The sequence below is a fragment of the Pseudopipra pipra genome, chromosome 1, assembly GCF_036250125.1.
Source record: "Pseudopipra pipra isolate bDixPip1 chromosome 1, bDixPip1.hap1, whole genome shotgun sequence".
NCBI lineage: Eukaryota > Metazoa > Chordata > Aves > Passeriformes > Pipridae > Pseudopipra > Pseudopipra pipra.
Window position 1 is genome coordinate 32,507,530 of NC_087549.1, and position 514,100 is coordinate 33,021,629.

The window sequence follows — 514,100 nt, forward strand, 5'->3', positions numbered from 1 at the left end:
GCAATGACCAGCCTCACTGCTTGAGAGTCTTTCCAGGACTTCTGCTTGGGGCCTGGAAAAGTCCCCAGTGGGATGAACACAAAGCTGGCTGCACTCCACCTCTAGTGCTCTAGACTTCATTTGTGATTGACTGTAAGTCCCACTGTGTTTTATATATAAATGAACAAATTCCTCAAAAGTTCTGGACCAAAGTTTTCATAACCCCTAACTTCAAGTGGAAATGGTCCTTTCATCACAGTGGATCACCTATGCATGCTGTAGGTTGTTACCAATGGGCTTGGGAAGTGGGATCAGACCTTGCTACTGTAATTTCAAGACATTTTGAGGTGGCATAGAGGTGGGGACAATGCAGGAAGTGAAAACAGATGCTGGGACCATGGAGAGGGCAGAACTGCCTCCCTCAGGGCTGGATTGTGCCATTCTCTGTTTGAGAGAGCAAAGCTATTTCATTTCCCTGAAAAATCACATTTTTATATCTTCAAACCATGGCACAATAAAGCAGGTAGAATCAAGCCCACAACAGGACCCACATTTTCAATTCTTGATTTTTAAAGGCTAAAAATATGAAACAACAGAATCACATTTGTCAGGTTTTAATTTAAACGGACATCTTCAGTTTCATAAACCAATTTGCTTTTGGGCTGATGCTGTGTGTGTCGACTTTCATATTTATGACAAAGTTACAGACCCTGAATTAAATAATACAGAACCATGAATGCGTACTACTTTTGTAGCCATTTTTACTTTGTAGAAATATTAAAAAAATAATTTGCATTTTATTAATAAGTTTTAGCTTTGTTCCATAACTGTGTCACTGACTTTTCTCTGTGTTCATTTACTGTAAATTAAGTGGCAGTGAAAAACTGTGTCTCATGACAGCCATGTAAAATGCTCCAACAAGACTTTCCCCATTTACTGGACAACCAAATTGCTCCTTGGATTTTTGTACTGCATAACTTATGGGGAATGCCTAAAGACAGGAAATAAATGAACTTTTATTCCTTGCCAGGCTGTGAGTCTGTCTATAAACAGATCAGATTGATGAGGGAAATAACAGTGAAGAATGTTCAAAATACCATTTTTTCAATTCTGCCTTATGCTTATGACTGTTTTGTGCACGCTTCAGTTTTTAAAACCTGAATGCTAAAGAGAATGGGAACTGTACATTGTCTCCAATAACATCATAAATGATAAAATAATTTCTGAAGATTTTTTCCAATATTAGTATTTCACAAGTATCCTATTTGCCACAAGTAGGATAGGATTCTCTTTTGTTTATCTACACTGTTACATATAATATTCCCAGATGATTCACAGAATATGGAAAATTGACTATCATATGAAGTATCTTTGACAGAACAAACAGCAACATTTAATTTTTGGAAAGCTGGTACTTTCAAAAAATTCCTTTGTATTATTTACAGATTAGCAACCTTGATGACCTAGGGTTAAAAACAATATTGAACTGAAATAAACTAAAAATATCAACAACTTGGGTATTATTTAAACATCATGTTTCCCTTGACACAAAAGCAATTTCAGTCATCTGCACCATTTCCTTTCATTTTTATTAGCTGTCCAAATCTTGGACTCAGCTCTATAAGTCGCAGTCCTACTTTTTTCAATTTGATAGGTCACACTGAAAACTGGTAAGAGATGCTTATGTTTTTTTCCTGTTACATTTGCAGTGCTGCCAACTGCAAACTGAAAGAAAACAAGAATATAATCCCCATAGCGTTGAAATGGTGTAATAGTCATGAGGAAAAAGACAAAAATGGGTTATTCATAACTGACTTGGGACTCTTCAGCCCTGAAACTATAATTGTCTCACATTCTTCGTACTTTATCTGCAAGTAAAAAAGACAGAAACTTTGCTTTTTATGCAAGGAGATAGTGCTATGAAATAGAAAAATTTTAGCTTTCTTTCAGCCATAATCTTGACGATTTAAGAAAAAACACAAGTTAGACTTGTGATGAAATTGTGAGAGCTGGCAACACCTCAATCAAGCTTACTCTTCATTTCCATTGAAGCTGAAAGAAAAGATGCCAAAACCATACTTCTGGTGCAAAAAGTGATAAACCAGCAGAAAACAATCTTGCCCAGTCAGCTTTTTTTCCTGAAATAAAAGACAAGCATCTTGTAAAAGGTCTCCTCAGAGTTCCAATGAAGTCAAATTGCAAAATCAGCTCTCACTGACTCTGGTGTTAAAATAGTTCACTCGCTTTAGGGATTGTTCAAGGCAAGAAAGGGTATTCTGCTATCGAATTGAAATTTGGATATTCTTGGACTTGATAAACTTGTAGCTCTCTTGAAGCTGGCATACACAGACAAATATTTTTCTTATTTTCTCCTTACCAATATGAGTTTCTACTACTGGCTTTGCTGTGAAATATTGAAAAGTTGTACTGAATACTGTGTTTCTCTTTAAGAGAAGCTGAATTTATCAAGCTAAACTAAGTGTTTAAAGAAGTTGAAGTGAGTTTATTGGGTAAGGGGTATAATAGTTTAAGGATAAATTCATCACCATGATGAATAGCATATAAAGCTGTATAGTCATTATCTTTTAAACTTGATGGCAATGCTAGTGCCAAGTCATAGACAGCATCACAACACGCTTTCTAAACATGGCTAATTAATCCAGTGCAAGGCCATGTTGACACCAAAAATGCCTCTGCAATCATCTGTGCCCCAGTTGTGTGTTCCCACCACTTCTTTCTCATTAGCATTGGCAATTATGCAAGCTGTTGGATCTGCTTGCACAGCTGCCTGAAAACAACCCATGCAAAAAGAAAAAAGGTAACATTTAGCTGAATCAGTAAGCTGACTTGGTTCTCTGTTCATCCCAAATATCAGACATGGGAGGCAGCAGTGGCAGTGGAGAGGCAGGACTAACCTTTCCACAGAAGCATGGTCCTAAAAAAACCTCAAGCTATTCATTGAACTGTACCTCAACATTATGAGTTTAAGGTAACTATGTCTGTCTCATTCTAACTGTGCTGCCTTTCCACCACCCTGTATGGTAGGAAATCCTTCCAACCTGTGCAAAATGGGCTTCAAAAACAGGGCAGATGAACACTGATGTTTGACCATTGGCAATGTGTTCTATCTGATTTCTGCAGGTGTAAATCACCCTATCATGTGCTAAGGAGAAAGCCAAGGGCTGGATTAATTTTCCTTCCTTAAGACTATTTTGTACTTTTGTAGTAGAAATTAATACAATCATAATAAAAAAAATACCCAATGCAAAATCCCCACTACCTTGGTTGATATCAAGCTAAAAAAAAAAAAAATCCAGTGCTTGAAAAATTAAGGATGAAATTAAGGATGAAGAAAATTCTACATTATAGCTTGAAACTTTTGTGGAACAGACAAGGGCATTGATCTATTAGTGCAAACAAATGCCTAATGAGTAGTGTTGTGTCTTTTATTTTGCCACTGTAAAGGAACAAAAGGGGGGCAGTGGAGTCAAAATTAACTGTATACTGTAAGGGACTTGTCAAGTCCAGATATACAACTGTTTGATGTGAGCAATCAAAATAGCATTTCAGAATTACTAGAGGGGAAAACAGCTGCAGTTTTTTTGTCATCAGAAAGCAATTGTACATTTGATAACTAACCGAGCAATTAAAATCCTGTTGAAGACAAATCCTTTGCTAACTTAATACTTACACCATATTTCCTTCCCATGGTCAGTAGGTACCTGTAGTTTCTGACCCTTGTCACTGAATAGCAGGATTCTGCCTCTCTGTTTTAGCTGTTTCTCTTCGTACAGCGTACAATCCAAAGGAGCAATGTGGGTAAAGTCTAAGTATCTCCATTTACTCTCTGTAAATCCTAAGTGTGAACCATGCAAGGCTAAGCAATATATAAACACCATTGCTTTGACTGAGTTCTGGTGGCTCTGACACAGAGATTACAGTCAAGGTCACTTGATGCTTCACAAGCTGTGAAAGGGATACTCCTCAATTCCTATCACTCCAGATACTGATTTGATCAAAAGGAGACCTGTATTTAAAACTATAAAGTAATACTAGTCCAAGAGGACATCTAGAGATCACCTAGCCCAAACCAGGGCCAACTTTAAAAGTTACATCAGGTTGCCTGAGGTCTTGTCCAGTCTAATTTTGTATGTCTCTGAAGATGGTGGTGATACCACAGCTCTTTGGACACTAACTTCCAGTGCTTGACCACTCTAACTGTGAAGAATACGCCTGTTCTTCCCCAGAGATTCAGTCCAGAAAAAGAGGGGATTGCACCAAGCACCAGAGCTGAAGAAGAGGGGCAGCACAAGTGCTGGGCAGGATGCTGGAGGGACAGGTGGCACCCAAGATGAGAAGATGGCTCCAAAGCTGTGAGGTCATTTAGGCCTCTTGCTGGGTAGTAGCAGTGGGAACTAGTGCTGTGCAGGACTGGAGGATGATGGTGCAAGAGTAGTAGAGTAATGCTGATAGTTTTGGCTTCTATTCTTTTGAAGGTGAAGATCTCCTACTTGAGGTCACTTCATCTTGAGGTCAGGATGGTATTTAGCACTTCTGTACCTCACACTGTCATGAAGGTTGTATAAAGAGTTTGCACAGCCAGTTGCAACCTTTATAAAACCTCTCATAAACTTGGGCTGACTGACAGAAAAAGGACATTTAAAGTGTCTTCCCTAGCCTGGAAATCCCATAGAGCCACCCAAAGTGTGAAGTGGCTGCCCAAATTCCTCCAGGGAGCTATATCGCTTGCTTTGTGCTCAGACTTCAGACTCTCCAACACAGCACCAGCTGTTGCAGAGATCCATTCCTGACACTGTGCTGCAGAAGCAGTGTTATGGGCCTGAGGTTCTCTGCTGGTTGGCAACTCTGTTTTTACCACTGATTATATAATACAATCCTGTAAATAAACAGGCTATCTGCTTGCCTTAGGGCACAACCAGAAGGTGGAACTGCCTTGTGCTATATTTTCTCTGTGTCCTCCACAGAGCCATATGTTACTCCTTCAGGGGATCAATTTAATCCCATTGCTTTAACTGAGCTGTGCAGGGCAGTATTGGACTTATATTTTTAAATCTAATGATGCATAAAGAAATAGAACTCAATTTTTGTAATTTTTTGGATCTAAGTCCTCACAGAGTGCCTGTTGATTTCAGTGGAGTAGTACAAGTGATTAATCTGCTCTTTGTACACAGTAAGTCCTATTCTGTAGACAAATGAACACTCATTTAAGGGAAGTGCTCACCACTTGTTTTACCAAGATAGTTCCAAAGAGGATGTGAATAGATTTGTAAGGAGGTCAAGAAACCAAGCAACAAAACAAAGAAACATTCTTTTTTTCCCCTTAAAAGTTTGAAAATCTCCATTTTAAGAGATACTTTATTTTTCTGCAGCAAAACTCTAGTGAAATCTGCTTAAGGCCTTGTGTTTTGCAGCACAATCAGCTGTTGCCTGTGACATAACTTCCAAAGTTCTAAACTGGTTTTCTTTTCCTCATAAACAATCAAGTCCATTTTGTTTGAAGTATTTTATACCCTGTGCTAAAGCACTCATCTCATGCACATATTTAAACATGCACACACAGGAATACGAGGGGAGATTTTTTCTCCGAGGCCATGAAAAGGCAATGGTGGAGACTAAGTCTGAAGTTTCTTGCTGTCAGTGATGGAGATTCAGAGTTTACTGGATAAGCTCTGAGCTTCTGTGTGAACACTTTAGATCAGCTGAGAATGTGTCAAGGCCTATAATGATTCCTAGAAACTTTAAAACCCCTGTGGATTAAGGAAAACGATTCCCATGACTTACTTTGCCCTATGGGCAAACTCTGTCATCTCAAAATCAGATAAAGTATGGGACGTTACAAGTAGTCTAGAAGCTCTAGGCTATTTTCTTCTAACATTTGGTCCTCATGGGGTATTAAATTATTATTTTGATTTCATTCCTAGCTTTGCCTCCATCGTCAACCTTAGCAAAATAAGAAAATGAGACAGATCAGTTTTGTTGTACTTATCTGTTGATGCACCTATAATTTTAGAAGATAGATAATTTTGGCAGAAGACATACTTATTTCCAAAAATTACATCCAGTCATGAAATGGTTTTCTGTTAAACCCAAGCAGAAATAAATAAGAGGGGGAAAAAAGGTGTAATTCTTCTAACAGTTTTGACAATTTTTTACAGTAGTTAACATGGGAAAAATTTAAATGAGAATTGGCAATGTTGACACAATAATGATTGCAAACATATCCCAGAGTTGAACTTCAGGTTTAGTAGGATTACAGAAAATAAGAAAAAAACCAGTAGTCTAAGAAACAGAGAACAAAATAGACCAACTAAAAATATACCCATTGGAAAAAGCCTTTGTGTATGAGCTTGTTTGTAAAACTGATGCACTACCCATCTCAGGCAAATGGCTGATTACATTTTTCAATTCCAAATTCTCTGATCACTTACCCTGGGAGAAAATGTTTGTTGGAACTTGCTCTATTTCTACCAGACTTTTAATTATCCTACTGGGATGCAATTTACAGTTAGCATTTTAGGGTGAGTCTTGGAGGTGCAGTTCCCATTCACATTAATGATGTGTGCATGCTGTGAAGATAACTATAATCCCTTTGTAGATTAAACACTTCATGCTGTCAAACATTTTCCCAGTGTTGTAAATCTGAAGGCATTCAAAATGGGTGTAGGGCTTTCTCTTTTTTTCCCACATGAGTGATTGCAGTGTTTTTGATTGCTTTGGATGAACAAAGAGATCTCTCCGAGACTGAAATTGTCTGCCAGAAGAAATAGTTATGAACAGGTGGCCTGGTTAGTGTAGGTGTTGAGGATCTTCGAACGTGACACCAAAGAGTCTCTACAGTATATTCTTGTTTGAAGCTAATGAAGTTAAAGTGTATAAAAGCTTACAAATTGCTGATGGTCCATTCTGCACTGGTATATATTCAGTGCAGCAGGAGGACAGTTCTATGGGTTTCATGAATGGTGGATAAAACCAAAATGTGATCCCATGAGAAAAGTGTTGCTCTCCTTTCTGAGATATAAGCTTCTCCACACACTAAGTGCAGTATATCCAGTTTTGCTTCCCAGGGATATATCTCTAGCTGAACAAAAAAAAATTATGTAAAAAATTTCAGTATCAAATTTGTAGACATGCTGTGATGGTCTACAATCAAATTAAGGTGCAGATAACTTCACAGAGAATTGATAAACATGTTTCAGACAGAGGCCTAACTGCGGGTATCCTCTACCCTGAAGACTTCTGCTTTGTAACTAAGCCAATATAGGAATCCAGGGAGAGACAGAAACACAGCTGAAGTACTCCCTTATTCAAGCTAGATAGCAAAATAAAGCATTTAAGAGAAAAGTAGAAAAAATCAAGACAAAATTAATTACCTTTTTATATATTATGCAGTTACACATATCATGCATACATTTAAACACAGAAGTACTGGGATAAATTCAGGGCCATCAATAAGTGGGTTTCCTGGATGGGAAAAGCCCTTGCACTTGCAGCCACTGGCTGATGAGATGGCTGTTCTGCTTCATCTGCTACAGGTAAAGCTGAGCTGACTCCTGTTGAGTTCAGTGCTCTATCTGCCCTCACCACACATCCACCCCAACAGAATGTCACATTTATTGGCTCTTCTTCCAACTATGCAGTGGTAGTAACTAACTCCTAGACTCTCCTAGAAAGCAGGGAGAGTCCAGGATTTAGTTACTACCATCTTTGAACCCATCTGAAGTATCCTTGAAGTGTCACCCATTTGCATCCAAATTACAATATGTTGTTGTGTGATATAAAACCCAAAAAGTTTTAAAAATGGCACAACAGTAAATTTGTCCTGGGGAGAATTTGGCTCAGGCTGCATAAATTGTTTGTGCTCTTTAGCACTGTTCAATATTTTATGAGCCTTCTGTAAATTCTGGGTAATCTCCATTTTAGGTGACAAAGTTGTGCCCAAGATGAATGTACACCAGACCAGACTTGGTGCTGTTTCAACTGCAGTAACAGCAAAAAGAGAAGCATCCATCCTGAGTTCAGAGTTTGAACTGGTTGCAAATTGAACATCTCAGTAGAAAAAGATTATTTCTCAGTGTTTGTCCCCAGTTGGTGCTCTCACTCCTTCACCTCTTCTAGCTGCCATTTGGAAAGAAGGCCCCTCCAAATTTCTTTAATATTATTTGAAAAAGCCTTTTGAAAAAGGGAGAGGACGTGCAAGTATTACACATCGGGAAGAAATTCAAACTGATGTAGGGCTATTTTATGAAGTGCAGACCCTTCCCACTGCAGAGAACTCCAAAAATTTCTGAGCACATGAACTAGGTGAAACACAAAAAGGCAGATCTAAAATAGCACACTTCCATGTAAGTCATGTGGAGTGATTCCAGCTGAGAGTGGGAATTGACCTCTTATTTAAATTTTATATTATTTGTCTTTAAAAAAGTGCACAGGTTTTGCAAGTGGAACTGCAAAGCACTCAAGAATATTTACATTGCAGCAGGAGGGACTTTTGATTCTGTGATCACTGCCCCTGCCTGCACTCCTAGTTAGCATTTCTATGAATAAGGACATATCTGTTACTTGTAGCCCAAAAGAAGGAAGCACATAATAGTTCTCTCAGCAGAGTAAGTGCTAAGAAAACATCAACCCACTCCCAGGCCTCCTCTGTGAGTCCAGGAGAGGCCACTTACCTCTGCAGGGACAACCTTCAAAGACAGAGATGGGGGTATACCAGGTGAAGTCATTCAGGGTCTCTGTGGAAAATTTCTCCCAATCCAGCTGGCTGTCTCCAGCCGAATTGGCTGTATGTCAGAAATCCATCAGGGGCTGCAAGGGCAGTGAGTGCCAAGGACCATTCGGGCAGCACCTGGACGTGTCACAGGCCGAAGCAGCCAAGTGGAGAAGGTGGTAGGTGGGAAAAGCAAGTCATGTTTGGTAGGTGATACAGTCCCGAGGACACCTGCAGAGAATGTCCGGAAAGAAGCCTTGAAGTATTGGTGGCAGCAGAGATATCTTCCTAGACTAGATCCTCCACTTGATGCAACTCTGCAAGGTTGATTTGTTTCTTGGCTGATGAGGCTCATTTTGTACCATATGCACATACTGTGGTTCTGTGGCAGCTTAGTCAAAGGCTACTGCTGTCAAGACAGATTTGAACAGAAGAAAAAAGTGGTAACAACTGGACTAGCTTCTGAGAATGCCTCTGAGGTTCCCTCCCCTGCAGAGGTACCTACACGTCCCCTGAGGACCTTCAGGTCCTAACCCTTGTATTTGCAGGCAGAAAAGGATACTCAAATCCTGTGGTGTTGAAAGACCAGAGTGGGCAATAGCAAATCTAAAGCAGATTCTACAGCCAAGCCAAGCTCTGAGGCTCATTCCATAACTTCTCTTCTCTTTGTCATCCAGCCCTGTCCCATTCTGGCTGAAGGTCACTAGTGTATTACAGCAGGTTTGATAGTTATTCTCCTGGGAGGATCCAGTGATGGGAGGCGGAAAACACAGCTGAACACGTATGAAAACAAAACTATTTGGATTACTGTAGGATCTGATGACTTCTCCATTATTTCCATTCTCTAAACCAATGCTCTTTCTGGAGAGGTCAGTGCATTTGGAATATTTTAGAGACCCATAACTTGAAAAAAGTTGAAAATGTCTACGACTCTAAAGTAGATCTACTTTAACTGTAAGTCATCTGCCTCTGCATTAGAATTATCTGGTGAAGTGTTAAAAGCCTACATTGCACAGTTGACAGAGGACTGGAGATCATATTTTTTTCTCTCGTCCTGAAATACTTGGTTTCTTTTACTGAAAATACTATCAAAACTCATTTCATGTATGCAACTAAGACTGATCCTACACTTAACATGTCTTGCTTTTCTGGTCACCACATTATTGCCTAAACTTTCACATGTGTGTTAGCAACATGAGTAATATTTATCTTTTTTAAAAGGGCAAGTGTGTACTTTGGAGTGATTTATTTTGGAGGTCTTTCTTGGTAAACATATATGCTTCTTTTTAATCAGGCAAAATCAAAGAATGCAGTAGTATCCAGAGTACAGAAGGCACTTGTTTGTTTGGGAAAGCTCCTAATTTCTGGTGGATTTCTCCTTGGGTTCCCATTATGAATACTACTTTCACATAGATAAGCTCTCCCCTCAGATTGGAGTCTTCATCACATTAGAGGAATTTAATGGTTAACTAGAGTGGAGGCATAGTGGGGGACTGGGCTTCGGGCAATCATGAAGAAAATGGTCAAGACAGAGCTTGATTTAAAAGTCTGCAGGGAACTGATATGACAAAGCTTCACATCTCGCCTCTCAGCTGAGACTATTAGACATGGAAGAGTTTTTTTCTATTTCCTCAGGCTGAATTAGGGGGTCACAAAATCTTGCTGCACCTTTACCTGCGTGGTTCATGCAGGTGTGTGTACACACATGGGTAGAACTCAGTGTAGTGTCCAGTGTGTTTACAATGCAGGGCCTCTAAGGTCTCTTAGAGCTGATTAGGTGAGTTACAAAGAGGTGCCCTATCAAAAATCACATTTGCATAAAGTCCATCATCTGGCTGAAAAGTTTTGTTCTCTCTTCTGCTCTTAAACAAGAAGATGTGCACGAAATTTGGATGGAAAAAAAATAATTCAGAATATTCTAGATTCTGCAGATGCTAGCTGTGTGTGGTTTAAAATATTCCTCTGCAGCATGAGAGCCAAAATCTGCCCTGTACACTGACACAGCTACATTCACTTACATGAAGTGACATGGCTGTAACTAATTGGACTAAGCAGGCGAACTTTCATTGCACACAGCCAAAGACAAACTCTGGCTCCAAATATTTTCCCTGAAAACATTTTCATGGTACCTAGCCTCATTTTAGACTGAACAATACATTTTTTGTCTACAGACACTAAAAATAGTGCATGTACTAATTAAAAAAAAACAAGCTGTGACAGAAAACAATAAAGGCAAGGAAATGGGAGAGCATTTTTACATAGCCAGCAGCTTCCCTGGCACCATTTCTAGCTATGAAGAGGGTTATTAGCAAGCCTAGAATTATATAAACAGTTCCCTCTGCCAGCCAGTGTACACCAGAATCATCATTTACTTTCAAATGATTCAAGTCAGCAAAATTCACTTTTTCTTCAGACCGGTTGAAAGACTGGCAGATGTTTTTAAAAGTGGGATTACGATCAGAAAAAAAATGATCTTTCTCTCAATGGTTCAGTGCCCTAATTTTAAAAACTCGTAGTTATTCCTGCTTTCTTCATTGACAGAAATGTGTTTATTTCTGCAGCAGAACATGCTCAGCAGCTGCAGGAGGGGGAGCAGCATTCATTTCTGCAAAATGCACCATCATCAACACCACCCAATAACTCCAAGATGTGGAATTTTTGCTACTGTGTGTGATAACTGAGAAAGAAATAGGCTGAGTACTATGCTAATACCGGTTATAGTTTAAAGCAGCAGGGAAAATCTGGTCTGGAGTTAAGGAGAAATAAACAGTCTTAGCCACTTTTTGCACAAATTTAAATAATGAATTTGAGGATAACCTATTCACCTCTTTGGCTTTATATGCTGACGAAAAAGGAGCTGGGTCTAAATCGGGGCTAATGTTTGCTCTAGATCAGGCAGAACAGCATGGCTGCTCGGAGGTTGTGCCTGGAGAGGCTGGTGGCTGCAGTGTGCAGCTGAGAGCAAGGGAGCTGAGTCTCAGGGAGCCCTGGGGCACAGCAGGAGGCCCCAGTTCGGTAAATCCTCCAAGATTGCACAACTTGGAACAAGAGAACAGTCCTATGGTGGGGTTGCTGTGTGCCTTGGGTTATGCAAGTGCTCAAGTGTTTTGTTGGATAGGTGCCCTAATCTCTCAGTATTGTTTTATTCTATCTTTAAAATAATAATAATGATTCCTACATTGGGAAGGGAAGCAATTGATTCAGTCATGATTGCAGAAAAGAGGGCATCTGTAAATACTAAAGAAAATAACCCCAAAGCGGGAGAAACAGGAACGTATGTGGAATAACATCTTGGGATACTTATTTTCACAGAATCACAGAATCACAGAATAAGGTGGCTTTGAAGGGATCCACAATTTTATAAGAGGCAGTTCTGTTTTGGAAAGTGGTTGTGTTAAACTGCCACCTTCTCTTACTCTGACTGATCGTGTGCCTTTAAAATGTAAAACTACCTGGTGAACCCTGCAGGAAGATAACTAACAAACAGGAGTCAAGTGGACTGTATTCCTCACACATAATGAATTTGCCTTCACATCCGAGCAAAGCCTTTGAAAGCACAAGTGTCCTATTTGGCCTGAAGAACCAGGACAGATTGTCTGAATAACAGTCGGACTTTCCAGGACCAGGAGCTAAAAAACTCAGCACTTTGTGCTTCACTGGTTATGCTGCAAACGCTCTTCTTCAAATATAGCCAGGTACTCAGCACATTCGCTTATGAGTGCACTAGCTAAGCCATTAATTGCTGCTGGTGGAGGCAGTCCTGCTGTCCTCTGCCTCTTCTGCCCTGGCTTACCCCCCCTTCCTCACGCTGGCTCAGCTGCTCCATTTCATTTCAGCTCCCTGAACTGAAAAAAAGGAGAAATTCAGGGGAAAAGACAGGAAAAGGATGTTTTCCAGTCCTGATATGCTTAGACTGGACATACAGATTTGCTTGAATTTTTCTGTGTGGAAGCTTGAAAGCAGCTCTGTATTCATCTCGCTACTTGGACATTTCTTCAACAGCTAACAGGGAGGATGAAGGCCTTTAAAAATAAGCTAGAAATATCCTGATAGATAGCTCTGCTATAATTCCATTAACCTCTCAAATTCAAGTGATTTTAGGCATCATTACCAACCCCAACCAAAATCAATGGTTGTAACTGGGATGCAGCGAGCCAGTGCATCTCCCATGACAGGGTTGTGCCTGACAGGACTGCCAAGGCTAAGTGGGTGGAAGGGAAAGCCTCGTTGCACAGCAAATGACCTCTCAAATATAGGCAGGTATTCAGTCTGCTCTGAGTGATTTGATGTAGACAAGCTAGTCGTTGAAACAGCACCATGCTTTCTGTATAACTGCGCAGGCTACAAAACTATAGAAACCTTCTTTTATGTACCATCTACTGTGTTCTTATATGGGCTGATTGTCAGTGAAGACAAATGACTCCTCATTTTTCTTACATACAAAATGTTGCTATTGCTTTAAGCTGTCAGCTACACTAGCAAACACCATGATTTGGTTATTCACCTTAGTAGGGATTATTTCTTATCAGGAGAAAGTCTACTTTTTCAGAACAATGGGAACAAGGGCCTCATAACAAACTCAAGTTGAAACTGACTGCGGTGCTCTCAGGAAGCATGGCCCTGTGTAGCAGGATAGAGACAGCCTGTAGCCTTTGTAGTCACATCAGTCACTTTGTTGTCTCAATATAAAATGTAAGTGGTTTGCTTTTGGAAGGTTATTTCTCTCAAATAAATAGAGCTGTGTGCAAACATGAGTCTGAAAGAAAAAGAAATGCCCTGCAGGATCTTTGAAGTGTTCTCATTTTGATGCCATTAGATTAACCTCCTAGAAGCAAAGAAAAATTTGTGCAAGTTAGGACCTTCCAGAGAGTTTGCTCATGAGGAGGTGTGGGCATGTGGAATGCTGCTGGCTGACAGATAATGTATTTGAAAAAGACTTTGAAGTTGAGTTGAATAGTCCTTACATCAGGTACTCAAAGTCACTGCAGCTGTAAGTAAAATTTGAAAAATAAGAGAGGTATTTTACTATCAAACATATATTTTGTTCCCACTTGCAAGGGCTTTCAGCCTTCTGCCTAATCTTATGGGTAGTTGTGCACCACAAGAATGGACAGAGAGTAAGAGTTTGGCTCTGCTTTACATTCTTTATACAGAGAGAGCATAAACAACCATGGTAAATAATAGCGTTGGTAAGCATGGTAAATAATAAAGATTCTAATTTACTGTTGGGACACATTTGTCTCAGTTTTGTCTTTGTGGTATTTCAAACCAAGGAGAACTACATGTAAAGCAATGGATACACTTTGCTTGGAAATAAAATGATGGAACAAGATTCATTGGAACCATATACATGTTTGAAAAATTAGTTGGAAAAAATTTTTCACAGCCTTGGTTTCTTCTCTCCTCCTACCATATAATATTGCAGTTAGGTTTTAGTTTGGATATTTGAGTTTAGAGTTTCCAAAGCTAAAATAGGGCAGAAATGGAAAAAAGTACAAAAATGGCCAACAACTTGATCTAGATCATGGTTTTCAAAATCTCAGAGCCAACAGCAACACCTGTTTTTGAGATGACTACAATACAGTCCTTAGATTTCTCCTCACCTCTGGGATTAAGAAATATTTTGGCACAAAGTGCACATGTAGAACAGATGCCTGATGACCTCTGCTCCATGCAATGGTCCTCTGAGGCTTACTAGGAAGACAGAGCAAGGGCTCTGCACATTCCCTAAGCTTACCTACACATGCATTTTAAATTATCCTTGCCCTACACTGCTTGTCCTTGTAAAGTTTTCTGCATGACAAAAAGATAACCAACAGCAGGGCATGAGCAACATCTACTTTCTGAGGACCATCTCATATGAGACTAGAAAGAAATCTCTGCCTATTTTGTTGGAATTACCTGTAAGAGTTTCAATGCTGCATCGTTGCCTGAGAACACATCACTGTGTTGCTTTGTCCCTCTTAGTCACCTGGTTACCTCGTGCTACTCCTAATAGAGAGGAACTACACTGAAAGGAAAAAAACAAAGTATTTGCCAGAACAAACTGGGTGAGCTTGTTCTCTCCTCCAGTTAAGATTCTTTTCTTCCATTTGCTCTGAAACATCTGCTTTACTACATCTAGTAGAAATTATAGCATTTTTAGTTTGTATTCTGTTTGGGTTTTTGGTTTGGTTTGTTTGTTTGTTTGTTTGTTTGTTTACTGGACTATTGCAGACATATTTTCTTGTTTTTTTCTGTAAACATATCCACTGAGACAAAGCCCCTCTTTAATCTGTTCTGAATTTGTCCAAGTTTTACTGACTTATCCTTTTAGCATAAGTCGTCTGCGTGCAATTTATCTACTTACAAAGGTAGTTTCTACTACTATTTGCTTATATTTTGCCTTTCAGGTGAAGCACAGGAATACAATAAAGGAAAGGAAAACATGGAGGCATTCCTTCTCTCACACTGCCTTTACCAAGGCAGGCTGCAAGTCTTGTTCTCCTCTCACCCACTGTAGGAACTCCCCCAACATTTGCTGTTCACCAGTTCAAGTTTTAGGCTGGCAATATGCCAGTGAGTTCATTAATGGCACACTGGATAACAGTGCAGACCCAGTCCTCAGGGATTTAGACAACATTTTAACAGCAATGTTTGATGGCTACAAGAAATTAAACTCTGCCTGGCCCAAGCTGTCTCGAGGGGATTCAAGTACCCACATGTAATAGATAATATAATAGACTGTTACCTCCCATCTGTAGGCAGCTTGGGAGACCAGATGTCTCTTTCTTTAGTAGCTATCTGCAAATTGAAGTGTGCAAAGCTAGCATATTTTTGCAGTCACCTCACTACTTTCTTTCGAGATTTGACTTTTGGCTAAAATTGTCAGGTTCCATTAATCCTGAAAACCTCTTAGCACTGAAGTGAACTGAAAACCAGAATCCAAATCTTTGTATTCTAAGAAGTTACTTGGGAATCCACCTTGCTTTCCTTGTGCACCTGCAAGTACAGCTTCTTTTGTTTGTTCTGGAAACAGTTTAAAATAAAAAGAAAAAAAGACAAAAAAGAAAGAAAATGAAAAACATAACACAGCAAATGCTCTTGGCTGTGTGGGATGTGCCCTGAAATGAGAAAGTGCCTGTACCAATAAATCTTGTTTCGTGGTCCCGGGTCGTTCCCAGCCACTGGGCTGTGTGGAGATGGATAGGGACGCTCTGGGACAGTTGTGTGGGTCACTGTGATGTGCATCACCACTGTACAGGGTACGGCTGAGCAGTTCACAGTTGTGTAGGACAGTGCCAGGTGGATCATTGCTCTGCAGATCAGTCCTATGCAGGACATGGCTGTGTGACACCACTGTGGAGGACATTTCTCTGTGGCTTGGCAATACATGGGACCCTGCTGTGCAGGACATCTCTCTGTGGGAGGAACCCCCCCATTGTTGTGGGGGTCATTGCAGTGTGGGACACCGCTGTGCAGGACCTTGGTGAGAGTCACCACCTCCTGGGACATTTCTGTGAGGCATGTTGCTGTGAGGGTTATCACCACGTGGAAGACTGCCATGGGGTGCATTGCAAGTCATCACTGTGTGGGACATGGCAGTATGGGTCCTGCTGTGTGAGACATCGCTGCACAGGACATCGAGGGTCACAGTGTGAGTCTCTGCAAAGCGGGACACTATTGTGTGGGACATGGCTGTGTAAGTCCCAGTACATCCCGGTACAAAAAGAACATCGCTGTGTGGGACATTGCTAGGTGTGTTCTACCATGGGGACCCCGCGGGAAACAACCACCACCTGGCAGGACACCGTCCCTGCCCCGGCTCCCTCTCCCCCCGCACCCCGAAGCTTTGCCGCTGCCCGGTGCCCCTCGGGGCGCTGAGCCGGCCCGGCTGCCCGGCCGGGCAGGACAGGGAGGGCCGGGCAGGACCGCACCGGCCGCCCCCGCCCGGCCCCACCGCCTGCCCGACGAGCCCGCCCCGCTCCGCCGGGGGCCCGTGGCGGCCGCAGCGCAGCGGTGCGGGATCCTCACGTCGGGGCGGCTCAGGGATGGGCAGCACGGTGATGGGCAGCACGGTGATGGGCGGCTCGGCGCTGTCGGGAGCGTTGTGGCTGGGGCTGCTGTGGGCCGGGAGCGGGGCCGGGGGCAGCTGTTCGGGAAAGTGCTGCCAGGGCCGGGATGCCTCCTGCGTCGGCGAGGGATGGAGGGAGGGAGGGGGCTACGGGACCTGCTACTGCGACGGAGGCTGCCGGCGAGCCGGGGACTGCTGCCACGACCACAGCCAGGCGTGTCCAGGTAGGTGCGTCCGCCCACGGCCCTGCGGGTCCGGCGAGGCCGCGGCCCCGGCGAGAGGGGCGCGGGTCGGACGCGGCCCGGGCGGGACTCCGCACCCCCGGCCCTTTCTCCAGGTACAGGGATCTCTCTACCTGCCGGGGCTTCGCGGGATGGAGGTGTCGCTGGGGTTGGGAGCTGGGGCGTGCGGTCATGGGCTTGAGGGCTGCGGGGGGGCCAAATTCCTCCCTCCCTGGCGTCCCCAGCCCCGGGGCCAGGGCATGAAGAGGGACCAGGTTGGGGCAGCGCCAGAATAGCGGCAGGCGCAGGAAGGGGGGCAGAGAATTTTCTCTCACTAGACATCTGCAAGGTTTCCAGATCAGCTGTAGTACAGTGACAGTCTGAAGTTATTTTACCTCTAAAATTTTATGTTACTTACTTTACCCTCGTGCTAGTCCCGAACACACATTGATTGCAGGGGGTGTGTCCCATTACAGAGACAGCAGGGAGATTCATTTAGCACCCGTCTGTATCTTTCAGCTGATTCCTCACATCCTGACAAACAAATGGCAATGAAATGATTGGGGAAATCCCCACTGTGAGGTTTTGGCCCCATTTCTAGGGGTATGAATCAGCAAGGATTTACTGTGAAGGCAAGGGCTTTAAAATAAGCATAGGAGAATGAGTGCAAGCTCATTTGTTTAGAATGTGGCGCTAATAATGGCAGAGTCATGGATTTGATTTCCATAAGGGTCATTCACTTAAGAGTTGGACTCAATGATCCTCGTGGGTCCCTTCCAAATCAGAATATTCTGTCATTCTGTAAAAGAGTCCTCTGCCAGCCCTTGGGGGAAGGCCTGGGCCCCAAGGCAGCAGTGGCAAGCAGGAAAAGTGGTCCAGTTCTACCAAACTGAGTAGCAACCTTGTAGATATTCTCACTGCCTCTTTCTGTGGTATTTCTACTCTTTGGGGTCTTCACAATTTGTCCTCCCTCCCTCTCTCTTTGATGTAGGACACAGCCCTTGCTTTACAGGTGCAGCACTAGTACTCAGACTAATGTCTCCTCCCAGCTGGCTGGACATATGCCAGCCTACAGCCAAAAAATCATGAGCCTTTGCTGCACAGTTCTGCTAATTAGGGTGCATTTAGCAGGCTCAGTGCCATGCTGACACAGCCACATATCTTTGGGACCCAAGTTGGCTTATGTCTGCCTGTACTGGGAAGGGGGAGTAGGACTGTCAGATGCTGTAGGCACGTCCTAAGGGATATAAAGTTTCACAGAAGAACTCAGCAGAGCAGAACTCTGACCTCAGGTCTCCGGAAGAAATACAGTCAGTTCTCTCACCACTAAATAATCTCACCAGAATAACATGGGGAAAAAAAATGCACCATAGAGTATAACAGAAGGTAGCATTTTTAAAATTATCATTTTTAAAATACAGTGTTCTATCATTCAGGAAAATCAATAGGGGGAGAACTGACAAAATGCTTGCTTGTCATACAGTCAGAGCATATCACATATTTTCAGTAAACAATATGATCTTTAATATTCAAGTATTAAAGGAGAGAGTTGATAAACATGCCCAGTATTAGCATTAAAATGAAGCTCTAATCCAAAAAAATTTCTGTGCTCTTCAAAAAGAAGCTCAAACTTGTGCTTGAAAAGTTCTAGTTTAAACACTTTCCTTACCATGACTTCTGGTATCTGATGATGCCCCACTGTTATCGAGACGGTATTTTTTGTCTCATGTTCAGTGGTGGTTTCCTCAAAAGGCATTATGTGTTTGTGCCGCCTCTCTCTTGTACCCTGTGTGGGCAGTGGGTGCCCTAGATCCAGGCAGGAAGATGGAGTCTCCATGAAGTCTCTGTCTCTCTGCCTCTCCTGCACCAGAGCCAGAATTTGACAGTCTCTGGTGGCCCACTTCAGGGAGGTAAACCCACAGGGAATTATTTCTGTTTTCTCTATTACCCATTTCCGATTGGTTCAACTCCCTGCACTGCCTCACTGCCCAGTTGTGTGAGCTCCAATGCTAACACAAGCAGAGCTAACAGCACATTTGGCATGGGTGGGTGTAAGCATGGGAGGGCAGGATTTTAGCAGCCTGGGAAAGTGATCCTCGAACTCATACATTCAAAAACTACAAATCTTCCAAGTTTCACAAAATTCACAAGTCATTCTTTTAAAGGCAAATGATCATATATAATTTCCATGGCAAGTCATTACGTTGTATTTTGTATAAACAGAAATTCCAAATAGTTCCAGTGGGAGTTGGTATCAACTTACACAAGTATGGCTGGAAATTTTAAAGTTGTTTTTGTTCCTGTTGGATATCGAGGTCTCCCTATTGAGTATTTCTAAATTCTGTCTATGTGTTTAATGACATCAAGAGTGTTTATTGGCATAGTTCACTGTTTTGAATGTAAAGTTCAAAACTTGAAAACATAAATGTGAAGAAAGGTGATCAATGGTTCTTGTACTACAGCTTGTCAACCTGTTCTCCACTCTTGATTTCAGCACCTGCTGAAATGACATTTCATCCTTTCGCAAATATTTAACAGGATGAAGTATTTAGGGAAAGTGTAAAGTGCCTCAAGGATAGGTAATCAAAAAATGTGTTAAGAATAATAAAAAAACAATGCTCCAAAATAATAGAAAACACTGAAGGGAGGGGCTTCCTAAAGCTGCCAATGGCACACTTAAATTCTGTTATGCCTAAAAATTGCAGTAGATCTATAAGTACTTTATAAGTAGATAGCTCAGCAGAAGCCCAGGGACTTCTCAACCTAAGTCCAAGAGTTTTTAAATAAATTTCTTTATAGTTCTAACAATGATGAAAGAATGTTTTTGTACATAGAGAGCATTTTAAATAGGAACTACTGAACAAGAAAGCTGAGAAATTAATGAGCTTGTCACTTGAACTGAAGTGGTTACTCTGAGAAAATCCACAGATCCTTACACATTGCAATGTATGTTGTGCAATGAACATATAGTAATCCTCCTTTTTTTTCCAGACATGGGAAAAAATTAAATGGAATTTGACTCAGAAAAAAAGGTCTATGATTCACAGTGCTGTAAATGGAATATGGGTCCTGAAAAAAGAAAAAAGTTCTGACCACTCAATCTGTGATTCATAAGATAGCAATGTAATTTTTCTGTGTATTTTTGAAATTCCACTAGCTTCCACATTTTAGTAGGTATCTGAGCACAAGTCCTATAATTCAGGTTCCTTTGACTTGCATCTCCCTCGTTTTTCAACAAATCATCATCTACCATTGTCATGTTAACTAAGCTGAAACAATAGCAACATAGAGACCATAAAGATGTAGCTATGGGTCCCTGATACTTCTTTTTGTATTTCAAAAGGTGACACCGTTCCTTGTATATCATCTCTGGGACCCATTCTCTGTCATGCTGAGGAATTTGACATCTTTCCAATGAGACACAAAATTGACGTACTGTCCCTTAATAGTTGCTGGGTACTGACTGCAAGAACGACATTATTATCCTGCTGACTAAATTCCATTCTAGTAACCCAATATTCATATTTTTCCACATGACTGAGGCAATTCATCCTTCTTGTTCTAAATCTTGATAACCATAACATTGCCATGCATTGCCACAGATGACCAGTATTTAACTGTCAGCTTGGTTTAATTCCAGTAAGACATGAAGTCATTGCTTTATTTGTTATGCAGCTACTAGTCCCTTTGGGAGTTTCCTGCATGGAAAATGTGATGTTAGACCTGATGCTACCTGCATATCAAGGTGCTAATATGGCATTAAAGTTACGTGGAAATTCTTACGTATGCAGGCCAGCTTGGAAGAGAGTCAACAGATAAGGAAACAGGCTATATAGACACTTACTGTCCTTTGGGTACTCTGGTAATGATTTGTAGTTGTGTGATCAGACACTGAAGTCTATCCACTGAAGTATTATTAAATAAAGTGGGCTCAAGGACTGTTTTCTGATCCCACAGCCAGGTGGCAAAGACTGTCAGGTCCATAGTACATTTAGCACTTGTTTTGGCTATCCCATTGTGGGGTCTAAGACATTTTTACTATCACTAGTTTCCTTTTCTAGTTCCCAATGCTTGTCTGAGGGTTATGCTGCAACATGTCAGTGTGGTATCTTCACAGCCACAGAGGCTGTGTCATGTACCTTGGGGTACCCAGCTGTGACTGAGGGCAGCGCCTGGTGGTGCAGTGTCAGGTATCTGCATGTGGCAAAGGGAGCTGTTTTCTCTTATTTCCCAGTGCTGTTCTACAAATCATACCCAGGGGCTGTCGGGGAAGGGGTTTATTCGTACATAGAAGAAAACACCAGAGAATGCTAGTTGTTGAGCACAATGGACAACTGGTGGCCCAATATCCAGAGCAGCTCAGTGGTTCTGTTTCAGGAGAGTTCCTTAGGGCGTGAGATGCAGCATCCTCAGCCACTCATACACCTAGTGCTGTCAGGGCACTAAAAGTGGACAAGTTTGGTTACAACAGTGCACAGTGAGAACAGAGGAGGGGAATTATGGTAGTGTGGTAAGGACGTTTGCCAAGTAGCCTCTTTGAGAGGTTTTATCTGCTTTACGATATTGGTAGTGCTCCAAGAAATCAGAGATGCAGTGACAGAGCAAACATGGCAATTTCTACGTTTTATGAGAAAAGTCACAAACCCCAAGGAGGTTATCACATTCTACTCTTTCTTCCTGATGTCTTATACTGGCAGAATCCCAAAGGGCATAAAATATTTTCCTGAAAGACTAGTTTGGTCCCATCACTTTTCTGCAACACTGATATAAGTATGTAACTAGTGCTTAAGCTTTTAAGCTTCTTGAGGATTTAAATTGTAATCAGGAAATATAGAAAAAAAATCAAAAGCATGTGATATGTTCCATTACAAGCTAATGAGAAACAGCATATATGAGAAAGGAAAAAGTTTTATTTAACTAGATAATGAGAAGCACAACCCAAACAATTCAGAACCAATTTAAGACAGCCCAGCCATTGATGATAATGTGTATTTTGTACCATTGTCCAACCTGAAGCACTTACCAGGTGGCCTTCAGGAAAAGAGGCTACTAGAAATGGACCACTGGTCAGATTAAATGTCCTCGTAGGGCACAGGTTGAGGACAACTCAGGCAAGGGAATGATTGCTTGTTCTCAGAGAATTCTTTCTCTTGATGGATGCCCATGTGTGTGACATTTTTCTTATCTCCTCTTTCACTGCAGTGCCTGCTAAGGCTGTGTATACTTGAAGTTCCTTGTTGGAAGGGTTATGTTTGTTTCATCAGTGAGCACCCAGAGATCATCCTCATTCAGCCCCTCAGGGCTCAGTGTGCAGTACTGTTTTGAAGAGCTGTAGTATTCATTTTGACTGCTAAAGGGGAAATTATTAGGCCGTACAGTTTTCAAAACCTGGGACTTGGTGTTCCTGAAGATGAGTCTTCATGAATTTTCCATGAAGTTCACCTTCATGGAAACACGTTAAACCTCTGTGTGTTTTGCATACTATGTTAATGGACAAATAAAGTGAAGACCCATGTGTTGTGTAGCTTCTTACTCAGGAATAATGTATCCATCATCTGTTTCTGTATTCTCTGGAATTCAGGCTGCAAAACTTTTTTTCCAGAGTAGATTGTATGTATCCACCTGAAAAAGATATTTGGCATATTATTCATTAGCAAGGCTGACACAGAGCAACTATTTTGCCAGAATATAAAAGAGAAATGCAAGAGAAGGAAGAACTCTAGCTCAGAAACATGTATATCATGCTTAATATGAGAACTACACAGAGCATGCCATCATTATTAGATGCATTGCAGAGAATAAACTAAGGAAGGAAATGGCTACTGGATAACAGATCTGATTTTTGAGTTTAAAGACAATGGTGAAAATGAGAGATGCTAAGTCTACCATGTACAGCTCTCACAGAAAGAAGTGACAAAAATGACATAAGGGTTCATTCTCTACATAATATGATGATTTAGTCTGTTTCTAAAGAACCTGGATGTTATTTAACCAAAAACATATCAAGGGCCATCAACTGGGCTAAAGGTTTCAATAGTTGCCAGAAAAATGCCACAAAATACAAACCAAAGCACTTTTCATTCTTTCTTCGTCTGAGACCTTCAGTGAGCACACTTAATATGTGCAAAGAGAGAAGTTCTTTGAATCTCTATTAGGCTGGGTTAGGAGAGATCAAAGGTGTGAGTATATGGTACCTGTGCTATTGATGCTCTGCTAGAGGGAAATGCATTTTCTTACAATTCAAAGTTTACTTTCAAAATAATGGCACTTTTTCCATAATGTTTTGGTTTGAGGAAGTTTGTTGTCCATGAGAACTAAAATTCAAATGTTCAGTGGACTGTTCTATAGTTGGGAATGAGCAGGGCCCCAAAATATTCACCAACAATTGTCTTTGCAGCAAGAACCATGGAGTACGACACCCTGTGTATAACAGGGCAACAAAGCTGTGGCACCGGTTCTTACTTAAGTGTTGAGGAAAAAGGGCTTACAAATCAATCTGAGGGGAATCAAGAGTGCTGAAAGGCTTCCTGAGTTCTGCTACTTAGTGTTCCAGCCTTTTAACAAAATCTGGTGGTGTAGGAACCGCCAGCATAGGTCAGACCACTCTGGTCTAGATAATCCATAAGCTAGTCTCCTTTGGGGCTAATGCTGTATGCTTCAGAAGAGAGTACAGAAGAACCTCATAGCTGTAGTGAAAGGTTTTGATGAGGAGCTGTTTGTTTATACACAAGGGATCAAATATGGAGCCAAGCACTGCAGGCAAGTTTGAATGTTAAATCTGAGGATGCAAAACTCCTGGAAGAGCATTTAAAACTTTTAAAATAAAAGTAAAAAAGCAATTAGGATAAAACAGAAACCTTGACTACTAGTAATGTTTCAATACTCCTTTGCAGCTCTTCCGTGTGTTGTGGGGGAGTGGAGTCATTGGAGTGGCTGTGCAGAACAGTGTCATCCCGGTCTGCGAATACGAAGGCGCTACGTACAACAGGAACCTAAAAATGGTGGGGAACCTTGTCCGGCTCTGGAGGAGAAGGCTGGCTGCCTGGAATACCTGACTTACCAGGGGGAGGACTGCGGCCATGAACATGGTATTCTGTCTTTATCTGTACATTGTGTCCATCAAGGCTGCCATAAATATTACCGATATCAATGAACAGGAAAAAAAAAAAGCATCTATCTGTAGATAGGTGGTTAAAAATACAATTGAAAATGTTGCTTTCTACTGTCATAGTGCTCTTTATTTTATTATTTTTTCCCCACTCTGGCATTTCTTAATTTCTACTAAGTAAACAACCAAACTAAGCTGTATGCACTCCCTTCAGTTTCTGGACATAAGCCCCTCAGTAAGTATCAAATTATATCTGTGCAAAGTTAGAACACAAATTCAGCATGAAACAGGAAAGAGTACTCTTTGTAGGATTCCAGCACATCCTACTTCCTCAGACTAGATGGCATCCATTTCTAGATATTTTTCTTCTGAATAAGGAGAGCTTAGCTGCAGGGAATGGGGTTGACATCTGATGTTGCCAACATTTTACCACTTTTTCAGTAAAGTCAGCCAACATCACATAACCATCCACAAGCTCCCAATTCATTCATCCGCCGTTACAGTAATTGAAATACGGCTCAGCTATTGTCTTGCTGCCTTACCGTAACTGTTTTCTTCCTCAGTCCCTGCTTTCATAACAACCTCTGAATACGGTAAAGAAAGAAAACGACGAGCAGTGTCTTCTCTCTGGCCTTCAGACAAAGAAGCAGCTGGGTAATCTGTTTATCATATGCATGTGGGTCATCTTGCTTAGTAGAAAGTAGCTGGCTACAGAGAAAAATGTAATGAAATTTGCAACAATTAAACAATAAGCTACAGCTTGTATGGGTTTTCTTTCATGCAGTTTATTTGCATGTTCTAGACGTTGTTTTTTATTACTTGCTAATTGTCCTGAATTAGACATTGGGATCATGGTAAATGTGATGACAGCTGCGTTTGAAAGCCAACAGTACATAATGCTAAACCAAAGCTGAATGTGTCCTAAGCGTAAGTCTAAGAAATTAGACTTAGGCCTCTGAACTCATAAAGTGCGTTGAATGTGATTGGTCTCAAGAGACCTTTTTTTTTAAACTAATTGACACAATTGATAAAAAATTTTGTTTGGTTACCAGTAGAGATAGCTATGAAGTTTAAATTAGGCTGTCACTGGGTCTGTAAGCTCATAATGCTTTGTCCTGTGCTACTTTCCCCAGAACAATAAATCCCATTGGTATTCTTAGTCTCTTTTCCATTTTCTCCTTCAGCAGAATAGAAGCAAAAATATGGGTTACCAAGTTCTGCTTTTCAACATAATTTAAGAATACAGAACACAACCAGAAAGTGGGATTATACATAAAGCACTGGACTGGAGCATAGAATGAGAAACAGTTTGCAGAAAGTTTTTAAGAATCCATTGATTAGGTTAGGTCAGAAAGAGACTTGTTAGCAATGATGATGTCTAACTTGCACTTCACAAATACCACCTGTTAGGTAAGTACATTCAAAGTAAAGATAAAGCTTGTGCTTTATCTATCATAACTAATTTAGTACTTTTTCTGCTGAGCAGATACTGTGTGGAGTTTAGAACAGAGTCACTTTCACAGCACTGTGCTTTGGAGAATCGGCCATATGCTCGCTGGATGCAGTACCTCCGTGAAGGACACACTGTGTGCGTTGCCTGCCAGCCTCCAGCTATGAACACCGACACGCATCGCTGTGCTGGGGATGGCCACAATGCAGATGGGTAAATAAAGCCTTTTTTTCTGCTCTCTCTTCTGGAGCAAAACTCAGTACAGAAGTTAAACCTTCTCAAGGTCTCATTAAAAGCTGCATTTATTATACCTAAAAAATGAAACAGCTCATACCACTTGTAGAGCTCAGAAGGTTTACTCTTTCAGTTCTCACAGAATTGGGAAGTAATTTCAATATAAGAGTTCAATGCTTTGCAAGCTTTATTTACAATTGTGAAGGAATAATGCAACTTCTGTAGTGCAAGAGGACTTTTTACAGTTACAGGCACTTTTACATAAAAATGGTATTTCCTGCCATAATCCAAATCTGATTGCAGGTTTAATAGCAGTGCATCAGTACGCCCCTCAAACCTATATACCTGGTTTATAGAAAACTAAATGTGAAAGTAGACATTTATTATTCATAACAGATTTTTACTTGATCCATACTTTCATTAATATGCATACAACTTGATACTTGTACAACCAGATACTCGATCCACCATCCTGTATATATATACTTTAGAATATAGTGCCTGCTCCATAAACCATTTCAAGAGCTAGATGAGTCCTACATGATTAAGCAAATAAAATCTTCTGACATGTTATACTACATAACCCATTAACATGAAAAACACAATTTTCAGTCTTCTAATTCCTCATTTATTGTCACATTTCAGAGGTAAAATCTTACACTGGGAAGCAGTTGGCAACTCTCAGTGCCAAGGAACCTGGAAGAAGATTCGGCAACTGGAACACTGTTCATGTCCCCTGGTGCATAGCTTTATTTTTACATAAAAGTTTAAAAGACCTTTAAAACAGCAACAACAAAAAGATTGAGAATATTAACATCAATGCCAAGAAATCTACATCTTTATGCTGCATTTTCTGGAGCCTAAACAAATTTTAAAGGAGTCAGAACTTTAGAAGAAGCATTTTGGGAAACTCTCTCTGCCTTAATACAAAATGCTAAGACTGATTTTCTATTAGAACACTAGAAGCATGTTTCCATGTTTCTCTTTGGTAATTAAGAGCTAATATTTCTAATCATAGTGGTTGTTCTTCCTGAAGTTCGCATTCTCTACTGGCCACAGCCCTGTCTACAGGCACTGCTCCTACTCAGTAGCGAGCCAGCCAAACATTCTCAAGTCTGACGATAGTTACTGTCATCACTGAATTGTAAGAGTAAATAAAAATGAAAGTTTGAGTGTTAAAAACAGATTTCAGTTTAGATCCTTGATTCCTTCCCAGCATCATATAGACAATTGTTTATACTACAAGTGCATAAGTATTCTTCCTCTACATTGCAGTTCTCATGTTTACCCACCTTCATAGGTGACTCCACAGTCAGTGTTAAGGAAGTAGACTTCCCAGAACTTCATGTCACTATTACACATGAGCATTTTTAACTAGTAATAAGGAACTTTTTTAATGTTAGCCAAGGTTCATCTGCCATAAAGTTCACACTATGTATTAGACTTCACATTAAAGTCATCACCTGAACAACTTTGCTTACATAAATGTTTCATACCTATTACTATTCTGTTTCACGTTTTAGGACAGCAACACTGCTGGACACTTTGAGACTAAAATAAGTTGTTATTCTGGAAAGCTAGGCTAGGTCAATCCTGCACAATGTTCTCCATCGGTCTTTTAACATGACACTTGTTCGGTTGTCGAAGTTACCATGGGCCAAAATTTTAGCCCAGTTACCCACTCCGAACATCTTTACTCCTGATTTCAGTTCCAAGTCTTCTTTGTAAGTCCATCGCTAGGGGAAGAACAGAGAAAAATAATGGATATGTGAACAGAGAAAGCTATTAATGTAAAAGCTAACCTTACAGCAAATATAAAAGCAAGTTTTCATACTGCTCTCTAGTTATTACACAGTACAGGTGTCAGAGGGGTTTTGTTTTCAAACTTGAATCTAAATCTTGAAACTAAATACAACAACAAAGGTTATCTAGTTTTACATTAGCAGATATCACCTGGAAAGAGAACAGCATGCTTCAATGTTCACAAGTCGCAGGAGGAAAAGAAAAAAGATATTGGGCCAAGGTTTGCTTTCTTCAAAACATGCTTTCCAAAATTGTACTTTATAAGCTAATTGAGCCAAGACAAACCTTGATTGATCCTAGTATGCACCGTAACAGAGAAAGCATTCTGTTACACATTAGGACAGGGACTGAGAATCAAGACACCTTTTACCAACAACAAAAGAATTTCAGTGTGCTCAGGAACAAATCCCAATATTTAAAATGCTTATAGAAGCAAAATTATACATATTGCATTTGAAAGTCACATCAGTCAGATTCTCAGCTAACAGCTATGCATTTGCTTTTGGCCATTTGTTGAGCCTAATACTTAAGTCTGATTGCCATGAGTTACAAGCTTTTTAATCTTCAGGGCATGACTTTTCTCTCATGAAAGTAAAAGAAAATTACTTGCAGTTATACATCTGTAAGCAATCCCTTCCAGTTCTTTCTTAGTTGCTTCTTGGTACAAATACCTCAATACAAAGAGTTTTAGGACTGCACACAGGGTAAAAGAAAACTGAATTTTTAAAAATCAAATTCTTGATTTTAAAAATCTTACCTTTACAGAAAAGTGCGAGGGAGAACCAATTATCAATTTTCCTTTAGCATAACTTCATAAAAATAGACATCTATATAACAAAACTTTACAAATTCTATATATCCCCTGATGTCTTTAACTACTACATTTTTTGATATGTGTATGTATAAGGGGTATTAGATGCAGTCAATTTTTTCACTCTGAAATAGCATTAGCAACTTTATTATGAAATTATTTTAAAACAACTTATTTGGCTAGAATCTGACTCTCCACAAATGTCTTCGAATCCTTGCTTGCTTAATACACAACTAATCACACTGATGTATGATCAGCACACCTCCTCAGGCAAAATGAATTGCATATTATCTATGCAAGCATAGGACAGAATTCTCAGGTGAAATAACTGTGTAGAAAAACTGTTTCTAAAAAGTAAGAATCAATTTCTACTTGAAACTGCAGTTTGATAGCATGTTCTTTCTAAATTTATTCCCCCAAACCTGAAATGCAAAGGCTTAACTTACAGAAAAAATAAAAACTTAAAAACATTAATGAGATTGAGATGCACAGAAAATTGTATTGTGCAGCTGTTCCATTTAATTTATTTATGTTTAGTTCTGCTTCTTGCACAGGAGGGATCCTGCTTCTTCTGACAGTCTCATGGACTGCAGTAAGTTATGAAAGGAGACAAATGGTCAATTTTCACTGGTCTCATGCTGGCATTTCTATAATCACCAACAGATTCCATATTAAAAATCATTAGTTACCAGACTTACAAAATCTGCATGTTTTTATGTGCATGTCATGAGCAAATGACTGCTGAAAATCCAACCAAAAGACTCCCTTATTTCTGCATTTAACCATCACCTGTGTTTTACTGATTTTGGAGTTGCTCTGAAATAGCAAAAAAGTCAGAGTTTTTGCTCATAAAAGTACTGCAAAATTTATACAGGCAAGTGATCAAAAGCACTGCAATTACTTATGTTCAGTGTGTGAAATTAAAATTGGTAATGTTGAATAGGCCTTTGCGGGCCTCAGGAGTTAAGAAGCATTTGCAGCTAATGGTCTTGCCAGTCAGAACAATTTAAATTGCCAAAAGAGTGAACTATTTGTAAAAGAAGGTACTGACTCGAGCCTCTTCATCTGAGGAATTGAATTTGCTGCTGTTATGTACCATAAGCTGCTTATCTGACACAATTTTCGTGAAAAAGCTGTTTGTAAAAGTTATAGAACTCCATAGCTGTCCCAGCTGGGCAGAATTCACATCAGCAAAGGCCATCACAGGGAGAAGCTCCCTGTCCTCTCCTATCATCACAGCCACCAACTGATCTCAACTGCAATTCAGGTTATTTCCACAACAGCATCTGGTGCTGTGAAGGGGATTCACACATCCTGCTTAGCTTAGGCAGACCATGGGCTGATCCCTGCCACTGCTTGGAAGGTAAAGAATCTTTTGAAATCCCTGTTGGGGCTTTAGCCAAGGGTCATCTGTAGGCTCCTGCAATGTGTGGGGGCTGCTGAATCCCAGCTTTAATATAGGTCAGTCAGGCACCCCTCTGCCAGCTAAAAGAGGGAAAGGTAATTGTAATGCGGGTCTGGTCTGCTGGACAGATGTTATGACCAAGGAGCCCTTGTGTGTCTTGTAATTTTCTTTGAGTTACTGGTTATTGTCAGGTTGGAGGGTCATCCCAGAAGCAGTGACTGCGAGCTGCCACCCAGGAGGCACAGGCTCCCTCTGTCTTTTCTTTGTCTCCTTGAATGAGTGAAAATTTCACCCTTTACCTGAAAGGGAGACATCTTGCAAGTGTACAATGCAATACAGCCAGAAGAGTGCTCATATTTGGTGCATCCATCTGCACCAGCCAGGAAGTTAGGGCCCTATGAAAGGAATGAGAGGGCTGTGATGTGGGCAGGGGTACCAGGCAGGCAGAAAGGTTGTTCCCATACTTGGGCATGTGCAAATATTCACATGCCTGTGAACCTAGAGAAGGGGGTGTATTCCTTCACCAGCGAACTTACACCTCTACCAGACAGACAAGGGAAGAGGATTCTGCTGTGTTTATGTCTTACATGGGTACCACACATGGGTGGTGTTGAGGACAGCACCTTTTCTGTGGCAGTGTCCTCTTGGATTTGTGTTCAGCTTTGTCACTAGGCAAACCTGCAGATGGGAAAGCAGGAGCCACTGCCTGAGTAGTGACCCCAGGTCCCTGGAATCCACACTGGGCTCCAGCAGCCAGACAGGAGGGTCCTGGGCTGAGGCTGCTGGAGGAGGTGGCCACTTCTAACGTGCCTTAACAATTTTGTAGCCAGCAGAACCTGGCTGAGTTGTGAGCATTCCTGAGATTAAATGTATACAATCCTTATGTGACAGGGGACTGATTGACTAATCCTTTGCTAATAAAGCCTTGGGTTAATTGGAATAACTCAACTGGAATAAAAAATGTTTACAGAACTTTACAAGAGCCATAAGAATTGTAAATGGCTGAATCTGAAGGCCTAAAATTTGTAACTTTGTGGATTAAAAGAAAGGTTGGTTTTACCAGAGTATGTATAAAACCTTCTCCTATAAGTAACAGAACACTTCCAACTATCAAATGGATAAATGGTGTTGGCTATAAAGCAAAAGGGAAGACTAGAAAATCATGTTATGGCTCACCTTTACAACTGAAACTTTCAAAATTGTAAAGAACTGGGTGGAAAGGGAAATGTGGGTGCAAAGGAATAGCCTCAACTTACAGAAATTTCAACTTGATAAAGCCAACTAGTAGATCTGATAAGTGCGAGGAAATATATGAATTACAGGGGAATGAACATCACTTAAATCTGCAAATAATGTACCCAGTGGAAATGTAAATCTCATGGCTTCTGTCATTAGACAAATACACACCATCCTGCTGGTGCACAAGGGAGGGTGGACAGGAAAACCCAGGCTCAGCTGGTATGATTGTCAGTGGCACAAGAGGTCCTTGTGCTAAATCCCACATCCATGGAGACAGCAAAAAAAAAGAAAAATTATTTCCTCTCCGTATGACCTGGAACCCTTCTGGGATCCTTAAAAGATTCTGCTCTTAAAAGCAAAATCAATTCAGACATTGGGAATAGGCCAGGTGACAACTGAGTGTCATTCTGTATGGTTCTCCACTTCCCTTGAATTTAAGTTGCTAGAAGTGTCAGCAGCAGTCAAACATGAAAGGCAGGGGCGTGAGTATGAGGGAGAAGAAGCTTAGATAACATTCAGCCTGATCACAACTGTATCCTGGTTTTTCTACAACGAGGGAAAATGTGACACCTATGCAAAGTGTAAGCTGAGGTACATGAAGACTAAACTTCACATCTCAGAGTTGGACCTACTCCAGCTTAATGCAACTATCAGTGCCTCTTCAGTAAACTATGATCACTAACAAACCTCACTAAGCAGTGAAAGAATTACAAGTGATAGCAGTTCAGCTGTATTTCTAAAAGGTTTGGAACCTAAAACTTCTCTAAAGTAGTCTAACCTTTATCAAAAATACTTCCTTTTTCCAATACTTCCTGTTCCACAAATATTTTGCAGCATCAGCAGTGAATGGCTCTTGGTTTGTTTTTTTTTTAAACTTTATTAAAAGGCCAGAGATTCCATTGGAATCACGTAGTTCATTCCAGAGCATGCCAGAAAACTTTCCTAAATAAAATCTTTATTCAAGTAACAGAGTTATTCTTGACCTAGAACACCAGATAATTCAAATACTTCAATCAGAGACAATTACAACTATTGTTACTTGCAATGACTAGTTACATTTGCTCTTAAAAGGGTTGGTTTAGCTTATTTTGATTTTAAATTGCTTATATTGAGCTTTCGTTTTTTAAAATAAATTTCTTCAGTTTAACATACAAACGAGGAGCCTGCCTTACAGGTAAATCAGGGACTGTCATCTTTTCTCTTCACTGAGGAGCTGTACAGAGCAGTAACTTGCCTCCCACCTTACTGACCGATGAACTGTCTGTCCCCTCTGGGACAGCACTTTTGTAGATTCCAGCTTTGCACTGTTACAAGCTACCAAGGCTGGTTGAAAGCCTGGACATAATGCAGCATTACATTTGAGCTCACATCATCACGGCACCTAGTCCAGAGCAACGTGACATCTGGCCAGCTTAGAATGCAGGCAGAGCAAGCTTGAGTTTGCCAGGCAGAATGCAGAGGTATACTCTGTCATATCTAAAGATCTTGTTATTCCTTAGAGTCAGTCCTCCTCTAGTAACCTGTCTTCCTTTATGCATTACGGGACTCCGCTCTGATTTTTTTCCTTCTGGTTTAAATATATGGATTTTTTTTCCCATACAAGTCTGACTAAATTCTGAACATCCAGATTTTCAGACACATTCTTTAATTTAAAGAAACTGTCAGTCAGATTTTAAACAACTCAAAGGACAGGATATAAAATTGAGTACAAACAGTTCCCTAAATTCCGTGACACTTGCATCCCCTAATTTAGGGAGGAGAAAATAAAGTATGCTTGCTTTCAATAGCACTGCAGAGTGTTATTTGCAGCTAACTGAAAACACAGCAATGAAAGGCTGAAAATGGGCACTGAACCATTGCAATGAAATGCCATTTACAAAACAAGAGCAAACAATGCCAACATTGAAAGAGGGACTACATGGAAAAGGAAGTTCTAGAAGTCAACAGCTCTGACATTCATTGCATTCTTTCATGCATGTAGACAATTTTATAACCCAGATGATTAAGCAGAGGAGCAGATTTATCGTGTAAAAGGCCAATTATCATTGCTTCCTATACAATATTTCCGAGCAGTCTGACTGGCAGGGAGTATGGTATAAATATCACAGAGGCAGCAAATGCCTACAACTTTTCTAAGTGTTTAAAGAAACACAGTTCTGAATCATAAAATTCATTCAAGTTTTTACAAAATTTTCAGAGTTCTTCGCTACTATCAAATGCATTTTTCTAAAAATTTTGCCTTTACATTTCAATTAAGGTTGTAATACAACAACGTAACTAAGCAAACAACATCTATTTTTTTCTAACAAGATGTGTGCATAAGCCCTAGACTTAGATACACTGCTTGTAGGTGACCCCATAACAGACTACCTCAGCATGAAAATATGTGAACACAAAGTTCTCATTAGCTCTCTGTCAATTGTGATCCAAGTAGTTTAAATCTTGATGTTGAAAACAAGCTTGATGGAAGTGTTCATGCTTACCAGACACTGGCTAACAAGGTACCTATCCAAGTATACTTTGGAGTAAACTAATTATATTTTTAAAGGCAACAAACAAATCCAGTAAGTGCTGCTATTTTTTTTCTTTTTAGGGCACTGGTTGTATCTGTAGCTTTTAAAGAGGCTCTCAGCGATTTAACTATTCCTGAGATTTGTGAGAAAGTGAAAAACTGTTTATAGGGGCTTAACCTGCAAGGATAGATGAGCTCTCATTAGGACCTCAACCAATTTGAGGACACCATGTAACTGAAGATTTAACCTGTACTTCAACTGCAGTAAAAATGGTTAAAGAACTAGAAGTAAGTACAACTTTCCTCAATGGCAATCTGGAAAAAAACATGAGCAGGTTTGGCCCTCCCTGTTATACAAAAAATGAAATGTCAAAATGAACACCAGAAAAATGAAACAGCTCACACCAAAATGGATGTACGATGGTAACTTGTACTGTTATCTAAACAGAAAGACTCCAAATTGCTTCCTAAGAGATATTATGAAAATGAATTCAAAGGCAATGCATTTATTTAATATTAATTTCCTTAGTTATCATGGTAAGAAGTTGAACAATTATGAATGAAAATTGGCTATGTGCAAAAATTAGCTTGAAACAGTTTATCCCAACATCATACCAAATTGCCTTCTATTGAGGTATACACTTCTGTAATTCCCACAACAGGGAATTCTGGCATTAGTGAACATAGCAGCATTATTTTAAGTAATTAAATGAAGTAGGCTCACCCATGAAGAGAATGCAAAGGACGATTTGAAATGTAGCATTATAAGAAGACCCTATCATTTGGTTTATAAAAACTAAAATATTTTCCCAAGCAAATAGATGTTTTCACCTAACATGAGCAAATTATTGAATTATGAAATTGCTAAATATTTAACCTTCTAAGTTGGAAAACAAGTAGTCTTTGATGTTTGCCTAAAATTCTCATGGGCAAATGATATCCTGAATTCTGTAACCCCAACAGTGGAAAGAATTTTTTATTTTTTCACATTTTAAAAAAAGAATCAAACTAAGCTTTAGAAACAGCGTATTTCAACAAATTAAAGGCTCAGAAGCATTAGCAACAATAATATTTGAGAGTGCAAAGAATAAGTTTTATTTCCTCTCTTCAAAAAAAAATTACTTTTAACAGTTTCAGGAGCTGTAGCAGAGCTTGAGTAATCTACAGATTACTCACTTCGAAGAAGGTCAAATAAAACTGGGAAAAAAATTCGGTGCAGTGTAGATTAATTTTATGTCAATTTAGAACAGAGAATGGTACAAACCTGTCTTCTTCGGCCACAAGCTGAAACTTCATGGTTTTCCACATTCTGTAAGTTGTTCAGACCTAGGAGACAGTTAATATACATCCAGTACAATGAGGAGTCACCATTAAGGCAGCAGTTTTGCATTCTACCATTTACATGAGACAAGAACGTACCCTATTTTGATATGTTATGACAGATTGGGAAAATTTCAGTGTCTGATTACATATAAATATACTTTTTTATATGAATACACATGATATCTCACCATAGTCCAAAGATTCAAAAAATAGCCTGTTCAAAAAAATCACCACATTTTCTATACAATAGAGTTCACAGAAGAATTATATTTTAATTAGGTAAATTAATTAGTTAAATTAATTAAGTAAAAATTGGTGCATAATAATGAAACATTTCATTTTGGTAAAAGCATTTTTACTATACATACTGCTCTCATTTTACATAGAGAGAATGAGAAGTAACAAACAATCAGAGCTATGATTCTTTGTATACAGATTACATTATTTCCAAGAACATGTATCAGGTTTTAACTGTGGCAAGCATTCAAGGCATCTTAAGAGTTTGTCCTTCCATGTACAACGTGGCTACACACAGAAACTATAACATCATCTCTCTGTGGTAAGAGGTTGCTAATGGTCTTCAGAACCTACTTATAAATATTACATTATCCATGTTGTTAAGTTAGGGTTACCAGGAAAATGCACAAACATCCTAACTTTGTGCATTTTACACTACAACTTGTTTTTCCAATCAGTCAATCTCTTTAGTTTTTCCCACCAAAGTTATCTAGCTCCAAATTCAGAAAGAGACAAATTTCAGTACTCCTCTGGCAGCTTTCTTTTGCATAGAATACTGTAAATCACAATAAAGCAAACAAAACCCCAAGCAAACCAGAAAATAGTGAATGATTTCACAAAATAAGTTGCCAGAGAAGCCACTTCACAGCTTCCTAAATACGGCAACCACCAAACCCGCACTTGTACAGAAAATACACACAAAAACTAGCAGTGTTTTTTCCCCCACAACCATTTTTTATTAATCCAATCACACTTAGGAATAAGGGTTTGACATGACTGTTTCGAAAGTGTAAAAGTAAACTAATACTCACTCTGAAGAACTCTGCTCCCTGTGTGTTTCTGCTCTGAATAAGGCCTGTAAGCAACATAGAATGGAGTAAAAATACACAGAACTTCACGAAAAGTCTATGACCAAAAGCAACAAAAAAATTTACCTTTCTGTGGATTTTTTTATGTCTCCAGGTGACTGATTTGTGATATACTGTTGCTCTTTCACCAATCTTGAAAAAAAAGACAAAAAAATAATTTCCTAAGCAGCAACTTGCCATTTACATGATTCAACAATATTTAAAAAGATATTGAGATCTCTCTACAGAAACAGTGGCATACAAACACTAACTGCATCAATCCATTAACCCTCTTAATCTTGCCTCACACATTTAAATGGATGGTATTTTGCACATCTAATTTTTCATCAGGAATTATTTCCATAGGGGTTTTTTAACAAGTCTTTCATCATATCTCTCAGATGTAATTGTGTCATGAGCTATCTTTCTAAAAAAAACAAAACAAAAACAAACAAAAAACCCAAAGAAAACTTGTGAAATGTCTTCCTCTATACTGTCTGCATGAGTCAATTTCCTTAACTAAATGATGCCAAATATTCCAAGTATAACAATGCAGAAATAGAAGCTCTATCCCAACTAAAGACTACAGTTATATTCTCCATGAAAAACAAGGCAATAAACCTAGAATATTAGTATATTCCAAATAATTGTTTTGAGGGTTCACACTGCCAGAATTATGAAGCAACATTACTATTTTCCTTCACATTAGTATCAACAACAGAATCTTGTGTTCAGCTGTAAAGAAAATATAACAGCCTGATTCCATTTTCTTATTCTCTTTCTTGAGATGACTTATAGTCTGAATTTAGGAGGGCAGGACTAAAAAAAGCATTAAAAAAAGCAAAGTCTTTTCATGTTTTTATTGTTATACAAGATTGACAGCTGTTTAAACTGGAAATTCTGCATATTTACAAATAATTAAACTTAACCAAAGCTATTTGATGTAAATGCCAAAAGTAACGATAGAAGAGCCCAAATTTTAAAAAAATATGGAATATGCTTGTAGCTAATTTTCTATTGGACAGCAGTTTGGAATGTAATGTCCTTCCTTCTACCTACTCTTAATTCTACAAGTTTCAAGTTACTGTCCAAGTACATCCCTCAGTAATATAATCCTTAATACATACCTTTGTTTTGTGACCAAAATACTTTCGTCATTTTCACTGACATTCATAGATTTGTTTTGCAATGTTGTTGCTTCCAATCCTTTAGACTCTGCATATTTTGTGGCTTCCTGTGAGAAATGGAATTGATACCTTAAAATTAAAGCCAGCCAATACCTAGATAGTAGGTCACACTGGGATTAATATGTGTACTCTCTATAAGGACTAACAGTGCTTATTTCACAGACACTTCAGAGGTTTTACTATGAAAATAAGTAGTTTCAAAATAACTCTAGCTTGCTAAATTGAAATCCATAAAGATCTTTATCAACTAATAACTCAGAGAAATTTTAGTCATAGCTGCAAGTGATATTTATATGGACACAAAGAAATACAATGAATACTTGCATAATGAGTGAACTTATGAAGGTGTGAAGTATATCGTGGAGATTAACTAAGACTGCAAATACTATCAAAGTATGCCAAAATCTGTTTTTTATAACTAGGTTAGAAATGGAAAACTGACAGGTCTCACAAGTTTATCTAGTTCTGTAGCACATGTGAGGATCAAGCATGCCTATAACACTTCCAAAAGACATGTCTAATCAGACCTTAGGCTTGTAATATAACCTTTCTTGCAATGGCAAAAAATTTTTTTCTAATATCCTTCTCAAACTTTTAGCCACAAACTAAGATTATTTCTCCTCCATTGCCAAGAGAAGGAAGTAGTAGTTCATTACTCTTTATAGAATGCCCAGACAATCCTAAGATTTGTACTTTTCCCTATATTTCTCCCACTTTAGGTAATAAAAACACTCTCAAAAAAAAAAAATCATTTAGTCCAACTTAGTCCAAAAGTTCATTTTTGCCAGTTGTGCACTAAGCAGAGCCAACCATCTTCCATCCAACACTACACATCCCAAAAGGTGACCTGCTTTGCAGCACTGAAATATCAAAATGATTAAAAGTTGAGAGCTTCACTATAGGCTCAATATTAATTCTTTCTGCTTAGTCTGTTGCTCTCACTTTTTATCAGTTTGCTCTTCAGGGCTTTCTTTTTCCTCCTGTTAATTTTCCTTCATCCATCCAGTTTTCAGTAGTCTTGAAATCTTAACCTGCCCTTCACAGTAACTTGCAGAGTCTCTCAACATTTCCGAGAGTGAGATAATATAAAAACATTCTCTATTTCAATCATTCATCCATGAAAACACTGGAAAGTATTCTGATCACAGAATACTTCCAATCACAGAATTGTTTCATTGTCACATATTTCATAACTACCCATAACTACATCTTTCAGATGTAAGTTTTCAAAATACTGGGTGTTTTGCAGTGGCTGATGGTAGCAAAACCTGTATGATAGTGAGAACATTTTTCCATATAGATAAACAGGTAAAAAGGATTTAGTTTAAAAAAAAGTTTAAATCAACTATATTGTACTTTGCAAGTTAACAGTAGCTTTCAAATTGTACTTTTCCCTAAAAATAACTCTTTTGAAAGAAAATTGAAAGTTATAAAAAGAAATTACAAAGAATTCAGATCAATGCTTTCTTGGTACAGGTCCTTTAGCCTCGTAATGCACTATCTGAAGACTGTACTTAGGGCAGCTAACCTATAAGAGTTTCTTGAACTCCAAGAGCTTTATCAACAGTAGGAGCTGCAAGCTTGTAGATTCCAAGCTTGACACTAACCTAGAATAAGCTGTCTTCAAACAGTTTAGCAATGTAGACCACCTTATAGTGGATAAAAGCTGGACATGACTCAGTAATGTTCGCTTGCAGCCCAGAAAGCCAATCATATCCTGGGCTGCATCCTAAGCAGCATGGCCAGTAGGTCAGGGGAGGTGATTCTGCACCCCTACTCTGCTGAGACTCCACCTGGAGTGCTGCATCCAGCTCTGGGGTTCTCAGCACACAAAAGACTTGGACCTGCTGGAGCAGGTCCAGAGGAGGTCCACTAAGTTGATCACAGGGGTGGAGCATCTCCTCCTATGAGGAAAGGCTGAGAGAATTGAAGTTGTTCAGCCCGGAGAAGAGAAGGCTCTGGGGAGACCCTATAGCTAGCACCTTCCAGTACCTAAACAGGGGCTTAAAAGAAAGACAGGGACAAACTTTTTAGCAGGGTCTGTTGTGATGGAACAAGGGTTAATGGTTTTAAACTAAAAGAGAGAAGATTTAGATTAGATATAAGGGAGGATTTATTTTTTTTTTTTAATGATGAGAGTGGTGTAACATGGAACAGGTTGCTCAGAGATGAGGTAGATGCCCTGTGCCTGAAAACATTTAAGGCCAGGTTGGACACTGCTCTGAGCAATCTAATCTAATTGAAGATGTCCATGCTTATTGCAAGGGAGTTGGATTAGACTACCTTTAAAGGTTTCTTTCAATCCAAACTATTATATATATATATATATATATATTCTATATATACTTCTACATCTGGCACTAGAAGAAAGGGAAGAGATATTAAAATTGAAGCTGGAGTGCTCTTCTGTAGCGAACACTGCTGGGGAACCATTACGTACTATACAGAAGGGGAAACTCTTCACAAAGGTGTCTCCTCCATGTCCTAAAATAACTGTTCAAAATAAGATTTGTAGTGTTGGTGCAGAAAGTAGGACAGACGTGCAGGCAGTTGGGGTGCAACAACAGAGGGTCTAGCTATGCTAGTATGCAGTTCTGGGCCTTCTCCAATACCTCCAAACCTTGATCTCCTCTTCCACTCAAAGAAATAGCCTTGAAAAATAAACTTGAAAACTGACAGTCAAGTGAAACCATTAAAAGGTATTCCTTGTCTTATACTTTGAATGCATTTAATAAGTTGTCTAGTCTCTTGGGCAAGAAAATAGAAAACACAGAGGAAGTTCAGAATTGTTTATTTAAAATTTGCTTCTTATTACCTTTAGATGTCTGTGCTTTTGTAATTGAATAATTCAATACTTTTTTATAGGAAGTAAACATAAGAGAAATTCTTTACAATCCTCTTGAAGATGAACTGCAAAAGGAATGTTGTTCTTGTCCATTTTAAATCACTTTTGAGCAAGATTCTTTGTAAGGACCTTTCTTATTTACAGGAAAACAGCAATAACAGTTTTGTACCTCCTAACTTCTTTGACATTCCTAAAGCTTTTAGCCAAATTAACAGGTCTTGATCTTTTATTTTTCGGATAAGTCATACAGACCTAAAAAAAAACAAGCATTAAATATATAGCTACGCTATTTTTTAAACAGTCCCAGATCAGAACTGCTTCTCTTAAACATACACTACTGACAGATCTTATTTTAATTATGCTTTTTTCCTATTTTTCTGATCAAAACAGTTGTGGAAAAAACATTAATAAAAGATATTTTCGAGGAATCTTATTCCTACTAACTTTCTCCAAGACATATTAATTAAAACAAAAAGGTTGAATATAAGACAATCTAAATGAAGACAAAGCTTCCTTTTCATTTAATGCAATAACTGACTATTGCCTAAACAACTCCCTTGAAAGTATAAATCAATTTAATCTTATCAGGTAACTCTTTTGAGACGTTTTGAAAATGCTTTGACATACCTGTATTAAGAAGTCAGTTTCCTTTTCTTTCATGAAATGTTCAATGTAGAACTTGATTTTACTTATTAAAAGACTGTAACTGAAGCTTTGGAGAAGAGGAACATATGGATCCTTGTTTTTAATTATGGTTGCCAGCTTCATCCTTAAAGGCTAAGAAAACCACAGTTTTATAAAACACAAATCCTGCAATAAACTTGGTATCTATGCTAAACAGGACGTATAGAAAGTAAACATGATTATTACATAGTTTCCTGAATATGCCTATATAACTTCATGCCACAGTTTGACAGGGTTCTAAAGTAAAATAGGCATAATACCAGGCATTTACTTTATGGGGTCAGTAAATGGTAAAGTGTAACTCCCCATCATCATTTTCTTTATGAATAACACTGAAAGCAGGATTGTCAATGGAGCAAAAAACACCCAGTAAAAGCCACTCGTTACTCAGTTCTCTTTTCTCATTTGCTACCTCGAAACCACTGCCATTGAAAGGGGTGTACAGTGTTCAGGAAAAGGACTACTTAGTATAGCAGCCTTAAGGACACATCAATACTGATAATCAGAAATTCACATTTTGTCTACCAATCACTCTGAATCCTACAGAAACCAGTATAACCAAGAGAATTAACTTCTGTGTACAGGCTGCATTCTTATTTATGAATTTGAATACTATTATCACAGTCTACACTTTCCAAACACCTGAATCCTCTGAATGAGGACTGTATCTGAAGAATAAGTTATGCACATGCTACTACTTACATAGAACACATGTCCTAATATACCAGATGAAGATACAGGCAGTATTTTTACCTTTTTTTTAAATTATTTTTTGCCTGCAGTCTTTTGCTCTTTTCTCCACCCCAGAAAATTCAGGTGTGTGCACTAGTTATTATTTTAGAGATATGCACTCAAACCTGCATCTTTCTGAATGATGCAGTCAACTTCAAACCAGGAAGTGTCCTGACTCACCTATGTTGTCTTTTCCAAGTAGAAGCATAATAACATTCAGTCCATACTAGAGAAGCTATTGAGTTTTCCTTCCCTGTGATGCTTCAGTACACAGAACACTAATCAACAGAGGTGACGAATAGACTCCACTGCGATAGAAGTCAGTAGACTAATTATTAGGCAGTTATGCCTCTACCAGCGTGTTTATACTGCCTTTGGTCTGAGAAAACAGCGCTATTAAATTCCCAGAAGCTGTAGTGCCACCTCACTCCTCATATTAAGTGGGAAAAAAACAACTGCTGGATGAATTTCACTCCCCCAAATCACCCATTACTTCTATCAATCCCCTAGCCAAAAATTTCCTTTTGTATTTAAAAGTCCCATTGGTGTCCCGCATAGACAATAATCAGGTCAAAGCTATGTAGGTAGCATTTACTAGCTTTGGAAACCCACTCCCATCTTTCTCCACTGAAAATAAAAGAGTTTAATGCAACTTAAGAAAGTTACTACCTTATCTGATTCAGAGTCTGTAAACAGCCTTTCAAGAAGTTCGGTAGCTTCCTTAAAATATCCATTTTCCATATGAACTGCTACAATCTACAACAAATATAATTACAAGATATGTTGAAATACTTTTCACCTGAGAATCAGAAAAAAACTCCAAAAGTCACAATACTACAGTTTTCTAAGACTTCCAAAATTCAGATTATTATATACTTAAGAGTTACCAACAATTATCTAGTTATAAAAGTTAGTTCTGAAGTAATATTAAACCTCATGTATAAAGCCTCTCCATCAGGCATTTAAAAAGAGTCTCATTGATGCAAAGTGTCCCATACTTACCCACTAAGCATTGCTTCCCTCTCTTCCTGAAAGACTTTCACATTCCCAGTAGCTGACAATGTGTTTTTATATGTTCGTCTTTGAAATCAAAAGTTTTCCAATAAAAATAATGATTTTTAAGTAAAAAAAAAAAACTATTCATAACATATTTTAAAGCTCAAGATACTAGTGTTTTGAAATAGATCTCGACTGATACTTTTTTTTTTCAGATTGGCTGCTTTTGATACAAATTTGAACTGGTACAAACAGGAACCACTTTGGATAGAAAAAGGTCCCCTGTACAGATCTATTTACTCTGTATTAAAACTCTGAAAATTCAGTTCAGTCTGCTAATAGCTCAAGCTTTTTGTAAAAGGGGCTATGTTTTAGTAAGATAGAATCAGAATACTTGAGGTTAGAAAAGACCTTTGAGGTCATCCAGTCCAACAATCAACCTTGGACCACCATGTTCATCACTAAAATGATGTCCTCAAGTGCCATATCCACATGCTTTTTTAAACATTTCCAGGGATGGTGACTCTACCACTTCCCTGGACATTCTGTTCCAATGCTTTACAACCCTTTGTGTGAAAAGGTTTTCCTAAAATCCAATCTACACCTCCCCTGGTGCAACTTGAGGCCATTTCCTCTTATCCTCTTGCTTGTTACCTGGGACAAGAGATCCACTCCCACCTGGTTACAGCCTCCTTACAGGTAATTGGAGAGAGTGATAAGGTCTGCCCTGAACCTCCTTTTCTCCAGGCTGAACACCCCCAGCTCCCTCAGCTACTCTTCATAAGAGTTGTGCTCCAGATCCTTCCCCAACTTCGCTGCCCTTCTCTGGACACGCTCAGCACCTCAATGTCCTTCTTGTAGTGAAGATCCCAGAACTGGACACAGTACTTGAGGTGTGGCCTCACCAGTGCCAAGCATCCCAAGTACAGGGAGATGAGGATTGCCCTGGTTCTGCTGGCCACACTATTTCTGATCCAAGCCAGGATGCCATTGGCCATCTGGGTCACCTGAGCAACTGCTGGCTCGTGTTCAGCTGGCTGTTGATCAGCACCCCCAGCTCCTTTTCTGCTGGGCAGCTTTCCAGCTACTCATTCCCAATGAATAGGTAGCATCCTGAAGCATTTTGAGTAAGTCACACAGACCTGAATTTGAATCAAGCGACGAATATCTTCATGAAGCTTTTCCAGTTTAATTTCTTCCTTTTCAAGTAAAGTCCAGAAAGCCAGAGCAGATTCCAAAGGTGAAATTTTTTGACCATTTTCAAACTGTAATTCTTAGAGGGAAAAAAAAAAGTACTTCAAAAAAAAAGTAAAGGATAAAGCTAAAAATATTACAGTATTTATATGCAAAATAGTAATACGTACTATACATTAATTGAATTCCTTTTTCCTCAAGTAATTTTTAGTGTCTCTCTCCAGGTGTGTTTAAGAACCTGAAGTAACTATCTTCTTTTCAGAGAGACTAGTTCTTCCTACTCTTGCTAATGACATTACTGTTGCATTTTTAAGGGATATTACGTGTCAGCTAATTATAGTTCACCTAAAATGCCACTTGCAATAGTGCTGAGTTCAGCATTAGGTCTTTGGGCTGGCATTAATAATACAGTAAGCTTAGCATCAGATATCGAAACATTTGGTATTGATACTGTTAATTTTTGTAATATAACCACCATCCTAAGGTTGGGATTTTTTCCCTGAATCTATCACTGTATTTCCATGTCTTAAGTTTTTGTTGTATTTGAAGTGCTTAAACCAAGAGGGAAATTCAAACAGTTTAACACAGGAGTGTCACTGAAGAGGCAGAAGCAACTTCCCATGTCAGTGTACCGCTGTGCCAACACCAAGGTTTGTATAAACTCCCAGTGAGCAGGATCAGTGATCAGTTCTGGCAGAGATCTGACCTAGCCAAATAGTCATCCCCTCAACACTCAAAACACTTTCCCAGTCTGGTCATTGCACACGTCTGCACAAGTGAATGTAAAAGAAGCAGGAGGAGCTGGCAGGTGAATAAGTGTTTTTTTCCCCACATCACTGCCAGCTTAGCTCAAGATGTTCACTGAACTATAGGCCCACTTATTCCTTCATTTTATATGACATCAGCAGAATCTCTCTCAATAACTCATTCCTTTCATTAAGAAATGAGTAAACAATTTAAGCAATACTTAAAAAATGAAAATTACTTTATACTCACTACAATAAGTCAGTCAGTGAAATTTCAGTGTTATGTGCATATATACACATAACTAAAAAAACCCCACTTTTGTGTTTCTTTAATTATTCTTTCAATCAAGTAATATGACACTTCATATTAAGTTTATTTTAATACTCTAAAACCAAAGTGTTTAAAAGAGCTGGCACCTGAAACAGCCTACTCTGTTTTAAGACTCAGTACAGATTAAATATTTTAATAATTAGAAAAAAAATAGGAAAGCTAGCATGTAGTAGCTTTCCATGTACACTGTGGAGCTACACCTGACCTAATACCTACTAAGCATATACAATCTTCCTCACCACACAGGTCATTCTCTACACTGATAAGAAAAACACACAGCAAAGTCATATTTCCAAGTGTTATATACAATAATAAAGTTTTAGAGCATTATCAGAAAAGTTTCATAATTTGTAAAAAATGAACTACTTTAAATACAAGAATTTGATTCTCAAGCTAAAATAAGTCAAGGCAACTGTTATTACCTGACAAGTAACATAGAGAAATTAATTTTATAAAAACAAGCCTTTGTGGCACTGCTAGCCTAGAATACACTTCCTTCTTCTATGGTCATGCTAGCAAGACTGCTTCTTAAGTCTTACAATGAGTTTTATCAAACAGTGAAAATTTGCAGCAAAAAAAATTTAAGTCTTCCAAAAATTCCAGTGTGAAGCAAAATCATCTGGGCTGAATCAACAATGTAGTTGCAAATACAGCCAGAGGAGAAGTGGTAGCGAAAAAGAGCCCCAAGGACCTGCTGCCAGCTGAAAGTCTTACAGTCTTCTGTAGGAAACAAGGGCAGTCATCCTTTTCATCCATATTCTTATTCCTACTGTTAGTCCTGCTTTAACCTCTAGTTATGTGCGCAGAAAGGAATGTACATCCTGAGCTTTAAACATGCAAGTATTGCTCACTAATAGCTAGTCAGTCTTTTCCAGTAGATTTCTTTTGTTGATGCTACCCTAACAAAAATAGACCGATAATTTAAGAAGTATATAGTAATTTAAACTCAGAGCAGCTAAGTCAGTCAGCACAGAAAACACTGGTCCTGCATACAACTCAGTCACATGAGGAATAAAGACAGCCCAAAATGTGGAGTTCATGCCATTTATTTACCTATACTTATCTATATATGTGTTTACAGATATGTACGATTTACATATAAATATATGTCTATATATGTATTTATAATATGTACAGTAAAGGCTCTGTTAAAGCATATCTAATACACCTCTGTGCAGGATCACACAAATATTTTTAGACAAGTGAAAAAAAAAAGAATCAGAGTATTTACCGAGGGTTTTTCCTTTTGCAATTCTTATCAAAAGCTGACAGAGATAAACTGTTTTTTTCTGATGTGTAGGTATTTTGAAAAAGCCATTGATAAGAGCTGGAAAAGAAGACAAATGATAAGTCAGTCTTGCTCCAGCACTGCCACAATGTGGCTAGACACATAATAGACACTGTGTTATCAGACTTTAATGATCTACTAATTTTTTAATTCATTAAGAAACCAATGAAGCACATTTCATTAGTATTTGTCCATGTTAAAAAAACTTAATATTTAAGAACTTAAGTAGAAAAATATACCCTTCTCCAAAGAAGCAATAAAATGTATCACAGGCTTATATTCAATCAAATTCAAAGACCATGGTATTGAAATAAAGTTTTGTTTTGGTAAGTAGCTTACTACAAAAGACATCTCTCTGCTCCAGAGCACGGAATGCCCACAAACCATCAGCCACGGGCAGACTGGTAACACTTATATGTTGCTATAGAAACTTCAGAGACAAAAAGCAGTAAAAGCTACGAGGAAAGCTCAGTCAGAAATGTACATCTACAAGGGAAACCCTCCTTTCAAGGCTGGAAGGTCACAAGGATTCTTACACATTTTAGAATGGGAACTATCATGCGTTTATACCCATCATGCTGGTTACTGTGAATTTCTTATTTTATTGGGCTGGATATAGTAATTCATCTTCACAGCATAATATAGTAACATTCAAAATGAAGAGTGAATCACAGAATAGTTGGGGTTTGAAGGAGCCTCTGGATATCATCTATACCTGCTGTGATCCCTTCTAACCTTACCCATTCTGTGATTTTGTAGTCCAACCTCCCTGCAGGTTCAGGTGAAGCAGGTTGCACAGGATCACATTCATACAGGTTTTGAATATCTCCAGAGAAGCAGACTTCACAACCTCTTTAAGCAGCCTGTTCCAGTCACCCTCAAAGTAAAGTTTTTCCTTGTATTCAAATGAAACTTCCTGTGTTTCGTTTGTGCCCCCCAAAAAATCACAGAATTATGAAGAACATATCATGTTACTTGTCCAAGTTGCAGACTGAACACTCTAGGCCAGGAATTGTTTATGTACACGTTTCAGTGTCAGCCTAGCAAAAAAGCCAGGATTATGGAGCATGGAACACCTGAGTTTTGCAATGAAACAACTAGAGCACATAATAAAATGTTTTACTTGAAAGTACTCAGCCTACTTGAATATTAGTGTATAACCATCTCCTACACAGAATAGATAAGCATGAAATTACAAAGTAAATAGCCCTGAATGATTACCTAAGCTAACATCAAGCATAATACTGCCATTTGGAGTTGGAAGAACATTTCTAATGGCTTCAGTGAGGACAGGTGATACAAGAGCTTTTAGATCCTATAGCCAAAATATGAAGTAAAAAAAGTACATCACTTAGAATAGCAGTAAAGCACCACGCATTGTGATCACTTATGCACCTTCCATAGCAGACTACAGAGTTCAACTTCAGAAAGTGTTTGGACAAGCTTAATAATAGAGATGAACACCTTACTCTGAAGATGAAGGCAGAACTTCGAAATTCTGGAAGCAGGCAGAATAGCATAGGTGAACAATTCCACAGAATAAAAGGGGTCATCTTGGCAAGCAGCTTGAAATCTTTCGGCTTTCTCTGTTCTCATAAGGTGCACATACATCACCACTTTAATTCAGAGCAGGGGTGTCTCTTTAAAGCAAAACTTCTGTGCTTGGTTTGTGCAGTGGAACAGTCTTGACTACACAAACTGAATTCCTTTAGAGCTATTCCAAAGAAAAAGAAACCTTTAAATGCTTACTGTTTGGACACCAGGTCCTTAGCAGTAATTACTCACTATTAATGCAGACAAACAGAAAGAGACAAAGCCTTAGTAATCTTTTCTAGACTGTTCTCCCTCCACACACTCAGGGCAGTTTCTCTATTAATTTGTTTGTTAATAGTGTTCTCAATCATAAATCACTTTCCTTCTTGTTGCAACTCATATGTATTTCTCATCTTAGCCTTTCATTGGAAATTCTAGAAATCCAGTTCCTTGCCATGTAGGTACCTACACAAGCTAGTTCAGGTATATAGACTATAACACCCTACCAACACAGGATAAAATAAGCAAGGCATGTAACCTTGCCATGATGTCTTTAAATCCTTAATCCCAGGTAACCTAGCTATTTCTACATGGCAGCATACTGAGGTATAAAAAAAATATTATTTATCTCCTAATAAAATTGCTCATCTTGTTTGCTTTGCCTTCCTACCTTTCTGCCCTTCCTTCAGTTTGAATTGACCCTCTTGTTGACAGTCAATCATTATTCCAGTAGAGTCTCACTTTGACAAATGCAAGAGTAATAGTTCTGTATATCTATGAAAAAAAACCCCAAAACCCACACCCAATTTTCTAATGGAATCTTATGGCTGTGCTTAGCTTTTCCCATAGACATATACAATACTGACTTTATAATCTTACAGCACCAATATGCCCAACTCTTTCCTCTGTTGCTGAACAGAGCAGGAACAAGTTCAAAATTTCCTCTTAGTTCTCAGTTCCATGTGACCTTGCGTTCTGTACAATTTAATTAATTGTTTCTGCTATTACAGTCCTCAGGCCTCCAGTTCTTCTCAGGAGACATGTCAGTCTGCGACTGCATTGGCAGTGCCTTTGCTTCTCACCTTCATGAAACTTCAGTACAATTCCTCTGCTTCCCACCTTCAGGAAATTTCAGTACAATTCTCCTGCTGAGTTACAGTCCCAAGGCCAAACATAGAGAAGCACCATGAATAATTTAATCTAGCAGCTCACCATTCAATGTACCTAATTATCTTTAGATTCCTTACCTCTTACAATATCTCATATCAACCTCCTCACTAATCATTCCGCATGCCATTGTACTCCATTCCTTCCAGAACTTTAAACAAGTCATAGTATCACATTCACTTGACTGAAGAACACACATACAGACAAAATATCCCCAAGCTCTAACCTGGTATCTTCAGGAAAACTATTTCTAACACAAAAAAAAAAAATCATAAATCCATCAAATTTATCTGAGACCTAGACATGTGCTTCTAGCTGTTAACTACTCTCATTTTTAAGTGGATTTCTCAATTTAAATATATGTTTTTCCTTTCAAAATCCAGTTATCACACTTCATTTCACCTTTCTCTGCCAGACTATAGTTCCTTGAAATACTTCTAGTCGTCTATCATAAACTCGTGGAACTTGGTGTGTTTAATTCTACTCTGGTTGCTTTTTACCACGTTTTCATCTTTTCACTAAATCCTTTTCACCTTCCCGATAGCCTTCACCCTTCAGCATCCGAGGCCTGAGTTTCAGCAGCTGCTGATGGTATACAGGCAGTCGTGTTGAACAGGGAAGGTTCTTGGGATCAAGATGACAGATTGACAGCAATGACTCTATTCACCTCAACATCTGAAAGTCCCCACCACCGAGCCTTCAGTAATCACTGTTTCCTTGGAAAGGTTCAGTCTCATTCAACCAAAATGTTAACTCACAGGAGCCGCGATTATCTCACAACAGTCGAGCTCGAACACCGGCAGATTAAACAAGCGAACAAAAACTCGGCGTGCACTGCTTCACTGCCACCGTGTGCGAGTGTTGCCGACACCACCAAACGGCCTCAGCAGGTTACCCGCTGCTCCGAGAATCTCCTGAAGTCTTCGAAAGAGCCGAATACCCACCTCCTCAGCGCCGCTGCAGTCAGGACACACCGGCCCGGGAGTGCGAGAGCCCCGAGCGCCCGCGGAACCCCGCGAGCCGCCACTGCCACTCACCCTGCGACACGTCGCTCCAGCGCCGGAACTCCGCCCCGCTCCTATCCCCGAAGTGCCGGCACAGGCAGGAGCAGGCGAACTCCAGCATCCAGTCCGCGGCCACGGCCTCCACCGCAGCCAGCGGGGGCGAAGAGTCGCAGGGACCGCCGCGACCCTGCCCCGCTCTCGGAGCGCCGCCGGCCGCCGCTGCCATGTTCAAACTGCGCGCTAACGGCTGCCGACTCCGCCCCGCCCCGCCCCGCACTCACCGCGCCGCAGCCAATCAGCGCGGTGGCCCCTCCGGCTCCGCCCCACTCGCCCCATCACAGCCAATCAGCGCGGCCCGGCCGCTCGCTTTGATCCGCCAGTTCCTCCTGGTGCCAGAGGCTGAGAGCTGAAGGAATGAGTGTCCTGGAAGGAGCAGTGGCCGAGAGAGCTGCCACCTCCCACGCTTTTTGGGAGAGTAAAACGCGAAACGTGGCTGTTTTGTGCATGCGTGATGCGGAGGACTTCTCTAAGCACGTCTTCATGTGGGTTCTGGAGAGAAGGCTGCTGGAGGAAGGAAGGACATACCAGCATTGCAGAGCCTGGAAGGACCGGAAAGTGGAAGCCTCGACTTGACGCTGAAGCCCAGGATGGAATGTGAAGAGGGACTGAGTTGGAGTGTGGAGTGCATCTGTCTGAAAAGGCAACACTCTGTATATGTTAAAAGATAAAACCTAGGAGGGAAGAAGGTTGTCTCTAGAGGGCTGAATTTAAGGCAAGTGCTGAAGGGCAGAACGGTTTTCCTTTCAGAGACTCGGTGGAGGGTCACACAATCTTCTGGTAGATCTGGTGAAAGGCCTTCATCTGAACTTCACTCCAGGGAGGAACAGTGTGGTATCAAGAAGCAGAATGAATTAGCTGCTAGGCCTTTGCTGCCTTTGATTGCTGTGGTCACATTAAATGCATCTGCAGCAGTTTCGCTGTGGCATAAAAAAATGAGGTCAAAGAGACAAGAAAACACGTTATTTAACTAAAAAGAATCATCTATTTGGACAGCTATACTAATAGAATGTAAGATTTTAATTCGCACTTGGAGAGAGACAATATTTGGCAACTTGTTGGCAACAGTTGTAAGCTTATGTTGTAGTGAGCTTTCAAATGCGTGTTTGCTTACATGTATATCTGCAGTAACAACTTCAAGGACATGAGTTCTTCAGACCGGAAAAATTCCTGTTACTTGGTGTATTGTTTTGGTAGTACTTCAGGATAGTGATAAGCCTGCAGCTTTGACAGGCTTCATCAGGCTGCTGATAATCTCGAGAATCAAAATTTTCAAAGTGTTTGACATAACCAGTTAGGCATAAAAATGAGATCATTATGCACTAATGTTTATTTGAGCAGGCATTTTGGGAGTTTGGTAGTAGAAACTGACGGGAAAGTATGTCAAAGCTTGAAATTACCACCATCAAACAACCGCAGGACCAAACCTGCAAACTGTTACCTTTTTGGCAGCAATCATATTCTGGTTCTCTTCAGGACGCCTTCAGAGGATTCTGACTTCAGTGGTTCAAATGGAGAAAAGATAGTTTTTTGAGAATGTGCTTTGGGAAGCCAAAGTAGGTTCTATGACCTCAACAAATTCCTCTCAACTGGTGCAGAATAACAGTTTGGGTCACCTGTCCCAGCTGTGTCTCCTCCCAACCTCCCATGCAGCCCAAACTTCCTTGCCAGTATGGCAGTATGAAAAGCAAGAAGAGGCCCTGGCTCTGTGTAAGCACTGCTCAGCAATAACACAAACATCTTTATTATCATCACTGTGTTCAGCACAAATCTAAAATATAACTCCATACTAGCCACTGTGAAGAAAATTAACTCTGCCCCAGCCAAAACCAGCACAGCACCCAGGCCTGAGTGTCTTTTAGAAACCCATAATATCATATGCGAACAAATGGCTTTCATGTACTGCCTATCTCTCCCCCCTTGATGACAGAAAGAGCCTGAACAAGTGTTTTAGTAAAGATGCCTATCTTGTAGGCAATTTGAAGTCAGATGTCCTGGGTGAACTTGAAGCAGCATGACAAATGGTACTCTAGTGTGGCAAAGAATGCGTTATTACTCTTATGAATGAGGTGTAAAATAACAGTTGGTTGGATTAATTCCTAAACCAGTTTTTTTCTTTTTCTTGCAGGTGTGTCTACGAGTTCCATTTGTGGTGGTGGCAATGTCTTCCTAGTTTTAGCTCCCGTAGTCTGGTCTCCAAACCTGCAATACATAACACTTTCCTGTTTATGCTGAGAAGTCTTATTGGTTATCTGCCTTTTAAACGTTTTAAATTGCAATTTGCATTTCTTGAAAAATTTACTTGCCCCTTACAGCTCCTGTTAGAAAGTTTCTCCTGCTGATGGATCTGCTGAGGGCAAATGTGAATAATGTTTAATCCCAGTACAACTATGAGCCAACAGAGGATTTTGTTTAACCAAGGGTGTATAATGTACATGTTTGATGTTAGGCATGATATATAGGCGTGCATGCATGTGTGCATATGTATATACAGATATAGATGAATATACATATGTTGCATATGTGTTTATATGCTTATATATGTATATATACATGCAGGTATATGTATGTATAGACATCAGAATAATGAATTAATATGTATATATTTTTGTGTCTCTGTGTATACATACATATACATAAATGTATATGTATAGTAATTTAATAGGTGCAAAGGATCTCGCTTAAACTTGTAAAATCTGTAAAATGCTCTCTCTTGCTCCTGAAGACAGTTAAAATAAGAAATGACTAAATTACAGCATAAATAATTATCAGTATTTTCATATAATAAATGAGTAAATACATACTTAACAGCATCATTATATACTTTTGGTCTCCCAACTAATTTGTCTGGATTATTCTTACTTCATAATAGCTCATTTATAGAATTTCTGGTTTTAAAGGCTTTATTTTTCTGTTCATCTGCTACTTTCTTTTCTTGTCTGAATTTATTTTTAATAAAAACCTTTGCAGAACATCATAAAGTTGACAGATCTTCTTTAATCCCAAGAGAACTGCATAGTTCATCTTAGCTATTTTAGAACGCACATACAAATTCAGAGTAAAATCTTACAAAACATCAAATAAGGCAATAAGAATTATTTACCCTCTTCATCAGAGCAATAATACTAAAGTTGTCTAGACTAAATTGTTTAAATCTTGGCACTAATATTACTTTATTCCTTGGTTTCTTTTTGATATTACTGGGAAGTAAGAGTGTTTTTAGGCCCCTTCACCTCTATTTTTATTTCATTTATGAAAGCAAAGTAAATAAATTTTTTTTTCTGTTTACGATTTGCCATATTAAATTCATGGAATATTTAAACTTGAAAACAAATATTACACAAGAAGCATCACATACTTAGGTGATTAATGTGTTAATATATGCTGTTATTTTTATAATTACAGTAGAATTACATGTGTAAAGTGGTTTTTGAATCTGTCAATAAAAGCTGAGCAACACAACCAGTAGATGGCCCCAGCCTAACACCTCTTACACCGTGATACTCTGGTTTGCTGTATGTCGTATTGGTGAAAATTTTACGGGGCACTGTATTGTAATACTTTAGAATGAAAAACCTCTTGCTAGAATAATCAATTCACTGATATATAAAAAATTTAGAGATAAAGATTTTATGGAAATTATGGATAAAGGTTTTATTCATAGCTACCCAAAGTATAGGGTATCCATCAATAACGCTGGGAACCAACTGAATGTTTAAGAGGATTTGGCTTTGCAGTGGAACAAGCCCCCAAATAAAAACAAGTACACGAAGAACGTTCCTTTTCTCACAGGTGCTGATGTACACAGAATGAAAATTTGAAGTAAAATTGAGACCATTTAAAATGCTGTAGGAAGTAAAGTCCATGCAAGGGATGACTGAAGTGAATACAGCTGAGCAGGAGATTGGATCCTGCTGAAAGCAAGACAGGAATCAATGTTTAATTTCACTCCATATTGCTATTGGAAAAACTTTTCTCTTGCTACATAAATTTAAAAAAATCACAAGATGCAGCAAAATTTTATAGGAGTGATATTGTAAGAACTGAATTCTACTGAGTAATAAAGGGAAGGAAGGATTTTACTGTGACCAAAAGCACCAACTAGGGATTTGTAAATGCAGATATGGTGCCTGGCAGTGCCACAGATTTTCAACTGATCTTTATCAAGTCATTTATTTAAACCCATATTTTAATATGCAAATAAAAGTGGAAGTCATAAGGCAAAAAAAGCCTATGTGACAATAACACTATGTTGTAGACCAGATGGTTAGAAAAAGCAAGCATCAGGGGAAGTTGCTCAATTGGATGCCTAATTTCTTATATCTATTTAAGCTTGTTTATACACTAATTCCATAATGAGTTGGGTACATAGTGAATACATATATCAGGTATGTTTGGGTAATTGGAGTGTGTATCTGTTAAGGATGCTTCGAATTTAGATGTTAAGCAGTTTCAGCAAATTGGGGAACTAGAAAGTCATAATGATATGTAACATGAAATAAATGGCATCTATGTATCTTTGTGTAATATGAAGTAGATACTTTTTCTTTTAATAAAAACCTATGAAATGGCACAGAAACAGACATGTACATGGTCATTGCCTAAGGATCAGCAAAGATGAGAACATTTAGAATAGGTCAGAATTAAAAATATCCATGCAAACTTAACATGCCCCTCTGTGAAGGCAACTTTCAATGGCCTTGCATTATCAGATTATAAACTATTCTTTCAGTATACCCTTCCCTCATTTATTGGATAGAATGAATTGTGCCCAAATAATTCACTATTATTTTCTTCCCATTTCAACATGTGACCTTGCACTTTATCACACTCTGCTCTGAGCACTTCACAAAACACCACTAATTTGTCTTTACTCTCATGAGCCAAGTCAGTGGTGTCATCTTTGCTTGCTGAAAGTGAGTTTGACTGATGTATAGGTTGCACAATAAGTGCATTTTGTGATGTTCCTTGAAATTCTTCCACTCACATCAAACACCTTGAATGGAGGACTACTGATGGAGATTCAGGTCCAACTATGGATGTTTCATTATCTCAGGAAGTGGGGCAAAGAGCTGGAGAACTGGCCAACATACACCTTTTTATGACTATTCAGCCACTATATACGGATTTCAGTTTCCATTCATTCTATATATTAGATGGAAATGAAGTATAGCCAAAATTGTTCACTGACTTTGGATGCCTAAGAGGAAGTATCTTGGACCTGATTTTTCATAGTAATTCATAAATTTAGACTGCCTATAGCCCTCTGGAATTAAGTTCCAAGAATAATAAAAGAGGAAGGTAGGACAAATTATCACAGTGACTTTAGTTAAATGAATAGCAGATATCCTATAACTCAACTTCTGACTAACTGTGGGTAGCTGCAATTCCTTTAAGACCTACAGTCTATGAAATGTTAAATTACAACTACGAGATTTTACAACTCGACAAGTCAAAATGGGAGGATTTAAAATTGAGTATAGAAAATGAGGAAAACAGAATTAATTATAATTTTTAAAAAATTATTTAAATTATTCCAATATGGCCTTGGAATTTTATAGAGAAAGAGAAGTTTAAATTTTTCTGGGCAAGACTCAGATTTTTTAATGTATCAAACCTTCTGCAAGTGCTACCTCATTCACTACATCAAATTAATCTTCTGCAGCAAGTGAGGGATTGGCTACTTCACATTTAGTGTCTTTGTCAACACAAACTGTTGATTTATTCCCAGAACTGAGTGAGATGGGGGTCTCCTGGAAAAATACTCTCATTAAATGACCCACTGTTTGACAAGATACATAATTAACATTATGGAATAATCTCAGATATGGTATTGCTGATCTCCTGAATGAGTCACTGATGTTCTCTTAATGCAGACTTTCTTTTGCCTGAGTGTTTTAGAATGCAAAATCACGAAGAAGCAAATACAGAATTAAATTTATAAAGATTTCTTATTGTTGCTGGATCATTCCACATTTCCAAACACTAACCATAAAGGAACAGAATTCAAATTTATAACTTGTATTAGCTAATCTGGCCAAGGGCAATTCAATAGTTTAACTTTACAGTTTGTTTCAGTGACACTAGTGGTCCCAGCTGCTTTCCTACTTGAACATATCTCAGAAAATGCTATATAGAAGTGTGACTGTTTTAGTACTAGACTCTATCAGACATTAATTTAAATTTTAATATATGTTTTACCTTTGGCTTAATAATTCTTTTAAATCATACTTGCATACTTGCATACTTGCATATTTCAGAAGTTCAACATTACGACAAATAGAGATAAAATGTGGATTTTTTTTCAATACTGTACTGACCCAGTTTGACATGTAACCTCCCCAGCTGTTTTTCTAGGTTCCTAACATAGTATTTGTATGTAAGTCTGCATTACCTTTCTTTTGTCCTTTATCTCCTTAAAAATACAACACAAAACCTCAAATGATATATCAGTCTTGTTTTAAAAATTACTTGCAGTTATACATCATGCTAATTCCATGTGTGCTCACTGCTTTTCAAAGAAAAAAAAATTCAGAGGCAAAAATCAGCAACTGTACAGAAAAAATAAAAACAAAACCCAAACAACCCCCCCAGCAATTAATTGATTTACCTCCCTTTTCATAGTTAGTGTCAACTATGATTTCAATAAAAAGATAACCAACTAATAATGAACAGTTGTACATTTTTGTTTGGGCTTTTTGTGGCTTTTTTGGGCTTTTTTGTGGGGCGGGGCAGGGCTGGGTAGGGCTTGGCTTGGCTTGGCTTGGCTTGGCTTGGCTTGGCTTGACTTCCCCCACCCACAGTGGATCAAGATCGTCGCTTCAACCAACAGACATTGAAGCTGCAACTAACAAGTTTCATTGCCAGACCCAGTAGGTGGTGACTATATATATCTTTCTACTTTTATTCTTTCTTTCTCTTTCTTTCCTTATACACTTCCATAAGTGTTATTTTTATGCTTTAATATTGTATTACTATAGATGATAACAACCAAAATGGCTCTACACCTGTTTTCCTTTTTAACAAAATTGTTCTAAAATAAACCCTACATATATATGTTTACAAACACCAATTATTCAGTATTGTTTCACTCTAATCCACCCCAAGAGATTTATTAACAAGAACTGGGGTTACCCTCCCCTTCTGGGCTGGTCATAACAGAACTGCCTATAGCTGTAAGGCCTGGATGGGCTTAGACCTCCTAACTTTTACATCTGATAGATGATCCACACTGTGGGTTTTGCTAAGGTTCCCCACATGTCAGTTTCCACATCTGCTGAAACAGAAATATTGTGTTTTAGGAACTTACAGATCAAAGAGTATTCATTTGTGACCTTCTCTTCTGATCACAGTTAGAATTTTATTTTTTTATTTTATTTTATTTTTTATATATATATTTATTGCTTTCTATGCCTTATTCCAAGTGATGGGAGACCTTGAGCATTCCCAATTCTTACTGGCTTGACTTGGAGGGCTGTGGGCTACCTGCACTTTAGGAACTTTGAAACTGTTTCTGTTCTGCTTTGAAACAGGAAAGGAACCATTTTAAATTAGCAGGTTTGGATAGCCTCTATCGTCCTGTTGAGGAGTTTGACTGTGTTGATTTTCAATAGTTCTTGCTACACAGGAAAAATTTCAGGAGTGTAAAAGAAAGTTAACATGCCAATATTTAAAAAGAATAAAAGTGAGAGCCACTGTAGTTATAGACTTGTCAGTGTCATGTAAATCCTTGTAAAAATAATGGAAAAGCTAATGTAAAACTGAATTAATAAATAGTTAAAAGTGAGTAGCAGTATTAATGCAAGTTAATTTGTGTTTATGGAAAATAATCCTATCAAACGATCTTCATGTTATATTTTCTGTAATATTGGTTGATTAAAAGATGAAGAAAGTGAGGATTTGGAGATCTGTTGAAGCTGAAGACTTCGACAGACTTGTTACACCACTACAAATCAATCCTTTTGTTTGGCAAACTTAGAACAAAGTAAGTAGTTTTTTTAATAATGCAAAGCTACTAAAATGAGCCTTATTAGCAAGCCTCTGTGCTATGGCATAATATTGTCCAGGGGCTTTCTCCTTCTTTTGACAACAGAAGAAAGTGCTGTTGTTCCTGGCAAGAAAAGGTAAATGTATTCAGTGGTTAGGCTGAGAAATCCCTATGTGCTGCTACTTATATGATATGTCTTTATTGTGAGGGTGATGAGGTACTGGAACAGGTTGTCCAGAGAACCTCTGGATGCCACATCTCTGGAAGGCCAGGCTGGATGAGGCTGGGAGCCGTCTGGTCTAGTGGAAGGTGTCCCTACCCATGGCAGGGTGTTGGAACTAGATGACCTTTAAAGGTCTGTTCTAACCCAAACCATTCTATGATTCTGTGATCATTAGGTGCTGTGTGGCAGATGCCCTCCATAGCAGAGTCCCACCAGGGACTTGGGGGTTGGGCATGGTCAAGCTTGGAACTTTTTGGGGCATTGCCAAGCAACTTCACAAACATTCCATAAATGTTCCATTGCAGTTGCTCAGGTAAAGTCTCCTGCTTGCAGCTTGTTTTAAAACTTACAGGTCTGAGACTGTGTGTGGGAGGATGTATTTGGCAGGTGCTTCATGTGTAAAGACTTTAGTCACAACCAATGCTTAAAATGGCCACTGGTGTTTTTATTTTGGGATTGCCAGTGGCAGAGGGATCTTCACACCAGAGCATCTTTTATGTGTGGGCTGGTTCTTGTGAACTGAAACGATCACTTCATGTTGTGACTTTCAGTAGATTTAACTTGTCCTCTCAATCAATCTTCTTGGCACCAGAAGCACCTTCATTGTTTAATTAATTTTTCTTTCATGCTTATGAGTAATTTTATAATGTCCTGTTGAGTTAAGAAATGGAGAAGTTGGATACAGGCAAAGCAAAGCAGTCCTAGTGTTTCTGTCTGTGTGTCCATGACTTAATTCTTTTTGTGAAGCCCAAATTGACATTGTTTTCTGAAAGGTTTGAAAAGTGTAACAGCAGGGAGGTTTGTTTTTTTTTTCTAGCGTATATAGTCAAGCAACATCTGCACGAGACCTTAATTCCAGTTAAGAGAAGAATAAGCAACCTGTTGTCTGAGGAAGGCTGTAAACTAAAAATGACTTAATGCTATAATGAGGAACAACTTAAGTACTATGAAAAGCTGCCATATTTTTTTTCTGTCATCCTCCTATGATCTTCAGAATTATTTTTTTCCTTCTGAGATTTCTTTTTATTAAAATATCATATTGATTATGTGTGTTGTTTTCAATGGGGTTTTTTTGTACTTGCTTATCTGGATGACACAAAGAAGAGGCCTAGACAGTGAAGGATGGGAGACCCATGGAGTGTTCCACCATACAGAAGTAGATACTAATTTAATTTACTGTTTTTCTCTATGAGTGGCATTTCACATAGAGAAATTATTTAGTTATAATTTTAATTTAGCTGAAAAAAACTTCTTCCAAAGTATAGTGTAGTCTAAACGAAAATGTCATTCTTGCTTTCTAATTACAGTTTAACATCTTACAGTTACTGTTATGCCACAGCTACATTGTAAGGGTGAAGGAAATATCTTCTTCGGAAGACAAGAAAGAGCAATGATATGCTGAAATACATACTGCATTTTCTGAATTGTCTTATGATTTTTGAATGGACACTGTTTACAAACAGCTGTTTCCGGTCTTACATTTTTACTTCAGATCTTAGTAAAAACTGAATTCACTATTAACTGCTTTATCTATGTTTTCTCTTGTGCCAGCCTTGCCTGTGAGCTCAAGCAGTCCTCTCTCCTGAGAGAAAGTCATGTTAAAATGATAGACTCCAGTCAATCATATTTCCTCTTTCTTGGTTTTGCTCTATTAAATTAGGTTACTCCACTGTCCTCTTGAATGACAGGTGTTGTTTTTTAAACATATTCATAGCCTGCTTTCATAGTTGCTTTCGTTTAGATCTGAATGAGTTTGTAGTTTGTTTCAATCAGAACTGACCATAGTACTTTATTATCTCTCAAATGACAGTATGATTTTTTTTGTCTGCTAGGGATAGCTTTGTCTGGGGTTCTACCACACTCTTGGATTATTAACCTGATAATTGATAAATCTAAAATTGATACACTCAGTTTTGTATCTGGCTAAGTGTTAAACTTTCACATCTATTAAACTCTATTTTAGAGTAGAAATCCTCGTTACTAATCCTGGGTGCCAGAGTGATGTTCCTATTCCTTCCTCCTGTGCATTAACTCTTTTGTGTATTGGCATGCCTTGATAATGATACTATATGGGCACCAGATATTCCCGCAGGGTTTCTGCATGTTTGTGCCTGATCTTTCTTGTTTCTTTGAAGTAGGAAAGCCTAGATATGGAAACAACTGATGAAGAAACAACTGACAATCCAGGTAGCGTTGTAGGCTAGTTCTCTTTTAAATTTCCTTGACTATGCCCTAGCCAAAAGTCTTGTCTTAAACAATTGAGATGGACTGCACTACTGGGTATTTTTTATCTATTAAAAATATCTGTGTTGCTATTGATTTAAAAGCCACAGCCAATGTGGCTGTTCTGGCAGTGAGCTCACAGGTATTCAGAGAAAAAAACTCCAAATTCCCATATTTTTCCAAAATACTTACATGATAAAAGGCTGTGGACAGGTGGGAATATACGTCATGTATTTTGAATATATCATAATTTGCAGCAGTACTTAAACAGTGCAACATTGTGTGCAGTAATTTCACCAGAAGGAAGTGAAACAAAAGAAAGTGATGATGAAGACACTGAAAAGCATTGCCTTATTGAGCGTTATCAAGATCCATTGGAAAGTGGGTTATAAGTTTCTCTTAAGAGATAATTTCTTGCATGGAAGAGAGATTTTTTTTTTTAAGTGGAAACGCATGCACACATGCCACACTCGACTTTAAATTTCTTACCTTCATTCATTAAATGCATTTATCCTGTGGACATTCGATTTTTTTTTTGCTATTTGGCATCCTTATTGTTTTCAGTAAAAAAAAGTAACCTATCTATCCTTGAAAGAACAGTAATTAAAGAGACCTGATAATCTAACTCATGTGGTTTTCAGTTCTAAAAAATCAAGTGTGTGTTTTTTCACTTCTACTGTGCACTGATTAACCCCCACCCCCCTTGAAACTTCCCATGAACTTAGAGATGGGTGATACATGTCTCGTTTTCTGCCTCTTTGACTATCCTGCTTTCTCTTAAACTAGCTCTTTGCTTTCAACAGAACCAAGAAAATGTAAGACAAATTCTTCAGTCCCATCTTCGCCTGTCAGAGAGAGAGATTCACGCAAAGGGAATAAAAGGTTTGTGTATGATTAAGTGATAGTTTTTCAGTCACATGACTGTATAATGCTTTCAAGGGGTTTTGGATGGGTGATAATTATAGATCAGTAGTATGATTATTGCCATGGTAGTCTAAGGGAATAAAGAAAACAAACACTGGCTGGGGGAGGCCATCCTTTTTACCGGCGGTTAGGTTTTATTTGAAAATGTAGACTGCTGTATTTGTGGTCGTTGATAAGGTGATGATGAGGGTTGTGGCTAAGACTGCAACTGAAATCTATTTGTTCTGGAACTGAAGGCAGAATGTCCCTCTGAAAATCTTAAGACTATTTAATATTGAGGGATGTAAATTGTTTTCTTAAAACCAAAGAAAATTTAGATAGAGGGAGGGCCTGTATGAAAGTTTTAATGGACTTTTTTTTTAATCACTCAAACACTGATTCTGGTGTCTCTTTGGAATCAGTTCATGTTTCTGTATGAAAGTATCCTTAAACAAGAAAAATGCTAAATGAAATTATAAATTGTAATAGTAATGACAAAGCGGTATCAGATCCTGTAAGCAGTTAGAGCAGAGAGTTCCTATCTATCCCTTGCTAGATAGGAACACTTTGTTTAGCAACCTTGAGAGCAGACAGTTATTGAAGGAAGGATTTTTGAAGCCAAATTTTTAAATGAGTTTAAAAGATTAATGGTTCACAGACTGGCTACATAATGCTAAGTGAAACTTGATTTGTGTATGTGAGAGAGAGATTGGACAAAAGGAGAAGCTTGGTTAAGAAATTTCTTTGCATACTAGTTAAACATTTTACCTTCCTAAGAAAAATCAAATAATGTACTTTGAAATCAGATTCTTAAGGAGTCTGATGATCTGAAAACTTATTAGACCTCAGAGTAAACTCTGAGATAGCGTTCAGTTAAATTTTCTTATTACTTAGTGCACATTTTAATTTTTTACTTTGAATTGTTTGTTTGTTTATTTGAATGTTTGCAGACAGAGATGTGCGGTGCCAAACAGTGATTCCCCTTCCTCATCTAATCATGAGGATTTTGAGATCCAGAGGAAGAAGAAAAATTTAAGAAGGTTAATGAAATTGGAGAATACGGGAGGGAGGAGTCTACCTGGGAGGACTTTGCATATGCCTATCCATGGAGTGTTGCCATCTCCATCTTGTACCCTTTCTAAGTTGTGGCCATACTTAATCATATCTTTTGGTATTGACAACTGTAACTGGACTGTCTAAAACTGGATTTTTAGAGTTGATTTTTAATAAACAATTTGATTTCTAGGTGAGAATGGGGAAAGGGGTAGAGACACACATTTTGATGTAATTTCTTAATGTAAAATTTTACTGCTTCTGTACTTTACCGTGGTTTATTCAGAAAGAAAATCACCATAACAGAAAATGTTATAAATAGGGGAAATAGGTTTTGTTACTTAACAAATGCTCTAGAAAAATTATTTTAGTACCAGTCTAACAAAAAAGTTTTCAGCCTGACGTCTTTCAGACATATCTTCTGGCCCACACATTCCAAAGTCCTCAGGAAGGTCCAGGAGTGGTGGGCAGCCTTTATAATGTTAATCTCCACTGAAATAAGTATTCTCTTGGACTGTAACTTTTTGAATGTAGAAGGTAAAACTACTTGAAACATATCAGTGTGTTTGGGGAGGGGAGGGATTCTTCCATCATACAGATCAAGGTCAGTCCATGGTCTCTCCATATGGAATAACTTGTTCTAAGCTTGCATTCCTATAATTGCTGTGTTGACTGGCATGGATATTCCTAAGTGCTAAGAGTTGTTAAAGTGATTAACTTGGTTTAAAGTCTGGAGTGACCATTTTCCTTTATTTAATCATGGCCATTAAATGTAAAAGTTGAAATGAATATTTGACTATTTAGGAAGTTTATGCTGATTTTTAATGTCTTCTGCATTCACTTGCTATCATTAGAAAATCAGAAATCTTCTATCTGCATCATAAGTTAGAAAGCACCTTTTTTTTCCTCCTTAATTCAAGTCAGATCTCTTCTGTTCAGCTTTCAGAAAGGTGACTTAAAGGGAGTTGACAAGAATACCAGAAAAATTGGAGCCAGTCTGGCTGGTGTTGAGCAAATGCAAATAGATGCAGTAAGTATTTTTGATTCATTGTGTCAGTGAGAGGTTTGTCCTCTACAGCTCCCTCAGTTTACAGTTTTCTCAAGCAATTTGAAAATTGCCATGAACATTTCTTTTGTGCTGATGTCTAATTTCTGATGGAACCTTATTGAGGTTGCATTTTTCTTTAACATATAAAATGTGTTCTGTTGACTTCAACTTTAGGTACAATTTGATGGCGTGGGTGGTCTTTCTGACCACATTTCATCTTTAAAGGAGATGGTCATTTTTCCCTTGCTTTATCCAGAAATCTTTGAGAGACTGAAAATTGAACCTCCAAGGTAACAGACACGGTTTAACACTATAAGTTCTCATTCACCTATTTTCAGGGGAATATTCAACTGAGGTATCAATATGTTCCCATGCTTCAAAATTCTCAGCAGTGTTGTTTTGTTTTGTTTTTTAACAGTAGTAAAGTGTAATGTTTAAAAAATGGATAGAATCCAGTATATATGTAGGTCCAAAGATTTACTGAGTGGTGAGATTATCTTTTAAAAGTGCCTTTCAGACCCAGAGTTGGAAATGTTTACTTTAGAGTCCCATATACAAATGGACTTGATTAGTTTGTAAGTAGGAAGGAATTGTCTACTCATAGTCAACTGTGGTTTGTTTTATGAAAGTCCAGTTGCCTCTCCCACCAACTCTTTTTTTTTTTCAAGTGCTAAAGTATCAGTTTTACAATTGATAGGACATGCAACTAAAAGCTTGCAGTGCTTGTTGTGCTTGAGCTAAAATAAGAAACTGTCTGCATCTTACACAGCTAAGTGACTTCTGTGTTACGAAACAAAATTCTTAGAGATTTAATTGTTAGCTTTGTATATTCTTGGTCAGCAAAACTCAGTTGTGGTATATTGAACTAGGACTTTAAATTCTTTGCCTTCAGCAACTTCAAAAGTATTGCAAACAATGAAAAGAAAATATTTCTGTGTTTTGCTTCTTTATTCATTGAAATTCTTTTTGAAGCAGCACTGTACTGGCTTTTCTAGTTGATGGAAATGCAGAAATGCAGAATATCTTTCCAGCTTTAGACTACTTCCTCTTCAAAAACTTAAAGTTTTTCAAGGGAGAATTAAATGTTTTATTATAAAATCTTGCCTTTCATGAAAACAGGAATGTATATGCAGTGTATCATTGTAAAGTTAGCCCAGTCTGAGATTCTGCACTGGAATTTATTTCTTGTTTGGCTCCAATCACCCCTGTTGGTTTGTCAGAAATTTTAAGTGTCTTTTTGGGACACTACAATCTTTTCTCAAGGTTTTGTATTTCTGCATCACCTCTTTATTCATTTTGTTTGCTACCTTGTTGAATTGCGTAGGAACACTTTTGACTTTTCGCACACTTCAGCTATTACCGCTATCTCATCCATTAAGTATTTTGTTTAGGAGAGCGGAGTTGTGTGTTTTAGGAATGGGGGATTGTAACAGCTACTTTTCCACGATGTTTTTTCTTGTGTCATTTTTTTAGTGTATGTTTTTAAATTGTAGAGGCTGTCTATTCTATGGTCCACCGGGGACTGGAAAGACACTGCTTGCTCGTGCACTTGCTAATGAATGCAGTCAAGGTGACATGAGAGTAACTTTTTTTATGAGGAAAGGTGCTGAATGCTTGAATAAATGGATAGGAGAATCTGAACGACAGCTTCGTTTATTATTTGAGCAGGTAAGGTCGAAACATGCCCTGCATTTTGACCAAGTTGTAACTAATTTTCTGTGGTTAAGAAGAATTCATTCTTTTTCATGTTTTGTCAGCTCCTTCCACTGAAATGGGACTGTCAGTGTTTCCTTCTTCAGTGGAGTTTTAGGGGCTTGAAATCTTGACATGTATTGGGAAAGACTAGTAAAACAGACAAGAAAATCCTGCCACGTGCCACCACTACCACCTCCACTCCCCTGCCCTCCAATAAGAAACCCCAAAAAACCCCAGAAAACCCAGCAGCCACACAAACAGTCACAAAAGAAGTTTCAAGAAGCAGGAGGTAGTGACTTTAGATCAGAGGGAAACAGATGCAGGCTGAAAGCATGGTCATTTAAATTGGTAACAGAGGGTTGCTTCCTGAACCTATAACTGAGTTAGATCCTGTCTCTGTTCTTGGTGGTTGCCAAATAACTGTAAAAACTACTGGTATGATTTGTTTCTTGTCACCCAGTCTCAGTGGGTTGACATAGGCTTCTGTCTTTTGTTATTTGTGCCTCTTCACTCTCTTAGCTCAATTAGTAGAGTTCCCTGATGCTAGTGTGAAAAATCTAGTTTGTGCCTTTCCAACCAGAATGTTTTTCATGCATTTTTTCTTTCAAATAATGCTGTTTTACTAATGTCAATATTCCTGTGTTTTCATTGTAGGCCTACCAGATGCGACCTTCAATTATTTTCTTTGATGAGATTGATGCTCTCGCTCCTGTACGGTCTGGTAAACAAGACCAAATTCATAGGTAGGACATGTTTTGTATCTACATAGTAGCTACTTGATCTTTGTGAAAAGAAGACCGCAACCTATTTAACTTGGTGTGACACATTCATTTATCTTGAAAACTAGTAATTCAGTGCCAGTGAATTTCAGATGATTTTTAAACAGTAATTGAAAACAATCCCTAAGTTTGATATCAGCACAAGGTCTGTGATACGTTATCTGTATTTTGTTATGTCTTATAACAAGTCTTCTGCTAACCAGCATCTCATCAATAAGAAGTTGTCCTTTTGAGTGATGTGGAACTGAAAAAAAATTCCTAAACCAGTGTATGAAAATTGTATTTTTCTGTTAGCTCTATTGTGGGGACACTTCTGACACTTATGGATGGCTTAGACAGCAGAGGAGAGATTGTGGTAATTGGAGCTACCAACAGACCGGATTCTATAGATCCTGCCTTACGAAGACCTGGACGCTTTGAACGAGAATTCCGCTTCACCTTGCCAAACAAAGAGGTCAAAACTTCAACTCAACCTTAATGCTTATGTAGCAAAGTCCACCTTTATAACAAACCCCTGTAACAAGGCAGCATTGCAGAGCTGTGCAAGTTTCCATCAGTAGTGTACAGCTTGGACAAGAGGGCTGTCTGGAGGGACTGTGTTGTACTGTGGAGGGCAAACCTCGTACTGAATATATCATGGCTGGGCTTCACGAACGAAGATTTGGGAAGGCTCTATCCACATTTGTTACAGGCACGTTGGTGACTTATGAGGCCAATACGAGATAGACATATCCGATTGCAAAAGGCACAGCAGAAAGACTCTTTAGATGGTGTATTCTGCAGAACACAGTTCTTTCTGCATTGCCTTTTCTCCTCGAGAGTGATCCTGCGTGTGTTCTCAAAGGAGACAGCTGCGTTATAGATGGTGTGTCTCCAGGCCTCCCAATTTGAGGCCAGAGTAGACCAGTTATGGTGATCAATACGGCCAAGGCTGAGATGTTGTTTCAGGGAGTCCTTGAATCTTTCTTAGCGGCTCCTCTCTTGCGGCAGCCAGTGGCAAGTTCACCATAAAGCAAGATCTTAGGGAGGCGGTGGTCCTTCATCCTGATTATTTCAAATCATTATGATGATTTCAACAAGTAATTAGTTCTGTAATTAGTATTGGTTTTGCAGTAACTAGTGAAGCAAATGGGATGCTGCCAGTCACTGAAGTGTTTAAGAAAGAATGAATGTATGAATTAGTTATAAAGTACTGCTGTAGCATCTTGGAAACGAAAGAAATGGTGTGCACACGAGTTCTTCGTTGGTAACAAAAACTTTGATCAAGGGTGGTACTGGAGTGAATTATGTTGGGATTTGACGTTCTTACTGGAACTTATTAACAGGGACTTGGACTAAGATGGGAAGTACACTGCACAGTTGCAGCACTTGGAAGTCTTCTAGTTAATTGCAATACCTAAGCAATGAAAAATGGATGTAGAGCGATCAAAAAATATTGGGGTTGTGGGGAGATGGTGTGCAAAGCTGGAACCCTCTTTTTATGTTTTCTCTCTGACTATCACTGATATTTCTTAGCACTTTTTGGAAAAAGGCTTATTGAATTGAAAGCTAGTAAAAGTACACCAAACAGTGCATTTAACACAAACATTTGTCTCCAGTTTTCATCTGCTCTCAGGAAGAGGAGATGAGGTGTCATGAAACAAATCTAATACATAATTCCCTACTGTGGAAGAATTCTAGAAATCTGCCATAATTAATCTGTGTACCAAGAAATACTTCAGTGAAAGTCTTGCAAAGATCTGGGATGAGAATAGGCAATATTTGACATTTTCTGGATCAGTGACAGTAGTTTAAGTCATACTTATTGTTCTTCTTGGTAGCAATTCTAGCAATTTGAAAGAAAGTGCGAGTGGTCTTTTACTTGAATGAACTGGCAGAAAATCAAATCTGATGAAGAAAGGAGATTGTCACCATGAAATTTTGCTAAATTTGAGAGAATTTTCTTTGACAAAAAAATCTCCGTTTGAGAAAGGTTTTTGCTACATTTTTTTCTCCAGCATCATTAGGTCTCACACTTGTGAAAACTCACTTTTTATGGAAGATATAAATGCCTTTTACTTCACTGCAGGCCCCAGCAAGAGTTTAGTGTAACAATGTTGTAACAGGTAGCGAATTATTAAATTTCCTACTTGAAAATGCAAAGGGCATATTAATAACTGACCTTTAAAATACTTAAAAGTTTACCAGATAAGAAAAGTATTTTTATTAGTGTAAAAGGTTTTGTGGGTTTGCATTGTAGTTGTTTTTTTAAGAGAAAAATTAGGGCAAACTAAAATGCAACTGTTTTGTTTTCAGGCAAGAAAAGAGATTTTCAAAATTCACACACGAGACTGGAACCCGAAGCCATCGGACAATTTACTTGAAGAGCTGGCTGAAGTATGTGTTGGTAAGTTTGAAAACAGTGTGGGTTACTGCACGCAACTTGAGTCCTAGGAAACCTCAGCTTCTACCAGGCAGTACTCAAGCTCTCGTGCCTTGCTGCAGAGCAAGGCAGTGAGGCAGCTGACATGCCTTGGGAGCAAACAAAGTTAGATACTGCTTTCAATTTTCTTTTTGTCTCTCAGAACATTGAATGGGTTTGGGGCATCTTTCCCAGGAGCAAAGTTTTGATGAGCAGGCTGCTTCTTAAGTGTAGAATATCAGGCTGTGAGCCATGTAACAGAACTTCTCTGCAGTGCAGGAACTCTTTCAATTGTCTCTTAATCTGGTAATTTTTTGGCTGCATACAAAGTCTTTCAGTGCTGCAGTTTAGAAATCTTGGCCTTGAATTCTGAGACTGACATAACATTTGATTCTTTTTTTGTTTGTTAGGATATTGTGGTGCTGATATTAAAGCCTTATGTGCTGAAACTGGCCTCTGTGCTTTGCGGCATCGCTATCCTCAGCTGTATGAAAGTAGAGAGAGACTGCAGATAAACATGGATTTGATTAAAATAAAAGCAAATTATTTTTCCATGGCCATGCAGAAGACTGTTCCAGCTTCACAGAGGGCTGTGCCTTCCCCTGGGCGAGCGCTATCAGCTATTTCAAAGCCACTGTTAAAAAACACACTGGAAAGAATTTTACAAGCCTTGCAGAGAGTATTTCCCCATGCAGAGCTTGCACTAAAGAAGAGCCAACAGCAAGGTATGATAATAACATCCATTTGTTTAAAAATCTGCCGAAGAAAAACTTCTGATTTGTGCAGTCAACATACACAAACCTATCAGCTGTAATTACAGCACAATTTTATACTTTGCATGTGCACAATGTAGGATGCAGCTGTGAGTGACTCACAGTATGCAGCAGACAGCTACGTGTTCTTTGCTGGAGCACCCAGTTTCTAACAGTAGCTAAAGTTGCATTTATCATTTCAGAGATGGATCTAAGGTTTAAAGTATGAGGCACCTCTTTCCAAATGAATGCTTACGTGGAGGGAGAAGGGTTTTTCAGGTGTCTGGAAACTACAGAAGTTGGTTTTAGTCGTCTTTATTCTAAGGAGAAAAACAAGTTTTTGTCAACAGCAGGGTAATACCTAATGCAAATCATGGGACGTAGGACAGCTTTGTGCAATTTCCTTGGATCTGTGGTAGAATGAACTCTTCAGAAAATAGCATTCAAATGACAAAATACAAGAGAAGTGTTTTCCAGCACTGATTTTGAAGATGTATTGATGCAAGGGATATGGACTATTCAGGAAAGTTGACAAACTTCTGTTGTCTTTAAATCCTATTGTAGGAAATTATGTGATTGACAGTGATGAGGAATCACCACCAATCTCTGAAGAGAAGCCAACTCATAAAACACCTGATCACGAAAAGGCAGAATTCCGCACTTTCAGCAGGTATGTTTGCCCCCTTTATGGTTACGTTTTTAAAATGGCCAGGTCTGTAAACTGTTTTGGTGTGAAGGGTGCAGGATGGAGTTAAGGGGTTGTGTGTGTGGTGATCAATATTTGCAAGAAGTAAGCGTGAAGATACAACTGTGTACTAACCCATCAAACTGAATGGCCCACACCTCTTTTCCTGAGTGAAAGGGGTTCACAGATTATTAGAACATGTTGGTTTAATCCATGCTATTCCTTGGAAGACTCAAGACCTAAAAAATGTGCTCTCTGTCCTTTTAGCTTAAAAAACCCTGTGGATTTGTGTAGCCATCTTTTGTCCTTTTACTTTCCAAGATTGTTAAACCTGTAGCTGATTACATAGCAGAAACGAAATTGAGAAATGGTTTGTTGAACAATGTCTGTATTTTGTATCTTTAACCTACTGAGTTTATGTAAATATTTTGATGTTTTAATTGTGGTTGTCCTGTAAACCAACTGTTAAAAAAAATATATTATCATTGTCACTGTCGGGTCAGTTATTTTTCTCTGTTTCTATTCCTCTGCTGACCTCTTCACAAGTGTGTTTCACACTAGTGAAGCAAGATTACCAGAAAATTAAGAGACTACTCAAGATGAAACCATTGGAATGACTGAATAAAATAAATATAAATGTTATGCGTATGTAGTGTACTGCTGTAATTTAACTAGTCAAATCATGTGTTTCTTCAGATACTGCTGATGTATTTCAGTACCCACATTAATTTTTTTCCTAGATATGTTTTGCACCTTCCTTCCCACCATCTCCAGGAACTATGGCCAAATTTCAGCTAACCTTGACAGGTGTAGACATGTCACAGTTACCTAAAGTCAAGACACAATGAAAATGGTTGTGTATGGGCAGTGAAGAGACCTGAATTGGTTTGCGCTGAGAGAAAGAGTTGTTCTGCCCTGTATCAGGTTACTGACCAGTTGTTGTGTGTGTACTTGGCTGGCCAGTCCCCCTGTTGGATTTAAGAGCTGTTACTTAACCCAGCCAAAGGAATAGCAGACATGCTGGGGACTTGCAGGGTTCCTTAGTGGAGGTATGGTACCAGTTTGTGAGAAAGTAGGCTTCCTGGTCACAGACCAACTTATTATATGGTGGAAGAGGGAGTGCATTTACAAAAAAAAGAAGTGCATAGGAAAAAAATTAACATCTGTGTGCCTATTCATTACTCATCTTTAAACTTATTTTCTTCTTATTGCTTTAGAAATCCTCGTGACCAGCCAACCTCTTACAGGCCACGGTTCTTACTAGTTGAAGAGCCAGGATCTGGGCAAGCTTTTGATTTGGCAGCTGCAGTAATACATACCCTTGAAAACTTTCCAATTTATACACTAGACACACCAACTTTGTTTGTTAGCACATCACCAGATGAAACATGTATACAGGTAGCTTTTTTTTCTTGTTAATCTTGTAGGATTGGTGAACTGTATACAAAATAGTGAAGTACGCAAAATTGATTGTTAATGGAGGTGGCCTGATTTCAACGTTGTGTTACATTTACTTCTGTCTTAAAATCCACTTTTCTTCTACATGAGATGATACCAAGTAAGGATATTATACATAGCCATGTTTTTCATTTGAAATGAAGCAAGGAGAATGTTGCTAGCAGCTCTGGAAGCTGGGAGGTGCTGCTAATAAACCCTTCTTTGTGGCAGGAAATCCTGCTGGTCTCAGTGGGATCCAGAAAGTTGTTTTTGTTGCTTCTACTGTGTTACCAGTAGATGGCTCTGCATCAAACTGACGGCATGTCATGCACATTTTGTAGCTTTTTTTTTTTAATTATATCTGTCGAGCAGCCAAGGTTTTGAGGAAAAGAATAGTTTCGTTTTTTACACATATATATACAGCTTATACTGCTGCAGTACATGCAGTAAAATAATTAAAATTCACGGAACACTTGGATTTGTGCAGTGGCGTGTTTTCCTTAACTAGAAAAATGAAATATAAGTAGATTAGTGCTGTTTTTCTTTTTCACTTTTTGGCAGGAAATCCATTTCATTGTTTGGCATCACTGTATTAAAACATTTGAATCTTTAGTAGCAGCATTTGAGAGCTGTACAAATCAGGACAGACATATTATGTGACTGGATACTAATTTGTCACGTAGGAGGAACACCGCCTTTCCAGGTTGTTAATCTGAAACAGTGCATGGAGAAATTTGTTGCGTGAAAGGACTGTTGCGGCTTCCCTCATGCACTAGGTACATGGTACATGTTGTCTTCTGTGATTGAGGTGCCATCTGGAGGCAGTAGACTGTGGTCTTCAAAGCACATCATCTGGTCTGGTGGATCCTTTGGTAATGAGAGGCTGTGAGTGACTTAGCTCTTCAGACAGGCTAAGGACTGGTTACCTCTTATAAAATGTGCTTGAAGTTATGAATTATAACCAGGCTTCTTGTACAGTGTTAGTCCTCATCTTTTCACATAGGTCTTTCTTTGTTCAGACTGTGCTTCCGTCTGTCTTGGGTGTGTATGCACTCTGAACTGAAAATGGGATAGTTGCAGTCGTGTAGCGATTTTTCCAGGCTAATGCATCTTGCTGAAGGGTTAGTCTTTGATTTTTCAGGCACACCACCACATCACCTGAGTTCTGAGGCTCTTTAGGAGTTATGTTACGCCTAAGTTAGTTTTGAAATCCGACAGAGATTCAGGTCTGTTTCTGTCTCTGTAGCGATGTCTGTATTTTAGTAAAAGTGAAAATTTTACCATATTGTTAGGAGTCATTCATTTATTGGTTTGTCTTGATATTTTGGCATCAGGTACTCCTGTTTCATAAGATAGTTTGACTGATATGTAATCATTTAGTAGCCTTTTCTACATGATGTAGTTCTCTTACCCAAGCATTCATTTTACCAGTTGATGCGAGAAGCCCAAAGAACAGCACCAAGTATCATATATATCCCACAAATCCCTTCCTGGTGGGCGACTGTTGGACCTACACTGAAATCTGTTTTTACAACACTACTGCAGAACATCCCAAGGTTTACTCCAGTTTTGCTCCTTGCGACATCTGATGTGCAATACAGAGATCTCCCAGAAGAGGTATTTCTGTTGATACTTTTCTTTCTTTATTATTCAATTTCTTCTTAATTTATAACTCCCTGAAGCACTGGAGTGCTGTGCTGCTCTTAAGCAAATTCATACTCAAACCCAAACCAGGTTTCTTAAAACTTGCTTAGACAAAACGATGATGAAAGCATTTCTCTAAAGTATTTTCTGACTAAAGATTGACTTTGACCCAACTTTTTCTCCCTTCTCACATACTCAAACTTATTAGACAGATATATAGATTTGCTTCACACAATTGTTTCAGTGGCTTCAAGATGGTTAGGTGTGTCCTTAGTGAAGAATATATGGCGCTTGAAAGGTAGCTAAGAAAAAGACTGTTTTTCTGAAAATATTTATACCGAAAAAAATATGGTGGTCACACAGTTAACTGATGGAGTATAACTTCAAATTTAAATTATTTTATAAAAATTTCAGTTACAGTCTTCATCCGGGTGAAAACTTGACAAATTAGAAAGCTAAGGTCCAATTCCTGTTTAAGTAACTTTGAAATAAATTTTTAGTTGTGTTCCCTAACAAAATTGATTAAGAGGATATGCTGAGCTTTGTAGACATCTGAAAGTGTTCACTAAAGGAAGGTGTTCAAAATGTGAATATTATGCTCTGATTATTTTGTCTCAGTAACAGGAGTTTTTATACTGTTAATAAAGGCCTCCTAAAATAAGGATTGAAATTCCTTCCATACCTTTTGGTAGTAGAGATGGAAAAAGTGGAGTACAGCTTGGAAGTATGCAATTTGGGACACCTCATTTAAATTAATTAAAAATATAATTAAAGAAAACCCAAACACCTGACTAAAAAGCCAGCACTTTTCTGCTGAGCCTTGCCTGTTTCCCTCTGTGGTTGCCATAAAGATTCAAGCTAAAAGATAGCAAGGCAGGTAAATACAAAATAATACAGTCTTGGGGGTGGTGAATGCCACCCCTCTTTCAGTGGTTTATCTTGCAGCTTGTTAATGGAGCTTGAACTCTAGAAGGTATTCTTTAAAGAAAGTATTTTATTAATTTGCCATGCTATAAAAATCTAGCCTTTTAAGGCCAAGAAGATAACTTTTCATTGATTGTCTTATCCAGATGAGTATTCAGTTTAATTTAGAGAGGTACTCATCCTTTTGGAACAGAATATAAAAAATTTGTGTGGCCTTCTTTATCTGAAATATCTTTTCTCCTCATGGTTTAGATAAAAGCATTGTTTAATAATGAATATGAAGAAGTTTTCAAAGTCCCGCGGCCTACCTGTGCTGAAAGAAGACATTTTTTTGAGGACTTAGTTATGAAGCAAGCTGCTCAACCTCCTGCATCAAAAACCAACACAGGTGAGGAGGATATTCTACGTATAAAACTTTGCTAACTGTAAGTTAACAGCTAATACAGTATTTGCTTTGGTGGTAATTTTTTATCAGTCATTTCTCACGTGCTTGCATTTGAGTACCATCAATTGACTATCATTTCCTGATTAATTTAAGCTTGGCAACCATTGGAAGTCTTGCCCATAGCACCACCACCTAAGCCTCGACAGCTGACAGAGGAAGAAATAAGACAGGTGGAGGAGCAGGAAGAGGATACATTGCGTGAACTTAGAATTTACTTAAGGGATGTGGCTCATAGACTTGTCATTGACAGACGTTTCAGACCATTTATGAAGCCTGTTGACCCAGAGGAGGTAAATTAGTGTTGATTTGTAATGTCTGTGTGTATTCATAATTTCTCTTTGTGTATGTTTCTTGGTGTTTGCTGTTTCTAGGAAGGTTTATCTTTGTTTTTAGGACCATACTATTCTGATTTTCCAAGAAGCAGGACGTGAATTTTACTTTTACTTTTGTCGACTCCTTGAGGCTCTCAAATGTCTGTATTTGAGTCTTCACTGAAAGTCTTGTGTTCTTTTAAAATGTTTTTAAAACTTTAGAATATTTCAGTTGGAAGGGACCTACAAGGATCATCTAATCCAAGTTCCAGTTACACCAAATGCCAACACAGTTTGCCGATGAAAAAAAAAGCAGAGAGATCTCTTTGTCTGTAATTATAAACAGTACCTATATGGTTGTTTTATTAAAGCCAAAAGCTCTTTAATTGACTATCAATAGTTTCTGTGAGGACAGGAGTAGAAGCAGCAGCTTGTCAAATAACTTTTCAGATTCTATTTTCACTTTTATCTGTACCTTTCCTCAGTATAAGATCAACCATAAGGGCTGCATGTTTTTTCCTTGCTCCCATACATCTCTCATTTAATTTATTGAGTAAGTCTAAGCCAGAGGCACATACTTCAAATCGACAGTTTTAGTTTTAAGATAGCTTTGCCTTTCAGTGAAGTCCCATTCTCCTAAGCATCCATTGACTTGTCTTTTACTTTCTTTGTAGTTTCTGAGATTTGAATAATCTAAACAAATGTAGATGTCCTAATCTAAACTAGTCAGTAGGCTCCTTTTAAGGTCTGAGTAAAGAAATCGTCCAGTTAGCTCATTTGAAAATAGATGTTGTTACAACCCTCCCCTGAAGGTGGGGTAACTGAGGTTCTTGTTAATAAATCCCTTGGGGTGGATTAGAGTGAAATAACACTGAATGACTGGTGTTTATATATATAAGGTTTATTTTAGAACAATGTGGTTGCAATGGAAAGGAGATATGTAGCTGTTTTGGTCATTATCTATAGTAATATAACAATATAAAAGTGTAAATATAATTAATAATAATAATAATAATAATAAATTTTGGTTATTAAACAGCCCATGGACCTCTCAACAGTTCTCTCCAAGATTGACATGCACCAGTATCTAACTGCAGGAGATTTTCTGAAGGACATTGATCTAATCTGTAGCAATGCTTTAGAGTATAAACCATATGAAAGTCCTGGAGGTGAGGATGTGCTTTTTATCCCTAGTTTGGAAAAATTTTAAAGGTGTAAATTGGTAAATGTCATCTGCAGACAATAGGTGTGGGAAGAAATGCTCTCTGGGGTTGTTTAAAATTGCCAGGTTGTAAATAAACTGTTTGCTCATGAAATTGTGGTAGATGTGTTGATTGGTAACTAGCGCTTTTGCTTTAATAATTAACTTTTCTGTTGCTATGCTGAAAATACTATCTGAGATAACATTTCAGAACCTGCCTATCAAAAGAGAAAAATCATTCTAAGTAAAACAAAATAAAGGGTTTCATTGTCTAGTAGAAAATGCTCAGTTCCAACTAACATTTCAGATTGCCTCCTGAGACACAAAGCTTATGCTTTGAGTGATACTGCATATTCCATAGTGAGGCACGAACTGGCTAAAGATTTTGAACAACGCTGCCAAGAAATTAAAGAATCTCGTAAGGAAAGAGGTATATTTTTTGATGCTGAGGATTTTAAGACTTGTCTCATTCTTTGTAAACAACTATGCAAGAAACAATTATTTGCTCTGCAGGGTGTAAGGAAACAGTCCCAAAGTGTAGTGAAAAAATAATGATGCCAGCAGTGCCTGCGGATGCCAGTACCCCCTCCTCTAATGGCAAGTTAAGTTTTATTCAGACTTTCTTGGAGAAGTTGATAAAGTCAATGCTACCTTCTCTGTTCCTGTGGCCTAACAGCAGGTTCCTGTGATGCCTGGTTTTTCATGATGGAGGCATTAAATTTTTTATTATGCTTCACAAGGTGGGATAAATCCTGAGGTCATTCATTCAGTGTGGTTATGAAATTCAAGTGCAGTGGGTGCTTGACTTTGTAAGAGCCTGGCCTTGATGACCCAACTGACATTTAATGGCACTTACAGCTTGAAGTCCAAAACATTGTACGTGGCTGTTTCTGAATATTCAACTAGTTTTTAGCTACATGGAGCAGTGTGTTCCCTTTCTCTGCCTATAATATATCTACTAGCAAACTGACCTCATTAACTTGCAACTTTTTCTCTAGACACATGTAGGGAGATGGACAATGGTACTTAAGCTGTGGTCATTTTCCTTGCAAGTAAGGAAATGACGATGCTGCGTTTTGGAGAAAGAACTGTTTTGTTAATGGTTTGGATTACTTTTTCTTGTATCTCTTTGTAGATAAGTCAAAAAGAAAACACAAAACGAAGGAAGACTCTTCCAGTATTGCAGCAAAGATGAAGAATGTTCAGTTTGCGTCTTCCCAGGATACTCCTGTGGAAGAACATGAAAATGTACTTCAAGGACAACAGAAAAATGGGACAGAAAATGAAAGAGAGAAAGTGACCCTTGTGGCTGAATCTCCTACTGAAAGGAAGAGTGTCGTACTTCCTGAACATTCAGACCTAAGAAAGACGAGTGGCATGCCGGATTGGCAAAAAGCTGGAACTTCTGAAGATGGACCTTCAAATGGTAAATGAAAGGTCAAAGAGGTCATTTATCTCCTTTCTCTCCTTTAGGAGGGTTAAACTATTTATTAGGTTTTAGCCTTCTTTAATTCCATTCTGTTACTTCCATTGCGTGTCTCTCAAATAAGCACAGTGTTTCTTGCATAATGATGCTGCTCCTCTAGTTATGCTGACCAAATTCAGTTTTATGCAGTGTCTCTTTTTTCTGATTCTGCAGTTCATTTTTCAAATGGTACCTATTTTAAAGATTCATACCTATTGTACAAGTATCTTCCCTGTAATAAGCAGTTTAAGTTAAAAAACTGTACTGTAAGCAGTGAGGAATAGAAGAGTCACATGTGGAATAGAAGAATTATGTCCTAATGTTTGAAACGTAAGATGTGTTTCCTAATCTAAAATACTTTTTTTTTTTTACTGCTCCTTTCTTTTTTTTTACCAGAGTTTTACTGTGCAGTGCTCTTGTGGCAGCATGACTATTTTTTTCCTGGTTTTACCCTGCCTTTTTTCTCTAGTGCTTTTTTTTGGTGTCCAATTCTTGTTTTTATGGAGCAGTGCCAGAAAGAAAGGAGAAGTCAAGCATTGCTCAGTGAAAAAATGGTAACACTTATGTCTCTGTTGCAAAGAGATACTCTTTTCCAGGTACAGGATACTTCACTGATGCTGTAGTCCAGATAAAGAGAAATCATGCCTTAAGAAATTTGTGTCATTCCAGATTCACAAGTACGTCATACAAATTATGCGGGACGTTCTCAGGTGGATGAGCAACCGCGAGTATGTGACAGGAAAGCAATGAAAATTCCCACACAGGGAGTGTCTGTGGATTACTCTGAGCTCAAAGTAAGTCTAATTTCAATTTTGTTAACACAGAAGCAGGACATTTTCTTGGTACCTCTGTGGTTTTAAATTAAGTCAGTTGTTAACCAATGCCAATTCAAACAACTTATGAGAGGGATATACAGCTTGTGAAATAATTCAGCTTGTGATGGACTATGACTGTTGTTTCCACAGCTGGTGTGGACTGCTGCTCTTGTTTTTGCTGAACTAAATTTTAGGAGACTGGATTCTCTTCCTAATTTTTAATGTAAAAGGGCTTGTTAAATTTTAAAATAGCCCACTGACTACCTGCTACTACTGTTGGTTATTAATGTCTTAGCAGTTTTTATGATGAACTGGGGATGCAGGCGTTTTTTCGGTTTGCTGTTCGCTTGTTTTCATTTATTAGGAATTGGAAAAGGGCCTTGATTTTTAGCAGTGATTACTTGAAACCTGAAATTAGCAGGTTGACCTAAAGCTCAACCTGGATAAAATACTAATACCTGCTTTTCTCAAATGCTTTCAAAATCCAGTGTTAAAATTTTGCCTTCATACAGTTGCAGTGTTACAAGGTTTTTCCAGGCCCCTGCAGGAGAGAAGTTGCTATCCTAGGCTACAGCTGGGGAAGGAGGCAAAAATAGGCCTAGCTGCAGGGAGCAAAAAAGATTCCTCTGCATGAGCTGGGTTGAGAGATTCCGCTGCATAAGAGGGTAGAAGAAGGACCTGACCTTCAGGGAATATAGCCTTGAGGAGAATTCGAGAAACTGCTAGGTTGAAGTCCTGGAGGTTGGTCAAAGCAGTGGAGGCTGCTCTTTCTTTACCTGCCATGATGAGAAAAGGAGTATTACCTGGATGTTTCCCCTGTGTGGGGACAATGTGACCAGAGAGAAATCTCCATTGGTGAAGTGGCTTCTCAACACAATTTCTGTCACATTTTTAAGAGTTGGCCTGGTTTGGAGGGGTGAAACTAACTTTCTAAGCTGGCTTTCTAAGGAAGTAAATTTCAGGGGGTTCTGTTGTTCATGTGTGCCTGTGTAATTCAAGAGACCACATAGGCTTTTCTAGAGTCAGGGTGTTAACAGCGTGTAATTCAAAGTTACTGCCTACTGACTGGAGAAATGGTAGAGTTATACTTCTTTCAGCTGCAAGCAGAGAGCTACAATCTGGAAACACATCTTTTAGAAAACTTGTTTCCTTAACATGGGTGTCACTGGAACTTGCTGCCTGTACCAGAGAGCTCCTCCAAACTGTAGCTGCTTGGTTTCGTATGGGGTTTTTGTTTGGTTACTTTTGGGTTTTTGTTTGGTTTTTTTTGGTGTTCTGTGTGTGTGTGTGTGTTTGCTTTTTTGCTTGGTAATACGTGTAGAACTTGATGAACATACAGAGCATACAGTTACCTATGTGGCAGCAATTGGAAATAGTTTCATATGGGATGTTGGCCATGAACCTCTGTCACATCCTATCTCTTGTGTTTGCAGCAGCTGAAAGAACGCTGTGTGATTTTTGTGCATCTTCTTTGCACGTTGTATAGGATGAAGTTGAAGGGAATGCTCAAATCTTGTGCTAGCTGATCTGAGGGATGCAGAGTTTGATAGCAAGCAGTTGTCAGGCAATAATATTTTTCTTTGGTGTGGCTGCTCTCTTAAGCTACATCTTCATAGCCTCACACAACACACAGCTACTGAACAGCCACAGCAGTGCTGCTACTAGAATGTTAGCATTGCTTTCCCAGAGATCATCACATTCACATCTTTGGTAAAAGAAGGGACTGTATGAGAGAGTGGTAATTTGCTACAGGCAGTCACACAGCTAGTTTACTCACCCTTGAGTGGCAAGGTGGGAGCTAACTGATGTTAGCCACAGTACACATTCAGCTAATGGGTAAAGATGAGCAACTAAGGATGGTTCCGTTTCCAGCTGTTGCAGCTGTATCTGAAAGATCTGTCCCTGGTTTCCAAAGACGCATTTTCCAGAGCCTTGTATTGCATTTTGAATGAAATGCAACTGTGGCTTTACTGTGGCAGCTACTCTATGACAGAGTGGGTTGTGTCATTCCCTGGTGTTTTAGAAGCAGATGACTGGCAATTATGATCATTGATCTCATACACTGATGAGTAAGAAAATATTGCCTGAAATGTAAGCCTCCCTTTTCTCTGAAGTATAAAAAATTACTTTGTTTTCTCCAGTTAAATCTTGTCATATATTTAATCAGTTCTCTGAAGCACCACTTTTATTTAACAATATAAGAAAGTAGGATGTATCCTGCGGTATTCCGAACTGTAGTTTCCAATTTTTTTTTCAGCAAGTATTGGATTCTATTATTGTGGCAACTGAAAACGTCAGTATATCTTGCATGGAAAGACTTTATGCTGTTCTCAGCCAGTGCATTTACCAACACAGGGAAGATGATGACAAAACTGAATTAGTGAAGGTAAGTTTTATTGTCTTGTAGCACTTTCTGTCACACACTATTATGTGTGTGTTTGTGTATGTGTTACATATATGTAGGTATGCACTGTGAACATTATGCTTATTTAGCATTATTCTTTACTGCCTAGTTGCCTGTTTCACAAGACTTTTTCATTTCAGTCTGGAAGACATTTATCCATATTGCAGAACCATTGTTGTGTTTGGCATAATTGTTGGCAAATTTAGCAGGAAAAGGCTTGAAGACAATGGGTCCACCCACACAGGCCTCTTAAACCAGTTAACCTCAGTCTGGCAATAGTCTTTCTCCAGAACCTTTTCAGAGGTGGGGGCTGCAAAAGGAGGGCACTTTTCTCAGTCTGTCACTTCCTCTTTCTTCCCTTGCAGGCAGTAAGGAGCACATGGTAATGCTCGTATAGTAGTCAGTCCATTCTTGAAATTAAGTATGAAACATAGCAAGAATTTGAGACTTTTCTCTGGTCTCACTAGACTTTGTTTTTAACTAGCATGGCCCAAGCATCTTTAATTTGACAAATGGGGAGCTTTCTGCCTATGACAGTTTGATGATAATGGGTCAAATTCTCTAATCTCTTCCTCTAAGAGAGGATTTCTGAGTTGTCAGAACTGAGCAGAAATCTTCCACGGGCACCCATGGTTCCAGTTGGGCATTCCCAGTATTGAGTTGATTCAGATATTCAGTCTATCTTCAAGATCCTTGAAACCATTTGTCTTTCAGATGCTTGTGCCTGAGAACAGATAAAATTCTTTATGCCTCTCATTCTGCCTTAAAAAATAGGAAGCGTCTTCTCTTTGGCCTTAGTCATCTTGATCTTTTCTTCCGCAGCTGACAAAGAGTTAGAAGAGATGCTCTGCTCTGACTGTACAGCACTGAGGATTTTGTGGATTCAGGGAGGCTATGCCTGAAAAATGCACCCTTCTCTCACATAGCATAGTGATGTGTTTTATCATGAGAAGGGACCTGTTTATGTTATCTCAGGGCATGTGAACTTTTGTGACTGGACTTCATTTTTTTGTTTGTTTTCTACTTCTACCTTTAGCTTTAACCAAAAAATATCTTCTATTCAGAGTGACTGCATGAATTAGCTGGAGCAACCTCTACTATATGAAGAGAGAGACTTTAACAAGTACTTAGTCAGAATGCAGAACAGAACAGTTCCAACTTTTATTTGTGCCTCTTCAGGAACTGCCTCTTTTCTCATTGTTGAAACCACTACTGATGAAGATCCATAGTCCCATTATGCAAATCACTGCAGACTCTGTAGCCTACTTCTGTTTTGGGTTCCTAAGGACGCGTTTGAAGCTAGTGGGTCTAGAAAGATGTTGTGATGGTGGTAGCACATGTATTGGCTAAATATTGCTAACAATTGCATGTATGAACAGATTCTTAATTCTTTTGATAAAGAAGCAAACAGGGTTCTCAAGTTTGCATTCATGCTGACTCCTAATTTGTCTTTTTTTCTTATTAGGCAATGAAGAAAGAAATTGCTGCCTTAAATTATCTCTGATACTTGACTTCAGTATACTTTATTTGACACATTCTGAAGTTGATGTATGGCTCCCAAATAGATAAATTATGTATAACATCTCAGTAATTGCAGCAACTATAGAAAAAAAGAATAAAGAAACTTCTTTCAGTACATAACTGAAACCAGACATAACCTCGACTCTGACTGTGAATCGTCCCATTGCACGCTGGGTGAAAGAACTCGTTTCAGGACAAAATGTTTTCTTTCCATGAAAACAGCATGAAATTCTTCTAGAGGGTATTGATTCTGTCTACTGATTTTGTCACAAAGCTTCCAAACATTTTCATCACTGCAAGACAGTTCATGGGAACTGATTATTTTTTCCTCCAACTTCATTTCTAGTGAAGAGAAGTGAACTGAGAGGTTCTAGGTTTTGCACCTTGGACATGGTAATCCTGGATGTATATACAGATAGCAACAAGATGCTGGAAAGCAATGCTGCGAAAAGTGACCCGGGGGTCCTGGTCGATGGCAAGTTGAATATGAGTCAGCAGTGCCCTGGCACCCAGGAGGGCCAACCGTGTCCTGGGGGTCATCAGGCAAAGCATCGCCAGCCGGTCGAGGAGGGGATTGTCCCGCTCTGCTCTGCACTGGTGCGGCCTCACCTCTAGTACTGTGTACAGTTTTGGGAACCACAGTATAAGAGAGAAATTAAGCTATTAGAAAGTGTCCAAAGGAGGGGTATGAAGAGTCTTGAGGGGAAGCTGTCTGAGGAGCAGCTGAGGTCACTTGGTCTGTTCAGCCTGGAGGAGACTGAGCGGAGACCTCATCACAGTCTACATTTTCCTTGTGAGGGGAAATGGAGGGACAGGCACGGATCTCTACTCTCTGCTGACCACTGACAGGATCTGAGGGAATGGTATGAAGTTGTGTTAAGGGAGGTTGAGGTTGGATATTAGAAAAAGGTTTTTCACCCAGAGGGTGATTGAGCACTGGAACAGGCTCCCCAGGGAAGTGGTCACAACACCTAGAGAGTGTTCAAAAAGCATTTGGACAATACTTTCAGGCATACAGTGTGATTTTTGGAGCTGTCATGGGCAGGGCCATGACTTGGACTTTGATGATTATTGTGGGTCCCTTCCAACTCAGAATATTCTGTCTTTCTGTGAGAGGCCAGGAATAAGATCAGCCTCTCAGCTGTGGCATGGGCTGGCACAGCATCTGGTCTGTCTTGTGACTCTGTTTGCCCTGTGGCCTCACAGGAGCAGGGGGTGTACCTGCCTGCCCCATCCCCGTCCCCCAGCGGCTCTTACCAGCAGCAGCTGGTGCAGGATAGGACTACACCACTGCTTTGCAGCCAGTGCAGAAGTGTTGGAAGGAGGTAACCTTTAAGGTCCCTTCCAAACTCAAAGCATTCCATGGTATGTGTGGCCAGCTGTTTATAAATATTTATGTGATGTATACGTGTGCTCTGCGTGCATGTGCCTACTGAGAACACAGCTTTTGCATGCTTATAAAGTGAGCATTAACTATTGACACTGTATAAATGCATTTTTTTTACAATTATTTTCTGGATTTTAAAAGGAAACAGATATGGGGAAAGGAAGGATATGAGTGTAGAACATGGGTAGCCTGAATTTGACTTTAAATTGGCCTGACAGAATTCCCTGCTGAAATGAAGAGGTTCTTTAGTTGGCATGACAGACAAGTTAAAGTTTATATTCTGAAACAGATTAAGTAATTTTTTATCTATATCTTGGAAAATATGCGGAGATCCAGTGGCATTTCTATTGCTGTTTACCTCACTAATCACTGGTTTGCACTGTTACTGCAGATGTAATGTTTTGGAATACATTCTAGTTCTCCAGGAGCTTCAGAGTCCTCCCAAAACATTCTCCATTTTTTTTCCCCCCACAAATGGTACAAATTGCAATGATTTTCTTGGTCTGAAGGCCTCCTTTTCTTTTATATTTCTGTGTGAATTGGTTTCCTATTATTTTCATCCTGCCTCAACTAGAATAAAAAATCCTATTGAAAAGTACTTATTAGAAAAGCTGGGAAGGAGGAAAAAAGAAGTCATGCACTGAAAACTCCAAGGTGCCTGATCTAAGCTTTTTGCTGTGTTAGTCCAGTTTAGCTCTTTAGCTGTCTTTCTTTCAAAGCTGCTGAGCTTTGTCAGGTGTGCTGTATTACAGTCCTTTGTTGCATAATAAATCTGCTTCTTTCTCACAAACTGTAATTCCTCCCTTAAAGTGTTACGACTTAGTTTTGGTGGTGGTGGTGGTTTTGTTTTTGTTTTTGTTTTTTTTAAATCTTACAAGCAGTGCTGAGCCAGGAGACAAACTGAACCGGTAGACTTTAGAATGAGATATATTAAAATTCTCACACCATGAAGCATACATTTAATTATAATAGTGGTTATATAGTATTGCATGCAGTTACTTTGGAACAAAGGTGAAGGAGATTGTTTAATACTCTTGATACATGTTTAATCAGCTAAAAATGCTGCTCTGCTATAATATACCTTATTAAATTAGTTCAATGGTATTTATTATGTGATATGGAATGATGGAAAAATCAAAGAAACAGAGTCTTGAAAGTTCTTTTAAAATAATATTACTGAAATTATTCATCATATATAGAAATACAAGACAGACTTTTAGACACTAGAATAGTGTCTAAAAGAATGGATCTTGGAAAATCAAATTACTGACAGTAACTTTCCATTTGGTGAAGGATTTTACTTATGAGTATGCCAAGATTATGCAAGGATAATACCATGTAGACATTTCACAGATTTATGGGTGTTGTTCCTGAGGTGATCACACAGAAGTAATTAGATGCAGTAAACTTCTGAGGGGAGAAAAATACGGTGGGTAAGGCTGGTCTGCAATAGCAAATACTTATAGCTCTGCAATCACGTTCTGTCTTTCCTTGATTGTCTGCATATGCATCTGCTGTTGTTTTGACTTTGCAGGCAAAAGTGGCAAGGCTGAACCAATGACTCCCTTGTAACAGTCACAGGCCATGCTGGTGCTGGGGAATTCCCACAGTGAGGTCTAAACCCAACATTTTTGTATGTCAACAGCCTGTTCGGGAGATCTGGAGGTCACTGCCAAAGCATGTGGCCCCTTTGTGGATAGATATTTTTGTTTCCAAGGGGACAGATTTCCTTAGGGAACTCTGCTCAGTGGGAAAGGAAGAATTTTCTGATTAATTAACTACAGAAAGTGAAAGAGAAAATGAGCGTAATTTCCTTGGACCTGCTCAGAAACAGGGTATTATCCAACATATATGTTCCCATTTCCCCTTCCTAACTTAGATTACTTGACTAAGTATTAAAGATTTAGACTGCTTTCCTTTAAATAAATGCATTTTATGGAATAAAATGAAAGGGGAATTTAAAAATAAATGAAAGGATAAATTTCTCCTGTTGAGAGTACTGTTAGCACTTGTAAGATATCTGGATGATTTCTGAAGCTTAAACTATAGATCTCATTGTATGCTTTAAATACTAGACATTTTAATGGCTCATTAAGCTAATATACGTATGAAAGAATAAAAGCTGCATTATTCTCAGTTAATGTAATGCAGTTTTAGAGACAAATGTATTACAGTATTCAGTATAATGAACTCAGCAGGGCCTCCTCCCCTTTGCTGAGATTAATTCACACACAGAAAAGGAATTGATAGGTATTTTATTCTGTCCCAGCTGAAGAACTACATATGAGACTCTAGTCAAAGACAATGCAGCTGCTACATTATCACCAGACGTGCCCATTGGCACATTCACATCCCTGAATGTCAAACCAATGTTTTGCCACAGTGTGTGAGACTCCCCTTAGCAAACAGAATGGTAAGTTGGCATGCTGTATAGGACTAACTGAAGCAAATACTTCTCACATTTTGACTTTACTACGTCTCTTATTTTAACCAGGGACATGCTCTTATAGCCCTTATGCAGAATTTCTAATAAAGTTATATGCAATTATCCTTGGCTATGATCATAGAGCAACTTTGGTTGGAAGGACCTTAACAATCATCTAGTTCCAACCCTCCTTCCATTAGCAGCAACACCTTTGACTAGACCAGGTTGCTCAAAGCCCCATCCACCATGGTCTTGAACATTTCCAGGGATGGGGCATCCACAACTTCTTTGGGCAACCTGTGCCAGTGCCTCACCATACCATAAAGAATTTCTTCCTCATAGCTTATCTAACACTACCCTCCTTCAGCTTAAGGCCATTTCCCCGTGTCCTATCACTACGTGCCCTTGGGAAAAGTCTCTCTCCAGTTCTCTTGCAGGCCACTTTAGATACTTCATGGCTACTATAAGGTGTCCTTAGAGCCTTCTCTTCTCCAAGCTGAGTAACCCCAACTCTCTCTGCCTGTCTTCATAGGAGAGGTGCTCCAGCCCTCTGATCAATCAAGGCATTTAAGTCAATTAAGCAAATCCATAGTGTTCACATGCTTTAATGGATTTAAATTATGTTTATGGATTGCCTTTTATGTGAAGATTGCCTGATAAAAATATACAGAAATTGTCCCTGAGTTACTTGCCAGGTACCGATATCTTTGGTATACTGAGTAATGACTAACATTTGGCAACATTTTCTGTGGAATTATACCTGAGATACACAGTTTCATCTTAGGTAACTATATTTCCATGAAATTGTCATTAGAGACCTCTCAGAAACTTCGCTTGTTTAGAAGTAATAATTTATTTATGTGTTTGCTTAAGTTTGCCAGGCACTAGGAACTAACAGCTTTGCAACTGTTCCCAGTGTGAAAATAAGATCTTAAAAATATGATTGTCTGGCTCTGCTGGTTAGCTGAACATTGTATGTGTTTAGCAAACTGGAAGAAAAAGGATGAACTTGCAACAACTTTAAATACTGTGATAATATTAAAGAGAGACATAATTAATTGTATTTCTGTAGAAGTGTCAGAGAAGATGAGTTGTAGTGAATACCAGAAAATTTGAGATTCAGTTGAATGGGTGAAACTAAATCTGATGCTGTTACCAACCCAATTGTTGTTTAAAAATGGGAGGTTGGTAGACTTCATTAGATTTCTAACACTGTTTTAAATAGCTCTTGTAATAGACAATACCTCTGAACATATGCATAATAAGAAAGTAGTTTGACTTGATCAGACATCACAATGAATGTAAAATTAATTTGCAGTATTAGTACACTCCCGAAATTACAGTTTTATTCATTCAGAGCTCTGGATATGTTGCTGACAGTCCCTGTGTTTTAATTCTGCAGAAGTCATGACTAGAAATTGCAAGGAGAACAAAACATGCTGATTATCCAAAAATCAATTTCATTGTTAACAGTGGGGAAATACTTTACTCACAGAAAGCAGAAGTAGTGGCATATTTATGCAGTGGTGCCTGCTAAATTTATTTCTTCTTTATTAATTTTCTTGGCTGAGAATGAGGGCTCAGATATGAAAAACAGAAGCTACTCTTTTCCGTTATTATTTCACACTATAAAATTAATTTTCTTTCTGCATGTACTAAGGTCTTTATTTCTTTAGATTACTGGGAATCTTACTTTGTCCTCCCCAAGAAACATACTTGTGAAACTTGCTCAAAGTTACTAAACAGGGTTTGCTTACGTGCTCCTGATGAGCAGGGTGGTCAGGCAAGCAAGAGTGGGTAATAATTAAAGCAGCAGTTGTACTGTTGCTGCTATAAGAAAATTCTTGTTTTGGAGATGTAACTGTTCATGGCAGAATGAAATTATTCTAGTCTAGGTATGTTTTAATTTAGTGCCAGATATATAAGCTTCATAGCAATTACAGTGAAGTGCACGTGTTAACACTTCCAATTTTCTCTGTGCATGGAAAATGATGTCCTAGTAAATGACTTATTTTCGTTCAACTGTGAATGAGAGCTCTGGGAACTGTGAGATCTTTCTGCTGTGCCTTGGTGAACTGAGAAGTCTCTCTAGATTGTAGCTATATCATAGCACATATTGCAAAGTATTGCAGAGTTTTGGTTTGCAGGCTACAGTGCTAAGACAGTGCCAGATTCCATATGTGCTCTGTGTGTGTGGGGGTGTTTGTATGTATATGTATGAGGAGTCACTTGCTCAGGTGGTCAGCAGACTTGCCACTGGAAGATGAGTCACAAGTATAAGATGTTTCTGTCATATAGCATCCTCGTAAGGGACTGGAGAACTGAAAACTCAGTTCCTTTCCAAGAATGGTACAACTATGCTGGCTCTTTATATATTTTAATGAAATCATCAAACCAAAACTGGTAAGGAATTACAGTGGAAAAGGTGGTAAATACAGATTGTTCCTTGAGTGGCTGAGCAAATGAATTATACTTCTTTATGGATCTGTGTTTTTGTCATTGAATGCCCTAGTGTTTACTAAGGTCAAAACATTTCCTGCAGTTGGGGGATTCATAACAGCTCTTTTAACTGTGGATTGTCCAGAGTCTAATCAGAGTGAAATTCGCTTTAAACTTTTTTCCATAATGAATGCACTAAATTGCAAAAATATCTTAAGAAGCTTTTTAAACTTCAATAGCATGGATATAGATAATGTACTGATACTTCACAGTTGACAGCTCATCTGTTGCCATCTAGTGGAAACAAATTGACCTGGGAAGAGATTTTGAAAAATAATGGGAAATTGCTACTTGAAAACTGCAACATAAGAGAGACAATCATAAAAATAGATTTCTTCTGCAAAATATAACAATAGTTTCATTAGCAGTTTAATAACAGTGAATGACAAAATAACTCAATCTGAATGTTTTACAGTAGGAATACCTAAATGCTAATTTAGTAGAGATTAGCAATAAATTGTTCCTGTGCTGATTTCCAGTGTGGGAAAGATGATAATCTATAGAAAACATGAGTATGAAGGGTGAGAAATGCCAAAACAAATCATGCTTATTTATAATAACTTAAAAATGTATTCCTTCTGGTGCTGTATGCTTGATATGTCTTTACTTTCTGAAAACAAAATGTACTTTATAGTTATAGTAGCTTGACATTATTAAATGCTTTTTAAGATACAATTTAATGCATTTGAAGGCATATTGGTGATTAACAAATATTTCTGTCTCTCTGGTCTTCTGGCTGTGTCTTCATTATAGAGAGGAAAATACACATTCAACTTCCTCTTAGCTCACCTGTAGCTACTAGTCCCAGAGAAAATCCTCATTAAGCCAAAGTGTTTGTAGTTTTCAGCCAATTTAGCCAACAGATAGGTAAGCCCTTGAAGGAAGGTCATCAATTGAGATATTGATGTGTGCCCTATGGGTTTTCAGTGACAATGTCTAAGTTCCCATTTTTTGTTCTAGTGCAGAACAAAAAATATAAGTCAAAACTTCTGTGTTTCTTGCAAGATGCAGTTATGATTTTTATTAGTGCTTTCATCATATACTGGGGGTTCCCTGGTGGTCTAGTGGTTAGGATGTGGTGCTCTCACCGCCACGGCCCAGGTTCGATTCCCGGTCAGGGAACTTCTCCAGGCAGATGGAGCTTGTCAGCCCTGTAAGGCCATCCATCTAAGAGAAGGTCACTCTAAACAAACCTACATCCTGAGGACCTCGCTGCCACCGTCCAAGCTTGCTCGGCCCCGACAGATGAACCTTAGGATTAAAGGGTGGGCTCAGTTCAGCGCACACTGTGTCTCACCTATAAAATCCACTGTGCAGGCTCGAAGGGTAATGACCTTTCCCAAATCTTCATTCGCGAAGACTGGCCATGACTGACTACGTCATATACTGATGAAATGAAAAGGACTTTACATTTTGCAGTTCTGGTATCACTTCAGTGTATGACTGAGGAGAAAATGGTGTTGAAATATTGAACAGTGCCTGCTTATTTACATGAATCTTCTTTGAGATAGAAGAATGGCCATGGGTTTCTGGAGACAAAAAGTGGTCTGAACCAAGTTTACTCAACTTTTGATATAGTTTCTTTTCTAAACTCAATGAAAATTTGCATTCAGAGTCAACAGAAACATGATTTAAGCCTATACAGTAAATTAAGGTTTAATATTATATCCTGAGTATTGAGGTTATTTCCTTCCCTAATATTTGTATCTAGAGATTTTTTTTTTCTCTGAGTAGATTAGGAAAGAATACTTTTATGCTAATCTACTGCCATCTCAGTACTTTGTCAGTATGATCTCTATTGACCTACTCTGTTCCTGGTCTTCCAAGAATATTTCTTTCTTTAGGACCTAATCCCAACCACATATCACATTGGTGGGTTACCATAAAACAGTTTGCTTGCTTTCTAGCTGTACTTGTGTTCAGCCATAGGTCAGATTGCACCAATAAAATAGTGGAGATTTTCTGTACTTTATTTCCTTGCTAGCACTGCGTCAGTTCCTTTCTTAGGCCACTTTGGAGTTGGGATGAGATGGTGGGGTGCTAGACATTTGTTTGAAACGTGCTCCCCAAGAAAGAAAAGAGAAGAGAACTACAGTGGTGTATCTCGGTCCCTTGACTGACCAGACTCAAGTATTTTTTAGAAAATGCTACCACTTTTTTTCTCCTATGTGACCTTTCTGTGCAGTCAAAATCTGGAGGGTCAGGGGACGTATACAAGGCCGACATTTGCTGCAGGATAGAACCATATGGCAGCTGGAATATGGATGTAGAACTGCAGATTTGCAAGTACTTTTGGGTACCATCATTAGATATGTGGGCTGTAGGCTGCTTGGTTATTGAATAATATATAAACCCCCAAGTATTTTCCTTAGAATGTAATTATTCAGATCAATGCCAAGAAGAGGAGACAGGGAGAAGCAATAGGAAGGACGTAGGTTTTGTTTTTAAGGAAAGAGGAGTTTGGAAATGTGTTTGAGGTAGAACGGGAAGATGGAACAAATTTAGATTTATGTTCAGTGCTGCACATTCATAGAGGGAAACCTTAGATTAAAAGCTGAAATGGGAGAAGTTCTGCTGTGCAATGAATAGTGTATTAAGAGATGTATAGCACTGTGAGGTTGTGAAACTAAAGTGTGTCTCAGTGCTCTTGCACAGAAACTATTATCAGCATGGTCACCAAAGGGATGACTTTGGACTTCCATTATAATTTCACTGTAATACTCTTCAGATGTAGAAACTTAAAAAATAGCTTTCTAATTTGAAGGTGAGAAAATCATATTCCTTATTTTCTGAATAGTAGAGTGGCTCTATTACAGGTAGATCTGATATAAAACTTAGCCTGTAAAAAAACCCAAAACAATTATTTCCCTGATTCAAAGGAGTAAAATAACCACCACTACAACTTAAATTTTCTCTTACAGATTTTGACCTATTTCAAAATTGGTCCACTTTAGGCAAGAAGGTGATGGGGTCTAAGCTAGGTTGTTCCTTATTTGTTTATCCACTATGTCTGAATGTTAGGCTGAGGTACCTAGGTTTGACTGGCCAAAAAAACACTACTAAATATTTCCATGCTTCTGCTTTCCATCCTGTTTAGTCACCCTTGTAAAGTCACCTGAGGTTTTGTATCTATGACAGAGCAAGTAATAATTAGCAGTGATTCTGAACAGAGAGGAAAAAAAGGCTTAGAAGCATTGCATTTAATGAAAAAAAATGGATTCTGACTTTATTTGCATAGCCAAGTGATTTATTTCTGTACATATTATCTGCCAGAGATCCTTTCGTAATGTTAAGTAATGAAATCTGAAGACACTATGGGTTATTATTTTGGTATATATGCAATGTTCAATGTAAAGTGGTTTCATGACGAGAACTGAAATGAGACACAGATGATTCATTTACACATTTATTTACTATCCTGCTTGTTCTATCAGACTGAAATGGAGAACAATGCATTTATTTTACAGACAATTGACATAAATTAAACAGATATTTTGATGTTGAACAATTGTACAGACTACAACATGCATATTAATATGTAGATTGGTGCAGAAATATTTAGTTGATCAGCAAAACCTATTATGACAAAAATAATCACATTTCCTTTCTTATGAAGTTAAAATGCAGCTGATATGGAGACATTGATACGAATATCACTAAATGTGAGAAGTTATTAGTCTAGTGAAATCAAATGGTTAGTTGAAAAAATAAAGCTATTGCCAAAGTTTTATCTACAGAAAGAAACTAAATCAAAATGTTTCTAACAAATACAATAATAATGAAAAAAGCATGTTTGATGCAATTACCATTGCAAAATGCCCTATTATTCCCCTGCCCCACCCCCAAATACAAACAACGCATGAAGCAAAAGCAGCATATTCTCCCACAAAATGTCTGGGGCATTTTGTAAAGGCAGATGAATGAGATTAGACAAGACTTATCACATATGCTTTTATCTCCTAGTGACAGTACTTTTAAAGAAAGATATGTTAATAACATAGCAATTTATGATGAAATGTTGCTAAATCTGTAAAACTGAACAATAGTGAAGACACTACTACGCCCCAAGAGAACTTGAAAAAATACTGTTGTGCTTTTTTTGTTTGCAGCATTCAGAGCATTCACAGAGGAATACAAAGTAAAGTTCATTAAATTCAATAAAACTAATAATAGTCATGCTACCGTATCTATGAAACTAACACAGTAATAATGTATAAACATGAATTAGTACACATTTTTAGTTGATATTTACAGTGATCTTAAAGCAATAGGCTATGTATTCAATGCTCAGCTTCTTTGTACACTAATCCCTCCATGTTTCATCTTATCAGCATGGCTCCTTTGACTTTTGAAAGAGTTATATAGGTAAAACTCTTCAGAACTCTAAAAATTTAGAGGTATAAATCCAGAACTCTGCATCCTAGCAGAAGTACCCATGATTGTCCCCAAAAGTGGTTTGTTTTTTTTCCCCCCACTTTATAACATGTTACAAACTGTTCCTTTTGCCTAATGCTATAATATATTGCTCCATCCTTCAGTTTTATACAGGCAGAATTCCCACTGGCATTCTGCTTAAGGACTTCAAGAACAGGCATAAGTGTTTTGTATTCTGAACCTCCACTGAGAGATGCTATCTGAGCAAAACTTAGAGCAAAAATATCACTAAAACTTATGTCCTTCACCTTGAAATCATTAAAAAAGGTAAGAAAAGGAATAGGCTATTTGTTTCTTGCATTACTTTTTATAAGGTATGTCCTAGACATCAGAGCAACTCAGCACACAATCAAAACCCTACTAGTTCCTCAATTTAAATAAATTTAAACTGTGATCCAAATGGAAAGATATCTAGACATAGTAGATAGGCACAAAATACTCAAGCTGGGCTTCTGATCCTCCATCACTGTGTGTCCATTTGCTTTTATTCATACCATATAAAGTAAGAGTTACTGTTAAGTGAAATAGGGCTACTTGCAGTCAGTTTAATCATTCCACTGATTCTGGAGTAAGTCAGTCTAGTGTTGTCTGTACTGTCTTCATCAAATATAACACCAACTTTACACTAAACTGACTGTAGAACTATGCAGTACGTACGAGTTTGGTCCAAACTACAAACCTCAACTATCCAAACTATCCTCAACTATTATCAAGAATGTATTGTTTGAATGATTTCACCTACGCTAAGCTGGAGAACACACCGGCGGCAATTTCATCTTTGGCTATATATTGCTCTTTTTATGCAATACTACTGATGACAATAACAAAATCTGCTTGAATAAGGGATTTAGCCAAGACTACATAGACTGGAGATAGTAACCATGGGTGAAATAGTCTATGTCTACATTAGCAAGTAGTACAATACAAGCAGATTTGTTGAGGAAAAGAGTTTGTGCTGACAATCTATACTACATGTACTAGGGTACAGTTTTGGACTAGCTCTCATCTGGTGCCAGGGCCTGAATGCTTCATCCTGGTTGCAGCACAGCAGATGCCCTCATGGAAGAAGTTTTCTGGTTCAGCTTCATCTAAAAGTAATTCAGTTTGCATGGTCCAGGATTGCTCTGTGATGTGAACCAAAGCATGAAAAGCAGGGATAGCTGAGAGATTCATGTCAGGAGAGCTCTCTTGATTTCCACTAAGATGCCAGTTGTAAACATAGCCATAGAATTCCAGGTTTAGAAGTGTACATCACTCCTGCTGATGCTGAATATGTATTTAAATACTTATTTGAGTTAAAAAATTACCCTAATGAAATTAATTACACAGACTGCTCTTAGATTCAGGGTTTACATTAATCACAGGACTACAGTCAATGTCTAAGGTAATGACAGGTCCCCATTCTGTTGATAGGTTTCATTAGGATAATCTTATCTTCTTTTGGATTAAATGTTAGCTAATACCATGTTCTTTAGCTACTTTTAAGTAAAAAGAGCACTAATATTTGTCTGCTACTTCTTTGATCCACAATGGCATTCATCTGGATCTGTGTTAGGTGTCATAAAAGAAAATTCAATAGTAATCAATAATAATGTAGGACTATAAGGTATCACTGCTGTTTTGGAAGAAATCTCCATTGTACTAAAGGGTAATACTTCCTAAATATCATAACACAACATTTTCAGAAAATAGTGCTTAAACCTGCCACAAAATAAATACAAAGACAAGTACATTACCTCACCTGCAGCTGTCCTGTGGTGTATGACCACTGAACAAGAAAACATCACATGATGCAAACAATTTTGTCTCTCATTTTTCCCTGTCAGTCACCTAACCTTTCTTTGGTAAGGAAACTGATAGAGGACGTGCAAAGCATTTGGCTCCCAAAACACCTGATCTGTTTTAGAAAGCATTTCAGCTGGAGTTTAAACTGAGCACCGCTAAGTAGTAAAAACAGATTGGACAAGAGACAAATGTTCACACTTAGACGAATGGCTCTCTTAATAGCACTTACCAGTCAAGTGCTTTTACAAAAGTTCTTGCAAGAACACTGAAACATCTTGCATGGAGCATGGGGACACTGTGGGGGACACTGGAGGACTGGTATGGCTAGAACAATAACAGGAAGAAGTGACAATCAGTTCTTGTTCCTTGGTTCAAATGCAACAGAGTTCATCTGGCTATTTGCACCAGACTACCAAAACACTTTCCTGACAAGACACACTTATCATCTTCTTGGGTGCGTTGCCTTCTGACTGCTCCCAAGAAGAAGAGAAGATTGGTATTTGGATGGCAATGGCAAGAGATCCAAAGATCAACAAAGATAGCAATACATAGTAACTTCTTTTTCAGGAAAGTCTGAAAAATGATTACACATCGGATGTTCATGTGGCAGGCGAGTGGGCAATAGCATCACTGAAAACCTCAGTAGATACCTGTTGGTTCTAGGATAAAAATTAAGATGGAGTTGGACTGGAATTAAATCTTTTTCTACTGACATTCCTCCTCGTTAAGTGTGAACAAGAAGTATTGTATATATGATTTATTATATCTCTTTTTTTACATAGTTTACTAAAATATGCCTTGTTTACTTACAGTTTCCGGCCCTTCTTCCCCCTTTGCTGTGTTTGCATTTCTTGCTCAATCTGTGCTGGCTACTTTGAAAGAAAAAGGCATATTGCATTTTTTTGCTTTTAAAATATTTTTTGCATGATCAAAATATTAAGATTTATTTTCTATCCAAGTGATTCAAAAGCTATTTGAATGAAAAAGCCAGTTAGGTAAGCCCTGGATATTTTTACTAGTCTGAATATATTTGCAATAGGGCTTCAAAAAGACAACTGTTTTTGTACTGGACTGTGGTTTAGAGGTTGAAGGAGTTAATTAAATAATTTGAAGGTAAACCTTGAAGGAAACAGAAGCTCAGTCAACATGTAGGGGAAGAGGTCTGCTTTAAAAAGAATTTGTTTTCCAAGGAATACAAATATGTTGCCAGGTGTTACCTGTTAGGAAATGACTCCAGAATCCAACTGTCAATTTGATTTATGAATGTTATAGGTAAAAATACAATTGTCTATACAGACTTTGGGTTATGTAATAGTGTGCTAAAAAGCTCTTCAAGTCAGTTGCTCTAGTATTAGATCAGATATCACCTCTCTAAAATGAATAATGTTTGAATTTTGAGACCAATTGTGAAGTGAGGACACAGTGCATCAGATTGCTGCGTTAGCACAGAGGCTCCTATGTTCTATACAATGTAGCATTAAAAGGCCTTTTGTGTTTTCATTTAAAAAAGTGTATTTCATATAAATTCTGTAGTGCAAAAACTTCCTACACCATGTTACATTCTTTACATTACACTGTATGCTTCCCCTGTAAACAGCTTTCCTGTAGGAACTTCCTTTGCAGTTTGTGCGATACATTATTGCCCCCATCCCACCCAGATTTGAATTAATGTGACTATTACTCAAAAACTGTTCTAATTACTCTGTGAACATTTTTTAAATATGTGCATTTGGTTTCATCATTGAAAAGGAATTAAAACATTGATTCAGGATTCTGCAGTTCATAAAAAATATAAAAATAGATTAATTGCAAAACTATCTCCCTGAACATTCTTTATTTTCCAGTGATATGAGGAATCAGACCCCTTTCAGGTGCACAGGGGAGTCACTTCTTCCTAAGACTCCTTAAGTTGTTTTGAAATCACACAGCTGAAATTGGAGACTGACTCCAGAACTCGAACACATTCTCCCCTTACTGTGGTGAATGGGTAATATGTCTGAAATGTCTTCAAAGTTTTAGAAAACCAGAAAAATATACTTGTGTAATTTTGCATAATTTGCTGCATATCAATTCATGATGAATGAAATGTTCCTGGATTGCACTTCTTACACCTGCTGTACTGGATTGAAATCTTAAGTCCAGTCCTGCAACTGCTCAAGTAGATGTTTAATCAGGAATTATGCACGAGCTAGGTGCATAATTGCACCTAGAAATCCAGAAATGGGATCCTGTACATGCAGTCAAGACCGGAAAAACTATATGTCTAAAACTGTGCTTCTGGAAATAGTATTCAGCATAGTCAAAAGTATATAATGAAATTATACCAAAAGTACTTCCAAAGCTCAATCACTTTGCTTCCAAGATTTAAAAAAAAAAAAAAAATCATCTGTTAATAAAGTGAATTATATTTCTTTTGCTTCAAAATTAATGTGCTTCTCTGAAAACATTTAAAATACAGTGGCCAATAAGGGCCTGGTCTTTCATCTGATTTATATAGTTAAAGCTCCTGTTGATTTTCATCAAGAGGGAGAGAGTTTTGCCATCCTCATTTATATTTCAGTCAGTCTCTTTTTCCACCAGACTCCCATTGGTTTGAGGGGAAATTCATCTGCACAAGAATTGAGGCCTTAATTTTACCACTTTTGAATTTTTAGTGATTTTAATAGGGCAGAATAAACTTTGCATAAAGTTTAGCTCAGAAGAGCTTAAGGAATCAAATCTGTTCCTGCAATATGATCCCTATGGCTGGACTCCTCCCTTTCCATCAAGTGGCACAGGTCCGAGGGGGCTTTTCCAAAGTGTAAGGGTCACCTGGGAGAAGAAGGACACAAACCTCAATCTTGCCAGAACACCATCATTGTCTTCAAAGAGAATTTTCTGTGGATCCAGAGTATGGAACCAGGTCCCATTTGGTCTTAATTTGGACTTCAATAGTTCACTAGGATGTAAAGGCAGATTGAACAGGCCCATGTGATTTCATAAAACTGCACATAGAAAATACAAACCAACACTTCAGGCATATAAAAATTGACTGGCATTTGGTTTCAGTCACCGAAAATATCCAGGAACTAAAAAATAAATATAGAAGATTAATGACTATAAAATATCAAGAGCTAAATTTTGGGACAGTGAGACACAACATGATTGAAAAATGTTACGCAGAATGCCATATAAATACACAAAATTGAATGCAGCAACAAGTTGCAATGAACTGCAACTAAAGAAAAAAAATATTTTGAGAATTAATGACCAGACATTGTTGAAAAAACATCATTATATTCCCAGATATTCAAATGACTGAAGAGACAGTTCAATATTACCTTGTTACAGACATTAGAAAACTTATGGAAATACAGAAAACGGGTTTTTTTAACCAAATGATAGTGCTGTGCTCATTGTTAGGCCCAGTCACCAGGATCCTTATTTTGGGGCTCTTCAAACTTGCCTCTTTTCCATGGGGCTGGCTTGAGTGAGGTCTGTGACATCAGTCCAGCCATTTCAATCAAAGGGCAATGTTGCAAGAAAAATGATTACTCCTTTACATTAAATGCATTAGGTGCCTGGTTGCTACTTATTTAAGTGACAGAAAATGACAGATGAGTAAAAATTAACCTAGATCCACTATGGTAAGTGGAAGCTTGATGTTCCAAACCATGCATTGGTTGGTCTAAAGTGCTTTTAAGGCTTCCTAAGGAAAAAAAAGGGGAATATTTTGCAGGATGGGCCTGTGTAACTGCATATGTTTGTTTATGATTAGAATTCATGAATTGAATAAGCTTTTTATTATTTTGGGAATTAAAGCAATCTATAAGTTTTTTTTATATTATAGCATAGGAAGCTGAGGATGCTGGATAAAATAAAAAATAGCTTTTTTTCAGACAGCGGTTGGAGGGGTACTTTGTAATGAAGGCTTTGGTTCAGCATCTTTCTTTTACAAAGCTGGAGAAGTCAGAGAAACCAAAGATGCTTTGGTAGTTGTCAGTGGAATGATTGACATTTTCCTTTATTTAAGTATAGCAGAAAGCCTATACTCCAATTTGGAACAACAATGGAAGGATGGGTTGAGGCAAAGTTGGTGAGTCAAGTGATATCTTCTGCCAGTTCAAATCACTGAACTCAAAACCACAGACAAGCTTTGGGGTATGGAAGACCTGGGGCAAATCACATATACTTGAAGCCTGTTTTTCTTCAGCTATATGATTCATAACAACAAAAGGTACCACTTCCCCCTACAAAACTTGTCTCTTATGTCCTCACACCACAGTGGCTTCAACAACATTGCCATTACTGAAGTATGAGCACTGCACGTAAAACAAAAGGAAAGAGCTCAAAGACCATGTAGAAGCAAAAAGTGTTAAATCAAAGGAAAAAAAGTGAACGTGGAAAATATTTTTTAATACCAAATTATATTCCAAGAGATTGAAAACTTTTGTATATATCTGTATAGCCATTTGGCACTATTTATTGCCACAGAAATAACTATGGTGTGTAAATTTTAAAATGGAACTTTTTCTTCAGTTATGAAATGTTGGCAGTTTTCTATAAAAAATATCCAATGCTTCAAGTTCTGGTCATTAAATCTTTGCTTTTCCTCAGGACCATTAATTAAACTGACAAATGCAATAACTGAAGTTAGGCAAATAAAAAAACTATCATGATTTACAGCACAGATAAACTAAAATACTGTAGTCATTAATTAACAGATATACTCATGAGCTTTTTAACAGAAAGCAAAATACGTGAGATGCTTTAAGTAGAAGTTGCAATTTTGCAACATAAGTCTGTACAAAACCTCCAGGCAGCACGCTGTGAAGGAAGTACCTGTGTCCCAGGAAATGCTTTTTCCATAAATCCTTTTTAACAGTAGCTGTACCCCCAACCCCCAACTATTTACAAATATATGCATTTTGCAAGCTCAAAGCACCTTGTTTCACATCTTTATGAATGCATGCATTGACATTTCATCCTTTCATGTGCAAATTCTAAAATTCATTGTAACCGAGAAAAAAAAAGTTAAAAGAGTTCAAAACCTGTCTACAATCGTAAGTGAAAGGATCAAAAATGTCAGATGTTGCAGAACACTGGCTCCTAACAGAGCTCTCTTTATTTTATTCACCATTCTTGAGTAATTTTTTCCGTTTTTTTTTCAGTTTGTTACAAAAAGCAGTCTTTTTTTTTTTTAAATTAAACAGTATTTAAACTAAACAACTCTTCATGCCATGCAAAAATAACATTTTATGCACTTTTGTTGAGGCTTTCCATGTTTTAGTTCATAGGCATTACTAACAGTGTTTTATGAAAAGGTATTTTTATTGCTTCTGTAACTAGTCACATGCTAGTTTCACGTGTGGGACAATAACCAGTTTCTCCTGGACTTGAATGAATTTCTGGGGCAAATAAATGGTTTTCCATTTTGTGACCTTCTTGGTTACTGTCTGGCTTTACCTCACCCACAGCATGGTAAATGTCTTGAGTACAGTTGTGGCTCATGCTTTTGGGTGAAGAGCTGACCTGTGGCTCCTCTGTTAAATTGTTGCTGTCACTGCGTTTATCCCCACAGCAATTTGTCTTGATATCCTGTTGTTTTTCATGTTTCATACCATGTAACTCCATAAACTCTTCTTCTTCTCCAGTGTCTATTTCAGTGAAGCTCCTTCTCTCTTTTGAAGGGAAAGTGAAAATCTTTTGCTTGGGAAAGAGAGGGGATGATCTTTTAACAGGTCCCTGACAAAGTGCAGATGCATCAGCACCAAGTACAGGTCGTTCACCCTGTGGGGAGTTTTCTTCTAGGAGAATGGTGCTGATGTGCTGGGGGGTGGCCTGTGTGAAGTCTGCTCCTGCTATCACTGGCAGTGGCCTTGCCGTGCTTGGTGGAGTTGGTGGAGCACCACCTCTATTGTCTTTAAAATTAACTTTAAGGGATCTAGATTTTAATGGGTTGCTACCTTTCAGGGAACTTTTGGGGCTTTCCATGGAAGTGTCAAAATGCAAATGACCATGTAAAACAGTTTGGGACCCACTGCCATCACTGATAACAGCTCTGTTGATTGGATTATAGTCAAAGGTGATGTCAGTTGGAGAAAATCCTCTGTCTTTTGCAAATGGTATAAACTGAGAACTCCTCGCTCTTTGGTTTTCTTCCAGGTTAACAGTATCAGTTGGAAATCTCATTTGCAAGTGAGAGCCAGGAAACAGAGAGAGGGGAGACCTCTCTGTTTCTGTGAAGTCAGTTGCACAACTGGCAAAACTGTCGATACTGGATGTGCTTCTCATGTCCGTTATGATGTCCGTAGGTCCAGTTGGTAACGGATCTCTCTGACCTGAAACTTCTTCCATTTCTATTTCTTCTTCATACATGGGTGGCTTTGCAGACTGGTCTTGGTAACCAGCATTAAGGTTAGGCTGAGACTGAGTTTTAGTAATTTCATTATACAGCATCTCCAGTTTTTGGGCACTGAGGTGCTGAGGGCTGGAGGATGCTGCAGCATTGTTTAATTGCTCATGGGAGTCTTGTTGACTAACTTCTTGGTACTTGTTCTCATAAGACTTGTTTGAGCTTGTTTCAGACATTGTCCTTCTGGCCCATTTCCACCGGCTTGGGGAGAGGTGGTTGTCATCAGATGTCTCCTTTGGACTGACTGCTTCTCCAAGCTTACCTGAATCTACTGCTACATCTATCATTTCCATACTGCGAGCAAAGGCATCTTTAAGATTCATGGAGACAATACTGCCATTTCTTTTAGCTCGCTCAAGTGCTTCTCTCCTCTTAATTGCCTTCTCCTGTCTTTTCTGCTCCTTATAAAACTCTGAGAAATTGTTCACAATAATTGGTATGGGCAGGGCTATGACCAGCACTCCAGCGATACAGCAAAGTCCTCCAACTATTTTACCTAATAAGGTCTTAGGATAAATGTCACCATATCCTACAGTAGTCATAGTGATTGTTGCCCACCAGAATGATGCAGGGATACTTGTAAATTTTGTAGCATCCTCATCCTTTTCAGCAAAGAATACAAGACTCGAAAATATCATTATTCCCATGGCTAAAAATAATATCAACAAGCCTAATTCATTGTAACTCCGCCTGAGTGTAAAACCTAAAGACTGAAGGCCTGTTGAATGTCTGGCAAGCTTAAGAATCCTTAGGATCCTCATAATACGAAATATCTGAACCACACGTCTGACGTTTTGGAACTGCAGGACACTTTTATTGGACTCCGTGAGGAAAATGGTGACATAGTATGGCAAGATAGCCAGTAAGTCAATGACATTTAATGGGCCTTTGAAGAACTTCCACTTATTTGGTGAGGACAGAAAACGCAAAAGGTACTCCATGGTAAACCAAGCAATACACACAGCTTCAACGTGCGCTAGCTGAGGGTTGTCATTTGGCTGCCCAAATTCATCTATTTCTTGCAGCTCTGGCAATGTGTTAAGAGACAAAGCAATAGTGGACAGCACGATGAACAGAATGGATACAATGGCCAAAATCTGTAAAACAAAATAAACAATATTTTGGTTAGACTGATAGAAATGTACATGTCAGGGCTTGCTTAAATCCTGTCAAATGTGCATGTGTCAAATAAACACAGAATGGTGGAAGCTGCTTTGGCTGCTACATTTATTATTTTTTTTATTTTTTTGAATTTTGCACAGAGAGAAAACATTAGAATCATCTTAAACATGGTCAAAACCTGATTGCTTTACTGCCTGCAGTAAATCAATTCATTTAAGAAAGCAAGCCATGACTGGTCTTACCATTTCAAAATTACAGTAGGAGGTGATATTTATTATTGCATGTTACCAAGTGAATATATAGTTCCTGCTAATATGATGAACATTTTTAATTTTCTGCATTAATTGTAATTATGTAAAACTTTACACAGTGCAGAGAATTGATTGGGAATGACTGTGTTTAAGCTGTTAATTTAGTACTACATAGTGCACACCTTTCTAGACAAGCATAAAATTTACGAGCTGAAAGTCAAAGTTAAGAAGAATAAACAAGAATCATTGTTCAGGAGACTAGTCCTGCCTAATTGTCATATCTAAAAAAATTTCAGATGCTACAAGAATTGAAGGCATTGGCCCTGAATTAGGTTGAGAGCAAGATGTTAAAAAGAAAGTAGTATGAAGGAGAACTCAGTTTTTCTCATCATTATTAAAATGCATAAGTACAAAATTGCTTCCTAGAAATGAAGTTTTGATTTGCCTAAGGATATAGGTTTTCTGATAAATTTTGTTACTTATTTTCATAGAATCCTAGAAACATTAAGGTCAGAAAATATCCCCAAGATCATCAAGTCCAACCTTTGACCAAATGCCACCATGCCACTAAGTGCCATGCTAGTCATTTCTTGAACACATCAAGGGATGGTGATTCCCTAGGCAGCCTGTTCCAATGCCTGACAACCCTTTCAGTGAAGAAATTCTTCCTGATGTCCAAGCTGAACCTCCCCTGGCACAGCTTGAGGCCATTTCCTCTTGTCCTGTCACTGGTTGCCTGGGAAAAAAGGCCAACCCTCACCTTGCTGCCAACTCCTTTCAGGTAGCTGTAGAGAGTGATGAGGTCTCCCCTGAGTCCCCTTTACTCCAGGCTGAAAAACTCCAGCTCCCTCAGCCACTCCTCATAGGACTGTGTTCCAGTCCCATCACCAGCTCTGTTGACCTTCTCTGGACACACTCCAGCACCTCAACATCTTTCTTGTAGTGAGGGGCCCAGAATAGGACGCAGCACTTGAGGTGTGGCCTCACCAGTGCCGAGTACAGGGGGACGATCACTGCCCTCGTCCTTCTGGCCACACTATTTCTGATCCAAGTCATGATACCACTGGCCTTTTGACGACCTGGACACACTACTGGCTTGTGCTCAAATGGCAGCTAAGCAGCACTCCCACATCCTTTTCCACTTGGCCACTTTCCAGCCACTGTTCCCCAAGCCTGTAGCACTATATGGGATTCTGGTCAAAGTGCAGGACCTGGCACTTGGCCTTGTTGAACCTCATAAAGTTGGCTTCAGCCCATCAATTCAGCCTGTCCAGATCCCTCTGTAGAGCCTTTCTACCCTCCAGCAGATCAACACTCCCATCCAACATAGTGCTGACTCCAAACTTACTCAGGGAGCACTCGATCCCTACATCCAGATCATTGTTGAAGATATTAAACAGGATTGGCCTCAATACTGAGCCTTGGGAAATCCCACTAGTGACAGGATGCCAGCTGGATGTAGTATCCTTCACCACCACTACCCAGGCCTGGACATCCAACTAGTTCTTAACTCAGCAAAGAGTACACCTGTCCAAGCCATGGGCTGCCACTTTCTCCAGGAGAATGCTGTGGGAGACAGTATCAAAGGTTTTATTGAAATCCAGGTAGACAACATCCACAGCTTTTCCCTCATCCACGAACCAGGTCATCTGGTCATAAAAGGAGATCAGGTTGGTCAAACAGGACTTGCCTTCCCTAAACCTCTACTGGCCGGGCCTGATCCCCTGGTTGTCCTGTACATGCCATGTGATCACACTCAGGATGATCTGTTCCATAACCTTCCTGGCACTGAGGTCAGGCTCACAGGCCCATAGTTCCCTGGATCATCCTTCTGACCCTTCTTGTAAATGGGTGTCACACTGGACAACCTCCAGCCATCTGTGACCTCCCCAGTTAACGAGGACTGATGATAAATGATGGAGAGTGGCTTGGCCAGTTCTCTCAGCATCCTCAGGTGCATTCCATCTGGCCCTATAGACTTGTGAATGACTCAGCAGGTCACTGATTCCTCCTGGATTGAAGAGGGTTTATTCTTTTCCCTGTCCCTGTCTACCAGCTCAGGGGGCCAGTTGCCCTGAGGATAAATGGTCTTTCTGTTGAAGACTGAGGCAAAGAAGACATTAAGTACATCAGCCTTTTCCTCATCTTTGGTGACAATGTTCCCTCCGGCATCCAATAAAGGATGGAGATTTTCCATATCCCTCTTTCTGTTGTTGATGTATTTATAAAAACACTTTTCATTATCTTTCACAGCAATGGCCAGATCGAATTCTAGCTGAGCCTTCTCCTTTCTAATTTTATCTCTACATGGCCTAATGACATCCTTGTACTCTTTCTGACTTGCCTGCTTCTTCTTCCAAAGGTGTTACACTCTCTTTTTTTCCTGAGTTCCTATGAAAGCTCCCTGTTCAGCCAGGGTGATCTTCTTCCCTGCCAGCTTGTCTTTTGACACATAGGGAGGGCTTGCCCCTATGCCTTTAAGATTTCCTTCTAAAAGTATGTCCAGCCTTCCTGGACCCCATTGTTATTAAGAATGTTTCTGAACTCTCTGAACCAGTGTTCTGAACAGGCCAAAGTCTGCCCTCTGGAAGTCCAAGGCAGAGGTTTTGTTGACCTCTTTCCTTACTTTAAAGCTCAGTTGAAGCTCATTCATAAAAACATTTACTCTCATTTCTCAGAAATGGTACTGTTAAATCCACTTTGTGATGTTCCAAGAACACACTAAGTCTGACAAAATTGCTGGAACACTGAAGAAGACTGAAATGCAGTTAAGCAGAAAGCAAGTATGAAGGGTGTATGCAGAGAAATTGGTCACAGTGGTGATAATGGCTACAGAGATGGAAAGGCCACCCCACTGTAGCTTTGAGAAAAATATCAGTAAACTTGTTTTATCTATGGGTTACTAATCAAAAATTCAGCTCTTTAAGCACAAACTGAAAGTGGTCATGGTGTGATGGTCTGTATTTGGCATCATCTTGTACTTATATGCTATCTTTGGCCTTTTTCAGCTACTAATTGTACAGAACAGGTATCACCTTTAATATTCTGAATTATTCTAAACATATTTATTTGTATTTCTCCCTACCAGTGCTGATTCTCTCTCTCTCTCTTTTTTTTTTTTTTAACCATATTTACTGGAGAAATAAGATCTGTTAATTTCTCCTGCCAAGTGAGTTGGTGGACCACCTGTCTTCATTCTTCATATAGCCCATTCAAGAAACATCCTTAGGTTAATCTATCGTATTTAGGACGGCTATACATCCCTTTAAAATTTCTGCTACCCATATCAGCAAAAGAAGACAACCTTAGTAAAGAATGAGGGCAATAACACTGCATACCTGGGCAGGGCTAATTAATGAAATTTGTGATGTCCTGTAGCTAGGACAGAAACAGACAAAGGGCAACACTATAAGAGAGCAATAATTGCCTTTCAAACTGTGAAAGGTGCCTGTATCAGATTTCACTGGAATAAAACTACAAGCTTAAATCAGGTATACTAGGTTATCCATGTCACTGAAATCACTGTGAAATAGCTACTGCAGGCTTGAATTCTCTAAAGTACTCAATAACTTAATTATATTTTCAGAATTCAAAGAACAAATGAACAAGACAGAGGTCTGAATTGTTGAGCTTGCAGTTTCTGTCAAGCTGATGGAGCCCCATTGGGGCTGGCATCAGAATGTAAATAACAGCATTGGAAAAAGCTGTATAATACCAGGACCCAATTACCTGACATGCATTGTTCATTAAAAAAAGAAAACTGTAAGAACGTATCTGCTCAATTGTCATCATACTGATTTTAATTAGGAAACACTCTGTCATGAGGAATTTACTTTATGCCTAAACATTCACCAGCACACAAAAGATCCTAGAAAAGAGGTGAGTCAGTGAACGTGACATCGCTAAAACTACATGCATTTTATAAGTCTTGAACACAAAACTTTCCTGTTCAGAGTTGCCACCCAGGGTGTTTTATTGAAAACAACCATCTATATGTTTGTTCCAGCCATTCATTCACATGCTCGTAACACACAAGCCTGAAGTCTGCCAGCTATTTTAATAAAAAAAATAGCAGTATAATCCAGTCTATCAAGCCTGGAATTTTTAGTGTTTTATCTGTTTCATCTATAAGCATGAGTCTGTTCTTGGTGAAAAAAAATTACAGCAAAGTACAGTAGTTTGGTTTCTTCTAATGTAAGAATCTAAAACTTTTGTTTGTCTGAGACACTGTTATGTAATTAAAGTTAGGCATCATTCCACATAGAATATGTTTTAATTATTGCAATTGATTAGATTTCACAACACATTAAGCATAAAAATGCCAAGGGAATATCAGGAAGAGCAAGAAAAACTATGAGAAAAAGAAGAAGAAAAAAAGGAACTCCCTATTCTGAGTCTACTATCTACAAAGAAGACTTTGCATATAGTACTATGCTGGTAAATTATCATAGAACAGATGTATCTTACATTAACAGAAGCACAGAGTTTATAAGAAAGACCTGTAGCAATCTGCATGGCTGGCTACGCTGAAGAGTAAAAAACCACTGCTGACTGAATCTTTCCCAGGAAAATTTACTGTTTTCTAGGCATATTTCTGGAACTGTATTCTAGACTGAAATAATTGGAAAATTTGTGTACTCCAGGTAATTAAACTATGACCAGTTCTTGACATACTATTTTTAACCTGCATTTCAGAATATAAACAATACTCTGTTAAATGACAGATTTTGGCAGCTTATGTTATTTAGCTATGGTACTACAAAAGCACATAAAAATCCAGCTCTTATTAAACTTCAAAAATATTTCCTTATAAATGGCAAAATGTTTCTAAAAACATGGATTAATATTTAAGATTTAAATTCCTTTCTTATGGGCTGGATATGAGCCATTTGAACATGCTGCTGATGCAATGAATAGTAAAATATTCCTTAAATTAATGATGCAGTCTTAACAGGGTCCTCCAGATGCTGTTGTTTCTGATTTCTAGGGGGCAAGGACTGGTATCAATCTCCAAAAAATGTAGTGGTTTCTCAGTATTAAATTGCCACTAAAAAGTGGCTTTTTTCCTGTGTACCCATTTCACTGCTCATTACTGCCAGCAGTGTGAGGAATTCCGCATAAAATGGGCATACAACTGAGGCAGAAAACAAAGGTGTAATGGAACAGCCTTCAAATTGCTCCTTGCTGTTCTGCAACAATTGATATATGAAAAAGCTTCTGACATAATTGATATGACACTGTTTTTGTTATATACAGCAGAGAAAAAGTATGTATTAGGTTCACACTGAAATATAGCTGCTCAGAGGAAGTCTAGTTGAGCCCTACCTAAGAGCCAGGACAGTAAAATTGATTAATATAGGTTTCAATCTGGAATCAGGTAAGATTGTATTAGCAATGGTGTTTCTTTAGTCTTTTTGTTCCAGGGTCAGATCTAGCGTAGGATCTAGACCACTTAAATAACAGACAGCAGTATAATCCCATTTTAGCTTCCCTAGGCACTGAAATTCATCAGGCTGTTACATATTCTTATCTTTCTGCATTTAAATGTATGATATTGTCTTCAAATAAAGTGCTCTGGCAGTATCTTTAGCTCTCCCCTTATAAAATCTCAGAAAAAACCTGTAATTGTTCAGCTTTTTAAAGATTTCTGGAGCACTCTATCAGCTTTCTTGGGCAATTAGCTATATATTTTCAGAAGCATCTGCTCTAGGGAAAGAGCTGTCTTGATCTAGATTTGGGTAGATAGACAGCTGGAGCTGGTCTAGGTTCTTCAGATCAACCTGAGAGCTACCAAGTGCTGTAGCCTGCAGGCTGTGCTGTATCTTGCATGAAAGTGTTCTTAGCTTGTAGGACAGAGCTCCCAGCATCACCTAGACAATCCGCTGACTCACACTGGCAAGAGCAGAGGGTCAGATCATGGAGGTTTTCATTTCCCTGAGAGAGTAAGCCCATGAAAGTGGAAGAGATATTGGTAGGCTTGATGAGAAGTTCACAGAAAACAGTTTACATCAGCAGCATCCTTTCCTGTCAGGTGCCTTCAGCTTGTGATACTGAGTTTGCAACTGAATGGAACAGAAAGTTTTGCTCAGTAGGATCTCTGTCTTGTACATCTGCCTACATTTGTGTGCGTTCTGTTCTTGACATCTGGGACTAATCAAATCAGATGCTCATTGGAGCAGGAAAGACAACACTACAAATTGAGCTGCCTTCCAACTATAAGTATTATCAAATGAGGAATTTCAAGATTAGTCAGGGTATCAGTCTGTAGATATTTAGGAGAAGGGGCCATTTTAATTTCCTTCAGTGATGCAAAGGAGAGGCACATTTTTACATTTGTATAAACTGCATAAGTGCAAAGATATTTTACCAACTAATAATAGCACTCATCAGTACAGTACCATGGCTCTGCCTTCAGCAGCTGACACTGCTGTTCCTTACTAGACACTACAGAACAAGGTCAGGACACAGCATCTCTGTCCCTTGTCTCTTCATGGTCTCCCATCATTCTGTCCCTGGGACTTCCCAGTTACAAGCATCACCCCTTGCTTCTGACCCACAATTCTACAGAGCTTTGCAAAGAGGACTGTACTCAGCTCACACCTGCACTTCTGCACTCAAAACATCTGCTGATGTGTCACAGATCACATCATGAACAGTCTGACAGATTTAGAAATCTTACTTTGAATCTAAGGTTTCAACAGACCACATTGAAAAAGTTCAACAAAAAGACATTTTGCTACTGATAACAGAGTATTGCCCTTGCTGGCTCATATTATTTTTTAACATAAGGTACTTGGCCAGAAGACATGAAAAAGAAGACAAACAGGGACAAACCCTACTTGGATTTGCTCCAAACTGAAACACAATGGAGTTATGGCAAGCCTTAAGCATAACAATTCTAGCAAATCTTAATAGTCCTGCAACACCAAAAATTATCTAAGAACAGATGTATGTGTTTGCAAATGCTCCTTGTCTTAAGCCATGGAAAAGTTCATTTCCAGTTACTAAAATTAGACCTAGGTAACAATTTAAAATTATCCTGAAACTGTTACTTGGAAATAAATAAGACACTGGTCTCCAGTTGAATCAGATACTCTGACCTCTGCCTCCACTTCGTCATTATTAGAACTGAGTCAGTACTTGCAAGAGTGAAGACAGAATTTCATGATACAGTAAGAATGAAGTTTATACCATTCTGTCACAAAGTTTCAAAACAGACATCCTGTGTAGTTATCTTACAGAGCCTGCAAATACTCATTATAAGTGGAAAACTCCCACTGCCTGTGCACATCTGCCCTTTCAGAGTGCAACTTTCATCTCTTCTTACCTCTCTTAGAATAACTTTTAATTGCAGACTGCTGGCACAGGTCTAATAGCTCCATATATAATAGAGTGTTTAATTTTTGAAAAATAAGAGAGGGGAATAACAGAATAACATAAATTTATTTCATCTTACAGCTCTATCATAGTTGCCCTTTCAGGAACATATCTGATAATGGCTCTGACAGCATGTCTAATCACTGAACAGCTTCTCTCTGCTACTCTTGATTTCCCTCCTTGATGATGTTATTTAGAATTCTGACCTTTTGTTTTCCACTTTTTCCTAGATCATTATTATTAATATCTTTAAGGACTCAATTTGAATGTTCTTCATTGTTCTTTCAGGGGTATTCATTAAGCCTGACATTAACCTCCATATATGAAGGTTAAGGTCTTAGTGTTGTATTTATCTGGCGCCTAAACAATACAGTCTTTTCTTTTTGTCTCTTTGCATTATCATGACTGTCACTTTAAAAGCTTAGTTTAGAAGCTCATTTAGGAGGTTTTTATTGAAGATTTCATGACTAGCTCCATAAACACTCCTATCTTCCACTTTGTGCTGACCTTCCCATCCCATAGACTAATATTTGCCTTAAAAGACCTAGAATGTCAGAGGGGACAGATCTGCCTAGGAAAAGATCCTTTGTTCTTTGAGATCAGCAAGTATACTTCTGGTTTAAATTAACAGTAATAAAATGCATCTCTCCTGCATTCTGTTACAGGTAAATCACTGGGTTTTGTATTTATGCTATTAGGATAATAGTAATGGAATAAAATCTCTCCTGCATTCTGTGGCAGGTCAACTGAGTTTACTTAATGACTTGATTATTGCTTTAGGGAAGGATAACCTTGGGGTTTGTACCACCTAGAATTTCAGCATAAGAATTTAATAAAATGTGGGTTTGAGAATTGGATTATAGCTGAATATGGAAGTGGTTTGGTATAAGGCAGTCCTTAGTGGGTAATATGGAAAATGAGAACTCTGGGAATCGACTGAGTCTGTGAATCTGAACACAGGAACCATTAAAGTCTCTCAGAACACTAGTGGCACATTAGCTACATAGCAGAAAACTAAGTACAACACTGCAAAAATTTGCAGGATGTATTTAATAAATACTGTGACCAAAAAGTGGTCTTGGAGACCAGAGAAATTGCGCTATGAACAAGTAATAGGCAATGGATTGCAAGTGTGACTATTAGCTTGATTTTTAGCATAGCCCTGAAGAAACCTGCTGTAATTAGTTATGGGCAAAAGTTGAGGAAAATACTGGGGGCATCTATTAGATTGGTGAAGATGGGAGACCTTAAGTAGTCGCAGATCAAGACAGTCTTCATAGTTTGGGAAGAGGCATATGTATTCAATTCAGCATCAGTGGAGACAACCCTAAATGCCAAATTAGCACAAAGCTAATGGGCATTACTTTGTTTCTTTTTTAACAGATTAAAACCCATATCAAGTCAGCTATAATATTTTTTTATTGTTGTTGAACAGCAAAAGGCTATCTCAGCTGGAGACATGAAATCAATTACTTAATGATAAATAACAAACTGTCCCCTAGGACTTAATGTAGAAGAAACAGCAGGTCCAGAGTAAATGTAAGTGAATGGGAATTGCTTTATTTTTTTCACTAGGAATTGAATAAGCCCATGAATGTCTGTCATATTATTGGCAGAAGTGGAGTAGGTACCTGCTTGAAATTAGAGTGTGACTAGTTTAATCAATTAAATAATTTAATGTAATGTATCTTACAGTGAAAATAAAAAGTATATCAACTAATGCTTTCTTTGCTCTATAACGAGACAGATTTAAATCTCCCTTACAGATGAACACAAATAATTAACGTCAAGAGTAGTGTTAAAGGCTTTATTTACATATAGCTTTTTGACCATGTAAAGGTTATTTTTAAATGGAACAATTTGCCCATGTATGTAAGAAAGTCAGCTATATTTATCAAAAATGAATGAGATGTCTTTAATAAAGTCCTTGCCTGCCCTCATTCAAGAGTTTTCTAAACTTTTGGCACGTTTCTTACATTTAGGTTGTGTTTTGTACTAGCTGTATAATTTTGGGGGCGGTAAAAGCTGTGTATTATTACTCAGATGAATGTACTAGAATCTTCAAAATTTACACTGGAGTCACGACAAGGAGCTTGCAGTTTCCTTTGCACAGCAGACCGTACGCAAGCTCTGTTCTGCGCTACTTGCAAACACAAAAACATTGGCTTCGTTACAGGAATTCCAGTTTCCAAAAAAACCCTCCCACAACAAAACAGCCCAGCCCCTAAGCCAAAACGGGGAGGTCGTCTCCAGCAGTAACTCGTCTGACGGCCGGACGCCGAGGGAGCGGGGCTGGGAGCGGGGCGACGGGAGCGGGCGGGGCGGGAGCTGTCCGCCGGCGCGGTGCTGAACGCGGGCCCAAGGCAAAGAGGATGCGGCAGAGCGCTGTCGACATTCACTGTAAACGCCTTTTATTCTGTCACCTTAAATACATGAAAGCATGGAAAGTGTACAGTCTGTAAAGACAACTCTGGAAAAATAAAGATAAATCTGGCATAATATTCGTTTCTCAGAAAAAATACCACTGAAAGAGGCTGGAATCTCACCAGAGGTGAGATATTTCTTTTTACTGCTTGCCACTTAGTAATTACAAACACTCAGCAAAACACGGTGGAGCTAAACAAGCAGGAGTAATGAAAAATCAAACCCCAATTGTTTAGCTCTGAGAAATTTTAGCATAGGCTGCTGACTGGATATAATGGGGGAAATCAACACACCTGACATACAGATTTATTTTGACACTACTAATTTTGATATTAAAATTCAACTTAAAGCAGAAAGCTGGATGTAACTAATTTCAAAAAGGAGAAACTGGAAATTAAATGTATTGGTTCTCACTGTTTGTATTTCCCATTTAGTTTTAATGGTATTCGCTTATGGCTGAGACCTCAGGTTATTAACCAGGACTGTACACTTGAGTCTAATTTGCTGACAACTATATTAAATTTTTTTAAAAAACTATTCTTATTCCATCATCTTTTTTAACCATTCACTAAGACTGTTTTTTTAGTCATATCATACAGTGAGTAAGGATGGCCTCCCACCTGAAGGCAGTTGTTATCTATCAGAGATTTGCTACTCAGACTTATTTGAAATTAAGACAGGCACAAAATTCAGACAATATTTAGTCATACTTTTAAAATAGTTTTTCTATCTTGGCTTCATTTCAATTTCTATATAAATTTCAGAGCTACAGTACTATATAAAACATCTACATCAATCTAAAGTTTTATATAAAGGTTATGCCAGTATTTCCCACACTTGTAGAGTCAGAGAAATGGTTAAGAAAATGAGCCCAGTCTGTTGTGCCTCTTTTGCAATACAGTATGGTGTAGTTAAAGGTCTGCATATCTTAACTGTCTTCTTTTTTTACTAAAAGTAAGGTGACTTTCCTTTCTTTCTCCCTTTTACCTCATAGCTAATTTAGACTTCCACTGGAAGTACATGTAATTTGATAGTTTTTCTCATTGCTACATAGACTTGCACTTATAACACTAAAAATATTAACTATAGCTCCAAGAGAAATAGACGAAACTTTCATATCATATCATGTATTTTAGGATGCTATAAAATTCTATCAGATTTAATAAGTACACTCATTGCATTCTTCCAAGACTGTTTCCATAACCATGATAAACAGAGAGAAAAAATAAGAGATCAAACTGAAGAAAATAGATAGAGCTGTTTATCAGCCCTTAGGGGTTTTTTTGTGTGTGTGTGTGTTTTGGTGTTACTTTTTTCTTTTTTTTTTTTTTTTTCCTTTCCACTTCCTGGAGGGTCTTATTCTTACCCCATTGGGACAAATTGCCATCTATGCATCTTCCTTTCACAAAGTAAAGCACTGTTCCTCCTGGAGGCTTTCAGCTCCTTGAATTAATGCAAATTTATTATAAATATATATAAAATCAAACATTGACTTTAGAGTCAAGTACTGATATATATTTTTATTTTATGCTTATCTTGTTATAAATCATTAAACAATTTTATATTCCCCATAATTCATACTTTATATTTTCATTATGTTTTTGAGGACAATATTTAATATGCTTTATATATTTTGCAGTGTGTTTCATTATTCTAACTACACAGCAATCCTACCAAAACTTACTGAGAGCCCACTCATGAAATAGTATGATGATCCCTTGATAATCCATTCATAGCTTCCTTATGACAGAAGGACCTGAATTGTTCAATCTCTTACTGCTTTTTTAAAGTATTTTTTTCTATCCATGGTTCATTGCATATCACTCTTGATTAACTTCTAAATTTTAGAAACTGTTTTCTTAAATAAAACCCTAAAAGTTAAATACAATGATAGGGAAGGTTAATTCTAGAGGATAAAAGAAAATCTGCAGCAATTTCATTCACCATAACTCAGTCAATGAAGAAAGAAAACTGATTTGGTTACATGTAGATGTGTTATAAAAATTTCCCACCAGTTTCAGTAGCATGAAGATGGTGTTACGAAGAAGAAAAGCTGACAACTTGAGAAACCAGAGGAAGGGAAACTAAATAGCTAGTAAAGCCAAAGCATTTCGTAAATGTAAAGTAAAAGGCAGGGTTCATAGGCTGTGTCTACACTGTAGACTGAGGTGGAGTGGAGCCTGATTTAGAGTACTTCAAAATAAACCATCAGGGACAGCAAAGCCAATGTAGTTGTTGCAGCACAGGAATTGTGAATCTTCCATAAAATATTTAAGCAGCTTAAGTATGAACATCATCAGAAATCAGATAGAGAACTCAAATGAATAATACTAAAGCAGAAAGCAGTCTGCATGGAACTCAACCTCTGATTTCCCCTACCATGATCCAAAAGCAGATGGAGAACTGATTAAAGTAGTTGGGTGAGAGTTAGCCAAACAAAAATCATTTGAGTGATGGATCTTTTTTAACATTTCTGCCTTAATCTTGTTTCTGTTAGAAAGGATGTTGTGGAGGAAGAATGTTTTTTGACGCTGACAGCTAAAATGGCACTCAATGTGTTAGAGAGCTTGGTGGGAAACACAGTACTTTAAGAAAGGTCCAAAACAGACACAGATTTGGACAGCCTTTGAAGGTGCAATAAATATTCATCTTGCATTTTACTGGAGTGCTCCTATTCCGGATTTTTTTTAACCCACGGGAACACGCTGCTAGTAGAGCTACTATGGTAAGACTCACAAGATAGATCTGGGAGCAAAGCTACACATTTCAAGTAGACTTCTTTACCCTCCTCTTCAAGTTTGTCTTTCATGCGGTAAGAATGTTTTCTTCAGTGACTTTTAAAGCTGTGCTGCTAGGAGTTTTACCTCCTGCTGTGGCTACACAGCCAAAATTCACAAAGGTAGGCATTAGGTTGACAACAGTTCTTTGGCCAGGTTGGATCCTGAGCAACAGAGTCCAGGTCCAGAATTTGTGTTAGAAAATTTTCCTTATGTTAGATGCCACTCCAGAATTACTTTTGAAACTTCATCTGTAGTACTCCAGTTTCAAGCCCTTATTAAGGTGTGATATATGCTGTAACATATCCACAGAGTATCAATGCTCTTCAAACAAATACATAAATGTCCTCACATCGTATTTATGAATGCCAAATTGTAACTGAGTAAAGATCTGATGCACAAAATATATTATATGTTATTAAAATACTATTAAAAGGTACTGCTCATGCTGCTGTGAGTTCAGAGTAACACAATATTAGATGAGAAAATGCCTGTAAGTTACGTGAACCTTCCAGTTTAGGGCTGTAATTCAGACTCTGCTTTTAGCACAAATAACTAGGGCAGGTGCTGAACAGGGTGTTCAAGGAATGTCTGTTTTATCATAAACTGTGGGTTGGACAGAAGAAGAGCTGAATATTCCCCGCTCTACCGAAAAGACTGGTTTTGTCCAATCACAAATAAACATCTATTAGGCTTCAAACACTTATGGTCTACCTGCATCACAGGCCCTGGTTTAGTTCTCAAGAAACCAAAGGGAAGTTTGTTGTTGCCTTTTCAGACTGCACAAGTGGATTTAGTATTTGATAAGCTCTATTGGGGAGCAAAGGAAGACAGTCTGACAAGCATTAGTCTAGAGTTCCACAAAAGTTTTGATATTTTTCCTATTTTGTATTTTAACCAGTAGATGTCTCTGTTTTATCATGCAGTTGTTGGGAAGGACACTATTAGTGTTGTCACAACACATATTTAGTAAAAAACGCATTTGTTTCCCATGAAATGAATATATGTGAGTGTAAAAATGCCAACTTAATGCTCCCAGCATAACCTGTTGATTTCTGACCAACCTAAGCCCCAGAAACTTTGGTGAGAGCACTGGCTGCTAAGCAATTTTGAAAATCATCTTTGTGGAAATGTCCCATAGGATTTTAAGAGGACAAAAGGGGAATGGAATTGGTGAGATTCTATGGATATTAATCTAAAAAATGCAATGCATTTAGTACAGATTCCTTTATCCCATGGGAAGGCTCTCAGAAGCAGCTTACAGAACAGTATGGAGTATTTGATTTCTACATAATGCCTCAGGAAATTCCAAGTTGTGATAGATGAATTATCTTCTCTGCTTCATGAATGTCGAATGAAGTAATGTTTAAGATGATATTATTTCTGCATCTACAGGTATGAAGACTAGTAATGTATATTATTTGAAACTTTCATAGCTAACTGAAAATATCAGTGTGATGCAATTCCATTCAGACATCTGTATTTTCCTCATTTGAGAAACATATAGATTATATAGTTATTCTAAAACCTTACAGAAAAGATCAGCAGTTTTAACATTATGTTCAAATTCTATTATTTTAAATATATATAAAATGAAGATATATAATTTCAGAACTTATAACTTCTTGAATTTTAGTAATTGACTAAAAACATGATAGCTTTCTATCAATTGTTTCCTGACTTTGTTCTTGTTGTCCTATGGCAATAATCCATATATTTAAAATCCTAGGACCTAGTTTTCTTGCTCTGTTTTCCTGGGTATCTTTATGTTTGAGATCCTGGATTATGTCATCAGAAAAATTGCTAGACTGGATTTATACTGAGCCCTGAACTGCATCAGAACTTTTTTGTCTGTGTGTTGCTCCATCCTGGTCAGATGCTCCCTTGGTAGAAATCCCTATAGAAACTGTTAGGATTTGTGGTTGTGCCTCATACTAATTAAATTACATAAACATATTATCTTAGAGAAGAAAAATGTTGCCTACTTTAGGTGACAGTTGTTCCCACATGAATCAAAGCAGTATATTGGGGCTTTTTTTTTCCCATTGAGACCCAAGTCAATATTGGAAACATAGCTTCTCCAGCTGGAGAGAGCATTCTGTCTCAAGGACAAATATCTGTTACAGACTTCCCCTGCATGTTCATACTTCCACGCACTGTGGCTGTTTCTCCTACTGTTATGCTCACCAGGTGAGCTGGTTTTTTGCCCACATTTATGCTCCAAATGCACTGTAATGAGAGGCATAGATGGCCAGTCTCTGAGTCATCAGTCCTTTGTCACTGGTTCTGCCTCCTCAGAGGGCGGCCCTTCCCAGGAGCCAAGCAGAACACCACATAGCAGAAATATCAGGCCTTACCCTGTAATGACTTATTATTAGACACAGCTTTTCCCCAAATGTATGAACAATGAGGAGTTGATTGTAGAAGGGGAAGTAAGCGCTGAGTAGTTGCAAAAGGACCAAACTGTCTGTGGAATCTTTCTGATTGTCAAACTGATGGCCAGGCCACAGAAACGCAAGAGGTTTCCATGACTGCAGCTATACAGCAAAGTTTCTACAGCTCCATCAGGCTTAAGACAAGAAATAAATCTGAAAATAAATATGTCAGGTATGAATGCAGCTATCTGCAGCAAGGTTATGGACAATAAAACTCATCTTCAAAGAACCTTTGAACATGGAACAAATACATTATACTCTGGCTATGCTCCAGGAAGTATCTTTCCTAGCTGACAATTTCATAATACATTTTTTTTTTTCTTTTAACTTCTAGCATCTGGCAATTTACAATAAAGACTTGGAATGGAGGCTTTGGGGTATTTACAACTGCTTCTATCTACACACTGATTACATACACTTCTACTTTGGAAAGCCACATTAAAAAAAACCCACCATCATCAGAAAACCAAAAATTTGATTTAAGGGCAATGTGATTCTTTATTTTGCAAGATATTTATGATAAGGGATAGCACTGCATGAGAAAGTAATGAAGAAAAAGATTTGTGTCCTTATTCAGTCATAAGTGCTAATCAAAACTAAGTGAATAGTTTTGAAAAGTCTTTTACTGTGGAATATTTATGACAAAACCATGTGGCTTTTAGTAGTTTACAGAGACTCATGGCAATACTGGAAGAGGACAGTAAAATTCAGGCACCAATCAGCTACACCTGGAATAAACTGTAACCACCATGTATAAGGAATATATGTGATATTCTACATACTGTTATATATGGTTTCTCTGAGATGTAAACATGCAGCTATATTCTTTCAAAAGGATTACATAGTATTGATCTTGCAGATTATAACTGCTTCTGCTTTATTCTGGGTCCCTTGTGCCCAATTATTTTTCTGCAAGCAGTCTAATGAGAAACACATTTTTATGGGAAAATACCTGTTTTACTATACCGAGAAGCTAACTGACAGTGATGTATTTCACTGCTATTAATAGAAACACAGCAACGGCACCATGGCTGAGGTTTGTTTTTCTTTCAAAATGATTTATCTTAGTCATGGAAGTGCATGCTCCTATAATTGTCCCATGCTCCTTTGAAGGCCAAGAATTGGGACAGGGGTGATTTGTTGCCTTCAGTGCAATATGTTTGACATTATGACAGAAAAGCTAATGTTAGCCTGAAAGGAAATAAGTGGCAATACTGATTTTGCTGTTGTACAAGATGGAGAAATGCATGTGATGTGGAGATTATGGAGTCAAAGCAAAAGAATATTTGAGGTGCTTTGCAAAATTTGGGATCTTGACTCCTGAACTGAATTTTCAGCATCTAAGAAAACACTCCTCACCTTTGAGCTCCTGTTTATATTGCAGAATCCATAATATCCTTTTGAAATATTTCTATTAAGACAGAAAATGAGAATCTAGTTCGACATGAGACTGGAATTATTTAGAAATATGGGACTGTATTAACTCACAGTGATTAAGGGAAACATACCATCCTCCATCACCATTTATGGATACATTTATGCTCAAACAATTAGCTCCCTGCTTCATTTTCACATCCTCGTTCACTTCCAGGTTCTTTCTGGAGGCACATAATCACCTTTGTCTGAGATGAAATCAATGTTCTTGATAATACACTGCAGAAGAATAACATGGACAGAACACTGAAGTCTAAAAGCAGGAACAAGGATGTTTAGAATAGATTTGCTCATGATCTGCACCTCTCCACAGGTGCCCCTACTGACACTTCCAAAATGGGAGGGACTTTTGAGTGACCTGTCTATGCACTCGGACCAAGCAAAACCAGACATTTTCATCCCTATCACTAACGTGCTTTTAAATGTACATTTTGTAGCTACAATCTGATTTATGAGAGACAGCGCTCATATAGCAACTGTGTGATGTTACTGCACATATTTAATGCATCTGTTGGGGGAAGCCTACTATATGTAACAATATCAACAAAATCAACAAGATAAACAGCAATTTCTGTGGATTTTTATCTGCAGGAGGCTTGTTTCAGAGCAGCATGATCTGGGTAAGAGATTCCCCTAAAGGCACGTGAAATCATAAAGGAGGAATACAATTTCCAAATCTCTCTCAGTGGAAATCAGAGAGCCAAACAGCAAAATGGTGCCAGCAAAGAAAATGAGGAACAGATGTACTTTCATTGTCTGATCTTTCCACTTACAGTTGGTCTTTCAATATGATAAACACCACTGCTAACATCAAAACATGAAAATAAAGTTGCATTGAAAGTGTTAAACATCAGCAATGTTAGTAGGGTCACTAGTTGCACACCAGATCTGGAAGCTGGGATGAAAGGGTTTATGTTTTTTTATCTTTACATCAAAGGAAAACATGTTTTCTCTGAAATACCCTGTCAAAAAGAAAAAGTTGCATTCCCCTCTCCATTACAAAGCATTGTTCTTTTATTAAAATTCATTCAGTTTCTAGCTTTGTATCTGGTAAGAAAAGCACTATTTATTTTGGAGTTGCCAACTGCTTTTGAATTTGACAAATGACTTAAATTATTTGCTTATCAGATTAACTTTAGGAATGAATTGTATTTTTTTTCCAGAGGATGTTACAATTCCTAAAGAGTTTCACCAATTTTCCATTAATGTGCAAGTCAGTCTAAGGAAGAATTACTAAAGCAGATGCATCATATTAACCTCTTGGTACCAGAAGTTGGAATTAGCATATTAGCACTTAAGCAACCTTGGCCCATTGATGGCAAGGGATTAAACTGCAGCATGCTGTGTCTGCTGTGAATGAATTCACTATACCTGGTCTAACATATTTTCTGCAGTGCACAAATCCTTATCCAGATCCACAGAACTCAGTTGGAATATCCTCACTGACTTCATGAGCCAAATGCCCATGCAAAGCAGGTGTCAAGGATTAAAATCCTACCTCAACTTGATATATTTAGAAGCAGCTTAGAAGAGTGAGCCTTTAGTTGTTTCTTAAATTTTCTCTTTCTAGACTCTATACAGTAATCATTCAGTGTTGGGTTTTTTTTGCAGGAGGTGGTAAATTTCCAAAAATTTAATTGCTCTGAAGCATAGAAGATAGAGGTTGATAAGACCTTTTAAGGCACAAGGAATACTGCTCTAATAATGTCAGATAAATTAATATGCCTTTTGCTGGCTGACAATGCTGGAGTTGCTCAAATAGCTAAAACAAGAATATATTTGTGTTGCTATAATATTACCAGCAAAACATTTCTGATCAGTAATTTATACATCAAGATATGCTTCAAAATCTGATCACCATAGTAATCCTAGCTGTAAGAACCCCATTGCTTTAAACTGAAATCTTAAGAAAAACCCAAACCAAATCTTTAAAAATCTACTTGGTAGAATTATGGTAGCAGCAGTAGAATTTCAAATTTAGTGACTGAATGATTTTTTTTTTTCAGTGAGATATCTGGATAAACATTTATCTTTTATTCATTATTCAAATGGTATTTAGACATCACAGCAAAAGAAAAGAAGTATCAAATATAAAGGCATAGGTACCTTATTTAAAATGCCAACATTTTCTATTATTAAGTTTGTCAGAAGTTTCACTAGAATAAAGTTATGAATGGAAATTGTTGTTCTGCATTATTATTGCCTTAAGCTTTGATGACCAGCGAGTTATCAAAACTTGCAGTTAAGTCTTGAAATTGAAAGCCAGGTGGGCTTTCTAGATACAAGCTGTTTCATTTTCAAGAGATTCAAATGCAAAGGGCTCCTGGGGAAGGCTGTGCAATATCGTGTCTATGGCCTCACTTTTCCTAGCTATAAATTTCCTATTGTGTAAAACTTCTACATAAAAACTACTGTATAGTAGTACTAGTAGTACTGTATAGCTGCCAACTTTACATCAGTCTTACGAGGATCAATTCATTATGTTTGGCATTTGATAAACTTTCAGAGATCAGTTCCCACTTAAATCACAGCGTCTTGCTGGTTCGCTTTCTTACATAGGAATGAAAGATGAGGTTATTGTTGTTCATGTATAGCCACACTGGCACTAGGGTTTGCTGGCCATAGCCTAAAGACCCGCACTGATATTCTTATTATTGGTTTTAAAATGGTTCTGGAAATGATCCCACACTGGACCAAATAGTCAGCATTAATCACAAATGAGCTACCTCTCTGAAGTACCAGTTTTCATGACATGATTTTGTGGCATTGGATAGCTTGTTTTCTTTATAATTAATCATTTACCACTGTTTACATTGCATTGCTGGAAGAACACAGTTTACTTTGAGGTGGGCTCTTTACAGACATTTGGCAGGCTCTTGACTGGATCTAGATTAAACTTGATACTAAATGAACACAATAAATAAAATGGAAAGATAGAAAGATGGTAACATTATCTTTACTGGTCCAAGCTTAGTACCACATATTATTTATTTTATATGGTTCCTGTATGAGTGTCTTTAGGGGAAATGGGGACCTTTTTGAATTCTGGGCACTATGTAGCACTAAGCACCCTTTACATAGATAAAAATACAATTTGTTATTTTCAATGATCATTTAGTTTTGCATACAATCTATATATGTAAGACCTTTTCGCAACAATACAAAAAGCAAAAGGTGCCTTAAGATAAAAAAAAAATTGGGTTGTCACCTTAAGAATAATTTTCATTTCCTCACAGTGAAATAAATACAGTCCTTACAGATAAGGGCAAGGCTTGAAATGGGTAAACTGGTCTAGGGATGCAGAGTTCATATAGCTCAGTTGGATAGGCAACTAATATAGGCATATATTAATTCTGTTCACTTTCTCCCATATCTAACAAATATCATACAGTATTTCCAGCAAATCATTGGCTTTTCCTTCTCTTCCCTCCTGAAAGATACTTGTTCGCAGAAATTCTGCCAAAACCATGAATATATGAATAATGTATTTATTTTATACATCTTCCATGACAGAAAGAAGCTGTAAGTATCCCATTTGAAGAAAAGTCTATTAAAAACATGAAATGGGAAAAAAAAAAATCATCCTTTTCCTTTGCTCTCCACTAGCCTGCCAAGGTGGAAAACTGACATTATTAGTTATTCTCACTGGACTACCCTTTCATTACATTTTGTTAGTTCATTACAATTCCTGTTCACCAATTTATAAGCTTGCACTTCAGAAATTTATAAGAAGATATAACCTGTATGTGCATGTATCTGTGTGTGGTTATCTATCTTAACTACAGCATCTACAAAAGCACAAACCTTAATGACCTTAATGCAATTAGGAAAGGAACTTCTGAGTCCTTTCAATATAAATGCCCTATTAATGCCTTTTACAGCTGATCTTCAGAATGATGAGTTGTAACATATGAGAACAGCTGATATGCTGATAGACAATAGGTCAAATCTTTACAGGGTCCCATATGTTACTGCTGAAAGCTTAAGCAATTCCTTGCATGCATAATTATTTATAGTGATGAAGAATGAACCAAGAATATTGGTATCTGATCCATATCTAAGATAGATGAACCAAACTGAATGCCAACTGAGGGAATAACAGATGCCTATGAAGCTCATCTGGTTGACAGATGTCACTTGAATAAAGTTTATTAAATATTAATGGCCACTTAAGCGGATTTTCTCTGCTAGTTTCTCTCTGGAGCAGTCACCAAATCCCAAATTATCTGGGCTGTATTACAGTCCATGAAATATCCCTATGCTGCTTCAAGGTCTAGGGAAGGTTGCATCTCAAGCCCTTTGAGCAAGAACTTTCATCTTTCTATATCTCCACAGATGTGGAAGTTGGGTTTGATTATCCTACTTTAAAATTGGTTCTTGGATGCTAACATATGCTGCTTGGTTAGGAATACAACAATCAAACAACAATACAATGCAACAATTAAGCAACAATAAAAATAATATGTTTACTTTATGAATAGAAGTAAAATGACTTTGCCTGGTCCAGGGGTTGTGAACTGCACAACATTTAACTGCCAAGAAAGACGCATAAATAATGCCAAGGAAGACAACAGCTTCCTTCTGAGCAAAATACAACTGGAAACTGATGCTGTTTGCTCTCAGCATTACCACAGAGATGGTACATGAGAAGAATAAAATTGGGGACTTCTGAAAGACTTTGTATTTTGCAACAGATAAAACTATGCAGTTCAGAACAAAACCTTGCAGTTCAGAACAATGGGCAGGAGGCTATGCAGCACAGAAGCAGAAACTTTACATATAATGAGCTGCTTCACATAGCAGATTATGCAGTAGCCTCTCATAGCAGAGTAAAATAATTCCCCCAGTGTGAGCTTAATTTTAAAAGACATGTCCCTACAACTGTAAGGGATAATATTTTGCAGTGATAGGGAACATTTAAATCACAAGCAAGAGACTGGAGTATTGGCTGTGACTACCTGCAATTACCATTTGAGCTCCTTCTTACAAAGATGTAATTCCAGATCTCCACAGCTGTTCCTATATTCATGTACTGTATAGATGAGGAGGACAAAGATATCTGCTCAGACTACTTACCTCTCATAGACTTTTAGATATTTTGAGTAATCTAAAATGTACAAAATGTACATCTAAAACAGCAGAACATTGTCTCAAGATTAGAGACTCGGAAGAAAAGTCACCAAATCTCAGATTTACTCCTACTCAAAACTGCCATTTACAAATCCCTAGATTACATGAGAGCAGCAGATGCTGAAAATTCATTTCTAACTCATTTGTGTTCCATGCAGTAGAATGAATTCTTTTTGCTCTCCTCATAAGTATCCTTCCAATACAATTCTAACATTATTTCCAAAAGGTGAAATTGGTTTTGAAGTTGGGTATCTTCTCCATTTCATTTTGTATGGTTTTTGAAGTGACAAACAAGTAAAGCTTTGCTTCACTTATACTTCAAATGCAACACCTGTCAGCATTCATATATATTATACATATACACATATACACACATACATGCACACATATCTACATATGTGTATGTGTGTATATGTATGTATGTACACATATACAGAGAGAGATCCCTGTTAATATCTACAAATCCAAAAGACAAAGGCTTAATTTAGGAGCATTCAGAGTTGTGGGCTACACTGCTGGCAAGGTGCTAAATTCAATTTACTAAGCCCTTTATGCAATGTTTTGTTACACAAAAAATTGCAGATGTGCCAAAAGTAACAAAGCGGATTGGTGTGGAAGATTTAATGAATTTATGTTGCTATGAAAGCCTGAATCAAACATCATATTCCTGGGGCTTAATTTGGATTGCTAGTGCTTTTTAAAGTAATTAAGAGCATACAGTTAGGAGACATTTGAACTGGGCTGGAAATAATCTACAGAAAAATAAAGCTTGCTGCATATCTTTTCTGCACTGTGTCATGTTGGGCTCCTTTCTTTTTTAGTGCATAATGCTCTGTCCAAGACGTTCATCTTGATTATGTCAGTGTTCTCAGTTCCCACTGATTTGTGCGAGAATCCCACCAATAGAAAGTAGGAAGAAAGAAAGCTCAAAAATAACAATGAAAATGCTTATGTACCATGGTAAAAACCCCTGGGCTCTGAGGATTTCAGGTAGATTCTTGTATAACAAATGCATACAGGGTGATTCTTTGTTAATTCTATATGATGAAATACCTGGAACACCCCTTCCCAGGGTTCTTTGTGTTTGTATTTTTTTTTAAATCAATTCACAGTATTTCCTGATTTGCTTCAGCAACCTGATCTCATTTCAACAATTCTCTTTGTGGGGAAGATGAAATGGAAAACATCTAACACAGTCAGTTCAGCTCCAAATTCAGTTATACAGAAATGTTTTTAATGTAATATTGTACTGTGATTTATACCCATTTAGCAAGGCCAAGCATTAACAGAATCGAAAGAAAGAAGAAAAGAATAACATTTTTACTGGACCTTACATTAGACCTTCTCTTCAGGAAAAAAAAACAAAAACAAAAAAAAGAGTCTCTAGACTGACATATTAGAACAGTTAACCACATAATATTGATATGTCAAAATTAGGAGTAGCTACAGAATACTGAATGAATCCTGCAGGTACTTCACCAGTTTATTATCTATTATAAATTTTGATCATTAGAACAGATGGGCAAGGCTTTACTGAGGAAAATTTTGAGAGAAAAGAAAATGAAATATTTACTTCATGCCTTTTCTTCTGTTTTAATGGTTAAAAAAAAAGTATTTTGTTTAGAAACCAAAATGTTTCAAATATCCATTACAAATGGGAAGATTGTTTATTTAGAGGGAAAAGCTTTTCTAAGCAAATTTCAAACAGTAAATTTCTGACTCTCTCCATTGGAAACTATGAATTGAGCCTTTCGTATCTGTACAAAACACTAGAAGTTTCTGGGGGTACTTCATCACTATTACTTGCAATCTGGGTCACCTGTTGGAATGGTCACATTCTACTTTCCCAATTTAACTGCCACTCTGCTTTAGGTAGGTGAATCTCAGCACAAATGTTTAACAGATCCATCACAAGGTGATGTGTTCCAATGCACAGCAAAGTAATATCCAAATCCCTTAAAACAAGGCTGACTCAGGATGTGGAGAAAATCACATTCTGAGGCACTTACACATGCTGAGGCATAGAAGGAAGAGTGCCTCTACACTGAATTTAGTGGGATGCCGTTGTGGCAAAACTTTTGAATGAGTTCATCAAAGCTAAGAGTGTGAAGTTTAGGTGGAACAAATATGAATTCTGATGTTCATGATATTTCCTGATGCTTCATAGAATCAGTAATTTGCATATTATTCTATAAGGAAATTAATATTAAATAATAAGCACAGCATATTAACCTTCTCTTATCCTGTATATAATATAATTAATATATTATAGGTTAATATGTATGGATAATAGGTATGGGGAGAGTACAGTTAATTCTTTCATTGCAATGGAATTTCATATTATTCAGTGAGATATCCTCAGACTGGATATGTGCAGTGGCTTCTACTATTACATACTTCCCAAAATGAAGTCGAAAACTGAAGTCACCAACCTATGTCAGAATCATGATTTTAAAGAATCAGAGAATTACAAAGTTGGAAAGGACCTCTAGATATCATCTAGTTTTCATCACCCCCCCCATTCTCAAAGCAAGTCATGGTCTACTAGAGCAGGTTGATCAAGGCTGTATCCAGTCAGGTTTTGATTATCTCCAAGGTTAGAGACTCCACAACCACCCTGGGCAACCTGCTCCAGTGTTTGACCATTCTCACAGTAAATTTTTTTTTCCTTAAAACTAAATGTAATATCCTGGGATTTAGTCACTTGCCACTAGTGAGAAGAGTCTGGCTCTATCTTCTTTATCCACTCCCCCAAACAGGTATTTGTACACATTGATAAGATTACCCCTGAACCTTCATTTTTCTAGGCTGGACAGCCCCAGTTTTCAGTCTCTTCTTGCTTCACAACTGCTTTAATCCCTCAGTGGCCCTTTGAAAGACTCACTCCAGTCTGTCTGTGTCTCTCTCTCACTGGGGAGATCAGAACTGGATACATGAGTCCAGGTACGGCCTCAGCAGGGCTGTGGAGCCCTGAGGCTCCCTCCATCTGCTGACAACACTCATCCTAATGCAGTCCAGATGCCGCTGGCCTTCTTTGCTGCAAAGGTACGTTGCTGTCTCGTGTTCAACTTGGTGTCCACCAGGACCCAAAGTTCCTTTTCTGCAAAGCTGTTTCAAGAGAGCTGGCCCCCAGCACATACTGGTGCCTGGGGTTGCTCCTTCCCACATGTAGGTATTTGCATTTTTCTTTTGCTGAACTTCAAGAAATTTCTGTTGGCTTATTTCTGCAGCCTGTCAAGGTCTCTTTGAATGGCAACACAACCCTCTGTGTATAGAACAATTTGACATTTTATCATCCACAGTTGAAGTTGGGCTCCTTCCCATCACCCAAGTCATCAAGGAAGATGTCAAACAGTATTGTTCCCATTACTGCCCCCTGGAGTACACCATTTGTGACTGGCCTCCAGCTGGACTTCCTGCTGCTGTTTACAACCCTTTGAGGCTCTCAGTTCAGCCAGTTTTTAGTCCACTTCACTGCCCGCTTACCTACCTAATTTTATCAGTTTGTCTGAGAGAATGCTGTGACAGACATAGTCAAAAGCCTTATTAACATTCACTAATCTCCTCACATTCATCAAGAGTCATGTCATTATGGAAGGATATCACGTTAGTTAAGCATGATTTTCCCATTTGTAAATCCATCTCTCAGTCACCTTCATGTTCTTAATATACCTGGAAACAGCTTCCAGGATGATTTGTTGCATGACCTTCCCAGGGACTGAAGTGTGGCTGACCAGTCTGTATTTTCTCCTTCTCCTCCTTCTTGAAGACACAAGTGACATTTGCTTTCTTCCAGTCCTCATGAGCCTCTCCTGATCATCACTATTTTTCAAAGATAATTGAGAGTGGCTTTGTGGTGACATCACTTGCCCCCCTCAGCACTTGTGGGTTCAATCCCATCAGATCCCATTGACTTGTGTATGCCTAGTTTGTTTAAAGTGTTCCTTACTCTCATTGTCCTTCACCAAGGGTAAGTTCTTGCCAGAATTTCCCAGGTTTCTCATAGATCTTGTATAGCTGATGTTTGATCTTATCAGTAAAGACCCTCTGTGGTAGCTCAGGCTGCAGCTTCAGTGCTGCTAATGTGAATTGTATAATCTTTCACTAGTAGTGGATGGGTGAGAAATAATTTTCCTTGACATTTAAGTTCTAGGCTCATTTTTTTAACAGCTGTTAGCCAGGGAAGCCTTATTTTTCTCTACCAGAAGAGATCTGCATGTAGAACTCTAAAGCATTGTGGTGAAGATGTGGGACTAGCAATCTCAGGATATACAGCAGCTTTGAAGGAATAGTTCTTCGGTAAACTTAATCACATGCTACCACATTTCCAATGCTATTAGTTCTGAACTATCTAGATTAAGCCCAGCAATTTCTGTACATGCAGCAGTAACTCCTATTATTTTTCAGAATTCCCTCAATAAACAGATAAAAGGTGTAGAGTGGCTCATAAATAAATAATATAACCCATGGAAAGCAGTTACCATAATTTTTGGTTTTATTTTACTGCTGGAAAATTTCCACTCTGAAGACCAATTTTATGTTCCATGTAGAACAATATCTTGCTACCACAAAGTACTGAAAGTGTCATGTTCTGACTTGCTAGATATGGCAGAAATTGATTTTAGCCCAGAAACTAAAAAGCCACAGCAAAATTATCATAATCATAAATTGCATCTGAAGACCACCATTTCTTATTTTGTGTGTGTCAAGTGGTAATACGGATAATAAATTCAAACACACTTTGGAATCAAACAATTCAGCAGATAAGATGAGTAACTATTGAAAGGGTTTCCTGAAACTGAGAATGGCCAGAATGAAAATAAGAATAAAACACAATTATAATAAAAAAGACTACTTAGGAAATATTTATTGTTTGAAGTTTTCCAAGACTGTCTTGTAGTTTTTTCCATGCTGTACTAGCCTGATTGCTAACAATTTTTTTTCTTTTTCTTACAGACACCTGTTACTACCTGAAAACTGCAAAGAAAATATCTTATATCTGGTAACAAATGCCTCTTTACCAGAAAATTTGTTTAGAACTCCCATTTGTTTAGAACTTTTTTAAGTTTAAACAAGAGAACAAATTCCTATCATAACAAACTTTTACATGCTCATTTTTATATGTTTTATTGATATAGTGAAAATAAAACATTGATAGGCAAACCTCAAAAAAATTAGAGGCCATATCCCAAAGGATAGTTAGAAAGTCAACTGAATGCAGAAGTTTCCAGTATGCAGGCCAGTGGAAGGGAACTGGGGAAACTGTGCTGACAGTGCTGCACAGTAGGGTTCACTGAGTGGGCAGGCACAAATCAAAGGAATTGGGTTCTAGGCTTCTGCACAGTCACAGAAAGCTTTTCCCTTTCGGTCCCGCTGTCCAGCAGTGGTGGTTAATGCCAGCAGATAACAGCTACTAATGCGGCCTGGGATGAGTAGAGGGATTGACTGTGTTTGCTGAAGGGCAGAGACAAGTATGAGCCGGGAGCAGTTGAGACTTAAAAGAGAAAAAAAATAGGGAGATATGCTGGGGCAGAAAGATGGCATCTTTTAGAAAAACATGCTATTTTTCTTTGAGATACTGACAGAAGCCCCTGTTTGGAAAACTGGGGGCTTGATTACAGTACCCTGTGTTTGAAGCAGGGCTAAAAGCTACTTGCTTACCATTGCATTCACTAAACAGCTCCTTTTAGCAACTTCTGGTTAGTAGAATAGGTAACTGATGTTTCTGAACTGTCATTGGTGCAGTAGGATATTTCCCCATAGCATATGGACTTGCCATCCTTGCCATTGGCGTGCTTCATTTTCTGTGCTTTTTAATATATTTACATGGTAGGACTGTCACTGCAGCACATACCTAAAGCCTCAAGGTCATTAATCATCTCATATGAAAGATATAAAGCTACTAGAATAGAACATTGTCACCAGACAAATTACAGTATATTTCTGACCTTGTGTCTTAAATATTTATCATAGCTGTAAGTAGATTTGCTGGGCTGTTCTTTTTGAGAATATGAAGAAAGCTGCAGCGAAGGGAAGCTTTTCATTTGTTCTATGAATAAACAGGGCACTTCAAGATCCATCAGTCCAATGCCTTCCCAAAGCAATTAATTCATCTTCAAAAGGAAAAAAACCTTCCACCTTCAGTTGCAGATTTCATTTGTCATTATTGGGCATATAAGTTTGGTTTGATGATTTAAAAGCAAATTTTTAGTGACAAAATTTGGCAAAACCATGAAAAAATTACCTTTACAAAATACAATGCTGTGCTTCACTTTAAATCTATGTCATTATGCTCACATCTATTTTCAGACTTTATTAGGGTGTGTGGTAGAGAAATCCCATCAAATTAATCAGAACCTCTGAAGATAGGTTTTTCACAGTTGCCATTCATCATGCCTGATTCTGACTCTGTTTCCAATAACCAAGAGAAAACACCCTTATCCTTTAGCAAAAACACCCTCATCCTTCTCTTGGTTGCTTCTTTCAAGAACAGGAGGTATCTCATACTTTCATGCCCTATCATACACCTCAGATATGACATACACTATATCACGAGACAATACACTGCAGTGGTTAGTCCCCATGGGAAGGGAGTAGTAAATTATCTAGAGATAATACAGGCTTTGGTTTTTTGTGTGCTTTTTTTTGTTTATTTTGGGTTTTTGTTTGTTTGATTGATTTTTTTTTCCTTTTTTTTTTTTGCAAGGATTGTCTCCAAGAAAGCAGAGGAAAGGGCTGCATGAATCCTATAGGATTTAGTCTTCTCTGAGTTGAATAATAAACTTTTTAAATAATGAGAAAGCCTCCTCATAGGCTTGATAGCTATTTGGATGGCTATTTAAAACATACAGTTAATATTTTCCACATGACACATGCTTAGCTAATCTTTTTGTTAAGAAGGTAAGGCAAGGCAAGGCAAGGCAAGAGGGAGAAAGTGATGTCGGGCAGCCAGTGAACGCAATGCAATGGACAGCATGTGTGTGTGTGTGTGGTGGTGGGAAAACTGATGAGATCAGGAGCAAGAGCAGACCATAAACATTTGGGGTGTTTTTTTAAGTCTGTTATGGTTACAAGCCAAAATGAGCAGTCCTGAATGGGAATTTATCCTCAGGCTTTTGCCTGATGTTCTCACCTCTCTATGCGTAACTTCAGTGCACATGCACAGATCACATCCCTACAACTACCTCTTCTGCCAGAAAATCTGTGCAGAGTGGTAGGTAGTGTTTAGTGCAACCCCATGGTACTGTGAAGGTCTGGAACTAAAACGTGACTGGCTACAAACATGATGATATGGAAAGAGAAACTGAAATGGTTATATTACTACTCACACCAAAGAGGCATTTCATTTGATATACATGTGATGGATAGAAGTGTATGCCATTTTAATAGCCCACGCAAATCAAATAGATCTCCCTATGTCATATGGTTTGCTATTCAACAGAACAAATAAATAATATAATATTAACAGTCCTGCAATAGTGTCATTGAAAGGACAGACATAACCAGTTAAAACAAAACACTTAGTTAGAATCAGACTTTGTTTCCTCCAGGCTTGCACTAAGCGCACCTGCAGCAAGGAGTTAGCTGCCAAACTGATAAGCTATGTTTTTCACTTCCAGAATCAGAAGTATCCTCCTCTATAATAAAATACAATGACAGATTCCTTCATGTCTTTTGAATATTCCCTTTGATGGTTCTGTCCAATGCTGAGAAGTATCCATAAGCACATTAGCTGATGCAGTTTTATATGTGTTTGTGTAAAAAAGCAGTCCGTAAGCTATATATTACTGTGCACTGACACCACTGAAACTCTTGTCCTCTTGTACTCTGTTCTCCTGTGCTTTATCATGGCTTTAGGGTGCTGCACTTCATTACTTCATTATTTTAGTTTCTTCAGATCAGCAGTGGACCTTTTCCTTTGTTAAAGAAAACTCCATGCATATTCCCGGAGCTATACAAATAATAAATAAAAATCACCTAGTCTCTAGCTGCTGCACAGCAGAAACTCTCCCTGCTAAATTTTCTAAAATCATAATCTGCCCCTATGTATTCATTGCTGTGAACAGCCAATGATCAGACTATAACCTGGATAAGTTTAGTGGAAGGATGTATTTTAAACACTTGAGAGTAAATACATAAATAACATAATTTCCAGGTTTGTGTAACAGAAAAAAATAGTCTGTACAGAAGTCTTGTTTTACCTCTCTATCTCTACCTCTATTCTTTTAGGCTTTCAAACTTCTAAAATATCTATGATCTGTGTTTGTTTTAATGGCCTAGCACCTAATGCTTGATATTTAATAAACTAATAATCTAATAAAGTCTAAAAATGATTCTGTTCTAAAATACCGTTGAAGAAACATCAGACAGTTTGTCATCCTGTACCAGGAAAGAATGAGTAAGTGCTAAAAGTGGCTTCACATCCTTTCTATATATAGAAATCCTATTACAATTACCCTTAACTGTCCTTTGCCTTCCTGTAGTAGGTTCCTCTGTGTCCTCTGTACCTCCATAGGTAAATACAGTAAGATGGCAGGGTTTGTCTGTCTATATAAAAAGAAAAGGCAATCTTGATCCACTTTTAGGGTATAGTCAATTTCTAAGCAAATGTGTAGTATTTTCATCCTCATCTTTACCTTTGTTTCACAGTTTCTATGTGCAGTAATAGTTCTTTATGCTGTACCTATTTTTACATTTTGACAACTGAACTGCTGCTCAGAGTATTTTCCATTGACACATCTTGTGTTTGGAGTACAAAGTATTCAGAAAAGAGTGAGGCAGCAATAATACCTCCGGAAAGTGAATCTGTGCAGAATTCATAGCCTGCATAAGGAATGAGGGTGGATTTTAGTGAAGGAATGTTAGCACATGCCACAGATGGATAATGGTTATAATGATCACCAGTGCATCTAATCACATTTTTAGCAGTTCTTTAAAAGGCTTCTTTGTTGACAAAGTTTTTTCTTCCCCTCGCTGTAAGTGCAGAGCCTGTTCCTTTCCTTCTGAAGATTAATGGTCAGTTAACTGCTCATGGCTGAGCAAGGCTCATTAAAGCAATATACTCTAATCATCTACAACACTGCCAGTCTCTCTTTATTCTAAGCATATCATTTTGTGGAAACAGGATCAGAGATTAATTGAGTCAATTAGCAGCTAGATTTGCAGACAGTTTGGGAGACCTAAAATTTCCCACTTACAGTATTGATTTGTGTGCAAAATGGCATCTAATTTTCCACACTGGCAGGCATCCAGTCTGTTATTTTTCTATCCTAATGGCTAAGAACAAGTCATGTGACCTTTGCCAATAAATTGCATTTTTTTAATCTTCCTTCTGAATCCAGTCATTCTGTTTAGGCACTTGGGGGGTTGTTTAACCTATTTTTCAAAAATCAAGCTATGTTGGTAAAATACATGTCTGGCCAAGTGTAAATCCAAGACAATAGCTGTAAATGAGCTACATTGGTTTTCCAACTGAAAATAGGCCAACTTTTGTACTAATTGATAACCTGTAGATTTCTAGTGGATCACTGCTTTTCACAGAACAGGATTAACTAACATAAAACTCCCATATATAAATATGTATATATATATATACATATATATATATATGAAGTTCAGGCTTGAAGAAGCTCTGCTCTCTCTTCCCAGGTCTGGTCTTTGTTATTCTTTATCTCAAGGCAGAGCTCATGTAGGTGATGGACAGCTTTTGGTCATTGATCACGAACTAGGTGTGGGTTTCATCCAGAACACATGGGTGTGGTTTCATCTGCAAAAGCACTACTACCTTCTTCCTGGATGTGCTTAGAAGTACATAAGAACTATTTCATGAAGCTAAACACTGCTGCTTTACAGGTGAAAACTACAGCAGAGGAAGTCCTTTCTATTTAATCTTTTGTCTTCCATCCCAATAGTCCTGAAGTACTTCCCAATCATTAGCAGTAAAAGAGCTCTTATGTCTTTACAAGATGCAGCAGAAATCAACCACTTAATCTATACACCTGCTTGTGAAAATAAATTATGGGGAGCTTTGACTTGCAAGAGTAAGGAGTTTTGTGGCTAGCTCTGCTGAGGAAGACCATCCCAGCCCCACCATATTCTCCTCTTGCCCCAGCAGAAGGCGTACACTGACTGCTGACTCTCAGCATTTCTGTAAACTTGTTTGACTTAAGGTCTCAGGAAAATTGTTTTGGACATAACTTTTCCTGCAGGCAGTGGAATACGGTGAAGACCAGTTTTTTATGTTAATAAGCAAAGGAGTGGACATTTATGTGCTTCTATAAAGCACTATCACACTACTCCATTTATTTATGCCTAAAATAGAACCTAGTGAGATAGAAATGAAGGAAGGAGAACAAACTTCAGAATATGATTCAGATAGCATTTAAGTGATTGAGAAGTGGCTGACTGATTTGAATGGGCTTCACAGGGATGAAAGAACCTCAGCTACAGAACTGAAACACCTCCAAAGTCAAGGAGCATGATCACCTGCTACACCTATTGATATTTACTCCTGTTATTTCCTTATAGATAGCCTTCAATTCGGAAGGCTGAGCAAGCCTTTTGGAAGCTATGCAAGTCCTTAATCTCTTGCAATAGAATAGGCTCTTCATTGCTCAGATTATAACAGTAGTGCTTCCTTGCCCTTCCTTCAATTATTCTTGCTTCAGCAAGGAATCAGATCCTCAGTGTTCAACATTTTCATCTAGAAGTTTCTTGCTGTTTACATGTACAAAATGAAATTGAGAGTTTTAATCTGCTTGTTTACTAAGGTTCCTTAACAGTCTTAATATCCACCTCCTCAGTTTTCCATCAGCAGGTACTACTATTCAGCAGAGTGGAGAACAGAAATAATTGCTTAAAAGACAAAAACCACAAGTAATGCAAGATTGCATGAGCCAGCTCATTAATGAGCTTCCTCTTCACTTTCAAAGTGCAATTCAAAGCTCTGGGCCAGTTATGCACATAAGTTTTTGATTTCTGGGGATTATTTAGTGAAGGTGGTGAGAAACACACTATTGTAAGAAAGCACAGCTTTCATTTACTTAGTGGGTGCAACAGATTCTCAGCTACTTTGTGTAATCAGATTTGCTTCTTTAGCTAAATCATGGTATCCTGTTAGCTTTAAAAAATTACATGAAACCTGTGAGAGAACCTCTAGGGAAATGGAACAAATCTGAGTCAGGTGTGGCGAAAGTTCTGGTGAAAGTTGACTCCACAGTTGCCACAAGACAAATAGCTCAGTAGCCATTTAGTAAAAATATCATGATTAGCCCCTGTCTTTCTCAAAAGAGAATCAGTAATTGTATAGAGAAGGTATCTGAAGTCTCGACATTATACTGAAGAACAGAAAAAAGCAGACCTTTCTAAAATTATGTGTCTTGCAACTGAAAAAAGATTCTTACCCACTGCAACCTCCCATGTTTGTGTTACAATTTTCAGGACAAAATTAATTTTTTTTATTCAGTGAAGCTGACTACTTACAGTAGATTAAGGGTTCTGGGGATCATAAATACTAAATTCTATTTTGTGCAATACCAGAGTCACGACAGACTTTCAATATTACAGGCAAGGAAGAGAAGATTCTCTAGGTAAAAGATCTGTGTGTATGAATAAAAGGTTCTAAACAAAGTGCAAATTCCCCTTTCAGTCTCTTTAAACTACTCACACCCTACAAAGTTGTAGCAAAGACCATAAGCCTCTGGTTTGTAGCTATCTCAGTAAGCATTACTTATCTTTTATTTCTAAACTAATCCTTGCTATTGTGCTTCACTATGATGGAGTACCAATTCAGTAATACACCTGAGCACATCTGGTGTGAGAGAGGTGCATAAGCCTCTCTTAAATCAGTGGGATATAAGGATTTTTCTGAAGTGAAATGAATTCAGGAGTTTTATGCAGCAGTATTGAATGAGAGTGGATATTAGTGGTGACTTAGAGCATATGGCCAACCCCAAAAAAGTCCACCTGCACCTGGATTTAGGTAGATATTAGTCACTGAAGTGTCAAATTACTTAAAAAATACAGTGATTAAGGAAGTACCGTACCTGGAGGTACCTAAATTCTTTTGCTGTTTTCCCTTCCACTTCAAAGTCTCCCTGGAGACACTGCACATGGGCAGAATGATCCTGTGTGAACTGCTACACTAAACTGCCTCTAAAGAAACTAAGCAGACCAAAGCTTAAGATCAGCAAGATCAGGATGAGAGTGTCACAATGTGCCTTGCTGTCCTGTTTCTCTGCCACCTGTGACTGAGAGACCTACTGAAATTTTTCTTCTAGTAGAAACCAGGGCACAGGGAACCTCTGACATGGGGAAGACCAAGGGCACCCTGATCACATCCTGATACACAGTCAGGATGTAGCTGGGATGCACACCCGAACCTGAGGGCAGGAGAGAGTGCTTTTGCATCTGATAGCTGAGTTGCAGTCTGAGGTCCAGACTGACAGGCACCTTCTCATTATTCTAACAAGAGAAATGTCCTCTGATACACAAACCCTATAAAGCAGAAAATATGTGTCCCTTGTTGTGATCTCTCTGTTTAAAGCCCTCTTGTTTAGAATCTGATGAAATGGTTTGGGGTTGCTTATTACACCTCTGATTTTGTAAACCAAACCACCTTCTTAGCAACGCAAAGAATTAAAAATTCAGCTGCACTTATTCGCCCATCTTAAAAAGTATGCTGCTAAACACACTGCAATGTAAATGAGACAAATTAGCATATCTGACCACAGACAGTCATTCTCTGAAGAGTGGTGTGTTTAGATACAAATGATTACTCAGTAATGAAATAGCAGCAGTAGTAATGAACCTATTTCCTCAGTCCTAATTACACAGGCTCCAAAAAGGTGCAAGCTGTGTTCCCTGAAAAGCTAATTATTCTACCAAGAGCACTTTCTGCATTACAAATAACTTAATCCCTACAGCAATAACAGAGCTGAAGTAAATGTCATGATGTTTATCCCACAGGAAAGGCGCTTGCTTCACAATTTTTAACCATTCAAATACTCACAAATCTCATTTTGCCCCCTTGAAAATAAAAACAAATCAATAAACAGATCAGATTTTGCAATGTTCTTAATTTCTATTTGGTTATTCAATACAAGGACCATTTTAATCCCTTTCACATTTTTTTGAAGACATCACTTCTGATTTTCTATCTAAAGTTCATTGTTCATTACCGTTAAAGCACCTTAATAAATACTTCAATATTACTTATAAAAGGACTTTACAAAAAAAAATTCCTAAAACTGCAACAGATACTAAACTGAAGAGTTCTTCATATAAACTTAAAGTAGTAATAAAAATTAATAAAATAAAAATTATCACAATTACATTTCTATGTTACAGCCTATTGCCTAGAAATAAAGGAAATGCTTACTGAAAGCTCAAAGGCTCCCCAAAGTCAAACAGTACAAAGGCAAATTTGGCACTTGAGTTCCACTGCACAAGACTGGGTGAAGTTTCCAAATGCTCCTAGAGGCAGGATGCTGAAGACGGGAGATGTGTCTGAGGTTATACTGGAAGACACTGACAACCCAAAATCTACAGAAACTTAAAACATTTTTTGTTGCAACTTGCTTCACTCTTGAATGCTAAAATAAGAGGCAATAAAACAACTATTCATATTGGTTGTATATATTGTTAGTATCTACATAATAGTTCATTGTATGAACCAATGCTGTAGGTCTTGGTCATCTTTCTGGGATGATGTTAATTATAGGTGGTAGAGACTGGTTTCGTCAAGTCTCTAAAGGGGGGAACTGATGCCTTAGAATGTTAAGATTTTTAGCTTTTGTAGATTTTAATGTAGCTGGAGCTTTCTTTCACTTTAGACCATTACTTTCTCACAGTTTTGTGTGTCACATTCCTGAAGCTTTGGTTTAACTGTCTTTAACTGTCTTTTCAAGAACATTCCACTGGGACGTGCATCTGGACCGGAATAACAAGACATATGGTAGAAGACAGAAGGCTCAAGACCCTTGGAGGGATTCCAGTGGGGCACTTCTGAGGCTGGTACCAGGGCAAAAGGGGTCTTAGGATTGGATGTCCCCATTAGATATGACAACTAGTAAAAGATATAAAAGTGTAAGAATTCTGTATGTGGGCATGCACCTTTGTACTCTGTGAGCCAGAGAGCAGCCATTAAAAGAGCTGCTCTCTATCTTGCCTATATACTAAATTTGCCTAGTGAGTTTTTCTCCTGATTTAAGGCAAAAATTTGTAAAGATATCCTTCCTCTTTTAGCTCATCTGCTCTAGTCCAGGTACTCAAGTGACTTGACAAAGGGCCATCCATATGTGAAGAGCCCGAGAACCCTTGTGATGCACTCCGAGACACAGCCCAGCAGCCTCTTCCATGCAGGGAGATCAGCTATATATAAACCATCACCACAAAAAATTCTTAGAAAAAATGTCTGCCAGCCTACCAAGTGAAGTTAATTTCCAGAGAGGGAAGGAGAAATGTTTTCTAGTGGTGGGAGCTCAGCATGAGATATAAACTGTGCTCATCTCACAGAGTAGCTGCCCCCAACCAAAGTCTCTAAGTATTATTCTGTTCCCTGTTGACACAGCCTCTCTGTTTTTCAGCAAGCCACCCGTTGTTGTTGCTTCCCACTCTGCAGAACACAAAAAGGTACTTTTGTATCTATATTGCAGAGATGCTGAAAGGACTAATTAATAAAACGGTTTACCAATCAAGCATTTTTAAGATGAGGAGCACAAAGAGCCCTTATTCACCCTCTCAGGTATACATGTTTTTAAGTTGCCTGATTTGTTTATATTAAAAATTATGCATCGAGACTATTTGAAAATATGAAAACTAACTCGTCTGCAGCTTTTCTTCCTGGGGTATTTATTCTGTATTCTTTCTCCTCCTCACCTCTTCCTGAGACTAGCAGCAAAAACAGCCATCTAAAGTAACCCTGTACTGCAATAGTTATCCACTAAGAAGCTGGCATAATATATTTTAACTGGGCAAGTTATAATGTGATCGGGATGGTAACTGGATTCAAATCTTTAAGTTTCAACTGTCAGATTGAGGAAAAGCGCTTATATTCATTGTATGTGAAGTTTTTATAGTACCTAATTTTTGTACTTAGCATTATGATGAGGATTGATAGAACTAATCCAAACTCTTCACATAATATTAAACAACATGAAAATGAGATGATATATGATTTATAAATTATGAATAAGCTTAGAGCTTTATTCCTAGGGTAACAAGCACAAGAAATAATTTCGAACAAAATGGAACAAAGGGCATGATGGAAAAAATAAGATAATGAAAATATTTGGGAAAAGAGTTTGTTGCTCCTTTGTTCCTCCGATGTATAGTCCTTATGGGTCTGTCTGGGATATGTGACACAACAATAAAGAAAAGAAACAGCAGTTTTTTTGGCGGTTACGGCCTTTTCATAACATTGGCACACTGCCCTTGTTCTTTAGTACAGCAATTTGATCAACACAAAACTTGAACTGAGATGGATGAGACCTCCATTTAGTTTTCTCTTTTAAAATTTGATCTGTATTTCTTAACTGAAAAACAGTAAAAATAAAGAAAATCAGAACAATGTAATTGTTTTGCAGTTCATTAGATGAAGAAGTATGTAAGCCACTGGCTATGTAACAGCTTTCTCAAAACTAATAAATAGTCAAGATTCAGTCTGGTGGTGATGTAGGATATATCAAGAAAAGAAAATACTAAGTGCCATGTGGAAATCAAATATTTGAGCTGAAAGCAAAGGGAATTTTAAAAACAGTGAATGTGTTAGTGGAATGGCAGATGCAGCCTGTTTTGTAAAAACAAACTTTGACTGGTTAGATTTAAGAGTTTATTTTAAAATCACTTTACTTAAAACAGTGAAAACCTGTGAGGAAAAGCATGCCTTGATATAGTTCAGCCTTAATCCAATGAACTGTGTAGTTAAATCAGTGCAAGGTTTTGAGCAGACCTAAGTGCCTGGCCTATGATTAACAGTCCACCTTCAGCTTTCAAGCCTTCATTTCCCATAGGCCCTGACTAGGGAAATGTCTGATACTTCCTCAACAAACTTAGCACTGAAGGATGCCAGCTAAAGCAGGGGACAGAGGCATGTTTTCCTCAGCATTACAGCCATTGCAAATGTGTTAAGTCTGGTTGCTGTGCTTTACATTGCTCCCCGTACAATGCAGAACCAAGTGAAGGTTAAGCCTTCATCTTCAATCTCCTCACTGAAATGAAGTATTCAGTCTACAGTAGTGTAAAAACACATCTGGCAACTCTTCTTAGGTGGAATGGAATTATATGTCTAAAGCTCATCTCTACAGAGAATGGGACCGGCAATCAGACATTTAAATAAGAGTATCAGACACCTCCAACCTGAAATAGAAAGCACATTTCTTTTACCTTGTCTTCTTATATGGGTGCTGATGATGTTGCCTAGTTAATGTATATAAATTTTCAAACCCAAACACTCAAGTACTCACTTTTTTTATCTGGGGAAAGGGTACAAGAACAAACACCTCCTGTCAGGCATTAGATACAGTGCTTAATGCAAGATAATAAGGTATGTGTCCAGTTCTCGGCTCCTCAGTACAAGAGAGATATGGAGCTCCTGGATCGGGTTCAGCAGAGGGCTACAAAGATGAATAAGGACCTGGAGCACATCTCTTACGAGGAAAGGCTGTGGGAGCTGGGTCTGTTCAACCTCAAGAAGAAATGAGTGAGAGGGGACCTTATCAACATCTGTAAGTGTCTGAAGGGAGGGTGTCAAAGAGGATGGAGCCAGGCTGTTCTTGGTGGTGCCAAGCAATAAGACAAGTATCAATAGGCAGAAACAGATGCACAGGAAGTTCCACCTGAATATGAGGAAAAACTTTACTGTGTGAGTGACTGCTCACTGGAAGAGGCTGCCCAGAGAGATTGTGGAGTCTCTCTCACTGGAGATATTCAAGAAACATCTGGAAGCAATCCTGTGCAATGCGCTCTAGGATGACCCTGCTTGAGCAGGGAGATTGGACCAGATGACCCACTTGGTCCCTTCCAACCCTGCCCATTCTGTCATTCAATACTGATTTCAATACAATGATAAAACCAGTCAAAAAACAGAGGTAAAGATCTAAAACTCTTGGAAAACAGTAACATGCAAAGTTGTCGGGATGGAGAAGGAGAAGAGCAGGGGGAAAGAAAAAATGTGAAGGAAGGGATTGAGAAATGCATTTTTAAATATCTTCTTTGTATTTCTCTGATTTCTTGCTTTCTCCATTAGCCTTTCTTTTAATTGACAGAAGAATCATTTGACTTTGTAGAACATAGAATGGGAGGAATGAAGAGATGTGCCCTTGAGCCATTTTCAACGGCAGAAATCACCTATGTCTGTTTTCTGTTTTTCAGTATCAGTTACCAAGAAAAAGTAGGTAGTTTTTTGCCATCTCTTGTTAGATAGTTCTATTAAAAGCTGCTTCCTTTACTAACACATAGCCCAACTTTTAAAAGAAAGGGCTGGATGGCTCTGAACAGTTAGCAATTCCATCTTAACCTTGAATTGGTTTTGTTACCATGGTGAGGCAGATTGCTAGTCTAGCATTACAGGTAAACAAAGAATTTTTTGACAAAAGAAATCACCTCTTTTCTATGGTACTTAAAAGATTTGATAATTATTGAGATAGCAACTATCCCTCCTCTGAGCTAGATTTCCTCCCAAAATCCCAGCTTCTGCATGACCAACCAACAACATTCCCAGGAGTTGGGAGCTGCTCTTCCGTGGGACTGTGCTTTTAGCAGATGATCATAACCTTGTGCTTTAGCCCTCTTTGTTATGAGGGTACGTAAGGTGATCTTTGGCTTTACTCAGTGAGGACTTAGAAACTAATTCTATTATTACTGATAGAAAAATGACAGTGAATGCATGTAAGATTTATTGCAGATCATTAATTCGCTTACATATGACTGTGTAGAAGGTACTCAACATTTTTTAGGACAAGACCAATATCTCAATATTTGGGAAGATCTATGGCATTACACTGTCTCTCTGAAGACTGGACAGATGAAATCTAAAGTGATGGATATTTCCCAACAAGAATTTATTACCTCAGAGCAACAGTTACTGAAGGGTGAATGAGGCAAGAGAGAAAATTATGCTGAAAAATGAAGCAACTTCTTTGGAGGAACCTGTGATTCTTCAGAGATTGAATCAGTCAAATGACAGAGATCCTGTAAAATCTTTATTTCAAGTGCTTGCTTCCATCAAATTGCGATAAAAATTGGATACGTGAAAGTTTACAGGATAGCTTTAATGGAAGAACAGACTCTCTTCTGTTTTTTAAATTCTCACATTTTAAATTCAAGTTCAACTGTACACAAGACAGAAAATAAATTTTTTCCCAGACTTCAATAAGCTTACATTATACTTTCAGGATGCACAAGATGAAAGTCTAGTTGTTGCACACAAGACTGACATTTTGGCTAACTTTAAACAGATTTAGCAAACTTTTCAGTCCAATGCTTTCCAAATATTAGCAGCAGAATTGAGGGGAGACAAAAGCAATAGAAATACTTCATAGACTTCACTTTTAACTATTAAGGTGTTGGAAAAACATGGATAGCCATTATGTGAAGTAAAAGAATAAACTACGGACTTGGTGGAAAATAATTAATTCTGATGATAAAATATCTTTTATTGCCTCCCTTGCAATTTTAACATGTACATGCTTTCCACTGAAGCAGCCTGCTCTTTGCTTTGAGTACTGTCAGTCACTTTTCCTCACATAACTGAACTTATTTCAGAGTGGCATTCATCTGGGCACAGCTGCTCTTTGGCTTTATTTCAGGGGACTGGTAGGGCCAATAAGCCGTGGGAACACCAGGGAGCAGCTGGAACCATGTTGCCTAGGCACGTTTCTTCACAGCACAGCTCCGAGAGCTGTGCTGGCTCCACCTCTGCTCGATCCTGGTTAGTCTCCTCAAGAAATTCCCCAAACCTCTCTGCTAGCACCAGCTGTTGGGGAACCAAACATATTCAGACAGTCCGTCCTATTACCAGAGGTTATGATTCATTTAAAAGCCCAGAGGTGAAAGGTAATTAGAATTAGTGGTGATACGAAAGTGAAATTCTTCCTGAGAGGGAAGACTAGGAGAGAGACACTTTTTTGCCTGATGTTTTTCAGCTACAAAGACTATTTCTACATAAAAATAAGTGATTCACCCTAAACATTGTCATGGTTTGGCATTAGCTCTGAGGTATAATTCATAGTGTTTAAAATAATAAATATGTAAGATCCTCTTGGTAAACAGATCCACAGAAAGGGTAGGCAGATGGAGGTCTGCATGCTGTTTTGTTATATGTCCAGCATTACTTATTGAAACCCTTAAGCTTTAAATCTTCTCTTTCTCTTATAAAATACTGTGAGATTAGGAGGGCTGCACTAATCAAGTGCCAGCAATAAAAAAAAAAAATAATACCCATTGTGGTGTGTCTAATGCAGGCCAAGTCAAAGACGAAAGAATTGCCCCAAATCCTCAAAATATATTAAGTATATTTTTTGTTGCTTAACAAGATTTGTAAAATACCAAGGTAAAGGTGTTTCTCTGTTCCTCAGTATATGTTGAGAATAATGCACTAGAATAATGTAAATTATGAGTAAAGAGAATAATGTATCGGTTAACAGCAACAAAAAGACCTACTTAACCTGAATGCTTCGGAGACTGAGATTCCCACTCAGATTATCTCTAATCCATTGTGGAAACAAATATTTGTTTTCTTTTTTTTTTTAAAGTTTCTTCATCTTACAGTTGGGGTAGACAAAGTAACTCATGTGTAGATGCACAAAGAAGCAGATAATAGCAGATGAATCTCTGTTTTTAAAAGGAATCTATTATAACTGTAATTGCAAATTGGAGACATAACTTGTTCACACATTTTTCTAAACAGCACAAAACATTTATCTACACCCTTCTGTGTCTAAATATCTTTCCCAGTTTTCTTGTTTGCCAAGAAATACAGCAACAAGACTCGTGAAATATTAATTCAATTGCATGGGTTTTGTAACCATGCAATTGAAAACCTTTATTTCTGACATTTTCTAAGGAAATGCTTTAATTTGGTATTTGGAAGTTACAATTTAAAATAATAAAAAATATACAATGAGGGTACATCTTTTTAAGCTGAACAAAACATCTATTTTATTCAAGATTACTTTTTTCACTTTAATAATTTCAAAGATGAAACTGAAAAATCTACAGTTACTAAATAAAAAAATATGTATTCAAAATGTCCCAGTTACTGTATTGATATTAACACTTCTAACTTGCTTGGCTTAGTGGAAAATCTGTATTCTCTTCTAAGAGATAAAAGCAAGTATTTCTTAGAGAAGTGCTAATGTTAGTTCATTAGAGTTCTGTGACTAAAGGCCTTAAGCTGAATATGCAGTACATTTTACCCTTAAAAAAGATTATCCCCATATTAATTGAATTTCCTAAACATCCTTTAAGGGATATCACTTCTATCATTATTATCTTACCTCTTTATCAAAGGCAAAGCCCCTGAGTGCTTAAAATGAGGCCAATTTCGCCGCATTAAGAATAATGATTGTCAACTATACTGAGGATAAGACTATGCCACTTTATATTAGCTACTTGAGAAGGAAAAATAGAATTAACAAGGTTTCATCTTCTCTGAGCCTAATTATATCAATATAATAAAATTTTATTTAAAACTAACTTTTTTTTTTTTTTTTTTTTTTTTAAACTTATGAGCCAGAGGCTGGCTGGATGGCTAGAACTTGGAATAAAATTTTTAAGAGAGATGTATACGCACTGAATGGGATATGTTGAAGCCAACAGTTCTGTAACTGACTCAACTGTGAATGAAATTCAAGGTAGTTTACTGGCCTCTTGATTAGTAAACATGAGCTGGAGTCTGCCTTGTACCAGGGCATAACATTCAGAATATTACAGAAGTCATCAAGGAAAAGAAGCACAGCACAGAATTGGTCACTGACTGAACTTCCATTTCAGTTTTGGTTAAAGCATGAGCACAATTAAGATGTAATTATCAGAAGAAACAACTAGAAATGCATCCTGAACCCCTCTCATCTTTCTCCTGTCCTCCCTACACATCAAAATGTTCTGGAACTGGAAGTCAGCTATATGCAAAAGCTGCAATGCAAGAACTGATTTCTTTTTTTTTTTTTTACATGAATGATCATCCTGAAATAATGGAGAAAACCTCCAAACATCTCCATCCCCAGCATACTCCTGTCAGCAGAATGCCAGAGGGCTAATGAAAGATTGTGGTCAATGAATTTGTAAACCCATTGTGGATACTTTTATTCTTTTATATTGAAATAAAATTCAATGTAAACTGTAAAAGTGAAGAGTCATCTGAAAGGCTGACAGTTTGAAGGCATGAGTATCCATACAGTATAGTATTTTAGAATGTGAAAGTATAAAAGCTTATTCTCAGGCCCCCATAGAAACCATCGATTTGCAGGGGTACAAGCACTTTCATCTTGCTATTGCAGTTGAAAGACTCCATCAGCTCTGAAATTCCAAAGAGGGGATTTTGTCTTGGGTATGAAACATACAGGACACGAACGTTTAAAATGTAGGTTCAGAAGAAGATCCAGTAGGCTGGATTTGAAACCTGTTCACATCAATTTCTGATTCAGAAACACATCCATAAGACTGTCCTCTCATTGAAAGATAAGGATTAAGATGCAAGTATGTGATGGGTATACCACAGGAACAGTTACAAAAAGTTTCACAGAAAGGTCAGCTTTTGGGTCTATCAGTCCTGCAACTGTTGCTTCGAGCAGCAGGGATTATCAAACATCTCAAGATATTCAGTGTAAAGATGCAGTTTTTGATGCCAGTCAAATATATGCAAGTGTCAGCTCTCACTGGCTTTTAACCTTCACAACTGTAACAAACAGCTTGGAAATGTGACAGTCAGAGCACGACTCAGTGACCTAAACACAGGCATCTAGTGTCATTTTGGATGCCCTACAGGACCCTGACTGCCCTCCAGCTACTGCTCTAGAAGGGCACAGGCTCTTCTACTGCTCTAACGACACATCTGCAAGACTCATGCAGACACCCTGGATACCCTGCCTGGGTATCTCAAATTATACTGGATATCTATATTTAGGCAACTGAATGGAGTTCTCCACATGTAAAGAATGCAAGCAAAAGGATCCAAAACTGATTTCTCAGATCCATAATTACTTTTAAATTGTTATAATTATGAGCAGCTCACCAGTGATTTCAGAATCCTTCAGCTGGCAATACTGGAGTATGCAAAATGATTTTTCACGTCTGCAATTAATTAGGCACTGGAAGTATTCAGCAAAGTCTTCCCCCTGATGAGCATTTATAGAAAGGACAAGCATTCTGGTGCAATTCTTTTACTAACAGGCTGCTTGGGAAACTGCAGTGTTTTGTGAAAATTTTGGACTGACTGCTTCAAAACCTTGACAATATGTTTAGTCTGCATAAATGAGGGAAAACATATTTTGTTTTGTTCAGCATGCTCTGAACTTTCACAGTTACATAATTATCCACTCAGATGGTCCTACAGTCTTATTTTGACTGAAAGGGAAATTGGAAATGTTGATAAAATAAACCCAGACTGGAAGCTTGGCAGCTTTGCCATTTGTTAGAGAGAAAAAGACACAGGTTCAGGGCTTTGTTTAGCATGGGATATTTTTCACTGCAAACTATTCTCTGACACATTGACAGTCAGCTGCTAACAAGGACATAAAAAATGGCGGGACTATGCTTTTCTGGTCTTCTCTTGAATAAAGATATTATGAGAGGGTTGAGCTGCATCCTATGGGACATGCTGAGATGCTGGCACTTCACACCACCCAGAATCTGAACCAAAGTGCTTGATCTGATTTTGAAATGAAACACCCCATGGTTTTGTTTCAAAACTTTAAACTCTCATTTTTTCTTTCCCAGTACCTTGTGTAAAATTAAGATGTCAATGATTTCCTACTCAAAGCAAAAATTGGCAACACCAATCTTATGGGCTATTTAAGAGACAGGTATGATGAGTCAAAAGGGGCAGATATGAGTTGAGTCAAAACAAATTGATAAAAATAAAATTGAAGGAAAAATTTCAGAAGTTTTCCTGTGAAGTATTTTGACAAACCCAGCCCCTTCCCATAAAATGGATTTCAAGCTTGCCTTGTGAGACACTTTCTGCTGTGAATTTTCTGAAAGTTGTTGGCACTCATTAATTCTTCACAAGCCTACACATTAAGGTTTAGTTGTATAGGAAACTAAAGCTTTTCCTCACCAGCTCTCTGCCTTCATATCAGCCAAAAGAAACATGGTCTGAAAGTGTAATTGTCCTGCATTTGTAGTCATTTTATATGCTAGCAAAAAGTGAAATCTGCTTCTGAAGCTCCTGTTGTAAAAGCATCTTACATCCTTTGTCCACAGGTGTAGATGTCATCATGGTGTTTATGACAGCTGAGGCTTGCTTCATTAATTTTTTTATGTGTGCATCAACATGTTGTGCTTTTCTGCTTACAATTTCATTGATGGCCTCTTGACAGACAATTTATTCACAGAAAAATATGAACTGTCTTCTACTGCAGCAGCAATAGAGAGACGGGCTTTGGGCAGGTCTAGAGGGGAATGCAGAGACTGTGTTTTGTCTTGCACACAACCAGTGGTGTGGCTGCTCAGTATTCATGGGTGTGCAAAATACAACTTGATACAGATTTCTTAAATTTTAGAATTGCTAAAGAAGTGCATTGCTTTTGGCTCCTCTCGTCTTAAGTTCTACAGGAAAATTTCTCTGCTTACTTCAGGTTCTGGCAGTTTCATACTTTCTTCCTTATCAGAGAGGCTGAATAAAACTGTTGAGGCCATGAGGCACTGCCAACCTTGCACATCCCTGCTCAGCCTCCCCAAGACCCCCCTGGCTATGACCCAGGAGCCTAGGGTCAGCCCCCAGGGCTCCCCCCACCCTGCCCAGGGCACAGGACCCTATGTCAGCCTACTGGGACCATCAGCCCTGCCCCAGTGCTGCTACAGCAGGAATGGGCTCCAGGTCCCCACAGCACTGCCATGGGCTCTGCTGAGCCAGGCCCACCCATGGGCCCACAGCCCAGCAAGACCTTGTCCTGACAGCATGCCCAGGGAGGTGGCTCATATCTGGAGCTGCCCCTGTGCCTCCTTGCTCCTGGATGGGGCAAGACGGGATGAGCTGCCAGGCCCTGCCCTGCTGACTTGCACTGCCCTGACAAGAACCTCTAAACTACTAATAATTACTGAAACTATGGTAGAGTGCATCCACACCTTCATATGGTATTTATTTGGGAACTTCACATCCTGGAAATGGTTTAATACGAAATGATCCCAGTGGGTAATCACTTCTGTCATGTTACTGGAATTCAAAGCTTTCATACTATTAATCCAGAGGAGGCCAGGAAATAAACTTCACTTTCTCACAAAACCCCTTCAGTGTCCATGGTCTCAGAACACAAAACCTTTGGTTAAAACTATGTAATGTTGCTATATAAAGAAAATTAAAATCGAGGGGAATGCAGAAGAGTGGAGTTGGGAGTCATCTGGATATGAACTGAACATGACTTTTCAGAGGCTGGCAGCCAGCTGTACACATGGATCATCTATCACTGGCTTTCTTTGAAGAATCTTCATCATTCTTAGATTAAGTTTAGGACAAGATTAGGTGTGTCCACCCTGTCTGTGATGGGCAGACCTACTGTATCTGCTTGTAGGAGACCCTGCCCATCAGGACACAGCAAGACACAGGCTGTGTCTTAGACTGCAGACTACCCCATGGTACCCACCAGTAGCCTTCCTCTCTTCTGCAACCTTTCTCTATAGACTTGTTGCATTTTTATACACTTGCGCATTTAATATTAACAGAAAACTTTTCAGAATTCAAAGTTTGAACATTTCCCAAGGCGTAAATGTAGAACCATACTGTGTCCTTTCTGATGATCAAAACTGTTAACCTTGAAGACTTTTTTTTGAAAGAACTTTTTTTTTCCTCCAAGAGGAGTTCTGTGCTGAGAGCACTGACAGCTTCATGCTGCTTAGGACCTCCATTAGTCTTCCTGTATCCCAGATAGAAGAGAGCAGTGGGGCTACACTTTCTTTCAGATAGCCAGTGCTAAAAGGATCTTAATTCTGGTGGAGAGGGGAACCCCAGGAAATGTTTCTCTGTTCCAGTGCAGCCTGCAAACTGGCCTGAATGGCTTTTTAATGATAGATATTCTGCAGCTCCAGAGGTGGTGTTTATGGATTAAAGACACTTTTTCTTACATGGGCCTGGATCCAAGGGATAAAGGCTTTAAATTTGTCATCTAGAAGTTTTTCTGTCAGTGCGATACAAACATCAGGGCTGCAGGAACACATCACGACATGCCTTCACAGGACAGTGCCCATTCCTCAGAGCAGGATACAGTTAGCTTTAAAAACACAATCTGTTTTCATACTGCATAATGCTCATGATTAAACATGAATTTCTCATAGCTATTAGAGCCTGGGGCAGTCATCAAGCCTCAGCTGATAAATGCTGCTTAAATGAAAAGACATTTTTTGTTATGCTTCTGGCATTTCAATAATGATGTGGACAAATCTCTGGCAGGGTTACTGCCAGATCCTACAAACTTTCAAATAGAATTTTTTTCAAATGGTAAGAAAACAACAGGTTTAAATAACTAATTTTGGGCCCAGAATCATATCCCAGAAGGATAAAGCTTATTTCCTTATAGCTCCTATATGGCATGGGAAAATTTTCTGTTTGATTTTGAAAAACGTACCAGGAGCACACAGAGCTGAAATAAGAAATAGATATATAGGCCCTGACAAATGGCATGACTTATGAGACATTTTGTTTTGTTATAACACATCAGGGCCTCTGACAGCACTGAGTCCTACAGGGCCTTTGGCAGGGCTGTCCTGTGGTGAGAGGTGCTTTGGGCATGTAGCAACACAATGACATCTGTTCCAAGACTCTGCAGTCAGAAAAGTGAAAAGCACAAAGCAAAAAGCACTGTATAATCCCTGTGCTACATCCTGATGAGTTAGGCATAAGCAGTGCCTTAGGTAAGCGAGAGAGGGGAATAACTTACTTCACTTCTGTGGGGGCTCTAGCATTATAATTATATTACAAATGCAATGTCACGACACAGGATGTTATGTAGGCAAGTTTGTTCGTATATCCCATTGCTGGAGCTGGGAAAACTGTTCTTGATGAGTAAGTTAAATTCTTCAGCAGTTTTAACTTCTAGTATTAATCATAATGTTAATGATAATAAAGATCGTGCTAATAGCTGCATTCTATAATTTAGGGAACTAAATATAGCAATTTCCTGAGGCTCTGACAGCATGAGGTATTAGTCTTTCCTGACTGGTGTACTGAATGGGACTTTCTGCTAGGAGCAGTATGAATCATGGATTTAATATATGTAAATTCTTTCGTGTAAAATCTTTCCATGGTTTACAACCTGCCTGCTTAGACTCACAATCTATATTTGATATAGCTATGATAAGGAGCTTTGAAATTTTTTTTTGTGTTGGCATACTGTAAGGGGAATGGGTTGTTACAAGCTACAGGGGAAAGGCAGAAGTTACAAAATTAATGAAATTGAAGAAGAAGTACAATCCTTACAGCACTATTATTTTAAATTTATGAATCATTAGCTTTCTTGTACAATAAGAAATAAACATAATTTAACAGGCAAAGCATAACAAAGGGATCTTGAAATATGTTTACGTGATTAAGCAGCAGTGATCAGCAGATTTAAAAAAAAGGAATTGTTTTAAATGTGGGGGTTTTAAATTATTAGGTGGATTGCTTCACTTATCTTATAATTTTTATTCCCCAGAAATTATGACTACCTCCCAAAAAAGACACATTTAGAGAACATATTCATACTGTTTCTGCCATGATGAAAACTGGGAAAAAGAAGATGCCCAAACCTCTGCCTTATGTAAAGGCTATTGCCTGGCCAAAAAAAAAAGAGCAAACTTCTTTTTTGTGATCTCTGTGCTGTTCCCAAAGAAGTGACAGAAATGCATTTGCAGAACACACAGCATGTCTACAGAAAACAATAATCCCCTTTACTTCTTAATCTTAGTGAGAAAGTCTAGAGCTAAGAAGGAAGACCTAAATTTAACCAGACTCAAGAATTTAATCAATTTTGGGTAAGTTTAGCTCTCCTTCCATGTAATCTAGTGGCAGGGCAGTGAGACAGCAGTCTTATGAAAGGACATGCAATGTCCTACTGAAGTAATGAGTCAGTGACCACAACCTGACCTCAGATTGCTTCTACATAAGCAACACTCTCTCCTGGATGCTCGTTTCGGTAACACAGAAATGAATCCAACAAATCGCATCTCCAACCTGCTGTTCACTATTCCTGACCAAGGGTAGCACAGGCCTTCTCACCCTGCAGTCTCAGGGAGGGACAGAGACACCACAGCTTAGAGGCCCCTCAGAGTTCCTCAATGTGTGGTGAACACTGACCAGTTCAAGGGTCCTGCTAAAAAGAGACTTACAGACATCAGCACGTGGCCTCTGTCTCCTTTCTTACATGCAGAAGACCATTTCTCCATTCCAGTATAACCTTTTTCCTTAAGAATCTGACCCATCTTAATGCAGTATTTATGGTAGTAATAACAGCAGGCATTAGCAGCGTTGCCTGGACGCTCTCCAGATAATAAACACCATATGGGATTCCTGTTGGCACACTTTCACTCCTTACCCAAGTGGAGTTTGCTCACAGTAGTCTAGAGAGCAAAGGCTCGACTCCCCAGCTATCAGCATGAGTGCTAGATGAGATGTCTGCAAAGCACAGACCTACAGCTTGGTCATCCAGTGGTATTTTGACACCCCCTTCATGAAGCATTAGGTCATCGGATAGATAAGCACAGCAAGAACAAATGTTATGCTGGTGAGCATATGGATAAAACCTAGAAAACAGTCCCTTAATTGCTGGGGAAGGATGGACAATTAGTGCCAAGAATATGTTTATTACTCTCTGTGTATACAAGAGTGTATGCTGGTATTCTGGCTGCTCTCCAAGACTCCCAAGGTCTGTGGGTAATTATAATAGATACAGAAGTGTGATCCTAACTACAGGTCCCATAAATTATCCTGTTGCATAGTTTGTTTAGTATTTTCTTTGTGATTTTTCTATATACTACATATAAAATTACAGAAAATATCCTATACCAGTATTTTACTAGTAGAAAGATCAGGGGAAAAAAAGAATAAAAAAAAATCAAGATCAGTAACAATTATTTTTGTTATGATTCCTTTCCCCATATTTACCTACTGCCCTATTTAACCTTTTAACTATTAGCTTTCCTGGGTAAGTCTTCTGAGATGTATCTGTTTCTTTAGTTTGACGCACATAAGAAAATCTAAACAATGAGGTTTTAATTCTGAATAAGAATAGGTCAAGTTGAAATTTTATTTTAGGGTGATCAAAACCCAAATGTAGAGCTGGACTTATGAAAATTACCGAATCTGAAGAAATATGAACTACCCCCAAAAACGTCATCTAGAATTGAGTTTTGAGTTATTAGACAAGTTACAGAAATTTCTATTTTTCATCACCATAAGTAAATTACAAATTCCTTTTTCTTTTCAAAAAGTCTTGGCTTTTTGACAGAGAGAGAACGTAGAAGTGGCACAAAGGCTGCAGAGTAAATAGTTGGATAAAACTTGGTGCTAATGACATCAAGGTCACGGGTTCAATTCCCTGTATGAGCCATTACTTAAGAGTTGGACTTGATGATCCTTGTGGGTCTCTTCCAATTCAGAATATTCTGTGAAAGTTTTTTTATTCCTCCTTCCCTAAAAATTTCCCAGAAGTTACAGAGAACACTTTATGTGGAACTACATTAGCACACAAAACCTTATTTTATCACAATCATTACCCTCTTCATAAAATACAGTTTTCTGTATCCTTTTGAGTAATATTATGTGAACTTTGCAGGACATAATAGTGCTACATCAGTCATAACCTCAATTACAAATGTAGGAACTCAGTTTGGGCTAAATTGTCTACTCTTATAACACAGCCAGTGGCATTTCGCCCAAGCTACACCAAGCATATGGGTCCTTCATGGTTCAAAAACAATTGGTTTTTACCTCTTCTTTTGTCAGTCATAGGCTAAATGCTTGATAAACAGAATAGAAATCAGTCTCAGAAGAACTTCTGTGATTTAGCTTAACAGATACAGCTCTGGAATAAAGTCAAGATCTAGTGAAGGCTCTATAAATGCAGATTTCCAATTTCACATTAAAATCTGTCCATTCACAGATGAGGGCTAGTACACCTTCTGAAACTGGAAGCTTTTGTCTGTAGGCAGAAAATGTGTGGGAAGCAGGTGACTGAGAGAATATGTTCTGGACACATAAGCCAAGGTGAAGAAGGTAGGAGATTTGTGACAATGACTACCTAATTCAGGAATGAAGCTCAGAGTACAAACATTCACCTTGAAGTCAGCCTCCAACTACTGCTCTGTGAGTCGTTGAGCTTTACCATATTCATTGCCTTGTTTTATGTGAATCTCTGTCAATGTCTGAGCAACTGTGGGGATCTAACATAATCAAAAGGAATCCAAACATTTGAAACAAGAACTTAGTATTCCATTAAGAATAAACACTTATGCACTTTGATCTAACAAGTCATTGAATATGCCATTCTTTACTTTTCTAATGCTGTTTTTCAGTTTCAATTCAATATGATTACATTTTTAATGTAATTTACCTCAAATATTCTTAGCAGCAATAGCAGCAAAATGAGGTATGGGAATGATGATAGCAACGTGAATTTTGAATTGATAATAATGGAGTCCTGTTGTATCAGTCTATGCAACAGCAACAGAACAGTAATCAATCCTTACTACAAAGTAGTTATGGATCTGGGCCATCTCCATTACATTTATTTTGGGCAAATAGGTTGGTTTTACTTCTTCCACTGAAAAAAGAAAATAACGGTTTTCGCGCTGTATTTTCTCGTTGTAACTAATTTTTGATTATGTCTTATACCACACCCATCTGAACTGCGCTGTGGATACCATTAGCCAGCGCTTATAAGAAACAATAATCCATCCCCTCTATTTCAAGTCAAATGGACAACTAAAAATGGGCCCTGATGGTCTGAGGCCCAGTAAAGAAAATGAAAGGTAGTCTCCTTTAGTTTCTCTCATAAAACCTGTGGCAGGACCAGAGAAGTTCAGTCCATGATTACTACAAAAACTACATCTCCACAGAGTATACATCTGAAAATACAGCAAAACCTGTTATATCCCAGAGGCAGGGATTTGTTCTAGCATTTGCCTCTGAAAACATTTTGTGGAAGCAGCTTCAAAAGCTTATTCTAAACCATGACAAGCAGTTTGGAGATGCAATTCATATGTTTATTAATACTTGTGCTCAAAAAACAGGTATTCTTCGTTTTCTAGAACTTCCTAAAAGCGGGCACTTAGATACCAATGCATCAGCCTGCTGTCCACAGAAATGCATGCGAACCCTCCTGAATGAGTTTTAGCTGGACAAACATGTCTCTGCAATGTTTGCAAAGACATCTAATACCTACAGAGCCTCGAGCGCCCTCATTCCACCAAATTAGCTAACAAATCACTGCCCTGCAAAACAAAAGGTAAGCCTGGAAAAACAGGGTGAGATTGGGTAGAGTGGCAGTGTGCTGCATGAGTGCCCCAGCACTCCTGGTTGTTATAGGGGGGTTCAGGCTTTAAATACAAACTTCATATCTGCTTCCTCCAAAGATCATTTCTAGTGTCAGTAATTCTCTCAGAATTTTCTTTTAGGCAGAAAAAATATGTCAGACAATGGAAGGAGTGGCACTTTCAGCTGTTAAGCCCAGACGGTCTTCTACCCAGTAAATGCTCTAGATTCCTGGCAAAAAAAAGGACACCAACACCCAATTCCACACCACTAATTTATTTTTTCTCTTGGAGCAGTTTATTCTGAGGTCCTAAAGGCATGAAATCACTAATATTACACAACAGAGCACTGATGCTACTGTAACTGTGACAATCTAAAGATACACAGCACAGAATTTGCAGTCAAGATGGCATCTTCTGCTAGATCAACCAATACTGTGAACTAAAGGACAAGCTATTGAAAAAAAAGTGGTTTTTTTTCTGATTACTTGACATAACCTTCTTTTCAGCCTCTAAGAACTACAAATAAAAAATATTTGCCCAGGTATGACCACAATTTCTTGATATTTAACTATCCTGTGTTAATACAATAGTTAAGTCTACAGATCACTTAGCAATGCATCATGTTATAATAGCAATAATAAGAACAATCATTAAATGAAACATTAAAAATCAAAGGGAGTGTTCACATTTATCCTGGCATTGCCAAGATTCGATCAAGTTTCCCACCGTTCTTACTGGTTCCAAAGGTTTTGTTCAATGTTTCATTATATTCTTATCTCAGACTGTGGTTCACAATTGAAAGATCATAAGGAAAACAGAAGAAGAAAGGAGAAAAGATAACATTTTTTGAAACTGGGGTCAAATTATCCATCTGGGTCAGTTGTTTCAATGAATGATGTCATGTAGATCTCACTTAGCAACATAATACAAACTAGAAAATGTTGTTCCACGGGACGCAAAGCAGTGTAAATTGTGTAGATAACAAGTTTTTAATTACTAAGTTCACTTGGTACACAGTCTCAGAGATTTTCCAGTAAATGTTGTTTACATCATGAGAAGTGCACATTAAGTACAGAACAGTTTATCACTCTGTACTCACTCCCTGCACTTACAGGATCACCATTAGAGAAGAGATTTGAAGAGATTTGAATCCTGTTATAATGACCTCCCATGAAAGAGAAGCTTTATATCAAAATCCAGTAAGAAGGAATATTTTGGTAACAATGTAAAGTTAAAGTGCTACAAAAGAGTCTAAAATTTCTTAAGTGTTTTTTTGTCCTGTGTGTGAATATAAAAGGCCACAATTTAATTTCATGTTTAAACTGCAGCTGCAGTTATATAAAACCCAAAATGGTTCATTTTGCTTGACCTTCAATTTGCTATTATAAAGCTAATTATGAACATATAGTACATTTTTTTCAGAAGGGAAAAAGGACATATATACAGAAATACACATTTGGTTAATAATAGAGAAAAATGCAGAATAAAAGTAAAATTTTGAGTCACCTCACTATGACAATAACTTTTAACTAGTTTGGTCAATTTTACAGACATTTTGACACCCTGGCTATGATGGTATGCTATCCATATCTGGTTCCTTTGAAAATCAGAGGCATTTTATTGTGATTTCAAGGTGATTCATTACATCTTCCATGCTGAACATGCTGTGTGTGTCCTGAACACATGGTGGTTTGTATAACTTGCATTCCATGTTTCCAGAGAGTATTTGCTGATGAAGTAAATTGTAAAAATCTATCAATTTCAGCAATGGCAAGGTCAAAATACTTAATATCCTTGTCTAATGTATAGTGACTTCATAACTGCATGCTGATAAATACAGCAGCATAATTTGAAATGTTTGATTTAGACAAAACTAAACAATTTAGTTTTAATTTCTAATTCTTATTTATTGCGTAAAGTTAAAAAAAATAATTTTGAAATAAATTTTTTTCCAAATTTTTCAAGGTTAAAAAATCTTTTTTTTTTTTTTCTTTCATTCATATTTTTCAATGGAAAAATGTTCTGTCTCACATTTCCTAATTAACTCCGGTTAATAATTCAGTACATAAAAATTGCATGGTGATTAGTACTCTTTTTCTATGGAAATTTTGCATGAAATGACTATTTACATTTCCTAATATACTGAATAACAACAGAGAAAATATTTAACCCTAATTATATTTTCATCAGTAAATTATCTGAAAGTTTACAAATGTCTTTGTCTTGCTTCATTATCACAACTCCCATCCTGTATTAAATGGTTAAAATTCTTTCCCGTGTCTTGGCTTTACTGATCTGAGTTTCCAGAAGTTGCTGTTTTTCTGTTTTCACATGGCCTTGTTATCTAGTGATCACAGGTTGCCTTTGCAGCAATTTTTCACCACCTCCATGCCAAGCTTGTTTATCTTTGGACAATACTTCACCACTGTTCAGTGCAGCTTTGTCAGCAATTTGCAAATGCCTATCCAAACACTAAAAGGAAATCCAAAGATTCTAAAATTTTGAAAGAAAGTTTCTCAAGTAGCTTAAAATGAGCAGTAGGGTGTCCATGCTAGCTACATAGAAGAAACTGAGAACGAACTCTTCATTAATTGCTAATGCACTGATAAAATGTTTGCTGGCTGCGCTCTCACCTCCACTCCATCTCTTTGGCCACAGCTGATTGCTTACTCATAAACCTTTTGATCCCAATTAGCTACCACAGTAATTATCATCAGTCCTCATAACCCACACTTTGTAACTATACACTAGAGCCATTTATGATGGATCTTGTGATGATGAGCAATACACACTGTGGTTTTACTCCACGCTTGAAGTGTTTCTTTTCAAATGCATACAATCTAAGCCACAAAAGCAATTTTGCACACAAAATGCCAGTGTCACCTAACTTGAGCAAAGAGCCAGGGCTGCAGCAAGAATGTCATCTATATCCTCTGGGTGACTTGGAAATCTCCACATTTCTGTAACAGCAAACTCAAATGTTGATCTATTTTATGCTGGATGCTGTGAAGTCCAATAGGTTGAGAAATTACAACTTTGTATTGATTTTCTTCTCCTTTTAAAAGGCTTTACCAGGAGTATTAGTGTTATATCATCTCTAAAGTAATGACATACTAGTTTTTGTAGCCTGTGTCTATCACCAACATAAAAAAATAAAGAGGATAGAAAGAGCAAATCTGTTTGTTTTGTACTTTGAAAGAAACTGTAGTCAGTATTTTGACTGGGCCTGTGAAGAATAAAACAAATAAGATTATACAGAAAGAAAAGATCCCACTTGACAAGAAGGTGGTTTTGTAAAAACAATACACAATCGGTCAAATCCAAAAAGGAAGTCAAGAATTGGCTGGGGCAAAGACTGAACAGCATTCATAAATTAGCTGATGCTTAAAAATGTTATTCATTATGCTCTATTTATCAGCTTGTAAAGGCTCCCATTTTAATTTATAATAACACTCCTGCTCAGTCATCATCCTTCTGACTCTTTTCATTAGATTAGAAAATTCAGTTTTGTATGCCCTGTTCTCCCATAGAGAAGTAGAAATTTATTTTCCTCCTCACCTTCTGACTACAATATGTATTTTCGCCTAGATCTTCCTGACTTTTAGCAATGCAATAATGTACCAGACAATTCCCCAGCACCTCAACGCTGTGCCCATGAACAGCATACTGCATCTTGATTTTTATTCCGGACAGTAGAATATTGAAATCAATTTCTAAGATAAAAATGCTATCCAGTTTGATTTATCAAGTGGAATAAAGCCCTCTTGCTGAGAAAGCCATTTGAGTGTGGGTTAACTGTGACCTGTGCTCCTCCACAGTCCTTGGAACATCTGGCCATATGGGCTGTAAGCAGATTAATCCAGTGCTTTGCACTCTCCTCCTTTAAACAGCTTAAAGGTTGCTGTTTAAATAGCACGGCATGCAATTTTTTAAAAAAAGATCAGCAAATATCTAAACTGGGACCAGATGAATAACCCCTCTCCACAGGAAATTTTCAGAGGACCCAAAGAAGCAAATTATTTGAAAATTACTTGGTTTTGATGTGGTCTTGTGTTTTAACTTGATATATCTAAATTTAATCTTTCCCAAAGTTGTCAGATCCCATCTAGCTTACATGATTGATCCAGACATACAACTTCCACTACTCCTGCTTCTGGCAATTGTAATAGACAGTTTTAAAGTCTGGGTAAGAGAGACCTGTAGTAACACCACCTAGTCTGGATGAAGCCTTTATGCCTTGATGAAGCATCCCTCCCAGGGTGCTGGTAGCAACATACTTGTGAATTCAGCTGTAGCTTCAAGAAGCTGGAAAGCACACCCTCCCAGCACTGACCACCCAGCTGGTGCCTGTTAGCGCCCAGAGCTATGCAAGCATCTCTCTTGATGTGTCTTCTGTGGCTGAAGCAGAGACTAGGCTCTGGCTACCTTCCTCACGCTTGCTGATGCTTTTGGCCACAGGAGCAATTGCAACCAGACTGTACTGATGAACAGGGTCATGTGGAGGACACTGATGCAGAGGCTTTTTTACTACTTTTTTTTTTTTTTTCCCCCAAAAGCATAATAAATACCGTGGCTACTAAAATAACCTGTGTTTTAATTCGACTTTCTTAAAATTTATGTTTTGTTTTTTTTTTTCGCACTGAAAATGTTAAGCTCTCCGCAAGGGGAATTTTGACTGTTTTTGAAAACAGGAATATACTTTTAATTTATTTTAAAATCTAAGGTTTTACACAGAAATAATTATTTTAAAAACAAGTCAGGTTGAGGACAAGTTCCAAGAAATGTGAAGGCAATACCAGACACCTCTTATCCCCACGTCTCTTTCTAAGATTTTATTTGGCAAAAGCAGACACTAAATCCACCAGCATCAAAACTTTGCTTTTTTTGCCATTGTCCTTTCAGGCTTTGCAATATGTCTGAATTCATATACTTGTCTGTTGCTTTCCAAGCATTTAATCTCTCAGCTCTTGTACTTCACAGCTACTGCACTAGTGATTTAGCCTCTGATGACTATACTATGTGTGTAGCATGTTACATGTGTAGCATGATGAATCCTGGCCTGAATAGTTGTTTCTCTTATGTGAGTTTGAAGAAGTTGGCTTCTTCACAGGTGCTGGTAATCACTGCTGCTCTGTAGACAAGCTGAGGTCTTATTATCTCCATTTTGCATAGCTACTAATTTTAAAGTTGTCTGTCATGATTAGTTCTGGGACTAAATCCTGCCAATTACCAACCATGGTGAGTTCAAGGTTGTCTAAGTGTAAAGAGAGAAACCCTGACAATACCCTCCGAAACGGTATTAGAAAACAGTTCCTGAAGTTGGAAATCTTATTAACATGCAGAGCAGCACATTGCCTATTGCTCTGCATTCCTAGTTAATGGAGAAATTATTAGCAGACAGCACTAAGTTAAGAAAAGGAATGATATTTTGATTTATTTATTGAACTGGCTCTATTAAAGAAGACTCCATCACTGAGCTGACAATCCCTGCCCTGCTCCTCATTCTGTTGTGCACCTTCTAGGAAGGGACCTGAATGAGAGCTGAGTTCCAAAGTGTTCACCGGTCTCAGATTGCAGGAGCATTACCACAGCATTACCAAGGCAGTGTTTTAAGGCCTGGATCTCACCACTTGCTTAAGTTGTCTGTATTGTGTACACCAAAAGGACAGCCTGAAACAGGAAAGTGACAGCAATCCACAAACTTTCAGCATGATCCTGTCACTGACAATACGCCACCAGCTAGTTCAGGTCAGATGAGTGTGTGATGCTTGGTCCTTGTGGGTAACTAACAGCAGAGTTTGTGAAACACTGAAGCAGCAGCAGTTCTTTCTTTACAACAAAAACATATGCACCATTGATACATGCATTTTTTTTCCTTATAATTTGATTATGATTATTCCTAGAGCATGGTGGAATATAATTTTCCAGTTCTCTAAAACCTTCTGATTTTTCCTATTACATCTGGGTTGAAATCAAGACCTTTCCAGTGAAAGCCCAATCCTCAGGATATCATAAGAAGTTAGGATCTTCCTCTGAATTGGAAGATACCCATGTGGACTTCCTTTAGCTCCCAGTTTCTGCCAGAGATTTCTATTTTATCAGCTCAGTTGGGATTCCTGACTACTAGGATACAGACTTGGTATCTCTTGCTTTGCCCTAGTAACTACTTAATTATTTAAACATGGAATAGCTCCAACAGATGCTATTGCAAGAAACACACTCTATAACAGTACAGTCAAGGCATTCATCTGGGACACTGGAAACCAAGGGTCAAGTCCTTATTCCATAGAGTTTTAAAATCTTTATGCAAAGAATTAAATTTATGCTAGACACACAACATCACTGGGTCAGGGGAACATAAGTTCAAATGGCTGTTCTGGGCTATATCCTGGTCTAGCATGGAATTAACTCCATCTCTGATTATTGGGAAAATAATTTATCTGTTGAATTTTGGCAGAAATGAACTCTTACATCTTGTACGATGGCACCCTGAGAAGCAATAGAAATCGTCCCAACTCAGTAATGCAAAAGTCTAATTGAGAGTGCTACAGACACTCTGATAAATACATGGTATGAAACCCAGCTATTTTGTGGAAGTGCAGAAGTTTTATTGAAATGATAAGGTATTAAAGCAAAGTTCAGAGTTGCTGCTTACGGTTCACTTTCTCAGCAAATTGAAAAGAGCCTTTGTAGGGCAAGCAACAGAGAAAGCTGCCTTGGAACTAGGTATTAAACCCAACGTTCCTGATGGGGAAGGGACTCCTTAAAGGATGTAACTCCAGCAAAGATCCATGCAGGTCAGTGGAACTTCATGGCTTCATACCTGTTAGAAACCCAGCACATAATCCCTTGGTAATCAAATCCAACATCCTAGAAATTCAGCTATAGTCACCCTGAGAAAGGCATTTGCCTTCAGCTCATGACGCAACTGCCGCTGCATTTCTGAGGCTCCCCCTCACTGTGGGAGACTTACATCATGCTGATGTTAGAGCTGCAGGTAATAGGTTTTGTATGGTTCTCAAGGTTGGAGGAGCAGTGGTAGCACTGCTGGGATGGGGCTGGCCCAGCATTCAGGAGCTGGAGACCATCAGTGTATCCACTACCCAGCACGGTACAAGGGGCAGCACCTGCCTGGTCAGTCCTGAGGCCCCTGAAATCTGTACAAAATTAGAAAAGCAGAGGGATGAAAAGCACAGAATCATCCCATGTGAAAAGCGCTGATTCACAGCAATTGGATGTGATTTCTTTCTGAAACTCAGTGATTTTGTGGTATGAATAACTCTCTGACTACTGCTAAGATAATGTCTTTGTTCAAACTGATATCCTACACTAATTTATATAAACATTGTAAATTACATATTTGCACTGTATGCCAATTTTATGTCTGTGCCCACTGATTTCCTTCATAAAACAGAGAAATAAAACTTAACACAGTTTTCACATACATCACCAGCTGCCTGTCTGATTTCTTAGAAGAGAACAAAAACAGTGTAGGTGACAGTCAAGACAGGCAAACTCAGGCACTCCCAAATCCTATTTACCTTCCATCACTGCCTTTTTTTTTTCTGATTCATCTATAATGAATATCCTCCTTTCTTCATTAGATCCAGTTACTGTTTCTTTGTCTACAGTAACATAATCCATGTGGTTTAAAAATACAGTTCATCTCCCTATCTCTATTTCTTTCCCCTTACCATTAGTATAATTAGGATGAAGCTTTGCCCACGAGACCTAGAGTTCCCAGTAATAAGGTATTGGAAGAGGTTAAAAGTGAGAGACCTTTAAGGCAGAAAGAAACATACTGCAGCAGCTGTTCAGATGAACAAGCCTGGGTTTTCTGAGGCTCTGAGCGCCTGCTGCTGCCACATTACACATGAAGAACTAAATCCGATGCCCAAAGGCAGAGTATGTGCATTTGACAAGGTAGGATGCTTTCCCCCCACCTGGGTGCTTTCAGGAAGAGCGAGAACAGGGCCAGGTCCTGAAAGACACGCTGCAGCAGTTTCTCAGCCACTGCTGCTGCTGCCATTGATTTTCAGGAGAGGACAACAGGACTCAGCAAGTTCCCTCCTCAAGGATCTCAGAAATAGCACTGTAAGATACCCTGGTACACAAGAAAGATGGGAAAAGATTTGTACAAGAGGCAAATCGTATGATTTATGTACTCTTTAAAATAAATCTCTTATCCTAGACAGTGACGTATCTTTTCCGGGATTATTTTTGCAGCCATGGATTTCCCTTACTTCTTCACTAAGTGAATATCCAAAGTAAGACTTTAGTCCTAAGACATATGGAAATCAAACAAATCAAGATTCATATAAGCTGGTGTCCTCTGGTTGACCTGTCATGTGTGGAAAGCAAGTTAATCCTCAGATTGAACTGCATCCAGTCTATAAAAACATGTGGACTGGGAGGAGCAGATTCGGAGGCAGGCTGAGATGCAACAGGCAGTAGTTGCTGACACTGCTTAGCAGTGCCCTCAAAAAGCTAAAACCCCTAAAGACTGTGGAATGCATCCCGCTCCACTGTCCAGTTTGGCTTGTAATGGAGAAACCTTGCAACAAAAAGCAACTCTGTGCTGTGAGATCAGTAGCTATCAAAGCCTACAGAACTGGTAAAGGGCAGCCTTGGGGGTCTCATCGCTAATGTTGAGAGTTAGAGTTGGTAAAATAGCACTACAGCACATGTTCTGGTATTTGTTTCTGCCAGCTGTGCTCCATTTTGTATTTCAGGGGAAAAAGATCAAGCTCCTGACTGGAGATTATTTCAGTTCCTTTCCCTTTCTACAACAGAATCCAGTAAGAGCGGTTAGCATAACTGGAAAACTATTTAATAGGAATATATTACAATAAATTAATGAAGTGATCTCTTCTCAGCATATTATTGCCTGCTATTTATCAGCATTTTATGAAGTAATAGCTGCCCCTTTTCTGTTGCAATGCATGTGTCTGTATCCTATCCTACTTGTTACAAAGAGAGGCCTGACTCAATCTGTTTTGACCATTGACTCTGCCAGAATGCCAAAATGCTGCTGTGAGCACCAGAGGAACATGCCAGAGATTAGACAAAGAAATCCTTTGTAAAACGGCAGTACACTACTGCTCTGAATCCATCTGCAGCAGCATCAGGCAAGTCTGCCCTGTGAGCCAAGAGCACAGGGGAGGTTTGTTCTTTGAGCTGCCCAACTTGCCAGTGAGTGTCTTCCAGCCCATGCACCATCAAGCACAGAAACCACAGCGAGGGGCCAAACGCAAAGCAAGCCAGAGCTGACAGCTGAAGATGCTGAGGGCTGCACTGGTCCAGAGGCCAGAAAGGTAGGAAGAGGCAAGGCCTGTCTGTCTTGTCCCCTGGAGAAGCCAGGACAAGTATCAAGGAGCAGAAACAGCTCTACTAGGGGAAGGATGAGGGACAAGGCTCAGCAGCAAGAGGGGTATGCAGCTATTGCCAAGAGACAATGCAAGCAGATGAGGCCAGTCAAAGTGATTGAATCCTCTACCAATGAGCAGGGCACACATTTAGCAGTTGGATTTAGCAGGTCATTTCAGTGGAAGAGCTGGGCTATGGAGCTCTGAGCTCAGGCAGAGCCTTTCATCTGACCCAGAGCCCATGCTGCAATAGCAGAGAGATGATGACACAGTGAGGGAAGAGGAATACAGCTCGAGCAACTTAGTTCTACTCTGCTAAACCTACCCTTGCTTATAGAGAGCTGGAGCTTGCAACTTTTTTGTCAGAAAGCAAACGAGAGTTGGTTTGTTTTTGTTTTTTTTTTAATTAATGCTAATTCAAAGAATGCTAATTCACAAGTAGTGATTATTGCAGGATTCTGGGAACATGATCAGAAAGCTGGAAGAAGACTAAAGGTAAAGCACACATGGCCAAAGAGTTCTGTAGACAAGCAGGGCTGGCTGGACCACAGCCCTGGGCGAGGAAGCCACCCCACCCCACCACCACTTCCAGCTCCTCCCTGCCTTGCTCCACAGCCCTGAAGGATGGTGAGCACAACCCATTATACAAGAGCCTACGGTGCAATCAGGTCATTAATGAGGCCATGCTGCAATTAGCTTTCTGAAAAATACATTGCTGGATGAACCACTGGCATACAAACACTAGGACCAGTCTTTTAAAAAAACCTCACTTGAACTCAGCTGCATTTTTTGCCTCTTCATATCTACAAAACTCTCAGAACCACTTTAGACTCTCATTCCTGGACTCGTAAGTAATAATGTCTTGCAAGATAGATACAAGAAGGAAAAGGATCCTTCATTACAGAAATCCTGCATAATACACTACCTTTAGAATAGGTTTTAGGTAAGACATTAATGTAGCTGAAAATGGCTGAATTATATAAGCTCTGGTGTAATATATTTCACATTTCATGGAAACACGAGTACAATCCAGCACATTTGTCATTCATTACATGAATTGCTATAAAACCCCAGTCTTGTAAAATGAAATGTCAAGAAAAATCTGATTAAATGATGCTGTCCTCCCTCAGGGAAAACCTACTTCAATTAGAAGAAATTGTGTTAAAACCTGCATTTCCTGCTCCATTTCACCTTATTTATCATTTTGATAACTTTATGCTAGGCTAACGAAATCCAAAAATCAGAGAGTGTCAGGTAAACACTAAAAAATATATGCATTTATTATACTCACCTATTTAGACTTAATGCTATTCAGTTGTCTATTTTTGAAGCTTAAGTACTTTCTCTGGGCTTATTTTTGTAATTTTGACATTTTTAATAATCTGAATGTTAAACTAGGTCAGTCTGGCATAACTGGAGCTGCCTGCTTTAAGTTTGGTCAAGAATAGCCCTTGAATGGGATAGTCAAGGCTGTTTTGAAACTACATTTAAGTATTCTCAGGTATTAAGTGAGAAATTTGGTTTTTGATCAATAAAAATCTTTGGTGACTCTTCACAATAATTGTATCAGTATTCATTTAACTTTGATTTAGGAAGACAGTTGTATTGTGAATGATTAGATGATTACTGAGACTATATCTGAAGATTATCATCTATAATAGATATTTTGTCTTTTCCTGCCTTTGATTTGAATTTGTTGTCTATTATGCAGCTGTGAATTCTAGTGATTATGTTCTTATTATTCAAGTGAATGTTGTTGCTACTCTGTCAATATACAATCAGCTTTAAAAACACTAGCTAAATTCATAGCTTAGACCACTGACACATGGCAGAGGTGTTGAGAAATAAAGCATGATACTTGTCTCCTTAAAATATAGATGTTCACTGCATATTTTCTATTGCATATGCTAGACTGCAAGGGAATATATTTCACCATATGAAGTGTGTGACATCTGCTATGGCTAACAGATATTAATGAACTTGCACATCAGTTCCCCTTCGATTTATTGGGCTCGTGGAACAGCTGTGAAGGCTGATGCAAAGGCAGATTTCATTGACTACTTCATTTTCTACATGCTGGAGGCAGCTCAGGACAGATAATGGAGCAGCTCAGGGAAAAACTGGTTGTCTCATGATAGGGTAGGAGACACCATGCAGCCAGGTGCCACTCATCACGTCAGTGTAGCACTCCCACTCAGTCTGACCCTCCCAAATACATTATCCCCTCTACTTTAAACTTCGTTAATGTTTTACTGGTGAAATTTTTGGTTGCCTTCTAGACTGATAAATCAGCTGTAGAGAGGGACAAGGCCAAGCAAAACTCCTGCCAATACAAAAAGACTTGTTTTGAAGATTTAATGCTATCAAGATATCAAGAGTATACACTTCTGGGCAGTGATTTTTATTGTTAGAATAATTTCTAGATTCAATGAGTTTTTGAGAGATTTTCAGCTTCTTGTGTACTTTTTCAAAGAGCAGGGAGGGACCATCCAAAAAAGAACATTTTTTTCACAGGCCGAGATGTTGATTCAGACAGTTTTCAACATGAAAGCCAACAATAACTAAACATCCAATTTTTTTCTTTCCACTGATTGGTAAAAATAGGAATTCGTTAGGAAAGCAAAAAAAAAAAATCGTATAATTCCTTCCTTCTGACTATTGAGAATTTAACTTTCATCCTGTACAGACAACATAGTGTTTAGCAGAATATCAGAATGCAATGTGCAAAATACTAATCCTCGTACTTTCCCTTAAATGTTTGCTGGTGTGAGAGATTGTAATAAGAACTTTGTTATTCTGGATGCTGAATGCTGGGAACAGACCTAACCTAAAGGAAACCTTAAGGTGTAAAAAGGGACAATTTTTGCGGAAAACACACCAAAATTCAGTGTCAAAATGAAGTTAACAGTTGAAATAAAACTTTTAAAAATAATAAACAAGGCAGAAAGAAAAAAAAATCCAGTCAGGATTCCACAAATAGCAAGACCTTGATAGAGTAGGTTATTATAATATATGGGAAAAAAATCATAGATAATTGATTAGAAATAAAAAAGAGGAGTAGGAGAAATTTATGACTGGCATAGATCCCTTTCTACATAGATGGTGTATAATGCACAGATGGGAGTGTTTAACTATTTTTTTCTGTTTTCAGAAGAATGAAGTTTCTAAGAGCATGATGAAGTACTTTCTAGCACTTTCAAAAAGGATATCAAACAGTAAATACAGGGGATAAATACTTTTCAGGCTGCAGCCCTGATAAACTTGCATAGAAGATCCTATTTCTTCTGGAACTCAGTCAAGCTTTTGAACAGAAGCAAGCTCATCTGCCTTTGATCAGAAGTTTTTATTCAGTTAGTACTTAGTGACCTAAGAGTTTGCTTAAAATGCAGAATTAGAGCTAGTCAATACCTCAACTCTGAATTAACACAGTGTTCATATCTCATTAGCAAATAATTTGGCATGACAGGAGTAGATCAAAAAGACTTGGTCTGAAGTTCCTACATCTTTGTCAGATGTAGTTGGAGGAATTTACTTTGAAGCAGAGTTTGTCTGGTTCCTGAGACTGAAAGTCTCCACCTGCTGCAGCTCAATGCTGTCCATGGCCAGTCATTGTTTTGGACTCTCTCCTCAGAGCTGGCATGCAGTCATGAGTACTTGGAGGGAATTTTCCAATTTATCTTCCTCCAAAAGAAATTTAAAATCCAAAATTGTGTTCCTAACTGAACCAGAACATACTAAATGGAGCTGATGTAGGGATTTGCTTTAATCCAGCCCAAATCCCACTACAACTGTAAGCATTCATCTAAAGTAACAGTTTCTTGCTGTGGTACCATCCATGTCTCATCTCCACTGATTCTACCTAAACCCTCCCCTGCATTTAAGAGTGGGATTCATAGCACAACCAAAGTGTTACAGAAGAAAGAAATCAAGTTGCACCACTTTATGTCTCCCATTAAGTTCTCCAGAGGACTGACTTTGGCAGTGTTAGTTCCCATTAACACCCTGTTAGCTGGTAGGCTGAATTAGCATTTGTGAAGGTACCACACGTCTTCTGCAGCTGATCCGCCTGAAGAGAAGAGTAAAAGTTAGGAATCATTTTGCAAGGCTATAGTACTATGGCCACTGCGGGAAAGCTTTACTGCCTGAAAAAAAGGTGTCAGGGTGTGAAAGAAAGAAAAGCAGTAACTTACACAACTTCTTCAGGCCTAAAATGGTATCTCATATTTAGGAGCTCTTGGCATTGAGTATCCTCAGTTACCCATGGAGACTAGGCCTGTGTGAGTCAAAACCACACAGCTGAACAAAAATAAACACAACTGAAAGTCTTCATTTGAGTTGATGCAGACAATAATTTTTCTATGTGTTTTCTTTGGTAAATTGAGAAGATTTGAGAATTGCAATAACTTTGGGGTACTTACGATAAGAGTTAGAAAAATAAAGAAATTCTGGACTACTTTCATAACCAGAATCAATTGCCTTTCAAACACCAAGGAAGATGCATCTGTGCAAACCATGCACACTATCTACCATATTCTGGAACTCAAGCTCTCCAACAATGAGCAGGTCACTTCCCAGGCAGATGGGAGCCTCCTGTTCAAATCTTGTCTGACTGATTCAGCAGAGCAATTGGAATTTATGCCTCTCTTCTCCAAAGACAGGATCCTAGCCATCAGACTGTATGTGCAGTATAGGCAATGAGGAGCCTCCCTTACTTTCTCTTCTCAAAGCTGCTTAATTTTGGCTAAATTACTGCAAATCAAGTTAAACTGATTGACAGTTACCATGCAGAGAGAGAATGATGTTAAGCCTGTATCTCCTGTGCTAATAAGGAGGGTCTACTACATTTCCAGTTACATCTAAAAGGTTTTAATTCATTTTCCTAACAGTTTTAAATAAAAATTAATTAAGTAATGGGAAAATAGGATTTTTTTTTCCTAGAAAATGTTCACCCTTCCTTCCACATCTTCTGACTAATTCATAGAGGACATGGATGTCAACTTCTGCACTTGCATCTCCCCCTTCTGTGAGAAAAGTTATCAGATAGATGCATGCAAAATGGAAAATGTAAATTACAAATTGAACATCTGTAAAGTAAAGAACAGTAAGCCCCCTCAGGGAAATACAAGAGAGTTTTGGTTAAATTATTCTGAGCTGCAGAAATGGACTTTCGGGTGTCCGTGTACGTGTATAAACATAAACAGAGACACACATCACAATTCCAGTTCTAGTTACTCACATTCCATTTTCTTCCTTGCCTAAAGTATATTTAATTACATCCCAGCATGGAGTATCTTTGAATTCTGGTTTGGAAGGAGTACCCACCTTTCTAAACTCTAAACTTTCTGGTTAAGCTCTTTTCAGAGGAACAGCTCTCAATTCCCCTTTACTTGAGGAGTACAGTATAAGGAACACTTTGCCAGTCTATGGGCAAAAAGCTCTTATAGAAAGAAATCTTTCTCAGGTCTCTTGTGTAGCATGAAGGCAACTCTTTGGATCAGCACAGACTTCTTTTGCATGTAACATTACTGGCTTGACTTGCTAGCACCTTCTATTTTAGAGGCTGCAAATCATGATATATTTACTATTCGTAAGAAGTAAGTATTAGGGTATTTTTAGATACTTCACCCTATGTATACCATATGTAAAGAAAGCAACCTTAGGTGCAACTTAGCCTACATATTTCACATTTAGTCCCATATTTTTTTAATACAGGATGGTCTACCATATTTTTTTTCAACTATGTGAAATTTCATATTATGACTTGCCAAGTTATTTTAAAGATATTTATAAAGACAGCTCATAATGTCTTCAGAGGCTGAAAACCCACTATATCTGTAGGAGAGATGGAAATTAATATGAAAACCATTTTCTCGAAGGGGCTGATGGCTGAGAGCATGAGGAGAACCTGAGAACAATTTCAATGGTATTTACAAGAATTCATTTTTTCATTTAGCTCTTGGAAGAGGCTCTCACATGGGTCAAATATGTGTTGGCAATTTGACAGTAAAATACAATTTGAGTTTGAAGCACTCTGAATCAAGGCTTCTAGAGTCTCCCTTGTGGCCAGATAAGGAAAGTTTAATTTCAGTAACTGAAGACCTGATTCTCTACTTCATTTCTTAAACCACTATGTCACTGACTTGGTGACTATACTCCTGAAGTGATACAAAAACCAGTTCCTGAATACCAATACTAGAGCAGCTGTTACCAGGGCAGCAGGATACAGGTCAACTGGAAAAACAGTGTCTGGACTTCTGTCATGTTTACATACAGGAAAGGACAGAGACAAAAGCAGAAATGAAACAAGCACATCTTAGACACAGACTTTACTGTGTGATCCCTCTCTGTGGCCCAGGGCATTTTACTCAGTGTCAGTTTGCTTAGTCTCCAAAGGCAGCTGAATTTCGTGGCTGAATAATCTATGCCATCAGGTCTGAAGAGTTCCTCACTGAACAGGCTGTACTAAGCAGTGACCCGAAACAACAACTAATGAAGGTGGTAGGCACACCAGAGGCATTTAAATGCTGACAGAAAGGAAAACCTCAGAAAAAATCCTGCTCACAGAGATGATAAATCTCTTTACAAATATTATGACATTTGGTGGTACACCCACCACCCCCGTTGAGACATTCTTTTGTGAAACAGCCGCTTCACGGTCACAGAGAGGATGTTATCCATAATCCACCACACGTCACTTTCCAAGGAATCCATATGGAAATTTTAATGTCTAAGCCCTATTTCTGGTCAAATAAAACTTGTCTTGAGTTCTAATGCTCAAATCCTAAAGAAATGATACTGCCTCCTTTTCATAGCAGTTATGGGGAACTCTTCTCAGCAACACAGCCTGTTGATGTAAATCGATGATAGTACGAGTTTTCTACATAAACTCATGGTTGTATTTTGCATACATCCATGCAAAATCAAGTGTCATTGCTTTTGTTCTTAGAGTAGAAAAACATAAAATTTAATCTTGATTTGATGAAAGAGCACCTAATAAAGTATAGTTTCTATTCAGAGAGAACAACATTTAAGTTACATTTCTTTTTGCATTATCAATGAGAAAGAACAACAGCAAAGACTTCATGAAAAGACATGGTATGTTTTAATTTCCATATAGCAATCCTTATGAAACTGAAAATGATTTTGCACTAACCTTGAAAATGATAGTGGGCTACCTAAACCTCAGGCCCTTCAGGAAGAAATAACTATGCAGTGGAAAGGACATAAAGGTAAAAATGTTATATTGGATAACACATTTACATAAGGATAACACATTTAAAATGCTATTGTTTAGGATAAAGACAATCTTTCTTAAAAAAAAAGAAGAAAAAATGCTTCTGAACGTTACTGTGCTACTATATAGACATTTGGTGAAGATTTGAACTCTAAGTCTCAGTCAAGCAGTGCTATTAAATACGTCAGTACATGGAACACTGCAATTACACAGAACAGTGACTCCCACAAAACTCATTTTAGACTGGTCAATTCTAGTAATTTATGCCTACCATCACCATAAGCAAATGAGATGAAGAACTCATTTTGTGAATGCTATCTGAAAGAAGATACAAGAGGATAGGAAGTAATTGCCTGGATCAATATTTTATTTATTTTTTCCTCATTTATAAAATGGGTCTGCTAATGCATTTGTAGAATTATAAAAATGGAATAACACAGTGCATTGACTACCCAAGGCTGGCAAATGCTATGTTATAAAAGAATTCTATAAATGTCTATGAATCTCCAAGAGGTTAACTCATAAAATATCAATAGAAAGAGCTACGAGTAGTGGATTATCTGGGATTTGTAAAAACAATAAAAGTCCTGACTGTGCACTAAAAATGGGTTCTTCTTTGCAGTCCTTCATCTGGAGCTCTTGTCATGCTCTGTATAGAATTGAATGGATTGTCCAAGCTCACCCACAGATCACACGTGGAAAAGGAAGGCCTTCGATGTGATTTGGAAAAGTCAGCAGTTTAATTTGAATTTCAAAGTTTGTTGAACTAGTGAGAGGCAGAGAATTACACAAATAGTAAAGAATTAATGTGCAATTATTCAGATTGCTCATAGAATGAGGGAGGATAAAGCCGAGAAAATGATACTTGATAAGATTCCCATATGAGTGTAGTTTCCCTGCGACTGAAATCTTGCCAGGAGTAATGTAGACAATCATACCAATTTTGGACAATCTGACCAACACTGCAGAACAGTGTTAGAGAAGAAGGAAACAAAAATATTTCACCTTTCTGATAGAACTCCAGAGGGAATTTCATACATGGAATGCAGAAAAGCCCTTTTTGATTAATTCTACAACACTTTTGAAAACCTCTTGCCATTACATGCCCAGTTTAGAGACCTAGCTGAACCACTCACAAATGTATTTCTGAATATGTTGTTCAATGTGTTTCGTGACATTTTCAGTAAAACCTACAATGAATACATTTTTCCATTTCTCAGATAATTATAATAAAAATATAATAGTAAGTAATTAGAAAAAAATGAGACTTAGGACACGGGAACTAACAAAATTAAAACGATGTCATGGGATTTTTTTAATGCCACAAAAATTATAATACAGCTTTCACTCTCCTTTCTGGACTCACGGGGAAAGGTTAATTGGGTGCAGGCAGAGACAACATGGTATAGTGACTGAGCAGTACTGTCTGGGTGTAATTACTGCCAAGCTCCATTCAAGCTGCAATATAAGTATCCTAAAGCTTGAGAGGTGGAGAGATCTCAGCATGACATGTCAACAAGGAATATGAGGCAGGAAAGGCAATATGAAATGTGGAAAGTAGGCATGCCTGCACACTCATTCCTTGCTTCACTGAAAGTATTTCAAAAATGTAAAGATATCAAGCAGTGAGAACTTAGGGAATACTTGAATTAGTGGTTTGTATTCAGCATGTCCTTATTTACTCTTTCCCCTCAAGGCATTAGAATAGTTTTTAAAGACTTGAACACATATGATTTTCTCCATATGCCTCCTATCTCACTGAGTCAATGCATTAAATAGCATTTGGTGTTCTGTTATCTCCTTGCTCAACATATTGTGTACGCTTCTCATGAATATAATAGATACACTCCTGGATTGTTCTGTTGTACACACAGAACCACCAGGTGATTTTCAAATTTTATTTATATATTTTCTTGATCTGTAAGGTGAGGGAATAGATATCAGCACCATTTTACGCATATGATACTAAGTCAAATAGAGATTAAAATTAAGACTACCTACTAGTTTTAAACTCATTTTGAGGTGCCCCAGGACTGAATTTTCAGCACAGGTAACTTTCGTACATATACATAAATATATACTATATTAATATTATATATTAACATTATAATATTATATTATAAAGTTAATATATTCTGAGAACAGTTCTCTTAAGTTAAGCCGTGCCTGGCACATACTTCTCCAAAGAATCCTGCTGCTCTCAGGCAAGGCACAGATGATGTACAGAGAAACCTACAATTAAAGGCTATGTCAAGGCTGGTTTGTGTGACTTGTTCACTAAAGCACAGGAGCAGCAAGACCTAAGGAAAGAATCTTATTTCCCTCGACCAGAGTCATCTTAACTATATGAGTATCCTACCTCATCTAGCATTCCCCTGTCCCACACACTGCACATCCCAGCTTTCACAGGGACAGAAGCAGTGGTACACAAACAGCAGTATTACTAATCATACTTAATTCTCCATTTGAGTGAATGGCAACACAAAGTAACACTTCCTTATGACAGACCAAGAGATTCCCCTTCCAAAGATTGTGAACTTATCAGAAATGGTTTAAAAAAAGCTAAAAAACTGTTTTTCATTAAAAATATAAAATGGAAATATTTTGAACAAAAACTTCTAAGTCTTGTAATAAATATAATTCATATAGGACCTGATTATCTTACATAGTCCACAGTGCATGGAGGAGGGGAACAAAGTGGCTGTCATCTGCAGTAAACAAAGATGTGTGGTTCATACAACTATTTTGACATGTATCTTCAGTTTCCAAGCATGATTTCCAATACCTGCAGAAGCAAGCCTTAGTCATGTGGATTCATTATTTCAGAGCATCTGGACTGACATATTCACCCCCAAATTTATGATGATGTGAAGCAGCTGAAGTTTACTGCTGCCTTTTAGAAATTTCACTATTCAGAAAGCAAAATATTTATGCTCTCTTTCTATTATAAACCCAGTATAAGATTAAAGTTATCTTCTTCTGTTTCAAATAACTTAGAGAAGTTGAAGTCTGCTGCCAGCCTGGTTCCCTCTGTCCCACAAAGCATTAACAGAACTATTTCCTTAGTCTCATACTTCTCTAGTTTTAACAGCTTAAAATCAAATTACAAGCTCAAGAATCACAGTCACAGCCTTGGTACTGCAGCCCAGCTGATTTTCTGCAATATCTGAGAACACTATTTTCCTAAATACAGTGGTAGCTTGTTAGACTTATCACATAAATGTGCTTATTTTACCCTATGAGATGAATATTTCTTGTGAAGTAAATCAATACCAAACCTTGTATAGTGAACAGCAAAGATACCAAAGTACTGCTCTTTTTCTGCTGCAGCATTGTATTCTGAAATCAGCGCAACAGCTTTCACAGATAATGGACTGTGCTGGTGAGCATTGGTTTGTTCCTATAAAGATCTGTGCATAAGACACTGCAAATAGGCCTGATCAGAGCAGGCGAGGTTTGTCAAAGGCATCTCTTGTTCCAGTTGACATTGTATTCTGGTGCTGACAGCTGAAGGCTGAAGTTCTGATTAATTTTTTTTCTTTTTCCCTTGAAGGTACATTCAATCTAAAAAACTGATAGCCCTTTGCAGTACTGGTTATTCTAATGTGGTTACTAAATATGCAAGAAGGCTTTGACTTATAATTTCTCCCTGAATTTTCAGATCTGTCTGGACCTGGCTCAAGGAGTGAGCAAAAGCACACAGTTTTAGCAAGCCAATAACTGACATATTTACAGCAATGGACAGTTCTGTTCTCTGATCTGTTTTTTTGGTCTCTGCACAGGCAAACAAACAACTTAAGTAGAAGTTTTCCCTGTGTAATGAATTTAGGAAGCCTTCCAAAATAGGAATAGGATGTGTGGATAGCATCAGTGCAATAAATAGCCAAGTTTTTCCTCTCCAATTATCTGCAGAGAAAGAACAGACACAGCACTGAGCAATAGAATTTTGATCCAGATATAAGTTTCAAATCACCAGTAGAATGGAGATATTCTCATATAATTTCTGACCTCTGAACCCCCAAAAGCTAGGTACAGACATTACATATAGAGATTGAGGGAAAGCTACCACTGTTTTCTTCGAGCCTTAGAAGCATTTTAAAAATTATTTAATGATCATTTTAATTATTCAAATCAGGACACATGAAGATAGATCCCTGTTATGCAAATGCCTGACATGTACAGAATTTGTAAGGAAAAATTCCAGATGTGCAGCTAAACCTTTCCTGAGTTGCAATCATATTTTGTCAATATTTACCATTTCCCAGATTACTGGATTTTTCTGAGGTTTTGTACTCTTTGTTTTGCCACTGAAAAAATACTATGCAGTGATACTTTTTATTAATCCCAAAAATGTGTTCTTGAAGAGAACAAATTAGGCAAAATGCTGCTTACCAGATGGACAATCAGAAGCAACATAAATTGGGCTTGAGGGAGAGTGCAGTACAGAACTGTAGTCTCCTTCATCGTAAGCAAGGTCAACTAATTGAAGGGTCTTGTGTAAAATCACTACTTTTTACTCTAGAACTCTTGTGACTTCAGCTTGGTTTTCCATAACTTTTCCATAAGCTTTTAAGGAAAGCACATGAAAGCCCACGTTCCATTTTCAGTTGAAGTATGTTTCCTTCAGCTCGAAATGAATGGAACCTAGAACTCTGCTGGGATGAGAAGATCTAAAATGTCTGTATGTCACACTGATCTGCTGGATGTTTGGGTTTGATCTGGACACTCCAAAAAACAACAAAAAATCCACTGCTTCCTTGCCTTAGTGAACAAGAATTAGGTCCAACTGAGAAAATTTAATGCTACAGTATCCACAGTGGTGCCAGCGATCTGGTCAATGCTAACCTAGTCAAGCCAATGCTTTCATGCTACTGAATGATATTACGAGGAAGAAGTAAAGATCCCTCTTAATGTAGGCACCTAATCCTGGACCTGAGTGAAAATGTCAGTGCTGTGCCACAGAGAATCCCTCCAGACTGGTCCTGGACACTCACTTGCACATATTCTTCAGTTAGTACTTTCCTGTCCAGATGATAAACTTCATAAGGTGTTCACAGTGTGTGACAAGCCTGTGCATGCTAGCTTAACAGGAGAGGAGGGCTGCTTAAAGTAAGAATTTGATTTTTTGGAACCAAGCTTTTGGCCCAAACGGCTTGACTCAGTCCATTTACATCATGAAATGCTGTATTCAACCTAAGAACACATTATCTTACCCATAGAGCAGTCTTCTGTTAAGTATACTACGAACCAGTCAGTCATCATTTGAAATAAGTAGAGCAGACCTTGATTTTACACAGTCCTGAGTGACATCTGATATCTCTCTGAGGTTAACACTCTGAACAAACAAATACTGATTTCAATGGGACTTACGGAAATACAGCCTCATATGAACTCTGTTTAGCAGACAGATTGGAATATTTGAGACCTGCACGCTTGGAGTTTATCTGCCAAAATACAAATGACAGTGGGGAGTGTGGTAAATGCTATCAAGGAGTTTAGGAAGCAGGGATCCTTAATCTTTCCCACTCACATATTTTTGGGTTGGCCGGGCTAAAGCACTAATATGCTGTCTAGACATTTATATAGAAGCTGATTTGGTTTGTAGGATAGTGAGTTACATAAATGACCAATTAACCCATATCTTACAAGAGCCATCTTCAACTGCCATTTTATTGAGATGAGCACATCAAGAGGCATAAACTTTGTATGTTAAAACCTGAAATGTCCCACGTAACTTAATTTTCATAGATAAGAAATGCAAAACAATCTTTCCAGTGTAGCATGATTTTCTTCAGGAAGTAAAATCCATTAGAAAAGAAAGCTTTCTAATGCAATGACAGGGAGCACAGCCTCATTCTGCATGTGGGACTGGGACTCACAAATTATTGTTCCGGTTGCTACAGGGCAGCTCTCTTTATCAGATCTACCCATGTTTTATCAAGCCACGTGAGAGACACCTTAATCATGAAGGGCAGGATTCAACCTACTTAATGTCAGCTTTCTGAGGTTAGGGAGACGGTACTATCCTCAAGGTGATGCTTACAGTCATAGGAGGGGGCTCCTCTTTGAGATACCTGTTGTGGGACTGAGTCCATGACCCTTCAGAGCCTCACATCTCTTGCGGCTGACTATCACAAGACCACAAACATTTGGCTTAGACCATGGCTTTAGCCTTCTGAATTGGGGTGGGATGAATCCTGTATTTCTTTCTCAGAACATGTCTAATGACAGAGGTGAATGAAGGTTTTAAAACTTGGATCTGGAGACTCAGCTTTCCCCCAAAGGATGGCTATGTAATGCCTTTGTTTTTTTTTTAATCCATTACAGAGAGAAGATCTCACAAGTATTCAGAGTGGTACTAAGTGCAATGAGGACAAACAGAAGAAAATATCCCTGTGAGATATAAACTAACCAGCTGATATGACTGACTGATTCTGAAGGCAGCTGAAAACATGAGACACCAACACAACATTTGCGAGTTTGCTGCTCTAATGGCTGACATGAGAACAATGCTATCAACCTGCAAACAACTAATTTTCCTTATTGTAAGCAGGAGGTATTCCAAACTGGATACTTCATGTTTAGCTGATGCTTTGCAACACAATTTTGAATACAAATAGATTGAAAGAGTAATAATATGAAGGCCTTCAGATAGTTGCCTAGATCATGCTGGGTAACTCATAGAGACAGCAGAGATGAGGCAATGGTTGGGTGAGAACATGAAAATATGTTAGTTTAAACATCAGATATGATTTTCAATAGGTACTTGTTGAAATCACATTCATTGCGCTCTTGAAACCAAACAGGTGGAAAGCTTCTCTACAAGGCAAAGATTCAGTAACACTCAGAGATGCTGTGGTTAAGATGGAAAGCAGTGCATGGTACATAATGTTACATCATCAGACTGAATTGTTAATGGCTCGTTAATACATATACTAAAACAGGAGGTTATGCTCTATAATACTGGTTAGGCCAAGTATACTGCAAACAGGTTTTGTTATTCCCAAATAGAAAGCTCTGTGTATTAAAAGAAAATTAAATGTGTGCATTTTATTAAAATACATTTGGGAGTAAACTGACCAGCTTCAGTAAAATTACAGGGATTGACCACAATGTGAGTCAAGGCATCTTCATAAGATGTTCTTTTCTTATATTTTCCATTTTCCTTTCCTGTAAATCAAGTTAATCCAAATATAAATAGTGTAAAAATATAATGAATAAGTGCTGTGAGGTCAGAAGTGTATCAAAGAAGGATAAAGAATTAATCCAAGACCAAAGACCATTGTATTACAGATACAATTATAAATTGAGGAACTCTATAAATTGTAAATGAAATTTGGCAGGCTGAGGCTGGTGTGATTAACATCCTTTTCTGGCCATCACAGTCTGAATTCAGTTTGCTGCTATGCATGTCCACCTTTGTAAGAAACACTACTGAAGTGAAAATACAGCATGCTATATGGAAATTGATTAATTGTCATCATCCACACGAAATCCATTAAGTCATCTAATTTAATGAATTAGTTTGATTCAAATTCATTGATTTTCCTTATTTTTCTGGGCTAGATGGTAGTCTCACTTCATTATAATATGCCAGAAAAGTACATCCAAATATCATCTCACTACAGAAAGATTTGTGTCAGCTAATATTCTACAGTTCCCAAAAGCTAGGACACCTATCATTAATACACGACATATAACTGCTTTGACACATACTAGTATCAGGAATTCGTAACATGATTCATCTACAAAGGTTAGGTCTGAATAGTTACTGATGAAATATAGTAAAATTAGAAACTTGGTTAAACCTTGTCAGTTGTAGGAGTCCTTCTTTTTCACATAGTTATCAGAGCTGTATTATCAGTATTGGCTGCCTTGCTAAACGTGATAGATTTTCTTCTCAGTTTGTTGTTTGAATTTTCTTCCTGTTTAGATATTCAGTCTGAGGACAGTAACAGCAAACACAATGAAAGTACAATACTGCTGGAACACTGCTTATAGGGTCTGCACAGGGGACAAGCCACAGCAAGGTATTCTAGTCTAAGCCAATTGCTGCAGATTGATCATAAGAAAGAACATAAAGGGAAAACTCATAAAAGGCTAAAAATCCAATCTGATGCTTCAGTACATGTCCAAATATCTATATTTTAATGACTTCAATTATGGAGGAAATAAGTGCAGTAGAGTTAATGCTGTCCTGCCTCGAAAAGGCATTCACTTGACTTTGAGGACTCTCAGATTTTTTAACAAGATTTAATGTCCTGTGCTGTACCTCACATATAACTGTAGTGGACAAGAACTTCTGCATTCTGTAATAAGCAGCTGCTCCAAGTTTTGTGACAAATTTCACAAGCAAATTTCAGAAACTTATCTACTTTTCAACCTTCCTTTGTTGTGTAGCAAGCTCAACTGCAGTCACATTTAGGGCCTTATCCAGAGAAAGCTATTTCTTCTGCTTGATTTTAAACTCTGGATTTTAGAGGCTTAGCCATCTATCTAAATTTATCAGTAACGAATGGTCATAATCAATCCTGAAAATTAAGCCCCAGACGAATGGACTTCAGCACGTGAGTACCAGAACTTCATGTGACAGAAGGACTACTTCAGAGCTAGGGCCTGATGTTATTCCTCAGCTGGGGCATTGCTGTCAGGCATCTCCACAATCACCATTCTTTTTTGCGGCTGAGATGATCCTGTCCATTTGGGACGTCCTTGTACCACTGAAAGAGAGTAGTCATGGATAAAGCACAGGGTGCCATTGTTTGTCCAGAAGGTGAAGACCTGGTGTTTTTGTGGCAGAATATGTCCAACAGGGGCAATGCCCACCAGACTCTTTCCAAGAGACATTTATTAGCTTCTCAGTAAAGAACTATCAGGCACAACTTGGCTCTAAACTAGCTTTAGGTCTAATGCTTCCTTGGCTCCCTTTCAACAACCGTGGAGGATGAGCAGGAACGTTTCAGTTTACCTGCTCCAACATGAGTGAGTAGCCAGCCCTATGTCTGTGGGACTGAGATTCCTCTGCCCAAGCTGTGAGAAGAAGGAACCAAGATTTTGTCAGCAACTTGATAAGCTTCAGATTACTGCATTAGATACTCAGAAGGTAAAAAGTAACATAAACCAAGCTGATATTTTTTGGTCAATGTATACTACCAAAGTTTGTGATCCATTGTGTTTTCCAGTATTGAAATATCTGAAATAAAAGGATTAAAGTATTTGTCATCTTGATGTCTCAGCTCAATTAGCTGCACAGTCCTGACAAAGTTATAGAGAAAATTCTTTTTTGATCATTAGGTGCTAGACATAAGAACAAGAGTCATTTTTGAAAGTGAAGATGAAAATATAAACTATACAAACAGTTCTGAGAATTTATATAGTGCCACAGAACATTTCTCCTGAATTCCTGTTTAGGAATTAGGGTTTGCTATTGTGACTGAGCCCAGGTGCACTGGCTGACGTCCATCTCAGCAATTACATTCAGCTCAAATTCCTCTTTTCAGAGGAGCAATGTATTCTCTCTTCATCCTGGCACACTGTTCAGTGGTGGTGCCTATTATTTCAAAGCTGCACCCAGCCTCAGAGACACCTGTACTTTACTGATAGCTGAAAAAATCCTTGTACTCATAGTTCATATTCTCTTTCAGACTTTGCTCTGCTTCACAGAACAGACTTGTTATCGCATGTCTTGTGTTGAAGTGCTTACCCTCTTTTGCAAACAGTCTTGAGAGGCAGAGAAGAGCCAGTGAGCCACATAGGTGATAGCTAGTCCTTCCAAACAGCAAGGAGTGAGAAAGCATAAGGGGAGAGAAAAAGAGCTCCTGTGTCCAGAGACACTGCTACAACATCCCTTTGTAAGCTTGCCTGGAAAAGTAGAGAATAGTTCACATCTGTCCCACCCATCAGCCAGTGAGATGTGCACAGAACATTAAAATACATCATTTTTCCCAAAGACAAAAAATTTCCCTCAGTCCTTTTTCATGTCTAGTATCCCACCTTGAGTAAGTACTATGTAGTATCCTTATTTCTCAGCCTACCCCTGCATTAGGCAAACTATGTCACCATTAATGTGTGAGTACATGCAAGGACTGGATATGAGGAAAGTCAAAGGGAAAGACAAGAGTATGGCACAAGTATGATCTTACCATCACTGTCCTGTTTTTCTGAGTCTTTCATTTCGATTTGTCATCCTCCTTCCCTTTTTCCTTCATCAGTTACAGCTTTCTGTTTCAATGTTTTAAATTCTTTCCTTGGTTTCATCACCAAGAGAGGCGTACTTCTAAATCCATTAAGTGTCTTAAAATATTTAGCCACAAGGTGTGGAAAAGGGCATTTTGTTTTCTTATGGAAGTAGCAGAACTGTGCACTGGTGTCTAATGATATGCCCTTTAAAACAATGGGCGTGCCCTTTAAATCACTGTCTTCCACTTTTTAGTGTTTTCTTTCTTTGTTCTTTTATCCTAATTCATGTCTGAACCTGGTTCGACATTCGTAAAGTGATACCAAGGCAGAGCCAATTTCTATTCTGGTACATGACTGGTTGTTAGTAAGTCATGACATACCTTATTTTTACTTCATTAAGAGTTTACTAGAAATGCCATTATTAACCATGATGACAACATGGGACAACAAAAGGTTTTTAGGAGAAAAACATACAGGAAGAGTTGTTCCTACACAAAAAACCCAATAACAAATATCTTTATTTTATTGTCATTCAACACACAGGAGGGGAAAATAAACCCAAAGGTGTATTGGCCAAATGGAAAAGTACCAACTTGGTTAAAGGGGAAAAATTATTTTCAGACTTCTGACAAGATTTTACAATTAGCAAAGCAATGTTAAATTAAATTAAATAAAACAAAAAAAATACACATCTTTTACCATCATTGCTTATTCCTCCTAATAGTCCTGTTTACTCCTTTTCTGCCTCTTTTGATCTGACTTGATGGAGTTGCCACCTCTTTCTCTGCCTTTCATTATAGTCTCACAGTTGGCCAAAGAACACAGGAACTGAACAAAGCTGTTGATATGTAAATAACAGCTTTGAAGATAGAAATACCAGATTGTTCCTGAAAAGAAAAATGCAATTGCTTTTCTTTTTCCACCAGATTAAAAAAAAAAATCCTGATGTATAATTCAAATGGCGCCTGAAATCAAAGATTCCATTATCTCTGAAGAATAATCATTTCAGTCAAACCAGGTATTTCCAGAGAGCTGAGGAAATTGTATTAAGAGTTCAAAATGTTACATTCTAAATGTTGTTAACAAAATTGCTTATTTCAACTTTATTTCAGTTTCCATGTATTCCATTACAAGTACCTCTTGATAGGACATTTTAAGAGATGGGATGATTTTCCCCTATATAAAAACAACTGAAGGCCAGATTCTGATGCTGTGGCTCTTGCTAGGCAGTATCTGAATCAGAAAGTCACAGGAAGAAACCTCTGGTCTCTGAACCTCTGGTCAAACGTCACTTCTCAATCAGGGCCACATAGAGCTGGTTGCCCAGGACTGTGTTCAAACAGCTTTTGAAGATCTCCAAGGACAGACTCCACCACCTCCTCAGGCAACCTGTTCCAGTGTTCAATCACTCTGATAAGTGAAAAAGTGTTTCCCAATGTTCAGAGGGAACCTCCTTTGTTTTAGTTGGTGCCTATGCATGGTTCCTCTGCTCCCAGAAATAATGTCCCCTGATCACACAATTTACAATAAATAAGCTCCAAGATTCCCTGAAGTCAACAGCCAGTGACTTCAACATTTCTGGGCTTCTGTATAAGTAGAAGGATGAAATTAGGTTTGTTCTCCTGTAAGTACTATTCTAGTTTGCGTTATTAAGTCCATGAAGTGTGTCCATGGAATGATTTATAGGGCTTCAGCTATTCAGTGAGATACCCTAATACTTTAGTCTAAACACGCAGTTCGTGGTGTGCAGATAATTTCCAGATTATGAGTTGCACGTGCATGAATACGATAGAATAAGTCTTAATAATTGAAATAGGCTTGATGGAAAACAACCCTAAAAGGGGGTAACTGCTGCTGAGGCATTGCCCCAGAATACCCAAGGAAAACACTACTGATTGTCCTTATGAATAAAAATTAACATGATTCAGAAATTATTTATTTGAACTACCCAAAAATGAATATTTTTATGAATGTTTTTAAATGAATGTTTTTAAATCTTCATATCCAGTAGTGAATTAGTGGAAGTGAGCACATCTGTTACTGCAGCCCCACCTGTTGTCTAAGAGCTATGTAAGGTGTCTTAGTGTGTAAAGTGTGTCAAAGACTCCTTCCCAGTGCTCAGAAATAATTGAATTTTCATATTTTGGAGAAAACCATGGGGCAACTCAGGAGAATCTCAGGTGGAGTTCAGGTAGTTCACAAATTATGTAGTGGCCTCTGCTAAATAGCCCAGTTTGCCTCTTCTTCAGAACACTTTGATGTAGACAGTTTGATTTGTTGTTGATTCTGTCCACATTCCGAAAACTGGCAAAGTGATGCTGACTTCTGCTTTCCAAAAGGTTACAGTACTGCATGATGATAAATGATGGGTAAGCATTACCAGTAATAAACAGTCAAGGTGCCTGATAGACAAAAGGTCAATGGAAGTAAACAGCTCATATTGCCTGATTAAGTTGGCACCAATTCAGATTTAATAGGGACATAAAATTACCTGCTCTTATCTGGCTTGTAGGCTATTTAATTACATTTGTTTCAAAGATACTGATGTAGAAAAGAAAAGTTCTACATTGCTTAAAGTCTGATTTTTCTTGTTCTTAGTGACTGTCAGCAACACGAGACTATAGCATTTCATGGTAAGCAACAATATAAGTTTGGGTTTTTTTCACAATGTTGTTTTTAATAGGAAAACAAGATATCTTCACAGTCTTCAGTACAAGTAGATGAAGAAGATACAGATTCAGAAAGAAAAGGAGCATAGTTTTTCCCAAAAGGATGTGGTGAATTAGAAAGACTCATAAGCAAGAAAGACTGAATGAGAGATTACAAGAAAGTGAACACAAATGGTAAAGTAGATGCACAGGGTAGTGTGAGAGTACCTGGCTGTCAGGTTGAGCCTGACAAGTTAAGAAAAGAAAGTAGAAGCTCATTTTCGCCCTTGGAGACACAGACATAGGAGCATGGGAACACCTGCAGTCTCAGAACAAAAGGAACCTACCACAGGTAGGACCCATCTATGTTTGGTATGCAAGGTTCACTGTTCATCAGTGAGAAGAGGAGGACCAAGATGATTAGAGGGATAGAGCGTCTCTGCTATGAGGAAAGGCTGAGAGATTTGGGATTGTTGAGCCTGGAGAAGAGAAGACTTTGATGTGACCTAATTGCTGCCTTCCAGTACCAGAAGAAAGCCTATAAGAAAGACAGAGAAAGACTTTTTACAAGGGTATGTAAGGATGGGACAAGGTAGAATGGCTTTAAACTGAGAGTAGGTTTAGATATTAGGAAGAAATTCTTTCCTGTGAGAGCGGCAAGGTACTGGAACAGGTTGCCCAGAGAAGTTGTGGATGCCCCATCCCTGGAAGTGTTCAAGGACAGGTTGGATGGGGCTTTGAGCAACCTGGTCCAGTGGAAGGTATCCCCGCACATGGCAGGGGGGTTGGAACTATGATTCTATGATTCTATCTTTAAGGTCCTTTCCAGCCCAAACCATTCTGTGATTTCCAGAAGTCATCAAGGTTTTTTCCCTTTGGCATATCTAGTGCTGGTATGCAAGACAGTTGTGCTTCTTTCAGGCAGTACAGAGATTTGCATTCCATTGTAGACTTTCTTGGCCCTCTGTGTCCATCCCATGAAGCAGCTCAAAAGGACAATCCACTTCAATGCAAGGGACAAGCACAAGGTGGAAACTATCATATGCATATTCTGCAAGAAACTATTTGGACCAGAGCATTAGATTACACTTCTGTCTCAAGCTGCTGCAAAGCTACATGCTCAAGTGCCAGGCTGAATCATTCACCTGAAATGAATTCTCCATCTGAGGCAATTTACCAACTCCCTAGTGGGGTGTTGGGTTTTCTCATCTTGTCCTTGTGCTATAAGAATGCCCTTGGCCACTACCAAGCTCTTTAGAAAGGAGAAAAAGGAGAAAATCACTTCTCACAGTTTTCATTTGACTGAAACCAGAATTAATGCTATTCTTCTCACCTCACAACCTCCCCATTGTACCCAAGTCCAGGATAAGAATAAAGTGAATAGTCTATGCTCTTCAAGGTAGATCACCGTGGGAAAACAAACAAACGAAAAAAGAGTGAGGCTGAGAAATTTCAACTTGCTCACTTTCTTCCAGCATGACTTAAAAATGGCCTAAGTCTCTGGACTCTAAACTCATCCACTTATAGAAAAAAAATGTATATATTTAATGGCATATACTAGGAATAATCCCTTTTACCTCTAAGTAGACTGGAAGATTAAAGTTTCTGCCAATCTGCTGAGTGAACAGTTTGGCTGAAGCATCATACATGTCCTCTGTATATTCCAAGGCAAACAGAGCTCACTTTTCATTAAAGCATAACAGGGGCAAATAACTTATGGAGCTAGCTATTAGTCATAAGTCAGGTTGCCTCAGAAATTGTACAAATTAACTTGAAAAAATAGGTGGTTAATTAAACAGAAATTATACAACCTTAGGCATAGAGTGTATTTTTTTTTTTGTCTGTGGATGCATAACACAAAAGAATCTCAGTTCTGATATGGCCTTCCATGCCACTGTGAGGTAACATTTACTACTACTATGAATTAACATTTTGCATTTATTTATTTATTTGGACTCACCTCAAAGTTTCCAATCTCTGTTATGGAAGCTGAGGTCTGGGATATCAACCATTAGCACCAACAGGATGCTGTCATGCACAAAGTATATGGTCATTTGCATTGAAGGATCTCAAAATACTTGGAAATCTTTACATGTTTTTAACTGCTTATCTGCAACAGCACGTCTGTGAGATTTTTATCCTTGATTAGATGGATTTTCTAGTGCATCTATCATTGGTTAATTGTGAGAATAATATAAGAGATTCTAAACATTATACTTATGCTTTGAACTTAAATCTTTCACAAAAAAAATTCTTAGGAAGACCAAAAATGTGACCTCTTATTTATTTAATCTGATTCTTATAACTGAAAAAAAAAAGGGTGCAAGCCCACTAGTGCCACTAGTGCCATATGAAGAGACCATTTTGCGAATCTTGCTATTAAAATAGCCAGGATAGTAGGAAGCAACTATAATTTGGCTATGAATCACAGAGCTATTCACAGGAAGATTCTTAGCACAGACAAAGGCCCTGCTGTCCATTATAAACCCATGAACTGCCTTCAGATAAATGCAGCTTGTCCTTCGATGTTAAGCTACCTTTTGCAATCCACCAAGCAGTCTCCATTGTGCACCCTAATGAAAACACACTCTAGAACAGAGAAGCTGTCTAATTCATTACAGCAGAGACTAATTTTTTCAACCAACTGCTTTGTACTGAAAACTGTAAAAATCCCCAGTGCAAGCAGAAACTGATTTTTTTTTTCTTTCCACACAAAATTAAACCTTTACTTGCAAATGGCAAAACTTCCTTTTTCTTTAAAAATGTAAATAATAATGGTGTTCCTTTTGTGTGTATTTAGCACAAAGCTAAATCTCAAAGAGCTTTCCTCTATATCATCTTTAAAAAGAGTCTCTTTATGGGTTTTATGCATCTACAGAGGCTTTGAACAAGAGGAAGCAATTTATTAGGCTACATTTATCTTCCTCCTGGCTCCTTTCAGTTAATATTTGTCTAATATTAGTTAATTGCTACTAAAGATGCTGTATCAGGTAATGCATTTAATTACCTCCTGAGCCTGGAACTGCAGGATAAAAAGTGTATCTATGTATATGACACTGTAGAGTAGCAACAGTAGCTTTGGGCTACAGCTGCTAAAAATAACTTGATCTGTGCCACAACTCAGGTATGAGAGAGTCAAACCATTCATAAGAATTGCAATTAAAAGCATCAGATGGAGTGGAAATACCCTCCCCCATCACTCTGGCAATTCCTTTTTGATGAGTCTGTGCAGTGGTGGAGTTTTTCTCTTGTTTTGAGTGTTTGCTGTTTTATGAAAGGCACAGTATTTCTTTTCTTTTTTTTGCTGGGAACCGGGGTTTTTTTTAGAGTTTAAAGAGAAGTGGGCATAATTTTAAGTCCAGACAGACAGCAAGGAAGAAAAAAAAGACAATTTTTGTATGACAAACAATGTTAAGACTACTGGCATTTTTTAAAAGGCAATGAAAACAATAATCTTAATAATAAATAAAATCCCTTTAGCATTAATAGGAAACGTGGCCTCCCACATACATTTAATTAGTATATTTTCCTTTGCATAGTCTCTAGGGGCAAGGTTAACCTACTCTTACCAAAGCATGCCTCCTTGACAAGCAGTCCCACTGAAGCTGAAGAGATTGATCATGCAAGTAATCTCTCATCACCTGGGCCCCAGAATAAATGCTGCACAGTGACAGTCAGAGGAAGAGCTGAAACCCTGCCTGGCGACCCTGCTGGGAAACTGGCTGTTAGGAAACCAAGTGAAGTCAGGGGCAGTGACTCATATAACACACTGGGATGGCCTGGGGATAGGGACAGGGGTTCTTTTCCTCAGCTTCCTTCTTTCTCGAAAAGCAATCCCTAAAGGCACATGGTTGGTGCACTTGGAGCAGCCACTGACTGCAGCAGCTTTGGCTACTGACTTCCCAAGGAGATGTTGACAGAGCCTGGCCCTTTTCCTGCACACTGACCGCACAGCCACCCATATGTGAGTGCAGGTTGCTCCTGTTACATCACTGGCAGCAGTATCCCAGGGAAGCTGCCAACCAGGGCCTGTGCTGGGGCTGGAGGGGCACTCAGGCCCCATGTCCCACATAGGGGCAGGCAGAGGAGCAGCTGTAGTGCCTGGCTGGCCGGCCGGCCACCTCCCCGCAGTCCAGGCCACAGGCCACTAGCCTGCACTGGAAGGAAGTGGCTTAAATCAGCTCCAGCCATGCATGAGTTATTGCCCCAGTACTCAGGCTCCTGTTTACCTGTTTTACCTGTGCTTTGGCCTTTCCCTGCTACTCACAAAGGGGACAGAGCACCTGGATAGTGGTGGCAGCTGTTGTTCTATTGTTTTCTTCCTCCATTTTCACTCCATAAAGGGAAATGGATCTTCTCTGCTCCATGTTAAGCAGCAGCAGCATAGACAAAGGCTCAACTGTCCCATCAATACCTACCCATGATCTACATCAGGATTCAGAGTGACAATAAAAAAGCAATTCTTTTTTCTTTCTTCCGTTTGGAATAAACTGAACATCTTTTTTCCCCCTTCATTTTGTTCTGCCAAAGTAAAACAAAACAACTTTCTTATCAAAATGTTTTTCCATCAGAACATTTCTTCAATCTGAAACAAAATGTTTTGTCCTGTGGCAGACATATAATAAACAACAGGAAATGAAGGACTGGCTGCATCTCTAACACTGCTGCCTTCTTCCAGGATGGGCAGTGATAGGAACACTTCTGGGACCTGAACTCCAGGCTCCAGACCCAGCTCTGACTGAAGCGGTTCCAATCTGCATCATGTAGTGGGCTAGCCACTGTGCCATTCTCTCACTCTTGACAGTGGATGATTTAGCATTTGCAAAAATGTGTTTCAAAGCTGCAAATATCAAGGAAACACATATTGGGATTTTTTTTTACCCTGATGGTTCAGGCATTCTATTGAGACAAGAGAATTATAGTTCAAATCAATATAGGCAGCACTGAACACAGCTCTCACATATTTTGCTTACAACATTAATCACTGGACACTGAAAAAGCAGAAGGGACATTAACTGTCCCTCTGTCAAGACAAGGCTCCTCCTCAACAAAGATAAGACTCCTCCTCAACAGCCTAAACATGTTTGCAACTGAAAGTACTTGGCAACTTTGATCCAAGTCCACGTAGATTTTGTGCTGCACAAAACCATGGTTTGGCAAATTTTCTATTTGTACTACTTGTAAATTTAAATCCTGTTTTGCTACACTGTTGTACAAGAACCATGATTAAAAAGGAGTCATTCAAGAAATAAGCAGTATATTTATTCATATTTTTGTGAAAACTGAATGCATTTTGCATGTGAAAGATTTCCTGTGTTAAATTCAGTCTCACAGTGCTGTTTTCCATACTAATCAGTACCCAGTATATTCAGCATATTCAGAATGATATATCCAGGATGATAGTGGCTTAGTACAACTACTAAATTATTCATGTGAAAACATATGCTGCACTAACATTGCCAAAGTGTTTATAAGCAATATGTCTGGGGGGAAAAAAAAACCAACAAAGGAGAGTGAAGAATGGTCCACAAATTAAAAACAAGAGATCTTGCAACATTATAATTAATAAATGCAGCACAAGACATACTAGTATGCTAATGAAAATTGCTGATTACACCAAAATAGGAGGTAATGTCCATTAGGTAAGAATTAAAATATCACATTGGAAAGAACTGAGTGTTGTTAAAAAAAACAGGGATTGGACAAAAGGGAATATGGGAAAGCTGAATGTTATGTACACAGGTTGTCTATAGGGCCAAAGAAAACAAGGGGCAGGTAGAAGAGCCTGTGATATATACAGGCAAGAAACAGACAGTGGGCAGAAGCAGTGACACTAAGCAATAAAGTGACACATCCAAGCTTGCATCCTAAGCCAGGGAAAGCACAAAAACCACAGACCCATGCAGCATAAGGCCAGTGTGCTAGGATCTGAACACAGTGCCTTTTCTGATGATCGCATGGCTCACAGGACAGACTCTCTTGCGGATGGCACCATGCAGGCATAAGTTTCCTGCCCAGAACAGTTCTTAGACAGGCATATCTTACATTACAACTTCCAAAGGAAAAACGCTGCCAGGGTCACCTGTTTTTCATAGCTATCTTGTAGTCAGGGAAAATGGCTGAGAGTCTTTTGTGTTATTTCTAAACTCTCCAATCATCTTTTACAAGAACTTTTAAGGTCAGCAGAGAGCAACATGTGCAGCAAACAGATTTAGTGGGCAGATTAGCTAAGTGACCTCATAAAGGTAACAAAGCATGCTGCTCTTTCAATAAGCATCTTTTAAAATCTCTGTTAACTAACACTGAAGTATTTGCTTTGACAAGAGAGTTTGCTGCAAGTGTTTCCATGGTAATTCTTGGCCTCTCAACTGTGGGGACAATTCCAGCTAACTCCAGCAGACAGAATGGGTTTAAGCTTACCTTCCCAGATAGCCTTCAGACTGTTTTCTACACAGACCCCGATAAGAGCTGCAGTACAGATGGGGTGAGGAAGAAGGTGCTCAGCACCCTCAGCAGGCTGCAAACCACAGGGTGCTCTGTGGTGCTGTGGTGCAAACGTTCCTTCCCACTGGTAAATCTACCCCCAGATTGAATGCTGCTGAGATTAATGACAGGAGATGCAGGACGGTCTTTCTCCCCAATTTTCCCAAACTTTATCTGTAGCTGGAGCACAGCTCTCACTCAGTGCAGCAGCTGGCTGCCAGCTCCAGCTGTGGGCTTGCAGCCCGTTCTCTGCAGGCCTCCTGGGATGCAGCAAAACCAGTGGTCTTGGATCACCTTCTGCTATAGACAGCAGGAAGATGTCACACCATGCAAGCAAAATCCTTTCTTCTAATCACTGACTGCTAGTTGCTCTTGCAACAGAAACTCTTGTCCATTTTTCTAACCAGCTGAACAGCATTTACCAGTATTGTTCCTTCAAATATGTCTACAGTGAAGCTATGTACAAATAACATCTGGACACTGGTTTGTACAACTAATATGATAATATTTTTACTGCAAACTGCATGCAGTCATGCTCTCACCTTTCCCAAGAAGGTTTTGCATTTTTTCAAGATTTCTTTTGAACTCAGGTCACTTTTTGCAACCACTTATTAGAACCTGTGAGTTCTGCATTCCATTGTTTTCACATTCTTCTCAAGCTTATTTTGGCACTTGATTATTGCAGAAGGAAGAGGAAAACTGTGGTTCCAGTAAGATTAGAGGCTTATGAAGTTCCTTGTTTACTATTTGACTGTGCACCCATCACCCTCTGCTCTAAAGCAAGGCATCATCTTTGCTGTAAGCAGATCTACTGGCAGAGTAGCTTGATTATAAGTAACAACAGTGCACTTACTAAGTCCATGTAGCATTAGAAGATGCCATATAGATTTCCTATAATTTGGAAGAATTACATGTAATTTTCCAAATTACAAATTTAGGCCAACCGTATCCTGGCTTCATCAAAAGCAGCGTGACCAGCAGGTCAAAGGAGGTGATTCTTCCCCTCTACTCTGCTCTTTTGAGACCCTACCTGTTACAACAAGTAATGGGTATAGGTTAGATATAAGGAACAAATTCTTTACTGTGAGGGTGATGAAACACTGGAACAGGTTGCCCATGGAGGTTGTGGATGCCCCAACCCTGACAGTGTTGAAAACCAGGTTGAATGGAGTTCTTCATCCAAGAAGCACCTTGATCTAATGGGAATTGTGCCTACCCATGGCAGGGTGCTTGGAACTAGATGATCTTTAAGGTCCATTCCAACCCCTTAACATTCTATAATTCTATGATTCTATGAAACACATAAACAACATGCCTATAAATACTATGCATGTAATAGTACCAGAACAAATACTGCATCTATTTTGCAAAGTATTATATATGCTATATACAACATTATACATCAGTAAGACATCTATATACATGTATAAAGACGTACAAACCTGTGTACCTTTATATAAAAAGATTATGTAACAGGTTACGAGTGCAAAAATTCTTGTTTGCCTTAATAATGAAGAAAGCAATGCCCTTTAATAACATCTAAGATGCAGAGTGGCACAGGAATAAGGATCCTCCTTAATAAGTCTGTAAATGTTAATGATATAAATTGTCTCTGCTGCACCATTGAGCGGTTTTATAGCTGCATGTCATTGTGACATACAACACCTCCAAATTTCTATCAGCATATTTCATACCGAACTCACTTATATGTCCATTGGTTTCTGGTGTGTAGTACTTGCTCTCTCTTTTTTATTTTGTTATTTTGAACACAGTGAAAGAAACTCAGAACGAAAGGCCAGGGTCAAGTCATACAAATATTGAGTGTGCACTGCAGAGAGCATTTCTATTTTCCTGTCACAAGGTTGCTGCCAGTTAGCACAAAAGCACATGGAAGGATACTTATAACACCCAGCCCAAGCAGGCTTTAAACACGTGACCTGTTTTCACTGCTTTCACAGTGTGATGAGATGTTTCCTTTTTGTGGGGTTGTTCGCACCCTCCACCTTTGGATGGCATACTGAGAAGCGCCACACAGCAGAGTAAGAGTCGGGAAATCCCACCAGACGCCCGAAAGCAAAATCTGTCCTGACATATCTACCAACCTGAGCAGAGCCACAGTGTCATCAAAGAGGAGGTGCTAATTGCTATGAGACTAATGAACCATCTCACATGGCTACAACTGCAAGAGGAACAAGTAGTCCTCGCTTGGCTCCTCTGTCATTCCATAGGGATATCCAATGCCAGTTCCAGGGGCATACACCACTCACTGTGCCAGTCCCTGGGAAAGGCATCTGGAGTCCCTGGGACCATGTTCAAGGGAGCACTCACCTTGCAGGTGACTGCAGAGATGTTTGGGGCTCTTGGGAAAAGGTGATGCAGGGCAGGTCAAAACACTGATGAAACTAAATGGTGTGGTTTCCAAAATCTTACTTTTCTCTGAGATGCTTCATTCTGATCTCTATCATTCTATTGGGAGTGGATGAGCTGTGATTTACTTCTGACCTTCAGAGAGAGTCTTGAATAATGTATTTATCTGAGATATAATCAAATATGGCTGCCAACAGAACTCCCAGAACTCCCTGTTTCCCTAACAACTTTCTTTTGTTGTTGTTGTTGTCATTGTTGTTTTGTTTTGCATTTTTTTGGGGGTTGTTTTGTTTTAGTCTTTTGTTTTGTTTCCATTCATGATGTAAATAGTTTATTTGTGTTCTTTTCTTTAAACAAAGATAATTTTTCTGCTATTCATCTCCAGACATGAGCTATCACTTACTAAATATTGAGTCTTAAATTCTTATCTGAGACAAATCTCCCGTAGGCTTCAGCATGAGATTTGTAATAACTCCAACAGAATTTTTAATGTACTTGGAGAGTGAGTTTTACTTCTGTTTTTAGCCCTCCTATTTAACTTAACTACTTATATAAAACAAAAATAAAACTTCTAATGATCTTCAATTTAATGTTTGAAACCTCACCATCATGCCAACATAGTTGTCTAAAACAGAGATGAAGCTATACGAGGAAATAGGAAAATAAGTCAACACACACTTGAAGGATGAGTATACCTAGAGAAAGAGATATGAGGAAAAGCAGTATCATTTTTCAGGAAGTTATGCACTAAGAAGAGTTATTACAGAAAAAATGAGTTGCTTCTGCGTTTTTTATTCATGGTTGGAAAGAAACAAGAACATTTCTGCTGTTGAGATGTACCATCATTTCCTATCAGGACTGTTTTTACTAGTATGTTTTAAATACAAATAATTCTTGACTCCCATTTGAGAAATATTGTATTTTAGTTTTGCTTTGCTCTCCTTTGTGGTTCCAAAATAATAAAGAAATAAGTCAGTGCATCTAGTTAACTTATCATGTATGATATTCTCCATCAAGAAAGGACAGACACCAGGAATAACCACACAAAATTAATTAATCATTAGTCATTAATTAGTCATTAATCACACTGCTTTTAATCCTTTTATCTTGCCATTTATTTATTCTCTTAGATTTTGCAGAATTTTACAACAGAAATATGTTTTTGCTTCTGCCTATTAATTTCAGGTTGACAGGTTCACTGCAGTGACTGTGCTGTGTTTAACAGCAGTTGTGTTTAATTAGAACATTCTTGTCAGCTGGGGAAGCTAGGACAGAAATTATTGGGTAAAGTTTCCATATAATATCTCCCTGGTGGAGATAAGTGCTAATAACAATGAGAACCTCAATTCCCCACTCTAATCCTCTCTTTCTAGGGTTGTTTACCACTAAGAAGGAACTCAGTAGTAAAACAAACAACTCCTTGCCTGGGAAAACACCAGGAATGCATCAGTCTAAGGATGTGCCAAAGGAAGCAGAGGATTAGAACTCTTTTCTGCCAGCTACTGTGGGCTGCTGATGTGGCCAGCAGGCTCTTGGGAGGCGTGGCTGTGCCATAGTGTCATCTGGGGTGTAGAAAACAGTATTGCTGAAGATGCTAAACCTGTGTGTTCTGGGGGTTACAAATCAAAATCTAGCCCATGACTCTCTGCTTTACATTCAATTGCATTACCCTTTTTGTCACTGCATTGTATTGCATTCCAAAACTATATATTAACACTGGTTAAATTATTACTGGATCACATCTAGCACTGTATTGGAAAACCATTCCGCTTGTACTATTTGCAACCTTGTGAAATTGAAATTGATTTAACATACATACATGTTGTGTATATATATGCAAGCTTATATAGAAAAGTGACCTCTAACCATCCTGTTTAAACAGATAAAAAGGTATATGTGTGAGTGTGCATGCACTTGAACATATTTATGTGTTTGCACATAACACAGTATATAATGTGTTCACAAATACTAATGAAAGACAACTATTTCAAAAAGTCAGTAGTTGCACCAAATTTTGGTTTTTGCTGGTGATTCGTTTTGTAACTGAGCAGTGAAGAATGGTCATAGCACTGATTGAAAAAAATCACATCTACTTTAAAGTTATTTTAATTTGAGAAAGTATCAAATAGTGCTTTGGAGAGACTGGGCTAGTGAGGGGAGGCCGAATATGAATAAAATGGTTAGAATATGAGTAGCAGGGAAGACTGATTGGAGCATAATATGAATAGAAAAAAAACCCTCTCCCTTTCTCAGGAGATGTAGTATCTCTCTGAGGGATCTGTGGCTCACTGAATCCATGGTACAGAGTAGAGACAGATATCTTCCTGAAAATGGAGAGAAAAGACAGTATGATGAATAAAGCTTTGCCAAAAAATAAATAAAAAACACCTATCCCCCAAAATATCATAATCCTAAACAATGTCACGTGTCAACATCATATGTGTCCTATTTGTCCTAGATTATTTGAGTTCTCATGAAGGATTTCATCCTTATATGTTTCTGTTCAGATTTTCTGAAAGTTCAGTCAATGTTTATTACTAGATAGAACTTGGTTTAGATTCAGACATAAACATCTTAAGTAAACTCTTCAAATAAGGGTGAAGAAATCCCCCTACTTATGATGAAAGCAAGACCTATTTAGTTGTGGATTACTTCTAATATACGATAGCAAAAATTTAATATGTGAGCACAGGAGACATTTTCCCCCAAATCTGTAATTTCAGGGCTCTGTTTTGTCTTTGAACACAACACATGATTAATCTCAGTGTAGGATTTACAAAATCCGCTTTCAGCCATAGGATATACTCAAAAAAGAGGAAGCAAAATGTGGCTTGTGCTAAACTTAGCAGCTTTGGCAATTAATCATTTGATTAATTCATTGATTCAGTCAAGTTAAATAGTTTGCTAGATAAGTATACGAATTGTTCCTGCAATTCTGAATACTCCTACGTATCCAGCTAAATGGGCTTTAGGATAAAGAAGCCAGTGTGATTTATTTGTAATCCCTTTAGTTGCTTTTTTATTTGTTCTTTCAGATTGCAGAGACTAAAGAATATGATACTTACCCAAACCCTTGGATTATTTCCATGCAGAAGATTTGACCTTAATGCTCTGTCTGCGTGTGTAATAAAATCAGATGGGTTCAAATGATCCTGGTACAGTGACGCATTCTTGATACTGTCTACTTATTTTAAGCTTGCAATGATGGTAACTTATGCCCACTCCTTCTCTGCCTGCACATGATGGGGCTCATGTTAACCTTTAAAAAGGCAAGTCCTGCTTATCCTGGTAGCATAATCAGCAGGGAAATGAGTTTGTCAAGGTCCCTTTCACTACTCTCAGGGTGTCCCACCTATGCTTTTAGTTCAGCATCTGCCACCAGATGTATTTCAATTAAAATTAAATGAGGAAGGAAACTTAGAATCCCACATTGTATATTATTCACCAAGGAAGAACCCAAATTTCAATATCCCATTGGGAACAGTTTTCTGCCCAATGCAATCCCCAAATGACTCTTTGCTCAGACCCCAACCCACTGGCCTCATCTTTCTCATGCCATCATTATAACATTTAAGATCCCTGAGCAGTAAACTTCAGGAGGAGATTGCTGATGAGACCACACCGAGGAAATACACAGTCCCAATTGCTACAACTTTCCTCTCATCTATTTAGGGTATATGTAAGAGACCAACTGAGTACCCAGGGCTTTAAAATTAATTTCACGCAGAATGGAGTATGAGCTTTTAAAACAGGAGAGGGAACTGAAACAGGTTATTCCAACAGGGTTGGAAACAATGTTGAAAGAATAACATTTTATTCTGTATAACACTAAGGATGAGGATGTGAATGAAAATATTTTATGAATGTGCTTATGCACTGAGTGGGACACCTAATACAATATTTAACTTTAAAACCTGGGTTTAGGAGAAGTAAGCAAAGACCCTCAAGTCTGAAGCAATTTCAATCCTAGGAAAGACAAGCATCCTCTCTCCGTGTCTACTGCAGCATCATATACTGAAAAAGATATTCTACATTTTAGAGTACACTTTAGACTGGCTTTTAAACTATTTTACAAAGCATTTCAGCATCACTGCTCATATTTCATTTAGAGTATGCAGGATCAGAAAATGAAATGGTTTGGTGGAAGTCACTTCAGGTGGGCAGTGGTCTAGATCTTATGCAAGTTCTTTGTTGTGTCTCCCCTGCTTGTGAGATTATGATAATATTGATTATTATTACCTCCTGCTGCATTCAGCTGTTCTATAACTTAATGTGCAAAGATATACTGAAAATCAAATGAAATGCTTAGGTTCACCTGACCACAAGGCTGAGTATCAAGTACTTCTGCCTAAGAATGAAATGAATGGCTGTCTTGCAGTATACACAGACGGTTCTAGCAGATTAAGTTATGCAAACTTCCTTCTGATGTCAAAATACTCAAAACAAGTCCTTATGCAAGAACTAGTCAATATCAGGTGCAAGATGAAGATGGTCAGCATGTTCTCAAACTGGAATAAGAATATCTGGCAGGAAAATCAGAAATAATGGCTAACTTTGGGTCAGGTCTTCCAGTCTCAATGTGTCTGTGCAATTCCACCCTGATCTTTGCAGAAACATATGAACCGTAGGTCTTTAGTTCAAATTTGGATCCCTAATTCTTTTGTTTTCCCCTTTTCAATTACAAGAAGCTTTCAAGAGCAGTAATTAGCTAGAACCAAGAAATATTGCACTTTGAACTCCACTGCTGAAAAATTCTAAGTCAACTCCTAATGTTTTTACTCTTATACTTATTCACTATATTCTATTGGGGCATGTACATTTTTGAATTATGTAATTATACATACCAATCCTTCATATAGCATAGTTCTCTTCTTCCCACTTCTGGGGTTAACATCTACATATGCTATTAAAATGTTAATAATTAGGGACCTGGATCCTAATTATGCATGCTAAAGCCATAAGGTTTTTTTTAGATTCCATGCTTCAGATTAGCAATCCTTTTTTGCCAAACTCTTTCCAAGGTTATCTGCTAAAAACCTCCAGGCATCTCCTACAGTAGTTCATTTCTCATGAAGCTCACTAGCAAATGCACTGTTTTAAACAATTCAGAAATTATCACTTCTTCTGCTGCAGGGGTTTGGTTGTTGTATGTTGGGGTTTTTTTCCTAATGTTACCTAATGTTACTGGACAAGGACAGAGGGATCAAAACTAGTCTCAGTAATTTCCCTCAGAAATTGTCCTGGTGTGTTCCAAAGGACTACAAGACAAATAATGCAGCTCCCTTTCATACAAGTACGTACCCTGAGGAATCATCTCCTTGCTCTCTTCTGACCAAGAGTAACACAGAATCACAAAAACACAGAATGGTTTGGGTTGGAAGTGACCCTGAAGATCATCTAGTTCCAATTCCCCTGCCATGGGCAGGGACACCTTCCACTAGACCAGGTTGCTCAAAGCCCCATCCAACCCTGCCTTGAACACTTCCAGGAATGGGGCATCCACAACTTCTACGGGCAACCTGTTCCAGTGCCTCACTACCCTCACAGCAGAGAAACATATACTGATCTGTTTAATCGCATGGAGATAGATTAAGATTTGGGCACAGTAGCTTGTTCAGGCTCCTTTTGGGATAGATTTCTCAGCTGAGACTTTTCTGAAGTAACAGAAGTAAGTGTACAAATTTTGGGGTCTGATGGAAGTACTGATAAAATCAGCAAAAAGGTTCATTTTTCATAGTTTGTATGAAAATATGTTACACGTTGTTGGAAGGCGATGGCCATGCCCGTTCCCTTACTACCTTTTGTTGTACTGTGCAGGGTACCTGCAGGTTGAGCAACAAGAACTAGCGGGGCTGCTGGTGGGACATACTGGCTATCAAAGCCAGCCAGCACCACCATCCTCACCTGCCCACTCTCTCGGTCCTGAATTGCTGCAGGGAGACCAGAGATGAGCTTCCACTTTCATTGTAGGGTATTTAGTCCCCTCTGGGCAATGCTTGTGATATCCTGCTCTAAGAGCTGATGTTTCACTACACAGATGTAAGCTAGATAACTGATTAAAATATTTAGGCCTTATAATACAACAAGTTACTAAATATTACCTGATCCCCAGGCCCAGAAAAATGAGACAGCTACTTCTTAATAAAGCAGAGAAAATAGTTTGCTATCTGAAGAGAGATCAGAGCCTCCAGTAAGAAAAAAAATAAGATGGTTCCTGGATATCATGAAATAACTTACCAAAGCAATTCAGAGCACTACCAGGAACTTTGGAAATCTACCACAAAACATTGAATAACCAACGAGTTCAATTGCTAAAACTTCAGATTGGGGTAGCACTTAACATATGCAATCTGTGAAAAGGACAGAGACCTGTGAATTCTCTTTCACTCAAGGCAAACTTCATGGCCCATGGATACTGCCATCTGAGAAATGCAGTTATCCAGTATATATTACTAATGTTACTTACAACATTCTTCTTCCAAACATTCAAAGAAAAAAGGTCATCCCAGATATTCCAGTATGTCAGTATTCAAACATCCTAAATCAAGTTAATCTGTTCTATAAATTCTTTGTCTTCTCAGGGTTGCATCTGAGAATAAAATGGTCCACTGTAGCTTATGAAATCTTTTATAATCCAACAATAACCAGTCTTCTTAAAAATTCTCCTAGAAGATCTACATCAAATTCAAAAGGTGAAATTGTCCTAGAACAGAACTTCAGGCTATAAAAATAAATCTACAATATAATTATTTTTGGGAACAACTGGCAATTAGAAAATACTAAATTCAAGGACAGTCGGGCACTTTATGACTTTGCTAAAAGTCAGAGGTATGATTTACTTTTTCTGTTTGATGAGGTCATCAGATAAATAGCATAATTAGGAATAATAATGAAAACCGTGACGTTCAGAAGAGAACTTTCAGCCAACTTTCTCTCACAAAGAGGAAACGTATGTGCCTTTCAGCAACCCATAAGATAAAATATGTTTCAGGTGCCATATGCTACCTTATCTCTTTGGATCCCATCACAGAATCTGTAACCTCTAAAAACGTTTTTAAACCAATTGCTTCTTTGCATCACTCTTATTCCCATTTTCTGTTTGTAAATTTGCATTTTGGACGCAATTTTTTTGTCAGACATGACAGGGTCATAAAATCAATTACAATGCGCTGTGCAAAATTAGCAGATGGAATGGTGTGTTAGGTTTGTTTTCACCACCATGATCATTAAGTACAAGGCTGGCTCATTATGGGAAGACAATGTTTAATCATCCTCCAAATCCTGCAGATGGATTTACGTCTGTGCATATCCCCTTCTGTGATGCTCAATAGCCAGGCACAGTCTGTTCCAACCGTCTGTAAACAGTACTCTGCTCATTAGGCTGCTCTGGTTCAGCAAAGCATTTCAACATGTGTGTGTGTCTTCTTAGTTTCAGAGGAGTTTAAGCCCATACTTAAAGTTAATAAACCTACACTAAGACCACGTGGTAACAGAAACTGGCCTTGTGCATGAGCATTGATGCTTTTGCGAGCTGGAGTTCACCACAAGTTATGAGGGCTAATACCAAAATGCAGCAATCTGAACACTGCATTGTGATTAGCCAGTGCTGCTACTGTAAATGAAAGAGTGGGAACAACAAAAAATAGAATAATCCCCAGAGATCAAAAGGAAAGAAGAAATGGTGAATAACCATTTTCTTTACAAGATTAGAAGACAGTCTAAGAAGAATTAAAAATATATATCAGCCTATGCTTACCATTTCCTTGTCACATTCCTGGCAACAACTTGAGGTTAAATTACGCTTCAGGGAATCTTATTTTAGTCTAATTTCTCAGCTTAATTATTTCCTTCCCAAAGAGATGGCACATGGGGGAGGCACTGCAGTGCTCTGACGTTCTTTCCTCAAACGAGATAAATGAGTAATGACACCCAGGATTTTGCCAGTGGAACTCTGTTCCAGCCTTGCCCTTCAGCTTCTTGGCTGAAGAAATCATGAAAACCATACCCTGGCTTCTCACAAAGAGAAGCCTAAGTGATACTAAACCTAGCACTGAAGCTAGTTTTTTAAGTTTCTGCTTACAGGTAGCTGATTTTAATGGTGACTTTAGGACAATATACAACATATATTTAGGACAAAAATGGTTGGCTAGTATAATTCTACTGTTGCTATTAGAGCTACACAGAGCATGAGGTTAGTTTTCTTTATCTGACTAAATTATTTTTAAAAGACTTTTTTCTTTAAAGAATTGAGACAGGGTATCAAGTTTAAGAAGTTTGTTCTTGCTCTACCATTGTGTGCTTGACATTGATCAAATCTGTTGCATGGCTATGAAGAAGGGCACAGCAGGTGCTTAATGGTATATGGATGCCACTGCCTAGGAAGAAGTAACCAGAAAACACAGGCTACCTAGACAATAGAAAGCAAACCACAACAATGAGGCAAGAAACTCAGGTTCAGTTTCAATCCTCAATGTGCCTCTTCAGAGCAGTGGGCTTCTCAGGTCAGGGAAGTCAAGGCAGTGATCATGTGATGTTTGGGCCATGGATCAGTCAACTGATTGCTCAAATGCTTTATAGTGGCATAGCTATTTACTGAAAGGCAATGCTTACTTATGAAAATATTAAGATAGGCGACTTTAAACATTCAGAAAGAAGAGATGATAAAAGATGAGGTAATAACAGTGCATGACAACAAGACAAAAATCAAATAAAGAAATACAGTGATTAAAGGTAGATGTCCTCCTTCCGAGAACTCAAACATACCTGATCCAGGACTCACCATGAAGAACAGTGAAATACTGCAAGGCCCTTTTACTGGGTATAAACCAAGAAATAAAAACTGATCCATCTTTATACCCAGAAACAGAGGTTGTTTCTGAAACTGGGCTACAGCATTGTTAGAGCTCGCTAGAAACCAGGAATATAGAACAAGCTGTCAAAAGCTGTCACTGGTGGCATTAAACAAAACAAATATGGACAGGTGCAGATAAATGATTAAAACTTTTTCCTAAACGAAAAATGAAAAAACAGAGGAGAGCAAATAAATGATATACTACTATTTGTATCATCCGAAGATGGCAGATATGGAACATCCAAAATATAAACACAGAAATCCTACACAAATGAGGGTAAGATGATCCAGTTGACCCTGAAACTGGTACTGTTAATGGCACTTCTTACTCTCTAACCTTGCATAAACTTATTAAGAGAGCTATGGGGCAAAGCACCTTATTCCTTAAGTTAGTAATATAAAGAAACCAGGTCATTAATCTTAATTTTCTCAGACATTTTATAATACAACTTACCATGTATTAAAAATGGAAATTTTAATCAGATTATTTTTTAACATTTTAACAAAAAGTAACATGCTTTGGTGGCTTTTTCTACAAGGATAAAATTAAAAGAAATTACTCAAACTTTCTCCAGTTGAGCAATCTTCTGACAGCTTTCTGTCTCATCTCTTTCCCTATATTCTTTAGAACGGGACTTAGATACATTTAAATCAGGCTATAAAACTTAGCAGGGCTTATTCTGCATTTAAGAGACTTACAGATTAGTATTCATGCTCTAAACACAAACCAGACAACATATAAATACTGATGCATTATTATTTTATTATTATTAAAAATAAATAGAAACAACAAGAAATTGTGCCTGAGTCAGAACTCCATAGTTTGACTTCAAGACTGGAGTTTATTCTCTGATGGGAATAGAAGCAGTAACAATGGGATGGTATGGCCAGAATATGAGAGGAACCCATTTCATACTGATAAGCCCTTTTTTTTTCCCAGGAGAGTATTGCAGTATAAGAAGTGATTTGATGCAGGAAAGCATATGTAAGTATACCTGTGCCAAAGGTTCATTCTTGTGGACGTGCAGAAAAAGTACGACTGCAAGTTATATGGAAATAAACACAATCTTCCACTTCATCTCCCTCACTTCCCAGGGAAAATATGGTCTTTTAAATAGACTTGAAAGCAGAGCTTTTTCATGTCGAGCACAAATTCACAATAGTCAGAGACCAGTTAATAACGTGGGCATCTGAGAGAAAGGTCTTCTTATTCAGCTACAAATAAAAGTAGGGGATGGGTAACTTTTGTTCGTGAGTAAATAGTGAGAAAGATTACTGGCCACAGGCCAAACTAGTAGCTGAAGAGAGGATTAATGTGATGTTTTCCAGCAAGATGGGTTTTTTCCCCAAGTTCTAGAAAACCTACATGAAGAGTAACAATGATTTCTAACAATTTCTAACAATGCTAAGAGAAGGTTTCACAGCCAAGAGTCCATTTCATCTGTTCTAGAGTGTGCTGAAGGAGCTCACACTGCTTCCCAACACAGCAATGTCTACTGTTTTGCAAAACAAGCACCAGCTTATCAGATAGGGACAATAATTGAAGTTATTTCTCAACAACCACCATATTTAATCATGGGATTTGGAGGTGTACCTACTATTGTATCAAGGCAGGAGACCACTGCCAACTCTATGACTACTCCAGCTGGCAGCAACACTGCTCAGGGGCGGCAGAGGCAGAACTTGCTGTACTTCATGCACTGATGTGCTGCAGGGTTTTACATAGAAAACCAAGAGTTAGGTGCTGCTAAGGACTTAGAGGGTGATAGTCAGAGGTCAGATGAAGCTGCGCAAGTGTGTGCCAAAGCCAGGTTATGTTAGAGGACATGATTCAGCAACACTAGGTATGAAAGCTAAATGCAGATCTGTCCCAAAATATTGAAAATTCATGCAGAATCTCTTAATCAGATGTTTTATAAGGTTAAATTTCAGGGAACTGTCGAGACTAAAAAGCAATTGCACAGCCTGATTGAAACAGAAATCAAGTGATCACTACTTCACTGCTGTCTGGTTTATACAAGCAAATGTCACACTCAAGTCTCAGAGGGGCTTACTTCACAGAGACAAACAACAGCTCTCTTCAGACAGCTTGTTCAATGCCTTCCTGGAGGAAATGGCAGGTCAAGTTTGAAACTGTTCTAAATATAACAATACAGAAAAAGGAAAAAAAGCGAGGGGAGGAAGAGCATTATGATGGTCTGCTTCCTGTTACACTTCCTTTCCAGTGCTGTTACCAGTGTTAAATCTCCAACAGCATCCAATGATATATCTCAGAAGAAACCCTCCCAGAGCCACTTGGTGGCTCTGGGACTGTCATGACAACCTGTCACCAAAACGCTGAGGCACTTCTGTAAGGAAAATCTGTAAGGCAAGGTTTCCTTTCAACCAGCCTTCGTAGTTCAACCTTCCTACGCTGTTCTGTATTGTCACCAGAGACGCTGGGATCTGAATCCCTGCACTCATCCGATTTGAAAAAGGCATTGACAATAACGTCTGCCAAGGGTTCCAAACCCTTTCATACCTATATTTAGCCTCTTCATTATAATGTTTTGATAGACTGTATGACCTTTAGGCAGCTAAAATAGCCATGATTCTTCCAACTTGGATGAATGACCCTTATTTACCCTGATGAGCAATGCAGTAGGGCAGCTTCCTCCGCGTACCTTTTTCTGCCTTATATGTGACTGATGCTGTCAGGCAGAGGAATGTTCCTCAAGTACCTCACGTAAAATTAAAGGGCTTTTACAGAGGATTTCAGCTAACCTCCTACACTAAGCTGAAAATTCTGAAATAAGCTCAACTTCTAAAAATCAAGAGGAATCCAGATAGGGAGTTTGTTAAATAAGTGCAGTCTGAATTTGAGATGGGTTGAGGTGGGCTTTTTTTTTTAATGATAAACAACTTCTATTGCCTACTATCACAATAACAGATTGGGTTCTTCTGCAAGGAGCTAGCTAACCAGGCCCTTTAGGAGTCAACTGATTATTTGTGCATATTGCTTTTTGCAATTCTTTATGTTTATGAGTTATTAGCCTGGTACTTGGAGAAATTTGTCATTCTCTTCTAGAAAAACAATAGATGCTACATGTAATATCACATTATGCTAACAATCCCAGACTGACTACTTTTCGAGAACAATTTTCTTCTCCAAAACATGAAATGAATTTTATAATTGTGGCCATTTTCTTCTTAAAAGATCCTAGTGAAAAAAAATACGTTCTAAGTCTTCCAAAGCTTAACACCAGAATTATTCCACCAGAGCCCTGTAATGACTTAACAATATTTAATAATTTTCTGCTGCTTCTGCCTTGTCTGTACCACAGTAAAAAAAAAAAAAAACAAACACAACTGCTTCCATTTAGGAAGTCTCTTCTGTTTTGAAGCAAATGATTTAAAAATTAATAAAGACAGAGGATTAAAAGTGCAGGAAGAAGATAATCAGGAACAGATTTCTATCTTTTTATTCATAGGAGTGAGCCCATTGGCATTAAAGTAACTAATGCAGGCAGAGCAGATGTTAGAGCAGGATCTGGACACCAGTGTTCATCCAGCAATCCCTGTCTCCATTGGAGTTTCTTCAAATTTTGCCTTCCACCATATCTATGAGGTGATTTTGGCCTACTGAGGCTGAAAGTTAATAAATGAAAACAGGTACAGAAATTAATTTGTCACATTTGAAATGCTTATTTGCAATAAAGCTCCAACTACCAAAACTGCGGCTGATTCTGTGGATTTCTCTTTTCCCTTTTGAGCCCTAATATTGTCTAACATGGCTTCAAACTTTCCTGAAATCTCTATCCCTATCTGTGTGAAATGACTTAGTCTAGGACATTTGCCTCAGATGCTACCACTTCAGCTGTCATGACCTGGAACTTGTGTTACGTCCAACAAATGTCCAACCATGTGTCATCTGGTTGATGTCAATACACTAATAGGAGTCAGGAGATGGGAAGCAGGCCCTTTTAAATACAGAATATAGGTCAAGAACTGGCTTGCATCTAGTCTAATTCTTACTTCTTCCAAACTGATCTTTTCCATCCTAAAATAAAGCCTTTCTGTTCAGAGCTCCCAGGGGTTTAGTTAAAGAATAAAAAGACCCTTCTAAAATCAGAAATTAAATTCTAAGTCCAACTGTCAGACTCCTGACTGGACACTCCTCATACATAATATATACTTGTGTACATATTGGGTACACTGTCTCCTTAGAGAAGCAGGAGACCATTTTGAGACTTCTTTTAAAAGAGGACTGCCAACACCTTCCCATGTTTACTGAAATGTTTGCAGGCTTTCCAGTGTGGGTGGCAGCTCAATTGTGCTAGCTAGCAAGTATTTTACAGAACTTGGCACCACTGGTACTAACATGCAGTGGTATGGAAGAAAAACCAGTGAAATGTAATTCAGAAGCACTGTAAATAATGTACCACGTTGTTTGTAAACAAGTCTCAGCAGGTAGAAAGTTTGGGCTGGAGAAGTCATTCTGGGAAACTGGTCACCAGTGAGAAGATCTGGGGAGAAATAATGCGTGTTTCTGAAGGCTTCTTCTCTGTGAATGGGGCCTTTTTCAGCTTGCAACTTCTCTCCAGTTCACCAGAATGAAATGTTTTTCCTTCAACTGTCATCTCTGCTCTCTTCACTTCACTCGACTCTGAGCTGGACTTCATCTCACCTGGTCTCTGCTGAAAGGCAAGGGGTTTACCTGAACTAGTCATTCACACATCCTCTATAAGCCATGGGGAGACAGGCATTCCCAAAGCATGGGAGATCCTATCCTAAGAGAGACAAATCTATCCAAACTCTCTAATTAAAAGCAAATCCCATCTGCAGCCATTATGATTCTATCACCTCCTAGCCCACTGCTACAAATAAACCAAAACCAGCATTGAGGGATATTCTCCTGGGGCCACTCTGTCTAGCCACTGATTTTCATAAACTTCCAGAGACTCATGTTTCCTTGGCAAGTTTGTTCAGAATTTCTTTGCAGTATGAGTGAAGATAATGGGACTAACGGAGAAAAGGATGCAGAAAAGGCAAATAAGCAATGTGAATGCCTTTAGGCAACCCAGACAGGAAGAATTTGATTAAATTTTTCTAAGCTACTCCTTACTTAGGTCTACATTCATTGATATTTCTTCATCCATACATATTAATCTATACTTTATATCTTCATCATCTCATATCTCAGCATCGCAAGTATTTCTTTGCCTTTTTGACATCACAAGTCTCTTCTTTTCTGGTAGACATCACAAGCTCTACTGCAAAAAAATGGTTTTCTTAACACTTCAAGTATGATTAATCTGCTCTTAACAGATATTCTCTCACTCCCCCTTTGCCAAAACACGAAACATAATCTACTTGAAGTCTTCCCCATCTTCTTCTAATCCTTTCACATATATGCTTCAATTTTTGATGCACGTAGAGCCAATGACACCTAACACATTCAGTCAACTTTCGAAGGGGCACCTTCATCCTACATCTTTACATTTAATCTTCTAATCCTTCCCATTACACTCAGTTTTGTGGAGGCTGAAATTTCCCACACCCTTAGCCAGTGGCCTTACTGCATCCAGTTTTGGGTGCAATAAGGTGGGAGCAATGCAAATGATCAAGTGTCTAGAAAAAATGATCTATGAGGAAACATGTATTAGCTGTTCCATCTGAGAGAAGGTGGAGAGAAAACCAGATGCAATTTAGGTCAGATTAGTGAAAAAGGACTGCTACAAACAGCTATCTTCATCTACTGCAGAAATGACAAGATGTAACAGACTTAAATTTCAGCAAGGAACATGTAGAAAAATCAGAACAGATTGCCTGGGATGGCTGGGAAGATGCCATCATTGACGGTGCCTAAGGAAAAATCAGAAGTTTGTCAGAAGCAAAGCAGGTGTATTTGATTCTGTGCCCAGAGGATTTGCTAAGCACTCACTTCATGTCTATTCTACTTTATTACTCCATGACTCAGAGATAAACATCTGTTGAGTGTCTTCATTGTGCTTCTTCAAATATCTCTATACAAACCTCATTCATCATAATCCAGGAGAAAAAAGGACCAGTGCTTATCATAATTTGTGCTCTCTTCTTCTACCTATTCAGGCATATTAACTCATACCATTTGGATCACCTTTCTCTTATCAGCTCACTGACTATACCAACCACATTAATAAACATCAAGTCCCCAGACCTGCACTGTACCACACAAATGCATTCAAGAAAGACAGCTATGAGTGGGATGTTAGATCACCTTGAAGCCAGATGGATACTCTTCCCAAAGCAGGACAGATAACATGTGGAAGAAGCAAGTCAGTTCTAAACCACTCCATTTCAAACCACTCCCAAAATGCACTCAGAAGTGCTTGCTGTCCTGCAGGCAAGTCTGGCTTATGGCAGCAAAGATGTTCTTTGTATTTTTCTTTTTCATAGTCTCTTTTCACTAGAGAAAAGAAAATTTCATTATCTAACATGATGCCTAAGTTCAAATTTTGTTGCTGGGCTATCTGTTCTATGAGACATTCCAGTGGAATTTAGGTAAAAGTAATTACGTTTTTTTCCTATTTTTAGGGGTTTTTTTCTGTGAAAATGCAGTACTAATAGCACTGTTGTAGCAGTGAAGGACTACTGTATCCTCAAGCACATCCACTTTTTCCAGCTACCATCATCTGGTTCAATGCAAGACATTATGTCTCCCTAGAACTTCTGCCTGTTTTTCATTTTTTTTTTTTTTTTTTTTTATTTTTCAAGCATATGACCAAAACACTGGACCAAAAATGGAGTTAAGAAGAAAAATGCTGTAACTCACTGAAAACTTTTTACTACTCAGAATAGGACACAGGGTTTTTTGAGACATCTTTCATATTAGTATAGACAAAACAAACTGAGACACTCACAAATAGCGATCTTAACTGATATTTCTTACAACACTAAAAGCTCTATAACTCCTGCCTTGGGCTTTGGGAACAACTGAGGCTTTATTGCTTGGCAAAACTCTGCTGAAGGCTGCCTGGTAAGATACAGTAAACTAAATCAACCCTTGATTGCCATGAATGTCAGAGGATGTCACACAACCTTTCGTGCTGCAGTGGAGTCCTGTAGACACCAATCTGCTCACTGGTAGTGGGGAGGTGGTCAGGAGTCTCAGGCACTGCCTCTCTCCAACAGATCTCTAATCACAACCCCAGTATGAGGCTTATCCTGATCTTCCTCCTCATGGGACTCAGCCAAATCCATCACTTGTCTCATCTAATCTTTACCTACTGCTAATATCCAGCCTTCTGGTGTTACACCGCTAATATCCAGCCTTCTGGTGTTACTAGTGTTTCTTCTATCCCATTCCTCTTTTTGTAATAATGAGATGATTTGGTCTGCCAACCAGAAATGCTTACCGGGATGAAATGTGGTTTATCTCCTCTCAATATTTGTCCATATTATTTACTGGAGAGAGTTTTCCTTCAGTTGTCTTTTTTTTTCATGTCTGTCCCTCGTCTCTGACACAGCACCTTGAATGAGTGAAAACTATAAATTGCTAAAGTGATATTTTTGTAGGGCAGACAAAATCATTGGTTCAGATGCATCTTTGTGAAAACTAGAGAGACCAGGAAAAGAGTTGTTCTGTCACTAATGCACTTTGTACTGTTGGCTACATGAAACAAAGTTTGTGCAAACATAGATAATGTCATCCCTAGTGGGCATTAGCAAGGGAATACCTCCCACACTTCTTAGTTATGATTTATGAACACATGAATATTTGTGCTTAAGTGAAGGGGTTTTGTCACTCATTGTGCCTCTAAAAAGCTTGTATTTAAGTATGTCATTGACGTGGGCTATGTAGGCATTAAAAAAAGGTAAAACTGCCATAGAGTAATTTTGGTCCTGAGATGCAGCATAGCCAGACAAAATCAGACATCTGCCCACAAGTGGGCACTGCTTCTTTGTCCGAGAACCCAGCTAGCCAGGGGAACCCAGCCAGGACTGCCTGAACAGCACCAATCCACTCCGTGGGGCTTACTCTTCTCCACATCGACAGACGTGGAGGAGCCAGCATGGAAAATGAGGACATGCTTGCAAAGTACCAACATGAGAAGACTGAGCTACATGAAGTAGACTCTCATTTGCCTTATCTATTGACTACTTCATTAAAATGCTCAGTGTTTCAGGTCTGAGACAGGGATACAAATTGGAAGATAATGGCTTTGAGCTTGCAGTGATTTTGCCCAGCATAGGAAATAAATGGATTGGATAAACGCTATCCATAGAAAAACTGTCAAAAGGTGATTCAGAGCAAATGCCAGGAAGGCAAAGATGAAAAAACAGAAATCTGAATAGGAATTAAAAGAGTGAAGGATGTTGATAATGCTGCTTTGGATGCCTGACCACTGGAAATGAAGAGATGATAAGCAAATCAGAGGGTATGAGAAGAGCAGCGGCAATATTTGAGAAGCTTCATCATTTGAAATAGCTTAAAACCAAACCTCAGCATGAAGGGAAGGCTAAGGAAAATTTTTGTTTATTTCTTGTCAGTTGTTGAAAGATGCGAGAGACTGTGAGCTTTTATGTTTTCTAAGTATTTTTTTTTACCAAACAAATGTTTGTATAGTGATAGAGTCTGTTAAGTTCAACTGGAATTTGAATTTGAAAATTTTGGAATTTTCTACACTGTTTATTTTATACAGCTAATGCCAGCAAGGGCAACATGAAATAAATAAAAAACAGACCACAGTGTGATACCCAGAGAGCATCCTATTCATATACTAGTGTTAAGTGAGGCTTGCTGGAAAGGACATATGGTCTAGTTTTCTCACAAAATTAGAGAAATTCGAATATATCCTTGCGTACACTAAAACCAGAAAGGATTGAATATGCTATGTGAATGAGATAAATATAGCCTTCTTGACTAATCCCTACCTGAATTTCATTTAAATCCTCCTCATTTTTTTTATAATTGTTATGTTCTTATGAGTTTAAAAAAATGCTGCTATATTGCAGAAGGGTTTCTCTGTGAAGATTAGAGCTTTTTTTATGCTTGCCTTAAAAGTATTTCCTAAATTTGGATCACACAGGTATTTTATTTCTTTCCACAGAATCATGGGACCACTGAGGTTGACAGGGACGTTCTGAGATCAATGTGTCCAACACCATCCTGCTTCAAAGCAGGGTTAACTAAAGAAAGTTGCCCTTGACCATGTCCAGCTGGGGTTTGACTGTGTTCAGTATATAATATCTATTTCACTACTCTTCTTTTTAGCTTTCCTTACCTATCAGCCTCTAGTCTTATGTCACCCCCCTGGACTTGGCACTGGTGAGGCTGCACCTCGAATCCTGTGTTCAGTTTTGGGCCCCTCATTACAAGTAGGACATTGAGGTGCTACAGCATGTCCAGAGAAGGGCTACAAAGCTGGGGAAGGGTCTGGAGACCAAGTCTTGCAAGAAGCAGCTGAGGGAGCTGGGGGTGTTGAGCCTGGAGAAAAGGAGGCTCAGGGGAAGTCTTATCACTCTCTACAACTACTTGAAAGGAGGCTCAAGTGAGGTGGAGGCCAGTCTCTTCTCCCAAGTAACAAGTGACAGGACCAGAAGAAATGGCCTCAAGTTGTGCCAGGGGAGGTTTAGATTGGATATTAGGAAAAATTTCTTCACTGAAAAGGCTGTCAAAGATTGGAACAGGCTTTCCAGGGAAGTGATTGAGTCACCATGCTTGGAGGTACGTAACAGATGTGTAGATGTGGCAATTAGGGATATGATTTAGTGGTGGACTTGGCAGTGCTGGGTTAACAATTGGATTCAATGATCTTGGACGTCTTTTCCAACCTAAACAATTCTATTAAATTCTTCCTTCTTAAGTTCCTTTTATTTATGAGCACATCAGCATATACTTTACAGTTTAGAAACATTTCTGCATTAAAGATAAAATTTCAAATAAACAATACAGTGGAAGAAAAGTTCCCAGCACATCAAAATAACCAAGGGCCAAGTCAACATTTATTCCTTATATTTAGGTGTCACATCATCTTATTCATCTCCTGTTTGGGAAGAAATACTTCCCCTGGGTATGAAATGTCCACAAACAGCTTCATTTAAAAAAAAAAAAAAAAAAAGAGGAATTGCATCCAGTCATTGTACTGACATGAAAACATGTATATTGATCTGACTAGAAGGCTCCAGAAGTCCTTGTATATCTCTTATTTGGATGCCAATGACTTGGGAATCAGACATCAATGAATCAAAAAAGGGGGTTTTGTAATTTATTACACTGTTTTCCACCTCTGAATACATATTTTCTGCACCTCTTTGTCATTCCAGTTCTATTAGGGAATAGATTCCAGTTAAATTAGAGAATAAATCTAACCACAACTATATGGCAAAACCCAATTCAAACTAAGGAAGGCATATAGTTTCCCCTGAAAGCCTTAACATAATTATTTTGGATTTCAATTACAAAACAATTCAAACAACTGTAGGAATCACTTTGTAAAGGAAAATTTAAAATAGTGCATATGGCCAGCTTGGACAAATACAGACTCAGTTATTTCTCTTTCAACCACTTTCACAAGAGAAAAATATTTAATGAGTTTGCTCTCGGGATTAGAATGAAGATTGTGCTCATGAGCTTTTAGGTTTGGATCTCAAGATCTAATTCTGCAATGTTTTATACAACTATTCTCAAGACAATCAGTAAAAATACTTCCTGCTACATAAATCTGCAGAAATGTATTTCCTAGGAAAAAAAAATGGCAACAACAAACAAATACTGATGGCTTTGAGAATAACAACGTGGAAGAGGATTTTTAAAAGCTCATGACTGAAGATTATGAATAATAATTGATGCACAGCATAACAAGCAAGTACACATTTAAGTGGGGATGAAGATGCATTAAAGTGGGGGGAGCTTTTCAATGCTTTCCCTGACATGATTCTAAATTATATGGCATTTCAATTGTACTAACAGTTGTTGGATTTTCTTTTGCTCTTGGTGACTTTAGAAGAAATGTAACAACCCAATGCTAACATAGTAAGTAAGACTGTAGTTTTAATGGCAGTGTAAGAATAAAAATGACAGTGTTTTTACGAATTGCATGAAGTTCAAATCAGCACAACTTCATGAAAATTAATGAGAATTATTAATAATTTATTTTAGTCTGTGCAATCTGAGGTTGGAAAGTAAAGAACTGCTTAAAATGTGTATGTTAAAGAAAAAAAAAGCATCTATAGCATCTTATCGATGCTATGTGAATATCTGAGTTCAGAGACTGAAACGCTGGAATTCTATCATGGACAATCTCTTTGCAAAAAAAAGGCAAGTTTCAGGTAATAAGCTTCTCTTAATCTTCTAATAATGACAGTTTTGTAATAAATGGTAACACTTTTGTGTAAACTGGAGAAACAGAAAGAACAAAAGCTAAATTCTGTTCATGCCGTATCAATGCATGTGGAAGTTTTGAAGCCTACATAATGCCTTTTGTTTGACCTCCTGTTTTTGATTGCAGAAAATCACAAGCACAATGGAGACAGAGTATACTGAATGAGTAGGCTAAACAAAAGGGTTCTGATGCATATACAGAAATAGCCTGTACATATGTAAATAGCACCTACATACATACATAAAGCTTTATTTAGGTTTCCCACACCAGTGTTGGCTTCATTAACTCCTAAAAATAGCCTTGCAAAAGCTTTTTCCTTACAGGAATATAAACAATGACTGTTCTGTTATGGGCAGTGGTAGGCTGGTGTGCTTGTACAAGCCTAAAAGAACTTATGTGGCCTTTGAAATCTTCGAGTCTAAAGAACCTAAAATCAATAATTAATTTATGAAATGGCTATCTCAAGAAAAAGAAGAACTAATAAACAGTTATTTAACCCTTAGGGCACCAGAATTCTCCAGGCTGCCAGTAAAATCAGTTCTTTGGAAAATATATATTGACATCTATACTACATACTTACTCTCCAAGGGGTTACCTTAAGTATTATTAAGCAAAACTGACAGCCTGAATGATTGCAGCATTAACAAACAGGTTCTCCTTGGCAGACAGAAAGCCTTATCTTTCATGCCAAGATGACATCTGCCATTTATAATTGCTTAAAAAAGACAAAGAAACTCTACTACAGTGTTGTAAGCTAAAGTGTTTTATCTTTTACCCTGATATCCTGCACTTTCAGCTTCAGAGTTATTTATTTTTAATATATACAGAAAGATCCAAGTCTAGAAATGACAAAGATAGACCTTGGCAAGGTGACAGTGACATTTGGTGCTTGCTCTTTTGCTACCATTTGCTACATTTTTAGGCACAAAAAACTCTCAGGATGAAAACACTCAGTAGGAGATTATGTCTTCCAGCCAACCAAATGTTATTCCAAGGAGCACTGCCTTAGAATATTGGCAACATAGCCGTGATCTAACAAGCTCTGACAATGCATGCAATATTGTCTTGTTATACAATATTTGATGTCTATTGATGAGAAATAACTCATAAAAATAAATAATTTGGCCTCAAGCCATTCTAGCAGATTATAAGAGAAATATACTTGGACCTATCTATTAAAAATAAGTGTTGTGTCAATATGAAGTGGAAGAAAAGGGAAACTCTTTTAATATGCTCTACATATTGATGTCCATGTCTGCAGTACAAGTGTGAGCTCACTCACATACAAATAAGAGAAGCATCACTTGCTTTCTTTCACACTCACATTGGCCATTAGGTATGAGCATAGCTAACGCCCTGTGCTTGTTGCCTTTGCATCCTCTCCCTGTTCTCAGTGTGCAGGTGCCTTGGGTGGAGGAGGATCCAAAAGAATGGTTCCGACATTTTTTGCCATACACAGACCTTCCTCCAGCTGCTGTATTGCCTAGATGCAGCACATTTATCCCGAAGGATCACAGTGGAGCACTTATCCTGGTTCTCTAAAAGCTACAGAGATGATAAACTCATCTCTGATGAGTGCATGATGAAATAATGCTACTTGTCCTACAGAGTGTTAGGAACAGACTAAAATAACTAAGTATGATAGAAATCCATACATAATACCTATTTCCATGTAACTTTATTGAATGACTATTTGTTAAATATATCATTTGATGCTGGATTTTTGTGTAGTTGCTTGACTGAAGTTCTCTCCACATCTTTATCTGGTCTGTTGTGTGAAGTTTCTTTGCAATTAAAAAACCCTTCCATGGGTTAGCCAGGAGCTCAGTGTGATCACATGCCGTGTGATGATGCAGGAAGATCTCCATCAGACAAGAGATACAGCAGTCTGTTTGTGGCATGATGTCCTTAAGGACAATTAGGCCTTGCCTTCTAATACTTTGAGGAACTCTTATGGTCTTCACAACTGTTTTGCTGTCCTCTTTGCTGTCTTCTTTCTTGGAGTTCTTCTGCTCCAAGAAAATTGGAAATACAATGAACGAGCTCGGCACTGACTGTCACTGTGTGTTATTATGTATTTGCCTGTCTGAAATAGAAGGCCTGCAGCAAGGACTGGTGATGAAGTTAGATTAAGAGATTGTTGATATTGCTCCCAGCAGACGTTTAAGTTTGGGACTGTGTCTGGCTGAGAGGTAAACAGTCCTCATCGAGCTGGCTGCAACTATTTTGTTTTTTATTCAGTTCAGTGGTTGCTTTTGAAAAAATGTGTATTAGTTAACTTGCAAAAAGCAGCAGTAATCCTGCTTCCTATGACTGCAGTTTTGTTTTGAAATTATCATAAAAAGCAGCCCAGGATGGACTTCTCCAGGATTTTTAATTTAATTATAAGATCTGAGACCTGCTGAACTTTTCTGTAGCTTCCACACAGATGACAATTCATTTCTATCCCTACTCAATTTCCTAACAGCACTGGATGTGTGAGTGTGAGGGGGAGATCTACAGTTGCTGGAAGCTGGTACACAGCCTGAATTCTCATAAAATAATAACAACAAATGAAAAATGCAATAAAAGATGTGACATGGCTCTTACTAGCTCAATCTAATTTACAACCCAAAATCTTCCTTTAATTTTATAAAATGCCGTCAGGTAAAGACATGGTTATAAAGCTAATAGCAAAAGCAATGAAAGGAAAAAGAATCCAGAGACATTGTCTAGGTCTTGCTAGTCACTTCATTTCCCCATAGAACTATAGCACAGAATAAAATTAATATTTGCTTTAGTTTTGCTCGTGTCATTGAAAATTAAAATAGAGGAGAAGCTTGACCTCTGGCTCCTTCACAGAGGGGCAGCCCTGACACAGACACAAAAGCTTCAGAGAGGACCATGACTGATTCAAATGTCCAGGGTTTCCCATTGGTAAGCTCCAAATAATCTCCTGTTCAAAACAGGGACCTTTTGGATTGCTTTTCCAGATGCCTCATTCTCTCCACGAAGTCCATGTGGACATTAGGAACAAAACTCTTTTGGTGCTCAGGATTTTTAGAATAAGACAAAGTTTTGTAGTCTGCCGAGTGGAGCAAGCTGGGTGCTCAGCCTCCTGATAGTGGACAGCCACGGCATCTGCTATGGAGACAATTCCTTAGATGACTCAATAGGCTTCAGAGCTCATGGGCTGTCACTAGAAGTTCTGCAATTGTTCAGTGCCTCAGCTTCTTCTATATGGAAAGACATCAGGTAGATTTCTCTTACCCTACTTGTTCTCTGCTTTACTTATTTTGTGCCATATTGTGAGACTTTTATTCAGAAGAGTGAATTGTGGTACTTAACCACCGACTTTACAGAAACTACCTATCAAACTCCTCATCAACCTAAGACGGGGATACTTACAGTTTATCCGTTTTCTGAGGTGAGGGACAGTTTATGGGCTTCAACAGTATTTATCAAAATAAAAATTGGTTTTTCATAGGTTCATTTCCTGTGATCATAACACTAACAAACTCTTCACAGGTTTTACCCCAGGCAGTCTTTTTCTGCCCAGTCTGTGCATGTGACCAGCCCTTGAATGTCACATTCTATAGGGTAATTTTGACAATTTAGCATATCAGATTAGATTAAGAGGTCAGTTCTGTGGAGATGCAGATACCCAGTTAGACTGGAGGCACTCTAACGTAGACATTAAAAACTGGAGATAAAAGTATCCAGTCAAATTTATATGTCAGCAACATTGATGTGTTCTGCCAAATCACTGTGCAGTTGTTGGTTTAGTACCACTGGCTTCTGCAGCTCAGAGCTGCCTCCACTGACTTCAGCAGGCACAAATGTGCTATGGATTGCAACATTAAGGAATCTTTAACAGCAGATGATTAACGAGAACTGTTAGCACTGGATGCAAAATAACTCAAGCCGCAATTCCCCTTCACATTCACAGCTCTAGCATTCCCTGGAAGTCAAATGTAAATTTTTGAGCACTTCCAAAAAGGAAGATACTTTCCCATTCTTTCAATGTTTCTCCAAAACAGACATGTTCACTATGTATTAAGTTATGATTCTCTCAACTGGGGGCTGAATGGGAATTAAACAGAAGCCCAGCACTAAACTACTGCAGATGTGAACTCTAGGAGAATGGAAAGAAACATTTAGAAGCAGAGAGGAATGCCTTGACTCAGAGGTAAATATCAGTCTATAATTTTTCCTTTGGATTTCAGAATGACCACTGTGAATCACAAGATCCTGCTCTCCAACTGTTTCTGTTAGTCTCATGTCATAAATATTCTAAGCTGCTGGAAGCACATGTTTATTTTCACACAGAGGTCACTTATAGTTTCCCATATAGCGCTTCTCTGCAGGCAATACAATCTGAATTGTTATATAAGCAGAATTGCATTTTATTGCTATGTTTGCCTGTCACATAACTAGAGCTCAGGTGTATAAAAAGTTGAAAGTTATCTGTCCAAGAAATAGGTGGGAATAAGATCAGGCTAGAAATATGACCCTGTGACATCAGTTAACCTTTTGGAAGCCTTCGCGGACTGGGAAGGTAGCAATCAATTTCAGAAAACAGCATTACAAAGCAGGGTTGCAGAAAGATAAACAAGAGAAAATACTATATTTCAAAGTCATTGACAGTCCTTTTTCTTTGTAAGTTAGGTGCCACAATCTTCAACAAAAAGTGCCTTGAATAATAAATGTGAAGAATTGGATGGTATAGGGAGTCAATGTATAGGGAGGGGGTGGAGATGCAATTACCGATAACTACTCCGAGATCATACAGAATGCAGAGCGTGGGCTATTTGGGCACTTTGCCATGATTCTGAGTTAGCACAAAAGTTTTGCTAGTAAACCATGACAACCACTGTTGTTTTTATTAGGTTCGCCGATGGAAATGTATCAACTTGTTACAGAGCATTAGGGTGCAGAGCACTTGAAAATCTGGGATGCTGCTGCAGCCTGAGAGTGGAGAGAAACAGCTGGAATGAAGAACTGGTGCTACAGGAAAGAAGGTTGTAACACTGTCTTGGAGGATTTTTAACACACACGTCAAGTTGACTGAGTTAGCAACATATTTACTACCACTCTAAACTTGTGACATCTGCCACTCCTACCCTGACAACACAGCATCAGCAGCACCTCCCTTCTCCTGGGGTCATATACATCCCAGCAGAACTGAGTGGTCAAGCCAGCAGCTGGCCCAGGGGAACCAGGCTGGGGGCAAAGGGGTCTACACCCCTGCCAGGATGTCTGTCCATTGCACTGATGCTCCATGTCCAAAGGCACCAGAGTTGATGGTGCTCCTCTAACTCATTTCCCACTGCATGATACCATGAAACAGGGATGCTGGGAGACCCTGTCTTGTAAGCCAACACACAGACATCACCTCAGGTTCTCCCTGCCTGCTCTTTGCCCAGCCCCCAAGGGGAACTCACACAGGTTTATCCAGCCACACTGCTGGATAACTGAAAGCACTTGCAAATTTTCCGGCCTGCCTGAATTAGGTAACGTGAACCATTTTACCTTTTGGACATATGTGGGTTTTTGATTTGTATGGAGAGAGATTCTCAGAAGAAAAAGTATTGAGAGTAATTTGCAGCATGAAATATTTCTCACCCAATCATGCATGAATTAGAAATTACAGTAACCAGTCTCATATGAAATACTCAGTAAACTATATCATGATGGGAGTTTAATTAGGATAGGATTAATTAGGATCCAGCTGACTACTGTACAGGAACAGACCCTTTTCAGTTGGCATGTGTTGATTAGGACAAAATTCACCAATTAAATGACTGTTCTGATTAGAAGTTGAAAAAAGTTAGTCACTGCAAGCAAACTAATGACCAGGCAACGTGCCATTTTGAGGAAAACTAACTAAAGATGACCTGGTGATTTTTGTAAGCAATAAAACTCAAAAGTTTCTGCAAAGCAGGAGACAATGGCTCACCTGGGACAAAATACGAAATATTGCTCCCACTCACTCTTTTCCAAAACAACTGATAATTCTTCCATAGTAATAAAGTCAACCTTTATTGTCAGCAGGGGATAGCTAAATACTCTCCAGCTCCATTTCTGAATGCAATAGTGCTTCCCAAGGGAAAGAGACAGATACTGTCAATCTGTACTTCTGCAGTTGGCCAGACTGAGATGTGCCAAATGTAACATCTTGCTATCACAAAACTGGAATCCCAATGCACTCTTTTCCCACCTATCCTGCTCCTAATTGCAAGCTTCTCCTGTTTCTCTTTACAATGCCTGGTGCTCACTTGACCTCACTGTAAGCTGGTTTCATTCATTGTTTTTGGAGAAAACTAGAAGAATGAAGCAAAAGAAAATTAACAGGTTTTTTTTCCAGGCTGGGTACTTGAATCAGTCTGTTGAAAGCTATAATAGAAAAAGCAGGATTGTATGGCAGGGTTAGGAAGAGGAGGGGAAGAGGGTCAGAGAAATGGGATTGCCCCTTTCAGCAGCAACCAGCCATAAGACCAGATGCCATCAGACCTCTAGCTACACATTCAGTGTCTCTTCAGCCAATAGTTCTGTTCCTGCAGCAGGACTGAAAACCTGCAGCAGTCACTGGCTTCAAGTATTTCCACTGACCAGTGAACTGCTAACTACCTTTAATTGCTGGCAGAAGTTCAAGTGTCAGCAATTCCAGAGCAGAGGACCAAGAACAGATATCTGAAACAGGTGCTGCACATGGCTTTGCTCCCCAAATCTCTGCTAACTCAGGTGGCTATGCATTTGTGTGACAAAAGAGGTTGGTGTTTTAGTCGGGGAAACATGCTGTATGTCGTGCATCCAAGCACACATGGCTCTAAGGCACACAGGCAAAGTCAGCTCTGGCATTCAGCACTCTCAGTACATCCACTTCTTATTTCATGACTTGCTTGAAAAAAGCAATTCGCAGCCAAGCTGTGCACACAGTGATAAAGCCTCATAAAAATGGCTTCAAACACAACACTTAGTGGCTTTATGGGGCCAACGAAGACATACGAGCCAAGTCCAGGGTTTATGCCACAGAAGCACTCAAAGGACAGAGCTTCAAAAGAGCTTGCCATGGAAGGAATAAGCTGTGTCATTTACCTGTCTGCAGGTAGTGAAGCAAATGTCATTGACTCCAGTTATTTCTGGAGTTGTATTTATTATTTTTATCAGGATGCCAGTTACATGCATCCATTTGCGTGCACCCACAGGCTTAGAGGTGTTCAGGATGGAGTGCTCCTAATCAGCATCTTGCCAAATAAAATCAGCACTGAGATATCTGACTGCACTGTATACATACACCTGTTTCAGATGCTTCCTTAGATGCTTCCTTATTTTGCAAAAGAATCCATTTTATCATCTAAGATTAGGAAAAGAACAGATACTCAGCCTAAAAAGATAACCACACTGCTTTTTGTTTCATAGTTTATTTTGGAAGATTCAGTTAAGAAATTATTGATTTGCTAAGTACCACAAACACTATTAAACATAAATACTCTAAGAGAGACATTACACAACTTCCACTGAACAGCGTCCATTAACAATGAGGAAATTAACCCCTATAACTAGTTGCAACCAAGTAACAGTATTTAGATCACAATTAATTGGCTAAGGGTATGGGTAAAATTTTGAAGTGTCATTAAGAATATGATTTCTATCCTGAAAGACAATTTCACTTGTTCAACTCAAAATGAAGCAAACTACATGTATTTTAGGCAAAGATAATTTCCAGAACAACTTCCCATAATGATGACACAAAATAAGGGCTGCTACACAGGAAAGTTTCACCAGATCCAAAAATGCCTTGCATTTAACACTAAATAAGGTCAGCTACATTCTGAAATTTAAGGTCCTTTTCTTCCAAGACAGATAAATAAGTATTATAGCACACACTTTTCTTAATCAGGATGTGCATAATTAGAAAGGCACCTTCTTAGGATACATCCCAGAGAACCTTTTTAGCTTAATGATAGTGAATGGTAATGAACTGTTTAAGTGGGATAGTATTAGCAAAAATTTCCCTTAATGGGATACATGTAGATTGTGTCAGGGGGTTAAGTGGTGTTTAACTAAGTGTGAAATTCTAAGTCCATGCCCCTCAATAAAGAAATTGTCCAATAATAATTAATGGAAGAAACTGAAATGAACTGTAATGAATAACATTTGAAGCCTTATGTTTATAGACATAATATACATATATACGTATGAAGACATATACGTAGCACTAGAGCACTATGTACACACACAAAAAAACGTACTTCAGAAAAATAACTTCTTTCCTTCCTGAACAGATTGCTATTTTTCAACTGTTTTCATTAATTGAAGTAATTGATAGACAGTTTTCTAAAATAACTTTAGCTGAGGCTAATCTGAAGCAGTTCATTGTTAGCTTTCCTATATATGACTGAGTTTACTTGGACAAAGAAACCTCATGGCAAGTTGCTGGTCTTTGGCTGGATGGGCACAATATAGAACTGCGATTACAATGAGAAAAGCTGATGAATGAATTTCATTAGCTGATGATGCTTTCCAATATTGGCTTAAGATTTAAAGTTCAGTGAATGCTTGTCAGTAAATCCATTAGCCAAGAAACCTCATTATAAGAAATGAGCAAAGCTGCACTGGCAGGCAAGAGGCATTGTGTTTTACACCTCAGTGTCAGGCATTTTACAGAAAACTGTTTCTGATATTAGCTCCGGAGTTGTTGCTACCTCATGACTGAGGTAATGGTTAGACCTTATAGCAGGGAGAGAACATCTCCCCCCCTCCTCATCCCCTGCAGGCCAGCACACATAGGAGGAGGAACAATAGCTGCTTCCAGTCTCATCCCACCTGGGTGCAAGGTATCACCACCATCAGTATAAAGCTGGTCCTGAGCAGGCCTACAAACCAGGACAGCCACTGAAGGAGGAGCAAGTTGGAAACAAACTGTGACTCCTGCATTTGTGTTTGTGAACCTACACCATGCCTCATGAACAGGACTCACAGAGAAGCCATAACTGAGCTTTTCCTCCTAGCTAATATAATATTTATATATGACTTGGTATCTTTCAGACTTTTATGGCTGCTTCAAATCAGGACAGCTTAATGAGGGACAACAAACAGTTGATGGATGTCCTCATTAATGAAAATTTAGTATCCTATTTCTATTGCAACATGTCTTGCTTTGTTATTTTGGAAAAAGTTGGCATTTAAGATTGGATGCTGAGTTGAACACTAAAGTTTCACCATCGAACTGCACAAATTAATATTATTGGGCTGTATGAGGAACAGCTTACAAAGCATGTGTTCAAATACTTCTCAGCTGAAATTAGCTGTTCAGCCTTATGACTGCTCCTACCCAAATTAGAAGTGTTTCCATGTCATAATTAGTTGCACAGTATAATACAGAATCAATTTACACAAGTGAAAGCACACTTTTGGAGAGTAAATTGCATATCTGCAAGGGGTTTGTGACGGTGCTCTCCCCCGTTCCCCCCAGTCTCACCATTATTTCCTGTAATCCTGCTCGAGTGATAACCACCAGTGGCAGTCACACTGGATGCATGTGGTAGTGATGGCTGCATCTGGCTCAAAGTGGTTTTGGGGAAGACAGATAACAATGCAGCAGCCAAGGGCTAATTTTAGCAATGCACCCACCTAGCCACAATGCTGGTCAATGTCTGACTCAAACCAAATTTGAAAGAAACTAACCTGCAGTTGGTGCAAATAGGACTGACTCAATCATCTTACTCCACAAACAGTGGACAGTCCAGGGCCCATTAAGCTCTCCTGTATGGCAGTGGGCTACATGCCATGGTCTCTCCTTGAGTAGGAACAGCTCTCAAGGTTACTTCTCGGGGTGGAGAGAATCCTTATCTCGTCAGATACTTAGTAATAAGTATCACAACTGGCAATAAGTGTCAGTTGGCTGAAACCCTGAAATCTTAGCTAAGTGATAGAAATGATTGATCATGCACATATCATCCTTTAGACATAAATCATTGACCAAGTCTTGGACTAAGTCTGGATCTAGCTGCACCTAAATGCCCCTCTGAGGGCAAATTCAGAGCTCAAGGGAGTCCTTTCTGAATCTCGTATCTCAATGGGAGGGTTTCCCTTACAGTTTTGTCCGACCCTGTCCTTTATGCAGTAAATAATCAAGTGTACCTTGCCATAGAATCTTATTTAAACCACTGTCACATTTACTACCAAACTTTGTTAAATCGTTGTTTATGTCAAAAAACATATTGGTACTTCTCTCTTACGAGTGGAGTACGTAATTTCATCCATGTTCAGGTTTTCACTAGCATAGTTGCAATGTTCAAGGACAAACACCTCAGAACATCATAGGGACTTGTAGCAGGGGCTAAGCTGTAGTCAGGCATCTGTCTTTAGATATTGTTTCTCTTTCTTAATTTAATGACTACACATATCTATACAAGATCAACGTTATTACCTTTTAAATTATCTTTTAAACAAACACCAACACAAATATATGTAAACTGTTTTGCTATGTTTTGGTGTGTTTTTTTTTTTTTAATTCCATGGGCCTCCTTTGATGAAGAAAGATTTCTAGTAAAAACTAAATAAAGAGATTGCTAAGGTTACTGAAGAATACAAAAAGGGTTTGCATTTTTTTTAGGGTTTTTTTGAATTAATCTTGAAAATTAGTTTTCTAGTATTTATATGCCCTAGTTATCATCATTAGCATACTAAATTTCAATGTTATTTGTTGACAGGAAATACAGGACATTTACTTAGCTAAGTCAAAAAATGCAAAGTCTTTATTACAAAATTCATTTTCATGGATGAATTGGCAGGTTTATATCAATGCAAATAAAATGTTGGGTGTTCTGCATCATTCCTATTTTTTATACTTAAATGGATAAAAATAGGCAAATAAGGTAAAACTCTTTAATTCCAAATCCATCCAAGCCCAATTATTTTATGCAGATTTTCTCATTCTATCAAAATATAATCAAATTACACACAATGACGATACATAAATTACAAATATATCAAAATATATCAAAAATATATCAAATTATAGCAATAAATACTTGAATATATTTTGATAATGATTTATCACCAATATTACACTGCTTCAAGATAGCAAAAAAGCAATGCAATATTGCTGCTTTCACTCACTTGTTTGTTCTTTCTTTTTGTTTGGAAAGAAATGGTTTTCTTGATGCATTTCATTCTAGTTCAGAACTTCAGAAATTACACTTGATTTGCCTGATTGTCTCTTCAACTGTACAGAAGGGGAGTTATTTCTGATTACCATGCAGAAAACCAAAAGACACGATGAAAGGGTCTATCTGTGGAACTATGCCTCATGCAGCAGGAGATCTGTATGAGGCCCATTCATCACTGGGCATTACTTGTCTCTCTGTACTCTGGAACACAGCGGATTTAAGTTTGTGACAGCCCTAAATAAGAATATATTGAGACTGATATAATACCTGTCTCTGTGGTGGGCAGCTGCAAAGGCCAAGACAAATAGCTCTGGAGTCTCCAGCTCCCAGTGTGAGTTAGGATAGCAGACATCACAAAACTGGGAGCTCATCCAAGGATGAAAAGCATTTACTATGGAAAAATATATGAATTATGTAAGTGAAAAGTAATGTGGATAATAGAACATTATCGTGTACAACAACAATTTACTCCAAACAAACTTCTGAATCTGCTGTGAAACCAATTGTTCCTTCTCCTGTACTTGCCGCATTTTGTTGGTCTGACAGAGATGAGACCACTGCCAAATTTATTGGAATTACTTTACATAGAGCATCTTCAAATACATGTGGATACTTTCACACTACAGTGAAATGCTATAGTCGTATACATGTCCACCAAACTAAATAAAATGTCACACCAACAATCAGCTATGTCATGGCTGTACACTGCCACATTACTTTTCTAAGTGCAAAATTGCAGCAAACAGGCCCATTTAATCTGATTTTTGACTGTATCTTAAAAGAACAAGACTTCCTAAACCTCTGGTAGGATAATTACAGTAGGTCACAATCAAACTATGGATAACCCTGTGGATTATTCAGGCACACAGTCTATTTTTCCATGATATTTCCTGCTGTAATAAGCTTCTCTAATGAAGCAAACAAGACACATGTCTCTGCCTAGACATTTCTGAGGAATATCTTGAACAGTTTCTGGACTGTATGGGGAAAAAACCCAAAAAACTGCAAAGGAGGCAAGAATGATGGAAAGGCATGCACATCACAGCTGTGCAAACTCCAAAGCCTTGCAGTTTACAAGGGTTCTCCTCCATGCTGGTAATCTTTGTTATGTGTTGACTGAGTTGCTCAATCCTTGGATAAAACAGCCCTAAGACTGTGCCTGTGGAGGCAGGCGCTGCTGGGGCGGCAGGGAAGGGATTGGTTCAGCAGCCGACTTGTAAAGTCTGATTAAGTGATCTGCCGCTGGTGAGGTCCTTCAGTGACCCGCCGGCTATTTCTGTGTCTAAGTCATTTGTGAAGCAGCCCCAGCATGTGATGCCCTTGCTGACGCATACACTCACCAACTGGGCAAGGTGGCCAGTGGCATTTATCTTACAGCTAGCTAGGAAAAAAGCCTACGCACACCTATTTCCTCTCATTTGCTTCTAATCCAAGGATTGAAAATGTCACGTTAGATTTGAATAGGACCTTTCTTCAAAAAAACCCCCAAAAAACACCAACAAAAAAACGCACAAAAAACAAGTCAGAAACAATTCCAACAAACAAAAAAGAAAGAAATAAAAAGAAGAAACAGAAAATGAAAGAGATTTCAAACTAGTTTTCAAACGCTTTAATTTGAAATCCTTTCCTTCCCACAGCAATACTCTCAACCCATTTAAGAGAATCAAACCAGCTTCAAACATTACAGTCAGTTTCTGATTTTTCACTGTTTTCTTGTGTACATTTAATGGAAGCAGATTGACAAACCTATAGAATAGCTAAGATGTTGGTACTTTCACGAGAAAGACACTCAAGGAAGGAGAGGTAAAAAAATTCAGTTAATGACAGCTTCTATTGGTATCACACCAAAAATCTGTCCTTTCATTCTCTTGAACAATGTGATCTCTTGCACTGCAGATTATTCAGTAGCTTGCACTACTTCATCTACTCTTTGTGAAGTATTTGCCTATTTTGGTATTGGAGGTGGGGTTCTGTCAGATATGTTTAAACCAGGACCTACACATACAGAGTTAATTCTTTAATGAAGATTCCACACTTGAAAGTACTGACAAATTTTTCCTTTGTAGAAAGTGTTGAGTGTTTTTAATTATGTAATGAGATTCATTAAAAAAAAAAACAACTTTTTTTTTATCTAAGTCACTAGCACCGTCAGAAAACCCTCCCAGCAAAGATGAGCAGGCTGATTTTCATTATTCACTGTGTTCTTGTGCCTGGTATCTATCTCTGTGCCCTACACAATCCAGCAATACTTATGCTTCCCCCTAGGTTGGGGGCATCCTTATGACAATGATGCTGGGAGTACATGTTGACCACACTGTGCTGATGTTATGGATAATGATTTTCCAGTTCTGGGTGCTCTGATATATATTGGCTACAGGTATAAAACTCCTCCTTCCAAGTAAGCTCTTCTGCAAAGGTAAATATTGTTCCTGCAAATTTGTGTATTTCAGAATGGCAGACTGACATTAGAAACACAGCATTACACACAATGTCACTGAAATATGAACATGGCAATCCACGACACAATGAAATCAATTTTTCCTAACACACCCTGAAAAACTAATTAAAACACACAGATTCCTTTAAAAATCACTTAATCCTAATTTTCTGCACACCAATAGAGAATGTATTCAAGACAGTGAATGGCTATTATGTCTTCTGGTATCTACTGTAACGCTCACAATCATGCTCAGTTTTATTTTTAGGTAACTATTAATCCTATAGGTTCCCACAATAGTTTAGTATCAATTAACATCCACTTCATGCCAAGTACTTCTTCACTAATGAGGGAAGATCTGAGGATAGAGATGAGCCATTTACATCCAGACTGTAAAAGGCTGAAATTTACATTTCTAGAAATCACTTATAAGAAAATATAATCGCTTTCATGTTCTTTCTCCTACCCAATGCCACAAGTTTGTATTCACCATCTGTACAAGAAAATACCCATAACCCATATTTTGGATCTAGTTTGCAGTGCACTGTTCATGGATATTACCACTATTCACAGGGTGGTTAAAAGTATTCTGATAGGGTAATATCCATGAACAGTGCCAAATCAGTCTATCTTATCTAGAAACAAACTGTATGTCTTGAGTTTGCCCTTATTTTTCCTTGCTAATGGGTTCCAAGTCTGAGTCCACGAACAGCTGAGGGAGGCAGAGCTGAGGAAACATTATGTTAATCCACTTCACACCTACTTGTCTAGGCTTCTCTCTAGTTAGTGATGATACTTCCAAAGGGCATTTCATCCCTATATTAGAAAAAACTACCCTTTACAGTGGACCTCTGTGTATGAGGCAACAAATTCTTTTACTTACTGCTTCATGCAGAAGGAGACAAATACCAGAGCCTCAAGATTTCTGCTTTGTTCTGCCTTGTTTTTTTGAAAAGAAAATAACTTCCACTCCCAGGCTATTTAAAAAGCACAAACAAGTCGGTATCAGTGTTCTGCATGAATGCAAAAAACTTCTACAGGAAAATGGAATTTAAGTCCACCTTTCCCAGATTGTCAGTTTAACCGTGCTAATGTAGAAAGAGCATTTGTAGCTTTTCCCGACAGAAGATCACGGATCAGTGGATGTTCAACAGAACAGAAGGCTGACCCTGAGACAGTTTCGGAGACATCCTCTCAGCATTTAGTTCACCCTAATGGTGGCAAGTAATTGAAAGTCCTTAAAAAATGTAATGGTAAAGGCAGTCTGGTTTGGCAGGTATGCCAGTTTTAGACCCTCTTTCCCATCTTACACATGCATCTGAGGCTGAACACTACAGCAGACTCCTTTAAGGGACACAGCCTGTCAACTGGGATTATACTGGATTACACTGGTTGAAGCAAGCATTACCTGAGAAATGACTCCTTATGCTACTTAAGGTTAGATCAATTGATTGTACAGTAATAGAAGTAATTTTCAAGGAAAAAGAAGTCTTTATTTAGAGGATGAAGGCACCTTAAGAAAGATGCAGTACGCAATTATTAAGAAAAAGTCTTATGCAGACTTTATTATTTTGTCAGGCAGACTAACACAGGTAATGAATGGAGGGAGCACAGCAGATGCTATTTGAATTTTAGTGATGCATTTTGGACTCTCACAAAAAAAAAGTCTTCATTTCCTAAGTAACACAAACTACCCTGGATATAAACATTATCAGGAGGATTGAAAAACGACTGAAAACATAAACGAAAGGTGATGATGAATGACAACGTATCAGTAGTGAGAATGTGTCTACTGAGGATCGCAGGAATCAGAGCGAGACATGGTTATTGCTAAGTACCTCCATTAGAGGGAGGAAATACTTACAGTAATGAAATTTGCACATAATGCAAAACAGAGACAGGTTGAGTATCCAAGTGTTGATAATAAAGTAACACAAAGGGGTCTATAAAGATTAGGAACATGATTGTGAATTATGATTTACTCTGGGAAAATGCAGAGACATACAGGAACAGGAATGTACTTTAAAGCCCGTCTACATGTGAAAAGCTGCCCATACAGCTGTACAGAACAACTATATTGGTAAAAGTACCAGGATATGCCCCTTGTGCAGCCATTCCAGTCTGCAATAAAAATGATTCCTCTACTCTCAAGTCACGTCACTTTTATTCCAGAAAATCTGTTCCCAAGGGAAGTTATGCTGAAGCAGCTGGACGCGGCTATGCCATTCATTGGGGCTGACTGAGTATGGGGTTACACAACAGCTCTGCCACCAGCAGGATGCTGCAGTCCCCCATGAACCCCTGTAGGGAGGGCTCTGGTGGGCTCTGTATTCTCCTTAGCTAATGCTGGCAGGACTTCTTTCTTTAGAAAGCCCCTAATACTCAACAGAAGAGAAAGTCAGGAAGGCAGGAATGCCAAAGGGCCTGCAGATGCCGTAAGCAGTAGCCCAGACATGATTTTGCAATGCCAAATTGCAGCAAATCGGGCTTTAAGGGTGCATAGGATTCACAGCAGGGGAAAGGGAGGTGGCCTGGTGCTCCCTATGGTGTTCCTTTTACGTAACTACCTAACATGGCTGTCCAGCAAGGCGGCACTGAGCTTTGCTCACTGTCAGAAATACTCAGTGCAATGGAGGGACATTTGAAGAGAAGCAGCAGAAAGCGCTGACTCACAAGGAAAGACCAGGGGAGTTAAACATGTAGCTGACTAAAAGCAGGCTGAGTGGGGAACTCTGTAGTACTTTATAAATATATGACTCTGGAGATGAATTTTCTCGGAGTGACACTAGAAATCATAGCATGCAGCTAAGAAAGGAAATTTAGAGTAGGAGCCAGATAAAACTTCCTGACAAGAAACAACATTAGCTTTGGCAGACCCAAAGGGAAGAGGAAGAGACAAAAACTCAGTTAATATGTGGGAGATCACATAATCTGATTTTCCAGGCTTGAAGGGAAGGTGAATTCACAGCAGGAACCATACCAAGTAGAAAGCAGAAAATATAATATTTGATTTGGACTCAGAAGAGGTCAGTGCTACAGTGCTAGTCTTTAGACCCAGGAGGCTGTGCAGACACTGAGAGTTTGAGGAGTCCCTTCCCCAGAAGGGTCATACTGTACCTGGTCCTCTCCTGCAGCACAGGGAGCCCTAAGAACAGTCCTGTAGCCAAGCATCATGCAGAGGAGCTTAATTCCCTTTGCCTTGCACTATTTAATGTTGAATTCCTAGTGTGGAGGCAGTTCTGCAATGCTCAAATAAATTGAAAGGGATCCAAAATTTAGACATTTGCTATTATTCCTTAACTGAAAAGCCTGGCTGACCCTTGAGACAGCGTTATCATTGTCAGAAGATAAACCAGGAGCACAAAATCCTTCTGCCACTCCTTGCCCTTAATGTGAGGCAGACACACAAAGGCGGGGGGGGGGTAGCCCTCTGCTATGGCAGATGCAAAACTAGGGGATTACACCCACCCGGATCATAAAGTGGCACTTTGCTCAATTTGTCTTGCTAATATTCCACACTGCAGCATGGAAACTGTTCTCAAAATAGGTTTCTAATTTCTGTACAGATTAAATGCAACCAAGCTACTTTACTTGCTAATAATTTATCTAATACCTCTTAGCTGTGCAGTCACATTCACCACAATGAGCTGGACAAGGAGATATCAGGTGTCCTGTGGAAATTCAAAGAATTACTAATAAAGGAGCAGCCTGCTTGGATTAGACATACATTAGTACTGCTCTTTCAGGCTGGTACCTCTAAATCCTTATTCTCTTACTGTCACAGCTCCACCCTGCTCTGCCTTGTCACCATCCATCTCATGCTTGTTAAATTCCTGTGTCATATCATATCTTAGCTTAGCCCACTTGAGAAAAAGGGCCAATATATGTTGTGAAGGATCAGGGTTCTTGTCAGTGTGATGGAATCAAAATCTAGTCCAGCCTTTTCAAGGAACTAGCTGAAGTTTTACCTAAAGTTTAGCAACAGGGATCACCAGGAAAATTTCCAGTAGAAGAAAACCCAGAGAAATAAAGTTTTGTATGACACACTCAACAGATCTATGACCTTGTATGACTGAAGTCCATACTCTCTGGGCAGCAGTGAACCCTTTAGGATCACAGATCAGAACAGCGTATGCTTTGAAATTCTCCCATGGTTGTCTTACAGGGATTTCTACAAGGAAAAACAATCTTGCCTTTAAGTTTAAAACCTGCAAAATGGAAAAACTTCTTTACTAGTTTTCGATATTAGGTATATCTGTATAAATGAGAAGTAGAAATATTTTTACTTCAAAGCCATTACTGTGAACTTACACAACTGCAACTGGACTCAGAAAAAAAAAGTTGCAAATAACTCAGGAAATTAAAGGTGTATGAGAAAAGTCTTGGTGTTATTTTGTATGTCAGAAAATAAGGCGCATCCCCAGAGGGAAGTACATATCTCAGTATCTCAAGTACGTACTTCATGTCCCTGCCACTGAGAAATATAAACTAGCAAAGAAAACCCAAGGAGTCAGATACTTCTGGTTTGCTCTGCAAAATGAATGCATCCAAAGTGCTGAAAGGAGTTTGAGAGACCAGTAAAACACTTGACTGAGCCTTTCCTGCACCAGCTCCTGCTGGTGGAGAATCTTCACAGCTGGCACAGTGGAGAGAAACAGCATATAGAACTAAAAGCCCCAGATCATCTTCTGCAACTCATTACATGGAGGTGACAATTGGTCAGGAAATCAGACTTTTTTCATTTTTTCCTGTTAAAAACATGAATACTGTTAGTGAATTGTCCTCTAAATTCTCCTTGCTCCCCTACTTCATCTGTGATGGAAATGTTCTGATTAGTCAGTGTGTTACTTTCTGCAAGAAATGACTGACATTAATTTGGTTTGTGTGAAAGAAGTAGCTAAAGGTGCTTCTAAGTCCTCTTGTAGGACAAGGCAGATATAGGTAGAGAGGAGATGTGAGGTATGCAGACTGTGAGAACTCCATATGGCTCATAATTATCTATCACTTATAAACAGCTGCCCATATTGTCTTTTAATTCTATTTTACTCTGTTTTATCTTATTTATTATGGCACTCTTTGTCATTCTTGGTATTTCAGAAAATGACTGAAGACATTCCACTGGAAAGCATTTCTTTTTGTTTATTAGGAAACAGTGATTATTTCAAGTAAAGATGGTGTAATCAGCGATTTAAAGAAAAGTGAATATTGCTGCCCAAAGCCTGACTCTACAGTAATGCCCAAAAGATATGATGATCCGGTGATAAATACTGTTTGCTGCAAGCCTGCCTGTTCTGGGAATAATAAAATAAACATTAGAGGGTCAGACATGTGGCTGGTAGCTAGCACATGCTACAAACAGACGCTTGCTAGTAAAGACTGGTAGTTCATTCATTTTGAATTAAACTGTAAATCAAGGAACTATGGAAGTGTGGGAGGAGTGGATTAAAAATTTAACAAAAAAGCTTTTGGGTTCTTAATTCCATGATCTGTCACATCTCTCCATCTGTGCAAAATGAGTGGGTGTTGTAGAAAGAAACCCGAAAGGGTTGGATGTTAAAATGGTTTACACTGAGGTTCCTGCACAGCGTGGCTGACTTCTACACTTCCCAAGAAGCACCGTTTCAGAACACCTCTGCTTTTCTACAGAATCAAGCCAGATATATTTATCACTAATCAGAAAAAGAACCAATTCATATAGCTGGACTGAAAATGGAAATAAAGGCCTTATCATGCTTGGAAAATGCCATTTGCTTTAAAGTGAGTTTTCTACTCGATCAACACTAGTTTGAGGAATAACAGAAAACAATACCTGATATAGTCTGCCAGTTTGCATTCAGAGAATCTTAGGCAAAACAAAATCTACCCTTTGAGAACCAAAAAGAAAAAGAGATTACATGACAAGTCTGAAAGAAAAATGACAAATAATTACAAGGTTTCATTTTTAATTTTATTCCATGAATGGAACTTGCTATTCCTAAGCTTTAGGTATCGATTCCTATACATTTCAAAAAGTGATGAAGGGAAGCTGGTCCTGAGAAGTGCTCCCTGAAAATGAAGTACGGTGCCCAAAACCTGACAAAATTAACCAAGAAGGTAATATATTTAACACTGAAAGGAGTAGTTATAAGTGCAAACTCCTGAATTAATATAACGTAATTCACATACCTCCCTAAGTTGCTGGATCTGCTATTTATTTTAAACTGTCTGCATACTCAAGCATGGAGACTCTCATCAGAAAATGTGAAGTAGTTCATCACGAACTATAGTGCTAGTCTCTGTGTGGGAAAAGACCACAGGAAAACTCTTAGCTTTGACCACAGCATGTTTTGATGCAAAGCGACTGGCAGCAACGCTGCTGGCTAGAGCAACAAAAGTAGCACCAGCAGACTTTGGACCACAACAGGTTCCCATATGCAGCTCTACTTTTGTCATGAATGATCATCTCCACATCCTGAACAGCAGTCCATCTGGATGAAAAACCAGGGGAGTAAAACTCCTTGGGTTATTGCTACAGTGCAGAGCCAAACCAAACTGGCACATAAATTCTCCCTCCTACACAGGGATCAAAGTAGGGAAGATTGGTTGAAATGTCTTCTCTTGCTTCAGAGCACACGTATCTCCCTTTTAATAAAGAAAGGTTTTATTAATCATGATCTCCCACTATCTCCTAGGTCAGATAATTCAAAGGTCCCATCTGGCTGGCTGCTTGAGAAGTTTCATTACAGGTCTTTCATATTTCTGGTGTCACATTATCTCTGGAGGAGTTTCTTACTCTCTTGGCAGCCACTCCAGCTTGTCACTGACTGTAAAACTACACATGACATCAAGGAGGGAGAAAAATAAAATAAAAATCCACTCAGCAAAAGCGAATGATGATAACTGGAAGAAGCCTACACTGAAAACGAGAAAAGAAAGAGTCACTTGAGATGTGGGCTGTCTGTGGGAGTCTCCTCCCTGCGGGCCTAACTGTCTGGCTGGAGGGTGGGGAACTGCAAGAAGATAAATACAGGAATAATCAAATGAGAGAGATCTGTCATCAAAAGGGAAAACCACCTATAAATACAGATGATAATTCCCTTCTCCCTCCCTTTTCTCCACCCTCAAAGTTGAAAATTCTATCCTGACCCCACAGATACATTTGCCTTTCCTGTGAGCTATATCTGAAGCCTCCTGGAGCCAGTGATTTCAAAGGGTTTTATTAGTCTCAGTGGGGTCTTGGATCTAATGGCTCTGTTTTGAGGGAAGATCCTTTCCAATCTTATGAGCTATCAGGAAAGAAGAAGGAAAGAAGCCGAAGAGCCCACCATCCTCTTTCCTCCTGCCATCTGACAGAGGGAGCAAACACATTAGTTGCCTTCAGTCCTGACTGTACAAACCAAGATCTCTGAAGATCCATGAAGATATCTGGAAATAACAGAATGGCTGAGGTGGGAAGAAAACTCTGGAGATGATCAGGTCCAATCCACCTGTTCAAGCAGGGCCGTCTGGAGCCAGTTGTCCAGGACCATGGATTTTGAGAACCTCCAAGGATGGAGATGCCACAACCTCCCTGGGCAAACTGCTCCAGTGCTCAGTCACCCTCACAGTAAAAAAGTTGTTTCTTGTGTTTACTGTGTGCCCATTGCCTCTGGTCCTGGAACTGTGCACAAAATGGGAAAAATCCATTCAAGAACCTGGATGAAACTCGAGTACTGAGATCTGAGCACCGCCGTGCTTGTTTCTAATCTGATTAATTTAAAGATAGCCGGGGTTTGCATTTAACCCATTTTAGTCCTACACAAATCTAAGGTCCATAAGGTAATCTATGTTTTTTTTGGTTCCCCTAAGTAGTAAATCAGACTAAAAATATACTTTTCTGGTCATTGCAGTACTTCAGTGCAGTACTGCAGATAAGAGTACCCCTCAAAGTTACCTTTCAGTTGCAGATGTGTTACAATCAGACAGGCGCAGCCAAAAAGTATGATATAATAACATTAACTATGAGAAAAGTCCTAATATATTTATATTGCATATCTCTGAGGCAGTGGCTCTATCAACTACAACATTGACCGTAAAATACCTTTAAAAGAGGAATGTTTGCATTTATACTTATTTCATGAATTTGTTTTCCCTTATGTTAGCAGTTTTAGGCTTGCTGCATCTTGTATCCAAAATATTCTTAATAGGATCGGGCAGCGAATAGTTACATTTTAATTAAGAAATATTCCAGTAAACTGGATCTTATTATTGGTAAAAAAACAGGGAAGGAAGAGCAGGTTACTGCTATTTACTTTAATGGCACTAATCAGCTTTTTTTTTTAGTGTGGCTTTCCTACAAACAATTTACTGTGTATGAGTACATTTTTGTCAGGCAAATCATTCTGAGTTAACATTATACAAATTTATTCTTGAAAGACTAAGTGCTTTCCAGAACAATGATAAGTTTCAAGTGGCTTATATCCAAAACAGTTTTTCCAAGCTTGGAAATTACTGAAAGGAGAAACAATGCTCAGAGAAAATTCATTTCAACAAGATCACAATCTGAACAAAACGAGTAATTCTCATCACTTTCTGCCACTATGGCAGTATTAAGGATTCCTATCTATCTTGCCAGGCTGTGAGACTGCCTTATCACAGGGATGCCAGGTAAAACAGCCTTGATGTAAATGCAAATCTCCTTCTCCGTCTTTGTAAATTCCTAGTAAGATTCATTTAGTGAAATGGAAAGAATAAAATGGATATCCCAATGTGGTGCTTCTGAATGACTCTCTTCCAAAGAAGAAAATGAGTGTAAAATTGATAGTAGCACATGTCAGGTCTGAATGACAGGAGGAGGGAAACACTTTTCAAAAAAGTCAGCACCCAGAATGCCCAGGACACCCATGGCCCCAAAGCTCTAAGACAGAGTAACTTTCCATCCAGAGGAGTTCTCATCTCAGCAGGAGCGAGAGCAGGAAGACTTGCTTTTCTCCAAGAACCAAGTTTCTTAGGCATGTGTAGGTCTTGTGCACTATGAAATATGACCCACCATGCTGTTATGGGAACCTGAGCTGGAAGGTTTACAATAAAGAAGAGAGCTAAGGACGTTCAGGCTAATGTGTACTGTCATCACACTACCATGGGAAACAAGAAGGTAAGCAATTGTCTCAGCCCACAAAAGGTAGCTTAGATCTGGAGATAGGGAAATGTGAGGTTAACACTGGAAAGAAAACCAAGTTCCCAACCCTCCCACACTTCTAAAATGACCAACCAGAGAAGAATGACTCAAAGAAATTAGGTGGATCTTAAATCACATTTGTTTCAGTTCTTCCTGCGTACACTTACAATTATTCCCACATGAACCTGAAGTGATGTCCATCAGGTCCTGTCTAGGAAACTGTACAGAGCTCCACCTCTTTTCCCTGAAGAGTATCCCTTTGCTAAGGGTTACTCAGCAGAAGCCTGGAATCACTGGGGTAAGAACTGTCCAGACATTAATACTTGTAATTCCATGCTCAAGCCTAAATCAGTAGAAGAGGAAACCTATCTAAAGGAGCAGACAAGCCCCACTCAGAATTCAGGATGCAAGACACATGCCAGAATTTCAACACATCTGGTATCATTAGTATCATATTTTCCTGTCCATATCTGGGTTTATTATTTAAATCGACTTGCAAGTCAACCTTAAATCCACTCAGAAAATGTAAAATGGGTTTAAAAGAAGACAATGACATGGTTTAAAGAAAATGGATTACTCTCCTCACTTCTGTGCATTTGGGCCATGCATGTAAGTTTCTTCCTACAAACACGACAACTAGAAAATCACTTAAAAATTACAGCAGAGGTTCTAACCATCACTTCTTTCTGAGCTTTTCACATTGAATATCATAAGGTTTGCAAACAAGAGTGAAGACGTGGCAACAGCAGGAAGGGGTGGAACTAGACAATCTTTAAGTTTCCTTCCAACCCAAATGATTCTATGATTCTATGAAATATTAGCTGAGAATGTGTGCAGAATTAAAAGCTAAATGATAAGAAACTTATGTGTAATTTTATGTAATGGATACAATTTCAGACACAGTAATAATATCTGAATTATACATCTCACTGGTCATTTGCATTTGCAGCAATTATGCCTACAGCATAATCATAGTAAATAGCCTTGCTATTGTTTCCTATTTAGCTGAAAATAGGAGATAAATAGGCCTACAGCTTTGCTTTTTAAACTCTTTACATGGAAATCAGGACCTTATTTACCCATCTATCATAACTTCAATCCAGGGACCATGTCTTTCTTTTATAGCATCTGAGACTAATGTTTACACTAAGACAAGGTAAATTGACTCACTTGAAATATTTTTGCCATCATGATGTATTGCAAGAAAAACCTGAAAAGTTTTTAGAAAAAAAATGAAGTTCTTTATGTGTACTTGAATAACTGCCATTCATGTATATTTGGGGAAATACAGTAGTCACCAAGAATAGAGCTTCATTGCAGATTCAGTCATATTACTACTTGGTGATTGGAAACAATAAAATATGATGTCAACATAAGCTAACAGGAGACCATAGGTTTGATTCAAATTCTACCAGAGTCAGTGGAAACGTTGTTCTAGGGCTTGAGGAAGCTTTGGGTCAGATTTTGCGACATGCTTGCACAGTTTCTCAACGTGAGAATATGAGTGGGAGATGAGAATAGTGCTCAGCAATACAACCATCTTCTTCAGCATTGCTCAGTGTGGGGCTATGGGGATGCACGTAGCAGTCCTATTTTGCTTGTGCTCAGAAACCCATAGAATTGGAGATGTCTGGAAAGAATCCACTGATCTGTCCGATGTCAGGTATACTGCACTGCCTGAAGGCATTAGGTGTTCTACATGACATGGCTGGCCCATATGTGCCACAGGCACAGCTAACTGAAAGTATGGACTCACATCTCACCTCTCATATGGTGCCAGTACATCCCACAACTCCTTCTACAGGGCTGAGCTTATATTCAAAGAGAAAACCCTCAGACAAACCTGGTACCAAATGCAGTTTCAAGCCAATGCCAAAGTGCATTGTGGATGCGATGCATACGCTGTCTTGCTGGGCAAGCTTGAGGCAAGCAGACTTCCTTCAACTTTAGAAAAAGATAAGATCCTGCCTTTTAAAAAGAAGAGCATGAGATGTGTTAAGTGGGAAGGATACTATTTGTCTTTTTTTTTTTTTTTTTTTTACTTTCCCCTTTACACACTTCTGTACTACTTGTTTTTTCTTTTTTTCCCTGACAACTCCCATCTCCTGGGTGCATAGTAAGGGTTTATTTTTAAAAAATAATTTAAAAGGTCATAAATATTGAGTTGTCTCTCTAGTTTAAAATACAGAACAGCTGAACTTGACATTAAAGGGTCATCCAAAATCAGCCATTGATTTTTAGATAGCTGGTGGGAGTTCTGCACTCAGAAATGGCAGTGAGACCACAGAAAGATAAACATGATACTGAAAGGATTTTGTTATTTTCCCTAGACTATTAAGCAGCTTTGGAGATTGATGTTACTTTTTTTAAAACTGGAGGAAGCAGGTTAATCTATTTTTTATATTTTCATAATCTTCCGGCATATTATCCAATTTTCAAACTTTTTGACAGTTTTTGCAGAATTTTGTGGCACTTCAATAATTTTTATTTTTTACAGAAATTACAGAATTCTTCATTTCCATTGAATCTGACCAATTGTGACTAATTTTAAATTGTGACCAATTTAAAAGATGAATTATCATTTTTAACACATTTCTACTGAAAAACTCTTAAAAACTATTAAAAACAACATCTCAAAGAATTCTGACATTTTGTATTTCCACTTTTTAGCTTTCAAATGTTTTGGCTATATCTGATGATACTATAGTACTTAATACACTGTAAATTTTCATTAATGGATGTTTTAATATGGCTAGCTGTAAAGAATTCTGGTGAATACAAACAATTGTAATATAGAAAATATGTCAATTATTTTCTTTCTACCATGCTATTTCTTCTCTATTAGCTAAAGCTTAGGGTCCTTTGAAACTCTCCTGTTGCATATGTCGCATATATCTCTTGCAGTAGGTAGGAGACTGTTCAAAAATATAACTCTGCACTTGCTCAAATATCTGGTGAGGTGGCATCAGAAGACGCTGCACCTCATGAAATACTTTTCACGAAGACTGAGTCAGGTGCACATTTACCAGCTCTATCGTACAGGCCTGGAGGAGAGAGAGTTTCAGTCTTTTTAATACCAAGGCCTTGAAGAGATGCTTAGAGATGGCTGGAGGAAGGTCAAAATATTCAGCTTCCATGAGCTGCCAAACACACTGTGGTTGTGAGGTGATCCCACACAGGTCACTTGAGCCATGAAGTGGAAAAAAACCCCACTGCAGTGGCCCAGCTCCTGACCTGACCTGATGGAGCTGCAGGCCCTTTGGATCTTGCTCCTCTCACCTCCCCACGTGGGGCTGCAGGTGAGGAAGGAGTGTCCTTCACTCTGATCTAGGCTGGCTGGAATCAGTCCCTATGGGACTGCCTGCTCCTCAGCTGGTTAAAATATTGGCTAGTGATAGCTTGCTTATTTTGCAATTCTAATTGCTTCTATGCCTGCCTTAAAATACATCTAAACTAACCTCAAATAAATCCAATGTCTTAATGTCCATGATATCATGAACCTCGAATAATGACAAAATGATGAATAGCTGCTTGTTGCAATTCAAACTTTTATTAAAAATAAATTTCACAACAATGCTCTAGTACAGTCCAAATTTTTTTTATTGTTTGTTTTAATTCTGCTTTTAAATGGTTCTGAATCTGCAAAAAGGCCAGTTTTACAGTTCTCTTAAAGGGGTCATATCTAATTTGAGCAGAAGTTGGGAAATGAATTATAAGTACACGTATATATTTGGTTTGATTAGGCTTAAAAAATACAACTTGGGTTGTTGACATTTTATAAATGTATATTGGATTATTTTTTTTCCTAATAGAAAATATCCTTCCAAATTGGATTGCATTTATCTGTGGCATATGAAAATGAGCACATTTGCAAGGCAGGTTGGAAAGTGGCTAAAGGAGACAGAGAAGACTTGACAGAGCTTTAGTTTAGCAAGAGAATTGAGCTGATAGTTAAGAGATCTTTCAGTTATGACTAGAGAAGTATGTGGCACTTAGAAATGCTGTAAATCGCATTTTTTTAATGGGCATTATGCAATTATGTCCTAAAACACATCTGTCATTTTTGCTGCATTATTTACTAGGCTGGTTGTAAACTTTGAAATTTCTTTCTATGTGGATTATATTTAAAACCTGAAAATTTAATTCTGCTGTAACAAGACAGTTTGCTAGTGCTTTACCCCCATCTAGGAAGCCTCTGAAGTCCATGTGTGTGAGACACTGAAATGGTTTATCGCTTAAACATTGTTAAAATCACTGAAGGACTTTTGTCCACTGTAGCAAACTGTGCAAAGAAGCAACTGCTCACCAAAACCTGCCCCTCCCCAAATATGCCTACTGATTTTGGACTGTGACAGGAACTTTAGGTAAGATGAAGGTGGCATCATTGTCCAGTTATTCCAGGAGAAGAATGTATCCACAAGTGTGAAAGACTGGAATGCTAATGGCTAAGACAATCAAGTGGAAAGCTGACAATGTGCAAAGTAACCGCCCAGGTGCTGAGGGCATGCACACTTGATACCTCAGACTACAACCTGGGTAAGATAAGGAAAGAGACAAATCCTGCGAGGTAGGGCAGTGTTTCTTTGCCCTTACACAAATGACTCAGCTGTGATAACTCCCCTCTGGGGGAGTAGTGGCACAATTCACACACAGCCTGAAGACACTCATCTCTGCTGATGGGCCATATTGGACACTGTAGGCAGATATAACGTCTTAAAAGGTGTCAAAGACTCATGGAATGTCCCATGATCCAGTATTACATCATTCACTGTAAAACTTCCCTCCCTAGGTGGTACCAGGGTGTTCCCACCTAGCCTAAGCCTAATAAAAGACAGCATGGATTTAACACAAGGTCTTCCCTCACCACCCTGGGTTCCCCTTGACAGATATAGGCTACAACCATCACTTGAAAAGGGCTGGGACTCTCATCACTGAGAAGACACAAAAAGAGGATCAACGGGACACAGTCAGAATCTATGGAGTGCTGATATTTTTTCTACTTATTCTGTCTCTCTCTCACTCTTTCTCTCCCCCTTTCTCTCTACCTCACATCTACTGTTAAATAAAAATCTGTATTATTGACTTTGGCATATAGTCTCGTTTGCACCTTAATTCAGGCAGAGGCATCTCTCTAATAATTTTAAAGAACCTGATCATAACGTGTTAGAAAACACCTTGTCAGAAGGCGGCTGGATGGCCTCAGCCTGCACTGAAGTGCCTTCAACTGGGTACTGCAATGCCTGAAATATGTCTTTCTTGCCCCAACAGGGTGACTGACTGCTGGGATTCAGGGTCCATGCCATCCCACTCTCACTGCGAGTGCTGCAAACAGTGGGCATTTAATTAAATCATCAGGGTTATAACATAATGTAAACCATGTTACCAATGAAACTGCCTAACTAAGCAAAACTCCCAGGGTAGTAGTACTGGTGCTGCAACTTTGCCCATACTGAGGGCCCCAGAAAGGCACCCAAAGACTCCCCAGGATGAACTGGGGAGCTGCTGGTAAGTTTAAGGGCTTCCTGGGCCAAGTGTGTGCTGAAGTGTCAGTTTTCTGGGCATCCTAGGCAGGAAACTTCCCTTTTTTGCCCCTAAAATAAATGGTCTAGGTTTACTACATCAATCCCAAAGCAGAAATAATGAGTATTTCTATCTGTGTGCATGTTGGATATGTTGTCTCCTCAATAAAGACAAAAATGTATTTCTAGATTAAATATTTATACATTCTAAATTTATAAATATTTAAAAAATTTAATATATGGATTTATATATTAAATACATATGTCTATATACAGGCATTCCTAGGCATGTATATTTTTTCATACTGTTTCCCTGACAAGAGAAAAGGTATTAAATATTTGCCAGGATTTCTCTAATCTCTAATAAAGTATGCATACCTGACAGGCTGTGTCTCTCACCGTATTACGTTTGAAGGCTCTGCAGTGTTTTAGTCATCGCACAAATACGAGGATTGTGAGCTTGAACAAGAGCTGGCAACCCACAAGCAATGATGTTATTTTCCCCTCATTTTGACTAAGATTTCTCCTCAGCAAGTTGAGCGGTTTTTATCCCCAAAGCTTCTAATATATGATATTTTCAAGTCTAATTACTTCAAATTGTGACCTGTCATATCAAGAATTTATGTAAATTTACATAGGAAGCAGACAGTAATACATCTGTTTAAGAGCAGGAACCTAACACTGTTTCTTCAAAACCTAAAAGCAACTTAAACTTCTTCCTGAAAGTGTGCACATAGGTCACACTCAAAGCTCAAAGGCTGTCAAGCACAGAGCATGTTTTTACATATTTTTTATAATTCTATGAGACTTAAAGTATTTTTAAACAGGGGAAAAGGGCTGGGTTCTTGGAAGCCTATCATCTTGTGGCTACATTTTTACAAAGCAAGGCTCTTTTCTGGGCTTGTTTTTGGGACTCTTGAGCATTCACAGCTGCTGGGTGGGCTGTTACTGGCTGGTAGAGTGGGATCAGCTGGATCTGTTCACTCTCCATTACCACCAGTGGGATTTAAAACATCTCGCTCTGAAAAGGATGACAGATTTCAACGAGAATAAACTTACTCGGTGAGAGAAGGGATAGAGAGGAAGTGGGGAAATCCCGCGTCTGGAGGATGTGTGTGCCTGCCACTCCTTCAGAGGGAAGCCACAGTCAACAGAAACACTTCTAGGCTGTCAAAGCAGAGCGTCTAATGCGTTGTGCCACAGCTAGGCTGGCGTTGTCATTACTCTTTTATGTGTGGCATCGTCCCTCCTGCCCATGCACTGGCGTTGGCTTGTTTGGGTGTGCTGCCCCCCTCGTTGGCTCCCCCCCTCGTTCACAGGGGACTGACAGGCACCCCAGCTCAGGGCAGAGGTGGCCAGTGGTGATGCTGAACCCACTGCACAGGGCACAGCCTCTGCCTGGGGGAGGCAGGGATGAGACATGATGCAGTGACTGTCCGTCTACGCTCCCCAGCTACAGCAGTCTGCTTGTAAAGACAAACCTGAGCCAGGTTTGGAAAAACTGAAACAGCTCAGCAAACCCGTGTCTGTTTGAGAGACTGAGGCTTTGCACTGAGCAACTGAATAGCACGTACCAATGAATGAGGGCAACTGCATTTAAAAATGGGCTCAGGATGGTATTTGAACCTCTAATTTACCTATAAAAACCTGTTATTTCTATCTAATAATAATCTAATACTGCATTTATAAAGTCTTTTTCTGGTTCTTTCTGACTCTGAAAGCTCTTTCTGAAGACAGTTAAACATAATGAGAAATGCACAGAACTACCTTGCTAGGTGCCAAATCGATCATAGAATCATAGAATGGTTTAGGTTGGAAGGGCCCTTAAAGACCTCTAATTACAACCCCTGCTGTGGGCGGTGACACCTTCCACTAAACTAACCTGGCCTTGAACACAGTTGGAGGAGTTTCAACTTTGATGTCACTTAGATATTTATTTAGTTCCACCAAACCCACATAGAGAGTCAACGCACCGCAGGGACCAGAACCACATGCAGATTTTACATAGGTCCTTGTGAAGAGGTGCTGCAGGCTTTCTCACAGTGCTGCTGTTCCCATCATTTAAATGCACATCTCCAGCACACACTCTTTTAAAGCAAGTATTTCTCAAACTCCTGCTGGAGGTTTGATCTAAAGTGCTGTGGACTGATTAAAAACGTCATGTAGTTGTTTTAAAATTGCATGATGCTGCCAGAGGAATGGCTGCATGATGAGACAGCATCCTTCCTTCATGCAAAAGTAAAAATGATCAAGAATTACTTATGCAGAGTACAAGGTACTCAGAGAAATTTGTGCGATTGCCCCCTGCATATAATGATAGCCAGCAAGGTCAGACTGTTCATGTACTTCCATGATGGGGACAGATCACATAGGGATCCTTCTGAGGACTCCCGTCACCCCCAGTCAACCCAATCTTTCCTCTAAACCAGGGGAAAGTCTAGAAATCAGAAGACTGGATAATCTAAGACTGTATTTACTAATCTGATAGAGACACAGTAGAAAGAGGAGGCAAATAAATTATACAAGATATAAATGACAAGTTATGTAAAGAATACATTCAGCATACAATTGTGAGTCAAAACCAGAAGGGTATGGAAACTCCTGGAGAAAGATAAGAGGGGACTTGCAGTGCTGGGGGAAAGACAAGGAACTGGGCTGATGGAGGACAATACAATTGGAAGAAATGAAAAAATGAAGCATCAGGAGATAGGATAAAAGGGAAAAAGAAGAAAAAATAGGGAAAAACTGTACTGACAAACCCCTTCGACTCGGATTATGCCTCTGTGACTCCTCAGTGAATGCAACTGCTTTCTCAGTGTGTGCTAGACTTAATTTACCATGAATGATAGATTTCAGAAGAACTTTAGAATTTGATATGTACTGTGAAATGTTCCCTGCTCAGACACTCCTGTAGAGTGGGGAAATGGCAGAAAATCATTTCAAACAACAGCGAGTGTTATTTTTGAGGGAGACATAATGGCTTGTTTGGTTTGACACTTCGACAAAGCATTTAAATGCTAATCTGTCATTTACAGAGGGTAAACAAAAACTAACATGCATAAAATCTGTGGCCCTTGTGAAAGAGTGCTCTAGAAGCCTGAAATACTGTTTAATTCAGAGAAGATGAGTATCTCTGCAGGCAGAATTTATTCCCAAAATATATGAATGTTGAGAGTAAAATTTAGGTATTCAAGCCTCTGTTTCCTGGTGGTGGATTTGGATCATACAGTTTGGGTCACAGAAGGAAGTGATTTTTCATTTGCAGTGTATTTCTCAGAGATGGAAATATGCAGGCAAATATTTTCCTGGAGCAGTTAACAGCTGTGCAGTCCAATTAAGATGTACCCCATGAGAGCAAATTCAATAGGTAACAGATATCCTAAATTCATCACACTATTCTGCCTTTGGTATATCTTCATTGCCCACAAAGCCATGGTAACTCTGAACAAGAGCCAAGGAAGTAAAAGGCGACTCTGGATGAGTTTGGAAGAAATGTGTTTCCTTGAAAACAGGCCAGCCTGTTTCCTAAGACACTGCCCTGAGCAACTGGAGAACATTTCTAAAATCACAGTAACTGCCACCAGCCTCCAAAGTGTGATACACTACCATAGGTTACCGGGAATGATGCTACTGTCAAATGGCTCACCCCACTGCAGTGATGGAAAAAAAGGGTAGGTTTTTTTCTACTCTGGCATGAGCACCCTTAAGTCAGCAACTCTAGTGCCAGCTTCCAGCCATACCACAGAGCAGCAGGTCTAGATCCTCGCACACCATCTTTGTAAGTAAAAGGAATCAATAAAAGTTTTGTGTTAGCAGCACAGGCTTTGACTCTGTTGCAAGGAGGCCTCTCTGAATTTTTAGTTTCATTAAACCTTGCAAAAAGAAGAAGAAAACAGAGAGGCAAGAGTAATACATTGCAATGTATCGAAAAATAGCTTCAAGTCCTTCCTCAAAGAAAATTTCCACAAACTCCTCTCAGGGCTGTCATGCTGTATGGATACACAGGCAAAGAGGGGAAACCCTCAGACTGTGTTGTGCACAAATGGAGTTTGAGAAGGAAATTTGCAATTTAATATTAATCTAGTAGTTTAAAAATTACTTAAAAACTCTATTAGTTTCACTACCCTTCTTGCCTCCTGCCTATAAAGTTCCTTAATTATTCTGTTTTGCCCAAGTTTATGATTAGCTTCACTGTACTTATGTTTGCTTCTTTTTTATATACTTTTTTTCTATTATGCCTGCTTGTATGTGGAAGTCTTCAATACACACATAGACAAATTACGCAAAAAGTCTCTACATGGACGAAAGGTGGTCATATAACTAATTTCAAGCAAGAAGGCAAAATGACAGGAGCAGAAAAACCTCAGTCACCTGTTCCTCCTCCTCGCAACATTGGTGTGTGATTTACCTGCTTATTATGTACTCACGTGGCTTGTGTCACGCAAGTCTCTGAGCTCCTGATACCTTCTGAGGATCTTATACAGAAACCACACTTTCACAGAAACAGAAAAATATTTCAATTTCCAGTTAATGACTGGCTGCCAAAAAAGAAAATTAAAACCCAGTGCAGTTAATAGGACACACTGTAATGATGTGTTTGGATCTGACCTTGACATGGTCAGACAATCTGTGGCAGAACTGGTTTTAGTCCTGAGCCTTTACTTAACTTTTCTGTGTTTTTCCCTATGCACACACTTCTTCAATACAGGAAAAAGTTATGTGTCCTCTTTGTATGGAGAATCGCATCTTCCTGTGATCTTAACATGTCTTGTTTTATAAATATATGATACATATCCCTGGAGTATAAATGTGAAACTTCTGTTGAGCTGGCAGCTTTCCCAAGACCCTCAAATGGATTGTCATTTGCTCTATGCCGTACTTAAGTGCTGGTTTATGAGATGTCACCTTCTGAACATCACTTGTCCAGTACTTGCTGTTTGTTCTGGGACTGAAAAAAGGGAAGAAGTGAAGACTATGTCTTTCCTACACAGCGCCTGTGTCAAAATCCACATTAAATACATTTGTCTAGAAATCTTAGATCATAGTTTACAAGTTCAGAAACAAATTATCCCCCACTTATTTTGAGACACTTATCCACAGGAGAAAACATAGTCATTTGAAAATAATCACCAAAGTTTGATTTTTTTGTGATATTCTATTTGTGTTTATGTTACTTATTTGAAACACCAACTGCAGAAACTTTCTTTTCCAAGAAAATTTCCAGCTCAGTTTCAAGTACAGAGTTTAAAGGTATTCTAGAACTGTCTTAATAATATTCTGTAGGATAAAGAAGTCAACGCAATATTCAATATTCCAATTTGAGCATTTAAGAAATTACTGTATTTCTTCGAAATGTTCAGTTATGCTTGTGTGACATTGCTTTTTCAACCGACAAACATAATCTCATAGTATGTCTAAGCCTCTCCACATAGGTCTTGCAAGCTTTACTCTGTTGTCAGTATCCTGCCTTGGGTTTCATGACCTAGGTTCAGTGAATACTTCAGGACATCCAGCACATGGCATCAGACATCTTGATGACACCAAACCTTGCACACTGCTGTTTAATGACCTCTTGTATTATTTTTGTCTGTTGACTTTCTAAACCCATCAAAGCAGATTACAGCCACTTATAGTGTTCATGTCTTCTGAGTCCTCTGCTCAGCTTAATACAGCAAGGAAATCACCTTATCTTTCAGATATTCACTGTACCCCAAAATCTCTCTAAAATACATCATAATCCTTCAGTTGGACTAAGAAAGAATCCGTTTTCAAAGATAATTATGCAATCTGTTTTAAAGATCCTTTTCATTCTGATTGGCACAAAAGACCAAGTTTTACTTCTTTCTTATTCTACTCTGTGAGCAGTTCACTGATGTCAGTGGTGTAAGGTATGAATGCAGACAGCAGGCTATCACTTTTAATTATACAGTTCTTGTAAAATTACTCCAAAGTGATACAACCTAAAAATGTACAGAAACTGAACCCTGGCACCACAGGTTATACATATGTCTCAGGTATAATTCTTCATAGTTTTCCATACTTATACCTGGGATTAAATTTTCTGTGATGAATACAAATGTGTTTGCCTTGCTTTAGACAGCCACTTCTTTTTCAATTGGAAGGACAATTACAGCAGGATTTGCAGGTGCATTCCCATCCTTTGTCGTTGCCCATTCTCAGGTGAAGAAAAATTAACAGGAATAAATATATATGTCACAATGGTAGCAAAGTCAATACTTTACCATTGCCAAGTATTATTTCACAATATGTGATTGGGATTGATTGGGACAGGGGGAAAATACAAGAAATAATTTTTTCAACCCTTTTGTCTTTGCTCTATATGCACAATCTGTAACCACCAATTTATACTTGTGAAAAAAACCCTGAAGCTAAACAAAATGAAAACTTTAAGTAGCAGTTGATGTTCTTCTTTAGCAAAGAGGTTACTATGAGCAGTATATTTAGCTGTTCTGTTTTCTCCTCAAAGAAAGATGACATGCTGCATTCATGCAGGAAAATTTACTGCCACCTGACTAAAATTAGATAGTCCACACTTATGCTTTGAGTTTATGTCATTATCCTGGGAATGGTGTGGGAGTTTAAATCTATAATCTCTGCATACACAGGGAAAGGCTGAGGACCATTATGAATAAACGCAACAGCCTCAGAAATTCAAGTCTCATTTTTTTAAATGAACTTACTTAAAGGATCCAGGTGCTGGAAAGCAAAAGTGGAGGGGAGAGGAAGGACAAGTAACCAAGCATACCATATGGGTACTTAATGTATCTGGCAGCCTGCTGTTTAACCACTCTGGCGTCTTGTAATAGTATTAGCTGACACAGACGTGTGACTGTGCTTATCGGACGTCACTGATGGGCTACGAAACACGCCGTGGTGGTAAGCCCCAGCACTCCAGTTTACATTGCATGCTGCAGCTCAGAGTGAGTGCTGCTTTAGCTCCTGCTAGTCATACTTTCAGATGGCCAGCTACTTAATAGATAACTAAACACTGCCAGGTGTAACAGCTCTCAATAGATTTTTTGATTTTCCTGAACTGCTGCTGACAACTTTTGCTTCAGTGTGTTGACAATTTTTTTTAAGCAAGCTCAGAGCCCAGAGCCTTTGCAGTCTACCATTAGCGAACTGTATGGGGTGGGAAGAGGCAGCAGCAGCTCCCAGTGACACCAGTTCTGAGTAAATTAGTTGAAGGGATTTGTCAGGCAATGACAATTTTCAGTTCTAGCCCTTAGACCTGTCTTTCTATGGCAGCTTCTCATACTGCAGCATATTGCATACTATCTCTACTTCCCTATAATAGGCTGTAAATTCAGAGAGGCAGGAAGTAAATGCCTAATCCAAACCCAGTGCTACTGTTATTTTGCTTGGATCCTACCTCACTGCTCTCAGCCGCACTGTATCTTTCCAGAACTGAGCTCTTACAGTAAACTCATGTTATAAAAACCAGTGCAAAGCAATATTAAATTCTAATGCAAAATATTGCCTTTTCCTTCAGATGCCTATTTCCCACCAACTTGAAAAATTAAAGCACTTTCTCACTCACCTGATATGTCTATCTGTAAACCTCATATCCTATGTTTCAGATCTATCATAAGCATGGTGGTTTGGACTGTGACACAAATCCATGACAATGAAGGTATGCATTAAACAGCCTTAAGAGTAACTCACAAGCCTAATGAAAGCTACTTGCTCATTTCATTTCCTCAAACATCTGTGCTAAATTCTTTAAAAGTATTTAAAGGATGTAAGAAAGTTTTCACAAATTCCTGAGAGGCTGGATCACATTTTACAAAAGGAACAGCAACTATTATCCCACAGAGCATATAAACAGAAACCATTCATCTAAAAGCCACAATACAGCAAGACTCCATTATGAGGCCAATTTTGGATTAGTAAACCCTAATTTCTCCTTATTCTATATCATTTTTCCATTATCTTTCAGTCAATATAAAGCCAGAGTAGACAAGTTACTCTTTTTTCCCATTAAACTATTAACTAACTAGGCAAGACAACAGTTGTCCATCATTTCTGTACACATCTACATGTCTGTTTATGTCTATGCTCGTGACAGTGGCTTTTCAGTAAAATTAATAAGGCAAGCCCTGCAGAACTAATTAGTTTTTCTTGCACAAAACCTTGACAAGATATTTGCATTTCCTCCCATTTAACAGTCTGTACTTGAATTGGCTTCATTTCTGTTCAAGTCAACAAGCTTAACTGGTTTTAGCCACAATGGGAATGTTAGTCCACAACAAAGAGTATATCTCTGATTCAGTGACTCAGTGCCTTGCACACATCTTTTACTGTGCATGGTCACAATGAGCTTGAGTTCAGCAGCCAGTCCTGATCTAGTCAGAACAACCATGAACAAAACAACTTGCAAAATGTAGTAAATTGTAGATTTTGTCCAGAATTAGAAAAAGATACAATTCCTGGGATTATTGTGCTGTCAAACCAATTGCCATTCTTTCCTTCTGTCTGATATCCCTTGATCTCTGTCCACCATTCTGTTGTTTCCCTTAGCATAAGTTGGTTTTTTTTTCTTTAGGTTAGATGTCAACAAGAGAAGCAGACTAAGGTTTTTAGCTGGAGCGAAATCTTTTCTTTCATGTGCCTTATACTGCCAGTTCAATATACAAGAAGTGTTAGGTCCTGAGACTACATCTGAACTATCTCATGGCTAATAACAAAGTTATAGCAATGCGATTCACTTGAGAAAAATATGGAACACTGTCTGCCCCTACGTTGCTCAACAGAAACAGCAACAGAAAAGTTTGTGCAGACTAGCAAATTACTCTCACAGCAAAGGACATATTTAGAGACTCTGAATTAAAAATGAGCACATATGCTTTTATTCCTGGAAGCATGACATCCACAGTACTGGCAGTTTGGGACGCAGTGCAACAGATTCTTAAGCAGTTTCCACCCTTCTGGAGTACCAGATTAATTCTCCACAGATGAATATGATGTAAATATGAAACACTTGGCTCCAGCTCAAAGCACTCAAAAGTGATTTGCTGACTATCCCACCAGCAGGCTCTGAGCTACCTTTCTATTCCTGTCAGCAAACTCTCAGATGACCAATGCCAGAAGCTTCCCAACAACAGCAAACCATTAGTGAGCTACTCAGAAAAAAACAAAACTGACCCAAAAAAATCAAATTAATTTCAGATTCTGTGTCACTGAATCAAAGTCAAACACTTCAGGGGATGAAGGACCTGGCTGTACTCTCAGTATTTAACGTACAGCATGAGCTGGGACAAGGAGTTTTGAGAACAGCCATGATCAGCAAAAACATCATGTAGGTGTGCTGCTTTATGTGCAATGTAACTTTTGAGTAGTAACTGAGAAGAAAGTACTATTTCCATTGCCAATACATGATTTGATTTATAAAAATACCCTACTACCTACTTCTGGGTAGGGCAGATTCATTTCCTAAGTTAACCATACAACACAAAGCTCGAATATTATGCTCCTGATACAAATAAAACACTGAAAGAATGACCAGGCTATAAGGTCACCGGTCTTACCAGAGACCATTCATATATATATGTGAATGCATTTCAGCATTTCTCCCTTAGGCATGACATTGGCACAATGTCTTTGACTCTGTTCTAATTTTATGCATGGTGTGGTGAAAACTTTTTTGATTTATTTTCTGTTTCTGTGCCTATGAAGACCATTTAATAGCACTATTCTCCTGATTAGAATCCAACATGTTTTGAGTTAGTTGTTTGAAACTGCAATTTTATCTTAAAGTGGATGAATTACAAAATCTATCTCATCTATACAAAGCTATCAGCAGAACGGAGTTCAACCTCAGATTTCAAGAATCTAGGAATGAGATGGTTCACTGTTCACCTGAAAAGAGGTGGTTCACAGTTTGCTTATTTTACAAAAGGTGGATCACAAAGAAGTGTTGTATCTCATCTCTGTTTCACCAAGGTACATGCTTAAGTTCAGATAAAACAATATGTACATATAAAGAATATAATCAAATAATATCTATAAAATATAATCCACAAGTAACATAATGTGATGAAAAGAACAAGGTATTAAGTACTTATTCTGCAGATAATGTGATAATGATTTTTTTATATTGATTGTCATGGTTTCAAGGAGACCAACTATGACAGCTTCTAAGAAGTGGCATATTGTGTGTATGCCACTACATTTATTGCTTTAGTGGTATAATGCTGCAGGTCTTGGGAAGGACTTTTGTGTGCCTGGCTGCACACTTTTTCTTCAGAAGCTAAGGGCAGTTTAAAATTAAAAAAACCCACATGGCATAAATATTTCTTTTGCTGCCTTCTGATACCTGGCTAAGGTCCTTTGGAACACAATTTGTTTGCTACTGGGCACTTAAGTAAGACATTGTAGCTCATCAGATGATAGATATCTAGTGAGAAAAACTGAATACCCATTTCTTTCAGCACAAGCTGAAGATGCTGTTTGCAAAGAACCCTCAAAGCTTTGTGCCTGGATTTGGCTATGCAGACAACTGACCTTGCTGCTTCACAGGATGAAAAAATTGAGATGTTGCTCAAACTAATACAGTAAATTTGGAGCAGGTCAACAAAATCTGTTTTGTCTTCCCTTCCTCATCCCTCTGCTGAAATCAGACATGCTGCTTTTAAGCTTTTGAGAACTGTATTTGGTGATGCTGCACTGGAAGATGCAGGTGTTCTGCCCAAGGTCCATACTGCTGAACAAGGGTGCTTACCTGAGTCTTGAACTCCTTCTACAGTCAGTGGAGAGGGACATTACCTAAGGCTGCGCTCAATCCCACTGAGCCCGTTCTTCCTGGCTATGGGATGGAGCTGGAGACAATCAGACTACTGACTGAGGCACCTTAGTTTGGGTGCTGGAGGCAAAAGGGATGAATCCTTAGCTCTCTTGCAACAGGACTGGGTCTGGAGACCCTGTTCAGCTCAAAGTACCAGGTACTCAACTGACACGAAGAAGGACTGAATTCAATCTCAGCCTGTTACAGATTTTGTATTTAGCAATGTTACAGAGTAATCCAGCTATGCCAACTTTTCTAAAATGTATGGAATGTCTCAAAATCAGTACCCAAATGATTTGAGACACCTAAGTAAAATTCAATTAATGTGAAAAAGTTCAGAGTTAGTTTAGATGGTTCATGTATTCCTCTTCCATTCTTTATACTTTTTTAAAAGTAAAAAAAACCAAAATCTGGAAAAAAACACTCCTTCTACATAATTCTATTTCAGCAGTAACTGAAAAAGCTGGAGTAACAGTTTAGGTATCAAGCACTTATGGAAAAAGTATTACAAAGTGGGACACCTTTGGGAATTATATCAAAAACATTGCTGAAGCAATTGCTTATGTTTTTTCTTCCTCTCCATAAGATAAGTGCTGGGAACTGTTGATAAGGATTATATCTGAATATATACATATATGTACATACAACACAAATGTATAGATAAATATATGCATATGTATAGAAAGACAGGACTCATGGTTTGAAAGCTAGACTCGACGGGAAAACAGGGCTTATGCCAGGGCAGGACTGTGGCTTGTCTCCTGGGCTGGGGCTCCACGGGCCACCAGTGAGGAGCAGATCAGGGTGTTGGTCCTGTCACCCACCCAACAACACTGCTGCAGAACTGCGACTATGTTACTACTCTCCTTATGGGGTTGCTGTAGGAAAACCTCTCATGCCTCCTATAGCTCTTTTGTCTCCAGAAATTATATGTAAGATCTTGTTGAGGGTATTTTTCGGCTTTATACAATGTCTCTAAGCATGTAAAATTGCAAAATACTGGTGAATAAGATTACTCCCTATCACATGAACTGCTGACACTTGAAATGTTCCTTTGATTCCCCTTTTATTTGCACAAGTTGTTAGACTAAAGAGCCAGACACAGTATCATTTTCCCTCACACAGATCACTTTATTTCCTATTGTTGGACAAACCAAACTGCCACACATTTTGTCAAGTGACATTTCTTAAATGCCATAAGATACAGGAAAAAACATTTATTTCATTTTTTAGATTGATACCTTGATTTTTGTTTATTGTACTAAAATACTACAGTCTGCTGGGTAATAAATATTCCCTTACTCACTCTTCTAAAAATCTCTACACAGGCACTGAAAGACATTTGTCTAAAGACATTTGATTATAAAGAACAAACAACTAAGATTATTTTTCTTTAGCAAATTTCCTAATCACATACTGCCTTTGCTTCACTAGTTCAGTATATAATGAAGTCCTCTAACAATTGCCATATTTCAGTATCTCTAGACTTCTGTAACAGAATTTTTATGAAATCAGTGGGAAGAAAGAACATTTGAAACACAAGACTTCAGCTACAAAAACATAAGCTCCCCTTACAGTATTTCAAGTGTTGCTATGTTGCTACTGAAAGGATTTATTCTATTCTAAATCCAGTACAAAAAAATACAAATTTTATTGATGAAATCGTTTTGAAAAATGCGAGGTGTACCTCCTGATAGAGGGAGTGAGGGGGGAAGTTACTGGACTGTCATATTCTCTCCAGTCTTCAACTTGTTCTTCATGATTGCCAACTTGTATCCATCTGAGAAGCTGCAGGGATTGGAAGCAAATGGGTAATGGCCTGCCAAACCAATCTTGGTGTTTAGCTAACCCCTAATGAAATTAGCATCTGTAAGGCAGAATGAGCACTACTGTGCAGAGCAACAAGAAAGGCTTCCACATTAGCCTTGTCTGAAAGCAGACCTGACGTAAGACACACCCTAACATGCACCTGCTCAGTATTTGATTTGCACAAGGACTATGATTAATGAAGGCTGATTTCTTTGCTATTTGTCAGTGATTCACACTAGCACTCAAAAGAAAAAACATTTTCCTTTATTTCTCAAGGCAAACATTTTATGACTTTGAGAAAGCCTAGTAGCTAAATGCTTTGAAGCCACATAAAAACATCCCCAAAAAACCCACCACACAAAACAACAAAAAACCAAAGTCCTGAAAACACAACAAAACTTGGCTTTACTGAAGAAAAACAGTGTTATCTTGTGTGGACCCAGCAGTGCAGGAGAGATGCTAATCAGCTGTACAGGAGCAGCAGTTTCATCTTCTGCACTGTTGGACACGGGTCCCAGCTGTGCTTTGTCAATAGCGTCATAACAAGGGTAGCTGCTGTGATGTGCAGGGGGAGGGAGGGACGGATGTTGCATTTTTCTTGACATTTCCCTTGGGTGTCTTTTTATAACTACATTTCTACTAATTAACTTCATTTCAGAGCTGGGCAGGGCAACTGCTTCCCCTTCAGGCTGCAGAGCAACAAGAAGCCCCTACAGTCGCACCTTGTTCAAACAACTGTTTGGGTATGAACAGTACAAGGACACACAGACTGACTAAACAAAGCAAGCAAACACAAAACTCAGCTCAGGGGCCATTTGACCTTCAAATATCCAAAATGCACACAGCAGTGCCCTCTCACTCAGAAAACTCCCAGCACGCTGCAGTGGTGGGGATGTGAAAAAGGACTGCAAGCTTTCCCATAACATAGGTGAAAATGCCCTTGCCACGGTACAGAAATGGCTCACCCAGCTCTTTATCACACATCTGAAAGCACACAGTGACAGGGAAAGAGTATAAGAGGGAGATGCTAGCACTGTGTTTTAAATTATCTGTCTTATTTTTAATTAAGAAGGTATTTTTTTTTAACTTTCTCTTGAGCAGATGATCACCTGGATTTTGTGTCCTTCACATGACGTATTTCCCCCACTTTGTTTGAAAACAATTTCTATAATGTCTTCAGTTCACTTGTTTGTGATACAGAGAAATAACTAAATGCAATGCTAGGTGAAGACTTTATTAAATATTACCTCTTGCACCACTGTTTTTCAGAATGCCCACTTTGGACATTTTCTGAGCCATACAGGAGTGAGAAATTGGAACGAGGTAAAGAGAAAATGAAGAAAAGTTAACTCAATTCACAGAAGATTTATACATACGGCCTAAGAAAATGTCAAGTGCTGTGGAACCTCCAGCAGCCCAGCTGGTGTGCTCTAACGGCACTGACTAGTGTAACCACGGCTCTGCTCAGTGTCATTTGCCACACCCAGATGTTCTTCCTCCCTCCCACCCAACACCTGCTGCTCCTGCAAGGTGTTTGAGATTGGTGGGATGCACACAGAGATTCTCTACTGGTTGGTGCAGCTCTACTGTAATGAAGACGAATTGTGACTACAAATCACAGTGGATAGGAAACAAATGTCTCCTTCCAGATTGTAGTTGCAGGACAGGTCTGACAAATTATTTACTGTTGAAATTGTTGTCTTGACTTAATACACAATAGCCTCAGCCCTTCTCTTGTCCACCTGCAGTAAACTTTGTTTCTTTTCCTTTACAACACGTTAAACAAAAAATTTGGAAGACACAGATCTGATAGGATGGAACTTCATGCTGAAATCAAGTATCACTGATCGTGCTGGTCCCTCCACAATGCACAGCAACGCTGAGGCTGTCAGTGTGGCCCTGCATCCAAGTTAATAAGCCTTGACTCTTACCAAGATGAGTTAATATGAGGGTTGCAACAAAGGGTGATGCAACAGTCTAGTTTCCAGTCTTGGTAGAGCATCTGGAACTAACTTAGTAATTTTTTGCCCTGAAACCCATTTCAGAATCTGGAGGGAGCTCACTGCACTGATTTTAAACTTAGCTTGTCTGAAGAGTAGGCAGGTTGCAGCACCTCAGAGGAGATGCTTCACATCTCCTTACCGAACAAAAGGAATTTTCAAGCCAAAAGATCAGGATGGAATTAAGAATCAATGACTTTGGATAAATATCTACAGCAAAATCTGGACACATTTGGAGACTTTCTTACTCTTTTATCTCCGCTTTTAGCATTTTTTTTTCACCCACAAAGTCTTTTTTATTGATTTAAATTAAATATTAATTCACTTTTCAAGCTACGTTGTAGAAATTTGATCAAAGGCAAATGGTTACTATAATAAGTAGCTGATAAATTCCATAAGGATAGTGTAATCTATAAATTTTTTTTTAAACAATAGCACTGAACTAAACATGTCAAAAGACTCTGGGACCAACTGACGTGCCCCATTACACAGATACACCCACAATATATGGGCTAAAATAGCTTATTTCCCATTAAAAGGAATAGAAACAAGACATCTGAGTCCCTAAGGCTTGTAAGCTTGTAAATCTCTGCCAGCATTATTAAACGAGAACATTATTTAATTAGTAATGGTACTGGAGGATAAACTCTACCTGCTTTAAATTTGAAATACGTAAGACCAAATTTCCACAGGAAAAAAAAAGGCTCCAGATGCAGGGGGCTGTTTAGGACATGAAAGATTTGGATCCAGCTTCCCGCTTTGTCACAGACTTTCTGTGTGACCTTAAAGTAGATACAGTGTACCTCAGGTCCACATTTATATAACAGGGCTTCTCTGCCCTGTCAAATGACTGTAAGTCTCATATCACTCAATATTACACGGAACTCAGTACTAAAACAATGACATTAGAGACAGATGGGAACATACATCTACTTGTCTGCATTTAATTTGTAAGCAAGGCTCATTAACTTTACTCCCCAAATACAACAAAACTCTCATGCTTTCTTTAATACATGAGTTTTCACCCCAGAGGTAAGCTTGTGGCACTAAATCTTTACTAGGAGTGATTTACACAACAAAAAAGCTGAGAATGTAATATATTCTCAAGCACAATGTAAACCCCTCTGTAGTGTACCTAGTTTTCAGGCTGCTGTGGTGACATGCTTGTGTGACTTACCACCTCACTTTGCAGAGTAACTTCTGTATGCACATGCCTAACACATACACATGAGCTGTCAGTAAACATGAGGGAACAGCTGTCCCCAGCTTAGTTTAAAATTCTGACCTACACAGTTGGAGAAAACACTGCTTTGCTTTCACAGAAGGAATAATCTCACAAGTAGGTTAGTCATCAGACCTCCTCTCTCAGGAGATGGCTGTCACTATGCCGAAGTTCCCTGCTATGAATGGGAAGCTGTATGAAATCACGTGGCCACCATCTTTGACCAAAAGGTCTGACAACAGAAATAAAAGCTATGTGAGATACCAAGCTAAGGATTTTTAAGAAGAATTGAGTAATAACGCCATGGCTTTTAGGAACCAAAACCCTAACATGCACTAGAATTTCAACATATTGAGATACTTGGTGACTATATTTCTCTTATTACCTACCTTGTCCTTGGTCTTCTTTTCTAATGATCTCTTCCAGCCTTAGGGAAATCATCTGGTGATTTGGACTGCCTATTCCTTTTTTTTTCTTCTTTGCGTCCTTACCATATGAAATAATGCCAGTTCTACATCTGAAATATTGTTACTTACACAGCATGCAATTTAGTTATCTAAATCACTTGTGTTATTGCAACTAACTTCCTGCTGATACAGGTTTCCTGCCTTTGACAGGCCATGACAATCCAGTCAGACCTCCGACACTCCACTCTGTCCCCAGGACAGCCTGTCCCCAGGACAGCTGCCCCTGAAGCAAGCCCTTGTGAAGAGCCCGGTGCTGTTCTGCGACAAGGCTTCATGCAGCACTTGCTGCTATGCAGAGGCTGAGCTCTCATCATCACCAAGCCTGGTGGCTTTGAGGGTTTCCTATGGTTAAAGGGCAATAGTGAGATACTATTGTGCAAAAGAAACATTGACACAACTGCAACTACAGATTTTGTGGGGAAGAAAAGACCGCTTTTGCTGTTCAGACACAACTTGGCTCTGTGTTTGATATCTTCATTTTGATCTGTTATCTCATTCCCATTTTTTTAGACTACTGTAAATCTCCTTTAAGAACTGTGTTTCAAAATAGCACCCTTAAGCCCATGACATCTACCTTATCTGTGACAACTCACCAAACAAAGAATGACAAAGTATTTGACATCATTGAATAAATTTATCATCCACTGAAAAAAGCATCTTCTTTTTTCTTACATGCTAAATCAATGTTACAGCAATGCACACCACAGACATTTGGCTGCCCTTCAGCTATAAACATGCAAATCTCAAGACACTTAGGTGAACATCTCTCTGGATGGGAGATTTCGCTAGAGAAGTTTTAAAACAATAGTTATGGTAATATTAAAAAATAAGCATTTTAGCAAAAATGTAAAAATGTTGTGAGATTCCTCTGTTTAGACCTAAAGAAAACAGAAAGCCTTGCTTGACTTCTAATTGACTGCTTCATGCATGTATAATAGGGAAAAGAAAACTGTAGTTATAGAGGTGTGGGAAAGGAAAAGGGGAAATCAAGTTAAAAACATCCATTGTTCCTGTAAGTTTTACTCATGTACCTCTATGCAGGGGCAATGCCATTTCTGTGCCCAGAGGTGCTATTTGCCTATGGCACAGCATTGAAGAACTGTCTATTATCACCCAGTAGGAATGAGGAAGCATTACCATGGGTGCTCCTGCAGCAAACTGATCTGCCACAAGGATCTACAATTAGCAAATGCCTTTGAAGCATTACTCCTCCTGACAGGACCACTCGAGTTCAGCCTAGTTCCCGAGGAATAACACTCCTTTTCACACAACTAGAATATGAGGAAACGTTCAAGCTTTTGAAGGTTTTCCTCCCATCTTCCTTTTTAAAGAGAGAGGGGCAAAGGCATCAAAGAGATTTGCAGTTGTGCTTCCTTTTCGCAGTGACTGATACAGGCTCTCCTGCAGTTTGCATGCTGGCTTTCAGCTTGACTTCACAGAGGACATCTGTGCCTGCACTGTGCCCTTTGCAGCTGCACTGTGCCTTTCCAGTAAAGCCCTCAGGGAGGACACCTCCATGAAAGATTGGCAGCAGTAAAACCCTGCCAGCAACTGTGCTCTGTTAACCCCTTCTCTGTCACACACAGACTTCTTCTCAGGAACATGGGCTTTAGGTAAGGGTTAGGGTTTGGTTTTAAATCAAATTAGAGAGGAAACAGATGAAGTTACATTAATGTGAATGCACTATTGCTGAGATGCTTCAGATGAGTTATAAGGGATTCAGTGCAATAATGGATATTTCTAAGATTAGGTTTTTCCTTTCAATTTCATACATGCTTAAACTAAAAAATTTATTTTCAAATAACAACAGAAATCAGTCTGAGAGGGGACACCTGTGAGTCAGACATACCAGCTCTCATCCTCAAAGCATCTCATCATCATCAAAGGAAATTAATTTGCTTTTGGAAAAGAGAAGTATTTCAGAATAGCATATTCTTCATACAGACATTACTAACATCAGTGACACAGTATTTTAATAAAACTTGTCCCACCATTACGTGTTAACAAGTACTAAGAATGCTTCCTAAAGAGCACATCAAACCCTCATCTATTCTCTCTATAATACACTCATCAAGCAGATTATCTTTCAGTCCAAGATCTCTCATCTCTGTCAGCTACTCTAATTAAAAGACTCTCTCTTCAACATACTTATTTCATCCAAAACTACACATACAAGCACGTAACAAACTGCATTGATTCTTTCAGAATTCAACAGACTGAAGAAGCTACTATTATTGGCACAGCTACAGCATTTTGAGTAAATTTTTCGTACATCATTTAGAATTAAATCCATGCACACCATTAGGCAGCAGAATATATCAATCTAAAATTCAGATTACAGTAAATTAGTAAGAGGTTCACTGAAGCATGTATAAGGATTGACCTGAGGGTCAAATGTTGGCTACCAAAAGTATTTATAAAATACAATATTTACCATAAGAAACTAAATGCAACTAGAAGTTAAGAAACTGCTTGGATCTGTATGTTTGTGATATTGGACTGAATTCTCCCATTTAAAAATAGCGAAATGGAACTGTAACAAATGTGTACGATCTGACTATTGGAGCAGACTTCAGTCTGGTTGGTATTTGCTACGGATATCTCTTTCTTTCTTTGCTATTGTTTTTTTTTAGAAATTCACATTTATTTCTGTGGGTAAGATTGCCCAGTTCATTTTTCATGGTGCACCCAACCTCGTCTTATGAAAACACAGTCACGAGGAGTGGCAGGAAACAGTGCATAAGGCTAAAATGGGACCAGGACACACATCCACTACCAGATCTGGTGGAGTGAAAATGTTTCTGGTGAAAACATTTGATTTCTGAGTGCTCACTAGGATGTCCTAATATTCAGATAAGGGGACAGGGGAACTTCTTCACCAATAACTGCATCTAATCCATCACTAAATCACTATGCCTATTAGCTGACTCATGAAGAGGAAGGACAAGCATTTACACCACTCTCTATTCAGTTTCCACTGAGGCCACTCTAGTGGTGTTATAAATCAACTTGCAAAGTTTTTTTTCCTTTTCTTTTTTTTACTATTTTGAAAAATTCACTTTTAAGTCAAGTTAAAAGACATTTTAAAGACACAGAGAAACTCTATTAATTTAGCATTCAATCCAGAGGCTTTACCTTGTATACCTTCTAAAGTAACCGGTCAACTCTGTACAGCTTTGGTTCCAATAACATTTATTGATTTTTGACAGAATAAACAGTAGAAGTGTAGGGACTTTTTATTCTGTTTCTCACAAAAAATAACTGCGAATTTTCTCAGATTATAATATCTTTTATAATGAACTTTACTCTAGCATGAAACCACACCCTTCTTCTGTCTTCAAGCTTTCATGTTTCATTTATTAAAGTAACAGAACACAAATATAGATTTCTAATCCTGTATGGAGAAGCACTGTCTTTCTCCCCAACATACAAGTTGCTCATTAAAGTGATCTGCAGGACCTTCAATGTCATTGAACCTGGACACGGAACCAGGTGTCTCACAGACCTGGTGCCACTGTCCTGACCTCTGCTAAACACCCTCAAACACAGCCAATGACAATGCATGGACCTGCAGTTAGGTAAAAGACTGTAAAACGACATAGAAAATCTTGAATCATATGGAAAAAAAAAAAAAGCTGACCATAAGGGGACAGGGGAACTTCTTCACCAAAAGCTGGTCATGGGCCAAAGGAAAGGCATGAAAAGCCACCTGTGCTCAGCATTAAGAGTTATTAAGTGTTCCATCATGACACAGGGGAAAACAATAGAAGCATTTCAAAATGACTCCAGGCTTTTGGTCCTCATTCTGAATTCATGAGCTTGGCCTGCCCATTCCCAGAGCTTTAAGTGGGTTTCCAGCCATCTGATTTGGAGATGCAGAAGTGGCTAGTTATAATTCCTGCCACAGAATTATAAGTGCTCGCGATTCCTGAAGTTAACTTAGGTATCTCCAGTAAAGAGACTAAACTGTACCATGCTGGCCTGAAGGGCTGCTAAGTACTGAACAGACTTGTGATCAGATACCTCCCAAACTTACAGCCTCAGCTCTAAATTATTTCTAAGTCATCTGTTCATCCTGCTTCAATTCTAAAAAAAAGGCTGTATGGGTCAGTGAAACAGGACTGGCCTCATACCTATGTACTCTTTTCCTATTAGATGTTTTGCCTTTTGTGCTAAATGCTAGTAGCAATGGCCTAAAGTGCTTTGAAGTCAATGTCAGTGTTATGACCGAATTCAGGGGCACTAGTCAAATTTTTCTGTGCTATAATCTCACAAAATGTATTTGCATGCATACAAACATAAACCACAGACCAAGATACTTTTGGAACAGTTTTTTCAAATGGCATTTATCTCCACAAAGGAAATTATATCAAAATTTTTAAAAGACAATCTATGAAAATACAAGGGCTTTGTGAAAATAACAGAAACGGAAACAAGTTCCCAATTCTTCTCAGAACAAGCCTGTAACACACTGAGATGATGTCTTGCAGTCTGCAAAAGAACTACCTTACCTAATTTATTTTTGCAATATCCACTGTTCTCCCCAAAGCCAAACACACTGGTAGATGCTTCAGTAAAACAGAATAGTCAGGTCACCCAAGGATCCTTCAGTGAGTAATCCAAAAAGAGGTGAGGTGGTTTGGGCTAGGCCTTCCTTGGTGACCAGTTTGTAACCAAGGAAGGGTCCAGATTTACCCAGTATTCCCTACGATTTTTACGTAAGCCAGATTATAAGAAGAAAGGAGGAGAGGCCTTCGTTCTCTTTTCATTCCGGCGGCTTGGAGGTGCAGGTTCCCTGTTGTTGAGTCTGCCGTGTTGGGGAGCGAGGCCTGGTTAGGCCTTGCCGACCTTGGGAGACAGAGGTTGCCGGCGATCGTTCCGGAGCAACTCTCGGTTGTCCCAGGAGAGTAGTGAGCTATTTTCTTTGCTAACTCTTTTAGTTGTTAGATATTGGGTCACCAATTGGGATACATATATATTTTATTTTAGTTTTTGTTCCCTTTCCCTTCCCCCTTCCCTTTTCCCTTGTGAAATTGTATATTTTAATTGTATATAAGTGTAAATATATTTATATATCTCACTTTGGTTGTTTCTCTCTTGTTTCGGGGTTTTATTTTAGTTTTTTTCTCCCTCTTCTCCCCGAGGTTTGGGGGGGGGGACGGGACTTCTGGTGGTAAGGTTTGGAGACTTGGCAGGGAGCCAGCTTCAAACCATATCAAGAGGCTACAGTGCTCAGGAAAGAAACTGTGACAACGGGAGTTTGTAAACAAAGCCTAATGCAATTTTTGTCTGTCACAGAAATCCAACTTAGTGAAAGAGTACAAAAAATGGGACCATCTCAGGAGTTCACCAAAAATACCATCCCTAACAATATGTGAAATCACGGCAAGCTGGACTGTCCCAAAGAATGTGAGCAGCAACCCATTCCAATGGGGCATTCTGCAAGTGGCCAGTGACACCTGAAACTGTCACTGCAACTTGGCTATCCTTGGGATAGCTCTGGCCTGCGCCACACCTGAGCTATTTAAAGCAATGTCTAACCCTTGTGGTTGCTTCAGGAGAAACCTAATGAACGATGAGTGAAGACACTGAACTCTGGGTAACAAATGCACCCCAACATTTTGCAGTGAAGCCGTCTGCTGCCTTGGAAAGCAAAGATCTCCCTTTAAGAGCTGTTTTGTGAAGAGCTTTGCTGTTTTTGGACTTTTAATTACCTTACCTTTTAGAGGCTAGAACAGAAAAGCTTGGATAATCCTAGAAGCTTTTTTATTAGTTCAGTGAAGCACTAGTTTTTAGGCAGGAGCTTAGGGGAACACAACACCATTGCCCACAAGCAGCAGCAGGCATAAAAATGTTCTCAGTGAGGAATGAACCTGAGCCTCAGAGGTCAGATAAGACTCAACCAAATTCAGGAGTTCACCTTGCCATTCAGATAAAAATTTCCTCACACTTCAGGTCTGCATCCTGTGTTCTAGTTCCTGTTTTTCCCTGCATTTTAGAAGAAATCCTTTATGAATATTTATAACAAGTAGTTACAAGATGACTTGAAAATTCAGCAAATATGATTCAAGTAGTTTGTAGGCACTTAGAGAGAGAAAACCACTGCTCTGATTGCTTCAATCACCTCACACATCTTCTCATTGTGCAATATTGTGAGTTTAAAAAAAACGGGAAAGGCTCAGCTGTCAATATTATATATACTTACACATAGTATATCCATAGGATGAGCTCCAACAAATCCAAACAGTTATTTTGGAAATAAAGGCTAGTTTGTTAATAAGTAGACTTTATGGTTACAGTGGCAAAGTAAGCATGCTTTTTCCAGACAACCTGCTTCTTCCCATTGCTGCTTGAGAACACTAGAAGACCTGTCTGAGGTATAGTATGTGGAATTCAGGTATTCACTCATCCAGAATGCCATAAATTCATGTGAAAAGGATACTGTACACTTACGAAATTACTTCAAATGTAGGAGTGTTTTCTGGGTCTCAACCAGTGCAAATCAAATATACATTACTCATCCCACCTGAAATCCTGGCCTTATTGCACACCTCTCCAAAGAGAGAGTGACCAAGGCATGCAAAGAGTAGACTGTGAGGGCTTCATATAAAAGCTCTACTGGGATACTTTTTTGATCTCAAAGTCACTTTGAAACAGCTGTGCCAGTGTCACATGCTTGTTTTCAATATTCCCTCAAAGGACCTGGGATTCAGTGCTATGCGTCAAATATTCAAATATCTTCACCAAATAGAAAACTCATGAGTCTGCCATATGTCAAGATAAATACCATGCTTTTTTCTCTGAAATAAATAACATGCAAAAATCAGAAAACCCAAACAAAGGCCAGCTTGCAGGTGATCATATAGATTGTTTTGCTCTCAGCTTTACAAAAGCAAGATGGAGCCTGTTCATCCAGACAAAAAGTGCAGCCCTTTGTTTCCCACAGATTTGGTCTGGATAATGCTTTATCATTTAATTTATTAGTGTATCTCCCTGACATTTGATTGCTTCCAAATATCTTACACGAGAGAAGACAATGCATTGGCAGCTGCTTACACAGAACGGAAATACAACATTTTTAGGACATATGATCTGTCTCTGGGTGAAGTGAAAGGCACAACAGCCTGGTCTGTCCACTCAGGCATTACACAGCTCAAGTGACATGTCACAGCTGAAAATCCAGCCCGTGAGATGCCTCTGACGTTATGGAGGGGCATGCTGTAATGCCCAAAACATCACCATCCCAACTAGAAATACTGCAAGTACATATTTTAAAAGGTGTATGCAATTGATGCTGGTCTACACTCGATTTATGGTAACAGCTACAAGAAAAAGGATATGAGCAGTGGTAAAAAAAGCAGTCATTGTAGAGTTAAACTGCTCTCCTAAATTATGGACACATGGCACTGGGGTAAATCAGAATACTGCTTTCTATCCATTATGGCAAAAGATAGCTGTTCTCATGAAGATTGTACCTGCTGGTAATTCATTGTAATACCATATCTTCCAAATCCTAGTAGGTTTCTCTGTGCAAGAGCTACTGTGTGATTCTGTGAACGGTGTCACAAGTGCAGGCACGCTCTACTTGTTACTTTAAAACTTTATTTTGCATAAATTAGAACTTATTACCAAATATGGAAGATGGAATTCCCCCAATTTTTAAAATAATTATTCCTGGGTTTTTTCCCCCTTTAACAAGACTCATCATCAATACTGTTTAATTTTCCTTAATGTGTCCATAAAACCAGAGTCAGTGAAGCCCCTTATCACAATCTAGAAAGGAAAGGTCCCCTCTCTCTGTTCATACAGTGAACAGGGATATTCCCTGGTGCCAGTGTCTGAATATGAGTTTCTGCATCTTTGCCCCTGGCACTGCTTCCAAAATTTTAGCATCTGTTTCACTGAGAATTAAGTGTCAATAATAAACAGGACAGTTGAAAGGACATTTTAATAATTTTATTCCAATAGTAGTTTTTGGTAAGTTCTTTTAGTAAGTTAGCAGCAAGACCTTTCAGCACACCACCACCAAGATCTCAAGCCTAGAGGGAACCCATATGTAACTAAGGTATTAAACACCTCTGGAGTAAGATAGATCAGATTGTAGCTCTATTCCCATGATACTTCAAGCTGACAAAAAATGCTGAATCATGGGTTACATGATACTCCATATAAGAAGTATAAAGAACGTAAATAATCTTTTAATGACCAGCTCAGCAGTGAGCATACATAAGTTCTTAAAACAAAATCAATTAACTACTGCCAGTCTTCCTTGTTCCTTGATATAATATCTATTGAAAAAGCAATATATTCACTTATCTTTCAAGACATTAAAACACTTGAGTTATTAAATATGAATGACTAGGATCAAATATAATCTCCTTCTCTTACAGTCACATTGACTGACTTTATCATTTGGCACAAGAAATAACTTCACCTTAAAAGCAAAGAGTGGTATTAAGTATCCTCACCAAAAACATTGGTGAGATGAAGGTACGTATTTGTCACCAGTGACCATTCTCTGTGCTTTACCATAACTTACTTTCAGCAGATAAATTTCTATAAAGTATTGGGAGTGACAGTGCAAACCATAACATTCCTGGTAGTACATTCAGATAAAGGTTCGTGACAGAATTGCCCCCAAAAATAAATTGAAGCCAGAGGTCAAACAGAAGTTCAACCCACACATTAGCTAGAAAACACCACTCATCTTCAATGAATGTTATCATGCCCAATGGTATATTATATACAATACAAAAACTTGTGGGACTTAAACTAATACAAAAGCCATTCCTCACATTTTAGAAAAGAGAAAGTCTTAACTCTGTAATGTTCATCCTTGGTCTAAGATAGATGGCAAAGCTCATATAATATAAGCTTTGTAGGGAGAAATATTCACAAAATCAGAATGACACAGAACAGGTCTAACAGAACTTAAACTGAGAAGAAGGCATAAGCAAGAAAAGTGTTTTGTTCATATAACACAACAAAGCAGGCAAACATAAAAAATGTATTTCTTTCACTTGAACACTCTAATGTCTTTGTACAAACGTCCCGCTGTTGGCACTTTGCTTATGTGTGATAGCTCTTTTTCACAATATATGAATTAGTTAAAAGTTTTCCTAAAGTCCTGTGAGTATATGTGATGTTACCTTCAACACAAAAAGAAACAGTAGTGTCCTATTAATTGAGGTTCAGCCCTGAATGAACACTGCAGGACAATCTAGGAGATCATTTATGAGGACTGGCAAAAGAATACTGAAATGTCCTATATCATACTCAGCTCTGTTATGAAGTCATGCATGACTCTGCTACTTTGCACTTACCCCAAGACCCCTCTTAAGTGGCTCTGTAAAGAATATGCATGAGTGTCAGTGTGAATTATATATAAGACAGACTCATGGAAAATAAGAATCAGGCCCCTAATGTAAAATAGGTGTGCTCTCTCTTGGCAAGTCATTGGGGCAAGCCTACCCATAATGCACTTGTGGCTAAATAAATATTAGTGGCCTGAATCTCCTCTTCCATGCATCTTTTTTTCCCCACCCCCCCAAAGGAATTTTTTCTCATAAGGGATTGATAATTAATAATTAATAAGGGAATACTGCACACAAACTCCTCACAATTTCCAGTCAGGCTTGGGATAATTATACCTTCTGTAATCCACAATCCATTAGTTAGCTGATAAATTAGTGTGCTTTTTACAAAGGAAGAATACTCATGTTACAGTTTGTAATAAACCAGAAAACTAACCCCAAGAAAAAATCGAAATTAACAAAAGGAAATAAGGACAAATCAGCCATGCAGCAAAACAAACAGAATTAACAGAGAACACTTTCAACCCCATCAGGTTTCATATAACTTTAAAAAAAGGAAACACCATACTACTAGTAATTTTTTTAAATTATTGACAGGTTGGTCAAAGCTGCTGCTGCACTATGGATGCTATATAAGTCCAGCAATGTCAAATAGAAGACCAAAATATAAAAATAATTTTTTTTTTTTTTTTAAAAACAGAGTTTTTACAAACTGCTGTTTACACAATAAGTATAAATAAATGCCTGGTCTAAAAACTCAGATGTTCCTCCGGACCAAAGAAGGCCAGACTCATGTAAAACTCTATGGTTTGGGGACCAGACCTTGGTATTTTCTGGGATGTAGTATATGCAAAATTCCTGCTCTTTCTAAATCCCAGCACTCCTTCTTATTTCATAGCACTGTATATTCTGAAGTGGATGGACTTCTGGACATCTTTATCTTAATCCTACTTAAAAAGCTTATGAATGAGAACACCAGAAAATGGAGGTGAATCCTGTATTCCTCAGCTAAAACACCTACCGAATCCACAGAGAGCTTTGCTAGGGTGAGGACTAAGCAAGAACTGCTGTGCTTCTAATATGTTAATTGGTGACTGAGATTAGGTGCATGTCTTCATTTACTAAAATTAAAAAAACTCACATAGTAAAGTGTGCCCATATTGTGCTTGACCTATAATATTCCTTTTTTACTAGCTAACCATAGTTTTCATTTCTTGCCACATATCCTTCTTGCTTTGTCCTATTTACTGTTACAAGTCCTGTAAAACACCTGCTGCTCATTCACTGTCACCTTGTTCTGTTTCACCTTGCTGTAAATGAAGTCAATGGCGAACCTTTGCTGACCTCGAAAGGCGCAGGATTTGTCCTGAGATGCCTAATCCAAAGCGGGACTCCCTCTTAATTCAGTAAGCTTTGGATCAGACCTAGAAGGGATCTTGGCAGAATCAAGAAGTGGCAAGACACAGTCAAAAATCAAAACCACATCCAAGTGTTTATCTCACATTCCTATCTCTGATGTGAAAGGGATTAAAAAGCAAGCTGTTCCTGTCAATTGCTTGGATGCTACACAGGATCTGAATGACTGAACAGGCATCAGTAGGATAGCTATGCACATTGATATGGTTTCATTTCTTTCTACAGAAGTCTGAAAGGGAGCTAGTATTAGAATTTGAGGCTTATGGTAATATTTCTTCACTTGGTTCCCAATTTCCCACTGTCAAAATGCCACCATCCTTTCCACTCCTACAGAGGAAAGAAGATGGTTGTGCCTCTTATTTCAGGACAAACTAGCAACTTATTTGACCGAACAAAAGATGAGAAATCTGAAAGTGATGTTATGCAAACATTTCTGATACAACCTTGCCACAGAACCTAACACAGTCTGTGATGGCTCCAGACTCTTTCAAATTACATCCAACTGATTTCAGCACATTTTGTTTTATGTTACCCAAGTTTGAATGTATTGTGATAGTTTTTTTTCTCCTTTATGTCATTCAGACAAGTTTCTACAGCTGTCTGAGATGCCATAGGTGTATCTGACTATAATTTTGGCTCATATATGCATTTAGAGACTGAAGGTCACTAGAAAGAGAAACTGAGTGCATGTATTATGGTGACTTCGAGCTACCAGAACCACAGAAAAACCACATCAAATGGCATTAACTTAGACAGAAGGCAACTGAAAAAATGAAAACCATTACAACATATATATATATATACAAGTGCAATGTGAAACTCCCTGTAGGAAGAAAGGATACATCTATAACATTCAATCAAAGCAGGAGATGAGGGAAAAGGGAAATAAAAAGGTAAAAATAATTATTTAGACACCTTGGGAAATTAAAGAAACAGCCACTTTCATCTGCAAAACCTGAGGAGAAAACTGGTCTGAGTGCACAAAGGGGAATTTTCTTAACAGTTCAAAGTTGGCCTAACTTCTTTTAAGCAAATTCATGACAGGGCAGTTAAGTTATAAGAGTTTGGTCAAAAGCAAGGACTCATGAAAGTTTAACCATCCTATATTTCTGCCTTTAACCATCATATATTTCATGCAAAAGAATGAAAGCAAGTCACAGGCAAAGAACCAAAAAATCAGTATATTCATTTTGTTTTATTCATCTGGTTCATTTTACTGCGTTGACTCCTACCTAGAATTAGGAAAACACTAATTCAGCATATGTCTCAAGCCCTAAATGCAACTGCCTTCTTTGATATATATATATATATATGAAAATATTTCACAAACAAATCTGCCTGCTGGGTGTCACAGAGGCAGCATCCGTGACCAGGCGATCTCCCAGGTCACAGGCAGCGTGTTTCAGCTGCATGGCTCAGAAAGGAGATCCTCCCGCCTGCATCCAGGAGGACAGGTCTGTTATGGAACACATTGGTGACGTTTCAAGCCAAGCAGGACTGCGAAGCTGGTCCCTGAGTCCTGCAGGCAGTGTAGCAGCTGTGTCACAGAAGTGCTGGGGAGGCTGATGGATGTTAGCTTGTACCAGGGGATCACAGTGTGTAACACGGCTTCCCTGAACCCTTTTTGGCACAACTTATACCCATCTGTTTCCCCTCTGCTCCTTCCCCGGGAAAGGAACATATGGCCCAGAACATGTATCTCAGAAGCAGAAAATATATTCATGTAGTTTTCTAAAATATTCTGAATACTTTCATTTTTCTTCTATAAGCTTTTATTCATTATTAATCTTATTATGGCAAAATAGATATTTTTTTTTACAAAATTAAGTCCTTGCTTAAACAGTTAGGTAGTCCACAATGAGAAATTAAAATTTAAAAAATTGTGTATTGTGCTTCAATAGTAAGAAGTTGCTATTGCAAGAAAAATCTTTGCCAAGATTCTGGTTTTTGGCCACTGCACCATCATATTTTAATACTTACCTTAGTCCAAGAGCATTGCAACCAAAAACAAATCAACAACAGAAGAAAGTAAAACCACAGTTAAGCTTAACATGAACATCTAAACATCGAACATTTTTGTTTTGAGTCATTCGAACTGGGGACAAGCTTCCACAATTTACTGTATCAATGAAACTTTAGTCAGCTTGCCTGTTTGAAAGCAGCAGTACTAGGACAAGGCTTCATCTGAATGTGTTCTCACTTCTCACTGAATATATATGTATTTTACACACATATGTGTGTATAAGTGTGTATATATGTATAGAATATATACTTGTTTATATACATACACAGCATACAGATATATACAGGTATACATATAAATATATATATATGTGTATATGCACTTTAATATTTTTATACAGAACACTCTAATGCTTGATTGCAAAAATGTAGTATAAGAGAAAACGTACTGCAATCCTTGCCCAGTGTAAAACCATGCCAGACCAGCTGCTGACACTTTGATAATCTACCCAGGACAACTTATGAAACACTGACACCACACCTATGCAGAGCCTGTAACAGGACAAGCAATACTGAAATGTACATTTCTCATAACCAAATGGTTTCCTAACAAACAAATAAATAGTGGTCTCTGGCAGTATTTTCATTCGATATGAAGTCCATTAAGAATCACACAGATGTTTCTGATCACATTACAGCAAAAGCACAGTACAGTAGTTGCCTAAAAACAACTGAATTCAGCAGTTTCTTCTGCTGATTTCAGTGGGGTTTAGGACAGATTTGGGTGTATTCACTTCATGATATGTATATTTTTAGATTCTTCTTTTCTCTGAATATTTTAGTGAAAGTTGTCAATTCCTCAAAGTCAGACGCATTGGTCATGAAACTATTTTCTACTGTCTTTGTGTTAAGCCTACTGTTTATCTTACCTTTGCTGCCACAGATGAGTTGGGTTTCTCCAGCAAGTCCCAAAGCTTCTTCCTTTTCTCTGGGCAGCAGGTATTATCAAACTCTTCCCCTTCTCTCTCTCGCATTGTCTCTGCCTCTCTCCTCAGTTCCTCGTTCATTTGCTCTTTCTTTTGATGGTATCTTGCCTGGCAGCAAGATTCTAAATATATCTCATCAATCCCCCAGTAATCAAGCTCCTGGCCAAAAGAAAGAGCACACATTTCTTCCATCATATGTAGTTTCCCTGTCCTGTAGAAATTCAAAATGGAAGTGAAAGCCCCTGGGTGTCGATCAAAAAAATATTCGTTTTCATTTAGATTATAGTCATCACATACTTCTAGCAGAGATTCATGGGTATTGCAGTCTCTGAGCTTTCCTAATCGTGTCCTTGGAAGTCTGTCCAAAGTCCTCCACAGCACTTCATGGTTGAGCCCACCGACATTTATTTTAACTCTCCGTGAGCAGGCTTTGCTCCTAATGATCTCCACTGGTTCTGGAGGGAGAGAAAGGGTAGACCTTGAAGACTTTTTGGTGATCCCTGGTGGAGCCTTCTCAGCCATTCTGAAAAAGATGGAGTTGTAACACCAGAGTCCTTAGGAGAGTGAGCTTGGACACTACAAATATTTGGGCAGAGTCCTCTTCAGACACACAGCTCCATTCCTGAAGCTAAAAAAGACAAAAAATTAGAATATTGCTATGTACAATATATCCCCCAATCTCTCTCTCTCTCTCTTTGCACACTTTAATATGCAGACGAAAACTTAATGTTAGTAATTTGCTCTCTCTATAATGATACTCTTCTGTGGTAATATACAGAACCACTGGAACAACTGGAACAGCTAAGAACACTATGTTTAAGCAAAGGAAAAACTTGTACTTCTGCATTTGTGAAAATCAACTGTGACGATTTGTACAAAGGACTTGGGGGGTTCTGCGGCTTTTTTAAATCAGTTTGTGATGCAGCTATGTTAGCTTAATCTGATTACTTGGCAGTTAATGTATGAGGTGTGCAATGGAAAGATTGTAGGGATATCCATAAGAAAAAAGTAAGACAGAGGCCAGTCTCACTTTTATTAAAGAATTCAAATTTGGGAGATACTGAAACTGAATCAAGCAGTTGCAGCATACCAAAATATCCCAACTAAACTGCTTCTCTCCCTCTCCCAACTCAAATCTTGATTTGCTGTATTACTTCATGGGTAAACGTTATTCACCAAACTATTGAATTGTCATCATGACAAGTCAAATTTTCTAGCACTAGACAATGATTATTTCTTTACAAATAGGACAAAAGAATCCTAACTCTTCTGCATCCAACTGACCAGTGATACATGTTATATAGGCAAGGGCTGTGCATACTGTTCTCTGGACGTTCTGTAAGGCTCTTTTCTGCCCCACTTTTCACCTGTTAAATTGCTGCAGACAGCAATCAGCAGCATCATTTTTAATAATCCACAAGTGCATCCTCACTCACTGTGCCTAGCGCTGCAGTGAACTCTGAAGTGCAGCTGTTTGTCACTAAATTTGGAATATCAGTATCGAACAGGAAGGAAACCCACTCACCTGCTCTACTATGGTCAACTGTCAGACCCAGAGCTTAAATAATAACCTAGCAATGGTATCATGGCCCAAAGGGAGAATATTAAGGATGCTTAGACAAGCTCCTGTTCCAAACTTGGAAAATCCTCTTTAGTAATTTCCCAGAGTTGACATCTCCTCCTCCTGTTCTCTGCAAATCAACAATTCAACAATTTGGGGGATTTTGTTTGTTTGTTTGTTTTCTTTTGTTTTGTTTGAAATCAAGTGAAAAAAGTCCAGCTTTAAAAAAGCGTTTGATGCATACAAGAATTTGATCCTCTTTGCAGAGTAAGCATGAAGGTTATGATGGGAGGGATTCTTATCTATAAATACATCAGGAGTAAACACCTGTGAGGGAGAAGAACTATTTGTACTAAAGGACCATGATGGCACAAGAATAAATGGGTACAAATTCACCACGAAAAAAGGTAGAAATTTGGAAGAGAATTAGAAGGTCACGAAGACCAGATCATCACCAAAGCAGTGAGGACCTAGAATAATCCTTTATTAAAAGTATCAGGAAAAACAAAGAATTATTTCAGTGTGTCGTCAGACATGCTTATGACAGTATTGACTATGTTGCTGGCATAAAATTAAAATTGCTAAACCTCATTATATCTAAACATTAAAAGTTCCTCCAACAACAGATAAATTAAGACTCAGCCACGTACAATACAGGTGTTAACAGATTGCCATGTCCAAAAACACCAGGAAAGAGGAAAATGGCAACAGCCCAGAGCACCACCATTTTAGTTAGCAATTTCATTGTCAAGCTGAACACCACAAAACCACAACAGCCAAAATTTTCTGCCTCTTCCCATCCTGCATCCAGCACCACAGTGTGAAGATCCCTCCTCACCTCCCAGTGCAACCTAGAGCACTTCTGGGCCTAATTACGGGGGGGTTTAAACCTTTAATATTTACATTCATTCACAAAAAATATAATCTGATAACTCCACTTGTAAAGATAAATGTCCTACCAAAATCAAAGCCCTGGCATCAGTAGTTTTACACAGTATATGTACCTTTCTGTTGTGTTTGTTTTGTGTTTTGTTTTTTCCCTCCGGACCTTAGGCTGACTTTTTCCTTTGATTTTACTCTCCTCCTCATTGCCTTATATGCAAGGGGATGATGGTGAGACTTCCGAGAAGGCGGGGACTCAAGTCTTCTCAAGATCTCCTCACTTAAGCATCTCCTAGTGGTCTGTGATGCATTTATCAGTCTTCTGACATACAGACATCCATACAAAGAGTAAGTATTTATGAGAGGATAATTCTCTACAGAGGAAATATTTGCAAACTTTATTTTTTTAAAAAAATCCTTTTAGACTTTAATGTACAATGATGTTTCTCCTTTAAAGGTTGTCTTATATAAGAAAACACAAAAATTTAAGCAATTCAGAGAGGTTCTGTCATTCTCCATGAAATCACTCAAGTCTTCAGGCAATTTCTAGAGACGTTCACTGGTTTATTCATTATTTTATCTCGGGGAATTATTCTTTTTTAAAATGAAAATGTGTACCCTAATATTAGCAATATCGAGTAAAACACGGTAGAAATCAAGCAGCTGATCTTAGGTTAACCATATCCTCATTTATTTTTCTGATTGTAGAAACTAAAGATGCACGAGACTATGCATCGTTTTAGCTTTTCTGCAGTGTAGTTACCACACATGTTCAACAATGCAAAAATTATAGTGTCAGGAAGACTGGTGTAAAGCTGATAAAACATTTTCTGGTTTGTCAGTATAATTACTGGTTGCAGCTTCCTACTTGAGGAAATGTGGCTTTTCTAAAAAGCTTTAAAAACCCAGTGGCCACACTAAAGTCAGCAGTGAAACACTATTAAGTTTAGTGTTGAGAAGGTGTTATGTATATATGTACCAAGGGATGAACCAGAATTCACAACGTGTAGCACTCTGAAAAGATAAAAAATAAAACTCATTTTCCCAAATGAAGAATCTTGAACCATAGGGGTGATTTTTGCCTTTTTCACAGAGTTCCATCATAAAAATATATACAAGAAGCAGAGTATATAACTTTAAAATAAATAAATAAATTCTTTTAGTTAGCTTCCTAACTTTTCTTCCCACCTTCATTTGTTCTTCACACTTCCTTTTGTTCTCTGATGATAATTTTTTAAAAATTTCTTCCTGCACAACTTTTCTGCAAACTCAGGCTACAAAATCTGTATTTAACTGTGCCTTTAAGAAAAACGTAGAATCTCCTGAATTGAAAGGGACCAAAAGAGATCATCGAAGTCCAACTCCTGGCCCTGCACAGGACAGCCTCGAGAATCACACCATGAGCCTGAGAGCATTGTCCAAATGCTTCTTGAACTCTGTCAGGCTTGGTGCTGTGACCACTTCCCTGAGGAGCTTGTTTTATGCCCAACCACCCTCTAGGTGAAAAACCTTTCTTTTACTAATATCAAACTTAAATCTCCCCTGACACAACTTCAGGCCATTCCCTCGGGTCCTATCACTGGTCACCACAAAGAAGAGATGAGTGGAAACTGTAGGCTGCAATGAGGTCTCCCCTCTTCTCCAGGCTGAACAGACCAAGTGACCTCAGCCACTCCTCATACGGTTTCCCCTCTGGACCCTTCACCATCTTTGTAGTCCTCCTTTGGACACTTTCTAATAGCTTTACATCCTTCTTATATTGCGGCACCCAAAACTGCACACAATATTCAAGGTGAGGCTGCTCCAGTGCAGAGCAGGGTGGGATAATCCCCTCCCTCGACCAGCTGGCAATGCTTTGCCTGATGCCCCTCAGGACATGGTTGGCCTTCTGGCTGCCAGGGCACTGCTGAACTCATACTCAACTTGCCCTTGATCAGAATCCCCAGGTCTCTTTCCACGGCACTGCTTTCCAGCATCTCATTTCCTAGCCTGTATATACATCCAGGGTTGCCCCATTTCACGTGGAGAATCCAGCACTTGCCCTTGTTAAACTTTATGTGGTGGGTGATTGCCCATCTCTCTAATTTGTCAAGGTCTCCCTGCAGGGCCTCCCTGTCTTCCAGGGAGTCAAAAGCTCCTCTCAATTTTGTATCATCTGCAAACTTACTTAGTATCCCTTCAAGTCCTGCGTCCCAGTAATTTATGAATATGTTTAAGAGAACTAAGCCAAACACAGAGCCCTGCGGAACCCCAGTAGTGACCAGTCTCCAGCCTGATGTTACCCCATTCACTATAACTCTTTGCGCTCAACCCATGCGCTAGTTGCTCAGCCATCACATGACATATTTATCCAACCGTTTGCTGAACATTTTGTCCAGAAGGATACTGTGAGAGACAGTATCAAAAGATTTACTGAAATTCAAAAAGTTTACCTTAACAGGCTTCCCTTGATCAACTAGGTGGGTTACCTTCTCACAAAAGGAAATTAGTGGAAGCACTCTAACTATGTAACATGTTTAATTTTAAAATCCATATTAGAAATTTTAATACAAAATCACCAGCTCTTTCATTATTACAAAATGATAAAAGTGAGGTTACCTTTATAATTCACTAAATTACCTTTCTGGATTTTAGTTACTGTAACTAACTCAGAACACTACTATTTTTTTTTCCTGAGAAGGCTTCAAATATTTTTCAGCTTAGTTTATTGCCTTAGCCTTTTGGCTGTATGCAGTTCCGCCGTGCACCTTGTCCACCATGGGCTAGTGAGAAATGTAACCACCCCTTGGCAGGCAGGCAAAGCCAGCCTGCCGCTCACCAGCACTCTTAGCAATCAGTAGAGAAAGACACAAATTCTACCCCCAGATATATATAAGAGCAACTCCAGATAAACCCCATATTCTTACTGTGCAATAATAAAATTACTTTGTAGCAAAATACCTGTAATACTCTGTAAACCTCTTCAAACCAAAGCCAATCCTTTGCATTAAATAAAAGTGAAAACTTCAAAGGCTACTACTCAAAAAGCTAGGGAAAGCCAGAAGGAAGATTAAGTGCCTTCCCCTGCACCACAGGCATTCAGCTTTTTATGGTGTGATTCCCCTTCTGCTTTATGTGAATGGGTAATTATTTACCATTTCTTTTCATCTTTCTCATTCGGTACTTGGCCTCTGATGTTTTTCAGCATTTCCTGCTGCAAGGCCTACATTACACACAAAGTGCTGAATTTCCCTCAGGGAGCTCTCACTATCCTACCCAAGTGATTCCAGGATATCCCAGTTTCCCCTTCAGTAGGAGGCCACCATTACCATTGCCTTATAATGGAGAAATGAAGGTCATAGATGCTCAAGTTTTGGCTGCTCACACTGAGATACCCACTTTTTACAGGGTCCTTAGCATTTTCAGCACATTTGATGGGCATGCCTACATGAGCAGATTAAACCCTCAGGCTGAGGAACCCAGTTGTCTGTGCTGTCACATTGCCGGAGCATCACCTGCCACGGCACAGTCAGGATGCTCCCAAATCATTTGCAGGGATGGCTGGAGAGTCAGCATGCTTCAAGATCTGCTCCTAATAAGTGGTTTGCTTGCAGTCATCTGCTTTAGAGTCCGGGTGAGTGTAACTGCACACACGGGGGTCACTGTGCCAGCTGGTCCGAGCAGCGCCAGCCCCTTGCAGGGACTCCACGTGCAAGACCTCTGGTCCAAAAGGATTCACATCCAAGGTACTTCTGCATGCCTTAGTCATAAACATCTCTCCCAGTCTTTGCCATATGAATTTTGCCAAAGAAAGTAGAGAAGCTAAACGAAATAAACATGCTTGGAGCACATCCTGCATTTAAAGCAGTGAGGAAAAAAGAACGTGGTATGTAAGAAAAGGCTGTATCATAAGACCCCCAGGAAAAGGGAAAAATTTTGCTTTCTTCTGACTTTTAAAAGACAAATTTCTACTATTTGTCAGAAGATGTCTTTTTGTCAAAACTTGTCAAGCTGTCTGCAAAAAAATATTCTTTTTCTTAATTTCCTTGCTTTGAAAACAAATGGAAGTTTTCACAATTTGGTCAAAGTGTCTTCAATGTTTTTAAACAAAATCTGGTTCTAAATGTACTAAATTACGTTTTTTAAAAGTTAAGAAAGCTCTGGATCAAAATGAGACATTTTGAAATTATTAAACAAATTATTTGGGTGATCTCACTCAATTTTTTTTTTTTCAGGTCTGGAGAATCTAAGATCAATGTGTTGGTTTTTCTTCACATGCAAAAATGCTCACTGAAATCAAGAAAAATGTGGGGACACCGTTGTTGCATTTTCTAGTTTGGCTATTAAAATTGACTTATTAGATCTTCAGCTTATGTATAATGCAGATACGTAACACTTTCTGAAAAAACTAGCTTTAGGTTTTGTAAGTGTAATGTCAGGGGAAGTTCAGAGTGGACATCAGGCAAAGGTTCTTCACTGAGAGCGTGGTTGGTCACTGGAACAGTCTCCCCAGGGAAGCGGTCACAGCATCAAGACTGTCAGAGTTCAAGGAGCATCAAGTCAATGCTTTTAGTGATATGGTTTAGGTTTTAGTTTTAAGTAGTCCTGTGAGGAGCATGGAGTTGAACTCCAAGATCCTTATGGGTCTCTTCTAACTGGAGAACTGGAGATACTCTATGATTCTAAAAAGGCTTAGAAAGTCTGTGCCCACCTCAGGGTCTGACTCCTAGAGCCTACAACCTGGGATCCAGCCAGTTAGGCAAGAAAAGATAGAGCAAGTTAGTTGTGACAAACTAATACATTTCTACTGAGCAAACATATTTTTTGAGCTTCATATGCCAGCTTATTTGGTCACATGATTCTCCTTTATTTCAGCTTCTGCTCTGCTGTAATATCTGGGGAATGAGATGCTGGAAAGCAGTGCTGTGGAAAGGGTCTTGGGTGTCCTGGTCGAGGGCAAGTTGAATATGAGTCAGCAGTGCCCTGGCAGCCAGGAGGGCCAACTGTGTCCTGGGGGGCATCAGGCAAAGCATTGCCAGCCGGCTGAGGGAGCAGACTGTCCCACTCTGCTCTGCACTGGGGCAGCCTCACCTTGAATATTGTGTGCAGTTTTGGGCACTGCAATATAAGAAAGGTATTAAGCTGTCAGAGAGCATCCAAAGGAAGGCAACGAAAATGGTGAAGGACCTTGAGGGGCAGCCATATGAGGAGCAGCTGAGATCACTCGGTCTGTTCAGCCTGGAGGAGACTGAAGGGAGACCTCATTGAGGTCTACAACTTCCTCATGAGAGGAAGAGGAGGGGCAGGCACTGATCTCTTCTCTGTGGTGATCAGTGATAGGACCCAAGGAAATGGCCTGAAGTCGTGTTAAGGGAGGTTTAGGTTGGATATTAGAAAAAGGTTCTTCACCCAGGCGGTGGTTGGGCACTGGAACAGGCTCCCCAGGGAAGTGGTCACATCACCAACCCCACTGGAGTTCAAGAAGCATTTGGACAATACTCTCAGGCTCTTGGTATGACTCCTGGGGATGGTCCTGTGCAGGGCTAAGAGTTGCACTTAATGATCCTTGTGAGTCCCTTCCAACTCAGCACATTCTGTGAGTCTGCAATCTCTGCTGCCACATCTCAGCTATCAAATGTCTGTTCTTTGTTTCAAAATATGAAGACCTGCAGTTTCTTAATGGTGTGCTGTAGGATCTTTATTACTAGAATTTTCCCTTAATTTCAGTTTTTAAAAAAATGGCTGAGGTGATAGCTAAAACTCTGCATAAAAGCATCCCACTCAAATGAGTTGTTCTTTATTTCCATTTCCCACCTTTACAGATGTCAAATCTCATATAGTTAAGGATTGGCAAGCTGAGGGCAGGAAGTGTCAGGAAACATGTTAAAGTATTACTGAGCTTCAGTGTATGTCTCAGTTTCATATCCATATGCAGGAACACATGCATGCATGCACGGGAGAGAATTAGATGAGCTTTGATTATTTGAACTACTGGTGACAGCACTTGGGCTCAAGTCCTCAGTCTTCAGTGGGTGAAACTACCTGAAGCTACATGGTCTGAGGGGGCAAAGATGGAGCCTCCGCCTGTGAACTCTGTGACAGAGCTTCCCTGCAAGCAATGGTTGGTTCTTGCCAGACTAAAACCTTGGTCAGAGCCATTATTGGAGAGCTGAGTCCTTATATGAACTACAACCAAATCTCACCTGAGACTTGAGAGTTCTGCTTACAGCTATGGACAGGTTGGTCTATGGAAACTGCTTTGAGAGTAAATCCTGAAAAACCTACTCTTGGAGCTATGAGTAACTGGTCTGAAACAATGATTATTTCCTTTTCATAACAGACCTCACAGATTATTTATTTCTGGTATGTGAAAATTTAAATGTTGGCTGCGCAAAGTCTCAGAGATTGCAGGAAACACTCGATAAAGATGGGGCCTGTTATAGACGAACTTTTCAGATCAACTAAATCAGTCTGTCTGCTAACTCCCTGTTCTCACCATCTTGAGCACAGAAGTGTCTTTTAGATGAGCTGAACTTCACCAAGGAGCAGCAGACTCTGAGACTTTACATATTCCCTAAGAGCCTTGGATAAGAAAATCCAGACAGAAATAGGTAAGGTGACAGAAGACAGAAAAAGAGGGAGAGTATAACTGATAAAATGTTTGTAAAATCTTGTAGTCACACAAGATTGGCAGTTTCAACTTATTTGAGTTTTCTAACTACCCCAATAGCACTTATAATCACTTGCTTAAGCTCCTACACAAGGTAAAGCCGTGTGGGTGGGTTCTAGACACACTACAGGTGACGCAAACCGCTTCACACCAAAAAGCTGAATGCTCTTGAGAACAGTCAGGGTAATTTTACCTCAAGACTCATGTGGAATTTGAGACTCAAGTGGCCTTTTCGAGTAGGACCTCGTCACAAGTGCTGGGTCTGAAGCACCCCTTCAGCCTGCACTGAGGTCTCAAGAGAGACAATGAACATAGCTCTGCAGCCCATCCCAGCACTGAATCAAGATCCCCACCAGCCTTTATTCCAGATCAGCTCTGGTTCTCTGTCTTTCTTTACTAGCCATGATCCGCTGTTGGTGCTTGTGACAAGCATGGCTATATGATCCTCACAAACAATCTTGATGCATTCCTGCTCAGCTTACAAAAACAGTTGCATTTCCATTGCAGATTGAAACATCTCTTGTTTAGGATGTAGTTATTGGTCGTATCTGCACTTTACTATTTATGTTTACAATTGGTTGCTAAGAGCTGAGTTATTGCTTTTGCCAAAGATACTGTCTTTCACTACTTATTTAGCCTTCCCTGGAAATTTCAGAGGAGATGAGCTGTCACAGAGAAGTGTAAGGCCGAATGGCAGATCATTTTCTTTAGTTTCAAACAACCAGATATGACAGAAATGCGATTATGTAAGGTCCTCATTTTAGGTCTAAATCAGACTACACATTTGTATCCCAGCTAACACTCTGGATCCACAGGTTTTGTTGGTACTTCCATACAACTCTTTGAGAGTGTACAGATGTTACATATATAGGATACACCAATAATAGTAAACATATTAATATTAATAAATTAGAGCTTTGAATTGCAATTTATTTATCCACTACTTGATTTTTTCTTCTAATTGTATTGCAATGCATTAAGATGATGGAGAAGATTGTCAACACATAATTTGTTCTTTGAGGAAGCACTACATAACCAGTTGTCCTAAAACAATTAGTTTTAGTACTATTCTAAATATGTCATCTTCTCTAACCCTTCAATCTTCTGCTGCTTCCTAGCAATAGCAGTGCTGCCAAGTAGCTGAAAACACTGAAGAACTTCACAGATGTTTTTTTGTTCTCCTGAAGAAAAGCTTGCACAGTGTACTACTGAATGATGATTCTAGGTTTATAGGCAGGGAAATATTACACAACATATATTATCCCATATACACAGAAAATGATGTCTGAAGCAATGAGGCACATCTGACAAAAGAGTCAGATTTTATCCCTCTTTGAATGATACTACCCAAAACTCTGGATGCTGCACTTTGTCCAGAATCCTGGTATAATGTTTGAGTTTTCTAATAAAGCAGAAACATGCAATGCCACCATCCTAAATCTGCAATTAAGGAAAGCATAGCTGTATTCTTAAGTGATGTCTTTGTAAAAAACATTTGTGTTCAATTACTGCCTCTGTAAAAAAATTTAATTTTGAACCATTTCTAACCGGACTGTTCCCTGATTCAATCAGGGTAAATGGTAAACCTAGACTTACCTGGACAACAGACAGGAAGAGACATGGCCAAAGATTAAAGTTTGAGAGGGGCAGATTTCCTCAAGAGACATTTGTCTCAACCCATCAGGAGCCCAGCCCACTCTCCTATTGCTGGTGCTTCACAGAAGCCCTGAAGCTGGAATAAAGGAATGAATCAAGGCCTTGATTTTTGGGTGACTCAGTTTTGACAAGTGCCTTTGTACATAGCTGAAAATGTCTCTGAGGTCACAGCATCAGCAAGTCTTTACAAAAAGCTTTTATCATTAAAAATTAAGACAAATTTCAGTCTAGTCTTGATTCTGAAGAATCCACCCCTTCAACATTTTGATGTCTTCAACTACAGAATGCCTTGGAAAAACAACTCAAACTACTACTGGAAATTGTCGTGCAGGGTCTCGTACAACCCAGCATGTTACTTGGCCCATCTGAGAGAAGCAGTCATCCAGAAAGCAGAAAACTTTGCTTCCCAAACTTATCTTGAGTGTTTTGGTTCCACATACTATGTAAAGATACAGTTGGTCTGGGAATCAGTAAGGGAAAGCTGTTCTCAGGAACTTCAGTTTAACACTAGAGAAGAAGCCCTACTGACTTTTAGTTCCCGATACAAGGAGTATTGATATTTTTGACCCTCAAATTGACCTGACAATAGAAGAAAGGGAGGACTCACTATCATGCACAGCCCCATGCTACTGTTGTTATAATTCTTAAATCAAGACAGGCTAAAAGGAACACTTTTATAAAACTGTCACTATAAATTAATTTATTTACCTCTATCAAGCCAAAATGTCTTTTTAAAAGCCACAGCATCCTCTTAAAAATGTGCTTCATCAGAGCCATTAGTTCAGGGTTTCTAATATTAAACACTCAAGACCCAAGTTCAAAGAAGGGTGTAGGAGCCTCTAAGGCAGGATCAACATAATACTTTACAGTCAGGAAGAAGATGCTCTCAACTCCTATCCAGGCCCAATGCATAAGCAGGATCAAAAGGGATACAACCTACTCACATGATATTCTCTTGCACCTCCTCTTACAAGAGGTTTGTAAAACACAGTCCTTCAAAAGAACTGAACAAGATTCACTCCTTTCAAAATACACTTTGAGGTGGTGGACTTGGTTCCACTTTGATGTAATTGGCTGGTCATTAAACATTCACCAGGGACCACATTCATCCCTAGTGCTTCAAACCCGTCATTTGTACTTCCAGGCCACTGCTGCTATCAGTAATCCTCAGCATGGCCGCAGGGATGGAGACCATCCCCATTCCTATTGAGCAAGAAGGAGGCACTTGAAAGGCGACAGACATGAATGAGTCTGTAACTGAGAGGTGTGACCAGTCCTTTGGCTGGGGAGAAACTTGGATTACAAAAATGAAGTATTTGTTTGCATCATGTTAATCTATGAAAGGCACAAAAGTTTGATTTTTCTTAATGAGTACCTAATCACAAGGTTACTGAGCAAAAGCCAGACAATTTGGTTTCTTCCTACGTGATCTGTAGACACGTTGGAGCAGCCAAACATTCTCATCCCTTCTTTAGTTCAAGGGTAGCAGAAGATAATGCTAATGCTATTTTACTGATATGCCTAGATAGGGACTAAAGTGACTATCAGTAGCCAGGCTAGTCCTGAGTATAAATTCAAGCACAAGGCTTACCCAGTTAAGAGGTTTGCTCTATGTCAGCAATAATGAGAATGAAGAAAGCACGAGATGCAAATATTCTAGAAGGCAAGACCTTCTAGATGGCACTCCTGTCAAGGTAAATCGACACTGTGTGCTATTAATCTCAACAACCACTGTCACTCACAGCTTTGTGATTTCATGGATAATTAGGCCAATTCACTGGTTTGAGTCTGCTTAAATAAATTAGTGGGATTCTTCTAGCTGCTGCAGCTTGCCAGCTCTTTCTGCTCAAACTGTCTCAGGATCTCTCTGGTATATGTAAATTTACACTGAACGTATAGCCATAAATTATAGCAGGATTATTTAGTCATCTGAGAATACATCCAGCTGAGATGAGGTCAACAACCTTGCAGGTAAACCAAATCCTCATACTTTAAGAGGGCAAATGACACAACTGAAAACTCTGTAGAAAGCAGCATTATGGCTTCGTTGTTGCATTTGATGGTAATTTTTATCTCTATATATTGAAAATGCAACTAATTTTCTAGAAGTTAACCATTCATGAGGTACTGTGAAATAAATATTATGAACTGCCTTGAGATATCTTATTAAAGCTCTGAGGCAAATTTATTCTGTATTTGGATTGTACTGCCATAACTGATTTCTATTTCTTAACTTGTTAGGTAGTCAGAGGGAGAAGCTCATCTCCAGTGTCATCAAAGAAGATTACGTTTGAGAGCTTTGTTCAGTTAATTATCAGCACAGCTTTGCATTCATTTCCCCGTAACATAAAGAGCTGATGTTTATTTCCCAACAAGTAAATACCTGAATATGATGGCAGCACGAAGAACACCCTGCAATAGCAAGTATGATTTCCCAGGGAGAAGCATTGATAAGCCTAGAGCTTCTGCATCATGTGCCAGTGCTGTGGTAAGAGAGCTATTCAGCCCCTCTGCCTTGGCTCAGACTGTAAATGCCCTTGCAGTTTTACAGTGTACCACAGTCCCCCTGTCACAGTACTATGAGAGGTAAATTGGTTGATTGCCATTGTTCCTTGTAAAGACTACAACTGCTGCTTATCGCAGCCTACTCCTAAATGCTCAGAGCTGCATTACGCCAGTATGACATATATTATTTATTAGCTAATACACTGTTGTTCTGAGTCTCTTGCTGGTGCCAGCAGTGATGCTACTGACTACTCTATAGTTATCCAGAGGAGGATTAGGGATGTATAGAAGCCAGACACCTAAGTCACAGTGCTCTACCATTATGGCTAAATATAGATTTCCTGCATTAGAAACAAATAAATTAAAAACTCCACTAACTTTAGTGGCCTAAGACTTTTTCATTACTGTTTCCATATTGTTCATGCGATCACAATAATCCAAGAAGAAGTATATTCAAAATAATATTCTTTATTTGCTGATTATCCAGTTAACATCATCATACTTTCATTCTGGTGAACAAAAGTAGTCTAAAAAACCTCATTGTCTGTTTACTCCAGCCCCTGGAACACAGCAAGGTATGGCACAGTAAACAAGTGAAATTTCAGGACTTGCCGAATGTGCGACTTGCACTGAAATTTCTGCATGTGCTGTAACAAGCACTGGGAAGGACAAAAAGCAGAATAGCCTTTGCAGTCTTTCTATCTTTTATGAAGAATACAGGTGATTTTGAGATTAATAGATTTTAAATATCTTGACTGACACATATTATGTCTAAGGCTTTTATGGTATTTAGTGGTCTGGGAAGCTATACTGGGACTGACTTTGTACCAATAGCTAAGCAAGATAAGAAATTTCCAAGTTCTGGTCAATAAAAAAATAGAGTTGTTAAGCTTCTCTGTTCAGTTTTTATATTTAGTCATATATATGCATTTTACTTAGATTGAATTTGAGCATGACTGAGCAATGTATCTATTATAGCATGCAATATGATCCCTCTAATTGCATAATACTGAAGAAAAAAATTCAAAATAATGAAATTCTTTCCATATCCTTTCCATATAGTCAGAGAATTATATATAAGCAAACATAGGAAGCTATGGAATTGCACAAAAAAAATCTACATTTACAATAGGATAAAATCTACTGTATAATGTCCCAGGCAATTTATTTTCACAGTATCCCGTAGAACACTGTTGCACATCTTAAAAGATCTCCACAATTAGAAATTGGAAAGTTTATTTTGGTTTACAGTTAATATTCTTGTTACAAACTAGACACTCATTTCTACCTGTTAAATGTGAGATAAGAGAACATGTCCCAAAGATTTAAAAGATATAAAATCAAAGAAATCAAACACCCAGTGCCACTACCTCGGCAATAACCACAATAAAAAGGTGCCAGCTACTGATGGGAAATCAAAAATGTTTTCTCTTAGGGTGCTCATATCCCGATGAGAGTAGAAACAGCCCAACTCAACAAAGTGAAAAGCAGATTGTTTTTTATCATGCAGCCATGTTTATAATATTCAGACACCTATTAGGTAAAAGAACCTTATTCCTAAAAATGAAAAAAATTCCTATAAAAATACATGAGAGAAACGGAAAGTCCTTTCAGAGGCAATTGTTACTTAACTTCAAGAGCTGTGAGCACTGCTGGGTCAGAAAGCATTATGCAATTACATGACGAGTTAATAGAAATGATCCCTGAAAACATACAAAAACTCATTTTTAGAATGCATGTATGCCTGCTCTGATGAAGCTGAAGTAGCTTGAAACTTTAAGTGCTTCCCCTTCTGGCTCAGTCTGTCGGGAGCAGCAGGTCTGTACTCTGGTAGAGCAGACACCTTCAGAGGGGTCTGCAGTGGAATCCCCCACTGCACTACATGCTGCCAGTCACTGCCCCCTTCACCAAGTATCTCAGCTCGTGTTCCTATAAGCCATGAAGAACAGAGAACAGACAGACCCTCCCCAACATGCTGTTTATATAAGAACAACAGACAGAGTGAAACACGGACTGAAATGTCCTCCAGCAGGTAGCTTTAAATACAGTAGCATCATGGAAAATATTTTACCTGAGCATGTAGTTAACATGAAGCTCATGGAAGTCACGTAAGATTAGGATTTTCTTCTAAAAGTGACAGTAGCAAGCTGTTTGGCAAAATCCCAAATGTTGGCAAGAAAGCTATTGCAAATCTTGACCCCTCGCCTTGCTTTGAATGGCAAGCCAGAATTTGCCAATTAACTTTCACTTAGAGGAAAAAAAAAGGCTAAGCATGAATAAATACGTATGATATGGCATCGTTACAGCAATGGGACATTTCAAAACGCTGAAGCCAATGGAAAAGCTCAGACTGAAGCATGCTGCTCCAAACAGCACTACTCCCTCATCTCGAGCTGAAGATGTTTTACTGTCTGCATTTGTCTGAATGAGGCCAACCTGCTGAGCCCCAGTGACAGCATCCAGCTGAGAAAGAAGGAGGCAAAAGCAATTCAAATGCTTTGGTGAGAGCTGCCTGCAAAAGCATAATTTGGAAAAAGAAAAAAAATTATAACAAGACAGCTGCAAGTTCCACTAAGGCCGAGTGAAGAGACAGTTTATCAGATGTTGTTTGAACAGAGAAGACAAAGGTGTTAAGAACCAGAAACAAACTTTTTTGTTTGTATTGCATCTCATCTCTCTGGGAAATATTTCCAGAGCTTTGCTAGCACATCTCAGTGATTGGAGAGCAAACAAATCTCACAAGGGGCATGTACGCACTGACCCTGCTCCCGACAGTTTCTACTAAAACTCTCTAGGATCCTGCCCCAGGCTTGTTAGGATGTTTAGTTTCACAGACCTTGCCCAGCCTCTGAGGCTTGGTGCTATCTCTGCACTAACTTGGATAGACTTGCCAGTTGAGCAGACTTGAAGTCTAAGCGTCTTTAAAGCAAAACATCACCAGACAGGCTTTTCTCCCTGCCAAGCCTGCCCAGTCTCAGTGCTATTCTTCCTCTCCTAAACCAATCCTGGCAGCTTCTCAGAGCTACAGGATGGGGTCACTGAAATCCTTTCCTCAGGTGTACTTTTGATAGCAAGGTCTTGATGACTGTGTATTTGCCAAGGAATGCTGTCTCCACCTGATGCTATGGACGCTTCCCTTTTTACATAAACATCGACAAAGTGACAATTTTGGTAGTGATGCCAGAGACAGTCTTATCTGAAACGAATTAAAATGTCCAAAAAACTGCAAATATACTTCCTATTTGTATCTTAATCATTATGTAACTTGAATTAAGTCCAAACCCTACTATAAATACGGACACTACATACATAGTGTATAAACAAAGGTCTTCCTTCCCCCGGCAGTGAAATTCTGATAGAAGAAACACACTGAACGGTTTGTAGAAACCATACAGCAGTGAACATGCCTGTTCATAAAGACATTTAGGTTTTTAAATCCAGGGAACTGTCAGCATGCTACATACCTACAGAAAGCATATATGACTATGTTTTAGACTACCACAATGCTACATGTATTTTCTTTGATAGAGGGGATTTTTCAGTCCCTGGGTAGATGGGGTAATTCCAACGACAGCTACGGAGAACACTGAGGTTTTGTATCATCAGGTTTCCACAAGCGTTATTAGAGCGTCGGAAACAAATGACGAGCCTTTCTCTGTAGAGCTCACCCACAGCAGGAGGTAGAATACTACGAAATGTCATTCCCCCCACTCCCTTTAGCAGCTCTGATGGAACAAAAATACAATTCATGGTTTCCAAAGCGCTCCAGCGTGAGGGTTGCACTCTCCTCCCTCAGACCGATCCAGGCAGCCGGGGAGGACACCCCGTGTCCGTCCCGCCCCGCCGAGCATTCCCCCTCCCCAGGGGCGCTCCCCGCCGCGCCCGGGGCGCACCCGGGGCTCCCCGCGGGAGCGCGGCGCTCCCGTCCGGCCCGGGCGCCCCGCAACCCACCGGCGGCCAGCCGGCAGTTCTCGCCTCCCTCCACAGTCCCATCAGCGCGGGAGGCGTGGATGACTCGGGCTCTAAAATAAATACAAATAAAACCAAAAGGCAGCCCTCGGCGGAGGAGGGATGCCCTCCCGCTTACCTTGCTCGGCGGGCGCCCGGGGCGCCGCCGGGGGCTGCAGGAGGGATTCCCCGGCGCTGGCAGGGGCTGCTGAGGCTTCCCCGGGCACTGCGCGGCCGCCAAAGCCACGGAGAGAGATTTGTTTTGGTCGCTTCTTCCCGGGGAGGGTTTTCCTCTACATTCCCAGCTCCACATCACCGCCCCCCCGGCACGGAGAGGACTGGGGGTGGAAGAAGCACGGCAAAGGCATCTCGCTCCTACCCCCGGAGATGAAAAGCCGCCGGAGCAGCCGCGCGGCGAGCGGCTGGGGTGGCGGGCGGAGGGGGGGACCGAGGAGGGGATAAGAGCCGAGCCCGCGCTGCCCTCGCCCCGCCGTAATCCCCGGCTGCATGCGAGCCGCCGGCTGCCGGCGCGGCCGCCCGTGTCTGCGGCTGTGCGCGGCGGCGGCGGCGGCGGCGGGGCGGGGGGGCACGGCCGCTCCCGGCCGGGGCACGCGGGGCGCCCCCCGCCCCCCCGCCCGGCGGCGCGCACACCGAGCGCCGCGCCCGCTCCGCGCTCCGTGCCCGCGCCGGGGCTACGCGCACCCGCACGACCCCCTGCCCGGGGCTGCGCAGCCCCCGCCCCCGCACGACCCCCTGCCCGGGCCTGCGCACGCACCCCCACACCCCTGTCCGGGCAGAGGATGCGCTCACACGCATACACACACACACACATGCATCCACGCACAGACACTGTACCAGTGCCACAGGCGGGGGATGAACACATACCACACGCGGACACTCGTGCATATGCATGTACACACACAGCCCACACTAACCCCCCCAGGCAGGGGATACACACACATGCACAAATACACAACACACACTAACCGCCCACCCTAGGCAGGGGATTCCCCTCTCAGACAAGGGTGCAATCACGTTAACATTCCTATGTATGGGATGCGCACACACTCAGACCTCCCCGCACACCTCCTTCCTAGATAGGAAATGTGCATGCACGAACATACACACGCACTTCCATATGCTGTCCTCTCCCACACACATACACACACACCACCTTCTCCTGGTCAGTGGTACACCTACAGCACCCCTCCCCTCTTTTCCTCTCCCCAAACCGGGAAGGGCACAGGCACACAACGCAGGACACAGCCCTGTTCCCGAGTCTGGCTGCCGACCTGGCAGCCCTGGCCCAGCCCCACTGTTGGCCCGCTGAGGGCCTGCCGAGGGCCACAGCAGAGGTGCAGTGCCTGGGGAGTCAGTCACCCACCTGGGGTGTGGACTTATGCTCTTTTGTCATCAAGTCTGCACAGGGTATCAGGCTGTGATCAAGACTTCAGCTATTTCTGCTGCCTCCCATAGGGTTTAATAGTTCTTCTTTATTGCTTTTTAATGGGAAGTCTGTGATGATTCCTGATAATGGGAGGAAGTCTCTCTCCCTCATTCAGTGATGCCCCTCTATATTTTAGGTATCGAATTAGAAAGCTATTCTCCTTTTCAAGCTCTTCTTTATTTCTCAGTTTTCATAACAGTTCCTCTGCAGCTTTGCCTTCTGAACTGTGTTGGTCAAGCTTCATCTCGTCCTATGGCTCTGAGATTTTGCCTTCACTGTTGCACATTTCACAGCTGGGATAAAGGCTTTCCAAAAAAATGTTTGTCTTTTCTGATTTTTTTTTAATTTTTATTTTTAATGCAAAGACCTCCTAATTCTTTTGAAAGCCACCCAAGGAAGAGAATGGGCAGTATTTACCACCATGGTTTCAAATATAACCCATTAAAAACTGCCTTAAACTTTGAATGCTTGTTTACTGTGTCAGATTTCACCCATTTTATGTACTTCCTTGCCCTCTGGCTTGGGAACATAGAGATGTATGATTTTTAAAATCATCCAACCATCTTCTCTTGGCCCACCTTCAGAAGTTTTCTGAATGGCTACCACAGTAGTGGAAGTCCTAAGCATTGCCGAGTTCAAGGTTAGTTTTCCATGGAAAGCTCCAGCAAAATGCTCTTTGCCTGAAATCTGGGCATCTGTGGCATAGACGCCCATGCCTATGCTGCTCAGCCTAGCCTACCCTTATGGTCAATCAAGGAAATTTTCTTCTGTACCTTATATGTGATAAACAAAGCTCCATAGCAACCCATTCCTCTCCTCAGCTACTCCCCAGCTGAAATGTAGGCATCTATGTATTTTATACATTCCACCCCTTGTGTGTACATGTGTCTACGTGCCTCATTCCTAGTTTTTGAATGCACTGATCAGTTGAAACTGAATGTGAGAGGTAGGCAAAACTCTCAAAGACAATTAAATTCTAAGAAGTTTAAGAAAAAGAAGATAGTTGGGTGAAGGGGCTTGCTACATTTCCCCTTGTGCCCAGAGCATGGCAAGGGTGGCACTAGGAGTTCGTGTTGTGACATACTTCAAAATCTGTGTGTATATGTTACACTAGTGAGAAAAGTTCAACTGGAGCTTGTGTCTTCTTAGCCACTGCAGCCATTAAAGCCCACGAGACTGTAGGAAATTGGAGTTATTCCTTCATATTCTCATAAAATAATAGGATCTGAGGAGCTGCAGTTTTCCTCTTCTGCTTTTCATCATGCAGTGAGTGGTTTTGAAGCAGATCATGTTTTCTTGAGATTTTAATATTTGATTTTTCAGTATTTTTGATAAAGGGATACTGTCTTATCTCCCTCTCATACACACACCCAGACACTAATAGGACTTTATTGGTAAAACTGACAGAAAGAGCAGTTGATAGGTGGGTTACCACAGTCTTTCAGCTGCACTGGTGTGCATGCTGTGTAAACACTGCTCCAGAATGAGCAGTTGTTCTGCTTTCAAAAAGGAGAATTATTCTGAAATAAAAAAATCTTTACTGTGCTAGTAAGTCCACAGTAAAAGTAACTTTATTCTGGGAAATTATTTTTGCAAATAGAGATACATGATCATACCTAGATACATGTTTATATCACTATATGTTACTCACACAGATCTATGTTACTCAATTTTCTTCATAAGCAAATGCTAACTGGTTTTTGTTTGCTCCTTTTCTTTTTATATTAATTAACATCCATCTTGTGCTCTTACACCAGCATTTTAGAAATTGAAGGGAAGCCTTTGTGGTTTCTATATTTACCAGAAATAAAATGTAAAACGTATGGCCATGCTGATCACCAGTGTCTTGCAGACTGTGTGGGAAAGATTTCCTTCAGAGGAGTTTTGTTTCAGTTGATCAGATAAGGGGAAGAAAGAAACAGCTTGAATGAAAGAGAAATTTCTTTCCTACCCAGCTTTCTGCTTCAGGATTTTTCTCCCTCATTACAGCAATGTTCTTCAGAGCACCTTTCATGCACCAAGACCATCCTCGTGAACATGCTGGATCTCTTCCTTCTCGCTTAAAGCCTGATTTGCATAGACGAGCTCATTAGGTCTCTGTGAAGCAGTGCTTCCCAAATGCCTCCCTGGAGTGAGAAAAGGTGGGTAGAAGAAAGCATGGATGGAAGAAAATGGCAAACATTTGGAAAGGTATAGTTAAATCTTGACATGACCAGGAGGATCATACAAAATCACAGTATAGCTGTTGTAAAAAATACTTGTCTTCTCCATTGCTGGACCATTTTTACCACATCAGTGAACTCATGTGACCCACACATTTGCTTCCTTTTGAAGAAAGAAAAGTGGATTTGTGTTTGTAAAGCCCTGAAGGCACTACCAGGGCTGCTGGCCCTGCCCAACCTCCCCTGGAGACTCCCATAATCTCTGCTCATGGCCCAGGAACCCATTTCAGCTCAACCCAGGGCTTTCATTCCCTGCCCCAGCAATGCTGGAGACATTCTCCTGTGGAGAAGGGAATGATTCTCTTACAGACTGGTATAAAGGCTATTCATCACTTTACAATAAGCACCAGCAACAGGAGGACTGCTGTAATCAGCATCAAAGTTGGCCTGTCTAAATAAATAGTTGATCATTTTCCTGAATGTAATCATCTTAGTTATTGCAAGCCCAAAATGTAACATTGGACAGTTTTGAAATGCATCCTAATTTCCAAGCAATGAGTCTAACAAAGGGCAAAAAGAAGGTGGTTCAGTTCTAGGAGAAGAGTGAACCCCATCCCAGTGCCCTTTCTATCACCCAGGACTTGCAGATAAAAACAAGTCAAACAAATGCAGCTTCTTGGCCAAGTCTAATATTCTCTTAAAATAAATCACAGTGGAAATAGCATCTGGCAATAGCATAGCCCACCACAGTTTCAGACCAAGTCTGGTCTGGATTAAGGACTTCCTGAATATTGGAATAGCTTTCCATGCTTCCTAATGAGTGGTTTGGGGTTTGTTTTGTTTTTTCCCTCCCTCCATTTTTCAGGTTTGGATTTCCTTATATCATATTTCTACAACTCAGAATAATGTGTTTTCTATTCTCATTGCCACAGATCAGGCTCCAACACACTTTTTTCATGTCTTGGGTTCTAGAGGGGCTCTTGGAAGTGTTTTCACAGGATGCAATGGGACAGCAGTCTCACTAGTGTTTAAAGGCTATCTTGTGGACACTTCTAGGAATGATACGCTGCTGCATGCAGGAACAATAGTGACAGCTTTTTCATCTCTAGTGCATTAAGTGGAAACTTACAGAGCTGGGTATCACAAAACCAGCAATAGAGCTGAGCAAGAGCATAGACAGGAAGGACAGATCATGGGCAGTATGTCATTGTCAAGTTAGCCACAACTTGGATGGGTTTTGAGGGCTGTTTTTTGTCTGTTTATAAAAATTGTTTCATTATCCCTTTCTTCTCTGGGTGGAAATTTATTATTTTTGTTTTATTCTGGACTAACCTGCACGAGAAAATGGTAATTGGCATCAGGGCTAAAATCAGTTATAGACATGACATAACACAGGCAGAAATCAAACTTGAAGTAAAGAAAGGCATATCATTATGACTACAGTTGAATTGTTAGAGTTAGAGTTGTACAAAGTGACTTATTTCAAATTTGGACATCTCCTATGCAGAAGTCAAATAGATCAGATTTGCTGGTTGGGTTTTATGTCAAGCAAATAGAATGCCTGCTGAGCGGGTCCTGGAGCTCCAGCCAGCAACATTTGGATAAAGAGCTCTCCTTTGTGCAATATAAGATAGTGATAATTTCCACAAACTCAAAAGTCTTTTTTTAACCTTCTGTAGTGGGTTTTTCTAGCTTACATTTTGATATTTTTAATAAAATCATATTTTGTAATGTAATCTTCATATTTTATTATTTTTTTTAGCATGAGCTGAATGCTAATCCTCTCTGACAATTAAAATATTATCTGGTATTATTCACAGACCTTTAAACTGAGATCCCTTATTTTGGCCCTATGCCAGATCACAACCTGAGAAATTATTAAGCTTTGCTCATGGATCTCAGGGAAGATGTACCCCAGGTTTAAACTTGCTCTGCTATCACTTTCTAGAGGTTGAAGTAGCTTGGTCCAAGTTTTTGAGAGTGGAGCAGTCTATACAACCCAATCCTGTCACTCCAAAGACCTGGTATTTCCTGATTATATTATATAGGCAGAGCCATGGGGTGCTTATAGCCAAACATTTACTTAGCATGATGTTTGTCTAGATGATCCCATATTGCCTTCTAACTTTGAGCTCTGAAAGCTCTGCAATGAAACAATGTTTCACTAAATACCATTTCTGAGAAGATGGCTTTCCTGTCTTCCACATCCGCTGCCTCTTCCACAGTTCCTCACTGATGCAATGCACAGCTTCTTTCCCATCCCTGTGGAGACAGAGCCACACAAGTGGGACTCTCCATTCCCAGGAGGGCTGTTATGGAAAACATCCTTTCCAAGCTCCTTTGAAGATCTGCAGTACCTGCCTGGGGTTTATGTAGCAGGCAGCAATTTGTCTGCCTTTCCCCAGTCTGGTGAAATGGGAGTCAGAATTTTCAGGCTTTTTGTTTCAGATTATTTCTGCTCTATGTCAAAAATGATTTAATGATGAATTAATTAAAAGTAGTCTGTCACAATAGTTTAGGCATAAGCAGAAGGCATTGTCTTCACAGGTCAAAGCTGAAGGAAAACAGCAAGGGATGTTGAGCAGCTGCTCAGAATTGCCAGCTAAATACCTCCCTTTATTAGTAAGGGAGAATGAGGAGCAGAGGATTTTGCAATGGGAAGATGCCAGTTGCAGAGAAAGGAGAATCAGCTTGTGATAAGTTGTGAGAGGTATGAAGCTTCTAGTTATAAGGCCAATCCCTTGCTCCTCCCTTGAAGCTGGGTAGAAGAGAATAGAGGCTCTGAGCAGAGAGACAGGGCAAGGCATGTGGGAGGAGAGCTTCCTCCATATCTTGCACCCTAACAGGCTCTTGCAGGAGCTACAGGGAGATTCATTTTCCTGAAATGCAGCTTGGGGCTCTCTCTGAGCAGGGCAGTTCTGCAGGTACTGGGCAGTGAGCTGTGCTCAGGCAGCCTAGTGCTGCTCTGACATTGGGACAGGAACTGGGGAGTAAGATTCCCAGAGATTAGACTGAAGCTGTTGTCAACACATCTGATAAACTTGTGCTGCTGCAGTTAAATATGATAAATTACATGTGGATAATTTGTTTAAAACTTACTGTATTCACAAGTGAAGTGTTAGGCCTTGGAGCTCTCATTCACATCATTATTTTTCATTTTCAGCTTTTGTCCCATGTATTAAATCTCAGGACTGGAATGCAGAAAACCTGCGGTCATTTCCTCTTTTAATGAAATATCTTGATGTCACAGGCAGACCCTGACCAAATAATAAGCCCGCGTTTCTCCAGCTGTGAATAACACTTTGTATATAACTATATTCTGCTCCTGGCTTGTAGCACAAAACAACCAGCAAGCTAAAAAACTCCACAAATTACTTTCAGCTATTTTTCAGGCATTAGGGAGACATGGGAGGTTTTTTTTATTTTGTTTTGGTTTTGTTTTTTTCTTATGGGATTGTAGATGAATCTGATAGAGTAATAAGTTAACTTAATTGCTTTTTTCTTAGCATTCACCCTCAAGAGTTCCCTACAGTCTTTTTATCCTTTGTAATGTCTGGAAGAGAGTACTGCTGTGATGTATAAATGGAGCACAGAGCCCAAGTGGAACCTCCTTGAAGACAAACAATAATGAAATTGTTGCCAGGTAATGGTTTCAATTTGTAAACTCCTTTTGGGGAAGAACCATATTTTTTTAAAAAGCTATGTGAAAAACAGAGTTTCCTGTTCATGAGAACTCTTGATTTTTCCAACCAGAGTGGCAGCAGCTCAGCTAACAAAATACAGCTTCCTGGACCAGCTGCAGATTAATTCAGTGGTGGAGAGTGAACCCTGCCTGGGGCACACTTGCACAGTGAGCCCACATACATTTTTTCAGGCTTCAAACCCAAGGTGTATGAGCTTGAAAATTTGCAGAGTGAGTGCTCTCACTGGCTTCCACCTCACTGCTGCAAAACTGGAGGAAAGCCCTTTATGGGTGGATGGCTACCAGTTTTCCACAGTCCTTCCTCAGAGAAATCTGAACATAGACCAGTATATGGGGGCCAACAGTAGCATGAGGGACTTCAGAGAGGTACGAAGCAGGTTGCTTGTGACATGGCAAACCAGGCTTCTGAGCAGGTTTGGTATCTTTGATGAAGTGTCCTTGAAGAACAATAAGGTTCCTGGTTCCAAGGCAGCCTACCAGGGAGTTGGTTTGCAACTCAGCTCTGGGATGATAGAATTTCACCAAACCAAAGTAAATTTAAACAAACATCTTGATACTAACACACTGGCTTTGTGGGAACATTTCAAGCAGCTATATGTTCATAACTAGCTTCAGAAATAACAATCAGTACGAGACCAACTTTTTGAAATAATTTCCCAAGTAATGCATAGCTTCTTATTACACAGGTATGTGCTGCTGCTCTGGTTTGGATTCTGCATACCTTAAGATGCTGTCTTTGGGAGGGTTGATTAATACCATGAAGTGTTATTTAACTCAAGGAAATCGAACTTTTTTAAAATTACATGTCAAGTCCTCAGGTTTCCCCTAAATATATTAAATCTCAATTGGCAGGTTACATGCCATCATCTCTTCTGAAATAGACATTTTTTCTGAAATTAGACAGGTTTTATACCTACTATAGCTGTTTTTTAATCTCCTCTACCGTAGGATAAATAGAATGACACTATGTTTAAGAAACCCACCTTGGAGGTGTCAATTTACATATTCACATTTTTCTAGCTTGGCTGGAACACATTTGTCATTGTTTCCATTAAAAAAAAAAAGAAAATCGAAAAATTCCCCACAAACCCAACAAAACAAGAAACAACCACAAAAAACCCCTCTTATTCTTAATTTGCTTATTATGTCCTTTGCAAATCAGTGGAAGGATGCAAAAAGTACTGCATAGATAAAACAATGAAACACAGTGTTTTGAGGCATGTGAACCAACATGATGATTCAAATGTGGAAGCTGATTAGGACTGGAAGCAGAGTCATGAAACTTCATGCTCTTACTGTAGGTTAAATAAGTTGTTTTTGAAGTGGCTCTTGTTTTATGTTTTAGTGACCTTTAACTACATTCAATTGTACTTGAAATTTATTATTAAAGCTCTGTTACTTCACACTCCCGAAATACTCCTTATCTTGCACAGGTACACTTAGTATCCTCCATCCATTGTGTCCCATTCCCTAGCTGCTAATGATATATGCTGTGGGTGATTCTGAACTCCATACACTGAAAGGTCAGTGTTTCCACTAAATTAAGCAAATAACAGAAAAGGTGTATTGCAGCCTCAGCAAAGAGACTAATGTGTGTTCCCTTCCTCTCCTGTCACTATTTTTCATGAAGGTTGATAAGATGTTTTGAAATGGCCTAATGGCTTTAGAAGTGATGGGTAAGAGATTGTGGAAAGAAAATGGACCTGAAAGACAAAGGCAAAGATTTTTCTCCAGGAAACCAGGCTGAGCTGTCATATGCTGAGCTTAGCTGGCAGAAGTGTTCACTGGACCCTCTTTCTCAGTGTATCTGAATAATTGGTTGTATTGCTGCAGTGACTTTGAAGAAGGTGAGAAATCCTAAAAAATCTGATTTGAAAAATATTACATTAATTTTGCATGGTTGGAGATGACTGTTGAAGATGAAAGTAGCGAGAGAATGACCCCAAAACTTTGCTAGTGGCTTATGTACAGACTTGTGTGATTATTATTACTTTGCTTATTAATTGAATTTACTTGCAAATGTAGATAAATATCCCAGTTTATGAATTGTTTGCCTGGTGCATAGTTCTTACTTTAAATGTTCATTATTCATATTTGTTATTTGCATAGAGTTCTGAGATCATGGCAATGCATTTCTGGTCTCATGATATAATTTCACTCCCTCACTAGGTGATTCTCAAACCTGCCAGAGACTCGGGATGGTAACATGATCCCTGCACCATAACACCCTGTTTTCTGCCATTTTTCTGTCTGTCATTTTGATGTTCTGCTGTTGTTCATTCAATGGACTACTCTGCTATCTGTTCTTATTACCTTGGCTTGCCATCCTTCAATTTTTCTGCCATTGTCCATCAAAACCTCACCTTCATATGGAAGTGTGACATCAAGGAGCTGCTTTAATTCATGGATGACACATGAATATCTGCATGTTTATGGCCTTTTTCATATATTTTGGCAAATTAATGTCTTCTTTTAGTATAATGTAAAAATAGTTGCTGTATATGCAAATACAGTAGTCTGCAGTGCCATATTTTTGACCCTTCAATGAAGTCACAGTACTTAGATGTCACACATGCTAGTAGAAATGCACAGTGCATACTCATGTAGCTATGAAGCAGCAACCCTCTTGCCTTTGCTCTGTGTTCACGCCGCTGGGAACTCCCCTTGGCTGTCACTGTGATTTTAAGTGAGAAAACATCTGTGCAAATAAGTCGTATTGCAAGTTCAAAGCATTCCTTAAATTATTATAGCAAATCTCTTGATAAGCGGCCACATAAGTTGACTTTAAAAGTTAAATGAGATGTGCTGTGTTTATTGATAATGAGCACGGGGTTTCATGTTGGACGCTAGCTTCACCTCCGCTGTTGTGTTTGCTGTTATAAGAGTGAGGGCCAGGTTCATAAGAGTAGCAAACATACCATGTCCTGCTTCCAAAGTCAATTACGGAGCAGAGAAACCCTGTGATAGAGATAACTGTATATTTGCACTCTCTCTGGACCCAAGTGAGAAAACTATGCTATTAGTTCAGTCCTTCACGATAGAAAAGACTAAAAGCCTGTATGTCCATTTGCAAGAGAAGGAGACCACAACTGTGGAGAGGAAGACCTGACAAGTCTCTAATAGATTTATCCACCCATAGAATGTGATATGGAGGGACAGAAGCAAACCATGGTGGGGATGTAGTTCTTTTTCTCTGCTTTCTCATCGTCTTTCTTTCCTGTCTGTTTCAGCAAATAGTCTCTTTTATTCTTAAAGACAGACATTAACATCAGTTGTGTTACATGAAGCATGGCTAATCTATTAGAACAAACTCTTGGACTTGAATCTTTAGTTTTGTGGGCAAATATGAGAGTCTTACAATAAATGGGTTTTTTAATGCGTGCTGCCAAACAGATGTACCTGATCTTCAGACTGATGAATGCCTGTGACCCTCCAAGCAAGAAACCATTAAGTCATAAGCTTATGCAATTAAGTTAGGGTGTTCAGAGTGAGCCCCCAGTGTAAATTCTCAAAGGGACATTTCTATCTCTCAAAGGACCACTTACTTACAGAATTAGATCACTATACCAAGAAATTCTGCCATCATTTAAGACATAACCATCCATTCTATAAAGTGAAGATTAACTGAATATTTTTGTCAATTCTGAGATCAGAAAGTACATTCATGTCTTTCTTCTCCCATGTAAAAGATTGACTTTCTATGAAACAAAGAATAAGCTCAAGCAGACTGAGAAGCAGAGCAATAAGATCTGTTTTAAATTCTGTAAACCAAAGGTAATTTTAAAGTCCACACTAGTTGAAAATGAGTGGATTAGAAAAAGTAAAAATCTGCAATACTGGACTTCTGGTTGGATGCCTCACTAAGTACACAGTCCTTTTCTCCTCTAATTTCTTGATTATTTAGTATGACTAGGAACAACATTTGAACTGCTTTGTAAGAGAATGCTTCCCAGAAAATACTTTATCTCTCCTAGTTATTACTAGTGAAAATGTCTAATGGTTTTCACCATCCAAATATTTTAAGCAGGTTTGCTCTGAGTACTGTAGATCTGCATTATTCTATTTAGCTCCTTTTAGCAGAATTATCCTTTAGTGAGTGAACAGCCCTAAGGCAGGAGCTGGTTCCAATTTTATAAGAAAATCTTGTGTTTTTCACCAGGTAATGGAAAAAAAAAATCTGTAACTATGGAAAAAGCTGTGGTGTGACCTATTAGGCATCAGAGAATTCACCCTAGAGAAGCCCTTATAAATATCAAAGTTGCAGAAAAGACTTGTCATGAATATTAAAATTTATGTTCAGTACTAACACTCAGACACAGATCTTTAGGAAATTCGGCCTCACTGGTTCTGTGAGGTGTTCAAAGAATTGCTGTTTGCTATGTTATCTCTAAGTAAAAAATGTGCTGAATGCCATTCATGGTTTTCTTTCTGGTACAAAGCAGAAATGCCTCCAGTTGTCTCCACCAAAGCAGTTACATATCTAATTTGTCTGGTGTGCAGAGATTTCACACAGAGAACTACAAGACATCTGGGACTTGGCTGTTGGAAAGACAGTGTCCAGGATGAGGAAACCTTCACATCCCTCACAGCACCTTCATTCACCTGAGATGGGGCTGCACTGTTTTTTTTTCTCTTACTGCATAGATCATCCCATTTCTAGTAGGAATATACCTGTACAGTGCAGTGAAAGCACTGGGATCACTGTAGTCACAGTAGTCACAGTGCTGAGGTGCATTAGCATAGCTGGACAGCTTTCAGTACAGGGCCTAGCACTGGTATTTTATATGCTACACAGCTATAATGTATAATGTGGTTCCATACTATTTCAGGATAAGTATGAAACTCAAGGGCAAAATCTTACCAAATCTTAGTTTAAGTGATGGTATTTAAATTGATTTTCAGTGAACAAGAATGTCCTTGGCATAATACGCTGCTGCTTATGCACCAAGGCTACTGTCACGCTGTAACTGAGGTTGCCAGAGGTGCTGGTTAGACTGGAGCTATCAAACCACTTATCACACCATGACTCATCTCTTAATAATAAACATTGTTACCTGCTTTTCTTTTAACAAAAGTTTTGCAAATTAAATCTTTTAAACATGATGAAAGCATGCCATTTTCCCGAATGGTTTCTTGGCTAAACTGATTTGATTTTAGAAAGAAAGATGCCTATAAGTGAGAACTACATGGGCAGGACAAAACATATAAATGGGAAAAAAAATGAACGCATTAATTAAGTGTACTTGAATTCATCATCATGATTAATGGTTCTCTAAGCTTTTGAGATTGCCCAAATAACCATGTATTAAATCAAGAGCATTTTTTGAATACACTATATTGGCAGGTTTTCATTAGAGGTATCTAATTATTAAGGGTGTATTTTCTCAAGTTCTTTAAAGATTTATGTTTGCATGTATACATCTCTTTTTCTACAGAAAAAAAAATCATTAAACTGTAGTAGTAAATATTGTTTTAGTGTGCTTAATTTTTTAGACTTTTTGAGTTGGCCTAGACTCATTACTGGACTTCAACCTACAGAAAAGGGTTATGCTTTTCTATAACTAGATAAGAAATTCTACACAAACTGCAGACTGCAGACTGCTACTCAATTACACACATTGTGACTCTTTTGATCTTCCTTATTACATGATCAGGCTAATTAACGATACCAGTACATTGGTTTGATGTGGCATTAAATCAGTGCAAAAATTTGTTAGTTGGGGCCTGAGCCATTGACTGTGCTCCATCTGAGTTGTATCATGCTGTGCTACCAACTGCGGAGAGAAGACTGTCGTGCTGGCTCTTAGGGCACTGCAACTTGCATTAGACACACCGTGGAAGGACAGAGAACATGTGTGTAGCATGATAAGTCACAGCTGTCTGGAAGCTTTTGATGAGCCACATAAATGCACATACACCTTAACAACTCTAACAGTAGAATCTGGAAGCATGGAGGTTTCGGCTGCTAAAATTCACGCTGGCAGGCTTATACACGGCTTTACTAATGTCATGCAGTGCACTCCTTGGGCGTAACTGGGAAATCAGCTCAATATGTTTAGCTGGGCATCTACGCACACAAACATTAAACTTTTGTGAATAGCAGAATAGAAGAAAGTGCCCACTTGAAATCTATTTTCTGGAAATTTTTTATGATATATGAAGCAGCTGAGACATATTAATATGAGTTTATGATGTATGATATGGTTTACAATACATAAAATTTTTGCGGATCACAGGAAGGAACTGAATCAGGCCTTTGATTTTTCTAAGCATTTAGTGAGCGTCCTCTAAAACTGTCATAGATAAAATTCCTTCTGTGTTCGGGAAAGAGATACTTGAGCACCACTTCGGACTTCTGGACTTCTTTTGAGACCTGCATCTTTGTCTGTCCTGTTGCACTCATTTAGCTGAAAAATGGACGGACAGTATAGGAAAAAAAGGCTCAGTTACAGACAGCTTAATTTGCTGAATGAATCTTTCTGGTCTGAAAGCAGAATAATTTGATTGATTCTACTATCAATACTGTGCCCTTACCTGTGCAATCTACTTGCAAATGCAGGTGCATTCTGTGAAATGGCAGGTACTGATAAAGATGTCAACTTCATTAGTCAAACAGTCTGAGAGTTCAAGATTGGTAATGAATCATTTCCACCATCATTCTTCATATCCATTTGAAATTTATGAGTAAAGTAACCTCTCTTTGAACTAAAAAAAAAAAGTCATAAAAATAATTGTCCAAGCATTACCAAAATTCCGTTTCTTTCAACTGATTTGTAGTAAGAAACATCATCTCATCCCATTCACATATATAAACAGGAGTCAGGCATTCACATATAGATGAGGAGCATCTTGATTTTTTTTTACTTAATTTAGCATGGGAGAATGTATTGCTGCTTTACCTAAGGCAGAACCTGTTGCATATATGACCTTCTTGGTGTTGTTCTTGTTACACTAGTCTCTTGTTGCAGTCCTAAAGCTTAGACTTAGCTGTATGGTGTTAACCATTTTATTGCAGTTTCATGGGAAGAGTTATACACATTTTCTCTCTCTATCATTTTAAAGTCCTGAAATTAGGCTGCAGGCAGTCAGCTGAATTTACAGAGGCTGGTGTGGTGTACATATATGCTCATGGCTTATTTTCTCCTAAATGTAGGAGAAATGCCTTTTCAGTTCACTTTATAGCACTCACAATTCTGTCTCAATCTAAGGCATAACAAGATCAGAATGCAAATGTGCTTATTGTGTTACTGTCATCACATCATGAATTGGTTGGAATTACTGGTGCATACCTCCAAATCAGGTTCTGTGGATCAGAAAACCCAACAAAACAAACAAACAAATTTCAAAATCAAAACCAACCAAACAAAAAAACCCCAAAATACACCAACACCAAAAAAAACCCCAACATAGTATATTGTGTAATTCCTAGGAGGGAGGCTACAAAAAAAGAGATATGGACATTTTTCCTTTTTCCTTTGAAAATAAGAAAATGAACTTCAAATGTGTTATAAGTTTTCCTAGCTGCTGTGAATATTTGCTCCTTTCCAAAGGAAAGGGATGATGCCCAGGGAAGCTGTGTTTTCAGATTGTAAGAGATTATCGGACTGTTATCCCTGTAATAAAATTCAATACATCAAGTGAATGACTTGTTATGTAGTGAAACATGGCACGACATCGATTGAAGCTACCCATTAAGTCAAGACATCGAATATACCCTTGTGACACTGGACTAGGAATCACTGTTGAAATTGCAAAACTTGCTGGTATTAGCAACTGAGCTCAAGACAAACACTGTCCTTAACTCATGCCATAGTGACATTAATGGTTCATGATATCACGCAGTGATCAAAGCCTTCTGGGAAGACATAGACGCAAAAGGGCAAGTTTCTTGGTGATCCGTATCCACTTTTTTTATTGAAGAAAGTACACCAGATTTGAAATTGAATAGATGTTTACTTTAAAATATCCAGAGAAATTCTGATCTATAGGCTCTTTTATTTTATTTTCAAGCTTTGCAGAAAAACCTAACCACTGATGTCTCTAAACATGAGAGCCACGGAGTGTTTTGTCAATTAAATATTATATCAAGAAAAGCAAATAAATGCATTACTATTCAGTGCCTCTCAAACTGCAAGAGTTTTTCTGAACCTGTGTTTATAAAAACGCATTTATAAATTCACTCTGATCATGGTCTTCATCTTGAAAGCCTTAGTTAAATACTCCTTTAAACAAAGTTTCTTCTTGTAGTAAATATTCTTGACTAGATCAATAAGAAGCCAAATATCCAGGGTCCAATTCCCTTCATGTGGATGCCACCAAAGTGCCAGCTGCCCTGTTGCATCCTGTGGGGTATTTATCAGATGGCTGATGGACTGTACTACCACCACCTTTCTTCCCACATTGTTCTTGTCAAGAAAATTCAAATTTAAATTCAGCTTGGGATTTGAGGACTTTGCACAGACACCCTGCCTTTCTCCCCATCTGACCATCACTATCTGTCTACTGGCTGTGCTTATGTCTTGGAAGTGTTTTGGCAAGCTGGCAACCCACAACAGATATACCATCCATAACATCCCTCTATTAATGTTCTCTCAATCTTCTAAACCAGCCAGAAGGGATTTCTCCCCACCCTAGGTTTTACATCTGGAAAAAACCGCAATTTTGCCACAACTTCTGTGGTAATCATAATGGATCATTCTTTTATTTAGTGTGTTTCTAATACATAGTTCTGTTTGAAAGCCGAGGTTGTAGAATTGCCACACCGTAATACAAAATTTAATCAAAATGCTTTTTATATGTCTTGTTTCATTAGTCAGGTGTTCAAATTAGATACACTTAACATACCTTTTTATAACTGCTAATTCTTTTCATAAATAAATACTGTTTTGAGGCTTTACTTGTAGCTTTCAGAAGCAATTTACTTGGCTCAGGGAAGAATACTACCATTAAATACAACTCTGCTTCTTCAAAGAATTTATAACCCTTCGGGGAAAAACTGTTCTTTGTACAGGAAAGACACTCTATTACCCCCTTAGAGTTACTGAATTGAAAGTTGCTCTAAGTAGGAACTTTTTCTGCAAATGTTTCATGGAGAGTCCAAATGTTCTATTAATTGAAATATGTGACAGCCAAGTAAGGCTTAAAGTTAGTGGGAAAATTAAACTACACACAGGATTCCATTGTTTATATATATCTATTGTTTATATATATCTAAAACTCTTTAGAAAATGGAACTGTCCCTTCATAGAAGTGCCCAGCACCGAACTTGTCTGTTGGTATCATAAGTAGTTCTTTGACAACACCTCCATATTCTTGGCAGTGATTAAGTAATGTAATATTTTTGTTTTCAGTCCTGTCACTCTTTATCATTATCTCATTTGAATAGCTCACTAAGAATAAATACTGTAATACATAATACAATAAATGCTATCTATTAGCATAATTTGAAAAGCAGTTTGCTAAGGAAGATCTTAGAGGTCTTCAAAATACTTGATTTCCTCTTGCAAACTAGAAATGCAAATGTTTGCACAGCAATATTTGTCCGGATACAAATAGTGTTTCCTAGCCTCTGTCTTTGATACATCATCTCTGGTGCTTGGTAATAGTGAAGTACAAGAAGTGCCATGGGAGATACTGCAATCTAAATGAACCAATAACAAGACCAATCTGTAGAGAAGCAGCACAGTAATTAAGACCCAGTGAATCTTGATGTTCCCTTGAGCAGCTCATGGGCTGGAATAACCACTCTATTTTCCATATGCAACTGAAGAGACACCATCAATGAAACCACGGAATGGAAATGTCATTACATTACCCATTCAAAATCGTTCCTCAGTACTGGATCCTGCAGGTTACTTGCAAGCCGTGGAAGGGCATTCCCAGCTTTGGAGGAATTTGTCTTGAGATGTATACCTGTCTGCATTATAACTATTTTCTTCAGTGTCTCCCCATCTCCTCTCCGTGTCCACACACATTGTGGTCAGCAACAAATAGCTCCATCCTATTGTTACTCAGGCAGGCCATGAGTTTAAAGAATAATTTATTTACACCTGCTACTTCTTTTCATGATTGTCACTTCCACAAATAGTTTTCTTATTTTAACACACACATGCTTTAATGTACTGAAGCATTTTGAAGACACATTCACGGACCAAATATGAAAATGAACTATACACCCGTGTAGTTTTGTCACCACCAGATACCATGGCAGTAGAAAAACATCGTCAACCACTCATTGCAGTTCATATTTTTCTGGGCTTTATCTGGTTTGTGGTGAAGTCATTGCAAATATATCCATTAACACTGAGGGAGTAAACTAACACTCCAAAAGATCATCGGGAAGATGCAAATATTACTTTTGGAAGGGAAAAACTTATATATTAGTTACATAAAATGCCTCAAATTGGCACTGGAAGAAGAAATTACAGAAATGCTAGTGATTAACATATCTGGAAGACAGTTAATTCTTTCTGATATACAGTAAAATAAATTAAAAAAATGAGACTGAGAACTAATATATTTGAATAGCAAACAGAAGATATAAACTATAACACATATGTAAGATCCAGAAGTGTTTTATGAAGCTTCTGCGTGTGCTCTGTTTAATGCCAGATCTCAAAACTTAAGGCTAAACCACTGGGTGTTTTAGGAGGTGTGATTCTGCCTTGACTGGTAATTCACATAAAAGTATTAATTCCCAATCTCTTCATTACTGAACGTTCTTTAGGAACATCCTTTGGCATTACCAGGAAACAGCTCATGTGTGGCCCTCCTAAAGCTCAGCCAAAAAACCCATTTGTTATTTTCTCCCTTCAAAATCATTAAGACTTTTGTACCAAAAATTATATATACATTAGAAGAGATGGTAAATTTTCTGTGGGATGGTAAATTTTCTGTGGGATAGCCTTAAAGAACCTATAAACTCAAATATATGAAAGACTTTTAGTTTTGGGGGCAATATCAGATTTTTTTTTTCATTTCAAAGTCTTTGGATGCAGATACAAAGTGCCTAATTGTCATAGTTTGAAATTGGCCCCCCCTGAGAGTTCGAGGGGCTCAGAGGTGATTGGGTGCCAGGACAGTGTTCCCTGGAGAGCCAGTCACCACTCATGTTCGCTTCTGCTCAAAAATCATATATCACAGCACTGGAAACGGTTGCCATTGCAGTCTTGGTTGTTTTGCTGTTGGTGTCTGCTGCGTGTAGGTGGACAAGGCCAGGGGGTGGCTGGGCTCCCTCTCTTCCCCTTCGGGGGAGAGAGAGAAGCCCTGCGACCCCCCAACTCAGCCTTTGGCTAGAATTAGAGTCAGCATTTGGAGTGTGTGCTGTGAAGGAAGAGATTCACAACACCTGAGGTAAGAGGGAGGAGGCCAGGCCTTCCTTCCCCACCCCTGCAGCTGCGGGATGCTTGGGACAGTGCATAACTGAACCGAGCTGCCTGTGGCCAAGGCTAGGGGGCTTTTTCCCCCCACTGCATTTAGGCTGGTGGGGGGGTGGATTTTGAGACTCAGCACTTGAGCAGACCCAAGTGGACGGGCTGATAAATCAACTCGGTGCTTGGGAGAAGAATCCCAGGCAGAATTGGAGACGGGCCAAGAGAGGCTCAGGAGTTGCCTGCCGAAGCTGACCGGAGGCAGCCAAAAACTGACTTAGAGGAATGAAGATTCCAGGACGCATATGCTTGATAAGCTACACTGCAGCAGCCTAGGAACCGAGGTGGGACACTGAGAGGGAGAGATCACCAGCAGCAGGAGAGCAAGGACTCAAAGCTATCTTCTCAGACTTCATGAGGAGGAGAGACTACAACAAACAACTGCTGGAACTTGGTGAGGAGGGAGTGTTCAGGAGCCCAGAACACTCCCACGGCAGACTGTGTTACATATCAGCCTTAAAGGCTGCTCCTGGGCTAAAGTTAAAGGAGGGGCTTGAAAGGACTGACTGATAGTAATGTTATATATATATATATATCTCGTTGCCTTTAGTTTGTATAGTATTTATTTGTGTAAATAAATGTATATACTTCCCCCTTCCCCTACAGAAGCCTCTGGCCTGAAAGTTTCTCTCTGATGTTAGGATAAATTGTTGAGAAGGGGTGGGGGAAGCCTAGAAATTAGATTTTAGATTTCTAATGTGGCTCAAACTGCTACACTAATTTTGGAAATGTTGCCACAAAGCCATACGGAAGTTTTGGTTCAAATGCGCTATTCATACCTATACTTTCAGTCTTAGCAAAAAGCCTGTCTAGATGGGCTCCACTTCCAATAAAATGTCTCCAACCTCCCACCTTGCTTAACCATTTGAGTGAATGAACTTTCACAGTGAATTGTGGGACGTGGACTGCTCTACTTTCCAACAAAGCAGGCGTAAGTATGGTTTTTCATTACTTTGTTGATTTTCTAGTTCTGTCTGAAAGTCATAATTTTCCACACAAAACTGTGAAAGACGAATTTCAGAAAAAAAGATTTTCCCAAAAATTGTAGATGAAAAGTTGACTTTGGCATTGACATCATCATGGATCACATTTTGGTAGAGAACTTGATGCTTGCTACTTACTCTGTAGGAAGTGATTAAAATTTTTCCTAGTGGACATAATGCATCTGTAAAATACACAAAATGCATTCCAATAACTTCAGGTTTTCACTTGCTGAAACTAGACTTGAATTTGGCCCACTATTCTTTTCAAGTGAAGAGGAGAATAATGCCTTATGTTGTCATATGGCACTATATCAAACTGTTGTTAGCTATCAACACCAAAATCACTGGCATCCACAGGGATTTGGCCCTGTGCTTAATAAACAGTAATATCTTTGTCAACAGACGGATTTTATACTGCTGATATCCTGACAAGTCACTAGAATGAATCTGAAGATTCCCCAGCCATAACACAGTCCTATTTTAATCTTGGTTATTTTTAAAAGCTCAGTTTAAAAACACGACAAGCATTGATGCTTAATGCAAATGCCTAGCAATGTGTGTTACCTGGTAACCAAATGGATGGTATGCTGGAGAGGGAAGTGGCAACAGCAAGTGAACATATGCCAGATCAGCTTCTTGCAGATATAGAGATGGTCACCATGGATTTTACCACATCAAAAGAAAAAAATCGTCATGACCTAGTATAAATTCATGGAAGAAGAAAACAGGATTTTCCTTTTACACACTGCTACGAAGGTAGAGGACTTTCATAGTCTATGGTATCAGACACTGCTGGAAGTGTCACTTTTGCCTTTGAGGAAGCAAATTTCCCCAAAACAGGGAAGAAAATGTACCACATTTGTCTAAAGAAACAAGCTTGGAAAAGTGAACTGCAGCATCACAGGAGAATCCGGTCACAGTCTAAGTTTACTGAGTGACTGGCAACACTCCTGCTTTGTTGGCCAAAACAGAGGACTATTTCTTGGAGAGATCCAAATTTATTTTCTTTCAGTGAGTTCAAAGATCTGTTTCTTTGTTTTGGCCTTTCCTCAAAAATTCATTATGCTGGAAATTCATCGTCTTAAAAACACAAGGCATTTCTTTTGGTTGGGAGAGCTCTGCCACAGAGGGATTCACAAGAAGTCACATTCTAAAGCTTCAGTAAAAGCTTGAGGTATGATTGTAGTATCCAAATAGATTGTTTTCTGTGAAAACAGGAAAAACAAACAATTTTTCTAAAGAATTTTTTTTCTTTAACATTTTTGAAAAGGATTGTCAAAATAGCCTAGAAATTAAGCAGAAATCAAAATGATGCAGATAACAACTAAAATATTGGAGCATCATAAAATTATTTCTATTTAAGGAGGCATCGGTGTATGTTTTTTATTTCCTAGTGATATACAGGACAACCACAGTTTACGCTGCCTTTGAAGTGTTTGGGTTTGCAAAGCAACTTTAAAATAGCTTCCAAAAATGGCTGTTTTTCTGAAGCTATTCTTGGCTGATGCCTTATGTTGCATCACTTTAGACTAATGCTGGGAGTAGAAATGTCAAAGGCCTAGGTGAAGGAAAAAACAACAAGTGCCAGACAGTCTGCCATACCTTTACAGAAGTGTCATGCAGTTCTGGGCTCACATAGTTCATTTTTTAAGCCTATACTGAATGACATACTCTGCACTTTCATAGGAGCTGCAGAATCCAGTCCATCCCAGGTTCTCTGTTAGATTTCAACTTATCTTTGTTACTGGGGAACGTGTTGCAAATAGTCAGCTTAGCAATGTTCTGATTTCATCTATGAAACTTCAGAATTCAGAAAAAAGAATTAAATCCAGCTGTTAGCAGAGAAGGCACAAAGTCAGATCGCTAGCACAATTAGTGGTAATTAGAAAAAGGCCAAAGCCTGGAATAAAAACCAGTGCCCATTCCCCAGGGAAATGTATCTTCACAATGGATGCTTTCTGCTTCTCTCATAAGACCATGGGAGCACAGTTTGTGCTTGTTCGAACCACATTTGGAGCAGTTTACTTCGTTAAGATGCATATCTATCTGTTCTTCAGCTACTTTCCAGATTTTTCAGTCTGTCCCATTTATTAAATATATCCCAAATAACTAATCAAAAAGCTTTTAAGAATGTTTACATGCAAAGATGAGGAATAAATTATTCAGTATCTGAAATCTAATCATACACAAATTTCTGGAAAGTACTTAGCTTTGTGCTCACATCCTTCCTCAAGAACGCAGTAGGCATTCACCAAAGAGGCACAGGGCTCATGCCATCTGGCCCTGCTGTACTAATGGAACTACAGCCTCAACTTGGGAATGGGTTTCATACTGTTAAACTGAATTTCCAGACAGGCTGTGTAGAGAGGCTGCAAGGCTGCAATTTGCAAGAAAAAAATTCCCCCAACCACTTCTGGGATGCTGCTGTCCCTCCATGCCTCCCTTCCAGCCTTCCCACACTCTAGGAGCACTTCTGTCCAGGCTGCCCTGCCACTGATGTTTGAGGGTCCTCTGTTGAACACGTGCATCACTGGTCCCGTCACCAGATTTTCTTGTATTTAGGCCTGGTGGCACCTCAGGTACCTAAGTGATCAACTAAACGCCTTTCTAGGTACTGGTTTGATAATACCTAAGCATTTGAAATCAAGTCTGTGTCTATGTCAAACCCTGTACTGCATGAAATACTTTCTGTTCTTTGGATTCAGGAGGGAGGTCCAAATCACGGACCTGTGAAAAGATGGAATCTGCTACTGGAAAACATATAGAAATAAACAGAACAAAAAAATAGGTGTTACTTTTCAACAAACATTTGGAAGATCAGCACCAGGTTTTTGTGCTAGATGTGTTTGACTAATGCTGCAATGGCAGTCCCACAAAAGCTTGCAATAATAAGCGAAGAATATTTGCAAAACCCTTTTTGTCTGGAATCTGTAGGCAGAGATCTCAACCTGGTAACTGTATAGGGAAGATTTATGTGCATGCAGCACGGCAGTTTCTAAACATGTTCCCAACGTTATTTCAGGAAACTGTTACAGCTCCACCATCATTTATTAAGTCTCGCTATAGATTGACTCTGATTTTAGCACAGGGGGGTGTTTTTGTCATTGCATGTTAAATGAGTGGTGTTGCTTAATATTTTTGCTAATGAGGATACTAGACACGGAACTTCCCCTGGAGCCTTTGGCGATAGGGATTTGTTTCTAGCAATGTGTCACCCCCACTTCAGTTCTCAGTTACATCGATGGCATTACTCAAGCGACAAAAATAGCAAGATTATTGCTCATGTATGTATGCATTGGAGTTATTTGCATGAGATTGACAGGGAATGCCTGCCTGTCCTTACAAACAAGCCAAAAAAGGAAAATGCCATATGATGTTGCAAAATGGCACGTGAATTACCTCACTTTCTCATCTCAGTCTGTCTCTCACTACAACTCATGTTATGGACACAGAGAATACTCTAAAGCTTGAAATGGATCTGCCACTTACAGCCAGAGGACTCTTTTAAGCTTGCTAATCCACTGGAAAAGTAACTCACTTCTTTGCGCAGTGGACACTATCGATTGAAAACAGTATCAACACTGACATTTTATAAATGAAAACGTAGATACATATACAGAAATATACATATTCATATATATGTCAGTTTAAATGTTTAATGTTTATATGTACATAAACATACATACATATATATATGATGAATATGTGTGTATCATATGTGTATACATATATGTACATTCAGAAACAAAAAGGTATTCCTACAAAATAATGTGGCTATGAAGAAAAATCACTTTTCTGCAATACTTCCAACCAAGAATTATGGAGCTGCCAGTAGGACAGTTAAAATGACTATACAGAATTAAAATAATTACTTAATTTTAACGATTTAAAGTGAATGAAAGAAAGCTAGTAAAAAAAAGCAGCAGAAATCAACACATATATTTTTGAACAACTACCAGTTAAGTAAAGCTGGGCTTGCCATTATTTAACATATGTATAGTCCTGCCTTCTGGAAGGCTGAGTATCTTCTGTGAGAAGTTCATCAGATACAATTTTTAATGTCTAACTATAAAGGGAAAAGAATCTAACAAATTTCAAGCATTAGAGGAGTTGGGTACATGCCTACATGCACATGTATGTGTGTGTGTGCATATGCTTACACATGACAATGAATCATAGGAGTCAAAGAATCTGAATGATCTGGACAAAAGAAAGACCTACTTGTCTAATTTTTGCTTAATGGCAGGTCACTATTATCAAAATTTACTGGTAGTTTTTGAAGGCAGAAACTAAAGGAATTGGTTCATTATAAACTGTAGCGAGAGCTGAAGGCTGGCCACTCTCTCTGTGAGATGAATTTTGGTTGAGGTCATGAGAAACCCTAGCCAGTAGTGAGCATTAATGAGAGCCTTGCTGGATGTTTATGGCATCAATCTCACAGCAGTTGAGGAGAAGGTAGAAGGTGTTAGCACAAGAATTATTTACCAACTTCTCAGGCAGTTTCTGTTGTGGTTCACTTCTTAACAGGCCCCTGATTATTTTCATTTAATTTGTGATCTCAGTGTGCAGTAGAAAAAAGTCGTGAACATCTGACTGCCCATTCAACCCCTCTCACATGTGTCTTTCTGTTGCCTTGTGGACAAATGAGACACACAGAAGAAATAATTGCTCTGGGTCAGTGCTTCTGTCTCTCACTAATCATAGCTTCTAGAAGGCCATTAAAAGCATTGAAAACTAAAGGTAAGGTTTTCTTTGGGTTATTTCTGTAATTGTAACTTCTCAGGCAAAGCAATTTTAAAGGCTTGACATCTTAGATGCAAGACAAGAATATGTGAACACACACAATCATTTATGGAAATTTGTTGGTTGAGTATTTACTTTCATGCCCTCTGGCACGGGAGACTTGGGCACATACGTCAGTTTATTTTTTCGTTTCTACAGCCCACACTCCTAAATAACAACTGAAGCAGGACTGAAGGCAAAGACTTGGCAAGCTTAAAAATGTAGTAGATGGTTACACAGGCAGCAAGAATAGCCAGTTATAAAAGCAAACACTAAGAAAAATAAAGGGGTTTAGATGCATAAACCCCTCAGGCTGTATAGCTCAGTTGTAACAGTATTTATTAACTGATCCGATAGATTGTCTTAAGAATAAATTCTGACTGTGGCATGCCCATGAGCAGATTACAGCATACTCCACTGCATATCCCTAGCTCCTAATGATATAGTTACTTCTCTTAATGGCTTGGCTATGGAAATGATTTCAATTGTAGATTTCTGTGGGAGAAAAGAGTAACACATAATATCAAAACAGTTGAGATATAAACACACAAAATTGGTAGTGGCAAACAAAGACACAGATCACTACATGTATTTTTCCAAAATAAATCTAAATTTCTTTTCATTTACTTTGGTAACTTAGCCAGAAATGCTTTTGTAATATGGCAGGACATGAGATTTGTAATTTAGAACAGATCAATGGTACCAGGACTTTGTTACTCTCCTTCTGACATTGACTAGGATAACCCGCTCCAAATGACTGTGGAATAGCATACTGATAGTATGAACATTTTCCTGGTCTGTTGTTAGCAATATGGAGTTTTGATCCTTCAGCTGATACCACCTAAAGCAATTATGTCCATTTTTATCCATCCGCATATCTAATTCTGCTGTTTCTGACTCATTTTCAGTTGGTGATAATATGTCCCTTGGCTGTCCAAGCATGAGTCTTTAGGTTAACTTGATCTGTTACAGAAACTTAGAACTTCATGGGCTGGGACAGGGGAGCACAGCTTTACATATTGATAAACCGTGGCATATTCTTATCCTCTTAAAATCCATTTACTTTCTATTTGCACAGTTATCTGCACTGGTGTATGTTCTTATGTAAGGGTCATGGCTGATTAGCATCTAATTAGCCACCAGCGTGCTTGTAACAAACCTGGATAGAGCCTTCCTAAATCTTCGTTCGCGAAGCCTAGCCATGATGACGATGAAAAGAATAGTTTAGCAATGTGATTTTTCTTTTTAAGGACAAAAGGACTCTTCTAAAGTCTTTGTAAAGGACTTCAACATGAATTGTTTGAGAATTGTTCCTGAGTGTGGGTTAATCGTCTTTCTGGCTCAAATGTATTTGTATCCCCAGACTCTCACATTTTGAAACAATGATCAGAGGAAACTGTGAGAGAGTTAATTATGTCCTGTCTGTCGTTCATGACATTAAATCCTTCCACTCGACACTATGATTTTCAGATTAGATCCAACATCACCTACTGTGGCAATTACCATTAATTTTTACTGCTGGAATGGGAGAGATTAAACTTTACATTATCAAACAGCATCATTACTTTGCTGAATTAAGGTGAAGGTTTAAAGTAACACATGCATCTTACTAATTTGATGTTAAGGAGCTTTGAAAATTATTTATTTTTAAACAATTCCATGTTTCTTTTTTCCTAAGATAGATCAGTGCTAAAAGTATCCCTCAAATTTAATGAATCTTTATCTCTAGCATTTATGAGGCAGCACTGTCATATATTCAATGTTATTTTAGTATGGATGTCTGATTTCATAATGAACGAGTCAGTTTATTGCCATGTGATGTGACAGAAATAATTTTCAGCAAATACTGTTCTTAAAATAAGCATTCCTTATTTTTCTTTCATTCCTAGATAAATAATACTGGAAATTTTAGAAATATTACAAAATGGCCCATAGCTGACATTCTACCAGAATTTTCATTTCTGATAATGATTTTATTTTTATGAAAATGTCATGTGTTTGAGTTCAATTAAGTCTCTACAAACATAAAGAATAGATTTTCTTTTCACTTTGAATACAACTTGATCATGTATGTATAAACACATGAATTATGCAGAACTGTTGAAACCAGGTTAAGCTCAAAAGCCACAGAGTTTACTCACCAGTTCTGGCAACAGTCTTGTTATTGTTAGTGTTGCTTTTGTATTTTGCAAAGTAATCCAGAGACTATTGTCCTAGGATAAACAGTCTGGAAAAATATGAATTGGAAGTTACATATCATCAGAACCCTGAATAAATCCTACAAGAACAGTTGCCTTATGTTCAAATTCAATACTATAAACTTCAGTACTGTATGATAAACTTCAGATATGATAAATACTATAAATTTAGTGATATAAAATGATAGGATCAGTCTCACAGTCACTTACTGAGGAATCATTTTGCTTCAGCAGCCCTGAATATTTAGAACTAGACACTTAAACCTAAGCCTATTCTGGTTTTGCTTCAAAGCTTTTTGGGCTGGGTTAGTATTCATTATGTGCTGTGAAATTAGACTGGAATTTCCCCTACAGTAAAATCAAAACATTGTTTTGAAGCATTTGTTTTTCACTATTCAAAAACCAAAGCCTGCAAATAGGACACAACTGGTGAGCAGCACTAGTTCAGCGCTTAGGATAGCGATTGGGGTTCCGGAGCTCCCGCACATGTCCATGATCCTTGGTGCAGCCAGGAGGCAGGTGGGATCTCCAGGCAGGGGGAAGGAGGTCTTGTGCCACTGGATGGTTTAATGGCTCAAAGCTGCACCAAGGGAGCTTCAGACCGGACATTAGGGAGTATTTCTCTACCAACAGGATGGTCAAACACTGGAACAGGCCTTTCTAGTGAGATGGTTGATGCCTCAGGCTTGTCAGTGTTCAAGAGGCATTTGGACAATGCCCTTGATAACAGGTCAGCCCTGAATTCGTCAGGCAGTTGGACAAGATGATCACTGTAAGTCTCTTCCAACAGAAATAGTCTATTCCATTCCATTCTATTCACTTAAGGGAATGCTGATATTCAGGATTCATTTCATTGAAATTAGTTTAATGGGTAAGAGAGACACGGATAAGGATCACAAGACATGGGTAAGAATCCAAACTAGCCAGTTCACAGAGGTTTGGGATTTGGTTTTGATGGGTATTCCATAACCACCTTGTAGTTTTAGCCTGCTTGAGCAGATTCCACTTGATTCCACCTGATCAGACTCCAAAAAAACTACAGAAAAATTAATATTTAGAAACACAGCAGCAGTGTCAGATACTCAGATTCTAGTTCTCTAGGGTGGGATCCAGCTTCACTGAAATTCATGAGAACAGGTTTTAAACCAGGATATGATCCATACAGCTGCCGTTTTGGGTTACCTTTCAACTTGTAGAAAATAAACCAGCCTCTTTTAACATCCAGAAAGTGCCTATTTTACATGAATATCTATTTTTAGCACGATATTAGGAAGGCAAGTGTAGAGAACATTAAACAAAACCAGACCTTTACACATGCCATAAAGGAAAATGGGAACTGTCTCCTAAAGCTTCAACAAAGTACTAAATGTGACATATGAAAAAAATCTCCAGTAAAATGAAATTGTGCAGTGGACTGCATTATTAACGCTGAAATTAAATGTGAACAAATAAGGCAAGTAACTTAATGAATAACTAATCCATTTAAAAGGTCATTTTAATAGTTCAGAACAGATCTATGGGATAATTTGGAAAGGAGAAAATATTGTATTTGCAAGCTATATTGGAAAAAACCCATATTTATAGCTACATAAATGATAACTTTATGTGAAAGTATAGTGCTGGAATGCAAGTTAGAGTGTTACACAGGTTTGAACTCTCTAAAACTGTAGACTCAAGCACTAACAAAGTAAACACAGACCTTTTATCTTTCCAGGTTAAATCAGTTAAATTCCATACAATTTTCCAGATGAGACTTCAAAGGCTTCAGTTCTGGAATTCTCAACAAGGTTTTTGGTGCTCCCCAGTCCCTGACTGCACTATATTGCTGTTTGATTTTTCTTACTGCTTTTTCAGTAAGAAAAATAACTTTAAATGCACAATTAAGACCACCCTTATAAAGTACTGAAACTGAAATTTGTCTGCTGTATGTTTAACCTATAAGGCAGAAGTGAGGATATTTCTGTGATTCAGCACATGGCATACTGTCAAATCTTTCTGAATAAATCTATGTCCATGTGTGCAAGTGCTTGTAACTTAATATTATAACAATAACATTTCTAAATGGTCACACAGTTGTTTTATTGGTCTAAGTTGAAGGATAGAGTATGTTCTTGTTTCAGCTGGGGTAGAGGCTGGAGTTAAGCCACAACAGAGTGGAAAAGTTGGTCAGGAAATAACATTTCAGTGGTTTTTTGGAAGGTGTGAAAATCATCTAGAATTCAGGCTAATTGGCGTATCTCCAGTTACAGAATACCACTAAAATGAAAACATTCTTTGACAGACTGTGTTACATCTTTATAAAGATTATTTATTCACAGCTTTACTCTTTGTTTCCATTTTGCTCTCACTTTTGGGTTAAAGGACCTTACCAAGCAATTGCTGGTTGTATTCCCTTCTGCGAAGGAAAACTGATTCTTACTGCATGACTTCGGGGACATAAAACACTATGCTTTATCTACACAACAGTTCACTCACCTTACCAAACTAAGCCATGGCTACTAGTGGCAAGTGCACCATGTACCACAGTGGGCAGTGCCCTATTTGGCATCTGGAATTCCCCGCCAGGGGCTGCAGTGGCCACACTGAGCAGCTCTGAGGTGCACACACGGGGAAACTTCTCATACGTATATTCTCCAGTTGTATGGGCTTCCTGCTCAGGCAAACAATATGTGAGAGCTACCATTTTTGGACTGTATGATGGCAATAAGTCTGCACCAGCATGAAAATATAACTGAGCTGCGTTTGGAGGTTATGCCTTCAGGAGAAGTTATGGCTTTCTTTGGCTTTAACGTGGCCTCAATCACATTCTTAAACAAACTGATGTCTCAATATTAGCTAAAAACTCGTGTTTAATTTCTTAATGAAAATTCTTCCCCATGTTCAAGGATGCTCACAGGCTACCCTTCAAATGAGGCTTACCTCATGGATAATTTACAAATATTGTAGTCTCTTTTTCTTTTGCCTGTTCTCTCCCTAGTTATGCCATGACAGGTACAATCTCCTGTTCATTGCTGTCCTAACATAAACTCTGTGTACAGTTCAGTTGTCAGAGGCCCAAAGATCATACTGCTATGCAAAAACAATATTTCTGATTATTTTATTGATATTTCTGCCAACTTTGGTCCTAGTGGGCTGCATAACTGCATCCAGTTCAGTCTGGAATTGGAAAAGTTCACATCAGTTTGCATATGGAACTGAAGTCAGGACCTGACCTGGTATAGATTGTTTTATAGATCTGAAAAGACTCTTTATAGATCTTTTTAATGGAACTTCAAGTTTCTGAACATGCAGATATTCTCCCATAACTGATCTCAATTGCATGCACAATAATAAATTGTAATGTTACTTTGGAAAATCCTTAAAACACACCAGATGGCTATAAATCAGAAAGTCTGGTGTTGACTGCTGGCACTGAAAGTAAATATTTGACTTTGGGACAAGACTTTAACCTTTTAAATCCGAGTATTAAATAGGAGTAAACTCACCCAGACCATTGGGGTTTTGGTAGGTTCAGAAATTCATTACTGTCTACAAAGTACCTTTCAGATTTTGGCAAGAAAATGTTATAGAACTGTAATGTATTATATTATTTTAATGATATCTTGAACATGTTCAGGTTCTTGAATACCTAAAATAGTTGATGAAGATGAATGAGCTGATTAAACAAAGGGAAGCTTAATATAGTTCTGTGGTGAACATCACCAGCAATTGAAGAGGAAATGCAAAAAAGTTCATGACATTTTAATTGAATGTTAGAAAAATATACTTTTATTAAAAGGTTATTGTGCCTCAACATGCCAATGTTCTTTGTAATTTGTTATAGCTTTTGAATAGTTCTCTAACAAAGGGATGTTATTGCGAAACTCTATAAGAAAAGATGCATATTTTACTGATTTTTTGTGGTCCCCACTGAAGACTACTCATCATTCTAGACAAATGGGAGGGGAAGAAACAGGCTGCAGAAAATATCAAGCTAAAGAACAGAATGTTCTATATTTTTAAGTCCCAAAGACACTGTCCTGTATTCTGGGCATGTTACAGAAAACAGTGAACTATCACTGGGCATCTATTTTCAGGGATTTTAGGTTACAGCTTAATTTTTCATTCCAGACAGATTGACACAACTATTTGAAGAGATAATACTCTTAAAAACTAAATGTAAAAAAACCCAAACAAAACAAGACAAAAGATTCTCTTCTGAGATGCTGTCACAGAGGCTGCAGCTGATTTTAAATTTCCGGATAAGCCCAGGAAGAAATAAAAAACAAAAGCAGATAATGGAGCCTGGGATGATGTGCTGGGACAGGAGACGGAGACATTAGATCTGATGGAGCACAAGGAGGAAGAGCTTCAAGGACAGAACAACGGGTTGCGGCAAAGACACCTGGCAGTCCCAGGAGGAGGGGCTGCTGTCCCTGACTTATAAGGAGCTTCTTGAGGTTTTGTTAATTGTGGAGTGAAAGCAGGGGTATAGGAGAGAACTCTGGTCTGCAACAGTGAGCAGCATAGTCAATAACCTCTAAGATACAACTTTCCTTAATTGGTATATTTTCCCTTACTTACTATATTTTCCCTTGTATTATATTCCCTTAATTGCAAGTGTGAGGAGAGCAATGCAGTGCATATTGTGCATCTCATCTGTGTAATTGACACAATAACCTTACTGAGGATAAAAACAGCAGGAAAAATAGGAAATTTTATCAAATTATACTTTTTGATACTTAAAAATCTGTAGGTGTCATGACCATATCCACAGTCTATTTGTTTGGTATCAAAACCCTACCAGCTGATACAAAACTATTTGAATAGATGACCACTGCTTTCCACTGAAATACTGAGTGAAAATGAAACCAACAAGCTAATCAATGATGATCAAAATGTCATCTCTGAAACAAAATGTTTTCTTATGATGTTTTCCTTCTTCTATTAATTCAAGTCTGTTTTTCTGAGTTTTCAAAGATCTTCCCAACAGGAATTCCACCTTGCTAAACTGAAAACCCTTCTCTATGTTTGGAAAGTGTGGTTCCGCTAAATATTTCAGATTTTCTAATTTTTTATTGAGACTTGAACATTTTGCTATCATGGTAATTTTTTGTGGTAATGTTGTCATGTCATAAAAAGTGTCATTAAAAATCCTATATCTGCTAGAGAGGCTCACTCTGCCTTTCTTTTACACGTCTAATAAATTATTATTTTTTTTGTATTCACTGGGATCTTTCAAATTTCCTTTGGTGTAAACCAGAACAGAATTTGACCTAATGGATCATATTTATTCCTATTATAATTCCACTTAGTTTAGTGTCTTAGCTTAAGGATGAATTTATCCTTAAATATAATAATATTTACTTTTTATATAGAGCTGAATTTTGAAAAGGTATTCCAGATAACAGCATTTCTTTTCATTACAGTAGACATTAGCTGAGATTTTCCTGACCATACCAGAAATAACAACAATTTTGCTTGTTCTTGCTTCAATGCATTTCAACTTTAAAACAGTTTTACTGTTCTCAGAAGGCTTTTTGTAATCTGATTTACAGTGATTCCAGGCACTTGGCTGAAAGCAAAAGGGAGAGAAAGAAAGGAAGCAGTCTAAAGGGCAAAATCCACTAGGATTCAGCTCTTTTTTTAAACAGAAACACCATAATATGATGCCCTCATTGGCAGTTGTCTCCATAATGAAATGACATTATGACCAGTTACAAGGTCTGAAATGAATTGTAAAACATTCAAAGGAAATTAGTTTTTATTGGTCCATTCAACTAGATCAATTACTACAGCATTTTATTTCTATGAAGTGATCTATACAGTAGCTTGTTTGTGTAGAAACAGAGTGTTAATGACATTACCTATCATTTTTAACAAGGATGTGCCAAGATAAACTCTGCTGTATGTTACAAAATGAATAGGGATACCAATAAAACACACTTGCTTGACTTTCTTTGCTTTTAGTGTGCTGTGCAAAGAAAAAATTCCGAAGAAGGGAAGTACCAATTATACTATTCAAAGAAAAGGCTGTAGCTGCAACTGCGTATTTTTAAGGTGTGACATTGTTAACACCCATTGGATCCTTAAAACACGCTCCACCATCTATGTTGTTATCCAGGCAACAATTCAAAAGCCCAGGAAAACACTTAAAGATACAGAAATATAAAAGCCTTCAGAAGCTTCCTATGTGGCTGTCATAAAACCTTTAGAGCAACCTTCCAAAACCTGGCTAGAAAATATCAGAGTATTCTTTTCTTAGGAAAAAAAGATAGTGTATACAGTACAGATTTTCTAAGCTGAAAATATAATTAGTACATTCATAAATGTATGCACTAATGATTTTTCCATTATCGCTATAATTAATATTCTGGTTTTAACCATTTCCATACTGCAGGTAGGGCAGGGAAAATTTTCAAAGCAGCTTTTTACTTGCAAGAACACTCTGTCTTGCTATTGTCTGGTTTTCCCTCCCGAAAAGGGCAGACAGCAGTAAAAGGCAAAAAGGTAAAACGTCCACAATTCGGGGTGTTATTTTCAAATGCTGTAGGTGTGTGTGGCTAGTATCTTTTTTTTTTTGTTTTGTGATGTAACAGAACAAATCTATTCAGGCTACAATGTCTTGCCCTCTTTCTTTTTAGCAAAGGCACAAAGACAATTAAAAGCACCTGAACGCAGAACTTGCCCTAATAACATCAAAGAGATTTAATGTGTAGGACTCAGATGTGAGTCCAGATGGGGACTGGACACTGCCTTAGCAAGACTGAAAAAAAGGAAAATGCTGCTAGATGTGGAAACAAACATTTGCACCCTCTTCCTTTTTTTTTTTTCACCTGATTTATAAAGTATGAACACCTATAAGCTTGTTCTAGGTATAGCCCATCATAGGGGAATTAGCAAGGGAAAAAAACACCCAACATACTAAATATTTTTCTAGGTCATGAAGTCCAGCAGCCCTTTGGACTAAATCGCTGGATTAAAGTGGGTGCCCGGAGAAAACAGGATAGTTTATGTTTCTCCCACTGCTGTCATGGACTCCAGCTCTCAGAAGCAGAAGTCTTTAGACTTCTGTTAGGAAGATGTGGGGTTTGCATATTCAGACCTCTCAGTGGAATCCTCCACCAAGAAGTTGACTACAGACCTGCATAAACTTTAAATGCTTTTGGTTTCCAGAAACAAGAACATCCACAGCTTATCTGAGTTCCCTTGTATGAAGGATAGTCTCTCTGTTCATTAGGGACCTGCCTTTTTCTAGCACCACTTGAGGTCCACTTTCTCTTGTGCTGGAGCAGACAGCCAACAATGGAGTCCTCTTCTCTTCCCTGACATTTTACAGACTTTCACTATATTTGCCTTCTCCAGACTGAAGAGGTTTAGTTTATTTAATTCCTCCTCACATGTAAAATGCACTGTACCTGTGACCATTCTTTCTAATTTTCTCTGAAGTCTGATGTTACTCTTATACCTTCCTGAAGATGGGAGAACCAGCTGTAACGGCCAAAGAAAAACTTTCTTCATGCCATGCTATGCACTGACCTCATTGATACACAACATGACATTGTAGAAAGCTTAGACTGGACTCCTACCAGTGCAACCCCTTCCTCAATGCTGTCCAGCTTTTTGTGCGTAGCCATCACAAACAAAGTCAGGTATAACATATCCTAGATGTTTAATCTGAAAGCAGCAAGCACATGTTTTGCTATGATCAGGCTGTCATATGGGGGAAAAAAAAATTACAAATATGAGATAAAAAAATTAACTTTTGCAAACTGAATGCAATTGAACAGAATGAATGTAAAGAACATTACATGCAATCGAAACCAGGTGATAGTGTTTCTTCTCCATTTTGCACAGGTTAAAATGACTGTAGATGAGGGAAAGTGGTGAAAAGAACGTGTCTGGAATTTCAGAAGAGGAATTATAGGCCACAGGTGTTGGCTTGGGCTTATTTCTGTATAAATGCACTATCAAGGCTGCTTTAGCTATTAGAATAATTTTTCTGCATTTTTTTTCCTGAGATTTCTCTCCAGACTTTGTGAAAGAAGTTAAAAAGTGCTGTATGGAAGAAAAAAAGGTAGAAAAAAGTAGTGACAAAGATGACAGAGAAGACTATAAAAACTTTCACCCAGTGGCATATCTTACATCTTCTTCCTGTTGTGATGCTCTAAATGTGAGAGTTGTTTGAATTTTCCAGTGATAGAAATGACTAAGCATGCACTACATTGAAGATCCTTAGATTTAAAACCAATGATTTAAAACCAATGTTTATGTTCTAAGTTCATTCCCAAGAAAACAACCAGAGAAATGCAGACAGCTGCCTAGCTGACTGCCTCACATATCAAATATATTGGCTTTGAAAATAGTAAAACATATTGCATTCATGAACAAGTTGCTCAATAGGTTTGTGCTGTATGAAAGTCACTAACAGACCACTTTCACAGCCATTCCAGCATTTAAAGTAATTTGTGGGGACTTCAACTGATAAAATAAATTTCAGTTGGCTGACATTTATGGAAAATAGTATACTTTCAGTATTTCATATCGATAGAAAGGAGCTAGAACTGCATGAAATACTACAGATGAAGTAAGTACAGCTATGAAGGTGCTGGGCTGCTTTCCCTGTCTTTTCAGATTCACATCCTGAAAATGGATGTTCTGTTCAAAAACACAGTTCTGGAAGAAGCAGCACATTTTCTATAAGCTAAGACTTGAAATTTCTGTTTCCCCTTGCAATCCGAACATATGCAGGTTTTTTTCCCTCTTCATGTCCAGCTTGCCATGCACATTAAGCATTTGTCTTCTTTATAGGATGCAGCATAATTTTCTAGTTGCAGCATAACATACAGCAACTCCTTGATAGTCAGGTTGCAAATCACACATTCAGAAAAGAAACATATCAACCTTTAGGGGTGAATTAATGCTTCCGGTGCTAGGTTCTTGAAGTGCAGTCAGTATAAGATCCCTAAACAAGTCTCTACAGGTCCCAGATTTTTATTTATAATTCCTTACAGTTTAATAGCCTAATTCTAAGACTTATAGCAATCTAATGGGACAGAAGAAGTGTTTCACTTGCGCATTCAACATTAGCTGTCCTGCTGGAAGATTATGGGGATAAAATGGACATCTGCCACAGGGATCAATAAGTCATGAATTTATTTCTAAATAAAAGTGGAAAGACAATTTTCAATGCTGATGCCAACAAAGGCTGCACTATTTTCCCTCTTTCCTTCTTCTACATCCCTCAAGTTCTTTCTGGACACTTTTTCTTGTGAGCTTCTATGCCCTCTCTTCACCTATATCTGTATGTAAGAAATAATTGATAAAAGATGGTAAGAAAATTAAAGAACTGTCTGAATGGAACAGAAGCTAAACAGGAATGTCATGAGTAGGTTTAGGTTAAACAGTTACTGTAGTGAAGCAGGGAAAGCTACAGACATGACAGTTCAAAGCTAAGAAGAAGGGAGCCTTTTGATGGTAACCAATAACTATGAAGAGAGGATCTGAAGAAGTCATGGACTGAGAGAAGTATGAGGATACTTGTTATTAGAAGCTGTAGCTGTAGGTACACTGGAGACTGCAATCATCCATCAACAACTTGCTAATAGGATAGAGAAACAAGATTTTTTTAATGTGCAACCTGCTCTAGACAAAAGGCACTTTGGATTTGTCATTATAAAAAGTGACTTATATGATAGTAGAAATAATTTACACATGGTCAGAAAGTATCTAAGAATTAGGACTTTACATTTCACTACCAAAAAACCAGACTAGAATCTCTGGTAGGAGACATATCTGAGGCACTGCCAGTAGCTGATCTGGGGATGGGGCATGTCCCTGAGGATCCTTTCTAAATTTTATATAAATTTTTTATCAATCCTCCAAGTGCTGGGTAGTAAACATTTGCCTCAGATGGACATCTCTTCAGGGCAGTAAAGAGTTCAGCTGAAACTGCCAAATGCATCAAAACACTTTTATTATTCTGTAATAAATGGTATGTGTGAAGTGAATCAGGTGAGAAGAAAAGAATTACAGAGCAAAATAGGCACTTACTGTACTATGAGCAACTGTATAGTTAGGCAGCTTATATAAATTACAGTGTACTGGATTTCAGACAAGGGCACCAGATTTACCCAGCACAAGACTGATGAATTAAGAAGGAAATGAGAAATGTTACTGCAGTGCAAAAAGCACTGAAATCCAACCTGTACAGACCTTCCCTTTGCACAGAGCTGATCCTGTTGCTTGTTCAGTCAGGGAATTTCAAAGCAGTAAGCCTGCTGTCACACTGCCATTGAAAGCACCTCCCTTTGACAATAAAAACCTTAACAAATACTGTGGGTTTACTTAAAAAAATACCTTTTTCCGTGGTTTTTTTTTTTTCCTGATGAGTTCAGGTTGCACAGCCCTGATTTGATTGTATTACAGCATCTGCTTTCATACCTGTTGTAATAGTTCATGGAAGGAGAAGGAAAAACATTAATATTACACAAATGGAAGCTGCAGCTAGAATTCTTTCATTGCTGTTTTTTAATTGCTTTGTGTTTGGCTGGAACGGATAAAATAAATACCTTACAAGAAGGAATGGGCTGCGTTGAACTTTCTTGTTTAATTCACAAGGCTTGATTTGGAGTTAGAGGAAACTAGAGAAAGGGCTCTGGTTAGTCTTTTTTTTTTCTTTTTTAATATATATTAAAAATGAAAGTACTAAGTTTTTCACAGCCTGAAGAATTCAATAACTTAAATCAACAAAGTAACTAAGACAATTGTGAAAACTGCCCAAAATTTCAGAAATTACAAGAAAGCAATAGAGAAATGCTATGTCTCATTATGTTTCTCTTTTTTTAATGGACAGTTCAGAGCTGTGACAATCTAAACAAATGGAGTATATTAAGGAAAGGATTAGTAGAATCAAACCCACTGTTAGGTTTGCATGTTCCCAACCTACTCATGCATGTTGCTTTATAGATGATTATAGATAGCATCAATGTTCACAGATGAAAGACACAGGTACTTACTCGTTTTTACAGAAGACCTGTGTGCAAACTGGGAATTTTTACAGATTTTCTTTGAATTGGGCATTTTTATGAGATGTTTCAGCTCTATACAAGGCTTGGGTGCCAAAACAGAATTTTTTAGATATCAGAATTCTCCTCCAGCAAGAAAGCAGCTCAGTACATGTGTGTTACATGGTCAATAAGCCATGAACAGGAGATACACATTCCTCTGAATCCTGAAGGCAGCTCTCTCATTTATCTGAGCCTAGGAAGCACCCGAGTCAGAGACAGCTGTGCACAAAAACAAAGGCAAAAGGTGATTGCAGTTTTTGATGTCTTCGGAAGTGACAGAAGGTTGCAGGACCTGTCAACCTTCTTTGGTGAGCCAGCAAACACTGTGGTGCTCGACAGCGCTGCTTGCTGCTTAAGGCTGAGAGTAAATCCCAAGGTGCACAGAGCCTGCACGGCTCAGCTCTTGAGTGGCGTATTCTGCGATGCCAGTGGGCAATCAGCGCCGGCCTGCACTAGGAAATGCTCTGTGCCTTGCCACATCTTCCCCCAGAGAGCAAGTCATCGAGTGTTACGTAAATAATATATTTGGAGATTGCTTTTATAGAAGGAATCTGTTTTGATCAAACTGATTTTTTTGTTTCAGGTAAATACCATGCTTTGTGGTATTAATTTACAAAGGGATTCCATTTTTTTCCTCAAAACTTTTAGTCTTCATGCTTCATGTTCTTCAAAGGTCACCGTACAGAAATATATTGGTACTCTGTTATAAATGACCTAACCTGCTTTTTCTCAGTCACTTAAATGAAGCTTAATGAGAATTTCTCTTTACCTGTACATGGCCACACAAAGCTGTCTATCCAGATATATTATGCAACTTATTTTGGCATGCAGAATTTACGTGGAAAGAAGGAAGTTCTTGCCTTTTTATCATCTCTCCTAAATCACAAAACCACTATTAAACTGTAAAAGGTTAACGAAGTCCAGACTTGTCTGTCAGATTCCAAAATGGGAAATATGTCAATTGCTATTACTTAAAAATGTCATTAGCACATTTGTTTAATTATATATGAGGGACATGGTTATCACAGAGTCTCCCGGTTGCTATAATGTGAGCAAAGGAAAATTTTTAGAAGCAAAGCTGGAAGTCCCTGACTAACCCCCCTGACCCCTCTTGCTGCCCCACCTCTGTGTGCACACACACACATTTATGTAAATTATGAGCTTTACTTGTGAGTCTGAGTTAGAAAGATATGAATGACAAAATGAGGAAAAAAAAGGATTCTCAATGGAATAAGTAGAGGAACAAACTGAAGAGTGCTCTGATGAGAAAAAGGGAAAGAAACCCAAGGGGGACCTATTCCTGAGAGAAAAAGTGAGGAGTGGAGGTTGATTATTCTCTTCTTTAGCTTCTGAACTTCACCTTCCTAAAACTGGGACCCTTGCCCTGAGTGTGATGTGTAACTTTCTGATTTCCTTGAGGGCTACCTAGGTCAACTCCCTCCATTGCCAGATTGCCTAATGCTCTGGAGGGACACAAGTGAATCATACAAATATGGCTAGTTGGTCATTTATGAAAAATGTCAGATACGTTTGGAAAAGGGCTGTTCAAAGCTTGTGGCTTGAAATAGCAGTTCCTCACAATTTTGAATCTGCCTTCAGAACAGAATGTGGGGACTAAGGAGAAAAATACCTACCTTCCTGATCCAGCTCATGTCCTTTCAGATTTTTCCACCTCAATACACATGGGTGGTCAGTACTGTTTCCACACGAGACTGCTCATTGTGCATAGCAGCATTAGGCTTGCAGCTAGTGATGAGTGTTCTGTTGGGGCTTGAAAGCCTTACATTTGCCCAAAGCAGGAGGGCTACGTTTCTGACTGACATGACATTTTGCCAGCAGACAGCTTTGGTTTTAAAAGTTTAATTTCCTTACCATAGGAAAACTAATGACTTAGATAACAAGACAAGGCCACAGAAAAGGATGTTACCCTTACTTTGGAAAGAAATCTACTTCTTCAAAATTTTCAGGCTTCAGAATGTTCCAATGCTTTTTAAAGATAATCCTTTGCTATTTTTCAGCTTCTCACTACTATGCTCTTCTCATACTGTACCAAGAGGAATCAGAATATCCTGAGTTGAAATGGACCCTTAATGATCATCAAAGTTCAGCTTCTGGCCCTGTACAGGACAGCCCCAAGAGTCACACCATGAGCCTGAGAGCATTGTCTAAATGCTTCTTGAACTCTGTCAGGCTTGGTGTTGTGACAACTTCCCTGGGGAACCTGTTCCAGTGCCCAGACACCCTCTGGGTGAAGAATCTTTTCTTAATATCCAACCTAAACCTCTCCCAACACAGCTTCATATCATTCCCTTGGGTTCTGTAGCTGGTCACCACGGAGAAGAGATCAGTGCCTGCCCCTCTGTTTCCCCTCATGAGGAAGCTGTAGACCCCTATGAGGTCTTCCCTCAGTCTCCTCTTCTCCAGTTTGAACAAGCCAAAGACCTCAGCCACTCCTCATATAGCTTCCCCTCAAGGCCCTTCACCATCTTCTAGTAGGAATTTCTTATTTTACTAGCAGTTTCTTGGTTTTGCCTTTTTCTTTCTAGAAGAACAAGAAATCCAGTGTATCCAGTGTTCCTGGATACACCTGAAAGCATGGTTTACCTCCTATGCCTAAGTCTGTAAACTAGTGGTGGGATGACCTTGGCTGGATGCCAGGTCCCCAGCCAGCCGCTCTATCACTCCCCTTCTCAGCAGTAAAGGCGAGAGAGAGTAAGATGGAAAACAACTCGAGGGTTGGGACAAGGCAGTTTATTAAAGCAAAAGCAAAACAAAATCTTACGCACGCAAAAGGGAAGCAAAAAATAACACGTTTTCTTTCTGCTTCCCGTCAGCAGCAATGGTCAGCCACTTCCCAGGAAGCAGGGCTTCAGGATGCGTATGGTTTCTTAGCAGACAGCCATTGGAAACAACAAATGCCCCCCTTCCTGCTCTTTTTCTTAGCTTTTATATCTGAGCTGATGTCGTATGGTATGGAATATGACACCATGACACCCTTTGGCTAGTTTGGGTCAGCTGGCCTACTTGTGTCCTCTCCCAGAAGGAATGTTGGTGCTGTGCTGGTGCTGTGCTCAGCAGTAGCCAAAACACCGGTGTGTTATCAACACCATTCTAACTACCAATGCAAAGCACAGCACTGTGAGGGCAGCTGTGGGGGAAGTGAACTCCATCTCAGCCAGACCCAATACAAGACTTTAAACTGTATCTAGGTTAAAATGCAAGGAGATGCCTGTAGAAGTCTTTCTTGAAATGCCAGATCCAAATCCAGACTCTGACTTCTGTCCAAGCTCCAGATGATGTTTCCCAGTATAACTGTTTTCAGTTGCTTTGACTTTTACCAAACTTGAAAGATGCACAATGAATGCAGCTGAAAACATAAATCACCTTGCCCAGATGCTACTCAACAGTGTGATAGCAATGGCAGGATTTTTTGGGTTGTGACATCCGTGTAGAGTCATGGCTACTGCTCAGTGCTGTAGCTGCTGTCAGCTCTGTGAGCCACTATAATGCTGCAGTTCGTGCAGGGGAGCTTCCTCACTGCAGCCCACTTTTTTTCCTATAGTTTACACACATTCCAAATGTATTTTCTGGAATTGGCAACAGATGCAGACCTGCTGCAAAGATAGCCAATCTGTAGCTCTTGTGTGCACAGCCTGGAAACATTTCCCACGCAACTCTGGTGCTACAGCTGCGCCGCTCGGCTGGGCTTGTGCAAAGAGCCTTGCTTGGTGGAGCACAGCACACCAGCCTGGCTGCAGGGGGGATGTAATCCCTCATCACCATCCCTCACCAGGGCATCCTCTGCCTCTGGTGTAGCTCCAGTCCAGATGTAGCCCACATTAGGGTGCCACATGCCCTGTGGGGCTAGGAAAGTTGGCTGCAGCTATGGGGTAGGAGGAGTAATGCACCCAGAGAGTTACAATTTTCACTTAAGAAAGATAATCTTTCACTTAAGTTTTTCACTTTTACTAGAATCAGTTACAGTCTTTTTTAACGGACTAAATACTGAAATAGCTCAAGAGGTAGTCTTCTTATGGAACAGGAGAAGGTTTTCTTCCAACGGTTATTTCCTTTTACCCCACTGAAGAGCGATCACAGAAATCTACTTTTTCTCCTTCTAATTTTTCTATTTAGAAGACCTGGGTGACATTAGGGCCAGGCTATTCTTCAGTGACAGCTGGCTTGCAGGATCACCATGTTATACTACCTAGCCCATTTTGTGTTAGTGACTGGAAACTCTGGAGAAGGTAATTGGAAGTGGCCATTGGAGCCTTTTCATTGTCACTGCAGAGAGCCATTACAGCTTCGCTATTGAATACACTTGTCTCATCCCACTGGGTATGCTATGAAAATACATCTTGGCCTGGGTATTTTTTCTATCCAAAGTACTAACTTTCCCCCTCTTTTGTTATGTTTTTCTAAAGAGAAATTTTACAGTATATAATACAGCAGTGTAGTGTAGCATCATATTGTTTTAATGACCTCTGGTTCCCAGCTGTTCCCACTCAGCATCTCTTTACCTTTTAATGGTAAAAAATACACTCATGCAAAATTAGTATTTTGTCTTCTGAAGCAAATTTAATGGTGTGTCTATAAGCGGATTTTGTCCTCAAGCAGAATGTTGTAATCTTCGAGGACTTGATTTCCGTGATTTTAATATATCTTTGTTAAAATGATTCTGCAGTCTGAAAGATCAATACAGGGGACAGATAAATACCTTAGGCAAAGGGGAAAAGAATACCAGTTGCTCGAACACCAGATTTCAGCAAAAAGAACATGGGTAATAAGCACCAGATCCTCATTCCTCCCTTAGTAATACCAGTAATACAGCATTATGTACTCAATAGCAAATGTCTCAGACTTGCACAAGAAACAGCATATACTTTGATGTGGTGATATATAAAATGAATTCTATGCCATTAGCTAAAACACTGGTTCAGGCTTTCAGTGTTTCAAGGTTTTATTTCCTGTCTTCTCTCGAAAAGTTCAATTGTTAATGGGATTGCACGTTGAGGAGACAAATTACAACTTGTGTTATTCTCATAGTTCTGTTTGTTCTCACTACTTGTATTTTCTGAGAAATCTGCATCACACACTAATGACAGCAGTTCCTTTTTGATAAGAAACAGTCCTTTTGAGAATTCACAGTCAAAGCATACAAAGGAGCAGCGTGTTGAGAGTTTTCTTTCCATCTTCAGTTACTATATTTGTCTTCTCAAGCTCTTTGGATATCAACGAAATAGAAGTAAAAAATTATAGAAATAGGCCTTTCACTTTATCAACTCAACCGGTGTATGATAACACGCATAGGTTGGGTGTGAGTCCTTTTCTTTCAGTGCTCCTGTTTGGGGAAGAAAATGTTCCTGCTTTGGGTAATAACTATTTTGAGCTCTGGCACAGAACTCAGATTCTTAAGAGATCATTTATATTACAAAGGCTCACTCTGTACTTCCTCAGTGCTTAGAGGCACATTTCAGCTTGCAAACCAAAATCTTTTTATGGTTTTTGAAACAAATTAGGGGTTTTATTTAAGCTTTTAAAAAAAAAAAAAAATGAAAGCAAAGTTAATATGCCAGTCTGTCTAAAACAGAGAGAAAGTTTTTCCGTCTTTCTCTGTTTTTCAAACTGTTCTCTGAAATATATTTGACCCTCACACAATGTCTCTGTAAAAGGGATCATATTTCTTAAAGCCAAATGGGAAAGTGATTCATAACATCTCATTCAAGATGACAACTGGGTTGATGGTCTAGCTAACTACATATCTATTTCCAAATGTACTAAATTTAAATGGATATAATCATAGTATTTAGTACATATGTGATGTTGCATGATGGCTAGACAGATTAAATGCATTCTTGCCATAGAAGAGTCTAATGCATGAGGCAGTGTTTATTCATCCAGTTTAGACCACCTCGTTCAGCCTTTTTGCAGAGATGTTCAGTTCACTTGTAGGCCAGGGACTGTTCTCAATGAGTTCGATGAAAAATTCACTCAAAAAAAAGGTGCAACAATAAATCATATTATGAAAGGGCTCTGATGTTTGAAAGCAGAATTTTGATTTTGATATTAATTTAGTAAATTTTCAAGTATTCTATTTGACCTTTCATAAAAGATGTTGTATTGTTCTGTCTGAGCTGATATGTTATCAAGGTGGAAAACCATTTGTCCTTCTTAAATAACAAAGGAAAGAATGAACCTCCTACAGATAAATATAGTTCAATGGGACAAAAATAGGTGGGAGAGGATCAGTTTGGAAGTATTTTAAGACATCCCTTTTTTTTCCATTATTAGTCTTTGATTCCTGTTATTTTAATTGACTTAAATAATTTATGCGCATCCAGTTTGATGCTTTGATTCATGTTTTTAAACTTTTGTCTTCATACTTTCAGTTTTTGAGAAAAGCACTTGACTCCTAGTGAGTAGTACCCTGTTCCCAAATAACTGTGTGAGATATGTTTGCCATGGGAAACTGCCCCTCACTGAGCAGCAAGTCCTGCTGCTCTGCAAGATGTGACTGCAGATGCAAGAAGGGCAAAGCAAAAACAGAACAAGAAAAGGAGAATAAACCATCCAACAGCTATTACATATTATCCTGGTGAAAGGTGCTTAGGGAGGAAGCTGAGATGCTATAGGAGCCCTTTCAGGAGAAACAAATCAATGGGAGTGATGGATAACTTGTCTCCAACCTATATTTAGGGAAAGAGAAAGTGTACAGATGAACTTGGCAAAAAAATTTTTGGATGAAATTTAGCTGTTCTAATTAAGCTGAATAATCACTTCACAGTTTGATTTTGCCTCTTGAAATTCTGTTTAATAGTCCCTTACTCCTCCCATGAGGTTCAACATGACTGGATACCTGCATGAACCTGGATGGCCCAAGGAAGCGAACTTTCATGTATAATTTTGTATTTGTGCATGGAAATAATCAGAATCCTTTTACCAACCAGGAGACAGCTAGTAGTAGAAATATCTAGATGTTATGGAACAAATTTAAAATAACAAATAGCTTTTCTCTTTTTGTATTGACATGCACCCAAGGCCATTTTGCAGGAGTATTTTAAATAATACAAAACCTCTTTGTTCTTCTGGGAAAGTCTTTCCTACTGTTTTAATTTTCTACATCTATTGTCTGAGTAGCTCCTACCTACTGTTCTCATGGATCTAAAGGACTCTATGTGTGCAAGCCAGGTAGCTGCTGGGGTAAACCAGCACATGAAAAACATCTGCAGATCCCACTAGAAAAGGCTCTGTACTTTCAGCCAAAATAGGCTTAAAGGGGTGTGAGTTATGTTTCTAATTTTATTAGTTTATTGACTTGCACTTTGGAACTGTCTGTCAGAGCCATACTGCCTGAAAGACAACAGAGGCTTTGTGCTGATCTGAGAACCCGTGCAAAGTGTCTGCTCAAGGAGATGGAAAACTGAAACACTGTCAGGTAAAAAAAATTACTGCTGGTATGCACAAGGCATTGTAAAACCTGTGCCTTAGAAATTTGTTACTGGTTCAAAGTCACAGCAGGAGGGAAGTGACAGTAGTTGCTCAGGCTGTAGTGCTGAACTGTCATACATTGGTCCAGAAGAAAAATTCTTCTGTCTATTTCTGTCTTGGGCATCCTTGTGAGATTCTCTCCCCCACACACAGTCCTTTCTTGCAACTAAATACCATGCTGCCACTCACTCACTTTCCCATGGTGGACTGGGGGAGAGAATCATAGAATTATAGACTGTTAAGGGGTTGGAAGGACCTTAAAGATCCTCTAGTTCCAACCCCTGGCCACAGGCAGGGATATCTCCCACTAGACCAGGTTGCTCAAAGCCTTGTCCAACCTTTGAGCACTGCCAGGGTTGGGGCATCCACAACCTCCCTGGACAACCTATTCCAGTGTCTCACCACTCTCACAGTAAAAATTTTTTTTCCTAATATCTAACCTGATTTGAAGAGTAAAAGTGGGAAAACTCATGGGCTGATGAAGAGACAGTATACTAATTGAAATGAAGTAAAAAATAGTAATAAAGTGAAAATAATATCAATAATAAATATATTGACAAGGAGGAAGAGAGACAGAGAGGAATAAAACCCAAGAAAGACAAGTGATGCACAATACAATTGCTTCACCACCTACTGAGTGATATGCAGCCAGTTCCCAAGCAGCAATCTGTGGCTCCCAGCCAACAACCCCAGTTTATACACTGAGCATGACGTTCTATGGTGTGGAATATTCCTTTGGCCAGTTAGGGTCAGCTGTCCTGGCTGTACTTCCTCTCAACTTCTTGTGTACCTGCTCTCTGTCAGAGCATGGGAACCTGAAAAGTCCTTGACTACTCAGCAACAACTAAAACATCAGGGTGTTATCAACATTATTCTCACATTAAAACCAAACCACATCACTAGCTACTGGGAAGAAAATTAACTCCCAGTTAATTAAATTTAATTAAAATTAAATTAAATTAAAATTAAATCCCAGCCAAAACCAGGACAGTGGGAAAGACAAGGGGAGACACCTTTGTGTGAGAGATGGATGAAGCTGTAAATGTGTCACTGCTGAGCTATTTGCACATCACTCACAACTGCTTAAATTGGGGGAAGCTTGGAAAGAAACTCTTCATACAATTAATAAATAAAAGACTTTTCTTTTTTAGATTACTTCTCTCATTGCCTCACTCCTTGCTTGGGTACTCTAGAGTTCTACTTATGCTATATTTCAGGGACAAAATATATTCTGAGGGGGTTTTCTCTTCTGAATACAGCAATTTTTGTGTGAAGTAAACTGAATTAAACTGTCCAATTTTTGTAAGGATTCTGATATATGAGGGTTTTTCCTTCCAGTGTTAATTTAGAGGTAGCTTGAATTGCTTCTGTCTCAGTTTTGGATCATTTTATGAAATTAATTAAATTTAAAAGGTCACCTGGATTGCAAGGCTCTAATCTAACATTTCAGATGTGCAAATTCTAAAAATATTTTAGAAATGGTTTTGGTGATTTGGTTTTGGGTTTTTTTTTTTTGTTTTGTTGTTGTTAGTTGGTTGTTTGCACACTTTTTTTTCAGCACAGATGTAGCGCAGCTGGATGTTTTGCAAACGTCTCTATGTCTCTATGGTATTTGAAGAGGTATCTAAACACTGGCCAGTGCAAATCCATTTTTTAAGATTACAGAGCATAAGATGCTGTTTAGCTCACAGTATATAGCTGTTAACTGTGGAAACTTATTTCTAAGTGAAAAGGAAAGTACTACAGGGAAAAAATATTTTGCTGCAGCAGGTGTGCTCCAGAATCAGTTACTGGAAAATATCTGGATCTCCTTTGAGTATTGATATCAGGCCAGGGTGAGTATGTGGGACTATGACCTAAACCAATGTGACACTTCACACTGTTTCTCAAGTCTGAAAGACAGACCAGTGCTTACCTACGTTTCTTATCTCCCACCATTGTCCACTTTGCTCTGCTGTTCAAGTGGTCCATCTTGCTCATGCACGGGCAACAGGGAAAATGTAACTGTACACCTGTGCATCAGGTGAACACGAACTCTTCTGTGTCACCTACACAAATAAAATATGACATCTCCCATCTCAAGTTAGATACGTTCTTGAAACCTCAAGGTCAGTAGCAATTGCTTTGTGCTTCATGCAGGATCAGTGGAGAGGAACAATCACTGCAGGAGGTCACACTGGTCTTCACATCTGAACGCCCTGCAGAAATACTTGTCTCTCTTCCTTGGCAGGCTCTCCATTGCCAGTAATTTAGGTACTCCTTTCAAGAGATGTTGCTTCAAGCATTTGGAGGCTGGCCTGATTACAGAACCTGAGGTCTTGTTGCGAGTGTGAATACCAGTAAAATTTTTCTGAAATGTTCAGTATAGTTTCAGTGGCTGAAGTCTGATGCTGATTTCTAAATGGCAGAAAAAGACTCAAATGACTACCCCTGTATTTCCAATAAGGTGGTGTTCTCTTACCTTAAAAAGTCCTTTCACACTGTTCTGTTTCTGAATTCACTGGAAATGATCATTTGAGGTACTTCAGTAGAGCAAAGAGAAAAATTAGGTGCTAACTGTAACACATTTAAATGTAGATATGCTATATACCTGCTTCCCTCAGTGATTCAATTATGGCTGCATGAGAATACACAGGACATATCTGTTTCTTTGTCCATCACTTTTATATTACAGTATGTTACCTAACGTGAAAGGTCATTTGAATAAATGGGATTTTGTCTAAAGACCTGTTCTTGAATGATTAAGAAGAAGGTATTAATAGTTTCTTTGGTACATTGCACTGACTGCTGTGTGCTTCTCATGGTGCATGAGTTAGGGGGTTGCTGAATCTGGCAACTGGCAGAAGTGAAGGTGCCACAGCTCCATGCAACCAGTAAGAGGGCTGGGCACATGTTCCCAGACAGCACAGAGAGTACAGAGAGCACACGTACACATCACATGTACACGTATGTACATGGACAGCCACAGAGAGAACACAGACAAAACTGTTTCTGTGTCCTCAACATGAGGCCCTACGTGCCCAGGATGGGTGGCAGGACAGCATGTGACAGGGCTGAAGAAAGAGTTTCAATGATCTCAGTGTGAGCTCTGATAGGTCTTCAAGTCTGATGGCACATTCTCACCTATGTTGCCATTCATGTTCTTTAAACGATCAGCTGCTGGCCTCCTTTCAGCTCTCATTTATTCAGTCATCATTCTGGTAGAAATTTCAATATATGATGAGTTGCGTACACCACATTAAGCAGAACTGATAAATTAATGAAAAAAATTACTTGGGAGACTGTTCACTGAACAAGAATCTGGTTAGCCTATACCTGCCCACATATTATTCATTGCTTATATATGCTCCAATAACTGAAAATGTGGTGCATATAAATATTTTAAGAAAACAAATCTCAGGCTTTTACTCATGACTACTAACATCAAGGAATTATTCTATCATTTATATTTTGTTGAAGCAGAAATAAATTGTATTTTAACAACAGGTTTCTGTAACAATATGTACTGTTGCAGATGCCGAAGCTCTGCCCATATCAGAAGTTTTATCTTTTCTTTCAATTTTAGTGCATGAGATCCATCCAGAAAAGGGAAGCTGCTTTCCAGCATTGCCAGACGGAATACATGCAGTCATACCTGTAGTGATAAGGCAATACTAAATGAGTTTTTAAGTGACTAACAAAAAAACAGAAGTGTTTTGATTAAATCCAGCTTTGATTAAGCCCTTGAATAGTCACTATGATCAATTTATGAATAATCCAGGGATCAAAGAGAATTATAAATACGATTGGTCTAACACTTCCAAGTAACAAATATATCAGTATAAAGCAGGATCAGGAACAATTTGTGAACAGAGGGGTATTAAATCTGTCAGTTAACTGGTCATAGTTAGTAAAATGACTAGCTCTGATAGCAGAGAAGAGACAGCACTTTCAAAATAGAAAAATCCTCCTCTTTTAATGCATGATCCAAGAGAAATCTGAGTTACATTAAAAAGAATAGTTGAAACAACCCCATGAAGAATATATCACTACTGCTGCAACACTGGCAGCCTATAGGAATTACTGAGCAGAAGTCAGAAATATATAGCTGCAGGGCAGAACTGCTAAGGAAGTCTTCCTGAGCAGAACCATTGTGGCTCTGACAGGTCTTGGGACTGTCCCTGAGCCTGGAGGAGAACAACGTGAGGCTTTTGGAGCTTCTCTTGTGTTCTTCTGGGCTTCATTCATCTTTATTCAGTGTGGTCTTTCTTCATGATGCTCTTCGTCCAGTCTTAGCTGGATTTCAGGAGTAATGACTGGTAATGAAACTAAAACATTAAGGGCTGAATTTCCTTCTACAAACACCCCAGACATTTCCACGGCCATATGACAGTACAGGACACAGAGTGCAGAAAATAATGGACAGAGCAGTGTGTGCAGGACAGAGGCAGCAGTGAGGCATTTCCCACTTCTGAGCTGATTTTCAAATGAGTCAGTGCATCTGGACTACCCACAAACTTTGTCAAAACTTTTTAAAACAAACAAACAAACAAAACAAAACATATTCTCACTCTAACAGGAAACATACAACCTACTCAAGAATGAAAACGAAAATGCAACACAAGCAACAACACACAGATTTCCCCTAAGAAATAACAAAAATTCCATCTCAAATCACCTCCAAAGTAAGTTTTACCCCAGAAAGGGAAGAGAGTCAGAAGGCCATTAGGACATAGTTTCTGGCATATGCAAGCATTCAAATAACAGCTCATGAGGTCTGAAATTGCCAGCAGGTATCTCTGGATGATATCAGACACGATTGAATGAATAATACTTCCGGATGAAAGCATATAACTACAGGAGAAATATGTTCCAAGATAGATCCCTGGCAGGACTTTGAAATTACTTACCACTGGAAATGTTGTAAGTATTTAGTTACTGAAACAAAAGCCTCAGCTCAGATGTCTAAAATACTTTTGGGAAGTGCAACCAGATGAGGTTAGGAAGCAAAAGTAAATCACTGGTCAGCAGATATAAACAGATCACTTTGGACCATGCCAGGGCAGTTTTATTGCTCTATTGCAAAGCTGGGATGAACTCTTGTTTTTATTGTAGCTTTCATCTTTTCAAGCTCTAGGTTCAAAGTTTTCAATCATAGTTTTGTCAGAGACAAAAACACTTCTGGAAAAAATACAGGCAAAGTTTCTGATTCTAGATATTGTGAAAATCAGTTTCTGGTTTATTTCTGCAGCATTTTTTTTTGAGTCTCTGAAGAGTTAGCTAGTCACACCTTCCAACAATGGCTAATTGTACTCTGATGAAGTTCTTGACTAAAGGGGAGCATAAATGCCTCCTTAGCCTCCTGTTTGTTCCCACAGATGCAGTCAACCTGCTTTTTACTCGGCTCTTTACAGATTTACACCAATGTCTTTTGTCTATAATTGTACCTTTTCTCCCAATGAAATCTGCCGTCTTTTTGGACCATGTTTTCACAAACATTCTCAGTTTGCTTACTGGCAGTTCTTTCTGATCCATGAAAATGTGTGAAACTGCTAAGCATGAAGCACTGCTGAATTTTTACTACTTTTTAGCCATCCCTAGTAAAAGTAGAATGCAGGACTTAGTAGAATTGATGTATTATTTCCTTCAAGCCTTAAAAAAAATTTAGGGTTGCTTTGATTCATGGGTATGTTGAAAACAATGAAGAGTATGAGGTGGTGTAGTTAAGAGCCTGCATATAGTTCTTGATGTGACAATCCAGCCCCTACAGGGTGGGGGACCAGCAGGGGAACAGCACACTGTTGGAGCTCTGCTCTTTGTGCAGGAAAACCTCATGGAAGCAGGTCCAAGCATATGGACAAAATGAGGAGTAATTGCTAAAAAATTGCCCCAGAGTTAAATTTCTACACCAACAATACCACCAATATTGTGGTGGTTTTGCAGCTCCTCCTTGCTCCTCTTGTTCACATTGTCAGGGTAGCTGCAGTGCCACCTGCAAACATAACCTGTCCTGCACAAGAGAGCAAATCAATGATACTGGCATATGGTGCAGCTGGGATTGAACTGCCTCTTTGCTTTACATTAGTAAAAGCATCATAGCCTTTACTCACGTGATTCAAAACCTGAGAGTAGTTACAACCTGCTTTTTTAGTCAGAAAACTAGAAGGAAAAAGTGAACAGAAAGTACCTCCCAGGCCTCAGTAGCCGGTACCTGCCTTTTTCTCCAGATACAGGAAGAAACAGATATGACTGGGTTTGATATATTGGGACCTCAAAAGTCCCTCACAAATAAAAAAGTTGTTCTGTATGTGAGATTTCATTTACCTTCTTTTGCTAGCTCTGAGACCTTCTGTACCACTGAACTTTAAAACTCTGCCTTCTTCCTCCCTTCCTAATCCCCCTTCTGCATAAACACCAAGAGGACCCTGAGGAACATGGGAACATAGCTATTTTTGTGTTCATAAAGATGTAGGTAAGGCAGAATTTAAACATGCTGATATATGCACATCACAACAACTGCTTTCTCTGCATGATCCCAACACCTCTAATAGCAATATTTGACCTTCAAAGGTTTAGGCACTTCTATCAGATTAAGAATTGTTCTCACCCAGTGAAGAATTTATACTAGGAAAGGTTTATTGGAGTACAGACATGCTTTCTGTGAGTTTGCCATATGTTATGTTGCTGTGTCAGGCCAGGTCTAACCAATTATTCGTGTTTAATATTATCTGACTTTCACCTTCTATCTCTGTTTGAAGACAGAAATCTTGGAAATACGTCTGCTTTTTTCAATTAAAAAATAACTTGGTGCGACAAAACATTAAAAACCTACCTTAAAATTAAACGTGGATATAGTATCTTTTAATAAGACTCACAATGACTTTCAGGAGCTGTGAACAGGATGCCCTGGGACCCGTTTCAGACTCTGTGCCAGTTGTTCTTGCAGCTTTTTGGTGACACTGTACCATTCACAATTTCCAAATTGAAAGGTTATTTCTGCAGTTGCCAACTCACAGCAAACAATAAATTGCAATCCCTCTCTTCAGAGCAGAGCTGAAATGGGTCTTGATCCACTAACAAGAGCTCCTTCCTTTTAGAATTTGCAGAAAATTTCACTAGATTTTTACCTCTTCACTTCTGCTTATAAACAAGATGATCACCTGATTGCAGAGGGTTTCAACATCTGCTGATCAAGCCTCACTTTGCCTGTCTGCCTTTGTTTTGCAACACTTTGGTTAGTGTAACCAACCAACTAAATTGTGAAACTGGGAGTGAAGGTTGTGCAGGAAAAGCACAGAGCCATGGAAACTTTGGCCTAGCAGTATGCACAGCAATAAGCCTTATTACCGAATATAAATGAGTGTCATGAGAGCAAACTGCATTATCTTTTTGCTGAGATTTTTTTTTTGAGGTATTTCCTTAGTGATTCTATTTTACCTAGAGTCTGAGGATGCTGATGTCTGAAACTAGATAAATATCCTATCCAACTCATTTTTCTTTCTAATTAACCTGTATAAACAAGCTGGAGCCAAACCAGTCCCTATTAGCTTCTAACTGTGCGATCCTACCACGTTGGTATTACTGTCAGTTCTAGCATCCACTATTTTACAGCTGTGTGAGAACAGTTAGATGAATTTCTGAAAGAGGGAGATTGGAAATTAGGGGTTTAAAATTTTAATTACTCCAGTTTGAATATAGAGTCGAGCTGCAGAAAGAGCAAAACACATTCTTATTTCTGCAATGCACAAAAAAAATTGAGGGACAGAAACACTAATTTAGGTAGGGCATTACATTTGGAAAGAAAATGGAAACTATTGATCCTCTAATAATATTTTTGCCTTAGGAATGTTTTGAGCATAGAGTGTAATTACATAGCTGGTATTTCAGCTCAGTACCATCTTCTTCACTAATATGAATGTATCTAAATGAAATGAAAGAACAGCAGTAACAAATATAAGATTTGTTCATGACGTCTGAGTGCTATATTTGCTATAGACACAGCAACTCTGAGAAAGTCTAACCCTGACTTGGTGACATCTTAGATGAAAGATAGTAACAGCCAAAATAAAGACATCCAAAACCCTCTGTGCGCTGCATACCCGTAGCAGCAAGACTGCTATGTTATATACCTGGAATGTTCTGTCTGCTTTACTGCAATGGGCTGAAGTTCTTTGCCAATGTGGATGCTAGCAACATGTAAAACATTTTATTTATTTAATTATTTAGTGATAAAATATAAAACAAAATTTGTAAGCTGGTTTTATAAACTAAAAAAAAAAAGCTACCACAAAAAATAATAATTGTTTAACAGATTACTTGAAAGATGGAGACATTTGTAAAATGCAGTCTGTTCTGTGGTGAAAGAGGTTTGAAAATATGCACAGTTAGAATGATATCAGCAAGAAGGAAAGTGGAGGTAGATTCAAATGTATCTAAACTGGCCTAATATATTTAACAGAAATGTGGTTGATTCTTTATTACCTTGTGCTTTTTCCTTATCTATCTCTTCATAGGAGCTAACCATGACACTCAGCATTTTCAGTGTGCTGAGCCTCACATCATCCAACAAGACACCGTATGTCAGAAAAATAGCATCAGAAAAATAGCATTGCCTTTATGTGGGACAATCCTCCAGGCTCAAACACAGGATGAACTTGATTTGGTTTACAGAGCTATCACGTATCAGCTCTAGTAGCTGACTACATCTAAGCTCTTAACTTCCAGCAAACTCAGGATAGGATGTACAAGCTTAAACCTCGTTGTGAGGAAGAGACACTCCATGTTCAGTGGAGAAGAAAAGTTCCTCATATACTAACCTGCACAGTTGAAAGACCGAATGTAGTAAAAGTTTAAAAATTTATATCTTCCAGGAATATTTCCAACATTCCTGGAAATGCTTGCCAAACACATTCAAGTCCCATAAAAATGCTAGGTAGTGAAAGATCAGTCTGGTGTCTATGGTGAATTTGCTAGGCTCTGCCAGACATCAGTGGTGGCAGCCTTTTGCTTGATGTCAGCCTTCTGTCCATGGGAGCACTCATCGAGACACAGGAAACTTCACTTCTTAGACCATCACAATGTGGAGACAAAAGCAGAGCATTTATGAAATTATTGTTGCATCTTGGAAGTTGGATGTTGGACATCTAGAAGTGGCAGATTCGTACAGGTGAAATAGAAAGAAATTTCTTTATAGGTTTTACCAGGAAGGTTAATAGGGTTTCAGTCCCTTCTGTCTTGATTATTTCTACTTTCAGCTGGGGAGGGGAGGGGGAATTTGTAATTTGTAGTGATAAAAACATACTCTATTCTCTTTTATTTGATTCTTTATACTGCCTCATCAGCACTGTATCTGAGCAGCAAAAGCACATCATCTAGTATAGCCACTGGTGATCACATGCAGGTCCTCTTCTCTCAGCTCGTCCCTAAGGAAGAACTTTTTGCTGTATTGTATTTTGCTCTATAGCACTTTTCCTTCAAACATGCATCTGAGTTCATAAACTGGAGCCTTTATAAATGCTCATGTCCCTCTTAGTTAGCTTGGCGTATACCAAAATCACAGGATAAATATCAACTATAAAAGTACTGTCATTCAAAAAGTAAGCACATTTGATATGCACTGATGTCTACCAGACAGGCAGGTACTAAGAACTGCCACTCTCTAAAGGATGGCAGAATGAATAACAAGGAGCTGAACTGACCCTTGCACAGGCTTTTGGACTGGTTCATACCAGTTGCCTACAGGAGCATCAGAGGCAACCCAGGAATTACACAAACGTTGGCACTCCAGCTCTGTCTGATCCCAAGAGGTTACTATTTTTTTGAAAGTGGCAAATGACAGCCTCAGTGGTTCAATTACTGAAATGAAACAGATTATCTTTGTCTCTCACACTTATGCCAGAAAAGTTTGTGGTTCCCTAGTCTTGTATTTACAGTACTTAGCTAGATAATTTCTAATTCAGTGCCCATAATTTGCAGATATCTCATTACATCACCAATAATAATTGTCAAATCTCTATTATTTTTAGCCTGTTTTGACTGGTGATGATTGAATCGGATGCCACTAGATTAGTTAATGAAACACTAAAACTAATGTATATAATAATAAGTTCTCCAAAGAGGCTTTCACATGAATTTAAAAGTCATAAAGAGGCTCTGGCTTCAAGGTTGATTTACGGGACGGGGAGAAAGAGCTGCAAAAGGAAAGCAGCTGCAATAAGCAAGGTCAGTGGGGTTGGTAAAAGGCAGTGAAATTAAATTTAAGAGTGAATCATTCAGGCTGTGAAATAATCAGTACACACTAGGACAGAAACCATGGTCTCTCTTTGCCAAAGCATATATGAAGGCACTGTCTAGTTTTCAGCCCAAGGACAAGTTTAAACTGATACCTGCTGCAGAGGCGGAGGTGAGGGGCTGTGAAAAGACTTCCTGACTATATTCAGAGGGATGTCTGCAGGCTGACATAGTCCTTCACATAACATAGGACACCTGTAGTATTTAAGTGGTCACTGTACGGATGAAGACACTGTAGGCTGCACGGCACCTGTACCTTCAGGACCTCCTCAGACTTTTAATGTGCACCAAAAACCACATGGTAACTGAGCTAATGTTCCGCTCCAGTGAGATTTCCAGAGTATTAACCTTAGGATGTTCTTGAGTCTTTTTATATCAAAGGCATAATTTATAAAAAAAAAAAAATACAGCAGATTAAAAAATTGAGTAAAAACTACCATCCTGTTTCTAAAGACATCAGAAATGTGGTGAGCACTGCTGTGCTATGGAGAAAGGGTGTACAAGTATGCTTTCACAGTAGAAGATGTAGCTACCAGGGGTTATAAAGTACATGAAGCCTGCAGCCTGGCAGAGAAACAGAACTGCAGTTTAAAAGGATAAATAGTTTGCAAAAAAACCCCCATATTTCAAATTGAGCAAGCCACCTATCTTCCTCTTGAGTCTTATTATTTTTAGCTAACCTTGGTTGTCATTAGTTCTATAATAAATTCATCTATAAACATTGCTAAATCTGCATTTGATATGGATTGTATCTATATAGGGCTCAAGAAGAGATATAGTTTCTCCCCTCATGATATATGTGCATTTCACCGATTCAGAGATTGCTGTAATGTGTTTTGGGTATAGATTTGAAATGGGAGAGAAGTGGAAGGTGCTTGTGGTTTTTTTCAAGGAATACAGCACCTTTCTGTTTTGTTTCTCATGCCCAGAGAGGTAATAAATTAGAAAGACTCTCTCATTTGTATTTTTCTCTCCACTTCTCTGGGCTAAATGCTGCTATCAGACCTTCATGCCACAGTCCCTTCCCTTGGCAGTCCTAGCTAATCCAGGAAAGAGTAGCCGGTTTCATACCCAGACTGCCATGGGCAGAGCAGACCAAAGGTGGGTGTGTTAATCTGTGACTCTCCTTGCAGTGCACTGTCAGCTACCAAGCAGTTCCCATCCTCCTCCTGTTGTGGCTGCCATGTTGTGCATATGTCCTCCAGCTGTTGTGGCTGGAAAACAAACTGAGTTTCCAACGCATTTCTCCCATTTGTATAGAAAGCTGACCTCCTGCGAGGTGTACCATTTTATATCTCTGCAGGAGGAGGCTTTGAAGTAACTTTTTTGATAATTATTCTTTTTTTATCCGTCTTTGTTTCTGAGTTGAAATGGTAATCAAAGAAATACAATAACATCAATAAAAGACAGAGCCTGTCATCCAGGCTTTTTAAAGTACTTATGTGTTAGTTTAAATGTTTTAAATTGTTTGAACAGGTAGACCTTGATATACATAAACCAGAAACTCTTTTACTGTCTGAATTGCTTTGTTGCCATCAAGTGGTTTAATGAGGCATTTCACTGCATCACGTTTTGATAAACCAGAAGAATTAAAGTTGTACTGTAAACCAAAATTAAGAAAGGTTGGTTTAAAATGCAAGCAAAACTTGTGTGGTAGTTTTTCTTTGGAATGATATTGACTGATTTTGATGAAAGTGAACATCTTGCACTCCAGCCGTAGTGACTCTAAATAACTGCTATTGTAAGATAAAATGCCATTTATTTATTCTGGCTTTCACTTTCTAGGCCAAGCACAAGACTTGGGGGTGTTGATTAACAAGAAGCTCGAAACAAGCAGGCAATGTGCAGTTGCAGCCCAGAAAGCCAACCATATCCTGGGCTGTGTCAAAAGCACTGTGACTAGCAGGTCTAGCAATATAACTCACCACCTCTATTCCTCTCTCATGAGGCCCGGCCTGGAGTACTGTGCCCAGCTCTCAGGTCCCCAACATACAAAGGATGTGGACCTACTGGAACGAGTCCAGAGGAGGCCACCAAGAGGATCAGAGGGCTGGAGAACCTCTCCTATGAAGACAAGCTGAGAAACTTGGGGCTGTTCAGATTGGAGAAGAGAAAGCTGTGGGGAGACCTTCTACCTGAAGGGGCCTACAAAAAAGAGGGAGAGGGACTTTTTATGATGGCATGTAGTGACAGGACAAATGGTAATGGCTTTAGACTGAACAAGAATAGGTTTGTATTAGAAATTAGAAGAAATTCTTTTTGAGGATGGTGAAGCACTGATACAACTGCCCAGAGAAGCTGAGGATGACCCATCCCTGGAAGTGCTCAAGCTAAGCTGGATAGGGCTTTGAGCAACCTGGTCTAGTGGAAGGTGACCCTGCCTATGGCGGGAGGGTTGGAACTAGGTGATTTTTGAGGTTCCATTCTATGTTTCTGTGATCTTTGCATGTGAATGTTACAGATAAATGTTACCCAGCACTACAACTAAGTCAATTATCACAATATCTTATTCAGAGATTGAATTCTGTTAAGTCAATGCAGATGCTGTTAATGTTTTTGAAGAGTTTCTGGGGTTTTTTTCTGCAAGTACTTGTTTCTTAAGATTAATCTTACCCTTATTTCCAATCTCCTGTCACTCTCATTATATTGACAAGAAATGTTTCCTAAAACACTCACTATAGAGATGATAAGCTTCATATCCTCAAACTGTAAAAGCCCTTTTGAAAAGCAACAAAGGCCTTTCTACTTGTCAATTTTGTTGATTGTTTTCCTGCTCACCAGTGAAATTTCTGGCAGATTATATTAATACCATTCAATGGTAAGACATCTCTTCCATCATTTCCACATTTTCCCCCAAATACAGTACAATGACAACTGTTGGAATTTTGTTACAGGTGGAACTCAGAGCAGTCAAACTTACAAGAGATGAGACTTAGAGGAAAAAATAAAGTTCTTAGTATAATCCAGCTTTAGACTTTATGTAAGCACCACACAGACTCAACTTAAAATTTTGTATTTTTATGTAGTCTGAAAAAGGACAACATAAAGAAAACCAAAGGAAAATTATGTACCTCTGATTCTAATGAGTTATTTTCCTAGTGATACAAAGATGACTTTAAAAGGCACTGTTTGAAGGCTGGTTAACTAATTCATACAGTAATATTTTATTTCACACTTAGACATTTTTGTGTTCATAAATTGAGCACTAGTAGATTCAATGTGCAAAAAAAAATAGATCCTTAGGAAATTAACTGCATTGATTTGTAAAGTTCTTAAAAAAAGTTATTTGTGAGTATTTGGTATATGATGTGTATTGTCTGGTTTGAAGAAGAAAAGAGTTTGTAGTTGTAGTTTCTGATATCTGTCAGATTGACTAGGTTTGATTCTTAGAATCGGATTTCCAACCTGTGGAAGCCAATTTACAAGGTCCAATGACTCCCCAAGAACAGGCAGTAATAATTACCTAAAATGTCTTTCGTGGTGTTTTTTTTTCCTGCAGGCAGCTCCCAAAGTCATCCTGCTCTGTTTGCTGGCAAATGAAATTAAGTGGTCCAGATGGAGGTGCAGCTCATTTAATTTTGTATCTAAGCAAATTTTAGCAAAAATTATTTTGTTTCTGTAAACTCAGGTTTACTCTGCTGTTAGCACAAGAATTACCTCAAGCAGTCCTGAGTGGATTAGCTGGACTGTATATAAGTGACTCTGCATTATATGAGACCATATGAATGTTGCCTTCCAAGCATGGACTCAAGAGAAAAACAAACCAAGATACAAGAGAATACTCTTCATACTGTTCCAGAAGAGCACGTTGTTTACTCAGCAGTACATCTGGTGAATTAAATACTGGAAGAATGAGGTGCATGCTTAAAATCCTGAAGCTAAATGAGCAAATACATTTCAGGACTCAGGTTTTTACGGAAGTTTTATTCCTGAGAGTAAGGCACATATGTACCTGTAAGACCTGAAGAATTAAGACTATCTCCCAATGATCACCACTCACGGCCCAGCCGTTCAGACAGTTTTCAATCCACCTCACTGTCTGCTTATCCTGCCCATACATCAAAATCTTCTCTATGTTGATCTTATAGGATCTTATGGGTGACAGTGTCAAAGATCTTCCTGAAGATTAAGGGGACAGTATCCACTGTTGCCTCCTCATTTACGAGGCCAGTGATTTCATTGAAGTTTTTAAGATTGCTGAAACATGACTTTTTGTTTTCATCAAAGATGAAAAACTTACCCTGAAACCAAATATATCACTGGAGACTTGCTGGTGTGAGTCTGTTGTGTAGTATTTCCCAAGTATTAAAATAATAAATAGACAAAAATATATTACGCAGACATAGGGTAATTTTTCACTGTCCAGGAGAGATCATAGTCATTTATGCTAAGAAAAAAAAATCTTACATCTCTCACAACAGTAATGACTCTAGAACATGGAGCCCAATGGAGAGCTGAGCCTATAGCCTAATGTTACAATCACTCTGTAATAATTTGGCGTGAATTCTCCTGACAGCTAGCCTGTTGCTAGTTCTGGGTGTTTCCATGTGTACAGCAAAAAAAAACCCCACAAAAAAACCTTACCTGAAATATAAAGCATGACTGAGAATGCCAGTTAAAGAATCACTGTAAAGAAAAGACACGCCATTAAAAAGCCACAATTTATACAGAATCATCCAAAAGAATTCTGCAAGATGAACTCAAACTTACATTATTACCAAATGTAGTAATGATTGGGTCATCACTGAAGTTCTGAGGCTAATAAAACTCTATGTGAAAGCCAAGGGACACTCTTTTAACTGAGTTCTTAAAATAGGCAGTTTATTTTCACCCCTTTTTTAATTCAAGAATGTATTTCTTTGGATTTCAGACCTAATAGACAGGGAAAAGTGAAAATTTGCAATGAATGATCTCCATCAGGAATACAAATGTCTTTTTTTTGGGGGGGGGGGGGAGGCAGATTTTAATATTGCAAATATTCTTCCAGACAGATGCAGGGTTTCTTGAGAGATAATCTGATGATCCATGCTCTGTCTTTCGTCTTTTAAATACAGCTCAGCTGATGAGTCAGCTCTTCCACAGTCTCTATTGCCATCTGTTTTGATTTAGAAATTAGTTTAAATTACAGATATGATTTTGGTCCATTCTTCCTTTTTCTTGCTGTTTTTAAAGTAATGCATTTCTAGGAGGAACAGAAGAAAGAAAGAACACCATCTGATTAGCAAATGTCCGTGAAAGATGTAATCATGACTACTGTCAGAACAACTTAATTCATCTTCCTCAGTTTTCTCAGCTGGCCTGAGAGGAGTATATGGCTACTTTTGATTTCATAGAGTTATTGTTGGAGTTCTTTTGTCAGCTCAGCTAGTCAATTGTATAGGGAATGAGAGATTATTGAATGAATGCTCAATTTCTAAAAAGTCAGACATTCTGATAAGCCATTTAACTGACAGTTATATCCTTGCAGCACAGATATGTGCTTGTAGCTGAAGAATGTATATTCATCCTTAAGGTAAAGAAAGTTTTCTCCCAGTACCTAACAAAAGTAGGACAATGAGTTTCAAGATAAGGGTTAGCTGTCACTACACTGCCGACTGTGGACAACTTACCACCAGAAGAGCTCCTTAAGGTCTCATGGCCCTGTTTCAGGCACGATTGTCTTCTAAAATCAGCACTCGGCAGTTGCACATCAGTGGCATGAAGTGTTTGTGTTGAGCACACCTGCATGAAGCACCAGCAGACAGCATACAAGGGGTCTGTGCTGTCACTGCTGCTTGTTCTGTGAAGCTGTTCCAGTCACTGGGCTCCAACAGACCTCCACCTTTTTTCCTCTGTAATATGCACCAGGAAATAGTATACAACTAAGTCATATGCTTGTGCTTGCACTCTCAGACTTTTTATTATATATATTTGATAAAATCTATACAATATTTTATCAAATATTATATATTTGATAAAATCTACAGATGTCCCAATAGATTTTAAAACTTGAAAGACCACCGCATGTTTTCCTGTTTCCATTCCCAATCATTTTTTTGCTGATGATTTCTATCCTAATTATTTGTAATAAGCACATCTGTTTTGTTGAATACTTGAAAACTGACAAATCTCACAACTTTCTATTCTTCTAGACAAATACATACAACCACAATGATGTTTTTATTTGAAATAACTTAGAACTATAAATTCACGAACAAGAAAAGAAGATGATGTTGCAACACTAATTTTCATGTCCGTAGATCTTCTAAGAGTACCGTAAACTTGTTTGTGGTAGTCTTTATTTTGGAAATAGATGAAAGAAAAAACCCAACAGTATTAACTAAAGATCACCCGGGAGATAAGGAACATGTCTACAATGCATAAGTGAAAAAAATATCGACTGATAGTTAACAAATTCTTACATACATCACATAATTATTTATGGATGATAAACTGTTCTAGGCATTTATTTGGCAGCAGATGAAGAAGAAGCCTGCTGTTGATTCTGGCACAGAAGCCTAACATTACTCAGCAACATAGTTATGAGCACTGTAAATACGGCATATGGAAAATCCGACAAATGGCTCTTTGGATGCATAAGTGATTAAAATCCCATGTGCTTATTTTGTAAGGTCAGCTGTAAACACTCATTAAACGTGAGTCTTTGTTGTATATCTCAGCTGCTTAGCCCTTGCTTCTTTTCTTGGAGTATTTCCTCTTATCCTCCTGAGCAAGAATCTTTAAAAGAGCCCTCTGAATATTTCCTGGTAGAGACATGCAGATCTCCAAATTGTTTTTCCCTCTGGCTCACCTTTACCTGCCTGGATGGCAATGGTCCTGTCTAAAACATGAAATGGAGTGAATTCTCTGGTGAACCACAGTCATGGCAGCAAAGGCCATTTACATCTCAGTCTGTGTATAGTATGTGTGTCTTTGAGCATGGTTTTAAAATAGACTGTGCTAGACATGGTTGTGAATGTAGAAAGGTTATCTAAACATTGGAGGCTTTTTATTTGGAAAATGGAAAGAAAGAAGTTCTACCTAAACATGAGGAAGAACTTTACTGTGTGGGTGACTGCACACTGGAACAGATTGCCTGGAGAAGTTGTGGATTCTCCTTCACTGGAGATAACAGAAGTGTCTGGACACAATCTTGTGCCATGTGCTCTAGGATGACCCTGCTTGAGCAGGGAGGTTGGACCAGATGACCCATTGTGGTCCCTTCCGACCTTTCCCTGAATCTTCCCGATTCTGTGATTCTGTAAAGTGGACGGTGGAAAAGAACATAATTTCTTACTTTTCTTTTTTGATATCTACCCCTTTAAGGGAAAAATTGCAGTTGATTTTGGCAGGGCTGGGATTTCTACATCTTCCAGACCTCCAGCAACTCCGATCTAGCACAGCAACCAGCAGACTCAGAGCTCTGTGTGCACTCCCCTGCAGCTGCCACCACCACCACCTCTGCCGGCCCCGCTGCCCATCCATGACAGTCCAACAGCCTCATCCAGCCCCATTCCCTGCCATGGGCCTGCTGCTACCAGCTGGGCTTTCCGCAAAGTCACGCCTTATAAAAGAAGCAAGGGGGAAGAGAAGGAGTCGGGCTGCCACTGAAAAGTAGCTGTAGCCAGGGCTTCTGCTTCCTCTTCTTTATTTCTTTTTGTTCCTCCACAAACACCACTCCCTACACTTTTTCAACTTTTTTTTTTTTTTTGAGAAATGTGACCTGCATTTCCCTGCTTCTGTTGTGACATGGCTGGGACTCCTCCTAAAGTGCTTGGGCTGTGACCAACTCTGTCATTAGTTCGTAACATATCATTGCTAAAGTGACAAATTTGCTATTAATATAATGTCCTCAACTGAAAATTAGTTTCATTTTGGTTATTCATCTCTAACTGGAGTGGTTTTATGGATGAACGAAGTGATATTTATTTTTGATTCAGAGTCTGTGTTAAAAGAAAACAAACTCAAATTCTCCGAAGGGAAGAGATGTGTTTAGGGCACCTGTAAATGCATCCCAAATCGCGGCAGCATTCCTGTCCCATCTTTTGCAGCACTGCTGGCTGCCACAGAACTTCATCTCCACCCTACTAAAAAGAAGGCACCAGCACTTATTATGGAAGAGTACAAGATGCAGTTATATCACAATAATGAGAGACTCACAGCAACGAACAGCAGGATACATTCTTCATGACATCTTTTTACTCTTTAAAAAAAAAAAACTAAAAATAGCAGGAAGTTAGTTTAAGGTAGAGGGTTTTTTTAAGACAAGTAAATAACGATTAGTGTCTCAATTTAAATAGGATTAGCTGTAATGTTCATTATAAATAAATGTTGATTTAAAGTACTTCCAACCCATTGTTTTTATTTGTGGACGTTTTAGTGTGAGAATAAAGTTTGCGTCCAGGATCTATGCATAATGATTGGATAAAGAAACATGTGAAAATTGTAGTCTAGTCATTGAATTAACTTTAAACCTTCTGTCATGGTAGCAGAAAAAAAAGCAAGTTTAGCTCTGATGTAACTGGGTGGTGGGGAATGGTCTGCTAAGCAGGAGTGGCTTCATGAACCTATTAAATATAATAGAGACGTGAGTGACCAGCAGCAGGTGGATGGGAAAAGTGACTTGAGCTGCTCTAGCCTGTAGGAGAGCCATAGTTTGGGCATAGAGATAGGGGAAATGTGGTGCCTCTGTTTATTAGTCAAATATTCTGCCTCTGGCATTGGCTAATACTATGTGCTTCAGGGAAAGGAAACTTGTAATAGGGGATTGTTATGCTGCAAATAAATGCTGGAGCAAGTGGCCATCATGCAATAGTAAAACTGTGTAGTGCAAGTACACATATTCATCTCATGCTGTGGATTATTATTCTCATATTTCAACTAACATGTATAAATTAGTAATGGAGTAGCATGACAGGAGACAGTAATCACCATATACAGCTCTATTTAGTTTTGAACTTCGTTCAAAGGGCCTGTTGCCTCACACACATCAGAATACCTAGGTGCTCCCAGCCCATGGAAAGGATACTGGTCTCAAAAAGACAAACGTAACTAGTGCTGTAACAGCAGCTGAATAGGCAACACTTTTTGTGGCTCCATTAACTGAATTTGCACTGATACCAACTGAACATGTAGCCTGGTTACTAATGAGGTTTCAATCTTTCATCTTCTACTTTCCCCTCTCTACCGCAATACCTGCAGAATTTGTGAAAGGAGATGTGCATCCATTTCCACTCTCAACATGTGGTTAATAGTTGTTTCTGACTTTCTGGTGAGTTCTTTCAGGACCTAGCAGAGGGACAGGTTTGGTAAGGAGTGGAGGACAATGGAGCCACTGCCCATCCTTACCCAGAAATGAGCACAGAGTTCAAGGCTCACTGTGCTTTCCAACCAGGACACCTATCTGGAGATGATGGTGAGAGCAAGCTGGGTCCCTGTCCATCCTCTGAGAGCTGTTCAGTCTCCTGAAGTGGTTTTTAAACGATGGGATGGGCCTCACCTTCTTCTTTACAGTTGAGTGGGCTCAGTCTGAGCCCATGGAGAGATGTGGTGGAGGAATGCCTGCTTCCAGAGCTCACCTGGACTTGGATGTCAGCCCAGACTGAGTTTCTTTAATCATGAGAACAGATGCCAGAGGTGGCAGGAGGGGGCTCCCTCCACAGGGGGTGGGTGACCTGGGAGCTACAGGTGATGGCCAGGCTGACAGGGCACCAAGAGGGTGGCAGGACATGTGGGGCAAGAGCAAGGGTATGAGCTCTCTCCTTAAATGCAGATGCTGGCTGAGAAAGGTGGGACCAGCAGAGGCTCTTTGTCCCATGGCTGATCCGTGGTCCCATCTACCAGGGCTGACCCTAGACACAGGCAGCCAAAGCTCTCAGCAGAGTAAAGAGGCTATTTCTGGTACCTCAGTGTCTTGTGTGCTACAGGGCAGGACTCCCCCATGCCTCAGACATCCTTTTCCCCTCTGCACTTGCTGAGCTCTCAAGGGGCAGGACGATGGCTGAGGGATGGCAGGACAGTCCTCTGTCACCTTTCCTGTTCAAGCACATTTGTGCACAGCCAGGTGTTATTCTGAAATATTTGTTTTGCGAAGTGACACTAGTAAGTGTCTTTCAGCTGGCTGAAAGACAACTGCAGTAAGCATCTCAGAATTATTCTGGGAATAGTACTAAGATCTTAAGTAAACCTCTTTTGGTTAAGTAAGGAAGTACAAGGAAAGTAATGGATAATACAAGAATAATTGAAGATTAGAGAAAAAGAAAGACAAAGCCCCTGAGCTTTGACCACGAAATATTTTTTTTCAACGATATTCTCCTACTGTGTAACTAAAGTGTGAAAATACTGCCATCATCTGGATGATTAAAAATATCATCCTGATTTTCTTGCTGCTGTTTGGCAAAAAAAAAATTGAGAAAGTAATAGAGAAAATTTCTGCCTAGATAAAAATTGTGACAAATCACAGCAATGAATTAACAACTAGTTTCAGAGATGGAAGACTGTGGCTGTACCTGTGACAGTCTATGTATGTAATGATGGCAGCCTTATAGACTGATTCATGTAGCTGTGTGTTGAGGGGGTCTCTGAGGAGGAGGTACAGCTAACCTTCAAGAAGCATAAAGTGCTTGTATGTCCTGAAGGCTTTTACAGAGCTTGTCTAATTTTGGGAGAAATTCAAAAGTGCATGAAGCATTATAGTTTTCTTCTGAATGCAAACTTTCTTTGGAGTTGTATTTTTCTCAAATTTGGAATCTGATTTTTAGGTGCCATCTCCTCCACACTCCTTTTCTTTCTCTACTTCCTAGTTTCAGTGATAGCCAAATTTGTAGGCGTATACACGTAAAAAAAAGTATTAAAACTCAAATCTCATACCAACTTTGAGGCATAAGTTGTAAAAACTGGGTTTTCAAATATTTTTAGGAATTGTACAAAACTTCATTCTGCTTATTACTTCTGTATTCAGTAAAAAGCAATGGTGTAATTCCATTTTAAAATATGAATGATCCTTTCATGCATGTATTTGAGCAAGTTGGTTAAAGGAACTGAACCTTTGTTGACTTTTTAAATTAACAAGGGCATAAATTACTTGAAAAAGGGAAACCTACTTTCTTTTTTTGTCCATTAGAGAAAAGCACAACCTTCCCACATTAAAAAATAAAAAGACTTATTAGTTCCTTAACATTTGAAGTCAATCCAAATGGCACACTTAAAAGATAGATAAAAACAGAAAACTCCATATTTTATATTCATTCTTACTAATCTAGAAAATATATGGCTCTCTAAGGAGGGCTGTGAAAATGTCTTGGAAATACTAAACAGATAAACTGTGTAGTTTCAGAAGAAATCCTTCCACAGAGGGACTTGATTACCACAGCATCATGAGATTGTCAGCAAGCTTCAAAATACCAACTTTATATAGTCTTTTTGAAACTTGGAGTTGTTTGCTGAGTTTCATTTTATCTGTACTTAAGTATACAGTATATTTCATATACATAGGTTATCATATATATAAGTAAGGAAGGAATTATAGGAATAGAGAGGAGAGAGAGCAACTTAAATCCAAAACGTCCATGGCTCCTGCAGGATGAAACCTGTGGAAGTTATTACAATCACTGATACTCATATGCTATTGCACACCTTTTCAAGAGGAATTTCCTTACCAATCCATATTAGTTAAGCAGTCTGAAATACCAAATCTTTCTGCATATGTAAAACAATTAGGAAATAATGAGTAACTGAAAAGTAGTAAATGCAAATCAATATATTTTTATAGAAGGTGATTATCCAGTACAATAGAAAATTGCCCAATGGATGTAGTGAATACAACATTTTATTTAGAGGAGGACAGAGACGGTACGGATAATGTCTATATAAACTTGTGTTGTCCCAGATAAAACAACCACTATAAACTATACGAATTTCTGTGCCCCAAAGCCAGTTGATCAAACACCATCAAAACCGGCAAAGCTCAGAAAGCAAATATTGGGTTCATAGATGTAACATTGACAAAAGTCAGAAATAGAAGTAGAGGATAAACTTCGCAAGTTTAGAATTTTAGAAAGTTTGGAAGTTTGAATTTTAGAAATCAGTAAGCAAAAAAGATGTTAGCTTGCTACTGTCTTTCTCAAGGACAAGGTTATACCAAGTCAAGTGAAATACTCTGCTAGGGATATTGGAAAAATGTCATCCTGGGCTGTTACACAGCAGCTGCACATGTGGGAGTAGCTGTGACGTGACATGGGAGCAATGAGGTCAGGGGCTGGTGGTGGTTTGGAAAAGAACAAACATCCCTTTTCTTTCTGTTAAAAAAATGTAAGCAAAGATTTTTGTGGTCATATATCTGTGGAGGTTTGCCTTTTCTTGCAATAAATTTATTTTGGTAATAAATATTTTCATTTTGAATGATAAATTGTTGTTCTGTGTTGAGAACCAAATTTGTCATTGTTTGTGGGACTTCAAGGATCTTCCTTGACTCTGCTTTTTTTCCTGCCTGGCAATTGCTGCCTGTGAATTTCAAACACTCCAAAGTAGGAATAAGAAAAGAAAGAGGTAGGCCAGTCCTGGTGAGCTGCTTCTGGCTAGGGTAGACTTTATATTTGCCACAGTAGCTGGTATAGGACTATGTTATGGATTTCTGCTGAAAACACTGTTGATAATTCAGGGATGTTTTAGTTACCGCTGAGCAGGGCTCACACAGAGTCAAGGACTTTTCTGCTTCTCACCCCACCCCACCAGTGAGCATCTGGGTTGCGTGCACAAGGAGTTGGGAGGGGACACAGGCAGGACAACTGACTCCAACTGAAAAAAGGGATATTCCATTCTGCATCATGCTCAACATATAAAGCTGGGGAAAGAAAAAGGAAGGGAGGATGTCTGGAGTGATTGCATTTGTCTTCCCAAGTCACCATTATACACGATGAAGCCCTGCTTTCCTGGAGATGCTGAACACCTGCCTGCCTATGGAAAGTGGCAAATGAATTCCTTGTTTTGCTTTGCTTGTATGTGCAGCTTTTGCTTTCCCTATTAAACTGTCTTTATCTCAATCCTCCAGTTTTCTCATTTTCACTCTTCTGATTCTCTCCCCTATCCTGCTGTGGGAGAGTGAGTGAGCATCTGTGTGAGGCTTAGTTGCTGGCAGGGGCTAAACCATGACACCTGGCTTTTCTGCCAGACATTCCATCAGGACTGGCTGCCTTCACCAGAAAAAGAGAAGCTGCACAGTCATAAGGGTTGAGGAATACTCAGTGTGCTTCCAATACTCATTGAATGAGCAGGAAGGGTACTGCTGCCCCATCCATGAAGTGAACACAGGGCACAAAGTATTTCTGTATCATCAGAGAAAAAATATGGCCTTCAGCAGGGATTCAGGAAAGTGAATTGCATGAATGTTTTGTATAAAAGTACAGGTTGCATCAGTGTGCTGATACAAGACAGCATTATCCCTAGCAGTTTGAGGTGTCCATAATTTCAATTATTATTATTTTAGAATGAAAATGTTTAAATTATCTGAATATTCATCCAAAACTTTTGATCATACAAATCTGACCTGAGCTGAATTTCTCATTTTCCTCCACTAGCAGTGTAAAGGATTACTAAACTTTCAATAAATGTGTCTTAATTTAAAGCCTTAAATCTAGTGGGATGCATTCCAACCTCTGTCTTTCAATGTAGCACACCCAGTAGTGGCTTTTTTCTACCATACAAAATATTTTACACTTAAATAAAGTATCCAGCCTTTATTTTCACCATTTTATATTTCATTAAGATTGCACCAAATATGGGGTAAGTATGACTTTGATTACAAGCAAATAATCCTTGATTTCAGTTACCAGTTCTTCAGGAAACCTCTGTGTTTGACCAAGTGAGGCCTCAACTTAACAACTTGCATTAACAGGATCTAAACAGAGGCTTTTTGAGCTGTTTTTGTAGGTAGTATTCATAACTCCTTGGAGTTTGAGCTGTGCTCCTATGCTGATCATTTACAGCCAGAGCTATTTGCTTGGACAGAGTCCCAAGTCCCTTGGTAATCTGTCAGTTCAGTTCATTTCAGTACTGCAAACCTTAGATGCTCCTGCATCTTAGGAAATTGAATGTACATGGAAGCACCCTGAAGAGAAAAATAGGGATTTTTCCAAACGTATAAGAGAAGATTTGCATGAGGGACGAAAGGCTTTAGTTTCCCTGTTACTCGTTCATTTACCCATGATGTGATAGTTAAGAAGCTTAACACCCAAACCCCACAGATCTACTGTGGGGTATATTCTGGGAGCAAAAACACTCAGTTTGAAAAAAAAATTAGTGAAAAAAAAATTAGTGAGAAAAAAATTAGCAAAAAAAATTTGCAGTGAAAAAAGATTTGCCAGGAAAAAACAGCAGTTCATTGACAGGGAAATGTTTTAAGAAAATGTGCTGGTTTGTGACATCTTTCATGGAAGCTGCTTAACTGCTGGCTGTGGGCAGCCTTGCCATGAAAAAGTTACTGTGGTGGGAACTCCGGAGCTGGCCCCACAAGCTCCCCCATGTCTCTGCACTGTGTGTGATGCCCTTGGTACCCTGAGCTGATGAGGACCCTTAAAATCCAGGAGTTGGGTCTTCTAAACTTGGTTTTATTTTTTTAAAAAAAATGTAAAGTAATGTTTGAAAACAATTCCTTTCTGCAGAAAATGTCAAGATTCTCTGTCTCTACTAATCACAGCTCCCTCTTGCCCTTTCAGTCACAAGATATTCCTGGGATTGGAGCTGAAAGCATCCAGCATCCAATCACCCCTGTGTGGGGCACGATGTCCTTCCCACAGTGTCCCTCCAGCCTTCTTGGCTCCCATCCCTAACTCCTTGCTGGCACTGCTGGCTGCATCCACCCTCCTAGCTCTTTCCCATTCACGGAAGGTGAATGGGAAAGTCTGGACTCCTCTGTAGCAGCATTCAGATTGGATGGAGGGCAGGAGGTGCCTGATACCAAACAAGACGATACAAAACTATGCTTTGACAGAAGGAAAAGTAGCTCTCACAATACTTACTCAAGTCAGAGAGTGCTACTTACTGCTAAGGAGAAGAGAGGTACAAGTACATCGCTGTACGAATATATTGTTTGCAATATTTTCTTATTGTTTTAATGATTAACTAGGGTTAGGGGGGAATAAATAGTATAACATAAGCCATTACAAGAATGATACATCTGCAGAGATCTATTCAAACTGCCAAGCATCATTTTACAACTTTCCTGATATTTAACTAGTTCTGGCTTTTTAGTAAAGCCTGTATTCCCAAATTACAATGGTTTTGTTTAAAGGGAGAGGGAGGATCAGTTCTTGATTATGTGCTGCTTACTGGAAGAGGATATTTCATGTAAACTGTGATTGACAGTTTTGGGTAACTGACAGTTCCAGTGATTAAACTCTGATCACAAGGAAAACATTCAGAAAACCTTATCTCCTTTGGATTTGTTGAAATACTGTGCATTCAGAAGGAAATTGTAAAATTACTGTTCCACGGGCACAAATAAAATCATCCTGAGTGATGTTTCATTGCTGTTACAGGCATGTTTTAAAGCAGTCTTTAGAAAGTATGAGTTCTGCCCAAGACCTGGGATAAAATGGTTCAGAGTACTGATGCTAGAAAGGAGCTCATAATAGGAGTGCTTGAGTCTGCAAAAGAAGGAATGCTAAAGGGAAATGGGAAAAGAGCAGAGATACTTAAAACATCTGTAAGGAAGAGACATTCTCACTTAGGCTCCAATTCATTAGTAATCACCTGTGATTTATGCTACTCCAAGAAGGAGCAGCAAAAGCAACCCATCTCTGACAGTCTTACCTGTCTCAACACACTTTTGCAGGCATTATGAAGAATTAAACTAAATGCATATTTTTACTTAATTAAAGTATACCTTCAATGCAGAGGAGTGGTCCAGTTCCGGTGCACTGAGCTATGAAAACTGATAGGCAAAATTCATTTGAACACAGTGAATGCATATTTTAGTGGACTTAATTAAAGGCTTTCTGCGAAGCTAAATGGACTGTACATCCCTTCTCCCTAGTTTACTTAAAATATTCCAGAAGAAAAAAAGGACTGTATTTCATGGGCCTGTATGGTTTTGTCTTTCTCTTGCTTGTCCCACATAGCATGTCTAAATCTCACTCTCTCATTCACTCCCAGCAGTCTAAAATTAATTTGGAAGTTAATGCGCTGCTTTAAACAAAAGGAGTCTTGAAAGTAATTAAACCTGTATAGATTGGTATTTGGTAAGTCTAATTTATTTCTAATCTTATATAGAGTATGTAAGTATATTGATGAGTTTGTGTCCTTGAAAATAATATTAATTTTAAAAACTAATCAAAGCTAATACCTTTCTTTGATTATTGTTCTATAAGTTTTTCAAAACCTTATCACTGTTTCTCTTTCTTACCAGCAATGTTTGTCATAATAGAGAAGAAAAGTAGAATAACAGGAAAAAGTCCCTCAAGTAACCAAAGAAATTCAGTATTTCTGCATAGTGGTTTCTTTCTTTGGCAAATGTGTCACATTTCTTAATGTAGTAATCCTACTGATATGTGAATGAGCATAATTTGAATATGAGCATGGTACAGGGACATGTCATCTATACCCAAAACATCCATAATTTGTAGATTTTAGCTGTATAATAGTTTTAATAATCAGTAAAAATTGTTAAATAATATTGGAAATTTATGCCATATTTATTTTTACAGTTCTTTGAATTTATTAAACAACAATGATGTAAACTCTACTTTGAAATCCTCATCCTTTTTTTTTTTTACTGAGGCAGAGGGCAAGTGTTTAAAAAGGATACTTCTCGCTGCCAAAAGGAATTTCATCCAAGTCCAGGTTACATCAACAGTGAACATAAGTCACATTTTCCTGAACACTTGCTAGAAATATGTGAAATGAACTGCTGGCAGTTTCCTTTTTCTACTGGACAGATGTGTTTACAAACTACTAGGAAAAGGAATTTAGTTGGCATCAAATTTAGCACAAAAGCAAATACAAACAATATAGCAAATATCTGTGGATATATCTTAGAGCACTTGGAAGGCACTACAGGGGTGAATGGAGAAAGTTGCATCTCTGAGTTTCCTTAGTTTTTGAGTGGATATCAAAGTTGGCTCTGAATTATTTCTGAGTTTACTTTCTATGTATATTTTCCATTAATATTTTAAAGAGGTATCTAGTTACTATCTAAACGTTGTGTATGCAGACTGATCCAAAGAGATAGACAGGAAAGGGATTGTAAAGAGGATGCTGTTAGTTACTTTAAGGGTTTTACTAACAGTTTATATTTTCTCCTCATTCTGAATGATAGAGTTATATTAGAATAAATAAAAAATAGATGAGAAAGAAGAAAACCATAGAAATTCTTTCAAAACACTGAATGAGAGGGAGCTAGGTGCAGGATCTAATGCAAAAGACGGACAAAAATATGACATTGGTTCATGGCTCATGCTTCAGACTTAGTATACTCGTAGGATATTTAAAGTTACAAAGCTAGTATGAGTGATAGAATCGTTAGTCAGATACTTTGCTCAGCATGCCCCATACTAACACTGCTGCATCACACCATGAGAACTGAGAGGAAACCAACCACATAAAAATCCAGATATAGTAAAAGACAACATCTCTTCAGACTTCTGTATTAGAACCAGATCTTTTTATGTCACATCTTCTTCATTATAATGATAGTTGCCATAAAACACTATTCAGTAATGAACTGAAATAGAAAATTAAATACAGGATATCCCTATTATGTCTTTCCAAATTAAAGAAAGTTTTAAAGTCATAGACAGTTAGTTTTGTCATCTTTCATTGAGGCCAAATAGAATGTAAATTAATTATATTTATGATACTGAAAATCAGTCCTTGCCATTATTTTTGGAATAAATATGTTTTGCCACTGAGCAAAGCAAAGATTATACTTACTTTCTAATTTTTCTGTTCTGTATGCAAAAGTTGAGACACTACTTATTTCATATACAGTGGAGGAAAAAAAGCACATTCAGCTCCTAACTGTCACTTAAAATCATAGTTTTTTGCCATAAGGATGTTGCTATTACTTGTGATAAGTATTACATTTCTAAGTGGTCAACAATGTTCCTTCTTTTTGTTGAGTAGTAGGCTAGACATTTCAATATATTTCATTTTGAAACATTTTTAAATTGAAGTTCTGTACTACAGCACATATTGTGCTTTATAAGGCATTTCAAACTTGTACACTAAAAAAAACTAATCCCTGATCCAGCATTGCCTTAGAGAATTGAGGTTTTGTGTAATATGGGTGACAGTTTCAGCCATAATTGGAAATGTCTTCCTGAATTTCCTGACAATTGTAAACTACTTCAGGAAATGGTTCCTTTTTGAGTGGGTGAAGAAAATGTTTAGAAATAAACATCCTGCAGAACTCACAAATTATTTTCTGTTGGCCAAAGAGAAGATCATCAATGAACCAAAGGGTTTAGGCACCCCACGTGCAGGAGAAAGAGTCTCAAAATGCCTGTTTCAGGTGAATGCCTGGCAGGACTTTTGCTCATACATATGCCTAAAACAGCTGTCCCGTTGTCATGCCCTGGGATCCTCAGCCTTGTCTCTAATACAGTCTTAGAAGATTCTGTTTAATCCTCTGTTAGCCTGTTTGCTATGGCTGACCCAGTCCAGGAGGTGAGCTTGGGCTATTCTCAATGTTTTCTGCCTTGGGTTCTTTACAAAATGTTGCTATCACATCCCATTTCATTTGAAGCAGTTCTCTCTGTAGCTTGTACTATGTGTATTGTACTACACTTTAATTAGTAGCTTTTTTATTGCCTCACCCGTGCAGGAAGTGAGAAGCTTGTATTTAGTTCTTTCTTGGTGCAGAAGACATCCAAAGCCATATTTCACATTTAAGGGGTGTGTCAACCTGCTAAACAAGGGGGCAGTTAGGACTCTTTGTTGAAGCACTTCGAGAGGAAAAATAGTTCCAAACTTGCAGTTCACTGCCTGTGCAGTTAATATGGAAATGGCTTTTGGTTTGCTGGAATTCATACATAGGTTTGAAAAAGAATGTTCACAGGGTAAGCTTATGGATGTGAAAACATGGAAGGAGATTTATCAACTAAACAGACAGTTGGATTAAAGGGTGGCATCTTTTCCTTCCTCTGCTAATGTAAGCTCTGCCTCATTTCCACTCAAACATGTATGAAGCAGTAGATCAGTCTCCTGCAAATGGGCTATGTCAAAACAACATATAGTAAAAGGAGCACAGGAACGTTTAATGCCTTTCTTATTCCACCATAACCCATTAGTGCATCACACCTGGCACTAATGTAAATATTATGGTCTCATTGTATTTAAACAGACATTTAAAGTATAAATATGAGAAGAGAGAAAATATGTGAACAGATGTGTAGAAGAGTGACATTTTTCTCGTTTAGAGGCTGACTCTTAAACAACAGGTGTTTTCTCTTGTTTGGTTTTTTTTGAGATATGTTAAGAAAACCAAAAGAAATTAAGTTGGTAAAAAAATAGTTTGGATGTCTGAGCACTGGACTGAAAGCACTGTAGTGAAACACCCTTTTTCCTTCTGTAACCTTATGCAAGATGCTTTACTTCTCTGCCCAGTCTAACAGGCAATCTGTTAAGCCTGCAGGAAGAATAAGAGTTTCCTACTTCAGCATGACATTTGAAATACTCAGTGCTTGTAGACCTTTTTTGAATTCAAGCATGAATACAACTCCCCATGAGAGGCAGAAGACAGAAGCCTTCCACTGCTGTACTATCTGGTGTGAGCCTGTCTCCTGCTCCTGCTCATACCTATAAGTCATCATTTTCTCTTTTCATTTGATCACTCCTAATCTCTTTGGTTAGGAAACAGGAGAATGATGCATTCAGCAACTTCAGAGAAGTTTATCCAGTTATAAGCATATGAAAAGATTTTTTCTTTCCAAGTTCAAATGGAATGGAAAAAAGTAATAACTTTTGTGAACATGTAACGCAACTTCAATTTTAATCTTACAATAGAAAGTTGTTTTTTTTTTAATTTTGACTTCTACGTTTGTTGCTTTTTTTTTTTTTTAATAATAAGAAATTCAAAAAGCTTTTGTTTATAGTCACAAAATCTGGGAATTTTTTTTTTGAAGATCAAAATGGGATATTTTCCATTTGGAAGTGGGAGTGGTCTCCACACTTGGATTGATTATTTCCTAGATTTCACCACTGACATGACACAGATTGAAGGAACTGAAGAATCTAAGTTGTGTTTTACTGCTGAATGAAAACCACAGGACTAAAGTCTTCTCTCTTATCGTTGCTGCTTTTGGGTTTCCTGACGCCAATTTTGCCTGTGAGTACTGACATGAATTCTTATGATCATAGAGCAAGCAGCTGTGAGACTGAGGCTTATCTTTGGAGGGCAGCTGTTAGAAAACCAGTGACTATAAGTCATCTGCAGGCTGCTCAAGTGCCTATAGCTCCAATAATACAGTGCCTTTCCCACAGTGGAGATAAAGGTTGTGATATCAGGGTGTGATGGTTTAGAGCTCCTCATACCTATGGAATTCACAACCAGTTGGTTATCTGCATGATACAACTTTTGCGCCACTAATAGTGTTGCAGAGATAGCAAAATAGAAAAAGCACTCTGGCCTGTGTTAAACACTGTGGAATGTATTAAAGACAGAAAACTTATCTGTTAGCTGGGTACATCACACCCTGGCAAGGGATGGCATGTCTGCATCACCAGAGGTTCGGGCCAAAAAGAAGGATCCATGCAGGATCATAACCAGACCAACTATCCAGGAAATTATAAAATCACTGGAAAGAGCCTGTACCAGTGGCAGCCTATTTTGTTTTCTCAACATTATGAATGTACTTATATTTTTGCACTTTGTTTAACCTGGGCCATAATGTTGAACACCAAAGCATTACTGAATAGTTTTGTTACTTTTTGCTTTATACTAGAAAGTCAAATTGAGGGGGGAAAACCAAAACACTTTTCCAGAATATATGAAGAAAAAAGCAGCCCCTAGATGATATTGCTCATATGATCGCATGAGAAATGCATGTAAGGATTTCCAGCTCAGTTCTGTGATGTTGGGTAAATGGACAGTTAGTGACAGTGGGGAGCTTCAAGATTTCATAGTCTCTAAAAATGTTTTCAGTTGCATTAATAATCAATTGTTCATGACCACACCTAAACATGCCAGCAGCTTGCAGAGATACTTGTTCATCCTAGTTGTAAATCATGTGCAGTAATTTTCCATCCAAAGTTTGCATGAGCTCAGCCTCAGTAATCACAGAATCACAAGGTGGGTAAAGTTTGAAGAGACCACAGTGGGTCATCTGGTCCAACCTCTCTGCTCAAGCAGGGTCATCCCAGAGCACATTGCACAGGGTCACAGTCCAGATGGTTCTTGAATATCTACAGTGATAGTACCAGGAAAGGACATTCTGTTCTAAATCACAGAACATGCACAAAAGATGACAAGCCATTTTGTCCCAGGTTGTATTCAAATTTTCAATTAAAAAAGATTTAATGGCCAGAGCTACTTTCCAGTTACTGCAGAAAGTATAATGAATGTTACATTTGCCCACATCAATACCTCAGAATCAACATTTAAATTACCAAAATTACTCAGACTACCTAATGGGAAAAAACATTATAACAAAAAACTAAGTTCTCGACTACTTTGAAATGCAAAATAAAAAAACCTGGAGGAAAAGGCAATAAGAATGCATTTTGAATATACTCATGCTGAATCTTCAAATGTTTTTTTCCAGACAATACACAAAAATTATTTTAAAAAGTTAATAGCTAAGGTTCTGTGGTTTATTCTTTAATGTGTTGACTGAATAATGTATGAGACAAAGACCTAACTCTACCAAATATTAGAAACCTAACTCCACTCCTAACTCCAGTGACCTCACTCTGAAGCCAGTATGATGTTAAGTACAAAGTGCCTTCATGAATTTCAGCTTCAAACGTTATGCCATTTGTGAGTCATGAGCTGTATTTGTCAAGGGATGCAAAGAATAATAAAGGTTTTTACAGGTACATTGGCCTAAAGATTAAAGAAAACAATAAATAAGATGGAAATGGTAACAACCAACCTGGAGAAGGCCAAGGAACTAAAAAATTTTTTTACTTCAGTTTTCAATGGTGCTCTGTCTTCCTACATCTTTCAAGACCCTGAATCGTAAGGCAGGGGCAGGGACAATGAAGTCCCTCCCACTGTCGGAGAAGATTAGGTTCAAGACCACCTGATGAACCCAAACGTATATAAGTCTTTGGACCTGATGAGATGCTTCCCAGAGTCCTGAGAGAATCAGCTGATGTAGTTGCCAAGCCACTCTCAATGGTATTTGAAAAGTCATGGTAGTCAGGCAAAATCCCTGGTAGAAAGGAAACAGCATGCCCATTTTATAAAAGAGTGAAAAGAATGACCCTTGGAACTATCCAGCAGTCAGCCATACCTCAGTGCCTGGTAAGATCATGCAACAGATCCTCCTGGAAGACATGTTAAAACATAAAAAAGACAAGAAAGTGATTAAAGGTGTCAACATGGCTTTACCAGAGGCAAATCATGCCTGACTAATCAATCTAGTGCCCTTCTACAGTGCAGTGATCACATGAGTGAACAAGTGGAAAGCTATGGATGTCATCTACCTTGACTTCTGTAAGGCCTTTGATGCAGTCTTATAAGGGAGCTTATAAAGAAGACAGAGACTTTTTACCAAGGCCTGTAGCTGCAGGACCAGGGGCAATGGTTTCCAATTGAAAGAGCGTAGATTTAGATTGGATGTAAGGAGGACATTTTTAAAATGAGAGTGGTGAGACACTGAACTAGCTGTCCAGAGTTGTGAATGCCCCGTCTCTGGAAGTGTTCAAGGTCAGGTTGGGTGAGGCTTTGAGCAACCTGATGTCCCTGAGAATGGAAGAGGTGTTGGTCTCGATCATCTTTAAAGGCGCCTTCCAACCCAAAACATTCTACTAATTCTGGTTAATTCCTCTAATATGTAAAAGGGCACAAGGGGAACAGAGGCTTCTGGAGAAGAATAAAGAGCCACTACATTATGACAATACCACAGACAAGCACTCTGATCTTATTTCAGCCAATCTGTGACTGCTTGCATGACATGAGCATCTCTTTATCATTTACATGACTAGGTAATTCTAATCCCCACTTTCATGGACAGAATGGCCTAAATACAGAGTTGGTATCATTCTATTATTATGCAAAGCAGCATGTATGATGTTTTTTGGACCACAAACTCAGTTAGACCAGGGCTTTCTACCCTTTTTGCTGGGCATCGCTGCCTGTAGTGGCAGCAACAAGCACCCCCAGTGATGGCAGCACCCTCTGTTCTGGGCTCCATGATGTACTATATGTCATTTTCAAGTGACTGGAGTGTTGATAATTCTGCACAACACCACAATTTGTATTACATTATCTGACAACATTACATCCAAGGCTACAACATGCAGAGATTGTTGTTGTGTGCTAAAGTTAGGAGATGGGAACATACGTCAGCTAAGTAAGTCTCTTCAGGGATGCCATGGATTTTAATAGGTCCTTACAAGTTTCTCATGGAGGCAATGGTAGTTACCTCTCAAACTAGGATGGCACAGGTAAAAGAGTTGGGAATGAAAGAAGCATTCACAAAATCTTCTGAAACCAGTTATTTTTGGTAAAACTAGCTCTCCATCTATTTGACAGACTTATGTACCTGAGGGAGACAATGTTCCTGATCCTAAGAGCTACTAACCAAAATCATCGTTTACCAGGAGTCACAACACAGCCAGTGAAGAAGTATGCAGAAAGATCAGTAAGCTGGGTACATCAGTCAGATGTGAGAGATGTTTATAACTCCCCCAGCGTTAAGGATTTCAGGTCCAGGTGTCTTGGGGGTCCTGTCATACACCAATGTCTATAAGATTAACCAGAAAAAACACTGGCAGTCTTAAAAGCATTTGTAGTTTGGAGGCACTGAATGATTTGTGTTCATCACCCTAGGAAGTCACTGGAAGAGCAGATGACTGAACTCAGATCCTGTCAGTGATAGGCAGCTGTCCAAACCCACAGATCATTTTGGCTATCTTAAGTCTCCCATTTAGAGTTCTGAAGTTCAGAAGAGTTCAGGTTTCAATATGTTGTCCAGGACATAGTGATGTTGTGAATCCGTGGAAAAGTTGTAAACCTGCACAAGACTGTCAGTTTCATAAACCTAATCCAGACATGGGTGTGTAATGAACTGTGCAAAAATGTATTAAGGTTTTAGCTTGAAAACAAAAATAAGAGTTTTACATAGAAAAAAAAAAGTTTTAGATAGAAGAAATAGTTTTAGATAAATTAAGCTAGTAAAACCTTGCCTATATTCCACTGCTATACTACACACACTGAATGAACTGGGTAAAGCATTGCATGTTACTACTCAGATCTGTAATTAGTCACTTTAAAAAATTCTATTAAAAAGTCACTATATTTTTAAAAATATATTTCTAAACTATAATCTGAAAATACTGCTATGGCAAAGGACAGTAAAAATCAGTAACCTTAAAATGGATTTGGCCCTACACACAAAGACTCAGATTAGCTATATTCTCTCTTTACTCCTACTACCCATTATAGCCTGCTCTGACCTGGATTGTAAGGCAGGTGAAGTGAGATCTGTAGGTCTGTATTGTGCAAAGGGCCAGGAAGCCATGGTTGTAACATTTGGATGCTACCTCTGAACAAAGAGCTATTGCTTGTGGAATCTGGTTACATCAGAATTGAATATTGCCCACAACGAACCCTATATTGTACTTGTATTGTCTGGTCTCAAGTCCCCCTGTGCTCAAGCATCTACTCTTCAATAGCCCAACCCAGCATAGAATTACTGCATTTTATGTTGATTTTTTTTCTGACATGGTGTGCTGCCATCTTCCCCAACATGCAGCAACAGAACTGATAGTGAAATTTCTGAATGCAGTCTTTTTGTAGCCACAGGCCTTGGGCAGCTGCTGGGCTATCAAGTCATAGCAGTGTTTAAACTACAGTTTTCTGCTGGTTTTGTATATTTCTGAATCGTATACTTCCCTTGTCTTACTGAGATTTTCTTCTTCTGCCTTTCTGAAGAACTCTAAGAATACCCTTTTTTATTTTCATGGAAAATTTTATCACAGGCTTTGGAGCTGTCGGATACCTACATCTGTATAAAAGACTATACATCTTGGTCCCATTTTTTAAAGTAAAAATATGCAGCTAAATATAAACTTGTGAATACATATGTATAAATATTTTGGTTTTGATGCTAAATTTTGAGACATTTTGATCTCTGATCAATGCATAGGTAAATACATTTTTTATTAATCAATTATAGTGAATATAGTTCTCATTATCTGGTGAGAATTTCAGCCAGCAATTCTGACAGATCCATCTTTCTTCTCTTCTGAACAAGCAACAGCTACAGAATTCATGTATTGACTTCATATTGGACAAAATCAAGATGTTTAAAATGGATTTAAAATGGAAACACTGAGCCTATTTGCTAGGGCAAATAGTACTGTGAGAATAGTACTGAGAGAATTTATTAGATTTACTTGGTAGTGGACCTATTTTTAAGGAATTCTATGAGGAGACTGTAATGCTATATTGTTCTTTCTAAGTGGTTATTCCACAACAGCCTAGGTTTTACTCTTGAAAACTGGACTGCATAATTGAGGTTATTTTTTCTATTACTGCTATTACTTTCTAATTAACTTGCTAAATTTCCCCTTTTTCCTTCGGTTTGTTGAATCCTTAACCATATTCTATAATGATTATGCTACTTTCACTAACTAATGAAACATTCCACTGAACTGAGGTTCATCATCTTTATTGCCCCGAAGTTGATAAATGTTTTGGAACAGTTCAGTGTAAGTGGCATAAGCAGACTGATAGCTTTGTGCAATTGCATGTCAGGTTTTCTTTTCTGTCATTAAAGAAGTGAAGAAAGAAACTGTATATATAGAACACTTCATCAGCTGTGATCTGCTTCTTGTTGTATTGTTTCCAACAATATATTTTTTAATTTAGTCTGAATAGGGAAGTAAACAAAGTCACAGTTTACTGCGTTTGTAAGAACAATGTTAATATCCAAGCTAATATTTACAGTCCTGACACAATACACGTAATAAAGTTTCTACTAACATTATAAAAACTAAAAAAGGATGCAGTGTAAATATTTAAACCACAGAGATCCTCATCCATTCTCGGCAAGGGTATATGGAGGTGGCAGATGCAGAGAGCGTTTTAAGTCTGTTAGCCAGGTTCTGACAGAGGCAAGGCAGGACCTTGCTTCAGATGGAGAAATCATACAGCCCATTTTTCCAGCATTTTCCCATCATCTGATGTCTCAGTTACCATGAGCCAGTTGAAAGGCATGCAGCATTTTCAGACCTTTTGCTTGATTTCAGAAACTCTTTTAGACACAAACATCTTACAGATCTTTCTAATACAGTCGTATTTTTTAGCAGCTCTCACTTGTATTTTCATTTTTCACGACAAGATATTTTTGGCTGGAGTGACAGATTATCTTGGTGTAGTTTAACAATACTGTTACAGGAAAAATTATTTTTCAAATGGCTTATGACCCTCAATAAACAGAATGAGTCACACTAACAGATGTGGGATTGCCTGTTACCAGATGTAAGCATACTCGTGTCTTGTGACTTCCTGTACAACCTAATTGATTGGCATATTGCTGTCGTCATACTTGTTGCTCTGTTTAAGTATTGCAATCACTATGACCACTCCAAACACAGTTTTGGAAGTTTAATGCAGTGGGCAAAGCTCAAAAATTTTGCAAAAGAGAAAATCATTTCAGAGGGTCTAAGACAATTATGAACCATATTTTGATGGAGTACTTCTGAGGCTTTGAGCAACCTGGTCTAGTGGAAGGTGTCCCTGCCCATGGCAGAGGTTTTGGAACTAAGTGATCCTTAAGGTCCTTTCAAACCCAAGTCATTCTATCATCTACTGCTTTGAGGATCTTTGAAAAGTACTAGTAGGAAATAAAGTAAATTGTCTCCTGTCATGGATGCAAAAAAATATGCCAAAAGTTCTGGATTGCTAGACTATTTATAAAAAATAGTACATACAAACCAATTGATATATTGCCAAAGAGGAAGAGACACTGTAGAAGCTGTGACAAATGTTCCCCTTTCCTTCTCCCTGACCTTCCTCCCTCTCCTTCCTGCCTTCTACCTGCCTCCCTCTCTCTTGGCCTCCCACCTCTTCTCCCCTCCCCTTCTCCCCTGATACAAGATTTGGGCTATTTTTTCTTCTCATTGTAGAAATAAATGGAATTATACACGTAACCTCAGGTTCTCTATGTATTTGTGAGACACAGAAACTTAAAACCCTAATAATTTTCTGTAATTCACATCTCATTCCATGGAGTTTCTGATAAAATGAAAGAGACTATTCAGTTATTTCAGTAAATTATTTTATCTAAAAATCCAGTGTCATTTCCCTGACAGTGACTACTATTTTGATATATATATATACTAGGATATACTATAATAGGACCTACTAGTTTTCCAGTGACTAACATTGACTGTTAGCAAAATCTGTAGATTCTTAACAACTATTTATTAAATAATTACTTAATGTGAATACATGCTTTTTCCATTATAAGCATTCCCATAAAAACCACAGGATTTGATAACAGCAAATATAATGGCTAAGAACCAATATGGTACTTAGTTTTTGGTCTTTAGACAAGGTATAACTGAAGCTTTTCTGAAATTCTGTTTTCACAACATATTTCATACAGATTGATGCAAACGTATGTTTTGACATATAAGTATCTTACATGAAACTGAGCAAATTTGGAAAGAAGACAGTTAAACAATGTTGACTTTTTAATTCCTGACTAAAAATACAGAATCTGTCTGAGGGTCAGTATAACATACTCAGGGAAATCATACAAGCTGGTTACTTAAGAGGAAAAGACATTCATAATATTTAGTACTTTTTTAGCATTGAATAGAGACTATTAGAAAAAAACAACTATTTATCAAGTACTAAGATAGCTGCAGAACTGAGGAATGAGTCCTCGTTGCTTTCATCTCTTTAGTTTTGAAATCAAAATATATGGTTTCCATTTCCATTGAAAGCATCTCATTATGTCTTTTTGGGTTGGTGAAACTGCAAAAATACAGCGGACATAGGTGTTTATGCACCCAGTATTTGAGAATCCTGTGCTAGGAAAGGAGTGGCTCAATGCCATCCCTCTTTCCCAGGGCAGTTGCAAAGCACGCTAATGTTCTTGGTGCTGAATCAGTAACTCAAAGACTGGTATGGCCACTGTATTACTGGAACAATTTTGTTGCCAGAAATCACACTCAAAAAGAAATTAAGGATTCTGAATTTTTTTGAAAGATATCTTCTTGTTTGGAAATAATAGATGAGGTGATTCACAATTATTGGTACTGGAGCAATTCTGTCAAAATGTTAGAATTCTTTAAATTACATACTAATGTCCTAAACACATTGAAGTCAGTTGTGTTCATAGGCATCAAAATTTTTCAAAATTAAAATAAATATGTATCCAAGAAGCAAGGGTGTAACGCACTGTTTGAGATGTGACATTAACTATTATATTTTAATTATATGAAGTGATAATGAAATTATATATTAAAAAAATATGTCTTTGCATGAAACCCACACATGCACTGAGAAGATAGCACAGCGCAAACACTAGGCTTGAACTTAATGCAGTTTCTATCTTTATATACATTCTACATAATTTTAGCAACAATTTTCTTGCTTCTTGCCTCGAAATCTAGCACAGTATCTCTTTTCCAGAGAACAGAAATGAATTCACTAGGTAGGGAAAAAGTTGAAGAAAAATTAAGTTATCCAGGGTGTATTAATCTGGATATATTTAGACAATATTTCTGATTAAAACCTTCTAATTGTGAACCTTTCAAATGGTTTCATTTGAAACCACTTACAGTTCTGAGAACCTGGTGTGTTTTGACATCATGCATGAACTATGTGTATATTTTCTCAGCTTCAGTTTATAATGAATCTTGTTAAAGTGCAACTTGCCTTCATGACAGAAAACAGTTGAATAGTATTTTAATAATGTCTTAACTACTCTCTGCTCTGCCTCCTTCACAGTTTACCACATGAAGATACCCACTGAAAGCCCCTCTCAGTTTATCCCTTTTTTACCTTTTTTTTTTGTTTGGTTATTTCTCAGTTTTTGTTTTGTGGGTTTTTTTGGGTTTTTTTGTTGTTTGTTTGTTTGTTTGTTTTTTAATTTATATTAATCTGTGATTCTTAGTTCTGGAATCACTAGATTTCATATCTAAAATCTTTACCACTGCTAGTCCTTCACATTTTCTCCACTCTATGGAAGACATTTTCACTAAAATGTCTTTGCATTTATTTTCTTCTTTTTTTGTTGTTGTGGGGTTTTTTTGGTTTGGTTTGTGTGTTTGTTTTTTTGTTGTTGTTTTGTTTTTGTTTTTTGTTTTTGAGGTTTTTTGTTTTGGTTTGGTTTTTGGTTTTTTTGTGGGTTTTTTTGTTGTTTTTGTTTTTTGTTTTGGGATGTTTTTTCATTTCTTTACTTTCTTTGCTGCTTTTTATTCTGTAGTACTATCTCATAGTTTTGCCTGAAATGGCATAATTTGCTGTGGTTTTATTTTTCTTAGTATATATTATCACCAGCTGACACATGACTTAAGGAGCACTGCTGGTTCCACCCCAACATCTCTCAACTTGTATCACTTCTGTGACAAAAAAATAAACTTTCACAGGTAGTCTACCTAATCCTTTAGTGTCAGTTTTAAAAATCGGCACTATCTTATTCTTAAAAATGGATAAACAATATTTAAGCACCTCATAACCATTCATTTCGGCATGACCTGTTTTTAGTGTAGCACTTAATGGCTTTTAAATTTCAAAGAATGTTTCCAATATTTATGTGACAAAGTATATAAAAGACGCTAAATGTTTATTTCCCCACTGTATGCAAGGTACTCCTTTAGCTGACACAGTTGCATCCTGGAGGGCTACAATGAGTTCATTATTTCCATTAAATATTCTGAAATTAAGTCCTAATGTACACCTGGAATTCTTGAATGTGCTGTTGCTTGCATAGCTGCCTGTTTTAATACTTACAGAAAGTAAACCCTAAAAAATACCAATTTGGAAACAGTAAGAACAAACAGGAACAGGTCTCAAGAGACTGTTAGGATTCTTGAAAAGAAGACAAAACAATAGTTTAGTTTGCTGAGTCTGACAAAATCAAGGCTACAAAGGGCTACTATTGTCCTCTTCAAAGTGTATCAGAAGAACACACACCATGGTGAGGAAGTAATAGCTTAAATGACAGTATTGACCTAGAGGAAATTGTCATCTCTAGATCACAAATCAATTTAGTTTGGAAGTTACAGAAACATTCCTAACTATGAAAGCAGTAAGCTATTGGTGAATCCTTTTAGCAGGAACAATAGGGGCAAGAAACTTAACAGGTTTTAATGTAGAAGTTGTTCACCTGATGAATGATATGGTGAGACTATTTGGGCTATCAAATCACTGAATTTAGTGAAAATCTCTTTTAAACAATCATTTACTTTGAAGTTCCTCACAGAAAATGTCACAGTGATTTGAAGTTTTGATTTTGAGAAAATTGGATTTTCTAGCTCAGAACCAGTATCCAACATCCACAAAATTCCAACCACATCCACATTAACAAACCAGCACACTAGCTACCTGCTGCAACAACAGTCTGTGAACATGACACATCTCATGCTTCAAGTTCTGTACAGCAGAACTGGAAAACAAACTGCACTAGTAAGTCTGCAAAGTCTATCAAGACCACTCTTTCTCAGGTTCCATGTTTTTAAAGCTAAGCATGTGGTGCTGCAAAGCTACAACTAGCACTTAGACTATTTTTCTGTACATACCTACCTTCTATTACTGAGACAGAGACTCCACCTCCAAAGCGACAGATAAATAGAATTATGTGGTGATGCTAGACAACTTTTGTAGGGAGAAATGTCCGAATTGCTTGATTGTTGAGAGGTCAGGAAGCTATTCTTTGTCTGTCTCCTCAAGTCATTAAGCAGTCTGGTCACAAACAGTGACTGAGTTAAAGTGCTTAGTGGGTTTCAGCAGGCTGGGCAAAGATGAGCTGTGGAGCCAAAAGTTCTAACCATCCTCATTAAATGTCAGTTTAGGAGACTTTATCCAAACTTATTTATCTGAAGATAAATTTAGATAAAAATTTATTTAAATTTAGAATAAGTATTTTTTCTAAATATTTTTTGTTGTTCTGCTTCTGTGTGATCAAAATGATAGAAAAGCTTGAAAATGTGACTCTGAACCACAAGTCTAAACCCTTGTTTGAAAATCAGTAAGGCTCATGGATTCTGAAGACAGATGAAATCACACAGAACTTAAATTTGTGATACTGTCTGAAATATATGAGCTACTTTTCCCAGACTGACAATTATTTATTCTAGCATCTGTGGTAAGACAGTGTAATTGATAGGTGCTAGCACAAGGAAACATTGTTCTCTATCAAAATGCTGACCACAGTAACTATTCCAGCTTCAGAGAACCGTATAGTCCAACTTTCAGCCTAATGCAGATGGGGCCAAGGAGTCATTTGAGAATTAGTTCAAATGAACTGAGCAATTTTGTGGCGCTTTGAAAATAAAGTGCAGAAGACAAAGTAAGATTTATATTTCAAAAAGAAAGCATATGCAATTCTTACTCTGCCCCATATTGCATTTGGTATCGATCACAGTCCGCTACTTTTTAATATGGTAATTCTAATTTTTGAAACATTTATTAGTAAAGTGAATTTCATAAGTAGGCAATTTTCCTCTTCAGTGATGTTTAGATTTTCCATTAAAAGCAATTAGTTCACTGCAAATAGGTAAACAAGTACCCTCCAGTGACTACCTGACAAACTGAAACTACTCTAAGATGCTGCATTAGAGAAAAACTTCTTGTACAGAAGGTGCATTTGCAGCCAGAATTGAAAATGGATGGAGTTGGATTAGATGTATTAAAAAAAAAGAAAGCTTCAAGCATCCCTTGATGAGCATTGATGCTCCTCCCACAGTGAGCAATGCATACCTAGCTCTTTTAAATAAGCATCTGTCTACATGAAGTGAGCCACCAGATGACACAGGTGGTGGCTTCTCACGTCACAAGAACTTACTGATATAAGCATCAGATAAGGATTCAAACAGTCATATCTTTTTGTTCTTTATATATGTTTTGCTTCAGAGAGAAATCACCTGCAAACTCCTTGAATGGTAAGCGTAATATAGATTTCCTGTTGCTCGGACTCTGTCACTCAAATTTTTGTTGGGCCTGTTTTTCTTTTGCTTGTAGGGAGATCTTTGTTAAAAATGCAAGGTAGAATTTTTTTGAATTCATACTGAAATGTAAATTTGGCATTATTTCAGCTAATTGGAAAACTCTATGATACATAATTTAGTTTATTTTCATTTCTACTTTTTCCAAGCAGAAAAATGTAAGTAATGTACAAATATGTTCAGTATGACTTTACATTTTTTTTATTGGCAAAACTTTTTCGCAATCTGTTTTATCTTTTTGTCCACCAGACATTTTTTATTTTCCCCAGTATATCCAAATGAAAAAAGAAATGGATATATACCAATTCTAAGTATTGTACCTACCTTACTGGTAGATATTAACTCTATTTCTAAGTAACATTTGTAAAAAATGAAATATTTAATTAAATATATTGCTAAGACTAAAATAGACTATTACTGGTGAGGGCCTGGTCATAGTTTCATATCTACTAAATACAAAATAGCAAATATATTTCAAACAAATACTCTCATCTATTCCATCTAATAAGTATGCATAACTTAATCCTAGTCAGTAAGACACAGTGTCCAACTACTTTGATCTGGCCACCTTACTTCAGGTAGGAAATTAATGTCCAGGACTGGCAGAAATCAAGTCAATAGTCAACAAGTCTTACAGACTAGCTAAAATATGCAGTACTGTATTTGTAGTAATTTCATTCGGATATTTTTAACTTTTCCTTCTTTCCTGAATTATATTTGTTTAAACTGACTAATTTAAAACAAAACAAGATCTTTTAATATTTTATAAATTCAGTGTCATTTTTGCTGAATTATATATGTAACCATTTTCAAGATAATGTTTTCTTTACCTTTAAAATAATATATATATAGCTTATTTATACTCTAATTAAAGCTACTTTTTAATAAGTCTTGTTTCCTAACTTTATAAAAATATATTTTAATATACCAAAAGTTATGCTTTATGCCTTCAGTGGAACTGAATGGGCAATTCACCGAGAAGAAAGAAAAGTGATACAGACAACTTGCAAAGTATTGATATTTGAAAGCAGTGAAAACCTGAGATCTAATATGACATAGAAAATAGAAACTGAATACTTGTAAAGTAAGATACACAGGTATCCCCAGAAATGCCAAGGCAGTGGAAAGAACTCAAAAGTTTATTTAGAAGGCCAGAACATGGGAAACTTATAATTAACTCACAGTGCTGTTTAAGCACCAGGCCCCAGGGAGAAAAAGGCAAACCTCCTGTTCACTCTCGGGCTTTATTGCCCTCGAATCTCCCTGGGTCACCATGGCCTTGTAGCATTTCTGCAAATGTTATCCCTCTCCTCTCACATATCAGAGAGAGAGGCTGAGAACTTCTCTTGCTGTACAGTGGGGGAGAAAGCACTGAAACTGCCTTTGAGAGACTTACCTTTCAGGCAGAAAGCCTTCCTAAGCGAAAACAGTTTCTAGCTTTCCTGTTACGAATTCTTATAAAAGCACTACTCCTCCAATACTATTTTGGAAAAAAAAAAAAAAAAGAAAGATGTTTTGTTGGAGTTATAGCAGGCTGTGATGATCCATAGAAAGCATTTACTGAAGACTTCCAGTGTTGGCGGTTTCTGTGATAAGATTCAAGTCATTATTCCCAGTTACTAACACAAGAGGTTAAGGTTAGCCACTGGAAAAGTAAGATCCAGATGTCTCTTTAGATATCAGATATAATGGAAGTGCTTTCAGAAAATGCTTGTACATAAGAGAGTTGGAGAGTTAAGTGAATCCTCTCAGTTAAAAGAAAAGGTATTGTCAGCAGAAGCTATGAGGAAGAGAGACTTTGTTTGGATAATACGTGCAGAAAGAAAGTAATGCCAGGGGAAGAGAAGAAAGAGGATTAAACAGCCTTGAAATATAAAAAGACAAGGGAGAAGAACATACAGGAGAGGAGACAGCAGGAAGGGGACAGATATGGTCATAAAAATGAGTTTGAAATGCCAAGATAAAGACAGTTGGAGATCACGTGCACTATGGGTTTGCTAATGTACTTTTCCATGTTTAAGGTTGCCACACTTCATTTTCTATGCTTGCAAACTGGTGACAGGGAAAACGTCCATGACATTATCCAACAGTGGTTCCCAACAACTATGAGCATGAAAAGGTTGGAGCACTCTGGTTCAGTGGTGAGATGCACACCGCATTCTGAGGCAAATAGTATCAACATGTCCCCCCTGAAAATGCTGATGAGTATTTTTCACAATAGTACCTATTTTTATGATCCTAAAATCTAGTTCATTTCTCTGTTTGTTTGGGTTCACTGCTCTACTTGCCCTCCAAGTTGACACTTCACTATTTCATTCTGATTTCAAGCACTTTCTGGCACAAATCCTCTTTGATACAATAGTTATTTTCTATAAACATGAGTAAGTATGGGTGGATTCACACTCACCTAGTAATTTGCAGATATAAAAGTATATCACACATCTGACAAAATGGGGAAATTCCAAGAAAGTGAGCTTAAAATTTACTAAGTATTTTACTTTTTACTAGGAAATAATGTACACATGGAAATATGCAACAGAATGATAAATAATGCAGTTAATATAGTTGTGATAAGGAATTATTACTATTTATTTTACCTTTCTGTTACTATGTACGGTAAAGTCAAGTACATTCCCAAAGAGTGCTGTGAATATCTAGGACACATACTGGCAGGTTTTTCTTCATACTGTCATTTTTAAGACATTTAAAGACATTTATCAATAACCCCCAGTAAGATTAGATTTTATTTTTAAAAGAACAAGTCATTAAAGGCTCTTTTCAGAGAAGAAGAGTAGAAGTTGTGTGATTAAGGTGTCTTTATAGAGAACAGATTTGGCTGGATAGGATGTCCATGGGACAAAAGGATTTCTAAAATACAGACAAATTAATGAAAAGCACCATTGCAATGAGGGTAGTGTTCCCTGACAGGCATGGCAGCACATACATAGAGTAGGAAAAATCTGTTTGTACAGCAGTGGTAATGTAAAATGCACAGCTAATGAGGAAAGACCAAGTAGGACTAAGAAATAATATTTCTGAATGTATTACTAGTCAGCAAGAAAGTACCTGAATTAGAATTTAGGCTTCTGCAATATAGGAGTATCTTCCTCAAAACAAATTCTTACCTAACTCTTGCACATATAAACAACTTGAGACACCTGGATCTTCAACCTGATCTAGTTGAAGATGTCTCTGCTCATTGTGGAAGGGTTGGACTAGATGATCTTTAAAGGTCCCTTCCAATCCAAACTATTCTCTAATTTTAGATATTGTATTACCAAGATTCTCCAATTTTTTTTTTATTCGGTATAACTGGAGGTATATCTTCACAATACCCAAAACTGAATAAGCTTGTCCATAGTAAGCAGTGTAATGCATAAATACTATGTCTCAGCCTGATTAGACTTAAGGACTAGAAAGTTTCTGAAGCCTGATAATTCAGCTTTTCCTAAATTTCAGGATGGAGTTCTCCACTTCACAGGTGGTTTCTAGGTTTGGTCAGCGGTAGCTGAACATGAAACCACAAAACCAGTCCTTGAGGCAGCAACAAGAATGGGAGTTTTCCAGTGTGGTGGGGAATCAGATGTCAGCACTTCGAACCTGAGTCTCTGGCTGTACATTGGCACAGCTCCAACAGGAGGAGGAGAGAGCTTCACTACCAGAAAGCAAGCTTGTAAGAGGCCCTTCAGTTGTTTAAAAGACAGTTTGCAAGAGATGGCTTAGCTCCCAGCTTCACAGGGGGATTACTGTCTGAAGTGGGTACCTAAGTCACCCCTCACCTGTACGCACTCCACTCTGAAGCATCCAACTCTGACAGGGAAAAGGCCTTGCATTTTTATCTAGGAAGTAACTTGAAGCCAATAATTGCTTCAAATAATTGCTGTACTGGACACCTTAGGAAATATCCTTGCCAAGAATATTCTCATGGAGTGGCAGGCACCTACTTACAGTAGGTATTAACCATAAGATCACTTTATACTTTCCTTAAAAGCATAGATTTACTCCATAGGCCTCTACTTAAATTTCTTCATGTCCGAAGTATTAAGAGTAGGACTTAAAATCTGTAAGATATTATTTCATATCATATTTTATCATCAGAGAAAAAAGACTCTGCAGTGTAATAGAATGTATTTTTGTTTTCTACTTCCTGTTATTTTTTTTTAAATTAGGCATGTAATAAACCTGTCAATAACTTAATCCTTCTGATGAGCATACTAACATATTCCTTACTACAGCAAAATGCAATGAAAAATCCATTAGACATAAGTGTAAAGTGTTGGTCAAGTTGACCTTACTTGTTTAAAAATGACAGTAGCATTTTTTTTCCCTCCATGGTAAGTACAAGCATGTTTCTGAAAATTTCTGTAATCAATATCTGGAGTCATGACTTCATTTGGCTTAGTGAATTAAGCTGTCTCACAAATTCCTAAATATCATTTTACACACCATAGTTTATATAATCCTAGTGCCAAATAAATAACTTTCAAAGCAAAAAAACATACAGTGCATCCTTTTCATTACTGACACTTATTTGAATTTATGATTCCTGGGTCTGAAAAATTAACAACATTACCAAGGCTACAGCACTGTAGCGGTGCATATTTAGTGTAGATACAATTTAATTATTAAACAATCATCTTTTTAATTAAATGCTGTGCTATGATTGCCTTTAGTGAATTTTGCTTGTACTAATGGATCTGCTTCTACCATTAGCAAGATCATGTTTGAAACAAAATGGTATAAATGTATTTTAATCCACTCTTGGGAAAAACAGCTGTATGAAAGGTTTCTCTTCGACTACTTCTGTCAATTAGTTCCTTATGTCAAATCATTATGCAGAAATAAAAGCTGTGGTCAGTCCATTTAAAATTCCATTTGAATCCTACTGGGAATGGAAAACCTTTGTACTATTTTTCGTGCTCTGAACATTCTTCTAAACATTTACTAGAACACTGAAAACTAGCAGTAATTTTAAAAGAAGGTGGCAGTATTGTCAAATTCAAGAAAATTAGTAAAACTATGGTTGTTTGAGGTTCATGACTTCTATTGTTTCACAGCATTCTTCTGACCGCAATTTACGGGATTTTAAGAAAAAAATGAATGATAGAGTTACTAATGTTACTTACTGATATTTCAGTGGCACCTCTATTTCCAGATAATGATTCCTACAGAAAATAGCAGCTGTTTTCTTTACATAATATCCAGACTGTTGAGTTTGATTTCTCATAAAGAGCACTATGGGCAGCAGAAAAGTCAAGGCCAGACAAGGAATTCAAAGGGACCTCACTGTGGGAAGGTGAGCCATCTCACCAGCTGGGGCTGCTTCTAATTGAGGTACCACGAAAAGTGTTTAGCAATACAGAGCTCCTCCAGTGTCTTAATCCCAAGTCACATAACTAGAATCTCTGCAGGCACTAATGACCAGCTTTCTTGAGTACAGCTTTCTTGCTATAGCATAAATGACCCTCTTTCTTTTGGTCACAATTAATGATGACATAACAACAAAAATGTACCTTAATGCATTACTGTTGAACGTATGCAATACTTAATGGGTCCAGTAAGATGGGGGTGGGGGGAAGAAAAGGTTTTGTTCCATTTTTTAATGTTGCCTGATAATTAACAGGATCAAGGATCTACACTACGAGCACTTAAAACCACCTAGTTAGTCTTAGGAATATTTAGCTTTATGATCTTAAGATTACTTAGCTAAAGTTGTGTAACTTAAGCAACTTACTAAAAATGATTCTGGAGTTTCAAGCTCTGGGATGAAAACATCAAACACAGTGTTTGTAGAGAGAAGTCTGGTGTTACACATGCCTATGAAATTCTCTGAAGGAATCAGCAAGCATAAATGATACAAATGATGCCAGTGCTAAGTGGATTTAGGAAGGTTCTTCAAAAGGTTCTTCCTCATAGTGTCTTAATGAAATTAAACTGTCACAGGACGGGCAAGAAGGATTTCCTGAATTTGGTTAAGGGTTAAAAAATATGAACTAGGAATACAGCTTTGCAAAGCAAGGAGGTTCTGTAGGACCCCTAATAGTCAGTGTAGGTATAAAGGTGCAAAGACCTTCTGATGATCTGGAAGTTGCTACTGAATTTTCAGAATGACCAAAAATGCATACAATAGGGAAATGTCAGTTCAATGTTGATAAATTCAGAGGAAACATAACCCTAACTAGCCTTCTGAGTGTGTACAGCACTTGAGTGCTATTTATTTATCTAGCACCATTTAGAAAAGGGATTGTGGTGGAGAAGAAAAAATTCCAAGGAAGCTTAGCTCAGTGGCATTCAAAAAAACCCCAAATAAATTCGTGAACATTTATGAGCGGAATGAAGAAACAAATAGAACAAACAATTAATACTATTGCTCGAGTATACCTTGACTATGTAGGTCTCACCATTTTATTTGAAAAGAAACACGGAAAAGATTCAGAGTAGCAGGATGTGGCTGTTCAGTGATAAAAAATGGCATCCGTAAGAAGGAAAACCACATGAACAAAGCCCCATCAGTGAGCAAAGTGGGCGAATAGCTTTGTGAAATTATGAGCACTAACAGGGATGAAAAAATGCAAAAGAACACTCCATTTCTCAAAATAAAAACACCAGGGAGCACTAAGTGAAGCCAGTGGTAAAAGAAAGCATTTTTCACGAATATATAATGAAATTATGGCACTTAGTGCGACAGGATATTGTGGCACAGACAGCATAAAATGTATTAAAAAGGGGAATGAGCAATATAATAGAGAATTGCTTGTTGATGGCTATTAAATAGGCTGTATGGGGTGTGACACTTGGTTTTGGCAGTGCTTAAGCAGCATCTTGCCATAAACTATGAACATACAGGCAAAAAATCACCTGCTATGACTCCTACTGCTTTCCTAAGCACTACCTGACCTTCGGTAGCGCTGCTCATGCTGCATTAAGTAAACTGTTAGTTCCCCGAGTTACACGTTTCCATAAAGACTGACTCAGTTACGGGCGCTTTAGGGAGTAACCCTTTGAAACACGTCGTGCTGCTTCTTTCTGTACTCTTCCTACAGCTTTCCTACTCCTCTCCAAACTTGCCAGTAAAACAAATTCTGCAATAAACTTTTATGGCTACAAAGTAAATGCTGAGAAGCTGACGTTAGACAAGTCAAGTCCCTGGTTTAAAGCCGGGAGGGTAATATGGGGGTAGGTAGCAGTGATTTAGGGCACAGGCGCTTCGTGTCCCCGGGGCCCGCCCGGGCCCTGCCTGCTGGCGGTGGGAGCCGCCGCCCGGCGGGATGCCCGCCCCGGCGGGGAGCGGCGGGATCGGGATGGCCCCCGCCCGCTTTCCCCGCCTCCCCTGCCGCCGCGGGGTGTCCAGGAGCGGCCCCGGCCCCGCCGTCACTCGCTCTGTCGCCTCGCAGGTCTCCGGAGCGGACGGGGCGGGCGCTGCTCGGAGCCGGGCGGGCGGGCGGCATGAAGCGCTCTCTGCTGCGGCTCTGCCGGTCGCGGGAGAAGGAGGCCGCCTCCAGCTCCTACCAGGGCGTCGCCTGCGAGGCGGACGCGGCCTCCGTCGCCTCGCAGGATGTCTTCAAGGTGCGTGCCGAGGGCGCGGGGAGGGGGCGGCGGGACCGGGCTGGTGGGGGACGAGGGCTGAAGGTGGAGGGTGAGTAGGCGAAGTTGAGGTGGTTGAAGGTGCGGTAGGACTCTGGAGACAGCTGTGCGGGTTCGGCAGTGGTTATGTCCCAGGGAGCCTTCCCTCCAGGAGACCCTTTCTGCTCACTCGGTGGAGCCGTGAGGGAAGATCGGTGAGGGCTGGGAGACAGGCTGGAAGTTGACTTGGCTGTGGCGTGGGAAGGCACAGGATGCCCAGGTGTTGTCTGGCCAAGTCTGGACTGGAATGAGCGGGAAGGCAGGAGGGGAGCAGGAGAAGGAGGATGTGGGTGGTGGGTGGCAGGCGGCTGGTGCGGATCTCACATCCCATCCTTGTGCAGGAGAAGGAGGTCCATGGAAGGAGGGTCATGGCAGGAATGAGTAGACTATCTAGCAAAAATATCCCAAAAAGAAAGTTTAGAAGAACTGGAACTATTATGGAGGGATAAAGAACCAGCAGTGCAACCTACAAATATGAAATTGCAGCCAGGAAGGACATAAAATCTTCCATTTTTAATAGATAATAGGATGAGAAGTAATGTATTTATATTGCTGCTAGGCAACCTAGACCAAACTTTGGGCAGGCCCATTTTTAAGGATAAGAATAATTAAGCAAAGGAAGAGGTTGCTTACAGGATGGAAGACTTGGGTAACTTAGGAGATCTTTAACAGCAAGCTAAACAAATTTGACAAAGTTTGTAGATGAGTTTAGATACCTCTTGGGGTCATTTCCAGCCATGTATGTTTTCTGTGTGCTAGGTGTAGACCTGAGCAACACCTCTTCAGCATAATGTGTTTTATCACCCTAGTGGGTGACCTGGCACTACAGAGCTGTTCAGGCAAGGGCAAACGAGCTGCAATTTACAATCACTTGCTTTGCTGGTTTTTACCAACTGAAGTACTGAGAACACCTAACTGAATTCTTCTTTTCCTATTTTGCTAATGAAACACAGCAGTATTGGCTGATAAATCTTATTTATATTGATGGAAATTATCATCATACTACTTTTTGTCTGACATTGAAAAGTAAATCCAATGTTAAGAGTGGCAAAATGTAGTCTACATCAATAGACATAAAAAAGGAACATTAGAAGGAATAAAAAATACTGGACTATGTAACAAGGTTTTCCTAAATAGCTTTTTGATGTGTATAAGATGTATAGATATTTGAGTATGTAATTGACCTGTTATCTTTGTGATAGTTGAGTCATCTTAAATACCCTTTGCACAATTACATCACATGTTTTCTATTAGCTTTTTCTGATTGCACTTCTGAAGCAGATGCTAACCCTGTATTTGGCCTCAGTCTTCTAAATCTTCAAACACAAATATTGTTATTGACAAATACTATTATTGACACGAGTTACCTCACTGAAGTCAGTGGGACTAGTATCCTGAATGAAGTTAAACACGTGCTTAAGCACACGAATGGGCTGCCCCGTAATGTATATTTGCTTAATGACAGCAAAAATTGCTGAGACTTTGTGACTCAGGGGATCCTGGAGAGCAAAGTTTTCTTTTTTTTTTTTTCCAGCTGAGAAGGGAACAGTGATTTTAGGGGATTTCCTTTTCTTATTCTTTTCTTTGCTTACACATCTTTGATACACATTTTTCTCCCTTTCTCCCCTCTCAATTTTGTTGAATTGTTTTTCTTTTTTATTCTCTCCTAATTTTTAACATCTGTTTGTTAAATTCCTGCCCATTCTACTGCAAACATTTTTTCTATCAGTTTTCTGGGCTTTGAATCAGTCTAACAAAAAATATTTGGAGAATATCATAAAGTAAGAATCAGCATGCTTCCATAGGGGGCTTTGGTTGTAAATCACAGTATCTGGAATGTATCAAGCTGTCAGTAGGTGCAGGCTCAGCTGTCAGAGTATCACTGTGATGATACTGAGATCTCAGTTTCAGACTGAGTAGTAGCCTGTGAGATGGTCTAAGCATGCTGCTGAAACTAAAAAATATGTTGGTTGCTCTGACATAAAGAACATCACAGAAGCCCGACAGCGGAGCTTGAAAGCTCAGGACATAGGGTCTCTGTAGAAAGATCTAAAAAAGAAACTTATTAAGATTATTAGTTTTTCCTCTCTGTTGGATTCATTTGACATGGCCACTGCAGGAAAGAATATAAAAATATAAGTGATTAATTTGCTTGTTTGAGATTTTCCACTGTGGAAGGAGGATCTTGAGCTCACTGCAGAAGAGAAAATAATGTCTTCAAGATGATTTCCGTTTTGTTTTAATTTTGCACAGTTTCTCATCTGGCTCTGATTTTGCAGTTGATTAAATCAATCTGAGTTTCACTGTTGGCCCAATCTGATCAGGATTTGTAAACTTCTGTATGAAACCAGACAGTTGGGGGAGAATTATTGAGTGGTAAGCTGCCCATAGAAACACGTTATAGCGTTGCTAACTTCTTACCTTTAGGAGAATCAGAAAATGAGAATATTTCTATCCAAAATAGGTTATTTCAGATGGAAGCGCCTGTAGGCTGCGGAGCTTCATTAAGAAGAATCGTTCTGGTCTTACAAAAGTAGATGAATTAAATGCCACCCCACTGCATCATGCTGCAGAAGGAGGACAAATAGAATTAATGCAGTTGATCATAGACGACTCTTCCTGTGAAGGTAACATGCCTTTTATCAACTATTTTATTTAACAGAATAAAAAAGTTCAATAATCAAAGTGTCCATCGCCCAGCTGAAACAGAACTGGTATGTGTTATCTCCATTTATAGATTGAAATATAATTCAAACTGTCTGCCACAGTTTGCACTCTCTTGGGTGTGGTTTGAGTCACCCTTGTTATGTTAGAACTGTTTTGTCTCTAATGCAGTGAATCCATAAGTGTCTTACTTTGTTTGATACAAAGTATCAGTCTTCAGATATGAAAAAGAAAACTGCAGTGATGTACAGTAGGTCTGACTTTCTGTTATGTGTCTGTTATATAATAAGCTTTGTGAACTACATCAGATTCCACTGATAGACTTTAGACTACTGAGCAAACCTCCAATGGCCCTGAAAAGCTCATTTTTTCACCTAATGATGACCATTCTAATTTTAGATTATTCTGGCTGAAACATATTCTTTTTATTTTCAGTATATAATTTTCGTCCTATTTTTTTAGAATATATTTTGAAGTTTATCTTCAATTTTCAAGCTCAAAATGTATGTGTAGAACAGACCACTTTTACAACTGGTGTGACTTGATTTACTTCTGTGTTCTTAAGTGAAATAGAATAGATACAGTCTTTAACTTTCTTACAGTTTGCAAGCATTTATTGGTTATCTCTTATTTCAGTTATTCACACTTACTTGTTCTGTGCAGCCTCTAAAGCAATGGCTGCAAAGTCAAATAAAAGGAAAGAGAATAGTCAAGGAAAGAGGGAAATCAAGTGACTCTTGGGGTGAGAAAAAAGGTATGTAATAGTGGGCAAGAAATAGACACTGCATGACAGGAAATCTTTTCCTTTCTTTCTTCGAAGAAATGCGGTGCCACAGATCTATAACTTCATCAAAGACACCTTTTGTTTCCCATTGCAATCAGAACTTTTGATGGTTTTGTTTTGGTTTTTATTTTAGTTTGGTTTCTCTCCTTTGACCTAGTATTAAACGTGATGGATTCTTCTGGAAATACCCCACTGCACTGGGCCACAAAGAAAAACCAGATTGAAAGTGTTCGCTTGCTTCTCAGCAGAGGAGCCAATCCCAACATTCTCAACTCCAATATGATGGCACCTTTGCATATGGCTGTTCAGTCCCTGCATAATGAAATTGTGAAGGTAAGTCTAAAGTCCACGAAAATATAGACAGTTGATAAGTAGCTCAACAGCAACTGTGTGCCAAGCACGAAGACCTTGTTGATATATGCTGTATTTCCTCATACGTTTTGTTTAGGGAGCAGGATGTGTAACATATGATGCTTATGGAAGTGTTTGTGTCTTAGCAGAGCCAAGTAAAAAGTAACTGATTTCTAGAAATACTGATATTTGTGCTATGATTGTAGTCATTGTGTTTCATGGAAAATGCTTTTCAATTTTTCAAACACAAGGAATGTTCTTTAAAAAGGTTCTTTTTAACACTAAAACTTCATGTAGCCATGTGTTATTTCAAATTATAATGTTCCGATTTGTTTTTTTTACAATTATTTAGGAAGTCTTAGAAGTATCAACACTTTCTTGAAACTAGTTCTAATAAAAACAGATTAAAATTAATCGGAAAGCACAGTTCTTAAAACCAACATTCTAATAATTGATTAGTAGCAGAACTAACTCTGCAATTAAAAATCACAAAAATATATGGTGAAGAAATTACTAAGGTGTCCATATTGAACCTTATAAAATAGCAAAAGCATATTTTGCATTGATTTTAAGCAGCATAACTTTTTATCCCTTTGTCTAAGTGCAATGAGGATTTTTCACTTCATATGCAGTGTTTGGATAGAATTTTAGAATTTCATAGAATCATAGAATCAGCTGGGTTGGAAGGGACCTCCGACATCATCAAGTCCAACCCTTGATGCACTACCGCTTCGGTTGCTAGACCATGGCTCTAAGTGTTCTTCCATTTATTAGGTGAATGCAACCTTAATATCACATCACTTGCCTTTCCCTTTTTTTTTTTTCACTTTTTCTAATTCATCTAAACAAAAGAAAGAAACACATATACCTGTATTCAAGACTCAGTCCTTTAGAAATGTTTCACTGTCCTCACATCTTTTACAAAATCTGTATTTATTATGAATTAAGAACAATAAAATCTGAAATACAAAGCTCATTTTCAGGAATGTCATTATATCAGCTTCTGGGCTTGGATGCTTTTGCAGCTCTGTTCTTGATCTCTCTATGCTCTCAATTTTTCTCCACTCTGTTGTTCATTCAGGATAATTCTCCTTTGGTTTTTATTGCCAAATTGCCTGAGAGTGATTAAAATTTGCCAGTTCCTTTAGTACAGAAAAAAATCACTGGAATTACTGAAAGACAATTAAATAAATATGTAGCTAGGGGAATAAATATGCAGTACAATATGGTTATTATAATTTCCAGATCCGTTGCTTCTCAAAAAATGCTGGAAGCAGTCATAATGGTACTTGATGACATTGATAGCTCAGTGTCAGGTGTTAGCAGAGAAACTGAAGCAGGATTTCAGGACTGGCAGGGTCTCAGTTCTCCTCAAGCGTCATCTCCCTTCGTCATATATAGCTGTCCAATAGATACCTAAATGAGCAGATTCCACAACATTGCCACTTGCCAGAGAATAGAGAATATCAGAAGACAATAAAACAAACTTCAGTTGAAAATCTCCATCTGTAATTTGCTACAGAAAATATTTTCTCACATTACTGGGGAAATTGTTAAATCAGACTTTAAAATACTCTGCGTATATTTACATTCTCCTGAATTTTGTCCCTCCTCTGCCTATGCACTGTGGGCATTTGGCATGCAAAATGAAAAAGTTGCAAGAGTGCTATGGGTGGTAAACAACAAAAATAATGGAGTAGGCTTTTGTTATTTTGTTTGGCTTATGATTGACTGAATGTTTTCTTAAACATTTAGATTTTAGTCCAGCATAGCAGTACAGATGTTAATTTGGAAGGTGAAGCAGGAAACACACCTATAATTGTAGCATGTTACAAGGATAATCCTGAAGCACTGACACTCCTGGTATGTATAATCATTTTTGATGTCCTTCTGTCTACCTTGGTGCAGTGTTATTCTGTTCCTGTCTCTTTGTTAAATGCAGGAAGGTTAATCGTGGACCTAGTATTCAAGTTGCTTTGAATGGGTTACTAAGAAACTTTAATCTTTTAAAAGCATATATATATATATATATATATATATATATATATATATATATATATATGTAATTATCTGAGTGGCAAACTACAGGAAAAAACTTAAAACCTGCTTTTGCAGGTCCCTCACAAAATGAAGCATATGCATGTGTAGATGTATGGATATAATATGCAAAAGATGCTTGTATATAAACTTCATAAGTGCGTATTCAAAGAGACAGCTATACAGGAGACTATATCTGAAATAGTATGTGCATTTGTCAGGTTTTTCTGTATGTCATTAAGCTGTATTGAGGCATTATTTTTCAGATTGAAAATGGAGGGAAAATATGTAAACCAAACAAAACGGGATGTATGCCTATCCATGCAGCCGCATTTTCAGGTGCAAAAACATGTATGGAAATTCTTTTAAAAAAAGGTAAGCATATTGTTCCCAAGCAGTGAGTAGGATTTAGCATTATCAGTTTACTGCTTGAGTTCTCAAAGAACCATGGAAACAAGCACTTATAACTGTGTTTGAACTTACAAGAAGTTAATGCAGTTATTCCTATGGGCAATTCATGCTCACAACTTTTATATGATTGCAGCAACAAACAAGCTGCTTTCCTGAAATTTAGTGTGTTAATCCACTGTTTAATGATAGATGTGAGAGGTTCATATTTTGAGAGGGAAAAATATTATTCCACACTTAATATGCTTGTTTTGAAAGCCTTTGTATCTTCTGTTATTTCATTTTTGTTTTTAAAAAAATCCATTTATTTTTCATCTCTCAGGTGAAGAATTGGGTCACTCTGCTAAAACCCACATCAATTTTACCAATAATGGAAAGTGCAGTCCCCTTCATTTGGCAGTTCAAAGTGGGGACCTCGACATGATTAAAATGTGCATTGAATTTGGAGCCCAAATCGATCTAAAACAGGTAAAACTCAGAGTGGAGTGAAATGTAACTTTGATAAAACCTAGGTATCTTTAAATCTCTGAGTGGTATGAAAAAAATCATTGCTCATTGTCTCTTCCAAAACAAAGCTGAGGGAGCAGCAAATTAAAACAAGTCTCTCATTCAAATCGGGCAAAATGTGAAGTTTCTTTACACAAGTTACAGAAGGTCATCCCTTCTCAGAAACGGGATCTTCAATCTTACCCTTTCTTATTGTTCTTGTTTATCATCAGCCTTGCCTTGGCCTTCACAGTATCTTCTTTGTAATCAAACACAAATTCATGATACTACTGCTGCTACCAGCTGCTAGCACTGCTGGTGTAAGGATCTGTGCCCAGCTTCATTCATAAATAAACATTTCTAAAAATATCTATCATTAATCAAGATATTTGCAAGGCTGAAATCAACTAATGAGAGCAAAAATAAATATAGTTTAGCCTTCTTTTATTGGTTTGATTCTTTGAACGCAGCTTTTGAATGAGGTGATTTATGCTGCTGATTTTGTGATGGGGAAGACTGTTTTGAGAATGCTTATGGCATTGTTGAAAAGCCCATTCCAATGCACTCACTGAAATGTTCCTGTTCTAAAAAGGAGAAAGTCAAAACCCTCAGGCATATATCCCATCTAGTGAAATGAAATCCTGTTTTGGTAAATATTGTTCTAATAATTTATATGTTGCTTAATTACTTTATGACTGTCTAGTTTATAATAGCTAAAAGACATATTAGACCAAGTTATTTTTAACCTGTGGAAAAATTGATTTAAGAATTACTTCTAAGGAATATTCCATTTAGGAAGTAAAGGACATTTTGAAAGAATGCATTTTCTGTATTATACAGGCCCATTTGTTTGCTTATTGATTTGTACTGGCCTACCTATGATTTTCTGTAGCTTTTCTTTATCTGTTATATGAAAGGGTGCTGCACCTGTCTGATTTTTAATGAAACTACAAAAAATTTTTAAGAGTATAATTATGTCTTATCTTAGGGACTTGGCGTAGAATGATAAAAAGCTTTGTAGTAATCCTTTAAAACTGTCTCTTTAGTCTTCTCTGGTCTTTACAAGCTCTTTAGAATTCTACTACTTCAGTAAAAGACTAAAGTTTTGTTACTTGCATAGAAGTTTAGGCATTTAGGAATTACGAATCCTGGGCTAGATCACTAGTGTGTCTGATAGATAGGAAGTGAGGTTGCTGAGGTTTAAATATTTAAATTTTGTCTTATTCTCCCATTTAAAGAATGAAAAATGCACAGCACTTCATTTTGCTGCCACTCAAGGAGCAACTGAGATTGTAAAACTAATGATATCATCCTATGCTGGTGAGGAATCCATTATTGATGCTGTGGATGGGAATAAGGAAACATTGCTTCACAGGTAGGAGGCTACTGTGCCAAACTTCACTATAAATTGTGAGCCGTGATATTCTTAATCATTCCTTACATCTGGAAAACCATTCCACATGATTAGGAACTTCTACATGGTATGGGAGATGGTTTCAGTACAGTATGCAAAAGTGAATAATTTGGTCAGAATGTTAAAAATTTTGGTCCTGATACCAAAATCAAACCATTTCCAGTTACCTTGGAACCATGTTAAGGAATGGTTACTGCCATTTTGCACTGAAAATTTACTCCAGTAAAGTAGTTGGTGAAAAAGTTTGTGGAACTGTTAACAGCCTCTGACGATGTGAAGGAAATGTCCTCATCTAATGGGGTGATGTTCTCCAGAAAATGAATGAAAAATAATATAAGCTGTTTAAAAGAATATTTTCTTTTTTTTTTTTTCCCACAAAAAATTATCTTATGCCTGATCAGGTACAAGGAGATGTTGGTACACTCCCCTGTGACTTTGAAGTTGCAGATGGTGTTTGTGTATGTAATAATCCTCTAGACTTCTAGTCTTTCATACTCTATTTGATACCAGAGCACTAGACTGTGGAGAACTTTCCTCAGTCTTTTATAGCAAAAAGATGCTTAGTTAAATGTGCTGGCTCCGAGCTCTATGGAATATATTATACTTCCCCATCTATACATTTTTTGCAAGAAAGATACTTTTCACTGCATTTAACTCTAATTATTTGACAGTGTTATTCTACAAGAAGTTTAACAGTATGAAATAATTGGTAGAATGTCAGAGGCAGTGGAGATTATTGTTCTTTGGACACAGTAAAAAGTGGTATGATTCAAAGATAATTGAAGACGTTAAAAGAGGAGTGTGCTGTAAAGTTAAGATAATGTTTGTGTACACTTGGAAGTGTTACCATGTCTAATGATAGAACACAGTTGAAGAGAAAGTGATGACAGAATGCCAAAGAAAATTGTGCAGACACACATACTACATAATAGATAACTGGCTGCCATATCCATAAAAATTATCGTCCTTGAAAAATGCTTAGAAAAGGAATGACATTCTTTTACTCCCTGGGTCTGTGGAACAGGAAAAATTATATTATCAAGAATCATCGGAAAGGTAGAAAGTCACCCAAATATCTCAGAATATAAAGAAACTGAATAGGAACATTAACTTGTTGATAAGCAAAGTGGAAGTGAAACAAAGGCAAGACTTGATCCTTTTGCATTCCTATTGTCGTGTTTCCATCTAAATATTTCATAAAATGACTTCACTTTCTCTTCAGTCACCTTGGAATTTGAGTGTATGTGAAGCATCCAGTATTTGTGCCTGGCTGAAGGGGTTTGCTATAGATAATGGAGGCATCTCTACATATTCGGAACTGTGACTTGACTTTTAAAATATGTCTTTTAAGTAATCCGTTCTAACTATAGTACACCCAAAATTATTACCCCTTATAATGCTAAGGCAACTGTTATCTTTGAGAACTGTCCTTCTGTGTTGCTTTTTGAGTCAAAATATTTCACAGAGGTCTGATTTCTGCAAACACTTTGACTGCGTGTATTTACAGTACTGTACTTCCTGCTTTGGCCATTTTATTTCCTGTAATATGTAATTCAATGTCTTGCTGTAGAATAAAACCTGGGAAATTTTCATGCCTATAGACAGCTTTAAAATATTTTTCATATTTTTTCAAGTAAACTTCCCTGCCACAGTCAGAGTACATTTTTACCCATTGCCATTTTAACCCCACACTAGCATTATTGCACAAAATATGTAGCAAGTTACTTTTGAAGTTCGGAACAGTGAAATGAATTTGAGGCTCTAAATATACCTGGAACAAACTGCATCTGAAATTTATGGAATTCTATGGACCTTGTGTGGTACATATGAAATGACTGGTTCTCTTAAAAATAAGTGGTAAAATGCCTGTTGACCTGCCAATGAGGTCTTTGTTTCCTGCAGTGTGTTTTCAATGTATTAATTGAAATGAACTTAGTTTGAAAAGAAAACTTCATGACAAAAATCAAAACAATTTATGAAAATGAATTATGTGATAAGGGTATCTCTCTATCTCTGCATTTTAAAATTTATTTATTGGAAAATATTAGAAAATGTAGCAAATGGAGAAGAGTACTGCCCTTTGGCTTGAAACTTCTTTGTCCTTTCTAATGTTACTGTATTTTTTCATTTTTCCCTACAGGACAGCGTTGTTTGATCATTATGAACTGGCAGAGTATTTGATTTCAATGGTAAATATTTAACCAAGCAACATGTTTATAGAAATTATTGCTATCTATTGCTACAGGTCTGCATAGAGAAATTCATAAAGGAGAATATATTCTCAGGTATAGGCTGTTTAGACAGATATATTTATATGTTTCATAATGTATAATTGAGCATTGCAGTACAACAGTAGTTATGGATCCATAATAGCATCCCACAGTTATAGAGGATGAAATCTTCCATTTTTATTTCCATTTTACTTACTCAGAAAACTTTCATAAATGTCTTTGCCAAATATGATGAACTGGTCTGGTCGCACTCACTTTTCAGATATGAAATAAAAAATAAATGCTAAACATGCATTGAATTTAATCTGATTTTTTTTCAGAAATAAATCCTTTCTTTAAAAAAATGTACGATACGATTACTATACTGTCACATAGCTATATATCAAAGTTCGTGTGTGATCTAGAAATATTTTTTATTCTGTGTAGTTTGGTTATATTTCTTCACTGAATAATTATGAGAGACAAAGAGAAGAAATGCAATCATGGATGCTGCTGGCTATGCTCCCTATGTCCATTTGTGCCAATTAAACTAAGGCTCATATGATCATTATGTGCCCCACTTGGCTGAGGAAATTTTCAGAAATCATCAGGCTTCTTTTTTGTTTTGTGTGTATTCAGGCTTTTTACTTCATTTCATTATAATTATATTAAGAATAATTCTTTTTTACATACAGTTTTGCTTTTCTCAGAAACTCTGTTGTAGGGATTTAATTTAGTCAGAACTAGATGTTGTGCTTATTTTTGATTCAAATGTGAAATGGTGAGGTTTGACTGCTTACACCTGTTTGACAAAATGACCTGTCTACAGAAGTTATTACCTGAGAAACACAGACACAAGTTTTTGCATTTGGAGGCTTGTGTGCAAAAAGTATTATATCATAAATATCTTTAACACTCCATTTGAAACTTTCATTCCTTGAGTGCCATTTGAATATTTTAGTCTCTTCCATAGAAGCCATGCTGAGAGTTTGTTTGGCTTTCCATATAAAGGATGTCAGTTTTGAAGCTTTAGGACTGTTTTTATTTGCCCTGTCTGGGAATGGATCAAAATATGCCCGCTGGAGTTTGTGGAATGGTGCATGTATAAGCTGTGCTGCCTGCTCCCCTGAACTCCTGGCAAGAAAAGGTGCATCAGTGTTACTGCTTGACAGAACTAGCAAATTTCAGCTCAGAATGGCTTTAAGGTTTTAATAAAGAACAACATTTACTTATTTTATATGAATATTATTAAATATTCACATTTCATGCACAATAACTTAAAATAATTACTTCCTATATCTTGTTTTTCATATGTTTTCTGTCTGAAAATAAGAGACATTGTAAACAGATACAATGTTACATCCAGGCCTTCTAGATAGAAAAGATAAGATGACCTATGCTAAGCAGAACTGCCCAGGCACACCATGTATGCTATTTACATTTAAATAACACCTTTATTTTTTTAAAATTATTAAACTATGGCTCAGTGTGCTACACAAAAACCAGAGAATCAACTCTAGATACATTTCATGCAGAGCTTTTAATTATTTTTCCTTTGAACTCAACTGTTGAGATGTAGAGCTATGGTTTGACATAACCCAAGGCTAACCAAAGCCTTGGAAAAAGGGGAAGGTGGAAACCTAGATCAATATTCCCAACATCTAAGCATTACAAAATTTATATCTTTAAAGAAATACTACCTGCAAATTGATTTTCAAATTAAGCATTTTAAAAACAGTGACTTCAACATCCAAGTGGCCATTGTCACATTTTACAGGTGCACAGTATCTGGTTTGTGCATACAAGTGGGCATGATTGTATTGGCAAGCTACAAACACAACGATAAGGAAGAATAAGGAAATGAAAATCAGAAAGTTGTCATGACTTAGCTAGTATCTCAGTGTCTTTTAGAGTTTTCTTATGTAGTGGACAACATTGAGGTGTCTTGTATTTAAAATTGAGGTGTCTGGAATTTCCTGAGTTTACTTGATTATTTTTACTGAAATGTGCTTATTCAAAGGAAATAACAGTAATTTTCTTTTTTTTTCTTTTTATTTCCTTTTTCCGTTTTTGCTTCTTTTTTCTTCACCAAAAGGAAACTTAAATATTAAATTGGTAAAAATACTAATTGATATTTACAAAATTGGAATTTTAATTTTTATATTAATATCTGTTTCATTCGTATATATTAATCTATAAATGCAAAAGTAAATGGAGTTCAGAAACTAAATTTCCAAGCTCTTAAGTCAGCTGTATCATAAATGTGGTAAATATAAGTATAAGTTACTCCTTACTCTGATAAATAATTATGAGTGCTGACAAATTCATTTGACTGACAGCTGAACAATTATGTTAGCTGGAGCAAAGGTGATTAAATATTGCATAAAGAACTGGAAATCGCTGCCCTGTGTTCTTTGAAAAGAATAGATACTTGGATAAAAAAGTCTGTTTCTTTGATGAATAAGAATATTTTTACGAGGGTGTCTGACCTTGTAGAAAGGTAACTGGGGAAAGGGTCCTGCATGTATTACTCCCAAATATTTAATCAACATACATTGGAAGCTTCCTGTTCTCAGTGGTAAAGTAATCATTGTACATTTATTAAACATTTCTTATTACCACATTACAGGTGTTGCCATCCTAGAAAGTAAATATGGCTCAGGATTGTGATTAATTCTCTCTCAAATTAAGATTGGACCCAAAGATGATTCAAGTTAATGGAAAAACTCCCATTGATTTTTTTTTCCAATCATCTTTGGATATTAACTGAAGTAAAACAGATTTTTCTGTGTACTTTGTTCAACTCATCAACTTTGACTTGCAGCTCAGTATCTAGAAAAATGATACCTAAGCCATCATAAAATACAACTATATTTCATTGGTTCATTTGTTTGTATCTTCATACTCCCTTGTTGGTGGGATTTGTTAGTTATGTTTATGCTCATAGTAGTACTTTGCTGATATGATCATAGTGATACTGTGTTCATAGTGACCATACTGACCTGGCAACATGCATCTAGTGCAAAAGTAGACAAAACAGAATAAAAGTATGTCCACTTTTCATACAGCTCCTTTGGAGTCAAAATTGAATTGAGTCATATCACTCATGATGAAGAACAGAAAACTGAACAGTGTTCATACAGCATAGAGGTTCAGAAAGGTCTGTTCTGGTAATTGTTTGATAGGTAAGATTGCATCATTCAAAAGAGCTACAATTTTTGCATTTGTCCATAGTTTCATTCCCAGTATTTTCGAGTTAGAGTTTTATATTTTGAGTATTTAAATGCATGGAAAGGTACACTAACAAAAGATCATGACTTGTGAGATCAGTATACCTAGGAGTAGGTCACTATTATTTAGGCATCTGAATTTTTATATATAGATGACTGGGCTGTGGCTGATAGTTAGAAAGCATAGTAGTTTTATATAAAACCGTAATGTGTTTATTGAAATTACTTATCTGGAACATCTGGAGTTACTAAGAATGTCTATATTCACATTATGTTTTGAAAAAGCAGCACCATTTTAGAGTTTCATTTATTCACCATTCATGATAAATTTGAAATTCTTTATTGCAGGGGGCTAATATTGATAGCGTTGACATAGAAGGTCGATCCCCGCTTCTGTTGGCCACTTCCTGTGCCTCATGGAAAATTGTGAATTTACTGCTCTCAAAAGGTAAAAAGGAATATATACATACTAGAAACTTCCTTTGAGCAGGGTTCATACATGTTAAAATCCTGTGTCTGACTTTCCTCTTAATTTCGATTCAGCACTTCAGCATCCAGTCCAGGAGCAGCTGGGCTAAACAGCTGCACAGTGCTGGTATCCCGTGAGATAAAGGAGGAATTGGTGTGATGATTTCACCCTTTTTAATACAGAGTGAACAGGCTGTAGTCAAATATGTCATGTGTCATGCTTCTCAAGGTGGAGGTGCCACTGGCATTCCATCCCTGCATTCCTAAGCAGTTCACAAAGTAAGCAGAACTGTGGAATAAATACACCACTTATACAGAGAGATATTTTCCACTGGCAGTCAATCTTTAAATGTTAGAGCCCATAGCTCAAGCATTACCTGTGATTTTATAAAATCACAGGCACTTTGAAAATGTTTGAGCTATATCTTTCCATTGCTACACTTTTGGTGCAAGCTGATGTTTGTTACTGTATTTCCTCTTCTTAATAGTATTATAACTGATTTTGTTAATAAGCCCTATAATAAGTTTTGAAACTGTAGAGATATTACAACTTTAAAGATTATAAGAGGTGCTTATCTGCATCTTTAAATTATCCCTTGATTTGTAGATCTCAGCATCTTTGAATATAAGGGTCCTATGTAAATCTTAGTGCTGCAATGAAATGCAAAATGCATACACAAAAAAAATTATGAAATTTAAGTGTCAGGGTGATTTTTTTGAAAGCAAAATTATATGTTACAATGTCAATTTGAAAGAATATTTTATAGATTTACACAATTTGTTTTACAAAATTTTATAGATTTATAAACATATTTGTTCATCATTTGTTCCTTTATGTTAAGCACCATCATGTAATGTGAGGGGTCAGCAGTTTTGAATTTGCTAGTATTTATTTCCATATTTATTTAGGAGCAAACGTATCATTAAAAGATCATCTTGGTCGGAATTTCTTGCATTTGACAGTATTGCAGCCTGGAGGATTACAGCATCTGAATGAGAAATATCTGCAGGTACAGTAAGCATCAGTTTATGTCTTTATGTTACCCTCAATAGGAAAACATTTAAAAAAAAACAAACAACTACCATGTTATTTTGAAATGTTTGTAAAAGTTTGTGGTACTTGTTAAGTAGCCCATGTCACAAAAAATGGTTTGAAGAGGTACATATCTCTCATGAAAACATTTCAAAGCCAATAATACAGTTTTCTTATTGCCAGGCAAAGGAATAACATAATCCCATAAATTATTTTGCTGTTGGGGGATTGAATAGCTCAAGAGGTAGGCAATAAAATATAGAACTTTTCACTTATATTTTCCCAGCTTGCATGCAGTAAAGCTAGGAGAGGTGTTCAACTCAGTCAAGCTCTAGGACTTAAATAGCTTGCAGCAGATTCTGCAGGAGCTTTCTGTGAACTGGACCATAATGAATCTTGGATTTGGTTTCTGAAAGGATTTTGAACATAGATTTGTATTTGGCTATGTTGAAATGAAGCACTCATGTTGCTGGAGCCCAAGCTTGCTTGAAAACGTTAAATTTGCTGGCCTCAGAGCTCAAGAAATAACTTTTTAAACGTGAATCAAATCTAACTGATCTTACAACATCTGCTGAAATCTGTAAACAATTTTGATTAGTAATGCAGAATAGATTTAACATCCATTTTCAGCAGATGTAGTGAATCAGTTTTAAAATTGAGTGGTGACTCAGTTATCTGCATTGACTTTCTGATTATTAATCATAGTAATAATTCAGGCAAATAAGTGGATCGAACAGTGGGAGGAGACTTTTGCCTTAGTAAAGGTTATACATGGGAGAGTTGGACAAGGTACAGAGGAAAAACAAGGAAATGAAGATGAAAAAGAGAAACAATTTACACTGTAAACAGGTGAAATGATGGGTTTTGACAGCCAGAAGTTTTGCTACTGAATATAGACTATAGACTACCTTTAGGTTTGATACAAGCCTTCTGCTGCCAGCAATGAGCATTGTGATGGAATGGCAGCACAGAAGAATTTCCTGTATTGTACTGTGGATGGGTTGCTGTAAGGGTGCAGAACGGCAAACTCCTGTGTTCTTCAAAGAAGTAGTTGTTTGAAAAAATGGTGACCCACAAGCCAGCAGACATTAAATGCTCATTGTTCCTAAATTTATTTTTCCTAAAGTTTGTTTCCTATTTTTAGATACTGCTTTAAAGTATTAATGCTCTTGCTGCAAGATATTAGAAACTGTGAAGCATTAGAGATATATATGTAATTTTGTGCTTTTTTGGGGGGGTATTTCTTGGGGGGACAGATGGAACATATCAAAAATCTTGTAGTGGATGAAGATAATGAAGGATGCACTCCATTGCATTATGCATGCAGACAAGGTGTGGCCCTCTCTGTAAATAATTTACTCAGCCTCAACGTTTCCATCTACTCTAAGAGCAGGGACAAGAAGTCGCCATTACACTTTGCTGCCAGGTTAGTAGTACTCTCTAGGCAATGGAATCCATGCCAAGTTTTTCATTCCTGTATTTTTGACATTAATTTCCGTGTTTATCTTGCAAAGCTATGGGCGCATCAATACATGTCAACGACTTATAAGAGATATGAAAGACACAAGACTTTTGAATGAAGGTGATAAGAAGGGAATGACTCCCCTTCATTTGGCAGCCCAGAATGGTCATGAGAAGGTAGTTCAGTTTCTTCTGAAGAGAGGGGCTCTTTTCCTCTGGTAAGTATACAGGTTTCCATTCATTAAGCCAGAAAAGAACTATCACCCTACATTTTATGTCCATCTGCTGGGAAGTTAATGCAATATAAATATAAATATAGATCCAGTACATTAAAATATTTAATATAATAATACATCTAAATGCAAATATACAGTATAGGAGCATAGTTATGAAGTATTTGTAAAACTAATCTGCTTTGTGCTTTGGTTCAGCCTGACACATAGAATCATGGCTAGCTGTAAAGCCAAAGCTTCTTATGCTGGGGAAACTGAGGTTTCTCTAAATCCAACTTAGAGAAGAATATTGAACCTTTTCATGGAAAAAATGTTGCTTTGGAAATACTACAATCGTTTCAGCTTCACTTTCAGTCTTGAGTAGGGTTTCTTAGGATTGGTGGTTCAAGGCATTCTGCCTTGCACTGTAAGTCCTGCTTCCGAGTCAAAGATCCTCAGGTCATTGGCAGCTCCAAAAAGCTCCCAGGCTCACAACTGTGAATCCAGGAACTAAAAGCTGAGAGTCCTGTTCCAATGTACATGTTTATAATTTCTGATTTTATACCATTACATGTAAGTGATTATAAAGGCTGGACAGCCCTGCACCATGCTGCCTTCGGAGGATACACTCGCACAATGCAGATCATTTTGGATACTAATGTGAAGTGTACTGACAGAGTGGATGAAGAAGGGGTATGTGTTCACATAACATTATTTGTTTCGTGTCTGCTATTACTTCTAGAACAAATGTCAATGGTATGATATTTGTAGCTTTACATGTGTAAATTTAAGGTGCATTACATGTGTAAATTTCATTTCCTGTAGCAAACATAGCGCCTTTGTATTTCACCACTCTGAAAGTTAATTTCGTGGATAAATATATGATTGCTGATATTGCTATCTGATTATTTTAAGTGGGAGACAGAAAAGATGCATACAGCCTAACAGAAAACATAAAATACTGAGTATATTAGACATGTGCCTCTTGCCCCCTTTACGTTGCAAGAATATTTTAGCAATGTAGCAAACATCGGTAATTTAAATTTAAAGAACTTATACAGATTTGAAAAAATCCGATATCAGCTATAGCTCTTTAATATATTGTTTGAAATCCATCTGCTCTGCACAGTAATATCCAATAAATACAGCATCTATCTTGCTCTGAAGTTTGGACACATACAGTGTCTATTGGATCAAGACAGAATCCACTTCCTGGGTTGGAGGCCTCTTATATGAACCTGCCTAACAGCTCCCCATCAGAAAACATAGGGTGGTCATTTTAGAGAACTATTCAATTTCAAACACAGAAGCTGCTGCTAATTTCTCTGAGAGCTGGTGTTAAAACACTTAGAATCACTAGATTAGCAACAAATTTTGCCTATAAATTAATGAGAAACAAATGCTTAGTCCTTAATTTCCCTCCGAAAAATCCGGGTGCATTCAGAAGGCTCTCAAATGTCAGTTTCAGTTTGACTTAATTCCTAAAGTACTCGTTGCCTTTCTTTTATTCAAATACCATTAATAAAAGTGCCCACAGATTTTCTTGCAGATTTGTTTGTATAAGCACACCTGGATATAACTTCTCTTCTGTGCTTCTCTTTCTGGTTATTAAATGCGAGTGTTCTGTATCTAAAGATACCATCAATTTTACCTATTTGTGACATGCAGTTTGTTAGTTGCAAAACTAAAAGATATTCATGAGTTGGCTTTTCTTACCTAACAGCAAGTTTCCTCTTCAGATTTCACATTACTGTAGCTGTAGCCATAAAATAAAAAACATGTCTATAATCTCTATGAGAATCTCTGACAATATTCTTATCTTTTATGTTGCTAGTAAAAGTATTCAGGACTTCCAGCTGAGAAAAGAGCATGCAGATGTTCAATGCGGGAGAGCACTGAAATGTACTTTTGTTTTAACTATTCATGCACTGCTGTACTGCTTGTCTTCACAGAACACAGCTTTGCACCTGGCTGCACGAGAAGGACATGCAAAAGCAGTAAGGTTACTTCTTGACTACGGTGCGAAAATTCTGTTCAACAAAGCACTAGCTACTTTTTTCCATGAAGCAATACACAACAGGAGAAAAGATGTAGTGTCTGCTGTCATTTTGCACAAAAGGTAATGTATACAGAAAATGCTGAATTTATTTTCCAGTGTGTTTTGATTTATCGTTTTGCCTTTTTTTTTTTAAACTGAGATTAAGTTCTGAAAACCAGTAGTTTAGTAAGTAAAACTGAGTACATATTTTAAAATTCCAGAGGTTATGTTCTGTTCTAATGAGCGCAGATAAAAAATGGCATAATTTTAATGAACATCAGATCTGTGGCATGTTGTTTATCATATTACACTGAGTATTTGTATTCTCTGTTAGAAAAACACGTAGAAGCCATTAGATAGAATTTTGGCCTTTCACATAATGCTTCAATACCTATAGAATTTTAGTCAGAATGTGAGTACAACTGATACCATTCAAGAGATGTAATTTAAAATTAAGTGTTGCAAGTATTTAAAAATGTGGCAGTTCAACTGCAGTTTAGAATATTTTATGTTACAATATAGTGAAGTCTCACTTGAGGAATAAAGTATTGCACCACTGATCACACCTTTTGGTAAGAGTTGCAGGAAAACTACAATTATCTCACTGTATTTATTGTCACTTGCCTAATCTTGTAACCCAAGATTCCAGCAATAGTTCCAGTTTTGTATTTTTTAGAAGGTCTTAGCATACTTGAAACATTTTTATTTATTTGATAACAGAATTTAATGTCAATCATTCTTAGAGAAGCATCCAGAATGTTACTGAGTTACTCCCTAAACTGCTAATTTTCCATTAAATAGTATATAAAATGTTTATATATTATGATTTTCAAGATAATATCTTAAATAAAACTCAAAAAATCTAAAAGTAGTTAATTTAAAATACAAGAAATTCATTCATTTTCCAATGCCTAAAATACTTTTTGCAGGTGGGAAGAAGCTGTTGTGACATTCTCTCACTATTCCAGTGCCAATAAGTGTCCTTTGCTGGAAATGGTTGAGTATCTTCCTGATTCATTTAAAGTGAGTCTTCTGCCCATATTAAAGAAATGACTGCATGAAATAACATGAAATTAGTTATATTGCATCATTTGCCCTTGTTTTTCTGATGCTGTTCTCAGGAACATGTACTATTATAAAATAGAAGCAATATAAAATCACAAATTTTTTTAATTGTATTTTAGTGATAGTTTAAGTTTGTCCGGTTTAATTTCTTCTGTATTAGAAAAGTTCTTAGCTTCTTGAGTTCAATGGAGTTATAAGAGTATAAAGGTAGTATATAAAGGAGTATAAATGTGATGAATGTCATCAGCTAACTGCTAAATAACACTACAAAGTGCTTTTTATTAAAATAGCAAGTGATTTGGTATATTCATAAACACTTCACACTTTATACTTGTAAACTAGCATGTAGCCTTGTAAACTGCACAGTTTATATTTAACTCCTGCATGTAAACTATGGAGTTTTATGTCATCAAAACATACATCATAAAAATCTGACTGAATCATCACTTCTGTTGGATGACTGTTGTATTTGAAGGTAATTTTCTTTTGGTCCAAACACATTCTTTCTGTTGAACATTATCTATATCACCTTAATTCCCTTTGCTGTTCATCTGTGAAGCTGGTGTTGGACAACTGCATAATTGAGTCTTCAGAGGAAAAGACAAGTCGAGACTTCTATGTAAGTGAATGAAAAAATCTGTGAAAGTATACAGTATGTATACTTCAATGTATACGTCAAGTTTATGTGGCTGAGATGCACTTTTGGATTAATATCAGATCTTAACAGAAAACATGGGTGACTGATCATATGTTATCCTTTGGGCTGTAAATGGCTTTGAAGTTCAGTTCTGTAATCTTCATGCTTGTGCATTTTAACAAGTATAACATGAAACTGCTGCAATGCATAAACTTTATCTTTACTCTGATAATTCTTGCAATCAAGCTGAGTATCAGAGGTTATGGGTATTTCAAAATAGTGGTGAAAGAAGACATAATGTCTATTTATGCATATCAAAAGCATGCCTATCACAACTAGTACATTGTCATCAATAATTTAAGTCCAACGTGTTTCTTTTTTCATAAATTCTTGTCCAAAATCTTAAGCAGTAGGTTGTTTTCACAATGGCAAGGAGGCATGAATGTTTTACAGTTATGTTACCTCTGAAACCATATTGAAAACAACCTTATCCATTATTATATTGGATTGTGTCCACATCATTAACAGAAACTTGCAAATTTTCTGCTATTGTACATTTTCTTTACATTGTGTTATCAAAGCCATATAACCTTTAAATACAAACTTTTCTTCACAGTCGGCATTAAAACAAATCAGAGTTTTGAGAATGACATTTAAAACTGCAACATTTTAGGAAGAAATTTGCACTTTTCCTTTTACAGTTTAAAATGGCTGTTTGTTTAAACATCTTTACAGTCACATATGTATGTCTTGACAGCATGTGTTCCCTGGCAGAGTAGTTAACAATGACTAAGCATAACTATTCTAACTACTTTGACACAATGTGCCTTTTGTTCTCTAAAGGATAGCCTTTTTTATATTAAGAAAATTATCTCAGTCTTAGATTATCATTTGCATCACATCTAAATGCTGGTGTATGTGTATTACACAGATTGAATACAACTTCAGATATCTTCAGTGTCCCTTGACACTTAACAAGAAACCAAAGGATGATGAAAATATTATCTATGAACCACTTATCACTTTAAATGTAAGTTCTCATTTTACTGGCATCATTCCCTGCTGCCTTGTTTTAGATATAATCAAGAGGTTTGAATATTTCATCATAATATTTCTTCTCCAAAGCCCCATAACTCTGTATATTTTAAGTATGTTGGAATAAAATATGGGCCAGAGTTCTTATGGTCTAAATAATAATAAATAAAACTTCTATTAGGTTTAAATAAAAATTCTTAGTTTATTTGAACTATGAATGTATCAAGAGAACATGCTATATGTGCAGGTAGTACATCAAAGAAAAACATACTCATAGTGTGACCATGCATTGGAATGTAAGGCATTGAAAACCTCACAAAACTGATTTTTTCGTATGCTAATTGCAAAATACTTTATGTGCCTAGAGCAAATTTTGCTGTTCTTTCACATTGCCAGTCTTCTCTCTCATTCTTTGTCAGAAAATGTTACCAGAACAAGCTTTCTGACTTATATGCTTATTTTTGGTCTTCCTGTTGACAGAGTTGGTATCCTGTCTAATAATAAATATTTAGTAATAAATATTAATGTATTAATTAGTACTTAATATTAATTCTCATTAAATGTAACTAATAAAGATTAGTCACAGGTATAACTAAAACAGCAGCAACAGAGAAGCTGAATGCTTTAGCAGGGAGAGAAGGCAAGATAGCTTTGGGCCAGAGTGCATAAAAAAAAAGAACTTTGCACTATGTCACAGATATTTTACTTTTCATTAGGTTAATATTAAGAAGGTGGCCTAGCCAGTTTTGTAAGCTCTTTACTTACCTAGATGAGTTAAATTTGATCCTTCCCTTTTCTTGTTTTTGTAGGCCATGGTACGACACAACCGCATGGAGCTACTCAGTCATCCTGTGTGTAAAGAATATTTGCTTATGAAATGGTGGGTCTACTTTAATATGCATAAAATATAATGCTGCATGTCAGGATAAAGACTATTGTTCCTGAGAGTTGTTTATTAAGATGTACATACTTCTAGTGTTGTCTGAGCAAATGCCTTTTCCATAAACCTCTCATAAGCATGTTTAGAATATGCTGATGATTATCGTATAAAATGTAGCTTAGCATTTAGTAAAGATTCTTTGATATTTACAGCAAAGACAACTACTATCTTTGTTTCCTCTTTATTGCAAAAATGTATAAAAGGATTGCCAAGGTAAAAAGGAAAGGAACAACATTTCAGAATGGCAAATACACTTCTGTCCACACAAACCTCGATGAATACATTCATCACGAAGGGACATTTCAAGAAATGTTTATTTCTTCATCTTGAAGACATTGTTGACTGCTAACATTTGAATGCATGCTCTTCTAAATTGGTTAAGTGTTGTAACTTTAATATTCTCACTTTCAAGGATGGCCTATGGGTTTCGAGCACATCTAATGAATTTAGGCGTATATTCTCTTGGTCTCATCCCACTGACTCTTCTGGTCACTCACATACAGCCAGGAAGACCTTTGAATGGAACAGAGCTCTATGAAGCAAGACCATTAGAATATGAGGTACTTTTCTTACTAGTCACAATATTTTTAGGATTTTTATAGCAAAAAGTTGTGATTATTTAAATAATTTCTAGATTATGATCTAGCAACTCTAAGGAAAAGAATTAAAGTGTATATTTTTTAACATTCAGCAGCAACTTCTAAGATAATTTGCAGTTCTAATTTCTTATTTTTAATCTGTTCTGAAAAATTTACATCTGGTACATGGTTACTTCAGCTTGTTCCCTGAAGTGAGTATTTGTTTAATTTTGAGGAAAAAGGATTAAATGAGAGAAAAAACCTGAAACTGAAACAGGAACTCAAAAAGGATATGCTAGTAGAAATATGAAATAAAGTAAACTCAAGGGATATAAAAGGTTCATGAGGATATCCTGATATATGAAAAAATCTGGAGAACCACATATGCAGCCCAGCCCAGTCCAGTATATTTGGGATTCTTGAAGATTCAGAAGCCAGAAGTAGCAGAAATCCAAGCATTCATGCTCCATTAACTCACTCATCTTCCTGGTGGAAGATAGGAGAATAAAAGGAGCTGCATGCAACAGACAGAGGAATAGCTCCGACTAACTCAGGTCCTTGAATCATCAGACTGGGTGGAAGAAGCATAGCTCCAACGAGGAATGGTGCCAGCTGGTGGAGAAGCAGTGAACTGAACGGAAGCTGTGAAGTTGCTGCCCGAGAGACTAGAGCAGTAGCAGTGTATATGAAATGCCATGCACTGGAGGAGACAGTGTCCTAATGACCCAGTAATAGCAATGTAGTGGGGAATGCCAGCTCTACAGGGAGCGCAGCGTTGCAGAATGGGATTCTGTACTCCTAACTCAGGTTAAAGAGGGACATTGCAATGGGGCAGGGGCTGAGTGTATTCCAGCACCACTGAAAAGTGAGTGCCATGAATTTGTGGTCTGCCTATGAGTTAATAAACCCCTCAGGTGGGGAATTAACTCTACAGGTTATTTATTAAGATGAAATCCACTATTGTAATCCATACCAATAGAAAGCTTTTCACAACAAAGTTGTCTTTGCCTACACCAGTTGTAAAGTGAAACATCAAACGGAGCAGCCACATACGGATGTCAGGACCTCCAATTTCTCCAAAGACTTCTACAGCCCTTCCAGAGACTACAATCTAATAGTGAAGTTATGGAGAACAGATTTGGGAAAGGCTCTATCCACATTTGTTACAAGCACTCTGGTGGCTAAAAAGGCCAATACGAGATAGACACATCCAATTGCAAAAGGCACAGCAGAAAGACTCCTTAGGTGGTATATTCTGCAAGACACGATTCTTTCTGCATTGTCTTTTCTCCTCAAGAGTGATCCTGCGTGCTTTCTCAAAGGAAGCAGCAGCGTTATAGATGGTATGTCTCCAGGCCTCCCAATTTGAGAGTAAACCGGTTATGATGATCAGTATGGCCAAGGCTGAGATGTTGTTTCAGGGAGTCCTTGTATCTTTTCTTCGGGGCTCCTCTCATGCAGCAGCCAGTGGCAAGTTCACCATAAAGCAAGATCTTAGGGAGGCGGTGGTCCTTCATCCTGGAGACGTGCCCTGCCCATCGCAGCTGTGTTCTCAGTAACATGACCTCAATACTTGTGACTGCTGCTTGTTCTAGAACATAGAACAGTGAACATATGGCATAGATATTGCAATTTCAGTTCCCAACTATTTATCGTGGCAATTCTCAAACTTTCATACTTGTTTTGAATTGCTTAAATACAATACACATAACATGAATTGCACAATAAATACTAGTAAACCAGAATTTAGATAGTAATACGTTTATATGAGGGAAGCTAAGAGAGTTTCTTAACTTGCTAATATAATGTATGTGTAATAGGTAGAGCTGAAATGAACATTCATTTAATGGTTTTTAATTTGGTTTGTGTTCTGATTTTTGTTTCAGGACTCATACTTTACAAGGGTGTGTATGTGTTTAGTTTTAATTATGAGTTTATTGGGAATCTGCAAAGAAATATTTCAACTGATTCAGCAGGTAAGTACATAGAGAAATAACATTACTCAGTGTGTTTGCATGGCTGTTTGTATGATATTGAACTAAATCTGTTTTTTCCCTAATTAGAAGGGAAATGCCAATTTATGCAAGATTAAAAGCAAGAAGGTTATTTAAGTAGTGCATTGAATTCAGTCCTTTAATGATGCATGATTTGTAAATATGTATCTGTCTCTCTTAAATCCTAGAAATTGAAATATTTGTTGGATTACTCCAATCTACTGGACTGGACAATTTATACTACAAGCATAATTTTTGTGTCTTCTTTATTTATTAATACACCAGCTCATTTACAGTGGGAATGTGGAGCAATTGCTGTATACTTGTCTTGGATGAACTTCTTGCTTTACCTTCAACGGTAAAAATTATTTATCTCCTTTACAATAAAATACTTCCAATACTTTCAGATATTTTACATATCCTAAACAGTGACTGACCAAGTTTGATAGTCCCATTTTGTATTATTTTTTTCATGCTATACAAGTTTCCAGATTAGGACCATAGGAATTTTTTAACCTAATGAAACTATAAGGAAATTTCAGTGTTTTTCATGTAGAGCATCCCAGCATATGTTCTGACAACTAAAGAAATACTAGTATTTAATGTTAGTTAAGCAAAGCCATGAATTTATCTTTCTAAAATCATCTTTCATTGTACTGTATAGACTTTGACTTTAAAAAAAAAAAAAGCAAAATCAGAAGGATATGAACTACAGGAGGCATAAGGAAGTCAGTTTTTATAAGTAATACCTGTGAGAAGGTAAATTCCTTTACCGTTTTACATATTAAATGGCACACCCCACTTCTCTATACCATTGTGTCCTATAAGAGAATTATAATGGATGATACTGTTTCTTCAATTGACATTAGGTGTTTTTACTGACATTCATTATTCTAATGTTGTCACTGGTACAATAGTGTCCAAGAGTTATAAACAGCAGGAAAGCTAGGTGGAAGGAAAAAGTAGTGTGGGTGTAGTGCTTAAGACAAATAAAAATGCGCCCGAGCAGGACTCCATGTGATAACACTGCATAAATATTCTTCTGATTCTTATTGTATATATGCACTAATCACTCCCGTGAAGTCTTGCAGACAGACAAACACAGCATTTGCTGAGTAATTTCAGGATCATTTTACTGTAATAGGGATGTTTAAGGGCAAGGTTTGTAAACAGAGTTAAGGTCAAAGAGAATACCTTTATGGTAGTGCCTCTGCTTGGTCAAGAATGGGAGAGGCTTGCCATGTGACACACCGTTGTTGGAAACACAGGTGTCTTAAAAGTACGCTACTCCTCTTCTCTCTGCAAACAATGCATTTATTTTTGTTTGCTTATTTTTCATACTTTGTATTATATGAAAACTACATGTATGTAGTAAGTTCTTACTTTGTAAGAAGCAAAATCTTTTAAATCAGGCATCTCCCTGATAGATGGATTATAATGCCAGTTGTTCTTTGTTCTGGTCACTTACCTGCTTCTAGAAGCAGAAAAAAAAGTTGGGTATTTTCCTAATGCTGTTATTCTGAGTGAAAGAGTGGTATAATATTGTACTGCCTATGGCTATGGAGAGAATAAATGTTATCCATGAAAAATAATATCTTGAAAACTGCTCTGGTGCTTTAAAATACAAGATTATGCCGTTTAGGGTTGATGTAAGTAGGATTACTTCCACTCTTTTGGATGTGAAAGTACAACCGGTTTGTGCCATCTCAGAATGTCTCAGAGAGGCAAAATGTCTCTTTTCACAGATGAAAATCAGCATTACTTACTACCTTATGTAAATAACTGCAAGGGACTCTAACTTCAGTATTTAACGATTTAGGGGTGGACTTGGCAGTGCTAGATTAATGGTTGGAGCTGATTATCTTAAAAGTCTGTTCCAAGCTAAACAATTCTGTGACTGATTCTATGTCTTTTCTGTTTACTTGTTGCATAGATTTGAAAACTATGGCATCTATGTTGTGATGTTCTGGGAAATTTTGAGGACTTTGATTCGGATAGCTGTGGTTTTCTTTTTCCTGATATTGGCCTTTGGACTGAGTTTCTTTGTCCTTTTGGGTTCACAGGTTAGTTGGATCACATAGTTGATTTTTTATCATTATAAATATTACCTTTGACTAAAGTGTCTCAAGACATTATTTACAAATTTCATCAGTTTAGTTTTTTTCTTGACTTTGATATTTCTTCTTTTTGCAGCAAACATATAGCACACCTCTGCTTTCTGTAATGAAGACATTTGCAATGATGCTGGGAGACATTAATTACCATGATGCTTTCCTGGATCCTTTACTAAGCAGTGAATTACCATATCCATTCCTAAGTTACACAGTTCTCATTATATTTACCTTGCTTATTCCAATCCTTCTTATGAACTTGCTAGTAAGTAATTTACTTAATAATATAAAAAGTGGTTAAGCATAGGTTTATATGCAGGTTTTTATATTTAGCATATAGAATTACTGTAGTAAGTGACATTCATTCGTTATTTAATAAATTGATATTTTCATAACATATTAAAAGGTCGCCTTTCTCTGCACTTGTTTTCCATCCAGTTTACTATTCTGAGTATTTTAACACAATTTACTCTTGCAAGGTTATCTTGTATATCTTTAGGTAGTAATTGTGATGGAATTTGAATTGCAGCTGCAATGTATTATTCTGAGGTCTATATAAAGAAAATTGGGGAACAATGATTTTTGCTCAACCCCTTGTTGTATCAAAACCTAGCACTAACAATAATTTAAAAAAAAAAAAAAAGCAAACCCAAACTCAGATCTTCATTGCACAGAAATCAGTAATCAGCAGTAGTGTTGGAACTGACTAACGAGCCTGACCTGAATAAAAAGAATCAGAAAACATGATAATGATGAGAAAGGGGGAAAACAGGTAATATATCTTTAGCAATATTCCATTGAACATAATTTTTTTTTAGGAAATAAAATTTTTATATGAGCTGAGCAATAAAAATCAAACAATTCCATTTTTTTAAAGATATTTAGCACTGCCACACTTAACATTGCAGCAGTAATGAAGAATCAAAAGGAAGGGACGTTATTCTTAACAGCTCTTTGAAGTAGCTCTTTAGTGCCTTATTAAGTGCCTCTTATTTTAAGAGGTGTCATTAAAAATGCTTTCTACATATCTTGATATGTATTTTGCAAATATGCCAAAAATATTCCTAAATTCAAGGGAAAAAGCTAATTTGAATGTTAGATTTTCTATTTTTTATTTAAATGTGAATGAGAAATACAGTTGAAATTACAGACTGTGAAAAAGTAGATAATGAAATGTTGATATTTCTAGATTGGTTTGGCTGTTGGGGATATTGCTGAAGTACAAAAATATGCTGCACTCAAAAGGATTGCAATGCAGGTAAGTAACATACCATTGAAAACCCAAGTATTGGAAGCAGATATTGTTAGAACAGCATTTAGATAATTAGCTGATTTGTCATCAGCATTTCTAATTAATACCTTAGTATCTGTGTAAAGCAAACTGGTGAACATGGCATCTTTATCTCTTTATCAATCATATGAGTCATTATAAAGGACATGTACAAGCAAATGCATTTTTAAGGAATTTTTCAAGAGTCAATTCAATGAATTCTGAGCTGTTCCAAGAACAGAATCTCAAAATCAGTAAATGCAATGCTTGAAATTGGAGAGTTGTCTTTTAGTAAAAAACTTATGCAGTGGAAAGAAGGTTAAGATACACAAAAATCAAAAGGACACCAAATTCATTCTGCTTTCCTGAAGTCTCATTTGTTATAAGTGTGTGCATCTGTGTGGAGTAATTAATTCTGCTAAGATAATACTGCTATACTGCTTTAACTGTGTAGTTTCAGTGTCTGGGCTGGACTGTTCAAATATTACACCATTGTTTGCAGTGTGGACTAGAACTAGAGATTTGAATATAATGACATGATGGTTATTTTCACATGATAATGTGTGTTTATTTTAAGAGAATATAACTCATTTTAAATGCAAAACTACATTTAGGTTAATCTTCACACCAACTTAGAGAAGAAGCTACCATTTTGGTTCTTAAGTCGGGTGGACCAGGAATCAATCACTGTATATCCCAACAGGCCAAGATACTGTGGATTTATGGTAAGATGGTGAATATTAGACAGAAGAATTCTTACCAAAATGAGGTATGATTGACTTTGTACACAGATTGCTAGGAACACTGCATTACTAAGACTCAATCATTAACTAACATCAACGGAATTGTGATTAAACGTTGATTAAGGTCAGTGAAAATGATAAATCATTTTGAGTGAAGCCATATTCAGATATAATTAGTGTTTGAAAACTCAGTGATCTGTAACTGTATTAAGCAAGACAAGCTACAGAAGATGTTCAGATAAAAAACAGAATGACTCCCTTTTGGCATTTCTTCTTTTTTTTTTTTTTTTACATTTCATTTCAACTGTTGTTGGTAGACTAAATTTTCTGATAAAAAAAATATTGCAAAATAAATGTTTTAATATGTAAAAAGCCCCATCATAACAGAAACTCTTTTTAACATGAGCACTGTGTGGAAATCTTCCATTCACCTATTTGTGAATTTTAATCTGTTTTCAGACTATAATACTTATTTCAGTTTGGTTCCATGTTTTGTTTAGAGTGTGTTCCAGTATTGCTTTGGGTGTGAAGACTCTACCACATACGCACAGAGCCCTGATACAACATTAGAACTGGAAGTTCTGAAACAGAAATACAGGTATTTGTTGCATTATTTTATTGATGTAAAAACAAGTAGAACCAATATTACAAACATAGTTCGATTCACAGAGAACCTTTTCAATCACAATGTAGATTTAATGCTGTAATTTTGTCAGTCTAGACATTCTGAAAGTTAGATTTTCAAAATGCTTGTTTGGTAGTTTTATGAAGACACTTTATAGACACATTTTCAAGAAACATTTCATTCTTTCTTGAAAGATAACAGATACTGAGTTCTGTATGTGTGATGCTAACTTAGGTTAACTATTTATTTGCATCAATTGCACTTCGGATAGCCCTTTGAAAGAGATCAGTCAGTGCCTCATCAGTATTCCTCATATGCTGTAAAAAATAGTTTTGAATTTCACTAAATGTTTGTAGATGCTTAATTGCCATTGCAACTTTGGCTCTTTTTTCTTGCCAGACAAGAAAATAGATCAATAGGTAAAACTTTTGATAGAACTGGCAACAATTTTATTCTGAGAGTGAAGTTGCTTCTACCTTAACTATATAATAAGTTACTTTTCTCAAGAACCAGCAGCTTATTCTTTAATTCTATTTCCTGAAACGTAGAGAAGTACCTACCACAACTTGAAGAATTAAATATATTCCAGACAATAGTCTTTGTTAGCAGAAGGGTTAAGTTAAATACTGTCAGAAGGGTAAAGTTAAGCACTGTCAGGTCTTTGTAATTTTAATGAGTTAAATGTCCTTTGAAATCAAATGACAAAACCTGATGTATGCATTTTTTTATTATTTTTTTTAGGCTCAAAGATATATCAACATTGTTGGAAAAGCAACATGACCTCATTAAATTGATTATCCAGAAAATGGAAATAGTGTCAGAAGCTGAGGATGAAGACGGCAATGATTTATTTCAGCACAAATTTAGGAAAAGGCAGTTAGAGCACAAGAATAGTAAATGGGATACAGTGTTAAAAGCTGTTAAAACAACTGTGCCTAACCCAAGCACAGAAAAAACCAACAGCTTCTTCTAGACATAGCTGTGAAATCATGTATTATCATTTTGTTTTACTTTAGGGTCACTTCTCTTATTGTCTTTGCATAATGTTCATGTGATACATCATGTATTCAAGTATAAAAAAAGGCCAGATCCAAAAAGAGGATGCAGATGCTCAAAACATTATTTAAGGAGACTGAATATGTCTACATTCAAAACTGTGATCCTAAAAGTGACTGCCTAATCAGGAAAGTGCCTAACTCACCAGATGCCAACCTTGCTGTCCTGACAGTTCCCAAGGCCTCTGTCTAGATCTGATCTTGGATTTGGCTCTAGTACACTTAGGTCTGTATGCAATGACATTATTTTCTGTTACCAGTATTTTCAGAATTTCTAAATTTTTAGAAATTAGACTCTAGTTATTTAGTTTTCAGATGCTTTGAGAGAGCCAATGGGCTTTATGTAGCTTAAAGAAAAAGTACAAAACTAATCTGAGAGAGGTTGGAAGTTTTGCTGAGTAGGGACTGCAGGATCAGGCCTGAAAGGTAAGAAATGAAAGATCATAAAGTTGTAATGTAAGGGAAGAACTGTTTCCTTTTCTAGACAACTGTATGCAATTCTCAGAGGGATCATTTGTACTAGCATGCATATAGCAATGATAGAATGACTGTTTAATATTAGTCATTTACAACTTGCTGTCCTTATACTGCTAATGTGATTTTGGCCTTCCTGATAACCTAAAATTGACCTTGCAACCTTAATCTGCACCTTGGTTTTACTATTTATTTACTGGATATGCAGTGCATTATGTAATATACAGTAATATATCAAATTTAGAAATAAATATGAATTAAACTGTGTTTAAGTACATGACTACATTTGTTTCAAAACCAGTGCTAATAAATTAATTATGACTATATGTGGTGGTAACGCTCTGTGGTCCGCTTTTGAATTCAGACATTTTCTTTGAGAACTTAATATACATTATTCTTCACAAAAGAACAGTTGTGTTTCCTGTTTATTTAACATTAGCAGAAGGTGATTCACACTGCACAAAACTGGTGTAGTCATCAGAAAACACAGGAAGATGTACTGCCATGGATGACATGCTGTTCAGAAGGGAAAATTCTTTATCACCCAACAGTTCCATCACAGATTTGAGAATTTAAATCCTTGCCTGGTAAAAAAGAGAAATGGAAGGGTTATCACTGCACTTTCTACAATGCTTACTAGGGTAAATAGTTGCTTAATATCAAAAAGTGAATGGCATTTAGAGATTCAGGAAGCATTTGGACTTTTGTTTCTTTCCAACATCAAGATTCATTGATACCTTTGAATCCTGTGGCATAAATCCATGCCACTTGTAGCTGAAGATGTTTGCTGTTAAAACTGAGGTTCTGTTCTGGGTTTACCTCCCAGAATGTGCACAGGCATTTTGCATATAAATGTGACTGCAAAGTTCAGTTAAGTAAGTTTTCAGAAGGCAAACTGGGGGCATAAACATAAACATACTACTGCATGACTGTGTCCACAGAGGTACTTCTGTCTGCTCCAGAGGCCCCGTCCTTAAGTCTGCCTCTGGATTACATTCTAACTGAACTGTTGAGATCTGGTGTGTACCATCACTGTGTACCATCCACTGTCATGCACCCAGGTGGAAAGAAATGCATTGCACAGGTAGTGCAGCATGCCAGTGTCTCCAGTTTTCCCTTGGCAACACGGGTGTGAGGAATGTGCTTCAAAGTTCAGTGTGTCTGCCCTGCAGGCTACTGCAGGAGGAGCGGCTCTGCTTCAGGGTCAAGCCTGTGTGACACAGTGAAACAGAGAGAGAACAAGTAAGCAGAGTCAGAGTCGAGACAGTAATAATAAAACTGTACTCACTGAAATTGCATTGTGGACTTGGATCTACTCCTGTGAATAAACCCTGTTGGAGTTTTCTGAGCTGCTGTGCATCTGCAGCTCCCTCTGTCAGTGGAAAGAAGAATGCCCAAGTTCTCAGGATAGGGCCAAACTTAAAAAATGCAAATGTTTTTTAACAAAAATAATTTTGAATTCCTGACAGTCTGAATCATTAACACTAGATGGCAGTGAGCGATAGCATTTTTGAGTAAGTAAACTGGACCTAAATGCATTGTTTGAAGTGAAGAGGAATAGCAGTATGATTAGAGCAGAAGCAAACCAGTCAGCACTCACAGTTTTAAAGTCTGAGCCTTTCAAGCCTCTTTAAATAGAACTCTGAGACATTTATACACAGCTGCCTCTCATCTTTTCTGAGTATTTAATTTACAATTTGAGAAAAGTTTTCCTTTCAAATTTTATATGCAAAGACAGAAAGAAGGTATTGTATAATTAGCTAACATTACAACATTGAATTAGTTAGCTTTCTGTAGAAATCAGCAGACTAAGAGTATTTAATTGCCATGTGACAGAAATATCTAATAGAGCCTAAGTACAAGAGGTGTAGAGTTTAAGAAAAAATACAAGTCAAGTCAATTGGAATACAAATTACAGTTATGGTTGAAAAAAATTGTGTAGACTGAGCTGAAGATACTGGGTCATTTCAGCAATCTCTAGAAGCAGTCCTGTTAAAATCATTAAGGTTGGAAAAGACCTCTAACATCATCTAGTCCAACAATTAACCTAATACTGCCAGGTCCACCTGTCTCTAAGCACCACATCTGCACGTTTTTTAATGCTTCCAGGGATGGTGGTTTCACTTTCCTGGGCAGCCTGTTCAAATGCTTGACCACCCTTTCAGTGAAGAAATTTTTCCTGATATCCAATCTAAACCTCCCCTGATTCAACTTAAGGCCAATGTCTGTTGTCCTATTTCTTGTTACCTGGAAGAAGAGACCCACTCTCATCTGTCTATAACCTCCTTAGATATGTTACAAGATAGATACAAGGAAATATATATTAACTGAAAGTGTCATCATGTGAATTTTTAAATTTGCACTTAGGAATTAATACGGATAAATGCAACTGAAGTGGATTCTCTGGTTGTGAATATAGCATCTGCAAACTGTGATGGGTGTATATCTGTATCCAATCCTTACCCACTTCCCTTTAGTCTGTATGGATACAACACCTCTTCAGTTGGGATACAGACAGTTCTATAAGCATACATGGTCACCATTTGTCTTTTTCAGGACTGTATAACAAATAATTCTGATAGTGAGGGTAATTATTCCATCTCTTATTTTCTGCTGCTCAGCAGCTTCGGAACTGTTTTCTTGTCATGATGAATGTCTGCGTGGGTCAGGCAATGGCACCATCTCCTCCCACCAAAACCAGACCATTCCCAAGAGCTTTTATTGGGAAGGTTGATTCGTGCCTCACCTGTGTGACACACAGGAGGGTCACAATTTGGGACAAGAAATGCCATGCCTATGTGATTTGGCAGTCTGAAACAAGCTGGCAATCCTTCGCTGAAACCGGATGCCTTGCTTTCTAGCATCAGACTTGCTGATAAGGACAGACTAGCAAAATACTAGCAAACTTAAAATCAGCTAGAGCAATAAAATACATCCTTAGAAGAAAACCTGAAGTGCCCAAATTTGAAGTGGACTAGAGTCAGGCTATTTTATTTTGGGGCTGCAAAACCCGGTAGGTAGAAAATAACTTGCTTAAAGCTGCCTAGTGTGCATATTGGTGTTCTTCATATGACATGCTGCTGAAACAAAGACAAAGCCACTCTATAAATAAGTCTCCATCGTTTTTTGACTCACATTTTTCCTTCAGAGAAATAGCCTTGCATTCTCCTTATTCTTATTGTATACCATTTTCTTATCTGCAACATACTGACTTTGTAAAACTGGCACTGTAAAACATTTCACACCAAAATGCTATATGCAAAATTGGACAGAGAATTGATAGAGGAGAACCCCCCCACACTGAAATCAGCCAGGAAGGAATTAAAACCCTTGAGGGCTACACATATTGAGGAAGAAGAGAAATCTATATGAACAAAGTGGCCCTTTTAACTGTTCAGGTTTTTATTTTGTAAGATGCAATGCCCATAAGCAAAGCACACGGCAAGAGAAAGAAAAGATAAGAAAACATCTTTAATCTGTGTTGGAGGACCCAGGAGAAGAAACTGGAGCCAGATCTTCCCTTAGGTTAGTACCTTTTTACCACCACCACCACCCCCCCCCATCAGTGTAATAAATCATTTAGGCTGCAACATAGTACACATCAGATGTAAGCTATCTTTACATTGACTGTCTGACAGAAATGGTCTCACTGTAGGCAGGAATTAGTCCTTTGTAATCAACAGACAAAGTATAGGAGTATAGCAAACCTAGCCCTGGAGTTATAGACAGCAGGAGAGGTTTTTGAGCTTTCCCTTTTAAATGATTGAGAGGATATAATAAAACAACACAGGAGTTGAGAAAATCTCTGATACCAAAAGCAGCATTTTCTCAGCAGTAAAAAGATACTGGGTCGTGCCAAGGTGTAAATCTGCACTGACACAGGAACAGCAAGAGAGATCCATTTGAACCTGGGCATGGGTTGGTCCATGCACAGGCCACTCAAGCATACTTGAACCTGTCAGGTAAAGATATTGGCATCCTTATAGAAATGCACCAAGACAATGTCACAGTAATCACTAGAAAAGGTGCTTCAGAGGCTTGAACAACTAGCTCAGTGTTGTAGAGATTAACTCTATCCCACCTGAAACGAGGACACTCAGGACAGGGAGAAATCTCAGCAATGGTAAGACTTGGTTTAGAAGTCAAGATGGAAGTGATGCAAGTGACAAGAAGCGATGCATTTTATGTTATTTCATACTTGAGAATCATAGCTTAGAAAGTAGAGCAAAATTTAAAGCTATTAATTTCAGAAATTTGTAATAATGTAGTTAGTATTTATTTATCCAGAGAGGTGACTGCAGTCTAAAAATTGATCAGCAGCAGGAAATGGTGGATTGAGAAAAACAGGCCAGTAACTTGGAGAAAAAATGAAGGAGGAGAAACAGGAAGTAACATTGACATTAGCGTGATAACACTAAAAAAGGACTGAAAGTCCCAAGGCACCACTGGCCCAGAGTACAATGGTGCTGCTCACAGGAATGTCAAATTCAGCTGCATTCATGTGGGATGAAGGACAGGGAGAGTTAAGATCATTTAAACTATTAAAAGAAGAAAGTGTGCTTCTCAGCTCAGTCCTGATGATAATCCCTGGAGCTGGCAATGTCCATGGGAACGATTCAGCAAGGCAGCATGGAAGTGATGCTGTGAGAGATATCCATAATGTACCTCACAGTCATTTGTCATTACTTGAGCTGACTCACTTCCTGTGGATTCAAATTTTAACATTTATTGGCATATCTTCCTAATCTGTGGGATAATTACAGTTGCATTAAATGGCTGAAAGTAATCGTGGCTAAAGGCCACAACTGGCAATGTTACTGGATTGTGAGGAAAGGAGCATGTGTATTTCAAAGGATTTGGTCTGCTTCACTTCAGTTTGAAAGTTGTGTCCACATCCTGCATGCATGAAGAATTGCAGTATGGTGGCTTCACCTTAATGAGAGGAAAGGATTCCCAAGGCAAGGGACAGATGCACTTTCCTAGGCTGAAAAAGTTTATGTAGAAAGTGTATCTGCTGGCACTTCCAGCTGTCTTCAGTGCTCACCAGGACTCTGCAAAGCTACAAGAAAAAAAATGCTACACAAAGCTGGATAAGTCCTTCAAACACTCAAATTGAAAAAGAAAATGAAACAGGCAAGGATTGCCAACAACATTCCAACAACTCTTCAAAAATGAAGAAATTCAGAGTTGGAAGGAGAAGACAGAGTTGGATTCATGTGTTGATCTTGGATAAAGAATTCAGTGAAGACACAACCATCTTTATTTCGTTGCCCTGAGAGAAAGACATCTGTAGGTAATAGTTTTATATGTAAATTGTATTTTAGATAAAAGCTGAGAAGCAGACAGTTGTTATAATCTAGAACTCCAGATTTCTCCGGTGGGATTTTGCTTTCACATATCCTGGTGATAACAGGAGTATAGTGTTTCAGAGCCTTAAGATGACCACTCCATTGTAGTAACAGGAGCAGGAGGGAAACAGCTTTGCTTCTGGGAAATGTCAGCATCTCCCCTGGTCTATGCCACTGCTGAAGTAGAGGATCCAAAGTGTTCAGGTAGACTCTACATATGTAACTCCTTCTTGTAAAAACAAATAACCAGAAGATAAAGTCTGTGTTTGCATGTTCAAGACAGACCTTGCTGAGAGTGAAGAGGAACCAATGAAGTATTTGTTTTATTCAAAACCCATCATTGTTATCATTCACCACAAGCTCATTTCTTATATTTACTAAGACATATGAGATGTGTATCATGAAGAGAAGATAAAATGCGAGAATGGTTTTCTTTCATCTCTCTGTAGACCCAAAGCCATTTTGGTTACCATCATGGTCATCCTTTACCAAAAGCAGAGCAGTAATAAGCTGCATCCATTGCTCTCCATCACAGGAACTTGTAATACACTTGCTATATTTTGATATCAAATTTAACTTTTAATGTAGGAAGAGAACAAAACTAAATCCTCCCTTATTTCATGTTTCTTCATTAATATAAAAAACTAGCTAAAAGATTTTTCTACTCTCTTCATTCCTTTATCTGATTCAAAGAAATGATCTTCTGCTTTGAAAATATCTCTAATATTTTGTAACATAAGCAAATAAGTACTGGGGATATAAATTATATGCTACACTTATGTCAGATGAAGTAGAGACAGATGACCACAATCAGAAGCTTGCACCTTTAGCCTCCCACTCACCAGACAGGTGAGGTCTTGTGGAAGGACTGAGGGACAAAAGTCAAGCTGCTACAAGCAAGGAAAAACAGCTGGAGAAGTGAAAAAAAGTGCTTCCCACATAAACTTCTTACTGGAAGTAAGTTAGAAATATGTATTTCTAAACATTGCTTAGAAAGCAAAGGTGATTGCCTAAATGCACCTCTGCTGCTTCCAAGACACAAAATCAGCTGTGGCCTGAAGCTGGGAAGTCTCCCATGACCTGTTCGTTCCTGGTGTCTATCCTAATTGTTCTTTCACAGCAGCTGAGGTGGATCTATGTCTTCCTTGCCTGACATCAGTTGTCTGATGGATGTTGCCACAGGGAGAGGTCAAGCACAGGTGGCAAGAGGATGCCACACCTGAGTACCCCTTCCTATCCAGGACACAGCTGAGGCATACCCTAAATTGCACAATCTCAGTTTCTCCAGAAAGCATTAGCAAATGAAGATGCACTGTTAAAATAGATATTTTCTTAACTGTGTAATCAATAGACATGAACAAAGAGGCTAAGAAAGAAGCTAATAAATATCAGTGTGGAGTAATGAGTGCTAGATGAGGAGGAGGTGCAAATATAAAGCATATCTGACCCAACTGGGAGCTGTAGGCAATTATGGCCGAATTTAAAAAGGAGGGGAGGAAACATGAGAGGTTCTATAGAGAAGCTAGCTTAGAGGCCACTTGTGATCTCCTGGTTTGGGACAGCAAAGTTATCAATGCTATAAAGCTTCTTAAATTAGATTGGTGAAAGAAAAGGTAAGGGGCACTGGGGGAATTAAGGGTAGGGCCCCCACAACAAGGGCTGTGAGTCACCAGGGAGTTTTGTTTGTTTTCCAGCAGAGATAAAAGCACTGGCCACTTATCTGAATAAATACAATAATGCATCAATTATTCCTGAGGAACTCATAAAACATGTACTAATGACTCTAGAGTGAAACAATGGAATCCTAGCTCCAGCATGAACATTTTCTGATGTAAAAGCTTTCTTTCTAGTGCCTAAAATCCTAATGTACAAAACAGCCTTTAAATAAAAACTGAATGATTGGTAAAGAGCTTACTGTTGAATTTTGAAAGGAAGTAATAATACATTTCTAGGCCTGTGGATTTCTTTCCTCTTAGGCTTTAACAATAGTTAAAACCTCTACCTAGAGAGTAATCAGAGAGGCTGAAGAAAATAAAAATAAACACAGAATCACAGAATGCTTGGCATCGGAAAATACCTCTGGAGATTATCTAGTCCAACCCCCCTGCTAAAATAGATTCACCTGGAGCAGGTTGCACACAATCTCATCCAGACAGCTTTTGAATATCTCCAGAAAAGGAGACTCCACAAACTCCAGGCATACTGTTACAGTGCTCTGTTGTCCTTCAAGGAACAAAGTTTTTCCTCATACTCACACAGAACTTCCTGTGTTTTAGTTTGGGCTTTTTGCCCCTTGACCTAGCCCTGGCCCCATGCTCTTGACACACGCCCTTAAGATAAATGTTTCTGTGCATTGATAAGATCCCCTCCAATCTTCTACAGGCTAAACAAGCCCAGCTCCCTCAGCTTTTCCTCATAGCAGAGGTGTTCTAGCCCCCAAATCATCTTTGTAACCCCCTGCTGGACCCTCTCCTGTAGTTTCTTGTCTTTCCTATGCTGGAGAGCCCAAACTGGACACACTGCTTCAGATGCAGCCTGAATGCCACACCACTGTGAGAGGACTTGAGCCCCCCACTCAGCCCAGACAACCTGCTCCAAGCCCTGTCCCATCCCATCTGTTCCCCTGCACCCCCTCAGCGTGTGATATATTGCTGCTCTGCTGTTTCACTCAAATCAAACAGGTAGCCTTAGGGTAGTTTATTTCAGATACTCCATTTTTTTTAGTTATAAGAGGTTCTGCAGTAAGTCTTCCCTACTTTGCTGCCACATTTACCCTTCACATTGCCTAGAAGTTTAGAAAATGCTTGAAAGTCCTACTGATTTCAGGTGACAATCCTGGTTGCTGCCAGAGGACACACAGGTGGTTGCACCTTCGTTAAGGTATGGCGTTCCCAGCCTGACAAAACTTTAGAAATGCCTGAGAGGTTCATGCAAACCTTCCAGCAAATTATGCCAGGTTTAAGAGCATATGTGTGATGTCTGACCACACCCAGAGGAGAACTGCCTGTAACATTTTGCCCTGTGCTACACAATCCCCCACGAAGCACATTCTGATGTGAAGGAGCAGCAAACCTGTATATCTATCAAAGCATAAGTAGAGTATACGGTCCCTTGCTGTTCAAAATAGATCAAGTTTCTGTTTACTGCCAGAACCTCTGTGCTAGTACAGCACTTGCTTCTTGGTTTCCATCAGCAAGGTCATTTTCCCAGGGAAGCAAGACATAAGTTGTGGTAGCATTATTGTTACCATTATTGACATCCATCTTATCACCCTGCTATCCATAATTGGTTTAAAATCCTCTGGGGGTGGCTGTGAGATTTGCTCAGTTTTTGTCAGGAGCGGCATGGCACAAGCAATTCCCAGGGTACCTGTGGTGGCATGTGGGCATTGCTGTTCTCCCTGAGCACTTCCCTGGCATGCAGCAGCAGTGATCAGGCCATCCAGAGCGAGCAGAAGACACAAGCAGTGAAATAAGACACAAGGGATGTGATACACAAGCAGTGCTGTGTAGGGTACCCCCCCCTGAGCTCCCATCTCCATTGGCGAGGTGCACTTAACAACCAGCAGCCAGGAAAATCAAACAATAGGTGCTGCAGAATGAATTATATATTCCAGGGCAAAAATAAACTCCCAAAGCAGTGTTGTCCCAGGTGACTGCCATAATCAGTTAGAATCTGAAACTGAACTTTTATCATTTGGCTTTCACTGGTGCAGTAGCCTGTGCTTTTCCAGCAATACATCCTCGGGATGCTTATAACAATATGTATTACTGTGGTATTGTTATAAAAATAAGAAAATATTTTTCAAGATCACCTTCTACACCAGAACCAGCAAAGCAAAGCAAAGCAGTGACTGGCAAGACACATGTAGCAGGTGTCACAAGTACTGGAACGTGTGTGGTCTTTCCCAAATCAGAGCCATATGATGTTTCCTGAGAGGCTTTCAGAGTTGCAGAGCCTTTTGTATGCCCGTTCTGTAATGTCACGTGTTGCCAGCATTTGTAGCACAGCTTGCAACCACGGGAGTGGAGGGATGGTGTAGCTGCCTCAAACCCACCAGTGATTCTTCATCTCCCCACTCATATTTTGCTGTTAGGTGAATTAATAACTGCATAGAAGTGACAGCATTATAATGACCATGGCATCAAGTCCCACAGATCATTGAAAGCAAAGATCCATTTTTACTTCACAGAGCTTGAAGTCAGCTTCCAGATGGGGCTCAATGTAGGCAGCAACTTGAAGATGATTCAGGGTTAGTCAATAAAATGGGTAAATTAAAGGAAAGTGAGTCCCAGTGGAGAAGAAGAGAAGGAAAGAAAATAGTAGCCTGTTCTTCATAACTCCTAAATTAATTCAATTGTCATTTCAGACTAAGATTTGCCTTAATTTTTTTCTCTGCTATTCTGATCCTGACCAAGGCTCCAGGTTGTCAGAAGGTTCCCCTGTCCATGCACAGAGCAGTGACATCTATCACAGAGCCTTGCTATGCTCACAGGTAGCTTCAGACACTAATGTTCACCCACAGAAGGCCAAAGCAGCCGCCACAGAAGCCAATTTACCTTTCCTGCAGGTGCAGTGGGGCATGGGAAGCAACCAGCTGATCATGGACACTGAGTTGGCTACTGGGCTGTCAGGCCTCTTCCCACCTCTGCTGCATCAGCCTGTCACACACTGGTTGGTCTTTGCTAAGTGTAGAAACTAACCCTAACTGACCCTCACTTTTGTAAATTTATCCTGGTCAGAGATTTGGCTGACCTGGCCAAACTTAAGGTGTGTGTACCCAGCTCCCCCACCAACATCAGTTTAGTGTGGCAATCTCCAGGAGAAGTTAAAAACAATTTAATTATTTTTCTGTTGCTGTGGCTTACAACCATAGCCTTTTTTTTTTATTTCCTAACAGTGACAGAATCTGTGATGACTATTTCTCTTCTTTTTCCCATAAAAAAAAAAAAAAGTTTGCTGTCTTTATGTAAAGATTTAACCAAATACAATTAAAAAAACCCTATTACAACCCACATAAGACAATATCACTGACCCTGGGATACTCATTTCCCCATCTCAATATTTGGTAGAAATGTAAATTGGATATCTGATAGACAAGACAGTAGGAATAGACACTTCCTAATGAAAAAAAAAAATAAATTTGAGTTTCAGTTAATCAGGATGCATATATTGTGTGCTTGGTTATAACAAGTGACAATTTAGCATCCTGAAAGATAATTTTAGATAGCAATCACCATTCTTACGGTTTTTCTTAAAAAAGATACAGCTTTCTGATTTTTTAGCACCCAGGAAACTGAGAGAGCTTTGCAGACACTACTCGTTTTTATCTGCCCTGTGACATGTATTTTTAAAACCTGCAGCATGTCACAGGGAGGTATATCATGCCCACCAAGCTCTAGCTGCAGATTGAGCGCTCCCAAGCCATCCATCAACATGGGATCAGCATCTCAGACCCCTGGAGCTGAAAACCCAAACATCACCATTCAGCTCCATGGCACTGAGCTGTTCTTGCCTCTCTGGATAGTCTTGGGAAGATGGAGTTGCTCTGTTTGTACTCTCTTCCTCAAAAAAAATGAGTGAAGATCCAAAGATAGGGCACGAGCCCAGCTCTCTGGAGCAGTGTCTTAAGCCTTTACTGCTCCAGCCAATGTTTTAGCATGATTCTATCAGGAAAACCAGAGAGAAAAAACTCTCTTTTGTTCTTCCTGCCAGCTCTCACTTAACCTCTGAGCCTTTTGGATTAGCAGTATTGTGAGGATGTGTGCCTTGTACATTGTTTGCTGACTTCCAAGTTGCTCTGTAATGCTCCTTTCTGGGAAAGTGAGCAATGAGGACTGACTTAAGGGGAATCACAGTTTGATGGATGTGCAAGGTTTTCATGTTTGAAAAGAAATGTTCTAATTTTCTTCTAATTACTTACTTGTATACATGTCCAGAGACATGGCTGTGGGCCCACTTAGAGCTAATTAATAAGTACATTTGAGGCTTTGGATGTTTTTAAGGCAAATTTAATGTACTCAAGCATCCACTACAGAGGTGTGGCACACTCCTTTGTGTAGCAAAGGCAACATGGAATTTTCCCTCTTCATTACCAGCTCCAAACCTGACATTAATGTTAGATTCAGAGGAGAGTGTCAGCATTAGCAAATCAGCTGCCAGGAGCCCATCGTGGCTCTGCCTTGCATCCCTTCCTTGCTTCCCTGCTGGGCTTCTCCAGCTGCCCTCTGAGCAATGCTCACTCGCTGCTGGACATAAGCCCTGCTCTCCCCTCTCCCCCCCCATCCTGCAGGCAACTATCCTGAGGTGTAACACCCTGCCCTCTCCTGCCTTCATCAGAGAGCCCAGGGAGCTATTAAAATGCTGTTATAAATCATAGTTATTAGCCAAGTGACTCATCTTACAGCACTAAGAAGGAATCTCCAATCTCATGAGCGCTGGGGTGTCTTGCACAGAGAGCGCTGGGGTGTTGATGCCCTTATCTCGCATTTCCAACAGCAAAACCCAACCTGTGTTTTACTTGTGCTTTTTATATACCTAATCAAAGCAGGTCAGGAAACGTGTAAGACAGCACCAGGGCTGCCTGAGAAACATAATATTTGTCAGAGAGCATTAACTCAGCCTCTCTCTTTCAGGGAATGATAGATGAAGTGTGCCTGAAACTCTGTTTAGATTATGTGAAGTAATGCACTGGTGGTTACATTCATCCTAAGCAAATCATTTTCACTCACTTGAGCTGCCTTACAGAATTTTCCAATAACACTTTAAGCAGTCTAAAACAAAATGAAGTCTTCACGGGTCACTCATATGGGAGTTCCTCCCAGAGCCTGCTTGCATACAGACAGGTTTGGAGGGCTCTACACCTAAAACAGAAGTGAGTCCTAGGCCAAAGCCTGCATAAGCATCAGGACCAAAGTTTGGGAGCTGCCAGGATTGGTGTCCATGTCCACTGTGCAGCATTGATTTGGTTCAAGCAACAGAACACCTGACATCCAAGAAACCACGGCAGCCCTTTATGAAACGATGGACTGACCTTCATGCAGGCTATGAAAACATTCTGCATCCCCAAATCACCCAGTCAAGGACAGTCACCCAATCTCTGCTGGGATCTGTTCCTCCCCTGACTAGCATCATCCCAGGTAATGGTCAGTGTGGGGGCATCTCCTGGGCCCCTCTACTGAGGGACCATGAGGGCTGTGGCCCTTCCAGTCCCCCACCTCTGTGAGCTCTTGGGAGGGAGGAATAGGCCAACATGATGAGCCTTTTCTTCCCCAGGCGTGCACAGAGAGCCTGTGCCAGGTCACACACCAGCAAAACAGGCTCTGGAAGGACCAGAGCCAGCCTCCAGATCCATTCCCACAGCTCCTGGAGTGTAAGTGAAAGGATTGCTCTAAAACTCAGCATATCTCTACTAAAACCTGGGGAATCTAATAGAGATAATTACAGCTTGCTTAACTTAATAATTACACAGGGAGATATTTCATCTGCACTCAGTGTCAATTCCAAGATGAAGTGAATGTCCTTGCTTAAGTTTAATATTTTTTAGGGAGGACTGCTGTAATTTTCAGGGGAGGAATGCAATTAGATGAAGCCCAATGATGTTTCTGCTAGCCAGTGTATTTTTAAAAAGTTTTGCCTTCATCTTTTTTCAAAAGGAGCCTTTGTCGATATCAGCTCCTGCTTTCACACGTGCTGTGGCCCCTGCAATTAGGAGTTCTGGGGATTAACTAAAAAGTCCAATTTAAAACTTTTCAGAAAATGCTTTGAGCGAGAGGGGGAAACCACTAAGTCAGCTGCTTCTATGCATGTCTTTTTGTGCTATGAAATATGACTTCAAAGAAAACCCTTCTGTTTCCATTTCAAGGTCTTTTTGTAAGGCAAGGAAGATAGGCATTGGAATGCTGCTGCTGGGAGATTTATTGGAAGTCTTGAAGGGCTCAGTAGACTGGGAAGGTAATTTTTGTATCCTACTGCACTCAAGACTGATTTAATTTTGTGTCAGTTCTGGAACTGCAACCAGAATATGAGCTGTGAGTTTATAAATTGCTCCTCTGAGTGCCTGACCTTGCAGGGGAGGGGAATCTAGAAGGAGTTAGAAGATAAAGAGATCGTGCACAGTCGATCAAATGCATTTCACTGGGTTAGTGGACCTCTCGCTCGTTCCTCATTTCACCCTCAAGCGCCTTGACAGTCTCCATGCCATAAGGGTGCCACTGTCCATCAAAGTGTGTCTGACATTTGGATCAGATTTTTTTTAACAGAGGACATTACTGCAATAAACTATGTATATAACAATCATTATTATGAATAGTTATTTTACTTTGTTACTATAATTTATATAAATCTGGAACTGAAGTGGAATTTCAAAGAAAATATTTAAGGGCAGCAAATTTCATTCGAATTGCAGGAAAAGTATATTAATTGGTTGATTAGATTTGGGAATATTCTCTAAAGAAGAATGCCAGAAGTCATTTAAAAATATATTACACAAAGATTTTGGGAATTCATTTCAAAAGGCAGTGTTCTTTTGGCCCAAATTAAAGAGAAAATTACCTAATAGCACTGTAGGATTTTTCATTGTTCAGTTTCAGCTCAAAAATCTATGATTCAAGATGTAATGTGTATAATCTATGAAGTCCCATTCGAATCTGTTTCATTTCCAAAGAAAATTTTATTAGAATAAATTGCACTTTCTTGACATTAAATTGTTGCTGTTCATAAGATATGAAGTACAGGGTGACTGCCTTTTAAAGTAATTTCAGTTACCTGAGATTATAATAAATGCTACACTGTAGCTGTCACAAGTTTCACTTTTTCTACAATTGATCTTCTCTGAAACAAGCACAGAGTGATTTAAATAACACCACACATATGAAAATAACATAGTCTTGTTGTAGAAGTGATTGCCACCACAACACAGCAGATCCTCCATGTGATGGATATATAACACAGGACAGGGAGCATCAGCTGGCAGCCCCTGAGCTGTGGCAGGCTAACTGGTCACATGCTGCTGAATCCAGTCTTGGTTTCCATCTGGTTAATTTCGCCAAAAGAAAGCTAAATTATACTACAAATATTGCCTGAATATCAACTTACCATGTAAGCACTCACTGCTGCACCAGGAGTTCTGTGCAATCAGTAATGGAAAGCCAAGTGGTCCATAAACTATGTCGGTGAGATAGAAAAACCGAAATTCCCCTGTTACATATCAAATCAACAAAGCCTTACTGTATTATATACAGTTCATTAATAAATGTCATGTGTGATTAGCAGTGGTGGAGCGGTTAGGGAAATACATTTTCTGCCTTTATATTTGCTGTGTTGTCCATTTCAGCAGTCACTTCAGTTTTATCTTTTGAAGGAGTTATCTCAAGGCCAGGTGGGAGAGAGACCATGTATTGCCTCCTGATATCCCCTTATCTTGTTCATTCACCACTGCGAGCCAGAGGCACACAAGGAGTTTTCCAGGGAGAAGTGTCTCCAGCATTCAGATATTTCACTGAATTGAGAAATTCCCTAGAGAAGTAACAGAAAATACAATACACTCCATGTATTGTACATCTTTATGGGACCACCAGACACTGTACCTCTGTGACTATAGAAACATGCCAGTCTGCCATCCTCTCATTCCTCTTTCCATTCTCCATTTTGTTTTATTTGTATCATCTCTTATTGTTCCATCACCTTTAGGATTTTTGGGTGCAGGGAGGGAACTTTGTAACTGATCTATTACAGCACTATTACAAGAGTCTGTTGCTGTCCAGAGCACTGTGAAATATTCTCAGTGTGCAAATCCCAGGTGAGATAGCCTACCTGATATCATCTTGGAATCCTTTGAATTCATTTACTTTATACCCACTGGCACTGGAGAGGCCATCCTGCAACATGATGTAGAAAATGTCTGAAACAGTGGTTGGTTGATTTCAGCTGTAACTAGCAGGAGAAATATTAAGAAAAAAAATTCACATTTTTTCACCTCAAATGGCACTGGGTGCCATGCTTCTCACATTCATGCTGTGATCATACCCTCTGCACTTGAATGTGGCAACATTTTCTATTTCATATTCAGAAGACTGTGGGAGACTGTAGAAATCAAAAGAGCAACATTTATTTCCCCTTAAATGGGAAGCTGATCTTTCAAGTGCTCAGTAGAACTAATTAAACCCCTAACTGAAAAACAAACACACACAAAAAAGCAAATGATGCTAACAAGACACCATAAGGAAAGTTTTTGTTATGTGCATGCCTGTGTTTGTTAAACATACCTATTCTAGCTGAGAACTGCAAAGACAGAGGCCACTGAAAACTCTATAGGGACTAGGTTAAAGGAGATGACACAAAGCCTAAAGTTATCGACTTGGCTGGAGACAAGTTTCCTTCCTGACACACAAGCTAAACAGCTGGTCACATGTCCATAGAGGACTGAGACCCAGTCCCATCTAGGATCCAGGCTTCTGTTTTCATGACATGTACTTAATTCCAGGTGCTGCCTTTGCAGGTGCCTTCTCATTTGAGAGGGTTATGTTGTCATGTTATAAACCAAGAAAATATAATTCCAAAAGGACTATCAGAGAAAGAAGCAAGACATCACCTGATGCACATTTAGCATTTCCTCCCATACTCCATCCTCTTTTCCACTATCCATAAGGGATCAAGAGACAGAAAGCAGGTCTGAAAATCCATGTCTGTCCAGGCAGAGGCTACCTCTGTTAGGCCCTTCAGAAGACAGTTGTAAGTTACCTTCAGAGGACTCCATAGGGCCAGACTTTGAGCACACATGATTCTGGTGAAATGGAGCTACATCCCTGGGGCTTCAGGTGTTGATGGTCCTCACTGAGAAACCCCAAAAAACACTGCCCTGTTCCTTTGACAGAAAGCTGAGGGGCAGAGTGGGAAAACAATACTGTCAAGCTCAACCTCCCTCTCAATGGGCTTTATCAAGACATGAGAAAATCACCAACTGGATTTTGAAGTTTTTGCATTGCAACTACTGTTTGAAGGACCTTTTTGCAGATGCTGGGTGTTGGGATACTTCCTTTTGGCCAGGTTATTAATGACATGCCCTAAATGAAAGTGTCAGGCATAACTTTAGCTTGGAAAAATGTTGTCTTTGCTAGGTGTGTAGAACTCTGGACTATTGCAGAAAAGTGTCTGCAGCTGACAGCCAAATGAAATCTCCAGGTTATGTCTGCAGTGGCTGTCTGTGCATGACACTACTGTCTCCTTTCTGCCTGCCCATACAGAGGCTTATTCCGCAAAAGTGAGATATTTTTCCACTGCCTACCTACAGTGTCTGCAACTGGTGCAATGTCAAAGTAGTAGCTGCTGCATACTCAGCTCTGCAAATATGTGTCTCTATTGAAAAATCTGCAACTGAAATATTAGTAGGACTATCCACATGGAAGTAGAAGTTAAAAGAGTTTTGAACGTGTCCATTGAAACCAACATGGTGTGACTTTCATTTTTGGTTTTGTTACTCTGGAATAATTTCCATGCTTGAGGACACAGATGCTGAGGTGTTATTTTTAATAATTCTAATGTCATGTCTTAGCACCTGAATTAACATATCCATTAATATTTAGACTTCTCATGCTCTAGAGAACATGATGAGCTAACATGTTTTTGTGTGTAGCAAGACTACAAATCACAGTGTTTAAACCAAGATATAGCATCATTTCCCATCACAGTTTTTTGGCTGAATGGAAGCTCAGCAAAAGGGAGTCTTTCAGTAGAAGTGGCTCTGATGGGTGTCATTAGACATTGGCTGGCACTGATTTTACTCAACTTTATTTTCAGATATGTTTGCAGGAGAAATATTCCTGTTAGGATATTGTGTGTTTATAATTGGTACCTGTATTGAGAATGATGTATGCACTGAAAGTTCACCGAGGCTTATGGAGAGATAAATGTATTGAAATAAAACCAATTCTGTGGCCACAGATTGGAAGATCTCTTCCATTTTATTCTTTACTTTTCCCAGTGGGATTCATGTATTGTGTCTCTCTCATGAGCAATTTGCAATGTGCAGATATGCACACAAAGAAACCTATCTTACAGCATTTTATGGAAGAAACACCCAACTTGTCCTGTTGTTATTACATGTCCCCCAATTCACCAGGTACTTAATGTTTCCATTCTGCCCCCCGATCTAATTTCTCAGGTGTAACCTAAGATGTTTGACAATAAAAGTATGTTCTGGAAAAAAAAAACCCCATGTTATTAAGTCCTTGAAAAATCTTTCATTTGGCTCTGTGGTATTATTGTTTCAGTTTTCAAATACATATTTTTCTTCCTAAAATGAGCAAAAATGCTACATGATATCCTGGTTGTTTTTCCTTCTTGGCAGTTACAAGGAACTTTCCCAAGTGGTTCTGATAAGCATTAAGTATTTTCATTAAAATGAATTATGTCAACTACCTAAAGTGCAAAAAAGCAAACTTAAATAAATATTTTGGGTAAAGGAGGGGAAACATTTTGAAAATCCTCCATGTATTTTCCTGGTACCTGATCTTTTATGATTTGTCTGTGAGCAAGCTGAAAAACATTTAGTTGTTCCTAACTAGATCCTATTTTGTTTTACCATTCTTCCCTGCTGTTTATTCAAAACTATAAGTGATCCTTGGATATTTTGCTAAACTGTTATTTAGTCAGGGGATGAAAAGTCTGAGGAATGCCATGGGATTATTATAACAGTATAATTAGCTTGCAGACAGCTTTCTTCTCAACAGCTTTCAAAAGCTCTTCTATCCATCTCACTTACCCAAGTAATTAATTAAAAACAGCTGCAGACTAGAACAACTGTTGCAAAAAAAAAAAAAAAAAAAGAGAAGTGTTTGCTGTTTGCTTTTCCTGCTCACTTCTAGGCAGTAGAAGAAGAGGAAGTCACGTAGGAGCAGTTACGACAGCTAAGGACCGTCTGCTTTGCTCCATCGCCTGAAATCCTGTAAAGGAAGACAGAGGGGCAAAAGCACTCATGAAGCACAGCTCTTGCTGTGGCCAATTCATGCCTGAAGTAGGGGTGACTCTTTTAAAATCATTGCTAGTCTAATGTGCCTATGTCCTGGAAAAGACCCAAGGAGGAAAAGCCCTGAGGGTCCTTGCCAAAACTCCTGTGTCGTGTCTTTTTTATACACTGTTAGAAATAAAGTACATAAGTGAGAAAAATGGAATAATTGAAGCAGTCTGAGTTTGGAAGAGAACTGTCAGGAAGCTGGAGCAGATGACTTGAATACTTTCAAATATTCCTGGAAGCCAACTGTGCTAAAAAAAAGTAATACTGGAAATGGTGCCATCTTCTCAACTGCTATATGTGGCAGGCCCCAAGGTGCAGGGGACTCACAAGAGATTCCTTTGGGATAACTAAAAGGAAAGCAAACTTCACTGCAAATTCACTCAAAACATTCAAAACTATCATAATCCATGGGAGGAAGTGACTTGGGAAAGGTATATTTTCTGTCCAAGAAGCCAGCTATCAGGCCAGATGACTGAACGTTATATGTCAGAGTTACATAATAAAGGAATCATTAAATGTGAACGGTTAAGCTAAGCTAACAGTCAAGCTAAGCCATACTTAGCAGCCCTGCAATTCTTTCCTTTTAATGGCCTTTACCTGCCAAACATAGCAAAGACAACAAAGAGAAAGTAACAGTACCATCAACTGTAGGCAGTGTTACCTGGGGCCTGGAGCATGAAGTAGCTGTGGAGGTAAAGATTCAAAGAGTGAATGATATTGCATCTTTGTTGTCTTTTCATGTGTCAGGTGCTTTCCTGGCAGAAAATATAGAGAAGTACAAGAAGCAAGGGTTAGTCTTTTCTAAGGGCGTCTGGGGATGCCCGTGTGCTGTCACAGCCTTCCCTGTTTCACAGTTACAAATGGCCTGCTACAGCACAAAGTATTTTAAGACCTGTTTGATTACTTTTCCACAAAATGCCAACACTGTCAAGGACTAAGAAAGCCCTGTACCCAGGGTTTAGCTTTTTATTTTTATTTGCAACGTATTCAGTGGCAGCCATTCTGGTTTAAAATGAAAAAGAGATTTGTCCTGGAAGGGAAACCATTTATCCTCACATGGCACAGGTTTCACAATGTGTGGAATGTCATCGTCCATGTACTGTCCAACTTTCTTCACCTTCTCTGTGATGATGAAGGTCCTGCCAGCTTGCCCTGAATAAGTCAGGGACCATAATGAGGTTTCCAGAGGCATGGCTGGAGCTTATAGCTCTTTCCAGACACTTCTGAAGATATTTTAAGGGCAATCTAGACACATATATATTTGTCATGAGCTCCTGTGCAGACTTGAAGATGAAAGATACAATTTAAAAGGTCAGTATTGGAAAGTAGATATATAGACTGTAAATAAGTACTTGAGAGGCCTCTGCAAATTTTTCTTTGTGTTCATAGAATCACAGAATGGTTTGAGTTGGAAGGGACCTTAACAATCACCTAGTTCCAACTCTGCTGCCATGGGCAGGGGCACCTTCCACTAGATCAGATTCTGTACTCTTGCGAATGGTCCTGTATAGGGCTAAGAGTTGGACTCAATGATCCTTTGGGGCCCTTCCAACTGAACATATTCTGTGATTCTGTGATTCAGGTTGCTCAAAGCCTCATTCAGCCTGGCCTTGGCCACTTCCAGGAATGGAACACCCCCAACTTCTCTGTTTCCTACTTGATGTGATATGCACTGAAGACTTGCCTCGTCTCCTATCTGGCTATGAGAACTATGAGAATGCTCAGTGTTTTTCACTGGTGAATGAGATGTTTGAGGTAATGCTTGAATCAAAGTGTAGGACTCTGGCTGCCCTGTATTGCACATTGCTAACAGTACTGAGAAGTATTATTTTACAGGAGAGACTCAGAAAACAAAAAATTAACTCATAAAAAGGACAAAAGGGCAAAACCAGGCCAAAACCCAAGTGACAGCACTTAGCATGATTCTTCAGGGAAGGAGGCATTCTAACAAATAATATATTCTCAATAAGTAGCAGGTATTCAAATTATGCAGTTCTGGATTTCAGTATGTATCGGACAGGCAGCAGGAGGGAAGAATGTCCACTGCAGGAAAACATCATCTTTCCTGAGGTCCTGTGGTGGTGTAGCTAGCAGGAGCCTAAAGCTCTGCTCTTTCCAACCCTTGAGCTCTGACAAAAATGAGGGTAGAGCAGTTTCTGTACTTTTCAGAGCACGTATCTTGCATTTCTTTCAAACCTTTCTTTAGTCAGTATTGATGGTTTATGCTGTTCCTCCTTGCTCTAAGTTAAAAAGCGAGCTATATCTGATCTTCAGTGATTTCCACTGTCATTTATGTACATTTATAGATTTAATGTACACAGCAACTGCCTTACAGGATGTGTTAATGGAGACTCAGCTGTCTTCTTACACTATTTCTCTTCAGGCTAGTTAATAAAGTCATGCCCTGGAGGCTTAGGATAGTAACTCTGCTTCTCTTTGTCCAGAATCCCTTACGTTCCTTCTTCAATGGCATTTAACTGCATTGTATTTTAAATGAAGGTCCCTGTTCTGTTTCTTTCCTCCAAGTCTGTAAGTTTGATCAGTAGCCCCTTATGACAATTTATTTTGCATACATGCTGTTTGGTTCACAGCACCTCCGACAGGGACTCTTATTGCACCTTCACAATGCACCAGTAGGTTGCTCACTGCATCCCACATGATGATTCTTACCACATGGCAGGGAAAGTTCCATTCCCACTGCAGGCTGGGCTGCCTTGGTCTCCTGCCCGCACGTTTTGTGCTGGGTCAGGCTGAGTATGATCACAGCAATTGTCAGTAATCACAACTCATAGCTGTGGCACGCTTCTTCAGGAAAAACTGCTCCTGGGTATGTTATGGAGGAAGATCACAGTGAGCACATACTGCTTGACATCTCTTCCTGCTTTGATCTCTGCTGCCAGGAAGAGAGCAAATGGGAGGTGAGTAACATGTGGGCCGTGCCTCTACAGGTAAAGTGGTGATAGATATGTCACTGCCAGTGTTTTTCCAGTTCCTACCAAAGAAATCAGATAATTTGGTTGGTTTAGGAATTATGAATATACTTTTACAGAATACTTTCTTCTCTTTGCCCTACCTTAGCTTCCCTATTTTTCCCCTGAATTTTTTGCTCTGTGGACAGAAGATGGACTTTTTTGTGCCCCATCAAATAATTGAGACTCAATAAGATGTTGTTCTTGACTGTTCCAGACTCAAGTCATGTGGGAGTCTAGGTGGGATTTACTTTCTTTGTACAGTTCAATACTGTAGGTGAACTGAGATATTTCAGCATACTTGACAGCGGGCACTTGCTGGCCTTGAGCTGCCTGCAGAGACTGGCAACTAGAACTAGAGGTTATGGCAGGTTTTCTAAATTGAAGAGTCTCAAATCATCCACCCTGCCCATGCAGGCTACAAAATGGCTCCAGTTGCTAACAGCTCGCAATATGGTTTAATCCTAAAGTAAAAGAAAGGAAAGAGCTTAGGCCTGGCACCAACACTGCGGGATGACTGTTTTCATTTCAAGCACATTCAGAAAACAGGATTTAGTGAATCCTAAAACATTATCCATGAATTAGCTGCAGGAAATTCAGCTCAAATATGCCTCTAAACAACTTTATTTGACTTAATTCAAATATCTTAAAAAAAAAAAAAAAAAACAAAAACCACATATAAATGTATCACAGCTTCTAGTACTGTACTAACTGTTTGTACCACTTTTTACTTGCAATCAAGGTAGAGACTGAAATTCTTGTGGTGGATCCTCATGTTCTTAATCGTCACATTCTGAATGAAACTCCATGAGGGTTGTCGCTTTTCCATCACATACCTGCTTAGTTGCAACTATACCTTAGATTTTGACTTTTGGTCTCTACCAGACTGTGGAGAGGCATATTAAAAATAGGGAGCACATGGTCTTAGAAAGTTTTGATACAAATTATTCAGCTCAGGTTGCATCCTTTTAAACATCCTCTTAACAGGTTTTTCCTGTATCAGTATTCTTCAGAATTTATTTTCTTTTGAAGAGTATCTTGAGGTCTCAAGAGTTTGCATTAACTATGGTATAAACATCTGTTGGCAGACAAACCCTGGCACAAAAACTTTTTAAGATAACAAGATAGAAAAGATAGCTAAGAAATTAAAAAGGAAGATGTACTATTCAAAAATATAAAAAGATGTGGAACAGAAGAACAGGGAGGTCAGACACCTGTCCAAAACCACCCAGGAAGTGTGTCAGAATCATAAATTAAATCCAGGTGTTCTCCATTCAGATTCAGCAACATGTGAGCAGGCTGACTGCCATAGCATATACCATAGAATGTAAGATTTTACTGGGACAACCTCTTCCAGCACTGAATATTGCTTGTGTCCCAGCTGACACTTTCTGGGAGGTGTGCTCACTTGAAAGTGAATTTTGCATCCTTTCTCCATATATTCCAAAAGAAATCAATTAAGCAAGCTATATTTCAAATGCGAACTTGCTGCTGTTCATGAAACAGCTTAGGCTGTCCTCTCATAGTTTAGGATGTCAACAGGCCCCTTGATTGAAATACAGCCTTGAAATCCACCTCTTTCTTCCAGACTGCAGTATGTATTATTCTTGTAGTTTTTAAAGACAGCTGTGTGAATTAATGAACTGATCTGAGAATCGAGGCTGGCCAAGATCACCATTTAAAAGTCGTGTAGATGACCTCATAAAAACTGCAAAGAATGCTTACAGCTTGCTTGTAAAACAAATCTATTCCTTAATAACTCAAAATGCCCACATAATTCAGTACACATTTTAACCCAAGTGAGTGCTTCATAAGAGAAGACGAAAATTTCCCATGAAAAAGACATTTAACTGGTACAGGCAACTATAAACTTTAATTGATATTTCACAGTATGTACAAGTTTGCTCTCCAGGGAGTGTAGAATATCATTTTTGCACCTGCACTCTAACTGCAGTCTTATAGTATTTCAGCCATTAAACATTTTTCATTAAAGGACTTCATATAGAATTAGTATAATCTGATTTTAACAAAAGCATTCTATATATAGGTTTTTCACACCATATTAATGCAAAACTGTTAGAATTGGAGAAGCTGTATTGTGCAGGCAACCCCCAGGTTTCTATCCACAACCATTCGTAGGGGTGGTCTCTACTCAGAGCACCATATTTGTAAAACATATTTATGGTAATGTACTTGACTGTATCTGAGAAGAAAGATATTTCTAATAAATTAGTGTTTTTTCCATGTAAATTGCTTTATTTTTGTGCTAGATTTCCCCAAAGAAATTGGGGAATCTAGTGAAATAGCAGTTTATGGTACAGCGCAATAGTATCACATTCTTTACAACTTCCATCCTTGGCAGTCATAAAACCTAACAGTAGAAAGGGTGTTTGCATATTGGGCAGCAGAGGGAATATTTTTGGATGGCTATAACTTAGCAAATCTGCAGAAATATTTGTCTTATGGCTTGCATTTAATAGCTGTTATCTAGCTGGCAATCAGAGGTGAACAGCTGTGCAGTTTTAAGATGTATGATTTTAAAACAATGAACTGGAGGCCTTGCTAAATGGTTCAAATTAGATGTGGGTAGTAGCAAACATCACAGGACTTTTCACCTTGTTGGAGACAGAGATTGAAGTTGAAAGTGCTTTACAAACTCAGTGAAGGCAGCACCTCCTTAGTCATTTGTAAGAGACCCTTGAGAATATCTGCAAGTTTCCTTGAAAATATTTTCTGGGATTTTTTGAACCTTTTATGTGCAGTATTTCACTCAGATTGTTCTCACAGTCCCTCACCCCAAAAACACTTTCCCCTGCAGAAGAGCCAAACTTCACAGGCATTACTCACAATACAGTTGACAACGATTTTAATGTTTGAGCAAAGGTCTTAGTTGAAAAATGGAGAAAATAAGGTATGTAAAAACTCGTAGGTATATACATCTTGGTTTCACAAAGCCAGTAAATTAGAAAGTTTCCATCAGACAATCTATGATTTGCACAGGGCTGCAGGGAACTGTGGTTTGCCCATGCCTGTAATGAAAATATGAGACACGGTTTCTGTTTATTAGACATACAGGGAAATACAGTTGTTTTGTATAAAAATAACTCTCTCCATACCCCAGAGACTTGCAGAGGAGATGTATGAAGGTGTGACTGATTGACTTTGTGATAACCAGCTTCAGACCACACACAGGAATCACTTTAGTCGAGGCTTTTTTTTTTGCCCATGACTAACATAAAATGTGGTTGAGGATTCACAACAGTCCAGTAAACAATATGCAAACACTGCAGTAAAAAAGCTTGGGAGGATGGTGCAGCACAATCTCCCACATGAACATTTCTGCCAGCACTTTCTTCAAAGAACACCACCTTGGTCATAATTAGGAAGTGGTTGGACCCACGCTTACAGCACTAATTATATACGGATAATTAAGGTATTCTTCCTTCCATTGTCCTGAAAGAGAAGGTTTTAACTTTCACAACCAGAGAGGCAATGAGTGAGACCTAATTTTACTCTGGATTTAGCATCAGATAAACTGTATAACTCTCAGGTGATCCTCCAAACCACTTTGAGACAAATATCTCTACCACACAGAAAAAAAAGTATGGCAATGGCCCATGGGGTTGCATGACTGAGTGTTAGTTGTGATCTTGTCAATATTTTGTCCCTGGGATTGTCCTACGCATAAGAATACTGAGCAGCCTCCTCCTTCTCCGTGAGTGTCCTCCTTGTGCATGAACCAAGGTTTTATGGTATTTTTACTTATTCTCACAAGCTATTTATCCTTCAGGCACACTTGTACCAGGTCACTTTTTTCACATTATATTTTTAATAATGGATGTCTTTTTTAGTTGAGTTTTAACCTGGTGTGTCAAAAACTGTGATCTTGCTAGGAACATTAATGGTCTCTTCAACATGATAGCTAAGTAGAGCTTAGGAGTCTACTCATCTGCCCTAACTTAGCATTCACAGGGCTAGGCTATGCTTCAAAGAAATCCCAGTACTGTAAACCACCAGTATGATTCCACACTGATCTTATCACTGTCCAGGACCTGCTGGGTTCCTCTGCTTGTGTTTGATAAACTAGCAGAAATATATCCTACTTGTGAGATTTTTTTTCTTATCTTGGCCCATTTTTGCCTTTGCAGGACAAGGTGAGGCTACATTTTCAAAGCTATTCTGAGGCTCATCCAAACGGGATCATGCAGGTAATGTCTGGTGGCAGGGAGAATGCAATCTTGGAAAAAAAGATTTTATGGAGCCTGCTGGGACCCAGGGCAATGCAGCTCATGGGCTGCAGCCAGAGCAAGGTGTAAGGTGCAGCAGCCCACCTCCCTGAGACCCACATCTCAATCTGGCTAAACAGCTGAAGTGGTGACATGATTGATCACAGTTCAGAAGAGGGGATTACTAGGTGACTAAGGCTGGTTGTTGAGTGATGATTATCCCATAATATATTTGAAGATACTGTACCTCTCGGAGAAGGGTGAGGGGAAAAGACAAACAGAACTGAGCCAGGGCAAAAAGCACTTCTGATGTTGGTTTAGGGAAAGTGTTTTGTTCTGTGGGTTTTCAATTCAATAAATCTCACATAAAAGAACAGTTGAATTTATTTTCTGGTGGAGGGCCTGATGTTGTCATTAAAGAGACTAGATGGAACTTGGGACGAAGCATAGCAATAGATCTTCCCTGTTCTCCTCAGTTTGGTGGTGAAAGTCCAACCCTTCAGATGTGTGATCAGACCCACTCACTGTGGAGTTTGCATGTGAGGATTCAAGAGGGTTCTAGTACCTGGGAGACCAGGCAAACAGTCATTTTATAAATATCAATTATAAGGAAAGGAAGTTACTTTCACTGCTCATAAAATTTTCAAACAACAAAAAATATGAATGTTGTCTAGGAGGCAAAGCAAGTCAGGTGAATTTAACTAGCAGCACAGCCAGTCAGAGCCTTTGGGAGATATTAAATTTGGGGAGTTTAATTTTGTTCTGTTTTCTCTTTCCACCGCACAACTGCAGATGAAACTAGTCCCCTAGCACATCACAGAGAAAATAAAATGCGCAAGAAAAATTCTGAAGCTCACCAATATTGATTACCTTTTTGTCAGACAATAGCTACTTCTGGGAATAGCTTAAAGAGTATGTTTTGTGGACAAACTCACTCAAAGTAGCTGCAAAATAACACAATAGCCATGACATCAAAATGGAATGGAGGGTACGAAGCCTTCTGCTGCCTCTGTTACTAGACTGACCTCAGTCTCCTTTGCCCAGGTAGATGATAATAGATGGAAATGACAGATCTCCAAGACTGGGATGGTCTCTCATAACAGGTAGAGCACACATTGGTTCTGACTTCTGCTGGCACATCTCAGCAGTACTGCCACATAATTGGCTATTATAAGTCAGTAAAGGCTTATATGGAGGCTGCTGTGGAAAATCTTAATTCACAGAAGTTGAAGGCTGCTGTGGAAAATCTTAATTCACAGAAGTTGAAGGCTAAACTCCCTTGACTTCAGCGGAGTCAGGATTTTAAATGTAAAATGTGATTTTAAATTGGGTAAAATATTTAAAAAGAAACATACCTTATTTTTAACATAGATTAAATCTTAGATTGTGCTCCAAACCAGACATTAGTGTATGCAAGCCCAACTGGCTCTTGTTGCTGGCATTTAATGTCATAGACAACTATATTATTCTTTGCATGCTATTGTGAAGACAGAGACTAGTATACTATTCTTTTACTGTGTTACTGTCCTGAACTTAATTTGCTGATATTTAGTGGAGCAGCAATAGTATATTACTAATGTAGGATGATCTATCTAATAGAAGAAGGAAAACAAAAAACTATGGAGAAAAAAATGTGTTTATAACAAACTCTCTCTTTTTACTTGGGGCACCTTTTTAATTGCATTTCTTATGCATCTAGAACAACTTTATTATTATGCTGGAAACGGAATTGATTCTGTACTTATTCCCATATTTCAAATGTTAATTTTTCTTGATTATGTGTGAAATGAGTTTATCTATGGAGTAATCAATCAGTTCTGTCCGTTTGTACAGTTCACATCTGTGATGGTAGCCACTTTTATAAATAAGACACAGTAAATTCCATAATCTGTGAAATAATTTTAGCCTAAATGAGCATTTTGTGCCCTTCTTTCATGGAGATTGTTTAAAACAAGGCACACATGTTTCAGTAGTAACTGTACCCTTACTGAGGGAGGGAAGTTTTGCATACTCTCTTAAATCAATCCTTCTTGCATATTTGAATAGGGCTGGGTATAGCAAGCTGAGCAGCTAATTTAAGACCAGCTCTTTCTTTTCTCAGGATCAGGAACTTACATTTTCCCCTTTACCTGACTGTTTTGTTGGTTGTTTTTTTTCCTGGCTTTACCCACAAATTCCTGTAACATTCCTTACAGAAACGCACCTGCTATCTTTTGAAATACAAGTCATTGTTCATTTATAATCCACCCTACCGGGGAGATACATAATTGTATTTGCCATATGTGAAAGCAATTACAATACTTTGTAGAGAAGAAATGCCTTCAAGTGTCTGCTGACTAAGCCTACCCTGAGTTGTGTATTTGGGAGCAAAGCTGTCTTTTCTTTAAAGTAGCTGCTGATTCCTACTAGTGGGCCAATCCTGAGAATTTTAAGTGTGCATACAAACAACCAGGCTTTTTGCCCTCCTAGTTTTCTTGTTACATGTGGTTTTGCCTATACCAAGTTGTTGGCTTTCAGCTAGCATAATTCTAATGATTCCAGGGAGGATATATCAATTTATTTCAGCTACAGATCTGCACTTTTAATACTCAGATTATATTTTCCCCTTAAAAAATGAAAGGTTTTTTTTCTGTCCTTGACTCAAGTCTTATACATCATTCTTAAAAGATGGGCTTCCCATTCCTGGTATGTTTTTGATGAAAGCTACTTGTCCGGCTCTGATCTCATTTTCTCACAGTTTCTTAGTCTGTAGTTACTCATAGGCTTTCCTATAAGTAGCTATATAATTTTAAAATTTCAGCAAAAAAACCTCAAAAAGATCTCTCCTTCCATTAACATTAACATTTGCTCAATTTCTGTCTCAAATTCACAAGGACTATTCACATAGCACTTATCATATTCAGTGTAAGTAAGAGTGAGAGTTTTAGTCCTCTACCCTTCCCTGCTTTTTTGGAAACAAATATTCCATAATAACACTTCTAGGGATCTTTTGCTCAATGCTGTGTAAATCACCTCAATCTCTTTAATAGGATTTTGATCACATAACTTAATACCAGAGAACAGCTCTCCTATGTTAAATATGAGTAGGTCAAGGCTTTATATTTTAATGCATCCTTTATGCTTATTCTGCTCCTCTGCCATAATGATTCAGGGCATTAATATATCATGTTGCCACCTAACCAAGTATACAAGAACAGCTTTGTGGGGTTGATGTTTTGTATTATTCCATGAATCAACTTAAAAGAGGTTGCCACAGACACTGCCAAACTCCCCTAGGATTTAGATTCTCCTGGGCTTTAACCTGCAGAGTGTTGAGGAGCTCAGACATTCAATAGGAACCCACTGTCTACCAGGAGTTAGCAAAATGAGGCTTTTAGTTTATTCCTCTGACAGAGGGGTGTATTAGGTGTGGTACCAAGGGGCTTCAGGTTTCCGTCTAGTATCTCTTCAGTTTTATATTTAGATAAAACAACAATGATGTAAAACTCTTCCCTACTGCCTACAAAGTATTGCAAGAAGGAAATATTACTTACAACATTAATATATATGTTATGGTACATAATAAGGATTAAAGGTATATCAGAAATTTATTGAGTATATTTTTAAGACCTACTACTGATAAAATAGGGCATTCTTACTTCCTAGCAATCTTTATGACAAGCATGCACACTGCTATAGAAAACCTGAGTGTCAGTGTACTTATGTCCTACTCCTAGCTAAAGAAACCCGCATTTTCTAAATCTGAGGCAAGGAATCCTCTGTGGTTCTTTTCAAAAAAGTACATTCTGTAAAGCAAGCAAACTGCATATCCCCAGATGTGCCTCAAGTTACTCAAGGAGGATTAGAATGACGACAATGAAAGACAAAATCACAGAATGGGTAAGGTTGGATGAGAACACTGCAAGTCATCTAGTCCAACCCTCCTGCTTAAGCAAGGTTCCCTACAGCACATTGCTCAGCATTGTGACCAGATGCCTTTTGAATATCTCCAGAGAAGGAGAGGCCCACAACCTCTCTGGGCTACCTGTTCTAGTGCTCAGTCACCCTTAAAGTTCTTCCTCGTGTTCAGGTGAAACTTCCTGTGTTTCAAAAGATGAGTTTTCCATATTGAAAAAGATAGTTTGTTAACTAAAATAATATTGAATCATCATTTCATGAGATGTATAATTGTCTTTGTATAGTTTTCATGACAAATAATTAGAGGTGCACCTGCAAAGGCAGGCAGTTTTCAAAACTGGCTTCCCAAGTTAGTGATGCAGCTTTCCTTTTCTTTTTTTTTCTGCAAATACTAACATCTGTCAAAGATCACAGTGTATTGTGGATCTCACTGTTCATAGGCATGGCACTTAATTTTCCCTTGGGTAAACAAAGCAAATAATGGATAAATACTGTAGGATCAAATGTCTTCAAACTATCAGAGTTGTGACTGCAGGCTTTAATCCACATCAGAAGTGAAAAACAAAAGAGAGCTAAAAATTGTGGCAAAAGATTTTAAATTGTTGTGGAGTTGGCAATGGCACATTAATGCCACTGCCTGTATAATCTCAGAAGGACTTTTTGAGAAGAAGCATTGAAACTGAAGAGCTTGGTTTAAAACATTGAGTTATGCAAATAAATTATTTAATGAGTGTTTGTGTCATGACTAAATTAGAAATATTTTTTTTCCTACATTTTTGTCCTGAGCATAGTACTGCCTTACCCTGACTATAACAATACGCTGGGCTTTGTGCAACAGCTTGGTGCTGTGTTGCAGTTCCAGACAAAGTCTGGCATACAAATGAACTTGTGACACTGCTGCCATTTTAGTGCACAGTTGCTGTCGGATCTGTGGAGCAGATTCCTCAGGGAAACAAACAGCCTCAGTTTATCCTTAGATTTAGGGTCCTAGATTCTCTGGGGATAAATATTCTAAATTAAGTCTGAGGAAACTAACATGCTTGTTTGCGTAACAGTAAATAACTTTTAAACAGGCAGTACTTTCAAGCCTAGTCAGACAATTTCTATATAAAAAGGAGGCTTAAAAAAAAAAAGGCAAACATAATGTTCAGAAATCTATTCTACTCATCCATTGCAAAGTCATTTGTTGTTTTTAGATGTTTATATTGTGAAAGTGGAAAAAATACAAGGAGCAGGGACCTACGTGGACCTACAGAACACTTCATTCAATATGTCTGGAGTCTCCAGTGACTTCCTTCAAAAAGACAAAGAAAAAAAACCTACAAAAATTAGATATTTATTGTATTGTCTTGGTTGGAAAATGTAACTTTTTCAAGTTTCAAAGAAAGTGGCTCCTTTTTTTTAAGAACAATAAAATGTTATTTTAAAGTGAATGCCATTTTTCAAAAATGGTTTTTGCACTGGAATGACGTGCAGTGGTTTGCAAATTAAAAGTTCAGTCTTAGCCATAGGTAATTCTGAGTAATAACTGTGCTGTCTCTGAGAAAATACTGACAGAAGATTAGAAGGGGATAGACATTCCCATACTAGGAGTCACCCTAAGTGTGTGAAATCTGGGCCAGGTAGATATAGTTTCTTTCCTGATCTTGCCCATTTGTTCCACAGGCAGGCACTGTCTGATCCAGCGTGTCGGAAAGGGAATGTTGAGTCTTGCCAAGAGCCTGAATGGGATGCCCTCACTCTTTTATCACACTATGAGGATAAGGACTTGTGCAGTGTGAAGCTTGGACTGTCATTTACAACCTTATGTTTACATGGTCTGAGATAAAACCAAGCCCAAAAGCATAACCCTCTCTGGGAGTGTTCAAGGCCAAGTTGGATGGGACTTTGAGCAACCTGGTCTACCGGAAGATGTGCTTAGATGGTCCCTTCCAACCCAAACCATTCTATGATTCTATAACAGCTCTTCAGGATGCTGAGCCACCTCGATCAGCAGGACAGAGTGAATCTCATCAGACCTTTCTCCTTCTCACACAGTGTCCAAATTTTCTGAATCATTGCTTTGCTCAGTTCTGGCTAGTGGGAGGTCTGAACTCCAATTCAAATAAAATGCATGGTATGAGGCAGGTTTGCTGTTTGTCTTGAATAGTAAGAGACTGCTTCCCACTGACCTGCCAAAGGTCATGGAAGCTGTAAGCTTGGCATAAAGAGTTAACCTGGCTCATTAAAGGCATTTGGGTGCAAGAGGACCCTCCTGAGCGGCTATAAAACATCTCTTAAAAGGACTAAATGAGATGAACTGCTGGGCATTCTCTGAACTAACCTGAGAATTTATCAAGAATGGATTACTGCACCAGGACAGCTGTATAAATGTCCTTGGACAAGGCCAGTAACAGAGCACAAAGGAAATAAATTTAAACTCTACTGTATGCTGCTCCTTCTTACTTTGAAATTTTGATGACAATATGATAATAATTACCTAAGTGACTTTATTATGTTTTGAGATGATTTTATCTAAATCTGAATGTCTGGAGACACTTGACTTCTTTCTATAGTTTACCTCAAGTAAAACCAACAGTTAACAGCATACTTTTTTTAATCTTGGATGTTGTCTTTAGTCAGCATTTCTGACTATCTTGTGAATATGCTTGCTTAGAGGCTGATATTCATGGACTCTAATGGAGAATTTGAGAACAGAAAGTGCTCAAGCTCCACCCCAGTGCTCTGCCTAGCTCAGCTTTTCCCCTAAGTTTAAGCAGGGCTTTGCTGATATGCTCCTCCAGAAAACAGGGGTGAATTTATATCTGCAAAGATGGTCTACTTCTTTTGCAAGAAATAATATGAGGTTAGTGGAGTAGTATGATGTTCTTCCCATTATAATGACATGCAGGATGCCAATACTAAGCTGCAGAGAGTCTCTTCCTTGCATGAAAAACACTTGTAGTGGCAACAGCACAATTAATATGGGACTTCCAGAGTTGCCTAGCTCTGGTATTTCTGTTTTTAGAAAGAAAAGGAAATTTTACCACTGACTTCAGTGAAAGCCTGTATACTTTTGAAAATTATTGTTTTTCATGGCCTCATTTGCTCCATCTAAAATTGTAAAAGAGCTCAGCTGCATGGAGTTCTTTGCACTAAGCAGTCTTTTCCTCCATGCCTATTAAAAGAATAAAGATGTTTTCTCTGGCCAAGAAATTCTTGTCTTTACTTCTGAGCCTTCATATACTTTCAAGGTCAGTTGGGGCTGGCTTGTCTGAGCTCACAAGAAGTCTTTGATTAATTAGCAGAACCCCTTTTCAAGATGTTGCTAATAATTGGTAAGGACAAATTGAATCTTTTTAACAGAAAAATCACTACTGAGCTAAACCGAGAAACATTTACCTTACTTCACTGAAAGATAAATCTATACGCATAAAAAAAGCAAAGAGAGGAGCAGTGCTTATTTATGTTAGCTTACAAATCTAAAAGATCAAAGGACTGACAAATAATTTAAAAATATCTCTTCAGCAATTTGGTTTTGTCTCATATTTATGTTATTTTAGTATTTTAGATTCTGTGAAATATTACAGTAACCCTAATTATGATGCAAATTAAATTTTTACCAGATCCCGATAAAAAGTAAGTAAACTTCTAAACTTCCTGTGTCATGGAGGAATTTTTATTTGATTGTCCAGGTCTATTTCCCACACCAATGTAAATTTTTAAAGTGATGCAGCTATAACTTCTCAAGATCGGTTCATGCTCAGTCCAATTTAAACAGATCTTAAAATTGTTTGTGAAGCTCAAAAATAACTAAACCATTTAGAAGAAAAAAAAATCATAGAAACTAACTGAGCTGAGACCTTTGGTCCAAGCTCTCTCCAGATCTTTTGAAAACCCGTATTTTTAAGAGATTTATATTCTGAGACTCTATAAAATATAACAGCAGTTTTGCAAACTTGATGGATTTGGTATGTAAAGACAAATAATGATTGCATTGAGAAATGTTGACTTCTGCCATCTGAGGTAAGCCTGCTTTCCCTTTGCCTAATACATCAATAGCAGGAACTCTGTGTTAAATATGAATATACGTGATTGTTGACAGAGATAAATTGGAATTTATACAAAATCTGCAGACTGCTTCTCAGCATTACAATGTGGAGACAGCTTGAAAACGAAGTATCTGTGAATCCTTAGGTCTAATGAGCTAGTGTCCTCTAGCAGCATTCCTGGAAATATTGCCATCCAGACAGGGGGCTTCTGCATTTGCATGCCAGCCAGGGAGATAATGACTGGAAGGAATGAGCCCCCAGAAACATCTACCCTTGCAGCAGTAAGAAACTGACCTTGTGGGATATACATTTGTGATGCTACCTGTCAACTACTGCAACTGTGTGAGTCTCAGACTCTCCCTGCCACTTGGAGACGGATAGCAGTCTTCCCAACTTTACTTTCTACCACCATGCCATGCTCTTGCTGGCCCCAACCACAGTGTGCTTGCTTACCCATGCTGAACAGCAATTTACTTCAAGTGGGGTCCTATTTACCACCATGAGCAATGGTTTTAGGAACCTTGTATCCATCCTATGAAAATTATGACCCAATAGCATCAATGAATCAGCACTTCAAGTCCTACAGCTTATTTCTAGACATACTTCTGGGAATGAAGAGGAAAAAAGAGATGTACAAGATAAGCAGTTTATGGGAAAACAGCAATTTTATTAATAACTCAAAATATTTCTTATATGTGCATAGATTCAATGAACTTAAAGGATTTTTTCCAGTCTAAATGGTTCTACAATCCTACACAAGCAAATAAGATTTCTGAAAGCTAGTTTACCCACACTGAATTTACATCCAAAACTTCATTTAAATGATATTTTCCCTGCCTGCACATGTGCTTTTAAAGAGAGGAATCTCCGTTGTCCTACAGTCTTTGTCCCACTTCACAGAAATTGCTGCACAAATTTATTCCAGCAGAAAGCCATTACCCTACTCTGCTGCTTTCCCCCCTTACAGGATGTGATTCAGTTTATAGCTGCAGGATGAATTTAGCAAAGATGAACAGAATGATTTGCACAACAATTCATATCCTATAACACTTATTTTAGTTTTATCTATAGCATGTGAGGGATTTCTCTTTTATATGAATTCCCAATAGCACTCTTCAAGTGGGCTGCCCTCCAGTTTCTACCATCAAAGACCAGAGAGAATACACAACACATTGAAAGCACTAAAGAATTAAGAATGTTGCTCTTTTACTTTCTCTCATATTATTTGTTCACTCCTTTAAGTGTCATGGATTCCTGGAAAATACTCAAAAAGTCTTCTTCCAGAAAGCACCTTATTAATCTTGCTGGTGTTGCACTTTCCTTGCAGCTGTCAAGCCCAGCTTAATTTCTATTCTGGTTGGTATTCCCTTTCTTACAGCATTCTTTCCCTGCTACAAGCCACGCCTGTGCTTGGTGAGTGACTAAAACAGGTACAGGTTTTGCAGAGCTACACAAGAACACATGCAACTCAGCGATGAACTGCTGACAAGAACACAGTGTCATTTCCTCTGCCCCTGAGTGATGCTTTATGGTAAATGTCAGCTATTGTTTCAGTTAATACAGTGTAAGCATGGGGGTGGTTGACACATTTCAGGGTTACTCCATTTTTCACATTATCTTCTCCTTCTGTTATCTTGGGACAGCTTCTTCATTTACCCAGACTGCTGTATAGACTTATTTCTATTTTCTAGTAGTGTAACTGGATAATCAAGATTGGTGTTTCTCATGCCTGGTGTGACTAATTCACTAGCCTAATTTTGTCTTGCTCCTGCTGATGTTGAGGAATCTTTTGGGATCATACTGGGTCATCCACAGCCGTCACTAAGGGTTGCATGAGCATGCTTGCAACCAGCTACCACTACAAATCTTATCTGTCTGTACAGTGGACAGTGTCTGGCCTTTACAGGGAGTACTGCACACTCTCTTCTCTACTTGGTGCTGTCTTCATGATGCCAGAGCAGGAGCAGGTGGGACGGACCCCAAGTTGGGCAGACTCAATAGATATAGCCCAGCCTCCTATTCCTGAGCAGCACCATATAGGCAGCAAAGGGGCCTTTCCTGCCTTACTAGGTGTATTCTGTATTCAGGAGCAGTTATGACCAGTTTCAACAGTACCGCCAGCAGGGAGGCTGCTGCATGTTGCCTCTCCATATCAAGAGGCAACCAAGTTCACCTGTCCTTCAGAACTTCTCTGGAAAGATCACAGAATCACACAGAATCACAGAATATTCTGAGTCAGAAGGGATCCACAAGGATCATTGAGTCCAGCTCTTGAGTGAAAGGCCTGTATGGGAATCGAACCCACAACCTTGGTTATTAGCACCATGTTCTAACCAACTGAAAAAGATGTAACAGCTCGTCAGCATCTTTCCACAGATTCCAGGGACCTCTAATCTCCCTGATTTTTTGTTGTCTGCAGGTACTGCTATCCATCTTGGGGATCACTTTACTTAGTCAATTAGTTCCACTGATTGAAAGAGACTGGTGCTAGTTCTGCTCAGCACAGGATAAAGTCTCTGGCCACGCACAGCCATGTAATTTCAGTCCTTCTCAGTACTTTTCTTACATATTAAATTTTAATTACCTCAGTGTGGCAGGAGTTCAAGTCTACTAGCTTTTGGTATGCTTCTGAATGTTAATGTCCGTTTTCAGCTCTGCTGCACAGGAAAATGTCTGGTTAAAAATGCTGACAGTTTGTAGTTGTGATTTTTAATGCATCAAACACCATCAGTTTTTCTCAGCAGCTTTTTAGTTTGCTCATTCGAGCACGTTTTGTTAAGACAATTTTCAATATAAATTTTGTTGCAGTTTTTATGATAGTCACCTGAGATGAAATTTTGACAATTTAAAAATGTCAATTCTAAAAGGTACCCAGGGGTCTCATTTGCCTGCACATAAATGCTACAAATACTTTGTAAAAGCACAGAAATATTTGGAGTTGCACATGTGTCATTTATTGTGAGGCAGCAAGTAGGAGAGTGAAAAGAGGGTCACATACAGGCATGAAATCTGTCCCTGCTGCTATTTGGCCCTTAAATAAAATACATGCTGAGTTCCATAAATCACTTGCAGGATCTTTGCATAACAAGTGGTGTATGTTATGACTGAGGCCTAACACGCAAAGTGAAGTCAAAATGAGCAAGACCATGATGAAATTAACAATCAAATCTAGAGCAACCCTTTCAGAAGTGTTTCTTGTGCATTTACGTATTCTTAGTCAGATTAGCAGGTAAAGAAACACATTAATACATTTGCTTTCATGAAAGAACGGGAAGTATGTGATTTAATTTAGATCTACAAAAGCTAAGGAAATCAAAACTGAAGTCAAATGGGGAGCTCTGGCTGCAAAGCTGGAATCCAGTTAGAATCTCAACTGCCCCAAGCTGAAAGCATTTTGGCACTCAGGTGATTTTGATATATACCCTGAAAGGAAATTTTCTGCCCCAAATTATGTACAGGGCTGGATTTAAATCTATACTCAGACAGGCATCTCATAGTCATTTTTACTATTAAACCTAATATTCTGTGATCACTTTTCATTTATAAATTATTATCGGTATTCCTTGTGTTGCCTCTACCAGCTTGTTTGTTGGGGTTGGATCATGTCAATATATCTATATATATTATTTATATTTATATAAATCTTCTACTGGCATCCAAAATCCCACATAAAACTAGAGATACTTTAAGCAATTTTTCTTCCTTTTCTAGGGACCCATGACAACCTTTTGGATTTCATATCCCAACAATTATGATAACTAGTGTATCTCTGCAATCTCTCTTTATCAGGTAGATCTAATACAGAAGACATGGTCCTGTAGAAGGCTGCCAAGCATGGTTACCAAGACAAAACTTTGAACTTTCTATTGACAATAGCAGATATAAGTTTGATGTTTGCTACAACAGTGAAAGTAGGTCTATTTCTTTCTGAAAACTGATTCATAATCTCAAATATAACACTATTTTATGTTCTTCCAGTTAAAACTTTTACCACTGCTCTTACAAAACATTTCATCAGCATTCATTGGACTTTCAGTTGATGTATTTGAAATAATATTAGGGAATAAAAAGACAACAGTGAAGAAAAGTTAGCTCATTTCTAAAGGGGTGCAAACTGAAAGATGATTGTGTTTTAACCATGATACTGATTCTTAATTGTTAAATAAGGAAGCTCTGTTTTGAACTTTTCATCTAATCCCAAATGACTACAAGACTATAAATGTAAATTATTGACTACAACATACTTTAGTTCAGAAAATAATAGGTAAAAGTGAATCTTTTCCTAATAACATTTTTCCCTCTGAATTTTGTTTGAAGAATCCTACTGTTCCATGGAATCTGTAGGCAGAGATTTTAAACGTGTTGAACATGGAAAGCAGCAGAGCCAATGAGAAGGTAAGATATTAGATCAGCCTATGTTAGTGTTTGCCATGGTTCTCTCTCCTCACCTAGTTTCCTGCCCATTTTAGGTCTTAAAGTAGATGATATGGCTCATACATTAGTAGACTATCCAACTATGTGTGTGTCTATTTGTGCAGCTCCCAGTGACAAATTTCAATTAACCATGAGCTCTTTTTCTCAAAGCTCTAAGCAGTCTGAAGCACTGGTGAGAAGTGAAACACAAAGGAGCATCTGGAATTAAACTTGTAGTTGTAATGCGGATATAGACCACAGCTTTAACAACAGCATCGCTTTATGACAGAATACATTGGCAGAAACTTCAAGAAATAATGTCTACCAGAGCTCCCAATCTGTAATTGATGTGTGAATCCCTTCTGAAATAAGCATCTCCTAATTTCAGTGGTTCCTCAGAGTATTTCTACTGTGAGTGAAAGCAGAAGCAGGAAGAATCAATACCTTTCATTTCTTATTTGACTGACATTCAGAAATCAATAGAAAGTTTATCTCTAAGTCAAAAGGTAATGAACTAAAAAATGGTAGAATTATTTTTATTAATTCTGTAGAGTATATTTTAAATTATATGCATAAACAAATTAATAAAGAAAAGTTCTCAGATTCAGGGTAGCATCAGATTCCTCGATGTACAACAGTGGTTACAATAACAGTTCTGTTACCTGGTTAGTTAGTTAGTTACTTTAAACACCATACATTTATTTGTGCTTTTGGTCAAATAGTACTACTCCAGACTCTTGCTCATGGCCCAAAGGATGGCAGTTGGTTGACCTTTCATTTCCAAATAATGCCAGTGCTGGTTTCTTGGGGTTTTTTGATAGAACCAGTCTACCAATGGGGGGGATGGGAGGGGAAGGAATAATTATTAATTTTTCTAACATGCCATTTAGAAATCCATAACCTGTTGTGTTGACCAGTTCCCACAAAACAAAACAAAAGAAAACAAAAAGCATAAACCACCACAAAATGTAACTAAGGATTGATGACTTGCTACTTGTTAATTATTCCATTTGCTAATGTGGAGTTGGAGGGGGCTCTAATTTAATGGGGCAGAGCCAAAGGTTACATTAGCCTGGTGTCGGTAGACATGGTATTCGCAGATAGAGTTGCTGGGAGCAGACAGCCCTGAAAGGAGCACCTGGCCTGGACTCCCAGCAGTGCATTAGTTAGAAACAGGAGAGAGAAATAATTGCAGCACTAATGAGCCCCAGGTGAAAAGACTGTTTAGCTAGATATGGGTCTTTCTTTCTTTTTTTCTTTTCTTTTTTTTTTTTTTTGAAAATGCAAATGTTCTGATTGATGAACCAAATTGCTTGGAATTCCTAATTCATTGCAGTAAAACATAGTTTTTGTGTTCTTTTCCTTAAAATGTGGGCTGCTCACTATTAAAAACACATATAATGATTGAAGGGGAAAAAAATTTCAGACATATACTGGAAGCCACTTGGTGAGATAAAGCTCTATATCATATCCTGTGTTTGCTGAGTGTTTATGAGTCAGAGTAGTGCAATGGGATTCCCTGTGAGCTAAAAATGGCTTATTAAGCATTTACAGTACAAATTTTCATATAATTGCTTCTTCTGAGAGTTTGGATTCCTCTCTTCCTTTCAGCCAAATGGCTTTTTGCTATGTCATTAAAAACTGCTTTTCACAGTCACAAATATATGTATTAAATTACTGATGTGTTGATGTGGACAGGTTTACTGTGTCAAATTGTCAATCTCATACCCATGTTTATGTATGAGTGAGTTGCTAGCTAAAACCAATGGTTACTACCCTTTGACACCATTTCATTGTTTTATTGATGGTTAATTTTGTGTACAATTATTTTAGAACTGTTAACAATAAAGAAAGGTAGAAAATAAATATTACAGTGGAAGAGACTATAAGAATGGATTTTTACATCATCAAATAAGAATAAGGTCATATTTGTGTATCCTTATTTTTCAGTGTCATGTAGCTTTTGGCTGCTGAGAGGATCCATATTTGCTTAAATATAGGGCAGATTTCAATTTTGATAGTTGTGGTGAAGAAGTGCGTAAATCTGCATTAACACCTCCGCAGAGCCATATTAGGTCAACTCCACAGTACTGGAGCCATCCAGGTAAATCCTTGGGAGTGAGGTCAGGATCTGGTTATGAGTTTGTTTTCCAATTTCCCCGGTGTGAACGATAAAGCCAGGGCTAGAAATGGTCACTTGCTTTCTGCTTTTGCAAGAGCCTAGCTCTGAATCCTTGAAATATTTTCCTGATATTGAAATTAGAAATATTTTTCACGGTCCAGTCTTGCTGACTTACGGCTAACCATTTGCACCAGGTTAACCTGTGTTAAGAAAACCCTCTTTCATACACAGTGAAAGGATTAGACATGAAAAAAAGACTTCTCATTAACTTCTGGACCAAATTGTACTTATTTCTTCTAATTCATGCAATAATTTCACTGCCTGTATTTCAGCACAGAAAGGGAGCTTGTTTTGATGGGACATGATTAGCGGCATGGCTACAAAGAAGTTATTAGGTATGGGACCCCTGTTGTCATTGCACACTTGCTTAGTGCCATAGGGGTAGGAAGATTTATGAGGGCTGCCTAAAAGCTGGTAGATGTCAACCATTCTACAACTCAGTTCTTGGCCAATGTCTTTTTAAAGCAGCTGTGAGTAGCAGTGAAATAATCATGGCAGAGTTCACACTTGGGCAGTGACAACTCAGTGTCTGCTAACACGAGGTGTCCCAGTGATAAAATAAACCAGTTTAGCCCATCATTGCTGGTGCAAATGAGGAAATGGAAACTAAAACCCTTAAATCAGAAATTAAACCTGCGTGGGACTGGGCAGATAGAAATTAAATATTAGAGAATGGCCACAGTGAAAACTCTCCAATGTGAGATTCGGGTCTTTTGCTAACACCAGATCTAATCAATGTGAATAAGCTCAGGGAAATTCACTTTGTATTCAGTGAGGATAATCCATCATGATTTTTATAATAGACTGTATTCATTATAAATGGTATGAAAACAGACTATACCATTTTTAGATAGAAATATTAGGAAATGCACCTGCTGATAAGCCATTTCAATTTTAATATGCTAGGGAGCTTAAATGGGCAAAATCCAAATTATGAACCATCTCTATAACACACAACAACTTTCTGGTCTTCCCCACAGGAGAATACTAACCATATCAAGCTTTACTAGCTTATCTTGACTATGCTCTGCCTCAACCAAAAAGTCAGCTGCTAGACAGCTGTGAAAGATCAAGCTCATTTTTTTTCTTGACATTGAATTTGAAGGGTGAGTCCAAAGGCCTAACAGATCCATTCCATTGCCAAGGGTTTTGGTTGTTTCTTTTTTTGCCAGTTGATATAAGTACACATTGGATCTTCAGAAATTTCTCATTACCATGATGTCAGTCAGCCAAAATATAATCTGCTCAGCAGCAGAACTGTCACACACTTGCTCCATTTCTACGCCAGATGGATGGGTTCACAATAAATTCTCATCTTGGGGCCTGGACTGGAAATATCACATAAAAATTAACTTTTTAAAAGTTTCTGTTTTATGAGGTACTTCATCCTGGTGAGTTTCTAATTATCTTCCATCCAGAACAGAATTGCTTGTATTCACATTGTGTCCTTCCCCTCCCTATCCATGCAAAACAGCAGCTTGTCTTCCACTGCAAGCACTCAGCTATAAGCCTGCATTTTGTTTGCTCTCTACATTCATCTGACCATTTCAGAAACAATTTGCTTTTCCCAAGAATACTTTTCTTTACTTACATCCAGGCTTGTTCCCAACTTTTATTGTTTAAATCTTCAGCTTTAACTACATTGCAGCTGATGATTTTGACTTTCTCATAACGACTTTGGATGAAACTCCCAAAAATGAGTCATCTGAACCAGATTTGCCCTTGCTAATTTACTGGCTGCTGTACAGAGCTGGTTGACGAAATCTGATTCATATATTAATTAGAGGCAAAGTAAAAACTTAAGGATTTCTGGAAACAGGGATTTTATTTTACATCAAAGAATCTTCACACAGGTAACTAAAGTCTTATTTAGGTTAAATCAGTTCTTCTTATACCACCAATTCAAAATTCATACTGATCAGTGTACCCAGTTAAAAGTGTAATGCTCTCATTCAGTTCACTTTGATACTCCAGGGAACCAGCAGCAAACTACATGCACACGGCTGTGTCAGGGACTGCAGTGCTTAAGCAATGAGATAGGAGATAATATAAGACTAATATAATTTAAAATAAAAATGATCCTATTAGAAGAGTGATGGGATCTCAGCACCCCTGGAAATGAGGATATATATTTACATAGAGCAATGATATGGTCCTGGCTGCTATGTTATACATCTTAATTAGATTACCTATTGCAAGAAGAATATTGAAAATGTTCCGCCAAAGAATGACAAAGTGGCTGGCAAGCAGGGTAAGCGAGTTCAGGCACTGATTTACATGAGAGGTGGATTTGGAGTTTTTTAATCTTTAGCCACGTGTGTTTTTATCAATGAATCTTTCTCCAGGTATTACCCTGTATTTGTCATGGTGCTAATGAGCACTGGGGATGTGTATCACAAACACCACTCTCTTCCACATCAAGCTCTTCAGTGTTGCACTGTGGAAACATATCTCACACAACTAAAGGATACTATTTTCCTCAAAAATCCTGAAGGAAAAGTAGGCCTAGACAAAACATCTGATCTTTTTATAACTGTGGAATTTCTAGATGAGGGAAAAGAGCTTTGGCTGTGCACACAGACAAGTCCATTTATGTCTGAAACCATGTTTTCCTCAGAATGAAATTAATTAGGCTTCAAGCTTTTGTTTAATGCCTACATGAACGTTTCAAATATAAATATTTTCAATTAAAATCTTTTATTTAAAATCTCAAATGTAACTGATACTTAAGAAAGCAGTTGGACAAACTTGCACATAAATAAATTAAGATCACAAAATCAGAAAGGAAGCAGAAAAAATATCATTTTAAGATATAATTTCTCAAACAAAAAACCTGACCTTACACATACTTATTTTAACTTAGCAGTTAAAATGAGCAGTTAACTGAACAGTTAAAACCACTGTAATACAGCCTTCTTCACAAAGAAAAAACAATCATAGGGACTTCACAGATGAGTACTTAACAGTCCTTGTCTCGGAGACATGTACGCAGAAAAACTTTGATATCTGCCATGCACACAAGTGTCATTATTTTTCTCCTCAACAATAGTTCACCTAATCAGGAGCAAGCTGAACAATCTTTTTTTCAAGTTGCTGTAAATAGAGGGGTCAGGGAGAAGGGCATAATTTTCCTTAAGCGCCTCCCTCCCTCCTTAACCTTGCCCCAGGCTGTTGGGAGGTTTACAGGAGTTCTGGTTCTCCTCACACTCGACACAAGGAGTCGGATGCTCCCATTGCACATCTTATTATTACTCAGACTTGATTTTGCTGCAGCCGCACAGTTAAAATCAAGGAGATAAGATGGAAAATAATTGAGAGTACGACAGCTGCAGCCTCTGACAGGGTACTCAAATTTCTGGTAAGTCCGTCCCAGAGAAGACATTTTCCAGTCACTTGAAGATAACTACTACAAATGTGACGCTACCAATTTCTCCACTTGGAAGTCAATTTTTAACCTTTTGCTTAAAAGAGTTCTTCACAGTTAGAGTCTTGGTCTGATGAAGCGGACAGGAAAGGTGGACCAGTCTGCGAGAAAACAGCATGTGAGCTCTGGGAGTTAATTTAAGGACATACATTCCAGGGAATGGCTTTAGGTAGAGTCCCAGCCCAAACGGAGAAACCATCAGAGTGTGGGAAAGGAGAATGCTTTCTTCTAAAGCTGACAAGTCCAATTTTTATACCTAAAGATGAGTTTATTTTTTTGCCATGAACTGAATTGTGCTGGCTCTTTTTAATCTATCTGCAACAGAACTTGAGGGACTTTTTACTGAAATAGCAGTCATTTGCCTTTGCTGTGAGAAAGTGAGAGGAACTGGCAAATGAGGGAGGAGGTCTTGTATTTTCAAGCTTTAACTTTGATTTAACAGTGCAGGATGAACTCTGCACCTTCAAGTTTGGCCTTCATGAACGGAGTCAATAAACTTCTCCTACACTACTTTTACTCTCATTCCTTTAGCACTAGTAAGAGAATTAATAGTTCTAAACTCTAAAGTGAATGTTTGGCTCCTGTAAACACTCTTTTTAAAGGACATGATGTTAGTCATGCTGTGTTGCACTCCAATGATTTCACAGTAAATATCCTTGGAGGCCAGTCTGAGAAACATTTGCCCATTGTGTAAGTCAGGAATTTGAGCCGTTTACCAACTTTTGCTTCTACACAGTTATTCTGTGATAAGGAAAAACTTAGAGATATAGTAGGAGAGACTATTCTGCTAGTCAGCTCAAAATGTAAAACTCTCTATTTTAAAGGGGTTTTGTACTGACACTCTGCTCTAAAAACTTATTCTACTCAGAAAATTCTCATCACAATAAATATAGTAAAGCGTATCCCGAAGGGCTGAACTTATATACAAATATAGACATAAAAATTAAATCAATGTGGAAATCCTGACATCTGCTTATTTATTTTAACCAGATTGATATAAGAAATTATCACTGTGACAGAGAAGGTAATCTTACTATGAAAAAAAGCAAAACTTCAAAAATATATTTAGAAGCTGTTTAGACTTCATTTCCAACAGGTATGAACTAATCTTGTGAAAATATACTGACCCTGCTTACGCCTTATATCTCAGAAGGAAGACTATTAACTTATCTGAACTTCTTTGCACCGTGGGTCATCATTCAAAGTAGTAATTTAATTCTGGCTTTATTGGTTAATTTTATTATTACTTTTAGGAAAAAGATGAGCTTGGTTTGGCTCAAAAAATTACCCTGAAATTTTATCTGGTTCTAATTTCGATTGTTAAATGTTGTAAAGTAAATATATTTTTATCGCTACATTTGGCAGTGCAAAGAATTACCAGATAAAGCTGAAAGGAATCAGAGTAAAGAGATCAGTTTGGAATGTAGCAGCTTAGTCTTAAGAGTATTTATATGGACTGAATGTTTAATGATACATTTTATGGTTAGTCAGTTGTAGTATGGGCAGTGCAGTGAAAACCTTTTCTGATAGCTGATAGTAGTCTATGCATAGGGTGATTCAACAAACAAATTCAAACGGTTTTGTTCTTATTGGTTTTTTTGTTAAGAGCATGGGAAGTGGTGAACCCTTTTGATTCCAACAAATGCAGTGGGCCTCTACCAAACCTGTAACATCCATGACCTGGGTCTTGCTAGAATGTTTTTTAAATAAATGCGCACTGCTAAAAGTCAAATGCCTAATAAAACGAAAACTTCTCAGCCACATAAAGGCCATTTCTAAAGTGAAGTACCAAGACAAAGCTCACAATTTCTTGGCCTTGGTTTGTCAATCCCATGCCAACTACCTATTCAGCAGCTGTCCTAGCTCTCTAGGAGATATGCAGAATACTTGCATGGAACAGGTAGATAGTTCAGAAATCTTAGCTATTTTTCCCCAGTTTTTCACTGTAAGGTTTATGGATAAACACAATGGGAATATGAAGCATACAAAGTAACAGTTTACCTTGATGGTCAGCCACAGACTTCAGAATCTTCTGGAAGACAGTGAGGCAGTGCTAAAGATCAGCCTGCCTTGGCAGCAAATCAGTGCATTTTTGCAAAATTAATAAAGACATCTGAAACTTTTTTCAGCATTTCTTTTCCTTCCCCCACCCTGAAATAATATCACTTAATTCTTTGCATCTAACAGACAGTGCTGGTTTACTTATGCACATAATTCAAAAGATCGGTGAAAAAAATATCCTGTATACTACCTAGAATGATCACAAAACAAATCTAAGCCACATAATAGACAAGGAGTTGTAAGGAATGTAGCTGTGCGACCTCTGGAGCTCTTTTTAGAGAAGACCTGCTATGTTCACTGAGCTTTCGTCTGACCGTGTCCAGGGTCTGCTTGAGGGCAAGTTACAGCAGTGAGGCTTCACTAGTGGTGTTCAGATGTTAGCACAGAATTTCTGTATCTGATGCTGGAGTTTTATTAAATTTAACATTCATATAATCTTGTTCAGCTGGTACCACCCTTTCCATGGCATGAGTTTACAATGCAATTCACTAGGGAAAAAATAGCTAAGAACAAAACTTCTCAATTTACCTTAATACAAATTTTGTCATTCAAAAATGACCAGTGCCCTTCCAAACCTGTCACTCACCAAACCTAAGAACCACGGGTGTGCATGCAACTCTCCTCCAGGAAAAGGAGAAGAAAAGAAGTAAAGTGTCTGCAAAAGGAAAGGCAAGGGGAAGGAAAAAAAAAAAGGCATTGTTTTAATTTTTTAAAGTGTTTAGACTGAAAGACTGACCTGCATTTGTGTGATATTCTACCTTCTGGGATATTGGTTCCCTGATCTCTCAGGCTGGGGATTTGCTGGAATGCTCCATAGCTCCTATGCAGCTTGCAGACCACCTCACCTTGAGGCTCTTTCCAGTGCATGAGTCAGCCCCTGGCTTTTATGAAACCAGATTCCTCTGAGACTGGAAGGGCTCCCTGATTCTCCACACTGGGGATACATATTTGAATGTCTGCATGCCCAGCAGTCTCCCAGTTATCTGTGGGCAAAGGAATTTGACTTCCAATTAGCTGAATAGAAGTGAATGACAGCTTCAAGCATGGAGCTCCATAAACTTGGAGCTACAAGAGGAGAATGTATTGTTATCTACAGTAAATCAAAGTACACCTGCAAATATCTGTGCTCATTAGTATTTATATTGTGGGGAAAGAAGTACAGCTCCTCCTCAGAAATTTCTAAACAGAAACCAAAAGCAGTGTTTACCAGTCTCCTGTTCAGGAACCATTCATCACCCATGCAGTATCAGATATGTGACAGGCAAGATGATTGGAAATGTGTTCTTTTAGAGACAACAGACTCACATGTGCGAACTAGCAAGCAAGCAAAAGAAATGGAGATAAATGAATTGTGTTATTTAGTCTGATTTTTTGAAACTTTTGTAAAGGCTTAAAGAATTTTTTATCTGTTCAGTTCAAGAAAACTATACACTAATCTAATTAAGGAAATGGTAAGCAGTCCAGAAGGAGATTCAAACCCTGATTCTGCTTAAAGTCTGAGTAAGTGACTTAGATCTGCATGCGCAGTAAAGGCATAATTTAGGTATATCTGCATATGTAGATTGTCTGAATGGAGTTCTTAAGCGCTGATGTAGTGTCAAGTTCTAAAAATCATAGACTGTTTGTGTTAATATGTTTTAATATTTAAGTCTACGTGCATTTGATGCTGCAGATTGAGAAGCAAGATATGGGTAAGGTCCCTTCTGCCAGAAACAGAAAACAATGTATGTGGCATTATAAAAACAGAATGAGGAAGTACAATGGCTGGGCAATAGCCTTAGAAATCAAAGGTAGATTAAGTATTAACTGAACCATGTCCTTTTATTTATTCAGTTCAAATGATTCAGTCAGTCCTGTGTAAGGCTGAGAAGACTTGATCTTTGTCCTGAAGACCTTGCCGTGTAACCAAATGGACCAAGGGAAGCATAAAGGCATATCTTTCAGAGTAAAAATAATCCTAGCAGGTTTTAAACTCCTTTGGCTTCTTTTTTTATTATTATTTTCCCAGAACACTGGTCTGGTGTTTGGGGGCTAGAAACAACTTTCTGAAGGGAAACAACTTTCTGAAGGAAAACAACTTCAAGGAAGTTCCTTCTTGACCGGTGCTATCATGTCAAGAAAAAGGAAAGAAAATAAAAGAGAAAAACTTCTATTATGTTTGGGCAGTAGCCCAGGAATATGTGGAGGAGGACTCTCATCCCAGAATACACTTCAGGCACAGCCCCTAAATCTCAGTAAATTGTATCTGGGTTCTTATTTTTCTCAGTTGTAAAATAGGCTTAATTTTAAGGCATGACAAAAGCTCGTTCATCATCTGCCAAAAAGCACTTAGTTATTGCATGGCAATAAGAGGGTATGTGCAGAGTTATTGGGATGGATGATTTTATTAGTGTGCATTTTTGGCATTTTGTACAGACATAAAGCTTCAGCAGAAGCTGGAGCAAGCAATTCTTTCCCATTTAATCAAGAGAATGGCTATGGTTCATTCCCAGGGTCCTGAGGATCACACATCAGAGGATCCTCTGTAAAGGATACCACCATTCTCCAGACTCTTCTTCTCAGTACAGATCTTCGGTTTAACTTCTCTTCAACACCTACTGTAACAGCACTTTTCTTAGAGACAAGTCTTGAGGGAAAACATGTGCGTGAGATGATGATTTCCCATATATATATGTGGGAGAAATTCTGATTCATATATTGCTTTGTATTTTCATTTATTAGGTAGAAAAAAATTCTTTGAATTGGTGACTTCATTTCAACAAAGTTCAGCACAGTGGAAGTATTTAATGTAATATTTTATATGCAAATCTTTTTCAGACCATCTCCTTTTGTGGTGCATAGGGCCACAAATATCAAAACAATCCCTTCCACCCCCAAGACTGATGAATCTCAGCTAGCTCTCCTAAAACCTATCAGCTCTTTTAAGATTATTAGTGTTTTAGTAATTACTTATCTCTCAGAAATGCACAGGACTTCTTGTTTGCTCTCTGAACAAATCCAGATACATTGGTTTGTCAGAAGTAAAATCTTAGGAGACAGCATAAGCCAAACACCTTTTCTTTGGGGAAAAATTTTAATATAATACTCCCTTTTTCTAACAACATGGCATTCTATTTATTCAGAGGCCTTGAAAAAATACACACAAATCTTTCAAAAAATTATCACCTACTAATATCTCAAATAAAAAATTTTACCATAGTACATTCTGGGAATTATGCCAGCAAATGAAGTCTTTACTTCATTCACCACTTTTTTACTCTACCACTTAAGTGCCACTTAAATAGTTGTTGAAAATTGTAAGTTTATTGTACGTATGCATATCCACTGCTCTTAGCTATCACTATCCACAGGTTATGGATGTCACCACTGAGCCAGTCCAGTCTCCATGGTTTGTTTGTCTTCCTCTGTGGTCACTACATTAAAGGAGAAAATTTATTCTGATCCCTAATGATTCAGCTACTTCAGGCCTAATTGTCTGCAATCTCACCCTTTGCAAGTGATTTTTTCTTGCCCGTCTGAATCTTGTACGAATGCAAGGGAGTCCCACAAATTTACTTGAATGAAATTTTCAAAGCAGCCATCAGATAAGAGGTATGAGCAGGGACCATTCTCACTTTCAAATGGAAGTGTGGTCCAGCCCAGGAGGTTTCACTTTGAATGCTGGGCTGTGGATGCCCTCTTTAGAATTCCAACCTTACTACAGCTGTTTATTGAGGTGGACTGTAAGGGCAGGATTATTCTTTCCCAACAGAGGTGTCTACAAGTCAGATGCCTTCATCTAAGCTAGTGTGCTAGACTCCCATTGTATTCAACATCAAGAAATCAGCCAAAAGAAGTGATTGTTCTACTGTAGTCAGCATTAGTGTGGCCTCAGTCTGAGTACTTTCAGCTACTGAGTGCAGTTTTCCACTTGATAACATAAGGATTATGTTTCCAAAGGAGACAAAAAGGGTGAAAGAACTAGAGGGCATGACTTATGAGAAATGTCTGAGGACATTGGGTTTGTTCAGCTTAGAGAAGACTAAAGAGTAACCTTATTGTTGTCTACAACTTCCTCATGAGGGCAAATGGAGAGGGATGTGCTTATCTCTACTCTGGTGACCGGTGATGGGACTCAAGGGAATGTCTTGAAGCTGCTCCAGGAGAAGTTCATATTGGATGTTCTTCACTGAAAGGGTGTTCAAGCACTGGAAGAGGCTGCCCAGGGAGCTTGTTAGTATTTGGACAGCACTCTTATAGCTAAGTTTTTTTTAGATTGTCCTCTGTGGAATCAGAAATTGGACTGAACCATTTTTGTGAGTCCCTTCCAAGTCAGGATATTCCATGATTTTATAATTCTATGGCTGTCACTTTCAATGTATAGTCAACTTAGCCTAAAGTAGATGGTTAAAACAGGTCATGCTTGTGTCAAAGAATTGCCTCTTTCTCTGCACCATATAGCAAAAGGGAGGTATTGTACACATCTGCCTTGCAGAGTCTTCAATTATAATTAGAAATTCATAGATACTTATGGCTAGTGCAGGAGATTTGATTTCTTCCTTCAGTTCTCAGACTTTTTCTTTTGGAAGTCCTCTTTTACCTACTACTCATCTTGACAATGGTTAGACAACGGTTAGCTCTGCTGACTGACAGGATTCTCCATTTTTGTAAAACATGCTTCAGCAGAATTCCAAGGAGAGGCTTTGTGAACAACTCAAAATTTGTTCAGATTAGGGACTCACATGTTAATCTGGATGATGACATAAGTTATAGTTAATTTCTGACCTTGTGTCTGAGTTATCAAGAATAAAGCCTATCTCTTTTAAAGGACGGAAATCAAGATTCAAGAATTTAGAAAAGAGTATTTTGGATGAGAGAATATAACTAGTATTGTCTAAAATATATTCAGAATTATATCTAAAATTAAAGTCTAACTTCTTGTTCACCTATACTTCTATTCATGTCTGGACTGCTATCTGAAAGATTGGATTTCAGATATTCTTAGATTAAAAGACATAAATTCAGTTTTGTTTCTTGTTTCATTTCTCTGATTTCATAGGCTGCAGCATTATCTGTTGTGTGAACAAGTTTACATTTTAGAAAAAGAAATGCTTCCCATATCCTTCAAATCAGCCTCAGCCTTTTTCAAAAAGTATTTTATATTTCATGCCAAATAACTATGATGGTGACAGAGCCCTGGAGCAGGTCTCCCAGACAGGTTGTGGAGTCTTCTCCTCTGGAGACATTCAAAAGCCATCTGAGCAACATGCTCTAGGGGACCCTGCTTGATCAGGGAAGTTGACCTTGATGACTTCAATAGTCCCTTCCAACCTTTCATATTTTGTGATTCTGTGATGGAATACAATTTCAAACATAATTTTGATAGCTCACATTTTAATTCACAACCCAACAACTATCTAATAAATTATGTTTAATGTTTAGGCATCTTTAATGATTTTGCGCTGTATCAATTTTTTTATTCAATGTTTTCAATTGTAAGTCTTTCACAGAAACTCTTTCATCATTTGGAGGGACTTAAAAAGGTGACCTTTCCCTGGTCTTCTTGTCTGCCTTAACAGAGTTTTAGACTTAATTACTCTAAAGACCATTTTGGAAAATGAGGATTGTTAAAGGGGAAATATGAAAGCCTGAGAGAACTTGTGGAAAATGGTTTTGCTCTTGCTATCATCCAAGTGCAGTATACTTCTATCAGAAGGGGTGGTTATGTCTCTGCATCACTCCTGTATTCTGCAGTCATGGCACAGATTATACAACACTGCACTTCGAACAGGGAAGCACAATTTCCTTCTTATACCATTTACCTCTTTCATTGTTCAATTTTAATGAAAGTAAGTTCCCAGTTTCAAAGTGTATAATTCACCCTTAATAGATTACATGGGCTGAAATTTGATACGCAACATGCTGCCCAGGGAAGAGACATGCTTTGCTTTGTATGAGATGTAGGTCTGTACAAAAGCAAACCAGGTATTTTTGTTTTCATACTTTCTGTTTCTCTCTACCAAAAAAACAAACAAACGAAAAAACCCAAACAAAAAACAACTCACATCTTTTTTCAGCATCAGAGTGCATGAACGAAGGGGAAATCCTTGTGCAAATGCTGAGAGGTTTATGCTAGGGACAGTAGTTTAAAAAAAAAAACCACCAGTAAGTTACATGCAAATTTGTTCCCATTAGAACTGACATAAACCCCAGAATTTTAGTGTATATATGGTTTTAAATATGATCCTTTAGAACCTGACCAATGTAGTGACCGTATGATAACTATTTTACTGCTTATGGAGATTTGAAATGCACACAACACGAGTTTATGCACTGTTGGATCTTTTCCCTCTTACACTTTAAGGACTGGTTCAATATTTAATTGAGAAAATACTGTTATTTTAAAGACTGTTGCATGATAAAGAAAAATTTAACAAGGAGCCAGTCAAATTAGATGCTCAGATATCAGCTCTTCCTGACTTCAGAGAAGGTTCATCATGTTCACCCCTTCCCAGGACAGGGCTCCTCTTGCATGTCTCCAGTTACTTCTCTACAAAGCTCTCAAGCATTTGCTTATTCCTTTGCTGAATCTGGGTCCTAGTCTAATCCCACCATATTCCCAGGGTTGGGAGCATTTAATTAGTACACTGAATTTAATATTTTTGCATGCAAACCAGATCTTTGCAGGTACTTTGTACCTCTGCAAATTCACTTTGGAACAGGAAAATTATTTCCAGGAGATTTTTTCCTTGAAATAATTCTTTCTAATAGCTAGTGGCCTGAAGAATATGTAAATCAGCAACATCATCCACCCTGCTCTCTGACAATTCTTTCTGTTACTCGATACCTCTAGCTCTTGCTGAAGGAATCTTTCCTTTGAGTTCTTCTCTCACTGATTCTTCTCCTCTTTGTCTGTCATTCTCTGCTCTGTAACTCCTTTCTTGGGTCTTGGCCAGCTTGCTCCCCTATTATATTCTACTTTCTCTTTCATCCTCATCCCGGATTGAATCTGACTCTGTGACTGCAAATCCACCAACAGCTATTAAATATACAGCAATGCAAATCAAATCCCATGAGGAAAGCCCAGCTAATTATGTGCCGACTCCCTTGCTGGTACCAAGACTCAGTTTCTCTCATCAATCATCCCCAGGACTCTACTGACTTATCAGAGCCTGTTTTGTGTAGTGACTCTCTTCCATGCCCTCTTTGCACACTCTTCCTTTAACCTCTTAGTAATTTGCTGAAATCTTCCTTTTGAACATTGGAAGATTCATGGATCCACTATTATCTTGAGCCAGGATGCAGGAGTTCAGCTTGATTTACCTTCAACCTTCCCTGGCCTGTTTTAAATCTACTGATGCATTCTGCATTCTCTGTAGTTTCTCACTTTGCTGTTAAATCTTCCAGCGGTTTGGAGACTCTCCCTTGTATTCAAATGCTGTGAGCTTTCTTCTACATTTCAGGGCATTTGGTAAGCTTATTGTTTTGCCTCATTTCTTCTGATTTCAGCTAAAATGTTGTTTCATTCTGTTTCTTTTTCTCTTTCTTGCCATCAGTCCAGGCTCCAAAGGACAGAAGATTGTTTCTCTTACATAACAAGTGGCCAGACCCACCCAGAGCCACAGATGTGAACCGGAAGGGTTCAGGTTTTTTTAAGCCAAGTCAAAGGGAGCTCTTGGCAAATTTCCCCAAAGGCAGCAGTATTCTAAAGCGAGGATCTGCAGCTCTGGGGCAGGCTGTCAGGTGCCTGTCAGTTCTCACCCAGGCAGATGTGCAGCCCTGGGTGATCCAAGAAGGCTGTTGCAGGACTAGTGATAGTGGGATTTCAGTTCCTGCAGATCCAGGTTGGGCACACATTACCATGCTGTTATAACCCAGTTTAGAAGCTCTACGCTTTACCAGGTGTTACACTTTTATTTCTGGTTTCAAGAGATGTTGCCTACGCAAACTCTTTCAAAGCCTTTTGATTCTTTGGTATCTTGAGTTCACGTCTGGAGAAAAACTACACATTTTTCTGTAAGAGGTTTCTTTTAATTTGGTGAGAAAATAGATGTTTTGGCAAAAAGGGTTTAACAGAAATAACACACAACTTCAGAAAAACATTACAAGAGGTTACTGAAACAAGAAAGCATTGCCATAGTAAGGGAACCTTTGTTACACCCAGCAAACACAAACTTAGGTGAAATACCCGTAACTTAAGTGAAATACAGACAAGTTGCCCACAGGAGTAAAGGAAGAGAGATTAAGAGAAGAAAGAATAAAGAGAGGAACATAGTCACCACTACGAAGGTCACATCTTGACAGGTCAGGAGGGCAGAGGCCAAAGGGGATGGAGATCTCGTGAGTGTCTATTCATAGACTCTGGCTATTGTAAGCCACTCCCTCTAGGAGGGACCTTTGGCTCACTGCCACTCACTGTCCCCCCAGCCAAAGTGAGGGGTGCCACAGCCAATTAGAGGCTCCAGGGGGTGCAGTGCAGGCAGGCCACAAGGTGGACCTCATTGACAGCTTAGTTGCATGGCTTTCCCTGCCATGTGCCCTGCGTGGTTGCACCATGTTGGCTCCGGGCCTAAGTCTAGCCCTTCCAGCACCTACCCCCACACACACAGACAATGTGGTTTATTCGACCCATCAGTCAAATAATTCAGTGGGATATGAATCCTGTCTCTGACACATGCGCAGGTGCTCTGCTCCAGACCTGCTGCAGGAGCACTGGCGATCTCTGCAGCTTCATGGGGGTTTTCTGAGCTACTCACCAAAGTGTAACAGATAGGGTCCTGCATCCAGTTTTCCTCAGCCCCAGATTTTGCCTGTTCCCCTTGCAGCAGTAGAAATAAAATGGACAGTTTCAACAATGGCATGGTATGGAAAGAATTACCAGGGACTGAAATACCATTTTCACTGATTTAAGAATAGTTTAGTCCAAGAAGTTTTAATTCCCTGGGAAGCTGGAAAGTTGGTTTTTCATTTCCATCGTAAGCAAAACACTATTATACGAAACTTGTACACAACGTATGACTCACTTTTTGAGTGACTTTTAATTGTCACTTCAGGTGTCAGTTGATGCATTTCTACTGTGCCTATTAGTGTAGAGTTATTACATTTTAATTCCAACAGTTCATGAAGAACATTTTCTGTTATCTTTTCTACGATTTTTTTTTTGCCTTCTTACAATGCAACAGGCAGATATTGTGGCATTGATGGGGCATTTATAGATGGCTGATGAATTCTGCCTGATATTATTACACAGTTCCTAATATACAAATTGTGTTAATGATGATAAGAGTGTACAGCTTTCAGCAAATTCTTTGTCACACAAAGGGATAACAATTAGGTCATTAAATCTTGAAAGATGACAATAAAAGCAAACAAAAATATGGAAGAAAATATGCCTCCTGATGAATTTTCTCTCATTAGTCATTAGAGATGACAGGAGTTTGTATAAATGCAGTTGCTACCTTTAAGCTCCTATCAACCTCAAAGAAGATCAGGTCTGGGCAGGGAAGAGTTTGAGCATAATCCACACAGAAATGGGTGAGCACTTCTATGGCAGACATTTGAGTTTAGTTGTGCTGAAGTTTAGCAGATTGACAAGAAAACAAACTATAAGCAGTAATATTTATCCCTGTGTATGCTGATCCTGGACAATCCTAGAAGATTTCCCCTTCATCTATTTAATGGTATGCAAAAATGAGAGACTTGAGACATGAAAATTAGGTTCAGAATCTATTATTTTTGCTTAAATCTGTATAAATTGAATGTGTCTGCAGCTGCCAAGGTTGGGTTGCAGTGTATTAGCAAGACATACTCAACCAGTAGAATGAGTATATAAAAATCCAGAACAGGATACAAGAAGCACTGAAACTGTATTTGATAAAAAGACTTGCCTTTCTTCTAAGATCACTTCTTCTTATTTTCTGCTTTAGGTTGGAAATAAGAACCATTCATTGCTGAAAAAGATCTTGACAGTTAATTTTAATACACTGTAATAAATGTATATTTTCTTAATACATAAGTGCATTTCTTGGGATTAAAAGCTCTTATTTCCCAGTGACTACATTCTACCTCTGTATTATATGAGGCCAAATTACACAATGAGCTGAGTTACACTAATCTTAATCAGTAAAGCACAAATAAAACTAATGTTAAGGTTTGATGCTTGCACCACTAAAGTAAACAAAAAGCACAGAGTGAAAGACAATTGTGCAATAAGGCAAAGGAAAAAGAAGACAAGAATGCAACACACAAGGATTATTCAAAAGCCAAACTAAGAGAAACATTAAATAACCCATGATTTCATACTATCTCTCCCCATCCCTTCATCTTCTTATAAAAACTAGGAATACAATAGGATGCGTCTTTCCTCACACCTGGTAGAAGCTCAGTTCTTTCTTCTTTATTCTTGTGAAAATATTGAAGAACTAAGGAGAGAGATAAAGGAAAACAACAGTACTCCAAGCATTTACAACTTTTGTCATAAGAAGAGAAGAAAGCAACAGCGTAATAGTGTGTATCTAAAACAGACATTAAACTTTCTTCCTTTACTACACTTCTGGTGGTCTGAAGAAAGTTCTTGGGGCTCAGTGCTGAGGTTCTTGGGGAACCGAAAACCCAGAGCCATTTCATTTGATAAAAGCCTGAAAACTCCAGCCTTATACGGCTTTGTGTGCTGTTTGAACATTCACTGCTGGGATTTCTTCTTCGTTCTCATTTCACATGTGTACATCACGAAAAAATAGAAAAATAGGATATCGTTAGTTTTGGCATCACTGGAAGAGAGTTTTATTAGGGCTGCATTGCTTGCAAAATCCTGCCAAAAGCCACAGGGTAGCTTACTAAAGAAAATAACTCCTTTTAGATAATTAGCATGGGCCCATGGAAGCCAACAGAGAGACTGCTACTAACTGCAGCTACAAAAAAACTTTGGATAATTGTGGAAATTAATTAATCTCTGTTTGGCCTTGTCCATTTCTCATGCCCAGGCGTAACTTCCCTTTGTTTTACGAGTCAGCCCTGGAAAGTTCATGTCCCATCATTGTTTTGGAAAGATTTCGATTTGCTGTGGAGTATTCAAGAATTTTGTGTCCTTAGCAAAGTCCTTTACAAATGACAGAGTCACAGAGTTGTGCTTCTTCAAAAGTCGCTGGTACACAAAGTGAATCAGGATCATACGTATAATCACACATCTAATCTCCATGAGCTTTTCTCATAGCAATGTACTAAATGACTACTATGAACATGGCCTAGGCTTTTTTAAAATAAAGCTTAAAAATCTGAGACCAAAATATCTACCAAACAGTTTCTACTATTCCTATATTTATCAGCTTTGAACACATCTGATAAAGGTGGCTCTTGAAATAGAAGAGGAAAAAAAAGAAAGCCCTACGTCAAGGTTATCAAAATGGTCCTTTTCAGGTTGTTTACACATTTTCACCTAGGAAGTCAGTGGCCTTTATGGTTTAAAGCCATGATCTTCCTAATATCTTACAAATAGTCAACCTAGGAGGAAAAATCTATCTAAGAAAATTCTTGTGGAATTCAGATAAATATTAAAAAACAGCAAATGAAAGCATTAAGCTTATATGTCATAGTAAATGCAAACTGGGAATATACATTTCTGTCAGCAATTATTGAAGTATTCAGTATTCCTCAAAAGAAATCCACTACACTGTTAGAGAGACTAAATAACATTTCAAAGTCGTTTTAATTAGATTTTGTACTTAACCTCTTCTGTGACCAGTTCTTTGTAAATCCCCTTTATTTCCTGCTACCATGCTGTGATACTGCTTTCTTACGAATGAGAGACTAAGTAAAACAGCTGCGCTGAATATGTGAGTAATTAGGGAATAGTTTACTATAAATTATGGATTTGTTAGAGGAAAGCAGTCTATACCTGTTCCAGTGTTTGAGTCAAGTATTTAAAACCTCCCGTTTTACCAGGTTCTGCAACTTCACTGACTCTCAGCCTGTAGAAAAAACATGGCTGATACAAGGGTGGGGTATTTTCAAAAACATTCGCTTACATAATCTTTGTTCCTGGATTAATGCTTTTTTTAAGAAGGTTTGTTTAATAAAATTTTTGTGCTTACATCTGAATTTTGCTCTGTATCTATTTCATCAAGAAATTGCTGAATAACTCTCCACTAGTACAGAAACAGAGCGCTGTATTAGAGTTCTGCTTAGCTTCTTACCTCAAGCCCTGGTGCTGTTTTCATGTGAAACCCAGATGCACAAAATTTCCTATTTTCTTCGCTACTCTCATTTGCATTCAAAGCAAACCCAGCATTCATCCCCACAACCCACAGCTTTCCCTGTGCTCTGCCAGTCTGGGCAATCAGGAAAGCATAATCACGGATACACTGAGGTACAATACAGTTGGTAAAATATGTATGTACTATCTACTGTAAAATTTTCAGCTATTATATTACTCGTGAACTCTCCTAATTTTTGCTTCTTCTAGACAAACCTATTGATTCCTACAGGTATGAGGGCTTTCATTTCTCATTTAGTTAGTTATTTATTAGAGGAACCTCTTGAATTTAATCATTCCAATTGGATGACAGCTAAAAACTCTAATTTTGAAATTTGATAGTAGCTCAGCATGAAGTTTTTCTGAAAAATTGCCTTAGTCCATGCTGACCTCATCAGCTTTCATCAGTGATGGGAACAATAAGATTCACAATGCACCCAAAGGCTAGGAGACAAGAACTACCAAAATGGACGATGCCTCACAGCAAACACTCCATGAGCAGCTCCCTCTTAAAGACCTTCAGCTTCATGAGCCTGCATCATCAGGAGTGAGCTACTTCACTTTCAAGTGAAGTGATTTTTGGATTCTTAAATTAAAATCCAATGTCCACCTTTGGCTTGAGAGAAGCCAAAGCTATCAATAGCAGGCAGAGTCTAACAGTCACAACACCTCAATTTACCAAACAGGCTACAATATTCCAAATTATTCTGCGTATAATGCTGAATGTAGAGTGCCTACAACCAAAACCTGCAATGAAAACTCTGTGGAGAATTGTATGGGGCAGAACAGCAGTCGCTTTGGAGCAGAAGCTTACCAACACTGGATGAAGGTGTTGCAGTTCATACCTGGGCTTTCTGTAGTACCCTAGTGATCCCAGTACAGTGGTGACTGCAGTCATTCAGGAGTAGTGCTGATTTACCTTCCTCTCCTGCTAATGTTACCTCTGCATTGTTTAGATTTTAATTCTGATTCAATTCAGCTGACTCTACCCAAGAAGGAGTCGTTTGTCTTTCTTTGATTCTATGATGAGGGAGATACAGAAGCCGATGATACCAGCAAAATGAATCCACTGCAAACTGGGTCTTCTCTAAGCCGCTGGCAGGACCATGGCAAAGCAGGCCATACAAAAAAAAAAAAAAAAATAGAAAAATAAAGAGCCATGGGTATACTTGCTTGAAATATCTGAATTTTTTTTTTAATTCAGTTCAACATATCAAAACAAACTCCCAACATTTCCTTCTGTCATTACTGACACTGGAAAAGAAGAAAGTACATACTTTTGAAAATATGCTCACAGATACAGATCTGTTATGACTGAAATGGATGTAAAGTCACAATTATTGAACAAGTATCCTCAATCAATCCAAAGCTATATCTTAGGACACAATGTGGCCGAACCATTCAGTTTTGTTTAGTTTGGTTGGAAAGAGCCTCTAGGCTATGTCTATTTTAGTAAATTAAACATTCTAGTGAATTAATAGCTTTAGAAGATCTTCTCAAGAACTCAAACACAACAGGAGACGTGAATAAAAAGAGTTACAGGTGCGATTCTGGTCTGGACCAAAGACCATTTCCTCAGACAACTCCCTGGCATCTCTTGGGGAAATTTGTAGGTTACAGGCACTTTGTGGTAGGCAGTTGCATAAGACTGGCCTATTTTGGATGATGAGAGAGTTTAATAGCATGGACACAGGCTACTCTGTGCTAGTTGGCTTCATGGGCAGACCATTGTGGGCAGGTTTCATTCCCTATGATAAGTCTTAGAATTTGTTGGTCTTGCAAACATCTGAGTTATTCACGTGGTGAAGATCTGACAGGTGTCCGCTGTCTCCAAAAGGTCCATACCAAGTGACAGGTCAGATCTCTCCTCTTATGCTCTCTCCACCTGTGACAACAAGAGTGCCAAGCACAGACCTGTGCATTTCTCCACAGAAAATCCAAGCTGTTCCTTGCCTCCTCATTTTATACCCAGGAGTGGATTCCAACTTCTGACAGTTCAGGAGCCCATTTGCACCTTCACAAGCCCATAAGTGAAAAACCTGATATGTTTTTTTCTATGTCTTGTTTACTCAAAAGGTGTTTTCTGCTACCACTTAGTGAAGTTTTCAAGGTGTCTGGGTGCTTGAGCTGCCCTCTACCTGCAGCAGAAAGATCCCCAGAAGTTCTTCCTTCCCACAGTTGCTCAGCTGTTCCTGGCTTAGCTCCTGTAGGTCCCGTTTCAAGTCAGTTCTTTCCCAGCTACTGTTTCCTGGGCTCCCTGCGGCTGCAGCAGCTGTTCACTTCTCTTGGTCTCCCTTTTCTGGGAGAGGTTTGTCCTTCTCACCAGCTGCCCTCTCCCGCCCCCTGAGCCATTCAAGTCCCAGCCCCACTCCCTTATCTCTTCCTGATTCCTTCTGCAACCACTTTTCAAGCCCTGCTGCCTTCCCTCCACAGCCAGCCAGGAGGGTGCTGGCTCTGCCTTTGCAGCTCACTCACCACCCTTGGAACACCACCATCTCCCTTCCTGTGCAGAGAAGGATCCCAGTCGTAGTCCTGTGTGGTCTTGCCCAACATTACACACTTGTCCAGAGCATTTTTTTCAACAGAAAGTCCAACTGAGAGAAGGACAGCTATGTAAGAAATGTTGAAAAACAGTTCATCTCTTTTGCACAAAAATTTCAATTTAAAATGCAGATTTGCTGGTCTAAAACCTCTCTGGTAAGCAATACATCTACTCTGCTACTCTGCAATACTCTGCTCTGCTAAGCAATACATCCTTTTAGGCTAGCAGTATTCTGCATACCGTCAGACAGCTGAAGTCTGTGATTATGCTTATTTTTATAACTTTTAATAATTATAGTATAATTAACACAGATTCCGTGAAGCTGTTGTGTTGCAATAAGATACTTCCTGTCAACTCAGTCAAAAAAATGCAGTGAACTTAGTTTTTGAGTGCAGCTACAGAAGTAAATACATAGAGAATGTCCCATGAAGTTGTTTTAGAAAAATAAAAATATGTTATCTAAGAAATTTATTGCATACAGTTATTTTAGGACAGAGTTATGGTTTTATCTGAAACAAATCAAACAACTCTTTTTAACATAGCATGCTTAATTTGATTTTACTTTAACTTATTTCTTTCATTTTAAGTATTTGTTTATTTCAAACTTTGCCCCATTTTAGATCATTTTTTGCATCATCTTAATGATCAACTAATCTTTCTACAAAGGCACTGTATCAGGTTTCATAATACTGTCTTCCAATGTGAGAAAAAACAAACTTTGCATGCAGGTCTGAAGTAAATATTGATTTGTTAAATCATGTTTGCTAAACTCTGGATAAAAAAAAAAAAAGAGTGTTTTAGTCTTAAGAATGTTGGCAATAAGGAACATTTACATTCCCTTCATAGGTAAATTTTTAGAAGACGTACAACTTCCTGCTAAGGGTCATTTATAATTGAGGGATTCCTGAAATTAAACAGTTAGATGCAATAACATTTGTTCAAAGTTGAGAAAGAAATGGCAACTTGCCACATTCTTAAGATCATGTAATTGAGTGAAATCTGGAATTTAATACCTCAGCAGATGACAAGTTCAAGGATGACCCTGTTTTACAAAAGCCCAGTTGGAACGCATAAAGCCATCTGATTTTGAGTTTTCATGTGAAACATTTTAGAGCAGCAGGATTAATGAATGTATGAGAATGTGTCCTTGGATTAGAATGCATTCCTTTAGAATGAGAATAAGAAATATGAGAAATATTAAAAAGAAAACAAATGCAGCATTGTTAATTTCTTGCTATGTGACTGAAACACTTGTAACTAAGTGTCTATAGTATGACTTCAGTAGTGGCTCATTTTCTCACAATGCACCTGCGTGTCCTGGAAACAGTTGTAAACAGTACATGATTCTGCTAAGAGACAGAGCCCATAAACTGCCATTAAACTCTGCTTAGTCTTCTGTAAGTGCTGGTAGATTCTTCTTCTGGAACTAACAAGATAATAAATATAACCCTTCTCACATTTCTAGTTTAGACCACAGCATTTTCTATCTAAGAACAGACTTTTGTAAGGAGATGAAAAATATCGTTTAAAGGCATGTGGGATAGTCATGAAACCCCATATTTGGTGAACAAAATAAAGTAGAACTTCAGGTTAAATGAACACTAGGATCACAGGTACCACACAGGTCTTTATCTCCACCTTACGTTCCTTAGTTTAGTTAATATAAGAATATCTGATAAGCACTGGGATTGGTGAAAAATATTTTAGAGCACTGCTCTATTTATAAAAGAAAAAGAAAAAGAAAAAGAAAAAGAAAAAGAAAAAGAAAAAGAAAAAGAAAAAGAAAAAGAAAAAGAAAAAGAAAAAGAAAAAGAAAAAGAAAAAGAAAAAGAAAAAGAAAAGAAAAAGAAAAAGAAAAAGAAAAAGAAAAAGAAAAAGAAAAAGAAAAAGAAAAAGAAAAAGAAAAAGAAAAAGAAAAAGAAAAAAAAAGAAAAAGAAAAAGAAAAAGAAAAAGAAAAAGAAAAAGAAAAAGAAAAAGAAAAAGAAAAAGAAAAAGAAAAAAAAAGAAAAAGAAAAAGAAAAAGAAAAAGAAAAGAAAAGAAAGAAAAAGCTGAGGCAAAGTTTTCTGAATTGTGAACTTAATTTAAGTTCACAGTTTGCTTCAAAGTGTCCCAGCTGTTCTATTAGATAATTCCTTGGCTAAAGATCACTCTGTTAATAAGAATGAAAATGTTCACACTCTCTAATGACAAAGCATAACTACTGAAGAAAGTGAGTTATTGCAAACATTCAAGATGCCCATGAAGCTAACTTTTTCCCATTACTCTATCTGTATCCTGAGCCAGAAAACAAACCAAAACATGCTGTTGGGTTCAGTATTTTAGCAATTTATGTAAAAAAGAGGGCAGTGTTCGAAGTAACAGCAAAAAATCTTCCTCTGATTCTAGAAAATAATTGTTCTTTATAGAGTTGTCGTCTGGATTCGAAATTTCTTTAAAACTGGCAGGATGTATTTACTGCCTTTTGTAATTGCCATAGGTCTGTGCCTTCTGGAGTTTTCCCACTAAAACAAAGTTCATTAAAATATTCTATCAAATGGGAAACATCCCTGGTCTCAAAATTCATTTCTTTGGAGACTCTAAAAACACCTACATAGTGGAAAGAACAGGACGCATCACTGGCGGTCCATGACAAAAACACAGGTGGGTGTGTTGATAAACATGTTCAAGCTGCAGCTGCTGCTGGTTCTGATGGGAAAAATGCTCTTCTGGGGATTAGGAATATACTGTAATCATGCCAGCCAAAACATGCATGACAGTTGAAAAGGAAAAGAGAGCAGCTATATAAACGGCCATGGTGGTAACCCAAGTGATTTCTTTTAAATTTGCAAACAAAACACCTTCTTTAAGCCTCTACCTCTGTTTCCTAATGCCAATGTGTTAATAAGAACATGAAGAACAATTATATTATAATGCAAAATGCTTTTTTAGTAACCTACTGGAAAAATTATTTTAGCCCTACTGGGATTTAATTCATAAAATAACCTGAACTCCTGCAGAGCAGAAAACACGTACCCCTTTTTCCATTAGACCGCTCAGGGAGTAAGTGGTACTCATCCTGAGAAAGGATGCCAGAGTCTATTCTGAGACATTTAGAGATGAAACATGCATTCCTTATTCTTTTACCACTGAAGACATTTCATACCACATATGATATGCATGGCTGACATAGAGTAATACTATATCTACATTTTTCAGGCAGACAGAGTAGTTGATGTGTCCTTTTCCAGAGCAGATGTTTTCCAGATATGCTACTGTCACTCATTAAGATAGTAAGTAAGACTTGTATGAGTTATGGTATGGTAAATACTATATATGCCAGCTCATCCGTAAAATACTATGGATTTCCCAGATAATTCTCCCTCTGGTTGGCTTTAATCATTTCAATATGACTAGTTTCCCTATGAACTCAGGACAACTTTTATATACACCAGTGGCATTATAAGCACTATGTGAGAAACAAACTGACTGTACTTTTTATAGATTTTTCAAATAAATGTATTTATTCTATCATAGCCCTTCACCTATGTCAGAGGAAATGGAGAAAGCTGCAATATTTTCAGACCTTAATTGCATTATCAGCGGGGCTGGAATGGTGTAATTACATACAATTACATTGTACAATCTAACACAGTGTGCTTTCCTTTGATGTCTTTACCACACTCATGACTGCAGAACCACGTTACAGGCTTTTTTATTATTATTATTTGATTTAATTTGGGGAGTGTTAACTCTGCTTCTGGATTGATTCTCCCATATGCTAGTCTGATGCAAATATGTTTCTATTGCATAGAAATATAAAATTGCTGTTTGTTATGGTGGTTCTGTTGTACCAATTGAGGCAAAAATCAAATTTCCAAACCACATTGTTGCATTTACAACCTCTATGCTGCATCTAGAGTGCAAAGAGAGGAAAGTAGTCAGCACCCCTGAGCCTAAGGTAGCCTTGGAAGAGCTGGAACACAACATAGTTCTGTAACCTAAATTCTGAGACCGCACGACAGGACAATGTGTGGCTGTTGTTGGATTAATTTAACTTCTTTTTTGTACTTTTTTCCAGAGTGATGCTAAAGGATTCAGTCTGTATCATGGCTGAATCTAGCACAGAACATTAAAACTGCAAGTGCGTAACAACTTCTCATGGATAAAGACACATGGAGTTATGTCCTGCACCCAGGTTGAATGTATTTACTTTCATCAGACCTGGAGAGTTGGAACTTGGGCCAATTTCAAGGAGTGACTTAAGCCATTCTGCAGTGCAGGGCTGTGACTCAGAAGCTGAATTGCCAGCATTCCCCTGTAAAGTTGGGAGAGGCAGCTAAAGAATATCTCCTTCCCTCCTTCTTCCCTCCCTTTATTCCTGTAGAAGATAACCAGTGTCTCAGGAGGCTGCCTGACTTGGCTTCTCTGTCTTGATATTTTCCTCTTGCCAGAGCTGGTGAGTCTTTTTCTAAAATGGCTGTTACCCTGTTGAAGGGAAGGGTGATCCTTTGTCAGGCTCTTTCTAGGTAAGATCACATTCAGTCAGAGTTTAGTGCATGAAATATGGGATGCTATCCATCTCTCCTGAAAGTTAGGTGTCTCTAGTGTAGTCATCTCTACAGTCACCCACTATATCTATGTATTCCTTACCAGTTCTTTGTAGAGTCAATGAAGAGAAGTACAGGCCTCGAAGTGTCGGTTAGCTTGCCTATTTCAATTGTTTGTTTTAGGAGGAAAGAAGTAATCTAAATGCAAGGCAAGGTTTATTATGCCCTGGAAAAAGTTGAAAACAATATAACCTGTCTTCTAACTCAGTGTTTCTCCTTAAATGACTTCTGTTCTTCAGAAGTCTTGAATTTGTTCCTCCTTCCAATGATTTTTACTCTTCTACTTCCTGAACTTCTGCCTGCATTTGATACTACCAGCCCTCCTAAAAAAATCTGCTTGAGCTCTCCTACTTTACAGCAATTTCTCCCAACTGCTCACCTATTCACTATTTCTGTCTCCTTCTTTCCCCATGTCCCAGACATCTGTTTCTTCACCAAGTCTTACAGCTGCATTTGAACACACTTTCAGATGGGCTTGGTGCTCCTGCAGTGTCAACAGTTAAAAAAACCCAAAATCTCCTCATCTCCAAATGTTAGATTGGATTCCTTATAGTGAATGAAGTACCCCAGCGACTTTGATTAGTTTCTGGAATTCCTCCTCCATTGAAGCCTGGGTTGCTTGATTCAGGTCTGAGGCACACTTCATTGTTCTTTTTCAAGGTAAAATGAATGTTCTAGACATGATCATGGACTGTTTGCACATTAGCTAAAACACCTCTGCTAATCCAATCAAATCTGGCTTTCCCAGTTTTGTCTCGCTCTTGCTGAATACCTGTTCTTTGACAAACAGAAAGAAAAAATGATCAAAATATTCAAGAACCATTTATTAACCGTTACTAATAAATATATTTGTGTTCACCTGCTAGCTATGTCTTTAAGCTAATTAGGCAACTTGGGCTTCATTTTATACTTAGTGTATTGCTCACTTCATGAGAGGCAACAGGTCCTGCCGCAGAGTCTCAGGGCAGCAGAGGCTTACCCTCCCTAAATCCTGACAGGGAATGAAATATATTAGTGCCCTTTTGGGGGGGTTTTGAGGGGTTTTTTGGTGGGTTTTGGTTTTTTTTTTCCCCATCAGAAGAAATTATTAGCCCTTGTTATCCTGAATCAAAGATTTGGGCAGTCTTTACCTTGCTGTGCATTAATAAAATGCAAAATTTTGTACGTGATAATCCTGATATTACACTCTTTTTTAGAAATACACTTTCATACGCTGTAACAGAAAAAATACTGAGCTAGAGCCACTTCCTCCAGTTACTGGGTTGAACCCAGGAGAGTACTCATATGGTCTGGCCATATGCAAGACTTCAAGTAGCATCAGAGGAAAAAGATTGAAAAACTGCTGATTGGAGTTGTTGCTATAATATTTGTGAGTTCCTGGACAATCAGATAACATGTTTTTTGCAGCACTTGATGACTTGATGATGTTCAGGGGGATCACTTGATCTACTTGTGAAAAGGAGCTTAGTTTGTTAGCAAACAACACAAGATCTTTGTGAGAAACCATGTTTGTGATTCGTATGAACTCACATACTTTCTCTCAGCCATGGGCAGGTGAATCCTCACAAAAAATGTGTGATACAGGTAAGGCTTTGAAATTTGCAGCACGACTTATCTCGAAGTTTCTATTTAGAAAATCACTTTCCAATGCAACAGCTCAGAGTGAGGTGCCCCAGTCAGCTGGAGTCCATGGAGTCTTTGCAGGACACTTTTTAACGTAGTCATCATGTACTGTATTGTGGGTGAATTTTGTTATTAAGCTGTTCTTACTCCTGAGATCTCGCTCCATGAATTAATTTATGGAATTTCTGCTCTAACTTTTACTTCACAGAAGCTCCAATAATAAAGGTTTCTTTACAACACCAAATGTTCAAACTGATTGCAACTCTTTTAATTTGCCAATATATGTGTCTAATTTTCTAGGGATGCTGTACCTCACAAACTAAAATAACTTTGTTTACATGTGTATGTATTTACATGTGCAGTAACCAAGGAGCAAAAGTAAGAGAAACTTGATGAAGAGAAGATGGTTTTATGAAGAATCAAATCTATGCACTCACTCTAATTCACATTCTCAAGTCTGAAAATAAAATCTGAAGCTTAATTGTCATGGTAGTCTTCCTTCCTTACCCTTGTTGCCATAACACACATCTGGCAGACAGGTGTGTGTTCTCAATATCTGGGTTTTCCCAACATGCCTCAGATCAATCTCCCAGGATGTTTAATCACTGTCAGTATAGTCAGGCTCCATATCATCCTCAACAAAAAATGTTAAGCTTATTATCTGGTGTTTATTTTTCACATCAGCTTTGAAGAACGTTCAATATACTGAACTTAGGTAATGCCTGTGCTTTCTGCAGCATCAATAACATATCCTCAGAGTAAACACTAGATGGTGGAAAAGTCAAGTGCAGATTAGGAAGTGTTACAGATGCCCAAGAATACCAGTTTTTTCTCCCTACATTATTTATTTATTTGGCAAATTAAATTATTATGATGATAATGCATTTTGACTGCAAAATGACCACTTGATTCTTCTTGTTTCTCCCACAAACTCTCACTGCTACTTTCGTGTACTCATCAGTGTTAGATGTGATATACAGTGAAGATTTATTGCTGGTTTTCATAATCAGGACATCACTTCTAGGCTGTATACAATGCTGGCAGACACAAGCAGCTCTAGGACAAATAGCTCATTCTACAGAAAAAGATTCTATCAGATTTACTTCTGGCAGAAGAAATTACTAGAATTTCCATAAATGTAATAGGGTGAAAAAGTAGGTCCACCATTATAAATATAGAAAGCAGCTGCACTGCAGAATAAAATTAGATGTAGGACTTACTACTCATTTTGTTATATTATTCTAGCTTTTTCTAAAGAGGCTGCTCAAAATATAGGAGTGTTTTTATCTATGTAATCATTGGATTCCCTCATTGCATGTGACAACATCAAAAAGTGCATCTATATTAAGTTGCCTGCAGGAAGAGGTATCAGTGTACAAAACATTTTAATTCAGTGGTTTTGTGTGGAAATCCAGCACATATCGGTGCTCAGTGAGAATCATGGGTGGTTTGAAGTTTAATTGAGCTCATTAATACTCTAGTAATGTTCAGTGCTTCCTGCTGTTTACAGTACACAGCTCAGAGGTACCAAAGAGATAAACATCAACTAAACAATACAGTGTTATTGGAGTGAAAATATCTTTTACTAGTGAAATCTGGAAGCTAATGGTACTAAAGGCACAGGTCTTTGTACCACACAGAACCAGCAATAAAACTTACATCATACCCATTGATACTATCCCTATGGTCATTAATATACAGGAATTTCCCATAGAAGAGTTGACAAACTGTATTAACTTTGAAAGATCTGTATATGGTTGGTCAGTCTTTTGTCTGTATTTTGGTCAAGATACAAACATAGGAGCTACATTCAGAACAAGTCTGAGATAAAGTTGCCTATAAACTTTTCTCCATTTAACAAAGATCTATTTTATTTTATTTCACTACAACAGTATAAACTACTCTTTTATTTTGCTAATTTATCATTCCTCAAGCTGCTAGTAGTAGTTTTTAATCAGTTGGTCCAGGAGTGTAACTCAGCAGATTCTTCCAAATGACATATCCTGGATTTATCTTAATACTTCTGCTTCTCATTGTCCCATAAATTATTGAGATTTCAGGCTATTCCCACTGTATGTACACCTATTATGTCACATGCTCTCTGGCATTTTTGGACTCTCTTTTTAATCTCTTCCTTAATTTAGGTCTCATGAGATACAATTAATGAATTTTCCTTAATGGTAACAGAAACAGGAGAGGTCTTGGCCATCTTCCAAGTTTTTCCCTATTGTGCTAAGGTAGTATCTGCTTTTACGTCCTTTCCCATTTCTCCATAAAGGCAGCCTTGTTTTCTAATTTCATCAGAATTCATTACACAGAGAAGAGATCAGGTCCTTTGAGGTGGCCTTTCCTGTCATTTGAGTTTCTGTCCTTCCTGCATAAGACTAGATATTACAAATTGGAAATATAGTCCAAACTAGTGTATTAATAAGTCCCATGAGTGCTTTTATGCATCTTTACAGAATAATTGGCCAGCAACTGAATGTTCTTTTTTTAACCTAGTGCTGAATTTGATAAATTTATTAAAAATTCTTGATTATTTTTCATGAATGTAAGCAGGGAAGCAAAGAACCTACCAGTTCCATGTAATAAATTACACTACAAGAACTGAAACATCTGTTGCAGCTGTCAGATTTTACCACTGTAAGAAATGAAAAAAAGGGAGAAAACTCTGAGGTTTGCCTACAGCAGCACTGCTGGTCTATACCAACCTCAGTCCAACACTCCCAGTGTAAGGCAGTCAGCAGCAACCACTGCACTAGAAGCTGCTCTGCTCTCATCTTACTGGCTCAATTTTAAGAAAAGAAGCAGGGAAATTGTGTTTAAAGTATCGACATCACATAATCAAAGGCAGGATTAAAGCATTAGCAGACTATAATGAACAGTGCTTCATAACAGTCTGCACCGTCTCTCAGCAGTACTTTCTAGGACACTGTTGAACAAATTATACTAATGCTACTGAACAAATCAAAATCAGCATTTGAAGCATAAGTAGATATATGAAGGTGATCCCTTTGCTGAGTAAACAATTGTATCTGATTAAGAAATAGTTACTGCACAGACCGAAAAATCTAGTAGTCGTCACAGAGGTTAGAGGAATTTATTGCAAATAATTTTGAATTTTATTAAAGACCAAGCTGGGAGAACAGTGGTTTGTTGCCATGTGAGGTTGATCACATACCCCAAAAGCTGTCAAGCACCAAACAAGCAAGTAGAATCATGAACTAAGAATAAAATAGAGAGTTGTTATCCTGGTATGTAACTAACTTGGCAAAAACATTCCCTCAAGAAGGGAGAAACCTTCTGATCACACCTGAACTAATCAAATAAAATACTTCATACCAACAACAAAGCTCCATCTCCTGTAATTGATTAATAGACATTCAACTGTACATAATTTACCTCCAAGCTAAGATACCTTCTGAAACCAATAAAGGACACTTCCAAGCCAAGGAACTTCAGGACTATATTTTTATTATATTAATGTTATGAATCATATGATCAGTGCATTTTAAACTGCCTATCAACCTCTGTTACTGTGTTTTGTCCTAGAGAAAAAGTTACACAATGTTTACATGCTGAATATCACTAACACAATGTATGTGAATTTGAGAATGGTAATCTTGCAGTAGATGTGTAGCAACATAAGACACCAAAAACAATCAAAGGCTTCTTGCCAAAGATATACTGAAATAGAAGTTCAGCATACAGTGTAGACAACAATATCTATGAGAAACTAAGTGAATTATGTAGAAATCCTCAAGAAACAGAGGCAATGACAGAGACAGTAAAGTGTCCTATCAAAGAGGATGCTTTTCCCCATAACATTCAGTGAACCTTTACCACACCTGACTACGGCATCAGCCGTCAGTCAGCTCAGCCACAGATCCTAAGTGAATCTCCTTCATTTCCATGATAAATAGTTTACTGTAATATTAAATATGGGGCCATTTGTCTACCAACCACCATTCCTATCAGAGTTCCACAAGTGCTTAATAATTCTCCATTAAGAGCTTTCCTTTAGGCTACTTGTGAAAAACACAAAGTCTTAGGTAAGTTCTGAGGATGAAATGCTGAAAAGCTCAGTTATCTGCGGAAGACCAACACAATAACACTTTAGATGATGCATTTACACCCCACTATTCAGCAGCTCAATATGCTTGTCTTTTGTGGAAATAATGGTACCTGCAAAGGAGTTTGACATTATATTGAGTAACTGCTAGTAACATTAAGGCCACTACTATGTGTGATGTAAATCAATGAGCGAGAACAGCCTGTGTATGGGTCAGACAGGATGAGAGCAAGAAATGGAAGCAGAAAGCATGCATGAAAACACAAGGCTGACAAAAATTCCGTAGATTTCTTGTAACCTTTTGTTAAGGTACTCTCTAAAAAAGCCGGTGATATCTGCATAACTGAGAATTTGAAATTCACTAGCCACTTTTTTCAGTGCAGGAATGAAAATAAATGGTGGTGTCAAATATGCACCTGTTGGCATAGAGTCCATCTGGCTAGCTTAGAGAGAGCTAAATTACCTCTAGACTGGAAAGAGGGAAAGTAAAAGATAAAAGGCAGAAATGCAACCATGTAAAAGTATGGACATATAGGAATGTGGAGGCACACAATGCCATGGACTCTTGAAACATAAAGGCAACATTAAGGGACTGACCAAGGCTGCAGAAAAGGTGGCTAAGCATTTGTCCAAACTGGAAAAAAATTTAACTTCTGGTAGCAGAAAAGAAAATATGAGCATTAAAGAGCAATTATACCAGGCCATTAAAAGTACATCTCACCACTCTGAGGCAGGAGACACAAGAGAAAATGGAAGGTGGATGTACTCCCAGATCTGCCTTGTGTTTATGTGGCTGCCAGATGGAAAGTCTGCGCATTGTCTGAATGCAGGCAATGAGGAAGGTTATGCAAGCAGTCAGACCAGAATATACAAGATACTTATGATGCTTTCAGTTACATTTGAGACTATGGTTCTGGATTTGCTGTCTCAACAGATAATGTGTCCCTTACAGAAGTTTCAGGATGCTCTCCAATATGCAGCAGTTTCATTGAACTGAATTAAGCTGAGTTGGCTGAGTATAGTTTAAAGAGATATGATAGAATTTACATGAATTTGTTACCAGAACTGCTTTGGAAATGTAGTGCATGTCCAACAAGACGTATCCTTGCTGATAACCTGCAACAAAGACTTTATGGATGATGTTTGATGACCACAAAACTTGTCCTGTTTGAATTTGGATGTGAGACACCACTTGAGGAAACAAACTGGAATGTTTGAGTTTCTTGTTCTTTCAGCAACTGGGACAATGCAATCTAGGATAATTTGATGAAGTCAGAAAAGAAACAGAAGTTTATTTAACTGAGAAAATAAAAACAGAACAGGCTTTTTAAACTTTGGCTTGACATTTTCATCCAGCATTCTGTACTATTTTATTTTGACTAAAAGATGACACTGTGTTGAAAAGGGTTTCATACGTCATTACAAATCTTTGTTGATGACAAAACATTCTGAAGAATAAGACTACTGTTGGGATCCAAACCAGATTATGAAACCACACTGACAAACAAAGAGGTGCATATGTCAAAGATTCATATTAGGAACAGTGGGTTAGAAAGCTTTCTTCTCAGCCAAGCTCAGTACAAAGGTATATTGCAAAAAAAGGAAATCTCCAGAAGGGAAGCTGTATCAAGTTCAGAGACATTACTCACCCACCCTGAGGATCCATTGGAGTCCTGTATAAATGCAGCAGCTACTGCTTGGGTTTCCTCAAGAGCTGTTTTTGGTGTCTGCAATGGCTGGACCTGACATAGGAAATTGATTTTTGGCAAGACATTTGTTTTAACCACAGCTAGTCATACAAGCCAAGCCAAATGTAAATTTTTCCAATCCAACATTGGAATTTATTAATTTTGAAATAACAGGAGGAAAATTCATCTTATGAAACTGACAGAAGTGAGGAGAAATATTTACTCTCGAGTCCCTCATTTGTTTGGACCACACAAATATAAATGTATTCTACAGCTGTTTAATCACAGCTTTCTCCATTTCATATTTCAGATTTAACATAATCAATTTCATAAAAATGTATCTAGTTGAATTTATTACTTTCATCCAGAACATTTTAATGGATAGATTAGTGTTAGTAGCCTATAAATCATGCCAAGTTTTTTGCCTTCAGTAAGAGTGTTGACCATGAAGAGAAAAGAGGTAAAATGAGTGGAGATAGAGGACAACACTGTTCTCGTGCTTTCTGTAGTTGAAATTCTTAGGAGAGTTTTCCTTTAATTTTTATACCAGAATGTAACAGAAATGTGCTTATACAAGTCGTCCCACAGGTGTGGTCCCTCTTTCAAGAAGACTGCATGGCTTAATATTGATACATTTACCACTGAATGATAGTAATAAATCTTTGTTTGCTTTCCCATCCCCTACACCCAAAATTATGAACTACACACCTATAAATATATGAACTACACACAAAATTATGAACTACACACCTATATTTTTCTAATGTTACCATTCAGTTATTTGGTTGATTGATTTGATTGGCTGTGAATTTTGTGGGCTCTAGGATGCCCAAGCAGCTTTGTGAGGGTAAGCTTATGAAAAGTGCACACAGTAGTTCAACAGAAGTTAACTGCAGAAGAAGGCAGTGTCAGACAGTGTCCTGTCCCTAAGTATCTCTCTTCCTATCTCCAGCAATATATTTTTTAATTTCTAGTAGGACCTCAGTACCAAAGATTCTTTGCTTCTGGTTTCATTTACACTGATAGTTGCTTCTTGTAAATTATTCGTATAAAAAATCCTGAATAGATAAAAAGAAGTGAAATTAAAAGCACTTTGCACCACTCACTGAGTAGCATTTTGTAGCGGTGGTTTCTAAAATCTGATTTCTCAGTCTGAATGAGATTATATTTTTTTTTTTTAGGACTCCATGAAAAATGAATATAAAAAACAAATTCAGGCATAGGATGTGTTCAGTGAAGACACTCCTCTCTTGAGTTGCCATGTAAATCTCTGCTTTTTAAGAAAGGTTTTGGGAGGTCTTTAGAGGTCTGCAGAGGTCTGAAAATTTATCACTGCCACATCCAAGGCGTTTTCTCAAGAATTAATTGATATTTTCGAAACTTCAAAATTTTTCCTCGGATCAACAAAAATTCTGCTGTAAACATCTTAAGTGAAGATCTGACTGCAGTAAAGCAAGCTGCAAGAAGAGCATCTACTTTCTGGTTTGTTGGTTTGTTTGTTTGCTTGTTGGGGTTTTTTTGCTTTGTTCCATGTGGTCATTTTCCAGATTTAGGTACCAGCAGTTTTACATTAGGTCACAGAATTATCTCTGCTTCCACCTCCAGAACATCCCATAAAAGGAAGCAATGAAAAATCAATGGGTTTCTTCTTGAAAAGTGGTGGTCAGGGACTTTGCTGGGTATTGGAAAACAAGCCTTAGCTACTGAATATTAGAAAACAGCTTACTTTGCTTCTTCCTAAAAATACAGTATTTTGACATCATAGTCAGAGGAGGAATAGCTGCAATACAGAAAACAAGTCATGTAAATGATTATTCATGCACACTGGAGCATGTGGATCTCAATGTGTGATTCCCCTGAATTGCAAAGCTCAGACAGCGATAGGAAACCTGCAGGGACAGATGTGTTGATGGTAACACTGAATGAAGAGGCAGTCAAGCAGCCTGGGCCTCTCAGTTAGTGCTGTGGATTGCCAAACTCACAGAGAGGTTGAAGGTGTTCAGAGCAAACTTATAGAATGAAGAATAGTAAGTACTTGTCTTGGTTCAAGATGAGTCTAGAGAAGTGTGCTTATTGTCATCTTACTTCTATATTAGAAATTCAGGCTTGAAAACTGGTAGTTGGAAGATTTTTTTGGTTCTGACATCTCTTAACAGTGTGTGCAAAGGAGAGAGACTTTTTATAGAATACTTGTGGTTGACAGTTTTATACAAGAAAATTATATTAACAGCCTGAATGAATAAGTGTTTTTACATAAGGAACTAATAGCCTTGCAACTGTTTCTCTGCAAAGTTAGAATACTTACATGCTTTGGAGTCAAGACTTTGGGTTGTCTTGTGCAAGGCCAAGACTTGTGGGTCCCTTGTGGGGCCTTTGTGGGTCCCTTCCAGTTCAGGATAGTCCATGATTCTATGATTCTATATCATAAAAAGTCAGTAACAGGAAGCTCAGATGTTTCCATTGTATAGAAAAGCACTTGTTTCAAAAATGGACTTTTCTTCCTGACCTTCTTTATAAACCCATAAGCTACCTAGACAAAAAAGTAAATGTGGGGGGTTTTTCTTGATTTAAATACTCCTTTTTCAATAACAAAAAAGCAGCCAAAATATTTCAGTGTTTGACCGATAACACTAATGTGTCTGTGAAGAAATTTCAATTATAGGTATCTTCAGGGGTAGAAAACAGATACACAAAATGCTTGAAATCTCTTACCTAGAAACACATGGTTGGTCAATGGCAACAAAACTAGTAAAATAAAGGATTTTTTGTTAAATTAAAATAAATACATTCACTGAAGACTGTGGTCCTCTTTTTAACAGTAAAAAGGAAATGAGTAAACACTTGAGTGATGGAGGGGGGAATCTTCAATGTATGTAGAAAATTCTTGGCTGATACCAGTTAAAATGGTGAAAGATATTATGCAAATGAAAGCATATGATCTTTCCATATGTTTTCAGGATCAAGACATGAGATGTGTTTAGGGAAAATAATTTTTTTAAACAGTTTATGGAGTTATTTCCTATGACAAAGGCACTACTGGAAATTATCCAAATTATTGGTGATCCTGAAATTCTTTTCCAGGTCATTCTCTTGGATTGTAGTGTGACTTTCTGGAATTTGCTTGCAGTGCATTGTGTCCTTCTTGAAAAAGTGGAGAAATCCAAAGGTGGAGGTAATTATAATGTCAATCTAGGTACACAATGCTGCTGTCTCCTGCTTTTCAGTTGGCACAAAATGTATGCTGCAAAGTTTAATGTTAATGCTAAGTGGTTAGAACCCAAAAGACAACCAGGTGATTAGGCTCAGTCACCATGGGTGTATGAAAAGCAGGTCCTGCTTGACTGGCTTGATGTCCTTCTGTGACAAGTTGACCCTCTTAGTGAATGAGGGGAAGGCTGTGGATGTCATCTACCCGGACAGTAAAGCCTCTGACACCATTTCCCATAGCATTCTTCTGGAGAAGCTGGCAGCCCACAGCTTGGAAAAGTGCACTTGTTCACTGGGTGAAAAACTGGCTGGATGCCCGGGCCCAGAGAGTGGTGGGCAATGGAGTTACATCCAGCTGGTGGTCCCTCACAAGGGGTGTTCCCCAGGGCTGACTGTTTAATGTCTTTATCAATAACCCGGACAAGGGGATCAAGGGCACCTTCAGTCAGTTTGCGGATGAGTTTGCAGATGCTTGCATCCAAGTTGGGTTGGAGTGCTGAGCTGCTGGAGGGTAAGAAGGCTCTGCAGAGGGATCTGGACAGGCTGGATCAATAGGTTGAACATGAAGCAGCAGTGTGCCCAGGTGGCCCAGAAGGCCAATGGCATCCTGGCTTTTATCAGGAACAGTGTGGCCAGCAGGATTAAAGCAGTGATTGTCCCACTGTACTCAGCACTGGTGGGGCCACACCTCAAATTCTGTGTGCACTTTTGGGTCCCTTGATTCAAAAAAGACGTGGAGGCACTGGAGTGTGTCTAGAAGCTGGTAAAGGGTCTAGAGCACAAGACCTGTGAGGTGCAACTGAGGTAATTAAGATTGTTTAGCATGGAGAAAAGGAGGCTCAGAGGACACCTTATCTACCTAAAAGGAGGTTGTAACAAGATGGGGATTGGTCTCTTTTCCCAAGTAATAAGCGATAGGACCAGAGGAAATTAATACAAGTTGCACCAAGGGAGGTTTAAATTGTATATTAAGAAAAATTTCTTCACCTAAAGGGTTATCAAGAATTGGAACAGGCTGTCCAGGGAGGTAGTTGAGTCACCAATCCTGAAGGTATTTGAAAGAAGTGTAGACGTTACCGAGTGGTAACTTGGCAGTGCTGGGTTGACAGTTGAACTCAGTGACCCTTAAGGTGTTTTCCAACCTAAATGATCCTATGACTTCTGTCTCAGATCACAGCTTGGATCAGGACTCAATAATCAGCTGTCAGTTTGTCTTCAGTACAGGGCTGGATGTGACAAGTCCACTACACCAGTTCCAACCCAGCATTCATAGGATATATGGCACACAGGATTTACTATGTACACTCAAAGCAGACAACACGGTCTGCACATAGGATTTACTGTATTCTGTGGTGGACTGAGTTTTCTATGAGCTTCTTAATCCACCTTTACTCTGTGGTTAAGTTAATGGAAATTATTTGTCACTCAATGTATTTAATTAGGTTTTGCTGCAGAAAACTGGGATGGTAAAAGTGCATATGGACTCCAAAGTAAGCTCATGGAAGAAAAATCTATCAAGGTCCATTACATTTAAAAACCAAATGTTTGGCTTAGAAAATTACCAAAATTCAAATTATTAGCTGTGGAGAGAGTTTTTGTTCTTGCTCTTTGCATACACTCTGCCAGTCATTTGCTTTTTAGCAACTTAGACAGGACTTGATTGAATGGACCTTAGGACTCAACACAATTGTTGTCCTAATTAATTGTCTTATTAATTAAAAAAGAATCTTAAATTAATTTTCATGTGCTTAAAAAGCAAGGGAGGTGTGTGTAATATCTTATCCTGTTTTGAAATACTTTAACCTTCCTGAATTTATCTTTAAAAAGGTATTATGGATGAAGATGAGCACCATGAATGCTTGGAAAAAGCAGTCACATAAAATGTTCAGATAAAATTATTCAGCATAGCAAGGATGAGGAGAGGATCTGAAAGAAGCATAAAAGTAATTTTTTTTTTACATAGCATGCTCTACGCCAGTTTTGCTGATCATGACAGATTAGAGAGACACAACAGACATGTCCCAAGGGTTTCTGTTACAAAACCTAAGTGCTTGCCAATCTTTGCCTCTGCTGAAAGGCAAAGTTCTCCTAAAAAAAAAAGATCTTTCTAATCGTATTTCCTTCCTCTTAGGCATGATCTCTGTTTCTGCCTGAAACTGCCCAAGCACTGATACCTTATTCCTCTAAAGAACACAGAGAAAGAAATGGATGTCCGTGCAGTATTTCTGTATGTTGTCTTATGAATGCCTTCCACATTTTGACATTTCATGTAACAAATGTAACAGGTGATATTTTGGCCTATAAAATGTAACTCTTGCCACTCATTCCTAACTATCTGATTTGTATTATTAAACTTTGAGATGGCCGAAATCAGTTGAGGTTAACTGCATCCTAAACAAGGTTTATGCTAATTTATTTACATCTCAAATGCTACATATAACTAAGTACAAAGACACCAGCTATGTATCTTGAATAAGTGATAATTTTGAGGTAAAGAATGGCAGAACATGCCCCCTTCAAACCTTCTACCACCCTAAAACCACAGTGATTTACATAAAATCATGTAAAGGATTAACCCTGTGTATCTTGGACATGACCTTATTCTGCTCACTTTTCTTGGATTTGCTCCAGACAGATAGAAACTATAATTTTTCTTTTAATGTAGTATAAAATTAAAAAGTAAGTTATTTACATATTCTTGAAGTGAAACATCCTTTGTATAGTCCTGTATTTCTTCACTGGAAGTCATCCATCATTACACAAGTGACTACTTCTAATTGCAGGGATGCTTAAGAATAGGTTGCCATCATCTGTTTCCACCTGCATCTTAGTTTGGTACCAGATGAATCTTAGCTTGCTAAATCTCTCAGGTGTTTTTGATAAAAACAATCTGTTATTTCACTAAAGGTATCATAAGGTGTGTTTGGACCTGCCTTCCAATGTTTCTACTTATGATGAGGATGGAGGCATTGATCCATATTATTGTACAATAGATACATTTATTCCAAACTAATAAGTAATTCATCCAGGTCCTTCCCTTTTTCTTGTTATATCAATTTAATAATATTATGAGATTTCCAAATGCTAACAACAATCTTTTGAGACTACATAAATCTCTGCAGCATTTGCTTTGTAATTCCAGTTTCTATTTAGGATGTTTCACAGGAAAGCACTGTGAAGCTTTTATTTATGAAGTTATACGAGAAACCATACCTGTGTCTGTAGCACTAAGTCTGATGAGAAACTTGTTTGAACATGTCTTAGGATGGCTCTTTGTGGTCTCTTTGTAAACACGTGTTTCTTCTTCCCAACACCCCCCACAGCAACTGTTATCTCCCATGCAGGAATGTCCTGAGAAAGGTGTCCTGAGGTGTCCCATTGGTCCTTGTTAACCCCTTCCTGTGATTGGGTGTTCCTGTAAGCCCCTTGAGACTTCTAATTGGTTAACCTGTGATTCTCCCTAACCCTATAAATGTGACATCCCCAACAATAAACACGCTCTTGCCTCCTCTCCACGCCCGGTGTGCTGTCTCTGTGCCTGCCATGGGGCCACGTGGGTGGTGGGGGGAGGGGAGGGCACCTCTCCCCTCCAGGCTCGGGGCCTGAAAAACCCTGTCGCTGGAGTCCCCTTTCCCCGTCCTTTCAAGACGTCGGAATGGTTCTTCAGATGGAGAAGGAACCACAACTGGGCTCCCCCACGTCGAGGGTGGGGAAAGGGATCCAGAACTGGTGCCACCGTGTGAAGAAACGAATTTACTGAACTCTTCTATGAAGATAGGTGATTCCTAAGGCGCAGATGCGACATCTGTGTTCCCCGACGCCCCGAAGTCTTCCCCAATATCCCCAATCCGCCGTATGTGTCCTTCCTACTGCCTCCTGGCATGCTCTTTTAGATAAGCAAGTTGAGCATTTAGTTTGTATTTCCATGGTAAGATGAATAACAACCTTGAATATAATGGTTGTATCTTCCAAGGTCTATTGGTTGGTCTGTTTGTTCCTTTCTGCTCATCTGGAATGCAAGAGCCTGATTCTTTTTTACCAGATAGTGATGTCACTGGTTTTTTTAAACACCTTTTTTACTCGCAGAAGTGCACAGTGTTTGAAGGACTGATTATACGCATTTGCTTGGGTTTTTTAATCCACATTTTACTACAAGTCTGGAAATCTGATGAACCCATTGAATCTGGTGATCATTCCCCCAAGTACAGCAATAAAGTATCTGCTGTATTCATGCCCCACCAGTTCCCCACAGATCTGGAGTCACTCATCTTTCATCTTATTCTTTCATTTTTTCTAATAACAGCCAAAAAGCACAGCCCTTGTTTTATATTGACTCTGTATGTCAAGTGCTCACATGAGCAGAATGCATAGCAATAAGATCAGGACAGCTCCAAACAAAGCACAAAGATACAATTTTAGGCAGTTCTCTCTGTTTCCAGAGCCTTTTTATAGGCTGGTAGATATAACTTGCACATTAACATAGGTGCATTCTCAAAAAGTCAGAAGCATTTTAGTTTTGCTTTTGTATGTAATCTTGTGTAACATCCTTTGACTTTTGCTCATTAAGCAACCATTTCGCTAAGAACAATGAACATGTTACTTCCAGGAAAAATAAAGACATTCAAAAAATGGCTATATCAAGAAATATTACTTTCCCTGGTCCAAGGTTAGATAATTTCCATGTTTTATATGCTGTCCTAGTCTAGTTCATTCCGGTTTTGTGGGAAAGAGTATCAGCTCATTGATTCACCTTTCCTTATTCTGCCAACACTAAGATTAATGAATTTATTATGGGTCCAACTATCTTCATAATTATGCTTTAGTGACCTTTAACCAAAACATAATAAAAGCAGACTTGCCAGAGGCCAGCTTCTTGAAGGGGTAGATTGGCTGGCATATCATAATTTTAAGAAACAGAGAGCAAATGGCTGTTCAGCATCTCTTTCCTGCCTTCTATTCACAGTTTGCAGGTACAATTGCTGTGCTGGTTTTGTCTGGGATAGAGGTAACCTTCTTCACAGCGGCTGGTATGGGGCTATGCTTTGGATTTGTGCTGGACACAATGTTGATAAGAAAGAGATATTTTTGATACTGTTGAACAGTTCTTGCACAGAGTCAAAGCCTTTTCTGCTTCTCACACCACCCCACCAGCAAGCAGGCTGGAGGTGGACAAGGAGTTGGGAGGGGACGCAGCCAGGACAGCTGACCCCAGCTGACCCCAGGGATATCTGATACCATGTGACATCATGCTCAGCATATAAAGCTGGGACAAGGAGGTCTGTCTTCCCAAGTCACTCTTACATGTAATGGAGCCCTGCTTTCCTGGGGATGGTTGAACACCTGCCTGCTCATAGGAAGTGGTGAAACTCCTTGTTTTGCTTTGCTTGCACATACAGCTTTTGCTTTACCTATTAAAATGTTTTCTCTCTTTTCCTCTTCCAGTTCTTTCCCCCATCCCAATGCCAAGGGAGTGAGCAAGCACAAGGTGGAGCTTAGTTACTGGTTGGGGTTAAACCACAACAATTGTTTAGGAACATTTTTATGCCAACATTAAGACAAGAAACACTGCTGTCTGTATAAATTAAAGCATCTTCTTTGATTTAACTCCAGATGCAGTTAAAGCTGTCAATGAAGTTGTTAGACTCAATGGGTGTGTGGGGAGGGGGAGGGCAGGGGCTGTGGTCTGAAACCTCACATCCCTGAGACTCCTAAATCTCGTGTTGAGGCATGGGCAAATAATTTGCTGTCTCATCATTGGTATTACATTGAATCAGGAAATTAATCGGTTTCAGACAGGCTCAGAATTTGGATTAGATTATATTAACATTGTCTGTTGAAAAGCATGTATTCAGGACTTTCAGAGACTTAAAAAAAATAAACATAACTTAAAATTACTCTAATGTGTGAGTCACTTCTTACAAGGCTCTTCTAATCTAATTTTAAGTAAAGTGTTGTGTTGCTGATTTTACTTGGAAATTAGGGACAATGAATGTACAAATGAGTAGAGCATCATGACCTTGAATAGATACATCAGTGAGTTTAATTTCTGGTGACTGCTTCTTTGCTTTGTTTGAATAGATGTATGCATTTAGTCTACATGTACATACATCAGAAAGAATTAACACTTTCCAGAACAACCATAACAATTTGCTGGAAGCATTCTTTCCAATTCAGTGGGTTGCACTAACTTTGCCTTGTCCACCACATTATCATTATCCTCCCCCTAGTTTCCTTCTTCCACATGCAGGAGAGCACTGGCAGTGTCTAAGGCAATGTTCTCCATTTGACCCTGTAACATGGAATATCATCCTGATTCATGAAACCAAAACAGCAGCTTACCCTTTTTACCATCCATTACATTATGGCATCGTGGGATCTTGAACTGTCATGGTCAGTGCGATGTCAAACCAGCTGCCTCATGGTGAGGAAGTGCAATCACAGACTAAGAAAGAGGTAAAAGAGAGTTGAAAGTAAAAGCAGTCAAGGTAAGTCAACTGTAAATGTAAATATCTTTAAGTAACAATTTTGAGCAGGGGGCACTCGCGCATTTTAAGCCACTTAAAGCGAACAAATCAACAATTAAGTCTTAAAGCATTCTATGCAGTCTCCTACAGCAAGTACACTCAAGATTGGATAACAAGGTCAGAAAACCATTGTATTGGTTCCTAATAATCTCTCCTCAGAAACGGTCAGCTAGTGGGATAACATAAATGGAAAAATTAGAATTTAGGGAATTTTGCGGTAGCTACTATGAAAATTCTATTCCATCTTGAATTGAAAAATGCTTTTGAAAAAGTCCTGGGTACTTTATGAAATAATCTGTGTCTTTTTTCACCATAAAAATAATGGTAAAATTAATTATGAAATTAATTATGAGGAGAGAGCTTACCTGTAGAACACGTATCACAGTCTGTGCTTGTTTCCAAAGACACATGTTATTTAATACATGATAACCATCCAAGTTATGCTAAGTACACCTGTGAGAGAATTTGTAAATGTCCTTAAACCCAGGTTTCACATAGAAAAACATCCTTGAGGGAGGACCATGGAAGTGTCACTCTCAGAGGGACTGTGGAATGCGTTACTGGATATTTTTAGTTGCATCAAGAGGTCCTTAGTTAAACACTTTTTTTTTTTTCCAGATTACACCAAATGTAATTCAACTTATTTTGGCACAAATGTTTCCTGTTTTAACCCAGGGTCCACAGGAAAAGACCTAGACATTGTGAATCAGATTTTCAACTTGTGTCACTGTGTCAGATCAGCAAAATGATGGCTTTCTAATTTTTTAAGCTAGTTGATGAACTTCCTCAGTAGTGTTCCCACTTTTCTTTACACAGGCATTCATTCGAAGTATAAAGTATGCCTCCAGCTTTGCAAAATTAGTTAACTGTTCTGTTTAATTTTAAGCAGTGACTCTAAACAGGTTCTTGCATGATGTGTACGAGTTTCCTTTAATAGTATGGGTTCATCCTTGCCACGAGCCCTGGTATTGACAGAATAGCCATTTTGTTTGACGTAAGATGTAGATAAATTCTGATGCATTTTATCTTCCAATTGTTGACTTGGAGAAGTCTACCATAAAAGGAAGAAAGGAGTGTTTTGTCATGTTGGTTTGCTCTTGATAATTAGCCACTAACATAATTCAAACACTAAAGTAAGGAAAGGTAAAGGACAAAAGTCTGACTTAAATTGTGCCTGTTGTGAATAATGAGCTATCAAAGATAAAAGCAAAGTTTAAAGGTTTGTAGGGTTAGAAAGAGATCTCCAGTTCCCAGTGTCATTGGTGTAAGAATTAATATTATGCTAATAGAGTTATTCTGCAGGATTAAATCATCTGGGGCATGTTTCTTAAGTCTGATCATCATTATCTGAAATCCAAATAGCCTTCTCTAAAAACAAAATTTGCTCCTGAATATAGGAATAAAAGACAGAAACATTCTCTAAAGGGTTTGAGTTGTAAATATGACCATTATGTCTATGAAAACTTATTTCACTGCCTCTCTGAACATCTGTTCTCTTATTCAGGTCTTATTTATTTTCCTAAGCAATAAATAAATAAATAAGGGCATGTACATGAATATGCCCATGATCACAAAATAATAAGAAAAAAGAAAACAAACCACAAAATAATTTGCAAAAGAATTCCCCTTCAACCATCAAGAAGTATCTGCAAAGAGAGTATTGTAAGATCATGACAGGAAGCAGCTTGGGAGACTCTGGAACATTTTGGCTACTTAAACTTTAAAGCACTACTACCATAATGATGTGTTTTCAGATGTAGGAGCACTTTTTAGAAATACTGAGAAAAGAACAAAATTTCTGGTTTAATATTACGTAGGATATGGAAACAAGCATTCAGAAAGTGGGAAAATTGGTGGTACAACATCACAGCTGAGTTCTTAACCTAACACCTTAAGCTCTTCCTTTTTAAATGCAAATCTACCTATGTATGTCAAGACCAAGTGCTAGAAGAATCATGTCTATTACATCTAAAAATCGTTATCACAACAATGGCATGTCACACATCTCAGATCCAGAATTAACCAATAATGGGGGATGTGGTCACTTGTAATTTTATTCATTTAAAATCTAGTTGCATTATAGGTCCACTAATTCAAATATCTGGAAAAGTGAATATTATACCCAGATACACAATATTCTATGAAGGAGAACAGAGCACAGACAAAGTGATGCTGTCTCTTACAAGAGCAAAAGCATCCATCCTGACGTGGTCTGCACCTGGAGCCTGAGCACTGCTGAGATAAGATGTCGCAGCTGTCCTGCCTGGTATTCAGGAGGCTACCCAGGTGCCTTCCTCAGAAAATTTGTTCCCTAGAGAAAATAACGAATGATTTCGCCAGATTGAACGTGAGGCTGCTGTGACTGCAGTCTACATGCATTGTGTGCCCTTTGAAGCCTTCCCTCAATACAGCTGGTGATGCGATGCCAGAGTGCCGGAGTTTTACTCTGGATAACTCTGGGCAGTGATTTTCCTTCTGCTGCCCACGAAGCTGTCTCACCGGCTGTGTGCCCCTGCCTGAGAGCCCCCACTGCCTTCTCTACCAGTTCCTAGGGAAGCCGTACTCCTCCATCTGCTCTGCTGCAGCCCAGCCCAGCGAGTGTGCTGTAGCGTTCAAGTATAATGAAGGGCTGTAGTGGTGTTATCTCCCCCCATCTCTTCCGTCTTGCTCTGATGGGCTTCCCTCTCAGAGTGAAACACAAGGAGGAGACTAACACACAGTTTCCTCTTGCCTGATGTTTGCTTGTTATTCCAGCTAATTTGCTCCAAGAAAAGAAATAAACTGTGCTTTAAACAGCACCATTAATTCTGTTTCATTTAGGCCAACAGCACATCTCCTGGCATAATTTAAAAAAAGTAGAATTAGTGGGAAAAATACTTCTTTCTCTCTCTCGCTCTTTTTTTTTTTTTTTTTTTTTTTTTTTTTTTTTAATTAAAGGAAACCCCTATCTCCCCTTCTCAAACTCCCCCCACCTTGGCTGACTGACAAAGTGACCAGAATCCGTGTTCTCACACCAGCGGGTATCTATTACATGAGAACTTTCTTCTGGCGCCAGGAGGTATTTAAAGAGTTTGCCTGGTTATTCCACAGGGGAAACCCTGCTGAAAGTTGGGGATACCTGAGCACAACTCACTGCTGGCCAAGCTCCGGGCAAAGCAGCGATCACACTTGATAATGTCTCGTTGCCGTTATTACTCTAGAAATGTCGGGGAGAATAAGTAAATAACAGGGAGAGGTTTCTTTCCTCGGGGAAGGTGTGGTCGTCTTATCCTGCGGGGTGGAATTCCCTTTGGGGAAATTAGAGGCTCGAAGGAGAAACCTGTGGGTGTTGGGTTTTTTTGTTTTGTTTGTTTGAGGTTGTTTTGGTGAGGGTTTTTTGTTTGGTTTGGGGTCTTTTTAGGGGGGTGTTGTTTGTTTGTTTGTCTGTTTGGTTTTAATTTTAAAAGCATGTTCCCGCTTATGTTCAGGGTTGCTGAGTGAGGAGCACCAATCCTCCCCACAGCCCAGGCAGTAAAACCAGCCCCGCAGTCGTCGGCGCAGCACACCAGCGGCTCGCTCCACTCCTATCGCCTAGCAACTCCCTCCGGCAGGATTTTCCTCCTGGAGCCGAGGGTTTCCTCCGCCAGGCCGGCGATCGCCCAAGCATAGACTCCTCCGGCAGCCGGAGAGCGCTGCCCGACCCGCACCAGGAGGTCGCCCCACGGGGGCAGCCCCGGCCCGCGGGATGGTGTCCGGGGAGCGGAGGAGGGAGGCGGACAGGGGGCTTTTAACCGCGGTTTGTAGTCCCTTCACCAAATGAATCATTGAGCATGTCCCTTGATTGCAAGGTTTGCACTCGCTAGGCAAAATAAACTCTAGTAAATACTTTTTTTTTTTCCTTCCAGGGGTTCATTTGTCTCCTGTTTGCTTTATTTGACATGGCTTGACCCACTGAGTAGTTTTTAATTTTCTTATATGGTGGAAAGCCACTTTTAAGAGAAGCCCCTTCGTCCGTCCCGTCCCCCCCTCCCCCCGCGTCCCCCGTCCCCAAGGCACACACATTTCATTTCCAGCAACTGCTCGGGCTAGCGGTTCCTGCCTTCCCCCGTGATCATTTCGGGATCGCCCTAGCCCCAGGGGAGCCGGGCTAGGTCACACGGAATATCCCCAGAGAGGCGTCTGACAGGGCACAGAGACATGGGCACCACGGCGCTGTACGACAATACAAAAGGGAATCTTTTAGTGGTCCCCCGACCCGTATCAGACCTCTGGCTAAGGACAGGGCATCCAGGGCACTGGCTGTAGCAAACAGCATTCCTGGTTAAAACAGGCGTTTTAAACGGAGACAAAATTGGTGGGGGAATGAGGAATGCCGCACACTTTTCCCTTCACTCGGTGCCTTTAGCGTCCTCGGGCGATCTGAGCGTCTTTGCTCTAGATGGCATTTAGCAAAGGTAAATTCATCCACCTGCTTTTCCTACTGGACCAGCGATGTCAAGCATCCATCCCTTCGTGACAGAAGCCTTGCACGCCCTTCACGCAGCCTGGATGTGCGTTGTAGTCGCTTGTGGAAAGATGAAGACTGATATCCTTTGCCAGACACCGTTCTCATCTCCTCCAGACATCCTGCCTGTCTCACCACCTCGGGAAAATGAATAAAAACACTCTTGTTATATTGAGGTCTTTCAGAAAATGTGTAAGAGCACTTCAGGTCGGGGCGAAGTCCCTCGGTAACGTTGATGAGTTCGAAGAAAGGACAAATGCCAAAAGAAAGCCTTATTTAAAGCACTTTATCGCGAACACATCATCTTCCTCCACCCTGCTTTGTCGCTGCCAACACTTCAGAGGATGAAGGTGAAAGACACAGGGCTTTTAGCAGTTCCCCCTCCCATCTTCGGAGATAATCTGGGTTTTACAGACTTGGCCTCCGCTCAGTTTTTTCTCTTTTGCTATAATTTATTCTGAAATTTTAGAAAGGAAATTAAATAATTATACCCCCTCTGCCTCATCCCAGGCACCTGCAGGGGTGTTAGAGTCGTGCTTTCGCCACGGGGACTGAGGCTCCCGGGCACAGGCGCTGCCCAGCCTGTCCAGGGATGCTCTTCGCCCTTGCCAGTCCTCAGGTGCGGAGCGAAAACCTCTCAACTGATATTAAAAAATGAAGGAGAAATCTAGTTTTCGTGAACTTCTTGTTGCTTGGATGGGTTGATTGCATTTATTTACCAAAATGCCTTGTGGAAAAGTGTGAGAAAGAAACTCAACTCCGTCTCAGTGCACCTCTCCAATTTAGGGATCTCCCCTCAGCGGAGATACGCTGCGAAGGCCAGTTTTTTGTGTCCTCGGGGCCAACAACGGTGCCAGAGGCAAAGCTCCCTGGGGAAGAGCCTCTCTGCAGCTTCTTCCCACGCAGGAACTGTTTTAGCTGCTGTTCCAATCCCTCGACATGCACACGCTGGGCTTTGCAAACCCAGGCTGCCTCGGCACCACACCCAGAATGGACCGTGAAACAGGGCAGGATACTGGTCTCGGAGTTCGGGCACAAATAGTGGATTTAACTTTTAATGGAGAAAGGGGAAAGGGACTGCACCTGATAACGGTAAAGCATAAAATGCTGCCCTGGTATACCAGTGGCTTTTTCCCCACTCAGCACAGAGACCATAAAGGATCAAAGTCTTGACAAATGGAAGCATGACGTAATGCCCTGGCCCCATCAAAGCCTTTATCCTGAAAATGATATCTTCATCAGGATCGCAGAAATTAGCGGTTTGATAGATGTGAGAGGAGTCAGGTCTGCTCGGTTTTGTTGGGAGTAAAACCGAAGTAACCCCGGACGTTCATTCCGGATTTATTCCATTGCATTTCCTTCTCATCCAGGAAGTAGGCAAAGACGATCTGAGAATTTGGCTATTCCACACGCCCTCAATCCTTTCATTAAATGCGCCGAAGTATCCATTATGCGTCGCCTTTAATCCGCTGAGGCAGAGATAGGCGGGAAAGGTGAGATTAGCCATTGCGGCTTTTAAAACTGGGTACCATTTTCTTCTTTGTTTAAAGAAATTCAGCACTTTCTCCCATTAATCTTTAGCAGGGAAAGCGTTCAGCTCGCACCTGTATAAACAACCCAGACGGGGGGAAAAAGTAAACCTATATGTCTTCCCCTGCAGTATCTTTATATGTATATAAGATATATATATATATATATATATTTATACGGATAATGTAGGCTAATTGGGGAGGCAGAGCAACCCCAAGGTCCGGCGCTCTGCCCTTTCACCGTGCAGCGTGTGGGACCCAACCTGAGCATCGTAGTGTCAAACCAAGTTCAAGAGATCCAGTTGCAAGATCAGCTGCCTGTTTAGGTGGTTCAAGAAATGTCAAGTTTCACTTGGAAAGGCTGCCGTTAAACCCGGCTCTGATGTGGTTCTAGCCCCAGCGGGTGAAGCTGGGGTTTGCACAGCATTAAGCGGCCTCAGTGAACCCGCAAGGCTGCCGGAGACGGGACCAAAGCGCTGGGTGCAAAGGCAGCCGGCGGTGCCAGGAAAGTTGCGTGGCAGCAGCCGGGAAGGTTCCGCTCGGCCGGGAGGGAAATGGAAGGGAAAAAGCGTGAGCAAAAATTGCGGGACAAGATCTTTCCACCTGTTGTAGTCATTAGGTTCTTTTCGGAGAACTACATTTTTATTCTGGTTAACTCTATCCAGGCTGTGAAGGCCAGTGAGGAACCAAGCGCTAGTTCTTCATCCAGAAAAGAAGGGATGTTTTGAGGGAGTGTGAGGAATACGAATTGATGGTTGATTTTTTTTTTATTTATTTATACCCCTGTTTAATTTGCATATCAGTATTTCCATTGGATACGGCGTCCTCCACTTGCCTGTGGACTCTCTAAAAGTTGTACTATGGAATTTGTTTCTAGCCAGTAGCTTGAAAAGATCTCTCTTTTCATTTGCTCTGTGACACAGAGGTGTACATAGCCTAATAAACTGGGTTTTAATCAATTGCTCTGAGGACGGAGAAGCCCTTGGACACGGTATACTCACTCTCTACCGTGTGTAGCTTCACCCCAAATTATTGACACTATCGAACCACAGTATGCACGTTCCCAGCGGCTTTTTGTATTGCTCCCCACCCATCGTACACCCACCCCCGGGTGCCGCGTCTCCTGCTGCCTCTGTCCGCTCCGGTGGGGGCACAGGGATCGCTTCCTGGAGCTGGGCAGGCAGTGGGCAGGGGACACCGTCCTGCCGCGCCGCTCGGCTGCGGGGAGCGGGGCTACGCACCAGCTTATACGTTGGGAATATCCCCCACCCTCGAAGGAAAACCAAGAAAGAGAGCGAGTGTAGGTGGGCTGGGAGCAGTTCCGGGTCGCACTCAGCCTTAGAGATAAGGAGTAGTGCCCCGCTCCCCCTGAAAACACCGGCGGTACGAGTCTTGGAAGTATTTTACATCCTCCGGGGCGAGGAGAGGGGTCTGTCCCAGGGGAAAGGAGTTTATTCACTCGGCACACACACACACCTGGAGACGTCCCCGCATGTTCCCGCGTGTGTGCGCCCCCACACACGGGTCTGTCTCTGTCCACCGCCGCACCAGCCCCGCCGCGGACCGCGGGATAGCGCGGAGAGGCGCCGCCCCCGGCGCGGAGCTTCGCCGCGTTCGACCCCCGCCCTGAGCCCTTCTCCTCCGCCCCGAGCCCCTCTCCTCCCCCTCTGCACCCCTCTCTTCCCCCCCGCGCCCCTCTCCTCCCCTCCGCCCGGCAGATGGTTCGCTCCGCGGACACACGATATATAGGGCTGTCAAGGGGCGCATCCCCCCTCCGCGCCCCCCCCTCGCCCCCGCCCCGGTACGAACTCTCCGCGGCGGGGACGCCCCGCTCTGGGCCGACTCGCCCCGGCCGTCCGCCCCCTCCTGCCTGCCGCGCTGCCCGCCTCCCTGCCCGCCCGGGGCCATGTCCACGGGCTCCGGGAGCGAGGCGGAGGAGCTGCCCGAGATGGACCTGAGAGCGCTGCAACTGGACTACCCGCAGCCGCCGGCCAAGCGGCAGCCCCGCGGTGATCTCTATCCCTCGGGGGACAACTCCTCGGCGGCGGAGGAGGAGGAGGAGGAGGAAGAAGAGGAGGAGGAGGACGGCGAGGGCAGCTGTGCGGCGGGGCCTGCGGGCAGCGGCTGCAAGAGGAAGCGGGCGCGGAGTGGCGGCCCCGGGGGCAAGAAGGCGGTGTCGGGGCCGCGGGGGCCTCCGCCCGAGGGGAAGCAGTCCCAGCGCAACGCGGCCAACGCGCGGGAGCGGGCGCGGATGCGGGTGCTGAGCAAGGCGTTCTCCCGGCTGAAGACGAGCCTTCCCTGGGTGCCGCCCGACACCAAGCTCTCCAAGCTGGACACACTGCGCCTGGCGTCCAGCTACATCGCCCACCTCCGACAGCTCCTGCAGGAAGACCGCTACGAGAACGGCTACGTCCACCCAGTCAACCTGGTACGGCGCGGCGCGGGGGGCGCGGAGGGCGGGATGCGCGGCGAGGGGCACCCTCGGGAAACCCCCAGGGGGCCGTCCGGGATAGCCCCGCAGGGCCAGCCCCTCGGGCTTCGACTGGCAGCGCTCAAGCCGTGCCCTCCCAGGAAGAAGCGGCGGGGCGGCCCGGGCTGCTTGGTGAATCCCCAGCCACCCTCGCTCCGCGGGCGACCCGAGCGCCGGGCTTGACCTTCGGTGATGGCGGGTGTGTCAGTCCTGGGGAGTCAGAGTAGGGGACCTTAAAGAACTACATTCCTCGGGCATTAGGCAAGCTTAGTGTCCTAAAAAGGAGTAACTCGGTCTGCGGGCTGGCCGGGAGCACCAGCAAGCCGTCATGAGTTCATCGGGCCAAAACTAAACGCCCGATGCTTGGTCACGGGGTAAAAAGGTTACTTATATGCAGCAGAGTGATTGTTTTTGAGTATTTGATATGGTTTTATTTATTAAATGATGTAAACAGTTGCAAAGCAAGAGAAACGTTGCATTTTGGATGAGAACAATCTGTTGCTGACCATTGCAGCCCTTCTGTGGAGCATTTAATTATAATGAAAAACGTAATGAAAATATTTGTTAGAGGAACTCAGCTCTCTCTGTGCTTCCCACAGGGACTAAAACATGATGACATGTTTGCAACTGAACCAGAGTTAGACATCTATCAGTAATAAAGCTCCAGTTTCATACGAAGATAAACTTTCTTTTAATATGAAATATTTTTTCTTTTTGCTTACAGACTTGGCCATTTGTGGTTTCAGGAAGACCTGACTCTGATACCAAAGAAGTTTCTACAGCCAGCAGATTATGTGGAACTACTGCATAGTCAGAATAAATTGAAGATTTTTAATTGTTGTTGATCTTTTTTATGGGATGGATATTCTTAAGAGCTGTGGTTTATCGGCTCAGGACTAGAAGATGGGGACAAACCCCCATCTCTAACAGTGTTAAATCTGTGTCCCTTGTCATTCTTTTCCCTTAGAGTTCTGAGGGATGTTTATTTAAAGCAGTAAAGAAGGGAGGGAGTTGGAATTAGACTTTTTATGAACTGACTGCAGCAGCTGAAGTCTGAGACTTGGCTTCATCATTCCTACAATTGCCTGAGGACCTGCTGTTCTGAGGCTTTTAAACTAATGAAAGAGGAATATAATGATATAGAATTAACAGCATGGACCAAAATACAACTCTACAAACTAACCCCAAACAGTGTTATTTTTATTGTAAATCAAAACAGTATTTTAAAGTAGCTTTGAAACTCAGATAGATTTATAATATATTTTGATGGCCTTTGTATTCACGGATCTAGCTTACTGCAACTATGCAATAAGTATAGTCATACTTCTTTTTTTTGGTCCCTTTAACCAGAATTTTCTTAGAATTGTGTAAGAGGCCACATTCTGCATTTAGGCTACCATCCATTGGAATTAAACTAATTCCTTTGGTTATATCTTGAAGTGCCACATGTAAGAATGTGGGACTGTCACTAGAATTGTGGCAGAGTTTCTGTACCTTAATCTGGAAGGGAATTTTGCTTACTGTATGGCAAGGGTGCATGTGTTGAAAAGAATGAGTTTGTATGATGCTGCAAAATAACAAGAATTTGCAATGTTTTAAATATTTTTCCTGTATGCTTATCTTTGGAAAGTTTGCTCTCAAATGAGTTAAAGTGTCATTTATTAATGGATTCAAATGTTGTAATAAAAGAGGATGCCATCAAATAAGTTGCAAATGTAAATAACTCTATTTTTTTATAAATTACATTAAAAGCTTGGTTACAATGAATTGCTGGTACTGTGATACTGTGCGGCTGCATCCATATGTGAGCATCTTTGTAATGCATGTTCTTGAAACCTGCTTTTGTAAACACAGTTATCTTCCCCACCTCTTGAGAGCAGATACATCTCCACAACAGAGTCAGATAAGAACATTATCACCCCAAACATTTCATGTGAGGCACAGTACTATATCAATAAGCAGGGAAAGACACATTTTTACAACTTACAGAATGCATTGTAACAGTCTCTTCTGTGATGCAGAAATATAAATAAATGTAGCTTAAGAAATCAATATCATATACTGTAATAGCTTGTTTTGCTGTTCTCTGTCATTTCACATTTCCATCTGTAGTCTGTTTTGCTTTTATTTGTATTTTTGCAGTGGGAAAATCAGATGAGTTTTCCTAGTTGGAGCAGAATTTTCCTGTTTTAAGATTAAAACTCCTGAGATAAGATTCTATTTTTCTCAAGATACTTCACTAGTGGTTAACTCACAGTAAGGAAGATGGAATTGCTTTAGAGAAGAAAAAGCCACCTCTTCCTCATATAAGCAGTGAGGAGGAAGAAACATTTGCTTAACAAGAAAAAGTTTAACCTATTTTGTTGTCAGGTCATTCTATGTCATGGATTTCTGGTTTGACATACTGCATAGAAACTCAAACTGACTATTGGCAGTGTCTTGCAAGTAGGTGAACTGCAGATAATGGCTTTTCTTCTTGCAAAATGTAAAATAATCCAGAGTCACTGCAAAATAAGATGAGCGATCAGTCTGAGATCTGTTGAAATGGTTGCTTTTAGTGATTTGGGGGCAAGCTGTACAGAGACCATAATATAACTTATCTTCCATTTTTTCCCGAGAAAGTCTGTGAAGGAAAGGGGCTATCCTAATTTGCAGTTGTGTGACTGAGGTGGGACTCCAACTGACCTTCCCTAGGAAGCTTTATAAAAAGAAAAGAACATAAACAGTAAAGCAAAAAGGAAGGACCTTTAGGAAGGCATAAGTTATAAGAAAACTCAGCCAATGTTTATCTAAACCCTAGAGAAAAGATTATTCAGCAGTTTAACTAAGGTACCACTTAAGATAATCTCAGTTGTGATATTTAGCTGGTTTTGGCCTTGATCCCAGCTGTAATTGGTTAACGACTCTAGGAGATCAGAAAAACAAGGAAAGCTGGAGAAGTTTAAACAGTATAAAAAGGTCCATGCAAAGTAATGGAAAAAAATGTTCAGGGTATATTCCCAAATATGAAGTGGTTATATTAAGTAAATACAGTAGGTCAAAACTGCGGGTGAGGAGTGTAACATGAAGTAAAACATGTTGCATGGATTGCTTCCATCCATGCACCATACTACATGACCTCAAATACTTTTTTCTTTGTGCCTACATAATATATAAAAATACTTTCTTCGTAAAGTATTGAATGCACTTCCTGCACTTCTTATTATAACAGATACATAGTGCCCCAACAGACTGTCGCTGGTTTTAGAATAGAAGTAAACAATGGCCACAGGTAACATTTCAGGTCAAAAACTGGAGAGAAAATGATAGCTTTTAGATACTGAATGTTGTCTAAGACTCAATTCTTTCTTTTAAACACGTCTGTAGAGAGATACATGTCTTAGTGTATACTTATTTCTCTTAATATAGTAGTTAGGGATGTTTGGATTTCTCCAACAAGGATATTACATTTCAAATCATTAATTTTAATCCTTGGGTTCATAACTATTCTTTTTAAAAGCAAATTAATAATCTCTCCCAGTGAAAGGCATTATGTGATTAGGAAAAAGTTCAGGCAATTGAACAGGCTCCTTGCAGGTTTGTTCTGAGATGAAGGCCGCTGTCTTTCCAGGGAAGTGCCAGATAGGTCACGTATTCTGGCATTCCTCACCTATAAAGACATACCAAAAGTACATGCATGCATTTTTGAAGTCTTTGAAACTCACAAACAGATGAAATTCAGATCAGTGCTTTATATGAATGAGGTGACCAAAACATTCTAAAATGCTATTTTTGAGCATTTGAGATTCCATAGAAAGATAATGTGTTTTGATCCTTCTTTTTTTCTTCTTTTTTTCCCTTTTTTTTTTTAAATCAAGTTTTTGCCAATTTGATAGAGTAAATTGATTTAATTTGTAAAGTCTGAGTGTTTTCTTTGAGTGGGTAATTCCAGAGCTGTGTGGAGGGGAGACTTAAAATGAAAAACTACCTCACATTTCTACAGTTCACAAGCACGGAAGGTAAGAAATACATACATTTTTATTAGATTTGACAAGTTTACACTTGGTGATTTTTTTGTTACATTAATGACAAGGTAAAGTGTGTACCCATCTTGATCCCACAAAGTTATGCAGAATTTGCTAAAGCTGTTTTACAAATAAAATGCCAAATCATCTGCAACTTGGCTATTCAGCCAAGACCTGTTTCATGTGAAGTCCTAATGGCAGAATACCTGCATTGACTTTCCTGGCAGACAGTCCATACAGAAGGAGGAATACTTGTCTCCCAAAAATATTTTCATGACTTTAGACTGATATAGATGCTGTGTGGAACTTCGTTTTTTCTCTATTCTGTGTGGGAATCTGATAGAGCAAATCATTAGCGTCTCTCATGAAATCATTCCTTTCCAATGCATGTGTTTGCTTACACAAGGAAAATACATCTGTCATATTGAAAATGTTAACAATTCTGAACTGAGTAAAATAAACATAGTTTGCATATAAAAAATACCTAAGCCTCACCTTTCCCATTTAGTGCCTTTATACACATACTATTTAAAGAACTCTCAGACACGCTAAGGATTCTAAATAAAAATTTTGAGTTTATCAGCTAAGTAAAGGTGACTGAAAGAAGTGCAGTTTGCTATAGGGGTCTCCCAGGAGAAGGAGGGAGTTGAAGAAATCAATTTTAATATCTTAATAAGTATCTGAAATTTACTCTGTCTCTATTGACTCTAGAAGGATTTGAAGGTGACCAACTGCATGATTCAGTTAAATATCTAATGTTTCAGTTAACTATGTAATGTTGTAAGGAATACAGGCATGTTTAAATGTCTGAACTTTATATGAACCGAAGAAGCTAAAAAGAAGGAAGAAGGGAAATTTAGAGCCACCCACTTATACAAGCTTATAGTAACCTTATAAGCAAATAATAAATATATTATTTGGATGAAATAACTTGGAAAGCTGTCCATTCTATTGTGCAATAGTCACTTCTTCCCAAGTAACTAATTCTGTATGCATTTGGCATGGCAGTGCAGATTCTCACCATGACTAATAGCAATTATACCTAAGAATTAGGTATACTTCAGCTGGAAGAGATGTACACAGATATTTTCTACAGTGCACAGAGACAGATGTTGAGCTGCCTTCCAAACGCTAAATACCTAAATCCGTATTTTTAATATATTCTGGCAGGAGTGCAGTGGATCAGTTGCTACATTATTCAGAGACCTGTGCTATTGCAGTTTAGGCTGGTTAGGAGTCAGGTACTAAGAAGGAATGGGTATCACCCTCTTCCTGGGCTCTGAAAAATTTGTAAATGCAAATTAGTAAAAAATAACTAAAATTGTCTTATTTGGAATGTGGCACATGAGAATCTCACTAGAGTTAAAATTCCAACAAAAGTTAAGACAGTTGGAGGGTTCATATAGTTATCTATCCAACAAGACAAGCAAAACTGAGAACTTGTGGCTGATGTAGAGCTGAAGAATCACTCCTGTAATGTTGGGGTGCTGACAGTCTGAGAGTCTGTGTCTGGGACTAGAAATATGTGGCAACACTCAGAAGAACTATAATTAACCTCAGTGTGACTGGAATTTAGCAAGCAAAGGAAATCACCCAATATTTTCACGGTGGTGAAATTGTTAAAAAGAATTCACATTTCCAAGGTTAAAAATAATTCAGAATCTGACAAGAAAAGCTCTCTATGACAACAAAGCAGGCAGAGCTGTGAGTCAGAATGTACACACAAACACAACCGCAACCCAAGCAAACAGGCTGCATCACTTTGTAAAAGTTTATGAAGACCTGTGTAGTGAGCACAGCATATATGAAAGGTATGGACAACATCAGCTTTAGCTTAGAGGAATTTTCACAGAAACAACAAGAATAAGGTAAATGGATGGTAATCAGAAAATTAATGGATCACTTTTTAATTTTAATTCCAAGTTGCTGTGATGGCAGAAGCAACATCATTAGTACTATAAATCCCATAGTCAGTAAAAGGAGTAAATGTAGGCATGACTGTTCATACAAAATTGAGATTGGAACAGCATAAACAATTATTGTATTCTTTGAATATAAGCAGTATGAAGTTTAAATCAGTTCATGTCCTTAGTGGACAAGAGGGCAGGCCATCTAGAGGAAAAGGGGACCAAACTGAATCAGAAGTCTTTTGCAACAAGGAGCTGAAAGATTCCAACTCTCCTGAGATTCATTTCTTCAGGGAAGTCTCTCTTGCCCTCATTGAAGAGGAGTGCAGTAGGTCAATGTTCTGGGAAGTCTCAGGAAAGCAGATGAACTACCAAAAGAGATGCAGTCTGTGGTCACTATGGGGAAAACCAAACAAATCCAGTGTCACTCGTTTCTTCTGTAGAAGTGCCTCATCCCACCTTCAGAATAAACATACATGCCTGTAATGTTTCTCACTATCTAAAAGGGAGATCTTGGAAAGATGGTTCACGTTAAATCTTTTTACCTGCACTCTGGCACATGTATGGTCTGGACATGTCTGCTTCACTTTTGGGGAGATACTGAATACCTGTGCTAATATCATCTGCTGCAGGGAGCAATCTGTGGTCCCTACTCCAAGCAGCAGATAGTGCCTTGTATCACTTGCTCTAATCTTGTTTACATCAGATTGCTGGTGTGCAGGAAAACACTTTTCTTCCTCCTCCTCTGTGTCCCAGTGTGGCATCAATAACCTTCAAAGGGAAAAAAAAAGAGAGACACATTGCTATTTACTAGGAAGGTGATTTGAAGTCCTGAAGAAATGTCTTATATTCCTGGATGAGACATTTTTGAGCTACATTTGGATATTCTTGAGGCTTGAAAGGTCTATTAGGATAGTTCTATAGAACTGTGGAGGTTTTAAAAGGTCATCCTGTGTATGCAGGAAGACCTCTGGGGCACTCCAATCCCAGAATGACAATTAAGTTCCAACACACGAAGAGTACACCTCACATCCATTTGGGCTGTGCCCAATTCTTGACATGTTTCATAGGAAACAGAGCAAAACTTGTGGTATTTGGGGGAGGACTTAAATGGCTTTTTGACATGAGAAAAGTAGGGAAAGAAAACAAGGAGAAAATTGAACAATTTTCTGTAGGACCCCCAGATTAAAGCTAAACTGCCAAATTGGTGAAGTTCTGTGCATAGGAGTAACTAGAGACAGAACCTAACAGACTAAAATATAAAGGTAGACCATAATAAGGAACCACCCCCAAGAGTGAATTTGTCTCCATCCATTAAAAATGAAAGTGCCAGCTGGACGTACATGGATATGAGTGTATAAAATTTAGCTACCTGTAATGATATTTGGATTACAAGTTTAACATTTAACAGCATGACAGTGATGTTACGAAGCGTGAACTGAAAACCTTGAAAGACAGGCCTGGAGTGTCTTACACTGGCTAAGGTGTAATTGTATGGCACACGTATGTGTTGAAGATTATTTCTCACTCACAACTGCAGGACCTGACACCAATCTATTTCTAATAGTAACCTAGTTTGAGGTGTTTGCTCATCTTATGATACAGCCCAGAATACTCCCTTTCTCTCAGGGAACAACAATTTCAGATTTCTTTCCCATTCTATGTAATTTCCCGTGAACTTGTGATGCAAGTTATGCCATAAACATCTTTTTTCACCAGGCTTCACAAATAAGAAAAAAAAAATCCTCTTTCTAGCCTAGATACAGCTCTGATGTGGATGAAACAGCTGTGCTTTTTGCCCTCCCTCACTCCAAGTAAAAACACTAGTTACCTCTGTAAACTGTTCATATTGTATCATCTAAGGATATCCTTAGTTTGTAAGAGAGAGGTAGTTACTATAAACATAAGACCACCAGCATTACCAAAATTCTCGTCATTTTGACCACCACTTCAAGTTTTGGAACAGATGCCAAGGATTTGACTGACACTCAAGAGTCTCCATTCCCATACTCCCTGTGTAAAAGGACTGCAGCTAGACTCCTTCTGAGCTGAAACACAGCATCCACATAGTCATTTTACAGTTAGTACCTTAGCCTACCCTGCCCTGTGGAGATGTCACAAGTTTAAAAAAAATGATGTCGAGAAGCATTTCTGAGCATTGCAGCTCCAGTGTCTCTGCTATTACACTGTTGGAGAGGTCCCTGCACATTTGTGGTTTTGGTATGGGCCACGTGCCATTCTCCCAGGCAATGCCAAGACATAGTTTCCAAGTCAGCAATGGATAGGGATTATTCACAATATACAGTTTACATAATGTCATCTTATTCTGGAGATTAAGAGTGCACAGTCATAAGCAGAATGGACACAACCTCGCCAAGGGCAGTTGGCCTCAAAGCCAGAGGACAGTCTTGGTATAAAAGAACAGCCCTTCATGCTATTTAGTAGTTTTGACTTAACCTCTGATTTTCAACTGAAGTCTCTAGTTCACAGAACCCCCATGTGTCTCATCTATGGTTTGGATTATTCTGTAAGATCTTCTAGGAACAGCCCATGCTTCCCTTCATTTTTGTGTATCTAGCACAAAGAAGTCTTACACCCAGTCAGGATGTTATCTAACATCAGAGCAAAATGAATGAAAATCGTGACATTACACTGTAGTTCCTACTGCTGAAGCTGAATAGAATCATATTTTTATGACCTGATATGAATATGAATCATATCTTTTACAACCTCAAGGTTGTAAAAGACCTTTAAGATCGTTGAGTCAAAGTGTTAACCCAGCACTGCCACATTCACCACTAAACTGTGTCCCCAAGTGCCACAAC

General features: G+C 38.6%; 6 protein-coding genes, 2 long non-coding RNA genes and 1 other non-coding gene across 19 annotated transcripts; 7 read left to right on the forward strand and 2 right to left on the reverse strand.

Moving 5' to 3' along the window:
• The first annotated feature begins 16,666 nt into the window (after positions 1–16,666).
• Positions 16,667–29,080, forward strand: SBSPON (somatomedin B and thrombospondin type 1 domain containing). The gene is made up of 5 exons (XM_064650589.1): positions 16,667–16,984; positions 23,875–24,069; positions 24,653–24,743; positions 25,576–25,752; positions 26,419–29,080. Exons 1-5 carry the CDS (start codon positions 16,738–16,740, stop codon positions 26,534–26,536), a joined length of 828 nt encoding a protein of 275 aa, XP_064506659.1. The 5' UTR covers positions 16,667–16,737; the 3' UTR covers positions 26,537–29,080.
• Positions 27,318–49,914, reverse strand: TERF1 (telomeric repeat binding factor 1). 4 transcript variants are annotated; one of them, XM_064650548.1, is made up of 10 exons: positions 49,692–49,912; positions 45,898–45,993; positions 43,538–43,668; positions 42,069–42,155; positions 40,611–40,760; positions 37,079–37,185; positions 36,039–36,104; positions 35,916–35,959; positions 34,808–34,869; positions 27,318–27,509 (listed from the first exon to the last, which is right to left on the reverse strand). In XM_064650548.1, exons 1-10 carry the CDS (start codon positions 49,882–49,884, stop codon positions 27,351–27,353), a joined length of 1,095 nt encoding a protein of 364 aa, XP_064506618.1. In that variant the 5' UTR covers positions 49,885–49,912; the 3' UTR covers positions 27,318–27,350. The 4 variants fall into 4 exon arrangements, with proteins under 4 accessions (XP_064506618.1, XP_064506625.1, XP_064506635.1 ...); XM_064650555.1 differs by lacking the exon at positions 49,692–49,912 and adding an exon at positions 47,424–49,600; XM_064650576.1 differs by lacking the exon at positions 27,318–27,509 and adding an exon at positions 28,862–29,034 and having other exon boundaries at positions 49,692–49,914.
• A 94-nt stretch (positions 49,915–50,008) lies between these two features.
• On the forward strand, positions 50,009–51,944 carry LOC135412142 (uncharacterized). Its single transcript, XR_010429512.1, has 2 exons — positions 50,009–50,327; positions 51,844–51,944. It is a non-coding gene; the product is annotated as an uncharacterized LOC135412142 (long non-coding RNA).
• Positions 51,945–58,186: 6,242 nt separating this feature from the next.
• LOC135412146 (ATPase family AAA domain-containing protein 2-like) lies at positions 58,187–81,767 on the forward strand. Of its 6 annotated transcripts, none has more exons than XM_064650608.1 (22): positions 58,188–58,238; positions 60,064–60,112; positions 60,952–61,030; positions 62,002–62,091; positions 63,044–63,134; positions 63,327–63,442; positions 64,646–64,820; positions 65,502–65,590; positions 65,921–66,080; positions 67,922–68,012; positions 68,438–68,752; positions 69,344–69,449; positions 70,682–70,862; positions 72,333–72,518; positions 73,722–73,857; positions 74,008–74,204; positions 75,265–75,394; positions 75,734–75,856; positions 76,562–76,852; positions 77,561–77,685; positions 79,964–80,092; positions 81,576–81,767. In XM_064650608.1, exons 2-22 carry the CDS (start codon positions 60,076–60,078, stop codon positions 81,612–81,614), a joined length of 2,886 nt encoding a protein of 961 aa, XP_064506678.1. In that variant the 5' UTR covers positions 58,188–58,238; positions 60,064–60,075; the 3' UTR covers positions 81,615–81,767. The 6 variants fall into 6 exon arrangements, with proteins under 6 accessions (XP_064506722.1, XP_064506678.1, XP_064506713.1 ...); XM_064650634.1 differs by having other exon boundaries at positions 58,221–58,238; positions 60,061–60,112; XM_064650618.1 differs by lacking the exon at positions 58,188–58,238 and adding an exon at positions 58,250–58,312.
• Positions 81,768–88,992: 7,225 nt separating this feature from the next.
• Positions 88,993–89,064, forward strand: TRNAE-CUC (transfer RNA glutamic acid (anticodon CUC)). The gene has a single exon. It is a non-coding gene; the product is annotated as a tRNA-Glu (tRNA).
• A 2,271-nt stretch (positions 89,065–91,335) lies between these two features.
• On the reverse strand, positions 91,336–288,627 carry KCNB2 (potassium voltage-gated channel subfamily B member 2). The gene is made up of 3 exons (XM_064650666.1): positions 288,209–288,627; positions 270,812–271,496; positions 91,336–101,652 (listed from the first exon to the last, which is right to left on the reverse strand). Exons 2-3 carry the CDS (start codon positions 271,388–271,390, stop codon positions 99,490–99,492), a joined length of 2,742 nt encoding a protein of 913 aa, XP_064506736.1. The 5' UTR covers positions 271,391–271,496; positions 288,209–288,627; the 3' UTR covers positions 91,336–99,489.
• A 94,510-nt stretch (positions 288,628–383,137) lies between these two features.
• TRPA1 (transient receptor potential cation channel subfamily A member 1) lies at positions 383,138–415,172 on the forward strand. The gene is made up of 27 exons (XM_064650991.1): positions 383,138–383,466; positions 385,988–386,150; positions 387,129–387,304; positions 389,078–389,185; positions 389,626–389,734; positions 390,090–390,235; positions 391,492–391,628; positions 393,808–393,856; positions 397,456–397,555; positions 398,485–398,585; positions 399,865–400,034; positions 400,123–400,287; positions 400,860–400,974; positions 402,234–402,400; positions 403,249–403,342; positions 403,944–404,003; positions 404,953–405,051; positions 405,866–405,936; positions 406,409–406,556; positions 408,461–408,550; positions 408,757–408,926; positions 410,502–410,631; positions 410,762–410,944; positions 411,869–411,937; positions 412,564–412,674; positions 413,193–413,290; positions 414,059–415,172. Exons 1-27 carry the CDS (start codon positions 383,347–383,349, stop codon positions 414,288–414,290), a joined length of 3,381 nt encoding a protein of 1,126 aa, XP_064507061.1. The 5' UTR covers positions 383,138–383,346; the 3' UTR covers positions 414,291–415,172.
• An 18,581-nt stretch (positions 415,173–433,753) lies between these two features.
• On the forward strand, positions 433,754–480,940 carry LOC135416786 (uncharacterized). 3 transcript variants are annotated; one of them, XR_010431771.1, is made up of 6 exons: positions 433,754–433,898; positions 452,647–452,724; positions 459,339–459,444; positions 477,659–477,822; positions 478,378–478,451; positions 479,240–480,940. It is a non-coding gene; the product is annotated as an uncharacterized LOC135416786 (long non-coding RNA). The 3 variants fall into 3 exon arrangements; XR_010431793.1 differs by lacking the exon at positions 478,378–478,451; XR_010431784.1 differs by lacking the exon at positions 459,339–459,444.
• Positions 480,941–504,636: 23,696 nt separating this feature from the next.
• Positions 504,637–507,360, forward strand: MSC (musculin). Its single transcript, XM_064660253.1, has 2 exons — positions 504,637–505,322; positions 506,089–507,360. The coding sequence occupies exons 1-2, from the start codon at positions 504,801–504,803 to the stop codon at positions 506,173–506,175; spliced, it is 609 nt and encodes a 202-aa protein (XP_064516323.1). The 5' UTR covers positions 504,637–504,800; the 3' UTR covers positions 506,176–507,360.
• Positions 507,361–514,100: the final 6,740 nt, after the last annotated feature.

Excerpts from the sequence above, each read along its gene's own strand:
- SBSPON (XM_064650589.1), top strand. The coding sequence starts at position 16,738 with ATGGGCAGCACGGTGATGGGCAGCACGGTGATGGGCGGCTCGGCGCTG. Across the intron at positions 24,070-24,652 it reads GGACTGCGGCCATGAACATG|TCCCTGCTTTCATAACAACC; the intron begins GTATTCTGTCTT and ends TTTCTTCCTCAG. Across the intron at positions 24,744-25,575 it reads TCAGACAAAGAAGCAGCTGG|ATACTGTGTGGAGTTTAGAA; the intron begins GTAATCTGTTTA and ends TCTGCTGAGCAG.
- TERF1 (XM_064650548.1), bottom strand. The coding sequence starts at position 49,884 with ATGGCAGCGGCGGCCGGCGGCGCTCCGAGAGCGGGGCAGGGTCGCGGC. Across the intron at positions 43,669-45,897 it reads TGCAAAAGGAAAAACCCTCG|AATTACAGTTTGAAAATGGT; the intron begins GTAAATACTCTG and ends TTTCCCTCTAAG. Across the intron at positions 42,156-43,537 it reads GTCGCTTGATTCAAATTCAG|ATTGTAGCAGTTCATATGGA; the intron begins GTCTGTGTGACT and ends TATTTGTTGTAG.
- LOC135412146 (XM_064650608.1), top strand. The coding sequence starts at position 60,076 with ATGGAAACAACTGATGAAGAAACAACTGACAATCCAG. Across the intron at positions 65,591-65,920 it reads AAACAAGACCAAATTCATAG|CTCTATTGTGGGGACACTTC; the intron begins GTAGGACATGTT and ends TTTTTCTGTTAG. Across the intron at positions 80,093-81,575 it reads ACAAAACTGAATTAGTGAAG|GCAATGAAGAAAGAAATTGC; the intron begins GTAAGTTTTATT and ends TTTTCTTATTAG.
- KCNB2 (XM_064650666.1), bottom strand. The coding sequence starts at position 271,390 with ATGGCTGAGAAGGCTCCACCAGGGATCACCAAAAAGTCTTCAAGGTCT. Across the intron at positions 101,653-270,811 it reads ACTCATCTGTGGCAGCAAAG|ATTTTGGCCATTGTATCCAT; the intron begins GTAAGATAAACA and ends TTTGTTTTACAG.
- TRPA1 (XM_064650991.1), top strand. The coding sequence starts at position 383,347 with ATGAAGCGCTCTCTGCTGCGGCTCTGCCGGTCGCGGGAGAAGGAGGCC. Across the intron at positions 400,975-402,233 it reads ACAGAGTGGATGAAGAAGGG|AACACAGCTTTGCACCTGGC; the intron begins GTATGTGTTCAC and ends TTGTCTTCACAG. Across the intron at positions 405,937-406,408 it reads GAATATTTGCTTATGAAATG|GATGGCCTATGGGTTTCGAG; the intron begins GTGGGTCTACTT and ends CTCACTTTCAAG.
- MSC (XM_064660253.1), top strand. The coding sequence starts at position 504,801 with ATGTCCACGGGCTCCGGGAGCGAGGCGGAGGAGCTGCCCGAGATGGAC. Across the intron at positions 505,323-506,088 it reads ACGTCCACCCAGTCAACCTG|ACTTGGCCATTTGTGGTTTC; the intron begins GTACGGCGCGGC and ends TTTTGCTTACAG.